Source organism: Bombus pascuorum, chromosome 5 (assembly GCF_905332965.1).
Source record: "Bombus pascuorum chromosome 5, iyBomPasc1.1, whole genome shotgun sequence".
NCBI classification, from domain to species: Eukaryota; Metazoa; Arthropoda; class Insecta; order Hymenoptera; family Apidae; genus Bombus; species Bombus pascuorum.
This window is the reverse complement of record NC_083492.1, coordinates 15,372,427-15,876,205: the sequence shown is the minus strand read 5'-3', so window position 1 is coordinate 15,876,205 and position 503,779 is coordinate 15,372,427. Positions and strand designations below refer to the sequence as shown.

Here is a 503,779-nt window from a genome sequence, read left to right as displayed (position 1 = left end):
CTTCGACAAAAATTTGTTTTCTCTTCCCACATCTCGTTTTGGCATTTCCCTATGTTCATCGTGGAAAACACGCGTATCAAAAGAGAACGACCGTCGATCTTCAACGTCGTAGTTTGTAATATAAAATGATGCACCAAAGTCTGCAAAATTGAACGTAAATTTGCAAATATTTCTTATAAAAGACTGTACGACACGATAAGATCGAAGGTAGATGTAAAACATTAATATAATATTATTTGGTATTATATTCAATCTTCTCTAAGAAGATTCGTCATTAAACTCCGATCACAATTGAAACTTCAATACATTCGCGTTTAGATTAGCTATGAGTTCGATCGATGACAACATAACGAATCTTAAGACTACTTTCTTGTAAAAATAAGAAATGTGACTTATCATATTCTTCTTCCGTAGTCTTCAATTTCAAACGTTCTTTTGTTCAGTATTGTGTATACATACAATGGCTAGAAAAGGTATTGGCACATCCCCTTATTTTCCACTGTAGCAACCATTTATTCGTATTTCATTTTCATAGTATTAAATATTCAGACTAAATACTTAATATTATATTCATAATTAATAATAAAAGTACTAAATAAACAAAGTTATATAAAAGTATGGAATGATACGAGATCTAATATACTCGGAACCAATTAATTAGTATATAAATGCTATAACAAATACAGTGGGATGCCAATGCTTTCTGTAGCTATTGCAAACATTTTTCACACAAAAAAATTAATTTTCCCAGAGATATAATTCCACTACCTTGAATTACAGATTGCACTCCGTCTCCTAACTTTTATTAGTTCCCATTCGATTAGTTTGATATTCTATTGGTGACAATCGATCTTTTCGTAGACGAAGGCTATATTTACATTTACATGTTTGTTGACAGGGACGCGTCCCTTACTCTCGCAGCACACAAATCTCGTTGGCTCTCCGCAGGAGTCACAAGGATTCCGCTCTTCTAACAGCAGGTGGCTATTAGACGGACACGGACACCGGTGGCCTCCAGTTTTACGGTCTCCGTAGTCCTTCCACCCGCGATTCGATTTTCTCCAATCGACACCGACAACCATGCAAGATCGAGATAATCCCGGTGATCGTGATTCACTTCGTTCCGAGAAAGGTAAAGTGAGTTGTTTATTGCGCCGCGCCACTGGTAACACTTTTACGTTCGCTCCATGTCCCGCCGGCCGTTTATACACTTCCAGTAGCCAGTATATTTTTTCGAATTGATAGTCGTTCGTTTATTAGAGAGCTATTTTACTACGTCAAACCCACCTTTTTTTTTTTTGTTCCTCCATTTTTAATAGGGTACGTAGTGCTGTCGTGTGTTTTTGACGTTTATATATGCGAAATCGTATATCTTGATTGATAAAACAAATGACTATGCGTTTTTAGAGAATTCAAAAATTTCCCTGATTTATGTGCTCGGAGATTATTTATCTCTTAACCCTACCAGAGTCCTTACATTTACACTTATTATCAATTTTTAATTGCTATTTGTTACGTTAACATTAACCTCGTAATACACATAAAAAATGGAATATTAAATGCAACTCCACTGCTGTCCAAATATTTGTACATGTGAATCACGTACCTTGATTTATAATAAATAACTATATATTTCTAGATCAGGTAAATTCAACGATATTCTTAATTTATATCTTTCATATATTTTTTCACTCTCATGCTTCATCTTTCTTGCATTTACATTTATCTAATTGTTAATCGATAACTGTTTTACTAATATAAATCTACTTAGTGAACATGGAAGACACTTAAAAATGTCTAAACATTAGAAATAGTTCTGATGGCAAAAGCCAAACCAGTGTCTGACCAACAAGTGTCTAATACTACTTACGTTCTTAAACAAGGCGCACGGTCTTTAATCAAAACCCTCTCAGCCAATGCACGTAGACGAAGGAAAAAAAAGGGATATTATGCGCAGCATTTTATGCAACGTTGTAGGATTAATGACTCTCATTATACCTTTAACAAGAACGGGTACAAAAGAAATTAATACTCACTTTCGATATCAGCGCAACGATTCGGTTCAGTTGGTACGCCGGTTAAATCGTGCTATTAAAAATAATTAATCGCCATCAAGTTCGCGCAATATTCTCGCAAAACTGATTTCTCAGATTAAGCATAATTATCAATTATAAAACGCAGAAGCAAATCGACGAAACGTTACAACAACTTTCCGACGCGCTCGTAAAAGGATGTGAGTATGAAGGCATGAAATGTTCGTTTTTCTTTAATTGAGACAAACGTGCTTTTAATTCTTAGCCGAATTAGTTTACTAACCCTTCCGAGGCGAATTTTTCTTTTAATCCTGTTACGTTCTTCCATAGTAAAAGTTATCTTGGGATGCATTGTCTTATTACCTTTAAAAGGATTAACGCAAGTATTATTGCTAACGAAATACGACGTTCGTGATATTAATTTCAAAAAAATACTGTTTAGAATTTTATAAGATCTTAACAAGTCTACTCTATTTTTCATCTTGAAAACTGATATGGCTGCAAAGAAGTTTAAAAACCCTGATCAACGTAATATCGTACTTTATATATAATTAAACGCTTTTACTTGAAATATATTCCGTCTGAAAATTAAAGCAGTGGTTAACCCCTTTACACGCGTATCGATAGAGATACGCGTCTTCGGTTTACACACCGACCATGTTAATTACGTGTTAGTCGTACGCTGTAGTGCTGGACTAATATGCCCGCAAATTCGTGACGCGGCTCGTCAATACAGGTAACAGTGCAGTGTATTTCCATCCATGTGCCGCCATGCAGTGTAATTTTCCGCGTACCACTGATTAATACCGCCTCGATATAGTAAACCGGACAAAGATACTATATATATTCCATCTATAATAATGTTCTAATAAATTTTTCGATAAACACCCTTCTCGAACGTCGAAGCTTTTGATGATAGATAACGTAAATATTTGATATCGTTAAAAAAGCCTTCCACCTCTGATAACCCTTGAACCAGCTTTCTCGAAAATACCACCCGTATCCCATAACATCGAACACAACGTTAATTTCATTAAAACGTTCGATTGGAATTACCAAGTTGTCAGTCGTTTCGTCTCCGCTAATTGCCGATCAATTTTCCAATTTCCGCGGCGTTGTTGCGGCTTGCAGAAGGAAAAAAGAAGCTCGTCGAACGAATCCAACCGTACCAAACGTATTTACGGGGAGGAATAGCCACGTAGAATGTTTCGAGGCTGTGTTATTTCCTTCTCGTATCCAAGCGACAAGAACGATCCGGTGAAAAAAAAGAAAAGGGAAAAAAGAAGAGAAAAACAAGGTCCACTTTTTTTCCTCCTCGACAACATCATCTCGAACAGGAAAAGAACTTTCGAACTCGAAAGATGGCGGAACTACGGCGTGGAGGGATTGAAGGTGATTATTAGAAGAACGAAGGACTGGGTAATCGACGATACCATCCGCGCGAGAAAACGGACCGCCTAGACGGGGATGAAACTTGGATTTTCTTCGCCGATCAACCTTCCTTTCGTTTTATTCTGGTCGAGAAACGCGGCTCGCCGGTGTGCGAGCTTTAATTGATATTAGGAAGTTGAGAAAAGAAGGAAGTAGGGCGGAACAAGTCGTTAAAAATGTAGTGGACGGTAAACTTCGAGGCGGTTCTCTCGCGTTTGCTCTCGATGAAAATCGGCCCGCGTTTTTAATTGCTTCCCTACCCTCGAGCAAGCTCACGGAAGATTCTTCTTCAAAGAATAACCGCGTCTTCCCCTAGCGAGCGTTGGGATCGTTGCGCGACCGTGTGTTTTCTTGCAATGGGAACTAAGGAAACGGATTTTAATTTTCCTTCGTTTCCTGCTTTCTTCGCGCGGCCCGGTTGAATTTCAGACGGAAAAAGACTCGACGCGAGCGTATTATTAGCGAACCTGCCGAGAGCACCGTCGCTGAGAGCAAGAAACGGAAATGGCGCGACGTAAACGAGTCGTTCCGCTCTTCCGCGGATAAAGTAACAGTGGAGGTGAGATCAAAGTCAAGTCCTTTCTCTTTTCCTCTTTTCTCTTTTGTTTCACCTGCAACGAGAAATAATCTGGTAAAAGAGCTTTTTTCCTCGATACTTTGATACGAGACGCGAGTCTGATCGCATTAAACAAAAACTCGAACATAGCATGCAGCCTCCTATCACGCGAGAAACGGGCTTTTCTTTTTGTGTATTCCCAGACTACGACTGGTAGATTAACTTATACTTTCTTTGTTACGACTGCGAAACCAAACGCGAGACGAAATAACGACGTTTAAAGTACAAAACGACCAGATTCTGCTAACGTTTATACCACGATAAGCTCTGTAGCGAATAAAACGCAAACACGTACGAAACGTAATTAGATTTTTGCGTCCATCGCCAGGCACGTTCGGTATACCTCATTTCAATGAAAAAAACATTCTCGTTTGTCTCGTCCGTTTCTCGAACGTCAGTGCACAGGTACTCTCCCAAGAGACGAGTCCTGGATGATACGATGCGGGAACGTGAGCAAAGAACCGTCGTGAGACCTTGCACCCGAAATTCCCACCCCCTTTACGCGGCCAGAATCCAAAGACCGCGGGGGATCTAACGAAAACACCGAAGCGAGGCGAATCTCCCTCGTTTCTGGGTGACTCGTGGATGAAAGAGGGATGACGGGTGAGATGGCGAGGCAAAACGAGAGCGAAGCGCGCGGGAACAGAGGAATTGAAACACATTACAGGTCCATAGTAGGTGGAGGTAGGGGCGTGCTAGGTTGCCAGTCAAAGAGGGAAAAAGAATTAGGAAGCAAGGAAGGAAGGAAGTAACGGACGAACGAGACCACGCGAGAAAGATATAGTCTCTCTGTGATCCGACTCTCCCCTGAAGGTTGCTCGTGGAAGAGGAGGTTGTACGCCCTTGAACGAAGACGGGCAACAGGAGCGTACGACGTGCATCCCTTTGGACAGAGACGAATGCCTCGGGAACGAGGAGAATGCTAGAGTCCCGTGCGCTGGGGCTCGGAGAAACGAGAAACGCAAAAACGTGAAGGAAAGAGACAGAGGGAAGAGAGAAGAACAGTATGTAGTAGAGAAGAGAAGAGAAGAAAGGCGCGCGCGGTGTATGAAGCTCGATTTTCTGGGTGACGCTTGCGCGACTCGTGTTAAAGCGCGCTCGCGCCATCAGCCAACCACCACCAGTAACGACAACGAACCACCTCTCCCTGGGCGACGTGGTTCTGGGCAGAGCGACGGCAGGCGGGTAAACGCGAGCACCCGGCAGAGAAGCGGCACCACCATCAGTGCGATCACGAGCATCGCGAAGCCTGGTTTGGTCGCGGAAAATGCGCGGCAGGGGTGGAAAAGGGCCGACGTGAACGTACCACACAGCCTGTGCCTGGCTGGCTGCCCGCCGGTTTTCGGCAAGGGAGGACACAGCAGCAGCAGCAGCATCAGCAGCCTGTTCGTCACGAGCCCCAGAATACTCCTGGAGGGGGCTGACTCGGAAGGGGAGGAAGGGGGGAGGCTCCAGAGTCGGCATCCTCGGTTCTAGGGTGGAAACCACTGCCACCGACAACGAGGGTTGGTGGGGAATTCAGAGAGGGCTAAAACGAGAGGTGGCTTGGTGGGAGGGAGAACAGTCGATCCCTGGGGCACTACCAGGGGGATTGGGGGTTGATATCGAGGGGCAGGGCTAGGTGGGCGAAGACGGAGAGGGCGCAGTGATCCCGCGACCATCAAACCAACAACATCGTCCCGACACAAAACGGCGCATCCTGCTGCGCCCCCTTCTTCTTCTGTCGCTTCTGCCGCTTCTGCTTCTTCTTCTTCGTCGACACGTCCTGTTCCATCGTAGTCGGCTACGGCGGCGTCCACCGAAGTTGGCTCACGCATCCTGGCTTTCTTGCCGCTTTCATCCACGCAAGATGTCGAACACGATCCTCCACGATGGATTCCATGGAGGTATCCGAGAGATTCATCTCCTGGACCTGCTGTCGATGGACGATGGAGTATGGTTCTCCAATACGGTGACCGTGGCTGGGAGAAGATCCAGGAGACGTTCGATCATCTACCATTGGATCCACGGAACACGGAATTCATTTGCAGGTAAAGTATACGAGGATTTCTCCCATGACGATCTCAAGGTCAATCTTTGGTCCGATATGTTTCATTCCGATTTTCCCTGATTGTGTCTTGCCGGTTAAGGTGCCTTTGATCGTAAAGCTTTTGACCTTCTTTTGGCGGCTCTTTCGCGACATTTTGATGATCCTTGATGATCTTTATCGGTACGTAATTTCCTTTTTTATGTCCCGGGCTGAGGTAGTTCAAGGTTACGTATAAATCAGGAAGTGACGTTTACAAGGCTTCAGGGTCATCGATAATACGGTCCGTTTTTTTTTTTTTTTTCGTAATTGTTGTTTTGACGTAATTTATATTCCATAAAATTATTAATTAATTACATAATTATTTGACGACGATTATTATTGCGTCCATTTTTCAATTCGTTAATATAAAACGTAGAATTTTTCCCATCGTATTAATATCATATTGTATTGATCGAATAAAACTCTTGATTAGAAAATGTACAGACTTGAAAAATTATAGTCCGTGAGGACTGTACCGCGATGACCTTTGGTTACGTCAAGTTACATCATTCGGCACAGTCGATCTAATGACATATGGTCAACTACGAATGTCGATAGGAGAAAAGCATCTGTGTTACGGAGAATCACCATATGTTATGATGCCGGTAACGTTTTCTTTGGCCTCAACGCATCATTTTTAAAAAAAGCATGCGTCCAAGATAAACATCTCAAATGATGATACAAATTCATCGTACAGTACGATACACTCGTTACAGTTCTACAGTATATCTACGATATTATTATTCAAATACTTCAAACATTACAACCGAGTTACTTAATCGCTATCGTCGATGTTATCTCTCTTCTTCCAACAAGATTACACAAATGTTTCTCTACACGCAGATGATAACTGATGAGACGTTCCTCTTTGTCGTTCTTCGATGTCGTAAGGACAACGTAACATCCTGACTTCTATAACACCCGGTAGACGAGGTGTTCCCCTATTCCGCGTAAGTACATTATGGTGTGTACTGTTGTTTTATCAGTAGTGCAGGATCGCCATGGCTACGAAGTATGAATAAGCCGTTGCCGGCACGTCGCCGCTAGCTGTCTAATTACCATTTTCGTAATTTTCTGTCACGAAACTGACTTTCAGTCGCCATCCTTAAAATCAGCCCACGATCGGCCCGGAGGTCTCCGAAACTGTGACGAGAAAAATCTCTCGCCACCTATCGACCACCACGATTCCGACTACTTCCGCAATTCGATAATCCTCTGGGAGGGATCTATCGATCGTTCTGATACCAACACTTATCTATACTACACTTTCAAAATTTATTATCTATTCATTAAAAAATGTATCATCTATCCAATGATCTTAAATATCAAGTAAGTAAAATTCGCAACAAAACATATGCAATATTCTTGAAATACACATATTTTCAAATTCATTACCTGTTCTGCTAAATATTAAATAAAATTTAGAGTAAAAATTATACAATTTCCTTTGGTTAGAGTTGTTATTATTAGACAAAATTATTAGATTATTACAGATGTATCTAAAGTTTTATATCTTTTATGATCCTTAATTATCGTTAATGGTCCTCGAACGACCGTTCTAATTGCGTGAGAGACCGTCTCGAGGATTGGACGATCCCGGCGAGACAACTTATCGAACTGTCAATATGTGATCAGCTGACGAACTCGGCTGAGGGTTTCAGGACGGATTCCTATTTATAACCAACCGATCGGTCGTCCGCCGTTCGACGTTCGACGCCTCGATTACGCTAGAAAGATTCGATTACCAACGCTTCAGGGTATTTAAACTTTCAACGATCTTCCCATCCGATTGCACAAAATCAATCCTCCACATTCTACCAATCTTTTAAAACCATTATCCACTATGTGATTCTCTTTACGTGACAAATTTTCAAATATCCAATATAGACGATAAAATTCTATCTTGCCAATAACGTACACTTATCAATTCCTTAATTCTATATGTAAGTCAATGACAGTCGGTTCTTTAATTCTATAGATAAAGCATTATGAAAAAGAATTGAATAGAAGACACAATGAAAAGCTGTTGCTGACCTACGACCACTTAACTGCCTCGCAGGGCCGAGACACCTCTCCTCACCCCCTTGTCGCAAATGCTACCTCATCTTCCAACTCTCCCACTATCGTTGCCTCTCTGTTTCGCTCATGAAAACTGTTCATTTGTTCTAGATACCAGGTAGAACCATGCGGTTCGTCGGCCCGGTACCAGGGTTCTCATGAATGGAGGAGGGTTCACCAGGATCGATGAAGAGGGCGTGCCTTCAGGGGAGGATTGGTATCCGTGACGTTTTCAACCCCACCTGAGAAGGCCGCAAACGGAGTGCACGTGCTCGATTACGTCATAAGGATAGCCGGGACTGGAGCGAGAGTAAGTCATTCAGAGATCCTGTATCGCTGTTCGTTCCACGGTCATAAGACTCCACTTCCAGTTCTCACCGTAACTGTAAATTAATGTCAACTTTACGGTAAGACCCATTAGTTTCGTTTCTTTCTCATCCTTGATCTTCTTGAATTTTTAGTAGTTCAATTTTTAATAATAATACTTCCTGTTAATCTATTCACCGTTCTTTTCGTAATATATTTGCTTTGAAACTTTCTTAATTCCTTTTTTATATATTTCTCAGCTTCGTAACATGCAAGACCGTATAAGATTCTCATAGTTAAAGTCCTATAGTTCCTTTAAATTATTTCTTTTGCGTTGTATAATTGCACCATAAAAGAACCTCGCCTTGCAACTCAAAATATTCGTAACGTGCACAAATCCAAGTATCCAAGTAGCAGATCAAAATTCCCAAGTTTCGACATTCTCGAGACGAGCGTCAAAGTCTCCATAGACGGGAATTCGCGTCCTTGGGATTTTATCGCTCGTATAATTAGTGTCGTACTCGCCACGCCCGATTACCCACCCCTATTCTACACTCTCGAAAACAGCTCTTCTCTCGTGGTATAGTTACCAAAACCAGGTAACGATCGTTTTCTTTCTTGCGTCCCGCGTTTCTATCTCCGTAAAGTACCATTAGATCTTCGCGAAATCTAATCCAGATCAATCGTCCCAAATTCGCTTCCCCTATTCTTCTTTATCATTCAGCCCCTTTCACGAGGCACGACGCTTTTTCCCGAGAAATTAATGACACTTTCGACATCCCATTGCAAATGTCAACGTTGGCTAGCATTTAAATAACTTCGTATTAAATTCCTCGTCTCCAAGGGTGTCTCCTGCGAGGGTTAATAGGCTGAGATCGGGAAAAAGGGTGGGGGTTGTCGAGGTTAGGCGAGAGGGGTGGGTGTAGCGCGAGGAGGGTTTAAATCGATGGATGAAACCCCCCTCTTGGTAACCCTGACCCACAGTTCTGGCAGACGAGGTCCCAGCCCTTCGAGGGAATGCCCCATTGTGCCACGGAAACCCCCGTTTCTTCCTCGCTTGACGGATGTGAATTGGCCTTTAGGGTGATTGTAGCTTTCAAGCACGCGCTGGACCCCGTTGCGCGCTCACACAACATACACGCACACACATACGAACACTGTTACGGCCCCCCATATCGAGACACGCGCCCTTTAAAACGAGCAACACCCTTCTCAGCAAGGTTTTCGGACGAGTTTCGGTCTACGGACCCCTTCGCCCTTTACTAGGACACTCGGCCAAAGAGATACGCTCGGCCAGTCACCTCTTACATCACGAAAATTATGGGTTTTCGGATCGAACAGCACGATCCGCTATTGTGTCTCAAAAAGGGTATACCCGTCTTTCAAAAAAATTCGCTCGAGCTACTGTGTAGTCGTATCTCGTTGTTTTATGGGATATACGAGTTCGTTAGAGATACTTTGTTAAACGAGGAACTTTTTTTTTTATTGGAAAAGTTTCGGTAAAAGGTGTAAAAGTTTGCTCATTCTCTCGTTTGGAGGTTGTAGACGATCGTACTTGTTTGTCGAAGTTGTGTTAGTGTCTCAATGGAATATTTTATGAATGAAAACGAGTATTCTTTAAAAACCCAAAAATTTTTGATTCTTCACATTCCTCGATAAATATGTTAAAATTAAATAACGCAATATTCGTATTCGAAATGGTAAAATCAAACGATCGTATACAAAATTTCCACCTTATTCTTTCTGTAGCTACTAATCTTTCCACGTCAAAATTTATCGTACAACGTAAATACCTGACAAAGGAAAAGCGATCTATAAACCGTGAAATTTTCAGTTTCCCACAGAGAATTCGTAAAACCACGTCGAAACGGGGCGTAACGTAAGTCGTAAGATACGGTTATGTTCTTTTACGTTGGTAACTCCGTGGCGAACATCCATCAAGATCCGCGTCAATATTAGTCAGAGCATCCCATATGTCCCTTTCCACGCGAGGAAAAAGTATGGAATGGGGTGGCTTTCTTGATTATGCGAATATCTACAGACAATGGAACCCCAACGTCAGCTGCTCCCCGGCCCTGGATATCACGGGGTCGTACACCCTCAGCGAAATAAGCAATAAGTTATGGTGGGACTGACGAACCCCCCGTAAACCCCCTACTCCGCGTACCAACACCCTCTAACCACCCCTGATCGTGGGTCCATAGGACGAGTGGTATCGTTCCATAGTATAGTTTCGACGCTCATCAAGCTCAGTTCGCATTGCGACGTGCATCGCGCCGTGTGCTCGCCTACGCTTTTTTCCAACCCCCGCGCGTGCTCTCGATATTATCGAACGTATACATACGTGCATCGAATACGAAACGCATCCGTTGAACGCGATACGTTTGAACATTGTTCGAGTTGCAACGGTGATTGAGAATTCGTTGATCGAACATGGTGTTACGACGTTACATCGTTTTATTTCTTTCTTTTATCCCTTTTATTTTCTTTTTCATCTTTCTTATATCACGTTTAGTTTTATATTTTTACATCGGGATGTTGACTTCACTGTGGCAGTAACTCGTCGTCGATGAGTTGACGGAGTAAAGACGAATAGAAGAGGAAGATACTGAAGAGACTAGTGAATATTTCAGTCTGTTGGTGGATTTTACGCGGAAGAAGATGGAAAGAAGAAGTGAGATGATGGAAAATACGAAGATGCGTGAGTCTGTGCTCCTTGCGTTCACTGCGGGCTTCCATGTGCCAACTTTTCAAAATTCATAAGGCACGCGGTGAATGCCAAGAGCGGACCAAATTCAACGTTCTCTATCGCAATACATCTCCACCGTAGTTGGCAGTTCACGGATTTCGACGATTTAACTGTGCTCGTTACTTTTGCTACGACAGGTCAGTAATGAGTTGAAATTTCCATGTCTGCGACTTTGATTTTCATTACGTTCGATGATTCATTTATTTTTAATTTTCCCTCTTTTTCTATTTTTTTTTTTTTTTTTTTTTTTTTTTTAGTTTTATACCTTAATAATAGTAGACCGTAAAAGTGGATCGTAGTAATAGTTTTGAATGATTTCAAGTAGGCGAGACTTCAGTAGTTCAAGAAAATCCTTTTGTTTTCCTTTTTTTTTTTTTATTTCTCCTGCTAGAATTTGTAGCACTTCGCCAATGTGCCTTGTATAGATCTTCAGTTTGATAACAGAATGAAACTTTAAGTTTATTGTAAAATGAGATCATGTACAGTAACAGCTCCTCTTCGACTGTGTACATATGCATTCTTTTTAACAATAAAAAGAAATATTGTTTACCCCCGTCTATTATACCTGCGTCTCTCAATCATTTCTCCATCACGATTCTCTCTACTTCTTTCTCTTCTTTTTTTCTACTCCCATCGAGTGCCTAACCATATCAGGTAAGGAACCTTGAACTTTCTCTTTCTTTCTCTCTCTCTCTCTGCCTCGGTCTCGGTAATTTCACCCTGTGAAGAACCTTATTCAACACGTCAATTAGTTTTTCACAATCTACGAACCGGCGAAGATCCCCTAATCCTCATTACGTGACCACGTACGATCACAGTAGTATAAATTACAATACTTCACCAACTTCTCCCATTCTACCATAATCTACATCCCCATTATACTCAATTCATTCCCAATTTACCACAACTCATTTTCCCACCACGTTTCCTTGGATATATTTTCAACCCTCAAAAGATACCAAAAACGATCCACGCAATTCTACAGAACAACGAAGGGAGCCCTTCCTACGGTTTGTTCCCAATCCCTCGACTTTCTCAAGGACAAACTCGTGATCAAACCCAGCGATGATCGTAGAGCGGCATCAACGAGCAGCAGAGACATAGAGAAGCAGGGTTAGCAATCGTTTTAAGTGTCCCAGCGTGGCACGAGCGGCGATAGGGGTGGGAGAGAGGGCTTAAAGTCAGCACCCCCGTAATGGAAATTGGGGAATTCCCGAACGTACGACGAAAACGGCTGCTTGTATCGACCGAGTCCTCATCCGCGGAACGGGCAAATACGAGCTGCCGGTGGCAAGAGGGGGTGACTGCTAGCATAGGGGGGTGGCAAGGGGTGAACGGAGGTTTAAGGGTGGACGTACGTTGCCTGGCAACCCATCCCTTCTCGCCAGCATCCCCCTGGACCGCCGCGGCTCCAGCAACGATGCCACGTTACCAATACCAACCGCCGATGCTCTGTGCTTCCACCTTCTACCAACGCGGCTACCGAGAGCTCGATTTTCCTCTACCCCGGTTATACGTATACCCTGTTAAAGGAAACGCGTTCTCACTCTACAGACCCGTCCAACACTCCAGCAGTTTCTTCCATTATTCAGGCCCGATGCTCAACCACTGTCCCTTTTCGTCGGTTTCATCCCTCCACCTACCAGACATAGCATCCTCTCTCTTTTTCTTTATTTCCAGCTTTCCACGGGGCACCGCGGAGAATCTCCGCCGCGGGTAATGGACGTCTGTGCACGCGAATTAGAAACGACGATCGCGAAACCAAGCGTACGCAAGCTTTCGTTATCGGAAAAGCGGTTCGATTGCAACGGGGGTTGGGGAGGATACGCCGTTATACTCGGGATTCGAGATGAGTTTGTAATAACGTAGATTATTCGATCGGTGGAGAGAGTATTTTGTATACTCGATTATTATAGAGAAGCTTTTTTAAAAAGAAAAATAGCAATTTAGATTATTCGATTGTTATTATAGATTATCGGAATTAGTTTGTTCTTAAATTTGTAAATATAGTGTAGAAATAGTGTAGAGATGATCGAGTTTTAGGTTTGAGAAATCTAGATTATTATTATTATTATCATAGAAAATTCTTTTTTTGCAAATGGAAATAATAAAGACACGAACGTAGGGAAACGTGCCATAATTTCGAACCGTAAAATACTTTGAATTTGGAGAACATATTTTATTCGAATAAACTTTTTTCTTGCAAATGTGTGCAATGAGGATAGCAATACAGGAGGACGTAACTGAGCCTTAAAGGATCATAAAATTCGGTTGTCGTATAAAGCTTGATCGTAGCAAAGTATTTTTTTCTGTAAGTATATAGATTAACAGCAGAATTTTAAACCTAAATTTAGATATCGCGAGGTTTCGCGTTTTCAAGAATATAATTTTATAAATATCGTGCGATATTCAAGAGTAACCTCCATCGTCCGATATCGACGGATCTATCTTTGCTCCTCGCCGAGAGTAGCGATTATTAATGACGCGAGTCTCGGCATCGTTGCAAGAACCAATAACATCTTAGATACGTAGATTTACGTAGATTACGTAGATATTAGAACGACCAAACTACTTTACCTTATATTTTATTAGAACGAATGTTTTCGATTGATCAAGAACTGTAATTAAGGTTTGAGAGTGTATATATAACGTATTTGTGAAAGCAAGGTATGTGACCGATTTACTAATAATACATTCGTATGAAGAAACATGTTTAATTGCATGATGTAATATGGTTGGAATAAACGAGCATACGTAACCAATGCATTGCACATTCTTTCCAGTGATCCACAAAACGCATCAAAATGATAAACCCGCTCCTATAATTACCAAGTTGTCTAACCTGTCGCTTCTGATTATCTACAATTGTCGTGACTTTCACCAGCATAGAATTTTACAATCGTTCCCTTCCGCGTTCCTCTCCTCGTCGAGCAGACAGCCGATCGAACTGAATGGTCGCTGGAACCATCACGCAATAAAATGTAACCCGAACGAACGCTTGTTAACTCTCGTTCCTCTCCTCCCTTTTACTTTTTTCCCATTATCTCCATCCTACATGTTACGGAGATAAAAAAAAAAAAAGAAACTAAGAAACCTCATCAGCATAAAGGATACAGATTTCTCGATATTTCGATTGAGATAAAGAACAGTCGTAAAATTCGATCAATCATTCATATCTCGTATAATGTGATATAAAGACTCATAAAACATCACACCATTCTTGAGTTTCGTAAGAGATGATAAATACCGTCAGAGAGAAGATTTCTATCGGAAGCTTGCCGAAAGTCCTTGACGAGCCTCCCTCATCGGTGTCCTGATCATCAATCAAATCTCTTCTCAAGGTAAAAGCACGGTCGTTATCTCGTAAGAAGCCACAAGCTCCGTGGTGGATAGTGAAGCGCGAAAGCAACCTCCTGGTAAACCATGCATCAACGAAAAGCGTTTTCATAGCACGGTGAAGGCCGGTCGAAGGTAAAAGTAAAAGGTATGCCATTTTCGCCACGCCACCCCTGACCAGCTCCCGAAATTCTCTCGCTCCATCTCCTCCGGCGTAGGCGCGACAAAGAGATTCAGATGAAGGTCACTTTGCCAATAAAAAGAAGCTGGAAGCGAGGGATGAAAGGGGGTGGACGTGAAACGAAACAAGACGCGGCCACTACAGAAACGGCGATGCTTTCACCCTTTGCAATTCGATCAACGAATAAATTTCATTCAGGTGATATGTTCCTCGATAAGAGAGGGCCAAGCTCTGATACGCGTTGATTGCAAATTAGTTGATTTTATGCGACCATGGAGCACGATTAACGGCCATCCCTTTCGAGTGGACTCGCTGCTGAATCAATTTACAAGGGATGCTACTTTTTTCGAGTACTTTGAAGTAGAAAACTGGAGTTAGATTGGTAAAGAGAGAAAGCGGAATTGATTATTCTACGAAGAGGAGGTAAATGGTTCCACGGCTATATAGACCGATGGGCGAGGGTGATGGGAGAAAATAATTTGCCCACAAAGATAGTTAGACACCGAGAAAAGTTACACCGGGTGTAAAAATGTTCGATCGAGGCAACGTAGCGGAAGAGATACGGACGCCTCTTCCACTATCCTTTTTAAGTAATCTTATACGAACAATTTCAAGAGAGCGAAACGTACAAAGGAAGTATTACTATATTTCGAAACTCCGGCTTCGAGTTAACGTCGGTTCTTTTATGAAACACGCTTTAAATATTTCAATGTAGGTTCATCAGCATCGGTTGAGAAAGACATCGATATCAAGGGACGGTATCGAAGCATCGCGATAGCTGTGCAAGCTTTAATTACATCCTTTCCAGGCCCTCGTTCGACGTTGCATCCAGATAAATGAATATTTATCAACCTCTTCCCTCATCTTCGTTGGGCACATTCGAAATCTAATCCCTCGTCTAAAATGTGGGGAATGGTTAACGCAACTATGTAGGAGTGTTTACCAACTCCTCGAGGGTCCTTCAACTTTCTTCGACCGAGTCCTTTCACGTTGCCGCAAATTACGCAAATTATCGGCGGTATCCGCGTTTCCCCGGTGCTCGTTCCGCCTCCATGGCCGACTATTTCGACGTCGTTTCCGGCTGACGCGAGGGACGCGTGTACCGTAAAATCAGCACGCGAAATCATAAGCCGAATATGCTCGTCTATAATTCACCGGATTACTCCAGCGTGAAGTTGATTCTACCAGTCAGCGCTTTACCGCTACGAGAAAAAAGAAGAATGAATAAATGAAACAAGCGTTTCGTTCAGTGAAAAAGGTGGGGGGAGCTAGTTGGAATTTTTTAACGGAGATATAAACCAGGCCTCGGGAAAAAGTTTCCAAATACTTCCCCTATCGTTCCGCGATTCACCGGCTGTAACACGGTCCATTCCGTGGATTTTCATCGAATAATCATTCGATCCTAATGTCGTCACCTCGACCGTCGACCAATGCTACCGACATCGTTTCTCTTTCTCTCCCTCTCCCTCTCTCTCTCTCTCTGTGGTCCAGGGAGAAGCTGAGAGCACTCGAAACACGCAAACAGAAGGAACCTATATAACGAAGGCGAAACGAAGAAGAAACTGGTGGAGGAAAAGAAAGAAGGAAAGAGAGAAAAAGGAAAAAAAAGTTGAGCCCGAGCAGGAAGGAAAAGGAGACCGGAGGGATACAGGGAGGACAAAAAAGGAACCGGGGGAAGGAGAGAGGAAAAGAAACGAAGACAGGAACGCGATGAAGGGATCCGCGCGAAGAGAGGGTTAGGCAAACGGCGAGGGGAAGTATAGGAGAGAGAAGCGAAAGGGGGAGGAGAGAATCACGTGGGAAAGGGGAAAAGCCGAGATACGGGGAGAGATCAATACGAGGTCGCTAGGCAACGAGCCTCCGGCGATCTCAGTCCGGGTAGACAGGGTGCCGCCACCAACCCCTGAAGCCACCCACTAGCCACCCCCCGAACCGACCTGCCTCCCGTTGCTCTCTGAATATACCCCGTGTGCTCGCCTCTCTCTTCCCACCCTTCTGGTTACTCCTCATCCTACTGTTTTTCATCCTCTCTCTTTCCCTTTCTCACTATCTGTCTCTTTATGTTTCTCTCTATATGTTTCTCCGCCCTGTAGCCGGCTCTACTGCTTTTCCTCGTCGTCACCAACCCTGCTATCTCCTGCGGACGTACACTGCCTTCGAAATCTCTCCTGCACCTGGCTCTGCGAGGCTCTTGATACCGCTTGCAATATTTACGATAGCCGTTTGCATAGGAATCTCGATTTTGCGGCGGATACGCTCTCGCCGGTTTGTCGAACTGTATATCGAAAATCAGCCTTGTTATATCTTTACCTTGTCTCACCTGTGTCCAGACCGATTTCTTTCTTCGCTTGATTTTTTCTCTTCCCTTTTTTGCACTCCTTTCCTGTGCTTTTTTTATGTTACGTTACCGTAGGTCCCCTCGTCTGGTCTGCGTCAAGCGATTGACTTTTTAAAACTCGTTTGAAGATTTTTACAAAGACGTTGGACGGTCGATTGATCGACAGGCAAGAGGCGAAGAGGAGAGCCTGTGACCCGGATGTATCGCCACCTGTTGTAGTGCCGCGCTTACGTGCGAAACGTTCCCAAAACGACACTCCACTGGGAAAAACAGCTCGGACTTTGATTGCGAATTTTAAGAACGTCCGCTAGTTTCCGTCATGAACAACGTGCCGGAGGATGAAATTTCGAAAGGTGGACCGATTGTTTCTGACGGTGATCGATAAAGCGATAAAATGAACAACGTTGAATAAAGTTTCTGCCTTCGATCCGACTATTTTTATCGCGATAAGGAGGACGATAAGCGAGAAAACGGCCCGATCGACGGGCTCTCTTCGACAATCGAATTAACGTACGATGCTTCTGATCGCTTCGTCGGGATTGAACACCAAATTCAATTATATCATCGATAAGGACAAGTATGCCGATGGTCGACGAGATATACGGCTGCATGATACATAAATGGAAGATAGTATAATCGTTGTTCCAATGGGACGATAGGTTTAATCGGACAATTGGCAGATCATGGCTACGCCACGCAGAATCCAATGCTCCGGTGGATGGTCCGTCGGGAGCCATATGGCGATTACGAAGTTCGTCGAGTGGCCAGTTGTCGACAGAACACCTTTTCTCTCCGTGGTCTTGTACACTGGACAGGTATATGTGTATCTTTCCTCCACATCTTCCTTTTTCATCGGTATCAGCCAAATCTGCCGGAACGAACGCGACAGATTGTAGGACGAATTCAATTATACGCTTGCTTGGCGAAGAAAATACAGGAAACAAGAGAATGAGATTTTGAAGAAAAACAAACAGATAGAAAAATCTAAAAGTACAAGAATCGTTTCTTTTATTTGCTTTCGGAGACTTTTTCAGTGTATGAGATAGATAGTAACCAGCATATCGATAAGATATCAAAGAAGAAGTAAAACTGTTTTTGATTTGCTTTTAGAGATATCTGAGTATAAATAAGTCAAAGGTAAGAAAACGTACTTACATAGGGAACAACGTCGTACAAAATTTTCGGTAATGATTCGTCAAGTTTCATCGTGCTCGTGTTGAAACGAGCTCCATCGAGAAATAGACCGTAAATATAAACACCATCGGTTGGTGGTTCAGGGAAAACAGTCTCCTTCAAAGGGACGAAGTCGTAGACGAGCAAATCTATCGGTATCGAATATTTCCTCGCGTAGTTCTGTTGTGCGCCAGTAAGAAACGCCTGTGTGAAGTAGAAACCAGAGATCCAGAAGGTTGTCGGTGGTCCTTCATCGTACCATAACTGCAGCGAAAAACAAATAATATAGAATGTCTCGAAAAGAAAGTATTATTTCCATCGAATCACTATTGATATCCTAAAACGAAAACTTCTTGCTAAAATATCTTCAATCTACAGTTTCATAAAGAAATAGAGAAGTATTTGAGCACTTACTATAAAAAGAACTTTTGAGATTGGATATATATTAATGTATGTCTATATTTTCGGATTTGTTTCAAACCCTAACAGCATAATGGTGACAGTGATGTCTCATTACATCGCTAATAAAATTACATGAAGTTTAATATAACACATGTAATATATTCAAAGAAATTTAGTATAGCGAGTGACCAAATATTTTCTCAAGTCATTCTATAGTACTTTGTTAGAATCTTAGACTATCTATCAAATGGAACAATTTATAAGGCAAAATAGCACAGACAAATAGTGCCTTGGAAAGAATATTCAAAGATTCATAAAATTTCGAACATCGCGTGAAAATGTTTCCTAAAAATATGTACGTAATTACATTTCCCATTACGAGATCGCTGTGATAGATAGTCAAAGATCTTTCGCACGGTATATACGTGCAGATACCTGAAGAAAAGCGAGCCTCTTCAAGAAATCCTGTATATAACTGCCTAGCGGCTTCAACGATGGATAAGAGTTCCTCATCCACATCTTCGATATCTTTCCAGTAATTATCGATACGTAGACCTCCTCGAGGTCCGGGTTCATGATCACCAGACCTTAGATTAAGTTCACGAAGCCGTGAAAAATCGATAGACACCGGCTGGCCGTCACAAGCTTAGCCGTTTACCTTTGATCGCCTTCTGAACATTTATGAGGCTATTCCTGATCGTTTGCAGAAGCTTGTTGAATCTTCCCATTTCCTGGACTAGCACCGTGTTCATGCTTTGATTATATAACGTTGGATATTTCTCGAGTGCATCCACCAGATCGAAGTCGTCGGGCAACTTTGACAGAATATCAGACGCTACACCGTAGACGATCTCGTCGGGTGATTTTCCTACGTCTGTTTCCGTTTCTCCCGTGTCCTAATTGGAGGACGGAGCAACACAGGGTCTCGTTAGTCGTCCGCACGATTCGTCACGCAGAATACATTTAAGGAACCCTATTATATTTTGTGAAACACGAGGCGAGCCGAGGCGACCGCGTACACGCCTTAATTGTCTCGAAATTAATGAACGAAGATAATGATAACGACCGACCCGTGATACCAACAACCGAGATTTTCCGCAACGAAAGTGGCGAATATTTTTGATACAGATCGTGTTCACCATAAACCAAACTACGAATCTTCAGACTTACGATAGATACTAGAAAATGATGCTTTAATAATCAATACATTTAATAAGATTTAATAACTTTTCGCTATGAAAATTCATAGAATAATCGAAGTACGCATAACAAAGTGGTATTACCTTTCTCTTCGACTTTTTCAGCTAAGCAAGCATGAGATATATGAATAATAGAATAACAGTATATATTTATTATTTACAGTTTGAATGAATTTGGTTTCAGTATCACTTACTTTAATATCCTGAATAGACTGCAGGATGAAACACGATATAATATTAAGACATCAAATTTCCATATGAAAATCAAGTTTCATAATAGTAAACCTCACCTGCGTTGCCAATAAGGAAGACAACATCAATGTAGTCTCCTGCTGATCCTTAATGATATCCGCATTGTCGTTCATTCCAAAGACACTAGGAGCAGTGGTCATTGGAAAAGATCTAATATATTCAAGAAATTCGTCATGATCACTGACTTCAGGTACATAGTATATACCACTAGGATCGAATAGGTGTTCCTTCTGTGCAATGACTTCCATACAATAAAACTTCACAAGAATCGTATTTAAAGTTCTCCTATCCCATTCGTCTGTCACGCGACCGCCATAATTACATTCGCCTACGAGACAAATTAATTTTGAGTGAGAATTGAATTTTCTAAAACAGTACACGATATTCAACAATACAATTCCTTGATGAAAATTGACTAGGAAATATTTCAAATAGTATTTTACGTTGGTGCAATGTTGGCCCTAAATGGGTTCTTTTAAAAAGAAAAAAAGAAAAAGAGTTTAACCACTCAACTAACAAGTTTAACAAAGTCTAACAATTAATGCGATACCTGTTAAGTATTTCAAAGCCGTAAACTGAACGTCATCGTACTGATCCAAGAAGATTCGCAATTGCAGCGCACTGATCCGTAGGTCGGTCTCGTTGAACTCATATTGATTATTCCAACCGATCGGCCCAAATTTCCTGCGTTCTTGAACAATCGCGTGGAAAAAGCACAAGGAAAAAAGTAGCTTCTTGAAAGCCTCATTTTGCTTGCAAGTCTCGAAGAATTCCTCATCGCATATTGGGTCCTTACGAACGAAGCAAGTATCAAGTATTGACATATGATTTTAAAAATGGTATACGCTTCCGAAGATTTTATAAAATTCGGAACAATTATTTTTCGAAAACAGTATTAGAAACACTGTGAGTCGTATTTCTTTTACATTACCTGTAAAAAAGATCTGATTATATTTGCTCTCAGTCCTTTCGGTGGCTCGTTGGTCATTTTCACACCATTCTGAAGGACGCTAACTGGAAAATGCTCCACTGGATAACTTGTCAGCCATAATCGGAAATCTGGATGCACAGTTCCAGGTGTGAAGCTTTCACAAATCTAGAAAAAGATTTTTCTCTCTCGCCTTTCAAATTTCTTGCTCCATCATACCATTCTGCCGCTTAATGGTCAGCCAACAATTCGGTAATACCTTTTCCAAGTGTGGCATAAAACTCTTGGCAAGGTGACAGTTCTGTAGAACCACCCAGGTACCATTTTTCACTCCCTCGTCGATTAGCTGGGCGGCGATAACTCCTTGCCCTTGACCCAAAGAGAGGGAGAACAATCGGTTTGTACCGAAACCTTGATCGTCGGCAAATTTCAGTAGAACCGCCATAGGATCGGCGCCAGGCGTTAACACGAATATGAGGGGACTGCAGGAATATGAATCCGCGAACGACGATACCAGGTCGAAGGGCGGTGGCTCGATGTACTGTTGTCCCAGTTGTTCTACCACGAATTAATCGAAAATCGTTCGCCTTAATACGAAGCTTCGATATAGCGTAATACCAAACCATTTCTTTATTTCTGTCTTCATCTTTATTTTAATATATCTACATTTATATTACTATTTTATTTTGTCCTCATCTTTATTTTAATATATCTACATTTATATTACTATTTTTCTATATATAGCGAGTCACGAAAATATTTGAATTATTTATTATATATTTAGGGATATGTTGTACGCTATATAAAACTTTTTGAATTTTGGTTCGCGTCGTAATGAAATACGATTGTTATGAATAGTCGTGAATTATAATTTTCGAAATATTCAAAATATCGCGTGCATGAATTCTTCTTGACAAATATGTAAGCAACGATGCGACGTATTTTTACATGAAGATTTTTCACCTTCTACAAATTGCTGGACGGCTGGCACAACTTTGTCAGGACGCATACATCGCAGCACGATCATTCTCTCGAAAGGGTTGAGCTTGTCGTAAGGCGCGGGGAACGTTAAAGTGTGAGGCTCCATATGATCAAAGATGGCTTTCCAATCATTCAGCGTTGTCTCGAATGCGTTTTGAAATCCCTAAACGAAAGAAAAACGAATTAGTTACGAAAATGTATAACTATACTCAATGGTAATAGTATAACGTACAGTCTTTGAATTCGAACTACGAAGTACGAATCGGTCATGATGAAATGTTCGATATAACTCGGACAATAAGAATTTATTTTTTAGAACTGTGACCAATCGGGAATACTAAGATGTCGAACATAGGTGTCTTACTGTACCACGTTTTATCGTACCATAAACCCTGGAATATTATTCAAACGGCACAACTCGTCCCAGGATTTCGAGGGTAGCCATTTCGTGGGATTTGCGAAAGGATTCTCAAGGCCAACGCCGCCGGTCAACAGAAACATCCATTGGGGCATCGAGAGTCGTCCCTGCTTATTCAGCAGGTTCACCGAAAGCAGCAGCGAGAATAAAAGCTTGTCCTTCTCGAACAACGACCGACATATGTTCACGTAAAGTGAGTAGGTGAAGTGCTTCGTGAGGTCCTTCAGTCGTTGCTGAATGTCTTCGACCCGTTCCGTGTTGTCGATCGTGCTATTGAACAGATTCACGAACCAGGCCAGAGAGTATTGATACATCGGATCAATGTTCGCCAGAACAGCTAGAGAAAATTTTATTCAATTAAGATTGATTCAATTTTCTTTTGAATCTGCCAAGACACTCCAGTGTCCAGACTTAAATTCATCATACAAACGAAGTCAAGGAGATGCTACGACTCAAAATATTACATCGCTATATGTAAAATACTTTTTCAAATAAAACTTTAAGTAGACCTAGTTTCTTCAAATATCATACGAGTCGATTCGCTTTAATACGATTGATAATCAACAACGTGATAAAATTTGTACTTCACAAGTATTCAATCTCGAGTTTTTCAAAAATGGAGCTTCCAACGCAATTTTATTATTCTCGATTTCCGTCTTATTTTGAACCATAGAATCTGCCTTATTGCACTTATACAGTAAAACGCGTAGTGTGTGTTACCAATCGTGAAGAAAAGAACGGTGCTGTAAGCAGCTATGGGCGTGTACTCCAATCTTGCAGCGTCGATAGACTTTTCCGTAATCTCAGCTGCCGTTTGTTTCGTGACTATCTCATCAGAAAGAGTCTTGGATGAACTAAGTACACTAATCGCTGTTTCATCCTCGAGAATATTTCCTTCTGCTGTCGACAGAACTTCCAGAATTTCGTCTTCGATCTCCTTCAGTTTCCTACGAAATAAAGTCGTTGGCGAAGATTGAAGAAATGTAATAAAACGTTAATGTACTTCTTGTTGGCGGCTCCTTGGACGATTAGCTGATTCTTCTCAGACTCCAAGTCTGGCCTTTCTTTGGCTACCACAATACCGAGGAGCTGATCTTCCAGGCCTATCGGCGTGATCATGAAATTCAGTAGCGTTACCTTAACTGCTACCTCTGGTAAATAGTGAGGATTGCGTAATTTGGTTGTAATGTAAAACCTGTAAAAAAGAAAGATAAGTAAAATTTATTCCACTCAACAGTATACGAATTAATATATCAGACAGTGTCGCAATTGTTTTCGAGTAAATAAATGTTATTTATTTAGAATAAAATCTACCGGAAATTGGCAGAGTACTCGATGACAGAATCCCCAACCTTGATACATTCCGCGCCACCAGACTTAAATGTTTGTTTCATCAAGAGCGGTTCCAAGGCAGCATCAAGCTCTTCGCCCACATTCTCTAACAAAACTGGCTGCCCAAACTGTATAGCATTTTCTAACACTCTCATATAATCAGTCTGCGACAATCTAATAACATGAATATTATTGTCCTTCTCCATATTCTTCACCCATTTGTTAGCCTGGCCCTGAGGATCGATCATCAGGGGCCATCGTCGAGAATTCGTAACAATTATCGCGTTATCTACCGAGAACAAATCACTCGGCAAACCAAAAATATTCCAGGACCGTATCAACACAGGATCACCTAGAATCTGAGTAAGCTGATAGTCCTTCGTACAAATTACTTCCAAATCGGTGCAAATCTGCACCCAGTTGTCGATTTGTTGCTGTCTATACTGAGTGGTGAACACTCCTAAATAGGCCACGATCCCAGAGCCGATGAGAATGTCTCCCGTCAGCTTGTAATAACGTTCGCCCAGTTCCTTCGCAGTATCGGACCATCTGGTGTACTCTCCCCCTAAGCCGCCAATCAGCTCCCTGGCTCTCCTTAATCTTGCCTCGCACTCGTTCACTTCGTCCGTCATCGCCTGGTACTCCGCTCTTCGTTTAGCCAACAGCTCCTCCAGCTTCGCCAACCTGTCACGCACTTCTTGGAGCTGACTTCTCTTCAAGTTCAATTGCCTCATGGCCTCATTGTAGTCGGCCTCCGCCAAGGCCAGCGCTTGCTTCTTCGGAGCCACGATCTTCGCCACTTTGTCGTACTCTGACAGAGCGAAGACCCATCTACAGAGACCTTCACAGGCGGTAGAAACCTGTCTGATCCGTTCTGGATCGAAGTTTGGATTTGTTAAGATAGTGGTGCGGATCTTCGTCATGATCCTTTCTGGAATGTTGTCCTTATCGAACATTAATAAGGATTCGAGGAATTTCATGTCGCTCAATATGCGAAGAGATGGCTTCCAATAATCATCTATAACTCCATCTGGAGTCTTAACCTTCTCCGGTTTCACGTCCTAATAGGATAGAATTTGTATGGATCATGTTTTTATTCTTTTGATAAGCAGGGTTTGAATAAGTACATCTTTGTGGAGATTGAGTTTAGTTTGAAGTTGAAGATCGAACCTTTAAAATGCAAACTGCTTCCATCACCAATCGAACACCGGCTGGCGGTCGTTTCATGGATCGCACGATTTGAATATCCTGAGGAGTCAGAGTGTTCAAGGCATCGTTCGCCGCGTTTAATATCGGCATCACTTCTTGCAGATCGGCGTCGCATTCTGCGCGTATGGCGTTCGCTTCGTTCGCGACGACCTAGAAATTCGAACATTCTGCTTTTAAAAAATACTACAATGGAATTTACGTCCACGTACCGAGTTCCATGCATCCGACATACCGAACGAAAGTCATTTTTATTACGAGCTCCACGATTTTCGTATTTCAAAATCTCATTAATATTAACAGAGTGCAAGCATACGTTGTGGAAGTAATTTCAGCAGAAGTTATTAGAAACCGTGGAAAACATGAAATCCTTTTTACTGAGAGAAAACTACTTAAATAACATCGCCGTAATTAACGTTTGTGTCTTAATATTTCAAATTTAAAAGATATGTAGATTTCTGGAACTGTATGCGAATAAATGACAAACATACTTCAAATTATTCGCAATTATCAGTAAAAACGTATATTTACTTTGTTCTCTAGTATTTTCATACCTCGAGGTCTCACTAATATCAGCATAACGTAAAGATGCATAACGGAAGGAATTCGAGGAGTAATTAGAAACCGTGAACAAAGGTGGAGTGGCCTTTACAGGGCGGAAGCTTCCTAAATAAAATCGAGTGACTGTGATCTTTAAGCCGGCAACACCTTACCATGGCAGCCTCTTCGTCCCTCTTGACAACTTGCTCCATGGCAGCTACCTCCTCGCTTTCCCTTTGAACGTCGAGAAACATGGCCTCCACGTCCTTAGCGGCGACAAGGAGCTTCGGTTGCAGCGCGACTAAAATCTCTTGCATCTTCTCCACTTGCCTGTGAGTACTGTCCAACTTTTCCAAGCCAGCTTCGTACCTTTTTTTCCCATCGAGCGCTTCCTTCCTCTTTTTTGCGAGCAGGTCCTTGAAAGTGTTGATGAGCTCCAGGTATGAGGTAGGCGTAACGTAATTGTACCTCTTTGACTTCCTCAGGAACTCCTTTGTCAACTCCTGCGTGGACATATGAAAGAATTGGCACATCTCGATGCAGGCATCACGTTCCTTCTCCGTTAGATCGATTTCGCCCAAGAATTTAGTCGCCACAGCGAGCAATGCGTCCTCAGGCCAAGGTTGCAGCCAATCTATCGTGCAACAATTCACCAATGCCGGAAATTTTCGAATTCTGATACGAAAATTGTCACCAATAGGCGACATGGTGACCACGATATGCAAGTGTTCGCGAACAGTTTGAACGAAGAAATTGAACAAAGCCACGGGGCTGCCGTCTGTCTGCAAGGATCTGTCTCTCTGACGATCGATCACTCGCATCTTCTCGCAAATATCAGATACCTCATCAGGTGCAAATATGTTAGGAACCTCTCCGGAATTTAAAAGATTGCTAATGTCTTCCAGGAAGGTCTCTTCTTTAATTTGTGTATCCAAAAACAGGAAAGCTGTATGCAGATCGCTGGCTGCGCTCTTTTTTAGGATGTCTTTTACGTCTTCGTGCCATTCGTATAGACCATACTGTTGAGACATTTCCACTTGAAACAATTCGTAATCTGAGATGTGAGCTGCTAATTTCGTTAACGATTGGCGCCCCGAACCGCCCACTCCGATTAATAACGCGTGACTTCGAGGCTGCATCATTATGCGACAGATCTTTGATAGATGTTCTACGGCGAATCTAGAAGGCAAAATAAAATAGAAAAATTGCAGAGATATCTGGGAAAGGGATCTATAAGAGAAAATGATGAACTAAGGGAATTATGATTTAACGCTATTTAGTTTTAAAAAATATAACACAGAACGAGATAGGTGATAATCGAATAGTGCAAGTAATATTTCTATGATAAATATTACTAGACCTATAAACCCTTTTTTCAGAAAGCTCCTCAATTTTCATCGTTTTTTACTTAAAATATACGCAACCGAGTAAAACCTGAAAAGAACGAGATTCATCGGTGTCCTCGAAATGGAATTATATTCAGCGAGATATTCTTCAGCTACGATTGCCAAGTGGTCTAAATCCTCCACTTCGGAATATAGCTTTTTATCCGCCAATGTATCGTAGAAGTCACAATAAATCAGATTTCGAAGCTCTACTTCTGTCACCTAATTACGATTAAAGAAGATTATGGAGACAGTGATATTTAAAAACCTTGCGTATTAGAAGAAAACGTACTGTGCCAGATCTAGCAGTAAGTAAATCTTGAAACAGGTGGTCCAGATTGTCATCCATATATTCTAACATGGTCCTTCGTATCTGCTCGACGAGCCACTTAATATCATGGTCATCTACCAACCGATCACCATAAACGCGCAACACTTCGTGTACCCAGAGACGCTTTAAACTCGCCTTAAAACATTATGTCGGTCAGGAAATATTATGTAGTTCTCATACATATTTATGAATCGTAACCGTCAAAATTGGATATATTTATTTGGAGCATTATGTTATCATTACGTTGATAACAAAACACAAAGAAATTTATCTCTAATTCCATTGAAGACTATAAGCTGCTGAAAAAGTTGAGTTTGATTTACGTTACAAAAATAGGGACCTTTAGGATCATCTTAACGTTAATGCAAACGTGTAACCATGTTAATATCATTAGAATATCGAACTTCCAACGTCAGTAGAAGACACATAAGACTACGAATAGTCATACAGGTCATATTAGAATTTAAAAGCTTAAGATCGTTCTTCGTAACCCTACAACATATCATAGAATAAAACAGAAATTTATCCGCAAATAAATACTTACAGGTTTAGTGACACTTTCAGGCGTACACAGTAGCACTCCTTGAATCACTCTGGAAAAATCTCGTAAGTTGAACAAATAATGACATTTGGCCGGCGTCGGTAGAAGATGCACTCTAGTTTCTTTATAAACATCCAAGGTTCCGCTGACGATGTACTCGACACTAGGAAAGTAATAGTCCGGAAATTCCTTGCTCGTAAAGTGCCATGTCACGATAGTGGAGAAGATGGTGTTGAGAACGTCATCGGAGAATTCGGAAATTCCTAGGGTAAAGAAGTGTCTCTTGAACCGTAGCGTGACGTCCAATCCGCTGGATGGAGGACCCATCGCGCAAACCAGCTGAACGTCCACCAGTTGTATAGGCGTCACTTCCTTCAAATCGTACCACGTCCAATGGTCCAGCCATTGCCTCAACAACTCTATAGGTGGCTGTGCTCCGTACTCTTCCTTCTGTGGCATGGAGATATCGTCCACGAATACAACCCAGTACTTTCCTGGAGGAGCTCCATATAGTCCCTTCTTTCGTCTGTCCAATTTGTTCATGATGATCTCTTGGGTCTGATTGGCAGTAGTTTGCGCGGAGAATATTACGAAAAGAGGTTTAAAAATTTCTGGGTCGTTCTTCTTCAATAAAAACTCCATGATGTACACGGATTTCCCGGTACCCGTCGGACCGACCAAAAGGATAGGTTTTTGGTGACAAATTAACAGTTTAAACAGATGAAAGTAACGAACAGTTTCTATCGTGGGTACGATTATCTGATTCATTGGTATGTCTTTTGGTATTACTGGGACGTCTTTTAGATCATCCATCCAAGGTCTCCATTTGCCTCTACCTTCTTTGATGTATTTATAATCGAACACCAAACCTGTCATTGGTAAATTTACTACGTATGGTTTCGATGGATCGGTGGTTTCTTCGGAAACATTGAAACGTTCTCTGACATCGGCGGGGAATTCTCTCTCTGTTAATGCTCTAAAAAGATCGCTGAAGCATTCACGGGAGTCCACCATCAACGTGCCGCCTAACGCCCAGATACAAGAAAAGAAGAAGCAACCCTGAAACACCCTTGATACTCGTCAGTTTCTCTTTCTTCGATAGAAAAGGCTTGACAATGTAAATATTTATGTACCTCCACTTGTGCCCTTAAATCTAGATCTGTTAGAGTTTGGAGATACTTCTCGTCATGATACTCGTCGAGGAAACAATCGAATAAGTATGTCACAGACCTAACCATATTAGCATCTTGCATTGTTATTAATTCCTGAAGGTAAAATTAAAAACACGTGAAAATAAGAATAATACCAGGGCTTCCTTACACGATAATTTGTTAAATGATAATATTAGCAAATTGGCAAGTTTATTTTAATTGATTTATAAGTGACATCTTTCGAACCTTGACTCCCCAACGAAGCAGATGCAAGAGTGGAGGACAAAACCTCATGTACATCTCGTGCAAATGGTTTTTAAGATGCTCCGTAAAAGACAATGGTAAAGTGTTCAACCACGAGAGCAAAATTGGTTTCCAACCTAAACTAATTGGTTCCATGTAAATCATACCGCATCTTGATACTGTGGCAGGTGACGCGACCTATATCGATCGTAATAATTAGACTATGAGCTTTCGTTCCAATCTAAATTTTTATGAACGAAGCTAGAGAAGTAGAGTCTCAATAGAAATTTGTTTCGCTCTATAAATATCATATACTGCCGCTTATAAATATTATGGCTTACAAAAGAAATAGACAAAACACTTTAAGTAAAGAGGACAGGATACATTTCATTAGGCTACCTCCAAGTCCATAGGCTCGAAAATTAAGTTCGTGGTGGGCGCTAGCTGGATAATTTCCCCGGAGGTCAGGCAGAGCTTTTTATTGTCATCCAGGACAGTATTCATGTTCTCAATCCACAGGGCGTCGACCGGCCCATCGAAGACCAACCATTTCCTATTCAGGTTGGTGGAAGTCGCGAAAGCTCTGTAACTGACAGCAAGCACGCCGTCGCTCCATTCGTGCGAGGCCGGGTCGAACTGACCGTATAATTGACCCATGGTGATCGCCTTTGGATTGATAACGGTTATCTCCACCCGGTGTTCGTCCATCAGCTTCCGTTCCTCTAACAAACCAAGACAATCGGCCAATATTCTATAAGCCGAGGTTTTCCCTCCAAATGGTAGGCCAACGATCATGAAACCGTGTCTGACGATCATCATCTCATAGATCTGCTGTATCTTCTCCAAAAAGAAATCAGTACATTGAATATTAGCAGCGGCACACGCATCCATCGTACACGCGTTTAAGTGAGTATAATCTGGCGGTGGAAGAACGACTCCGGGAAACAAATCTGAAGCGATGCCTTCGAAGAGAGGCAGATCGTGAACCAAAAATTTTGGCAGGTTAACATCTAATATGCTTCTTAGCATGAGGATGTCTTCAGACTCGTTAGGATACCTGATCAAGAATCATAATAATTATAATCCGAATTAGAAAAGTTATAGTGTAAGAATTAATATCTTATCTTAAATGATTTTGAGGCACGAATAACTATTATAAATGATCGAAATTTTCTGATTACGGGAAATCAAATATGGCGGAATTTTTCTTAATGAAATTTTTCGCAAAAGTTTTAAAAGTAATCGTCACATTCGATTCTCGTACCTGAGCTTTAAATTGCCAGCTGCAACGAGGACAGATTTCACTGCCCTCATACCATAATCGTAATGATGCTGACTGCTCAACTGCTCGGAGCAAAGTCTGTAAGCTGTGACGATTTTTACAGCTAGTGGTCTACCGTTATAAAAGCCATAGGAGTATAGCGTGTTCTCGGCGATCAGCGCGTAATCCGGCACCATCATGGCCACGGGACGGAACAATGCCTTTAGATTGTCCGGCAACTCTGATCTCCCTGCGTAACCCGGATTCATCGTGATAAAAATGGCGCACGTTGGATCTAAAAAGATCTCCGTGCCTTCGAATACGATCTTCTCAGCGCCGCTGTTTATCGCTCGTTGAATCGTTAAAATTTGTTGCGCTACTACTGATAACACTTCGAGATCGATTCGATTGAATTCGTCAAAACAAGACCAGGCGCCGCAAGAAGCTAATCCTTTGAAGAATTTTCCTAATGCGAGGTAATCGAGGCCTTCGGAACAATTAAAGACGACGCACTGTTTTGCTACTGCTTTAGCCAGATCTTTCGTTGTCTCTGTTTTACCAGTTCCGGCGGGTCCCTCTGGTGCACCGCCTAGATGAAGGCTCAAAGCGCCGAATAGAGTTCGATAACATCTATCTGTTAAGGGAGTGATTACTAATCTTGAAGAATTGCCAAGGTACTCGTAACCATAACGTTGCTGTGAATTTATCATGTAAGCCCACATGTTCTCTTCCTGAAATAAATATTTTTAATAATAATCTTGCTATTAAAAGATTTTTCTTTATTTTGTATGAAGTCAGCCTGACCAGCCAATAGTAACGCAAGTGACACAACCATTTGAAATCGGTGTTCTTGATCACTTTCTCCTGGTAAAGCGACGCAAGCACGTCTTTCCCATGGACATCCAGCGTAACTAAAGCTTCTAGAATTGTAAATCTATGTATTATATTATGTACTAAGAAAATTATACTAAGAAGTATAACTTATGAATAATCACCAAGAGTGATACGATTTTGTTTCGAGAGTTTGCCTCTGATTAACGATATAATGTCGTTCAGTTCTGCCTGACATTGATCCAAGTATCTCTTCATCCCTTGAACACCGTACGGCATCGATTCCTCTATACGTAAAGTCCAGTATGTTTTACCAACGCAAAGAATCGTTTGTCCTGGCCATTCCAGCACCCAGACCTTCCTCGATTTGGTAGGATACGCCTGGATCGCTAGCAGCACCTCATTACGTATACTTTTTCGCATAACCGTTTCTAATTCGATCAACCATTTCTCTACTTGTCCTCTGGCAGCAGCTGTGGATATCGTCTCTATCAGTCGAACCTCTTCGTCCTCTGTCGATATCATAGCGACCACCTCGAGGTCCTCGCTAAAATGTAATCTATGTATTCCCTCGAAACATTTCTTTAGATGTGGCTGAACCCTGAAACAAATGGTTATAAATATTTCAAAATATTTTATTTCAACAATAACACAATCGTATATAGTTGATTAATTTTTCCGAATCGAGTTAATAGCAGTTTTTATTACCGAGTCGGATCCTTAGTTTCAGAGAGAATTTCCAGCAACTCGTCGTTAGACAGGAAAAAGAATCTCGGGAAGAAGAGTCGTTTTCTTTCGAGGTAATCATTCAGACCCTTTTGAATGTCTTCTAGTAATCCGTAGCTCTTCTTTAGCCGCTCTAACATTTTATCGATTTCGACGACCACGAAAACGCGAGGATCCACGTGGACGGTCTTCATAATGTCACGCCAAGTTTTATCCACCGCGGAAAATTTTCTTCCTTCCTCTGGCATCTGTTGCTGTATATCCGGCGATGTGAAGATCGGCTCCAGGTACATCCAGATCGCCTGCACGCGTAGCCATTGGTCCAGAATATCTTGCAGCAAATGAAGTTTGTACTCCCATCTCCTGTTTTGTAGCGTTAGGTCGTTAAATTCCGATCATACTCGCAATATCTAGTATCGCTTGGAAAAGTAATAGATCGTAAAAATATTTTACACTCCAATTATCCGTAACAAGATGTTAAAAACTGTTGACGATCTATGTTTCATAGGCTGTAAGAGCCAAAAACTTTTTACAACAGGTATTAGTCAACTGAGAAATAGGTAGACACACAAAAAGTGAATGAAAATGTTAAAAACACTTGTTAAATTATTTTTCTTTTTGCAAAACCAACAGAACCCCCTTGGATCTATCTAATATTTTGTATATCATGAATACTACTATACTATAATAGTTCTAGCGTCAATTTTCATTAATTTTCTTACAGTATCCTTGCTTCAAAGGGTTTTATGTTCGGCGAATTCTTGATAGTAACTGTCCTAATGATGTGATCGTCTAAAAGAAGTTGTATATCGTCGACACCAGCGATGACGTAGGTACCAGTATCCTTGAAAGGGTTCACCGTAAAGTATAAATCGGCCCAATCCTTCTCCATCTTATCCATGGCTCTTTCCAAGGTTGCTTCCTTCGACGCGTTGTCCGAGATGCTCTCGAATTGGCTGACGTATATGCCTAAATTCATGTCCAGAATCTTCGCCAATGTTAAATCGGGATCAACTTTTATCGGAATGTTTATGATCTCCGAAATTTGCTCCCAATGACGATCCTTTAATCCGGGATTACCAAGCGTAAAAACGATCGGCATGTATTCCCTGAAGTCCTCGATTTTTTCCCGGACACTGGCTGCTAGCTGCTTCAAAGCTGGCTCTTGAAAACTTCTCTCCAGCTTATAAATCGTTCTGTTCGTGCAAACAGTTTTCATTAACCATTACTTGTCGGAAAAATATACGTTCTATCTTTATTGCTAAATAATTCTTAAGGAATATAGGAGAATAACTTGAATTCTAATTATAATAAGTTATTCGAACTTTCAGAAACATGAACATCGAAACAGAAGCTAAGGAAAGTCAATTTGTTTCGATCACTAAATATTCTAACAAGTAGATAATATTATAACGATTGCATAGTAAATATATCGACCTGAATGCGTATCCTACGTCGTTATCGATGTCCTCCGGATTATAAGAACCGATCATCGAGTTTAACCACTTATCCTGCTTGGTCAAAAAGTCACAAATTGCGTCAAAGAGTAGTTTGAAGGGTTTCAGTTGATCAGCGATCTGTTTACGACGTGGATATTGCGTTATGTCCCAGCCAAACGATGCTTCTTCTTCGTTAAACTTATCGATCTTCTCCATGGCGGCGATCAGTCGGTTCTCTAAAGTCTGTGCCCTTCTCTGATATTTGTACACTTCTCCTATATCTCCCCAATGTTGAATCTCGTCCACCTGTTTCGCGTAAGACTCCAATTCCTCCTCGAACCTAAGATACCTAACTATTGAAACAAGAAACAATTTCAATAATTGTCAATTTCCTCGAACACGTTTTTTCTCTTCTTATTAGTCAAGTTACTTGACTAATTTGAAGAAGATATTAGCACCTTTTAATGCGTGCTGGAACTCCAGCGTCTTAATCGCAACGATGCTTTCGTTCTCTTCCAAAATTTGTGGTACCTTGTGGTACCATTGAAACGCTTCGTTATTTGTGACTATCTCGATGTCAGTTAGAAGACGATAGTCGGTCAGTAACAAAATATGTTCGATTATTTTGTAGAGGTTCTGCTCCAAGGTCTTAAAAGTTACTTCTCTGTTTACCTTAATGAAGTTTTTAAGCTCCACAAGTTCGACTGTGTTGGCGGGCGTGCTCAAGGCACGTTCAGATATGCTTTGATATCGTTCTGTAACACTAAACCGGGTTTGCCATTATTTTATCGTGGAAGTGCGAATAGATTCATCGTTGTTGGTTAAAGTAATTTGACACTCACTTCCTGGCCATATCTTGATACCTCTCGACGAGCGTATCGATGAGAAGACATTTTATTCGACAAGTGTTATCGACGATTGTTTCGATGAATATTTTTCGCGATACCTTGAACAATCCAGTAAAAACTGTCCTTTCAATTTCGACAGGAAAGTTCATCATGAGATTATGGTAATGTTTTATTGGTTCGTTGTAATCCTCTAATTTTTTGCTCTCGTCTCTTATAAATCGTTCCACTCTATAATACTCGTCATCATTGTATAAATATTCGTATCTGTAATAAGGATACGAATATATGATAATAAATATTATTAACAGTAATACAAATTAATGGACAGTGACCATTGTGTACACCGGTATAGAAAACAGAAATAAATGGTACAGGCAGCAAAGCAAACAACACATGATTAATTGTAGCGATTTATCAGGATAATCAGATATTATATAAACAGAAATTATAAGTTAATATATAATAAAGATGAAAATTAGAATTTGCAATGAGTATCAGTGATTTATAATTACATTTGTAATTCCATTAATATCTGTTCTGGAATAAGCTTTTCTCGATCGATTAAGTCAATGATTTCCTGCTTCAGTTTTTGCACTCTGGATTCCTCTATATGTGGCTAGAAAGCATTTTTAAATTTATATGTACGTATTCACCTACGTTAGATATATCATAAAAATATAATAAAGGGAAATTTATACTTTTAAAAAACCTTGTTCGCCAGACCAATCTAAATAAAGCTGAGTTTCTAATTTTTCGAAATTTCTAACTGCTTCACATAGCTCATCCAGGATACTGCAAAGGATTTCTTTAAATTTTTCGAAGGATGGATCGAAAGCCAACTGCTTAGAGGTGATAATTATGTCCACATTAAACATGCAATTAATTGGCTGCAAATAACGAATAATTATTACGTGATTCGTTTTATTACAAGTAGAGCACGGATGCAGTATTCAATTTTGTATTTTAATTCCATTTCTTTAGCTATGTTTATAAGATATAAATTTGCATAAACATCTATAATCTAACGATAAGAATTAAATAATCCACCTTGCCACGAATGATTAAGTCCATGAAATCTTTCAAACTGTATTTACACATTGACAAAAGCTGCGATTCCATTATCTTGGCAGCGCATTCGTAGAATCTTTTGAATCGTATTCGTTGCAGCATACTCGGAACTAATGATTTTCTATTATTCTACGGATAAACGAATGAACGCTAATTTTGTTAAAATAGAATAGAATAGAATCTACAATAAGAATTCGTGAAATTTACCTCGAGGAAGATATCCTGTATTCCATCGTACCAAAAATTCTTCAACATATTTCTCGCTTTAATCATTTGTTTATTAATCATCTTGTTAAATCCCATCAAGTCCCAACTTTCTTTACATTGTGCAATTTGCTTTACATCAATCAATCGAAAGTCGCTGGAAAATAATCAATTAGTGTTTCAAAACGAAAGTATAGTAAATGGCCGATTTTTTACCGAAAGTCGCTGGAAAATAATTAATTAGTGTTTCAAAACGAAAGTATAGTAAATGGCCGATTTTTTACCGAAATTCGCCAACCCAATGGTCTAAGGACATCTTCATACATGGATTTATTAGAAATAAATTGTTCTGTAAATTGTCGCGATATTCTCGAATCTTAATTGTCGATCCAGGTACAAAATATCTCATGTAGAGCGATTTTTTATCATTTTCTTTCTGCTAAAGAAATGCATATTTTTAGAAAATGGGAAATTACAATACATATATAAAATATAGTATAACAAAGAGAATTAAAATTTTAATTGAACCTTCAACAAATAATTTTGTACAGGAACTTGAAGCGCGTACTGCAGTATTGCTTTCTTAATATTTCTTGTATAAGTATCTTTGATCTCGATTAGCAAGCTTTCTGTGTAATAAGCAAATCGATCTCTCAAATGGTACGGGACTAAAAGTAATATCTTCTCTATAACGACATCCTGAATTTGTACTGTGTGAACAGTATCAACCCCATTGCAAATGTAATTGTAATATCGGTTTACGTCTTCGTCATTATTTAAATCTATATCTACATTCGGTAATTCAGGTTTGGTAATTAAACTAACCATGTATCTATAAGTAAACGTTATTTTAAGCTCTAGTTCGATTTCCTTGCTATAAAATTTTTTTTTTACAATTCTAAAAAATTGAGTAAAAGTTCAAATGTTTTGCTGACCTGCGGAAATTTTCTACTTTTAATCGTTTCCCTGTATACGTGACACCGAATTTACGTTGCTTTCGCTTCTCTTCTCTTCTTGTACATTTGATACATTTCATTAATTCTGGTGGCAACGAAAATAATGGCTCAATTTTCGTTTCAACTACTTTTAATATCTTTGGAACATCTTTGGCGCGTATTTTTTGAACCGTCGGATGCGTAATACCCTCACATGATGTCATTTCCTTACAGTCACATTCCATGTTGAAACTACTTGTTATTAGAGATCGAAATATCGAAGAAATCCTATACTTAAAATACAATTCCAGATATATCTGTATAGTGAATATATATTTTGAAATTTTAATAAAACGAAATTAGAAGTTCCATAATGAAATGTAATTCAGAGAATTGATGTTTATTGCTACCTTGCGATCGAATTTTGCACCAGCACAGACGGCGCCACTTTCAGATTCAGTTTTAATAGCTGGACTACATTTTTAAACTACATCTTTAAACTGTGTCCACGGTAATTATATTGCAACATAATATTTTCTCGAAATTAGAAGTTGAAAGAATAATATCACTGTATAATACTTTGCGATATAATGCGTTAAAAATCTCTTTCTGTATATTTAATGTCATTAAGTTACGAATAGAACAACTCATGACTGCAATTGACTGTAGTTTCTAGGCAACGAAATTGATCGATTTATATAGGATTTATAAAAAATTTCGAATGAAAATATTATTTTAAGGTCATTTGATTATTATCGTCATTATATTTAAGAAGAATATGATTCAAAATAAAGTTGAGATATTTTTAGGTTAGGTCTCATTAATGTAATATTTTTCAATCTTCTTTTATGTGAAATAACGTAAGTGGCATGTTTCAGATGATTTCACGTCAATTCTTTCGCTCAATACATACAAATTATGTACTTTGCAACGCATCAAAGAAAACATTGTTAAGCAAATTGCGCAAGAAAACTGGATATACATTTGTAAATTGTAAAAAAGCCTTAGAGCTATGTGACAATGACATAGTAAAAGTAAGTCAAGCATTAAGCTATGTAAGAACATCATTAATTTTTAAAATATTGTAGGCTGAACAATGGTTAAGGGAACAGGCGCAGGCTCAAGGCTGGTCTCAAGCAATGAAATTAAAATCCAGGACGACTTCTCAAGGATTAATAGCATTGATCACTAATAATAATCATGGAGCTCTTGTAGAAATTAATTGTGAAACAGATTTCGTTGCAAGAAATAAAAAGTTCTATGACCTAACAGAGATCATACTTGCTACTGTATTAAAACATGGAATGACAATTGAACAGAATTCATTAATCAAGAAAACTATGTTATATACAGAATCAATAAGTAAATTATATGCCGATGATGGTAAAAATTTAAACGATCATTCTGCTTTAACTATTGGACTTGTAGGAGAAAACATTAATATAAAGCGTGCATTATGTATGAGTGTACAACCAGGTCTATATCTATATGGTTGCACACATCCTACTTCTGCAAACCCAGCATCTTCATCATTTGGACGATATGGTGCATTCGTGGTTTTAAAATCTGATAAACGGAAAGAAGCTTTGGGAAGACAACTTTGTCAGCATGTTATTGGTACTTATATTTATCTTTCAGTTAATCTACTATATTATTTCTTTATATATAAGTATAGGTTTGTAGTAATACTTGTTTCAATATTAGGCATGAACCCAATCAAAATTGGTGATGCAAGATTAGATCAGCCCTGTGATAATGTAGATGACGAATCTGTTATGTTGTATCAAGAATTTTTATTTGATCCTACTTTATCTATACAACAGTTATTGCAAAGTGAGCAGGCTGAAGTCTTGGACTTCATACGCTTTGAAATGGGTGAGACACTCGAAAACAAACAAGAATTGGATTCTGTAGAAACTTGCGGTTAAAACGATTGGAATTCGTTTAATAGATCTATGTATTTATCATACATTTTGTATATATTTCGAAACTTTCAAAAGATAATATAAACATTATGCTTATCTACTATTATGATACGAGTAAAATACTTAAACTGTTGCATTTTTTTTTTTATTAGATATAAATTATAAATAGACTCAAAATATAGTATGAAAACTAAAGTATTTTATTTACAAAGTTATTCTTCAATGATACATACACTTATCAAAAAGTATAATCGATTTAAAACAGCGGCATCAACGATAAAACAGCATTATAAATGCAAAGCGCTTTACATCTAAAATTGTAGATGATATTCAGATTATTGCTCTTCTTCATTTTCTTTATTTTTATTTTCTTTATTTACTATGTTAGATGATTTTAATTTGTTCCTTCTTCGCATGAGCTTTACAGATTTCCAAAGCCACATTCGCGAGTCTTTTTTCCAGTAAAGAGCAATATCTTCTGGTGAATGCATAACACCCTAAAATGCACAATTTTATAAATAATATATTTTATGATGTTATATATCAAAATTTATAAATCATACTTGAAAATTCAAAATGTCAGAATGTTGAACAGATTTCTTATAGGGCAACATATCTTTAGCATTTAAACCGAACAATTCTTGGTCAATATCATCGGGTGGTTCAGTTTGCACATCGCTTGTTCGACGAAGCGGTATCGTATCATTTCTGGATTCAATTTCCGCCTCTAGTTCCAAACGTTCAAGAGCCGATGTAAAGCTCCTTGACTCTTTACAATTGCCAAAATTCGCCTATTGGGAAATTTTATATTTCCATAAAAAAGTAATAATTTATACTATGTCGAAAATAAAGAAATTTTTCAACATTGAACAAATTGTGTAAACCTGTACTCCTTGAGAACAGACATTACATCCTAATGCCACTGACAAGCATATATCGCTCATAGTCTTGGATAAAAGATTTCTCTCGTCCCATGCAAAATTTTCAACTACTCATAAAAGAAAAGACGCGATTTAATATTGATGAAACCGAAGGGTTCACAACCTGCGACAAAACAGTCACAAACCGCTTGAGTGGTCAGATTCGTCATTTCTCCAATCCATCGGCTTCTTACCGCGTCATATAAAATTGCTATATTATAATTATCATATAAAAAGACTTCAAAAATTTTTCGTATCCGTTAAAATCGACTGACAGGTGCCGATTCCATCTCTGGACGCGCATGGAAAAACAACACCCTTCAGTAACATAATAAATGAGCAGCTTTCAAATTCACACGACTTCAATATGTATATTACGTATTACAATTATATTATATTATGATAGTATTGAATACACTTAATGTATCCAAGTAATTTTTAGGAAGACCATTGAGTTGCAATAATTTTTCTGAAACAGGATCACATTATAAGTGTAACTGTACGTATATTACATTTTTTAAATTTATAATTAATCTATGCTTTTTCAAATTTACCTGTATTATAGTCTGTACTACTATATTATTTCATTCATTGTTAAAAGAAATATTCGTCTTTTTTAAAACTTAATTCTCTGTAATAAATAAAAGAGTATAACAATTACCCTCTTCATCTTCCATGAAACGATACAAGATAATCACGATCGTTACGTTGTCTCCGTTATTCGAACGAAGACAACCAAGAGGAAAAAGAAGAGCACGATAGAGGACCTTCAACATGTCAGAATGACGCTAGAAAGGTACAGAACAGGTGCGCTGAAGCGAGATGTGTATGGCGTAGAGGCGATGCCCGCATGGTTGAAACGTATATCCAACAAGTACCCGTTGGTCACGGCTGGCCGGTCGGGGTTCCGGGCTGACTTCCGGACGAGTCTGCACCGCTACGGTTTCTTTTTAGCCAGGAACGCATGGTATCAGTTGTGTTCACGTACAGTTAGACGGTGTTACCTCGCAGCAAACGCCTCTTCTTCTGCTCCTTCGTGCATATCGCCGCGAATTCGTTCGTATACATTCCTTTAAATGACGTGACGGAAAAACGGAGAAGGAAGAACGATGGATTTCTCTAGACGGGTGAGTCTGCAGAGGATCATAACTATGTTAAACCAAAGACGCAAAACTAACCGGGATAATGAAAAGAACAAAGTTAAACATTCATAAATAGATACATACATTTTTAATTTTATCGTGTATTATTATATTTTTTAGTCTTGCGTTTTTTCAATTCTTTCATGTGAAATAATGTTTTATAATTCCATAAATTAGCAGCAGGATATTATTACATACCGTATTACTGCTAAACAAAAAGAAAGGGAACGAAGGAAAGAACTTTTTCTGCGCGATAAATTTAGCAAAACAGCGTCATTTGAACAGCAACAAATCGTGTTGTATCTTATTATCTGTTTTTTGATTTTGCATTTTTGCCAATTCTTTTACACGAAGTAATATTTTATAATTTTAGAAAGTAGTAGCAAAAATATCATTACATACCGTATTACTGCTAAAGGGAAAGAGTTTTTCCCGCACTATAAATCTGGTAAAACAGCGTCAACTTGTACAACAAGAATTTTTACTTCCTCGCGAAACGATCGTACGCGCGAGATTCGGCTATGTACAGGTTGGTGGGCGTGCAGCAAGTGCAGTCACCACTTCCTGCCGCAAATGATCGTCGCGGACGACGCTCGAATAACACGTGTACAGTGTACACACGTACCGTTCGTAACGTACGTGTGTGCGGGCGTGGACATGAATGAACGTGAAGATGCATCTGCATTATCTGCAAAGACAATAGCGTGGCTGTATACGTGCGAACGTTGCACTTTGCATCACCTACACCTATGTACAAGTTAGAGCATTAACGGCAATCGGCGCACACCCGGAGGTAGCAGCGTGTTACCTCATCGCTATTGAAATACATATATTGTAGCAAAACCAGGACAACGCACGATAGATATCTGTGGAAAGCATAGAAATAATTAACAAATCAGTCATAAAAAGTTATTCGTGTCGAAACGAATGTCTATGGATTTAGTTTAGTCCAGTGACAGTAACTTTGTAATTTAAAAGATTATCGAAATAACGCGATCCTTTTTTCAGAAAGTTCCATAATTATCTATTCTTCGTTACCAATTAAGTATCAAATATGAATATTCCCCATTCAAACTGTGCCACCGCGTCTAATTGGAAGTTATTTCTGCGGATACAGAAACAATATACATCCGCTTCTCTGTAACACTTATTCTTGCTTACATTCTGCTCCAGTAGAAACACCATCCGCCGTGAAAAGTACACGGCAATTAATTTTTGATAAAAATAATCATTATTTCGCCAGCTATATTTCTTTAGGCCGTTCAATTATGGCCACAAACATAAACATAGAGAGAAACAGGCTTACATATAATAGTTGCGTGCACAAACATACATACGCACGATTACGGATCACCTGCGATTAAGTCCTTCCGAGGACCTGACTTCGGTGAGTTCTCATACCCCAGTTTTCTGCCAGCAACCGTTCAGTGCGAGCACTGATCGCGTTTCTCCGTTGCGAAATACAGGCGCGCACACTCGTGTCGTGATTCCGAGTTCGAGATCAGAAACGATCAAGCAGGTGCTCGATTAATTTCAAATAGACAAGTAATTCATAAAGGATCGGACGGTCAGTGATCGATAAGGGCGCGAAAAATAAAATCGTGTTTGAAAACCAAGAAACAGTGGCAAATGTCAGAACTATTGGGAAAGATCGAAGAGCCGGTGTGTAATTAAAGATACAGTAGAAATAACGATTTCGATTGAGTGAAGGAAAGCGTGAGGAGAATATACGGACCGGTGTTATTATTACACTAACTTGGACTATGAAAAGTATAAAAGAAAACAGAATACAATGTCTCGCGAAAGTATTTGAACATTCATGAGAACTTTTAATGAATGTATTATATGTATTATAAATATTTTGCAACTTCTATATACATCTTCAGATTCGTTTAAAATTTTATCAATATAATCACGATAGTTGTGTCTCGTTACAGTGCTAATGATGTTTCGTATAACGCACATAAAATATTTACAAAAAATTCCTACAAGTATTCAAATACTTTCGTGAGCTATTGTATGTCCCAGACTACCAGGAGAAACGAAGGTCAATATAATTTTACCGCGAAAATGACTGAAATTGTAATTTCGCGGATTCATTTTCCATATCGCTTGTTTCTTATTTTTGCTCGATAACACGTATATGACCAATGACCACATCAATTCGATATCATGATCGATTATAGAATCCTTGAAATTAAAGTTCGCGATAACGTTATTACCGGACTATTTTGCACGTATAAAGCAAGATTCATTTGCAAAATTTATTCAAATGACAAAAGATTGCTTAGTCTTATGATAAAAGTTATTTATACAAAATTTACCTACTTAAAAAAGAGTACAGTTTTCTAAAAGCCAAATTTCAATTATGTGTCTCAGGACGACAGAACCTGCCGTTCCGATGATTCTAACGGTGAAATCTTTAAGAATGTTCCGAGGAACAGCAGTACGTTTCGCATTTGGAAAATCGAGGTACCGTAATAAAATAAAAATGCAACATAATTTATACTCCCCGTTATATTACGATATATGCATGTAGTTTAGATGTATCATATAGTTTTAGTTAGCTACGCTGCTTTTCGAGAGTTTAAGAAGTACAAAGAGTGAAAGTGTGAAGTACTAAATTTTCCTTTAATGTTCGTGCAACAGGGTTTACGAGTTACAGCCGTTACAGGAAGTAATATGGGACATTTCCTCTCGGAGTTGGCATACATTATCTACGCGGTGTCACCGAAAGACGGTCCACTACCTTACCCTGGAATGCCGGTAATTTTTTCTCTTTTAAAGAATAAAGTTGTAACTTAATTAACTATGGAATTAAAGAAATATTATGTACTTTTGAATGTTAAAATAAGTGTTCACTTACACCACTATGATTTTTGGTCAACCATATGTAGACTTCGAATGCATTTATAGAAAATTAAAAGATATCCTTTTTTAGTTATGTTTATAAAAATTTGAATTTATATAAACACTCACAATTTAATTATATGCGTAAACTATATTCTTTATATCGTTTAAACAGGTTAAGGAGATAAAATCGACTGCGATAGTTCGTGTAATTCATTTTTGGATTGGATCTGCGTGCGATTCAACAATCTCTGGGGCAGCAGCCCTTCGAGCGGCCGAATTAGATTCGCAAATATCTGCCACGATTCTATCAAGGGAGGCCCAAGGACGAGAAAGTCCTAGATTTTTAGCCTATTTCCGCCAACATCTCGTTATTGAAAATTTCCACTTTGAAACACCATCATGCAAATTGCACAGAGTAACTGGCGTAGCGATCCCTGTCTTGACGGAACTTGAAAAAGTTGATTGGGATCATTTCAGTTCACGGGACGTTATTCTTGTGGAGGTTCTATCGCAGTGCGTAGGAAATTGAATCGAATAATCATTAATCATTCTGTTATAATATATTAATAATAATATAATGGTACATAGGGCTATCGTATTCCTTTGGTTGGGATCGTCAGCAGATCCATTGCACAAACGACACGCTGCCAGTATCTTGGAAGTGAGAAAAGAAAATAACAATGGTCGTATCATCATCATCGATGATGGTTACGAACAGACACTACCGGAGGGAGATAGACAACTGTTCGCCAGTATTTTAAATCCTTCCACAAGAGTGGTGAAGCCGGATCGCCTTTACCGAGTCAATATGCCAAGCCCAGTCAAATTGTATAGATGTAACGAACAATCCGGTAAATATAAGGTCGCTGAACTGAAATCTGGACCGATTCTCCGAGCTGATCTCACATCCGAAGCCGTTTACTTAATCGACCGTGGTGAGGCTGGTGTTTGGGCTTGGGTCGGACGTAATGTGAACGCCCGAGAAAAATTGGAAGCGATTCGTAACGCACGAGGATTTGTAAAAAAGAAAAATTATAGTAATGGTGTATTAGTGGAAAGAGCGCTAGAAGCTTGTGAACCAACGGAGATGAAGGCTCTTATTAGAGGGTGGGAACCGGCGAAGACAAGACCGCTTACTCTACCACCGAATTTTGATCCCGACTATATGAATGAAAGACCTAAAATGGCTACTGGGTGCCAACTAGTTGACGATGGATCCGGTCAAAGAACTCTTTGGAGAGTAACCCATAAAGAAGGAATGATTCAAGTGGATGACAAAGGAATATACTACGCAGAAGCTTGTTACATAATGTGCTACAAATATGGACAAGGACGTAGGAGTAGAACAATCGTACGTTGAAAATGTAATTTCGATTGTTAAATTAACAATAACTATTACTAATTATTATTAAATTTGAAATGACGTGACATCACAGATTTATTGTTGGGAAGGAGTCCATTCTATAAACGCGGATCGAGAAGCCGCTTTAGAAGCAGCTTGTCATTTGTCAGAAGATACCTCTGGCCAGTTAGTAAAAGCATCTCAAGGCAGAGAACCGCCTCATTTGTTGCAGATTTACGATGGAAAATTGAAAATACTAGCTGGAAGGCATCGCGATTCTCGTAAGCAGTAGAATAAATTATTTATTATGTTTATTTATTTAAATTCTTAATGAGACGTTTATTTCGTAGCTCCGGAAAAGTATCTTGTTAGAGTTTTCGGATCTACTCCATACACGTCGAAAGCAGTTGAACGGCCTTTGAGATCATCCAGCAGCCTCGATTCTAGTGGAGTTTTTATTCTATTTTCTAATTCACCTGTAGTATGGTGTGGTGGAAGAAGTACTGGTGACGCTAGACAAGCATCTAGACGACTTGCGCCCAGAAATGCTCCTTTGATAACTGAAAATAACGAAGATGACGATTTTTGGAGAGAACTCGGAGGTTGACAAAATATAATAAGAATTATAATATGAACTTAACATTGGATTATAACAGTGAACTTTAAATTTAATCTTTAAGGTAAAGGTACTTATGGCACAGAAGTTATTGACGACGGAGAAGAACTTGAAAAACATCTATACCAATGCTTGACGGACAATGAAATGTTTGTTGGCGAAGAAGTTCTTGGATTTGGTCAAAGCAGTCTTCTTCCAGAAGCTATTTGGTTATTAGATGCAGGAAATGTGATATGGATCTGGATTGGAAAATCTTCTATTCCTAAATCGTTAAAGGAGTGTGTACATGATGCAATGATATTTTTATTCACTCACCCAGCTGGTCGAGATCGAAACACAACGATTTCTATAATTAAACAGGGTATCGCAAATTATTTATTTTCGAAAAACAAAGATACCAAAAGACCTTGAAGTAAAATAATTTTATCATCTTTTTAGGAATGGAACCTTCAACGTTCATTGGATTATTCGATAACTGGAATTACAATTTACTGAGAGAATACAAATCATTTGAAACATTTTGCACACTTCTGCAAGATAAAGAATTTCCACCGAAAATACAAACGTTATCGAAATCATTGAGTGACTTCGATAATTATGTAAAATATCCTCTTTCTGTCTTAAAAGGTGATCCGGAAAATTTACCATCCGGTGTTGACGTTGTCCGCAAAGAAATGCATCTTACTTTCGATAATTTTATTGCGATTTTTAAAATGGAACCAGACGAATTTGTAAAACTTCCTGCTTGGAAAAGACAAAGACTAAAACAATCGGCGGGACTTTTTTAAAACATTGTGCTTTAATAATACTATTTTGTACCATAGTGATTACAGTACTAAAATAAAATAAAATCATGTTATATATTTATATTTTAATGTTTGGAATTAAATTTATTAATTGAAAAGAATATTGAATTTTATAAATTTAAGCGTTATAAGAGACAGATTAGGGCTTTATTTATTACAAATTCACATATATATCCAAATGTAAAGTAAAACTGTTTGATACATTTTATGATGAAGTATCCATTGGCTCTGTATTAAGCCTATGCACAGTTTCCCCTTCAATGATTATAGGATGAACCGTTTTGTTAAGCACAGCGGTAGTACCACGTTTATATCGGTACGATATATTGCGCTGTCCTTTAACATTAGCAACATCATAAGGGCGTAAATAATCAACAGAACCTTTACGTATGACACATAAATCTACGTTAGAACCAGAAGCTAGATCATTAAATATACCAGCGCGAATGGCATCTGCAACCAATTCTTTAGCCTGCTCTTCCTACAAACATTTAAAAATGAAATATGTGATTGTACAAAATATAATAAAATATATAAAAATATTTAAATTCTTACTGTCATATCAGGTTTCCATCTACTTTCAAATACAGCCATTGCAGCTAATGATCCTGTACCCATACTAGTATAAATATGACGATCTGAAGATCCATGGGGATGAATACAATATAAGTGTGGTCCATCCAAATCAACACCTCCTAATATTAAAGCTGCTCCAATATTTCCTTGATAACGGAACAATAATTGTTTAATCATAGCATTTGCAGTACAAACTGGCACTATGCGGTTAGTATTTAAACGATGTAACTCCAACTGACTGGATATCATTTGAGTTGTCATTTCAGTATCAGCAGCAGTTCCAGCACCGCAACAACTTAAAAATAATTATTAAATTATTCTATTAATTATTCTTAAATTAAAATATTAGTTAATATTACATTGTTTTGAATAATTACTAATGAAATTAATTTTTTTTTAAATACTCACTATATATTTTCAGTAAGATAATGAATCTTACTACAATTTTTATCAGCAACTATGGTATTTTCTGTTGATCTTGTATCACCACCAAGAACCACTCCATCTTTATAAACAACACCAGCAATTGTTGTTCCTGTTTTAACAGCTTTAGGTGCTTGGAATCCTTTCTTTACCAAAAAATTGTTTCTGAAAAGAATATACACTCCAATAAATTCTACAGTTCTTTACGTATTTTATAAATTCATAAGAAAAGTTTATTAGCAAAAATCGGTAGTATTACAAAATGACACAGCAATATTAACTTGTAATAGGTTATGCAGCATGATACATTACTTTTCACTTTTATGATTGTTTGTACTGATATACATATAAAGATGTTTTTAATTTTGAAATAATTATCATTACCTTTGACAAAGATCAAAAGAAAATCCAGGAGCAGGAATTTCAGGCACAAGTACCGAAGACATGATTCAAAAGTTCTGACTTCTAACTTTGTGAAAAGAGTCGCAGTAATGAACGAAAAGCATTTCACAAATGTCACCATTTACCAGTAGATGGCAGCTTTGTGTGGAATAACCACGAAAATAGTTAATTTTTAACTTATTTTTATCTTAATTAATGTATGAACCAACTTAACTTACCTTTTTCTTATATGCAAATAGACCAAAATAATAATAAATACAATTAAAAATATGTTATATTTATTAAAAGTCAAATATAACAAAACGCTCAAGAAATAAAATTTGAAACAAAAATATGTATTGCTTGGTTTCAAAAATTTAAAAAGACCGCTACGGTACACACTAAAAATCACATAAATTTCTCCTTTTACATCAACTTGTATACAATATATGAAACATTAAATTCGTTCATTGTGATATAAAAAAATAATATAAAACATAAAATAATTTATACAGCTTATTCTAAAGTGATTCTCTCAAATTATTAAAACAGTACTATATACTTTTTAATATTTACAAAATGATATGAAATTTAATAAATTATGAAAATTTCTTTAAATAACATCTATAAACAAGTTATATCGTTAATAATTTCTGCCATCATATTCCTGTCTTGTAAAGCTGCATCTAACTCTTCTTGATCCCATTCCAAATTTATTTTTGTCAAACGAGCTGCTTTTTTTCTTGTTAACTTTAAAATACCTCTAGTTTCTATCAATGAACATAGACTATAAAATTCAGAACCATCAACAGCATGAATATTTCGTTTCTTGCAAACTTTTTTGTATACTTCATGCAACTAAAACAGAATTATATTTATATACATTGAAATTTTTTATCAGATAGTTGATTTTTTTATTGTATACTTACTTTCCCTACTGTCACATCTTTATTTCGTCCTTTGTTTAGGATAAGTAACAAAGAACACAATAGTAATTTTTGTTGTAATGGAAATGTACTTTCCTCCTTTTCAATATTTTGAGATCCACCATAAATACCGTTTAATACAGTGATGACTTCTTTTAAATCCACTGGCTGGTCCACTGCAGATTGTTGCTTTTTAGGTATATTTATTTCTGTAAAAAAGAATGAATTTATTTTGTTTAGAAAATAACAATGTTTTTTCTTACTTTTATTTTGCTATCATTCCATATAACACATACCATTATTATTGGTAGGTTGTAAAACTTGTGCTAATTTATGAGATTCAGCAAGTTCTATTACTCTTCTACTGATATCCAATGCTCTTCTAATATCACCAGAAATAGCAGCAACTTTTCCAGATAACATTTGTATTGCGGTTTTAGTAAACAAGTCAGACACATTTGCTTCACTTAATCTTTCAGATATTATATTACATATTTCTTGTTTTGTATATGGTGAAAAATGCATCAACTTTGGTTTCAATTCACATCTAGCTTGTAATCTAGGCAATATCCTATCTGTTAAATCTAAAGCATTAGCAATTCCAACTAAAATCAGTTTCGAATTGTGTATTGATGGCCATTCAAAGACAGAATATAAAACAGATTGCTTTTTACTTTCTAATTGATCTATTTCATCTAAAATTAATAGCAACATTTTATGATTAGAGCTTAAATATTTTTCAATAACTCCTTTACTATATTTTCCAGATTTTCGTTCAGCTAAAATGGGTGGTAATTCTAACTTCTGTATAATTTTTGCATAAATTGTAGCAGCAGATTTCATAGTTGTGCAATTAACATAAATTACTTTAAATTTTGATTTGAACTCAGTCTTTAATATAAGCTTTGAAAGACATGCAGTTTTTCCAGTTCCAGGTGGTCCTGATACATATAAGGATCCTGATGTTTCATTTTTTAAATGCTCTTCCATAAATTCTTGTAACTTTTGTAATTCATTTTCTCTACCAGGTAAGGTATCAGGTACTGAGCTGTGCAAAGCTTTACGAGCATTGCGATATCTTTCTGTTCCAAATAATCTTTTAGGAGCCAGTCTTTCCTCCTTAGTTGGAGAAAGTTCCAAATTTAATTTATCAAAAAGCGTAGAAGGTGTGGTTGGAGATGTTAATGGAAATGATTTATCTATCCTTTTCTGTTTTGGAGGTGTAGAACCATGATCTTCTAAAAAAGATATATAAAACCATTTATATCATTCTCTATAAAAAATATATATTCATTAAAAATATGTAAATTCATTTATTATACATACCATCAGATTCAGTTGAATTCTGCATACGTTGAGGAATTTTTATACTTATAGCATTATCACTGACTTTGGTATTTTCTACGTCTGAGTCTGAGTCTGATTCACTACTACTTAAAGTAATAATCTTCTTCACAGACGGTGTATATTTATGAGAAGAATCTCTCGCAGTTGCATTACTAAAATCTTCTTTCATTACATTATTTTTAGTTCCATAAAATGAACATTTCTTTGTTACTTTGAATGGAATTTTCATTTGAACACCTGTCATTTTTTTATTAAGTAAATTACACAATTAATAAATTAACATACACAATTTTCGCACACAAAAATTTTATTTTCTTCGTGTCTAATATAAACTGTTTGATAACTGTTTCCTATTGCTTTTTAACCTACAATTTTTTGGAAAAGCCAAAAAGTCACTCAACAATTTTCCCAAAGTTTGAATAAAATTACACATTCATTGATGTTATTTCAATTTACAAATTAAATGTTCTAATTAATTACATATACTTCCTTAATAAAATACGTTCCAAGTATCTATGTATCGCGCTATAAGTGCCGTACTCCGAGATTTTCCGCGGGAAAAAGCTTTAAACGCGGGAAACCGAAGGCATGTAAAAAGGAAATGGAAGAATTCACTTCCCGCGTAAAAACAAACATCCGAAAAATATAAGATATTAATTTAGGACAGTACACAATAGAAAATATACAGATACCAATCAACACTAATAAATATAATATTACTTATATTATACAAATTGATATAAATGAGTCATTTTAATATAATGTGTATAAAATACGGGCACATAAAATTAATTAGCCCTCTAGGGGTAAACATAAGAACTAGAGAGACCAAAATTTCCAGGATCAGAACATCAGAAGAAGCGAGCTATTCTCTTCCATATTGGCATTAAAACGTGCAGAAAGTAAGATCCGACTAACGCAATCGAGATATTCTAGACTAATCTAAGAATCTCTCATTCAGAAAATGAGAGCGAAGGTAATGTGATATTGATGTTTCTTGTTAATTTCAATATTTTTGATAATAAGTTTACTATTATATATTTTTTGAATCCTAAAATATATATTTCTTCAATTGTTGTTGCACTGCATGGTTATTTGATATGTTTCCTAACATTCGAATCACAAAAGCAATAGGTTAAGTTATCAAAAAACATAAAAATACAAGAAAAGTAAATAGGAAATTTTCAATTTTCAGTGGCGAAAAAAGAGGATGCGTAGGCTAAAACGTAAAAGGAGGAAAATGCGTGCGAGGTCTAAATAAATTTCATATCTATAACCTCTGTAAGTATCTAGCTACATATACCATAAGCGTATTATAATATGTATTTAACATTTTTTTTTTTATTACAAAAAGATATTAAAACAGTAATATATATTGATAAATATGTATATAAAAGATTTATTTAAAAAGAAATTTAAGAAGCAATTTTCCAAACATTTGGTCATGTTTGTAATATACAAGTTCTATTTATAAATTTTATTGTATTTTATATGTAAAAATCTTAACACAAGTCTTTAAAAACAGACACTTATTAGCTTTATAAAATTTTTGTTTCAGCTGTAAGAGTAACATTATCAACCAGATCAACTTGAAAAAATTGTATCGACTTTAACTTTCACAATTAACTTTTCTTATGCAGAGAGTTAATTTTATTACCATGCACGTGACTTGTACAATTTAATAAATTGATCGTTTAAATTACTTGGAACCTTGATTTCTTTACCTTATCCTCCATAATATAAAATTAGAAAATGTACAATTATAATATGAGTTAATATAAAATTAAAAGATAAGTTATAAAATTATAATATGAGTTCATATAAAATTAAAAAATAAGTTATAAAATTATAATATGAGTTAATATAAAATTAGAAAATATGTTATACAATTATAATACGAGTTAACAGTGATAGCGATCAAATGGAATAACTGACGTTTACGTTATTCGAATAAACTTAACCTTGCTTTATATGTGCAGAGCAACATGCGAACTGCATTAACAAGTCTTTTACGAACAAAAATACAATTTTATAAATATTTAAAACCTCGTACAAATAATGTAGTAACATATTCTCAATTAAGACAAATTACGATGTTTTCAAATAATAATCAAAGACAATTTAATAACGATGAAAATATTGAAAACGAAACACATAACCTAGTCGGTTCGCTTAGTACCACTCATAAAGTTTTTAAAGATGAAAATGCAGAAATTATTTTTGATGTCAGTGAAAAACAAGAAATGATTAATTTAGAAGATTTAAGAATTGAGGAAGAACCTCACGATCCTTATGAAGGAATAAATTTAAAACGTGAGTAGTAATAAAACTTATTTATATACTATTATACAAACTTTTTGCTATTTAAGGACAATTATTAATAATGTTTTTTAATACAAGATATCAATACAATCATTTTTCAGGTGGCGTAAATGGCGTGTTTGAAATAGAAGATCTTATATCATTATTACAAAAAAGTAATGCCAAAAATATCTTTGTTACTTCTGTACCCTCTGAATTACAATATGTTGATTACGTAGTTATAGTAACAGGTAAATCAAAGAAGCATATGCAGTCAGTTGCTAATTTTGTCCGGAAAGTGTATAAATTAAAAAAGGACAAAACAGATTTCTTGCCAAAAATTGAAGGAGAAGATTCAAAAGATTGGCTTGCTTTAGATTTAGGTAATTTTCTTATTGTGTTGGGACAGATTTACTATATCTTTATAATAATCGAATTACTATATTCCTCTTGTTCTTAGGAAATATCGTATTGCATATTTTTTCAAGTTCTGCTAGATCATTATATGATTTAGAAACATTGTGGTCAGTTGGGCCTGATTATGATGATAAAAGTAGAAGTTCTACTGACGAAGACATTATGGAACAATATAATACGTTTTTGTCTGATTTAGAACCAATTGAGAATAATGATGATGATAAAAAGAATGAAATGTATAGACAATAAATATAAAAGTTATCTAAATGATATATGTTATTTTTTATGGACTAAGATATGATCCTTATTAAATAAATTCTATACAAAAAGTAAAATAAAATAATAATAATACTAAAACATAATTCTCATGCAATAGTTTTTGAAAAGTATGTGTATAAGCTACCGATCACCTTCCCTTCCCTCCCCCCTCTTTCATTCGGCTCTTCGTGCTCTATTTATGCTTTCTGAAGCAATTCTCCATTTGCAATAAGCGTCCATATCTGAAGGCGCTTTATCGCAGATCAACAAAATGAAATCTTATCGAATTATCAGCTCTATTTCATACGCTGACTAATAATTACAATATAGACGCATTTGCGCGAATAAATTTTGTGTTGGTACATGTAATATTAAACCTCGTGTATCAACAGAACGCAATTAGAATAATAGTCTGTCCTACCTAACGAGTATCATCGGCATTTATATACTATTTATAACATATAACATAAAAAACAATTTTTATAATAACAGAAAACATTATATCTGGTTCTTTAGTAAAAAATTTATGTAACTAAATCCATGGAAGAGAATATTCTTTCTCCCATATGAAAGTGCAATTAATTTTCAACAGTACTTATATAGGTAATGTATATACATTTTCAATTATTGTAAATCGTTTAATTAATAAAATGTATCATTATTTGCACATTGTTAATTATCATGAATTTCAACTCATATATTATATATATTCTTATGTGATAAATTAAAAATAGTTTAAGGTATCTTTAATTTTGTGGCTTATTTTATCATATAATTCTTTATTTCAGATAATCATATGATTATTTTAAAGGAAGAAAAATATGAAAAGATAGAAAAATTTATCTAATCACAAAAAATGACAAACAATTTAGATTCAGTTTGTGAAAAAAGGTCCACCCGTTTCTTGCAAATTCCTTTAAAGTCAACTGAACAGATTTATTTAATTTTCTTAATTCCAACATTAATCAGCTGTTTTGTATATATAATTCATTTTTCTGCTGATTTAGTAGTTGCTATACAGCATTTCAAAGAAAATAACTTAGTATGGGGTTGTTGTACTATTTGTTTTATGTATGCACCAGCAATTGCATACTTTATGTTAACTGTTTCAAGACCAGATTGGTGGATGTCAAATGATGATAAATTAACAAAGGGAATGTTTTGTTGGTTCTGTCTCCAACTTTGTCAACTGATAGGCTTTGTTTTTTTTTCTCTTTATAGGTATTAATATTTTCTACTCAAAATAACTAATAGTCCCATTCATTTATATTAATATAATATCTAATTATTTTTTAGGTATGCAGGTCTTATAGTACTATCTATTGAAGCTATTATTTTAAGTGGAAAAGAGAGAACTGAGACTTTAAACATAGCAGCTGCTCCTGCAGCTATAGAATTATATTTCTTTTTACAAGCATGGTTTCAAGCAGTTCCTCAAGCTCTCTTTCAAACACATTTACTCTTTCGTGAACCATCATTTCATCAGACTCATCAATCTGGTATTTTATTCTACGATTTGCAGTATAATTTAAATAAAATTATAAATACCAAATTAAGATTATTTTTGTAGCAGTTGTAAAGGTGCTTTCTATTACTATATCCATTGTAATACTTGCCATTCAGACTACCTCATTTCAAAGATTTGAAAGTCAACGTATTAATGGTAGAAAACTACCATGGGCAATGTGGTTAAAGAAATATTGCATTCAGGTATCTTAATATTAAAAATTACGTGATTACCTACAACATTGGAAAATAATTTCTCCTTCTAAAGTATTTATTTAATTTATATAATTATAGGAACTTTGTGATTTTGAAGAAGGCACACCTTTAAGATTATCTGATAAAAAAGAAAATAACCCTATAGATAATTCCTTAGAACAACCAGAATCTGTAAAAGTTCAACACGAAGATAAGGAACAATGTGATTCTCACATTTCTTTAGATCGTCAAGTGTCTGTGACACCTCCTTTACCACCTAAAAATGTATATATTACACCACCTCCAACTCCTTTACGTGGAATTACTACAGTTACACCTTTACCTATACCAGATGTACCAGCTCCACCAAGACCAGATTCAATATGTATAGTTCCAAAAAATGCAGAATCTGAGCAATTATTCACTAAGGTAGTATCTATTGCAGAAAGAAAGAACAATAGCATACAAGATTTAAAAGTTCCACAACGAAGATATTCAGCAAAAGGTTTAGAAGAAGATGATCCTGTAGGAAAATTTTTGAGTTTTTTATGGTGGTTCTTTTTCATTCTAGCGCGTATACTTACTATTGCCATATTCTACGAATTTTACCCACTCTACTTATCCATTGTGCTTGGTATACATTATAGTATTATGTTAATATATCTTTTTTATTATACGCAATATTATGACATTATTACATTTTTTCTTAATTTATGGCTAGGATTAGTGTACATAGTTAGTTTAATTGAATATAGAATTAAATTTAAGTATGCAGATAAGTGGGTATTGCCATATTATATTTTTGTATTGATGCAAAATACGTTTTTAACATTATCTTGGTATTTTTATGCAGATTGGGATGGGTTTTGGTATTCTTATATATTTTTCGTCATTCTTGGAAGTATGACACTATGCGTTTTATCAACTATAATTTATTGTGCTTTGCTTAAACCAAAGAAACGTAGGATATATACCAGCTGACAAATGCAGAAAATTGTCTCATGGTAAAATATTCATTGAAACGTGATTTCACAAATGCTTTAATTTTTATATATTACTTGAACATGAGGTTGTTTTATATTTATACAAATCATTTACAAAATAGATATACTAGAAAACTATTATTAACGAATAGGACAATGGAGTAGCTGATGCAATTAAAATTTGTAGTTACAATGTTTAAATCTAAACTGAGAAACTGAGGACTGATATTGATAGTTACATAATGTGAAAGATGTATTTATCATACATTATTATAAATTAGGTAGCTATGTTTATGAAATATTCATAGGAAAATCCGTCTAAAAACATTTACATATAGTTACTAGATACAGCAGCATTTCTCCTTATCTACGAATTTTATATCTGTATAGTAATATTTACATTGCACATTTATATATAGAGATACTTATGTGTTAAAATATGTATATCTCTTACTCTGTGTTTCTCTCATCTTTAAAGACGTATATTAAATTTAAATACTTATCATTTCATTACTATCTCTTTATTTTCGCGATTTTAACTAAAAAATATTTGTGTAAAATATTTTTTACACATTATTTCATATTGACTGCCAAATCTTAGCAGAAAACCACTTTGAGATTATTAATATTAAAGTGGTACATATTAAGATAACATTAATAAAGAAATACTAATAAGTTTAATTTGATAAAAAATATATGCTCCCTTATACATCCATTCATTTATAATTATATTATCTACTTGCACACATTCCTTAGTCTATAACATGTTTTTCCTATACATGTATATTAGAGTCTTTATGAAGATTTCCTAATTGTGCTTCAAATAAAATATCATTTAATAATTTTTCAGCTATAATTCTTTGGTCTAATTTCATACTTCTAAGTTTTGCTGCAATATTTCGTCCAATTGCATCAAACTCATCTTCCATTACAAATGAATTATTATGTGATATTTTTAAAAGATCAGAACATTCAGCTTCATCTATCTTACGTCTACGAATTACTGGACTTTCAGACCACTCATTAGACTGATCATAAGCTTCCTCACTTCCTGGTTGCCATACATCCTAAATAAATATAACTTTTTAAATTTCTGCAAAATTTTAATTTTAATTTTTTGTCATACAAGATTAAGCTCATGAATAATATGCTTACTGTTTTGTAACATTTCCTATATCCTCCTCTTGTTCTTATTATTTCTTGACATTTAGCTGCTGATAAATCAATATATATCATTGCAGGTTTTCTTTGATTAGCTTTAGATTTAATTTTATCAACCATAAAAGGATGTAATCTCTGTAGAACACTTAGATTAGTGAATACAAAACAATTATATTAAAGTGCAAGAATTCTGAAAATAAATAAATCTTACTTTAATATGACTTAAAAAATTTCCAGTAGATCTCAAATTTCCATTTAAATGTCTTTGACATTGTACACATTGAACTGTTATATTACTGTCTTCTACTCTAATTACTGTAAAATATTCTCCATCAAGTATAGCTGGAATTCTAATTGGAGTAAGAGTCATGCTTTGTTGAATATTGGATTGTATATGTGAAATTTGATTAGGTTGATCTTGTTGATGTTGTACTTCTGAATCATGTTGTTGCTGATGTAAATTTGAATTTTCATGATTTTCTTGATTCTCTATTTCAATTGTTTGAGAAGATGTCTGGTCATTGACTGTTTCAGATATTTCTTGCTGTTGATTTGCAGGATCGATCATACATGTGTCAAAACTTTCAATCTTTGTTTCATACCTTTGCGTAGGAAATGTATCCATGATCTTACAATGCATGCAAAATTTATTCTAATACAAGAGTATGTTAAATAAAAAGCTCAACAATTTATATAAGCTGTACATGAATAACTCTTTAAATATCTGAAAAAGAAATAAAGGAACATGATTTTTACTAACAGTGAAGCAAAATACTATTATTTATCTTGCTTTCTTATTGAATTTCAGATAAGCTGTTAGATAAGAATGTTATATACATAACAAATCTAGATCAGATAATAGATGAGAGAATGTAATACATACAATCTCTAATGAAATTTCAATGTCTACCTACCACCAACCTTAAAAAATGTAGCTATATTGATATAATATGTAAATTCCTTGTTATGTACTACAAAATATCGTCGTAACAACGAAATATTCGTCGCATTTCTTGAAGTATTATAAATATATAGCTGTTTGAGTTAAATAAAGTGTGCTATCTTTAAAGCTATAGCAAAGCATGCATATGTGAAAGCAGGTGCATACTTGGCAGCACTGTGGTAAACAAAGTTATGAATAAAATTTCATTAAAATTTATATAAATTTATATATGTGGATAATAAATACATGTTCTTTACTTGACTACTATTCTTTTACATAATATAATTCAAAACAAAAGAAGGAACATTACATATTTATAAGGTGCATACATTTATAAGAAAACAAAATCTAATATGTAAGATATAAGTAATACAGATTGTTTAATATTATTTAATTGAAAAAGATACTTTGTATAATTCAATGCTTAATTTAAAATAAAGAAATCTTTCAAGTTATTACTTAAGAATAAAAATATAATTTCTTTTTTAAAATAAATGAAGCTTATCTGTTTATATGTACATATTATTCTGTGTATGTTTATTTGTTAATAAATTCTGTATTTTAAATTACTAAATATACATTGTTACTTTAGTTACTATGTTGCGTATTTATTTGGGGAATTTAAGCTTGGATTGTTGACCGAGGAACACTAACGCCATAGGGGTATAAAGATAGAATGCGTGAGCGAATTGAAGAATGGCTAAAAAAGCTATTTAGAAATAGAAAGAAAACACTGCATAAAGGCTAACCTTTATAACTTGTAGGGTATTTTTGTGAAATACGAATAACGTTGTCGGCATTGGTAACTCTGATTCTGATTTTACTGAACATAAATGCAGGATAGACGTGAAAGAATTGTTAGTACTATAAATGCTGTGCGTATATAGGTTATTTTTAACAAATGGTTTGTTTTTACTTAAACATATTTGATACTAATGATTTATTTACATGTATACATAATATAATATTTATTAATAAACGGAAGTATCTATTGAGAAAACAGTAGAAAAGATTTAATAACTGGACGAGATTTCATTTACTTGGATATGTCTGCACCTGAAGTAATGAGTAAAGCCAAAGAAAAGCAAGATGAGATATTATCAGAAAAAGACAATGAAAAAACAATACCTACAATAAAATCACAGACGTTCTCTAGGGAAAAAAAAAGGAAGATAGAAGTAAATGATGAAAGTCATACACAAATTAAATACTCTCAAACTAAGGAACATTCAGATGCAAATTCATCTAAGCGAATAAGATATGATGCTGAACAAAATGTATGTATAATTATTATATTACACATTTTTGAAACATTTTATTTATTTGTTAATTCATTTTCTTTTATCTGTATATCATAGGTTAATGATACGTCAGCAGATTTAACTACTAGTAACAGTGAGAAAACAAAAGAATCATCAAGCAAGGAAGAACACATTGAAAACTCATTATTAGTAGTACAACATTATAATTCAGTACTAAATAAAGATAGAAATAAAAGCAGAATTTTGTATATGAGAAATTTTAACAATTGGATTAAAAGCATGCTTATATGTAAGATACTAATTTATATATAAAATAATGCTTTTGTGTGCAACAATTTTTAATTAAAAATCATTTACAGTGGAATTTATTAATAAAACTCCAACTAATGCTCGTTTAAAAGTGCTAGATATGTGCTGTGGTAAAGGAGGAGATTTATTTAAATGGGAAAAAATAAATGCAGCACATTTGATCTGTACCGATTTGGCTGATGTAACTATGCAACAATGTCAAGATCGATATAAACAGATGTCAAAAAGATATTCTCCAGAAAGAAGATATTTTCCTATGTTCTCAGCGGAATTCATAACAGCTGATTGTACAAAGGTATTTGTTTTTACTTTTTCATGAGTTTGTAGAGGAATACTGAACAAATAATTGACAAAATGTAATTGGTCTGAAATTTGTATCATTACTATTTATGTTAACAATGGAGAAATCAGTGATAAAAAATGATTTCAGGTTCGATTGAGAACAAAATTTAAAGATCCTAGTATATCACTTGACTTGGTTAGTTGTCAATTTGCATTCCATTATTGTTTTGAGTCACTACAACAAGCAGAATGTATGTTTAGAAATGCAAGTGAATGTTTAAAACCAGGAGGTTATTTTATTGGAACTATCCCAAATGCATATGATCTAGTGTAAGTTCATCTTTTAATATGTTGAAAACTTTTAGCTAAAGTTATACAAAAATTAAATGCTTGTTTTAATCAGTTCCAGGTGGCAGAAGTGCGATGGTAATAGTTTTGGAAATGACATTTATAATGTAGAATTTTTTTGTGACAAAACAAAACCACCTCTTTTTGGTGCTAAATATCATTTTCAATTAGAAGGTGTTGTTAATTGTCCAGAATTTCTTGTCTACTTACCTGTATTTCGTAAACTAGCTTCAAAGTTTGATTTAAATTTAGTACTATTTGAAAGGTAAAAAGAATTTAGTAACAGTATTTATGGTATATCTACCATATTTATAAATAATGAAAATTTTGCTTACTTACAGATTTGACAGCTTTTATGAACGTATGAAAGATGAGGATAAAGGTAAAATGTTACTTAGTAAAATACAAAGTTTAGAAACTTATCCACCTCGACGCGACGTACAGCTTACTGGTAACCCTGATAAAGATTATCAACATGCTAAAGAATATTGCTCGCAAAGGACTTCGACTCGCCGTGAGATTGGGACTTTATCTCGAACAGAATGGGAAGTTACTTGTTAGTAGAAAATTAATATAATTTCATAATTAATTACGTTTGTTAATTTTATTGTAATAACATTAATTTTGTTTTAGCATTATATGCGGTATTTTCTTTTGAGAAAATGAAACCTGGCTGGAAGCAACATTAGAATATGTAAAATTATAAAAATTAGGAACCATAAGATGTTAAGTTTCTAATATAAAATTAAGCACTGACTGTATATTGTACGAGCTAGTCTGTTGCTATAGAAATACACACATATGTTAATACAGTATATATATATGCAGTTAACTGATATTCTAAATAACTTGCTCCAATGTGTTCAACAATATATCACTCCAAGCTAAATATATACAATATACTTTTATGTATTTGATTATGGATTTGATTGTTTTTTATATAAACATAAAATTAAAAAATTTAATATGAATAGTATTATGATTTAAGAAGGTGGTGTAAACACTGTTACCCATTGAGCTGTATTTTATAAAAACAAACTCGTTAAATTTCGACATAAAATAAGCCTTGTTAACCTCTATATAATATTATGCCATTAATTACAAGCACAAAAGATATAACCTAGCAAACACGAAGATGGCACCCCGCTGGGGGTAGCCACCCACATACTATATTTTTATTTTTATTTTTTTCTTTCCTAATCACTAAGATATAATACTTTATCAAATGTCCCTCTGGACAAATTGTAAAAACCAAAACAAAATAATAAAAAAAAAAAAATTAATTACAAGTACATGCTATTTTCCTTAGATAAGCCATAGATATAAAAAGGGAATTAACAGAACTATAAATGGTTAATATTATAGAAATCATATTACATAATAGCCTAGATCTTTGTATATTCCTTTGAATTACTGATGAAGTTTTATGAAATTAACAATAAATAATTTTTTAATGTGATATATTCCCGATGTTATGAATTTCGATATATATTCGATTATATGTCACGAACATCTCCAGTTAAAATTGAAGTTTGTAGCAACGGTTGAATAAAAATTAAATATTTCTTTTCAAAATTAAAGCGATTTTCATCGATAGGAAAACTCAATTGATACATTAACAACTACTCTCATGTGATTTATTTATAAAATTGTTAGCGTTATGTTCATAACCAAACATTATTGGAAGAGAACGACTGAATAGGCAGGTACGAACTGCGGTGGAGGGGATTGTATTGGGGATCGAAGAGGCGGAGCAAAGAAGCTCATGCGCAGTTAGGTATTTTTGATACTTAGACTGGGTCTCCTATGTAAGCGTAGGCTCGACTGCAGTCTCACGCGAAGTGTATAGTCGAATAGTGGTGTGTGTGCCCCCAGTCTTCTTTACTTCTCTCGCTTCTGTTAGCCCTTGCGTCGCGAAAGTCTATCAGTTGCGTTTGCACGAAAAATGGAGCTCGAGCAACCGACAACGCTGTCGAATTCCGACTCAGTAAGTGACTATTTAATATCTATTTGCTTCACTGCGTTTACCTACGTGTACAGTTTTTTAGTATTTTGTCTTATATTACGGCTTTTCTCTTGTGCGTACGGCATTGTCGTGAACGCAAAATTTTTCTAAGTCCCAAAATGGCGTCTGCGACTAAGTCCTACCTGGCTCGCTTCACACTGCCAGACGTTAAGTCCGACGGAAGAGTAGATAGTTATATATCATGCTACGATCTTATTAAGATGATATTTATATGTGAATTTTATTGTTTCAGGAAAAAAAGATCAAAGAGAATAGCAATGTGACTGGAAATCATAGTGGTAAGTAGTTTATTCGTACAGTTTTAACGCATGTAATCTGACATAGCTGAAATCAGAACTTTATAGCAGCAAATGTTAAGTTCAACGCGACGACCAAAGAGTTAAGGCTGCCAACGACCCGACCGGTCTGACACGTGTTTCAACTCTGACGAAGCGTCCGAACTACTTACGACTTCCTGCAATTCAAACTTAGTTTTATTTTTTGAATTGGCACTTGTTCACGTTCTGTATTACGAGAATTTAGAATTTCAATTTTTTAAAGTAAAAATTATGGAATATTTCTTAATTTGCCTCTTTTAACTAAATGAATACAATACATTCTAAATTATTTTTGCATTTCACATTTAGTTAAATATTTCGAAATATAGCCGCAATAAATTTAATTGAGGAATACAAATAATTTTTTTTATGTTTTAGTAATTATGCAATTTTATTTAAATAATTACTTGCAAAATGATTTATTTTTTCAATAAAAAGATTTTGAAATACAATTGATATTATATATATTTGTGTGTGTGTGTGTATATATATTATATGTATATTTCTAGATGCTCATATAAATGGCATGTCAAATGGATTTGACAAAAAAAGAGAACACAAATCCGAACATAGGGATAGGGACAAAGAACGATCTCATAAATCAGATCATAAAGACAAAGAGAGAAGCAAAGAGAAGGATAGAAATCATAAAAGTGATCACAGGGAAAAGGAAAAAGATAGACATAAACATAGTTCCAGTTCTATTAAAGAAAAAGATAAACATGATAGTAGCAGTAGTAACAAAGATAAAGATAAGGATAGAAAGAGTAGCTCATCATCTAGCAAGGATAAAGAACACAAAAGTAGTAGTTCTTCAAGCAAAGATAGAGAAAAGGATAAAAGCAAAGATAAAGAACATTATCACAGATCTAGCTCTAGTTCAAGTTCCAAGGATAAAGACAGGTATATCTAATATAATTTTGTACTTAATCACACAGAGTTTTATATTCATATATGTTGTAGACATCACAGTAGTTCCAAGGACAAAGAAAGCAAAGAGAAAGACAAGGAAAAAAATAAGGATAAGGATAAATACAAACACAGTATAAGTTCAAGTTCTCGTGACAAAGATAAGGATAAAAATGTCTCTAAGGATAAAGAAAAGGAGAGAAAACATTCATTAGAGAAGGACAAGGAAAGACATTCCATATCTCATGCAAATGACAAAGAAAAGCATCGCTCTTCTGAAAAAGACAAAGACAAACATAATTTGTCCAGTAAAGATAAACATCGTCATGATAAAGAAAAAGATCGACATCGTCATGAGAAAGAAAAATGTAAGTTATAACATAAGGTATACAACAAAGTTATGAACAAAGAATGAACTTGTTAATTGTTACTTTATTTAATTTATAGCAAAACATAGAGAAGATAAAGATAAGAAAGAGAAGGAGAAGGAAGAAATTAAAGTAAAAGAAGAAGTAATGGATGTAAAACCTAATCACATAGGAAATGAAGTATTTCAGTTTGATGTTGGCCAAACCTTGAAACATGAAGTGAAAGAAGTACATATATACTTTTTTAAATATATTTATTCTTATTCTTGAAACAAATGAATTCGAATAATTAAATAAATTTAAAATAATAAATTACAGGAACCTATATCACAAATTGAACCTGAAGATGATGACGACAGTGGTGGAGAACAACCATTATATATTAAAGAAGATGAGGATGATGAAGAAGCTATGAATGAAGAAGAAGGTAGTATGGATTCAACTGATGGAAATGACACAAGACTTTCAGATCTCCATAATACAACAATTAAAACTGAGGAAGAATCGGACGAAGATATGCCATTGGTAAGTCAAATCTATATTAAATTTTTATTATTTAAAAATTAGATATATATATTATAATATAAAAATTAGAGTGCAAGGTCCATGGCTCCTACAAGTGTTAAAAGAAGTTTAGATTCAGAGGAAGAAGATGATGTTCCACTTTCAGCGCGTAAAAAGTCAAAGAAGAATGACACAAAAGCAAAGAAGAAAAAGCGAAAACATGAAGATGATGAAGATGAAGACGAAATTGAACAAGTACTGTGTTTCTTTACATATATTCTTTATATGCATTAATGATGTTATAATCTTACTTAACAATTTCGCTACGGCGGTTTGGTTCGCTGTAGCGCCGTCACTGAACTAGACCTCGCGCCGAAAGTGTGCACATTGTGGGTGGACAGTTTATTTTGGAAGAAAAGGAATTTTTCTTTAAAACAATATATTCATAATTTTTACATAAAAGATATAAACTTATTTAATAGGTATAAAGAGTCTGATTAACAATTGAAAATAGTGAAAGAATAATATACAGTGATTAATAATTTAATTCAATATATGTTTTGAAACATGGAAACATACACAACCCAACATCACATTCTTGGTATTAATAACGAGATTCTCGTTTCTTAGAGTTTTTCGCATACATAACACATCTTTGTGATCTATTTTTCTTGTAGCTTCATAAAGTGAAGGAAAATGTCTTCCATTGAGTCTTGATGGATGATTATTTCCGGGTGTAATAGGATGACAGGTTGTTTTTTTCTAATATTTCTGTAAAATTTGATCCGTTAATTTCAGTTGAAATTTTGCAATTGATATTGTTTTGTTGGTTTTCAATTTGTATAGACAATATAAATTTCATAAGCATGTATCAATCATATGGAATATATATTTTTTGTACCATTTTGCTGTACACGTCGCTGTGGGTCACATTGTGCATGTCTGATATATTCGGCGTCCGTCTCCGCGGGTTAATATAAATGTCAGATATATCCGACGTTAGGAGCGAAAGGATTAACTATAAAAAAATATTTACAGAAACCAAAGAAGAAAGGTGCAAGAGCATCAAAGGGAGAAAATTCTAGCCCAAGGAAAAAGAAGCAAGAAGAAGAACAAGAAGTTTGGAAATGGTAAAGTTTCTTATGATTTGAAGAAATACATCGTGTAACTAAATAAGGTTATATCGTTCTAACCTTATTTTGTGCGTATGCGTGTGTACATTTTTCAGATGAAGTATAATATAGTAAAACTTATATACATATTTTTTAAAGCAAAATATGTTTAAGACTATTGAAAATACTAGAATATCTTTGATAAATTTACATTTTATTTATAGATGGAAATGTTTTACAAAATTGAAAGTGTATAAATATTCATCTATTTTAAGGTTAAGTTTTTGAAGCATGTTAGATATATTGTAATATCTTCAGATTAATGGAATATACAATGAATACAAAATATATCTGAATGAAAAAATTGTTATAGGTGGGAAGAAGAAAAGAAAAATGATGGGACAAAATGGACATTCTTGGAACATAAAGGACCAGTATTTGCACCTCCATATGAGCCACTTCCCCCTGATGTAAAATTTTATTACTGTGGAAAAGAAATGAAATTAAGTCAAGATGCAGAAGAAGTTGCGACTTTCTATGCACGCATGTTAGATCACGATTATACTACAAAGTCTGCATTTAATAATAACTTCTTTCATGATTGGAGAGAAGTGATGACTGAATCAGAGAGGGCTAAAATAAATGACTTGAGTAAGTGCAATTTTAAAGAAATGCATTCGTATTTTGTTCAAAAAAGCGAAGAGCGAAAAGCAATGACAAAAGAAGAAAAGCAGAAAATAAAAGAAATGAATGAACAAATTCAAAAAGAATATGGTTTTTGCATTATTGATGGACATAAAGAAAAAATAGGTAATTTCAAGATTGAACCGCCTGGTTTATTCAGAGGTCGTGGTGAACACCCTAAAATGGGCAAATTGAAAAGAAGAGTTATGCCAGAAGATATTCTTATTAATTGTTCCAAAGATTCTAATATACCAAAGCCACCACCAGGCCATAAATGGAAGGAAATTCGGCATGATCCTAATGTTACCTGGCTTGCATCTTGGACAGAGAATATTCAGGGACAAGTGAAATACGTTATGCTTAATCCATCAAGCAAACTTAAAGGAGAAAAAGATTGGCAGAAATATGAGACTGCTAGAAAATTAGCGCAATTAATAGATAAAATTCGTGCTGAATATAGGGAAGATTGGAAAAGTAAGGAGATGCGTATAAGACAAAGAGCTGTAGCATTATATTTTATAGATAAATTAGCTCTCAGAGCTGGTAACGAGAAAGATGAAGATCAAGCAGATACTGTAGGTTGTTGTTCTTTACGAGTAGAACACATTACATTACATGAGCAAAAGGATGGAAAGGAGTATGTAGTTGTATTTGACTTCTTAGGTATGCTTAATTTTTTACTTATAAATTAGATAAAGATGAAATTTTTTAGTATAATATTTGTATATATGTTTTTATTGTATTTATAGGTAAAGATTCTATAAGGTATTACAATGAAGTGCCAGTAGAAAAAAGAGTATTTAAAAATTTACAACTTTTTATGGAAAATAAATCACCAAGTGATGATTTATTTGATCGTCTTAATACAACTGTTATGAATAAACATTTAAATGAATTGATGGAAGGTCTCACTGCTAAAGTCTTCAGGACATATAATGCTTCATGGACATTACAGCAACAATTAGATAAATTGACAAATCCTGATGATACAGAAGCAGAAAAGATTTTATCATATAATAGAGCAAATCGAGCTGTTGCAATATTGTGTAATCATCAACGTTCAGTGCCTAAAACACATGCAAAATCTATGGAAAATCTTAAGGCAAAAATAGAAGCTAAAAAGCAAGCTATAAGTGAAGCAGAACATGCTGTAAAGGAAGCTAAACGTGATGCAAAACATGGATCTGTTAAAGAAAAAGTGTATGTATTGGTTAATTATTAAAAAGTAAATAGTATTAAGTACTTTATTGTGTATTTATTATTATAGCGTATATGAAAAGAAGAAGAAGGCTCTTGATAGATTAAAAGAGCAGCTGACGAAATTGGAAGTTCAGGCAACAGACAAAGAGGAAAATAAAGAAATTGCTCTAGGCACCTCCAAATTGAATTATTTGGATCCTAGAATTACAGTTGCATGGTAACTTTGATTCTTCTTTTATTTTATATTAAATATTACAATCATAAGTATGCACAGCATTTACATTTTTATTTTCATATTATTTAGGTGTAAGAAACATAACGTCCCTATTGAGAAGATTTATAATAAGACTCAGAGGGATAAGTTCAGATGGGCCATAGACATGGCAGGACCAGATTATGTATTTTAACCCCATAGAAGATTGATTATTACGAAAAATAACTCCCACTGATTGTATTTAGTGAAATTTTCGTTAAAATTATTGAGGGAAAAAGTAATGGTATAATTTTCTATATTTACAAAAAATAAATGTGAAAATGCGAAGACATATTTTGTATAGAACACTACGTTAAATTTCGGTAAAGACTTTATATTCAGTATGTAATAAACACATACTTGTAATTTAGAATTGATCGCTTAGCAATCGTGGCGTAAAAATTTTAGCGGTCGCATTTGCATATAGACGTTTAATTGATCTTATAAATATTAGAAACTAAAATTGAATAGTTTGACGAAAATTTAAATTCGTGTTAGGTAGAAATTTATAATATTTGTGAATTAAGAAAGCAAAATTTGTGCAAGTGATCTAAATTTAGAGAATATAGCTCAAAGTTACTTCATTAAAACAAAAATTTTACAGTCTCTAAATTTAGAAGTGCACAAAAACATTGGTTGCTGCATTGTACATAGAACTATGAAAACTTTGCCAGCCAAGTAAGAAAGAGGTACGTGTATTAGATCTAAAAAAATGTGACTGCCGAATGTGCAGCTAATTTTTATATTCCTTTAATTTGTCTTTTCTCATAAGTGTATAATGTCATTAATGGAAAATTAATTAAAGTTAGAGTCGCGCGCTCTACATGAATTTTTTAGTATAAAATTTATCAAATCGAAATTGTGATTAGCCAATTTGATTGAAATATAGCGTCTCGAAAGATAATTATAACATATTAATGTATTTAAAAAATAGATTATTGCTTTTAGCGATTTATGCTTTATAAAAGAAATGTTTAGTCTATAATAAATGTGAACACAGTGTATCTTTAACATTTTTTTAATATTCGTACACATAAAAACCTTGTGATCACCATGATATAGAATATTGTAAAAAAAAAAAATACTTCAATATGTTACAAATTAGTTATCATATTTATAGCCATAGTTGAATTTTGTTTACTGTTTAATAGCAAGATACTCAAATTTATTGCAATATTTTTCAAAATCCTTTCCTAATATATACCTGTAAATCATTTGTACAAGATATTCTAAATTTGAAGAATGTCTTTGTTTATGTGACTCATGGGACTCAAATTATATATTAATATTTGAGAGTATGTGTGCGTGAAACACCTTATTTTAATCTGTTATAAGTAAATCATGTTTAGAATAGATTATTCGCTTATTTATCTTGGAATATGGATCAGAGACGAGTAATTTTTTCAGTAGCTTAGGATATATTTACGTTAGTTAGATTGTAGACTTTATAATAAATATATTATTTCCATCATAAAAATATTCATTCATCTTACTAAATTGAATATTAATTACTCGTCACTGACAAATATTCCCATATCATTATGTTGTATGCATATGAACACATACAATTTTTTACACTCATATATAAATATATATATTTAAGGAAGCTGCAATTATAAAATTATACAAATATGTAATTAGAATGGTGGTTCTTTATAACATTTGTATTAAAACATTACGTTAATCATAACCACAATCATAAGTTAGTTCATTTTATTTAAAACTATAGAATGTATACTAATATGTTTTAAGAAATGTTGCAAAGTTATTAAAGGCCACTATTCTCATAAAACTGCCAATTATTGTATGAAGAGTCGCATAATTTAATCGTCTGTTATGCTACAAACTAGTTTTTGATATATAAGTAAGTTTGGTCATGTTCTCATTAATAATTAAAAATGAATGTTTCATTCATTTCAAACATTTTACTGTCTAAAGTAGCAAATTCTTATAATATTTATCTTTTTATATTATTGTCTTTTTCAAATATTGATGATTATAAACATTTCTGAAAATGAAACTAGTACAGTATATCAGACTACATTAACTTATACGATGATCAAGTAGACTGAATTTAAGATATATATATGCGTATATGTCGCATTACTCTTAATTTACTTTATTAAAGTCATTTGCGATATAGAAATTAGTAACTAATTAACATGACATAATGAAATACAATCAGTACATAGGCCTCTAATATCAAATGTTTTATGCACATAACATCAGATATAACATTTTTAACTTTTACAAGTGAGAAGTAAAAATACAATTGATATCTAGTACAATGAAGTGTACACAAATTGAACGTGTATGTATATTTCGGACATTATCATTTCTATACGATACTGGAATAATAAAACTTATAGTGCAAAAAGATAAATTGATTTATTTACATAATAACTAAATGTTCACATACTTACTATTAATAGAATCCAATGATTCAAAATACATCGCATCTAGTTATAGGTGTGCTTTATTTTAAAGTAAAAAAAAGTATAACCCGACGATACTTTATTTTTATTGGTTTATTATTAAAGAGCAAGGTACAATAATATACTATTATATTACTGCAGTTAGTGTTTATAGTAATAAATTATTAATAATTTAAATCAAATAATTGTGTAAATTTGTAATAAATATTAAAAGATGTAAAAACATACAAACATAACGTTCCGTGTGCGTGCAACATAATTTAGTCCCAGATCAAATAAATATTAAATATTCTCCTAATATTTCAAGCCAGAAAATAAAATACAGAAATTACATATTTTACACATTCAAATAATTCATATGTTAAAAGATACGTAATACATAATTTCAGAAATAATCAAAGAAACTTAACAATATATTTGTAATTTATATTCTGGCTAATGAAACATTTACAATACATAATCTCTAACTGAAAGGAGAGAAGTAATACCATAACAAAAAAAATATAACTTATTGAAATACAATTTTATATCTAATAAAAAATAATCTTGAATTAATTATAATACAAAATTTGTTATGCAGCATTGAATATTAATCCTATTATTAATTATACGGAAATCGATATAGAAGCAAAAAACTTGTTTTTATCTCTCCATATAATTGATAATATATATTACACAGTATCATGGTTTTAGTATATAAAATATAAAATCTTGATTTAAGATTAAATGAAATCATTTTTTTTTCTTTTTTTTGGCTATTATGTCACAGCAGAGTAATTACCAAAATAGTAGTTCCTACTTTAAAAAGGTAGACTAGACTATGTTAAATCACTATTTTGTTACAGTTGTTATATGTAACAAAATACATATTATGCATCAAAAATTGAAGCATTTTTTGAATGCTTACATAAATTGCATTCTAAATGTTAAATTTAATTTTATTTACAGTTCCAATCAACAATCATTTGTTAGTAATATTATACTCTTTTCTTCAATTAACAATTTTCCTTCTTTAATTTAAATTCGAAACTATTAATGGAAATACTATTTTTTAACTTGCCAATATTCAATAATTATGAATTGCATAAGCTATGTTTTATGAGTACTGTAATTTGATCTATATATCATACTAAAAATATAAAAATTGTTTATTGTCTTTCATAAGTGTTTATATGAAGTATTTCAATTCTAGTAGTAATAGTGGTAGTAGTAATAGTAATAATAATAGGAGTAGTAGCAGCAGCAGTAGTAGTAATGATAATAAAGATATTGAAATTTCTTCCATCTACTACAAAATATAAAACAATACATGAATGTACCATTGTAAAATAAACTAAAAATATTGCTGCAAGACACGTTCGATTAATTAGAAATAGACAACACTTTTTTAAAATGAATTTCACAAATTTGCTGCATATAAGTGTAATATAAAAAAGCATAAATGCTTATTAAAATATTACAATATTAAATTATTTTGAAAACAATTTAAATTTAAACACGCATAACATTTTTAAATATTAGCGGATATCTCGATATTCATACTAGTCATTCTGTATTGCTACAATTAAGTTCGGCAATACATATTATGTTACTCATATAATACCTATTCCTTCATGTCAGAACATTATACCAGTTTACTTTTAAAAATTTATCACAATACATCGAGATAAAAATCGATGTAAATTAATACATACAATTTCATGGTGATTAAACAATTTTGCAATCTCTCTCATTCTGGATCAGTTTCTCCTTCTCCGATCGTCAATACTGTAACAAGACCAGCAGCTGCCACCTTAGCTTTATATGTCTCCGGTTCGAACCAGCGAATCGGTTCCTGTTAAATAAAAATAAAATTTAGTTGCATAATTGCTAATAACAAACTATATTGTAAATAACCATTGTAGTTTCTACATTACCTGGATATGATGTTATAAGTAGCATGCTTTGAAATTGTAAAGCAAGTGTTAAATGGTTTATGTAAATGCATGCCATTTTGGAGTAGTTACACAAACGTTTTCTAATATAATTTTGAAGTTAAACAAGAATTTATCACACATTTGTTATAATGTACGTACTACATGATTTTAAAAAATACAAAGTAAAAATGTTTATTATCTTAAAAATCCCATAAGTGTTATACAATAACATTCAGTATATAAGTCTTTTTATATAATGTAAAATTTAATACTTTTTTCACATAATATCTAAAATAATAAAAATTGCAATAACGTTTTCTTAAATTCATTTAATATTAATCACTTAAATTTAATATGAATAGCATACTATGCAATTATTAAACAAATCATAATATTTAAATAATGACGTACATGAGAAACTTGAGAAAATATAAAATTTACATACAATGTATAACAAACACATAACATGACATATTTTCGTTTTTGATTTACATTAGTAATCAAATCCCTAATTCATTAAAAAAATAAATATTTTAGTAATAAAATAGAAGAATATGATTGAAAAAAACTTTTCGTAATTATGTAACGATAGTACATATTATGAGTCTAATTTATTTAATGAAATAAACATATACTACTGCAATAATATTCAGTAATAAACATCAATATATTATTATAACACAAGGGCAAATTATATTGTTTTCAATATAAAAAAACCATTATAAGTAACATATAACAAGTTTTACATATAATCACATCTACATAATACTGTCAAAACAATTTTTTTGGTTAAAGCTATTAAATATCACAAAAATCATACTTATTCCAAACTTTTGGTTTAAATATAAATAAATAAATAAATATAAATATATATATATATTAAATATATTTAAATATATATATATATATATTTATATTTATATATACAATATATATATATATATTATATATATATATATATATATTGTATATGAATTAAAATATCAGCCTTGTAATTTAATATTTCCAACGAAAAAAAATATAAGCTAAGGAAAAAAGAGCTTAGGAATCAATTCTAACTGATCAAAGTTAGAAATTATTAGACTTTAGGAATTATGATATTTTTGAGAAAATTGCCTTCCACTAATGGAAAATATCTGTTCTTCTATGCTATTACTGATTCTAATAATGTAGTGAGATTTAATATCTAAGGACGAATATTCCAAAAGTGAAATAAGTAAAAATATAACAGTTATTTTAGCACATTTCAATACGGAGAATAAACTTAACTCCAAAATAGTCAAATTAATTTCAAGGCGTTAATCTTGTATCATCTTGCAAGAAAAATTAGTAAATAACACTGTCGTACATCAGGTGATTAGCATTGGTATCACATTGATGTACCTTGCGAACAATGTTTGGACATTCCTTTTGAATACGGGCCCAATCTGCAGGCGGTCGTTTAGCATAAGGGCCTGTTGAACACAGCAACAAAAACTCGTATGTGAGTTCTCTAATTTCTGGAACTAAACAAAGTATTACCAAAGTATTATCTTTTGTAGTTGAAAGCTTTCAATAATTACTCAAAATAATTACCTCCCTGAGTTGATGAACTTGGTTCAGGTATAATAAAGGGTTTATAAGTTTCTTCACTTTCTGACGTTGCAGTACTATCCATATTTAATTCTCGGCCTACTTCGTTTGTATTATTTGGAGTTAACAATGTTTTCTGTGTACTGGAAGACGAGATCGAAAATGGAGACTCTTCGTCGAAATTGAAATATTCTATACCACTTGTAAAATTTTCAGAATCTCCCAAGAAATATTCGTCTAAAACTAGTTTTGCAGTCTAGCATACAAAGTAATTGTGTTAGAAATGCATCAAATAAGATACTTAATTTATATCTTTAAAAAAGAAAGATTATTACCCTAACAAGATCAAGATTGCATCCTGTGATCTTTAAGGACTGGTTACCAACTGTAACTGTATATTTATATTCGCCTATACTGGCGTCGTTGGTGGAGAAGCTGTGGAGGAGCGAACTTCGTAAACGAGAGTTTTGTTGCTGATGTTGCAATCGATTACTTTCGTCTGACGCACTACTATTTAGTGAGGAGCTAGAACCACCCATGGCTCCTTTTTCTCCTCCACCTTGCTCCAATCTCACCGGCGATGCATTTCGTTGAATCGTATCTTTTATCAAATCCTTCGCGTAACTGACGCAATAATGGGTAAAAAGTAACTTAGACATTCCAAGTTTAATATAGAGTAGTAAATAATTAAAATTAAAATTGAGCTCACTGTATCTTGTCCTCGGAAGTACCCGTGATTTGGACAAGTCGTTCTTTGGCTCCAGGGTTTACTACAAAAAAAAAAACAGTATGTCAAACATATTTTGTAATATTAGTAAAATGTCAAATGTTTGTTATCAATTAAAATTTATTATGTAAGTCTCATTTGCATTGTGGTTAATGTGCAATTTGTCAATGCAAAATTATATATCAATAGATATCTATTAAATATAAATAATGTCCAAACACTCAAAAACAAATTATTTATGCATTAAAACATTAAAAAGTTTAACATTAATTATGTAAACATTTCCTGTAAAAAGAGATAAGATAAATTTTTAGATATGTTTAAAACTGTAAGCATTTATAAGCAGTAAACAAAATAGTATGAAATGCATAAAACACTGAATAACATTGTAATAATAACATCAAATGTTATTCAACATTTTATATTTACTTAAATGTGATTTAATAAGCTGCAAACAATATGCATACTAATGATAATAAAATGTGATAACAATCAAGACAGTCATACAGTAAAAAAAGATTTTGAGTAATCACACAATCGAATTTTCACAATATCATTAAGTGATTAACATAATAACATATAAAGAAAAAATATTTCATGCAAATAAAGGTAAATGTAAGTTACGACATAAATTATATTCGTGAATGTAAAAATATCACTTGCTATCATAAATTTATTTTACAATGTTGTAAGAACAAAACCCATTTATTTATTCGTTTTATTGAAAAGTTTTTCAATATATTTTACTAATGTTTTATATGTGAATATATAGTAAATATTTAACAAAATATTTAATCATAAGAACAAAAAACTACAATTTCTATTACTTTATAAAGTGGATTGATGTAATGGAAATATTAGGCATGTAAAGATATTAAAAAATATATAATTAGTTATTTTTGTAATGCGTGAACATGATGCTATTAAGCCATCTGCAAATTATTTGTTTACCTCGCTGGAAGGAGATGATTGTCTGGCTGAGCTCTTCGATCATGTGAACCCGCCGCCCTTTTATTCCCATCACTGTATTTTTGTGCAAATGATTTAGAAGTAGAAACATAATACTTACTACTTACAATAGATGTGAAAAACAGTATACAAAATATAAGATATATCAATAAACAGATCCAAAAATATAGTGCAACGGTAACTTAAAATTAAAATAAACCATTCAGAAATTAAAACAAGTAAGCCGTATTCTACATTATATTATGATGTTTTACATGTATGTATATTTCATCTACAATATACATATGATTAATATAATTTTAAAAAATTTTAAACTTCTCTTACCTTTACCAGAATCACTGTTACGTATAACAACTTCATCTTTACAGTAGTTTTTTCCAGGGATACGCGTAGGTTTAACAAATTTGCCGCTATTTTTTATAACTTCACCAGGTCCTAAAATAGGTGCCACAGTAGGGGAAGTCATTGTTGCCATAGGAGATGACAATACATTTGTAGGTGTGTCAGGAATTGCTTCTGCCTATTAATGTCATTTAGACTTCCTTACAGACCATTCCATTTATAATAAGACATAATATAATAAAATATAAGGATGATATACATTATCTAAATGCGATAATTTCTGTGTATAATATACATCCATAGAATCTGTGTGACGCCATTGCTTGGCTCTTAATTCTATAAGTTCCAGCAGGTGAACCCTAGTCGTCAAATCTAACTTTTCGTCTTGACTTCCATTTCTGATCGCTACAAAAGCTCTGTCCAGCTGGTCTATAAATTAAAAGAAAAAAAATTGAAATTATTAGTATATTGACCTCACTCTATTTTTTATATTAAAAATATTATTTTAAGCTATACCTTTATAAATAGCTTCTAATTGAGGAGCACAAAGTTTTAAATGATTACACATTGTAATCACACTTATTTGCAGCGTTCGATCATGGAAGCCATTAGTTAGTTGCATAGCAACATTGTCGATTAAGGACACTATGTCCTCCACTGTAAAATATAATGTTTTAATTTGATAAATTATTATAACCAAAATCAATAATTAAAACATTATAAAGGAAGTGAATAAGAGGATAAAATTTAATATGCATGTTTTAGGTATGTAATACAATAAATGATATATTATATAAGTATATTAATTAGCAATATATTACCAGTCGTAATCCGCCCATCGACGGTCGCGTGGCGTTGAGCAAGTTTAAGCGGCCGAGGCTTTTCAATTTTCTTGATGGTTCGAGCTCGATTCAGTTGTGTTGCGGCCATTCTCTATAATCTTAAACAAACAAACACAAAGAATAAAAAAGGACATTAAACAGAGCTACTAAGTAGATAAGGATTAAACACAATTTAATGAAATTAACCAATATAGCCTTTATTTCTTTCACATAATTAGAAAGCGTAAGTTTCAAACACTACCTTTAAGAAAGCAAAAATAAGTATAGAATTTTCTAGCCGATTTCTTTTTACACACTGTTGAAAGTCTTCCTAACGCGACGCTACTTTATAATGTAATAAAAGCAATTATTTGTATGATCAATATTTATACAGATGTTGCATTTTTTTGGCAACTTAGTATCATTTTGAGATTAAAGAAGAGAAGGATATTTTATTATCTTAAGTTTAATCGTTTTGTAGAGCGTATTCTTCAAAAGTTTCGATATGTAGTTCTGCGCCGCGGGTGATTTAAAAATAACTACGGAACAGAGTGTGGTTTATGTAGAAAATACTAAGCAATAGCAAAGGAAAAAAAAATTGAATATTTAATGTACTAACGTGAATTTTAACAATATGTGCTACAGTTGTTGGAGTTGGTGCGAAAGTAGAGTCTTTATAATAGTAGGTTGTTTTACCGTAATCTACGTAGCGATAAAAATAATTTATGCGGTCTCCATGCGAGCGCCTTTGGTACTTTCGACATCTTGTAAGGCACGTTAGAAGAAGAGGGAAATGTGCAAAGAACAAAGAGAGATAGTAAGCAAAAGAAAGGAGAAAACAAGAGTGGGGGAGGAAAAGTGGAAGGGAAGAGCAAGAAATAAAGGGGGGGGGAAGGAGAAAAAATATAATGAATTATTTAAATTTTGCAAAGTACAAGACAAATAACATAAAGAAAATTCTTTATGTATACATCGAAATACTGAATTCTATTAAGGTAGGACATTAACATGGACTAACATTGCAAAATCCAAAATTATGAAAGCTAAGGCACATCACGTCGAAAAAACACTTAACATTTAATATTAACCAAATTGTTATATTTAAAGAGTAGTATCTACAATTTAATTTTTATAATTAAAAAGTCACTTACCACCACGTCGACCGTGCCACAGATCAACGACAGGCAGATCGTCTGAAAGAAATCGGTAAGATATGTCGACTGTCGTTGACATACGTTACGAAGGTATACTCAAGTGTCTTAAATTTACAACAGTGATACTAACATGTTATTTAAAATTCACTAGCAGAAGGAACTTAGCTCGATGAAAGCACGGTTATATAAACAGGTCTCGACACTCACTAGAGAAAAGCGCTCAAAATTTGAGTCGTAAAAAATCAACATGGAAGACAACAGAGTTCTTGTTATTACAAAACAAACAAAGATGCATAGAGTGCCTCTGTTTCTGTCTGGGACATGCATAGCATGTCATGCACGCACAGGATGGAAACCATTTTGCCTTCCATATTGATTTTTCTCGACTCAATCTTCGAGCAATTTCTGCCATGCTTTCGGCCACTTTTAGTATGAGTATCGAGACCTGTTTATATGATCTCAGATGGAGGTTTCTGCGTTTTTTAAACTTTTATGTACAACTTCATATAATAGAAAAAGATAGGCAGGATACAAGGGACAAAGGTGTCCTTAAAACGATTTTTATCATGCATCATTGTGATGCACTATTCGATAAATCACCAAAAGAAAACATAGTAAATCAATTTTCAGCGCTCTATCTTGACCAGAAGCGTAGTTACAGAGTGAATTTGAATTATCTCTTTTTATCCTATTTTCCCAATTTAATGACATGCAAAAATTCTGGGTTATTATAGACACATTAGTGTCGAATGTGCAAAAAAATACTGAAAAATGTAGATTTCGCATAGCAGTTTAGAGCGATCACTGTTTTATTATTATAGTAGTGACATGTTAGCATGACTATTATTCTCAATCTTAAGACTCACCCCAAGACCGAATATCCGTAACAGTAAAACAATACGTGGTTGAAGGATCGACGGAGTAAAATTTGCTCCAAAATTATTTGCATGTACATTTTATGATAAAATATTCCTAAAATACTTTTAAAACACTTTTAAATGAACGCCGTTTGTTGTCGTGTAGCAAATAGGAAGAAAATCGATGTAATAACAGAAAAATGTGGATCGCTGTAACGCGCACGAATCTGCGATTAAAAAATTCACAGCGGTACCACAAAAGAATATACAAGATACCTTAATTGCTCCGCTATCCACAACGTTGAATGAGAAACTGATACTCATATGGTACAAGATAAGGGACATATACACTTTCAATTGATTAAATCAATTTAATTCCTTTTATTTGTATATTACTTTTTCGAACGCAAAAATATTACAAATCATACAATATACTCACTGCGTAGAAAGAATGTAAAATTTGAAAGTATTAATCACATTTCTATCTGAAAATCTTCAAGGAAATTGGTTTTTGATTTTTTTTAACTACGACAAACCTTTCCAAAAAATCTAGGAAGGGTTGAGAATAATAGTCATACTGACATGTCGCTACTATAAAGATAAGAAAGTGATCGCTTTAAAACTTCTATACGAAATCTACATTTTTCAGTATTTTTAATTTTTTTCACTTAAGATTCGCATCGAAAAAATCTAAAAGAAGTTTTTAACATACATGATCGTGTTTATAATAATGTAGAATTTTTGTATGTTATTAAATAGGGAAAATAAGATAAAAACGGATAATTCAAATTCATTCTGTAACTATTACCATTTTAGTCGAGGTAAAGGGTTGAAAATTGTTTTACGATGTTTTCTTTTGGTAAGCTTACCTTTTGGTACGGTACAGTAAAATCGGTTCACGCACACTTTCGTGTCCCTTATCTTGCTACATCCTTTATGTAAATAAATTATTGACATTGAAAACATTTTATTCAGTCAGTAAGAAGCATTCTACATGATGATGATGATGATGATGATGATGATAATGATAATATAATAATAATCAGAATAATCATAATTATAATATTAATTTATAATAATAATTCATTCATAATAACCATTTGTAATATACAGGTAAATCTCTCTCTCTCCCTTTCTCTCTCTCTCGTACGCGTTCACTTTCGCTCTCTCACATACACTGAATTGTCTTAGTACATAAATTATAGAAAATTCATCAATAAATGAAACATTACATTCTTCAGACTATGAATTAGTCAATAAATCATTTTATACTCGTTTTTGCTGCAAAGATATTTTGTTTCTCCTTTTTTTAGTTTGTTATTCGGCAGCGTTGTTGGATTTGAAGGACTACTTTAAACTCCCTGCCCGCAGTAACGTTTACATACTTTGTGCTTCCTTTGTACATTGCTAAAAAATTCATACCTGCTATGCAGGTCAAAGATAACAAACTCTAAATACTTCTCTTCATAAGGCATAATATGTTCCATTATATTTCACAACAAAATTACCGTATCAGTAAATGTGTAAATGAACAATAACACAACAATGTAAACGCAACTGACGCAGTTCTATTATTGTAAATCCATATTTCTATTGATTTGAGGTAGTGTATTCAATGTAACCCTATTACTTTGCTGCTATATGTTGTGTGTGGATATGTGTCTCATATGAATATTTTTCACACCCATACACTTTTACTATAAGTCCAAAATATGTAAAACATATTAGGAAAATTTATCTTTAATAAACAGATGTAATCATAAATCTTTTAACTGAAATTTCTTCTCTACTTATTGCAAACAGCATGATATTTTTCAATGAGCATTTATAAACAGTTCAGAATGTAGAAATGAAGAATATACACTATGTATATATGTATATATATAAATATACACACACACACACGCACACACACGAGTATAGTATGTAGTATTTTGGACTTACAGTTATTTCAGTTGTAAGTGTGCTTCAAAAATTATCATCTATGTATAAAGTATGAGAAAACTAAATGTCGGGCAAATTTTGAAACCGATTGTAATTTTTCATTAATTATTTTGTGCATGCCATATATTAAACAGGCATGAGATTTTGTAAGTATACCTTGACATCATTAATCAAAATCTTCCCGCTATTCAGTATTCCAACTTCATTACCAAATACGACAAGGCTGCTGACATTAGGCTTGCTAGCACTTGTAAATAATGCCCAGCAATTGTGCTATTCTGTTAGTTTCTTTAACTATTATTTGATGAATAATTTATCACATTTTAATCGTCTTCACAGATTGAAAAAGAGAGGGCATATGTAACATTATGCATTACCAAGTTGGCTCAATCTATGAACACTTTTGTAAAAAATATAACATCTATGGATGGTTGAGCCCTTGGTTAGCATATAGCGAATTAGTACTTTTGAAGGTAATGCGGATCACTTCTGCAGGAACGACTACTGGATACAAATATCCATGTTATGATCTGCATTAAATGTATTTACCATCATTCTCCCTTTATCTTAAAAGGAAACATTTGGGTTTAAAAAGATACCCAAAGTTATATCTAATATTTAAAAAATGGAACCTATTTAAGCACAAGATATGGATGCTCTTTACAATTTGATTGTACAAACTCTTTATTCTATTGCAGAAGTGATTTTCGCTCTAGTCTTCGTATATTAGTTTTTCTTTCAATATCACACATACCCCCTCTCTAAGAAACTAAATACAGTAAACTTAAGTAGAAATCGAGAAATTGACAATATTAATTTTGAATTTTGACACATTCGTGTTATCCTTATATTACTTTTAATATAAGTTTAACAACTTAACCAAATCAATCTAAAGTTAAAACAATAAATACAATGCATAAACACATTGTAAAAAATTAAACTTAACATAAAATATGACTCACATCAAGATATAATAGCCTCAACAGTTTACCAGGGGAAAACACAAACGAAACATACATATAATAGTAAAACTATTAACTACTACACTACTCTAAAATAGCGAGAAAATCCTAAGACACGCGATATCGCACGATGAACAATATTTAGAAGTTGCAGAATATTTGCAATTTCTAAAGTCATTTTCCTTATTAAATTTGAATTTTCTAATTTTTGCATTGAATGTCTTGTGATTTTTACGCTTCTGTAACAATTAATTCAATATCATCCCTCCTGCTATGTTACTGGTTTCCTCATCTATAGCTGGAGAATATCTCAAAATAAAGCAGAAAATTTTTCTGCTTTCAACTTGTACGTTTAACTTGCAATTTTAGATCTTGGAGCCGAAATCCATTATTTGATTAATTGTGTCACGATTACACGTAATTTTCTTTTATAAGTTAAGCTCGTATGTACCTTGACATTATTCTTCATGTACTTAATATCGTCAGAATATCGTTTCTTGTGACTTATGGAACATTTCAACTCCACAGATAAAAATTGATTTTAGACAACAATTAAAGATTAAAATCATTATTAACTATAATTATCAATTACACGACCATTAGTATGTCTTATGTAGTAATAAATTACCATCGTGCTATTTTATTTCACCGTTGACGATTGTTGTTTTTATTACTAGTTGTTTATGAGTTATTTAGCTTAACTTATTAACGAGTATTAATGGCATCTGCGTTTGTCAAGAAGAATTGAAGTAAATTTGCATTTTACCTTAATTATTAATGCTGTACGAAATTCAGCTTTTTCAAATTTTTATAAACTCGATTTAATGATGCCGTTTTTTCTTGAAACCTATAAGAAAATACAAATTGTATTGTAAATAAAATACTTCAGTACGACATAAGCATATTTACTAAATTTAAATTTAAATTTTAATTTTAAATTTAAATAACTAAATTTAAATATTTACTCTTTTTAGCTTTGCTTTTTTTCTGAGCTTTTCTCTTTTTAGCAGATACAGAAGATGATTCCCCGAAAGTTGTAATTTCTTCTCCAAGTGTACCAAGAGTTGTTATTTGGCGACGTCTGTGTTTTTCTTGTTTAGTAACAGGTAAGCGCGTCATATAATTTTCTTCATATTCTATCTTCCGTTTATTTTCTCGACCTAGACTAGCTTGTTTTTCCCCTAAACCGTGTTTATCTTCAATAGGCGCATCTAAATATTCTTCTTTTAACTCTCTTAAAACAGCACCTGATACTGCACGCCTACGAGCTCTTTCTCCTGACTTGCGAATTTTTTCAGCAAGTGTCTCGTCTCCATCTGCAAATGAAAAATACGAAATATTTAATGTATTATAATTTTCTACTTTAAAATATTATATTACAGCTGTTACACTGTGCATAATATACATTTATAAATACTGACCATAATGTACCGCAGCAAGTTTTGGTGGTACATAAATATTAGATTTTCTTGCCTGTGTTGGTTTAAAACCATCTACTTTACCATCTTGATCACTATCAGATTCTTCATCATTACTATCAAATGCATCTGGATTCGCTTTAAAATTAGTTGGATCATCACTGTTAATAGTACCAGTTACTGCAGTCTTAACAAGTTTATCTATTTGATATTTTAGTTTGTGATCTATTGGTCGGATTTTTTCTAGGACAGTTCTTATTTCAATTAAGCGATCGATTGATGGATCTCCTTCTATACGTTCTCCTGAACATTTTCTCAAAACTACGTAAGTCAAATTAATCAGATAAGAAAGTAACATATGATATTTCATTTCTAGGAAACTAAGACCCTTGTCCGTAGAAATTTCCCCATTTTTGACACGGACTAACATATTGTCTACAAGTTGATTAACTTGTAAAACATTAGCATTCATCTCCCCAAGCAAGCGAAAAGCCTGTGGGAGATCTCTTTGTTCCATTTCATCAATTGCCTGCAAACATAATATTTCATTATTAAAATAACATATACAATTTAGATATACACATTATATACATAAAAAAAACTTATGTACCCTCATTATTGTCATATTTTGTTTAAAAAAGAAAAATGTTTATAAATAAACAATTCACAATGGAATATTCATTCATAAAATGTTAAATTTTTATTTCACATGAATTCAAATATCCTTTAAGGACATCACTTAAAATTTCTATATAGTCTTTCACCGTATTTGACACAAGTTCAATATACAAAAATCGTTATGTATTCTATTTATTTCAATATTAATCACATTTTATTTAAGAAATGAAATACGCGCTAAATTCTGTTCGTAAAACTGAAGCGTAACCAATGTTTTTATATAAGTTTCACCCGAGAATTTATAGAAAGGCTTAATTTTAAGAAAAATGTCGGACCCGTGAATGCACGGGAAAAAAGCGCAATAATCTGCTGCCATCTTTCCTATTTACTAATGGATGACAACGGAAAAAAAAACAATCAAAAATTTCCAATAGACCTGATAGAAAAATGCATTGATTTAGACAAACTGCATGGAAATTTATCAATGTAATATACTTAAAAGTTTCTACTCACCTGTACCATTGTTCTGAAATAAAAATTAACCGAACAGATGCATATCTAAATAACGTAACTTGTAATTAAACGAGTCCCCACGTGGGACGATATTTTCCTTTTCGGGGGTATATTTTTTCGCTCGGAAAAGCTTGATCAAAACACCTTCTATTATGTAGTAAAAATGTTTCCATTTTCTATCAAAATTAAACTTTTATCAACTTATAAATAATCATTTTTATATATTAAGAATTTATGATATAGAAACGAAATAGATTAAATTGTTTATTAAGTAATATTTTACATTTATAAAAGATTCACTTCCTTTTCATTTGCAAGGATAAAAAATTGCGGGAATTTTAAGAATAAACACACTAATTAACACTTTCTGTATAATAATTAACATGCTAGATATCATACTGAACATTAGGTATATTATTTCTCACAACTAAATTAGTCATAAATCAGAAAAGCTTAAGATAAAATGATTTAAATAAAAGAATATCTAAAATAAACATTATCGTTTTCAATACGAGCAGTAAGAGCTAGATAGAGAAAAATAAAATTATCGTACAGGAAAATCATTTTGTTTTTATTCTTTTCTTGTATTTTTTTAAAATTTTATCAAATATAAGTAGCCGCTTATGAAAATTATTTAGTTCCTCTCGTTTTAACAATTCTATTGGTAAATATTACTGTTACTATTTACTATATGTATTGATAAATGCCGTAGTATAAAAAATAACATATGTATATGACCGTGCGTGTATGTGTAAAGTGGAAATAAACCTGCTAGGGAATTTTATAAAGAATCATTCTTGTATTACTTTACCAACAAATGTTTCGAAACAAACTTCATGTTGAAGTAAATTTCATTTTTGACGTGAACGCAGTAGAAACTCTACGAGTAGCGATTAAGAATAACGTAAGGGGTACGGCGTGGCGCGCCTTTAACGAAAACAATATTAAAGAATGGTAAGTATTTTTCGTTTATTATTTTCGTGTGTTTAAAAGTTATTAAGATTGAATACCGCAAAATAAAAGTATTTATTGAATTGATGTGGCGGTTCTTTTTCAGTATAGTATTTTCTGTCTTTATAGTATTCGTAAAGTACAATGCCATTAGTCCTGTCAGAAACTTAATTACGCTTTATCACAATTACTCAAAAAATGTTTTAAAGATTAGTGTCATTAAGTTTCATAATTGATTGAAATTGGTAAGACGTATCTCTGGTAGAAGATGTGAGCATATCCACATTTATATTTATAAATAAATCATGTTTCAATTTATCCTATTGGACATATAGTCGTTTTTAAAAATATCAATTATTTAATTAAGATATAGTAAAACATGTACCACATATATTATGTTTCTGTTAACAGGGAAGATTAAAACAAGGCAGTGCAATATTTGTAATAATATCATTATTAATTGAAACAAATGGCTTCTATGTGCCTGGTGTTGCCCCTGTGGAATTTAAAAGGGGGCAGAAAATTGATGTTAAAGCAGTGAAAATGACCAGCACTCATACACAATTACCATATGAATATTATTCTGTTCCATTTTGTATACCAAAAAATGGAACTTTTATTTACAAATCAGAGAACTTAGGAGAAGTATTACGTGGTGATAGGTAAGATTTTCTATTTATCACTATATTCTGAAAAAGTAATTTGATTTATTCTTATATAGAATTGTAAATACACCATATGAGGTATTAATGGCACACAATATAAGCTGTAGATTATTATGTCATGGACCATCTAATCTTATGACATGGAATGAAGAAGAGTCGCAACGTGTTATAGAACGCATTCAACATGATTATACTGTGCATTTGTAAGCATATATTTGCATTATAGTCTATATCAATATATAGTTACAGTAATTTTTATATGTTCTTAGGTTAATTGATAATTTACCAGCAGCAACAAAAAAGGTTCATAAAGATACAAATAACATAATTGTATATCATGGATATCGTTTGGGTGGTATCATGAATGACCAATATTACATTAATAATTATCTTAAACTAAAATTAAGTTACCATAAATATGAAGAGTTAGTATAAAAAGCATCACTTGATATGTAAATGTTTCAAACTATAATTATTTTTTTACTTTTCATAGAAATGAATTTAGAGTAGTTGGATTTGAAGTAGAAGCTCGCTCAGTTGATGTAAGCCAACTGAAGTTTGATGATATTACTTGTATAGTACCCACACATCCTCAGGCAAATCCTCAATTTGTTAATCCTAAAGGAACCAAGCTTCTATTCTTATATTCTGTGGAGTGGAGACAATCTGATGTGAGTTGGGCAAGTAGATGGGATATATATTTGGGAATGAGCGATGTTGAAATTCATTGGTTTTCAATCATCAATTCACTGATTGTAGTCATTTTCCTTTCTGGTAAATATACATCATACCCTATACTTTTAAGTCTCTTGATCGCTTTGAAGTTTATATACAAAGTTTTGATTAAAATTATATAGGGATCTTAACTATGATCATGGTTCGAACACTAAGGAGAGATATTGCACGTTATAATGCTGGTGAAAGTGACAGTTTAGCAGGTTTAGATGAAGCAATTGAAGAAACTGGATGGAAACTTGTTCATGGAGATGTATTTCGACCACCACCAAATCCTCGATTATTTGCCGCTGTGATAGGGAGTGGAATTCAAATATTTTTTATGGCTTTAATTACAATATGTAAGATTCTATATCGTTGTATGAAAGTATACCATACATTACTAATTATTTTTATACTACTTCTCTTATATACCTTTAGTTTTTGCTATGTTGGGAATGCTTTCTCCTGCCAGTAGAGGTGCACTTGGAACCTGTGCAATATTTCTTTATGTGTCTTCTGGTGTAATTGCTGGATATTTTTCTGCGCGCCTTTATAAAACAATGCGTGGTCGAAAATGGAGGAGGACAGCATTACTAGTAAGGACAGAATGGATTAATATAAGATATAAAGATAATATAAAATTTACTATATTATTATATAATTTATTATAGACGGCAACACTATATCCTGGAATAGTGTTTACTACTTGTTTCTTTTTAAATTTCTTTATATGGGGAAAGCATAGTTCTGGTGCAGTACCATTTACAACAATGTTATCATTATTATGTATATGGTTTGGTATATCACTTCCTCTTGTATACTTTGGATATTTCTTTGGATATCGAAAACAACCTTTCACACATCCCGTTAGAACAAATCAAATTCCCAGACAAGTTCCTGATCAGTTATGGTACATGAACCCAATACTGTGGTAAGTTTAAAGAATTATGTATTAATATATTAAGAAATATGTATATACATATATATGTATATCAATTTCATTATATTGCAAACAAAATGTTTATTATAATTATTACAGTACGCTAATGGCTGGAATTCTTCCGTTTGGCGCTGTTTTTATAGAATTATTTTTCATCCTAACAGCGTTATGGGAAAATCAATTTTATTATCTTTTTGGATTCCTCTTCCTCGTTTTCTGTATACTTGTCATTTCTTGTTCTCAAATATCCATAGTTATGGTCTATTTCCAGTTATGTGGAGAAGTGAGTAATAAGCAATTATTTTTAATTGTGTTTATAGCATATATACTTATGTTATTTTATTCGTTATTAGGATTACCGATGGTGGTGGAGGAGCTTTATTGTTAGTGGAGGATCAGCTGTATATGTCCTAGCCTACTCAATTTTTTATTTTATGACAAAATTAGAAATAACAGAACTAATTCCAACACTTTTATATTTTGGTTACACTGCATTAATGGTATTAACATTTTGGTTATTAACAGGTACAATAGGTTTCTTTGCTGCTTATGCATTTATTCGTAAAATATATGCTGCTGTAAAAATAGACTAGTCAAATTAATCATTGATAAAATCAATGATTGAAGAAGGTAACATGTTTCCAATGTTACAAAAAATATTTAATTACTTTAAATTAAATGTATGAAACCAAAATAGTACAATAGTTTCATTTTCGTTAGACTAATCTAATTTGATTAAAAAGATGAGTAGTACATTTACCAAATAATATTCTTAAATATTATAAAATTATTTTGTTTATAACGAAAAATATGTAAAACTTACAAATGAACAGAAAAAAGTTCTGATTAAAGGACGTGATGTATAACTTAGTTCATTGCATTATTAATACATGATTTTCTCTTTTTATTGTTTATTACATATCTTAAATAAATATTTCGTTATTATTAAAGTACTTATAATTTATAAAACAGAGTACTGCTCACATTCAGCGAAGAATACACACATTCATATAAAGAAAATGCATAGACTATATTAATATTACTTCCTTTTAACATAAAATTAAAAAATATATAAAAATATTAATAAATGTAATATTAATTATAGTCAATGCTAAATACAAAAATAATATTAGTTCACAATTATTATATTTTTTATTGCAATAAAATAACAAGTTTGCAAGTTATATCTGTAGAAATTTGTTACTAGACATGTATGCATCGAATGCATATAATGTAACATTAAGGATGTAAAATTATGTCACTTACATTTGGATAAGCTGAGGTGTACATTTATCCGTAATGTCATGTCATATAAAATGTTTATTAATTATACATAACAATTCACTTTTGGAGTAATTATAAAGATCTATATTTTTAATTATTCAAGTATTAAGTATGTTTAGTGAATCAGTAATGCTACAGTGTTTTATATATGAGATCTTTGATATTGGCTGATTAAATATATAAGACAGATATGTTTTGTACACGTTACAATGATTATATTTGCGATTTTTAATATTCGTATAGTGTGTTATATGTATTTGTACACATTTTCCTTTCCAATAGAGTAGTTTGATAAAATAATGAAAAGAAGATTGGAGTATATAAAGCGAAATAGTATTCAATAATTTAATGGAGTTGAGATGTGCTATTGATCTGAATAATATAATAATGAGAATAAATAATATAAATATTTTATACTTTGAATAGTATAAATAATATGTAACTAATATTTTTATTTTATATATATGAAGATACACATAAAAATATGAATAATTTGAGCCTTATATTTTTATGTTTTAGTTTGTTTATAATTATTATTTATAATCTACTTATTGCACCTTTTTAAATTAATACTAATAAATAGAAACACGTCTTTAATGAAACTTTAAAAGATAATATCGATTTTGTTTCAATCTACATTTTATGATAAAATATATAAATATACACACTACACTGATGATATAAATTTTGATCTCTGTAGATTCCACAGGCATGTAACATTTTGATACAGAATAATTATTGGGGGTAAATACACCCTGAAATATGAATATTACTTTAAGTATGTATATGGTAATAAAATTATGAAGTTATATTAAACAGTTTTTTCAAATGTGTAGAACTTACTAGTAAAAGTGAAGGATTATCCTTATTACGCCAACTGAAAGATGGTATTGTAAATTCTAATATATCTTTTCTATGTATTCTTCTACAACCATGATGAGTGTGACCGTTAATGATCAGTCTTGGATTCAATATATCTAAAAGCTGTAAGTTGATTTTCTATAATCTATCTATAAATTCTATAAAACTAAAAATCTATAAATTCAATTTTATTGTGATAATCCTTGCAAAATATTTCATGTACTTGCTCAGATGCTTCCTTTGATAAACATTCCCATCGTTCCCTAAATTTGATATCTTTTATTTCATCTGGTGCTTGATCAGGTTCATTGCAAATTTCATCAGACTCACGATACATTGGATAGTGCTATAATTATAATTCAAATATTACGTTATCGTTTTTATTTTAAGAAACATTTACTGACCTGTAAAATAATTGGTCTGCTATATCTTGAAATTGCATTATCTTTGTTACAACTACTTCCCATATCTTTAGCACATTTTAAATGTGCTGAAAAATATTTTTATTTATACATAAGTTTTAATTTTCATAATTATTCACTGCTCTAACAAAAAGTAATCTTACTGGCAATTTTATTTAATGCAATTTCTGTAGGACGACATAAAAAGCACCCATCTCCTTCCAGTGCCATACTATTAACTAGGACAAAGTGATTCCCTCTAATACTAACTCTTTTCACACTTGGTGACTTCAAACCATTTACGAATCGTTGATTTAAGTATGGTGTAATAGCTAAAGAAATATTTTTTTGCCAAAAATATCATATTCGCTTTATAGTTATAAAAACTATTCATAGTTATAAAAAAAAATATTTTACAATACCGTAATGAAATCCAATATCATGATTTCCAGCAACAACATAAAGATGAGTGTGTTTAGGTACTGAAAACAATGAATGAAATCTTTGTATATATTGGTCAAATTCTGCTGAACTACTCCACTGTCCTTCATCAAATAAATCACCTGTCGTAATTAGAATATATTTATTATTTCAATGTATCTTCAATATATTATATCATTAATATAATTTTATTGCATACCTAATATAAAAATTATGTCTGGTTTATGAAGAGTAACCATAGTTTGGAATGCTCTATACATTTGCCATTCTCTACATAAAGAAAATATTGATTTCAATAGGGAGAAATTACTTTCAAAAATGTATAAAGAATTTACTACTTGTTTATTATCATATAATAAAGTCAAACCTTTTTAATTTATCAAACCAATGTCCATTTTTTGAGCCCAATAAATGAGTATCTGCTATAAACATTGCATGTACCGGAGTTTCTTCTGATGTGGATTCAGTAATTGTTGAATCAATTTTATGTGGTTCCAAAACTGGCCATGCACACTGTTGTGTTAAATACAACATGTGAAATTTTTAATTTTTATAATCATTTTGTTATTTGTACAACTTACCTGAATAAGCACAAGGTAATATAGTAAATATTCACAAAAAATAAACACACATGCTAAAGCTATGAGAGCTTCAGTTAAATATTTCTTATATGAAAATGTTCTGGTATCTAGCATTTTGTAGAATTGGAAATACTTTAAGGATATGATTTACAAATCGCTGTAAATGCAGTTGTGAATAGATAAATATTATACATCAAATAGTTTTTTCATTTCAAGTGAACATTGAACATTCTTTTCACTGTTTACATCATATATTTAGCATAACAAATATATTCTGTTTCAAATGTTGAAATGTTTTTAAGAAGTAATGTCTTTTTATGCCACACGATATGCGAATTCACAAATCCCCTTACCATTTTTACCTGACTTACAAAATTATCAATTTAACAGATAGATAAAATTACAATACTAATCCTGTTTGGAATTAAAACTACGTATGACTATCATAGCAATACTTTCTTTTTTACAGGTAATCAACTAATTCAAATCAAATCAACTAAAGTAGAAAAACATTTGTATATCGCAGTTCATAACTGTGATGGTATTTATTTGTAATAATACTTCGAGGATGTAATTGTCTGCGGTGCTACAAACAAGATCTTGATTGTAGTGGTGCAATAAAATAGCCAACTGTTGAATAGCATGATATAATAAAACTATGTACTTGCTAATTAATAAATATTGAAATACAGGCAAGTATAGGAATTAAGTTCATAGGAACAATATTCATTGATATTAAATGATAAAAATAATAAATGTATACATATACAGATACGTTGTTTTGATAATCAATTTTCTTAGTATCAAGTAACATGTTCAAGTTTTAATGATATATGAAATATTTACACAAGAACATTCAAAATTCAAATTTTAATATTTAATGTTAAATATTAATAGCAACTGTTATTTTTCTGTAATAAGTACATTACGAAATCATACACTTATGATACTATATTATGTGGTACATATGACACGTAAAAAAATAGATATCATACATTTAGTATTCTGAAAATATCAATTGTAATATTAAATTATATTTTTCATATTTAAAAACAATTTTAATCATTTTTTTGTCTTATTAATTATTTTTATATATATCAGGATACAGTAAGTTGAGGTCAAAGTCCTTGAAGAGTATAGTAAATACAGTAAGTTAGATTAACATCCACATTTACACGCATGCGTAGTTACCGGCGTTTCTACTTTTGCACAGTGATTCCATGTGTAGACTTAAAACTATCTTTTGGGGCGTGTGCATGTAATTTTGTAAAAACATGTCACAATATAGATTATTAGGTGCTATTGCGAGTTTTTCGCATATTAACAAAAATGTTGTAGTACGAACAGGTAATTATAAATAAGAAAACAAGAATTATATTTTTATATAATCGTATTTATGAACCTTTGCTCTCAAGTAAACTTATCGTAATCTACATGTCACATAAGGTTCAAAATATTTGAACTATTCAAATTCATAATAAATGCAAAGGAAACATTTATTTATGATTAAGTTAAAGGTTGAAAATAGATAAAACTTCAAAATGAATATTTATAAAATGGCAAATATTGACTTAAAAGTGACTGCTATAAATGAAAGCTTTAGAATTTATATTTGATAATTTTATTTTTAGCATTATACAAATCAATAAGAGCAATGAGTACCCAAGTAAATACAAAACATTTGAGATACAAAGTTGTAGATAATGTAGCAGTTCTTACTTTAGATTCTCCAGGAGTTAAGGTATATAATAAATACACATATCTAACATATAATTATATTATCTGTCATTAATATATTGCTATATTGTTTGATTAATAATTTGAAAATAATAGTAGAGAAGATTAATAAAAATAATAAGCATTTTATATAATATAGGTAAACACCTTAAATCGAGAAATAATGGACGAAATTGTGGATGTTCTAAAAACTGTACAACATAATTCTGCTGTAAATTCAATAGTTCTTATAAGTGGAAAACCAGGATGTTTTATTGCTGGTGCTGATATTACTATGATACAACGTTTTAAGACTTCAGAAGATGGCTATAAAATATCTTCTGATGGTCAAAAAGTTTTAGAGACAATAGAGAAAAGCCAAAAGCCAGTTGTAGCTGCAATCCAAGGCAGTTGTTTAGGAGGAGGTCTTGAGGTATATGATTTAATATGTTTATATACTACTATATTACAATATCTATGGTTTTAATCATACACACTTTTATATAATTTACATAGGTAGCCATGGCATGTCATTATCGACTTGCTGTAAATGATAAAAAAACTAGTTTAGGTTTACCAGAAGTAATGTTAGGTCTTTTGCCTGGTGCAGGTGGTACACAAAGGTTACCTCAATTAACTTCACTTCCTAATGCTTTAGATATGACTCTTACTGGCAAAAATCTTAAAGCAATTAAAGCTAAGCAAGTTGGACTTGTAGATATTTTAGTAAACCGTCTTGGTCCTGGTATTGGAACACCAGAAGAAAAGTAAGAGTTGTTAATTTCATATGCATTTGTATGAAATAAACAAAATTTGTATCTCCATTATATAAGAAAAAATTGAAATATTTGCAGTACTATGAGATATTTAGAAGAAACTGCTATTAGAGCTGCAAAAGATCTTGCAAATGGAACATTAAAAATTGATCGAAGCCCTAAAACATTGATGGATAAAGTTATGAATTTTGCTTTATCCTATGAGATTGTAAAAAACCAAGTATTTACCAGAGCAAAAAATGAAGTAATGAAAAAAACTGGAGGATTGTATCCTGCACCTCTTAAAATCTTAGATGTAATACGTACTGGTATGGATAAGGGACCAAAAGCTGGTTATGAAGCAGAGGCTAAAGCCTTTGGTGAACTAGCAGTTACACCTGAATGTAGGGGTCTTACAAGTTTATTCTTTGGACAAACAGCATGTAAAAAAAATCGTTTTGGGGTACCCAAAAGTGCTGTTAAGTATGGATATTTTGATATGCATTACATTGATATTTATATAAAAATAACTAATTCTTTTATAGAACACTAATCTCATATATGTATTGCAGAAAAATTGCCGTTGTTGGTGCTGGTCTTATGGGAGCAGGTATTGTTCAAGTAAGCATAGATAAAGGTTTTGATGTAGTTATGAAAGATACAAATGAAGCGGGTTTATACCGTGGTCTTAATCAAATACAAAAAGGATTGGATACTGCAGTGAAACGAAAGAAGTATTCCAAGTTAGTATTTAGCTTTTCATTAAAAATGTAACACACTCGTACGTGTTTAAAGAGCCGTTGATTTGCGAATTCTGTTCTAATTTTAAAAATTACTTTTTAGCGTTCAGAAAGATAAATATCTTTCTCAACTTGACTCCACATTAGCCTATAATTCATTTAAAAATGCAGATATTGTAATTGAAGCTGTATTTGAAGATATTGCGATTAAACATAAAGTTATAAAAGAAATTGAGACAAATACTCCAGATTATTGTGTACTCGCAACAAATACATCAGCAATTCCTATCACTGAAATAGCTGCTGGTAGTAGCCGTCCAGATAAGGTATGTATTATATATTATTTCTCTAATCTGATGTAATGGAAAATGTATTTATAGGTGATTGGAATGCATTACTTTTCTCCAGTAGATAAAATGCAATTGTTAGAAATAATAACACATAAAGGTACGTCCGCTGAAACTATTAAAACTGCAGTTGATGTAGGTTTAAAACAAGGAAAAACAGTTATTACTGTTGGGGATGGTCCTGGATTTTATACAACAAGAATTTTGTCTGCTATGTTATCCGAAGCTATTAGATTAATGCAGGTAATACTTTTATTTTTTTTTCATAGTTTATATTGTATAGTATAAGAAAACTGAAAAATGTAATGCTCAATGTAAAAACAGGAAGGTGTGGATCCTATAGATCTAGATAGTATGTGTAAAAAGTTTGGCTTTCCTGTTGGAGCAGCTACTTTATCAGATGAAGTCGGCATCGATGTTGGCGCTCATATAAGTGCGCACCTTGTAAAGGCACTAGGTGAACGTTTTAGAGGTGGAGATGTAAATATACTCAGTGACATGGTTCAAGCTGGTTTTCTAGGTACTCAGTTTTTCATTTGTTTTATATATTTTATTCTTTTTATAGATGTATTTAGTGAAATATATGTCATTTTTAGGGAGAAAGTCCGGCAAGGGAATATATATATATGAATCTAATGTTAAGAACAGAAATATGAACCTTGCGGCATTAGACATTTTGAAGAAATACAAACTTGAACCAAAAGGAAGTACATCATTCGAAGATCGTCAGTTAAGAATGGTGTCACGATTTGTTAATGAAGCAGTACTTTGTTTAGAAGAAAATATTTTGGCTAATCCGGTAATACAAAATTTCGAACACATTAGTAAATCATTAAATTATATTATGTTTATTAAACATAAATATTCTTACAGTTGGAGGGTGATATAGGTGCTGTTTTTGGATTAGGGTTCCCTCCATTCACTGGTGGGCCTTTCCGTTGGATAGATTTTTACAGTGCTGATAAATTAGTACAAAAAATGGAAGAATTTCAAAGCCACTATGGTGACGCATTTAAGCCATGCCAAATGCTACGTGATATGGCATCTGATCGAAGCAAAAAGTTTTATAAATAGGAAATTTAATAGATTTGTAAGAAAAGTGTTTATATAATGCTAAAGCTTTAAAACTTGAAATACTTGAAATTTAAAAAATTTTATATTTGCCTAAAAACTACTATAATATTTAGGAGTATTATATTTTTTGATAAATATATGTGGTGAGATGGTTTTAGTGATTAATTTTAAACTTCCTTAAACTATCAATCCAAACTAGTTGTATTTAGTATAAGATTTTTATACTTTATAGCAGGAATATTTTCATAATATATAACAATATTGTTTATTTTTGCAGTATGTAATACGAACAAAGTGTACAAATGCGCTCTATTTTGAAACATAAAATATACTCTTTTTACTGTTTATAAAATTGTGCAATATAATTTATTAAAGGAAATTTTAATAACAAGTTTCGAATATAAAAGTTTTCTACTCATTTTCCTTTACGAAGGTAGCGCCAGTAAAGGTTGTGAGTGTGCATTATATGTTAAACAGTTTAATAATGAATGACTGATAAATGTGTACTTACGAATAAATTTATCGCCTAATTACCATTTTTTATTTCCTTCCAATTATGAAAGATGTAGAAGCGGAATTCTTGTTCTTGATGCAATGTTTAGAAGATATTGCACTTTCAGATACATTTTTATTTATGAGTAAAAAAATTGAATCTCCATTCATGATATAAACATTTAAGATAAATTTAACCTCAGCAAACTAAACAAATTTCTAATGTACTAGAAATAAAATAAAAATCTATATATAAATATTTTATATGATTATAATTTCACGAAGGTACAACAAATATAGAAATGCATTTAGTTTTGAGACCCTATACAAAAAAAAAAATAAATCTAATGAAAGTAATTATCTTTTGCTATTTACATATATCATACATTTTCCTGATTGAAAAAAGGAACTTCAAGAACGGAAGAATACAATTTATTATGTAACAACATTGTCCCTTTTGTAATAAAATTATTAAAATAATAAGTCTATAAATTTTGATATGCAAATAATTCTTTATTATTATTAGATTACTATTTCAGTAAAGTTAACAAAATAAGAAATACAAAAATAGAAACACGTGTTATGCTTTTAATAACAAAAAGAAATTTTAATAAAAACGAGCAAGGGTAATCCAGAGGACATTTTACGTCATCTACCGGTCCCACACCTGTTTGTGACATTTACAATATTAAAAGAACTCAAGTCCTTGGCTGATGCAAGAAACCACAACGTTTCGTGAGAAGCCATTAATGAGGATCATGTCTTTAAATTGACCTGTATAACTTAGTTCGCGCTAGTTTACCAAGAATATAAACAAAAGCTTAAAAAACTTGTTACGATTCTTTTCTTAAATATTTCTTTAGTCCCTTACATTTTTAAGGATTATTTTAATGATAACATTTTAGTGATAAAAGAAAGCGCTAATAAAATATAAATATATACCATTACTAACAATACGCAAAGAAAGAAAATTAACCCACACATACATATGTATCTGCATAAATTTTTGGTCAAGTAATACTGAATTGAAGCTATTACATATATTGCAATAATTTCGTTCAGAGCCTATTCAGTAGTATTGGAAAAATTTAGTTTTATAATACAGAAATCATTAAGCGCAGAAATATTCGAAAGTGTATTCATATTTGCTACAAAACACGTATTTTAGGCAATACAGTTTTTCCACAAATACATACAATTGATAAAAAATCTTATCTCAATCGATGACCTTGCGAATTATGTTTGACGCTAACGTGATTTTTTTACGCGTATAAAGAATGTGATAATGCTTACAATGGAACTTTTCTACTTTCTCTGCGTGGATTACTTTTTTTTATTAACAATATACATAAAAAATAATATGAGTATAATAAAAATAGTATATATAATACACATAATAAAGTGTGTATATTCTCATACATATACATATATATAAATACATATACAAGGCACATTCGTATATTATATTATTGAAAAACAGAAATATTTGTGAGTTTAATTTGTACATTAAAAACTGTATAAAATTTATGTACTCTTAGAAAATCAATTTTTTCATGTGATCTTGGTATTTGAAAAAGTATCGGCTAATTTAAATTTGAATGCAACCTTAGTGAATTTTAACCAACGAGGATAATATCCTACACACGCATCTGAACAAAACCTAGCTTTCTGTATGATGCGTGATGGAAACTTTTCACTTTGATATGATTTGCTGAATGCGTTGCTGTATGTATATTCTAATATTCTAACATTCTATGTAATTTATATTTCATACTTAAGAGGTATTCTTAATCAAAATATAATTGAAATGTATTTATATTTTTCAGATTAAAAGTTGAATGGACGAATTCACATAATACCTATAAATAATGGTCGAATATTTAAACAACTAATGATATCACATTCTATTACTTCATTTATTTAGAATTCAATGTGAACACAGTTGTTAACGATTAAGTTTTATGATATGTTCGAAATTTAAAAATAACTAAGGGCTCGAAATAGTGTATAATAATTAATGATTATTAGTCATGTCCTATTACGGCATGTAGTGTAAACACAACAGATACTGCACTAGCAATTTTTTCTCTTTCATTAGTCATCTTGATCTATGATCTTTTATTTATGTATATTGGTCTCACTTTTTTATGAAGTTGAGAAATTAAAGATTTACTATCAAGTTTTTGCTTATTAATGTTGTATTGTATTATGTTAATCTATAAAAAATATAACAAGGATAATTTTTGTCAAAATTAGTAATTATATTTAATTAAGTAATTTATAAAACGCTTCACTTACTAAAGTTGATCAAGCGAGAATCTCTAATTATAAGAATTACATAAAATTGATTAAGATACTTTTGTAAATCGATAACGTATATAGTTAGATGTCTGAGGATACAGGAAGGACAGTGTAAGGTGTACTAAGTTTCATGTATATTAACGATACTTTTATATGAAAGTATATAAGTTGTTTAATTAATTTCTGCTTCTGTAGAAAAAATTTTAAAACTTATTTTTATACATAATATTAAAGTCTTACTTCGTCTAGTATATCACTTAACTGGACGAGTTATATGTATATACATATATACACATAGATAGATATGACCTTAATTAATATACATATATGTATAACTAGTTGAAGATAATGAAAATAGCATAATCCTTAACATTTTTGCATAGCCGTTATGTATATAATTGATAAAAACTGTCTTTACATTTTTAAATAAATATTCTTTCTCGGTCAACGCGCTTATGCATCACAGATCACAGTCACACTTAGGTACTTGGTTCACGGACGGCAAAAAAAGCCTCATTTTATGACTTATCACCACTCCTTGTGCCTTCAAGTTCTTTCCTTTTAAGTACGCTTTTATTAATTCAATTTACACGATCACGCTGTGGCACACATCGGAAAAGATATATAGGAGCGTACTCGTATTCTTGCAATTTTCACATTTCGAAGTCGATATGTTCCCCGCCAATTTTATTGTTTGATTGTGGACTTACGAAAATCTTCCTGGGATAAATTTTTTCACAGAGAATATCTATTGTTATCGTAAAATATTGCCTTTGATTATCCATCAAAAGACAATCTTAATATTCTCATGATGCTGGAATGGTCCTTAATTCTGCGATAATTAAAGCTCGATTCACTGCTTTAAATACAGGTTTAAATATTAAGTGATACCAGGTCACTGTTCTCGTATTTTTCAAACTGTTAATTGCGGTGCAATTATTTGTTGAGTCGATTGTGTTATACGTGGTGCTATAACCGGAAGTAGGCTTACTCTTAAAGGTGTGGATGTCATTTGCGTGACAGAAGGTTGAGCGCCGGAGACATTCGCGGATGAAGACCTATCTCTGGTATGCCGTTTAACGTGTTTCGCCAGATGGTCGCTTCTCATAAATCTTCTCTGACAAACAGTACAAACAAATTTCTTTTCTCCAGTATGCGTTCGCTTATGCCGTGAAAGTTCGTCGCTTCTTGAAAATCGTCTGCTACAGTCTTCGTAGGGACATGAGAATGGTCGTTCTCCTGTATGGGTTCGTGTATGGGCTTTCAAATGAGATGACTTAAAATAATTTTTGCCACAACCTGGATGTTCACATTCGTAAACACGACGTCGCGCAGTTGACTCTGGTGTAGTTACACTTGATGCTGTTGTAGTTGTAGGCGCAGTTACTAATAAAAGAGGAGCTCGTGGAAGAACCAAAGGTGACCCTAAAAGTCCGGTTACCATAATCGGCGCAGGTTTTGGTGCTAGAGGATGTAATTTTGTTTGTACAGTCTCGCGGTCCGTATTTTTATTATTTACAATAATCTCTTCTTTCCGCAAACTCATTTTGAATTTGAGACTCTTCAGTATGTTCTCCGGCTCCGTTGTACTTTGCCGCGTAGTCGATTCGGACTGTGAACTGGAGATATGCTGTGGATCATGTGGAACTGATTGTGAGCATATCGTGGTAATCTTTGGTATCAAGTTGGCAGGACTGTAGGTACCATCTCGATTGGCACGCATTATCACCGAAACACGGGCTGGTTCTGGACTTGGTGGTGGCGTACCGTCTAAGAGCAACTATTTAAAAAAATACAAATTTGTAACAATTCATTCTTTTCTTTAGATATTTAGATTAACAAAAATTTGTTAGATAGATCGAAAAAAAATATTGTATTTATATTTTCTACGTTATTTTGTAGAAAAAATTAAACGGAAGTGAAAATATAACAAACTCAGGCTTTTTATCATTCATTTAAGAGACATCTATATATTTTGGAAAATACGGATTCAAATGTTACTTTGCAACGACTACCATCAGAAGGTATAAACCATTTGCTCGAAGGATAAGCATCAAAAATGGTGCACGAGTGAACGCACGCAATGTGCACGTAATAAATGGGGTCATCTTGCAAAACAACTCTATAAAGCATGCGCGCATGCGTCTATGTACATTGGAGTGGTCTGTCGATCGGGTAGAAAAAATCAAAAAAAGGTAGTTTTGCAATGAAGATGCATACTGAGAAGGCTATTAGTATCGATAACATAATACTCACTTTTGCCAATTCACATTGTTCCACGCATCGCCTTTTTCGGAAAGGTTCATCTTCTTCCGAATCAGAAGGTTGTGGAGTTGGAGGTAAACCAGGCCGTGCATTTCCGTCATCGTTTCTCTTCACGTTTATATCAGCAGCCTTCGTTTTCTGTAGAAGTTTATCTCCCAAAAGTGCCGCAACGCTGAACGAAGACTGAATCGTTGGTTCAATCTGGAAAGAGAAGATAATTTTTTAATTAAGCAATAAATAATGAATTCAATTATAAGAACTACATCAGAGCAATATAAAGTAGAAGAACTATAAACAGAAAATCTACAAAATCTTTAAAAAATGTACGAAGCAAAGAAAAATACGAGAGAAAAGAAAAAATTAGTAAAAATGATATGAAATAAGAATAGAAATGAAGACATATTGTGATGTAAAATGAATTACGTGAAACAGGGCTAGGTTGCCGTTTCCAGCTGCGTTCATATTTCGCGGGCAGCTAGTCTGTCTACAGTGGCGGTACTTTTAATTCAACGTTCACTTACGTGTTTGAATTGGGGTGAGGCCGGTGGTGAAAGAGGTGTTTGATTAGCATCCATTTTTTAGAGAAAATGTGGCGTGAGTATGTTCTACGTTAAAGAGGCTCGCCCGTTGATGAGAAAACGCGGTCTCACGTATACCGTATTTCGAGCGAAAAAAGGTTAAGGGACGTAACCGTTGAACGTCTGGTAATGCAATGAAGCTTTCTCAGGTCGGTTGGCTCGACACGCCGTGCTAGTTGTGTGTGTGATCATGCGGCGCGCTTCACTCGGACCAATGGTGTGGAGGGGCTCGCCGTAGTTGACCAATCAGCGGAGTACTATCAGCCGACGACCGCGTGATCACCAGCGTGCTGTTCACGTGCTCGTGGTCTGACTGAGGCCGTGATCATGACGTCAGTCTGCGTGGCGCGCTCGGTCGATACGTCATGGTATCGCTGCGCTCACCAAGCGTCATGCAACTTCAACCCTCCTACACCTCCTTTCGAAGTTATCTAACTCGCTCTTTCTATCTCTCCGCCTTTTCTCTTCCTGCGACTCTTCGTGGATGTAGTCTGGCCGCGACCGAACGTTCACAAGCCACGGCGAGCCTCCGAATTGCCTTTTCGCCACACTTACTTCCCCCCCCCCCTTGCCCCGTTGTAACGTGAGAGTTTCTAAGCTCGCTACATAAATATTTCCTTCTTATAAACAACCGCGTATGACGCTTCGATGATTTCATTTTTAATAGCTTTTCCGTATCGGGTTACCATTTTTGACCTTCTCGAAGATGTTTTGTTGTTAACAGATAAACAAGGAAAAATATATTACGATTCTAGGAATGTCATTTTCACCGTTCAACATCCTTGTCATGTCACTCTCCCTCAACGTATCTAAAGTCTGCAACAATGCATCTGCAGCCGCTCTGACATTTATTGGTTTATTGCATCTGGATTTCTCTCAACTCATTCTTCGAGTATTTTTTGTGTTTTAAAGGAACAATATACGTATGTATATACATGCGTGGTATATGGAGAGGGTTGAACAGAACAGGTAACTGAAAAATCTAGGAAAGCGAAGTCGTCGGGAGGTCGGATTTTAACGAGGAAGCATTCTGATGCAGTCTGCCGTTAAATATATCGGTCGCCTACTTTGCGACTGGTTAATTCGAATTCAGCTCGAGCGGGTGCTGGTCTTTGACTCTTCTTTCCCTTCTCCTCTTCCATCATTCTCTTTATCCCGTTGTATTTTTCTGCAGCGTCTTCTCTGCCGAACAAATTGGTCGGCTGGTTGATTGATCGGATGTCTGCATCGGCAGAAATTCGCAGCCGTATTTATTTAAAGCCAGATCGTTTAAAGACAGCTCATATAGGGAAAATGGAATAATTTTATCGTTCGTTGAATGCTATATTTAGCGAATATTCTTTTGTTCTTCTTTTTCATGATGTTTCGAGTACAAACGTAGTAGAATTCGCCTTGAAGACCATATATAGCACTATGCTGTATAATCGGTGCCATTCATAGACACAAGTATTTGTATTTTTAGTTTTTTACATGGAATGGTTGCGTCGAAAAAAACTTCTGTCCTTTGATAAATCTGTTACTATGAACGCGTAGTGATTTTCCACGACGTCTCTCTTGGAAATGCGGAAATCTCCGTAAACCGAGACGATGTTCATATTGTGGCCCACATATCGCGGTTGCGCACTAAAACAAAATGGGGTCGTAAGAAGATAACAAATAGTTAACTTACAAACAACAACTTGACAACTGATGTTTATTGCGCGTAATTAATCTATTATATTGTATTTGGCTCCTTTCTACTTTTGAAATCCACGTGTTACGAGAATCATTATATTCTGTCTTTAAATATATACCTTCTTCTTGCTCATTTAGATTTGTTATGACTTTCAAATTTTGTCTCATAGAAAATCGTAATATGGGCTAATTAGATTATGAACATACAAAATAACTATCTATCATCATCTTTAATATAATTCATATAACATGATCTACTGAGACGCTAAGGAGATTTAAACATAGATTATTAATTTATTTCAATTATAATGTGACCATATTTCACTTTGGCAAAGTAATGGTGTCGAATCCTGATCATCTATTATGTTTACGAAATGAAATTGACGAAATGAAATAAAAAGAATTCGAAAGATTTCGAAATTACGAATCTCCTTTTAAAACTTAACGCGTGAGTATTTTTTTCTTTTTTTAACAAATGAACAAGCTCGGATTACGAGTCCCTTGACGCAATTCTTTAAGAGGCTTTTTATTTAACGTTGTCTTAGTGGAATTTGTGACATTCAAATTATTCTGTATTCGAAGTCGAAGCCGTTGAAAGAAACAATCTATGTACGTCATAATCGGCTTTGAAAATAGAGTTCCCGCAGCAGCTTATTATTTAATCGTATTGGGTGTAGGGCACACATAATTGCGTATTTTTATTAATGCATATTCAATGCATATTGCAATGATTCATTAAGAAGAGAATGACCTGCTGCATCGACTAGACGTCGAAACGTGCAATATCGTTGAACGAATTCTTAGATTTTTGTCGGTTCGAAACAGGTGAAGGCGTAGAATCGTGAATCAGTTCCATGTGACCACGTTCTATGTGACTTTCTACGTATATCCATTGGTTCCTTATCGCTATTTTTTGAACAAGCTTCTTATCACGCAGCGAGCAATCGCATGGAATATTACTATGTAAATTCTTTTCCCTTAGTGTTCTTGTGTCTTTAGTAAATTTGATTTTATCGTTTGATATCTTCACTGTTCTCTGTGCATTATCGTTCTCGACTGCGCTCTGTATTGGTAAAACGATTAGAACACTCGATAGTCCCGCTCCATGCTTATTTACGTCGCCGTGAATAATCGACAACGGTTCCCATGAACGATCGGAAAATACGCGGTAGGATTAGAAGAATAACAAAGTGTAAATCACTTCAATTGTTTCTTTCATAACGAAAGTCCTTATCAAAAAATTTAGCTAGTATTTCATCATTCCCTTATCGAGTGTACGTATAGTGAACCGAACTATAAGTGTTATTCGTCGCTCTTAATAATTTTACAATCTTTAATTAACTTATATCGATTGTCGTGAGCAGCCACGCGTCCCGTAGATTTGACGAACGGCTACCAATGTTTACGATAGACAACAACGGAATCATTCGACGAACTCGTGATCGATGATCGTGTGTGCGTTTTCTGTTCATGCTTTATCGCTAGCTTCGTGTTAACTCTGCAAAAGTATCGCTGACATTGTTTTTAAAATAAATATCTAAGTCAGTAAGAGAACGTGACAGAGAAGCATCCGGTATGATTAACCGAAAGTTCGTAAAAATCGGGCCCCCAAGCAAAAAGTGTATCTTGTATCGAACGAATTTCGTTCAAAACATTCGACCTGTATCTCCTCTATCTTACTTTCCCCGTAGAGGGCCTCAAGGCCGACCGCACGACCTTCCCCGATCTTATTATTATATAGCGTGTCGTATTGTTTCGCAATTTTAATTAATAACATGACTAAAGTGATTGAACGTTGCACGTTACGCGCATTTTAAACGTGCACCGAACAAAGGAGGAAAGCACGTACAAAAATAACCACGGTGTTTAGTATGTGTCAAGAAAGACGCCAAAAAGAAATAATGCAAAGCTTAAATAGGAAACTGGTTAAAGATGCAAGGTTCGTGTTTTAAATATTAAATTTCAGAAATTTTTTAATTCGAAATCTTAATTTTAAATATCAAATAGAAATTAAATTTTTATATCGCTACTGTAATATCACAGATTATTGTGACACGAATTATATCAAGGATTATAGTAGCGGCACAATAATACTGGTATACAATTTATTTGACATATATGAAATCTATTTATGAATATATAAAATTAAAATTTTTATCAAACAATAAAATTGCACTATCAGACTTAATTGTTTTGTAATACGTAGTAAGGAAAAGTTGGTAAACTCGAGAATGTTTTCATAGAATCTCGATGTTTATCTATATACGAGTTATCAAGGTTCGAGATTCTTTGCTTGAAAATATGGAGGTAACGCTTTTCTTCGGTTTGCGTAAACACGAAGGCTCGCCTGCGGATACGCGCATCCGTCGATTGAGTTCACTTAAGGGCGTGCTATTTCATCAGTGTTTTTGTTGCAGCAGTACTGTATGCTAAATTATTCAATAATTATTACTCGATACGATTACAAAACTATATTATGCTTATATAATTGGAATTACGCATTGATTGGAAATATGCATTTACCTTTGCGACTGTCTTACTGCGATGGTTCCTTCCTGTAACTATTTTTGTTTTTTAAATTTCCTGCGTTCGCCATTAGCCTTGCGGCGTCTTTTCCTTTGTCCGACCTTCAGACAGCACTTCGACAGAATTACAACTACATATCTCATCGTTTATACGTTACATTTGTAGTTTGTTGTTGTACAAATGCAATTGTTGACAATTTCGTCGTCCTATTTTTGGCGATGCCTCCGACTTAACCTTCTAATTCTTTCTTCTCTGTTCTTCGAAATCTTCCGTATTCGTTACAGTTGAAGTATAGAATTCCGTATTGTGTTTAGATTGCGAATACTAATGCAATTTCATACTTTTATAAATATAAGTAAGAAAATATTATAGATACGTTTGAGCAACAAATGTTTACACCTCTAAATTTTCCATAAATGCATAAAAATCTGCGATTTATGTAAGTATAGCGTACAGTGTCTATTACTGCGTTCGGTTTGCTTTTTGCTTTATGTTATCCACGGGTTTGAAAGCATGGGGCGTGTCTGTTAAACGGGTCATAGCCCTTCATGGAAAGTAACGCGTACTCACAGCGACTCGTGGCCAAAAGTATGTTCGATAGAGGACAGTGTTCGTATTGTTGGCGGAGATGTGTTCGATATATCGCAAAGTTCGATTGCGAATGCATTTGGTACATCGTCTGAGTTCAGTCTCGTTGCACGACCGAAAATAGCACGTATCTTTCTTTCTCAGTAATAGAAGTGGGAATAATTGGTCTTTGACTTGTTTACATTCGAAGAAACGGTGCCACGTAAAAATTGGATCGGATTGAGGATACATACTTCTCATCCACGGCCGAAGAAGCAAATAAATATGGAGGATAAAAATGCCTTGAGTGGAAGTTTCAACCTTGGGAAATAATCATCGACGATGATATCTTACCTGTAAAATAAAACTGTAAATATTTTACCTGTGAAATAAAAATTGAATTAATATATTTATATAGGATTAGAATAGGATTATATAAGAAAGCATGACAAATTAAAGAAATTAATTAAAACAAAATAATTTTCAACAACATGTATTTGTAGCTTGATATGAAAAGATGATGTTATAATTTTAAATCATAACTATGAAATTCAAATTTTATTTATGCATTCTATATTTAATTCTAACTAACATTAAGATTCATGTAAACGTATAAGCAGATAGTGCAAAATATATTTTTGTCGGTACACATGATGCCTCTGATATCTACCGTTGCCAATTTAAAAAATTTCAGTTTGATTACCAGATGAGAATAACTACATTATGCGTTAAAACTACACTATTCGGCCGTAGATGTCACTAGAGAACTTCTACCAAGTTACCAACCAATAGTTATAACTATTTCTCATCAAAAATTATTTGCTATTCATAAAGCAGGCTTTTTAAAATAAAAACCAAGATAGTTATCATCAATATTAATGTCAATAATCGACCATCACGTTTAAGATTGTATTTTGTTTATATTTATATAATATTTTGCATCAATCATTGAATTCCTTCTATAATTGAAAAAATGACATAGCTTATCTTAATTTTTATCTTCTTTTATCAGTATTTTTCGGAGATCTTTCGGATTCCTTTAATTTGAATTTCAGATAATCGATATCATGTACATCGACGCACTACCGCCATCTGATACACTCGACAAACATTCTCTGCCGGTAAACACATCTTTAAAATTTCCCGCTTTCAAAAGCTGATCTCAAGTAAAGGGCGGAGCTTCCCCCCTCGCCGATTCCCCTACTTAGTAGCACGTAGTCACGCTGCATTTGCAGGAGTGGGGGTTGTTTGGTATCGCGTTTGTTTAGTTGCTCGCTGACAGCGGCCGCGGTACGAGTACGTCGTGGTGCGTGTATACGTTTTTCATCGGCGTTTGTGCGTGAAAAACGCGAGAACCGACTGCGAACGCGGGGTAAGAAGGAATCACAAGAGCGGGTTAAAAGAACAATCCGGAATCGATGAGGAAGTATCATTTATCAGAGACGTATATTGTCCGGTGATCGGAAAAATCGTATTTTTGTGCCTGTCGAAGTGTTCGTTGTTCGTTGCTTTTTTATCTCTTTGTCTTCCTGGCTTTGTCGTCTTACAAATCAACCTGTTTTGTCTACCCCTAAATTTTCGTTTCGTGTGCTGTGTCACTTGTTATATGTCAACAACGTTACGACGATCTGGGACGACCGACCTTCGTCTTCTCGCGCGTACCTGCAACGATGTCAAGCATGTCGACGCTGATTTGGTGATGGCAGAACGCAGAGGATGTCACGCCGCAAGCAGAGCAATCCAAAACCACTGAAACGTGAGTCGTAACCGATATGTGATTCCTTCATTTCTCCCGTGACTCTGCCGCTTTCTTTCGTCTACGTTCCGCGTGTTCGTATTTCTCACGTAACGCATGTTAAATCGTGTTTGCAACCCGGAAAAACGGGTTTCTCGACGGCGTGCTTTTAAGCCGGCCACCACGTTGCTTGACAGGTGATTGGGCGTCTTTGCTTGTCAGACCACGTTTCCAGTCGGCGCTTACGTGCCATGCAAACTGTCTCGGCTGATTCGCGTCGGTTAGAATTCTTTCTCGGAGACAACAGTTCTTTCCGCCATTTTTTATCGGTTATATCTTTCCGAACGAGCTCGATACTGCATAACGTGTCTAGCCAATCAGCGTTTGTATCGTGATATCTTACTGGCGGGAACATACGTAGATAGCTTCGAAGTTATTCGATCGAGATTTAACGTTACAGGGATATTGAATTATCTTTCTTTTGCAGAGAATCAATCATGTGCACGATCTTTTCTGTAATTTTTTTGTATCTGTTTCGTTCGATCGATTGGAATGTTAGGTTAGCTGGTATTGGGAGAGAACAGTTGTCATTCGACAGGTCGGTTGTTGTCAGCTGACCTTTCAAGCTCTCGCGGATCACGTGGTTGACCACACATGCAGCGCTCGAACCGCGTGCGTACACCAATGTCATAGAAATCATTGCATTTCACATTTGTACGTTAATCAGGGAAAATGATATAATACCGTTACAAATCATTGGAATTAATATTTTATTATATAACGCTATGATACGTTGAAGTGTCAACGTGTATTGGAATGTATTAAAGTTAGGAAATATGTTTCGATAAATTTGTTATATATACATATATACGTAGTAGATACATATCTGTCACAAGCCATTATATATTAATTTTGTCGCCATTTTATTACAAGTAGATATTCAAATATTATCTTTGATGTATACTATTATATATGAGTTTATCGTTGGTAAATTTGTTTTCGGTCGTATTAACGTATTCTACTTATTGCGTCTTTACTTAGAAATGGTTTTGTGTCGTTTTTCTGGAATTCTACGGCACGATTACTGTTTACGTTCTTACAGCAACATATTGAAACCTAGACATTACTATCGTCTATGGTGAAACAAACCGTATATTCTTCATAAGAAACAAAATTCTTATAAACTATAATTCTTAATTTTGGAAGACGACATTTTTCTTTATATATTCAACACTAATAGTTTTTTTATCACAGACACGTGTATACCAATAGAAGAAAAAGCACACTTCGTATAGTCTACACAGCAAAAGTACGATATAATTGTTTGATGTTAAAATTGATCGCTGACGTGTGTAGCGAAATTCATTGTATGCATATGCAGACACATTTCCATTCAAGTGAAATGGTAAAAACAAGTAAGTGTATGAGATGGTTTTTTCATTTCAGTAACAGACAGCATTAACTTTCTTACGCGTACATTTATATTCAAACTATTCGCTAATATTTGTTTATCAAAGGTTTTTCATTCAAATACATTGCAGTTTTAAAGATCTTCCATTAGATCAATAAAACAAAAATTCCATAATTAAGGATTAAACACGTAACGATCCAATTAATATCTTAAATAATACACGAAATATTTTCTCAATGACGATCATAGCAAATTGCTTTTCTATAAAAAAGAAAAAGAATTTGTATCCAATATACTTTGAAAAAATTAAGAGTCTCTTCGTTATTTTTTCATAAAGCTAATTTTCTATTTCTTCGCTCGCCATCCCCAATGTGCTTCCCAATATCTCTTTTTGGCGAATTCTTACGCAATCAGGCGGATTCGCGACACTCGTGTACCTACAGCCACCAATTAAAGCTTCCACGACTCCGCAGGACCTTTGTCGATGGTATCGAGTTGGCAAAACGGGGATCGGTTCGGCTGCACGAATTCGTATCTCGGCGTATACGTATATGTTTCTGGATCTCGGCGTAAAACCGATCGAGGCCAGACGAGATCGCGGGTGCCGATTCCGACGGGATCCTTCGTCCCTCGCCGCCCTTGTGTCGCGGCTGGATCACGTGGCCCCCGCGATCACGAAAGTCGCCGGCCACTTTCACGTGGCCGCGACTCGTCGAACCGGGTGTTTCTCCTCTCCGCTCCTCTTTCCATCCTGTTCATCGCCACGCCGCACACAGTGTGTTAAAACGGTTGTCTCGCCGGGAAGACTCATAATTCTTATTACTTTCTATTGTTTAATATTTTTGCTCTTTCCAAGTTTCTAAATACTTAAGGATCAGCTGTAAAAGTATCATTTGGCGATCCATGTTTTTCCCTTTGTTAAAGGCAATATTTTATATAAATTGGTGCGTTTAAACGGTTGTCTCGCCGGGAAGACTCATAATTCTTATTACTTTCTATTGTTTAATATTTTTGCTCTTTCCAAGTTTCTAAATACTTAAGGATCAGCTGTAAAAGTATCATTTGGCGATCCATGTTTTTCCCTTTGTTAAAGGCAATATTTTATATAAATTGGTGCGTTTAAACGGTTGTCTCGCCGGGAAGACTCATAATTCTTATTACTTTCTATTGTTTAATATTTTTGCTCTTTCCAAGTTTCTAAATACTTAAGGATCAGCTGTAAAAGTATCATTTGGCGATCCATGTTTTTCCCTTTGTTAAAGGCAATATTTTATGTAAATTGGCGCGTTTAAACGGTTGTCACAGCGGGGAAGTTCATAATTCTTATTACTTTCTATTGTTTAATATTTTTGCTCTTTCCAAGTTTCTAAATACTTAAGGATCAGCTGTAAAAGTATCATTTGGCGATCCATGTTTTTCCCTTTGTTAAAGGCAATATTTTATGTAAATTGGCGCGTTTAAACGGTTGTCACAGCGGGGAACTTCATAATTCTTGTCATTTCCTATGATCTTATTCTTTTGCCTTTTTCAAAGTTTCTAAGTTCTCGAGGACTTTTAATCGAAGGTCACACAGGAGAACTATTCTCTTCTACGGCAAGAGAACAGGATGTGATTCAATCGCAGGTTTATCGTTGCTACATAATAATCCTGGATATTGATAAGAGTCACTGTAACTCAAGCAGTTCATTACCAAAGGGTTCTTAGTCTGCAGAGTATTCTCAATGATTGTTTCGTAGTTAGACAACCGTTTTAACACGTGATTACACGACGAGACCGCGTTTGTTGTCCTTAACACTGTCTGTTGACTGTCGCGCAATGCTTTCGATGAGATCTCCTTCAGGCCACGAGTGTTATATTAGATTATTCCGACCAAATGGTTTCTTATGCCACCACAATTAGGAAAGGAATCAAATGGTACCGAAAACTTGGCATTCAACTCCTTCTGGGAATTTCTGTTGCAAACGCTTTGACGGTTTACAAAATTGCAACAAGGAAGGGTGTAAATATTAGAAGATTTCGAGAATTATTAGCTGCAAAATTATGAGGGTTGTCTGAAAATACAAAAAATCCTTGTCTTCGACGGAGCCAGCATGATATCGTCGCTCGGAAAAATAATTCCGGAAGAAGCATTAGACGCGCATTGCTATGTTATGTGGATAAAAGAATGGACTGATCGAAGATACGAGAGAATTTAAAGAAAGCAACAACTTATTGTCCAAACTATCCCGACCAACCTCAGCTTTGTATAAAATGCTTTAAACATTTACATTCTAAATAATTTTCTTAATAAATCATTTTTGTATTACTTTTGTAACAATTCAATAGTTTTATTACTTCCTGTGGAAAATCTTTTCAAATACCTACGACGATCCTTCGCAAATTGTCAAATAAGCGTCACCCGAATACGGATGACGTGGCCCTACGAGAAACTTTGCTGTTATCCGAACATAGGTGACGCAGCATTCAACGTCGTCTCTCGTCTCCGATCGTTCGCATCCTCCTCTTTTTCTTTCTCTTCCCCTTTTGTAATTTTCGTGGAAGTTTTTAAAAGATGTTCGACCGCTTTTTTGTCACCTGGACCTTAATGTCCCTGTAATTATTGCGTGGCACGTTGAGCCACGCGCGTGACTGCTAATTGGGAACAACGGTAATTGAGTTAATAACGAGCGATCGTGAAACGAGCAGGCCTTTCTTGGTTCACTCGCTGCTTCTGCGCGAGTTCTTCAGGGTAGCTTCAGCTTCGAATGGTACAGTGGTTTGGTTGAGCAGTTAGGATGAAAAATTGCTATGAATCGAACGAAAAAGGTGACTACCTATTGTTCGGATTATATCGATGAGCCACATTTATGTTTGAAGTGTTTTAACACAGTCCACCGATGCAATATTTCTTCTCATTTTTTTATTGATGTTCTAATAAAAATGTTTAATCGTTCAATGAGACACTTTTTATTTCAAAGTATCTTCTATTTACCGGTTATATTCAAAATGCCCTAACAGTCAATTTTCATTCAATTTTTACAATTGTAAGAAGTTGAAGCGCTCCGGTCACCAATGACCACTGTGGCCTCACAGGAGAAACCGTGGCCGGTGATATGTAGTCAAAGTGTTAAATAATGGATACGCGAGGAAAGATGGATACGTGATGGGAGATCGGTAATTCGAAGAATAGGAGCGGGACAATAGATGTTAGAAATTTTTGTATGGCAGAGTTTCTACGCTTTTTGTATTTTTAATTTAACCGGAGACTGTTTCGACCGATGTTTCGTACTTCTAAAGCAACCTCATACTTTTATAACGTTTATAAGAGTATTTAGAAAAGTTTACGAGCTTGAGATTAGTATCTTATTACCGTCTTAATTAGCGGCACGAGATCCAACACAGACAATCTAGATGCATAGTCAGTCGGCTGCTATTTCTACGAAAAAGAGCGAAGGCTGTTTCCAATAAATAATTTGTTATACTAGCGTTTGAATAGTTTCGTATTTACAGAACGATTCTTTACGAAATTGTTCAAATTTCCTGGCTTTTCGTCGGCCGCGTTCGTACGTGCCTGAAATTCGCGACGGTGCAACGCGATCGCTTTAAAGATTAACCTATCTGCCGCTTATCGTCGCGGAGGACTTTAAAATACGCGCGTCGGCCGGTTGCGCAACTAAAGTTCGCCGATTTCGGAAAGGACGCGCGCGATTAAACGCTTATACGGCGAGATACGTCCTTCGCGGAAGAGGCACGGTCCTCGTGCTCGATAACCAACGCGATAGATTAAAAATAATTGACGTCACCAGCCGATTTTTCTTATCTCTTCGTATCCAGCAAGCGCGTACGAACGTTTTTCTTTTCGGTTTCTTCGTTCGCATAATTCCCTCTTTACCTTGAATACACGTGAAAAATTTGTCGTTGTAAGAGTCAGTTTTATCGTCGGGATATCTCGCAAGCGGCATAGAGAAAATTGTTTTACCTTTTTGGATATCGGTGCGTCATCGCCGACTCGTTATTACTGGTTCCTGGTTGCAGCAACTCTTTCCGTCTGCGAACTAAGAATTCGCCTCGATCGCCGAGGGATCGGCGAATCGTTGGTTTCTTGCTTCTCTTGCATTTGCTGTATGGAATATACGATTAAACTAAGATTTAACGGAATTTTAATTGAGAACAACGGTTATTGAATTTTCTATTAGTAACGCGAAACGATTACATGGTAAATTGTAGTAGGAATTAGGAATTCGTCGATGGGAAGTTAATTGGAGAAATATTTGTCGCGAGCTATTGCTTGCACTAGGAGCTACTCGATAATGTACATTGGGTAAGCTTCAAATAAAACGAGTAGATGCATCATACGATAATGTAGTATCGTGGACGAAAGGCCTGAGAGATAAACAAGCGAAACATGTGCGTGGTGCGGCTAAGACAAAAGACAAGGGCTTGCTAAGGGACAAAAATAAATTAACAGTCATTGTGTGTTGAGAAGTCAGAGAGCGCGAATTGCGTTGTCGAGACACGCTCAAGAAGACCACCCGCTCAGAAACTGTAATAGGATAGGCTAGACATCCTGCGTACCACAGGCATCGAAACAATAACCAAATAGTAACGGAATAGGCGCCTCTGAGATACACCAGACGACAACCCCTCCAGAGGAACTAAAATCTCAGTATAAAAACCTCAGTCTCTTGTAACACTTTGGATTGCATAATAAATTCTATTATCATACACAAAGTTCAATTTCTTTACCTTATTCGTGAAACCTTATTCGAACTGCGACGCGAGGAGATCACCGGCGATCTATCGGTTTCGTGATTTCTTGTGTCTCCTACGTGACACTAGCGTTGTCGAGAGAGCGTTGGATCCGTGGTGACGAGAGTTGCAAATTAACTATCTAGTTGCCTTAATTATAATACGTTATTGTGATTAGTTCACGTTAAACAACCATCGTTTCCTGTGTCAGCAACACCAGTTTAATCCATTTATTATAAATAAACTAACTGTAGTATAAGATCCTATAACAATACATCTTTTATATTCCCACTTATCCGTAGGTTTCTGAACATATTGTCTACCTGACTACGATAATCACCATACCAATTACGAGATGAACACATTTTTCAAATACGCGATTTTATACTTTTTCTACGAAAAACGAAACAGTCGTTGATAGTGCAAGGGACAGTCGTACGAGAAATATATCGAATTCTGAATTGAATCGTGCAAAGGTAATAAATGTTAGCGTGAAAATTATTTCTCACTCTCAGCCTTCGCTTCCGTTGAATGTGCTTTACACCGCGAGGCGTGAACAGGTCGAAACGCTATCACCTGCCTTCCTTAATATCTCGATTATTTTTCGTTGAAAAAGCAACGTCGCGAGATATCGAATCCTCTTCGTGGCAAGGTACAGGAGAAGGCTGGATCTCCGCTTGTATCGCGGCGGTAATCGACGATGCCAGGGATAAAAGGCACCCCGTGGAGAGGCAGCAATCACCCCCCGTCGAGCGTAGCCGTCAAATTAATAACCAATGATTTTATACGATGTTTTATTGAATCGTGTTGCCCGTAAGTAATATCTGCGTGCAGCATCGGCTCGTTTCGTCTGGACACGGGGGTTAAAACCATTCTGGGGAGGATCGTTTCGTACGGTTCGATTGTCGCGTTCTCCAAGTTCCTGCTGTAATCGTCGTCGAAGCGTTAAATATCGAATCTTTCACTTATTAATCCTTTTCAGCAGATCGTGCTGTTGTCTCTTCTCGATGGTGATATTCACCTTTTAACGTTTCCTTCGCCTCGTTTTCTTTTCCGAGTACACGGCGTTTCCGTTGGTATATCTTCGTGTTATTGGGATTTGTTGAATCCGCCTATCAGTTTGCCTTGCTACTGTGTTTCGTATTTTTGCAGGTTTCGTCCCAGCTTTGTCAAAGATTGTTATTCGTTGAAACAAAATATGCTATGTTTGATGTAAAGTAGTAGTTTCTATACAAAATTCAACTGTATCTATTTTGTACAATTTTCACTGGCAAATAAAAAAACTGTTAAAACAAACAGAGTTATGCGCAGTGATAATGAGAAAAGGGAGGCTACGTACGAGAAGCGTTAAGAACGAAATTAAAAGAAAGTTTGTAAGATCCGAGGCGATTCAAGATCCTAAAGTATCGCTAAATGTTAAATGGTGGGAGTATTTGAAAATATCTGAAGAGAAGATAGAAATAAGCAGAAGATACGAGCTTAACGATCGGATACCACCTGCCACCGTGTTCCGTACGATTTATATAAAGACAGCTTGTGCGGAGGAGAAAGAAAAAAGGAGAGAGAGAGAGAGCGGTCGAACGCGGAACGGTTAATTACGTTTCTCGGAATCGGTTATAGCCAGGGCAGGAAAGGAATTCAATTGGCCGGGTGAAGATTCCCGAAATCTCGTGCTCGAATCTATCGGTTACAAAGGGGCACGCTTCCCTCCCTGACCGGATCCTGAAGGAAGGCACAAAAGCGAAGTCGCAAATTCCGTCGTGGCCGGTTACCCGCGAACAGTCGTTGCGGCTATCAGTGTCGATCGGCCGCTGGTGTGTGCAATGAGCGGGTGACGTGAAAGGGAAGAGGAAGAAGAACTAGAGGAAGCAAACGGCGAAGACGAAAGACGGAGAAGCAAGAAGAACGTTGTACGTGTTACACGTACGTATACGTTTGTCTGTACGTACGTGTGGATACGTGGATGGCAGGAAAGCAGGGGAAAGAAGAAGAAGAATAAGACGAGAGAAGGCGAACGAAGAAGCAAGAAGGAAGAAGAAAGAGACAAGAAGAAGCAAAGAGAAGAGGAAGGTCCATCAGCGTCCCTTATCTTCCTCGCCTGGGTCCCTTATTCCGCGCAAACGCATGAATCCACAACCGCCGCAAATGTCTCTCCCCTTGTGTTCTCTATCCCTCTTGTTTTCCCCTGTTCGCCAACTTGTTCCACCTCGTCGAGTCTCTCCTCGCCATCGGTCCACCTTCTTTTTCCTTCTCCTTCCCCTCGTGTCTTCTTCTTTGCGAAGAAACGCACGAGAGACAACTATCGCGGCGTTGATCTCGTCTAGTTAGCCCTTCTCTTCTCTCGATCCTCCTCCGTTCAACCCACCTTCTCTGTTCATCGCCCTTTTCCTTTTCTCTATCTCGTTCTCCCTCCCCCTCGTTTTATCTTCCTTTTACTATAGTTACGTCTGTTCTTCTTTCACTCGCGTTTCTTCTTCCTTTTCTTCTCCCCTTCTTCCTCCTCGTCTTCTTGCTCCCTTGGTATATACGTTCGTCGTCGATCGGCGCGCGGCGCGGGTTCGGTTGCTCGCAAGGAGAGAAGAAGAAGAGGAAGAAGGCCGTGTGTGTACTCGTTTCGTGCGCCCTGCATCGTCCTTCCTGCCTTAACCGCGGCGCGAGAGGAACCGATACAGGCGTTCTCTCGACTCAGCTCATAAATACAGCGGAGGAAGAGGCGGCTGCTGGAGGCTGTGCGGCACCAGAGAGACACCAGGGGAGGAAGGACGAAGGGCGAGCCTACAAATTGCTACACCGCATTGTGGTGTCACTCCAGCCTGTTACGACACGGCCCTGGCATCGTTGGAATGGTGTCTGCGAGTTCTCCTCTTCTCTCCCTTATCCCGTCCGCGTGTGTTAGGCCTCCTTGCCGAGCCTTCCTTCTGCTGGCCCTCTCCGCTACGGTGTCAACCAGCCTTCGTACCAGCTTTACACGCGTGTAAACGCGGCTTTACGCCGATAACCGCGATGTACCTTCCGATGCTGGACACACACAACTGGCCTCTTTTTCCTTTTGCCTTGATTTCTCCTTTATCTCTTCCTCTCCTTCGTTTTTCCTGTCCCACCTTTCTCCTCTTTTCGCTCTTTCCTCTTCTCCTCCTGCCCTCTTCTTTTCATCGTTGTATTCAAGCTTCGTGACCGGGCGCGTTTGTTCCGAGAATTTTTTGATAGTCTACCCTCGATAAGGTTTAATAGATTCGTGGTGGGAACATGCTTGATGCGGCCGACATGTGTTTCGTGTTAAGTGAAGAGCTCGCGTCGAGCCTCTCTCTGTCTTTCTTCTCTCCTCTACTGTTTTCGGGGGTTAGCCGTTAAATTAGGAATGTAACGCGGAACGTGCAACCATTTAACAATCCCCGGAGAGAATTTACGATTCTTAATTTCTTCTTCTTTATACGCTCGTATCTCATGAATTCAGGTTGCAACATTACGGCCAATATAATTGAATTTGGCTGGCGTAACTCGCACTCAACACGGGATACGAAAACAGCGGGCAGAATCACGAGCAGGAACATCTGTTTGAAAAGCGTTTAAACTACTCGGAGCAGGAGGTCGTGTATCGTGTTCGAAACGAAATCGAGTCGATAAGCCGTGACGTGATCGCAAATGCGGATATGATTTCGCGAAAGTGCTCGGTATTGGGAATGGGTGAAACACAACCAGCTCCAAAAATGGCACAACGTGTGTTCGTATTCAACGGTTACACGTACACAGAGAGAAAGAGAGAGAGAGAGAGAGAGATCTAGAGAGCGAGAAAGAGAGAGAGAGAGAGCCGCAAAAAGGCCTTTGCGAATCGCGAGAGGCACGATCGAGATATCGTATCGGTCTGGCATTCCGAGTGAATATTAGCGTAATGAGCTGATAGCCAGTGATAGGAGATTTCAACCTGGCGATCGTCACGTTCGTACGATCCGCCGATCAAAAGCATCGCGACGACTAATCGACAGTGTGCCGTCGACGTACGCGCGTGGATATGAATAATCTCGGTCGCGGCTTCAAACAATACAACGAAACCCCCACCGTGTGGTATCTCTGTCGTTTTGCGTTCGCGAGCGAACCATATCGCTCGAGTTCTTTTGTCGCGATCGTGGTAGCCTCGTTGAAAAATCTGATCATCTACCACGGTCCCGTTCTAATTACGCGAATCGTTGCTCTGCGATCTACGGGATCTTTCGGGCCCGGCATTGTTCGGCCTTTAATCGCGTACTGGCTCACTGGTTCGTGTACGTTCGTTTTATCGCGAAGATCGGGCGATCGTTTAAGTATCGATGATTTCGCTAATAGCGATTTTTTATTTGTAGTTTATTTGGCTGCATGATCGCAAGGTCTCTTTACTCTTTAAGATGCTACTCGCAACAAACGATGGCTCGTTATCAGATTTTATTGCAAGATTCATCATCTTCATACTGTGGCGTTTTTTCGATGTTCGCGTGTAATGTAACGGGTGAGAGTGGAGGATAGAAAAGATTCGCTCGATGTAGAAGTTACGCGGATAAAGAATATCTGGAATCGAGTAACAGTAAATTCGAAAGGAGACTTTCGAAGATTAAATCACCCACTTATAAAATATATGAATGATATAATTCCAGTAATTCGTATCATTTTCAGAAAGACATAATTCTATTTCAGATATATCGCGTGTCTATTATACGCGTATATCGTACGATATAATTCTATCGATCTATGTCGTTATCAGAAAGCCACAAATCTATTTCTCAATATCCTCGCGTCTCTCTCACAAATTCTTCGTTTCTTATTGTCCCAGTGGACAAGGGAGAGCGAGAGATAGATGGAGCTCCGTTTTATTCCACGTCGCGTGTATATAGCAAAGTTCGCGTAGCATTCCACAGTAGACGCGGTTCCCTGTCCTATTACCGTTGTCTCTGGCCTCCTGGCGGCGGTTTTAGGGCCCCGATACCAGGCAGATTAGCCTCGCTACGAAGCGTCTGCGTTTTCTCAAGTCTTGAGATAAAGCGGACAGTCAGGAGCAAGGGTAGCCGGTGCCCGGCTCGTCTCTCGCCTCTGATCACGATACACGCTCGTCCACTCGCTTCTGTGTCTGTGTCCACATTGACGTACGAGACCTAATACGGGTAACACTTGTCTCGTTGAAACTTGTATTTGCGTAGTAATTGTCCGCTGCAAAAACTGTCTCCTCGTCGCCGCCATTTCAGAGCCGAGTATAAACCCGGAGGATCGTCTTTAACCAAAGACTCTAACCATCTGCCACAGTCAGTTTGTCAATTTTTTCTCTCTCGAATGACAAATTAGTCGAAAGACGGGCAATGGTCCATTTTCTTGTCTCAAGGTGAAAGCTTAAAGATGGTAATTAGTCTGCCAAAGATAATAACTCGTCCGACAATTAACGATTTTTAGGTCATCGGTACTCTTGACCATCCTCTGCATCGATCGTACGTACGTACGTCGAGTGGTATTCTTAATTAAAATTATTGTTCGCTATTTAAACGAACAAAAGAGGCTCCGAGTAGAAGCATTAAAGTATTCTGTTTTTGGTGGCATGCGAGAGAGGCATGTATGAAACGTTCGCTTTGGCCAGTTTTGCCAGTCTTCCAAATATATCGCTCATTAGCGTTAACTGATCGGAACAACGAGAGTTTCTTCTTCTCCCAGTTTCTCTCTTCCTCTCCCTCTCACTCTTACGTTTAACAGACGGAAGGAGATAGATAGTAAGAGCGAGATATAGAAGCGGGGGAGGAGAGACCGCGGAGAAGATCGCATCTGATCTCGGTCAGAACGATTTGGCCGTTGTTGTTTCGTTGTTCGCTACGGCCGAATCAGATAATTGTCTCGGTTTCGCAACTGGAGTATTCCGCGAACGATTTCCACGCGATAGCTTCTCTTCGACAACGTCCGCCTTTTTTCCATTCTTTTCATTTTTTTTTTTTTAACTCCACTTAAACTGATCCACGTAGACGAATGAGAAGTACGTATCTAGAGAAATATCGCGGTAGGTATAACTAGGTGGATCGTGTCAAAGGGTTTCTCGTTTCGAGTCGAGCTTCAAAGTGAAATCGGTCGGAATCAAATGTACAGTATGCACGAAAACTCGTATGCACCGATGGCTGATTACCTGCAGATGAGAATCTAGCGATAAGAGAGGCGTATCCGATTCGTTAACGCGTCGTTCGCGTTAACGAAAGAGGGTTAGACGTGGGTGCGTTGTATTGCGCGTGTATCGGTGCGTGTGTGTGTCATTTCTCAACAATTTTTGCCTCCTCTCTTTGGTTCCCGACGCCGTAGGTATCTCGAGTGCTCCTTTTCTCCTCAATCATCGGGCTTATCCGTGCCTCTTCAGATAAGAGTGGCGCCTCGGTCATTTCGTGGCAGTACCGGCCTCGAAATTCTCTCGATCGAGATAACGTAAAATTAAGGACGACCTTTCGATGGCAATTAAACCACGAACGAACGACGTCCGACCGAATAAACGCGTCCGTACCATCTTTTTCTTTCCGTTCTCTCGATACAATACACGCGAACAATTTACTTTTCTCCCTTTTCCACGCTGGTTTCGTTCGCCCACGTTTGTGAAAATGAAAAAGACTTCAAGATTCGTTCAACTATCGCTGAAATTTTGACGGAACATCGATAAGTTGCAAGGCTGATTCTTCTTAGGTATAATCGAGTAACGTGTTCTCGTTTTATGCTGAAAGTCTTTGCAAAGTCTTTTCGAGCGAGTTATTAGGAATGGTTGTCATTAAGAAGGCTGTATCGCGAACAGTATTGTAACGTCAATGTGCAAGTAAGTCAGGTATCAGGTTTTTACAATCGTTCGCAACGACGGTGGTTTGCCGCGCGGAACGAGCAGATAAAATGGTAGAGAAAATAATGGAATTTCTAGCAAGAAGATGACGTCGTGTTTTATTCTAATCATATATATATTTAAAACGCTAATTTATCGAGTTATGCTAGGAATCTCAAGCGATTGTAGAACGAAAAACTAAGTTACCAAATAATTACAGCTATCAGATCGCACGTTTCACACACGCCTGCTTGTACATACAGAAATAGTCCATGATGAAATCACGTCGTTCCACTGACACGACAAGTTCTATGTAAAGTTTAAGAGACTCGTGAGCATCGTAACACGGTCAGGCCTCTTATTTGTTTCCAGAAGCGATACCAGAAAGTTGGCGGGAACAAGACCCGAGCTCGTGTCTCGTCTCGAGTGCACGCCGCCCGTAATAATATCTTGTTTAGCCGGACAAACAACGGCACGCGCGCCGCCGTGTCTGAAGAGACCTAATTGCCCGCCTCGTATTTGCTCGGCAAACACCTTAAGCACAGTACAAACTCCTTTCCCTGTCCCCTTCTCGTTTTGCCACGTTCCAACCTAGGTCCTCGACATAAGTTGAGTCTCTGGTTCGTTGTCAGTCACCGTTGTACCACAGAGATTGTCGCTCCTCCATCTTACAGCTAAGCTAGCCTGGCGATAATTGTCGTCACGCGATTCTGTTCTTCGTTTGTCCTCATAATTCAACCCCCTTCTGATCTCGCGTCGAATCTCTCCGTCTTCCTGTGTTCCCGGCGTGTCGTGTGGTCGAGATTCGCTTGTTAAGGTCGATGTGTTGTTCCGATAGAGTCGTTGGCGAAATTGTTCCGTAGATTGTTCTTGGTGAAACGGGAATCTGGAGTCTTGGATGTACGAGGAGATTTTATCTCCGCTTTTGATGGAACGGGAGTTCAATTATTTGATCGTAGAGAATGTTTTCTGGTATAAAATCTAAAACCAGCTCTTTTTCGATGATTTCTCCACGTGCGTGTTTCTTCTTCTTTTTTATTGTAAGCAACAATTTTATTTTCACTTTTGATAGAATGAAAGTTCGATTATTTGATCGCAGAGGGTATTTTCTATTACGAAATGTAAATCCAGCTTTGGAATCTTAAGAATAACTTTTGAAGTAAGGACGATTGAAGGAATTAACAGGTGTCAAACGCTTCTGAATAATAGTATACGTCTTATTTAAATAAAAATGCATCTTCTATAAAGCATATAAAGACTTCCGTGGGTGACTGTACATGCGTACGCACACGAATTCTCTCTGTGAGATGCATAGATAAGAAGGTGGAATGAGGTGATGCCGCTCCTCAATCTTTCTTAAATGTCCTCCTTCTTCGTTCGTCTTTCTCGCGCCAGGCTCCTCCTTCTTGTCCTCTTTCTCGTTTCTCTTACCTCCTCTCCTGGTTCCCTTCCTCGTTACTCCGGCCGCCGTAGCCACCCACGTGTTCGCACTTTAAACAGCGCTGTTCGACGAGCTTCGAATGACGTGTCGCGTCGAGAAACGAGGAACAGACCGATTGCGTGGGTTCAACGTAATCAGTCTTTGCTGAGAAATTGATATTAGGTTCTCTCGAAGGAGGAAAAGACAAATTACCGCGCCTGTCGAGCGAGCTCGCTACCAACGAGCCAGGAGAATAGGATGATTCCTGGTTCTGACGACTCTGAATGACTTTCGCGCGTATTTAACGCGTATTTGACGTGAAAGGATTTGAGGATTTATCAGCTTGCTGTTTCGATAGACGAGTTGAGATTTGATAGACGAGTTGTCAGGACTATTCTCCTATTATATTCGACGAAGGAAGAAAGCAATTTGTTCGGTCTTTAGACATTTTAATTTCACGCAATATCTTCGCAGTTTGTTGGACGTAGTAAATACAAACGAGGAACACGTTGTTATAAAGCGTTATCGTTTAAAATGTTAATATCTCTAGCTGCAAGTGATCCATGTCAATTTCCACAAACTGGTTCCTTAACTGATAGTGATTTTCTACATAGTTGAGAAGTCGCCCGTACCGATGAAAGAATTAATAAGTAGATCATATAATTACAGCACAAGTAACAGAGTTTGGACTGTGCGATTTTTGTTGCATCGAAAGTATACCTAACATGACGCGTTTTTCTGTTCGCGTAAGAGATGACTACTCTTCCCGCTACCTCTCATAAGATTTACCAAGCGCAGGTCACATAATCGAACCTTCAGCTTCGACTCAATATTAATAGCGTCTAAGCTGAGAAGTTTAACTCGTACGATCTCTTAAAAAAAGGAGCAAAAGTTTGAGAATACAATGCGAGAAACGTGTTGACCCAAATAAATAAAGTGTCGTCAGCAAGCTCGCAGCTGAAGGTGTCAGCCAACACCTCGTTGATCCTAGCAGGAAAAAGAAACGGCTTATTTACATAGAGAGGCGTTCGATGCACTCCTTCTTCGTTCCATCGATCGGTTTCGCAAGTGGCGCGTTTTTCTTTTCGTTCGCCTCCCTGAAGAGAAGGAAAGCATGGAACGCTCCCAGCCCTCTAATTGATCTAACCCGATAACAGAGTTAATGGTACGAGTCAGTGTCGATCGGCAAGACCGATCGCCGTGTTATTTTGACAACGGCGTTGCACGCGGTCGCGGCGTTAATTAGGTGGAACGTTGGCGCTTGTATAGAGGTGTCAGCTGCGCGTCCCACGTCGCGTTCGTCGATCGCGCGACCGTGTTACCTGGGCTTTCTTAGCTGGCCGCCTCACCTCTCTCGCAGACCCCGTGCTCCGCGATCCGTTGCTGCGAGCATATCCGCGCCTCTCGTCGCTTCTCCAACCGGCATCGACATGCAGGCTCGATCTTATCGGCTGATATCGGCAAGCGTGTCGAGAGCGTAGCCTAACGTTAACAGAAAGAGCGCGAGAATCAACGCCAAGCAGCCGCTGCGATGTTGCGGCTGCGCTCTCTCTTGGTATTCTCGTATCGCTGCTCCGATGGAACGAAACATCGTGTATTTCGAGGTTTTTGGTTCTTAAATAAAGTGTAAATAAAATATAAGATAAAGTATATGTATACGTATGATATACGTATATATATTATCTGTATATAGTACTGTGCATAAATATTGAATTATTACTGGATTATCGAAGGAACGATCAATCAGAATTTCGTATTTTCATACGCTATTATAGAAACATAATAAATTAACGATAATGCGCTAAATCCTACTGGAAAATTAAAGATGAATCGAATTCTCCTCGTTTTACACGAGATAATAATTTTTAAGGGTTTCAATAATCTCGCTGCGATTTTTCAACTTTAATACGACTTATACTTTTCACCTCTACGTATTATTTAATCGTTTTCACGAACGAAACATTTAAGGAACCACCATATATTAGGTTGTCCGAAAACTTTCTTTCGTTTTATGAGGAAGTAATAGACGCACAACATTTTTTGTTTTATATTATTTTGATACGATCGAGTTACGTACGATCCATTTTGTTCTGTTGAGATAAACACCGCGACATTTCACAGGCTTGATTTCACAATTGTATGAAGGTGCACTATTGTAAAAAACACGTTTGTTATTGTAAAAAAGAAAGACACTTTTCGGAAAATCTAATACATATATACGTATATACAAATATGCATGCAATGTACCTACTCTCGTAAGATTCTATATAATTCAATTGTTCCGATAAAAGACGCGTTACACTATGCCTCACGTCTTTAAGGAGTTGATTCGAACGAACACGCGAACGCGTTTGAAAAGCTTTCTGCCTCTGTAGGGCAGCGAGTATGTTCGGTTTGCGCTAACGCGAATACCAGGTAGTCGAAGGGTTTTGAAGCGAGAGAGCTCTAGCGATATACGAAGCGAACGGGACGCTCGTTATCGGCCGCGAATCTCTCACGAGAAAGGACTACTGTCTTCTCGTCGGCCATAAGAAGATGCACGTCCCCCGAGCTGCGAGCATCGCGCACCTTTACACGTTGCTCTCTTCGTTCGTGGCGTACGGTATGCTTGTAACCCGCTGCTAACCGCTTTGATTCGGGGCTGCGATCTTGGTCACAGGAATCGATAACGATCTACCCTGTGCCCCGTGGTCTAGGGGAAAATCTTTTGCTGTGGCAATCGGTCGCGTATCGATGGACTGGCTGTTGCCCCTCTCTCGTTGACGTTACGCTACGTTTATTGGTGTTGACGCGTAAACGCGTATCGAGACTGAATATCGTGGGATTGGTGATGATACTTTAGCTTATCGGCCGTGCTGGGTTCCCTGGTTCAAGGATCAACGCGATCAAGTAGTTAGGGACTCGAGGAAGTTTAGGCTTCGATATATGTCATCGTTAGATAATTGTGTAGTCATAGTTAGAATTCCCTAAGAGCAAACAAGCAGATAAAACGATCACTGAGATCTTTGTATGATCTTGGTTATTTATAAATGAGGAAGATAAGCATTGTAATTTTTATAAGTTACCTGTGCTATTAATTTTCTTATATGATAGTAGCGAGTTTGGTAATGATATAAATTATCTTCCCAGCTCTATAGCATCGTTATTGGAAGCTTTAAAAATTTCTTTAGTAATCGAATCTATTTTACACATTCGTTTTGAAAAGTCATATAAAAGTTCCGTCTTCCGTTTGTAACAATATTTTCGTAAACATTACTTCGTAAATAACGTTTTCTCATAATATATAGAAACAAGGGCGAATATTCGGAATTGGAGGCAGCTTATCGTAGCAAGTTGGTTCGATTGAAAGTCAGAAGTGTTTTCCGCGCGAAAGGATCAGCTTTACGGTCGAAACTGTTTCGCCGCATGCGGAAGCACCAGATTATCGCGGATAGTCAGAAACAGACGGACTGTGGGCGCGGGCAGAGGGCAACCGAGTCGGGGACAGCGTTATCATTCGTAGTTTTATCAGTCTCCGCATCGTCTGGGGTTGCTCTCTCTTTCTTTCTTTCTCTTCGACGGGACAACCCCCTCAGTGGCGATGCTACAACCCCCTCGGGCCAGACACAGTCCACATGTTCAACGGACGGATATCCGTAGGTCTGTCGTCGTTTGTCGACCAGGAGTGGATTAATCGAATGTGGCTCGGCTATATCGTCTAACATTTGATCGTATCGCGAATATTTTTAAACTCATAGCATATAATATTTCGTCTAACTTTATGATATTTCTCCACGCGTGTATAGTCAAGATTCCGAGTGTTCTACAAATTAAAAAAGTGAAAGTAAAAGTACAACTAATTTTATAAATTTGCTATCTAGCTCTCAATTCGTATAGTACCTTTTAATTAACGATACTTCAAATCCAACAAAATATGCAAAGATCCTCCATTTATTTATCGTCTTAAATTCGATTTCTCTTTTCCAAAAATCTCGAACCGTGCAAATTCAAACGAACGAATCAGGCTCAAAGAAGAAAAGATATCTCAGAATATAGACTACCTTCTTTCCCTTCCGATCCGACCCTGTCGGGCCGCGTTTATTCTTTCTCTTGGTACAGCCGTGTATGCATTCACTTTATGCGCCTCCTCGTATGTGCGGGAGTTCTTCGACGGTTGCAGGAAAGAGACGGGACAGCAGGTCGAATGGGTGGGGAAGATGAGGAGGAGGTGGAGGCAGAATCCTATCTGGTTAAAAATCGTCTGCGTGCCGCTCACTTGGTTCCATTCGCGAGGACGACGTCCGGCTTAATGCATTCCGCGAGATGGAAACGCGCCTCCGTGTGCCTTCGCCGTCGTCGTCTTGGTCGTCGTCGGGTACGACGAGAAGCGATCGATCTCTCGAATGGTTGTAGCTGGCTCTTGGTCGTCGTCGTCGATTCTCACAGTTCGGCCCGATTCTTATCGGACGGCGTCGCTACACGGAAAAGGGACCAGGAGGAGAAGCACAGCGGTACAGGTGTGGTCGTTAAATCCGTTAAATCGCCATAAGTGACCGGAGCCTGAAAAGAAACGGTCGCTCGCGTCAGGATCCAACAGCGTCACGGATAAGGGAAGGAATGCCTCGAGATATCCGGCCTGGCCCCGAGTTTTATTCTCTTTCTATGTTTGGAAATTAACCGGCGTTGTTCGTTTGCTGCCTTCTGGCTTCCAACGAATTACGTTTCATCCGCCTCAAATTGCTCGCGTCTTCGATGTTTCAAAAACGTAAAACAGTCTGTCTATTTGCTTTCTTCTGGTTTGAAATGGATTATATTTTACTCGATACGACGTCGGAAGACTTGATTTTGAAAACGTAAATCGATCGAAAAAATATCGAAATGTTCCATTTAACGCAACGTTGTATTCTGATTTAAATAGGAATGAATTAAATTCGATTCGCTCTGAATTGTTCTCGTCTTTCTTTTGTAGCTACTTAAGATAGATACGTTGATCTCGCTTTGCTTATGTAGCCGATGATACACGTTTCTCGTCCTTTTGTACGTTCTTAGCTTCAAAGACAAATGCACTACATATTTATTTTAAATCCCATCCACGTTCGAGAAATCGATACTTTGTCCCTCCTGGTTGCACCTGTTACCCATATCTGATTGGAAGAAGAAAATCTGCGCTCGTATAGCTATGATATATTTATTCCTATGTTGCTGGGTTGGATAGGTGGAGACGGTAATTTCCATGGCGTCACGGTCGCCTCATCGAGCTATCGTTGCCAAATGTGTTCTATAGCTGGTGATCTCGCGGTGATCGTCCAGGACAAGGTAGGTCCTTTAGAAGGAGGACTCGCCCCATGAAAAGAGGAGGAACAAGAAGGAGGAGGAGTAAACGAGCGTTGCTACAGCTACGACTTCGATGTACACGGATAGATGCAACAGAGAGAGCGGCCGGTCGGTTTGGTCGAGAGCAGCGCGGTCTTCTCTCGGTGCACCGATGCAATATGCACGCGATCCGGGTTTTGATAATAAAGGGAGCCTTATGCAGGCACGGCAAGTGTGTGTTTATACGAACAAGGGCGAGGGGCGATAGGCAAAGAACGAAGAGGAGCGAGAAGAAAGTAAAACGTTGTTCACCGTGTGTGTGTGACTGAGACAGAAAGATAGAAAGAAAGAGAGGAAGACCGTTATCGGTAAGCACAAACTCGAAGTAGTAGAAGGAGAAGAAGAAGAAGCAGAGGAGGAGTAGAAGAAAAAGAAGAAGAAGAAGGAGGAGAAGAAGGAGAAGAAGAAGAAGAGTGGCCGCAAGAAGAATGCTCACAATGCTGTAATTTCAGTGTTTGATCTTCCCATCTCTCTATGGGGGTATTATATGGGTTCTCGGTGTGCACACAGCTTACACGTACGCTATCCAACGTTGATGCGTGTGTTCAGACTCGGTGCGTAAGCCTGTCTGAGTGTTCGAGGGGGAGGCCGGTTTTATTTTACCCGCATTATTATTCCGTTGGAGATCGCGCGCTGATCCGTGGCCGTTCCACGGCTCGCCAAGGCAAACCCCGTAGAGAGCCGCGCTTATTTATGGATGGATTCCCTTTTAACTTTCGGCAGGATCGTTCTGTCTCCCTTTATCGTTCTGCCTCTCTGCGTCCGGATCCTTTGTTGTATCCTTCGTTTGTCCACGCGCCTATCCCAACCCTTCCGCGCGCCCACTTCAATGCCGCACCGCCGCCGACTCGTTTGATACGGTTTGAGGCTTCTTTGTCGGACGGGGGCGCGATCGGAGCATCGCGTCACATCATCTCGCAATAATGCACGAGCTTCTCGTGCTTTCATTCCGGATTGTTCGCCTTTCTTCGCTGTCTAAATCTTGTGTTTGTGCCTGATGATCGATATTGATTATTAATTTAGATATCTTTATTTTTCCTCAAATTCGAAGCCTCGCGAGTTCTTCTTTTTGCCATCGCCGCACGAACCTTTGTTTTCGATGCTCCTTTCCCTTATCCTTTGAATATTTTCTTGTCAGTGATTCTGTTGAAATTTTAGCGCCCGATTCTGTTCTGATTTTCGAATTGAACCGTAGATACCGATCGTTAATGATTTTATTTTTTACAGCTTTTGGAATCGCGTGGTCGTTGACTTTTTCATTTCTAGTCAAGGATTTAGAAAGAGGCCTTAATGCCGCTCTTTACCGTATTAGATTATATCGTGATAGGTCGGTGTAAAGTAACGCAATCAGAGAAGCTTATACATGTTTTTCATAAATTATTCCATCAAGTCGAATTTTTCGCTCCGAATTCCTTAGCGTGGTATCAAACCGCGAAACAGCATTGGCGAGCGCCGGAAATGAACGCTTCGGGAAGTGAATTTGGAATTCGTAGAAGTTCTCTTCTATCGAGCTGCTATCTCGGCCGTGGAGCGTAATCAGTCCATCATCCGGTCTCCCTTGCTTTCCTTCTTTCTCTCTCTCTCTCTCCCCTCTCTCTCTCTATCCCGCGACTCCTTTTACTGGTTATTCGCCCGATGGGAACTTTCCTCTCGTCGCTCATTACCGCTATCTCCGTCCGGCTGACCATCAACTGATATCCTATCGACGGCCAACAGCTCGTAGGCCATTTTGAACAAAATCGCCGCGTCGTTCGTCCATGCACTTAAAAATTTTCTCTCCTTCTCCGACTTTCTTCTATTTTCGTCGAAGGTGAACGGAAAATAACAGGTTACCAGCCGATTCGAAAAAGGGTTTTTCGTACAGTACCAAACCGCACAATTCCGTTGTTCTGTGAACGAAGTAGTATACGTGTTTCTTAACCTTGAAGCCTTTCTTAAGATCGGTTTCTTGGTTTAAAGGCTGTAAAGCGCCATTCGATCAGATCCAGCGGGGCCCCTGATGGTCGATTCGAGAGATCTCGCGAGACGGAGAAATTTTTCGTGGATTAACGGTGGTTTTCGTTCGGCCTCGTAGCAACGCAATTTGATAAGGAATGTGTTTTCCAACGATCGAACGCCCGGACAGTGCAGATTGCATTGTTGTCTTGTCCCAGAGATCACCGCGAGGGTATCGGTCTACTCCGTGATATCGTTGCAGAAAGCGAGGAAGACGAAGGAGCGCATCAGTGAAAGCTTTCCAGCGTGTAAGAGAGAAAGCAGAGCAGCCAAGCGACTATCGACAAGAGCAAGAGAAAGATAGGGGGTGAGCCGAGTTGCGGGGCACGGGTATAGTCGCGGATGAAGCGAATTAAAAGTGGAGAGATGCGATGTCTGTCAATATTCCGCGATGTGCAACTTATCTACAACGCGATGCAGCTTCGCGCGCAAGCTCGCGTGAAAACATCCATTAACGCTGATTCGCTCTGAAAAACACCTTATCGTTATCCCTGTCGATGGCGTCGGTAGACCAGTCTCTGCACCGTCTCTGCCATCGTGTTCCGATAAGACCTTCGTGCCTTGCTGCCGCGATCCGATCACGCGATAATGCCTCGATCTTCGATCGATATCGCTTCTTAAGTGTGTTTATTGGATTACCATTGGCGAATGTCGAGGGCGGCACCGCCGCGAAATCTAATCTGCTTGAAAGAAGCGTTGAAAAGTTTATTGACATGGACTTATTGTGGCCGATGCAAGAAAACCACACGCGTGTATAGACGGCGAAAGATTATCGGCATGCTTCGTACCTCAGAGTTCCACGGACCGATGAACTTTGTGGCTCAAAATCTATTCTTAGTGCGAGAAATCGCGGAACACTTCGCAATCTGAATTGATATTCCAAGCCAATCGGTGGTAAATTCAACTTGTTGCTTTTGTTCAAGATACTTCAATAAATACGACGAACGATTAGATCGCAACCTTCCATAAATCAAAGTTCCAACCATCAGTCTAATATCGTCGGCAACTAGATATAGCGGTGATTCGTTAATTGGTTAGTTAACGAGAAATGTATATACATTTGTTTACTATACATACGCAATATCAGAGGCTGATTTCGTCGAATCGGTTCTACGAGTTAATAAGAGTAATAACAGCCAGGTACTAGTGGAAAATCTGCGGAAAGAGAAAACTTGTATTAAGCAAATGTCGCCATTGCAGAACCATCGTATGCATGGAAATCACGGGACTGTGGAAAATTCGGTAGGGAAAACTACTATCAGAGACGCAAGCTTAGCCTACCTGGATGGTCGTTCGAGACTGTTGTGTGCCAGTCAGTGCGTGAAGTTTCTCTTTCGGTCGTGGTATCGTCGTCCGCCATCGTCTTTTGTGTGTCACGCGAGTGCCATTTCCTGCCGCATACTTTTTCCCTATCGGTTGCGTGGAACGCAGCGACGACACGACTCGTCGTCGTCGACGACGGATGTCAACAGCCCCGATGGAGAGGAGGCCGTGGTCGATCGAATCGACAGGAGGCCAACACAGGCCCGTTGGTTAGGTCGCATCCGCGTTGCCCACCTGTTGACATCGTTGGCCGAGAAGGTGAATCGAGCGAGGGTGGCCGTAGGGAACCAGGGAGGCAAAGAGGGATAGTTACGGTTGTAGTAGCGGAGAGTCGACTCGCGAGAGAGGGATAGAAAGACAGAGTTTGCAGCGGTGGTGTGCGAGGGTGCTCGTTCATTATCTGCCACGCTGGAAGGCTCTGAAAGCCACCGGCTGAAAGGCCAAAAAGAGCCACATCCCGCCATTACAAAAAGCAGATTCCTGCTCGCGCGCCGATATTGGCGCTGATGCTCGTTTCTTTCCTCATCTTTCGCCATCTTCGCCACTAGCTGATGACAGTTTTTCGTTCTGTGAATTTTCGTTTTAATTTAAAGGCAGGAAATTAGTAGTGGAGGATTAAAATAAAATATATTCGGTGAAACGATGGTTGTTACGTTTGTTGATAATACGAAATAAAGAAATACTTAGAGGAAGATAGGATTGAAGATCGGCAAGAAATTGAGTAAATAACTTTTATCGCACGTGCTCGCCTTTTTTTCGTATATCTTTCGTATGCATTTACCCGATGCACTTGGTGTAATTGTTCTCGGTAGAAAAATAAAAACAAACGAGAGAAAAACTTCGCTTTTAAGCGGAATAATGGCGGCAATTATGCGTCCGAAGGCCACCTTCCGGGATAAAAGACGGCGTAAGTGCGAGCTACCGAAAAAGATATCGGCTTATCTATACAGATTGCTTGTCGAGAAACGTGTGCATGCCGATAAGTCGTGATCTCTGTGCGTCAGGCTGCTTGCAAATGCTCGCACATCACCGCGAAAGTGATAATAGCCGATAGGAACGATATTCTTTCGAGTATCGTGCAATTTTCGTGATGCGACGTTTACCGTAATAACTATAAAAAGAAGGAACGAAAAAAACAAGCAAATAAAGAGTCCCAGAAAAATAAATAAGTTATTTTCTTTCTTGATACATGTCCAAACTGCGGTTTATCTTCGATGCGACGTGTCTCCATGCGATAAGACAGCGAACGCCCATCGGGAACACGAAAAAGCGAACGATTAAAAGTTTGTTTCCCCTCTTGGACGAGTAAATTTGTTGACGATCTCTTGTTATCGCCATTTTGTCGAGATTCATCGCGCATTGGCGAGAGTGGTTGAACGTAGAAGGACGTGAAATAAACGGTCACGAGACATCAGGCACGGGGAAGCGGAGGAAACGAGATGACGAAACGTCGTTCCAAACTGCCGATCTCTCGACTACAGCCTCTCGACGTCTGTTCAAAGGATGAAACGTTATCGAGCTGTCTGATAACACGTCGCTCATCGAAGCTTCCGAGGGAATCTTTCGTTTTCTCTCCCCCCTGTCCTTTGCTTCGTCTCTCTTTCTCTCTCTGTATTCTCCTATGATTTTTCTTTTCTTACACCCTTGTAGATCTCTCCTGGTACATTTTTTCTCTCCCCCCTGTCCTTTGCTTCGTCTCTCTTTCTCTCTCTGTATTCTCCTATGATTTTTCTTTTCTTACACCCTTGTAGATCTCTCCTGGTACATTTTTTCTCTATTTTTACGTATGGCGGCTAGCACGTGATGTAGTAATGTAATGTAATATGATCACGTCAACGTCGCGGAAATAGATTTCCCGAAGGTTGCGGCGTTATGTCATACAGCGTTTCTTTCTTATGTAAATTGCTCGGTTGATGGCGATCGTCCCTCGGTTCTGTGATTTCGGTTATGGAACTACCTGTCTTTCGTCGCGCTACGAGCAATCACCATGCGCCGTTGGATCGCTCGCAGGGAATTTGCTAAAATTGTAGACGGCTAGATGGAATATTCTTTGACGGTTCTCCCTTCTTTGAATTTTATATAATCTCCGTCGATCGTACGAGTCAAATTGGTACAAAAAATATATCCGCCTATGTAACAATCATAAACGAATAACTCTTGAAATAATCGTCTTCGTTCTTCCTCTGAAAACCTCAATAATTACTAAATTACACGCCTCTCAAAGAACGTAACTTACTGTGCAACCAAATTAAATCACAATGCCCTGAGGGGTTAAACAGCCCTTGAAAGGGCATAATAAAATCACCTGTGAACCAACGCATCGTCCATGAATGAACTCCGGAAACCCGTGGCAGGCGCAATTACGATGGCCGATCGGTATCTTCATAAATACCCACGAGCCGACGAAAATAACAGTATATTTTGCGGGGCGTGCGCGCGGCGTACTCGCGCAAGCCGCGGTGAGATTAATCGTCACTCCGGGCAGCGCGCGTCGGTAGTAAATCGTCGATTGATTCAATTACGCGCCGCCGCGTGGCTACTCCGCGTGCACACGATACATATCCCGGAGGGTTCGCACTCGTTCTCTCTCTCTCTCTTTCTCTCTCTTTGTCTGTCTCTGTCTCTCCTTCTTTCTCTCTTCCTCGGTCTGCATCTCTTAAGGCCGATCAACGGCGCCGGCATTCGACGCGTTTTATTATTTCGCCGCGGCTGACTAGATGTAATGGACACCTAGCCATTATAGGCGAGAGAACGCCTCGATTGGCTGGCAGATACCTGTACGCGTCGTTACCAACGCGGACCACTACGTACAGGGACGTCACGATCGCGTGGGTGTTGGTGGCTGGCGTTCGCACGTGTTTCTGGGTGGCTAACTGCACATCTACCCGACGACGACACGTTGTCACGTGTGGTAGAAGTGGCGCGCATACCAGAGGAGCAGAAGAACGCGCTGCCTCTCGCGTCCGTATCATGGGAACGGAGGCGTATATGGTTTATGGCGGGCATAAAACGCACCTCCTTCGAGTGATCAACGGATATACCGGTCCTGGCCTTCCTACGGTCTCGCTTGCTTGCGTTATCGGGAAATCGGCTGCGAGGGAATACGTGGATTACGATCGCAGAGGCGTAAGGTTGGATGATTTTGGTCGTGACTCAGATAAAAGATTTTTAGTCGTGGAACGAGCAGGAAGGTTTGATTGAAGTCGAATTAGTCGAGTTTCCGGAAATCAGTTCGATCGGATTTAAGATGCTCGGAAACACTTTGGGCATGAACTCGTTATTTGAAAAACTCGAACTGTTTTTTCCGGTTTCTAGCCAACTTGAGATTCTTTTGACGAATGTTACTAGCTAACTCGTGACTTCGTTTTCTATTCTGAGTTTTCTATTTGCAGAATCAAGGAGATGGGTTTGGGTTTTAGTTTGAGTCGATGGTGTTACTTGGATTCGATTGGATTGAATTTAAGGTATTTCACTTGACTGTCATAAACGAGACTATTAGGACAGATTAAAATCATAGAATATATTAAGAAGTTAGGAGAATAAGTGGCAGCTTCACATTTCTAGCGACAAACTTTTATCTAATTGAATTGCATAGTTTATTCGCTTATTATCATATTCACTGATACATTTATTTTTATCCACCTTTTCATCGTATCCTTAGTCCTCCTACGTTGAGTCGATTGTCCCAACAGTCTCGCCTGTATAGCCTTAATTGTCTTCTTTCCACTAGATTAGAGAAATTATCGGACCGTGTTCTAGCCTGCGAAAGACGGACGTCAACCACCCTGGGTGAGAACTCGCAGTTAACATAGGGGTGCGATAGGAGAAACGTTACCGTTGTGGTCAGCGATACGATAGCGTCTACGGTTAACGATATATATTCTCGGTGCTCTCGCACCTGCTTACCGGCAACCGATTACAGTGCCACACTTTTTCTTCTTGACGTAACGAAAGGGGTTGTGTCGCCGTGCGGGCGTTTATTGAATTTGAATTACGAATGTCGCCCTCGACAACGTATCTCTCTGATGACGCGTTTAGATTTCAATTTCGTTCGTTTAACTCGCGTGTCTTTCCTCTCTTTATTCCCTATCGTATACACCATGCAAATTTCGAAGATAGACGATAATTCACAGGTGAACTTGCTGCGTCATGTGTAAGAGAACCTGAAGCTTTCCAAGCATTTAGGAACGACCTTTCGGTTCCCCAATGTCGAAAGAGAAACCATTAGGCAAATGTTAAACGTGGCAAAGTTTAATGGTTTAAATACTTAGTCTATGTATTGTACGAATAAAGTTAGAAACAGGATAACGCTTCGTTCGAATTTATGCCTCTTCTGTTTTTAGTATTAATTATTAATATTTATTATTCTAGATTTTTGATAATTTTAGCGAACACTCAGACAGAGAGTTTAGGGTATTCTCGGTTCTCCATCGTAAGCTAGGAGGATCGAATGTTTCGCGATCACGACGTACAGAGTAGACATTGTAGATTTTGTAAAGTCCAAAAGTACGAACGTCCAATGTAGAAATACATTGACAAGATTGAAAAGAACTTCTATTGTAAATTCGCTTTATGTCATTACGTCTTCGTAATAGAATCTCGCCGCAAGCTTGGAAGCTCCTTCCGATGTCGAGAAGTGACTCTGGCGCCACGTCAGAATAGGCAGAGAGAGTCCAGAGACTTTCCTGATGCTGTCGTCAAAAACGAGCGAACGCACGAACAAGAGACGGAACTGCGTCTAGTCGTGTGTCGCTTATCAGACACCGTGGTATCACATACGGGTCGCTAATGTCTCCTTATCAAAGGTACCTACCTATTCCCTGGGCCCTCCCCCTGCCCCCTGTCCCACACGTACGCTGGCACCATTGGATTTCCAGCTACCAGCACCACTTACCTATACCCACCTCTAACGTCACTGCTGCTTGCTATCACCGTCGTGGGACAAAGACTTTCTAGTTTCTCGTTTCTGTTTCCGCGCTTCCTGATACCGCCGCCCGATAACGTGGTTGCGTTAAAACCGGGCTGCACCTGCAAACGGGCCCGCCTTCCTTTTTCCTCTCCTCTCTCGGCGAATGTGTGCCTGTAATTACCATCGCGTCTTCGTCTCCTTTTACCCTTCTTTTCTTCCTTTCGAATTTACTTCTCCGTTTTCTTTCTTTTTCTGCTGTGCGACCAACCCAGCTATTTGAGCCTGCGTGTATCGAAGATTAAGTTCATCGCGAAGATACTTGCACGTTGTACCGGACTCTCGCCTTATCGAGAGTTGTTGCCGATTTATCAGTCGCTTATCTTGTATTCGGCAAATCGGAATTGGAAGTTTCTTGAACATCGTTCGATAAGGAATTCGATCGAGGTGTTGCGCTTCTCGATGTCGCTATTGGGCAAATTTCGCATCAACGCGATACGAATCCGGAGTCCGCATTCGTCTTGCGCCCCTAATTGGTCCTGATCTTGTTGACCACAAAATCAGGTTGTAGAAAGATGCTTCCGAGTCGGTCGCTGCTTCGATTAGAATTCTTTGGCTTATTTTTAGATCATAGGGAAGTCGAAGCTCCTCAAACAGCTTATCGACAATCACCGTTAAAACACCACTATTCAGACTGTAGAGGAAGATAACTCATCCCTAAACACCTTGCAGTGTACCTAACGTCATTAGCACCCCGATTCGTTTGATCCAGCCAATGATTTCTGCCGCTCGAAATTCCTACAAAATAGCGAATATCGCAAATGTGGTGCGTGTTCGCGCAAACGAAAAGAAGAAAGAGAATCAAAGAACGCAAAGTTGCTTGGTGTTCATTCACGTTCGTCGTACTCCACGCTAGTGGTAATGGTAACGGCCACTTAACGACTTAACAAGCGAGGACGAGCATGCGCGCGAAGGGGGCGCTAACCTAAAAAGGCAAAAAGTGAAAATAGCGCGAAAAGGGATACTGCAGGGAGAATCCTTTAGGTATGCGCGCGTACGACTCCGAGGCGCGCGTGTAAGGAGAATCTTGGGATAACAAATCTCTTCGTCGCCTCTCCCCTGGTTGCCTCGTCTTTTTGCCATCGTCTCTCCTCTCTGCTTTAGTTCTTCTCTTCGAACAGGGCCTCCGGCTTGCATACGCACGCCGCCAATTATAAACTCCCTTTCCCCGCGTTCTGCAATCCGCCCCCACCTTCCACCCTCGACACGTTTCCTCTGTGCGAGAGCGGAGAAGCGGAGAAAGAGGGCTGCCGCTGCCGCCACCGCTGACGCTTCTCCGAGGGTGAGGGGAGTCACCCGACGCTATCTGATGCCGCGGTAGAGGTGTTAATTCACGCTGCTCTCCCTTCCCGCCGACACCCCTTCTCCACCGCCTTCTCATCGTTCACCTCCACCCCCTCCACTCTGCAATACTCGTCTCCCTCTCCCCACCCATCCTTATTCGTCACGTCTCTCTCCATTCCCTTCTACGCGCCCCTACCTTACTTATCCGACTCGTGCATCCCCTCCATTCTCCCGCGCGCCTCCCCCACCGCCGCGTCCCGTACAAGCATCCCACTTCTTGGCTCGCGTGTACACGCACACGCACGTGAGCTGCCACGATGGCAAGCTTCGCCTTTCGCGAGTGTGCCAAGGTGTGCGTATACGTGCACTGTGCACGCGCACGGAGAGAGCAGCACTTAAGATGGGCGTGAAAGGGAGTAATTGAGTTCTCGGTCTCACGTTTCGGCTATCGAGCAGGGTTGCCAGAGTTGTGGGATCTCTTGATTTTTTCTTCCTTCTCTCTTTTGTTTTTTTTTTTTTTTTGTGAACGACTACCGGGTGCTTGATTTTTTGGACACTGGAATACCGCGAAGCTGGTATTGTTATATCGATCTTTGAGGTTATCTATTCATTGTACGGCTGACTTTTTCTTTATGGCTGTTACTGGCGTTATCACTGATTGTTGATTCTTTGGGTAGTGGAACGTAAAAGGTTATTGTGGTTGCCTATCATTCTCTTGAATTATTTACTCTTTGAGGTTATTATTGGTTCCATCGCTGGTGGTTGCTTTTTTCCGGCACTAGAACGTTAAAATTGGAATTCGTATCTTAATCTTTGAAGTTATCTGTTCCGTCGAATTCTTTACTTTCTGAAATTATCTTTAAATTCTCTCGATTAATGGAAACTAGGCTGATGTCCGTGCAAGTGTGAAACATTTCGCGTGACGGCATTTTTATGTTGAATTTTAAATACAGCTGAATTTACGATTTATAAATGAAATAGGGTACATTGTACGTTTATCGTGCGATCGGTTCACGGAGTTTTATGATACAAATTGGTCAGTGGGATGTAGACGTTGCAAGGGAAAGAAGGAAATAATATCGAACGATAGTGAGAGATAATTAGCCGTGATTGCGATTACAAGCATGGTCTTATGTAAATTGTTGAAATAATGAATCGCGTAGTCAAGTAAAAGAGTAAGGCTCGTTTGGTAACGAAGGTTGCACGAATTTATTCAATTACAAACACAACTCCGTGGAATTCCGTGGATGTGTTCTTATAAGGCGTGATAATTAAACGCGTATGAAATACTCCCGACGCTTATATCTGGCGCAATAAATTATTTTGGCTCGTCGTATTTGGCGTAGGAGCGCGCCGTGGAAATTTATTACACGAAGCTGGGTTTCCAGGCATTCACTCGTGATTCCTACAATTATCGCGAGAACAGGCGTTACTCGTACATGGAGAGAAATCGAGCGCAATTGCAGCGTGGACGTTAAGAACCCGTCTCTAATTGTTGGAAGAATTTCATCATTACATAATATGAATATCATGATTCTGCATAAAATATAATTCTACGCCAGATTATATTTTGTTATATGTTATATATATACCTCTGATGTATTTGATAAATCGCCTCTGCCACGTTGTTTAGGTGACTTGTCCGTATTCTCTGTATAATCATAGGTAATTATAAAAATGATGATTATTCATGATCTCGATAAATGAAAATTTATTCCATTTCTTTTGAAAAGGGAAAGATCGATTCTCAAACAAGGTTTTCAGAAAAATTCCAGAAGCGAAACAGTGTAAGTGAATTAAAAGAGAGGTTTCAGCAGATCACTCTATAGAAAAAAATGTTTCAATGAAAAATGAAAATTGGTCGCCTACGCTAGGATTAAATTACAAACACACCGATTAAGAAATGTACAAGCAACCAACAGTATTTGTAACCAATGAGCGCCGTGACAAAGAAGAAGGTGGATGTGTACGTGTGTTGCTATATAGCTATGAGAAATTATCTGATATGGTCGTTAAGTTGGTACACTGGACAGACATACGAGATCGTTGCTGATTGCCCACCCCCGTTCCACGTGCAGGTATACCGGGTGACTTCGTTAGGAGAAGTCTGATCATATCAATGCATCCGGAGTGAAGCGCCGGGTCTAATCTTCGAAAGAGCAGGAAGGGTCTCTTTCCGTTCCGAGGACGGAATGATTTCATCCCTGGCGATCTAATATTTGTCACGAAGCATAGTCTGACGACTTGATTACTCACCGTAAGCCATTCGACCTAGGCGATTTTCATTTAATCCTCATCTTTAGCAACCTGATCATCGTTGTCACAAGTGTCGAAATGTCATTTTATTCGATAAACATATAGCAAACAACCGAACGAACAGAATCTTTGCAATCGATTAAAATCAATGAGACAATAAAACATAAATCTAACGTAGAAAGCAACAGACGTAAAATATCTATGCGTAAAGTGATATATGTATAATACTTACATAAGATATCTGTGAGGATCAGAATAGACTCAGAATCCACGAATCATTGGTTAAGGAAACCGTCCTTTGCGATTATAAAAATTCTTTAGATCCAGTTTCCTTATACATTCCCTTTCGAGGAAAATTTTATAACGCTCGATGAAAGTAATCGAAGTAGGATGTTAATTGACAGGAAACGGTTAATTATAAGAAGAGGCGGGGCATCATCCGCGCAGGTGGCGGAAAACGTAACCTGTTGATCGGACAGATTACCAAGACCGATTCCTGTGCCACGATTCGAGCTTTACGTTGGTGGTACTCAACAGGTTAATCGCAGGGAAATGTTATGCCGTCTAGAAAATTGTTCTGGGACATTTTTACGGGGAAACTTTCGCCCACGATGGGAACTGGAAAGCTATTGCTCTTACATTTTCATCTTATCTCTACTTCGATCCTATTCTTTCCAATCTCTACTTGAAAGTTAAAGAACAAGGTACACTAACGTTCAAGAGTATTCTGACGCTTATTCGAATACAATGGGCTTTATTTTAATCACAGGTTTACGGAAAAAACGATTTGGAGAAAAGAAAATTTTATTAATCTGTCATTAATTCGATAAAATTCGATAGAATCTGTACTACGCTTACTGCGAATCGGTGCAAATCAAAGTGTTGGGATACTTATGGGAGGTAATGTACTTATACATACGTTCTCCAATCTATTTGTCTGTCTTTGACAAACGATGAAGAACGTTGAATACGCTAGTGAGAACGTGAACTCAGGTGAAACACGATCGTAACGCAAGAATCGACATAGCCTGGCAGAAAACGCGAGGCACGAGGACATCAGAGTGCCACACCCGCGCCCGTCGACCTCAATATTATAATATTATCACCTCGAAGCGAGCTATAATAAGTCGTTTGCATCGTTGTCACGTGCCGAGGGATCTCACTGTCTGCTATATACCCGTAGCTGATCGACAGTTAGGATAAGACGAAACGTGTCAGTTGGAAAAGCCGAAGGGCCAATGACCAGTTTCACAGGTTATCTCATTGTTACACGCAGCCAGTTCGAGGTTTCTTTCTTCACTTCGAATCGTTATTTACGCTCCTTGGCCATTGATTCCCCTAGATATTATTTAGATATTTAATATTCGTTTACTTTCTAAGAAAAACTGAGAAACGTGAACGAATCCTATGCACGACAGCACAGTTTGTCAATTATTGAAGCCTTACATGCTTATATTTTCATAAATCTCCCAAATCTCTCTCTATGAGAGAAAGAGAGAGAGAGAGAGAGAAGTCTCTATCAATAGCGTTTTCAATTCCGAGATATTCGTTTCAATGTTCGTGTTTACCAGGAGAAAACAAAGATCGACCGGAAAACTGCAAATGGAATTAGAGTCCGTAATTCCTCAAGGCTCGCGAATAGCTGCGAGAGCTGTTAGCGTCGAGGTGGCCGGATTAAGGAAGTAGTTACGCGAGCTTGAGAATTCTAAAAAGACAAACCACTGGGCCATTTCCCCCCTCGGTTATCGTATTCTTTCTACCGCTATCGAGAAGCCGGAGGAAAATTTACCTTACTTCGCCTTCCACATCTTTTCGTTTAAAAACAAGAAAAAAAATCAAGAGAGACCAAGATATGGTGCAGAAGCTGGAAACCATTTATTCCAGTGGAACGGGACACGTGTGCATACTTATATCCACATTATAAACACCCGGATAGATACTTGGAGGCGCGTGCGAACGAGCATACAGGCGAAAACGTTTCACACACATTGACACCACAAACGAAACGTGAAAAGAGAGAAAGGGAGACGATGCGGAAAGGAGTGGTGAGAAGGGAAGAGAGATGAAGGGGCAGGATACCAGGTTCGTTGTCATGCAGGATGCAAAAGGGGGATGAACGGTGTCCGCCCCCTCAGTCAACCATCCCCTTCCCTTGCCTGTGTTCCCTTCCAGATGGCAAGCCGGCGCACTTCATTTCCGCGTCTTACAGCTAGCCGGTATGCCGAAGGAAATGAAAACAATGAGATACAGCGGTCATCCGTTACCTATGCTCGTCGAGCACCGTCTCTTAACTCGCATTTATATTACTTAAGCGGCTCTAAAAGCATCCAGCCGTCTCACCCTCCTGTCCTTATCCGTTACCACCGGTTTTGCCCCGGCGTGGATGGTGTGTCGGTGGCGTTCTATGGCGCCAGACCTCTGCCGACGTGTTTCCACCTCGAACGAGAACCTTCGTACCTAGGAGGGGAGAACTTATATCCGCAATGGAATTGCGCTGCTTATGAATGTTCTTATTAATTTCGTTTAACTTGGTTTTTCAGCTAGATGTGGTTGAAATCCAGTTTATACGTGAATCTTTTAACGCCATGTTGCTTGAGTATCTTTTGAATCGTCACCCTTTTTCTTTTTCTGTAATAGCTAAATAATTTATGATCTTCTTATCCTTTGCATATTCATTCATTTGTCAAAGATCAATTGCATCATCATCGGGAGAACGCGAAGGCTGAACATGTATATATTTAACTGAAAACTTTTGAATCCCGTTGCAGTTGTATTAAAATAGGTGCTAAACATTTTTAATTAGAAATAACTTCAACGATCTCCAGGAAAAGAGGTTCGTCTTTTCTTTCTTTCTTAAATAACTTCTCTGTTCATGTTTTCCTTTCTTAATACCTTGATGATAGTTAAGAGAAGCGTCGGCTGTTTGAGGTGATTGATGGCGCGACTGTGTTTCAACGGCAGTCGTTAAATGATCATCGTGGCGTATCCAGTTGTCCCATAAACGTCATTATGCTTCTTGATTAATTCGCTGATAGTTTGTTCTTGTTGCTGACGTCGCACCGTGAACAGGGAGATAGGGGACTGATCGTATCCGGCCGCAAGTACGAAAGCCAGGTCGAAAGTGGGTCGCGAGGGACTCGCGAAATTAATTTCTCGAGATTAAAAGCGCGATCGGTACGATTTTACGAAACGGAGTCGAAGAAGAAAGTTACCAACACCTTTCACCACCTATGTCCTGAAATTTAATTTCCGCTATGTTCCTACCTATCATCTCTCTTATGTATTTTACACATCATATATCAAATTCTATCAATTAATTACAGTTATCTTGTGATTTTATAAACCCTTATTTATTACCTTCTTTATATGTTTTATATTTCATATATCCAATTCTACCAGTCGCTTACGTTTATCTCGTAATTCTATAAACATTCTTTCAGACATTCCTTACTGAAACATACGGCCAGATGTAGCTAACTTCTGTTTCAATATTCCGTTCAATTCCTTCGTCTTTCAAAGTAAAGCCAAAGATGCAACAGTTGCGCCAAATATAATTGAAGCGAACCAATGTCTGCTGCGAAACTCTTCCATTCCGTAACATTTATCTTGCGCTCCGAAATACCTTTCAATCCCCTTTATTCCTCATCAATTCCTCGACTCATTCCCCATTATTTTCATTATTCTGAGAAATCTGACGATTCAAAATTCATTCGATTCACCAGTGACAAACGTCGTTCTCCGAGATATTCTTCGATCTCATTCAAAGTTCATCCATCTCCTGGAACGTTCATTCCCGTTTATACAAGTCCGGTCGTCTTCCAAGCTCGTCGATGCTCCGCATTAAATTCAGCTCCTCTCTCTCGGTCTCCGTGTGCTCTTCGACTGGCGCACGTCCCGCCTACGGAAATTATGAAATCAGAGACACAGGGCACGTACTCGGAGCCGCTTTCATGCAGGATGACTTCTCGCTTCGCCCTGTGCTCTCGGTGTCCTCGAGGAAGGAGATTGGTAAAAGTCGCCTCGCGGATGATGTATCGTGTCGATGATAATACCGCCCTCGCTTCTCCTCCGCCATTCTCATGCTAGATAAATGATCAGCGAAAGCTCCTCAACGTTCGTGAATTTCGTGCGTGGCGAATCGACGTAATGGCACGATTGATGAGTATTCGTTGACCGGCGAAGGACAACTCGCCTCGGTAATGGAAACGCGTCACACTTTGGGCATCTGTTTCACATGTTCCGATGTTTAACTTCGGAATTAGTTAGTATCTGAGAGCTGACTGACTTAGTGGTTTTGTAGTGATAATGTACACGTCATCGGTGTGTTCCGATGACTCATCGTTAACCGTGATGTACTGTCACGCGTTTAGATTATTTCAAGTTTTTAAGCGATTTTTTATGTTGCCAATGGGATGGTTAGATCGTTATCGCGGTGTGATTTGGATAAATTGTAAATCACAGGTGATAGATCCATAAATTACAGCTAAGAGACGAGATCAGGTGATACGAATGTTTAAAGCACCAAGATCTGTACTTTGATCTACATGTGTTTCTATATCTACACGTATTTTCTCGAGCACTTTGTATGAAGAAATGTTATTCTACACTTTTTGCTTGTTTCGCGTATGAAATAAGTTGCTGTTGATCGATCGTCGATGCAATTGTCGCATTTCCAACAATGTATTTTGTAACGACGCATTTTGTCGGTCTCTTTGATCTCATTTGTAATTTGACTAATTGGCATTTAAAGGAAAAGGAGTATGTTTTATATATTGAAACTGGAGAAAACGAATAAAATAAAATATCGAGCTAGTTTGGCACATGATAATAACAGTTACATGTACGTGACGTTACTCGTGACCGTATTTCAGTCATCGTCGTGATTCCACTGGCAATCGGCACGATAATTTTACTCCGTAATTACAGCATCTAATTGCGAACGTTAACTGGTTCGATGCCAAAAGCGGATCGTGGTAGGGTAAGGTGAAAGGGAGACAGGCCCGAAAAGGGGGCAGAGGAACGTTATCACGAGAGGGTGCTTTCCTATATTCGCTGCGATACGACGGAGAGTTGGGTGATCAGATAAAAGCCTCAAAAGTAGTACCGTCCCAGTTTGAAAAAACTTGCGCTATCCGCGCGTGATTATACGGTAACGAAGTCAGGGACGCAGCTTACATTCTCTCCAGCCTCTATCGAATTTCTCTTTGTCCATTATCGACTTCCCACTCGGCTCTGATCGTTAATCCTTAAAGGAATCTCTATGGTGGATAGTATCAAGTTAAATTGCATTTAATCGCTTGAGAAATTTTCTTATTTCAAAACGAAGCGACAAGATGTTTGTCTGGATATCAACCAAAGTATATTGTATTTTCTAGTTGATTTTGTTATTAATTCGAAGTTGATACTGGATATATAAAATCAGTTGTTTCATTTCGGTAAATCTTCGACGATCGAGGTTTCTACGGCGACAAAATTCTAAGTCGATTTTCTCTTAAATTCTTTTGCGAAATTTTAGAGCAAAAGTTGCCTAAGGTAACGCAGTTTTAAACTGGCATTTTTTAAATTCATAAATTCTATAAAACACGAAATAATTTCAAACTTTTGGCAACTAGCGTGCATATACAACCAGCATGGTTCGATGTTCAGCGTATTTTGGATTTTTTAAAATTGCTATTACCTATGGTAACACGTAATCGTATGGTAATAAGATATAAAATGAATTTCAAAAGAGAAGGTTCACGGTACATCGGCGAAAATTTCCGGCTTGAATTCGCAATGACCGACCCTGGACGCGGTTACACGGCCTAGGGGGTAGGTATGTGGGATAGAGTTTGATAGGGGTGGATCCGGAGGTGCACGGTGCGCACCTTATCACGCCACTCTGCTGCTGTAGTTTTTGTCCAGCCCCTGCATATTCCAACTTTCTTCCTCCCCCGCATCGTTTGGACGCGCTGTTTACGTGTACGCGTGCACATGCACGACATCGCATACGAAAGTGCAACCCTTCTATCGCACCAAACACCACGTACCTACGTAAACGAGATAAAATTTGTTCTCGCGTCAGTTTTATCCAATTACATATCGGAAAGATCGCCTGATTTAACGATACCCGATAAAATATTTTGCATATCTTTTTGTGCCTTCCCTTTTTTATTTACAATCTTTTTAATGCATCGTCGTATATGCAGAATTTTCTAGATTTAATACGTCGATTCTCGCAATTAACATAATCGCCAATTACATAAAAATAGATACGCGTGTTTTATATAAAATTATTCCTGAAAAAAGTGATTTTGATTAAAAATGTACGCAACACCGATGGAAAAAGGTACTTTTATTTAACCAGCGTTTAAGAACGATAATATCAAAAAGACGCATTTCTATATGGGCAGCGTGAAATATATTAACAATATGTAAATTAAGATCGAATTCATTAGTAAACGAATACATATAGCAGTTGTAATCGACTACGCTCGAATCTAATTAATTCGTCTCACATAATTTATTCGTTCCATTCTCTTCTGAATATACAAAGAGTTCTGTCGACAGCTGAAAACGATCGCCTCCAAACGATTCCCACTAAAACCCGCGAAGTAATTCTTCATGGTGAACCTCACGATACGCGTCCCCGCGCGAGAAGCTTGAAATTTTAATTCACCTGGGACTCGATTAACATAATTTCCCCGTTAATGTCTGGCTGGCTTTTCCTTGTCGCGGCTTGCCTCAATGTAGCCGCATCGTTGCGTCCTGCGATAAGAGAGCCTCGCTCGCGCTCTACCGTAACATTTAACAAAACGGCAAAAAATGACCGGTGGAACAACAGCGAGCCAGGAAGCTAACCAGGCGAGAGCCAGGAGGAACAAGGGGGGAGAGAATGAAAGAGGGTGTAGAAGGGGGAGGGGCAGCCGTTTGATTCGTAAATGAATATCAAGGTAGTCCGCAAAGGCGCGAGAAAAAGAGAAAGCAACGGAGGGTGAGAGACAACGCGTTTGGATCCAGCCAGATAGAGAGTTGGAAGAGAGAAAAGGAGACGCGGCTTCCGATGCCGTTGCGTTTTTCAATTGGCTTCACGGAAGCTTCGTCGCTTTTATCCGCGCTGTAGGCGCAAAACTAGAAAGCTTCGCTTCCCTGTTCGCTCTATTGTTCCATGGAAACAGTCGCTACTTCCTCGACGTGTTCCCGTCATCCACGTCTTCCCTTATACAGACGCTTGAGGTGATTGAGAGTGAATAGGCCTCATAGGTAATCAACAACGTGACCGTTTGCTACAATGAATTACTGATAGCAACAAGCAGCTTTGATTATGTCGTCGGTATCACGGAGTTCGTGATCATTTTACTTACACGGCTGTTCATAACTATTAGGAAACTCGCTGGTTTCAAAGTGTGAATTAATCTAATTGTAAGGTAATTGTTAATCGATCAGAATTTCGTGAAATTCTTATTTTTCGCCAATCGATCAGAATTCGTGGAAATCTCAAAATACGTGTATCGTATTTTTAAAATTCTGTTACAAAAAGTGGTCCTATTGTACAACAAACGAATTAGATCTGTATTTCTTCCGTTAGTATGAGGGATTAGCATGGTCAGCGTGGACGTAGACGTAGAGAAGCAAGACGGTAGCTCCAGGTGGTAAGCGTTGTGCAATTCGATGAGATGCTTAATAGAGCAAGCAAAACGCAACCGAGCTGAAAGGGACGACCAAGTATGACTCGAATTGCTTGATCGATTGGCGGATCCATTAGAGAGTGGCGTTCGGTTCGCTCAGGTGCCCGCAATGTGGCATCGAAATGGAAATGGACACGGATCGGTGAACACGTGCAGGGAGGAAAAGGCGAAAGGGTAATCGAGGAGTGTCAGTCGCGGACTGACCTTGCTAGTTTGCCAGAGAAATTGTCGGAGGCGGAATATCGTCGGTAGATAGGCGTCTGTTTGTTGATCTACTCGTGTTATTTATTCGTTTATAGGAAAGTTTTTCGATGGTTAACAAACGATCAGCCAAAATTTCTTTTTCTACAAATTGTCCGATATGGAAAAGATTATTGTAGACATTTGAGACGAAGCAAAGGATTTCTTAAGCAAACGTACAATTTCGCTATCGGCTCAGAGCTTGATAAATCGTGAAACTTATCGTACGTTCATTTACACCCGTAAGCATCGTTTGTTTCGAGCCAGAAATCATTCGGTCGATACGAAATCGTTGGGCGATATCAGGGAAGCAGGGCCACGGGAAAAAAGCGCACTTTCCTCTACTATCTGGAGAACTATTTCTCCGGTGTCTGGAAAAGCATTGCCGCTACGATAACGAGTGCGAGGGCGGTTCGGAGAAAGGGCGAATTTATCGGATTGACGATGGCCGAGGCGGGCCGCGTGCACACAGACATTTGTATGCAACCGTGTACGTACACGGGCCCGCGTCTGGTCACACGTTCCGATATGAAGAAGAATTGTTCGGGAGGTAGACATTGAAGGCTTTTTTCCGGCCGGACTGATAACGCGATAACGTTGGATAGGGGAGCGTCGCCTTTCTCCAATTAAACGAGCAACGTTAACGTTCCCGCGACGCTTTTTCTCGCTTCCCCTATTAACCGTGCGCGCTCGCGAATATACGCCCCCGATAAAATTCCTTCATCCCCTCCTGCTTTCCTTCGGGATGGTAACGCATCGCCTTCTCGATCGAGCATTTTTATTTTGAATTCGTTGCAGTACTTGTTATCTATTCTAGCGATCGTCTTATTATTCAGATAATATGCATTTTTGGACCATTTAAAACTGATTTTTATACGTTCGTGTAACGTTAAGGCTTGTCAGGTTACTTGGGACGAGACACGGTTGATTTTAGTTTAATTTTACGAAGGGAAAGCTACACGACGTACGAGATAGAAGTCGTAGTTTTTTTTTAATTTTAATTACCGCTAAGCATCGTATAGGTATAAATTGATACGTCTTATGCATCCTGACTCTTCGTGATTCTCGCTTCCAAAATCCAGAACTTGCAGATAATCGATCGATATTAATGTACACCAACCAATCTCTTTGAGTTTTATTACGTAGGCTGTTGAAATGAAACCAAGTGCGATTTATATCCGTACACAACACGCACAAGTACGTTAAATGATTAAGTAAGAAATATGTATCGTAATAGGACTTTCGATAGCCGTGTAAAAATAACAGGCGACAGATCGGAGAAACAGGCTGAGGTTGTGGATGTCGTTGAAGGGGATTCCCGGAGGAAAGGGTGGCGGCGAGTCGGACGGCCGTTTCGCAGGGTTGCAGGGTTGTGTACGATGCACCTAGCTGCAGCTATTCTAGTGGAGAGCGATAAGGCCAGCGAAAACGGGTGGCTGTAGCCCGTAAATATCGAGACGGGGCAAGCAACCCCTGCTACCCTCTACCCTCTCTTCGCCACCACGTAGTTTATCGCCGGTATCGGAAGTCGCGGAATCAGAGTCGCGCCAATTGTTTTACGGTGCGCCGCCGTGTCCTTCGTTTAGCCCGTAGCACGAGCTTGGATGCTGTTTAGACCACGAGTCAAGATGCTGGTACATATCACAAATCTTTTCTAGTTTCTGTTTTTCGTGGCCAATACGTGGCCTCAACGTGTTACGCCGCCAATTCTCTTATATTTATTCCTTTATATCACCAGAGAACAAGATAAGGTAAAGTAGTGGGGTTGTTTCAGTCAAGCCAAGTAATCTTCCTTGCATTTAAGTTTCATCGAATTAGATAGCAAATAATTCGTTAACGATCTGCATTTGAAAACAGACTATTCGATTCGTTATTAATGACACACGATAAACAGCGAAATATAATATATCTTGTATTTATGATACTTACATCGACAGCTTGATGGCTATAGTTTTCTACGAGCATATAAATATGAAAGCATTATTCTGGTTTCTGACAATGTTTGGTAAAGAACGTTGATCACATTGATACGTTAAGAGTTAAATGAGCATGTCTGCAAACACGAAGAAATCTTCGCATCGAATTAAAGTAGCCTAAACTTGAATAAGCTGGAAGACGGAGTGTAAATAAAAAGGATCAGTCGTGTTTACGAGCCCCCATTTCACACGCTGTAGCGCTAGTCCAAACATTTGTACCGTCATTTGTAGTTAATGGTTGTTACTTTAGTCAGTCGAGTGACGTTATTAATCATTATGATCGTCGGCGTCATCGAGCAGAGGGCGGACAGTTCTTATAAGGTGTTTCAGGCTAAGGAGTGGCGTCTCGTACATCTGGTTGGCGTGTATGCGCGACCGACAAGATACAGATCACGATAATTGAATCGACCGATCGGGGTACCCCGCAGCGCGAGATACGTCCCTGCTAAAGGTACACGGCTCCTTTCGTCTTCGTTTTTATCCTGGTGAGCTGTGAGAACGCACAATGCACGTCGTTCGCTAGGCGAAACCGCGAACGCCAATAAACTGCAATCGCGATAAAATGATATTGCAAGAACGAGACATTGTTACGTATCCTTTTAATCAGCTTTATTCGGCAGTGAAAGCAAGTTGGATTCAATTTTCTGGTATTATCAAGCGTGGATATTTAATACGAGTTTTTATAGAAATCATTATTAGGCTGGTGCGTATGAAACGTCGTTTATTCGAAGATTAAATTTGATGGATCAATACCGCGTCACGTATATGGAATGTTGACAAGAATTATAAAAAAAAAAAAGTATTCAAATCTCTCCATCGGCCGTCTCTGGTGTATTTTATTAAACGATCCACGATTTTCAACGAAAGATGTGGAAACAAGTTCGTTTCTTATGTGTCGTTTATGTTTCCAAAAAAAGATCTGTCATTTATTTAAGCTATAAATTATTGGATGGTTCTGAGATTCAAAATTGCAAAATTAGAAGAAAACGTCTAAGTTTACATTTCTAAACTACGAGTTAAGATGTTAGTTTGGCTTAAGAAAGAAAGTCCTTCCGAGGCATCGTAATTATGACGCTCCGCGTTAACATGCAATTAGGTAAAACGAGTGGAGGCTAGGCAACGGAACGTTGTTACAGTTGTCACGAAGATTTGCGCGAAGACTACAGGGAACAAGAATCGCGCACGGTGGAAATGTTTATCTTGTCACAAATCGATTGAGCGGTTCCCGGCGCGGCTTAATTAAATTTACCTGTTATCTCCGATCGAGACTATACCTGGTGCTGTTGCGCGGAACGTTTGCGAGTAGTGCGTATACGCTCCACGAATGGGGTGGCGAACACCCGCGACGTTCCTGACTCCGACCCGTCAGGACTCATTAATTGAGAAATTAATCCTCGGTAATTGTGCTTTTTGCGCCCCGTTTGCCAACCCGTTTCAAGATAACGCCTGCTGTGCGAATTGTTTATCGATGACGTATTTTCACAGCCCACTCAGAGATATGAAACAAACAGCATTCGTGCATTCAACGATTAATCGCTCTAATTTCAATATTTTTTTCATTGTCTTCTATTTGGAAAAATAATTCTATACTAGTTCTTTTATTTCAGTTATTGTCGTATTGTTCGAATGAAATACATTTATACAACGTTTACTTGTCTTGACCGTATTCGTCATAGATATTAATGAGCACTAATCAACAGCTAGTTAACAAAGACATCTGAAACATTGTCTATCTTCTGCACAGAGGGTATTAGTCATAAAGATACTTTGAATGATACAAAAATTCAATTGCTTTCCATGAAAACGTCAGAAGAGAAAAGGAAAGGCCTGTAAGGGATAATCGATGCGACTCTTTCGATATACACGTACTTATATCGTTCGAGTCGCGTGAGTAAGGCCAGCGCAATGCGGTCGGACAGGAAAAAGGATTCCGCCGGTTCGCTTGATACTTGCTCGTTTTTCGAGCTTATCTTTCGTCCTGCAGGATTATTGAAAGGTTTCTGTTGCGCGTTACTCCCTCGTTCGTGAGAACGCAATTTATTTTAAACAAGCTGCCACGTCCAATTTATTCGTTGTCTCGTCATTATCGACGTAAAAGTTCCGTTTACAAAAGCGGTCTTTAGCTCTCGTCTTTGAAAAAAAAAATAAATAAATAAAAAAAAAAAAAAAAAGAGAGAAACGAAACAGCGACCAGACGATTATTTATCGATATTATTAGTGACAGAATGCGTGGACTCTGTCCACGGACAGATAGACGTAGAAGGAATCATGTATCGATATCGAAGCACGATAACCAACGCGACGAACGAGGGAGTACAGACATGGCTCGTCCATTACCACTTAAAGAAAGTCTTGGATCGATGGGAGAGAGCGAAGGTGGGTTCACGAACCAACACTGAACACGTATGCTTCGTCAGTTGACTCATCGTCGCGAAGCTGTCGGATGTTTCATGAAAAACCGGTATCTATCGTTAGATTAAGATTCTTATACAATTTCCTTTGCTCGAACCTTTCGTTTCCTGGAAATTGAGAAGTAGTCGGTGCTTTAACCAAGGATTAAGTTAACTTGATCTTTTGACGGTTTTTATTAGATTTTATCATAGGATCTAAAGTCAGTATGGTTGAAAGTACATAAATTAATAGGTTTTGAATTTTTTAATTTTGCATCTTTTATAGACAAACACGATGTAGGTAAATCTCACTTCAGTTTCTAATCTAATCTGAAAATATCCAAGGATATTTATCAACGATTATATTATATTATAGTAATCATTCAATAATAACCTAGAAATATTATCGATAAAAATAAAAATTCTTTTGCCTCTTGCTTTATCCATGTAGGATTACTTTGCCTATGGAGAGCTCCGTTAAAACTCTCAAATATGTAGATTATTTTGTCAGTAAATTCTCGAATAGGTTGTTTTAAGTGATAAATTCTTAAATATCCTATTCCTTCGGTAAATTCTGCAGCATCTCATAGGTTGGTTGAACGTTTGGAATACGTAAGATCGGTTTTCCGATTTGCAGTATCTAAATTAGAAGTGACAATTAGAATCGAATTGGCCTCATCGAGATTCATGACGTCGATCTACGAGGCAGTAGCGGCAGTTAGAAACGGCGAGCAATTTAATGCAATTCGCGTGCGCGAGAAAGGACAAGGAACTGAAAGCTCTCGATCTTAAGAAGTGTCTTCACGTGGCGGGCAAGTCCGTCAGAGGGGACGACGATCGTTTGATGAGAACCGCCTTGAGAAAAGTCCGCTGGACGGAGGATCAAGTGCCAATCAAGGGAGGCGCCTAAGCGTCAGGAATTTCGCGATCGTGAATGTTCTACCTTGCGGCTGGCATAACAAGCGTGTGCTAATTGCCTTCACCTTCTTCCCTCTCGCCTTCCTTTCGTTTCTTTTGGATTCTTCGCCGGCTCCTACCATTACTCGATGTCCGTGCTGTGATTCCTCGCTCTACCAACTTAACGGTTTATCGTCGGGAATAGAAAGATGCGTTTGATATTTCTGCGATAACTCAGATACTGGTAAAAGAAAATTTAGTACTTTTTCGAAGTTTTATGTTTTTCTGGTCTTTACATAGCGTAACGCGAAAATAATCTTTTTTTTCATACGTTTTAATTCGTATAATTGGACGTAAAGTATACCATTTCGAAACTTTAGAATCTTTTCAAGTTTTAGATTTTAGAGTTCTATCTATAGTATTTTGCTTACATTTTTACGTAATTTTCAATGATCTTCAATTTGTACTTACGCAACGAATATTTTCTTCCATCATCGCTTCAATTTTAATTTCTATTATATTTAATAGCATAGTAATCAGAGAGCAAATGGACCCGGCTTTGAATACGCTAAACTAAAAGTTCAAATTTTAATTAAGATTTCTCGATAACATATTGTAGTTTTCCAAAGAAACCGCAGCAATCAGTATATTGCATCGTCGACCCGCTTCTTTTTTTATATCGAGGTTAAATTGTTTCTCATACAATTACGTAACATATAACTTTATCCTACCAGCCTAGGGTTAATGATATTCCCAATAAGTAGATTCTCCACGGATTTCATTGGTCCTTGCTTGCAAGGATAATTGTTGCGCGAATTGCTTAGTGGATACGTTGAAGGAATCTGCGATTAGAATTGCGACGGTAGGTACGCGTTTCTGATCGCGTTTGCGGCGAAACCTCTACGTGTAGTGCATTTAGAGCATCGTAGTTGTCTTAAGTATGCTGTCGCGGTACAAATAAGGCATTCGAAAAAGTCTAGCCAGGTAAAAGAATTGTTTGATGTGCCTGATTGTTTCCAGCGGTTCAATAACATTCAAACGACACGGCAGACGAGCGTTCGATAACTTAATTGTTTATCGGTAAAATAACGAAAGGGAAAGATAATAATCTTAAGATACAGCCGATTACTCTTAGTAGAAATGCAGAAGTAAGAAATGTAACAAGAAGAATAAATAAGGACGTGAGTCACATAGGCGTTGGTTTCAAGCTTAAAAAGAAATCACACCTCTTTGAATATCATTTTAATTCATTATCGACCAAGCGATGCAATAACTGCAATAATAAATAATAATGCATAAAATATTGAAAACGTAAGTAAAGTATTAAATAGTTCATTAACGTAACATCAACTTTCGATCGATTAACATAGAATTTATTTTCAATCTCGTTCACTTCCAACACGTTCAAATTTAGAAATTCCTAACTTCGATCCTCTTGCAAAAACACTTCTCTTCACCCTTTTAAACGCATACTGAAAATCGCAATTCATTTCACAAATATCGAGCAACTCGTGGCAAATTCCTCGTGGTTGCATCAGTCGGAGCAACATCAAGGGGGTTGTTGAAAAAAAGACTACCGCTTTTTTTTCCTCCCGTGAGGGAGAACTGATCGGTTTTGCAGCGCGAAGGCGGGGGTGGTGGCCGAACAAGTCGACGTAGGAATACAGGGGTTGGTGGCGTCGAGGGGGTAGGGATTGCGCAAAGGGAGCAAAAAGGGGTGGCTGGTCTTGTCGAACCGGGGGATCTCAGTCGGTATCCCCGTGCATCTGGGAGACGGCTATGCATTTATGCATGTTTTGCGGGTATCGCATGCTTCTTGCCAATAACGCGCCATTCTACGTGGCACACGACTCGCGCACACCGTGCCTCCATTTTCTGGCCTCTCCGTGCTAGTGTCGTTTCGAGAGTATCATGATCGTTTCCTCGACGATGAATCTGAACGATCTAAGAGATCGTAAGGAATTTCAAGCTAAAGACCGTCGATCTACGTACAACGACGAAGGTGTGGTTGGATTTTTCTTATGCGAGCTTGTCATTTTTCGTTGCGCGTGTGTACAGTCATTCGTGTGAAACTCGTTTCGTCATTGATGATGGACAAACGATGTTCGCGTAATTTGCCATTTAAGCGTCAATAGAAGAAAGCGCTGGATACTGTTTTATAACGAAATTCTACTTTAGTCATTTCCTATGAAGTAACAGATAAATGTAGAGACGATCATAGTTTCTCGAATAATGCAAAGATGATTTTTATTTTATATTATTGCAATTATCTTCGTTTCGGGTTAAATTTTATTACGATTAACATTGGCGTTTGCTACTAATTAAAATTAATCTTCCGTACGAGTATCTCTTTCCTATGATGTAACAAGTCAGTTTAAAGGAAATTGTTAGCTGATTTTTTCTGGGAAAAAACCGAAGATTGTTCGAAGAGAAAGTTATTTTATTTTATTAAGCTTATTTTATCGAGCCAAAAAGGGTAGCCAATTATTTTAGCTTCGGCTGGTTAAGATTAATCGTCGTGTACGAATATCTTATCTTCGGCAATTCCGTTTAATGGCCGGAGTTGACTCTCTCGAGAGATTTTTTGTATCGCGGGCAATTGTCATTTCGTGTATTTCCAGATCTAAATATACATACACGTGTTCGTACGTAGGGAAACACTTATTATACCCAGAGTCAGTAATACGTTGCGGCCAGTAAAGTCGTAAGTGGTCCCCGTTAATGGCCAGCGCTGTACAAGATAAGAAATTATTGATCGTAAATAATTTTGTAATGTACGCGACGATAATGTTGCAATCGCTGCCTTTATCGACTCGGCATTCCATAGATGCGCGATCGGACGTAAAACTTTTTCGCGGAATTTTTTTCGCGTTTCGGCTTTTGTCCGATCCTGACGTACCTTTTATCTCGTTCGCTTAAACTTCCATTTAATCGCATCGCATATTTCATAAATAAATGCCTACTCTTTCTCGAAGCTTATATCTGTTATTCTCCATTATTGTCTCGTATAACTAGACTGAGCATGTTTCCTATAATATGCAAGAATATTCATACTCGTTATAACATTTGAAATAAATCTTTATTTAGATTCCACTCCTCTATCTCCTTACGATTACTCTCATAAGCATGAATTTATTTACAACATACGGAAACGCGATGAAATTCTTAGCATGTACCTAGATATTTTACCACCAATCCTTCTTAATACAACATAAAAGTATAGGAATTCTTTTTTATTTTAATAAATATTTAATCAGCCGCGATAAAGGAAACGATGCTTCCTTAACGTTATAGCCGAAGTTATCTGAACTTCAACAAAGGACACACACATAAATATATTTATGTCTATTATACGAGGCGAAGAAAAGACGAATGTCAAAACGAGAATTGGTAGATCGTTTACGCCTTCGAATTATCTTCAAATTGCTTGATAGTTCCCCAGAGGGATCGTAGTCCTCTTTCGAAAGAGGTCGCGAGTTTTAAATTGGAGTGAATTAAGATATACGCGAGGCTACATATATATACAATATATATATATATTCTCCTTCGGTCGCTTCTCATAGGTATTAATCGCTATCAGATTTATCGAGGAACCCATAATTCAGCCCGTCCACGTTGACACGTGAACGTAAGCTGGCCGCAACACGCCGCGTAACACACATACCAACGTTCGCGAATACACAGACGAAACGCATACAGAATATGTTCATACAAGCCACCGGCTGTCTATATCGTAATTTTATGCACTTCGGGCCGATGAATATGGATTCGCAAGCAGCGCGCCACTGGGTCGTCGATTTATGCGGCCACTCGCTAAAGTACTATTTACCGAATAGGCGTGGAATCGAAGAAAAATGTACACGAGAGCCCGCGTATCGGTAGTCACGCGACTCAAGCTTAGAAATACGCACCGTTCCTTCATCGACGATGACGGTATTGTTCGTTGAAGCGTCGAATCTTCCATCTATACGACTCGGATATCGTAAGATACGCGTAACGATGAATATTTGAATTTTTATTTCGAAGCGATTCGAAGATTTTTAACGTTTTAAAATTTCGAATAACACTTATAGAGACTTTGAGGATTCAAGATCAGTCAAGATTGGAAATTTCGAAAAATTTTAATCACCGAATCACGTTCGAAGAGTTTAGAATTTTCCATCACATATACGAGAGAATACAAAGTATTTTAGAGCACATTACCGATTACGCTTCTCCTTCATCCATATATGCCGCTTCAATTTCAGAATATCTTACAATCCTCTATCAGAGCTTTATCAATTTTATGGACCGTATTACAGCACGTTTTACAGCAATAAAGTCTTGTTCACCGCAATTACCCGGCATCTCTGTCGTTTCGAACGATAACCGGACGTTCAGTCGTTTCAGTTAAAATTCATTTGGATGCTAATTAATACAATACGTCGATATCGGTACACGTGTTAGTTTCATTATGAGTACCGGCTCAAAACTCGATCGTTGAAAATTTAATTAGATTCCTGGACAAGGAGAGGGAGAAATATTATTAGATCGGTCGGGGCAGATTAGAGACGAGCCAGGGAACACGTAGTATTTCACGGAAGAAAAGAAAAGAACGGCGACGCGGTGAAAAGGGGGTGGAAGAGCGAAGGGGTGGTCGAGAATCGGAAAAAAGCGAATAATCGCGACGAAGGTTTTCGTGCGAGCCTACCCACATTCCTACCATCGGCTACGAATGTTGCGGTCTCGTACGAAAAAAAGGGTAGCAGATACGGACGGGACAATCTGATTAGCGCAATCTAATTAACGCTGCTTTTAATGGCGTTCATTAGCACATGCGTCCCCTTTCCTCCTGTGTCGTCCACCTACGGTCCTTCCTAAGCCTCGACCCCATCTATACCCCTCGAATACCACTACCACCATCACCAACGCCACCCCTTTTGTCCGCCACGTTGACACTGTGGCCTTTTCTATACCTACGCTCGCGATTTTCACGTTTGTTCTTTCACACGTGTTATGTTTGTACTCGTGACTGTTGTTTCCCATCTTTTTCTATCGTATTACGAATTAAAGAAAATTATTATTATTGATATCTTAGTAGCTTCGTAGGAACCGACGTATCCTTATATGATTGTATTCTTTCGTTTAAATCGTGGAAATAGAATTTAAAATGAAATCATATGGCTTCGAATTTCGTTCGCTTAGAAGCGCCATTCGTTAGACGCGTGTTAAGGTGAAGAAACTTATTATTGATATTTGTAGAACATTTTGATGAAACTGTTCGGTAATAAACTGACAAGTTGAGTAAATGAGAAATACTTGAGCGTATACCGGAGCATAGGGATTTGAAAAATGCCATTGTCGTTACGCGCTTTGCACTTAATCGGACTTCTCAGATCTGTATCTTGTAGATACAATTCTCTTGGGTGGCATTTCATGCCGCAACGATTAATACGTTTGTCAAAATGAAGCTTAATAAACTTGACAGCGTCTAGGGTACGCCCGTGCTGCGTTTGTACAGTGAAAAGCGGAGATAATTGCCTTTGAAATTAAACGCGAGTTTGTGTTGTTAACATGAGCGTTACAGGAGTTTAAAGCAAGCAATTAGTTGCTTAGTTCCACCGTGCTGGAGCTGGTAAACGATTATTAAATGTAAATGATCAAACGCAAATAAACATAGTAACAGAATTAACGTATGTATCGTACTTTATTCGGTTTCCGTGATAACGCAATATGTGTTGGCATTAAAAATTGTTTCCGTAATCAGCCTAATATGCTTTTTTAGCCCTTTGAAACGCAGATAGTGCCGATATTTTACAAGTATTAAATACGATGTGTGTTACTGTTGGTAGATCTTGAAATTAAAAAAATAAAAAGGTATGTACAAGGAAAAGAGAGAATAAAAGTAGGTGAAGGTGACAATTCTACGGATTAGAATTGTAGCTTTTTATCGTATCGACGATATATTTCGGAGTGAAACGATGTTAATACCAAGCCGTGTATGGAAGTGCGTGACACTGTATGGATATTAAGCCGATTTTGTCGACGATAATCTAACGGTGGCTGTACGCCGGCCATAACAATGCGGGCTTTTTACGCAAAAATCTTAATTCGATACGTCGTGTCGGTCCTAAGCAATTATGACCTACGTTACAGCCCTAATTAATATTCTTACACCTAACCGTCTCTTTGAAACGGCTTCCTCGCTTTTTACTTTAACCGAATTTGAGTAAAGTAAAGAAGTACAGCGAGAAAAATTGTAACGAGGAAACTTATTTGCTTTCACGATATATTTCCCATGGCGATATGAATTCAAAATATTCGAAAATAATCGTTTTTCGATAATGAGTATACGTAGTCGTCGTCTACTAATTAAACGCATTCCAATGTACCTGTAAACGCAGCTACGATGGAAATATCTGACGGAGAAACTGATGAAGGAAACCTTCTATTTGATTCTTCCTATAGTTATCCACATAAAACACGCATTAAACAATCAAAAAATGTAATACCCATAGAAATAGAGAAGTTGAATAAATATAAATGCCAGGAGGGAGAACGTCCACTGGAAATAAAAAGTACATTTCTCTTAATTTATCTGCTTACTTAAATTTTCTACGTATATATTTCAATGTTATGAATATACATCAGCAATATTTCTACTTAAATTTTCTTACGTATGTACTTTAGCGTAATAAACATTCAGCGTATCTAACAAAGATAATTCTACATTTCGTCAATACAATTATATATTTCTCAATAACTTTCTAGTTAGTATTCGCGATAACTGTGACTTGTAATGTCAAAGTTGTCCTCTTTCTCTGTCTCTCTGTAAAAAATGTGAAAAGAGAAAACATGAAAGCGATAATTATCGTCAACTTACACTTAGCACAATTTACAATACGATTACACGTAGGCAAGGATAGACAAGTGGCGCGATAAAGCCACGATTCTCAAAACGATGGCCTGAGCGGTAGCCGTTGGAAGGAAAAAGGGCGCGAGGCAACGAATTGTGAAACGACGGTAAGTCACTTAGCCAGGCAAATCTCTTGTATACGCCGGCAAACGTCGTACGCTCGCACGGGCTATGCACAATCGTTTGATATCCATACAATGCGAAGCCCGCCAAATACAAACTCGAATGGCGAAGTCAGCCGGCCTCGTCGTCGATCCTCGCTTCCTCGACTAACCAGAACTTCGTTCCTCGTCGCGTGTACACACACGTACGATTCGTATCGTAAATACACGGCGGCGTGCATACATGCACACACGCACGTGCGCGAATACGGCCACGAACGGCAGCGGAGATAAGGCATGGCACACGTTGCTAGATATGTAACAGATACGAAGCGACGGCGTTTGCCGGGCTACGGGTATACCGACTGTACGACCTACAACTAAAGTAGGTACTACCTACTAGGCCTACTACAACGTACCTACAGGGAGTGGTACAAGTACCAGACGCGATCGAGACATCCATGGGAGCAGCCGGTAGAGGTATAATCGTCCCGCGCGACAGAGAATCAACCGCTACCGTCCTGCCGGTTCTCGTTGCGTTACAGGAAACCTAGCTATGCCTGGTGAACACGGTGTCGTTCCGACCTGACAGCACGGAGGAAGGTTTCCTGGTTTTGGTTGCTGTTATTTGCGAATGGGACGAGTGTTGTATAACGCTGGTTGGAAGAATCTCAAACTCGTTTGGATGATTGTGGAAATAGAGAAGGATATTTTAAATCATAAGTAACGAGATTCCCATGACGACATTGCCACTGTTAAATCGTTTGAGTACAGTTAATTCGATCAATCTAGTAAGAAACTTTATATACTTCAACTTGCCACTTGAAATCTCTTTACAACGTTGCTCCATTCGCTACTATTTCTCCCTTGAATATTCATTCTATTATTAATACGGCGTACCGCGATTCCTCTACATTTGATCGATCCAACCAAATTCCAGGTCCTTTCAGTAAAAATTTTAAAATCTCAGTTCCATCAGTCGGTCTATGTATCATTTTTCTCCATATTCTGTGATTCCCGATTTTCAATAACCCGAGATCGGTAGAGATACGCCACGTCATTGATCTAATACGCGTCGCGTCTTCCCTCCATCGGTTAGGCGATAGATTTTCGCGACGAGCCGGAATTAAACGGGCTATGATCCATAGATCACGGGAGATCGAGCGGCTACGAAGGTGCCTCTCTCTCTCTCTCTCTTCGTGAACGATCCTACGTTGGATCCTGCTGCTGCTGCAGTCTGGGGTAATGACGTGCGAACAGATATCCGATCCCTTGCTCTCGCTATCGTGTCCTCGGCCCTCCACCAACCTCCGTCTACACCTCCGCCTCCGCCTCCGCCTCCTTCCGATTCCTGCTTTAACAGGCTTTGCACGCATGATTTCACGCGCACGCACGCACACGCTAGCGATCCACGCGGTCGACACACGCTGCAAAAACCCGGGGATGCCTAGCTGTCACGCGTTCACTGGATAGTGACGATGTTAATAATAACCTATGGCGCGTTCCTCCACGAGGAAAACGGAACGAGTCGAACCATATACGAAGCGTATTCGCGGACGACGAAGAAAGTGAAATGAGCACGTACGATGGCTGTGAAAAGTATGTGCAGTACCCTTATTTTCCAATGAAGTGCGTTTTCTTCTGTCACATTCTATACATTTCATTTTGGCAGTAGCAAATTTTTATACTGTCTCTTCGAATTGTTACAAGAATATGAAAAATTCTAGAGTATAAATTCAGATCTGTGAATTTTTAGCGAAAGAAGCGGAAATTTGCCTAAATTGGAACATCGAATACAAGGGAATTGGTTTTTATTTGGTTATTAAAACTGACACACTGTGATTTGGTGGTAGATAAAGAGATCGTAATCTTCTCACTAATTATTTGTTATTTGAGGTCAGGTGACTAAGAACGTAAATACAGATATTAGAATTTTTGGTAAAAGGAGTTAGAATTTGTATAAATCGAATCATCGAATGTGGAAGCATTATTCTTTGTCATGAATAGATAAGCCGTGAGTCAGTAATAGATAGAGAAAGAATGATAGTTTTGTGGTACCGATTCATTCGAATTCAAAGCTTTATCACTCACATGATGCATATCGTTAAGCAGTCGCCGTTATTAAAGTAACTTATTCATACCGTTATAGTCATAGCTTCCACTACTTATCACTTTCAGGACCGTATACTGTGACATGCATATAGCCTGAATTCTCGCGTATTTTTGGAGCGATTGAGAAGCTTCAAAAGATCGTTGGGAAAGTTCGTTCCGATTTACGTTTCGATTCGACACACATTTATTGAATTATATAGATGGCATTTTGTTGCACAACCTGAAACTGAATAACACTGGAATTTCATCATTTTCTTACGGTATTTTTATTTTTCTTCCTTCGATTTAAAATAATTTGTTCTCGAACGTAGCCTTCATAAGTACACTTTCCAGAAGACAATCTGCTTCATCTTATTTATCTAACGTAACATACCTGGAATTTACCTAACGTAACATCAGGATGACACTCGTGGGTGATTCTAGGTAAAAATATCTCGATATTTCGCAAGGATGAGGAGGCAGATCGGAGAAAAAAAGCAGATAGAGACGGAGAGAAGGAACAGAGAGGGGGAGAGAGGGGGAATTGGCGATGATCGTGGCGATGTCTGCTCCGGCAGCGAGACTCCGGGCCGGCAACAATAATCGTCCCTCGTATCGGCCGTGCACGCCCGTTATCGCGGTTATCACCGCGTCCGGTCTCTATCGGCTATCTATGCAAATCGCAGCTAATTATATTTAATTAGATTCGACCACGGCGCTCCCACCGATTGCAGCGTCCCACTCCTCGTGTATGGGCTTGGATCGTGCTTGTGTGCGTTTCGCACAGAGATCCTCCTGTGTGTTCTTCAACTCGCGCGACCGCAAACACGCGTTCAGCTATGTATGCGACACGGGATGATGATCGGAGTGCTGCGCAAATAAACTTGATGCTCGGGCGTGGACTCTTCGTCTCGTGATTCTGTCTGTGACGAGTTCGTGGGAGGATTGGATCTGGGAAAATTTCGTGACGTATTCTAGCAGAGTCAACTCGGAATTAGTAATAATGTATACTAATGACTGAGTTCTCTTGGTGATGAGGAAAATTGTATGGGATCGTTATTCTTAATAATATTTTGTAATATATCTTACTTTTTCCTTTTTTCATTTTCTGAGCTTTTTTTTAGAATTTACTATTTCTTTTCGAAGAATTCTTTTGTCAAATATATTTGTAAAATTGTATCATTTGTCTTTTTGAGAAATTGGATGCAGATGGTGCGTTCGAACATTGAAATTAAGAAACTTATAAGAAAAAAGAAAGGAGTTGATTTGATTTCCGAGATGCTGGAATATCAATGGTTATCGTAAAAAGAGCAGCGAATGACTGTGTAGTTATTTTTGCGCATCTCATGTTTGTCATGTTGTTGACATGTCATGAATTTGTACGTTTAAAAATTAGCTTAAATTTGTTTAACATGGCTCGGGCTTCTAACTTAAGAAAAGAAAAGAATATTAAACGATTAATAACCAATAGTATGTGTTACGAGACATCGAGATACCCTTCTCTACAAAATGATTAATTTCCACCTGGATGACGGGGCTGAACGAGTCTTTGCCGATCTAACCGCCTCTGATCGACTTGATTTATCATTTGCACCGAATAAAATAATCCCGATCGAGATCTATACCACGATAAATTAAAATGACGAAGTAGAATCTTTCTTTTATCGACGTACAATAATCGTTTATTTTTCTGTTTCTCCGAGGTCAATGTAACGAAACGAGAAGATAAAATTACCGCGTAAACCACAATGTTGCTCGGTAAGATAAAACTTTAAGGAGAGGGATGGGCACCTAAAAGATATCGCTTCTCATTATTGAATCTCTTTTGCTACCCTTTTGGGTTAGTATCCCCTCTAACTGAATCGCTATCGCGATATTACATCGCACACAGAATTCCAACTTGCAAGTTGGATCGTCGAGGCCGGTTACACTTGACTGTGTTGAGGCGCGTCCGCATTTTGAGCCTCGTATTTATTAATGTAAAATGCAGCCAGTCGTATTCCTATGTACGTCTTGATTAACAGCAATGACTGTCTGATTTTTCGATAACGTAGGACTTTTTAAAACACAAGAAACGTTATGAAAATGTGAGTTCTCTCGTAGAAAACGAATCGAAGGCACGCATGCGATAGCATTAGAGTTCTGCAACTCTTCTCGATATTTTTATCATTTCTGTTTTACCATTGATGGCATGAATATTCGATATCGGGAATCATTCTGTGGAAACATCGAAAGCATACTTTTAATAGCAAAAATGAAAAATTTAATAACGACAGAGTAAATGAAAGACGACGATAAGTAACGACAAATATTATACAAACAACTGATCGGCAGAAACTTCGTTTACGATAATTGACTTTCCTCTCAAAAGCTTAAAACTACGAAACTTTCAACCTGATAAAATATGGATTTTACCTTAACGATAGATAGAAACGGTTGACCTAAAGATTATTTAACCACTTACCATAAAGTCCAACAAACCGCGTACCAAACGCGGCCAGAATTGCCTCCCTCGTCGTTATCATACCATTGCCGTGATACCAGTGAAGTACTCGCGTGTACCACAAGTTAGATTACATCGGTGATCATCTCGTCTCGAATTCTGTCCGCTCTTTCCTCTTTCTCTTTATTTCTCTTCCACCCTGGATCCCTCACGTTTGCTCGGAATTAACGAGTGTTCCTCGTGATTTTACGGTATGTGTGTGTGTGTGTATATATATATATATCTACCTGTTAGGTAGCTGGCCTTACCTCGGTCAACTTGGAATCGACCTGCCCCCTTCGTGGTGACCTTCGAGAAAGTTTGATCGAACCCTGACCCTTCCACTCTTTCTCTTTGTCTCTCGATCCCCCAACGTATCTATCGCTGACCGATCTGACGAATCTGTAACGCTCTCGTTCACGATCTCTCGTGACCAACTATTAGGTGCCACTGCCTCTATCTGTGGCCACGTGTGTAATTAACAGACGCGATTTTAATTAGGGATTTTTTATGTGTACGATTATGTAAATCGACTGACTGTCGTTAATTGACGGTGCCACGGGTATCGATCGAAACCCTGGGCAGAATTCCACCCGCGAAAAAAAGTTAGGTAGCCAGTCGTTTGGAATTTGTTAATTCCTTGATGCGGCGCGACGGTTTATCGGCCGTTAGTGAATAAATTTTACGTCCATCTGATAACGTTGACCGTTCCCTTCCTCCCTTCCACCCACCCTTTGCAAACCAACAGATAGAACGAGCGTGATTATAAATTTAATAGTGCATTCGCTGGGCTCGTCTGTAAATTTTTCCCCGATTATTTCCGGCCGGGTCGGTGAAATATGAAAAGGGTGCTTTTTTTTCGAAATTAACGTCGACGGCGGGTCATTTTTTATCGAGCCCAGTTAGAGATTCGAGGGAAACACGTAGCGTCATCGTTCGTTTGTCGCTTGTGTTGTGTTTGTCGTATTTTGATCTATCGGATGTCGTAGGTCGAAGGTTTCTGATTTTTATGCGTTTATCAATTTATGCAATGGCATAGGAAACGATCATCGGTGAACTTGAAAATGAATTGAAAGATAGATAACGATGATGTTAGATGTACATGTTGGATGTAGTTGTTAGTCATCGATTAATCGTCAGAAAAATGAGACAGAAGACTAACCAAAGTTTGCTGCGTTTTATGAATTCCAACTTTGTTTTCAGCTCTTCAAACTAACCGTCTCCAATTACAAATTACACACTGTTTTTCAGCATCTTACATCAGACACAGTGTTAACGATCAGCTGGGTATCTGCTAGAAAAATCACGAGACAGGAATCTAAACGTTAAGAATAGTCTGTCTTGCAGACTCCAACAAAATTATCGTCCGGTTATCTATCGCGGAAATGTTGGATAATTAATTCCACCTGGCGTACCGGCCGGCACTGGAAAAACATCGAGTACGCACCAATGTACGTCGCATTTTATAGCGTTTCTTTTCCATGTGAAATGCGGGCTCGTGAAAACGTCGATACACACCGTTCGCGTGAGAATGCGTGCACACCATCGAGGCATCCGCGTGTCCGTCGTGTAAGAGTTGCATTAGTTATCTCGGTTCTGGTGGAGGTGGTTCGAGGACGATAGGGGAGGAATGCAACCGTTGGTTTATCGACGAAGCGTGGGTTTCGGAGTGCCGTCTTCTTGGCCGAGAATGCAGGTGCTTTATCTCCGCGGCCACGTAGGGCAAAAAGGTCGATCCGAAAGGATTACTCCAAATAAACTTCTGTCGAGATGCGTTTCAACCGTATTTAACGGTGATATCGAGCCTAAACCGGACGGATTTTATATTTCACGGGCCACTCCGCGCTTAAAACAATTATCTGCCCTGTAAATCTTAGATTTCTTAATCTCGCGTCGTCCCAGAGATTCGTCGAAAAGGGATCTGGGAGGTGGATCTCTCGAATAAGTTGGAAATATTTCGCGTGTTGAAAATAACGCGTTGCAGGTACCTCTTTGGTCGACTGACTCTGAGAAATCTTGAAACCGAGGCGCATTGTTCTGCGGTATAATCCTCGATCATCTAGTTTCTAGAATTCTTGAAATTGCCCTGTTTTTTAAATACCTTCTTATCTATCGCATACATTAGTTCGATTCGTCTATTTTCCTGAAACACGCGAATCTTTGCAATTTTTAAATAAAAGCGTAGCACGTGGCTGGAATCGCGAAACATGTTATCGCTCTAGCAGAATGAAATATCATTTATCCTTTCTAAATCACAGTCTATCAGCATATCGTGCGGCCACGAGAAACGGAGAAAGTAAGAACGATCGAATCGAAGATTCTTCGAATGACATCTGTTCGAAATGACGAATACGTTCGAGACTCGGTTGCATTGTCATTTTCACTTTTAACTGGAAGAAGAGGCGCAGTAAAGGGGGTTTGTGGAACGTATTGCAAAACCGGTGTGCAAAAACGGTCGTTCACCCGGGGGAACGGGGAAGAAAAAAAGGAGAAAAGAGGGAAGCAGGTGAAGAGGCGAGAGAGGGTTTAACGAGGCAGGCGCTCAGCCAATGGCACTAATGACGCTAATTAATTGCACCAAAGACGGCGACCAACCATTATGTACTTCTCACGGAAACACGCGAAACTTCGAGGAAGTTTTGTTAAGTTGCTCTCTCTCTCTCTCTCTCTCTCTCTTTCGTTGTATGGTCGTTACGCTAACTCACAAAGATCGTCCGTCTCGAATGCGGTTATTAGTGTCGTTGCATTTATTCGTCTTGTATCGTCAGCTGTCACTGTGTCTACTTTATTCGCCGTGAAAGTACCTAACATAAAGGTAGCCCATTAAAGGTGAGTTCCTGGTAATTTTACTCGACGTCTGAGAGTTTAATTGCGATGAAAATTTATTACTGTGTATAATACTTTAAAGCGTTATTAATTCGATGTTCAAGCATTGCGAATCAATGACGATATCGAAGAAGATGGATGTAAACACGCGTTTACGATGCCTGTTGACTAATAGAGACGACGTTCGTATCGAGGAGATGGAAGAGATCCATTTTCACGTGAAACGAATATATTTTTAATCTGTTCTATCAGCCACAGAAACGAAGTCCGAAGAATCTTTAAAAGACACCAGTTCGAATCGCGATAGAAATGACTATCGAAAAACAGGCGATAAGAGGTCAGAGGTCGAGATTCGATAAGGTTGCCCGCATTGTTCCCTGCCCTCCCCTCGTTCCTCCTGTCTTCCATAAAGAGCAATCAATCTGATGACTTAACTCTCATTTATCGCTGACCGGAGTAAAAATAACGCAGATGATCGGGGAACATGTCTCCGGTTGATTTTATTATCCGGACCTGGATATCTCGCGTGTTAGAATTAATCGTGTGCTCCGTTACGAGTACAATCGTTCTAGACTGAATCAGAGAATTCTGGAATACGATAAAATCTTCGAAATAATATTACAAAGTTCAACCTCTTGAGTTTCTTTCTTGCTAAATTTATTACTTTAGCTATGGATCACATATGTAGTATACTTTATGATTCAAAGATCTGATATTGTTTTTATATTATTTGTAACACTATAATGGAGTTGTAATGTTTAGTCATTTCATGTTTAATCACAATGGCTCACAATTAATAAGCCATTTTCAAAAGTTGTTTGAAACTCGAGTGTATTTTTATATGTATGCATTTATGTATAACGCGCTGAAACAAATCGTTCGTTAAAAATTGTACGATAATCTTAAGGGTTAAACAACGAAGGACATTCTATCTCTTTGCTTTCAACGATAAAACGAAAGAATCAACGATATCTTTTCGATAGGACTCGGAACATTACTTCTCCACGTGTACGCGCGCAGGATATAAAAGCGTGGCAGTTCTGTTCTCGCGTAAATTTCTCTCTCTTCCTTTTTTTTTCGCTCGATGTTATCTGGCTGGTGAATATGTACGCTGGCCATCCTGGCTCCCTTATAGAAAATCACCGGTCCATCTCTCGTAACCGGGTTTGTCGCTGGACAAAAGCCGTGGCAAGAATGGGCCACCTATGCTCGCCCATTCTTGTTATCATCTCACGGAGGTATTGCTCTGATATCGAATGAATGGCCAGCTTTATGGCTCGATCTCGCATCCGATACATCGACCACGTATAACGTGTCTCGCACATAGGTATACTGATTATGCGACCAGATTGCCAACATTTCCTTTTTTTTCTTCTAAGTAAGGAAAGTTAGGAATATTTGAGTCAAGCCAAGTAATTTACCTTTTGTTATTTATTATTTGTTATTTATTATAAAACAACCTTTAAACGATCTATGTTCAAAAATAGACTGACTCGTTACGAGTGGCATGGTAAATAATGAAATATATATACCGCCTACTGATAACTCAACAGTCATTGTTTTTTACGAGAATATAAATTCTATTCATCAAAAGGGAAGAAGTTTGTTCGGTGTTAATATTCTTTGTTGCAATTATCACAGTTCGATGGCGTGTGTATATTGCTTGATTTGGAAGTTATTTTGTTATTTATTCTATTGACTTTTGCATAATAGCCGCTATATTAAATTTAAAATAATTCTATCGTAGGGTTATCCGAATAATTTTTCACTTTTGAGATTTTCTTTCGCTCGATTTAAAGCACACCGTATTTTCTCATTCTTTCGTTATTAGGTACACCAGAAGCTAATACTGTCTGATAATATACAGCAGACTTGATTATTCTGTGCAAAATCCAAGACTGAATTTTAAGACGTTGATGCTCCAGTGCTACCTTACTACGCCACTTTCTATGTACATTCAATCCTTCCACGCCTTCCAACGTTTATAAATTCGATAAGACCATAGATATCCCGAGACGGAGAAAATTTAATTTCGTCCTCGGTAAAAATTTGTCTGTCACGATGGATAAAATGGAATTGATACGATACGTTTTCTCGCCCGCGAGTATCGTAGTATCGTTCGATGTATACGATAAAAGACTAACGAAAAAAAAAAAAAAAAAAAAAAATCCAAAGCGGAGATAACGCTTTCCTCCGTTTCTTTCTGATATTTGCATTTATTTACCAGATGGAACGTTCCTCTCGATACAACGGTGCTCTCGATGCGAGATATTTCGATAAGAGGGAAACGCGCGAGGGTGGAGGTGGAACGAGGAGAAACGTAGACTCGTAACTTGCAATCAACTCGTATTATTAACGTTCCGGTTGTGGTACACTTTTGCTACGGTGTATCAAGGGTGTGAAAAATCGAAGCGAAGTAAGTTGCCCCATTAAAATTCGCCTGGCGTGTCCCTGAATATCTTCGTCGATATGGTGTATTCGATGCTTGAGGTCGACTTCCTTTCAACGTCCCCACTTCTACCGTAATCTCTTCTACCATGGCCACCAAGTGAAACGAGATTGTCGCGTAAAGCTGAAGTTTATCGTAGAACTACCTGCCATTTCTCTCACTGAAAGATCTTCGTTCCATTATTCGCTCGTAAATTAAGAACTTTTTCAAAGCTTCGCGCTAATTTACTGCAGAACGATGGATCTTGGCGAGTTCCTTCCATCTCTTGCGTTTAATATCTATCATTTGGCGCATTCTTCCGTAAGATGGAAACAACACATCCATCCCCTTTGAACGTCGCATTGCCATGATCGATGAGATCGAAGCTCCTCCAAATCTAAACCCACCAATCTTAAATAAACCCAGAATAGTTCACACTGGGAAGAACGAATACAGAGAACAATAGAGTGCAACCGGATTCGATGACAATCCCCAGTCGCGGAGAAAAAGCCGTAGATAGGAGGCGCGAGGCCGTTATCGTGGCGTATGCAGCGGTCGAGCGACGCGAGATGAATATTCAGCCGGTGGCGTTGGATCAGCATCCTTCGTTTCAGAGAAGCTATCCCTCTCCTCTTCGTCTTCGGTCTCTCGCCTCTATTTCCACGATGTACAATGTAAAATACACCTAGTGGACGGTGACGGCAGCGTTCTTTCCCCTTGGCGAAGGTCTGTCGGGGAGGGTGGTATAGGAGGATAGAGCGAAGGAGAGAGAAAGAGATGGGGTGGTTGGCTATCGGAAACCCTCGGCCCGACCAATGCCACGCCGCCTTTATCGTTTTACAACAGAAAGGCGCACATCAGTCAACCGGTATCTCCTCACGGTTGATTTCCCGTGGCCGCGGCGGAACCAACCTACCTCTCTTCGTCTCTCAACCCCTCTTTCTCTCTCATTTACTCTTCGGTTACTCTCTTCTTCTTCATCCTTTGGTATCCTACTATGTCTAGGTCTCTATCCCTTTTCCTCTACAACACCCTTTCCCCTTTTTCACCCTTCGTCCTCTCTTCTTTCGCCTCACGGCGTTACTCTTTCGCGTTCACTATTTCTTTCTCTCTCTCTCTGCCGTTCTTCCGCTTTCACCCCCTCCTGACGCCACCCCTCTGTAGCCAGGCGTCGTAGAGGCGACTCCAGGCAAGAGGTGTAGCTGGAGGTGGAGCTGATAGCGGGACGTAGCGGCCCGGCTGCGGTAGTTATGAAAACATATGAAATATATTCAATCTGGGCCGACGCGATAACACCGCCGCCGACCACGGACCAACCGACCGTCCTCCTCTTTCCACCCCTCGTTGGACCCTTGCACAGCCACCTATGTACCGGCAGAACAGGTGTTGGTGCTTGGTATGTACAAGAGTATGTGCCTGTATCAGAGAAACGCATATAGGTCGGGGTTGCGATGGTGCGACCGGTCTCCGGAGACTACACGCTCTCCTCGCCCTCTTCCAGAATCCGCTGGAAATTTCAATAGGTACAACACGGAGATTGCCACGACGCCGGTGGAACGGCGTCGAGGATGGCTGCTTTCTCCGACGTCCGATGGATTAGAATGGCCCTGGATGCCGATCTACGCTACGCTCAACGTCGATTTCTATGGATGATCATCGGAGGAGAAGAAAGTTTATGTCGTAATGGGCATTAAATATCGTTTCTTTCGTTTTATCGCATAACCGGCGATCGATCGATGATTTCTATGATTAAGGCTGACGATCCAAAGGTTACGAAATTTCATATCGTAACGAGAGTTGAACGTCTTCTCCGTTTTATCAAAGAAGAGCTATTAGAAACGCCGTGGATATGGATCCGTTCTAACGAACGATTTCTATGATTAATGTTAGCGATTAATGAGATACAGCGCCTTGTATTACGCCGCGTATCGAACGTTATTTTACTATATTCGAATTCTGCTGATTTATCCATATATTAATGTACCTATTTAGATTCTGTTAATGTAGTCAAAATCTACGAACATGTTACTACGATGATGTTCCAACGCTTACGACGAGGATGGATGCTTTCTCTCCTGAGCCTCGTAGATTACAAGAAACGATGATTCCTGCGAGCAAGATTAACGATCGGCGAGAAATGATGTTTAATGTTTTGATCAGAGTCGAATGTTCTTCCCTCTTTCTATCGACGGATGACTCAAATTTTGCAAAAATTTAGGCAATTGCGTAGAAATTTCGTTTAGGTGAAAATTATGGAAGATAGACTCGTACGTTGGGATCGACGATTGTCGTTTTACGACTTGACCGGTGTTTTATCGGCTTGGTCGCGATTACTGAAAATAGAACGTTCCCTCACTCAGATACCGGTGTTGCGCACGCCGCGCCGGTCATTATAATTATCTCACAAATTTCTAATCGCTCGCGATTATTTATCTCGATAGGTTTTACAAGCGCTCGGCCCCGCCGGCTGCCCTCGAACTCCCCCGTTAACGTGCTCCGTTTCCAGTAGGGACGACCGATAAAGAAACCGTCGTCTTAATCGCTATGCAAAACAGGGAGGCTCGTACGTGAAAATATGCTCGCATAATTTACTTCATCGAACCTACTATCGAGAAGCGTGATCCACGCGGACCTACACTATACGCGGTACGACAATAATGTTCTCCAACTGATATTAGGATTCCGCGTTCTAATGGTATTCAAGTAAATTTGTTCATATCGAGTGGAAGTTGTACAGATATATGATCGTAAGATATATGGCGGGTGTTTATAGGAGAGATTCTGTCAGCAGCAAAGTTTCATTTGAAACTTATTTGTTATGTTACAAATAATCTTATTTCCTAGGAATATACTATCACTGTATCAGTTGACAATCTTTTTTCTATCACTCGCATTTCATGTTTCTCAGTGTCAAGTCGAAATTCTACATATTCTATACCATACGTTTTGGTTCATATCGTTAAAATGAGAAACGTGAAGTATGAGCGTGATTAACAACGTTAGTACGCAATGTTGCTTCTTCATAGGTATCGATGTGACGAAAAGTTATTTCGAACGATAGAATAAAATAATTTATTATCCGATGTGTTTATGTTCCCGTCTCACCGTAGTCCGAAAGCTTTATCGTCACACCGTCTACATTTCTACATTTCACCTCCTCTCTCTTCGGTTACGTTTGTCGTGCAGTCGTTTGATCGGTCGTGAAGTGGCGCGAAAATACGAGTCGGTCAGGCGAAGTGGAGCGAGCTGGGAATGGACGCGACGATAAGGAAAGTCAGCCAGGTTGTTATCGCTTATCCTTATTTCCAGCGCGAGAACTATCTGTAATACGCGCGATACGTATCTCAGACGTTATCCAGTTCGATGAAACGTTACGCTGTTCCAGGACTTCGTAATTAGAATAGAGTTGCGACAGGAAGGAACGTTGAAGGGGGAGGAGTTGCAGAGGCTTTGCGCGGAACGAGATCCTGGTCGATGAAACGAGAAGAAAAAATTTCTCTCAATGTTCTGAAGGGGGGAAGAATTTTTGCATAAAAATTCGTTGATCGACGATCGATGTTTTTAGCTACTACGCAGATCTTTGGTAATAACATATTTATCGATGTGATTATTCGACTTTATTTTTATGTATTTTCATGAAAGGTTAGAAAGATAAACGGAACGATAAATATATCGAGATTAAAATAAAAACTAACGATATACGACTCGTAGGGAAGAATAGTAAACACATTTTAGTAACAGCGAACGTGTTAACTGAGAAAGATGATATAACTTGTCACTGAGATTGCTAATCTTTTGGATATAATAATTTTGTCCACCATATTTATATTTTATAAGGACAAAGATTAACTTATCTAAAATTCACGTAACTTCATTAACTTTGAAATACATGATTAGATGTAGGAGTCCCTCATTAAAGGATAACCTGGTTAACAAGATAAGATGTTAAACGATTCTGCTATTCCATAATATCTTTTATGGGCTATTTATACACACATTACAATTAAATTATAAATTTAAAGTAGGTACATATGTATATGTACCGCTTATCTTCTTTTGTGAAATAAATGTATCATCTCTTGATATCTAAGAAGCAACTGACGGTGTGGATAATTAAACATAAATGTTCAGATTGAACCGTTAAGCATGATACATTTGATTCGCTAGTAATACGTAATCTTTGTTGGAATTTGATACAATTGATCTTCGTATGTATCTGTTTTCGCTACTGGAAAGGTTAATAATACGGTAAAATATACTGTAAGGAATAGTTTCTATCGATAAGACAGATGCCACAAAACAATTGTAGCTTATTTCTTTCCAGTGTATTAAATTGTTTACGCTGCGTTTAACATGTACAGTGAACAGTATATTAGATGATAATTTTGATAATTCTTTCGACGTGAAAGAAATTATTTATTTTTAAACACATATTTCTGTGTATGTTATGTAATGTACGCTAGAACGAACACGTATTATAACAAATGAGACTTTAGAATCAATTATATTCGTTGCATCGTGCGACACAGTACCTAAGCTAAATTTAAAAGTGGAATTGTTGAAATTAGATATGTGTTAAGAGATATGGATATGTAAGATACGTTGTTAAATGGAAGCGGAAATTCCGTGGGCGCCATTTCGCGATTAGATTCAATGAATCACTGATTTCTCACAATCATACGCAAATTTCCTTCAAATGGCGCTATAAACTCTTTATCAATCAAACTCCAAACATTCGTGTCACATTTTTCTATAATACAATTTGCAATTAACAACACGAAATTATTGATAAAACGAGGCGAAACGATTCTCAAATTTCCATAATACCACTATAAATCCTTTGTTACTAAACTACAAACCTCCAAAAAATTCTCACACTTTTCTCGAATTTCCAATTAAAGACACGGTCTATCGATGTGGTACGAAGCACCACAGGTTTAACAAGTTCCTTCAAAATCGCGTTATTTTCGTTTTCGTAAATTTTCATACGATTTCCAATTAAAGACGCGAGTTACCGATATGATTGGGCCGAAGGGAGGCCAAAGGTCTATGACGCGATGGAAATGCGGTCCTTGGCGGGAAGTTCGTGAAGTGGCGCGAAAATACGAGTCGGCCGGGCGAAGTGGAGCGAGCGGGAATGGATGCGACGGAATATACGTACGGGGCGAAGCAAACCGACGCGGCGATAAGAGCGGTGGCGAGCCGTTATCACGATCGCCGCGCGGCCACGTCGCGCGATAACGATAACAAACTCTAGCCGTCTCTTTCCCTCTCCTATTCTCGTGCTCCCTCTCGACGCCCGCTCACACGAATAAGCGTGCACGTACCGTACGTGTATATTATGTGACCGTCGCGAGGGCGAGAGGTGACTCGTCGTTACCGCGTGGCAGCCTTCGCCAACCAGCGACTCCACGTATGCGAAATTCTCCGCTAGGATGAACGAGAATCCAAGCGAAATTTTATCGACGACTGGTTGTGCTTGCTGGTTTGTTGGTTTGATAGAAAAATCACGAGAAAATCTATGTTTTCACTTTTGAAATTCTATTTAAATCACTCACGTTATGATTCTGAAGATTCCACATGGCATCGTATCTTATTAAGTTCGAATCATTTGAAGCTTCCTGATTCCAGGTATATATTTCTTCAACGAATCTTTAACTTTCTTATTTTCTACGATTTGAGAAAACTATGATTTTTCTAGATCCACGTTTATTTGCCATCTGTTAATCTATAAGTAATAAATAAGCAAGTCTTTTTAATTAAATGGATGTGTACAGCGACGGTCGTAGACCTTGCACTCATCGGCTCATTTCGTTTCCTTATTCCTCATTTCTTTATGGAACAGCTGATGGAATTAGAATCTGTTACGATCGTGCATGGATCCTTCAAACGATCATTTTGCTAGATTATTTGGATGGTGTACCAGTCGGTAGGAGTGTTTGTTTCCCTGGTCGACAAGGAAACCGTGCAAGAAAAATAATTTATGTCGAAATGTTTTAAGAAATAGGACATCCTCGATAAACATCTCCTAACACCACCAGTCAACTAAAATATACCACCAAAGTCTCACCTCGGCGCTACAAATTATCATAAAAAAAGAGCAGCGCAAAAATCGTAAAAAAAAGCTGAAAAAATCTTTAAAGGTTGAAACCTGGCTAATCTTCGACAAATAAAAGAAGAGGCAAAATGGGAAAATTATAGGGACTAGGGTTGACACAGGGAACCACGTTATGTGTGTGCTTGTTGGTTTCGTGGCGGCATTCGCGGTGGTGATTTGGCGGGATCGCAGATCGCGATAGCTCGGCTAAGTAAGATCGAGGTGTCGGCGAAGGAGGGTGGACTGCCACGAGCATAAACTCGACTCTCACCCCTCGTCGCCCTGTCCTACGTCGAACGACGGTTTAGGGGATGCGAGGCACGCGACTGCCGCCTCATTGCACCGCGTTAGCTTTTCACCCTCCACCGCCCAGTTTTTCGGCCCGGAACCAACCACCCCTTCGTTGTTCGTTCGTTGGCTGCTCGCCACTGAACAGACGCCGAATCCCTTTTATGCTTTCCTGCTTACCTTTTGGCGCGTAATCCGCCGCCTGTAAATCCTCCTTATGGTTCGTGTTGTGCCTTGCGAACAAGATTCGTCGCAGTTTATGTTCCGTGTTCGGTTTATCTTTTTCTTTTCTTCTTTTTTCATTTTTGGCGCAAACGTCGATATTTTACATAAAATGCACATTTTTATGCGTTTATGGAAAATTTAAGGATGTATAAACGTACAGAACGCTCATACGGTCCAAGTATATATAAAATATCCGAGCTATATGATATTCGTTGTGACACTTTTAAAGCTGAAACAAATTTTCTGAAAGTTCCACTTTCTTTAATTACGTTCGTAAGAATATGAAATTGTATAAATACCTGCAGTGTATTTAAGTAGTTTAGTATACGTGCTTTAGTATGGCAGATTGTTAAAAGAGTGATTGGGTTAGGTTAGTGGCTTTTCCTTTTCGGGACAAAGATCGAAGTGATATCGAAGGGATATCTTGTTGTGAAAAGTGCAAACTTAAATTTTTATGGATTATTGTTTTGCTGGTTGATTCATTGACCGATTCGAAATCGCGTTGGACATCGAGGAAGTGAAATGTATAATACTTTACTTTATTTATGGCTTTTCTCTATCTAGTTTGTTTTCTCTATATAGTGTTTGATTTTTTTAATTCAAACTGATCGATCTGCGAATAATTGGAAATAATTTCTAGTGATTTATACGATCATTTTGCATGTTATTTAGTTCTGGAATCTCTGCAAGATAAATCGCCTGTGGCATCGATTACGATCGTTGCATGCGCGAGAAATTTTCCACGGGGTGCGATTGTTCTTCCCCTTAGGACTTGCGCGCTATTCTTATTCCGATAATTGTTTATTCATTCGATTAAACCTGTTACATTTTATTTGGTAGTCGCTATTTTTAGACGTTCCCAAACGTTTTGTACGGGATTCATAGCGATTTTTCCCGGGGTTCTCGACTCAATGAGATGGTGCATGTACTATTGTTACGAGGAAATTGTAACGTAATTAAATATTCTCTCTACGATCAAGATTAGACCGCTGAAGAATAGATGGATCCTAAAGGAAATGCTAAGATATACCGATGCCTATGATAAATTGTTAATGGATTCTATAGTATATCTCACCTCGTGTATCAAACGTGTTAAACCTCTGCTAAGATAAATAAATAAATATAAAACATCTGGGAATAAGCTGGCTTCTTCTGCTCGTGAACAATGAAAACGACATTAAAATACCTCTTTTATAATACGGGGTAATCGTATTATTATGCGCATTTTCATGAAGTACTAATTCTATTCTATTGCACGTCTTAAAAATAACGATTGAAACGAACGAACACAAAATTACCGGTGATCGTACAGAGATTAACATTTCCAAGGGAAATTTTGTCGTTGGACGATGAGATATCAATGCAGATCCACAGATGAACAGCGATGGTTGGCAGAGATCGAAGCGAGATAAACGATACCGATCTTTGATCGATTAACACCTGGGCGAGATAACGAGAAAACACGGTCGATTATCTGAGGGAACAAGTGGACGATAAGCGCTACCGTCTCCCCCTTTGCATGCCCGTGAATTACATTATGATAATCACGGCCCCATTAACATATTAATATAATTCACGCTATAGCGGCGCGTGTAAAAGTGCGATGCGATAATATTCATTTCATTCGACCCATTTCTGTGCTGCACGCATTAATCACGCATGATGAGGTAACGAAATTGCCTTTTCCTACATCGGCGACAGTCGACGAGAATTTTCCTCCGGGGAAACGCGTGTCTTCGTTCTCAGAATTGTTTGCAGATATCCACTTGCGTTGAGGTCTATGATCAAGTCGTTTCACGGCTTCATTTTAATCGAATCGGTCAAGGTTGTAACGTTGACAGCGATCGACAGGTGCGTTGTAGATATTTTAAGTCACCTTCGTATTAATAATATAATGAGAAACTCATCAACCGTGGATAAATTTGGAAACATTTAAATTTAACGAGAAAATTTATTAACCGGTTTTTAATTATGAGTCATATTTCACCGAATCATAAAACAGACACGTATATGTAAAAGTTCCAAAATAGAAACGATATACGGGAAGGTCAATCTCTTCAATAAATTAGAACAAGAAATAATTTCTATCTAATTTAAAGCATCTTATTATCACTATCTTGTCTCTGTTTCTTGGTTCAATAAAAATTAAACAAAAACAGTTCTTCCTCGATTCAGAGGGAAATTTCACGTGAAAATCGTGGCTTTATCCCTCCATTCCTCTTTCTCGCTCCATCCTCGATCAGGTCGTGCCGCTTCTGCGTGCAGTGTAGGCAGTTGGTAGTATACGTAGTAGGTTGTGTATGGAGATAGGATCTCGACAGCGCTGGCCGTCGAAGCAAATCGATTAATTGGGAACTGGCTCGCCCGATCGCTACGCTCTGACGTCTAAAAACCAGCTCGACCGTGTTTACCGCAATACCGTGGAATATATGCCGCGACGAAAACGAGAAAAAGAAAAAGGCCAAGAGGAAGAGAGTGGACGTTACAGCGTCTGGCTCGCGTGCAAATACATTCGAGAACCTAATCGTAGTCCACGGTTTTGCACACGTGCGAATTAATCGTCGATCCTCGACCACGCACCACGGTCGATTCATTTCGATTTCAAGACACGCCGCGTGAATCGAAGAAGAATGCCGATAAGGGGTTGATGTTGCTCGAGAATTCTTCCGTCGTCCGCGATGACGGCCGAGTTTCCGATGTAACGATTTCAGCTTGATAATTTCTAGTTTGACACCGTTCAGACGTATTAACATCATATTATTGTACGTATATTTATAATAATAGGTATAGTTTCACTGTATGTTAACGATCTGCGTAAATTTCTAGCTCATTCTGCCAAGGATCTTAGAATATTTGTAGAAATTTTTAATTTTCTATTATATTTCGATAATTTGCAGGTTTTTGTTCTTTTTATGGTATGTTGTTTCATTTCTTATTATGCTTTATTTTTCACTGTTCTTTCGTCGTTATTCCTCATTATATTTTATTGTTGCTGGAAAACTCTGTGTATGTAATGTTCTTAAACCATCTTTCGCATTGCTGGAATTCTTGTATCATTGTCATTTTTCTTGCTGAAATTTTTGTCTTATCGGTACAATTAAATGGTATTCTTCTGCTACTTCTTTACAACTTTTCTATTTATTGTCGTTTGTTTCACTTTTAACGATTTTACGTTACTCTTTCTGTCTCCACCGCGTCATCTTTCTTGACCTAGTCCTGTTGCTTTTTGTCGGTAGAATTTCTCTGAAGAATTTAAGGAATTGTTGAACGCTTTAATAACCGTAGAAAAGTCGAATTGAATTCAAAGATTGTACATTTGTGCAGTTCTACATGTGAATTAGTAAAAATTTGAAGAATACTATGAGTGTCCATGCGTGTCGGTATACTTTAACCAACTCCTCGTCCTTTACCTTCATGGGATGTCTCAACTTCACATATACAACATTTCAACTTCCCCCATACTCTACGCAACAGCTGTTGCACATGGCAAATTATTATTACAAACAACAAGCTACCTTAATACGATCTTTCTGAACGTTTAACAAAACTGTTCGAAAAATGCCAGGATCTCGTTCGCGACACGATTAAGCAGCAATAGCCGCGAACGAATGGAATAATTTGTCGGTCACGAATTCGTCGGATCTTATCTGGCATCTGCATGCCGCGTATTTTCTCATTGGCCGATACCTGTTTATCTCTGAACAAAAATAAGTATTCGATCCTCTGGGCGTGTTCACACTTACGAAATTGCATTCCGACACGACACATTGTCAAACTCTCGTCCCACGTTGAAAATAGCTGCAGAGGAAAGGAAAGGGTGAAAGTGAGAGAGATAGCGGTGTCGAAGCGAAACGAAAAGTTACTTGGACGTGTGCAACGAGCACGCATGAATGCACGCTAAAGCGCTGCTATGCCGGCAGAGATCGCTTGGACCTCGGCACCGATCGAAGAGAAAAAGAAAAAGAAAAAAGGAAAATATAAAAGGAAAAAGAAAAGGAGAAGTTCATGGTGATGCTTAGGGAAAGAGAGAAGAAGAGAGCTCATTGAAACGGAGCACGGCCAGATTCCGGGCAACGGGCCCCAATAAAAAAGAATCTTTTGGCCCGATGAGAAATTCGATTCTGATCGCGGGGCCTTTTTGCAATTCCTATCGAGTTTCGCGGCGCGGTCCCGCTTAAATCTCGATTTAATCTCCCCCCTGCAGGATTTTTGTTGCCCCTCGAAATCCTTATATAACACGCGTGTATCGATGCTTGTAAATATATCAAAACGCGCTTCAGCCGCAACAAGAGTATCCGTGTTCGAAACCGTAGAAATTTCTCTTCACGATTTTGCTTCTCCAAAGAAATCTTCATTTTACCGTTTCAGCGCTTTCGTACGAATTTTGGCTACCGCCTCGATCTCGACTCGCAGGATGAATTTTAAGAGATTCTATTAGTAATGCAAATGGCGAGAAGTAGTTTTACTTCGAATAGCAAAGGTCAAGATTGCTTCGCGAAGATCCATGGGCAAGAATCACCTATACACAGGACGAATCACGTAACTACGGCTGTATCAGCGCGTATCTCCTATTTGGTTGAAGATGTACACGTTACGACATGGTTTATCTTTTTCTAACTTCTCTTTCCTTGGAGCCCGTTTCCATGTGCTTACGAAGTGAATTCGCATCGATCGAATGAAATTGCACGTTTCTATCTGAAACAGATCGATGCCACTCCGAGTGCTCGAGGTAGAAAGAGAGAGAAAAAAGATGCAAATTAAAAAAAGCAAGATCGCAAGGAGATAGAGCCTGTCGCACCACCACAGTCTTTTCTCTTCAACTGTATTGCGTAATTCACTCTGTAACGATGATGCATCAGCGGAACGCAATTGAATTTTTTTGTAAACCTACTTATCCGAGAAATTGTGTAATCGGAGATCATATGATTAATACGTATCTTTCCACTTCATTTTATCACAGCAAAAAGAAAGTAAAAGGAAACACTGTGAACAGATATTTTAATAACAGAAGTGATACAGTTGACAAGAATGAAATAAATGAATCGTCAGACTAAATAAGGGACAATCGTGAGTAACAGTGAACGCTACATTGAAGACATTAATTAATAGACACTTCGATTGAAACGCTTGATTTTTTCTTATCAAGGTGCAACACCTATACAGCTTTCGAGTTCGATATCTAATAATATAAATTTTTTATTGAATCGCAGATACGTATTGGAAGATACAACGAGCTGTAGTAAAATACGGGAATGTAACGATGTGACGAAATATTTATGGGGCTTGCTACGATGGTGTATCGGTGAAACATCGTAGATCGCGGAAACGTCGTTAGTGTATCGCGGGCAAACGATTCCTTCCTGGGTGACACGATGTAGGAAGGCGTCGTGGAAAAAATCGCTCGTTTCCATGCGTCGTTCGCGACGACGCTGCCGATAAGCTTTACGAGACAGCGCCTCCTTCTCTCTTCTAGCCGCCTCCGTTTCAGCTACGTTCGCCTCTATCGCTTTTCCCCTGGCACGATCGCCTCGAACAACGAGCCTCGGCCAGACTTGCCGATTACTCGATGCTTAACTTTCTAGAAGCGATAAATCGCAATGAGAACTTTGCATAACTTGGCGTTCCGTAGATTCTTTGCTCTTTGTCACTTTGTTTCTCTGATATTTATCTTTTTTATTCTTAAAGAGAAAAATGATTTACGATTAACGTTACAAGAACACGGACCATACAAGTATAAAGTAAATGATAAAAAAAAATGTTTGCGTTAAAAATAAAAAGTATCAGGTGCCAAAGGATTGGATAATAGAAAACCGTAACATATAATAATTTCTTTCGAACATCTTCCTTTATTAACTTCTACGGTACCAGCTGTCTAAGCTTTCCCAGCGAACACCTGTTTCCTTCCTACCGTCATAATGATCGCATGATTCCTTACGCTACCTCCCACATTGCAGCCCAATCAATTACCCGCGAACCGAACAGCTACAACAGTTCTCTCCCATCCTTTACAGTTCCCTCTACTTTTAATTGCATTCTACACCTGGTCTGCTATTATTCCTTACAAGTCGTGCGCTACTGTAATCGGAATTGTCAGTGCTGATACACGAGCCGTGAGAATTTCATCTCGATCGCTTGTCTATGTCGACGTGTCTATTTCCTCGTATTTTACTTTGTTCGCAAAATTCCATTGAATTTTTCTACATTTATAGAAATGTTAAAGATACCAGAATGCGTAAGATATGCATAGATGATATACAAAAATATATTTAGCGATCGAAACAAATTCCATTTGGGCTCCGTCTTTTTGATTATGTTTACAGAAATATAAATTTGCATGAAACGCCTTCTTGTAATAGCGAAGAAGACGATTGGAAGAATCGTTGCTCGAATAGTACGCTATTATTTAATCGCGTAGTCTTTAATAGCGATTCTACGTACAAAGATTTCGATATTTATACATTTCTCATATCAACCATCGATATTCATCGATGCTGTATCTCATTCGCCAATAACACAAATTCATACGTCCTAAGGTTACAACTTTGCGACTGCATTTTTCTTCAAAAGGAAACCACGAACCGATCTCCATCGCTATATAAACATCGCTAACTAGATAGGTGGTAAATTGCTTACATCAACTCTGGTCGTTTCGACTTTAGTTAGTGGACAGACGGCATGCACGAAGTGGAAGACACGTTTCTGTTGGTGGTTAGAAGAGCTTGGATACAGATAAACGAGCGAGACGTGGAAGAGTGCCCGGGTCAGATGAGATTGTGCCGCGTGTGTATCGTTTCAGTCGAAGCTTATCGTGCTTCCCTGATAACACTTGAACGCCCCCAGATCACTCGATAACCATGTTATCGACATCGGCCTCGTCCATCGGTCATCACTGTTTGCTAGCCTGATGGAAAAAGACCAGGTCCTGTGTCCCGTACTCGAATAAAATCACGGTATCGTGGCCGGTTTCGTCATGTTTTCTCTGTGTTTTGCTCTCTGCCTCATTTGCATCATTCTCGATTCTATCTGTTGGTCGAAATCGTTTACACGAGAGCCACACGATCGCGATACCGACGAGGTCTCTTATCGGTAGCTTCAGTGTCATTGTGGTATAAATAGTTCCATTCCGATATTTCCGATAATAAATCGAGAAAGTCGCAGCGTGGATGTTTACGAGGCTGCTACACGTGGACAATATGCGCGCGTGCATTCGCGCGTGCACTCCACGGGATTTATCTTTCTAAAGTAGCCGCTCTCTGCAACTGCTGACGATTACCAGAGCTTTCTGTTCTGCGAGATAAACGCCCGTTGCAATTAACAGCCGCCGTAAATTACCGAAACTGTTTCGCGAGAGGATCGGGGAAAGATCGTTGCTGAATGGAGGGTTGGCCTGACGACCGTCACATTATTTTTCTTCGTTATACGTTCGTATTTTCTGTCATTGAGAGAATTTAGTTTTCAATGAGAACTGTTCTGAGAAAATGGAAATTGTGCTATCAACGTGTGCAAGGTTGTTGTAAACGATTCTCCAGAGAGCATTGGGTTAATTATAGAATAGTTGGAAGAACATTGGAAGATTCGTGGATAATCGGCGATATTAGGATTAATCGATACTGATTCTCTCTGTCGCTTGAAAGCACTAGAATTGTTTCCGTTACATTCGAGTGATCTCACGCGAAGAAAACCTTTCTTATTGCACCGTAATTGCAGGCAATGATATCGGACGTCATGGTACGATGAGTGAGATTCCATGTTTCATAGATGTCGTAAAGCGTAACCATGTAAGTGAATATAATGAATGTAAGCAGAAAACGAAAATAGATTAAAGGAAGATTTATTTATCGAATCGTTTTGTTCTCCGTGTCTGTAACGTTGCACAGAATGTTTCTGTCTAATTCTTTTCTCATTGCCCTTCCTTCTTTCGATTAAGTAAATGCTGGTATATTTAAAAAAGTATAATCGGTGGTGTATTTCGTGAAGTTGTTACTAAATTCGTATATACTCCGAAAGTTCTTATTACGTGAAATCGCACGTTAGGTCTGTCTGACAATGGCAATCCGTTTCCACTTGCGTAGATACGTATTCCCCTGATTCGTCTTCTTCCAAGCACAAGACTCTTCTATCTCGAAGCTTTCGCCTTTTTCATTCTTTATTAATTTTCCGCGAAAATTTTGATTCTGTCTGTTTGTATATATTATAATTTAACTATTTAAAGGGATTCTTTCGAAACAAGGAGTTTCACTATTTCCATGTTTCACCTTTTTTTAACGAAAAAAGTATAATATTCCACCAATAATTTTTTCTATACGACAACACGAGGTGTATACTGTATAATGTATGCTTCTTCGTCAAAATCTGTTTTTACAATTCAGGGAAATATGTTCAGGCTTGCGAACGTTTCCGCTAAACAATATAATTTTACCTGCAAGGAGGAGTTTCAATATCTTCACGTTTCATCTTTCATTAACGAAAAAAGTATAATATTCCACCAATAATTTTTTCTTTACGACAACATGAGGAATATACTGTATAATACACACTTCTTCGTCAAGATCTGTTTTTACAATTCAGGGAAATATGCCCAGGCTTGCGAACGTTTCCGCTAAACAATATAATTTTACCTGCAAGAAGGAGTTTCAATATTTTCACGTTTCATCTTTCATTAACGAAAAAAGTATAATATTCCACCAATAATTTTTTCTATACGATAACATGAGGAATATACTGTATAATACACACTTCTTCGTCAAAATCTGTTTTTACAATTCAGGGAAATATGCCCAGGCTTGCGATCGTTTCCGCTAAACAATATAATTTTACCTGCAAGAAGGAGTTTCAATATTTTCATGTTCCACCTTTTTTTAACGAAAGAAGTATAATATTCCACCAATAATTTTTTCTATACGACAACACGTGGTGTATACTGTATAATACACACTTCTTCGTCAAAATCTGTTTTTACAATTCAGGGAAATATGCCCAGGCTTGCGAACGTTTCCGCTAAACAATATAATTTTACCTGCAAAAAGGAGTTTTAATATTTTCACGTTTCTTTTATTAACGAAAGAAGTATAATATTCCACCCATAATTTTTTCTATACCATAACACGAGGCGTATTAAATTTATTCACATGCAACACCGCTTTCACATCACATACGCTTCTTCAAAACTTTTTTTTACAATTCAGGGAAACATGTCCAGGCTTGCGATCGTTTCCGCTAGATAGTGGTAATAAAAGAAAAATTCACACTCCTCTCATAAATATTACAGATTTGTAGTTAAACTCAATGCATCTTACCATAAAACTCGAATCCAACCGCGTAATCGTTTCAAAACGTGCGCACACATTCCTTCCACTGGATGCTCGATCTCAGCGAGCGAACAAAACTTACCAAGCAGGATTCAACCGCATCTGAAAGAAACAACAATGTCATGCAGTGTCCTTCCGTTTTTCCGCGGGAGGAAGCAGCGCGGGCAAGAGACTAAGAAGAAAAAGACTGTGCTACGGCCCTGACATTCCCCGCGGCTGCGGAGAGGGCCTCCTATCGGAAAGCCATGGGAAAGAAAGAATCCGCAGGAAAGTCATCCGACGCGATGGGACCGTCCGATATCGCGGGCCTCGCATAAAACTCGGCTATCTTCGCAATCTGATGCCGCACGAACCAGTTTTCGGTACGGGGCGAAGGATCCGCGAGGATCTTCCAACCCGTAGGAACCATCCTCTTCGCCCGCTCCCTCGTTCTCGCTGTGTCCGCCTTTTATCCGCTTCGAATCCTCGCCGCGTCTCGCCCGCCTCCCTCCCCAACCCCTTCAGACAAGAGAAATACTGCCGTGGATCGATACCGGCGATCGATCGAGAGTGGAGAAAGCGAATCGTGCACGTTCCCCTCGGCTCGAAAGTCGAACGTGCTTAATTGAAAGAAAAAAAAAAGAAACGGAAAGGAAGAAAAGAAAGATACAGAGATGAAAGAATAAAAAATAAAGAAACGTGGTTAAGGATCGTGGTGAACGATACGGCTAATCGCGGCGGAGGTGTCGATTAGCTTTCGATCTTCCGGCTGGGCGCTTCCGCGAGAACTCACAGATATCGATCGTGACCGCTCTCGCGATCGCGCCGAGTTTTCTTCCCGCCGTTTCAAGCCAGCTCGACCCGTTTTTCTTGCTTTTTAACGATCCCGATAGCCGACCAAGCCGCGGGAAAAGTTGCTCGATCGCTGGTTCCGTGTAGATCCGCGTTGATCGGAAAGTTTCTCGCGGCTCGCACAGGTTTTCACGGTGTAGAGTTATCTCGAAGATATTTGAACGGCGAGTTGAATAAATCAGTTTCGAAATATTCGACCGATTCGTTATCGATTTTATGAAAAATTAGGGACGGAAAGATCGAGTTCTAAATGGGAAAAGAAATTATAAAATCGTAAAGAAAGAAGGAGAGATACGTTTATGACGGAACTTATAATCGAAGCGACTGTATAATAGCGTTTCCGTTTTTTCCTTGCCGGTTATTGCAAGTAAGCAAACGTTAGTTGCTATCGATTAGATCATCGTGATCGTTAAGTTTGTGTCGTTAAGCAATGGAATGGTGCGTTGGAAAATAGAGCGGCAGACGCACATTCCACGATCAAAGGTAACACGAAACTGTTGGCGCGTTCGTCGACCCGTTCGTTTTCATCGGCCGTGTAATCGATCAATCGGTTGTCGGCCGATAATCTAAATCGAAGTGTCGAACTTCATTAACGTTTCGTACGCTCGTATCTCCTGGCACCGCGGCTCGTTATTCAATTAAATTACGACTACGATTATATATTGTGAACATCGATAGAACGGTATCTTCCAACAGCATCGTTTCGACTCAGCCAGAACCAACAGAAAACCAAAATCAAACACCGGAATGAATAAATAAACAGCGAAAATTGAAATAAAAAATAAAGGAACAGAAAGATGGACAAAGAGCGTGGAAGAGAGAAATTGCATATTATTTTACATATACTGTGACGTTTAGGTTTATGAAATTTCATGAAACTAAATGTTACGGCCGCTACTCTACCTCAGATAATATCTATACGTATTTTCGAGTGGTATTTCATCACAGACTCGTAAAGGAGAAACGATTGGATATTTAGTACGGATGCAAATATTTGGCACGTTAAGGTCGTTTGATCGATCCGGCATCGATTAATCGGCTTAATCGATCAATCAGCCGACCGGACGCGGCTAATCTACGAGCAAAAGGACGCTACCAGCTACCTGTGAACCTACGTCGTCGTTTGATCGCCTCTGTTGCTTGGCTGTCTGCTTGTATAGCGCGTTGGACAAGGATAGGCTGTGGAGGAAAGGTAACAGGAAGGATGGACAAAGAGAGAGCGATGGGCGGAAAGGTTCGAGAGGGTTGGAGTAGGGTAATCAAATTGCGGACGAGCGTAAACAAGCGGGCGAAATTAACCTTCCAATTTCTGCGGCTTGTTGCTAAATAATCGATTGCCGCGTACCAAACTCCGTGCCGCTTTGCTGCGGCGTTGGCGTGCGGCAACAGGTGTTGAACAGCCGCTGTTACACGACGCGGCCACCATTGGTCCTTTCGCGTCGGGACGCCTACGAGATTTCAACCCCCAACAAGGTATATTCGTGGTATAGTTGTTGCATTTGTAGTTTGGCGTTGGGAACTTTTAGAAAAGATGGTAAAATTTTCAAAATGATGGAAGAGGTCAGAATTGGTGAAGAATAGAGAGAAGTTTAAAGTGAATATGATAGGAAAATTTGAAGGACGATACGAATATTCCAGGTACGAATAAACGCTCTTTTTCGAGAAGGAATAGAAAAATTTTAAGGGGGACAGTTAATTTTTTAAAAAGAATATTTTGGGAAGAATTAATATTAAAAACAGTGCACATGGATATTTAGGGTATATGAATATAGCAAAGAGGATAGGATAGGAAAAAGTTAAAAAAGAGAAAATAGAATGTAATGAGTGTAATAATAACTTTTGAAGTTGATTTAATTGGTAGAAGTTTATGTAATGTAGTAGTAACGTAACTTCCGTTTCCACAAAGAAGAAGAGATGAATAATCTGTAAACATTTCAATTCAGAAAATATAATTATATATATATGTATAAAATAACTCTGCTCCACTCATTTATTTTTTTCGTGTCGTTTTAATTTTAATTACGTATGTATAACATATCTAGATACATACTACAGGTTAGCCGTTCTAGTGTTAACAGGCAGCATGAAGTATAAATGCCTTAGTAACTTTATTGGGTTAAGTAATAAGTTCGTTTACCTTTCACCAGCGAATACATTTCGAAGAATCGTGTAAAAATTATTTAACGAAAGTAAAGATACAGGTGTTTGAATTTTTCGATCAGAGATACATATTCATAAAGCAATGGGATAAGGTAGTAACTTTCCTAATCAGATTTTATCTAAAAATAATAATATTTGATATACTTTCTTAAGAAAACTCGAACGATGCTATTACTCATACTAGCGCAATGATTTCTAACTTTTCCATTTCAGCCTCAAACGTCGCAATAAACACGTAGGTCTTGTCTTAACACCGTCGTTCGTTTATCCAATTCACAGCAGGCCGCCTATAAATTGGACAGACTTCCCAAAACGAGGATCACTTTCGGATCCATCAGCGCCGCGCGTCGATTCAATTCGTGCGGCTTTATCTCGCGAGCGAAGCGGATGCAAATACGAGAAGGGGATGAGAAGAAAAAAAAGAACATCAGTCTATCCGACGAACGGTGTAATCGGTGACGCTGTTCGTGGGCCGGCGTCACGACGCATCGTGTGACGGCGGCCGATCGACGCCGGATAAGCCGCAGCAACTATTTCGAGTTATAGCTCGGCGAGAGAGTTACGGGCCGCTCGCGGGATTTATTAATCGCGGCAACGACTGACTCTAACCCAACCTCTGTCTCTTTCCCAATCTTTCTCTGTCATTTTTTTTCTTTCCGTTTTTTTTTTTCTCTTTTTTTATAGTTCCGGTTACTTCCAATCATTTTGCTTAAAATCGAATTTAACGACTGGGCAAAAAATTCAGCTTCGGTTCTGACGATTGACGGGGAAAAAATATTGTTGGCCATTGGGTTGGCAAATTTATTAGCGTGCGTGGATCTGATATTCTGAAGAATATCGTGTAGAGAATTTATAGTACGGGACTACCTTGATACTCGCGCGTGAAACGCGCGATGAATCTTTTGCTTGGATCTTGGATGCGTTCGCGGACTGAGACGAATCAAATTTGAGCCTCTTCCGTTCTTTGTTTCCGCTTATGTTAATTCTGCTATGTTCTGTGCTTCTAAGAAATTTCTTAATGAAAGAAAGAAGCATGATTCAATTTGTCGAAAATATGGAACGATCGATACTATCGATCACCGAGTACCGTAAGGACCAGCAGATAGAAAATTGCCATGCACGAAATTAACGAATTCGATCGTGAAACCGAAACGATGCTACTTCGTGCCTGCATTTAAGACGAGTAAATCAACGAGCAGCGATGCAGATTAATAATTTCGAGATTCGTATCGTTCCGCGACTTCCTCTCTATGTGTGCGGCTGTGTATCAATCGCCATGAAAGTGTCTGCCTCGGCAGGTTTATCTAATCCGGTTAATAAAGACGGATTAAAAGAACCGCAACTTTCCCTCGGCCGCGGCCAGATAATTCAACGTCGCGTTTCGTCGATCGTGAAATATTCGCGGCCGATAAAACGCAAGACGAGTCGGTTGCAGTTCTTATCGATTATCTTCCGGCCGGGTAATTAGTGTCTCATTAATTTGAGAAATCGGCGAACCTGTTATCGATGTACGTATGCTATACTTATGTAGCGTTGGTTTCGTGGAAATATTTCGTCATATTTATCCGTTGTTTTATCATTGAACTTTATCGAGCTCTCAGCGATTTTTCAACCGATTCTTCGACCGCATTTTCGACGTGCTATCTAACGTAGCGTTACATCGAGGCGTGCACGCTTCGTATATACGTGTATAATGTATATGCACATTGCGTACATTACTTATCGTCTCGACCTACGTGCGTTTACGTGCATCGGGTGCTCGCTCACAAGGTACTTGCTGTTCGAAGAAAGAGAAAGAGAGATTTTCTTCGACGAGATGTTTTCTCTTTTGTCGCGAGCCAAGTCAGCATGCAGATTACGATTTGTCGTTAGCCTCGCGATAAACTTTATGTGGCCGCTGATATCGGTCGATTCGATACGCATAAACCATCCGTGCCACAACGTCGATCACTGATACATATCGTGGTCAATCGCAACAACGTTTCTACCAGATTTTTCAAGTGTCCGAGGATTGTTTTTTTCTGGCTTTTCAGAATTCTTACATAATGGGACAAAGATTTTTAGAAAGAAAAATGTAACACTTTATTAAAGAGAATTATTGGCTCTCAACAAGATCCTGTAAATATCGTTATTCATATCGTAAAAGAAAAAGATATTTGTTAGTAATTGTAGAACTGAAATCGTTGTCCTGAAAAGTTCTGCGCTCGATTTCATTTTGTTAATGTTATTCAGTGGATGGAATTAAAGAAATGCGTGGGCAAACTGCAAGGTATTGAAGGTATATATATTGTGAATAGTAAATTACAAAATATGTAGTACTATGTAAACCGATCCAGATCCTCTCGCTAGCAACGTTACCCTGAGACTAAAACAACTGCCGAAACCAACGTCGCACGTGTACCGCTTATGGTCTTTCCTCGACGCATTCTTTTGTCTACGCGCTTTCGATGACCTTAGACGCTTGAGAAACCGAAGACCAGATGTAGAGTTTTCTCAGAAGTGACGATCACTTCAACACATTTCATTCGATGATATATAAAACCAGGATATATTAATAATGAAATGTCATAGAACCTAATACGATAATATCGTATCGCAAACAGTCCCGACGTAGCTTAAATTATCAAAAGCAACGTTCGAGGTTTAGACCATAACCAGGGGAAACATCATGGCCCGTTGGAAGATATATATTTGTTTTCTCACAAAACCGTACGGAAAACTCTCTAGCAGCTATCTTATCGCTGCACTACGCGAAAGATACCGCCGCGTTTTGCATTGTTATTCAGCATTACGTAATAATAACATACTTAGAGATATCGGCGGTTTCCGCGTATCTCCGTCGGTTGTGCGCTTCACAATATGTCCGATCTCATAGATAGGAGCAGCGGTGGCCGGGTTGAAATGCAAGCGCAGTTCGCTCGTCTCTAAGTGGCGGGTCCGTTGTCGCTCCCATTGTACGCCGGCTCGATTGTTTCTATTCACGTTCCCGTTAACAGTGCGTATCCTGACTCGCTGTACGACGCGCGGCGTTTTCCTAATTGCACCGCGGTCGCATGCTGTAATCGTCGCGATTTTCCATTCGACGACCTTCGACAGACCGATCGCGAGTGCGATACTTTTTCAGAGAAAGTGCGAATTATTCACTGGACTAACTTTGTCCAACAACGATTCGCCAATTCCATTTTGGAGTATCAAGGATATTTCATCGATTCCTATATACATCACACAATGTTCTGCGAGTGGGATTCGTGAAAAGCGTCGCTTGTACGTTTGGAAAATTTGTCAGATCTAACTGAAACTCGAATTATAAAGAACAAGATCTAACTGAAGTTTGTTTCTCGAACCAATTCATGAAAGCACGACTCGACCAGCCAACCAAGAACTGATTTAGCTAAAACGTAACTCAAGTTGAAACTCAACTTCAGTTGTGTATATGTGTGTGTAGGCATAGACATTACATGATGTTACATATTTACGAACCTCGCCATATTCCGGCTCCTACTCCAACATTCCTGGGATCCTTTCCCAACTCTGCGTCAACGTCCGACGAGCCGAGCAACGAGTGATTATACAACAAGAAGCGGAGCTGCGATTAAACGAGATCACACCGAGGGGGACCGATCTCGAGAGCGGTCACGATCGTCCGCGGAAAATTAAATAAAACTCCGTAGGAGCTGGCGAGAAACCGAACGTCCTCGTGACCAATAGATCTGATTAACGTGTCGGGGCCAGAGAAATGGATATGAAATCATATTCCATTGCTGTCTCCCGTGCCCGATGAGATAGTCAGGGGCTCGGAGCCCGCGAGTTAAAGAGAGACAGACTATACAGAGAGAAAGAGATAACAGGAGAGCCGTATTACCATCGATAGAGGATATATCGAGGACGGCGTGGCCACGTCAATCGATAGCGACCGTTCGATATCTCGAACCGGGCGAGCACCCGAGGGCGAGACCCCACCTCCTCCGCCGCGTACTTCCATCCGCGCATAATCATCGGCAATAAATCTCGGGTTGCATAAGTGTAACAAGAGATACGGGATCGCAACGCACACAGCCTGAAGCGTTACTGTTCCAGGGCCCTCTCTGCGCGTTGTGTTGGCTGGCCTGGGCTACCCGATCGTAGGCCCCGTCCCAAGCCTTCGATCCACGACGATGATGCGGGAAACGTACGAGAGAGAGACAGAGAGACAGAGAGAGAGAGAAAGAGGATGGCCGAGAGACCGGTGAGATCGAGACGCGTCCGTTCCCGATAACCGGTCCGATTGTTTGCTGGTCGGATTTTTGGAATATGATTGTTATTATTATCTGTTGGCGCACGCTCCGTCTCTTCCTTCGATAGCGGATCGAATCGATCCACCAACGATTTTTGTTGTTCCCAGGGCAAGCTGCCTTTGCTCCGTCTTTTCCTTCGTCGGCTTTCTCTCCTTGTTGGGATCTTCCTTTTCTCGCTAGAATAAGCTTCTTTCCCTCTGCCGATGTTCTGTCTGAGATGTTGAAAGATTGAATTGGAAGGAATTTAGGTGGTAGATTGGGTTCCTTACATATTGATGGAGTGGTAGAATACTGGAGCGTACAGTAGGCTTTAGTGTGATGCGCAGAATGAAAATTGTCGTATCTTATTGATAAAATGATGGAGAGACTTGCAGGAAATTTGGTCTTTTATTGATTGATTTACTTCATAGTTCATCTGTTCGTTTATAGTTATCATATATATCCAACAATCGTGTTCCATAGTGTTGTGAGATGTTTCTTCTTTAGCACAATAATGGGAATATTTGTGGGAAATTAGAGACATCGATATGTAAAAGACGTTTATTCCGTAAAGTTGGAAACTTTTCCCATTTTCGATTCTTTATCACAATGCTTCCTTCTACTATGTGAAACTGCCAGAGTAATTTTTAATTTTTAAAAAGACCTGAAAAATACTCCTCTCTCTGTCATGATTTTTGTAACCAGTATCTTGTCGTTTTCTAACCATTTCGTATGCACGAATACGCGTGGCGTTCCGGCTGCGTTGTGTTTTTAATTGTACCGGTTAATTTTATGCCGGTTAATACCGGCCGTTTGGCGAGATATCGAACAACCGCTATCTTTCGCATCTCGATTGACGTGGCAGCCGCGTCCCCGATATATCTTCTATCGATGGTATCGCGCAGCTCCGGCCGCTGCGCTCTATCGTTCGACGACCGGAAACAAAATACGACCGTAAATACTTTTCGTGGCGCGATCAAAGCAATCGTTCCTCCGGATAATTAATCGATCGTGTCAGTCGTTTCAATATCCCATTCAATCGGCCTGGTAATTACGTTGTAGCTTCGATAATGGTCGCTCATCTTTCGCTACGTACAACTTCTTCTTCTCTAATTGCTATTCCATTAAATCGTAACTTAATCGGAAAAAGAAGAAGATAAACAAGTATGAAAGGAAACGTGTAATATTTCTTACACGCGTGGACGAATCTTCGGTTTTGAAAATAAATGAAATCTCGTGCCAGTGATGTATGAACGCAAACTGACGCGCCATTTCTGTATCTTCCGCGATATCGGGCCATATCGAGGATATCGTAATAACTAGATGGCGTCACGTTGTTCTTATATCGATCAACTGCATAAACAACAAGGAAAATAGAGAAGGAAAACTATGAAATAATCGCTTGTACGTCGATTGTTTTTATCTTAGCTTGTTTTTAATTTCTTATAGGACATTTCTATTAACGAAGATGTTTATCTAGTCGAAGATCGAATTCGCGGAAAAATCTAGAGGAAAACATTGCGACACGTACACACGTTGTGCAACACAATCGTTCGATTTTCTTCCGATCGGAGTTGAAAATCTCGTAGTAACGCGCGATCTCGAATCAAACGATCGTTATCGTACCGTGACTGGTAATTATCGAATTCTATACTGGTGTTTTCTATCGATTCCTCACAAACTCTTCGACAGGTTGATTTTCCATAAATAAGAACAGAGAACGTTTAATCGATTCCTTTCTCTGTCTATCCTTTGATGCGTTTTCTTCCCAATGCTTTTCATTTGTCATTAATTACTCTTTGGTGTCAGCTGGCGCGTGACATCGAACTTGTTCGATTTTTTTCATTTATACGACCCAGACACCGCTGTTTGTCGAGTACCTGCAACAGTCTCCCTCTTATACCTTCTGTTCGTTAAAAAGTGCAATGTTAGAATAATAGGAAAGGAAAATATTAAAAATTGAAATAGAATGTAATTGGAAAATGTTGAGTTCTATAATGAAATATCGTAATCTTGTATTTTTGTCATTTTCTAAAATAAGCAAATAAGAATTACTTTGAAAGAAGATCTCTTATCTAAGTAAATTTTCAATAAAGTTATTTGTTTTTATGGATTATCACATTATTTGATATGCTGTACTGTATTTATATCTTACATATAAAAACAATAATAAACAAATTATACGCATGTTATTTTATTTTCAATTCGTAATTGAAATTTTACATATATATGATTTTCATATTAACCGGTCATTCGTTTATCCAGTTGGCAATCTGATTCCCACAGGTATCGGTTAATCCTTTCAGAATCGAATGCTTTTTTAAACCGTGAAAAAAAAACAACGTCGGTTCTAACAATTATTAATGATCAAAATACACGTTCTCCGATATTTCCATAAGAAAGATGTAATTAAATAAAGTTGTAAATATACAAGCAAGATAGGGAAGCAAATAGAATCTTTTAATCAAGCTATAGGTTAAATAGAATCATTCAACCTAATTAATAACATTTATACATAAGATCAATCGATAAAAAGGTTAACGGGGTGTTTTCTATTTCCATCTTTATTTTTCCAAATCTTTCTATATTCAGGACAAGATTGTAGTATTACATAACGTCTGTGTTTCTATGTAATGCTGAATTCAACACTGATATTCCAACATTCGCTGACTAGTCAATTACGTCTGATAAAATTACATGCGCGCGTACAGTCAACATCATTTCGACATGTTAGAATTCCCCAGTCTGACGAATATGTTCTGACATGGCTACGTCTTAGATCGCGGGATCGCTCGTAACGATTGCACGATTTTTCATGCGATATCGCGGCTATCGTTAACGAGTATCTCTCTTAATGCCTCCGTCCCTCCATCCTCGCAGTGTTTCATTACCCTCCAACAACCACCGCGTCCTACCTCCTCTTACCATTTTTTATTCTTCTCTTTCCATTCGTATCTGTCTCTCCTTAACGTTTACCACCTCTGTTCTCAAACCGATTCCATCTCTCTTTTCACCATCCCTCTTTAGCCCACCTTTTGTCATCCCTCTTCGTCGCTCGAATTCTCGATCCCTCGACGCCCGGCAGCGTTTCGAGTCGGGACGCTTTTATCAGCTCGGCCGATCGCGAAACGGCACCTCGCGATAATTGTGAAATATTAATAATGACGAGGAAACGGGGCCCTGGCTATGGCGCAACGCGGCCATTTACGCGGCCAAATCGCATCTAGACATCGGTGCGCGCCGTCGTTTCTTCGATCGAGAGCGAACGTGTAGGAGATCGGGGAAAGACGTCGATCGTCGTCGTATAATAAACGGCGACGATATAACGAGGTTGTAAAACGAAGCGTTAACTCGTTAATCGGGTAAGACGAGTTAACTCGTCGCTCGTGTTGCCAATCTCTTAGACATAATAATTTTTTATTTATTTTAATATTTCATATTATAGACGTTTCTGCTTACGGGATGATTCGGTTAAAAGATTAAGCCGGGTCAGTCATTGATCCAGCGCCAACTGCTTTCGAAATTTTATCGCATCCTGAGCTCATTTTTTATATAATAAAATATTCCATGCATAATTATACCCGCTCAATATCTCGTACGATAATATCTGTGAAACAAGAATAAATTAGTTTTTTATCGTTTTTCTTTTTTTTTTTTTTTCGCTGAATATAATCGATCCTTCTATTTCAATAAGATTGCAAAGATAGTACACTTCGTCCCTTCTTACTAATCACAGCGTACAAAGATTGACATCTTTTACGTGATGTTATAGTCATGAAACATAGTGTACATGTACCTATACGTATATATATATATATATGCATGTCTATACAGTATATGAGACGTCGTATCGTGTTCGTTTATGCCGCAGAGACCCATTGTCACTAATAATATTGTTATGTAAATTTACAAACGCTTATGCACGCAAATCGCGCGTAACATGGCAGCGTAACGTGGCGTCGCGATCGATTTTTGGCAGCGGATCGATTTAATCGAAATGAATCGTAAATCAATCCGGAACGACCTGGCGTTGAGATAAATGTCGGAAAATTAGAGGGTTCGTCACTCGGTACCGCGGCTCTGTTGCGTGCCATAATTGAATACACGGGCAAGAAAATAAAAAAAAAAAAAAAAAAAAGAAACTGCGCGTGTTGAATACGATGATCGACGGCGCACGCGTGTTGCGACTCTTCCAGGAGCAGCGGCCCCTGGTTTCGAGAGATCGACTATAAAGATGACGCTTCTTCTGCGTGCCTACAAGCATGCTTTATGTGATTATTTAAATACAATGTAGAGGAGCCTGGATTAATTGGACGTGGTAGAACATTATAAGTAATTGATTAACAACTCGGTTCCTTTTTTTACCTTACGTATATATTCAATGAATATTTTGAATATTCAAAGCTTGAAAGGCTTCATAATGTTTCTTAAGAGGATGTTAGAGCGAACTGGTTTTAAATTGATGGGCCTATAGTTTAAGGTAAAGTTATTTAAGTTACCACAATGTTCGAATTACATGAAGAAATTCGCCTTGTATTTCGTCAAATTCGATTACGGACAATTAGATTATGAATTTCTGCAAGTTATTTCATTCTATCAGATCTTATACAATACCTCCTCGTTGACTCGAATAACCCTAGCATAAGATTAATGACAGCACTTTCTCGTTTCTGATATTTCTCTGAAGTGCATTTTCTCATTCTCTCGCTGTTATATTAAATATTAATGGTGTTTCGAATAAGCCTACTTTACTTTAGTTGTTTAGATTCATGATGAAAAACATGGTGTTGATAATTATACACGGAGAAGCAATCCAGGTTGCACGGTCGTTGATTTGAGCAACGTTGATTGGTAAAGAAATAGCAGGTTAATAAATTGATATGGAGGGGAAGGCGATTTAGCTGGTAATTGGCTGCGAGTGGTTGGCTCGATGACTCGGTTATCGATGGAACCTCGTTTTTTCCCCCGAGGGCCGGTTGTCGAGTTACTATTCAATTAATGTATCGTTTCGTCTCGGATGATCGTGCAACGTGCACAAGCCGCGAGTTAGGTTCGCGACACGGAATTTCCTGTACGACTTTTTTTTTAATCCAGAATAAACGGACTTTCTCGAGTAGTTTCTCCACGTTTAGAAATTTTTGACCGGACACGAGATGCGTGAGCTTATAATTCCACATCGACTATCGACGTCGCATAGGTGTGACGCTTCAACGTTAATTTAACTTTAGTTTTGGTCAGTCATTGTCCACGGGAATGGTATTAATATTACACAAAATTCATCTCCAATTCTTCTGATCTCGCTAAAAGATCCACTCAAGATGCACCGTGAAGAGACGAAGGGCAAAGAGATGCGAAATAAAAGCACTGGGAAATCGGATTCACGCGGTGACTTTCGCGTGACTTGCCAGCTGCTGGAGAAGCTTCGTTGCGTACACGCGCGCCTTCTCTCCTTCTTTCTCTTGTCTCTGCTGAATAATGTAGCCAAGCTTTATCAGCATAACCTCGAACGAGAGGCAGTCGGAGCGCACTCGCGCTCTCGCAGATACTTGGCTGATTCGCGAAAGATCGCCGAAAGATTAGCCATATCCTCGTCCCCGTTCGACTTATCGGATCGCCGTTCGGTTCGCCGCAGATTCTCTCTTTCCCTCGTCTGTGTTCGATTCGTTCATCGGGCTAAAGATAGTCGGCTATTTATCTAGCGGACGCTAGAATCTTCTATCGATACACTACGATTTAGGAAGTAGAACGGGGGTAGTTCTTCTTGTAAAGATGCAAGTCTCTTTCGTATCTTTGTTATTTTTCGTCGTTGTGTCAGCGCAATTGTGTATCCAGTTGTCTGGATAATTTATAAATTTAACGCGGATTTTAGTTCATCTTGCTTTAGTTGCTCGACTTGAGAACTGCATCTCTCTCGGCGGTAGTTTCTCCAATAAACATCCATTCCTTGATATCTTTAATAACTTTTGTTATCTGGTTAGTACGTTTTGTCGCGATCATCCGCTGAAACGTCTTAATAATTTATTTCGTTTGTTCGCGAACATGGGATCTTCCATTTATATCGTAACTTAGAAAGTGAATTAAGCTTCCTTTAAATGTAATTTAAAGTTTCTTTTAAGAAGATCGAATTCTTCCGTATCTTTGATAATATCTTTTACTCGATTAGTGTATTTAAATGTTTGCGTACACGTAAACATATTTTATAGATTTAACGTGTATGCTGAAAATGTTTTTCATAGGAACACTCTGTCTTATGGAATGGATCAATGAAAATTTCTAACTTTTCTAACAGAGATTGAATTCCTTGGTGTATTTATAATAAGAATACCTTTTATCGTTTGGTTAGTGTAATTTGTAATAATCGCACGTCAGGATGTTGGATAATTTATTTTGTAAATTTGACGTATATGTCAATTATGTAATTAGTACTCCATGTTAGGTTGTGAATTCTTTGATACTTTTCTTACAGTTTGTTGTTTGTTTAATGCAAATTCCTGTAATTATACGTGAAGATGTTTGGATAATATTTTTTGCAGGCCTGACACGATTTAGGGGTAGAAGGGTTGTTTGAGGGACGATATAAGGGAGCGAGAGGGTTGCGAGGGAATCGTTCGTATGGATTAAGCGCGTAATCTGTTTATATTTCATGATTGTATATGGAACATAGTTGCGTGTTGCTTTGAAGCCACCGATGTTGCATATCGTTTGCAAAGTAATGAACGAGTCGTTGTTTTCTCCGGGCCGAGGGGATCGCGGCTCGACTGTCCGCGCTGTTTGAAGAATGGCGGTAATCTTTTCCGTAACAACTGCTTAGGATTTAACGATCTTACGTGTCAGCAGAATGAGAGGAAAACTAAATAAATAAAAATAAATCAGAGGAAAGAAGAAAATAAAAGAATATCGATAATAACCATCTTTAATCTCTGCTGCGTAAACATGTGTTTTTCGCGTCTGAGTTAATCTGAAAGTAACACTATCTACTACATTTCGTACGTTTTGCTTTACACTATGTACTGCACAATATATGTAAACAAACTATTTGTTAAAAATATCACATCTCACTATCGCGAACGTTTAAAATCTAAAAAAATTTCACGATAATTTTAATTTAGATTATTTGCTATACGCTCGGTACGAGAATGTAATACGGTATAAGAAACTAGAAATAAGAATACAAGAATCTTTTTATAATAAACTCTGAACCTAAAGTACCTTAAATGTAAAATTATAATATAATACACGAGCTTTCCCCGATTTTTTTAAAGACTGTTATTATTTTAAAGAATAACGAAAGATCGTCATGTAGGAGTATCGTAACGTGAACACGGCAGAGTTGAATATTCTACGAATTTTAAAAGACACAATCTACTTCCGTATAAAGAAACGCAAACAATTTTTCATTAAACAAGGAAATCTTCTGCAAATGATAAAAAGAGAATGTCTGTAGATCGGACGATTTGAGAATCGTGCCGAAAGCGTGGAGGGGCAGGCCTGTAAATTTTTCAACGCGTCACAAAATGCGGTAGAATTAGCATTGCCATAATAAGCGATATCGCAGGATCGACCAGTGCGCTATCATAAATTCCTCCAACGGTCGCAGATAGCTGAGCCTGATAAAAAAAGGCGCGCACACTGACGGCCGTGCGTCTTTCCCTCTCTCCCTTTTCTCCTCTTCTCTCCTTTCCTCTGTCTCTCGATTCGAATAATTTCCTCGGGGTGGGAAGGGTGTGTGCTCGATTCTTCCGCTTTTTTTTCTCCCGACGAGCCGCTAAGCCGACAGGAAACGAACCGGCAGATAGTCCACGAACGACGACGCCATTGCACTCGCAGATAAAACAGTGATAGGGAGATCGATGAAGGCGATAGTTGAAGTTATTACCGGATAGAGGAAGCGGCCGGGACAAAGACGGAAACAGACGAAAAAGAGAAACAGAAACGTTAGTCTCAGACCCTTACGATTGAAGGAAAGAGGAGAGAGAGACTAAAAGAATGGAAAGAGACGCGAAGACGCGAAACTCGAAAGAGAGATTACAATAGAGGCGTTGCGTGGAAGAATAAAAAGAGGAAAACGTATTAAAGAACAAAGGAAGAAGAGAGAGGAGAGTGAGTTCGAGAAAAAGAGACCGATGGAGACGACGAACGCGGATGTGGAAATAGGAGAAGGTAGAGGGGAAGAGAAGTATTCGGTACTCGCACGAAGCTCGGATAAGCAGTAACAGTTATCAAGAAATGGAAATGGCTGATAAAGGCCGGTGGCGAGCCGGCGGTGAAACGTTTTTAATATTACATTAAGGCAGGATTACTACGGCCGCGACAGAATTTGCCTCGTGTGACGCATCGTGTCCAGACACGCGAAATTTCACGGTCTCGCTTCAGCCCGATCCGGAACGATTTAATTAACGATCGACTCTGGCAATAGTACGGAGAAGGGCCAGAGAGAACACGAGAGAATGATTCACCGTGCGATCATCGATCTACAGAAAAGGAAACTATTGATACGTTGTTAATCGATGCGAAACGATTGACGAGGAACGATCGAGGATCATCCGTGATCGCGCCATTTAAATAATTTCGCCATTTCGCTTAAGGTATTTCTTAATAAATCAACGATTTAATTTCTTAATTTATATTCCGTGTTTCTTTTTTAAATAAGAAAATGATTTTAAATGATGATAGATAGATTAGATCGAAAGCAACCTAGAGAGAGAGCAACCTTAATACCTGCAGCGAATTGTAAAACGCATATCGCCTTAATTTACGCCCGAAATTATTGCACAACTTGTGCCGATGCATCGTTACATCGGTGCGTCCGAAACTTGCGCAACGTCAGTAGGCGATTTTCCGCTCGCTACGCGCGTGGGTATCGATTACACGCACGAAACGCTGAGCCCGCTGGCGGAGGAAGGCACGATCATCGAGCAGAACTCGGGTTTATCATCGAATTTTTCGATATTTGCCGCGTTTCTCTGCAAGAAAGCTTCACGCCGCTATTTGCATAATGATGTCCGCGCGAGATCATTTCTATACCGCCATATGCAAATTCAGACGCCATTCAACGGCTAAACTACCGTCGATTAAGTGGCAGATCGATTTAGATCGCCTCGAAAAAAGTTCGATGTTCCCTCATCGACGATTCGATGGATATTGCGAAACTTGTATCGTCGAATCCTGTTGGAGTAGCCTCGGAATCGACTCGGTTAGAGCATTTTGGATCTTCCACGGAGTTCATCGAATCGAGAAATAGGCGATTCTCGGAACGAGTGGGAGATCGAACCCGCTATGACTTCATAAAGGTAGCTGGAAATGGATTTTATGAAGTTCTTGAGATTCTTGTAGATTTTATTGGAATTCTCGATAATGGAAAGTTCATCGAATTAGACATTCTACATGATTTTTAGATTATAAGCTATAAAACCATAGGAATTTAGAGAGTCGTACAGCGAATCCTGGTCATCGAATTACGATCGGTCGTAATTTCGAATATTTTTTACCTTTTTAATAAAATTGTACGATGAGAGAAAATTCTAATAGCAAAGTTTATCGATTACAAACGCCAATTCCAAATACTTTCGTTCGTGAGTATTAAGACAACGATTTTTGGACGGAACGTTTAGAGTTCCGCTATGGCATTTTATTGGAAAAATTGACGGAACTTTTACAAGATTTATATTTACGTGGTTGGTTTTACGAATGTACAAACTCTTTATCGTGGACGCGATAAAGCGCATCATATGCGTATCGCGGTATTTTTTTTTTTTTTTTTTTCGATTGCTCAGCAATAATTCGCGAGCATCATATTATTCCACCGTTTGCAGTTCGACTTTTGATATCGGATCTGCCGGCGGTGTCATCGGTTTCCACTCGAATTTATTTCTACGAAATTCAGTAACGGATAGAATGGACCGAAGTTAAATTTTTTACTTCCGACAAGATATGTAGCATCCACCTGGCGTTGGATTTCGTTCGAACAAATGGATCAAATAGTCTACTCCTGGACGATCGTGATAAAAAATTATCACCAAACAGCATTCTATCGTGCTTCCACTAAAAGACTTTAATAGTAGAAGAAAGGAACGCGATCAACGTTTTAGGTAGCACGAAGAATCTTTATTCAATCACGACGTAGACAAAGAAACTTGTTTACGATGGAGCTGGTCTGTCGACAGATCGACTGAGTCATCGTGGCTCACCGAGGGACTGAACACGAGCTTCGAGTCCAACTGTTTTGACACTCGTTCGTCTCGGAGCTTGGCTGCTCTTCGTCGGTCTTTCTTCTTCTCCGACCTCCGAATTCCATGCCGGGTTATATCAGAATATCTATGGACTTGTCCGGACCACTTTTCGCTTAATCGTCTTCTACTCTTTCTCTGGTATATACCACCGCTACCTACCGAACATCTGTCCGTGGCTTGACGTTGCCTTTTCACCTGGACATTGTTACACTGTTTGTTACGATTACGGGACTTGCTGAAAACATAAATTGACATAACAGAAGAACATTACAAACGTTCTTTTATCTCATCTAGATTCTAGATAAGTTTCCGTTTGCATAGATTATTTTGAAAGAAACGAAGAACCTAATAGCCGTATGTATATTTGTAGAGGACAGTTACTGTAGAGGTTACTGTAGAGGATGGTTGATTTATTCGAATAACGAGATAAGTCGTTGTCGTAAACCGTCAAGTATATTTTAAAATGATAAATAAATAAGTACAGACTGTAAGCGCTCGTACCAACAGATTCGCTAAAGACAGTGTAGATCGCTGAATAGATCGATGTTAACTCGTTGATAACTGATAGATACTGTCCTCTACGTCGGTGACCCCGATGTGATTGAACATGACTAACGAACCTCTATAGATTTTTGGATTCTAAGATTGACAGTCTTATAAACTTGGAATAACGAAGCCAACTGGTCGTTGGAGAAACGTGATGGATTGTGTAAAAATTAATTTGATTAAGTATACGTCAATCTCTTATTCCGCGTTTTAGCCTTGATGTACTTCACGATAGAATAGAAGGATCGATGGTTATCACAGATTGACACGACGACGTTAGAGCGATATGAACAGTCAAAGGGATCGTTCTGGAGTTTAAAAGGATAATCTAGAAGAGAATCTTCCTACACCAAAAGCGATACGACTGCCGGAGGATGTTCTGCGATTGCGGTGACGCACGCGAACGTACAAAGGTCGTCTCGTAAATAGTTTAATCTCCGGACGATCAAGCAGGCGGCTGATTAAAACTGTCTCGCCTCTGTTTAATCATTATCTCCCGTTCGAAAGTACAAAGATGCGTTTTGTCTTCGCCTTGAATTTTTGTGCCCCTTAAAAAATCTGTATACCGTACTCTAACGAGGCTGGAACAGTTCATCCAGTGTTCCATTTCGTATCGATATTCAATCGCGATCGCACTTTTCATTGAAAAATGTAGTTTGTAATAAAGAGGCTTAAGAAAGGAAAATTTACAGTTTACAAGCTTCTGAACTATACTACGCTCCGCTTCTTGGCATCTCTATAGAAACGAATATATCTATCTAATTAATAATAGAATAAATATAAGAAATAATAATAACAACAAATATATAAAAAGAAACCTCCGTGAAATAATTTGTATAAAAATGAGTCCATATCGATTCAATTAAACAAACAATCAAAGGAAAAATAAAGCAACCGCGAAACAGTAGCAAGCGGAGGAAGCATGAAGGTGTCGTCAATGAGGCGGGATCGAGGTTACCAAGATGACCCAACAAATGTCCATACGAGCAGCAGGCACGGCAGAGATGCAACGACGTTGTACACACTGTAAGGTAGGCGCACGGTAGTCATTCCTGTGGCACGTCGTGACGGGTCTCGCGGAGTCTCAGACTGCTATCTTCTGACATTGAGGCGCCGGTATCTGTGCCACCAAGTCTCAGCGTATAACCTGCTGCGACCGAGATATGCCTCTCTCGACCGGCACAACTTTGCCCCGTTTTGACGTGCGCCAGATAACTAACGTCCTCGTCCTCCCCCTCTCTCTCTCTTTCTCTTTCTCTCCTTCTAACCGTTCCTCTTCTTCCTTCTGTTCTTCTTCGCCCTCTGACATGGTCGAAAGCGCAGCGGCCTCCGTGTATCTGGCAAACGGAATCGCTGTTTCAAACTCCGGTCACAGGGATATTCGTGATATGACGAGTATGACTTTCTTCCTTTCTTCTTCTGCAGCGACGTGCGTCTCGCTTGTTTCGTTCGGACATTGCTTCGACCATTTGGAAATTTCATAAATTTCGTAGTTGGACATAGGACAAGATAAATTTTGTTGTTCTTTAGATTCGATCATTTTAAGAGTTGCGACATAATTATGTTGCTATTTGTATCTTGGGTGGACGTTGCGACGACCGCAGTTTGACTGCACGTTAATCGTGTTAACGTTATGACAGCCAAACTAAACGACAGCTCCAAAACAGACACCGTCCAGACATCCGCTCCGATTCTTCATTATCGTTGATCGTGTTCGATGGTTACGAAAATTCCAACCTCGCACCTCTGCTGAGGACGATACATAAGCTGAATGTTTAATTAGATTTCTACATTAATTCAGGAAGAAAATCCAGTCCCATGTTTGACACGGCGGTTGGTAAGAACGAAGAAAGATTACCAAAGATCTATTTCCCCATAAGCAATAGATCATCCTCCTATTCGCCATTGAGAACAAACGTTTCAAGGAGCCTACATGCCTGCTATTTGCTACCTTACCGATTACAATCCAGATGAAGCCAATCATCTCTCGATGTACAATCCTCAGGATACAATTTGCCACAGAACTGGACGTCCATCGTCGCCCAACGAATCCCTCTCCTTTCCGATCTACCAGTGGCCTTTCCATCGGCGTTGTTGAGGATTTTTTGAAGTTCGCGTGGGGCAGTCTCGGCGGGCAAAGAAGCCACAGTGAGCAGGTATAAAGCGATGCGCTAGCAGTCGTTTGACGACGGCTATGAATAATTCATGGACGGCGTTTCCTCATACAGCTCGAATGCTCTTCTGAGAACGTGGCAGGACACAGGAAAGCGTCGATAACGATCTCTCCCTCACTCTCTCCCCCTCCTCTCACTCTTTCTCACTCTCACTCTCCCTCTCTCTCTCTCTCTCCTTCTATCTCTCTCCCCTTTCTACAGTCTCTCTTATAACGATCTCCATCTTCGTCGGTCACGATACGTTCATCTCGCTCTAATCTACGTGACTCACTATCGAGCACGGCGGATGGCTCGTCACGATGCGTCAGTGCGTCAGATAAAGTCACCGTATCCTCGTCATTCTCATTGTGTCAGAGCTCGCGCGGTGACACGTTCGGTGTATGTCCTACATCGGTGCTCAATTCTTTCCCTCCCGTCTCCGTGCAACCTTCCTGCTCGCTGGCCAGATCCCCAAAATCGACCGCTCGATTTGCTTGCTCACACGTTACACCTCCCGTCCGCGTCTATCGTTCGCCGATCTACGCGCGCCCAGCTTTTCGCTCGATGTTCTGTTTTCTCTTTGGTTTCTGCTCGTTGAAAGGATTATAGAGCTTCATTCCCACTGGGATATATATGGGCCGTCGATCGAGTATCCCGTTTGAGGACAATGTTCACTTTTTTTTATTATTAACACTAGAACTACCGATAGCTAACACGAAGCTGTTTGTACAAAACCAGTCAAAATAACTGGTCTTCAGAAAATACGTAATAATAGAATATTTTTATATTTTTCGATTTATTTTCTTACAGAAGGAATTCCATGTTATGTAGTACATTTTTGGTATTATTAATCCAGCTGGGTCCATGATCCCTAAACGAGAGTTGACACATTTATAAAATTGTAGAACCAGTCGTTTTGATTGCTGTGGTATTTTACTATTTATTATTATTTTATTATTTTTATCCGGAATTTTCCTGATAACCGATATTGTCATATTGAATGATAAGTAAAAATTTTCAAAACGTGTGGGAAGTTGTACGAAACGAGGAAACTGGTTAATTGGGGTTTGATAGACATATTGCAGGACCCTTTTACACTTCGACAAGTACCAGTCATTTTGACTGGTATTGGTATAAGTAGCCTTGATACAAAATTATTTTCATTTTAAATACATAAAAAACAAAATAAAATTCATTATATTATTCTTTTAGTTATCGTTGCGAAAGTCATAACATCATTGTGGAAGAAAATATAACATGAAGTAGGAACTTTAAAATAAAATTGTAAAACCAGTCACTTTGGCTGGTGTGGTAGTTCTGGTGTTAAGGATTTTGTTTTACGTTGTCTGTTGAGGTTTTGGACTGCGGTATGATTTGGGAGGTAGAAGTTAGAGGCTGTGTCAGGGATTGGTTAAGCCTTCGGACTGCCCTTGACTTTTATTCGCATTGATCGATTATATTATGTATTATACGAGCATGAATTATATCGCAGTGCATATACCTTTTGTTCAGATTTGGGTTGGGTTTGCATTAATTTACATTCTCAGATTGGAGTACATTGTAAAACTTGTCTTCTGGTCAGTGTAAAACTTGTCACCAATTGATTATTTACGTTCAAAGAAAATAACTGATACTTCTCTTGTTTTACCTATCTCATTAAGATTTTAGATTTGGCTTATGCTTGAGTTATTTTTGAGTCGCGTTTAAGGTAGGTTTAAGTTAGATTTTGATTTGAAGTACGTTTTTCAAGTTTTTCAATATCACCGATTAGATCGTAGATACAGGCTACATTATTTTATACGTCAAATATCAGATACCTATTATTAGGCATACCCACGATCCTAACATCCAATGAGGAATATAAACTGCAAAGTAGCAAAGATTCCTGCATCGTTTCAAATTTCGTTGCGAGTATCCACACTGTAGAATGACGATGGGATGATGTTACACTGCGTTATGATCATGTACTTCGGTAAGGTAATCTTTGATCGAGGTTTATTGATAGTGAGCATAACTCTTCGAGTGGGAATCGATCTTTTAAGCGATAAATAGCAGATTTTTCAACTGACCATATTCTTGAATTCTTATTGTCAGATTTGTATTGTAAGTTCGTAGAAATTTATTTCACCTTATATTTTCTGATATTCTCGATTTCTATGAATTTACTAAAAAGTTCTTTGTTAGGTATCGGCATCTTTTGGCTGGCGATCGGCAGAACGCGAGCGCGTTATCCGTAAAATCGTATATACATACGCGATAGGCAAAGTACGTGCCGCGATTATCTCGCCGTTTCGATCATGTACACGGTGTCTCGTGTGCGTGTGCGTCGGTTCACGAGGGACGCGCGTGTGTTCACCCGCCCGCTCCTCTTTTTTCCTCTTCCTGCTCTCGCGTGTATTACGCTCGCGCGTTTCTACGCAAACCGTACGTGCATACTCTGTGACTCGTAAAAAACTATCCCTCACCGGTCCTGACCGAACAAAATCAATGAAAATCTTTCAAAAGTTTCACATATGTCGAAATGCATAACTCGTAGAAAAAGACAGAAATAGATTACATATGCATTTGAGAAATTGCACATTTCCCTTTCATTATACTAATCAGCCATCAATTACCAACGAATAGTCATTTACGTTCGCTTAATATACGCGAAGAACCCTATTCTTTGCAACGTATCTTAATAATTTATTTCATTACTAACTCGGTAATTGTAATAATTTCCCATGTCTAGTCCAATTGCTTGACAAAAATGATAAACTAACAGAATTAATTTCTACGACTCGCCGTATAGAAGAACGTCGATGAACGCTTTTGTCATCGTGGTTACGGCATGCACGAACGTGGAACACGCCGTGCATTCGTTCCTTTTTCGTTCGTTCTTCGGCGTTCTCGTGGCCAGCCGCGTTTTTTCACGAACGTTATCCACCATCACGATCGTCGCTAGACCTTAATCTATTTCATTTCGTCTCGTTAACAACACGCTCTCACCGCGGCCTGCCTGTTCCGTTCTTTTCTCTCGTTTTTGCCAGTTGTAACGCTGTGTTAGAACCAGGCGGGGGGTAAGTCCGTGATATCGAGGCTAGATAACGGGACTCGTTCTCGTACATCTTTTTCAATTGCTACATTCATTGATACAGTTCGATGACGAAGTACTTTAAGTACTATCCGCTAGAACTTCTTGTAATATTCTTCTTCCCGATACCATCTGTTTTTTCCAATTGTTTCTATCCTTATCTCTCGAAGAATTCCATTCGGTTGCTTGGGAAGTTCGTAGAGGAGTTCGGTGATAATAATTTGGCGATCTTTGCGAAGTATATGGTTGCAGCAAATAGCTCGTGACTTTTATATGCACTTTGAAATTCGTTTCAAATTTTAATAACGTAACCGTGACATCTCGTAACACTGATAACACTGATTTCAAGATCTTTGGAATAATACACATAACTCGTTTCTAGAAGTGTTTAAATACTTTCTTCGGTCACTGTGTAATATTAGGTTGTCTGTGGGTGGGAAGTGTCTTTCTTTTACAGACACGTCTTTCACAACAACGCATCTTTATACAAACATGAAACCTAATCTGTCGAACATGGTGATCTTTAGTTTGATAGAACGAAATGGATCATACGTAATTCGATAAAATAATATGAAACGGAAAATGTTGTGTCATCCATTATTTCCTTATAAAACGAAAGGAACTTTTCGGACGGCATAATAGAATATTAATATCAATCGTCGATGACGTTATGAAATTTACGAACAACTTAATAATTTTTGCCAAAAATACGTGCAGGGATTCGCGTACCAGGCACCGACTTTTATCTCGCGGCCCGGTGACTCACCGTTTATCTTTACGTTCGCCTAGACGGTATTGTCCGCCGTTATCTTTCACTATTTACCAAAGAAGAAGCAGTCGATCAACAGATAGCGTCGAGTCATTGTCTAAACTCGTTCCTTTCCGATCTCGAGATCTCTTCCTCGTCTCCTCCCAGTCTCTGTCGCAACACGAGTCATTTTCTCCTCTCTTCTAGAAACGAAAATGAACGAGGAAAAACCACGAGGGGAACGAACGATACACGTTCGTCCATTGTGTTCGTCTCGATATCCGTCGATACTTCATCCGAACCAACATATATAGACGAGAAAATACCGGGACAGGGGATGGTTCGGTTGAAAGTTCTCAATAAGCGCCTAAACGCGTTAAACGAATAGAACGCGAATGCTTCTCGTATCTCTGGCTTGTTTCCCCGCTTCTCTCATTTACGTCACTGCGCTGCCAGCCAGAGAAGCTAAGCCCGAGCGCACAATAATTCTATCTATCTATTTATCTTCTTCAGCCTTCAAAAGAAGAGGGAACAATGACGCAGCTCGCGAGACGTTCGGCAATTTGTTGCGGAGAGCGAGAGAAAGAGAGAGTGAGTGAGAGAGTGAGAGCAGGACAGAAGGGTAAACAGAGAAAGGAGTGAATGATAAAAGGGACAGAAAGAGGGAGAGAAAACTGAAAGAGAAGTAGCTAGCGAGTTAGCGCGAGTGAACTAACCTTATAGAGGAAGAGAAAGAGACAGAGACAGAGAGACAGAGAGAGAGAAAGAGAGATGGGTGAGTTGTACGCAGTCGAGGTAGCCTCTATCCACAGCTGAGATCTAATCTCCCTCGGGAATCTGGCATCCTATACCGGTATCGTTCAGGGAATCTCTTCTCCACCTCCAACCTCCCACTTCTTCCTCCCTTTACCTCGCCCACCCCTCCTATCTGAGCGCTGACTATGTCCTAGTTTATACACACTTCGATATCCTTGTGATAACGCTTCCAACCACCCCCTCCGCCATCCTCTGCCCCCTTCTCTGACAGTCCAGCGTCGCGCGCGTTGCCGGTGCTAACGCTGCCTTCACAGAGGCGCTCGCAATTTCTCGAATGGCCCTCTCTCTCTCTTTCTCTCTTTTTTCTTCCTCCCTTCCTCTGTTCTTCTCTTCCACCCCCTTTTCTACCGCTATCTATCGAGCCCTGGCCTCCCCCGATACCGTTGACAGATAAAAATGTTTGGAACGTGGTTATCGATTGTCTCGACTGGAGATCCTAGGATACCGATACCCGGGATATAATCGAAGATGTCCCGATACACGGCGAATTCTCTGTTCGATCGGAGATTGGACCCTGCGCCATCGCTGGCGTATCGCGACGAACCGTTCCGCTGGCAAAAAACCGAAGAGATGAGAGAAAATCAGGGTGCAGCGATCGATGGTTCCGGTTGATGCAGTTTCATGGTGATCTTTTTAATCGAAGAATTTTTTAGGGTTTTGAGGTTACGGTGGTTGACTCGTTGTTACGTTGGGTGGTATACGGTTGAGTCGCGTCAATTGGGTAGCCATTGGACAACGTACCAAATGGTAGTTTTATTTCCTGGACTCTACAGCAACGTACATCTCTCGATAACTGGCGCAAATAAAACTGTTTCGTGGCCGGTTAACAAATCACTTTTGCCGTTGTCTGTTCTTTTTTTTTTTTTTTTTGAGTTTAAATTTTTTCGGTTCGAGCTTGTTAATTGAAACGTGTCGATTTATTATGCGAGAAAAGGTGAGGATTTGAAGGGATATTATGTCTTTTATTATGTCTCCACGTGAAACGGACGAAGTCGGTGAACCGTTGCCGTGTCTTTTCTTGTTCAAGCTGATTTACTTATCGACTCTATCTTTAACTGGTCTGTCCAGTCGGCCGCAATTAATCGCTGCGTTTCTCTATTACGTTCCATCCGAGACACGCAGTTTCCATTCGAACTTCCATACACGAAAGCACGCTCTCTAACGTGATAAAGCGAGCCAGGAATCTGTGTGCAAGCGAAGATTACTCGACACGAGCTTGTCTTCTCACATCTTCTCTCCTTTGACCTCCTTCGCCCTTTTTATTTTTCGAAATTCTTTCACGGAGGAGATTTTACGTAACCGATCGTTTCCCGTGGCGATCGATCGCTGTTAAGGCTCGGCTTTTTTTCACGCCCGGTAACAATTTACAACGCGCGAATGAAGTGTAATTTAGAGAGTGGCCGGCGGGCAGAAGGAAAATGGAGGGCAAATAAAGGCGGCGGTACCACGTTGAACAAACAAGCCTGCTTGAAATAACCGCGTTCGCCGCATCGGCTTGAATATTCACACACAGCGCCGCTGCGCGCGTGCAGATAAGAAAACATTCGTGATCTTTCGACACAGATAACGGTCATAGGAACTATCGATGATCTTCGCTCGATACGTCGATCCAAACATATTTTCCAGCGGGACGCGCGCACTTGCTAGCGCGTTCCACGCTGCTGATTAAAGCGTGTTTATCTTTATTGTAATCGGGCCAGGTCATAAAGCGTTCAGCTAACTGGATACTCCGGATACATTTCCTCGTCGAGCCGTTCGATTCGATCAATCAAGAAAATATTAGACCATTAAACTCTTTCATCCGTGTCGCACCGAAATCTATACGATCGAAACTGTATCGCTCGCGTTTCAATTAGAGGCGTTCACCGGGAAAGTGGACAGTGGTAAAATCTATAATTTGGACAAGGTTGTGAATAATATTGAATTCTGACGAAGAAACGTGTATGTTTCTATGTACATATATTGGAATATATTATTACGATTATACGTATTCGTAGAACATTGGAGAATCATAACTCGTACGTATAGATAAATGAGTCAACTCTATCCACAATAAGAACAATCAATCACCTTCTGGAAAATTAAACACCAGTCGTACACGTATTCCGGTACTAAGATTTTGATCGACATCAATTTTTGATATTAATCTTTTTTTAATTTAACGTTCCGCTACTAGAATTTTTCGTAAGTTAAAATTACTCCGAATGACTCATATCGTTGCCTGTAATAGAAATTCTCCGTGAATTATTCCTTCAGTAAAAGTGTATCGCACAGGATATTACAAACTAACGATTAAATATTTTGAATTGAACGAATAAAGAGGAAAATGCGAGAAAGAAAATACGAAGCTTGACAATGGTGGATAGGAAATTTCAAGTAAACGGAGTCGTATATATCGCTTTGTCATCGATCATCTTACTTTTTTTTTATCAAGAAACTTCGAACCCCTGTAATCGCGTATAATCGCAAAAATTAATCATTAACACCTCGATACAATTGAAAGCATCGAGAGGGGCAGAGTGAAACAAAGTTGGTTCCGAAAACAGGAGGCCTCGAAACGGAAATAGAATGGTGCAAAGGGGTAAAAGGGCGAAAGGGTGAATTGATGGGAAGGGGTAAAAAGATCGTGGAACATTTGGCGAAAACGAGACTGGAAAGAGAAAGAAAGAGAGGCAGGAGAGAGGAATATATACGAGTGGTGTCGAGGCTGGAAAGCCTTGAGAGTTGCGGCGCCACTGGATGGAGATAAGGGAGCGTTATCGGCTGCGCGGTGGCTCTTATCAGCGATCGCGCTCTCCGTTCGCCTCCCCCTCTCCCCGGCCTCTCTCTGTCTCTCTATCTATCTCGCTCACATCCCCGCTACCCTCGCGTAGCCTCGGTTCGCGGCTCGGCGATGTTATCATCTAACTAGCTCCAGCTACTGATTCTATCTCACGTACCCACCCAGCAGGGCCGCCAACCAAGACCAGGAACGTCGCATGAAAATCTCGCGCCCGATCCTACGTCTCTATCGGAGTTTCGTTTCGTTCGAACAATCGTTTCTTCAGGGAAAATCGATTTATCTTGATTTTGATTATCTGGAATTAAATCTCGGTTTATCTGAGGCTAGTTTTGCGCGATGATTTTACGGAGCAGCGAAATTTTCTGATTTCTATATATTTATAGTAGAATCTATGAAATTCTAGATGCAGATTTATGTAACTATTATTTATACGTGAATCTTACAGTAGAAGTAGATTCAGTGGAAATCGTAGATATCAAAAAGATCAAACGAGAAACCAAAGTGATTAAAATCTGGAAATAAAAAACTTGTCTTCTGCGAAGATTAGCATTAATGATCTGTTGTGACGTAAAAATTGAGAACTTTTTAATTAGTAGAATACGATCAGTCTGTCTTCTGAACGACGGAAATTGGCTACAATTAGAACGTCGTATAAATCAATCCGCGTACTCGATTATGCCTTTAACCAAATTAACAATTCAGATTTTTCTCTTCCTTCGTAGGCAACGTTTATTAAATTGTTCGCAAGGATTTGCATTGAAAATCGTAACGAGTTCTCACAGCGGGAGGACGCGTCAGGTTAACGATCACCGGAACGCCACGCTGCGTTGGCTCGATTATAAAATCGAGCTGCGTCGGTGCGCCTGTCTTTTCCAGATACGAATCTCGATCGTCAAATGAACAGAACGCTACAAAACACAACTCGTGCACGTTCTATCGGCCCATAAATTGGTAAACGATTAAAAGTCCGTCACTTGGTGAATTCTAGGCCCTCCTTCTCTCGTTGTCTTCGAGTCCGATCTTTTCTTCCGTTGGCCTGGCCGACTCGGTTGATAGAGGAACACCGATTCGACCGCGAATTCCCATAACTCGTTCCCGAACCAGATCGATATCAGCCCGGAACAAAAAGGAAACGAGTCGATCGGGTCGAGATACAGGAGAAACACAACCGCGGCGCAAGATTTTACGGTGCATCTAGTTAAGAGTCAGGTACGACTATAAAGCTGGCGGAGGAACACCTGGTGCACGCGGCGACGTCTTCATCCTCTAATAGTCGTCGTGGATGCAAACTGTAAGAGAGAAAGAGGGAGATGGAGTGAGAGAATGAAGAGAGAGGGAGAGGGAGAGAGAGAGAGAGAGTAAGAGAAAAAAAGAAAGGTGTAGCGTAGAAGATCGAGAGAGTCGGTTTGAATGTTACGAGGGTCTCTGATAGCGCTACGAAGCTTTTACAGCTGCGTGGCATGCGGCGTGGTTGATGTTATAATGTCATTTCTTTTATTAGCACACCGCGCGATAACGAACGGATACCGCGAAACGCGTTTCTGCAATTCAGTTCCTTCCAACAGGATGTGTAACACGTCTAATATCAATCTCCCGTGTTCCTCACGTATGTAGGTAGAAGAATGCAAGACAAGTATAATTAGCTTTTAGACGAAGAAGTGGAACTTCATTTGTAAGAGAGAGGCTCAGGTATGAATTTTGATGGATTGTCTACGTCGCTATATTCTATATCGCTAACTGTGTTACTCGAAAGTATCAATTTCAAAAGATAATTACTTGCTAAATCGTTCCTGCTGAAATTTCATTTATTACACGTAACGCTGTTATTAAAATTTGTTGGCTATGAAAACTAGTGCGCCAGGAATCTGTCTGACTACTATAATCTACTTCAAAACGATGTTGTCTTTTACGTCATTCCTTTCGAATTCTTCGTCATTTCTATTACACCGCGAACGAATTAATATCCTTCGATATCTATATTGATATTCCTCGATAGTTTGAAATTTCTGAAATTCTATATTTCATTGAACTTACAATTGAAAAGTTACATAGTTACTGGCATATACACGAAATGTGCAAACAAGTTCAGCGTAAACCGTCAGTATCATCTTCGTTTTGTGTTCTTCGACCGGAAGCTGTTGGATGGCAGCTTTTTCACAGTTTCCTCGTGTTCGATGGCGAGCATTAATCCCCAGGGCCCCGTATCACGTCGTAGATCTCTCTACCGAGAATTCTGGGAATGTTCTGATAGTAAAATGAAGCCTTTATGGTTAACACGGAGAGCTAATCTCTCCGAGCGGCGAGAGTTACACGCGGTCGCTTCTTGGAACCGAAGGAAGTTGTAACGATTTCAAGCGAATGTTAAGTTGCCCCCGCCGTTGAGATCAAACGATCATTTTTGTTTCGTCGTTTTCGTTTGTTCGTCATTTCTCCTCTTCTTCCCCCGTTTTATTCCTTCACTGTTTAATTAAAGATCACCATGTGCCTTGACTCGAGTTCCACGACGCGCTTTAATCGCGTTTATTTTTATAAATGGCGGATTTCGTGCGGGAACGGACAAAATCGATACTGATAATTGATGGTTAGCGCCAATAATTATTATTCTGTTTGCTCTTTCTTCCACGATCACCTGTCGTTCGCGTTTTTACGTTTGAATTACTTGATATATCCGTCGATGATCTTCTTTAAAACGTTTTATAAGATAAACGCCATCGTTCGTTGGTTATATTATAAGTAATTTCATTGAAAATTGATGTTTCAAGGATAATTTTACTGCAGACCTATCTTTACTTCGTTTTAACGCTTCCTCGTGATCTTTCATCGTCTTTTTACCATGCATCCTTTCACGAGAAAGGGGAACCTGAATCGCTCTTCCGTAGATCGTTATCGTTTCCTGAAACATTTTTTTCCAGATATCTCGTGGTTTCTTTTTTGTTGTTTTTTGCTTATCTTTTTTACATTTTTTTCTTTTTTTCTTTTTTGTTTTGGTTTTTATTCGTACAGAATAAGAATGTTAGAAATAGGGTCAAATGGTTGACAAAAATATTATCGGAATGATAAACGCGCCATTGGTGGTAAATGTAATCCGTGACACACGTATGTGAAACGTAACGGTGAAAAAGAGGAAAGAAAAACATTGGCCTGGGCGCCATGCAAATTAACATATCTGACCGATAATCCTTGACGGTTCAGTGGCTGCCACCGACATGCATCTTCTACGAAGCCGTTCGAAGAATCTACATCTACTCCTGTCTTTCCCAATTATAACTGATTCCGCACATCTAAATACGATTTCTCATTTATTAACATAAAACTATTATCTTCGATTCTAATCCTACGCTAGTGAATAGAAGGACGTTTAAAAGTCTTTCCTACAATAAATCATTCATTTTCTTCTTTTCTTCGCTTATCGATTTAATAAATAATAAAAGCATTTCAGATATTGTTCCATATTCATAATAGAAAAGAAAGTGTGTTTTAATAGAAAAATTGTCTGCTCATCTTACAAGCTGTAACGTTAATATTCGTCTCCACATATATGTAAAGTTCTTGTCTCATAAAATCATGAAAAATTCTTTCCATTATTGCGAATAAAACGCAAAGTCAACAGGAATTTCGTTTTTTAAATCGAACGTGAAAATGAACCCCATGGAAAGAGAATGAAAAACGGACAGGTTTTGTTCAGGCAAACGCGTAACAGAGAAACTACATGGTGGATAGAGCCGGATGAAGGAAGGTATTGCAGGATCTAGATATCTCCTGTTGCCGTACAGTGGCAATCGATATCCAGACATCTATATCGAGCTTGCATCGATTCGTCAGAAGAAGAGACAGCCTGTTACGTTTGTTTCCATCGCTCGTTGCATACGGCTGTCAATACGTATCCTGGGCCGTGGCGCTGGAAAGCCACCGGCCGTTCTCTAAGAACGTTCGATCCACCAACATTTCCATACGCTTTTACGTCGGCCGGTGTTACAATTCCTCGCCTCGTGTTCGCACTGCTCGACCATTGGCTTCACGCCGCGTTGAATTGCAGATAATTTCGTATTTGAAATGTTAACTCGCGGCGATCATCCATGCAAATCGCACCTGATGTTTACGATCGACGTTCGATAGTCCACGTGGAAAGTCCAAGTTCGTTGGAAACTTCGAAACCCATACAAGACGGTTGTTTTCGTTGATACAGCATTTTTATGTGATTTTGAGAGTACGATCTTTCCTTTCCTCTTTCTTCCTTGCGTTTTTCTTATCTCGATCTTCTTCTTTCTATTTTCTTCATTTTATCATCTACCTTGTTATCAATACATTTTCATACCATGTTAATTAATATGTAACTTCTCCAAAGCTAGTACATACTGTCCTTTAATTGAGCCGTCAAGAAACCACATTGAAAAGTACAGAAATAGGGCGAAGCTACAGAAGAAAATGTCTCTTTTCTTTTTAGAATTTATCATTGCTTGTGTCACCTTCTTGCGATTAACCAACTCATAAGAAAAAGATTTTTGTTTCTCGAGTGTTGATTATTAATCGTGTAGTTGTGTAATGAAACAAAGAAGTTAAAAAGTAGAGTTGATCAGAGTTTTACATCTTATCGATAATAATAATAATTTCTTCTTCCATTTGCGCGAACCATGTTTTCTTATTTTGCGACTTTTCCGTGTTCCCTCTGCTGTTCTGTTCTCTTTTTTTCTATTGCCATCGTCAACCGCCGTGTACGACTACACGCAGTCCCCAGTGTCCATTGTCGGCGTAGAAGCTGCAGAGCGGCCGGCACCACGTATTATTATTGCGATAGCAGGAACAATGCAAGTGCTGAGAGGGCGAAAGGGTTGAAGGGTGGCTGCATCGGTATCTCTTGCCGACGATATCATCTGCCATTGCCTCCTTGGGAGAGGATGGTTTTATTTTCTCCGATTTCAGCGTGATTTCCGCGTGATTTGAAGAAGACTTAGCTGATTTCACGAGCAACGATACCTTGGAATGAAATTGACATTGCTATTTCCAAAAATATCTTTTACCGATTTGATTCAGTGAAGACTGTGTAATTTTTGTCACGAGCATCGAATGTTTATTTCATAGCGATAAAGTTGAACGAAACAGCTTTTTGTCCATACGTGATAAAAAAGTTCACTTAATTTTTTATATCGCGACAGTATTTTGTAGTAGCGCCCACATTAAAATATCGTCGCGAATTAAACATTTTGAATTTTGTAGCCCGTTTACGACGAGTATCATCCGAGGATTAATTTCACAGTGAAGGATTAATGATTTACAAAGGAATCCTCGCAAAGAATATCTACATTAGATCAACGAAAAGGTTCACCTCCACGACGACTATTCGTGTATCTCAACGTTCCCTTTCCTTTTCACTTTCCAAAATTTATCCCGACCTCGAACGCGTTTTTACTGTAACCACGCAAGACGGCGAGCGAAAATAAGAAGAAGAGAAGAGACCACGTTCCTTGGACCAAATCCAAAAAGCGAATTCCCCGATATCTGGCAGTCTCTTTGACCGATTCAACTGGCTACACACCATCGTTCTGACAAGCCGCCACACAGAGTGTAGGATAGACAAAAATCCGTGGGCTCCCTCTCTCTCTCTTTCTTTCTTTCTCTTCCTCTCGTCCCTTTTCTCTCTTTCGCTCTCCAGAGGTGCGCTATCTCCATGGAGATAGGCGAGGGAAAAACACTCATTTTTATACCGTCAAAATGTGTTATCTTGCCCGTGCGGCTCGTCTCCGCGTCCCTCCCACTCCTCCCCTCTCTTTGCCTTTTTACCTCTTTTTTTTACCCTCCTCCTTTCGGGCTCTGTGTCTCTCCGACACATACACACGTACACCCTGGGGGCGGAATTAACTCGCTAGCAGATATCCACCCTCGAAGCCACTCGCCTCGCCACCATCCCACTGCTCCGCCGCTTCCACCCTCTCGACATTTATATTGTCTGCCGGTCGTCTAGGGGTTGAAAAAAAGTGGCCCGTCCTCTCTTGTCGCCTGGCTGGTAACCGGCTAAGCAAAGGATTCCTTTTTCCAGTTCGACACCTTCGATTAATCTCCGTAGAACGCTAGTTTCGGACAGAAGGGTGAGGGTCGTTCTGTTCTCTTGTTCCCAACTGCTAAACGCCGGCACCAATTCGGCATGTTTGACTTCGTTACGCTGCAAACTTTTCTATGGCTGTTGAATGAGTCTGACTGTTTGGAATTTGGGTTATTGAAACACGCAGGCTGACTCTTTTAGGGATAGTAAAGAAGAAAGAAAGGAAGATTTGTTTAGAAATGAGAATTTCTTTATTGTGTTCGTCTATTCCTTTAGATTATTTGTATGTTATTTTATTATCGAAGCGTTCTCTGAAGTATAATAAATATTTATTTATTGCTGAAATTAGGGGACGAACAACTGGTTTTTTTATTGTTGAAGAATCGTCGGTTATTATACAGAGTGTAACTAAGGACAGCGGAGCGTCAAATTCGAATTGCCTGAAAACAATTTTTACTTCCTTCATTAACATAATTTGCGGATAATTGGAACGTAATCTATTTTTCGATAATTCTTTGCCAGTATTCAATTAGCGAATTAGCCACGGTAACGTATGTCATACAATTTACGTAACGTGTTTAACTTATTCACTTACAATTTACTACTTTGACAGATGTACTTCAAATCACACTGAGACGTACATATGTTACGTTCATTGGATTATCTGTTTAACGTTGGTGTTGTGTATATATTTTTACTTAAACTAAGAACGTTTTTTGTGGAAAGCCAGAAACATTGTTGTAGATCCTAATGGATCGTGGTATTTTACTTTGTCATTCCTTTCATTCTTGAGTCGTTAGACGCATCGAAATCTAAAGATTGTTAATATTTTTATAATGGAATTTTTCTTTTCAACCGCGGGACAAATCTTTCATGGATCAATTATTAATAACAAATTCAAAATAACAAACTATCTGTTACTTTACCGTTATTTTCACCAACGTTTAAAGGATCGATCATCCCCCAAATAAATCCTATGCTTTTATCGGAAAAATTCCACGTTTTCTCAAAAATAAAAAGGACGAGTTTTCCGCAATTCGACTATCTCGCTCGTGCATTCTCAGGCTTTGACGCACGCAGCTTTATTTCGTGCTTCAATTTCCGTTCGACGTGCGTCACGGTCGACCGGCCACGAAAGCTCTTACACGTTCTGTGTGGCAGAAAGAAGAGGGAAAAGAAAATTCGGTGCGGCCAGCGAAAAGCTTGGTCGATTCTCGACGAGCTGCAACCGAAGCCAGCCAGACGTTCATTTAATTATTATCACCCCTAATGAATCTCATTCTCCCTCACCATCCCCCTTTTCGTAATGAATTTCTGCGCCAAGTTCGAATCTCGTCCCTCCTAGTCATGCAGGTTCCTCGTCTTCTGGAAACGTTATTCCGCGATACGCGACTTGCCTCGTCTTTGTATACTTTCGAATCTGTGTGATCCGCGAAATGAAGCGACAGGGAAGTTGGTTCCACGCCTCGGATATCTTCGATCTACGGTTCGTTGACGAAGTTCCAGCGGTCTTTGTGTTTCTGGTTTTTCGTTTGATAACAGCGTTGGATAAGCGAGAGTTAAATGGCTGTTTCGACGGAAATGTTATGGGAAAATTGATGATTGCGATGATTGGGAGGGAGGTTAGCTTGAATGGTGAGGTCGAACAGACTCGTGAGATTATGTGTGTTACGCTGCTACAGGGTCGCGATGAAGGTTCTCTTGAACTTTGTTCGTGATCAGCAGCAACGTTTCTGTCTTTCAAACTTTCCTTTTACAAACCTAATCTTGTCTTATATTGTATTACGATCTTCAAATGCTCACTAAAACCACTGTCTTATGATTTTTGAAGTTTTGCAATTATTAAAATCATCCCGATACCTTCGATGAAATTGAATTTTGAAAAATTCTTCGTCTCAATGCCGGAATATATAATTACCGATTAATATCTTAGAAATCAAATGGCAGCTGCAAAAATTCTATAAGAAGAAGAGATAAATCTTACCTGTACTGTATCGTAAAATCAAAAAGATATCACTCGCTTCCCCCAGCAGAATTACCAGCAGAATCTCGAGTCTCCTCCATCATCCCCCAAACTACAACTTCTTTGGAAATAATGGTTCCGCGACTTTTTGCATGGAAGCTACGACACGGGCAAAAATGAGGGAACCCCGAGGAGTTAAGGGAACGTTAAGAAGCGTGACGCGATGGGTGACGGCTGAAGCGGTGGATAAAAGGAGGGGCGAGGTCGAAAGGGACGAAGAAAGACTCGATTAAACGGCAGGACATGGCCCAAGGCGCTGCTGAACTTTTTAAATACTTTCGAACTTCCTAAGGATGACAAATTGGACGAACCTCAGCGGAGGTTATGGAGGTATCGCGAGTCTTCTTTCTCCGGCGACCGATTAATTTCGTGTCTCCTCTCTTGACTGCTTTAACCACCCTTCCTATGCTCACTGGTCTCCTTCATTTTGTCATGGGACGAAGAAGGCAATTTGGGTCGCGGGAAACGATAAGACGTTTAATTTCTTCTTCTGTCAAATTTTTGAGCTGTGGTTAAGTAATGCGAAAAGACCTATACTTATTTAAAGTTAAGGATACTAGGCACTGAAGACTTTTTCTTTTAGTCTCGTGTTGTTGATACATTCACTGTTGTTGTTTTATTGAACATTTCGAATTGGACAGTTTCTTTCGACAATGATATATTTAAAAAGAAATTAATTAATCGAGAATTAGTCGACGCTAAAACTACCCTTGCGATTAAAGTAACCGATTCGTATCCGATCCAATTTATCGTAGAAACTTTATGAATTTATAACAGCATATTTTTTTGTAAAATATATATTTTTCCATTCCGATTCCGCGATTTATATCTTTTCCTTGAATGATTTAAGAACAATTTATCATAAGCTGATAAAATGATCTACTTTTTTTTGTCTCTTCTAATAGAATAGCATGTCGTATGCCAGCTTTGCCACGTTTCGATAGCCGTTTACAGTTGATCGCGATAGCATCAACGCACGCATTATAAATCACGCTGTAGGCACTGTTACCGAGCTACTGAGTTTAACGCTGAAACACGCTCTCAGTTGTATATTCCAGATTCTGAATGTTATTAAATATTCCAAGTATAACAGAAAACGGTTATACGTTAAATTCAGTGGGAAATAAGTGGTAAGAAATATTGCGCATAGAAATGGTATTTTTCATCCCCTCGTCGAACTGGCGCAACAAATTACCAAGTCCATAAAGTCGGAGGAACCAATAACAGGCAAAGAGTGTCGCGACCCGTCGTTGCTCCAACACGCTATGCAAAACGGGAGATCCATTATTCGCGACTAATCGCTCATGAATCAATAGGCAGCGATCGAGCTCGGTGAAACGAAACAATCACGCAGGTTCGTCGGTGGCAGCCGGGTTCTGTGTTCGAGGGATTAACTCTCACAGATCTGACCTTTCGTTTGCTGCAAACAAGCGTATCTTCCACGAAAACAAAAACCAGCCTCCCACACTCTACACTATGCTATAGCACTCTATACATATACCATATACATATATACATATAGAAACATCGATACCTCGCAGAAAACAACGACGATTTCCATTTAGCAATCGAGCGTGGCCGTCTCGTTTTTAGAGGGTGGAATTTAGTCGTTCACGGGCCACCGCCGCGCGAAATCGTTGCCCCGTCGACCATTCGAGAAATCGTGATCCGCGAAATCGACCGATCCATCTGGCGATCGCCAGTTCCTCGTTTAGCTTTCTCCATTCACCGCCTGATCGTCTCTCTTTGTCGTCGTCTTCGTATTCGAAGCCACGAAGGGAACCTGGATGAATACGAACCGTTCCATGTTATCGATTGGTTCCCGGTTAACTGCAAATTATAATTTAAACCAAGTTGTTACAGGCGAAAAACTTTCGCTGTTGGAGCGGGCTTCTTTCTACTCGACTCCTACGCGAGATTTATCTCGCGATCTTGCGCTAATCTCGCTGAGTTGCTCGATACTATACGGGGTGTCATGCTTAGAATATCATTAATATCTTAACAGAGTAAAGAGAAAGGCTCGGGTAAGCTATTAAACATGGTACATACTATAAATTTCACGTCTTAAGTGTCGATGTACGAAGACCACGGATGAAGAGCATAAGTCATATTTCTTGTCTCCGACATTTGATTACACTGTCGAAAAATTAATTCAATTCTTCAAGTCGAAATATATGAATTCCAATATGCGCCATAATCGAAGAGTAAATTGGAGATGTGTAAAATGAGAATAAACCGTGAGCACGATTATGCGATCGCGTGTCGTTCTGGGGGTGAGTTTAGGTTTCCAGTACAGTGAGAAGAACGGTGTGGTTGAGAAGTTCAAATAGAAATAGCAATGTTGTTACGTTAAAGAGAAATACCTTTTTATGTCCACATTGGTCATTTTGACTTTGTAAACTTTCAAGTAAACGAAATAACGCGTAAGCAAAATAAATGATAAATATTCTCTTTATCAAGACTCTATAAAATATCTACGTACTTATGAAACTTTTAATCTAAAGATATAAATCCTCCACCGAAACAATTCACGATCTCGAACAGTTGCTTCGATATTCTCATAGATCGATTAAAATGAAACACCCAGTACCAGATCGTTGGTCTTTCTTTCAATCCCGACACTTCCCCGTTTCCGTCTTTCACGACTGCCAGATGAGATCTCTGTTTCTCGCGCTCTTGTCTGCCGCCCCTCCATCGCTTTGGCTGCATATCGAGATGAATCGATGGCTCGACGAAGCGAACGATCGCTGAGAGGAGAGCTGCGATCGACGAGCATTTCGTTCACCGAGCCACGGAGAAATCCATGGCCGATAGAAGGCTGGCACCGCCTAGATCCGCGATCTAGGATGTTTCCAGGCGTGTGCCCGTTCCTGCTGCGCGCTTTTCTGCAGATTCGTATCGAAACAGCGACGATATTAATGCGAGGCAATGATTTACCGGGATGATGCCCCGGGGGAAAATTTAATAATCGAAAGTCGAGGATATAGCAGCCGTTCGTTCTATGGAAGATCGCGGCTGTAATTGTTTTGGGAATACATTATCGATCTCTCGTAGTTACAACGGCGCGTGTCTTGCAAAAAGGCGAGTTTCTAATCGACCATCGTTCCTTCGTCTGGCACTATTGGAATTGGTGGAAGAATAGATTGTTATGTCGCGTTTTATTATGCGGAGATGCCGCTTGGATTAAACCGAATCGCGATTAGAAACTTTGCTTTTATCGCGTTCCATCTAAATCCTGGCTAACTGTACAGTCGCTAATGGAAAATTTTAATTAATCTCGGTACAGTTTCCATGCGTAGTTACGTGTGCGTTTAAGAAATCGTTTAAAATATCTAGCGAATATAAAACTTTCTAATAGATTTTCATTCTCTTCTGTAATGCTGAAATATCTGTATCTATCGTTAGTTACATTATACTGTATTGAATCTGTTAGGCGCTCTTCTAGATCCCTATCTTCATTAACCACTGCTTATTCTATCTATAAATACAAGACACACATGTGTAATAAATAAAATAACCTTTTGATGATATAAATTTCTTCTTTAGTCTTACGTCCTATGCTATCCATAGGCACACGACACAATTTTTCTGATTTTTGTGATTTTTGTAGCAGTAAACCGGACAAAGTTTCCCATCTATCCTGATCCAGCTAACCATACCATCGTGTAATCTATACAACGTACAACGACTCCCAACGAGACTCGATCTCGTGCACAGCAAAGAAACTCGAAGCTCACGATCGGTTGTTCCCTCGGAGTGTCCCGTTCGAGCCGTCATTTCCATTGCCGGCAAAAAACGGGACAAGGAAACGCGCGGCGGTGTTCTCCAGCGGGCACAACGCGCCGCAACAGAGCGGACGCGTGGAAAAAACTCCGGGATCTGAATACAATCGTGGGACATTAAGGCCGGGCCGAGTGCAACATCCGCGAGCGCGCGATCCCGTACAGGCTGTTGGCCGCGTGCGTGGGTGTGCGTCTCGCGTATCACGATACAGATAGGCACACAGGGTGAGACCATTTAAGGGCATCGAGCGTGCCACCAAAAACGGATAGGTGGCGTGTGCACCATGGGGAAAGCCTTCCCGGTGAAATCGTAAATCTGCTTCTCGTGGTGGCTACCGTAATGGATACTCTTCCTAGTCCTCTCAGGCAAGCTATTTCTCCTTTCGTTGTTCTCTGGCCTTTCTATTTTCATCGATCATCTTAATCTTTTAAGGAGATATTACGTTTTATTTATAATTTATATACCACTGCCGGATTGAAAACCAAAATGCGTTTATACGTGGGTTGTTCAGAAACCACGCTGGCTAACTCCATAAATTAAAATGCACAGGATACTGACGATTACGAACGTTACAATTTGAAATTTGCGATTATTATAACGAGTCCTTGGTTTCTTAAAATATTCAACGAAAATTACGTACATATCTGAATCATGGAATGGAAAAATACATGGAAGCTGAAGTTTATCAATTTGGGATCCTAGAAGGCTACATGTTCTAATTTATGTTTTAATTTTCACCAGCGATGAGAAAGCTATTGTAGAGATTTCGAAAATAGTGAGAATTTTGATATAATCGATCAGTTTAGCCGGCAAACTTTCCATATTCTTCTAAATGTAGCATTTAATTGTAAAAATTAGTTTGCAAGAACTCAGACAAATCTATATTTCCTATTATTCCGCGTTGAATCCATCATTCCCCTTAACCTTCCGTTCCTCATCATCCCTCCGCAGGATTTCTGATCCTCCGAATATCCACGCTGAGTGGCGTGGATTCATCTTCCCGGTCTGAAAACAATTCTCGTCTGTTCGAGTCGATCGATCATTTGCGATGTTTTTCACCTCCGCGGTTCTCTTCTTCAGCCGCATTTCATCGAAACGGCTCCGGCTAAGGGAAACAGAGAGACGACCTACGGATCGCGCGAGAAAAGGGATCATTGGTGGAAGCGGCAGCACACGACTGGCGAGAAAAGTTAATCTCCCTGGCCAGAGGTAGAATCCGAACGTTAAGGGATGAAAAGCTCGACGAGAAAGAGAGAACGACGAAGAGAAACATGCCGGAGAGTGGATGTATCGGCAATAATCGTGGTCAGGCCTGTGACTCGAGTGGCACGCCAGAGGGAAACGTGCAAGGGAGTTTCTGAATAGGCAGTGCCAGGGGATGTAGATACGCCATGCCCGACGACGCCCGAGCGTGCGATTCGACGAACGGGATGCTCCTTTGTCTTTCGTTCTGCTCGAAACCAATCCTCTCTTCTCGCTCGTCTCTTTTTAGCCCGGCTTCGTAACGCGCGGAGCGGTGTGCGGCGCGAGCGCGAACACGCGACGAAAGGGGCGGCTCGACGACCGTGCCTGATTCAGACAATTATTGTCGATTCGCGGCTGGAAATCCATCCAGCCGACGCCAGCAGCTTTTTCTGTCGCGAGACGACGACTCGGATCTCACCGACTATGTACAAGCCCACCCCCTTGGCCACCATTCTTTTCTTTCGTCCGCTAACACACGTCTGTCTCTTTATCCCCTCGACCGTGCTCGTTGCCGTTTTTAGAATTATCGGCCTGGCTACTTTGTGTCGAGCATCCCTCTCGAACCTGCCGTAACTAACGACTCTTGCTTTCGGCGGGGAATAAAAGGATGAAGGGGTATAATTGGAATTGGATCCGAGGGGGTGGATACTCGACAGATTTATCTGCCGGTGTATGGAAGACTAAGCGAAAATTAGTCGCTTCAGAAAAAACTAGCTACGATTGAAGGGGTTGAGAAGAGGGTGGAACGGAGACGCTCGATTGTGCTGTTTCTTTTGCTGATAGGGGTTTTTCATTGTTTCGAGTTGGCGAGATGTTAGTTAAAGAATTGTGTGTAGAAGTGTCGTTGATATGCAAGAAGCTGCGAGTTGCTTATCGAGCCAAGAGTTTCTCAGGTAGATACTAAAGGTGCGTAAGAAACGTAGAAAAATCTTCCAGTAATATTTATGAATCTATCGCAACAATAATTTTCCTACTATCGTTCATTTTCTTTTAACTATTTAATCACTCGATCTGTTCGAAAGTCAGAAAAATAGTATGCGCTTTCGTATAATTTACGAACAATGCTTTTACGAACATTACATGCTATCAAGGAAGTAACCTTTGTTCGTAAGTTAACACTGGGGTAATTCTGTAAAGAGTATGCAGACCGCGGGAGAAAAGCGATCTGGATCGTATAACCGTTCGCTGGAAAGGAAGTTCGCCCTTTTCGACGTCAATGAAGGCGGTCGTTCTACAACAGCCCGTAACTTTAGAGTCCGGTCGGGGATTGCGAACGGGGTGGCGGGTGGTCGGCTCGCTCGACTTGACGCGGCTCTAATTTCCGATAGGACGCGTGACTCGAATCCACGATGCGGGACACGTGCGCGCTACGAACTTTGAGCACACCTCCTCTTTCTTCTTATTCGAACCTCCTTATCCAGCTCCGGACACGGGTGACGCCATGATTTATCAAAGATACCCCATACATCCGTTGGGTGGTCCACGGGAATCGGATAATTAGAACCGTTTACAGCAATTTCGTTGCTGAGATTACAGTACCATTATCGAGATGCTTCAAGACGATCGTTGTTGAGGACTCGTTTTTGATAAATGGACAATTTAGATGTCGTGGTTTAATGTACAGGTGAAGGTACAATGTTGTCGATGGAAATTAAAAAATTGTGTTTATTTCATTGTAAATATAGTGGTTAAGGTACATGATTAAGGGCCGAGCAAGATAACATATTTTGCATCAATTGCACTTAATCGGTTTTAGCATTTTTCATGCGGAACGAATCCTATTATATTGTTATTGAAAAAGTCCACGATCTTTCTCATCATTTACTCCAACAATACTAACCGAATCTTTTTCTTTCCTGTTTTAGGTAAGTCAATACCACGTCGCGTTTACTCTCATAGTGGGTAGCGTTTGCTCGCGAGGAAATAAGTGAGTACCTTATTTCTATAACGTAATAATTGGCCAATCGAAATGGAAGACTATATTAAGCGTTATAGGAATAACGAATATAATGCATAAAGGCACTACTAATAATAATTTTATAAAACGAGATTACAATAGATCCCAAGACAAATGATTGTTAACGATAAAGAATATATATGTGATCGGAGTTAGGCTTAAGGTACAAAAGCCACAAAGTAATTCCTATCTTGTGCGAGTACATGCTAGTTCTAAATCTTTTTTGTTCATCGTTGTATATTTTTCTAATACCTATAACAAATAACCTTCTGCTCCATATTTGATAAAAAAAGGAAATCTATGCTATTTTTATGAAAAGAATCATTTTTCAAATGTTTGACACGTACAACCTGTGCCATTCGAACTCGTCAATTAACAAAAATTGGATTTCACGTTCAATGGTTCAACGATCGCGACCGATAAGTCACGATTCAGGTCGCTGTCGAAAAAAAACAATGGGGGTGGCAGCCACGGTGGAAATGAGAAGTGGCCCGAGGCTGGAAAAAGCCCCGGACAGGACAGCGGCTCGTTCTTCACCGGGTTTCAAGGGAATCCGCCTTAAGAAATCGCTCGGTCTCTTATCACCATAGAGCAGGAATCCTTCTGGTGCAGGCGCGCTCGATCATCGGCAGAGAGAACACCGGCCAGACAGTCGGAGCGATTTGTAACGCCATAGAGGAGCGTGTGCGATGGCCGATGGGAAGGGTAACTTTGCCGGCGACGATGTTCGATTTATCAGCGGTTTTCTCGCGATGAAAATAATAGCGAAATATAACTGGCGGAAAATAGAAAAATGAACGCGCGCGGAATTGATTCGCTGGCACGATCTATGGTTTTCTTTCGCTATGCGAACCTGCGTCTCTTGTTTGCACCGCGAGATCGTAGTTGGTTTGGTGTTAAGAGTTCCTAACATTGAACTAACTTGAAAGTTCGCGCCGCTTCAAGGATTCGTTCGATTTTGGAAGAATATAATTTCGCTAGAAATTTCTATTTACAGTAATTAACTGAATCTATAATATTCGATATACTTCAGACGACTCATTATGAGTATTTAAGATCATTTCGATAATGTCAATATGGAAGAGAAAAAAGAGAAGTAAATTCGAACTGATTTTAATATCGTTTATAAAGTATGAAGATGTTGGTTGGGATGGATTTCGTAAAAGAAGAAGGTTTATCGAATTTTTACGTACCAATTCCAAACAAAACTACTTTCAACGCGTTGAAAAAGATTGCAGCATGAAATTGAAATGAGAAATCATGCGTATCAAGAACAATCGATTCAAACAGATTATTAGAAAAACACGATTGTACCTAAAATGACTTAAGAGAAATAAAAATATTAACTGCATAAAACGTCATAAACAAAGAAGAGATACGAATCAAAAGGTACGCTCCAAATTTTCAAGGGATTAGCGCCCCAGCGACGATCAGCATCGTCCATTCGCATGATTCAGCAATACTCGGTTTCTTAAACTGCTATCTCGAAGACTCCATCGTTCGTACGCACCTCATAAACTTCTCTACTTCGCACGGTGAGTTCTCCAAGTAACCCCTTCGTCCTTCTTCCGGCTTTAACCGTACGAGACCATGGAGAGACAGAGTGTCACGTGCGAAGCGCGAGAGAAAGGTGGTGCAGTGAGAAACGTCCAGGTTGAAGAGAAGCAAGACGAAAGAAAGGGAGACAGAGGGAAACTCGAGAGTGGAAGCAGAGCGAAAGAGGAGTGAGAGCACGACGGGAGTAGAAGCGTAGTACCACCCAGGAACCACCGACGCCGCCGCCCACTCGTGTGGAAAAATGATAGCAGCGTACTGACTGAGTGCCCGTGCTTCTGCCTCCCCCTCCAGTCCCCTTTGAAACCCCTACGGGGGTGGCTGAGGGTGGACTGCGGGGGCTGGCTCCCGCCACGTGGGTGGAGAAACGCGGGGGTTGGTGGCGTGAGAGAGGGAGACGAGATGCCTGCTCCCGATTCCCTTATCGCCGCGGCACAGTTGTGTGTGCCTTTATGAAGATCTGTCAAACTCTCTCTCTCCGTCGCTCAACCGCGCCACCACCCCCTTGCTTCTCGCCTCTTCTCCTTCTATCTCTCTCCTTTCTCTTGCCAGGCTTCGCTCCTCGTTCCCTCAGCTACTCTCTCCCGCGGGTGTTGCGGACCTAGGTGTAATGACGTATCGCGTATCTAGCGCACGTCGAAGCCAAACGCCGTTTCTCTGGCCTCCCCTCTGCCTGCCGCGCTCCTTTCACTTATCTTCCGTGAACTTTTTCTCTGGTTTATTTGGCTGGCCGGGCCGAGCCGCGGTCTCTCGCTGTCTCGGCTAACGGGTCTCGGACAGGTTACTGAGATTTTTTTCTGTTTTGTAAGCTTTCTTTGGACCAGGGTGGATCTGCTGGATTGAACGAGGGTGGAAGATCGGCAGACAGAGCGAGTAATTTCCAATTACACGTACGTTCATGCACGCTATTTCCATACTGGGTATATTTTGTTCTTAAGCAAAGGAGTTATCTCGAAAAAGTTTCTTTGCATTTTGATAGAGTGAATTAGTTGACGCGTGTATCTGGTGTCTAGGATAGGAGATCGAGATAAGGACCGAGTAATTGGGAACGTTGGATTTCCACCTTTGCGAGGGAAGAAGTTGAGTTATCACAGAGAAGCTTCTTTGCATTTTGGTGTATCGAGTTGGACCATGCAGATGCATACGCGGATCGAGACCAAACTCTCGTTTGGCTGTCTCGACTGCAGTTGTTAGGTTCAAACGATCTTCTTCGAAAATCACACGATCTTTGCTCAGAATCGTCGGTGAACACTAAAACCCCGAGGGTTTCGGTTATTCAATCCCTAACGTCCTAAGTATTCAGTGATATCCTGAGAGGACCAAATGGTGTTGTTATACCCATCGAACAAAGGACTCTTTTCGTCAGTCGTTCCACTCCTGTGAGGCTTTTTATTATTCGGTCGAGAAATTCTCTGTTTAACCCTTTCACGATGATAAGCTGTCATCAGTAACGCACTCTTGTTTTTTCCTGATTTTTGAAGTGATTTTGTGGATACACGCAAAAACAATAGGATTACTTTAATATAACTTATGTAACGCAACGTATGTATCAGTAGTAGTGAAAATGTGAATCCTCAATTGGTGCAGTGCGGTTTAGTTGATTGATAAATAAGCGATAAATAAATTAATTAGAGAAGTGCTATGAATTAATCTGCCGAGTGTTGCAGTATAAGGTTATCAAGTATGAAGTGCAACACGTTGATAAGAAAAATGAAAAACGCGCGGAGGAAAATATAATTATCTGTAATTTGACTTTCACCATGCGAACTACACTCTCGTGTAATAAATCGTTACGTCGAAACAGCATTGCGTAAGCATCGTGTCACACGGGAATTACCTGTACTATATTTCGATTGTGGACTCTTCGGCAACATTTCGTAAAAATTTCACTTTACAAACATAAGTAAAAAAAAAATAATGTTAATGATATTAAATACTAGTAATCAGATTATTTATTAAAATTTCTCCCTCTAAATCTTAGATATAACTTATTTCATATAATCTACACTATATGCATTTTATACATCCGGGCGTCTTTAAATTTCTCATAAACTCATAAAAATTCACAGTCAAACTATTTTCACAGTTTACCTATATCTTTCTCGAATCGCACTACTAAAAAGGATAAGAGTGTCACGATATATAAAAGGATAAAAGTGAGCTCTTGACGTATCAATATATCATTGCAAATAGATTAATGTTGGAATACAACGATATTTCACGTATAGGCACAAATACTCCTACACAAACACCCACACAGGCATTTGAACTGGACACTTGCACAGGTCATATTCATTACTGTATAGAGAGTGGGGTTCAAAGTATTTAAGGGATCATGGGTCACTACCTAAGTCTAGTCTGAGAGTAACTGGCCAACAGTCAACAATTCTTGCATACTTTGTTAATTATATCACTCGCTTATATACATTTGGTTCTGTAGTTCTGTTTAATAAATATCACTGAATATTATTTTAACATAAACATTGTGTCTTCCACAGATTATTAATCTTAAATTTAAGAGTAAATTCTAACAATTAAACGTTGCAAACAAGAGAAATATTTTCTCGTATAGATCGCAAATTTGTATAGGACTGCGTTCTTCAGCGAATCCAAGACGCCGCACCACGTTCGAAGTATCGTTTGGATATATCAGGCGGCAGATTAGGCGACGACTTGAGCAGAAGCTGTTGGGAGAAGTTGGCATTATCGCGTTCGGATTCATTGATTCCAGAAGGAACGTCGGGAAGGAGGACCAAGACAGTGAACTTGCTGCCATTACAGCGGCTGTTATCTGAGCATTTGAATGAAATTGCGATGTCCTACGACGTGTGATATCGGCACTCTACTTTCAGCTAGTTACCGTTACCTTCTTCGCCGGTAATTCGCGGCTCCAGATACCGAAGATTCGAGCATGATAACATTTGTTGTTCTCGGATCGAAGCATAGCTAAAGCAGGATCTTGAATTTAATGCTAAAACGAATTTCAGAAAGCTTGTCACGTTGCGATAGAATTATCATCTTGTGAATTTTAAACTAGGACGATGGCTTAGGAAGATTGACTTAAATCTCTAGTCAATTTCGACGACAAATAGGGTGAGACCAGATTTTGAAAAAAGAAAATTTAACACGTAAACTACTCCAACGAATAACGAGAACTTGACGTAACAGAGTTACGAAGAATTAAGAACTAGCAACTTGGACAGTCTAATTCATTCCGTACATTTCGCCGGTATCCCAGAGCTCTAGCAGCTAGAGAAACGATACAACTAAAGAAGCTTCCAAAGAAATCGGTTTAAAGTGGGAAGTTTGAAATAGAAGTTATTAATTACTCAACTATATACATACCGTTTAATCAGATGACAGCTTGTTAAAGTATATAATATACGCGACACTGAGCACGAAATAGTTAACTAAACTACGCGATTATTATCCAAAAGCTCAGATTCCAGCAAACTGAATGAAGCAACCTACGCTCCCCAAGGAAGCAAATTGGTCTCCCAAGAAGGAGTGCATAAAAGCTGCGGAACAATTCATTAAACCCGACCAAGCAGCCAAGGAACAAGCAGTTAGCCCGCCCCATTCCAGTCAGTTGTATAATATAATTAACCGCGACGAGGCACAGGAGCGAGCTGCGGTAAAATCCTTTGGAATTCGTTGGACGACACGCCGAAAGAGGAAGAGAGAGAGAGAGAGAGATCCCTTCCGACGCTTTCCTAAACCCTCCGCCATTCCCCTCGAACGTTCGTGCCCAAACCCCGGATCGAGAAGTCCCCTCTCCGTAATCCCCTTCAGGGTCGGGGATTTCACGATCGCTAATGAGATTCCGAGTGTCAAAACTCCGGGCCTGGGCCGTGTCTGGAACACACAGGCCCCCGAGACTCGCACACGTATACGACGTGGCCACCAAATAACGGATCGTAGCGATTAGATGGTACCGATAAAGGTGTCCTGAGGTGGGCTCCAAGGGAACAGGTATACGACGAGTCGCGTTCTTCTCTGCCTTCTTTCTCCTTGTCACTCTTTTTCGTCTTCGTCTTCGTCTTCTTCTTCTAACTGACTTATACGTTCTCCGAGAGAACGTAAAAGACAGAAGACAGAAAGAGAGAGCGTGAGGCGGGGGCGGGTTGGGGGCTAGAGGTACGACGGCGGTGACGGTGGAAGGGAGGAAGTGGCGGAGGACGAGAGCAGAAAAGATAAAGAGAGGACTAAAGAGCGGAGATTAGCGCTAATGCACCATCGAGGGAATGGGATGGTATGGGGGCGAGGTCCATCGTATCTCTCATATTTCAGACCCCCGTGACGTCGTCCGAGATACCGAATCATTCCCACCTAGAGTCGACCGTGTATTTTTAGACGGTCTCTTTTTCTTTTCACTCCGCTCCCGTCTTCCGACTCCGCGAACCATCCACAGCGAGCCTTCCTGTTCTCCGCGTGAACCGAATGCTCCAAGAAATCAACGGACGGCAACGTGTATTGTGGCTTCTTTTAGATACGGATATTGAAATGTATCGTGCAATTGGCAGGGATATCGCGTCTGTTGAAGATCGTTACTGCGAGATGACAAAGGTTGGGCGATGTTCTCAGCGTGATCCCTGAATTCGATGGGATCGTTAGTGGGCGGTGAATATGTAGTTTCTTTCGGTGGATGGGTTTTCAGTAATGAATATCGAAGTTTATCGTACGTTTGAGAGGGATGTCGAGGCTTTCTCGAAGTTGTATAGAGTTGGACCAAGTTTGAGGAAGTTTGTACTTACGTAAGATGACGTGGGTTGAAATTGCCTACGAATTCTGTAGGATACAGAAATAAAAATTCTTATTTAAATATAATAAAATCGTAACGATTACTGATACAATTAATGGTGTGCTTAAATTATCGTACGTTTTAGAGGGATGTCGAGGCTTTCTCCAAGTTGTGTAGAGTTGGACGAAGTTTGAGGAAGTTTGTACTTACGTAAGATGACGTGGGTTGAGATTGCCTACGAATTCTGTAGGATACAAAAATAAAAATTCTTATTTAAATATAATAAAATCGTAACGATTACTGATACAATTAATGGTGTGCTTAAATTATTATACGTTTTAGAGGGATGTCGAGGCTTTCTCCAAGTTGTGTAGAGTTGGACGAAGTTTGAGGAAGTTTGTACTTACGTAAGATGACGTGGGTTGAGATTGCCTACGAATTCTGTAGGATACGGAAATAAAAATTCTTATTTAAATATAATAAAATCGTAACGATTACTGATACAATTAATGGTGTGCTTAAATTATTATACGTTTTAGAGGGATGTCGAGGCTTTCTCCAAGTTGTATAGAGTTGGACCAAGTTTGAGGAAGTTTGTACTTACGTAAGATGACGTGGGTTGAGATTGCCTACGAATTCTGTAGGATACAGAAATAAAAATTCTTATTTAAATATAATAAAATTGCAACGATTACTGATACAATTAATGGTGTGCTTAAATTATTATACGTTTTAGAGGGATGTCGAGGCTTTCTCCAAGTTGTATAGAGTTGGACGAAGTTTGAGGAAGTTTGTACTTACGTAAGATGACGTGGGTTGAAATTGCCTACGAATTCTGTAGGATACGGAAATAAAAATTCTTATTTAAATATAATGAAATCGTAACGATTACTGATACAATTAATGGTGTGCTTAAATTATCGTACGTTTTAGAGGGATGTCGAGGCTTTCTCCAAGTTGTATAGAGTTGGACGAAGTTTGAGGAAGTTTGTACTTACGTAAGATGACGTGGGTTGAGATTGCCTACGAATTCTGTAGGATACAAAAATAAAAATTCTTATTTAAATATAATAAAATTGCAACGATTACTGATACAATTAACGGTGTGCTTAAATTATCGTCGATTGCTCTAGATGTAGGAAAGAAAACCGTGAGTTCGGAGTTTTGATCGAAAATGGAATTTCGTTTCGCAAGGAAGCGTGCACTTTTCGCCTAATTGTAAGCGCGGTTAGGCGTTCGATCGCAAACGACTTCGCTATTCCGATAAATAGCAGCGCGCGCGGCTATTGAAAAGAGCAGGAACGTAAATCGGAGGTTAACGTTTGTCTCGACGTTAACCTTTTCCACGTGAGGCGTCGACACCTGAGATAAGGAACGTCTGTTAAGGGTACATGGATCTGAGTCTAATAAGCTTCTCTCGGTTTCTGCGAGATAAATATCGGTGAGCGCGAGCACACGGTATTCCGTGCAACTGGCGCGAAGTGATTTACAAGGATCCTGGCCCACACATCGCCGGATCGTTGGGAAAATTATCCTGAGCAAAAATTACCAGACGAACGCTCCTTGTCGAGAAACTTTCGATAGGTTAACTCTCTTGATATTCAGAATAATTTCATGAAAAGGATAAACGGCCTTATAAATCGGACAATTTTATTATATAAGCCTAATCCTTCTACGTCCTTTGAATCATTCTCCAACGAATCGTAGTTTTCTATCGTTAAAAAATGTTACAAATACGAAGAAAGTACAAGGAAATCGTTACGTGTTATAATCGTAGAATTTTATCATCTTGAAGCTTTTCTCAAATATATCAAAAATATCAAAAACCGTTTTGTTTGTTAAGACAAGATCCAGATCGAGACATAAAAGTTCCAAGATTTCGGAGTAAAAATCTTTTTAAGAGGTTTAAGATTTCAGGATGAAATTTTTGTTCAGTAAGTTAATTAAAATATTTATTTTTCCATGGTTGAAATAAGGTTGGAATTTCAATCACAGAAACTGTGGTGTCTCGGTAAAATGCTTTATGAGAAAGGGATCTAAAAAGCGGTTTCAAAGATAAACTTTTAATTGATCTCTTTAAAACCGCCGCTTTAATTCTGTATCGAAACGCGGAGGACGCGCTATTTACGATTCTGTTGGAAACGTTGGAAATATCATCGCCAGCAAGATGTCGCGTTTACCATAGAGCTTGTAAATCGTCTCTTGTAACGCGTTCGCAAATTAACGACGCTTTCAGCGAATCGTTATCCGCTCCGACTGTCCGCACTATGTTTTATAGCATTATAAACTTCGGCCATGCATTATCGCGAAACGTTCGATATCTTTGTACTTTGTATTTCTCAATCAGTTTGCGCCACGACTAAATCGACGAATTTCGGTAAACAATTCTTTTCGTTGTTATTTAATCTGCCTTTTGTTTCTTTCACTATCAAATTCACTGTCTCCATCATTTTCAATCGAACCATATTCATAAATTTAATCTTGTTTGTTCGTTAAAAAATTTAGATATCGTTATACGATATCGTGGTACGCAATGGTGAGAAAGACAGTTTGAAAGACACCATAATTTTTTAAAATGCGATTGTATTTCACAAGAGTAACGAGTTGCTTGGTATCTATTTTAATATAAATATGTATTTCTTAAACTCATTACATTCATCGACGCAAAATTCTCTCACCATCGAAGTTTAATTTGCCGTTATCGATTCCTCATAACAATAAACCACCCCACAACTACCCTTATTTTTTATTTTAACGAAAATAATCATTTCCAATCTCCTTCTACCTATTGAAATAAAATTGTATTGTTAGCTAAAATCTCATTTCCTATTAACCGCTCGTTACAGCGGCTACCGTGCCATATCCATCCCTAATCATCAAACGCGAATTAGCCCACCATCCAACCACACGACCAACGATCAGGATATCCAAATCAATGGACAGAGCCACCCTCGTCGTTACATCCACACTCCATACTCTAATGTGAGCTGATGCAAAAAGAAATCATGTCGTCGATTCATTCGCACGAGCTTACACTTTGCATCCATTTGACCAACAAGCAGAATGAAGCCCGAAGTACAACAAGAAGAGAAAAATGGTGTAGCATTGAAAGGGATGCAAGGGGGAGGGGAAAACGAAGCAGAGTCTCGGTACGAGCGTCAGCAGCCAATTCACGGTGCCAGATAACATCGAATATTTTTCGAGTGAATGTTAGCAAACGTCCAAAAAAAAAAAAAAAAAAAAAAGAAGAAAACGGGATGGAACGAGTGAATCTCGTAGAGAGAAAGAGAGGCAAGCAGACAGAGAGAGAAGTAAAAATAGTGCAAAGGGAGAAATAGGGGCGGGTAAAAAGAGATGGCGAGAGAACGATCAGCGTGGGTGGAGGACGCTAAAAGGCTTGGACCGAACTTTTCGACAATAACCGGCGGCGGGCAGGCCGTTATTGAATTTTTATTGGCGACGACGAGTCAATTTGCGATTAAACCCACCCTTGTTATTCTTCCTCGCGCCACCGGCTCGACACGAGTTCGACAGTTCGTTTAAAGGAGAGGCACCTCGTTTCCCTTCCTTTCTTTCTTTCCACCCCTTTTTTTTTCATCCGTAGTTGAGGAGAGACAAATCGACTAAAACATGAAACTTCTTAAGGGATGATAGACAGGGGTAAGTGGATGGATGAACGGGTTTCTCTTCTGAATGACATTTGAAATTATTATGTCTGTCAGGTTGGGGATTCTAAGATGATTTCTTAAGGTTCTTTAGTAGCAAGTTTTAATCGTTATTGGATTTCTTGCCTCAAATCGCTGAACCTTGGATATCAAGGGAAATTCAGTCTGGTAATATATTTTTGTTTGCTTGGAAATTGAGAACTGTCTTTGACGTAATAAAAGAAAATTCTTACTCTATACTTTTCGAAAGTTATTAGGCGTCATTCTCTCGATTTGTCTTGAGAATGATCTTATACACGAGATATCTTATGTTATAACATAAGTGTGAGGAAGCTTTCGAGTTGAATAGTGAAGATGTCCTGCCACGTGTTCAAGAAGACGTCGTATATCCTTTCGACAGTGTTCAAGGAAATAGAAACGGCTTGGCACTTGATCGAGAACCGGAAGCAGCACGTGTGGACTTAATGGATTCTTCGCGTATGCCACTTAACCGGTTGTAAGAGAAACGATCCTCACCTGTCGTTATGTAGGGTGGTTACGTGTCTTAGGGATGGGAACGAAATTCTAGTGCTAGTACTTTCGTCGCGGAACTATTGAAGCAAGTATTCCCTCAAAGAAATCTTCTTTTCTTATTAAAATTTCGTTTGCGGATTAAGATCCTTACGAGAGAAAAAAAAAGGTTTTTTAAATGTAAATTTCTTACTTTTTTTCTTATTTTACTTCGCTTCGTCTTCTTAACAATAATTAATATTTCCTACTTTTGCTTCATCTAAAATTTTGGGGACAATAATCATTACAAGTAACTTTTAAATGATTTTGTGGTAGTAGAGTGACACGTTAATTTAGGCACGTCGGAATTTTTGTGTATTTTTTTTTAAATTCTATCAAATTTCCTTTACTTGTGTTCTAAATCAAATGCAGATCTTGATTAAATTTTTTATCACTGTTAGCTGATTTTTCAAAAGATAGCCAAGCTTCCAAAATGACTTTGGACAATATGAACAGTGATGAAAAATCGCAAAATAAAATTTTAACAAAATGCACGAATACAACGATTGATAAAATAGAATAACATTTATTCGATAGGCAAATAGAATAAAGTTAAAAACAGGATAAATACAGATATAACATACACGTTAAATGACGTTGTAGAGATAATTAACGAATTAAAGGGATTAACAAAATAATAATTAAAAAGAAATGAAAATAGCCGTGCTAATGAAGCATGTACGATAAAGTTGGAACGATCTGTTTGCATGACCATTCAAAATCATCCATCCATCGAATTCGAGAGGCTTTGGAAAGGGTCGCTTCTCACCTGTCGTCACAAAGGGTGGACACGTGTTCATCGGGTGAAAAACCACGTACAAACACACGTGAGGGATGAACTGTGCCTTGTCGGCCTCCTGACACGATCGAGCATCGATGCTAGATCACTCTTGACGGGATTTCCGGTTGTTTTTCCAACGTTGTAAATTGTCTGGCGCAGGAAAATGTCGATTACAAAACAAGTGGAAAAAATGAAAGAGCAATATTCTTTCAAATTCTTAAAATTCCAAAATAGTGTCAAATCGTTCACTTCTTCGTTTTCGCATTAATGAATCATTTTCTTATTTCGCATTTACCTTTCACAGGCAAAGTGGATGGACAGTGACCGATGGACTATATCAGAATTACAAAATTCACAAAACTTGAAAATACAATAAATAATAGGAAATAATGGAATTTCAAATACGAAGGCAACGAATCGAAGAATGTTCTAAATATTCCAAGCATGTTCCTTCCGTTTCACACGGATTCGTCGCGTTTTGCAACTTCCGTTTCGGTCGCAAATCGACTTCTCGAGCTGTTTGTCCGTAAAAGGCATCGGTGCTTTTCGAGGGGTTCCGCTCCATGTTAATGGCTTAATGGCGAGTCGATGTCCGCTGGAAAAGGCCAACATTTCATGCTGCGTGACCAATAACCGTAGGACAATTACACGCCTCTTTTCAAGCTCCTTCTGTACCCCTTTTCGTGCTAAAGCCACCGATATCGCGAAACGCCGCTGATAACAGCGCCGGTTTTATCTTATCACGTGGAAACCCTCGTTTCACCGTCGCGACGACTTCTTCGTCTCTTCTTCTTCTTTTCCTTCGGATGTTGCGTCGACTTCTTCGTCTTCTTTCTAGAGGCCATATTGCTGCCGTTCGTCGGGGTCCTTCCACCTCTGACAGACAGTGGGTCCATTTATTCGCAAATGCCAAGGCCGAGGGAAAGATCGACGATCGGAGGTCTGGCCGGAGGTCGCGGAGGTCCGAAGAATATCTGGATCACCAGACGAGCGTCGACACGGAAAAATGATTCAGAGAAATTGTTTTCGTTTGACGATTCTTACTTAGTCGACATAAGTCGTCGAAAGTTTTCGAGTTTCTACATTTTTGCAAGTTATTATTCATCCTCTGTTGCTAAGTTAGGGTCATTGACTATTAGACTACGAATTTTTATGCATTTATTCAAATGTGCAGACGATCTACAAAATATCTATATTATGCTACTAGACAGAATATTAAGCGAGAGAACAAAATTTTGTTTCTTCCAAGTGTACGTACTTAGGTTGTAATCTCACTTTGTTAAAATTTTACTCCTCGGAAACAAATGGACGTAATACAAAAAATTATTCGCGAAAAAGCATTTATACGTCGGGAATTATCAGATGGCCCTATCGTGGTCGAAATTAATGGTAGAAACAGGCGACCACGAGCGGAAGCAGAAGTCCTGAAAGGATGGATTGCTAGATCCTGATCGCTGACCAGTTGAGCGGGACTCCAAAGAGTCCTGGAGATAGCGGCGTGATTGCCGGGGGTTGATCGACGATTTGTCAAAGTCTTTCCACGAAACGGTAGGAAGACGACGACCGTGACAATACCGTCTGGTCCTATATTTAATGTTGCATCGCAAAAAAGCATCGATGGACCTTAGACTCCGACGTTGTCCCGAATAACAAAAAGTCTCACTGTTTGTTTCTTCTTTACTTTTAAATAACGTCTCATATATGCGTTGATATGTAAGAAAACTTACTTTTATTCTTTGAAAATTTCATCCGTTTAGTCTGTTGCCCAAAATTAATTCTTTTTATTGTTCTTCTTATAAACTTAGACTTTGTGAATATATATACCTCGAGCGTATAACGAAATGAAAAATGTCAGGCAATTTTCATATCCATATTTTATTAGTTTTTCATTATTTCATATTTTCATTCTAATCTTTAAACGTGGCTTTAAATGACCTATATCTGTGTAACGCGTTGTGCTTGAACAACACTTACCTACGAGGTTTAGCTGTTAACATTCAGACACCTTGTATATATAAGAAACATTTCTCGCTCGAGAAAAACAATTGAAAACGAAAAAAGTTACCACCATCTTCGGTCTTCTCTAGGATTCTCAAAGTCTGCATTAAGTATTAGCGAAAAGTGCCTAGAAACTGCGTGCATTCAGGTGTACCAGGAGCATGGTTTCCGCATTAAAAACGCGGCAGCCTCCGCGATAGTGGTTCTGACGTGTATATCCTCGGCCGCAGATGTCGCAAAACGCCCGGAGAGCAGCCGACACCGAAGTTCTCCGATAGCCTGATGGTCATTTCTCATTTGCGTAATCTCACGCTGCCCTCCTCCGTTTCTCCCATCCTCGTTCCCTCTCCTCGTTCAGCTCGTCCCCGTTTCGCATGGAAAGAGAGGAGGAGGAAGGGTGGTGGCTCTTCCGCGAGAGCTCTCTCGAGGGGGTGGCTCGTGCGAACCATTTGTTCCGCGGGGCGGTTTTGACGAGGCGAACTCCCTGCCCTAATCGCTGCGGCCGTAAACGCGACGCCTCCACCGGGAGCTAATCATAATTGCGCGCCACGATAAAAAGTGTCCGGCTCTTTTTCACCGTCCGAGGCGCGCACCGCAGGGCACGGCCGGACGATGACGAAGCGGCTCGTTGCAACCCGCCCCGGATATATCTCGCCCCAGTGCAAGTGGACTGATGCGTTCGCGTAATTGACCCCGAAACGCTGTTACCACGCGATGTTGCGATACCGATAGAGAAGCATCCTTCTATCGTTCGTTCGACAATTGGCAATCTTGTTACGAATTAGTTCTGGATTAAGAGATATCTCGTGGCTGAGCTATGAAAGGATGAAAGTTAAAGGTTTTCTGTGAATTTTCAATGGGTCTAGAGATTTGGTGAATTACGACGTTTGAGTTATGCTTTCGTGTTTCAATATAGGTTGTACCAAACGTGATATGTAATAAATATATTCAATCGCATCGATTGGTGCTCCGAAAATGTAGAAGGAATGGTATTATTGTGCTGTACAGAACGAACATAAGATTAAGCGATTAGGCAGTTTTATGCAAATTTCTAATGTTGCAATTACACGGTACCGAGTTCACATTCCAGCACTTTTGTACGATACCTTTTTAACCGTCGTGTTTTACATTTTATCGGATTTCAGCTTCTACCGATCAAAATAAAAAATCGAAGGGAAGAAATCCAACAGCGAATTTTCGTATGCGCCCTTAATGACCCAGTTTCTCTACGGAGAGTCAACCTAGCTGCCCCAATAGCTCACCCCGTCCCAAATTATTCACGCTTACCCGAATCGGTGGCCGTGACTGTGACACGAGCGACGGTCATCTCCGCTATCCCTGTCCATCTCTACGGACAGACGAAAGTAGAAGCTGAAGATAAAAGGATACGAGAGATGGAGGAGAGAGAGCGAGAGAAACTCCTTGGATCCGAGGAAGACACCAACAAGAAGCAACGAGAGATGAAACGAGAAAGTCGAAGAGAGAGGAAGCTATCTCTCGCGTCGTCTAGACTCGAGAAGCCGTTCCTGGATTTTCTCCCCCGGGACCCTTGGTATATTCCATCCTAGGGGAGAGGGGAGGAACAAGAGAGAATCTTTCGAGACAGTGAGACCACTGTTGAATCTGTTTCTCCCCTCCTCGTCGCCCTCGAGGATCTTAACGAATAAGATAACACGGCGCCAGGGAGTTCTCCTCTCCTCTCTCTTTCTCTCTCTCCCTCTCTCTGTGCGCATCTCTCCACTTGGACAGACCAACGGTCACCGACACCACGTCGATGATCCATCCTTGCCTGTTCAGACATCTCACAGCCCCGATTACGCGGAATCTCTTGTCCCCTCTTTGCTTTTTCACGCTTTCGCGCTCAACGATCCTGTTTAGTCCTGGTAATTCGACGTAGCCTCTTCGGTGGCTTCACTGAATCGAGAACATTATCGGCGCCGGGCCGATCTTTAAGACGTGTTAAGTGCCATTGATGAACTGGTACGGCCTGGTCAGATTTATACAGGGTGCATATTACAATACCCATTTGTTTGCAGTATGTGTCAGGTTGAGTGTGTGGAGAGTATTATATGATGATTCGTTGGTTCGGTTCAAGGGATGTGCACGTATACAAAAATGTATTTAAAAAAATATCGAGAGTAAAGTACATGTTATCATGTAGAGGACGGTTGGTCGTGTGGTTTAAATAACGAGATTGCTGGATAATGAAACCGTCGAATGTATTTAAAAATAATTAATAAATACAGAGAATGTTCGCTAAGACGCTCGGTACTAACTGATTCACTAAAGACCGTATATTGAACGCTAATAGAATCGCTCGAGACTGAGACTGAAAAACTGGTCCTCTTACGGTCGCGTTCGTTTATTTATACTGGTCGGGGGAGTGCCGGAAAATTTTAATTCGTCTTTGTTCGACGGTTGCACGTAGCGGCAATATTGTTTTGCCCGAAGTTTATTTATTATTACATTACGTATGTCCTAATGATGTTGATACTCCTAGGCAAAACGACAATATGATTCGAATTGTTCCCCAGCTTATGTGCCGCTACAATTATATGTGTAGAAAGCGATACATTATTTTATTGAAGCGTCGCTTTTATATGAGGAAAGATATGAGTCTATGTACCTTAAATATCCGCAGTTTACTGATAAGTATATTCCAGAATTCTTTTAGATTTTCCGAGGAAATTAGAAGAATCTAGATTAGAAGAAACGTCAGTTTTGGATATAAACTGCCCACCTGTTTATGTCTTGTGAGAACATACGTTTGTCTATGAAAGACTGCTTTTACATAGTAAAAATAGCGTGCATTTAAGGAAGCCGTTAATTTACAAATTATCCAGTTAATATATCGTCAATGTTACTCATCGTTGCATCAATTCGTCCGTTTAAAATTTCAATCTGTTCATAAATGTTCTTATAACTCGTAGCTTAGTCGAGTAGACTCGCACGTATATTATTAGCAAAACATTAAAAAAAGCCAATTAACTGGTAGTCAAAAGTGACCAGAATGGTCGGCGTTGCCATAAATCATTCACAGCGGGACTAATTAAAAAGAAAGCCGCGAGAAAGACTGGAGTAGAAGTTCGACTGGTTCCCGCCACCAACGCGGAGTCGAACTCAAGCAAGGCCTGGGCCGACGATAATTTATTGGCAGGTAATTAGCGATCGTGCGAACGATAATTGTCCGCAATTTCGCAATCCCCGTGAACTGGTGCCTGCAATAATATCGCGGTAGCCCCTGTGGTTGCGTAACTCGTCGATCCAGCGAAAATCCAAACTGATAAATGCCCTCCGCGATGCGGAAAAGGCTGATAGAGAAGGAAAAAGAGAACGGGAAAGACACGATCGTTAGCGCCGCTGAAAAGGAAAAATCGTTGCATAATTAAACGCACCTGTCAATCAAAACGTTTGTCGAATTTATTTTCGATCAGTTTTGAATAACGCTATGTCCGATAATAGTCTTTATCAATAAAATCGAGATGTTATGATTTATTCCGACACACGTAATAACTCTCCTTTCGTATCCAGATAGCAAATGAGAATCCTACCAATTTAAAATTCACTAACACGAGCAAGAATAATCCATCGTTCGTTATATTTGATTTATTATTCCAATGATCCGATTACAAATCAAATCACTGTCTTTCGTATCTTCTATTCCCTATATTAAACAAATTCCAATCTCAACGAGAAAGTAAATACATTTCAAAAGTAAATAAATAAAAGACAGAAAATAAATTCCTATTTTTTGAAACGTATAATATTCGATAAGAAAATGACGATCTATTCTTATGGTATCTTGCCGTTTGCTCGTCGTCACCAGTAATCTATCTATTTATTAAAAACCTATTATAAATCGATTTAAAAATATCCCAATGTAATTATTCACGTGGAAAATTTGAACACAATCAATTGCCTACACCAGAAACGAAAATACAAGTTCTATGGATTAACCGTTACGAAAGGAAATACACCACTATCCGACACATCCGATGATCAATCTAAAAACACGAGTCACCCTCCAGAATCAAACCATCGAACGATCCAACTAGCCCCACCCACGTTTTCCGACAATCGAAACCAATCTACATCAGGATAGAAAAAAAAAAAATGACAGAGAAACACGTTTTACGATGTCGAGGAAGGTTCGTAAAACGACGCTCGAAACGGCGCGTATCCCGACGTAATAAAATCTAATCGCGAGTGCCGAAACGAGCCGTCGGCAACGTTCAGGAGAACGGTGTGCACGATCTACGGAGACAAAGAGTACGGTTATTAGATACAACCGTACCCTACGTGTCTTACGATCCTCCTTATCGTTATCGCCATTAGTCACGGAGCCCATTGCGCACCGTGTTACCAGTATCGGCCTGGTGTTATCGTTATCCGTTATCAGGCCGCGCTATCGGCGAAGTTCAAGCCTCGTGACGCCAACGACAAGAGGTAATTCTGGTGCCCTGAAGTCTGCCAATGACACGATATATAAAACTCGTACGCTTATTTCTTTGCTTATTTACTCGCCAGATCCAGTCTAAAGTATTTACCGGTGTATTGATACGAACGATCATTACAATGGAATCGTTGTTCGTCAACGTGAAAGTATGATTTCGATTGTGGAGGATGATCGTATGGTCTTTGGAACGTTGGAAAGGATATTGGAGAAATATCGATGGGGATATTGACTGCTATTCTTACGACTATTCAAGGTTTTTTATAGTTTTATTTTGTGATTGTGTACAAGCAGATAATTTATACTAATTTTATAAATGATTCATTTTTATCTATCGTTGTTGTTTATTCGCTGAAAATTTATAGTAAACGTAACGATGAACGTGTGAACGTTGTTTTCGTGCATATTCAAAGTAGAAATTAATCGCATAGTCTTCGCGATATTGAAGCATGTTTTCTCCGGTTTAGAGATTTTGCCCTCGTTTAGGCTAGAATAGAGATAATTCGATTGTGAGGAATGATCGTGTGGTCTCTGGAATGTTGAAAAGGATATGGGAGAAATATCGATGGGATATTGGCTGCTATTCTTACGACTATTCAAGGTTTTTTATAGTTTTATTTTGTGATTGTGTACAAGCAGATAATTCATACTAATTTTATAAATGATTCATTTTTATCTATCGTTGTTGTTTATTCGCTGAAAATTTATAGTAAACGTAACGATGAATATGTGAACGTTGTTTTCGTGCATATTCAAAGTAGAAATTAATCGCATAGTCTTCGCGATTTTGAAGCATGTTTTCTCCGGTTTAGAGATTTTGCCCTCGTTTAGGCTAGAATAGAGATAATTCGATTGTGAGGAATGATCGTGTGGTCTCTGGAATGTTGAAAAGGATATGGGAGAAATATCGATGGGATATTGGCTGCTATTCTTACGACTATTCAAGGTTTTTTATAGTTTTATTTTGTGATTGTGTACAAGCAGATAATTCATACTAATTTTATAAATGATTCATTTTTATCTATCGTTGTTGTTTATTCGCTGAAAATTTATAGTAAACGTAACGATGAACGTGTGAACGTTGTTTTCGTGCATATTCAAAGTAGAAATTAATCGCATAATCTTCGTGATTTTGAAGCATGTTTTTTCCGGTTTAGAGATTTTGCCCTCGTTTAGGCTAGAATAGAGAGATAATAATGGTTTTCGACGGAAAGGAAGGGTTAGGATAGAAAAGCGAAGAGATGCAGCTCGAAGGAGTTTTCGAAGGAATTACTACCTGTGATTAGATACAGCAACGTATACTGCATTAATTTGGTAAATAGGTACTTACTAGTCAATGTATGCGCATACTAATTCGATAGGTAAATGAATGTATCCACAAGCAGTGAAATTTAAATGTTGACTAAATAGCACAAGTTTAGTCTTCGTTTAATAAAGATATGCACAAACATTCAAATTAACAATTTTGCTAGCGGATGTGCACACCAGCCACATAATTCATCAGGTGTAAACAAAGATGCATCATTTAAGCGAACACAGACTACTACATATCTAACTAAAGCATTATGGAAAAAATATCCCTTTTCTTTTTAACTGAATTTATTCTATAAACTCGTTCGTTACAAAGAGGTAACATAAATAATAGTCAGTTGCAAAGTTAATTAGAAAAATAATATTCGTTGTACCATCATTTCCCTCTATCGCTTTACTAAAATCAAACCTTGAGATCGCCTAATTTTCTCACAAGACTCCCAGTAACCGCCTCTTAACAATCGGGGAAAAACCTAGCGCACGCAGCCCCGTAACCGTATCAAAAGAAAAAGAAAGAAAAAATAAAAAACATGGCATAAAACGAGCCATAAAATTCGCAAACTGCCGAGCGTTTCGTAGAAGCTGGCCGATAGAGGCAGACAGGGACGTAATCCGGCAGAGTCCTGGAAACAATCGTCGATTCACACCCCTTCCCAGAAGGCGGCGGTGTGTTCCGGTCGAAATCAGCCTTTTGCCGTAGACGCGAGAGGGAAAAGCGGTATGTTTGCCCGGCATTATCGTGAGGCGGCAGAACACGAGAGAGCCGGGGAAAGAGAGTGAAAGAGAGAAAGAGGAAGGCAACCGGTGCTGGGGACAGAAGCAACCAAGAGGGAGCGAGAGAAAGAGAGAGAAGAGAGTGATAACAGGTAGCCATTGCCATGGGTCTCGGTGCCGCTTGGAAACCAGTGATAGCGCTTCCCCGCAACGGCGAGCATCTCGCTCCTCTGCGGTTTCGTCTTACCCTCAGCTTTTAAACAGTCTGTCGGAAGAAGCTTTCCGCGTCGCCGACGAGAGTCTGCCGTGCGCGTTAAACCGCGAGCGGCCTTGTCCGCGAAATCAACGTTCAATAGCCTCACCTAAGTCCACGCTAGAAGCTGTGGATTTAGGAGAACTGTCGACTGTCCCGTTCGTTGAAACGTTGAGCTTTCGCAGGAATAATTTCATAATACGCTGAAGAGAGTTTGAGAAAGGACGTAATGGTTAAAGATTAACGCAGCTTCTCTTGGGGTAGTTTTGGTATTCTTGGAGAGAATTGTGAAGTGGTTCCGTGACGTCGTTTAGGGATCGAACAATTTTGGAATTTGGGAGCTGCTGTGTTGAGGGATTGCTTGTTGGGTTGGTGTACCCTTTGAGAGAAGCGTAAGAGGTACAGGTACAGGAGGACTATTGCACGCTGGACGATATAGTTTCCTGACGTGATAAAGATAAGTTGAAGGTGGAATTTGCAGCTCCCATTCGTGAAACGTGAGTTATCAAAGAAAATAGCAGACGGGTTTACGATATTAAACTTATAAGAAAATACAAAAAGTATAGGAAAGTGAATGATCAAGACGCACAGATATTTAGTGGCAGCTGATGTAAAAGGAATTGTACAACAGGACGCTAAACTTATTGCTCCAAAAATGTAACCCATGAGAAAAGATATTTTACAGCAAATACAGGAAAAAGACCGATCATATGCAACATAATACTCCGATTACCAAAATACCCACGCACTTAAATTAACCACCCCTCATCAATTCTATAACACCACAACCTACTCAGTTCCGTCACACTTAATGCTACAACTGCATTTAAAAGAGCTCCGCGTCTTTCAATCGCAATCAGTGCCAAATTTTCATTCATCAAGGCACGCATAGATGCACACATAAGACAAATACATTTAACACATACAAGCTAACATAAATAATACTTCGATTGCCAAAATATCTACATTTTAAATTAACCATTTCCTTCGAATACCGCAATACCACAACCTACTTTATCACCAATGCCCATCAGTCTCGATCCTACGACCGCGTCAAAGTGCGTTCCGCATCTTGCAACCTCTCCAAACTCTCGCACGAAACGGTTTGCGTGAAACGAGCCACATTCGAGCGTCAAAGCGACGAACCTGCTGGCCGGTTGTCCGCATTCAATTACCCTTATCGTGGTCCAAGTGTCAGACGTTATCAGCCGTGGGGCTAGTGACCAGCCGTGACGAAAATTTCACCGGTCGATCGTGCCTCCTAATTGTCGTGGGTCGCGCGCGCAATTAGCCGCCGGTTTTCCGGGCGAATCGGCGTCGGCGTCGACGGCGGTGTCGACGGCAGTGGCCACGCGTTCTGCGTGTGCGCGATCGATAAGATGCCGATCGTGCCGGCTTATCGGGCAACGGGAGGCCGATAAGAGTCGGTCCCCGTAGCTGTCGGAGCGAGCGCGGCCAGGCCGCGATACGCGGATTATCCGCGTGGCTCGTTTATTCCCGTGCTCGCTGCTACAACGACGACAATCGGCCTACCGACCTTCTCTTGTCTCTCTCTCCCTCTCTCTCTCTTTATCCCTCACGTTCTATCTGTCTGGAAATACAGTCGTTGTTGCTCGGATTGTCGTTACATCGAAGTTCAACGCCAGGATGTATAGGGAGCAGGATTAATTGTTTGTGAAGGGATTGATTCGGTCTTTGGGTAATCGGTCGAGGAGTTTGGTGAATAACGTTGGATATCGTCAAGTCCTGTGTAAAGTGTATTTTTATTTTGAAAGGAGATTTGAAGTGTTTGATGCGCATGTTGCATAGTAAGCTGGATGGATAAGTAATTTCAGTTATCATCTTTGATCGATAATGATATATCAGAGACGTGGATTAAATACATTTGTTGGATTAAAAGATTGAGAACAAGCAAAGATTGTTTACTTGTCTTGTTTACTTTGTCTGCTCGACTTATTATTTGCATATTTCTAAACGATGATTTTTATAAAATCAAAGTAAGACGATCGATCTTACCTCCAAATATAACTCGAACTTCAGTCTAGAAGATAAAACACCGTGTGTTAAGAACGCCGAGTGCAGATAATAAAGTAAATCGAACAGCTGTATAGGGATGATTAAAATCCACAGATCGATGCAATGATCGATGACGATATCGGTAACGCTCGATAGAAGATGCTCGATTCGATTTACGTGAAAAGTTTCACGATTTACCGACAAAACTGTTATCTACGCCAGGACTCGGTCGATCCCTAATCAAACATCGAATACTGGAAAATCGCGTGTGTATGAATAAACATTCGAAACACACATAGAAAGAGGCAACGATCGTACACGATCGATGTTTGCGATGTAGTCGATGGATAGCGATAGAACGAGTCGCAATCGGACATGGCGATCGCGATCGCGATAATCGTCTGACGAGCATCGTGCCAATAACGTGACGCGATATCTCACGGGATCTATCGATCGGATCTGATCGACGTTCGATCGGGACCGTCTTGAAAAACCGCAGAGTGCTTGTCGACGATTGCGTCAAGTTGAGTCAACAGGAATCATCGTACTCGAACAAGCTGGAAAAATTGAATGGGATGCGCTGCGTGACCGACAGTCGACAAACACAGAATGTTCCGCGTGGTGGACGGTGAATTCGTGCAACAACGTGCTATCGGACTGTGTTGCTCCGACGCGCTACGTCCATGAGAATAAAAGGTGGATCTGAGGATGAAAAGTGAGCTTGTGGTCGAGTAAAATTTCGATCGAGATGAGTATACTGCTATGGAGACAACGCAGAGGCAGTCAGCTCAGGGCGGAAACCACGCTTTCACTGACAAGTAAGTAATTTAAAAAAATACATAAAAGATCGAAAGTTTTGAGGCGGCGGTAATACTCGACGAAGTATGGAACGTAAACCAAGTTAATATTAAGGTACTTTTTTTAATTTTTATGCGATCCTCGAATTTTCATGTCTCGTAATCGAAACGAGAATTCATGTATGTTAGTAGCATAAATTTAAGAAATTGTTTACAATTCGGTTAAAGAAATATAGTTGGATATTTCTAGGACACTCTATATGCGAAATGCACATCCATAAAACGCAGAGTTCCGACTCGTGTGTTGTTCTATCTGACTATCACTCTATCTTCCTAACAACGTTATCTCGTGTACACTTCGAAATTTCCCACTCAATTATGTTCGTATTCATCGTTGTCAAACTTCCAATATCATAAAGTATGTAATGGAATAACCAGAAGTAAAAACGAAGGTATACGAGGATATTTAAATTCGGAAAGCTACAACCAAAGATGCTACTGTACAGCCAAAACACTCGTCTACTTCCAAGAATATTATAACGAGAAGATTAAACAACTTCGAAAGGTACCTCTCTCTTGTTGAAAAACCAAAAAGAATGGAAAGCAAAACAGAAAAATGTGGATCCAGTTCTTAGTACCGTTTCGACGATCGATCGTCTTGCGATTTCCCATTCGATTCAACGGGGGTGATCGAAAGCACAGGCAGAATGGGAGAGAAAAAGAAGGAGTTTCGTCGAACGTTGCCGGTCGCGGCCTCGGAGCGTTAATGGGAGGAGTTCATTAAGATCGCGCGATTAGTGGCTTATCGCGGCTAAGCGAGGCTCGTTACTTTACCGTGACGTCACTTCCTCCCTGTGTCGCCGGCATCGTTGTCCGTTGCCTCTCTTTCCGTCCGTGCTTCCAGCTTTCTGCCCGCCTCTTTTGTTCCCCGAATTCGAGCTTACACACCGTTTCCTTCTGGTTACTCCACGACTAGAGCATCGTTTCCCCTTTGATGCTTCTTTTTGCTTGTTTTTCGCAAGAAATCCAAAGTACATAGCGTTCAACACGCGAATAAACAATAAAATTTGATACTTTTTGATACATTATATTTGCGGATATCAATAGGATTATATAATATTGTAATGTAATAATATAAATATAATAATGTAATATGAAAAATATAATATAATTTTGTAGGTGTAATTATATAATTAAAATGATACAATTATTTGCAGAATATGCGAGTAGCGATTAACCTCTTGGAAACCAAGCGATTTATATTGATGGAGTCGATCGGTTTAACTTTTATATGGTCCATTTATTGCTTGAAGCTTTAATACGATTAAAAGTGATTCTGGGGGTTTTAGGTAATCGTTCGTTGTTACAAAACCTTCAAATTAAGCGAAGATGAATTGGCAACGATTACGGTTTCGGTGATTAAATTGGAAACTGGTTCTCGAAGGTTTCTCCTTTAAGCTCGAAGAAAAAACACTTTTCAATTTCAAGATAATGTAACATTTATTAAAGATCGCTGCTTATAACATTATGTTAATTAATTAGCAAGGCAAGGCAGAAAGTTTGCCCGGTAGATTTGAATATTCAAAAGCTTAGTCTTAGGTTAAGTTTCTGTAAAAGTTTCAAAAGTCCCTTTCGCAAATCTACTTACACAAAAATATTAATTCCAGATAATACTATCTTGTTATACGTAGAATTCTTCGCCCGTAAACTTCTATTAAAATATTATGTTTCTTCGTACAGCACTTCAAATCAAACAAATTCCAATTGATTCTGAAGAACAAAAATTGGGAAGGATTGTTTTCGAGTGTTGAAAGTAGATACAGATTGCGTGATCCAGATGGTAATCTCTCGTCATTTGTACGATCATTGGCTTTGTTAATCGTCGTACGATCATGAAATAACGATCTTATAACGGAATTACGATAAGCCTGATAAATTGTCTAGACAATGATTAGCGGTAAGTGCGGGATGGATCCGATCGATCTGGTCATTGATCGATATCGCGACCACACATTCGGTTATCTCCGCTTGGACTTTGTCCCGTCTTCTGTTTGTTGATTTCCCTTTATCTTATAAACTTCAGTTCCTATAGTCACGAATGTTCTTATGATACAATTACTGTGATCGATATCGCAGATGATTACCGATGACGTTTAATCTTCGGTTTCTTGAACGATAAACCGATGTTGGTTCTTCGACAATAAATGAGGTAGGTCAATCTAGTTGATCGTGCCTAAGTTTTTACGCAGGTAATCGGTGCCTTTTTTAAATATCTACGTAGAATCTCTGATAGAAAGTAACTGTAGTTCTTAATAAAATTTTGTTTGCTAAGGTAATTTTTAAATTGGTGGGATTTTAAAGGATCGTAAAACAATCTTCCGACGTTCAGTAATTCTTAACTCCGTGCGATTTTAGAAAATCATAGAGTAATTTGTAAGTTGGAAGAATTGAAAAAGAATCGACTTTATAAATTATAAACTTTTAAGGCGGAGGTAAGGGAAACAAAATTTACCGAGCGATAGCACAATTTTTACAACTACTTCGGCGTAATATTACAGCGAACTTATGCTTCGTACGAAGCTATTGTTTTAAAGATACGTGTAGTTAGAACGATTACTCGTTTTCTATCGCTCGATCGAAACGAATCAAATTCTACTCAACTTAATCGAATTACTAATCTTGTTGATGGATTAATTATCGCGTGGAAAGGATAAAACATACATAATATTCCAATATCTATATGATTAACGGATATTAATCATTTGTTCATTAGGATTTACAAACATTATATGTTTAATCTTCGAAGTTAGATTTAACTTATTATTTTAGTTTCTGGGATTAATCGAAAGATTCTCATCCTATCACTCCACCTTAAATTCTCGTTAAACTCCAATCTTGAAAATATCAATCAATTTTAACGGAGAACTCGCTCTCACCTCATCGAATCATCAAGTTTAAATTCACCAAACATTGTTGGACCCAGCGAAGCCACTTTTTAGCCTGTTCACCGGGCAAATTTCCGCTCGGTCGAAGGTGGGTTTCGTGGCGGATCGTCTGGTGCGCGAAACGGAGCGGTGGTCGATTTTCAGCGAGAGCAGACGCGAGTCGAGGCGATCGGTGCCGCGATTTCGAGGACAAGGGAAGGCCGAGGAGGAAAAAAGAAGGCCGATGGACCGTGTTGAACGGAGATGAACGAGGCGAAGGAGGTGGCGCGGAGGGTTCCACGAAAGGCAAGAACGAAATAAACGATAAGAGGGACGCCGGGTTAACCAACAAGCAAATTAACACGTGGGAGGGTCCGATCGGCAAATGAGATAATTGTGCAACGAGGGGCCCCTCGGGGCTCTTTCTGTCTCTCTTTCTCCCTTTCTCTCTCTCTCTCCCTCTCTCTTTCCTCTGCTTCTTCTTCGCTCTGTCTGTCCCAGTTGAGTCCGGCTGTATCGTTTCAACGTCGATTCATCCAACTGTCTCTCTCTCTCTTCGTTCATCTGTTTCGCATGAGCTTCACGAGCCACGAGGCGATCGGGAGAGGCGTGTTACCGATGGATGGGACCCATCGATGGATCGATCTATCGATCCCCACGGTATGCTTCGACGTACCCCTCGCCCCAACCCTCTCTTCGGCTCTTTATCCGCTTCTCTCGTCCTTCGTACCTCGTCGCCATCGAGATTATAGGTGAGCACCGACAGCCACAGGCTTCTTCCAATACTTTGTAAGTTTATTTGCGATCCGGCTGTTTGTATCTTTATTTATGAAATCCTGGCGGAGGGGTCAGCCTTCCTTCTTCAGTCGATCGCGCGCGTTCTTCCCTCTTCAACTGTACCACGAAATTAATTATGCCGACGGAAAGAAGAAGAAGGATAGAGGATAGGGTGCAACGAAGCTCGTACCGGAAGGATAATGAGCGATCAATCGCGACCGGTCGATAGCTGTGTACGTAAACTCTGCAGCTTGAACAGCGGTGATCGAGTTGATCTCGTTGTTGCTTGGTCCTTTTCGTGCGTTATCGAACACGCCTGCGGTTTCCAATGCTGTTTTTCTTCTTATTTGTTATTCCCGATTTCTTTTTAACACCTTACAATATTTTATTCCATTGGTCGATGAATTTATTTCGAATTTCTAGTACGTATATTGACATTCCATCCCTAAAAGTCTCTCCATACCTGCAGCTATTCAGTCCCAGCGAAAGAGATTCCTTTGAGCGAAATCGCACTCGGCAACCTTCTTGATGACAGCCTTTCCGGTGTAACGGCAATTAAAACTAGGACCAAGAAACGAGCCCACGGCGAAAAGGGTAGCGGTGGTCGGAAGAAGAGGTGGAAAGACGTAGAGGAGCGGTGTCCTGATAAACCGGGCTGATAGCGCGCCTCCAAACATTTGCCCGCGATAAGATCCCGTATCTCCTGAGAAAGCCCGGTTTTTATGCTCGTGCACGTTCTCCGTGTCCGTTCCTCCGCAAAAGCAGCCACCACCGCATTGAAACGATAGCGGACGCGAGTGCGAGAGAGACACTGGCACGGTGAATCGCCAAGGTGCGACGAGGACAGGCAGAGCGTCTGGCATGGGCCCATGGTGTTGTTGTAGTACCGGCTTCAGATAGAGATAGCTATTTTTAATGGAAGTTCCTTCGAGTGCTCGAGCGTCGATAGCCGACCGCCTATCTACCGGCTGATATTTTTAATATCGGAAACGGCCAGATGGGGTGGCGGTGGAGGAGAGGCTAGCTAGATAAGTCTCTCTCTCTCTCTTTCTCTCTTCTACTCTCGGCCGGCAAAGTCGCCGATAGCGTGGATCCATTGCTCGTGTGTGACTGTCTATCTCTTTTCTATCCATTTTTCTCTTCTTTCGCTATCTTCCTCTCGACGACCGCATTCCAAAGCTTTTCTCCTCCTACTTTCGTCCTGGTGGGTATACATAGAATAACACCCGTTTTTTCTCTCGCGATCGTGATCTAGCGCAAGGAAACCTGGATCGTAGCTCGATCAAAGTGATGTAGATCACTGGGTAGACGCTTCGCGGGGATTTTGGGAACACAAGATTTGGAAAAATGGAACGATGCGATGTTTGGAGGTTTGAAGATATTTATTGATAGAAAAATCGCTCTACTTCGCGAAGACACTTACAGACCTAAAATGTGACATTAGCGATTATATAGTTAGAAGACTGACAATTTTCTAATTTTGTCACTGGCGATAGGTAGCGTAATTACGTAAGAGGAAATGGAGGAAATGGTTTACTTTATAGTTATACAACGAAGAAATACAGCTTAAGTTTGATCCTTAGGATCGTACAGTTAAAGAACTAAATAGAAGCTATAACATTTTGTAACCGACTAATATATAATTATGGTATATAAAAATGATATATCTAAATGATATATGATTATATATCATTGGAATAGCATTATGTATAATATATAATTATCGTACCGGAAATAAGAAGAATAGTATAATGGTTGTTGAACTAGATCTAAGAGAAAGCATTCCGATCGTAGCTGTTGAAAAATGGTATTGAATCGTTGTCGTTGGTGGTACCAGAATCTCGTGAACGACTATCAAGGATCTAGAGCCAACAACAATTAGCCGGGGGTCAGAGTTCGGAGCTTGGTGCTGGCCTGCCACGATGGGCGGGTTTGCATCGCATCGAGGGCGATCCGAGTAAACAAATCATAAAGCCCGACGTGGAAGGCCTCCTTGCGAACGATCTTCTCTCGGTGAACCTGTCTGTTAATCTGATCTCGGACATTCTGCGTGCGTGATCCAGCTTTCACAAGAAACGTTGTACGAGAACTCTTCGACGAAAAAGTTTGGAGCAGTCTAAAAAGTAACGCGTAATCTACATACACGAGTTTCTCTCTTTTTCTCAATGTAACCAGGGCTAGACTTCCTTAAGTTCTGCCTTGGTAGTTTTATTCTAGAAACAATGTCTTTCAATCTTCTATTTGTTTTTATTTCAATAGAATAAACCCTTATTTTCATTCGAATCTCATTGCAAATATTTCTACTTTGTATACGTCCATTCCTTTTGGATCGCAAAAAATATCACCGCAACTTTAGCGAATTTTTTAATGAAAAAAGAATACGAATACGCTGGAGTCGAAAAGGTCGTAAATAATTTAGCAGAATGAAATATTCGTTAATGTCAAAATACAAATCAAGATTTTAAAAAAGTCGTTCTCCACTCTTTCTTTCGATCTTGACATCTTCCAATAAAATTTTCCATCGATCCGTTTCCTCAGTGTCCACCATACACGTTCCCTCGAAACTTCTTCGAACGCGCGTACCGTCTATCCTCACCAAACAGTTCCGTCTCGTACCGATCTTCCTTCTCCTTCTTCCTCCACGTTTCTCGGTCCAGCTCTTATCCTTCCGCGGGATGAGAACCCGAGATGCCCTCCTACAGATACAAATGGGTACCTATGCCAACGGCGCAACCTGTTATTATACATTCCCCTATACAAACAACGTGTTAATCGGGCCCGCGCCCTGGCTCTGCGCCGCGTACGAGCTGGATCCCCCCATGCATCGCGAGCACAGGCTATCGGGCTACGCGCCGTGGAAACCGATTTATCGATCGTTCCGCGTGCATTTCTTCTTCTTCTTCTCTTTCTTCTTCTTCTTCTTCTTCCTTGCAAGAGGCTCGGTGTATGTAGCGACGGTAAATTGGAATACACACCGGCCCCGGTTCCCTTCACCCACAGATTTTGACCGTTCGAACGATTCCAACTGTTCTTTGCGTTATTCCTGGTGATTTCTTTTTTCCAGCCTCTTGTAGCAGGAACGAAGTAACATCGAGATGATGGGCCGCTGGAATGTGAGCAGAGTTTTGGAGAATTTGTTACGTTCGTGTATTAAAGAGTGTTACGAACCGATTCGTCCTGTCGGTCTTTGAACCTTCTTACTTTTTGTAGCGAGTTTCCTTTTAATAACGAGCGCAGTAATATTGTTTCGCTGATTCGAAACTTGTTTAAGAAACATGGAACATCGTATCTTGCAATGTTCTCATCGAAACGTTCTCCATTTAGAAATTTGTATTTCTCGGATGCTGTCGCTTTCTTTAATCTTCACGTAAAAGATTGAAGGAAGTAGTCAGATAAAAATTCTCAGCATTGAAAAGCTAACTAAAAGTAGGTGACTTGATCTCTGTTCTATCCATGTAATTGTATCTTATAAGTCAAGAAGTCAAAACTGACAATTCGATTACTTAACCCTAAAACGATCCCAGCAGTCAAACTTAAATCAATTGACTCGTTTCAAAAACGAAAAGAAAGAGGAAAAGGGAAAGGGAAAACAATCGCGAAAAATCAACGGATCCATCGGTAAGGAAACCGTAGAAGAATGTGACGGGTCTTCCTGTCGAAGAGAAAGAACGGGAGAGGAAGGATCGCAGCCAGGGATGCAGCGGCCGGTATCTACATTGTATCGTGGACGGGGCTTCGTGGTCAGGTCTCGATGCACCTGGTGCTCATCGTCTCGATCTCGATGCTGCCCGGGGCTTTCTCGCTCCTCCCCTGTCTTCTCTGCTTTCTCTCGGTGATCTTCGGCATCGACGCTGTGCATACCGCCACCCTCGTGAAACAACCACGAAACGCCCTGAAAATCCACTGTGAACCATTCGAGGATCGATCCGCGGTCGATCCACGACCGATAAGCGGACTGCATGCCGCACCGCCACGGAGTCCTGGTGCATTATGAAAACCCTTCGTAAGCTTGTACACCCGCTGGCGCGAGCCTTTCGATGTTACGACACGTCGTTAGCTGAAACATCCTCCCTTCTATGTGGACGTACCTGTCATCGTGAACTTCCCTGTTTCATAGTCTCTATGCCGTGTCCGGAGAAATTGAATTACTCATCGCAAAGTCGGTCGTGTTATCTGGTTTATTTCGATCGATGTGGTAATTTTGTAAGGATTGTTCATTTATTACTGAAAGGAAGTAGGTTATCTTTGAAGAAGTGGGATTCCTATGGAATTGAATAATGGATTGTGAATCGAATTATAAGAAAAGAGCTATAATAGAAAATGGTATTATATTAAATTATTAGCCAAGATATAATCTTAATTGGAAAGTTTTATAATTATAGAATTATAACATGAAGACGTTTTATAAGATTTATAATATTAGTTTTAATACTAATCGTATTAACTATGTAATCAAAAATCATGACATAAACGAACCACCACGATCGATCATCGCGCCAAACCTCTCTAACCATCCATCTCAGCCATCCTGGGAAAAATTCACCTAAATAAAACCGACCACTAGTTATCAAGCCTTCGATGCGTTCACCTCCTGCCCTCGCCTCTTCCATTCAGGAAACAACAACGGTGCTCGAGTTCCCACAGACGAAAGAAATTCATGGCAATCAGAAAAGCCTCGTCTGCCAAACGACGATATAACACACTGTCGGCGGTTTTCCGTGGCCTTGCCTTGTCTGCAGGGTTCCTCCAACCCCTCGAATTCCTCGGAATTCCGCGGCTGTGGTGACTGGCGGTGGCGACCGCGTGCGCTTCGCGATAAGCTTCTCCTCCGACCGGCACCAAACCACCCCTCCTCAGCGAGCACGAACCTAGAACCATGGCTGGTGTTAGCCCGTCATCCTGGAGAGGAGAAAGTTTCGGGGGTGCAGCTCGAACGACCGGAGTCGATCGATCTCCTCCGCTCATCGCGGATTCGTTATCTTTATCCGAGGCGCGCTAGGCCTCGCGATATATCTGATTGGACGAGAGTTCTCCTTTCTGTCTATGGTGTCTACACAGATAGAATGGTTGGGGGTAACTGCCGTAATTTTAAAACGATCCCCGAACCGCAGGATTTCGTTTGCTGGCCGTTTATTTATGGTCGCGGCAACGAGGGTGCCTAGAGATGGCTGTCTTATCGGCGGTGCCCGATAATTGCTCGGTTTTTGCGGGCGAACACGCGGGCAAACGTTGGAGCAGGTCGATGGCATTTCGTGCTTCGTGGTACAAAGAGAGAGAAAGGACTAGGTAGTATGTTTTACGGGTGTTTCGCGAGCACGTGGAACAGGGCACGAGTTTTATCCTCGTTCGATGATTGCCCGGTTTTTGCCGGATTGGCCAGCGTCAGGCGATGATTTTCCAGCCTGTTCGAAATTAGTTTTGGAAACGAGTTCTCGGGGTAAGTTGAGGATTCCAATGTATTTTAGTCTCATCAAGATTTGTCTTCCGTTGTGTAGGGATCAAGTAGATGTAACTAGATTTGATTTTGGTTTTGTAATCGATTGGAAACGAGTGTTAAGGGAAACAGAGTGAAGTGGATCTTTCAAAAGATGGAGTTGTTCGATTTGATTCCTCAGTGGGTCGTATTCAGAGGATAAGCAAAACTAATCACGAGAATTAGTTGTATCGATGTGCAGCTTGCATTTTTGACATTTTCACGCCTTCTTCCATGTTTACATATTTACAATTTACATGTGGCATAAATGTATAGACATCTGCTATTTTTTAATTATATAGTTGCAATTTGTATCCACCGATCTCGATGCAATCCATCGTGAACGTTGCTCCAATAATTTCGTGTATCGATTCCCCATTACACGGGAATGGGAATCGTTGCTGTATCAATTTGAAAAAACAAAATCGAAGAGAATGGAAGCGATGCACACGGGGACTCCGCCGAGTTTATCTCGGAACTCGGCTCATCGGCTCCTCTGCTTCATGCATCGATGTCCTTTATCGGCTGTTCGGCATGTCCCGGGAACATTACCGCCCCGGTTGATTGATATACAAAGTTGACAAAGTGCGCGACGTCGGTTGTCTACGTGTCGTGTTCGTTGTCGTCGTCCTCGAGGTAATGGCGCGGCAACCCTATCTCGCTATTGTACACTCCCTGTTACGTATACCTCTGTGTTCCGTATCATTCTTCGAAAAGGAATCCGATTTCTGTGATTATTGACCGGATTTGTTTCTTCAAACGTATAGATGAAAGCCAAATTCCCGCTTGACGATTGGACATATTCTTCCTTTTATTGAGGTTGATAGTCAACGAGGAAAATGATACGTAAATTGAGACACTGTGTATTATGAAATTATTAGAGAAGAGTAGTTATACCGATTGGTTTTATCTTTTGTATTTAAAAATTATTGAAAATGTGTAGAAATTTTTGACAAAATTAGCACTGAGACACATTAACATAGAAGCACGATCATATATTTATGATCTTTTATTTGCAATATATTCAAGCACAGATTGAAAAGGTACATAGTTCTACTATCAATGTATGTTTTAGTAAAACGGTGGATTTTTCAGTTTTTATTAAGTAAATTGCACAACTACAAGTCAGTCGTACTTCGTGAAATTCTCTCTTATTCTTACAAAAATACGATTACATTTAAAATGGGCCAAAGGGTACAGCAGATTTAAAACGGACGTTTTAAAGACGTCGTGCGTTGTCTGCGACATATATCCGTAACAAGCGTGTATCGTAGAAGCAAAATTGCATCTACCTAAAGGAAAACCCTCGATGGCTGCGAAAGCCTCGATGCTTTCCTACTGAACGATCCTTAAAATTTACGCCGCTTTATCGTCGATCGCACGTCGCTGTACATCTCCAGCTGCACACACTTTCGTAGCAGCGTTTAACTATACAGAATCGGTACACCTACATGTGTCTTGCCGCGACCCGGTTCTTTCTCGGCCCCGTGCTAAACGAGAGAAATAAGAGAGGGAGAGACGCAGCACTTCCTTATCTCCCGTAACGACTGCTCGTTATTAATCGGCGCGCGCTGTTCGAGATACCGAACCCAACCTCCACCCCCGTGCACCCTTAGTGTCTCGCACCGTGGCCCCTTCGGATCGCGCACCTTCGTCAGCCTGCTGAGTATGCGTTCGTGCTTATGTGTGTTACCGATACGTGCTGTTGCAACGCGTATAATAACACAAGGAAACGTAGAGTACGTATTATGGAATATTTCTCTGGGGGGTTGATCCCAGTCAAAATCGGTTGGATAATGCATGATTGATGTTTTATTAGAACTATTTAGTAGTAAAGAATTAAACAATTTTTTTACGTAAAGGATACCAATGCAAGACCATAGTACAAGGTTAAACGAGTTATTAATATAATAAATAACAATTTTACAAAGAAATAGATTCTCCTAAGTAATAGCTTGATCCATAAGTTCTCGCGGTTTTCATCTTATATTGTATTTTTTCTCATAATAAATGCCTATCATCTTGCACGTCTTATACGTTGGGAAAATAATGGTGAAGAATAATTCATAGATGAATTTTTACTAAATATCTGGAAAATGAAGCAAAACTTTTCGCATTCGATAAAATTGTACAATCTTATGGACCGTTTCCGACAATAAGAATAAAAGAGAGGAATTTTGTTAGGTGGAGGAATCTGAAGGAATCTAACTTGTAGTTACCGACTTCTATGGTAAGATATATTGTATTAGTTTGTAGGTTATGTATTAGTTTTGTAGGTTATGTATTAGGTTTGTAGGTTAGGTATTGTATCGTATTAGGTGTTTTTCTTTTACAGACCCATCTTTTACATCGATGCATTTTGATACAAACATGAAGCCTAATCTGTCGATCTGTTTATTTTGATAGAACAAAATGGATCATACGTAATTTGATAAAATGTTGTGCACCCATTATTTCCTTATAAAACGAAAGAAACTTTCCGGACGACCTAATACATATTTCACATTTTCGACTTCCTCCTGTATGCACGGTACACGTGTGTGTACCGTTTCGTGAAATATTCGGAAATTTTTCGGAAACAATCAGAAATAATAAAGGCATCATGAAACGCGTTAACAAAAGTAAGAAATTTCTACCCTCTATCCAGGGTTGCACACCCCTCTTCTCGTACAGCCATTTCCGTATCGACTCGTGATACCGGAGAATTCGGCAATGCATGTGCGTCTCGCCTCTCGTACACAGGATGATTTATTATTTTTATCTCACCGCGGTTCCTCGCCTGGGTAACCAGCAAGCAGACGACGAAGAAAGATGTCCTCATCGAGGGAGAATCATTTCGCCCGATGAAATTCGAAGCTGCCCACAAGATCTATCATCATTTTGCCAAACACAAATTTCATTCGTAATTTTATATACGTATTCTTCAGACGTTTACCAAGTTAGGAATACACAAAGAATATCTGTTGAACATTTGTTGCAACTATATGGATGCAGATATCTTGTCGGGGTATCAGTCATTTTCACGATATTAGAGAATTACGATTTACATTCACACGAATATGCGATCACTGCTTTTCTTCTAAAGGACATATTTATATCCATTTATTATCCATTTATTATATGCATCTCTAAAAAGCTCTAGCTCCTGATAGTATTTTAATTTGTACGATCTATAGTAACATTTTAAAATATACGTTAACAAATATAGAAGATAGGGGGTTAAACAAAAATTAACTGTGCTCAATATGCATTTCGCTGGTATGGCAAATTACCGATTCTACAAATCTTACATAGGAAACGACCGTTTTCTCGATCTCCACGTTTCATCGCCAAATTCCCGAAAACGGAAAAGCCAAGAAACGGAGAAAAAAAGAAGGAGTTGGGCAGGAAATACGGCGCGATTCGCGGAAGCTGTAATCGCGTGGAATCGTTTGGTAGCGAGCGTTTAAACGCGATCGCCTCGCATTAGCGTCGGGTGACGGGGCTAGGGAAAAGTACGGTGGCGTGCAAAAGTGGCCGATAAGTCGTCTACGGTCGTCGATTCGGCAGGGGGTGGCTCGTACGGTTATCTTTCAGACGTGCCTTGCAATCGGCCGCTCTAACTAACTGCTCGATGAAAAGCTCGTCGCGAATCCGGGACGTATTTCTCTATCGTCCGTGAAAGGAAACGAGGGGGAAAAGAAACGCCTCGATAACGCGCGAAATATAACCCTTTATGGTAGGTACGCTCATTAAAATCGTGGCGAAGGACGTGAATTACAAAAGGGGGGTAACGATTTTCGTTCGTGAGGAAATCGAAGTCAGGCTGGTGGTAAGATCCGTGAAATTATGGGACACCGACTGGTATCAATAATCGATTAATATCGCCGGTTAAATACGATCCCCGCGGCATTACTGGCCGATAAGTCGTCGATAACTACGGCAGAAGCAGTCGTGGAACCGTTAACTAACGACTCGATGAAAAGCTCGTTCCACCGAACTTGGATCTTCTCGCGCGGGATAGGCCTTTCGATAGATATTGGCAATCATGGTTAAATTTGTCCCTTGATCGCTAAGAAATTACCAAGAAACGTACGAACTCTGACTGATTCCTTTCTCTGTTCTTATATATTATTCTTCATTTTATGGCGAGTAAACGGCGGAGATCCTGTGATTTAATGTTTTCGACGATAACAATTTTAGAAATGAATCCGAGCTTGGACATTTATCGTATGAAAATAGCGCTTGAACCGCTAAAATATTAGATGAGACATCAAGATGCAGTAATCCATTAAACGAAGATAAAAACACGAAGTAATCTTAAAGATTTTATAATCGAACGCTTTCCATTGAAAAACAAAAATCTTAAAAAAGGATCTCAACTTAGAATCCTGTATTCGTAGCTGGAGGACGAAGCTCAAACGCTAAACTACTAAATGAAACCATCAAGAACCGTCGCGCCATTGGAATGTAACTAAAAAAAATCAAAGCGGCCGGCTCATTATGGGTAATCAATAATCGATACATTATCGGCGCATTCTCGTAGGAGGTGGCAGAGGGAAGGTAGCAGCCATGAGGGGGGCTAGCAACTCATCTCCGTGCCAACCATCCAGGCAGCCAGAGAACCTGCTGTTCGACGGGGATGTTCGAGGGTTCCGATTTACACAAGTATATTGAATTTATTGAGATGAGCCTAGGGATAGCGGCCAGGAGGATATTAGCTGCCTACCAACCGCCCCGACGTTTCATACGATCCGTCCTCCCCATCCCCTCTCTCGTTCGTGTCGCGTTTCAACCCCCGCGACACACCTTCCACCCTCTTCCCAATGCTCAGACCAGAGAGCCCACCTCCGTTCGCCTCTCGTGCATTTATTAAGATCGCCAGCCTGATTTATGCCTGGCCGATAGGAGGCGACTGACGACGAAGGGGTGGGTTTTCAACGCGATTCAAAGCAAATCTAATATCGACTCGGGGGTGTCGATTATCAGCCGAGGCGAGGTCGCGGTCCAAGCGTCTTGGCGATTCAATTTAGCTACGTTTACCCCTGCTTGCTCCGGTTCCCCAATGGGTTTCAATGTGTTTAGAATTGCAAAGGGGTTAGAACGAAGGGAAGAGGATGTTTACGAGCCGGATTTTGGTGGCTTCTTGATCCTCCTTGAGATTTACGATGATGGGATATTTAGTGGACGTTTATACTCAGATCTGTGGACTTTTGTAATTTTGTTTCATTCGTCGATGTCGATGTTTCATTCGTCAATCTAAAAGGACTTTCAATGTTTCAAGTTTTCTATCATTCTTGAAGAATATAATCTTTAAATGTAATAAATCGTATTTCTAATGTGCGTTTCTTTTTCTGTTATAGGTAAGTCCAGTTTACCGTCTCGTAATGGTAACGATACAACTTCGCTTCTCCACGAAATTTCACTCGCTCTAACTGTAAGTCAGAGATTAATATCCTGATTAATATTCAGATTTTTATCCAAATCAACGCGTCATAAACGAGGTAAAGAGAACAAATGTTAAAAAATAAACTTTGTGAAAAGAGATTGCGATAAATCAAATAACGCAAGCGATCGCGTTGTATCGGTGTGCGATTCAATCGGATTTTATCTCGTCGATTTTTCAACGACTGACCGACGCGAGACGTCGACGTCGCAACGATCCTCGAGGGTAATCGGTGGCGGCAGCCCGAGGAGTACTGCGGATTCTGCGGCTCTGCGAGCGCGATTCGAGCTGTCCTTATCTTCGGCGACCAGCCGTGGTTCTACAACTTAACCCTTCCAAGGCAACACGGCGCGGAGATTACCTTTGCGAGCTCGTCCCGCTTTCTCGCTTCCTTTCCTGTCTGCCCTCGCTATCCCGAGTCCTGTCTCATTCCGAATCTTTTGACGCGGATGTCGTTCCACCCTTCGTCACTCGCGAATCAGGCAATTTATGAATTTAAGGAATTTTATTACACGTTTTACTCAGATACTCGTCTCGTTCTGATTACTGTAACGATGATTGAGATATCGGGATTAGCAGGTTAAGATTATTTTACAGTGTTACAATAAGTGACCGAGTTAAGTGAATAATGAATTTTGCATCTATTGCAGTATTGCGATGGTACATAGATGACACTAATGGAAACATCAATTAAAATAATCCTATCTTTTAGGCTGCGTGATTTAGAGTTTTTCTCGTTGTTTATTAATTTGATTCCTCGGTATTGAACGAAGGTATAAGCGACAGATATCGAAACGAATCGTACCATCGATTCGAAGCTGATCGAAGAAATATATTTCTCGTGCATTCTGTCGCAGATCGAAAGAGGGACGTATGATTGAAAAGAAGTTTCGATGACAAGAAGCTGCCAACGGCTGATAAGCTGGCGGATAAGAGGGCAGTGACGAGTATAAATATGAAAATGGGGTGGAAAGATCTTTCCATAAGCTTCCTCTATTCTACCTTAGCCGAAAGAAATACATTTCCGAACAGACACAGTTCGAAAGTAGAACACGGTGAATTATCGAAGACCCTCTCGATACCAACTAAAACCCGAGAAGCTCCCCATTCGCGATAGCGGCAGAAACAAGGAGAGCTGAAAGATTCGGACCCGTTGGGGGTGGTATTTAGATATTCTAATGGCCGCCTGATATCAAGACGCCACGGCGCGCGAGATAAAGACGACGCTCCCGTCGAGGACGCGGCGCTGCGCGTCGCTGATAACGCGGAGCTTCGCTCGTTGTTTACGTATACGACGTTACATGCACGTTAAGGTATATCTACGGGCGAGACAGTGTGCGTGCACACGTGCATATAACCGCGGCCGCGATTATTGGTGCAGCGAATATTAATGAAATGATTATGGCGAACGACGCCTGGGACGAGCACCGAAAAACTCGTCGCGTCGTTTCCTCGAGAAATTTACCGTTCGCGCAGCAAGGTTTAATGGGGAATTGAAGACTATGTCTTGACAGGTTGATGGTTATTATGTATGAGGTACTTCAATGTGTGATACCGGTTGTAGAGCAGGTTTTAATTTCACATAATTGTTAGTCCATTATTTTCTTCTAAAATTCTTGCGACAAGTTTCTATAATTTTTTATTGTGTATTTTAAATCGTTATATTATACAAATACGAGATTCTAATTGGTCAGTTATTTTCTTAAAAGACTGGTTCAATTATTCGAACCAACGGATAGCCTAATCTTATACATAATTCAAATATTAAAGACATAGGAAAAGAAAGTTACCATTATTAAAAGTATCTGTACAATAGATAGGGTTTACCAAAAATTACAAAGCACTTGACTAAATTCTCAAACGCTAAAAATCATTCAAATGGCATGTTCGAAACCGGATGAGCAGTAGAAAAATACCACCAGACTCACCAATTCCACCAGCAATTTTCCAAGCTTCACCTTACGGTCTGAGACATCCGCCATTACGATGCTCTAAAATTCAATAACTCGGTCGGTCGTGTCTGCGGCAATCTGAGATAGGAATCTGGCAAGTGATGCTCGACTGCAGAGGGCGATAAGCAAGCTATCCCGCGATGATAGCGATCGTAAAGTGACGCTGGGTTTTATCCGGCGTGTAACGTTCGACTTTTCCAGCGGTTTCATTGCTTATCTCTTTCGATTCACCGCGAAGAAATCCACGGTATCGAGCCGTGGCGAGGGAAAAGAACTCGCGAAACAGAGCTTCTCCGATTACCAATGGACGATCGTCCACCCGCGATCCAGTTACCGCAGTTGTCTGTACTTATATATACATAGCAGCGAGAGAGTTGGCCGAGTCACGAGAGGAGAAACTGGCAAACCGGACGCGCAGGATCTGTTTGGTCGACAAAGGAGCCTGTGGATTAAGCCTCCGTGCACACCCACGTGCGGCATGGAACGAGCAGCGTGCACACACGGTCTCAAAGCACACGGAATAAAGTCGTGGCTGGAACGTGTTGAACGTTATCCCTGGCTCGGTGTCCGGCCGTAGATATGTTAATCAGCCACGCTGGTGCAAAGCGATCCTCGAAGGCTTGGACGATAGTTGCGTGCCCGGCATCCCGAACTTCGTCGACTATAATTATAAATCAGCCACCCTTATGCTAATGTCTCTGTCCTCCCAGACTCTGCTTTCGGCTGGCTTGGCTGGTGAAGTGAGCGCCCGCGAGTCGAGCCGCGAATCCAAGAGGGAGATTGTGCATGCTGCGTATAAACCGATCTCCAATTAGGCCACGATACGCAACTTTGGGAGTTACGAGTCACGGGCGTGAGATATCGCCAGCAAACACCACGGAAAGTTTTCAAGTGTATTTTATATTCCACATAAAATAATCGTATTCGTGTAACATCTTCTCTTGCCTACGTTTTAAACTAACTTACCAAACGTACAAGATCTTTCGACGATATCGAAGTCTAATAGAGAAATTTTTAATCAATGGATTAATATTCTCTTTCGTCCTATTACCATCAGCTTGTGTTATATTTCGTTGTCATAAGGAAACGCTGTTTGCCTGCATCTTAATCAACTTATCTAACGTACAAGAGGAAGATCTCTCAAATATTAATTCTCTCGATCGCGGAGAAAGATTGCTGAGTGACCAGCATCGGATGAACTGCTAAAAATGAAATATTAACCCATATCCTGACCCTATGCGTCTTACAATCGTCATCTTCCCGACGATGATTCCCAGAGAGAGTAAAATTGGTCACAGCAAAGTCTCTAGGACGGAGGAGCAAGGGTAGAGAGGTTGGCTAAGGGGCGCGTGCGAGAGGGTGGCAGGGTGGTAAGCGTAGGGGTGGCGCGACAGCCGAAGCTATGCGGATCTGGCTTATCTCGAACTCGCAGACGCGTCGCAATCGATATATCTCGCGGAGGCTCCTCTCGATAGGTGACTACCCCGGCGACATCCGCGCGTAGAACGCCAACGCGGGGCTTTCTCGCTCTTTGCTCGCGCTAGTGCGAGCGAGAACATCTTTTACTCGGCAATGTGTACGTCTATGCATCGATATATGTACGTACGAATGTATATGTGTGCGTGGAGAAGCAGACACAGAGCCCTCTGGCTCGTCCCCTGGCCTCGAACCGCTGCAGAAAAGATCAATTTTAGATTCGCAGCGATTTATAACTTCCTCTAATATGGCACCGATACCATCTCTCTTCCTAGCCTCCCTCTGTCTGTCTCTCTTCGTTCCAACCCCCCTTTCCCCCGTCGACTATCTCCTTCTGTCTTTGTTGCTCTATCTCATTGTCGCCTAGCAGCTCGTGGATCTTCGAGGACCGCTTTCCGCGCCAACGAGCCGGCATTCGAATCCTCCTCGTGGATTATTTGTTTCCATATTCGGAAGAGAAGTGAGGGAGGGAAGGCCGCGTTAGGCCGAGCATAGGATTCACTAGCTGAAAATGGCTTTCATTCGCCGGATTTGCCCTCGTTCGGGGATTCCTTCGGCTGGAATCCTTGGACCAGCTGACTGCGGAAATAGATCCCGGAATCGAATATAGGGAGGCGGAGGGAGGAGGGAAGCGGATTGGAGCGTCACTCGAAGGATTTCCGTCTTACCCCTTTGGGTCCATTTGCAGATACCCTTCGCGATCATCGCGTTGCTATTGGATGTTCTTCGTGGAATTTTTATCAATGGAGTGGCCCGATGTAAGTGGATTACACGTGACAGGGATGAAGGGGTTGGAGCGTGGATAGAAAAGTTGGAAATTGATTTAGTTTACGAAGAAAATAGTCAGAGTTATTAAATTTGTTTTCGTGATACGTTCGTAATAGCGAAATTTGTAAGGACATTTTAATAAAATTCTTTAAGAAAATTCTGTAACTAGCAACTAGAAACTACAGTAAGTTGCCAAGTAACAGTAAGATAGTTCTTCGTTTTATTGATACGGTGACTGGATGTATTGGATTACAACGACGAAAGAAATTAAACTGTTGAAAAGAAAGTTGATAACCTATTTCTAAAATTCTACAAAATGGTCCACAACTATCCAAAGTTATATATCGGTCTAAACCAGGAACAAAAACACGCAAAGAAAATGGACAAATAACGGAACGAACGATAAAAGTGGAAGAAGAAAGAGGAACAATCGTTATCGGTATCGGTTCATCATCGTAATCTCGTAACAAAGGGTCTCATTCGATGAGAAGGCAGGAGAGAGAATCAGGCTATGTTCGGTTTAAATTAATTTGGGACTGGAAACGGAGAGGACCTGTCCGGTTGCGCGGTGGACCCGAGCTACAACTTAATTGGACGCAGAAACTGGTCCCTTCGAGGGGGCGAAACAGCTCCGGCAAGGCAGGAAGGAAGGATCCGGGCATGCGCCTCGGAAGAAGAGAATTTTAATTGGCGGCAATTTGTCGAGTCCTCTAGAGGGTGGATTCCCCCGGGATCGAGTCGGCTACTTAGCTTCAGCCGAATGACCACTTTGTACGCCGTCAGGCCAGTCGTTTTGAAGGGTTCCAGCGACGGTTCCTCGCTTCCATCCACGTCCCACGTTTTCTTGCCAATCTTTCTTCTTTCTTTGTTTCTGCCCTTTTCTATTTGCCCTCCCGTGAGACGCATACCAAATCTTTTTGCCTTCTTTCGTTTGACGTTATGAGATTTTTTTAGAATATTTTATGAGATTTTATTTTAGAATATACGAAAGATTTGATAAATATCATCGCGATAATCGGCTTTTCTTACATTGCCAACACAACTGCAAAATGTTTCGTATAATACGTTTATAAAATACAATGTATTCAAATACAATGTTTTAATTGTCACGAACAATATGCAATATCTCGACATTTTGCATCCGATGAATTTTAGAAGAGAATACATTAAACTGGCTCAAGTAGATCCTACCAGATCGTAAGATCAAGGGATTAAGGATCCAGCAAAACACTCCGCGATTTTGGGATGTCCATCGACAAAGGAAGGAGGCAGGATCAAGCCGATAGGGATCAGCGACGCCGCGCCGGTCGGCTCATTATATTCCACGGATGACTCCGTGGCTCGGTCACGACGTCGCGACGACTTCCACCAGGACGACGATCCATCACGTTTTCACGCGAATTCCGTGCACGACCGCGCCGCAGCGTGCAATTAATGCCCGGCTACCACCAGTCGAACGTGTCGATGACAACCTACTGCACTATCTCTTTTCTTCTCTCGTTCACTCCTCAAAATATACCGAATTTAACATTATCCACATGCATGCAATTACCGTAAGAGAGTTCCATGTTCGTAACCATTTCCATGGTTTCTTTCGATCTTCCAAGAAATACGCGGTTCCCGTCTTAATTATTAATTTATTCGCCGAGCCAAGGGATAATTTATTCGGACGCGACTCGATCCCGGTTTAATCGTTTTCGTGCGAGCTTGCCCCGTGTTCCTCTTTTAAATATTTTGTCCCCGTACGCGACGAACCACACGGTAGTTTATTGACCGAGCAAATTTACAGAGGCAAATTTCGGTGTTGGGCGGCGACGGAGGCGCGTTTTACCGCGGCCATGGGCCCCGTTTAATGGAGATGCATGCGCGTATGCAAATCTGTAATTGAATATCGAAGAACGGGGCGGGTCGCGTAAGTTAAACGCCACTTTTCGCTAACCGCGCCGGATGCAACCGCTTTAAATTTCGCGTCATTTTGCCGAACGTGTCCATTACATGGACCCTCAATTGCTCCTTTTGCTTCTATAATACTTCTTCTTCTTCTTCTTTTTCTTCTTGTCCTGCTCTTGGTCACTTAATCTTTTCGTTCTTTTAGTTTTTGAAGTCTTTAGTTTCAATCTCATAACTGATCAAAATTGAGGAGACTGGTTCAAAAATACCCTTGCTTCCCGTGGATTGTGAAGAAAGGTTGCGTAAATTATATCTATCAAGTGGACGATACGTATTTACGATGTAACACGGATAAAAAATTCAATCATTAGCTATACGTATTAGAATGCAAGGATATTTTCTTAGAGTTTTCATAAGAATGGATTAAATGGCGGAAATGGTTAGGTTATATTGTTAACTGGTAGAAACAGGATGAAAAAGGGATATCAAAGGAATCGTGGGAGTATGGAAGGATACAAATGAGGCTTTCTTAGTTCCCTCAGCACGGAATTGGCTCGTTTAAGTCCGCTTTTGAAATACGCACCGGAGCCTGATTGCGGCTGCAATCACCGGTTCACCGCTGCCCCTCTTAACCCCTCTTTAGAATCATGATCTGCCGCTGTCGGTATACAAAATTACGACGCTGCACGCCTATGAGTCGTTAAAATTATTTCACATTCAATCTTATCAATTAAAAGGGGAAACAATACAAACAGCGTACCATTCTCTTGAACAGTATATTCGAATTTTCCAGAAGTATCGCGTTAAGTACTAAAGTTAGCTGGCCACTAATATAACCACCAATTCTCAAATAAATTTCACCAAGTGAATCTCTAATGTTGCTCGAAATTAACTTCAAAGAATGAGCATTTATATATGTTAAGGTTATTTGATGTAGAAACGCGAGGGTAATTTGTAAGGTATTGTAAGTATATATATATTGTGAATATTAAAATACAAAGTGTGGAATACAATATAAGCTGGTCCAGATCCGCACGCTAGTGTCACGAATCAATTTTCCTTTTTGCCACGTGGTACGCCAGATGTGACGATCCTTGCGAGATTCCCCGTTGTCCGGACGCCAAGACCTATCTATTGTTCTATTAACTCGCAGCAGGCCTAAGAAGACGACATAAACCGAATCTGTTCAGTTTCTGTTTTCTTCACGTAAACATTTTCGGTTTACGGATGGTCCTTATGTTTGTTGCACGCTCTTACCTAATACGGAGAAAGCGGGTGTCTGGCAAGATAAGACTTTTCCCATGAACAAGGATGCCCACGAGCCATATCTAGCTCTCCTTGTCTTTATTACCTAATTCATTTACCAATGGGCATCGCGGATCGTTGCCCTCACTTTTCCACCAAAAAGTGTGGACAACGAATCCGCGTTCTGAGTTCCAAAGGGAACACCCACACCGAGTTTTCCTCAGTAAGAGCAGTAGAGCATTCAGATAGTCTTGAACAGTCACGCCTAGAGCTCGGAAGTGTATTGTAAACATAAGAGAAAAATAAAAGTTTCTTTTCTCATTAAATTCATTATTATTTTACGTGACACTAGCAATGTTACTCTGAGACTAAAAAAACTCTGAAGCCAACGTCGCACATATACCGCTTATGGTCTCTCATCGACGCATTCTTTTGTCTATGCGCTATCGATGGCCTCAGCGTTTGAGAAAACCGAAGACCAGTTGTAGAGTTTTCTTAGAAGTGGCAATCGCTTCAACAATATAGATATAACGTTACATACGTAGGTGGCTCGCGAAAGCATACCATGTTATCGTATTAGAAATAAAAGGATATAAAACGTAATACAACACAAGACTTAATTTTCCCGTGTTGTGATCCGCGGATTCCTAGAGCCAAGCGTCAATTCCAGGAAACCTCCGAATTTCGCGGAAGACCAGCACCTCGGGCTAACTCATAAATAATCGTTTACCGCGAATCACTCGAAGACTTTCCCAAACACGACAACTATAATTAACGCGAAAATATTCCGGAGACATAGCGGAGTGTCTCTTACACCGTCCAATTATTATCCATTATTCGCGCCTCTGAGGCAAGATCTCTTGGTTCGGTACCCTCTGCTTTCGCGTCGTTACGATTAAGGGAACGATTGCGTGATCGCCGTTCCGCCGTGACAATCCGCCGTTAATAAATTCGTGGGGCCTTTTAACGGTGAGTTAAAAGAAAGAGAGAGAGAGGGAGAGAGAAAGAGGACAGACGCGGCGAAAAAGAGGCGACGCGTTCCTCGCGTGCACGCTCGCGGCTCCACATGCGACCAGCTACCACCGATCGGTATTCATTACGTTAATATCACGTCATCTATGGCATATCCTGTAATCAAGCGGCTCGCGCCGGCCCTTGGTCTCTTGGCTGTGGCCACCCCCTGGAGCGAAGAGCTGGAGAGCTCGCGGCCCCGGTGTGTTATTAGAAGAGCATCCGGGCGACGGCCAGCCAAGGCAGACCGAGTAATACGGGTAGTAAGGCTCATTGAGATTTATGGTGGACCGTCTTCTAACCGCACCTGCTCGTTAAGCCTCGCGTTGCTAAACGTCCATGCCTCGTCGTTACACCTTCCTCTTCGCTTGGCTGGCTGCTTCGTTGCTTGCCCGTCTCACTGTTACTACATCGTATTCCTCCTCGATCATAGCGACAGTGAAAGTAGATTCTCTTATTAAGCTTCGTAGGTGGCTTGGCAAGCAGCTAGCCGAGCGTGGAACTCGCGATAACGTGAGAAATTTAGTAGATCGATGATTGGAAGTGGCGAGACAGTGTTCGATTTGATTTAAATTGTTTCCAGCTGTTCGGGTAAAATATTCTTTGTAGAAGGATTATTTAATAGACGTTGTTCTAGTGGTTTTAGCTTGCCGATGGACGTCATTTAAGAAAATTTCGATGAATTTCATTGCGATGATTCGATTTACAGATGCGATAATTTTGACCCAAAATTCCAGTATCTTTGCATTTACATCGGAGAAAGTGCACATTATATTGCGGTATTGTAATTTTAAGTGAAGCTTGTGTAAGAGAAAGTCAACTCGATAAGGAAAAGAAACCAGGACCATCAGAAAAACCCAGTTAACGGTATTCGGGTTCGAAAGAAAACATCGTTTAGGAAATCGAATGACCAAATTGATAAAGGTAGAAGATAGCCTTTTTATGCACGTAAAGGGAGAAAAGGGACAGAAGTATCGAAGAGTTCCTAACGCTTCACATGTGTATTTTATCTCAAATAGAAGATAAAACAAAAGAACATTACTCTACAATTTTATACAAATAACATTGCAGGCAATTGACATATTTAGTATTAGAACCTATGTAAAAATGTTGCAAAATTCAAACGGACGTTTCTTATGTAGAAAAAATTAAGTAACAATCTACACGGTATACTGCAAAATTCCATGCTTACTTCGAGCATTTCTTACGACGTGTTCAATCGATAAACCATCTATAAACTATAATGCAATAAAAAAAGCAACAGAACTTATGCTTATCGTGTACGATAGAGAATCTCAGGATTCTCCACTAGCTAGTTTCTCTATTTCGATACCGGTCAGGGAGACCTCCGGGAGGATGCAAGGCGCGTGCTCGCGTCGAGTAATAACTCGTCGATAACTAATGGGCCGGGAATGCGAAAAAATACACGCGCACAAGGAGCACGGCGATGGTAGAAGGGAAAACGCAAACTTCTCCTCAGCCAAACATGGTAAGTTGTTCCATCCTGATCTCCGTCGCCGAGGCGAAACTGTCCTGAACTCTTGTCCGGTCTTCCTTTCTCCGCGGGAAGCGCGACAGATGCGGGAACTCTGATATACGCGCGCGTACATCCAGAGGGGTGCACATTTCAGGTGTATCTCTCTGTAACGTGGATGCAGCATATATCAGCTGGGCCACGATGCTCATAAATAGTTGATTTTGCACCTACCTCGATCACGCTGATCGCCATCGACCACTTTTTAGCGCGTGGAATTATTTATAGAGACGGGGAAATGGACCTGGATGAATTCTTTCGATGAATCGTCGTTCAAATTACGTTTGTTCGTGAATCCTAGAAGTGAGCGAGTGTTATATCCTTTAATATCGTACGATTAATTAATGACTCTCCACCATTACCACGCTTGCCAAGCAACTTTTCTTTCATAAAGGACATATTTTTGATAACTTCCATCCTTCGTAAAATATACCGCAGTTTTCATTTAAACGAAACACCCTGCGTATAATTTTGGTAAAATTAATATCGACTCTTATTGAGATTTATATAGAATATATACCGTGAGGATCGATAGATGGAACCTTAAAAAATTTTACCTTCGATTTACAAACATGACAAACCAAGTCTCGTTTACTACTACAGACTCTATTCACTTCTGAGGAAACATCGAAGTCATCGGAAACAAAAGTGACGAAGGGGTTTCACGGGCCGTGCGGAACATGAGTTAGGTTCGTCCAGGTGGTGCATGGATAATTGGCAAGAGGTTGGTTGTCCGCCATGCAGGCTGTTGCGCCAAGGAAGAGGAAGGAGAAGAAGAAGGCGAGAAGCGCGGCTCGAAGAGGAAGAAGAAGAGAGAACGGGATCGACAAGGATCTTGCGATCCTGGCGACGGTTCGAAGGCCTCCTCTTGGCCAGGCCTGATCTATGAATGGGACCAGGCATCGGAGGAGGTCGTCGGTGCCGATTGGTCGAGGCTGGTACCACTCTGGTACCACATCGACCAATCGTTCGTTGGTCTCTCTCCTCTCTCTGAGTCGCCTTCGTATCAAGATACAGCCGGGCCACCTCCTCTTCCGTCTCCTTTTTCTTCTTTTGCCCCTTTCCCCCCTTTTCTTTCCTCGCCTGTTCTTCCTCCGTTTTTATCTTTCAACTCGATGTTCCTCGTTGCTTCGTTGCTTCGTACTGTTCCCCTCGTGTACCCTCTTCCGCGCTCTGATGATCGCCGATGAAACGATTAGGGGTGGAAGCGTGGCGAGAGTATGTTTCGCCGTGAATTGAATTGGTGAACTCCATTTCGAGTGTGAGAATGTTGATCCGCTACGTTTGAAATTGACTCGCAAGATCTTTGAAGAGCGGTCAATTTTACGTGGAAATTTGTCAAAGTGAATGTTGATTTGTTGTTGAATTTATTTGATCAAGCTTGGTACTTTCAATGGAGAAACATTGGCTGTTTTAATTAAACAATTTTTTAATTTGTAACTCTGGACGATGTGGAATATTTTTCGTATCATATTCACGTTTGTTAAACATCCATTCACTTTGTGAATTTTTCTGTAGATACACATTCGCTATTATAGTGAAGTGGACCAAAACGTTTATCCCAAATTATATTTCGTTCCTTCTACTTTCGATCGATATATTGAATAATCCATTGCATTTTTCATATAATCAATAAATTTACACGTCGATGATATATTCCTACGTTTTGCAGCCTGAAATTAAATCTAAATTCATCTTTTACATGTATATCTGACACTGGTAACAAATCTGTTAAACAATCTACACTTCGATATAATGCTTCGCTAGATCAGGTAATCGGTCAATGAAAAATTTCCGCAATGAAAAAGTTTGATCTCCATCAAATACGTGTACCAGAATCAATCATAACGCATAATTGGATATCGTAGAGCCATCCACCACTCTCACCGTTAAATTTCGCGCTTGTTTCGTGGCTCTTCCTGCTATAATGAATTTATCGTACTCTTTCTCACCCCCCACCTCTGAATTTTCTTTCTCCCTCTCGACTTCTCTCTTTGTACACTGTGCTTGTCTTCACGAAGTGGATGATGCGAATCGTTCGACTTCGCGTGAGCATTGTTTGGAAATACGCGGCTGATCAGCGCCGATATACGGAGCCGTCTCACCCTCTCCCTCCCGGCGAGGCTGCTTGATTTTTGCTCGTTCGTCCTCCCTTTTTCGTTTGCGTGCCTCGATCTCCGGCCGGATCGTATCCGTAACGCGTGCACACGCCTCGTCTTGTACGCAATTTGTTCTCTTCGACGGTGGAACGCGGCGTTCCACCGCGCTGTGGATTTCTCTTCTCTCTCCGCGTTTTTTCCCCCCTTGAAAACATTCTTTTTTCACCCCCTCCTCTTCTCTTTTTGTCGTCTCTTCTCTTTGGTCGCGGAGAGAATCGCGATGCCATCGCTTGGCGTAACACAAATACTCCACGCCGTGCAATTTCTTCCTCCGGTGCTTCATCCATGCGTTTCGGAGGTGCAGGGCTGAAGTACACGGATTTTGTGGATCTTGAATTCTTAAGTTTAGTTGATAAATTAGGTGGATATTTTGTATCCAGTACGTAACTTAAGCTATAGCTATAAAGCTTATTAGGTTTCTTTATTGCGAAAGAATATTCCGAATACTTTATAGTCTCGTGTAACATAATGTCCGGTTGAAAGTTTCGGGACGGTGGTTTTATTGGTGAGCAAACGCTATGTTTCAGAAGATGTTAAGGATGTTTGTTTTTCGATACATAGATGAGTATCTTTAATCACAGAGATCATTCTCACATATTGCTTACTTTAAGTGTGCGTGTGCCATTGTTTTATGGACTTTTCTCGTGACCCAGAATTATCTGATGTACATGCTGCACAAAAATCTTGAAAGTAGCATTTAACACGAAACTTTATACGTTAACGAAACACCAAAATATCAAAAGTTTATTACCCGAATCCTGGGAAGAGTGGCAGATGCTTCGAGTTCCGCGGTGTCGCGGATTCTCCTCCCCCACGTCACATTAAACAAAGACGAATATCTCTTGTACGTATCTCCTAAATGTAGCCTGGTCTCGAAAGAACAGAGAGGCCCTTTTCTTCATTCTTCCTTCGTTTGTGTTGGTGAAGACGAGCCACGACGATAACGAGGCTGCGAGAGTAAATTTGCTGCCATTAGCCGCGCGAAAATAAAGGACGAGGGAGATATTAAATTAGCGGCTCGTCGGTTCGCGTGTCTTCTCGGGGCAGTGCCTCTCGAAAATGAGTCCCGAGTGTCTGTTTACTCCTCGTTCGAGACCGTGCAATTTGCTCGCATGGCTATCGTTTGACCACGTCGCTAGATCAGACATTTGTCGATTCGATTCGTCCTTCGGAGCCGATGGAAGCCTGGTGGGAATATTCGAACCTTCGCTCGCTTGTTGGATTTCGTAGAACTGTTTAATAATTTGTTCAGAATTCTTTTTTCTCTTTATTTCTTTTAAGACGCACATGCGTGACCCTCTCAGAAGTCAAACTAATCAACTCTGCTTTTTATTAATTTGATAAATTAATTGCGTAAATATACGGTTAATATTTAGTTGTTAAAACACAAATGACTGAGCTTCATAAGTTTATTCGCCGTAGTATGACATAGATGATTTAAAATGAAATAATTCGTCCATCCTCGGTTGAAATTCTTCTCCAAGTATTCACGGAATTGCATGGTTACAGGATTAAAAATTGTTGAGGTTATTAGATGTGTGAACAAAGGAACGCGTGGATAAATTGTGAGGTAGAAAATATATTTTAATACAGAAGTGTAAATACAAATAGGAATATAATTTGAGCTGGTCCAGATCCGCACGCTAGCAGTGGTACCCTATGACTAAAAGTCCTGAAGCCATCGTCGCCTGTCTACTGTTTATGGCCTGCCTTCGTCCCAATCTTTTGTCTATACACTGTCAATGGCTTCAGTGCTTGAGAAAACTAAAAAGACCAGATATAGAGTTTTCTCAGAAGTGGTGACCACTTCAACGAAAATAATATTTTATGTGTTGCAAAAGATTCTTAAGAAATTATAAACGATTGGTACATCGTACTCAGTCCTTCCATAAAAATATACCCAAGCTCTTTTAACCTTAGCATTCGCTAAACTTAAAAAATGTCAATTACGAGTTCGAACTACCCTGAGGGCAATACCATAGAAATAACCCAGCAGAGAAACTCGTAGATCAATCGCGTCCATGCGTCACTTTGGGCCGATCGTTCGTCGTAGAAACTAAACGTAGTAACGTTTAACGATCCCTCTCTTAGTTTCGCTCTCTCGGTAGAAAGAGCAACAAAGAAGTCCTAGGCCAAAGCCGGACAAGACCAATCGGGACACGATTGAAGAAAAAGAAAAAGAGAAGAAGAAAAGAAAAAAACGAAATAAAAGAAAGGAAGAAAGGTAAAGGAACAAGGCGCTTGACTGGCTACGAGGTCCTAGATGACCTCGAGCAGAGGATCGAGCTCGATCTCCGAAAGATCTCTTTCTTTCTCTCTCTGTTTCTCTCCTCCCCGTGGTTCAGCGACTAACGAGACGTTTTCCCTGCGCTGGATTTATCGTCGAGTTCGCCGAGACATCGGTCGAAGAGCACGGCGGAACCGGCGATTCGCACGTCGCGGACCCGTTTCTCGCGCTAATCGTTGCCTGGTCGACACCGATCCCGCGATCGGCATCCACGCATTCCCTTCAAAGGGTATCCCCTTTGACGTGGCCACGTCACTGGCCGCGAAGACGAGAACGAGACGGAAAATCTCTTGACATTTTGTTTCTAACCGACTCCGGTTATCTGCGTTTTTTATCCGCTCACGATTGGGTTAGGCTTCGGGCTACGGTTTCACGTGTACACCGGGACTTATCGGTTTCTTGGCTCTCTGCGTGTCGCATGGTACATATTCACTGTGCAACGATGACATTGTGTGGAAATCTGCTACGTTGAAGTATTTAGTTAGGATTGAAATAAGGATAATGGAACTTTCTGAAGGGATTTGAATGAAATTTATGGATACACCGAGGGCGATTTTAGCGTTTAAAGCTAAGGACGATGAAAATAGAGTTAATGCCGCGTAGATATGGTTTGGCTAAGTAATTTAGATTACAGTATTAGGAATAATTAGCAATTTGAATAATTCGTAAAAAGAAATAAGGGTATGATAAAAAAAAAAAAATAGAAAGAGAAAAATGAAGATAAATAAACGATAAGACGGAAGACGTGGAAGAAAGATAAAGAAAGAATTGAACAGCAAAAAACACAAACTTTGTACTACATGTTAAAAGCAATACAAAATCCCCTTATATGCGTGTATGTGCGTTTGTACGCGTTGATAAAACTGAAGTGAAAAGAGGGATTCGAAAATGTGAAAAAAATAGAGAAAAAATAAATAAAAAAGAATTAGAAAAATGGGATAAAAACAAGTATTTTGCGCGGAAAGCAGCAGTTGGGGGTGGAAGTAGAGGTCTGAGGTAGTCGTCGAAGGTAGCGGGCGAGCAGTAAAGTGGCCGAGTCAAAGGGATCGTAATCGGGCGGCGCGAAAAAGCGGCTGCAAGTAAAAAGAATAATAATCTCCCGGTGGAAAGGCGGCCGGCTGGGTTTCCTAGAGGCGAGGAATGGCAGTTGGGGAGCGTGGCGTGATAACCCTTTCGTTATCAGGGGTTGAATAGGGGGTGGTGGGAGCTTAGCAGCGGACCAGGCGATCCCAGACCCTGATAACGGGCCGATGTCTGATAACTCACACTTTACATTATAATACACAGCACGGGCTGCCAGGTCTCTGTTGTTGTTGCTGTTGTTGCTGCTGCTGTGCTGCTGCTGTTGGTGCTCTGCTGCTGCTCCTGCTGATGGCTTTCTCAGTGGGGATAAATGAAGAGGCTTGTACTGGGTGATTAAAAAGTATCAGAAAACGATTCTGTCTCTTTTGCGAAATATTTCATTATTTTTGATTTTTAAACTCACATCCCTAAATCTCGATCTTCGATATAAAATTTATCGATTGACATACACAGATCGTTTTTCTTATCTCCATCATATTTCACAATCTCATAATATAAAACAGAGAACAATCAGTATACGAAAAATTCCCTCGAATTGCAATCTTCAATACGAAAAAGCATGCTACTTGCTGTGATATTTAATGGATGAAATTTAACGAATCTCAGTTTCCGTCCACTTCTTTAATTATAGTAACGAAAATATAAATTTGCGCAAAAATTCGCGGTCTAATTATAACAATGTGTACAAGAGTCTTTGGAAAATTTACTTCAGGACGTATCGTAGCATTAGTCTCGATAAGCGTCAAATATTCTGATCTCCTGAAAACATAGAAGAAGGTAGGAACGAGGAATTTTGAGATACGGACGTTCGATTCTATGAAGGGGGAAATCCCGCGAAACGGAGATGGGTGGATTCTCGTTGCACACGGATTCGTGACTCGTTTCAACGGACACGGGAACACTAACCAGGTTACCGCGAGTTTCCAGCGGGAGGGTTTTGCGGAGAGAGACTCGAACGCTGGACCCGTTTGATAACGGCTGCCAGCCACCACGTATCTTGGACCCTGCAGGCTTTATTATAAACCTCCTCCTTCACCAGCTTCGCCACCCCCTTCTTCCTTCTTCTTCGGCCAAAGCTCCCTTGACTTCATCTCTCTTTCTCTCTCTCTCTCTCTTTCTCTTGCTTGAACCGCTTCCTCCTCGAATTACGAGTATAATCCTGTAAATATAGAAAACAAGATAAGGTAGGCAAATGCTTTCAACGAGCGCTTAAATCAGCCACGCCGACGGAAACGATGATGATGTCAGTGAATTTTAGCCCTCTTCCACGACACCCAGCGAATTCTCATCGCGCTGGATAAATTCTCCAGGAAAATTTAATTTTTCGTCTTTGTTGTAGTCAATACTATTAAGCGAACGATGTTTCTTGGATTTCTGAGATCGCAAATTTTCCTTAAAGAAACTTATCTATGGTAATGCTGCGCCAACTCACTAAGATTTTATTTTTGTTAAATGTCTCTCACTGTTCATCATCCAATCATTAACACTGACTTCTTCAAGTGAATTTAACATCAGGTAGGAATACTAAAGTCACGTTTGAAAGATCCGCGGTATTTTTGATAATTATTCCAATCTGATTTCATAGTATTCCTGTTGAATCGCTTGTAAAGACAAACGTACGAAGGTACAAGAAATAAAACGCAATCTAAGATATATACTTTGTTCGAACCCTCTGTGGTAGCGAACATGTTATGTTAATCTGTACAGCTATCACCGAAACTAGAATTGACCACTTAACTCTGCACTACCGTGCAAAGAGACCAAAAAAGGTAGGAACAGCATAGATTCACGAAAAGACTTAACAAGATACAGTACCAGTGGAAAAAAGGAAGTAAGAGAAAACACAAGAAGACTGAAAACCCTCCCAATCGCGGAAGACAAGAAGAAGGACAAGGCTCGATAAAAGAGGAAGGTAATACGAAGAAGAAGAAGAGGAAGAGGAGAAAGAAGGAGGTGTTGCAACTCCGTATGCCTCTCGCGAGAAGGGCTACACGGTGGTGGGACCTCTTTATCGTGATCCCCGTCCTGCAGCTCAGCTCCTCATTAGCTCGGCCGCTCATCAATCACTCGTCCACGACCACCGTCTCGTAAAGTCTCGGCCCCCATATCGGCGCAACCTGGGTACCCTGGTTCGAGAGCTATCTCTCACCGCGACCAAACGAGCAGAGAGAGGGGATGTCTGTTTCGTACGTACATACTACATACGTACATAAGTACTTTCGTACGTCGGCTAACCGTACACCAAAGTGTATCGTTGAAACTTCATCCATCTCCCGTTTCGTTCCTCTTTCTCTCTGTATTCCTTCGATCTTGTCCCATTTCTTAATCTTTCGCTTTTTTCTTCATAACGAATAATTATATCTTTTTTTATTATATCGTTCGTCGTTTTTTTTCTTTTTCATTTTGTTGCTTCTCTGTGTTTCTTGAATTCTTTCCACCAATCTTTCGTTCTCTCCTTCGATTTGCGACGACTCTTTGGTGCACGCTTATGGCGTGCCTTTTCTCGATACGTTTCATTGTCTTCTTATTCCGTTGCACGTTCAATCCTTCGATTTCATCCTCGTCTACGTGGAGGCTGGCCGGATTGGCTCGGCTTCGAAAAGAGATACGGTGTCCCAATATTTGGACCATGGATCGCGGGACCTGTCCCTTCTCCAGGCAGAAGATTCGATCGACGGACCACTCCAGCGTCTTGCATCCTTTCCCCAACGTCAGATCGATCGAGATATCGAGGCGAGTGGAGGACCGGCCGCCGCTCTCTCACTCGGTAGCTCACGGTTTCGCCTCCGCGGGGCTACGAAATTCGTCTTCGTTCTCGTTCGATCGGCTCTCTGATACGATTACGGCCAATTGCGATTTGTTTCTCGTGTTTCGCGCAGGGACCTGAGTTTCTCTTGTAACCGCTACTCTCGGTCGTTGGTTTCTTTCGTGGCTGTTTGTCTTGCAGAAATGTAAATTGTTCTTAACCCCTTCGTACATGTAGATAAGACGCCTTGTAGATTTTTATGATTTTTATCTGGAACTATGTGCGCGATGTTCCACATCTTCGGAATACAATTATCACTGAGATATATAAAACCTATGAGATAGAGTATAGCCCTTGTGCTCTGTTATTAAAATATTCTGCCGGAAAGAAACGAGATACGTAATACGAAATTCAAAATCGCAAGGATACGTGACAAGCGTAACGCTATTTCGCTACAAAAGAGACTAAAGACGAAAGAAAAGAAAAGAAGGTGGTCGGGAAGGCAAAACGGAGGGCAAGTTTCAGCAAGTTTCTCCCCAAGTGCCGATACTCCTTAATCACGCTCTCGCGTTTCCTCTCTCCGCGTTGGGTTCAACGACGGCCAACCAACCAGCATCTTCCCCGAAATACGTCCAAGACCTGGGGGAGAGCCGATTCTTCGTAGATACCAAAGTATCTACTTGCCAGAGACGCGGTTAATCTTCGGTCTGGAGTCCTGGCCCTCATATAGCTCGATATTGTTTAACTTGCCTCGTTATCGCTAGATGCACTCTATAGCCATCTCTCCAGGGGTGGAAGATAGCGTGCACCTTCGAACATCGTCCCTCTCCCTCCCCCACAACCCTGTGGCGTTTTCCCCTCGCCTCTCGTCGCCACTTCGTCTCTCCTTCTCTCACCGAGTTGCCAAAGGGGTTGGGACGCCTGGAAGGGAGCTGCATCCAGCTGATAACACCTCCTGAACTGATAACGAGCCGGCCAGGCTCTCGTCCTACGTACACTCCTAGCCCCTCAAGGCTCCCTCCTTGACTCCGTGTGTTTCTACGACGTCGCGAATTCCCTGCGAGCCTCTCACGGCTTCTTCTTCGTCCGACACCACGACCAGCCGTTGGAACTTGCTGCCCTGAAAATTCCTCCTCTGTGCCCTTCCGTCGCCAGGCAAACGTTCAATGACACGAGATTTTCAAACGACGTTTGAGGAGAAAGAGAGTGGTAGTGGCAAAGTGAATTAACACGATGAGAATCGCTACAGGTATTTTCTTATAATTGTTCAAATTTGGATAATCTTTTTCTTTTTTAATTCGAGTACAGTATGCATAGGAATGGAAGTAAGAAAAGTGATGATAATCATACTGCGTTCTTCGGGTTACTAGCGACGAATCGTATTCTTTCGTTACTAAGAAGATCCTTGAGTTCCAGAGAAACACAGAAGAATTGTCATTGATATGCGTAATTTTTTCAATTTCAGTTTTATACCGAGCATTTACATCGAACATTAAATGTCTTCGCGTTTATTACTGAACAAAAAGTTCGAATACTGCCACTTCAATGAGATATCGTCTAATTCTAAAGATCCACTAAAGTACAAGGCTGCTCAGGTTGAAATAATCCGCGAGAAAGTCGACGAGTCACGCGGAATTCTTATCTGTCGATTAGGAAACTTTTTCAGCCGCGCGGTTGCGTCTGATCGTCGACTTTATCTTCCGCGAGGAATGGACCGGCAGTTGCTTCTTCGGTCAAACACGCAACCGTGAGAAGGAAAAGGGCAATGGAAAAGCGTAGAGGGGAAAGGAGAGAATCGCAGAGACGCGGGCAATCGCGTCTGCGAGCTGCTCTCCGACGTCGACAACGATAAGGTGACGCGACGCGCCGATATCTGAGCCTTGGCACAATACGTCCCTGCGCGTCTCCACGTGCATCCACTTCGCGTCTGAGATTTCGAGCAAACGGAACACGAGATGCTTCTCCTCCTCTCTGCTTCCTCTCGAAGAAAATTATTTTCGTCGCTTGTTTCGAAAACATGGTTTAGTTTCAAAGTGATTAGACTGCTGCAGAAAGACGTGAAGCGTAAGTTATTCTACAGCGTATTCGGTACACGCGACTAACAATAATAATAGTCGAGACAGATTGAAAAATTCGAAATTTTCCGTAGCATACCGCGACGAACACAGCTACGAAAATTCTACTTATCCTTGTCACTGATTCATCTTCGTCAGGTCGCATATAACTCTAACTTATCGCCATCGTTCTTCCCCGACGATGGAAAAAAGAAAAAAGAAACGGAAGACAAGAAATCGGTGAAAAAGAGCGTGATAGAAGTCAGAATCTGCTCACGGTTCACGACACGTTCGCGATAAAACTTATCGATTCGATAGGAAACGAGGAGACGGCGATACGAAACTTCGTGACCGTCCTGGCCCAACAAAGAAAATCGCTCGGCTTCGTGGAATTTTCACGGTGCATCTCGAAATATCTGCGACTCGACGAAGAGGTAGCAATTGCCGGTGATTACGATATCTGTGGAAAAAGGGGAAATAAAAACTTTATTCCTCCATGGAATACATTATCGCAGGCAACTGATGGTACAACTCTTCGACGATGATTCATCGACGACCGACTGTTTCTCGCTTCCATGCCAGATATATACGCGATATACGTCTTCTGAGAGATCTTGGCGCGAAAACGATTAGAATCCTTTCTCGGTATTCCCTGGCACGGACGCAACCGCGAGATATCGCGCGATTTATCGCTCCATTTTTGCGCCGTGACCTTGGATCATTTGTACGGTTCCGTGTTGCACTCACAGACACGATTTATCTCGAATCGGGTCGTTTCGCGAACATCGATAGTCGCGGACTACTACATCGTCGCCTGGAGACCGCGTAGACGCTCGTTAAGAAGCACAGTCTCAGTCTACGATTGATTTTTCCACTTGGTATTTTTGGGTCAACTTCGAGGAAGTTTCTTGGATGTTCGAGAGTTTTATCGATGGTAGAATGACAAGTAGAATTTTGTGCTCCACTTGGGAATGTTAGTGCGGTTATCGGGATGAATGGGTCTGAAACTTTTTCAATCTGTGGTTTGTTTTCTTTTCGAGAAGATGGAAGACATCGAAAGTATCACTTGCTCGCAAACTTGTAACATAAAATACAGATCCACTTTTCAAAAAAGAGAATCTTCATTTCCATTGTATATTGAATTGTCGGATCGATGCTTCTTACAATGTCTACGTTAAAGAAGACGTTTCAGAAGAATGAGATCGTTACTATGTTACACATACAACATATATTTATTTTACTATATGTATATTTTATTATTTACATATATATATTTCGAAAGACGTAACAACACGAATATTTGCTTTGTAATTACCCTGGAATCATAATTACGCGAACTTTCGTCCACGACCCACACGCACGCCAAGGACGTGTGTCATGCCATAAACCAGGAACAAGAAGGAACAATTAACGATGCGGAGGAGTGAAGCGAGGACTTGGTTCGGTTCGATTCTCCATTAGACTGACGGATGGGCCTCGATTAGGCTTCCCTGGATAACCAAGGGGGCAGTGTCTCGTGGCGAAGAAAAGGCGTTGTGCCGAAAAAGGAAAAGCAAGGAAGCGCGGCGAAAACGAGACAACGAGATGGCAAGCAAAAGGAACGAATAAAGAGCAGAAAAGAAAAAGATTAAGATGCAAGAAGAGAAAAGAAACGAAGGAGACAGAGGACGAGGAAGGAGACAAGAGGAGTCGAAGAAGATTACTCTTTCTCCTGGAAGAAGGAAAAAGAAGGGGAGGAGGGGAGGGGAGGGGTTAAGACATAAAGCATAAGCAATAACGAGGCGCAGACTATCATCGACCTATCGGAAATAATTATTCTCTTTCTATCGAAGCGACTCAGAGAGAAGAGAGAGAAAGAGATGGAAGAAGAGAGAGAAGGGGGTGGATACGAGCGAAAGGGAGCAGAAAGAGGGGAGTATAAGTAAGTATAAGTGACTTTGCCACACGGTCCTAAGATAATGCCAAGGGCCACCTTCCAGGAATTAGTATTTATTGTGACGCGATACAGATAGCGGTCACGGTACGCCCCTGGCGTACCTGGAGCCCCCAGTCCCACGAATTATGGTTTTCAATATGATGACGGTTTCGTATCTGCCGACCGACCTCGCTCTCATCTCTCTTTCTCCTTCTCTCTTCGTCTTCGTCTTCGTGTTCTCCTCCTCTTGCTCTTTTCGGAACGTCCGCCTTTCTCTTCGGCAGCCTTCGAGATATACTTCGTCCGCGGGCTCGTAAACCGTCTAAAAGGCTTCGACGATTTTTGCCTCGCCGCTGCTCGCACGCACGAAAGATCGCTGGTCGCGCAGAACCTTCTCTTCTATCGCTTCCAACCCCTTGTCTTTTTCTACTTTCTTCGATTTCTTTCAGGTTTCTTCTTCTTTTAATTTAAAGCGTTCTTAATAGAGTTATCGTGGTATCTTTCGACGCGAAATGATAATTGTCGGTCGAGGAGGGTGGAAGGTGGCTAGAAATGAAAATAACGCTTACTTATAAATAATAATTGGAATATTATTATAATAATTAATAAGTAGAATAAATTTCAAATAATTGTACCATCGTTCGTAGCTGCGATCCTAATCATTCGCCCCTACAAATTATTCTACAATTTTGAAAAGTATTCGTTTCTACGTCTTTGCAAATAAAATTGTCTCCGGCGAATCTCTAATCCTCCAAAGGAAAGACACTAATTTTTACGTGGCCGTAGTACGAGATAAATAATTCTAAAAATCGCCGGTATCTCTTGCGAGAGGTGAACGAGAATGGCAGAGGGAAAAAGACGGATTGGAACGGGTGAAGGGCTCGCTGGGGGTGGAGAGGTGCTATCATCGGTACGTAAGCACGAAATATCGCGACATCGTAGTGGCTGTACGCTGTAAAAATATTTTAAGCGGCTCCCGAAGGCACGGTGCAGCCATGGGTCGGGGGTGGTTTAGTGGCGGCGCCTGAAAAAGCACGATTACGTTTACGACTTCCCTCTCCGTCTGTCGACTCGCTCACCCTCCGTCTGCCTTTTCCCACGAACCACCACCGTGAAAGGGGGATGGATCCGTCGCGTGCTCGACAAATTTTCAATCGGATCTCCACCGTTTCCTCGCCCAATTTTTCTCGTACCTTCTTTTTCGAAAAATATCTTAATTATCGGTTTGAGTAAAAATTATGGACTAAATGGTATTATATTTGCTGCACTTAACAAGAATCGTGGATCAAACGAACGGTTTCAATTTATAGATGGTTTTAATGAAGATGATTGCTATGCGAAACCTAGCCACTTGTGAATTACTCAAATCGTGTATTCATAAATAAAATTGTCTATAAAATTGCGTGTATGTCTATTGCAATGGAGTCCGACGGATATTTTCCAAATCTTATCTCAGTATTTCTATTTTCTGGTTGATTCTATATTTCCGTTTCTACCTTCTTGCTTCTTTGAACTACACGGAAATCAAATACGACAAATCCATTTTGTGAAACTCTTACCTTTAACACAACAGTATAGGATTATTATTTAATTTCTCAAAACCCAAAGAACTAATCGCGATAGAGTCGATCAGTTTGGCTTCGATGTGACTTACGTTACATTTCGCAGCTTCACGCGCTTCATTATTTCAATATCTTCGGGTCCACCCTCGTCCTATTTTTCATTTATCTAACGCTCTTCATCCCTCCAGCATTAATAAAACATCAGCTACGTTTCTCGATTCCTATCGGGAAAAGGAATAAATATCTCAATACGCACTCTGCGATTCATCTTCCACATCACTGGGAAGACAGCAAACCACGTCCGCCGTAATCTCGTAGGCGTATGGAGCTTATCGTCGTCGTGATGCGAAAAATCGGGTCAAGCGTTGGGTTTCGTCGCGTGAAAGGGTGGAAGCAGCGCCTTATTAAGAAAGATGGCGCGGCATCAGAGAAAAAGCAACACGGCTAACCGTGAGGAGGTGGGATGGAAAGAGAGGGTTGAAGGGGTGGACGCGGTATTATCTTCGCGCAACCCATTCCTGCGACCTTATCTACCGTAAAAACTTCGGCTTTAACCACCGGGGATCATAATCGAGCTTATCTCTCTGCCACCCTATCCCACACGCTCACCCTGCGTTCCGTCTCGTTCTAACTCATCGTCGTTGCACCGAAGGCTATCTGCCGCTTTTACTCTCGTCTATCGCCCCCTGACGCGCTATCGTGGATTTTATCGCGAAACTTTGGATCGACTCGCAGAGACGGAGATCGTGAGGAAGAAGAGAGCCGCGGAAAGAGAAGCGGAGGCTCTTATTGTGCGCTACGAACACCTCGAGGGTTGGATGATTGACGAAAGGAAGGAGATCGTGGATGCTTCAGATATTATAGAATTAGACCGGTTTGGAGATTGATACACGAGGTCCTCCATTCGTCATGCGATTATAGTCAGCGAGACTGTACGATACAAAATAAGACGAACGTTAGGAATAATAAAATTACATTGCATTTACTTTGGAATAATAAAATTACATTTACCTAGTATCTAAACAATCAAGGGGTAAACAATCGAGTTAAATTTGTTAAAATCGCCATTGATCGCTTGGTAATTTTATTTGTTAGATTGTCGCATTGCAAAGACCCATCTGATATAATTATTCTTTTCATTACACGCATCTGTTTGTTTATAAGTATTTTACGACTGAAAGTACTTAAATGTCGAAGTTCTTAAAATTTTGTACTAAGTCGTGGTGATGAAATAGTTGCTTACTAATGAAATTCAGCCTCGTTGTTAAAGATGAAACAATCCAACGGTACTCTGGATTTTATTTCATACGAGTATCAATCGTGGCAGCGAAATTCGAGGCACGAGGCGCGATGTACGTCGGTAACTCACGGGAATACCGATAAACGACACAAAATTAACTTCCACTCTCGCCGTTCCCTCGCGTCGACTTCCTCAGACACTCGATAAAAATCCATTTCCACGTATCTCCGTCTCCCTCCCGTCGATTTACGACTCTTTCACCCCCGTTCCTCTTTTCTCGAACGCAGGCAACATCGAACGACGGCCCAATATCATCGAAATTGAGCGATTCCAAGCGTTCCTCCCGTACGAAGCAAACTGGCAACTTCGGTTGGAAGTCGAGGGGTTCCTCTGCGTTTCTCGTTCGTGCGCTGCTACTTTACTACCCCGATGGCAAACGAACGTACGTGCTGTTTCGCCAACGAGTGTATCCGTGTGCATAATGCTACTTGCCACGCGGGTGTAATTTTTATGAACGCTCGTTTGCATGCAACATGTCATTCCTCGTAAAATATAGTAAATCGACGCTTGAACAAGTGAATTTATGTGTTGTGTTTTGACACCGGCAGATACGATAGAGGAACGTGAGAAAGACGATATTGAGAAAAACGAGAGCAACTATTTTAGGAGAATCCTTTCTTATCATATATTTACCCCCGTCTAAGACCATTCGATGGAAATCGATGAGAGAAAGTAAATTAATCTACGAATTTCGTAATATCAAATTATTTTAACAGCCGTCTCGATCTATGTTTCTATATGATTATATTTTTACGGTCATCTAAGATTCTGCTCCTCGCTGTTCCTTTTCCATTTCTTTAAAACTACATTTATGGTCTGTATACAACGTTCTTAGAACATTTTAGCGGCTACTAAATGCGCAGTCTGGTTATACTGAGATATAACGGCACGCTTAACTCTGGGCACGTATAGGTACGTGAGAGTTCGCTACGCGGGGGATTGTTCGTGGACACGATCGTAAATATGACCCCCTTCGAGTTTTCGATACCTCAACGGCGACTTTACGACGATCTGGTCTGCGAAAATTGCTCATCGATTCCACCAACTCCGGCTTAACACGCATCGTTCACGCTTGCTGTCTTCAACGCTGTCTGTGGATTATTCACAAACTTATGACAATGGACAAATTTATTTAATAATCTACATCGGAGAAAACAGCTTCGAGAACTTTATCGTTTCCATAAGGCGTAAAGTTCGAACTCGTTAAATTTTGAAAATGAAATAACATATTTTGATAATCACGTGGACTGTATTTTTCGAAGACCAAAAGTTAAGAAATGACGATAATAATAATCATCAATCTTCTCTGATAGAATATTTCAATAAATCCCACTTTTATTCAACCTCGTCTCCCAGAACGCTTTTCTCAAAATTTGTCATAAAATCGCGTAATTTCCATAGGGCACACTATCAAAATTTACAACGTTTTATCAATAAATATCGCAACCGCTTTAGAAAGCAACTAAACCAATCTCCGTATCTGGTATTTGGAAAGCATCCAGCAAGAGTACACCGCCAGGTTGCTGGTTTCTACTCCAGCTAGATGAACGCGTCATGAGTCAAAACTTTCGTGGTCCGACGAGGAAAATCAAAGAAATAGAACTAGACAGGAGGAGGATCGAGGGGGGCAAGGTGGCGAGATATACCGAGCCCGCCCTTTGATAATTATTCATTCGGTCGACTTCCAGAGCGGTTCGATATCGATCTTAAAACGTCGTCCAGAAGGTAGGCGAGAAGTGTCCTGGTCAGATACGAAATCTCGTTGTGTCGGTTCACCGTCGTCGTCGTCGTCGTCGTCGTCGTCGTCGTCGTCGTCGTTGTTGTCGTCTTCGTCTTCGTGGTCATTCGCAGGCAACCTCTGTCGCGAGCAGAAAACAGAGAGCAAGTTGCAAAGGGAAGAGAAAGAGAGGAAGCTCGTCGGCCTTAATGTATGCACGTCGAGGTCCTGCCGAGCGATAATTGCCCGATGTGGCATTGCCTTCGTGGCAACGAGCATTGGTCACGTCTCAATGTTTTAAGCCGCGTTCACAGTGTCCTCCGATTGATTCACCGCTTCACGATCGAAACGATCGCTCCGCGAAATTTCTTCATCAACGAGGATCGAGTTGGAATTATTCTCGTGCTTTTGACAGACAGAATTCTCTTTTAGATGATATCATTCCTCTTTTTTCTTTTTTATTATGAAAATGCAATTTGGTAGATTCTGGAAATTCACACTGAATTAATGTCATCTCAAAGTTCCCATTTTAAAAAAAGTCAGGCACTTTGCCTCGTCGAAGGACTTGAAATTTTATCGTATTAACCAAATATCGTAGATACTCTGAAGATTTTGAATAATTCCTGCTTCTCGTACATCTAATTATCTACGTTCAACGTAAGAGATTCCCGCTAGCCAGAGATATAACATGAATTTCATTCGCAAACTTTGAAATATCTATCCTCTGCATCCTCGATTATCCGCATTCAACGTGAAGGAATCTTCTACTATGAAAGATATAAATTATGTTTCAAATTTCTATTCCAAACCCTACATTCAGCTCTATTTTTACCACCCAACGACAAGACGACGCAACAACCCGCATAGAATCATCTCTCTGACAGCTGCAACCTGTCCATGGATTCGTGTTGATCCAGGAAGTCTGGATTCTGAAAGAGAGTCTACTCTCCATACTGTCGGTCGTTTCTCATGGTTGATCCAGGCTGTGGTCCTCTTTGGAAATTTGTAAAGAGTCGAATCGACTCGATCGTGGCCGAACAGAGGGCCGAAAGGTAACGAGACTAAAGATTGACCGGATCAGATACGAGCGGGTAGGACCGGCCAGTCCAGATTCTCGCGATAGGAGAATTTAATAACCTGCTACGTGGCGGAGGGGGAGGATGGCAGGCCGATAGGGTGGCTGGAAGGTGGTACAAGGAGGGGGTGCAATAATATCGAGAGATATCGATCTTTAATTAGGCACGCAGCGCGGGAACGAGAGATTAGATCTGTAGCTAGACGAGAAGCGAGTTCTGGCCATCTTCCCTCCTCTCCTCTTGTTTCTCTCTCTTCCTCGCGCTATTCCTCTGCTTTCCTATCCCTCTTATACGACCATTCTTTCTTCCCCGTCCCCTTTCCATCATCTTTTTTTCTTCTCTCGTCTCTCTAACTTGCTCGAGTTCTGCTATATACTGGTCCTTCGAAGATCTTTCGGCTGCTTCGTAGTATCGTCTGCCACAATGAGACTCGATCCAGATCCATTTTCGTTGATTGTATCGAAAGAACGAAGAAAGGCAGTTCGATGGTATCGCTACCGGGCTCGCCGGAATATTTTGTGAATATAATTGCCGTGGATTTGTTTTATTTGGAAGCAATCTGTGGAAGCCTCCGGTTGGCGGCCATTGTCGTGCGCATTCAATGGTACTTTTATCTTCTTTGTCGATGAGAACGAAGAGAGGAAATTGGTCACCGGTTGTCGCGCCATCGCTCTTCTTAAAATATTTATACCATATGATTTGTAGCTCGTCGATTTACTAATCGACGATATCGATAAATTGACGAGTGACAAGCGTAGATCGTAAATAACCGTTTTCTATTTTCTAAAACGATGCAAAAGTCTATCGAGCTTGTAGCGGCGTTTGAAAAGTGATTTGATTTTGCTCGATTTTGAGTTGGTCGTTGTCGATCTATTAAAATTATCGGAAAGTGTCTCCTTATTGTAACAGCCTCTTTGGTTTAGAAACGTCGTTACAGGAGCTGAAGAAGAAGAGAAAAAGAGGAGAAAGAAAGACAAGGGAGATGGCGTGATTCGTGAATAAGTTGGTATCGTGGGCAGGACGTTTTGTTGCCTCCAGAAAACGGGAATCCGGAATTTTAATCGAAGGAGGAGGCGGCAGATAATTTTCAACGCGTGTACGCAGCACGAGCCCGTTGCGACCATGCGCATTGAATATGCAGAGAGCCAGGGATATGCTTTATACGTGTCGACGATTAAGCCTTGAAAGATGGGGCAGTCATTAAGAGATACCAGCCGTTGACACCAGCGGAGACACTCGAACAGATAAACCTTTTCCTTTTTTCCCTCGGTACTCGCACCTCAACAGCGTGCTCCCTGCAGTTCGATGCATTCTTTTTGCTCGTCTATGTTACATCTGGTTTCCTTTAAATGCATTTTCTGGATTGTGCGGTGGTTTATGGTAATTCGTAAACTTCAATGTTCTCCCCCTCAATCCATTCATTGTAAGAATAAATGTGTTTAACCCACGACTGGTATCGTTGCAGTACTTATTTTTCAAATATTTTATTTTATCAAACATTGTATATATATCTGAGGCGTTGAAATTCAAAATACATGTATATCTTGATATTAAGTAACGTAAATTATCCTGGTCACCTATATGACTCAAGGATAACAATTAAGGGCTAGGCGTCTGGACTTTTCCAACAAACTTTCAGCCAAATTTGTTCTAGTTCGCTTTTAATTAAATCGAATATATCAATTTCGGGTTTCTATGGGAAAATCTTGAACGATACCCGTGTTATTCAGGATATTCGTAGTTTGATTTAAAGGACAAAGAGAGCGAGACGCGGTACGTTGCTCCTCGCAGCACGGCTGGGCGGGCTCGATTTCTGGTTTTCACCGGCACCAGAAAAAATCACCAGCAAAAGCAGTGAAAACCAAGCTCGGTGACAGATGGCGAGTACTGATAACGTCCCTCGAAGGTCCTGCTAGCAAGCGAAACGACCTGCACGGATCCTGTTCCTGTCGCGAGATAAAAGAAGAAACAGCTGCGTCCCGGCGCTGATCGGAGATCGTTCTCCCGTACGAGAATGCTTTCGACGTAGGACAATCGTATGGGAATTTATGGCGATCATTTGTTTATCTATTTATTCTACGGGCAAAATAGACAATGAGCGGGACACGGGTCCGCGTTGTAACCGAGACGAGGAACGCGTTAATCGGTCGATGGAAAACACAAACTGACGATGAGCAGTTAAGGAATTAAAAATATATTCCTTCTTTTCGCATCTTCCTCTTTACTTTCTAAAAAATTATTTCTTTCTTTGCTTTTTATTTAAAAATACAAGAATACATATAACGCAGACAATATACAATATATAAGATATAAGAAAGGTAAGTTTTCTTAAATTCCTTAGTTTAACACTAGAACTATCGCACAAGTCAAATTGACTGGTTTTACAATTTAATTTTAAAATTCCTACTTCATGTTATATTTTTTTCCATAATGACTTTCGCAACGATAATTAGAAGAGTAATATAATGAATTTTATTTTCTTTTTTATGTATTCAAACTCAAAATAATTTTGTATCAAGGCTACTCGTACCAATACCAGTCAAAATGTTTGGTACTCGTCAAAGTGTAAAAGGGTCCTGCAATCTGTCTATCGAACCCCAATTAACCAGTTTCCTCGTTTCGTACAACTTCCCACACGTTTTGAAAATTTTTACTGCGTATCATTCAATATGACGATATCAGATATCAGGAAAATTCCGGATCGATCGCTAGATGCTAACACTAGAAATACCACACCAATCAAAACGACTGGTTCTACAACTTTATAAATATGTCAAACCTCGTTTAGGGATCATGATCCCAGATGGATTAATAATATCAAAAATGTGCTACATAACATGGAATTCCTTCTGTAAGAAAGTAATAAATCAATATAAAAATATTCTACTATTACGTATTTTTTAAAGACCAGTCATTTTCACTGGTTTTGGTAGAATAGCTTCGTGTTAAAGTTCAAGTGTTAAGGATACCTAGATTTTTGCTCTCTAAGTTGTCTTCAGGAATATCGTACGTGAATTTGTGCCTGATAATAACAATTTTGTAGCTCGGGAAGCTGAACGCAGGCGAGCTAAGATAACCTGAGATCGATAAAATCAACGTGCATAAAATCAAAATGCATCATAGCTGCGAACAACAAACGTGCCAGCACGTAATAAACTTTCAACAGGTATAACTAGCAACGAGAGAGCAACCATTACGAGTCTCATACATACGCTATATCCATCGTTAAATATCGCCATTAGAACATAATATAGCGGCATAATTGCACTAATAACGAACACCATTAGCTTTATTCACTCGGCTCAATGAACTAATAATATTCCCAGCTAGTAATCGGCGCGTATTTTCGTTGCGATCGACCATCCAGCTCTGATCGAGTAATTAAGTGGTAAATGGCTGAAAGTCGAAATGTTACGCTATCTCGTCACGATATCGACGCCCGGGATTTATCGTTGCCCTTTAGCATAATTACTATCATTATTGTCCTACGTATGTGCACACGCGAGAGCTCGTCACGTGAAATACTCTCGCATGGACAGGTGAGCACGCGAGGTGTTACGTTTCTCCGATCCCTCGTGTTACGTTCAAAAACATCGATACGCGATCTTCATGGACGATCCTCGATCGATCTACGGTGTAATTAAATTTTCGGATCGATCTGCGAGATACGCCTGGTCGATCGAGCAATCCTTGTTTAACGTCGTTCAACCAAAGATTTATTATATCCTGCAGCCATTCGAAGAAGTTGTAGTTTTCGCGTTAGTTTTCTTTCGTAAAAGTAGAAAATGATGTTCGATAGGTAGATTAGTTTGTTCGATTTTTGTAGTAGCGTTTAACAACATGCATCGACTCGATTAGATGTCCGATTAAACGGATAAATAGTTTTTCTTGAAAGGAATGATGCAATTTGTGTGACACGTTCGCAATCTGACCTGGGTCATTACATGATGCGTCACAGTGTTATTTATGATTTCTAATTGACCGACAACACGTGATACGAGATGAACGAGTATAATTGCCTGGAGATATTGGAAGAGGAAATCAGTGATACCAAGACAAGGAGTAATTAACATAGCTTGTTATTAGAACTTCGTTAACTTATAATATAGTGCTCTGTAAGCTAGCCGAAGATACGAAAGTAATTTTCTTAGCGACGAAATTAAATGTTAAATTTGAAAACTTGCGTGTCTGTATCGTATGTAAAGATCTTATATCGTCTTTTACGATCTGATCGAAGATCCAAATACGCAAAACGGGAATCTTCGATTTGCCTAAGATTTCCATTTCCTCTTTTCGTATAGTTGATTAATTATCCGTCGAAATTCTCAAGACACGGTGATCGCAGGCAATTCGAATCGCCTGGTCGCCGTGTCACTACACGTATGACGGCCACGTATAGCCATGCGTGTTGATACGCAGATAGAAGACGAGGTGGACGTAGTAAGAGCTTTGCATGAATAATGTTCTCCGCGACGTGATCTGAACTTCTTGGAAGGGATGGACTGAACGGTGGACGGTCTCGTATAAGATCCTCTCTCTCGTTCCCCTCCAGCCGGCACCCCCTCGTCGAGACGACGAAGAAAACGACGGAGGCGAGGAGCAAGCCGGAATAAAGGCAGATCGAAGATATCGGATCGATCGGGTAGATTTGCGTTTTAATGAGGTGTGCTTGCACCGATGCTTGGTGAATCTTGAAGAGCTAAGTGTAACGGGACGAATTGAATTGATCGATTGCATCGGTGTTTAATTGAATCGGAACATGGACAGTTTCGTTTCTAGAGACGTCGTCCGGTAAATTGTGCATAATGTTGTAGTACAAGGGACGGCGCGATCCTTGTCCACCAGCCACGATTGCTCGAGTACCATCCAATCGAATGTTTTTCAGCGACCTTCGTTTCTAAAGGAATCGATGCTTTAACCAGCGAAACGGTTGCTTCTTCATTACATGGCACTCGAAAGAAATTAAGATCAAATCGTCCTTTAACCTAGGGATGAAAGCCAGAATTCTTTAGTGTCTTCTTACAATTTTATAAAGTCACTCGTCTAGCAACTTTTTCATTTTTAAGTTACGTTGAAATATCTTCACCGTTTAAAAGGTTTTCGTCGTTTCGTACCATTTTAAGGTGAAATTATATTGTACATACAAGCAGCAACGACGCAAGTAAGTATTAAAAGTCTCTCAGGTATGTTTCGAGGTGGCAGATAGAACGTTTTAAGGAGAACGATAATATTATTGATACATCGATGAATTATTATACAAAACGAATTCCGCTTGTCTCTCATCTTCCTGCCTACGCACGACTATAAAACGAACCAATCGATATCCAACTCTCTCGATCAAACTCCATCAACGTCGACTCTAATTCTCTTACGCTACGTCTAAACTGTCCTCGGGGTGTCTTATAAAGCTTACCACAGAAACGTCGTCCGAAACGGAGCGCGACTGTCAACCATAGCGTTCGGGCGACAACCGAAGCGTTCAGCTAGAGGAAGAGGAACAGGATCAAGCGAACACAGAAGCGAGATCGAATAGCCACAAGGAAGAGGCTCGACGCGCGGCGTAGGAGCCGATGAGAAGGTTGCGACTTGAGCTCTCACTTAGCAGCCGCAGTGTCACGATCGGGACGGCTACATTAGCATATCTCCACGATGCAGCGTGGTAGAGTAGAGAGAGGAAAAGACGGTGACTACCGATGGAAAGAGGAAGAAAGAATAACAGTGAAGAGGGGATGGTGGAGGGAGGAGAAAAGGCAGAAAGAGAAAAGCAAAGTGTTCATGGATGCATCGGTACGAGTGGCATGCACCTCTGGCATGGGTCGTGGCCCCGTGAAAAGAGGGCGCACACTACCATAATACAGCTTGGAAAGAAGGAACAAGAAGAAGAAACAAGACGAAGAAGAAGAAGAAGAAGCAAAGAGGACTCACTCAGGCCTCACTAGCCCTGCCTGTTACCTGTACGTCGCGTGTTTGCCTACCCGCGTCACGATCAGGATCCTATTTGCATAGCGCCGATGAAGCTGCTACCGTTGCGCTCGTTTTCCTGCCACCGCACCGGTGTACTGCCATCGTATCCTTCTTCCTTCGGGTGCCAGCTACGCGTCCAGCCAACAGCAGATGACGAGTAGCCAATTGGAAGGAAGTAGACTCAACGTGTTCGCTGTTGGCTCACAGTAATCAGCAAAAGGTCATAGTCGATGGAAACTGAGGGCTGATTGTACGAATTGTGAGACAGAATGGAGTTCTAGGCTTTTTGTAAATTGTTTCAGTGAGATTTTAATGGTAGAAATTCGTTGTATAGCGAAGTTGGAAAGACGTTGTAAGGCTTAGGAGAATAAAAGGGGAAGAAGGATTTATGGGCTGAAAGTATAGTAGAACTTAATTTATTTGATGATAACGAGGAATAAACAGTTTACGCAATAGGTGTTTTCCAACTCTGCCCATTATCCACAGTCTTTTTCTTTTTTTTTTTTTTCTTTTTTACTTTAATAATGGCTTCAGTCGACAGCAGTTCAGTTAATTAGGCATTAACTAAAATTTTATGCTAATAAATGGAGTTGTACCGTATGGCGTTCCAACATGCATACGATGCGATAAATTATAATGTAATACCTGGCTGAAAATGGGCCACGTGCCGCGACTACGACACGCTATACGATATGTAATTTTTACACGACGAGCACGTGTCTCTGCTCTTTATTCGCAATATATTTTTTAACGACCAAGGAACGAGCTTAAACAGAATCTTTGAAAACCATAAAAAATATTTGCCATATATCAAAGAGATTTGGTCGATAATTTGACTTTTAAAACATAAATCTCTGCTATTACTTCTCTACCATCGGCTTTAAGATCTATAACCAATCATCAAATTACAATCCTTTTCAAAAACAAAAAAAGAAAAAACGAGAACAATTTCCAAACGAATCTTTCTGGAACAAACGAAAGAAATCAAGCTCGAAGAAAAGACTTGTGAAGAAAGACCATCTAAACATTGACTAACAGGTAACAGGTGCGGTTGTTTCTAAATTCAATTAAAACCACTCAACAAAGGGAACAATGGCGTAAGTGGCAAAGAGCAGGAGAGCTTCCGAACTCCGTTTCTCACGCGGCTGTTCGTTTCTCGCATATAGCGGGGCCGAAGGTGTACACGGGCGCGGTATCGGTTCTGAGAATGGCTTATCAGCCCGCGGATATGTTAATGGCGGCCGTGTTTGCCCCCCTCGTGCCCCCATCTGCCCTCCACCATCGGCCACCACCACCACCGTCTTCTTTTCGAGATATATTACACCCTCAACGAACCCGGAGGTGGTTGGTGGCGATTGTAGTAGGTGGTTGTAGGCGAGCAAGGTGCAGCCCTCTCGATCGGCCGTTGAACGTTTGCATGCACGTGCAATTAAGAATGGTCGAAGCCGGTAACGAGAATGAAAGGCAGATAGAGGCGACTGGACGACCGTTTGCGGGTTTAATAGTTCACTTCGTGGGACATCGTTCGTGCTTGATAGAGTCATTTCGAGAGAGAATGTCCTCGACGAAGATTCAATCGTGTGTTCTGTAACCGATCGGTGATTCCAATTGTCCCGATACTAAAATGATTTAGTTTATTGAACACAAATTTATTTGCTTTTTGAAAAGTTAAGAGAATTGTTAATGGTGGTTGTTTGCACGTTGACATGAGTCAAAAGTTACGAGAAAAATTCAAGAAAAATTACCATCTATACATACGATACCAGGAATACGTGCAGGAATAATAATATGTATTGAGTAAATTGAAATCAATTGGAATAATAAGCTACTTCTTTCGTTGTATCGATTATATCGTAAAAATGTCATATCTTCAGTATCAAAGATACTATTGTAGAAACAAAGTACTACGTTCTCTGACGATTTCGAAAGATTCGTAAGAAAAGCTTCTTTCCCCCTAATCTTCAAAACTGAAACTCAAAAATCGCCCTCATCGAAAGTAATTCTATGACAGGAAAATTCAAGCAACTAATACAATACTTGCACAATTTCGATCAATTTCACCGCAACGAAGCTCGCGCGTAAACGCGAGACGAGCGTGTTCCGCGGACCCAGGTAGCTTGTACGCGCGTGCAATTAAGAATGCTCTCTCCCTCGCCTCCTCGTGCAACGAGCAACGACGACAAGCTGAACTGGAAGAAATAGGGCCTCGAAGGCAGAAGATAGCATTAGGAAAAGGAGAAGATGCCACGAGAAGGAAGAAGGATGAAGGAGGAACGCGATGGTGCTGGCGAGAGTCGGTCCGATCCATCGATGACCGCTTATTTACAGAGAGGCAGAAGGAACACGACCGAGCTGTAGATGCGAGCCGTGGATAGGCTAGAAGTGCGCTGCAACCCTTTGCCCAATCTACCTCGGCATCTCGCCTCCTCTTACCTCGTTTCTTCTCGTCTCTCTTCTCTCGCTCGTGTACAACGAGAAAGTCCCGACGAGCCTCGCCCAAGCAGGCAATTAAAGCATCCGGGTAATTCGACGGACGATACGCGTGTCGTCTCGATTTCGAGGACAACCCACCTGGACGGTGTAGTCCGTTTTGTCCCGCCTTCCTGGCATATATCCGCGTGAAGGATCACCGGGGAAGAGAGAAACCACGGACAGAGATATACGGTGATCGGAGGTGTCGATGCTTTGTCCAGACTCGTTTTACTGCTTGGCAACAGGATTTTACCCAAGTACAGCCATTTCTGCGGATTCGATGTGTATAGGGTTGAATTTTCGGATGTCGAAGATCGTGGCTTTTGCAGCTTAATGTCCGCCAAACGTTCGTTCATATTATCTCTTTCTTCGATTGTTTCGTGTTAAGGTACTTGATCCTGAGGATCATATTTAAAGACCATTATCTCTTTCTTCGATTGTTTCGTGTTAAGGTACTTGATCCTGAGGACCGAAGCTGAAGCTGCTGTTGTCAGAAACAGGTGGAAAAAAAAATGAATGGAAAATTCAGGTATTTTGGGACTAAATATGTTTCAGGTAGAAAAACTTTTACGTCCGTTAATTTCGCTTTAAGATAGACTGTCGTTGAAAAAGGATGCAAGAAGGCGGAGCGAGAGAGCTTGAAAGATAAAGTAGTTAAACGACGAGGAACTTACGTAACCGTTCCATTTCCCACAACATTAACACATTAATAAAACAAACTATGAATTCCTCGGTCTCACAAGCCGCCCAGTGGAAATATTCTCACGGTACAACTTCCTCGATCCGCAAGTCAAATCCAAGATATACATCGAAATCGAAATTTTTATTTAGTCGGATTCCACGCTTCAGCGTCACAAGACTGGCGAACCTGAAACTTTCCAAATTATATTGTACAAAAAGCGTTTTCAGATCCTATGAAAGCGTACGCGTCGTTTCACAGGATGCCGTGGCTAGGCAATAAGCCGAACAACCCCATGGTGTCGAACTTATCCGAGATTTCGACGCGTGAGTAGCCCCTATCGTCGAGGAAGCTCCTCGTCGAATGGTGGGGACCTGCAGAGGCGTGCGAAGGGTGCAGCGAGTGGGGTAGCTGGCAGAAGGATAGATAGTCGAATAAAGAAAGATAGGTGAAAGGAATAGCAGGGAGAAGGGAACAGAGGGTACGCAAAGGCTGGCGTGGCGAACGACCATTAGAGAGTCGAACGGCCATAGAGACGCGTCGTTTAACGTGCGTGCCGGGCATTTTTTTTCTTCTCGCTTTTTTCCATCACCCACCACTTCCGGCTCCGCCGAGACGACGTTCCTTCCACGTGGATCCGTCTTCACGGGCCATGGTCGTTTCTGAGGAATTTATAAACTGTCGTTGGAATTGCCTGAAAAAACGTAGGATTCTAATATTGAAATACGCGAGGATATTTATGGAAGATACGTTATACTTGGTTCTATCGTTCTGTTATTTTATTTTATTTTTCCTTTTTATTAAGATCGACAAATTTGTTAGTGAGTTTTGGTTTGGCTGAAGTAAAGGAAGACATTGAATTGTTAGTTGGAATGGTATTTCTGTTTGAGAAGATTGATAGAAATTAAAGTAATGTTTCTTTATGGTTGCAGGGGAGGATGAGGAATGGAGCGACTCGGAGAAGACACCATCGGTGAGCAGCGGAGTGGAAGGCTGTGGATCGGCGGTTTCCAGCCCGATCGCACCGGTCGTCGAGGAGGAATCGAGTTTACCGCCACCACCGAGACTGAATCCCCCTTCCTCGTCCGTTGCGATCGCGAATTCGGCCGCTGAGGATATCAGATTGAGGCTCAGCGTGCTCCCCGAAGACGCTCGGAAACGACTGGCTAGTCTTACCGAAGATATCGAGGTAAATATTAGGTTGTCCGAAAAGTGTCTTTCTTTTACAGACCTGTCTTTTACAACGATGCATATTTATATAAGCATGAAACCTAATCTATCGAACGTTATGATCTTTATTTTGATAGAACAAAATGGATCATACGTAATTCGATAAAATAATATAAAACGGAAATGTTGTGCATCCATTGTTTTCTTATAAAACGAAGAAACTTTTCGGACGACCTAATATTTAACATTTGATCAATCTCGCGTAAGAATTAACAAACGATCTTATTCTTGATCGGTTCACAAATACCTATGATGGTAAAGCTTGTGAGTTATTTTGGGATAAATAACATCTTACTTCGTAAAGCTTAGATCTCATACGTTTTCCGAGAAATATCTAAAACGAATAGAAAGCTACAATTTTACTTGCTTAGTAAATATTACCTTGTTCGTCTTGTAAAATTAATCACTCGGTAACTTTGCTTACAAAATTTGTAAATATTTGTCACACAGGTTGCAAGAAGCTTAAGAGATCGACATGTCACCCCAAGATCCAATCAGACGCGAGAATCGAGTCCGAAAGACACGGACGAAGAGTCCAATCTGGTCATGGTCAAAGAAGAGGACTGTCAACCGAGATCGTCGTCCTCTTCGTCGTCCTCGACAAGAAGACGGGAATCCATGTGCAGGCGAGACTCGGAGGACTCGTCGAGACGATCGAATACGGACGATCCACCGACCGAGAAAAAGTTGAAACTCGACGATGAAGCTGCACCAAGACTGAGACTCAATCCTAGTCTGGCGACGGATCCAGCTCTTCGGCCCGCCGCCGTAGTCGCGCTCACCGTCAAACCGGAAAATACCTCGCCACCGAATCCTGTGCCACCTCTTCCGGCTGGACTTCAAAATGGTAATATTAATTAATAAAACAATCTACTGTAACACTAGTTTACGTATTATTTCTATTACATCAAACCTGCTCATATTTCTCAACTGAACTGTTCAAAATAATGAAAGAATCGCTTCAGAATTAATTCCATGATACTACGAGTGTCTTCCTATTTGGTCTTGAGATTAAACGTATGTTTTTCTGTTCTCTTCGTAAATTTTAAACTATTGCCTATCGTAATGTTAAAATACCAAAGATATTAAAATATTGCTTCTCGATAGCTATACCTCTAGTTCTTTACGAAACACCGTTAATGTATCAGCTATTTTTGAAATACACAGAACTACAGACAGAATATGCAACTCACTCGAAGAAACTAACATTGCAGCAATCGCCTCAGGTCGTTTGTTCGTACTTCCAACCGATGGCAAGGAGACGATCACTGTGGAGCCAGCCAGGCCAGCACCTCTCTTCTGTCCTCCATGCGGCATCCGTTTTAGCTCAGCGAGCACCCTCGAAGCGCATCGCACTTTCTATTGCGCTCATCGTCCCCGACTCGAGGAAGACACCGCGAACGAAGAGGACGAGGAAAAGTCCAACAAATTCGAAGTGAGAAAAGCATATGCCTGCCCTCACTGCTCGTACAGCGCGGACAAGAAGGTCTCGTTGAACAGACACATGAGAATGCATGCTGCATCTCCTGCACCACCCACGATACCAACCGCTCCGACTACAGCTACTACTCCAGGAAGTGGCGCGGCAAATGCCTCGAATGGCTCCTTGAACGAAGAGGCGGAGAGATATTGCAGAAACTGCGATATTCGATTCAGCTCCCTGAAGACTTATAGAGCGCACAAGACGCATTATTGTAGTACTAGGCACGTGGTCAAAGATACGCCACCAACAGCTACGGTAGCTTCCTCGTCGGTAAAAGCTTCGCCACCGACGAGCGCGAGTCCCGGTGAATCGCCGCCTCCGCAACCTTGTCTGGCGCTACCTACAAATCCTATTTTGATTGTACCGTACTCTTTGTTCCGAGGTGCTAGTGTCCTGGCAGCACCCACTTTGCCTGCGCCTGATACTGCGTGCTTTCTTCTTCCAAATGGTACGTGTTTTAATAACAGTTTATTTAGATCTTCCAAGTTACGTGTATGCTTGCGATTAAAATTTAAGAAGCTGTTGTATTCGTTAAAATAATTAGAGAAGTTTGAATCGTATCATGGTAAAAGAACTCCATTTATTGGGAATCTTAATGAAGTTAAACTCGCATCTTATGAATACATATACGAGTTAAAATTATGAATCTCATAGCCACGAAAATCCAAAAAGGAATTCCAAGAATTAAACTGACAAGTCCCACTCTTTTGTAGGTCATCTTCAACCGATGACAAGAGGTCTGGCTACCACAGCGCAGAACACCGTGGTCGAACCTTCACCGGTTCTCCGAGCAGCGAACAAACCAACGACACCAGCGTCCGTCGTGGCATCGTCGACGTCGCCATCAGGTTCAGCGCCACTCGATTTAAGCGTTAGAAAGTCACCAGCTCATCAAGATGAAAAAGAGAACAGGGTATCGCCGGCGCCCTCTTCTCTACCTCCACCACCTGGTAGTCCTAGGTCAAGAGGAAGCGGAAGTCCTAGAGCAAGGTCCATTGGTTCTGCTCCTACGGCTACTGGAACCGTTGCACCTCCTCCACCGACGGAACTCGCTCTCAGACTGGCTGAACTTCCACCACCCCCTGTTCCTGGGGTTCTTGTGAAGCAAGGTGTCTCAAGGTAAGATACTCTGACGTTTTCATAACACAGTGTGACAATTCGTTTCATGTAGTTTCAATATTTTAATCTTAAATTGATCGGTCAAAAAACTGATAAGTAAGTCGGTTTATTGTATATAACTGATACGTAAAAGGATCCAGGTGATCCGGAAATGATAGAAAACTGTTCGATTTTCAGATGCAAAGAATGTAATATCGTGTTCTGTCGGCATGAGAACTTCGTCGCACATAAAAAGCATTATTGTCAGGCAAGAGAGACAACGGTCAGCAATAGTCCTCCACCACCTGGAACACCCTCGCCTCCTTTAGTGCAATTAATCTGTGCCGCGTGTGGTATCAAGTTCGCATCTATGGATAATCTGGTAGCTCATCAAGCGTTTTACTGTCCCAAAAGGCCAGAACCTCAGGAACATCATTCGCGATGCTCCAAGTGCAAAGTTAGTATCGGTTCCTCTATATATATTCATTTTATCAAAACCTTCTCTAGATTTTTCTTCAATAAAAAATTAGTAGTATATTTTTTATTAGATTTCAATTTAAAGAATATCCATTAATTCTATATTTTTAATAATATTATATACTTCTCCAAAAACTAAAAATTTAATATCCTTTTTTCAGACTATAATTGAACCTGGAGGTACCCATACCTGTAGCAGCGGACCGACTGGAGGTTGGAGATGTCCCGTTTGTGGTGCGGTTAGTCCAACAGCCGGTGCAGCTCAGCGTCACATGGATGCTCATCAGGGTGTCAAGGCTTTCAGGTGTACGATCTGTCGTTACAAAGGAAACACGTTACGGGGAATGAGAACGCACATCAAAATGCACTTTGAGAAACGTGGAACCGATCTACAGGTAAAAAATTTATAATTGTGAAGCTCATAATAAAAACTACTTACTCTTGTCAAATTTTGTCACTTTTCAGATAATCGACGTTATGAAAATATAATCTATACTTTGATTTATCGATGTCCTTATGACTCGAACGATCTCTCCATATTGTACAAAAACAATCTTCATCTGGTAAATCCTTTGATAAGCTTATATTGTTTATTCGTGATTTATAGGAAGAAAATTACATAACGTGCGTACTCGACGACGAAACGGTTCTGCCGACTCCAGAACCGGCTCCAGCTACGACTCCTGAAGAAATTCCTGGCGAGGTGCAAGTAAATGGGAAAACCGAAGTTCGGAAGAGTCCTCAGCCACCTCCACCGCCACCGCCGCCACCACCGACGGTAACCAACAAGGTGAAGCAAGAACGCGAGGACACTCCACCTCCAGAAGAAAGTTTGGATCCCAACAAAAGCGGTCCGCGTTACTGCAGGTCGTGCGACATCAGCTTCAATTACTTGAGCACGTTCATTGCTCACAAGAAGTTCTATTGCTCGAGTCATGCCGGCGAAGCGAGCAACAATAATAACAATAATAATAATAATAATTCGAGCAGTCACGCGACGACGCCTCCCAGCAACAGGACCGAGGCGTCGGTACTTTAAAAAGACTCTCGACAACCGATGGGACTGTTAATTGTTGCCAGTTTATATATATAATATAATTGCCGACTATCCGATTTAGTTGTGTGATTTCTGTTAATCCAGGGAATTGTTTGTACTTATAAATTCAGTTATCTGACGTGTACATATACGCGGTGCGTGAACGATCGTGAAGGAGAAGCTACGTTAAACGTAAGCTAGAATGTTAGTAGAAGTAAGAGGAAAGTTAGGCGATCGTGACGGCGTTTGCTGGTTCGCTTTGGATCAATTAGGCAAACATAAGATTGGATATTAAATGGGATATACCAAAGTGAAACTGTAAAATGGATGTGTGTATCCACGTATAAAAGGGATCGTGGTTGCAATTAGGTTCACGGTGCAGCTGATTTCGTACGTCACGATCGACCGATACGAAAGGTGTGCAATCTCATGACTCTTCAATAATCTCGTAGTTGTAACTGATAATCGAAACATACCTAAGGAATTACGGAAAAGTAAACGATGAGTGTAAAATGTTGTACAGTAGCCAAGTAGAGTATTACGGTACGATATAGTAATAATCCTAAATGATACCAATTTCCAGCTTGTGAAAACGCTAAGTTGCAATATGACATTTAATATATTATATATAAATATATATATATATATATATATGAAAGATGATTTCATTGTCCATAAATCGCGCTCATATTCTCGGCGAGTAAATACGTTGATAACTGTATCCAGACTGCCATAAGAAAGAAAGATCGGAGTCGTTTCCTATCATTTTGCCAACAGTCCCGAACGTATAACAAGCGAGAGAGTAAAAATAAATTAATGGCCCCTAGTATTTCTCTTCGAATTTCGGATACGGTGTAATTGGATCCTTACCAACGCATTTGCTTCATTACATTGCAATCAAAAAAAGAAATAAAGCATCGCCTGTACTTGTATACAAGTAACGGATTCGTTGCGAGCGCGTAAATGTAAAAATTAGAATTAAGGCCAGTGTTACACGTATACGCAACGTACTATTCATATCACATAACGAGTTCGTTAAAGGCATGAGTTTCTTCGCGTGTGAAAGTTCGATGATGAGAGAAAGAATGAGAGAAAGAGAGAGCGAAAAGTAAAAATAAATACGCGAATGTTGTAATCCGAACGTTGTCCAACATTGAACGTTGGAGCAACGTATCTGAAAAATCTCAGTTATACAAAAATTGTTTTCATATTTCGGCGAATAGTATAGTCAGATAAAACGCGAATGTTCGCAAATACTTTTATAAAAGTAATTGTTATGTTATTTACAGGCCTCCTGCTAATTACTGTCTAAAGAAAAGCAAGATTCACAATATTCCATTACGAAATAAATACGAAAGATTTAATAACACATAACGGAGAACCTACTTTATTGCTGAACATTTGTAAATCACTATCTGGTACTTCCACACAACAATTTGTTATACATTATAAATTTGGTATATTATTATATGCCATATCGTCGAAAACGGTTCTTTTTCTAAACACCTATACACATACCTTCCTTTGTCACTTCGACGTCTAGGTTTACTTTTTATTGTTTTTATTTTGATAGATAAATTTTACACATAAAATATATCTATATAAATATGTAATAAATATATAGACATAAATAAAATACTAAGATCCTTATAACCCTTACTTCTATGTAGTGGGAAAAACACATAAGACTTATATTTGAAAAATAATTTTAATTAAGAAACAAAAAGACATATCGATTTCATTAACTGAATTTATTTTAAATAATATGAAATGTATTATGTTAACATCACTGATCACCAATTATTATTTTCTTTTGGTATAAAAAGATATATATGTAATTAAATAACTATTCGGAATCTACTTCATTATTATTACACTCATCCGAGTCTTCAGACACACATATACTAAAACCTTCAGAATCATCATCATCACCGTCTTCCTCTAATTCTTTCTTCACCCTTGCTTTATATCTTGCATACTTGTAACCATAATTTTCTACAACAGCCTCGTCAAGAGCATAAACAAAATCATCCTCTTCAGATAAATCAGATCCATCCTCTAATCTCATGTTCATAACAGCCTCTCTGATGTCATCTTCATTAATTGATCCTTCAGAATAACTAGAGTCAGGATACTCATTTCTCCAATTTGATTCTGAATTAGAATCCTCTGATTCGCATTCAGCTTCAGGATAACCATGATCTCTATAACTATCATAAACAAGCTCTTGTTCAAATGGATGTACAGATACTTCATCATCTAGGAAGATATCGTTCTCAGATTGCACATAATATAGATCATATACATAATTATCATCCTGTAAAACATTATTTATATCATGTAAGTAATTATGCATTGAAATAACAAAAAAATATTTTAAAAATATTGTTTACTTTTCCTATAGAATCCCTTTTTGCTATGGATTTCGAGTCTTCCACATCTATTACTACTGTCTTAACCTTTTTTTCGGAATTTTCATCATTATCTAATGATCGGAAACAATTAACTACTTTGTAACGATTTTTTGCTGAAGCCTGTTTTGTTGCTTCTCTTATTTTACTTAGAATCTGTTTCAAATCTATATGATGTTGTTTGAAATTAGCTTGTAATTCATCTTTCCCATAACCTTGAATTAAATGTTCCACATTCTCATCCTGTCATAATAAAATAAATATTGACTTAATCTTAGTATAACGTTCATTTAACTAGAAATATTTCACTTTTGAACACAAACCTGTTCTTTTACAGTTCTAGCAAATTTAGCAAGTGAGGTTATAGAAACTGATGGTTCATCTTCGGTATCTTCATCTTCCGTAATTTTTTGTCGTTTACACGAAATTACCAAAGCATCTGATGGTTCATCATAATAACTACGTTTCACGCGTAATATCGCTGCCATTTTTATATGTCCTTTTCACAAAAAACTACTCTAAGAAAATATTCACACACGTACCTTCATTATGCGTCCTATTCTAATCCATTTGACCAATCTTTATATTCACTCTATAAGCCCGCTACAAGCAACTTGTCCTATTTTGAGGTTAGAATCGTTTTCAGTAGTCGACATATCGATTATCATTCGCTGGCCTGGTCAGCAACAACGCTGGCAGGGCGTAGAAATTCTCGGTATGTTTTCAACTTGGAAATTGTTCATTTTCTTCATATTAAACGATTCATGAAAGTCTGATCGTCGATTTCGCTTAAAATGAAGCGTTAATATTATTGCAAAACATGGCGCAATCTATTTTCGACGCTTTAACAGGTAAAACTTTTCTATCATAGAAATAGGTGGGGTTAACCAACAAGTATATTATTTATCTTTCTCTTTAAAAGAAAATTTAAATAGTGTTCTAGAAATTTATGATAATTATTTTGTCTGCTTTATAGGTGTATCATTGGACAGTCCTTCTGTGCAATCGTTATTAGAGTCTCAGACTCTAATAACTGAAGTTGAAGAATCAGGTGGGTTTTTGATGAAGTAACCCTGATAACCTATTAATTGAAATTGTTATATCATAGAAGCTTTTATGAGATAAATTTATAATGGATATTTTTATGCTTTGTATTTAGCAATCGATCAAGATGAGGAAGATATATTTCAATGTGGAAAATGCAAAAGCCAATTTACATCATTGCACATGTTTGTGCTGCACAAAAGGACACATCAAAAAACACAAGAGCAAACAGTAGATTTGAGTCAGTTTTTGGTGAATGATGAAACCCAGACTGTTCACACAGAAGACAATAGCGAAGATGTATCACAATTTCATCCACAAGAAACATTTGTTCAAAATGATCAACTTAGTGAACCAATTATACTTGAAGAATCTGATATGCTATTTAGGTAAATATATACATATATACGTATATATGATTAAATGTGTTTAATGTATATGAAAAGGTATTTTTTTCTCAATGAATGATATATCATTTATTTACTATAGTATGGATCAAGAAGGTGCTAATTACTTTACAACAGATTCCACATTTAGTGTTCCAATTATATTAAGTTCAGAAGGTTTGGATACTTTTGCAAACTCTACTATTCCAGGGGATAACGATCCCATAAAAGATGATTCAAACGAAGTACCTCAAGTTCTCCAAAGTGATATTTCTCAAGAACAAAACATTAACAATACACATAAAGTCGATGTACCAATAACTGAAAATTCAATAACAGAATCTGAAATTACTGCTACTCAAACACAAAACTTAAAAGTATGTACTTTAATGAGATGATAAATTGTGATTATCAATAATGTCTTTATTTAAAGTTGCTTATTTATTAATAAAAATTTTCTATTACAGTATAAGTGTGGTTATTGCAGCAAACAATTTTCAAAAAAATTTTATTGGCAACAACATGAACGTTCTCATACAGGGGAAAAACCATATCAGTGTGTTGTATGCGGACGTGCATTCGCACAGAAATCAAATGTTAAAAAACATATGTCGTCACATAAAGTATGGCCGGGAACAGCTATACACTCCTTACCCCCAGAGGTATTTTAAACATTTTTGCACAGGCTTATAATTTTTTTTTCGTTTTTTAATAGTTCATGATCATTGCTAGGCACCACCAGATGGAAGCATAGATCGTACCTATCATTGTCAGTTTTGCAAAGAAATATTTGATTCGTACAAAGCTCTAAAGGGCCATCTTATAGTCTCTCACTTAGCACTGAAAGTGTACAAATGTGTGCAAAGTAGTTGTAGTATGATGTTTGCTGAACTCGAAGATTTCTTAGAACATACTCGCAGTCATAAGAGATCGGAATATCGTTGTCATGTGTGCGGTGAAGTGTTTAATACTCTGTCTGATCTTGGGCTTCACCAATACGCTCACTCCGTCCAAAAACAAAAAACAACAGAGAAATATTACTGTTGCTCTGTTTGTAAATCCTCCTTCTCTAATTTGGAGGCTTTGCAACATCATACAGAAACCACAACGCATGACTATGCTTGTCTACATTGTGGAAAGAGTTTCTTGATCGAACGATTTTTGCGGCGTCATTTAAAAACACACGCCTCATCTGCGCGATTTGCATGCGAGGATTGCGGAAAGGCCTTTAAAACTGAGCAATACTTAGCCAATCATAAGTTAATACATAGCGAGGAAACACCGTTTCTATGTCCAGTGAGTGATTTTATAGTCGATTAAAAAATTTGTAAATTGTTTTAAATTTCATATATACATATTCGTTTATTATAGCATTGCCCAGCTAGATTTAAGAGAAAAGATCGTTTGGGTCGTCATATGCTGATTCATGATCTAACAAAGAGATTAAAGTGTCCCTTCAGAACTTACTTAGGTTGTATGAGTGAATTTTCACGACCTGATAAATTAAAGCGTCACTTACTGACGCACAGCAATATCAAAAGATTTAGTTGTAGTCATTGTAATCGTAATTTCCATCGGGCACAAGCTCTTAAACATCACGAAATGAATAAACATAGTTTAAAATGTGAAATTTGTTCACACGTAAGTGTTATATTCGATTAGATAAGTCGAAAATTCATAATACATGTAGAATACTTATGTTTAAAAATTCTTTTATAGGCATTCAAAACTAAAGAACAATTGCTAACTCATAATTGCGATCAGTCGAACGAGATTAAGAAGCACATGAGTTCACAGTTACCTAAGAAAGCTTCTGGTTCATTTAAACCAAGGAAACCTACTCCAAAGAGACAAACATCATCAAAGACTGCAATTGGGCTTGCTGATAAGGAAAAAGTAGAGAAATTTAAGGCTGACGAAATACAAAGAAAAGTAATTACATAGCTATACAATTTGAAAAACTAACATTTATTGTTATTTACTACTTATTATTATACAATTACTTATACTATTACATATTTATTCCTATTTCAGATCACCTCTGAAATGTTAAAGTCTAATGATTACAAAGACGACATCTGTACCAAAAAGATAGAGAACATTTCTGTATCAAAAGAGATCGGTTCAACAATTGAAGCTCTTATCAAATCTGATGCAACGGACAATGAAATCAAACGCAACACTGATACATATTTGGTACAACAGACAGCCGAATAGAGTTTTTAAATATATTTTTTAATTGTATTTAAATATTATAATATAGTTTAGACTGTAGATAAGTTGACATACTACGTGCAATGGGATCATTGGCAAACTGCAAATTGCATTTTATAATAGTATATATAATATTTTGTAGTTTACATATCTGTGATAATTGTATTATAAAATATATTAATATAAATAACTTATATCTATCTATCTCAAATATTTTTAATGTCGCCTTCCTTAGGCCATTTGGAATTTATGGATGTATTAAAGAAAAAGATGTTTGTGTCAGTGAGTGTATTTCATTTTACCCAATTCCCCTTTAGCGTACTAATAGAATTCCATTCTTCGCTCTTACAAATTAGCAAAAGGATATTATACGCTGGAGCGCAGTTTAAGATAATGTTTAAAAGGAAGTGGTTGATAAAATTGTAATTACCACTTCCTTTCTTTCATTAACGTTTCGGGTTTGGTTCAGTAGAAAAAATACAGCGCTTTTAGGCACTACTAAAAGTATTATACCTTAAAACTAATGTATATTTAAATAAGTAGTAGATCATATTTTAACAGATGATTTCTCGAGGTTCTTACCAAATTGCTAATATGGAAGCAGCCAAAGCAGCAAGACAGGATCAGTCTTATAGAAGCTGTGTTTTATCACTGATAATATTCTTTTTTCTCTGTATGATTCTTATCCTAGCCAGTTTACCGTGGAAATTATACCGCTCCTACAATTCTGAAGAAAAAGGTGAATATGCAGGTACAATACAGGTAAGCTTATTTTTGATATTATGAAAATTGTGGAAGAAAACAATTAGATAAAAATAATTATATCGACACAGCACCATTATCACGAACATCATACAGAACATGAAACTGAAAGAACAACCAGCACTACGGAAAGAACTAAATTATTAATTACTACAACTTCTATAGATGAAATGAATTCAATAGAAGTAGAAACAGAAACAACATTAAACTTTGAAGTATTCACCGAAAATTCTCGTGTAATAAATGATACAAATTTAGATATTGTTGATTCATCTAAATCTAATATCGAGACTGCTACGGAAGATTTATCACAGACGGAAACTTACAAGGAAGCTGCAGCTGAAGAATTCGATAATTCTTCGACGGCTAATATTAATATTACAGAAAATAGTACATCAATTTTGACGAAAGAACATCAAGAAATAGATACTACAGAAACTTTTACTACTACTGACTCGGGCAATATTAATCAAGAAACTCCCCTTGAGGTCGAAGAGTCGATAGAAGATGTTATTAAATCGACAATGAAAGAAGAAAATGTCACGATTAAATCTACCACTAAAGATCAACAAAATGAACGATATTCTTCAATATTAAACAATGAGACTACAAGTACGACTTTTAGTTCACCAATTGATAAGCCAGTGTGTCACGAGGGTGAATGCAAAAATTTGGCCAGCAAGATATTATTTTATATGAATCATACGATTGACCCATGTGAAGATTTTTATGAATACGCTTGCGGTAATTTCGAGAACAATCCTCAAATCGTAGAATGGAATTTGGAAGATGCAGCTTATCAACGTATTTTAGGTGAGTATAGTTCTGCTTTTTACTATATAAAAAAGAATTATTTTGCCAATAAACTATTCTTTAAATATTTTTCAATTCTTAATTAATAAATATTATGTAATATCAAGTACTAAATATTTAACTTTGTTTCTGAATTATATTTTTTCTAATCCTTTTTCTAAATAATTCTGTATAAAGTATTCTATGAAGCATTATTTAGAAAAGTATATAAAATAAATAAAAATATAAGAAGTGGCAATTCTTACATGCAACACATTGTTTTAATTTGAATCAGGACAAATGCTGGAAGAAAATGAGAAAAATATATCTTCTATTTTCACCACCTATTACAACAGTTGCATGCAATACGAGAGTGTCAATCGGACAGAAAGAATCAAGCTGGGTACGGAGAAAATACACATCTAATTATCTAGTTTCTAACTTTAAATACAAGTTTAATGTATAAGAAATAATATAACATTTTTCTTATAGCGAGAGAGGCGTTAGATAAGGTAGGCAAGTTTTATACTGAAGAAACATGGCCTGAAAACCATATAAGCCTTACCGAACTACTCGCTACACTATTATTAAAAAACAGGTAAGAAATTGAAGACAACGACTGTACAAAAATATAGCATATTACGTTCACTTAATATATTTATCGTTTGCTTTTCTAATTCTCTAGCGCTTTACTGTTCGACATAGTTCCGGATCTTAACGAATATTCTTCGACATTCACCCTTAAAATAAGCCCAACGACATACGATGATCTTTTTGAAATAGACGAAAATAACGAACTCTGTTACGCAAATAAATTAAAAAGAGAGAATGAGACGGTGAATCTAGAAGAATTGTATACGGAATATGAAACGTGCAAAGTACATATATATATATATATATATGTATATCAATCAAGATAAGAAAAAAAAAAATGCTCTGTTAATGAAAACTTATAACAAACGTGTCTTTCTTATTTTGTTTTATTAGGTTGATACGAAAAGGTTAATAAAATCAGTTTCTGAATCCTTGACGATGCTTGGGATATTCAACGAGCTGAATAATACGTACAATATTTCTCAATACATGAATTTCACAATCATTAACATCGATCTGTATATATTGCAACAATTTTTCGCAGTAAGTTTATCGAGTTCTTTTCACGATCGAACGTGTTCCCTCGATTGTTTCTTATGTTTTAGAATTTTCCGTCTAAGAACAAGATCCGCGAGGCGGTACTTATGAAAAATTACACTCTTGTCACTGTCAAACAATTGGATAGCGAGTTTAAAATCGTAAGGGAAAGAGTTTATACCCGTTTAAGTTAAACTGATTCGTTCGATTTAATGGATATATTATGTAACATACTTGTAGATAAATTGGTCGCATCTAATTTACTTATTAACGAACGAAAAGGTTAAACCGGAAGTAAAAGTGCAGGTTTATTTTTACGATGCCCTATCTAAAGGATTGAAAAATCTGGAAAGGTTGGAAGAAGAAGACCCGATGACATTGCATAATGCATTATTAGGATTATATGTACGCAATCTGTATCACAAGGTATAGTTATATTCCCTGATTAATGTCCCCTTTTATGTCTCTTTTTTTTATTGTATTTTTCTTCCTTTATTTCTTCTTTGTCTTTGTTTGTTTCTAGTTAATTATATCAAAACATCCAGATGTTGAAAAACACTGCCTTCGCGTTGCTACCAACGTTTTAATCCCGGAAGCTTCGAATTTATACATCTCTTCGTTCACAAATGATCAACTTACGTATATGAATGAAACTGTAAGTTCATATACTCTGATTATTCGAAAAAATTGTTTACTAGGTGACTAATCAGTATCATATAACTTAATAGATACATAGTTTATTTGAGACACTTAAGGAGACCCTAAAATTAAAACTCACGGATGTAACATGGATTACAGAAGCGGAACGTAACGCATCGATTGCAAAAATAAATAATCTTAATGTTGTCGTACCTGATATTTCATACTATACCGATAGCAAATCAACTTATAGAAAAATTCTAGCAAACCAGGTGCGAAAAACTATTTCGGTTTCTAATGAGATAATAAGCACATGTGCATAATTGTTGATTGAAGAATACTATAATAACTAAAAGTTATTGAATGACATGTTAACGACAGTCTAATTTTAGATAAATCTGACAAATAACTATTTCGAAAATTCAGTGATTTTGATGCAAAGGTACCGAAAATTAATATATGCAGAACTATTTACAAACCCGGGGCATTCTGCACAAATGTAAGTTTATAATTGAAATTATATATATAAAATAGTTTAAAGTTGTTGAACTATATACAATAATATATATATAGATGGACACATTACGCAACACCGTACCAATCTAAAGGGCTCGCGATTTACGGATTAAACCTCGTTGTAATACCTTATGGTGTAATTGATTGGTCCATGAAATACAATGAATCTTCATTTAATTACATAAAACTGGCGACACTTGGTAACATAATAGCACACCAAATTGCTCATCATTTTGATGCAAATGGTATATTAGCAATATACAATTTTATAATATACTAGTGATCTGTTATCGTTATAGAATCTGAACGTTATCTGAACGTTATAGATCTGTAACTTATTAGTATACTTTCGAGAAAATTCGGAAAAATCTTATCGTCTACATATACTTTTTTAATATATATCACTAGGTATCTATTATTGGAATGGAAATCGCAATGCCAGTTCTCTATTAAACGATGGTGATTCTACAAACATGAATTTCAAAGATTACATTGACTATCAGCGAAATGTTCTCTATAAAAATTCTATGGCTATGACATTACCATTTACAGGACAGAACGTACTTTATAAGGTGAATTCATATATTTGTTTTCTTTCTATAAAATCGTTACGATGCAAAAATATTATTTTAAAGTAATACGTCTAATTAGTATTACGTCTTTTTAAACGCAATGACTCTCTTTTTGTTTAAACACGTTTTAGATTTCCCAATTGACTCTAAATGAACGTCTGTCCGAGGCGATGGGACTCAGATTAGCCTACGATACTTTGACTCAATTGATGTCTAAAGAATCGTGGCTTTATCTTCCATGGCTTGAACTGGATTTCAATAAGTTATTTTACCTCATCTATGCTCAGGTACTCTTGTTATAGTAAGATTTATGGCATTGACATTTTTAATAAAATAACAATCGTTATGACTATTACCATTACCTTTTTATCATGATTTTTATAGATGTACTGTACAAAGACTCCACTTACGTCATCGTATATATCATTGTACGAGAACGAACAGTTACCAAATCGAATTCATATTTTTGTTTCTGCATCCAACAATAGGCTTCTCGGTGAAACTTGGAACTGTCCAGAAGGTTCACGGATAATGCCAAGTTATGTATGCAGTGCATTTCCGTATATTCAATGTAACGAAGAAGCTACGATAACGTAACGTGACGCAATAATTATATAAACTACGATTCGTAAATGATACGACGATCAATTTTTTTATAAGGAAGCGTTATTAATTGGTAACGACGCTCTTCATTTATTCTCAGGAACATATTTTTCATAACATTCACACGCAAACAGGCGCAGTATGCAAAAATCAGACGAACTCAGGTATTCAACAGCCTATTACATTCGAAACTGCGGCTTTGTATGATCTTATAATGCGACTAGAAAATTTGACAGTGTAAATAATTCACCCTTAAGTTGAATGTTCCTTGTTGTGGATTTGTTTACAACTGCTTCTTTTCCAGCAAACCCATAGATTTTGTAGAATGAACCATGTCCCCTAGAACACACATAAATTGTTACAAACATTCATTAGTCCAATATTCTATCTACCAATGATGGACTGAGCTGTGACAAAAAATGTATATTTATATAATACATATAAAATGTATATTAATTTAAAAATATTTTCATGCATTCATAATTATCCTTAAATTATTTTTACACTTATTATTATGGTATATATTCTTATGTAAACAGGTATAAAAATTCATATTTTTCAATATCAAGGACAAAAAACAAAAACATCCATAACAAAACTTATTTGATTTTTATAACATTCAGTCAAATAACAGTTTGCAAATGATTTATATGACACTCTTGCTTTATATTTAACAGCCAGTTAATTATATGTCAATAGCCCAGTACACTATCGGCTTAAACATTATTTAGAGGAATGTAGTAGACATCACACATACCACTGCTAGGGGTTACATCCAGATGACTGTTGTCTAATTGAGTGATACACTGTTTTGAAGTAGCTTTCTTTTCTGTCTGAAAAGACAAGATTCATGCAAAAGGCATAGAAAAAAATACACAAATAACTATACAGTTAGTTACAAATTTTCAAATTTAATTTTTGAACTAAATACCTCAAAGTACCGGTGCCACAGAACACAGCCATAGACACAAAGAACTGAGACTAGGGACTGGCAAAGTAACCACAAAAGAATGTTTAGTGCTTGAGTACGTTCAAATAATGCAGCACCATGCCTTATGCATAACAAAGCTTCTGTAACCATAATTGCACCATAGACCCAACACTGAGTCCCTACCCTACTACATGTTGGATCTGTTACATACATGTAGTATTGCCTATAATTATGTTAAAATATTATGATTCTTATGTAATAAATTGTTATAGCTATTATAATAAAAATTTATATGTTTAATATAGATCTAGCTTATTCTATTATAATTCTTCCCTACCTAACAGAAGGTGCAACTATAACTCCAACTAATACCAATCTTGCCACAACAAATGGATGAGAGGGCGGAAATTCGTATACATGTTTCAAGAAAAATGTATTTAGTTCTGAAACCTGCCAGAATATTACCAACTGACATAGAGCAACAAATCTCATATATGTACAAGTTGGATCCAACCATCTAATAGCAGTCCAACTACCAGGTGTAAATTGTAGCATTGCCCTTTTCAATTTTCCAGTAGTGCTCTCAATGTCAAGGATGCTTACCCATTTATATTCTCTCATTTCTAATAGAGAGCAAATTTTTAATCCAACCCAAATACCCAAACCATTACAGACAACAACATCAAGTATAAAAGCATCCCACCAGCATTCCACGAAATTTGGTAGTAAATGAGCAAATGTTATTTCTGTTACTTCCCACATAACACTAATGGCCCAAAGAATACCAAGATGACGAATAAGGATTGCTTTAAAGGCCCATCCTAAAAAATGGGCTACTGCAAAAATATCTAAATGATTCCATATCTTTTCAACTGTGATTTCTGAACAATTAACACCGTATTCTTTGTCCATGTCAATGTGAAACGATGCCAAGCGAGGATCTATCCAAACAAAGATTTTTCTGACTGTTTCATAATCTTGAAACAGCATAAATAATAGGCCCATTAGATATAGTACACTACAGCCAAATACGAGTCTCCACACGACAGGATGAGGTCTCGTAAATGGTCCATTTGGAAATGTAAGTATTGATATAATCAGAAAAAAAAATATAATACAAAGTATTCCAGCCCAAATGTTATCCTCGACACTGGTAGTATTCCTGTATTAAATTAATACCGATATTTACAAGAATTAACATATGTATAATAAGATAATTTGAATATTTAATTACCTAGTGAATGCGGAATATATTACAGCACCGATTGAGATGAGAAGCAATGTAATGCTGTGCGGTTTATAAAAAAATTCGATCGAAATATCATCAACCGGTCTTTCATTGATATTGGGGAAACTGTCCGTACCGTGTCGTAATTTGTGCCCTTCTATGTTATCTGCACTACTTCGGCAATTTACGACCTTATTTTCATCATTTTTGACGAGTCTCTCTAAGAGACCGTCATTCATGGATTCTTCATTAGTTGTCATCCCGATCAAGTAATTATTTGTTTTAAAATCGTATCCTGATCATTTCATACGTTGTTTCGCCATGTTCTCACCTTTTTTGGTTTCAGTGTGCACTACCGCTATTGAGAAATTTACAAATCACAGCAGGCACGAATTATGAATCAAGAAAGTATTACGGTGATCAGTTTACTTCCATTTGTGTGAATACAGTTAAAGAAAAAGAAAGAGATTTGACGAATTATCTTGTTTGTTAGTCAGCTGATTGGTCATCGGACACGAATGTATTTCTTTGCGAACGGGCCATTATATAGTTAACATTATACGGGTTCAGAAACTCTCACGCTGGACTAGACCCCTTTTATGAGGACGGGAAGTTTCTTGTATCGTCCACCAAAATTAAGTCGCTGCAGTCGAGTTATGAGTGAATTCATATGGACTTTTAAATTTCTTCCTTCAAAGCAAAACTTCTTTTTTCAATAAGCTCACTATAAAAATACACCGGAGTTTCAGGTAGGTAAACCAAAAAATGTTCGAAATACAAAGGTCAATTATAATTGTGTTTATAATTATATATTTTTTAAATATAAATGATATAATATAAAAATATAAAAAATATAAAATTTTATATTCTCTTTATAATTGTTATATTTAAAAAATATAAAATTTTATATTTTCTTTATAATTGTTTATATAAAACTACTTATAACTCGATTGCAACGCCACTAATTATAGTATTGCAGCGGCGGATTATATTATATTTATATATTATAATTATATATTTTTTAAATTTCATTTATATTTTTTAAATATAAATAATATAATATAAAAACATAAAAAATATAAAATTTTATATTTTTTTTATAATTGTTTATATAAAACTACTTATAACTCGATTGCAACGCCACTAATTATAGTATTGCAGCGGCGGATTATATTATATTTATATATTATAATTATATATTTTTTAAATTTCATTTATATTTTTTAAATATAAATAATATAATATAAAAACATAAAAAATATAAAATTTTATATTTTCTTTATAATTGTTTATATAAAACTACTTATAACTCGATTGCAACGCCACTAATTATAGTATTGCAGCGGCGGATTATATTATATTATATTTATATATTATAATTATATATTTTTTAAATTTCATTTATATTTTTTAAATATAAATAATATAATATAAAAACATAAAAAATATAAAATTTTATATTTTCTTTATAATTGTTTATATAAAACTACTTATAACTCGATTGCAACGCCACTAATTATAGTATTGCAGCGGCGGATTATATTATATTTATATATTATAATTATATATTTTTTAAATTTCATTTATATTTTTTAAATATAAATAATATAATATAAAAACATAAAAAATATAAAATTTTATATTTTCTTTATAATTGTTTATATAAAACTACTTATAACTCGATTGCAACGCCACTAATTATAGTATTGCAGCGGCGGATTAAGGAACTGTGCTATACAAAAGGGTCTACCCCCACCACGGAAGTTTCCGGCATTTTACGATCACAACATTCAACAGCTGTGCTGATGTCATCATTACTTCTTGCACCACAGTAGCGTCCTTCCGGCTGTTACTGCACTTCGTTATTAATATTGTTATATATTTTTTCGAGAAATTCTTATATTTCTAATAGAAGATGGCAGATTATTTGGATATTGAAGCAGAAGAAAGTGAGGTGAATAATAAAGTGATACAATACAGACATTTGTAAACATATAATCTAATGTTCCATGATTTCGTAGGAGGAGGAGCAACTTAGTGTTAAAGAAAAGAAGAAACTTAAAAAATTAAAAGCGTTGGAGGACAGTGAGGATGAAGATGATGATGAAGGTATATGAAAATGTTTGATACAAAAAAGTAGTTAGTTACTGCTTCCTTCAAAGTTTCTGAAGGTTCTAGGAAATACATTATTACTTTCGAATACATTAAATATTAGAGTCAAAATTTATACATCATTAATAATATGTAAATTTATATTTACTAATACTTAAAAACATCTTCCTTTAAATTATATGTATGTTTAATATTTAGGAGATGAAGGAGAAGTTCCAGGACTTATTGATGATAATTCTATCGATGATGATAATGATGGTGAAGATAGTGATGGATCTGATGATTCTAGAAAACGTAAAAAAGAGAGCGATGATGAAGATTTTGATGATGGTTTAGAAGATGAAGATTATGACCTACTTGAAGAAAATTTGGGAGTTAAAGTTGAAAGGGTATATATAGTTGAAAAAAAGTTATATAAAATATTTCAAATTTATATATCATACAATTTTTTAAATATAATATCATTTTTTAGAAACGTCGTTTTAAGCGTTTACGTAGAATGCAAGATGAAGAGTCAGAAGGGGAAGAAGAAAAAGAGATAGATGCTGGAAGAGATGCTATTGCCAACGAATTGTTTCAAGGTTCTGGAGATGTAAGTTTTTAAGTAAAATGTATATTTGACTTGTTTAGTAATTTATTAATTTAAAAAATTAACTACTCTCATTTTGCTATATAGGAGGATGAAGAAAGAAGTGATGTTAGTCCTAGAGGTGAAGCCGAAGGGTGTGATGAGGAAGAAAGTGATGACGAAGATGATTTTATTGTGGATGGTGATGGAATACCTATAACTGAAAAGAGGAAAAGGAAAAGACCTATATATTCAGATGCGTAAGTACTGTTTCTATTCTTAAAATAAATTATAAAATTTCATTATGATATAGTTATTTATTTTTTTATTATATTTTTATTATAGTGCATTGCAAGAAGCCCAAGATATTTTTGGCATTGATTTTGATTATAATGATATTGAAAAATATGGAGAGGATGAGTTTGAAGAGGAAGAGGAGGAAGAGGAGGATGAATATGACGAGATAGAAGACCGCCCAAGGCCATCAAAAAAACATCTTAAAAGAAAGAGCACAAGGAAAACTATTTTTGAAGTATATGAACCTAGTGAACTTATACGCGGACACTTCACTGATGTGGATAATGAGGTAATAATTCGAATTAACTTTAATTTATCATCAGTGATTATAAATAAGGCTTAAATTTAATATTATATCTATATAATATTATACACATACTATTATAACTTTTGCCCATTTTAGATTCGTACTACAGACATTCCTGAACGTATGCAACTTCGTGCTGTTCCCATTATGCCTACAATGGAAGGTTCGGATGAATTAGATCTTGAAGCCGAATGGATATATAAACAGGCATTCTGTCAACCAACAATTTCAATACAAGATTCTCATCTAAATGAAGAAGCCAAAGAAAGAGCTAAAAAGGGTCCGCAAACAATCGGCAAAATTAAGAAAGCCTTAGATTTTATGCGTAATCAGAACTTCGAAGTTCCGTATATTGCATTTTATAGAAAAGAATACGTGTTGCCAGAGTTAAACATCAACGATTTGTGGAAAATTTATAAGTTTGACGTAAAATGGTGCCAACTTAAACAAAGAAAAGAAAACTTATTGAAACTCTTTGAAAAGATGAGGAATTTTCAATTAGATGAGATTATGAAAAATCCTGATGCTCCATTACCCGACAACATACGAGTTATTAAAGACGATGATATTGAACGACTTAAAAGTGCTCAGACATTTGAAGAATTAAATGATATTTATCGACATTTTATGCTATATTATAATCAGGATGTGTCATCCATGCAAGAAATTGCACATAAGAAGGAAAAACAAGCACAAAGGAAAGCTAAATTGGAGAAGAGAAAGCAACGACGTACAGAAGCTGAAGAAAATGGAGAAGATTTACCTGAAGAAATTCCTGATGCAGAGGATGAAGAGAAAATAGACGATTCATTAAAGCAGCCGGTTAGGAAAGGTCCTTACTATATTTGCAGAAAAGCTGGCTTAGACGGATTTACTAAAAAATTTGGTCTCTCACCCGAACATTTTGCTGAAAATCTTCGAGATAATTATCAACGTCATGAAGTAGATCAAGATCCAATAGAACCTGCAATAGTAGCAAATGATTTTTGTTCTGCAATATTTACGACAAGTGAAGAAGTACTTAAAGCTGCACAATTAATGGTTGCGATTCAGTTAGCGCACGAACCATTAGTTCGTAAATGCGTTAGAGAAATGTATATGGAGAGAGCAAAAGTGTCCGTAAAACCAACTAAAAAAGGAATAAAGGAGATAGATGAAGGACATGCCATTTATGGATTAAAATATATCAAAAATAAGCCTGTACGGGATCTTGTTGGTGATCAATTCTTAAAACTAATTGTAGCAGAAGAAGATAAATTAATTACACTTTCCTTTAGTGACATGATAGAAGGAAATACTAGCAATAATTATATCGATGAAATAAAGCAACTTTATTATAGAGATGAATTTAGTAAAAGTGTCCAAGATTGGAATGCATTAAGAACTGGTAGTGTTGAAGTAGCTTTAAATCGGATTATTATACCTCAATTGAAAAAAGAATTGAGATCCAATCTTTTATTAGAAGCAAAAGAATGCGTTATGAAAGCGTGTTGCCGCAAAATGTACAATTGGATAAAAGTTGCTCCATATACTTGCGAATTTCCTGATGAAGATGATGAAGATTGGAATACTAGCAAAGGAATTCGTGTGATGGCTGTAGCATATGTGCCTGATCTGTCTCAAGCTGCCTTTACGTGCATAATTTCTCCAGAAGGAGAATGTACTGATTACCTAAGATTACCGCATTTATTGAAACGTAAAAATAGTTTTAGGGAATGTGAAAAGATATTAAAAGAGGCAACCTTACTAGGAATTAAAAATTTTATTGCCACAAAGAAACCACATGTTGTGGTAGTAAGTGGTGAATCTAGAGAAGCATTAATGATAGTATCTGATATAAAAGAATGTATAGCTAATCTTGCAAAAGAAGAACAATTTCCTACAATCCAAGTGGAAATATGTGATAATGAACTTAATAAAGTTTATGCAAAGAGTAATAGAGGTATATCTGAGTTCAGAGATTATCCAGAATTATTAAGAGAAGCTATATCTTTAGCAAGAAAAATACAAGATCCTCTATTAGAATTCTCTCAGTTGTGTACCATAGATGAGGAAATTCTGTGCCTTAAATATCATCCTTTGCAAGATCAACTTCCTAAAGACGATCTTATAGAAAATTTATATTTGGAATTTATAAATCGCATAAATGAAGTAGGAGTAGATTTAAATAGAGCAATTCAGCAGCCTTATACAGCAAACCTAGTACAATTTGTGTGTGGCTTAGGACCTAGAAAAGGACAGGCTCTGGTTAAGATTTTGAAACAAACTAATCAAAGACTAGAGAATAGAACACAGCTTATAACAGCATGTCATATGGGACCTAAAGTGTTTGTCAATTGTGTTGGTTTTATTAAGATTGATACAAATAGTTTAGGAGATAGCACAGAGGCATATGTAGAAGTACTAGATGGCTCGCGTGTACATCCAGAGACATATGAATGGGCAAGAAAAATGGCAGTAGATGCTTTAGAGTATGATGATGAAGATGCAAATCCTGCTGGTGCCCTAGAAGAAATTCTTGAATCACCAGAAAGATTAAAAGATTTAGATTTAGATGCATTTGCAGAGGAACTTGAAAGACAGGGTTTTGGAAACAAGTGCATTACTCTTTACGATATAAGAGCTGAACTGAACTGTAGATACAAAGACCTTCGTATACCTTACCAATCTCTAAATACTGAAAAATTATTTGATGTTTTGACTAAAGAAACTCCGGAAACTTTCTATGTCGGTAAATTAGTTTTGGCAACAGTCATTGGTATAAGTCATAGAAGACCTCAAGGAGATCAATTAGATCAAGCGAATCCTGTTCGAAATGATGAAACTGGATTATGGCAATGTCCATTCTGCTTGAAAAACGATTTTCCAGAATTGTCCGAGGTATGGAATCATTTTGATGCTGGTGCATGTCCAGGGAAAGCAACTGGAATTCGTTTAAGGTTGGAAAATGGAATATCTGGATATATTCACGTAAAAAATCTGTCTGATAAACATGTCACTAATCCAGAGGAAAGAGTACGTATCGGACAACTAATTCATTGTCGCATAATTAAGATCGAAGTAGAACGATTTAGTGTTGAATGTACTAGCAAGACGAGTGATCTTATTGATAAAAATCACGAATGGAGGTAAAGTATCAACAAATAATTATAATAACTTTATTTATAATCATTTCAACAAGTTCCTCAATTAATATTTTACGTGTATTCTTTTTAGACCTCAGCGAGACGTTTATTATGAAGTAGAGGCAGAAGAAAAAGATACGAAAACAGAGGAGGATGCTAAGAAATCGCAACAACGCCAAACTTATGTAAAACGTGTTATAATTCATCCTAGTTTCCATAATATAAGTTTTGCAGAAGCTGAAAAGTTAATGCTAACTTTGAAGCAAGGGGAAGCAATAATACGACCTAGCAGTAAGGGATCTGATCATTTGACTGTAACATGGAAAGTCACAGAGAATATTTATCAACATATTGATGTAAGGGAAGAAGGCAAAGAAAATGCATTCTCTTTGGGTCGCAGTTTATGGATTGGCAATGAAGAATTCGAAGATTTGGATGAAATTATCGCTAGACATATTAATCCGATGGCTGCTTATGCTTTGGAACTTTTAGATTTTAAATATTATAAAACAAGTGTAGAAGGCATTAAAGATAAAGCAGAAGAAATTTTGAAGGAACAGAAGAAGCAAAATCCTGGAGGGATACCATATATTGTGTCTGCAGCTAAAGTACGTTCGAAAATATTTAATATTTGCTTATATTCCTACTTCAAAATTTTTATTTTTCAATTAAATTAATATTTTTTGTTATACATTTCAGAATTATCCTGGAAAATTTTTACTTTCGTATTTACCACGAACTCGTTGCCGTCATGAATATGTTACTGTAATACCTGATGGATTTCGATTTAGAAGTCAAATGTTTAATAGAATAAATGACTTGTTCCGCTGGTTCAAAGAACACTTTAGAGATCCTATACCAGGACAAGTTACACCTGGTACTCCACATGGAACTATGACTTCCAGAACACCATACAATGGTACTCCAGGAGTGAATGGTGAGTCTCATATTACTAAGAATTTGGATCCTATAATAATTTTTATTCCACTAAAATTAAGTTCTTTTTTGTCTGTTTTTTTTTCAGGATTGAATCCAGAAACAATACAGAGGGTAGCACAGAATATGCCACACCACATGTTACATTCACTCTCGAAAGTAGCAAATCAAACTCCACATCATTATCCACCATACACTCCAGGAGCTGCTAGTGTTAATAACTATGGAATGTATGGAAGTACACCTTATACACCTTCCGGCCAAACTCCGTTTATGACCCCCTACCATACACCACACCACACGCCTCATCATCCACAAACACCCAGTCATTCTCAAGGACCATTCTTACAACCAATTCCTCCAGCAATGAATTCAAATTCACATAGAACTGCAAAATCACATAGATCTGTCTCTAGTACTTCTGATGCAACGAATTGGACAAAAGCGGCGGAAGCATGGGCTCGATCAAAGCAATCTTCGAAAGAATTGTAAGTTGATTTATTTTTAGTCGCCTATATCAAAATAATAATGAAATATTTATTCTCTAATAATGAAATATTCATTTTCTAATTTTAGTAATACTACTCCAAGATATGATGAATCTAGAAAAACGCCAAGAAATAAAGAAGCTCAAAATGGGAGAGCAACTCCGCGCAATAGAACCCCATCTGCTCGTACTCCGTCTTATAAATCTCCTAGAGAAACTCCATTTACAAATTCTAGTCCCCGGAGTATGTCTCTAAGTGGAGATGGTACTCCCCTATATGATGAAAGTTGGTAATCGTTTTACATATATGTAGTATTTTACGTATATGTAGCTAGAACAATTGGTTATTTGAAGCAATACTCTACTGAATAGAGTATACTCTATTAACAAAAGAAAAAGAGTATGTTGAATCATAATTATGTATTTATTTTCTGCCAATTGGCACAAAGCATTTTCTATATCAAATATTTATTACTAGTATAAACTATACATTTTTTATAGAATCTTTTTCGAGATTTTTGTTACGAATATACAATTTTGATCGAGAAGTATGTGATACATATATAAGTAAAAAAGGAGGAAATTAAGAGAATTGATTTAATGCCAATTTTATATCAATTTAGCAAAACATATCTTATCACGCAAATGTTGTTTTCTCTCTTTATATGTACATAATGTTTAAAATGTTCTACCTCAATGATATTACATCTTCAAACTATCAATTCTATACAATATACCTATCTGTATTTGCTCAAATATATCATATTACCATTTAGTTCCATAAATTATTCAAACACAGATACTGCCTTAATTCAAAAATATATGTATAAGTTTTATTTGTATAATAATTGACTTAATACCGATGTATTAGGCATATGAAATTTTGATATATATTTTATTATAAAAGATTAGGAACATTAAACATGTGTTAAGTAAAGTGTTCTTTCTTTCCAACCCTTCATAAACTAATGATCATAGTTCCAAATGTCATTATTTTGATTTTGATTGATTTTTAATAATTGTTTATTATATATAACATAATATATATTTAAGACATACGTTGAATATATATTAAAAAACCTGATAATATAAAAATAATCATACTTAGTACACAAAAAAGGAATGTTCCTTTGTTTCAAAGATTATTTTATAATTATAAAACAGAATATATATGAAACATACATGCATTTTATTAAATATTTTGCATAATGGTTTGCATAATTGATTGACATGATTTTAATAATGTAAACTGGCTACTTACTATAAAGAAAAATAAAACAAAATTTTCACATTTTTCAGTAATAAATAGAAATAAAAGTAATAATGATTAGTTAAAATCTTAACGAATGTATGGCGCCTTCTCGTAAAATCATCGAAACCAGTTATAACGACTCGACCATATTTGGAACGGATTTTTACGTTCTGATGGTCGCACAACGGTCGTCGGTCATAACTTCCCACACATTGGTACGCACGTTGCTGGAGATGCAGACATATGATTCATCCAAAATGAATCTTTTTTGAACTGCGTGACTGTGTTTCAGTCAAAAATATAAATGCATGTATTTTCACAATGCTTCTACTGTACTATTATAGATTGTTTATTATAAATTATATTTTAATCATAGAAATTGCATAAAATGACTCGCAATAATTATAAGCAATTCAATAAAATGCATAAAAAATCATTAGATCTTTTAAATTTATAAGTATATAATTAAATATTATCGAATGATGTATTTATAATAAATAATGACAAACATATCTTAATAAGACATAATGTGATATAACGTAAATATGAATAGAATACATTAAGGAAACTGTGATTACCTTGCTTAAGTACGTTGTATTTACAATGGTTATCTTTTAAACAATGAAAACGGTACTGCGAATGCGTAGTAAAAGACCCGCGTGACACGTCCTGGTACAATTCAGCCAACGCTTCAAATTCAAACGAACCAATCTCGATGAACCGATCACTTAGTTTGACCAATGAGAACTCACGAATGTTCGAGCACTTTGACAAAATGTACGTATATGTCGTATGTGTAGCCAAACGTTCACCAGTGTGAATCGCTGAAATACACAGAGATACTTGCATGTCGCAATAAAAGCAGCCAGCAAGCCAGCAAGTCCACCGACCGTTCAGATCTCCTAGCAGTCCTAGCATTGTCAAGTGCGTGCGTGATTGTTCCTGTCGCAGGATCTACTTTTACTCTTCAATAATTACTTATTTATTCTTTTAAAGGGAAAACAGGTAAGTTAATTTGTTTATTTCCAATTTACGACGGTAAGTTCACGAGGTGATAAAGGGACGCCACCGAGTACGAACAAAGAGACATCGCTTATTCTCGTTTATGCTTAATCAATATTCAATACCAAACAAAGAGAGTGTTATTGTTTTTGTACAAAAACCCTAATCGACATCTTCCGCATTCGATTTACAGCGTGACTGCAGTACGTTTTTTTAAACGCGATCATGCGTAGAAGTAATCGTAACTTCGACTTTCTGTGATTGCATTTAAATAAATTTATTATAATATTTTTCGTAAAATATGGAAGAGAATACTGAAAATGATTTTTCGTGAAATCACTGAACGTCAAGTCAAAGCAAATTTGACATATATTCGTGAGGCTGGTTCATTGCACTCTATATACTGTACATTGTACAGACAGCTTCGAATAATTCCAAATACCGTTTACTTCGTTTATGTAAGAATAACACGCAATAATGCCTTGTCTTTTCCTAGAAAGTTATTACCCTTTCATCGTATACAGGTGTATTATAAGACACTTCTTCCAGGAATAAAATCTTTTCGATCCTTGAGGAATTTGGCCACAATATAAATAGCATATAGTTTCCTTATATACCTCCTTTGTTTGAAATGAACTTTCTAGATGGGATTATTACATTGAAAATTGCAAAATATGTACGAAAGTTAATGTAGTTTACATGAAATAAGAAATAAATATTCGGAAAAAATACTATTTAGCTTTTTTCAAACTCAGTTTATAAAATGAAAGATATTCTTTTACAGTGATATACAGCTACGGCAGCAATGGCTACGGCTACTGAATCGCCTGTTAACAACGAATGTAAGTGATGAAATCCTTGAACAAAGATATTAATCGATTATTTCCTATAACAATTTCTACAGTTAGCGATATTTGTGATTTATATGATACTATCTTGAATATTAACAAAGAATTGCGATAAGATATACAATATATACGTGACATGTACATTATACATTTTACATATAATACATAAAATGTTTACGTTTTTTTTTTGTTATTTATTCAAATTGATAGCTTATTTTAAGAAAGTAATGAATATATTTTATAAAATATACATTCCATGCACGTTAAGTATATTCATGTATACATTGTTCGATCTTATACAATCAGTATGTACTACACGTCAACGATGTTATTTACGATACGATAGTTCGGTACACCTATATACATATTATATTTGTAACGACGACTTTCTTCCAGTCATTGTTCTGTCGAGTTTCGTAAATCGCTACGAGTAATGAGTCAAAATTCCGTGTCGAATAAAAAGGTAGTCGTGAATTGTATGTAACACGATTTTTGCACTTTTGGATGACAAAGTCAGTACGACAAAGGATCGTTAATTAGGAAGGCAATTTAGATGGCAGTAGGAACACACCCTAAGGCAGCGAAAAGTAGATAGTTGCTGAGAAGAGGTCAGAGCCCTCCATTGGCGTCCTCGGAGAAGTGCAGCCTGCACTTCACCGTGGCAACTGCAGCTTGTCTCAACTGCAGTGCTTGAACGCTTTTCAGTGGTTCTCAACTACCAGTAATTTTAATATATAAAAATGTGTTTCTTCAATAAATCGCTCTTGCGATATTTTTATATTTGTGCAAATAGAGTATTTATTCTATCTAAACATGATAAATTGTTGTATTTTCACATTTTGTTCTTTTTATAGTTATATTATATACTTCAACTCTTAAGACTGCTTGATACATTAATTCAAACGTAATTTAAAGTTTCCTTGTAACTGTAGAGTCAATATTTATGAGCGTGACTTTTTACGATTGTCATATTGGAGCTGAAAATATTGTTCCTCTTGAAGGCTTTGATAGTCAATACTGATTAAATAAAATATACAAAAATGATACAATGATGAGTTAAACACAATTTAAAAAATTATTAAAAGATTATATGAAATTTAAAAAATAATCATTGCATTGCAACTTATCTTCAGTTTGGTTCCAAATTTTTTACAGAATGGAATATAATGTAAGATACATATAACGGAACATACGTGCACCATGGGTTAAGTATAGATTTTTTTATGTATCAATTGAATGCGACAATTCTATGGCTATCTGTAATTTCACAATGCGAATAATTATATGGAAAGTGATTGTATTGATCTTTCATTATCGGACTGTACATGGTGTAACGGGACCCGCATAAGTGTTGTGTATCGATAAATAATGCTGTTTCACAATTGAACGCTGCGTCAGCTGCTAGCATGCGATTTGAAGCCTCGTTCCTCGCTCTTTTCAGACCCGGCTTCTCTCGTCGTGCCGAAGGATGAGATTCAAGTTTCTCTTGCACGCGTGAAAGAGAGTAGTTCGGTTAACTCTCGGTAGAATTTAAACAGCGTACACATGGTAACATCGAAGTGCGTAGGTTAATCTGATTGTCTGATGCAAGATATATCGGATGAAATGTCCATAAGTGATTTCCCTCGGTGAAACTCACCGTTGAATTTCTTCCTGCCTTAAAGGGTATGCGACGATAAACCATATTTTGAAACGATGTACCTTTCTTGACTGGTCAACTACAACTTTTACTTCTATTTCTTGTCTTTCTTTTCATTAACGCTTCTTTAAATCATCCAATTAAATGTAACGAGCGAGTGAAACTCATTAAACATCGTATGAGATCGAGACATGGATCTTATTTTCCTATTCGGGTGAATAGATTTTTTAACGAATTGCTATCGGGCAGTTGTTACTTATTATTTATTTGCTTGAGAATAAAATGATTTTCTTTGGTGTACAAGGAAAATGTAATAGTATTAGTATCATCTGCTGTCAGCTGTACAGCGAGATTTAAATGAAGATATCGGAAAGGTTGAAATTTAAAAAGAATCCTTGGCAAACGGCGAGATTCGGTTTCGAGGTACTTCCATTAGAATACGTCACTCCGATTTCTGCGCAATTTACCACGGTTCGTGACCAGTAGAAAAAGGGGCGACTGCATTATTAACATCGCCTGTTCCCTCGTTCCGAGTTCTGAAAATATTCCACGATATCGATCCACGTGTAGGAGATTCATTCATTTTACGGCATATCCTTCGATTGTAATGCGTCACGGAGTTCCGACATTGCAATTGTTCGATCGTTTCTGTCAAATGGAAAAGTTTACGGAACAACGATTATCGTTTGCGTCCTACATTTTCTGGCTTCTATTTGATTTAGTATTGTTTTCTACATTTGTTTCGACCGATTTTACCAATCCGCGGGATTATTAAAATACTGCAAAAAATAACCACAGAGGATAGAAAAAGATGAATACGATGTACGGTCAGTCGGATCCGAAGATACGAAGGGTGTGTCCATAGACAAAACAGAAGATACAGTTTCGTAAAAAGAGCAATCTATTTCGAATGTCAATGTAGAGCTATCGAGAAGGGCAAAAAATATTGATGGATCGTTTAGAAATGAGGGTGGGTGAACGACTGAATTATTCCTCGCGTAACGAAACCACGTTCTACGTCGATCGAAGAAATATAACAATAAAATCGAAGTTAAAGTTTTCTCAAATGTCAAGAAATTAAGAGGCTTTTGTGTGTTCCGAGGGTTCAAGTAAATTCAAGTAGAAGTGCTTAACACAGATACCGGAACAATCGAAACAAGGTTTCTCAGCACTCTACAAATACTCTTCAAGGCGCATACTGCAAAGTCGTCAGTTCGAAGATCGCATCCTCGGTGTCGCAACCAAGCAAGGGCAGGATCTAGCGAGCGGTAGGGCTTGATTTATAGTTGCGAAATAGGGCGCCGGTTATATAAAATATTCGCAAACTTTCAAATCGATATGCTGCGGAAAAATGATTAACTAAAAAATTTTTAAATACTGTAATCTCATCTCTGTACAATATTACAATATTATTCGACTAAATTTTCTTACAATTCTATTAAATATACAAAAGAAAATGTTCGAAAGAAACCTATCGATTATATGTGTAAGAACTACCATATCTTCGATGGTAGATATTTCAGCTATAATTAAACAAAATTCAATTTCAATATTTTCGATAATGATCTAATTCTAACTTTAATTCTTACTAATTCTAATTTTAATTCTTACTAATTCTAACATAGCAAAAATTAAAGGACGCGGGACTATGCTTCGGCAAACTGCGGAATGTGGCGAAGATCGTGATAAGAAGATATCGTCCATTGATCAGCAGGCTGGTGGTACGAGTTTGAGTCAAAGTATAAGAAGTTTGACGGTGGTTGGAGTTAGACAGATGGTATTTTACGCCTCCACGTAGCTTCCACACGTGCCTAGCGACCGGCAGCCGGGTCCACGATATAGGCATGTTAAGGTTGCTCGAGGTGGAGGTTGGAGGTTGGAGGTTAGCAGAGGTGGAAGGGTGGCTTGTCGTCGGGTAGGCTACTCGCTGCAGTGGGGAGTGGTCTGCCGCGACTAGGGGCGCAAGAGGCGCCAGTCGGTGGATATTGAGCGACGCCCGGCGTCGTGGCGCACTGTGCGGATCAGTCGCCCTCCAGCCACCGCCCCAGATACGAGTTCAGCCACTTCCGGCCTTTCTTCTTGCTCGTTGGACGTGTCCTCTCGCCGACTCTTCTGCGCTCCCTTTTTTCATTCTCGTAGCCGTTTTCGCCAAGCTCTTTAATTTCGCTAAATACGGACCACGATTCGCGAGCAGTAACGAGTAAACAAACGCTAGAAATATGCTGATCGGTCTTGTGCGCGATTCAGTGCTGCAGTGCTTCTGTCATAGCTGCAAAGCACCTTTGGGCATCGTAGGTGAGTTCTCTATTTGATAAAAATTTTCGTCTTTGTTAGAAAGGAAGATGTGCAACCGATCTTCGTATTTTCTTCTTTTATTTTTTATCTTTTTGTTTCTATGGTAATTCATTTGCGGGCTATGCAGAGAACTAGTAGGGAAGGAGGAGTCGATATCGCGGTGAATGACTCCTACGATCGAAGTGATCCGCTAAATTCGTGACCAGACATTTCTTTTAATCTAATTTTATATGGTATCGTTGCATGCAGTTTTACGTGGAATTTTTTCACCTCTATTCATTGTCGCTACTTACTACCTTTGATATCGCGATCGTTAAATCAATTCTGTAACAACTCCTTGTTTATTTTATTCGTCTTACCTGTTATGTTTTTTTCAATTCAAAAAATATAAATTATCAACAACTCTTTTTGCTCTTGACAAGGTTTGAATATGTTATGTTTAAATAACTTTGAGGCACAGAGAAACGTGACAATTTCCTCCTCGAACCTCCCTGAAACCTTCTCCTTTTAAATACATTTTTTGAACTTGATGGTCGGTGTATTTTTACCGCAGTCTACGGTGGTCGATATCACGTTGGTATCGTATTATCTTAGGTACCTGCAGTTCGATCAATTTCTCTACCCTCTACCAATTGGTACTCGTAGTGTACTCGTGTATCATGGATATTACTATCACACCAAAAGTTTATTACACCGGTAGTAACATCATTATTCTCCATTTATTTTTTATATAACTCAATACTACATAATTTGGTGTATTAATATTATTTTTGTTTTATTATTTTCAAAGCTTGGCATATACTTTAATACAATAAGCACGGTAATTTGATCGAATCGATATTTCCCATCTTAAATCTTGACTTATGTTGAGCTTGTGCAGATACCTATACAGATTTAAGAAATAGTCGGTACAAATGTGCTCCATGAGGAAAGCTTCCACAAAATTCGCTACGATCGGGGTGCGGCCCAAGATGGCCACCCTTGGCTTTGTTGACCTTTGTTAACCGATAGGAGACGGTTGCATCGATTTCCCGTTAATTAAAACACGATTCCTATTTCCCTGGTCCCTACGGTAATACGACACTCATTGATTCTCAATTTTCGAAGCGGGAGGCAGAAGGGGCAATGCGCCCTTCAAGAAGCCCAGCGGAAAAGGAAAACCGCGAACCAAGCAACCGAAGAAAGTAAAGTTCATCAGTGAGTATACGTCGTTTTTTAATCAACGAGTTCTTGCCGTCGATCCATTAACTTTCGAATTGCACCAGTGCCTACGTAATCGAACGCTTAATCGCGTTTCAATTAAGTTTAATTAACAGCGCTTGACTTTTACTCAAGAACCGCATAAAGTCGATGATGTGGAAAGAAGAATCATAGACCAAAGTAGAAAGCTTTATCGTTTAACGATATATCGTTGTTATTTTATATGTTATTGCTTGCTAGACGGTATTTTATCGATTGAAAATTGGATAACCTTTTGATCGATTTTTCGTGCAAATTGCGCTCGCTGCAAAGTGCAACGAACTCGACTCGAACAGTCGCCAATATGTCGCCGGTGAATTATAAATCGAAGGCGGCGAATGTCGGAGAACGCTCCGCTGCGGTGTACGGTAGGGTGGCCGCTGAAAGGTGCGTGTGCCGACGCTAGACGTCGCGGCGCCTAGAGACAATCGTCTCGTGGGCTGATCGATCCTTCCTTCTTGTGGTCTGAGTCATACTTCCGTAACTCGTGTACTTCGAAGCGAACCCGAGATGAATGGGATCGAGAAATCTTCCGCCAAAGTGGATTGTGTCTCGCCGGCCTGGGGGACTGGATGTTTTTAATTGCATCTTGCTCGATGGGGGACGCGTAAAATAATTAATGAATCATGAAGGTTTACTACCCCGTCGTTATGCGTATGTAGATTTTTGCTACATTACGAGTAGCGATAATTAATTTGTTTTGTACTTACGCAATTAGTTGATTTAATAAAAATTAATTCTTCAATTATGTTAACATTTGAATAATTGTTTTTAATTTGTAAAATTGTACTCAAGTTAGTATGTTTAATATATTGAAGCAAATATTATTAATAATTCTGAATAATTTCAAGGATTTGAAATTAACAATATATTTACCGATACATTTTGTTTATTAACGCATTTATAGCAACTGAGATTCGATGCCAAGAGAAGTCCAAAGGTGGATTGTGCTATGAGGTAATCTTAGCAGAGCCAACAGTACAGAAGAGAGCACCGTCACCCCCACAGACAAGTCCGACTCAACAAGTCGCTATTGAAGACAAGCTTCGAGCAGCAGAGGAAAGAAGACTTTCTTTGGAAGCTCATAAACTTGCTGCGCTTGCTGCTAAGCTTAGCAAAATTGAAGAGGCAGCTCGTAAAAAAGATGAACTTAGCGCTGCTTTCATTGCTGCGACGCGTGAATCTTTAGATGCTAAGATGAATAATACAGAAGAGAAGCGAGAGGCGCACATTGCGGAACTGAAAAACAAGTTGAAAGAGCACGTTAGTTGAGATATTCCTTTATTTGTATATATTCATCAAATAAATAAATGTTATCATGTTTTTTCTATTTTTGATTATAGTTAGAAAGTGTAGAGAAAACTCGCTTGAGTCTTGAACAGCAGACTCAGGAGGTTCGTTGTGCCGTCGAAGAAAAGCTGAAAACTGCCGCCGCTCAACGGGATGAGAATATTAAGAGGATGCTGGATCGTCTAAAAGAACATGTCAGTCTTCGATATTTTTCATTAGTAAAATAAAATATCCTTTTATGTAATATTTAATCTCCTTTTTTGATTATTAGGAGGAGCAAGTTGCCCGCGTACGCCAAGGACTAACCGAGCGTGTGCAACAACTTGAATCTCAGATTCAAGGCAAGTTAGATCAAGCTCACGAACGCCGTCAGAATATCGAACGCGAGCAGAAAGAGAAGCTGCGCATTCATGTAAGTCGTATGCATTATTCATTAACTTAGACTTTGGTATTAGTTTTATGGGTTTTCTATTAGATTGTTTTGGCAACTACCAGGAAGGATTTCTCGCTTCTGTAGAAGTAACACCTGTTTTGGTCAAGTTTTGAAAACACGAGTACACGGGAATGTAGTTTTCCAAACTTGGTTGTTTTCTTAGTGGAAATCCTTTCTTACACACTGTCGACAATGTTACCCAATAAGGGAATTTGAAATGGTCGTTTAGAACACTGTGAAGATAGCAAAAGTGCGTCAGATGGCGGATGAGTGCGCCACGAGAGAACTTCTGGTGAAAAAGTTCGAATTTGACAAGAGGGTTTCTACTGCGGAGCAGAACCGACAGCGAGAGATTCAACGTCGTGTGCAGGCTATTCGCCAGCATGTAATTTCGCCCTCTTTTTGTTGATTCAATATTCTTATTGTCTCTCACCTCCTACCACCATGAGATATTGGCTTATATTATACCCGTTTCGTTGATTGAGTTTCAGTAGAAATTTTATGAACTTCAGTAGCATACGGTTATCATTAGAACGTTTAATGAATTTTAATCGTGCTTTGTCATATTATTTTGCAGAAAATATTCCTCATAGGAATTCAGTTATATTATGTATAATTATATATCTAATTTTTTATCATTTTCTTTTCAGCATGATCCTGCATTTATAAGCTACTATACCTGATGGATGTTAGCTTAATATCACCTTTAGCATGAAACATTTAAACATTATTATTTTAGAATAGTTGAATCTCGTAAATTTACGTTTAAAATATCATTCCTATTTTTCTTGTTCTAAAGGAGAGGCGCGCCGAGATGGTAAGACAGAATAAGGCAGCTCTGTCCGAGCAATCTGTCCTGCCCGCTGAAAAGGAAACTGCCAGTTCTGGGTAAACATAACGTCATTCTTGATCGCTATCCTCGTTAAAATACCTTTTCATCGTTATAAAATTGGAAAAGAGGAGAGCGGGATTTGACTACCGCTTGCAGAGTCACTCGCTGAATAGATCGTCGGAGTTACGTGTTTGAATTTTGAAATAAACTAAAACTAAGGAGTTGCACTCGCTGTGCTTTACGAGACTCCATTACGCTTCGTGCCATTTTCGTTCGCTGGAAGAAAATTAAGGAACTTAATGCAAGCGATTTAATCGTAGTTGGAGAGATTTGCAATTTTAACGGCTTTATTTTATTACAGTTAGATAAAGCATTCAAAATGATTCAAAGAAACGTTTATATTATGGAGAATTAACTGGTTATTTTTCTCCCACTTACTACTCGTGCAAAGAATATCACTGTCTTTATCTAACTACACTCATTTCTTTTTTTTTAAATGTACACGAATACATAGACATAAGCCCTAACCCTAATCTAATCCTAACCTCGGTTGAAAGATAGGATATGTAAAATATTTTCAGTTATAATGTGCCTACCACTTACACGATTGTGGATTTTCTAGAAGGTGGCATTAAAAATATCTTATATGTTTATGATCAATTGTATATGTTGGAGTTTGATATTTTACAACTTTTATAATGCTTGTTTCAGTACATTTTCTTCTTTTGGTACCTACAATGTTGTTATTTCATTAATTACCCCGTTAAAAACTGTTATGTTTAAATTTGAAATCAAAAAAGGTCATAGTGATTATCCGAGTCAAACGTTAACAAATTTTTTCTCCTGACTCTTTTAAAGACTTTTTTTATCCTTCATTATTTTCTTACATAGTTTTTGGTTTTCGCTTTTGTTCGTTAAAAAGTTTGCTTTTATTCGTAGATTAATCATAGAATATTACCGCTACAATTAGATCGTAAGTGGTAATTGCGACCATATGTGTGTACAGTACAGTACATATATGATAAGTATATGTGTATGGTTCGTGCCGACATGTAAGCACACTTATAATATATATAATAGTGCTTTATACTAGGCTTGAAAACTTTAAAACCATTTTGTACTCAATCATTGTAATATTACTGCGCTAACAGAACAACAACATTCATGAAATATGTAGTCTAATTGAATATGGTAATATGATGCTTCTGTGATGACTTAATTATTTGTCAAAATGTGTAGTCTTTAAGTGAGAGTGTGAGAGAGAGAAAGGAGGAGCGAAAGATATTTGATTCCTCTATGCTCGTATGGATACCGTGGCTTAGGGGCCTTAATTTCGTTCGCATTATATATCATCGCTGGAAGTATTTGAAAATATAACAAAATCCGTATCAGGGCAAAGTTTTCACAGAAATTTTCCTTCGCGTAATGAAATAGTCAACTGATGGTTCCTCGATCTTCTTAGATACTCGTATATATATAATGGGGATACCACAAACGGAAGGAAACTTTTAGCTTTGGTCACGGTATCGTCACAAAATAAAAGGAGTAAAAAGAAAATATGTCGCAGTGATATTGCAACCGATATCCTACGGTCTTAGATATTGATACTACACAAAAAATTTTTACAAAGGGCTATTGCAGAAATGTTAACGCGAGAAAAAATAAATTAATTAAAAAATAGAGATTGAAAGGAAAAAAAGAAGCATTAGAACTTTTACGTCGACGAATATATAACTGTAACCTACATCGCTGAGTGTTGCGGTTAATTCGTCACGTGTTGCAATGTCAAGAAAAAGACGAAAAGTTTTGATTTTTCTTGTGGTTATGACACGTGTCGAATAACGTCTATTTTTGCATAATTGTTGTGATCTTTTGCAAAATGTATTTCGTATAATTATTATATAGATGCCCGACGTATGTATGTTATGATTGTCTTTTTCGATCTGCGTTATGATATATAAATATTATAGATTTCTACGCGATGGTATATATATATATATATGGTATATATATATATTATACGGTTACGATATGTACGTATGGTTTCTTGTGAGCTTTGGTAATTGTCTTATAGTGGTGCGAAGAAGCAAATCAATTCTTGCAAAACCATTATCGCAAAATAAATTTTTATTGGATCAAAAAATATATCGCGAGAAACCAATTTCTTAACGATATATTGATTGCCTTCGATATTCTTTGTTCAATTTTTAGTTCGGATAAATGTGTTCGTGAAAGAGAACCTGATTGTGTGAAGTAAACGGACATACCTACACGCACTTACGTTTGTTTGTTTTTATTACAAGTTCCCTTTGAGTGCTCCTCTTTGATATATAGCATAAATTAGAATGTTTTCATTTCACAAAATGTTAGTTATTTTAACTTAAAAGTTTAAATCTTCTTATAAGGCATAAATTTTGGCGCCATGACTTTATAGTTCATGATTTAGATATAACCGACTATCGATAAAACAGATTATTTCAAAATCTTACCAGTGCTGCTTAATTTGTAATGAATCACAAGGCCCCGTTTATTGTGAAAAAAATATATGACATTCTTATAATAATAATGTTGTTTTTTATATTAATATTAAGCCTTAGCTAGTTTAATATAAGATGTTGCATGTAACAAATTGCTTACAATTTTGTCATAGTTTTATAATTTTAGAATTAACTGTTCCAAATATAAGGAAACCATAGGTACGTCACCAAGATCTACATGACGTCATAGGCTGTCGAATGGCCGAAAGCCAAAGGCTAAACGAAACGTCGAGGCAGGCTTTATAGCTGAGTAGGTAGAGGGCAAATGGCTGCCGTGTGGGTGAATAATAATGCGTAGCCAGTGTAAGACAAGTGATAAAAATCGTGATAAAGTGCGTGTACGATGTTACTGAAGGGCCGATTATCGGAGAAGAAGAACCGGGGGCATCATGGGAAAAACACCAAAGCCACAGCCGGTAAGTGGATAGATTGGTATACCAGGAAATTTGCGAAATGGTTCGCCTGCCAGTCGACGAGATAGCCCTGCTGCGTTCTCGGTCCCTCTAATCGTTTTCCATGGTATCAACACAACATGGCCGAACATGTGAAGATTAATTACGTGATTTTAACTTACATCTAGTGAATAAATATAAGAGAAATTTCCAACAAAAGTGTCTTCAATGTAAACGATACTTCTATTTGCGTGTCAAAAATTCATAGCAGCATAAATGTTTGAAGCATAAAATGTCAAGATAAATATGTATTTAAAAAATATGTATCTTTTGGAGTAAACAAAATATCTTTCGTATTATGTTATGAAATTTAATCATAGAATATGTGATTGGAGTGTGTCAGTTTCAAGGTTATGCATAAAAGCGTGTACACTTTAAGAATCGTGTATTTGTAGTTTACTCCACTAAGATGGCGGCTAATTTGTTGAAGTAATAATCATCAAGTTAAATAGTAATCGTGATTAAGATAGAATGTTGTGGTTTTATACATTATTTCCAAGGATAATACATGCTACAAAACAGCTAGTGAGGTTATGCTGTTTTCAACATGGATGCCTCACACGCTTGCATGTATAAATGCATTTCGTTTTGGTGTGTGTTAGTAAACATGATTCACTGTTGCTTCTGTTACTTAAGTTATTTCCCTAATACTCGGCCTTGGTATGAATTAAATAATGGGATGGGATAGTAATATCATTTGGTTTCAAATTCAAGTGAATTTGAGAATGAGGAGCGAATGTTGACTATACATCGAATGTGTATACGATTATTATCAATGGATCTGAACTTCGTCTCTTGCATTGACATGCATTGTTATTAACGATGAAGTATCGTCGTTATCGTTTAATAACAATAATTGTTTTCTTCACTCGAATGAAACACCATATCTTCGTAGAATATTATCACGTTAGAGTTTGTCAGACATTGGCCTTTTTACACATTAACTACGTAGCTATTAATTTTACAAGTAATTAAATTTTTCCTGTAGAAAACGAATTGTATATGTTACGTTCTTATTTCTAGGTAAACAAGCTTCCAAGAATGTTAGTCACTTATACAACAGTATTCGTTAATTAATATTTAATTGCGTGGATTTACTAGAAAGAGTGCACCATATAACTATTATTATATATGATATGTATATATATGTAGATCCACAACATTAATCTTTAGATATTATCCACGCCAGTACATATATATGTATGAATGTATAACCTGTCTCGTACAATATGCATTGCTAATATGTACGTATTAATGACATAGTCTCGTTTTGCTTTAATCTCATACAATATTATTATGCGTTCGACCAAAAGTTGCTTTCACTTTCCTTGAAAATATATCATATTTTTGTGTTCGTCACTACATATACCGGTAATAGTATTCTAAAAATAGTATGTATGTAGTTTGTGTACTACGACTCAACACTTTTAACTACATGGATAATTTTACGAGATATTTATAGATTTAATTGAGCGGAATCCTCGATCATAAAATTATTTCAATACTATTCCGAACGAGATCCCAGTTCGTTTCGCGCATGTCACACGGAAAGTGCGTGTTAGTGAAACCGTGAAAATGCATTCTTAGCATGCTGTGATAAGAATAGAGCAAGGAAGATAGAGTAAGATAACAAATAGAGGAGAGGTACGTACACGTTTGTACGTAATCGGCGCACTTATATGAACAAGTGTGTGCATGCATACCGTCACTATGCCATATGGAAACATACATCCAATAGCCTCACACAAGGATAATTGTGTAAGTGCACGTGTTACCATGACGATAAAGACGCGGATCGATGTTTTTAACCCGGCGGAACGCATCAAGTTGATTTCGCGTCCGATACCTTGCGATATTTCTGTCTTCGTATTGCGCTTTTCCGTTCCATACCGTATCGTATACCTACAACTTGATCGATCGAGTTTAAGGCATGCGGTTTTTACAACGTGTGAATTGGAAAGTTTGCGAGATCCTTCCAAGTTTGTCGATACCACAAACATTAAATTGTCGTTCATTTTGGAACGACCACTTAATTTCTATTTTATATTGAAATTGATTTTTCTTATTAATTACGTTAACTCTTTATGTGCTGAAAATTTTATGATTCAAATCCCATATAAATTTATTCCTATTCTCGATACAAATAACCAGCATAATACCAGAAGAAATAATGAATTTGTTATTTCTCTTTTTTATGACTTATATAATTTCTTCTTTTTAACAGTTATTGTACAATACCAAGGAAATGCAAAAAACGAAAGAACGTCTTTAAATTTAGCCAGAATAAAAGACCGTTCATATAGAGCTCGGCCCGTGATAAGACTTCTAATTGTTATTCGCATTCGTTAACGACACTCGATGGGCCACATGACCTGACGCTTTTTAAAATACATATGTCTTTCTTTTCAGTAATTACAATCGTCTGTTTATTCTTCTGAATGTAGGTTATTATCTAGTTCGGTTTACTTCGAAAATTTCAGATCTTCGTGAACAAGATAACAATTTCAATGATTGTCTGAAATATCTAGAAGTGTATTCAACCAGATATCATGTCCTTGAAAGACTCAATTTCTTGATAATACCAGTTAATGATGATGGTTTATTCGTTGAAATCTCTTGGTCATTGACCAACTTCATGGTCTAGTTGTAGCATTTATTCATCTTCTTTTTCTTTTTATTCCGATATGATAGCGATACGGCGATATCAGCTTTATGTAGTTATATAAACTTCGTCCATCGTAAAATTTGTACCTCGCAATAGTCAAATATACGCCACTGTAGTTGTCCACGTATCATCGACAGGTATTTTTCGAATCGGATAACGGTATCCATGTGGCCAAATGAAGTGAAACTGGTTTTCTCTGTCTATGAGTTTTACGGTGTATTTACCGATAAAAAACTCATTTTCACGGACTTGATTTCAAGAGATTCTCGATACTGTTCTAGTGTATCTATTTTAACCTTTGAATCGTATTTGTATATAAAAAATTTTTTAATTTACTTGGATTCCCAATTTCTTGCATATAGTCATTTTTTTTACTTACAGATTCTCTAATTTTTAGTGTATTACTTCATTTCCATCTTTCATTCTGTTAAAACGAAAGTAAGACTGGAAAATGAACAGTATCCGAGCATTGCAACGAGATTAAGCATTATTGCTTAATATCGTGAACATCATAATATTACAAGATAAAGAATAGAATAATTATTCGCGAACTCAGTAAGCACGTATCCTTGGCGATTTAATTTCAAAGATACAGAGTACCAATTGCGGTATTACGTTGCAGTAATACTATTAATATGTTAATTTATAACACGATAAACAGTATAAAATATGCGGTAATAATGAATGAATGTCGATTACAACAAATACTATACTACGCTGGTTGAAACGGACGAAAAAAGTCGATTCTGCTTATATCGTTGAATATAAGCAATGCTAAATATTGATTGCTTCATCGTTGAGTGTTTACCTCGATTAACACTACATATGCGCTGCTATATATTGTTGTTAATACACCGTGCAACAAGATTAATCAAAGAACATTGAACGTAAGGAAAATAAATCAATTGGGTCCTTATCAAAATTGTCCAAAGTTCTACGAACGCATTGGCTTCAGTGTACTCGTTTAATTGATGGCAACGAACGAGCCGCGGCTAGCACAGTGAATCTAAACGAGCGTTTTAATATTGATGCAGACCCATTTGAATAATAATAATCGTTTTATCGACGTGTACTGATGCAACGGCTTACTTGTGTTGCATACTTTTCTTGCCGTAACGATCATCCTATTACTTTCTATTCTATGAAAGATTTCTATTAGAACATTCCAAAAGTCTTTGTGTCTTCTTTTAGAAATAAAATTCACACAGAAATACAAAGCAAAGACTTTCGAAATGACTTTGAAACGCTCTAATACAGTTAAAGATCAGTAAATTATCATCCTCTTTTTCCTTAGTTTCTTCTTTCCCTTTTTATCCATCTTTTTTTCTTTCTACTTATATCCTTTTTTGTCGAATTACTTTATCAGTCTGGTATCTCAATATTTTTGTTCGAGGAGTTGGAGAGGCTTAATTCGGATATTTAGATGCGAATGCACACGCCGGCAAATTATCATATGCCTAAAAGTTGTCAAGGACCTGGCCAGGATCGTTTTGCGTTTTTAGCCGAGCCTCGGCAAAATTTCTCGGAGGAATAACGGTCAATGAATCCAGCGTCGGGTGTTAAGCGACTCAAGGTCTTTGTAATCTAGTCTCAATCACCGTCAATCTACACTGATCTTAACAATTTATGGCGGTGCCACCTTCTCGCCCGATGCAGCCTTTCCCATTCTCAATTCTCGGTCAAACCGCTTCCTTCGTACTTTCTTACTAGATATGCTACTTTAAATATACCAACTTTTTATGTCCTCTATACATATTGATAGGTTTACAGTATTATCAATTTTCTTTGGTAGAAACATTCTATTTTAGTTCTACATGTCGGTATGCTCTTAAAACATTCGTATCTAATAATAACGATAATAAAATATTTATGTAGGTGACATCATACAGTTGAAAAAATATTCACTTTTGTAACCCTCTGTAAAATAAGTGAGATTTATTTATTTACTGAATATTATACAGAGTACTATACTTTGGACATTTTAAATATTTTTACATATCACGCGTATTCTATGCATTTTTGTATCTTCAAATTTCCCATAGGCACATAAAAATTCATTAGGTAACAATAAAAGAGTTAGGTTCCAATTGGAGCTTCCAATTGGAAATTCACTCGAGAGACCAGTACGATCGGACTCCTCTATTTTTTTTCTCTTGGTTGTCCACTGCATTTCATTTGGCCTACAATTTCTGCCTGACCACAGAGGGACGACTGGCGCCGTGGCGCCCGACGCCACCTCTTTAGATACTATCGCCCTCGTCATGGTTTATCCCAGGGGTTACATTTAGCAGGAAAATCGTGCTATCGAATTAATTGACGCATAGACTGCGGCATATCTGTATGCGCATTCGTCATGAGAAACGCGTTCGGATTTCGATAAAATCCTTTTTTCTTTGTCCACTTACGTTTAACATATTCGCTGGTTAATGTAAAAAATACTATCATTTGTTTAATAATATTCAAACATATCGAGTCCATTTAAAATGCGATTTTCCCCTCGTTAAATCGCAAGTATAAACCAGTTACGTAACCAGTGTTGATATCATCGTTGTATTATCAACGTTTGAATTATACTGATGCATCGCGCGACTTTCAATCCGAACTTTTCGTCTCTTCTTATTTCTCATCTATTTTTGCAACTTAATCTAAATAGTCTGTTGCTTCTCAATATGCTATCTATTTGCCAGTCAATTTTCGAACATCATTGGATTCTGGTATACGCATTTATCAAGAGAATGTTATATAACGCTAACTATCGATTCGAGTCCTTTCGAGAACAATTGGCATTCTAGCTTCAAACAGAAGAAACTTACTTTTTCCTCGAATAATCGCAAGGCGATTCTCACGCGGTTTTATAGTATTCGCATCAATTAGTTGCTTTATCATGCTTTGTGCGTGGTGTGATAACACGTGAACGTTATCTACGTTAGTTCGCAAGATATGCTAAACATGTAAACGTTCATTTTTCAAAATTCAAGATCAACGCGTTAAAAAATAGAGAGGGGAATGATATAGCGAGTGATATAATTATATTGATATTTGTTATTATTTTCGATAGGGATCTATGACGGATATATTATGCGTGTTAAATAAAGCATTTTCAAACTTCATTATCGTTGTAACGATAGATTGTCTCGATTATATCGGTAAAATCTGAAATAAATGGAACAATGTAGATAGCAGTTACATGATATTAGTACACATATATGCCAATTTGACAGAGATTATTCAAATATTTCTATATTATTTTCCAATGAAACCACCTTCGGTACTAATTAGAACTTTAAAATGAATATTTATAAAATATATCTATGATTTCTATAATATTATTTTGATTAACGTTTCATAACTTCTATACATTCTACTAGACCTCTTTCAAACTGGACTAACATATTCGTGATATTATTATATTGGTAACGTAGTTTCAAAAAATTTCACATAACTCGCAACACATTCATAATGTACGCAATATATTCATAAAAGTAGTCTACAAGTACTCGAATACTTTCCTGACTTACTGTACATGCAGAAGCGTATAAAATATAAAAATTCGATAAATTCCTCGAGACAGTCCGTAATTTTGCGACTCATTGACGAAAATGTTTCGATTCCAGTGTACGATCGCTAAAACCGATAAAGTTATCATTCAACGTGACCTAAAAAACAGACATTCCATATGTCGCAGTCCAACGAGATCGATCGACTTCGTGGGCATGTTTGCGAACGGAGCGTGATCGCTTATGTAACGTTTCGAATTTTTCTCGGTTTTCAGCGCATTGAACCGATTATCAGGAAACCGGTGCGATTCTTTCCCTCGCCTTTTCGCACGAGCCTGGCTACCGTTGTCGCGATGGAAAGCACGTTCGTTCATAAAATATTGCACGAATGAAGAATGTGTTAGTAATCGCGGTCGAACGAGGAGACCGGTTTTCGCGATACGTCGTCTCGCCGCCACGCTACGCTCATAGAATATATCGAATAAATCGCGAATGTGCATGAAATCATCGCGAGAATGCCACCAGGGGGGTAGATTTGCGTCACAAGCGAGCTCCGTTGGATCGTGAGATGATTTGGTTTTTGTGTTTATTTACATATACCCAAGACCAATCAATTTCCTTCTTCTTCCTGTTTTTGCAATTAGACATGCGTAATGCTGCTCGAGATGCATATATTTTTCCTCGGCTCAATCGACCGTCGATCGATGTTATCGTGAGTTTTTATAAAAAGTCGATGTTACGCCGACGTTATTCATGCGAGATTTACGAATAATAACGAATCGACGCGACGATTAAATTATACTCGTTCCCATCAAATGAGAGGTTCCTGGCAAAGTACGCGATGCAAGGGGAATTTCAAGGTAGAATTTCTTGTATGCATTGGACGCTTTTAGCTAGACGTATAGTATAGTTGTATGATAACTATATATATGATATATATATATGATAACTATATATGATAACTATATATATATATATACACATATGTGTGCAAAATATGTATATTACATATATACTGATTACGTAAACATACGGATGAATAGTTGATATAATAGGACTTCTCCATCTACCTATGTGATATTTCTCGCTAATCACGAATCTTTATTTAGATTATTCTATCATTCATTTGTATTCTATGGTTATGCTCTATTACTCTCTGTGTCTATGTACACTCGTAAAAATATGAATTTACATAAACATTTGCAGTCTACTCATATCACGAGCTATCCTCTGTCAGTAAATTTTAAAACGTGTCTCTCTAAAAATACAAGTGGGTATAAAAAGATTTTACATGTATCTACCTATATATCTGTCAGATCAACTACGATTTCCACAGGGTTAAATTCCATTGATAACGCATCGATCCGTGGGCTAAAGGGGATCCGCAATCTATTTGAACTTTTATTGTGAGATTAATAACGCGATTCGCGATAAACTAAACACATAGCACGTATATAGCAATCCTCGAATTCAAACGGATTTTGCTCAGCTTTTTCACATCTGGCCGGATCTCAAAATCTTCCGCGAAAACACTAAGCGCGTTTCACGGACTCGCCAAAATTTCGCACGTCGTGAAGCAGGAATGCATTTGCTGTTTGATTCGTATATATGTCATATGCATATTCAGCTTCATATTTATGTAGCTAAAACAGTTTCTACGATATCCATCGAGCACAAAGCGGAAGTTAAGCTCATTTGCGGTTTCCAGTTTGTTTTTTCTACTTCAACCAGGAAAGTCTGATAATAATAGACTTCTTTCGTGCAATACAAGACGTTAGTGGCCCCTTTAATCCGAGAGCAATCGGTAGTTACTGGGGAAAACCAGTTTCGCGTTGTTCATGAACGATCAACTCACCCTTCGTGTTCCTCTTTCGTATTCGTACAGCGCGTTTCAATCGACCTTGTCGCTACCTTCTTGAAATTCATGCTTCGAGCAAAGAGAAAATATGAAATATCATAATGTCCTCGGGCACTGGTGTTGTTCGAACGGCGACTTTGCTCGGACTACCTCGAAAGATCGCTTTCCGCTTTCGTTCCATTCGAGTGTTAACCAAAATTATTTTAATTAAATTGTCGAATCTTTTGCGGGTATCAATAATTCTAGATAATTTTCATTGTTTCTAATTTCCATTGCAAATATTAGATATCATACTGACACTGGAATTTCTAATTTATGGAAAGGAATCGAATGTAATTAACACGCACTAGAATTTAGAGAATTTAATTCTGTGTGCCATAATGCTAGTTATCAGTTTTTAAGTATCGAAGACCTAATAACGAGTATATCAAAATAATGCAAAGGCGAAAATAATCAAAATAATTAGATTCTGTGTTGCATAGTCAAGTCTTTTAAATATATATTTTATTTGATTATGTTATATTATATTATATATGCACATACACAAACGTATATGACACTTTGTAACACCATATTTGAAGCAATTAGGGGTTACGCTTCTGAACGAAGGAGAATGAACAGCGCGAATGAAATACGACATTGCTTAATGGCTACGTTCTTATGATATCAAACTGAATAATACTGTTAAATATTACTCCAAAACTTAGACTTCGTTGCACTAACCCTTCTATCAAGACTTAACCAGTATACACTCTTCTCTCGCGTTATCAAGAAAATTTAACGTAAAAGCTTGCCTCGCGGTTATGCAATCAGACATTCGAGAGATATTAATACGCTAGATAATTTGCGTATTTCTTCTTTCTTTTTCTTTCTTTTTTTTGTCATTCGTTTAATTCCTGCGTAACGGGATTCAGAGAGGGAATGCTATTTTATTAAAAAAATAACAGTCTACCAACCTACACTATTATGGTTGAGAGCTCTTCGCATAACCATCGTTCGGCTGACTGATAAAAAATTTACGCCGTGTCATGTAACTTGTTACACAAGATTAGCCAGAAGCAAAACGTTTCGCCGCGACGCATTTTCGTCGTAAGGCAACAACGGATCGTCAAGACAGAGATGAAGATGGGTCGTGGTCAAAGTATGTGCTTGACTCGGATTAATAAGGCCAATTGCAGTCGTTAAAAAGACTCGAGTTTTTCTGGCGCTTCGGCAGCAGGCAACGATTAGAGCGTATCTTTCTCGATTCTCCTTAGACATTAATTAATAGAGCGACGATTTCGCTTGATAAATGCGAAGTGAATTATTGAAGTGCTCGTTCGACTTAATTTGCGATAAACGAAGCCGATTCGTACTTCTATCGAGCGACTACATCGTATTTTAATTTCGATGCTTTTATCGTCATTGTCATCGCGTTTAGAACCCTTTCTCTTGTAATAAGTCGATATCTGTCTCTCTCGTACGTTGAACAATTTTTTATATTTCTTTGTACACGATTTTTTTGGTGCTAAAAATTTTATGAGCGACACGGAGAAACTTAGAAAGCAACCAAAAACGAGGAGATCCGAGAAGCAATAAAATTATCACAAATGGAATGCAAAAATTTTATAAAATCAATTTCAACATGCGCAAAAGCAGTTATTCGTACATATAGAAACGTCATAGAATATTTAATAATACAGGTAAATGAAAATTACAATTATCTAATATATATTATTTAGTATTTATCGAAAATCCTAGTAAAGCTAACTTTTAACGCGAGACGATGATTTAAGTATGCTATAAAGCACTCGCACTGAGACATTGGTTCCCTGAAATTAATGGGCTGGCTGAATTCCTGTAAGGTTAAGTAGCCGAGTAGATTTTCAGGATTTTCGACTGCCTTGGCATTCGATGTTAACGCGTTTGGTTTGGAAAGCTCGCCGTTTGGAATCGTCGAAAGTCGATTTTTGTTGTTTCTTATAGTTCCGTGATTTAACGTGCACGTTAATTTCGACACGTGTCTGTCGTTTTGATCTTAGAGATATTTTGCGCTGTCATCGTAGTAACAGTTATACATATGTATGAAGATAATTGGATATGGGAACAGTGAGAGAAAAGGATAAAAGATAGGATGAGCAGAGTGATTCACAGGTATTGCTATTTAACAACATTAATAAATGTTAACTCGTCCAAGGATCTTTTTCTTGATTGTAAATTAGGAGAATATGAAGGAGCAGTTGATACAATTTTTGCATCACTGTGTCTGCCACGCATTTGTATTTCGACGTTCGATCTTTTGAAGTCTACAGAACAGAAGAAAATCCATTAGCTGCTATTTTTAACAGAAGACGTGTGATTTACACAAACATCATGGTATGTAATATATATGTCCAAGTATATTTGTATAATATCTGAAATATACAGGGTGAACCATGCCATTGGACCGGGTCGTAGCTCGGATTTCGTTGAAAATAAAAAGAATTTGCAGAGAGAAAAATCGAATGGCATGCTAAGATTTATGTTCATAGCTACTCTTCTTTTTATGCAACGACTTAGCATGCACGAGGAAAGTGCAATTGCGCCGTTCTTTTTAAATGGAACTCTATAACTTGTTATTAACCATTCGATGCATCTTTCAATTCTCTAGGAAAAAGTATTAAGCTACTTGGATCGAAAAATGCCTAGTTTAAAAGACATTTGATTTTCGTTCCGTTAAAAAAATTTATTATATAGAATACAAGAAAAATATAAACACTTTACGTTTGTCCTTGTTTATCACACGCTAAGTTCTACAAAACTGCAATTAAAATACCTTTTAAAGTAAATATTTTTCGACCCAAGTACCTTAACACTTCTTTGTAGAATATTAAAAAATGCATCGAATGGTTAATAGAAAATTATCGAGTTGCATTTAGAAAAAGGAGTGGAATTATACTTTTCCGGTATATCGAAGCATACTAAAAAAAGCGAGTAAAACCCGCGAACATGGATCTTATCGTGCTATTCAATTTTTCTCTGTACGTTTTTCCTCTGTTCTCGACGAAATCGGAGCTACAGCCGGGTCCAGTAACGTGGTTCATTCTATATAGATATATACACGGCCTTCAAATCAGATACAATAAAGACTGCAGAAATTAGCATGGCCTACTAGTAATAAGAGGAGTTAGATTCGTCAAAAAACAGACATCAACTCGATAGGCGCGTGACTAGATTCATTAAGAATACGTGAAACATAACAACATTCGTGCTGATAATTCGACAGACGTCGCAACATCGTAACGATTCTGAATAGGAAAACGACGATAACGGGAATAAACTGTGTGGTAGTTAATAGAAATTCGTTCCTAATCGATCGTCAAGGTCGTTAACATATCCTACTCTTAAGAATAATTGTCTACCAACTGCGATAAGTCGTCTGACGAGACGGTGCTTACCATTGACTGTGATAGACCTGGGTCACCGACTCTCCTATATACGATTGACGTCGAAAGAAGCATTAAACGACAAGAGTATAGCAATCTCAAGGTCGTTTTCGATATCGTTTCGAAACGCTACCTGTGCAGGTAGAAAAATTTATTTCGAGTCGAGCTTCGATGCAAAAGAAACTTTTTTCGAAAATTTAAGGTACATCGCGTTATCAGCTCTATCGTTAATTATAATAGAGTCCGCCTTATGTAAACTAGTAGACAGACAATATTATTGGGACAATGAAATTTCCGAATAACATAACAATCATTTTTCTGATACGAAATTCCATTTATTCAAATACAGATTAAGATTAATCGATAGATTCCTTAAATATTTACGTATCCAATATCTTTTTGATTGCTAAGTTACATAATTTTGTCAACATAGGTAAGTGCATGGAGTTACATTCTTGTCATACTTCGAACCATCCAAGCTGTTTTTCAAATGCCACGAGTGCCTCTACGTAACAAGGCGCTTCTCCATCAGCATTTTCGTTTGCTGTTTGCACTTGTATAAAATTGTCATTATTATCATCTTTATCGCAATGAAACCATTTCGTTACATCGGTACATTTAAGGTTTTCCTACCGTCGCCAGCATCTGCTGAGAATCTACGTGCTTTAGATAATTTTTGATATCGTGTTCTTGTTCTCTAATATTTGCGATTATGGCTTTCTCGACATTGCGTGTTTTTACTAATTTTGTCGCGCTTATGTCACTTCCGGGATTTTTTAATTAAGTCGTATTTTGTTTCGATAGTTGGAAAGAAATTCTTGTAATCAGGATTTACTCAATCGAACGAAAGAAAAAGAATATATCTGATAAAGAAACAGTATACATTTGGAAAAAGATATCCGTTACTGGCATATATTACATTCGCATAATAACAGACGTTTATAACGGGTGTTGGGATAAGGGAGGCTCTACTACATTGCTAATTCTGAAACTAAAGATTCTTGGAGGCAAACATGGATCTGTTTCTGATCCATATCGAACATTTGGATTCTAAAATTGTTGAAGAAGTATACTTTGTAGACTTTCGATAATCGAATAAAAAATTCTCAAATTTGCTTGGCAAATATTTGCACGAAGAAGGTAGAGGTGCCTTCCCTTTCGATCAAAAGGGTCTAATTTCTTCGATCAAGTATTCAAATACTACGAGATATTATTCAAACGTTCAAACATAGATTCTGAATATAGAGAAGCTTTGTTCTCGAACATTGATCCATCGAGAAACACGTGGCTTTTTTTAGTCTTGGCCTGTTAAAAGAAGCAATGAGTGTATCGTGCACCGGTCGTGTATTAATTAACATTTTACATAACATAAAGTCTGTTAACGTGTCGTAACAAATCGACGCGATGAGCTTCTGGCCTGGGAATGATTACGAAACACGTTTAAATGTATTGCTGGCTGTTAATTTACGGTCAGGGGATGTTTCGACATTGATCAGCTTTCGATGGTGTTTTCATTATCGATGTGACAAAACCTCGACTTCGAGATTCTTTCTACACATTTTTATCAAAAATTGATAGATTCATTATTATTATTATTAAATAAGTAATATTATTATACTAATTATTAAATACGTATGTACGATTCATAAATATACACTAATAAATTACAATTACAAAATTAATTAATTACATTTTAATAAATAAATACATCGCATTCATGCTGTTGGTGTGGTACCAACATTTTTTATACAAAATCTAATTAACTATCGTACGACTGTCTCAATTCTCGAAGTTGCCGTACTATCAAACAACCCCTTGGCTGATTACTTGCCATGGATGGTGGCCAAAATGTCTTTTGGCAGACTGTCATAAATCGTTCCTAGCGAACTATGAACGCTTATTGGTAGTTCCATTTCGGTCCCATCTACTTTACGTAGATTCCTGAATGTATTTGCGAATTCAGACGACAGGTTGCCGGGAATTAATGGATGTTATCGCATTGCTTAATTAATTTTGCTTCGATGAGTTTGAACGTACGAAAAAGTAATCTCATTTCGCTTCACTTGCTCCGAACACTAGGGCTAATCTGCTCTGCATCGTGCTTATCCAAAAATCGCTTTTTTTTGTTATCTTTACACGGTCCTTGAATCACGTGTCGTGTGTTTCGTTTGATTGGCAGGTGGGCACTCCGTCTTATAACTTCATATAGCGAATCGTTGTCGTGTGATAGTTCAGGTACGTATAGACGTAGCACTGGTGAGATGTTACCTTTAGATGACGATAGATCAGGTATGTACCCGTATATCGTGCGTATAGAATAACAGCAGTGGAAGAATCGATGTTTTCCAAGTTAAATGGAACTAAAGCGAATTACGGTTCAAAAGTGTCTTGACGAATCGGTGATTTTATATATGTAACGAAAATCGAATTAACTTGTTAATTGGACCGTTTTATAATCAGCGTGTTAAAAATCAATAAAGATCAGATGAGTTGATAAAAAAAATTAAGAGAGACAAATCAGAAGGTTACGAGATCTTGGGATTAAAACAAGGACAAGTATATACATTACACATATTGTAACAAGTTTATTTTACATACTTCACTTTATTTTAAGCTTATTTTATTTTGCATAGTTTCTATATCCTTGCATGTTGCGTACAGTTTTGCACCTTCATGTTTTCCATAAACATTTACAGTCTACCTATTATTGTACAGTTATTAAATTAGTATCCATGATAATTAGTCTGTCTGGCTTTATTCTGGCCATGGAATATCGTATTATGTTACAGAGTTAATATACTAAAATGGAAAAATGACAAATGGATGTGGATTAAACATAGAAAAATTGTTGCTTTCTTTAAATATGAAATAAAATCATGCAGCTACTTACATACACATATATTTCGATCTGTTATTTTTCCACTTGTCTCAGCTCGATTATTATTGCTTCGTCGCATCATCGAAGAATCATCAAAATGTACTTTGAGTCCACAATTAATTAAACGAGTTCTCGTTTCTCATCGAATGTATTTCCTGCATAGATATCAGCTTGGTAAAACGAAGAAGAATCATCGAAATGTTCTTTGAGTTTGCAGTTAGTGGGATCGGAAGTGTGGTTGGATGACAGCGTTCTCTGCGAAAGAAGGTCGGCAGATAATAACTAATACTAACGACGCCGACACTGCTGCTTTTCTAGTCTCACACGTGACTTCTGTTCGCGACCGTTAATCTCTATTTGCACCGTCTCGTTTCGCCGATAACTTATGCAAATGTAAAGATGTTGGGTGCGGAACACTCAACGATGAATCGAATATTTCGAAATGAAAACAGTGAAAAACGATCGATAAGTCGTTTTCCGGTTGAATCGCATCGGCGCGCGTCGAAAATCTTGCAACAGAATGATGTTTCTTGGAACGATTGCAACAACGATCGTCGAATCCATTATCGCGGGCAATTAAGTTGCGTTCAAGGCGGAAATAACTTAACGTGGCATGATTACACGTTTAATTGCGAATTTTTCTCCGGCGCTACCAGAAAACAATCCGATGCTTACGAAATAATACGCGCCAGAAATCAGCGAAGAGAGTTATCTACGTGTCTCGTTCTTCTTTATTTTTCTGCTTTTAATTTAATTAGATGCTTGTAATTTACTTGAATATTATAACTCGAATCGTAGCATAAATTTCGCTTTCTTATTTAAAGAGAATAATTGTAATTTATTCTACATTAAGTTGTCCGATAAGTTTCTTCCGTTTTATGAGGAAATAATAGATGCACAACGTTTTTTGTTTTATATCATTTTTTCGAATTACGTACGATCCATTTTGTTCTGTTGAGATAAACACCGCGATATTTCAAACACTTGGTTTCACATTTGTATCAAGGTGCACTGTTGTAAAAACACGTTTGCGAAAGAAAAACACTTTCAGGACAACCTAATACTTGTCGTTTGAAAAAGAACCTAATTTTATTTTATGATTTCTATGGTGCCATCCATTATCCAACATACGTTTACCAGCTAATATTCGTATATTCCATTTATAGCATAATAAATCCCAGGTAAAGGAAAAAGAATATATTTGTGGAAAATGTAACAAAAAATTCTTCTTGTATGTTGGGATTAGTTAGATGTTCGCGATATAAGTTCCCAGCGTTTTTCTCATAAGCGATAAGCATAAAAAATACACGAAGGTGCAAAAATACAAATGGCTCAAAGTGAACTGCATATTCACTATGATATCTTTTTTGCAAGTGCAAAAATGCGTGTGCCTTTTGTAGCTGCGCTATTTTTCTTTTTTTTTTTTTTTAATGACTTTTGTCATTCTACAAAAAGAGAAGTATTAGGGTAACTTGGTGAAAAATTGGTTAGTTTAAAAGATATTGTAACTTAAATTTTATAGAATTTATCATATGTAACACAAAGGAAATATAAATACAATAGTACTGTGTTACGTCTTTTCTCATTTTCCATATGATATTTTTGCAAAATTGTAGTTAAAAGTCTTTTAAACTAATCGTTCTTCGATCATGTTACACTAATACGTTCTTCGTAGAATAGCGAAAAAATTCGATGTATGAAAAAAAAAGGGGATTTCCATTAAAAAAAAACATAACGCAGCTGCAAAATGCACATGCATTTTTGCACTTGCGAAAAAGATATTATACTGAATATGTAATTCATTTTCAACCATTCATGTTTTACCTTTTTCATTTTTTCTCGTATCTATCGTTAACGAGAAAAACGCTGGCAACTAATGGCGTGTAAATCATGTACATAGCTCGTATCGTTCGTATAACTTATACGATATTGTAGAAATAAATAAAATATGATTCTGGTAATTAGTCAGAGTACTTTGACTTGCTAAAAGGCAACACGCATTCTTCGATTAAATGACAGGAAAAAAGTGGATAGGATTCTCTGTTAGCGCGGTGTTCGAGTATCACAGGTGAAAGGTGAGATCCCTGCAGAGTTTCGCGAAAACATGAAGATTAATTGATTGCAGAACTTGTTGCTTTGTCACTTTATTAATTATTTTCTAGAAAAACGATAGATCATGATGAACTTGTGAATTTATCAACGTCACAATGTAATAAACGCACGTCTCTTGATTTGTTCAAACTCAGTTCACGAAGGAAATATACTTCGGAAATCTAAGATTCAAAGTATTTGCAAACGATTGCTGATCCTCAAAACTTTCATAGTTAATCAGTTGCAGTCCTGTAATTTTTATTTCTAAAAGTTCACTATGTTAATTATTTTGTAACTTAAATTTCTGAGTTTTTGTTACTTTTCAATCTTAATATCGATCTGTGTGCAGGAGGTTTCGCATGAAAATTAATTTAAAAAGATAGCATAGGAAAGTTAGAGAGAAAGGACTTCGCCAAGTAGAAGATCGCGAAAAAGGGGAAAGTAAAGTCCGCGTCGAAGTCGAGCGATTGATCGACCTTTGGGTCATTTCGATTCAACACGAAGTAATTTTAGCACTTGCCAAGAATCCAATATGCAGTCTGAAAGACTGAGAAAGAGAATATCACTATCTGTTCCGTGGACTATTGTTTTCGTTATCAGTGAAGCTCGCGAGCTTCGATGAACGCGCGACAGTGTAAGAACCGCGGAGCGATAGCAGGCCGTTCCACCTAACGATAAATCCTCTGGAGTCCAGTTCGAGAAAAGCGCGACTATTTAATGCTCGTACGGATCAAGAAGCCTGAGCGAATGACCCGTAATAATTTTGCCTCGATTATTTATTGTTTCCGCGGCTGCTGCGTCGACGAAACAGAGAGGCCGACGTACGCTCGCCTTCGAACAATATGGAAGTCATTGCTTCTTTATTTTCTTTAATTCGTATTAAACAAATTTTTTTAGTCATAAAACAGAATTACCAAGCTTACGGATATCGAAAAATTATTTTGAAAGGATTTTATAATTAAATGCTCGTTATTGCGTAACATGGAACACTTGCGATCTTTGCACACTGTATTTGTTGGCTTTTCTATCCGTTTAATTTATTTTAAACGATGTTATATTATAATGTATGAAAGTTTTTCAGGAATCGTCGAGGAACACGTTTTACCAAATAGGAAAGGTGACAAGGCGGTTTTAATTTACTTGCTAAGGTTGATCGATTAAGAGACTTTTTTGTCAAGTAAACAGATGACATATTGAGTGTTTATGTTATTTACTGACAACTTGATCAATAATGTATTTTCTAAGAAATAATTGGTATAGTTAGATATTCATTAAAATGCAAATTAGAACGAAGTAGTTCAAATAATTGAAGTTATTGCGTATTTTATCACAAAGTTGTTTGAAATTGGAGTACTTTCCTGAAGTTGTTTGAAGCTGTACTACTTTCTTGGATATATTTTATAGCTATTATACAAGAGCCCAATAAATGTCATCACCGCGACACACGTACTGTAATTCAGGTAATCGCTATTGCTATTTGCGAAAAGATAGCAGTGGCGGGATTATCTGCCGTGGCGTTGTACAACCGCGACGAGAACTCTTTTCAGACTGATATTCGGTGAACAATGAGTGGCATATCAGTTTTCTGTGCCTGGGGGCTTGTGACAGATTTTCGACAGTGATTCGTCGAGAATCCGAGCCGCTTTTGATAACTGCCACATCCAACTGTGCTAAATTTAAAGAAATGAAACGAACGAAAAATGTACTACCTCCTTTTTAATATAACAGAAATTCTCAACCACATAACGTAGGTACTGAAATTAATTAACCAATAAAATTCGCGTTACATCAGCTTAATCACTGCCATATACAATTGCGTTAAATTTAAGAAAAAGGAAGGGAAATATACTAGCCTTCTGCGATCTAACAAAATAAATTCAATTACGTAACATACTCAAATTAATTAATCGATTAATTTTCATCGTACCATACAGAGTCAGAGAACAGAAAGGAAAGAAAGGAATTTATTATAACGAGAAATCTCTTTCATTGCGTGTTTAATTCAGTTGCAAACCAAGATATCAATACCAAAATAATTCGCTTTCGAATCAACTGCTTTCGGTCGAAGCGTTCATGATCTGCCCTGATCGCTCTTTTTCGGTTAGCTCGATTGAATCGGCGAGCAAAATTTGAAAGAATACGTACGGTTTATCGTTTGAAAACGATTTATTGGCAGCATTGTATCGATAACGATTATTGACAGGCTAAACAGACTCGTTTGGCGGATTTATGGGCTGTCCTATCACCTCGTGCAGTTCACAAGGCATGTAGATACACTACGAACGATTATAATGACGCAGATGCGTCGATGACAAATTCTGGGTATGATCTTAATGCAAAAGTTGTTTATTCTAATAATTAATGATACCGCTTTTGATAACGTTCGTGGTATACTGTCTCGGTAAAAGGTAGAGTACTTAGGTAGAGGAGAGGTAAGAGTACTATTGCTCTGTTGTTGATCTCGTGTAACGACGATGATGGTGTCATACGTACACAGTCATCGAGTCCCGTTTTTGGTGAACGCGTTGAAGCATAGTTAATACTATGACGACTGGTGACGTTAAAAAATTCGAATCCTCTCTGCTCCGAAGATTTTTTAGCTTGTAATATCGCTTATTACATATTTCTATCCACTTACTTTTTATATATCCAAGATCATCGAGTTTCTTTAGGAATATAGAAAAAATGATATTTTGTTAATTCTCGATGGAAACAGCCGGCCATTAGTGAAAGTTGCATTGGAAACTATATCGGGTTGTCATTAGTGTTAAGCCGTAACAGAGAGAAGAGCGATGATAAATAAGCGCGACGGGTCATCGTCCACTGGGAGACGAGATTTATGTTCAACGAGCCGAACGAGACTGCCGATCGTTCCTCTTCGAGCACACTCACGCGCGAAATCTCGCGCGTCCCTGTGATCGTGCTGGCGTCATCGCAACCCCTTTTGGATCTATGGCTTCGTTACGGATCGGGAACGTGCTTTTCCTACCCCGCGTGCATCCACCACCCCTTCCGTTTTAGATTCGTCGCTTCCGCGATGGTTTCTTTCGGGTTTCGTTTCTGCGTTTGACCATTCCTCTGAGGATTCTTGATTAATAGGATGGTGTTGGTTAATTTGGGCTCCCTGGTTTCGTAGAATGGAAGTTGTGGAGAATCGAGCTTATAATTGGTTTCTTTTATTTAGATTGAATATAGGATTGGTGAATTGGATTGGAAAATTAATAGTTGTCGAGGATACGTTGATCTTTAAGAAAATACGATAGAAATTTGAAAGCAAAAATTTAAAAGCTTTTATCGAATTGAATCTTTGGATCGACGATTATTATTACGATTGTTATCGCACATGTATTCAGCTCTACTTTAATAAAGTGGAGCTTATAACGTTATAATCGGCTTCTCTCCTTTATCGGATTGAATTTTCAACTATCATTGTTGCAGGTTGAAGTTGATACTCGATGTCGAGGTTATATCGATTAGTTTTCTGTTTCCTTCGCATGATTGAAGGGTCCTGAAGGTTTCTTTCTTTTCTCCAATATTTGCCCGACCTTCGAACAGCAGGGTGGGGTCGATCTTATCCTGGCCAAAAAGCTTACACTCTAAGTGTACATTCTATCTGACCAGAAACGTTTTATCGTATTTGCTCCGAAAAGTATAAAGTTCGTTGTAAAACGTTGCTAACTAACTATTACGCTCTATCTTTAATTACTATCAATTTAGATAAAACAGCTTGAAATAGAAACGTGAATCATATTATTTTCCTAAATGAACTGAGTCACTAGGATCTTATTGAACAAATACCTTAAGCGACTAATGTATTAAAAAAATGATTACTTCACAAATATCGTCAGTTAAAATCTTCTAACACATTCGTATACAAATAATCCTACGTGAAATAAGCTATTTACCGGCTTTTGTTAATGATTTACGGCTAATCTCTATTCCAAAAGGAGAACGCGTAATCCGCATGTGTCGCAAGAAATCATTAAAAGTGCAAAGTCTTTTATATTCAAATCTGTCGCTTTCGTTACAAGACAGTGTGTGTATATGCCAATTTCATTCGACATCATTACGTTCACGTGTGCTTTACGCTTGCGTCACGCTTTTACACGAGTGCACGCGACTTTTACACAGCATTTGCATGCGAGGCCGTGGGCGCGTGTGCACACGTTTCATTGTCACGAGATCGAGTCGGTTTCGGATGGAAATCCGGAAATCTTATGTTATGTTAGTCTGACATCTTTTATTTTTCATACAATTTTGCCATTTCGTATACTGATTACCAATTTTATATTGCGCTTGAATTTCTTTCCTCTTCGAATTTCTACTTTTATCGTAATTGTATATTGTAGTAGATGCATTAATGAACAATTCAGATCGTTTTTGTAATTTCTTAAATTTAACACAGTAGATAAATAAAATAAAAGTTGCACACGAAGGATTTAGTTTATTTACAGAGTATAAGAGAATGTAAAATTGAAAAAAATGCAAAAATTCTGTTTTTATCTCTCTAAATGATCGTTATAATAGATCTTGCCTTTTGTAGAGAACTTGAAAAGATTCTTGTAAATTCTTTTTACAACCTACGGAAACGACAAATGGCTTATTTTTTACGTAGCTCTTGAATACACGTTTTTTGCCTCAAAGGAATGGTAGCGGTAATAGGAACAACTGCGGTTTCGCCAAGTTAAAGTTATGCCGCAAATAACATCCTATCTGAAAACAATTATTTACGATTATCGACAAAGTCTCAAACATGTCGACAGAAACAGACAAACACGCTTCTGCGTCCAATGTACGTTGGACTTCATTGTATCTACATAGTCAGTCTCTGTTTCAATAGTTGCACTGTTGCGCATTGTATTAATATTTTTTCATTTGCATACGAGAATATCTGATCGTGATTCTACTTTGCGTCTTGTTATACGATCGTCAAGTACAACGATTAACAAATAGAGATTTTCTTTCGAAGATTCAAATGGCGATACCTATTAGGTTGTCCGAAAAGTGTCTTTCTTTTACAGACACGTCTTTTATAATAACGCATCTTTATACAAACATGAAACTGATAGAACAAAATGGATCATACGTAATTCGATAAAATAATATAAAACGGAAAATGTTGTGCATCCATTTTTTCCTTATAAAATGAAAGAAACTTTTCGACGATCTAATATTTTATTTTCAAATTTACGAAGAAACAACTAATGAAAATCTAATAAATTACATTTCACGCCCTTTAGAAAAATAATTTTAAAATTTAATAAATAGCGAAACAATCTCACATCGAACCTGCCTTTTTGTTTGATTTTGGAATTAAATATGTGATTTACTCAAATACCTTTCTATCAACAAAATCAATAAATTCAGTAAAAATGGATTTATCATTCCCATGGTGGTCTTCATTTATGGCATATCGTAACAAAAGAGTACCAAAATTAATCTAAAAAATTAATCCATAATATTGTGGCGTGTAGTAATCTCGTCCCACAATTGTTTCACTATTGTCTTTACAACAATTTTATTGTATAGTATCGTTCAAACCAGTTATTATGCAATCGTTTGACCGTTTGACGCGGTTTTTTTCACGGATTTGTCACAACAACTTATTAGTAATCACCGATTAAGCATTTTGTACGAAGCATCACTCGAATAATATTACTCGGAAATATTTTATCTTGTGGCTCGTTATTAATAGAGTTTGTCTATTCCAAGTGTCCATGCACCACTCATGCTATAAATACGATATTTATATCGCGAATCGCGGGTGCGAAACGCTGAACAGACAAACAGAAGAGACTTCAATTAATATAAACGTTTGATATTCGAGTAATAACAACACGGGTGTTATGCAATTTGGGTAAAAATATAGGGCTACTCTGAAAATCGTATCGTTGCGAGTAAACACAGCATACGCGTTTCATCTCATGCATATTACGCACCGGTATAATCGTTCTAATCGCTCGTAACGATCGGATTATGAGATTAATCGTCGCATTCAGGATAATGGCTGCGGGAACTGCCACGTAATATTCGTTGAGTTTTGTTCGAAGAACAAAGCTCTAAAGATTTTTCAAGTAACAACCTAACCAAGGAATGACAATGCAGTAGTATAGTAGAGTTACATTTATCTGAGCTCCATTCATAGTAACGAGCACGCAAATATACTAAATTTGATTTAATTATTACTCAAAAACGAATCTGAAATCTGTTTTGCTATAACGTTTGAAAATACAAGGATATTCTTAGATCCTATATTATAAAAAGAAAATGCAAATTTTCATAATAAACATAATTGAATTTACGAGTATTTCCCTGTTCTCAGTTTCATCACTATGCATGATATTTGTTAGTGATTTGTATTCGACTACAATGTACGATTATGGAGAAAAATGTTATGTACTTGAATGACCAATTTAGTGCAAATTGACTTAAACTTTTGCAGACTTCGTATGTTTACTACGTTTTGTGTTGTGATATGTAATACTAGTTTTTCCTAGCAGACTACTGTAATTTATTGCTGTTTTGCTCTGTGTGAAGTCGTAGAACGTTCATAAATATTTAATGGTACGAAGAACATTGTTTTACACTTTTTTGCAGCTACTGCCTGTTTTATTACCTTTATCTATTGTTAGACAACGTAGTTGAATGCCATTGTAAACTTGTTCACTGCAGACTTTGACCTTAATCTATACCATTTAAAATTCTCCTTCGCTATAAAGCTTGATAAATGAAGATAAAAAATTGATATACAAGGCTCTCATTTTTAAATATAATATGTACAACATCGTCGCTTTTTCCTCTCTTTCAATTTACACAGTTGATCAGTATACCTTTTAAGAAAGGACAAGTAAAGAGAGAAGAATATTTTTATTAATTGATATTTTTCAACAGCAGCTGAGATAATTAATTACATAGCGTGAAGGTTAAATGACTGATTAAATTCACTTATTTACACGTGACAACCTACTGCTTGATTGAGAAATTATAAAAAATAGGAACGATCAATGAATCTGTTGTCCCTCAATAAATTTATATAAGTTGCGGGATATAATTAGAAAATTACTCATTTGATCAAAAATATTAACTTTATCATCGTCCTTCGTATCGTTTACATCTGTACAGGTAACCAGCTGTTAGTTCTTACGTGTTTTGTCTTTGTCGTGAGTATTACAGCGGGTGTCGAGTTCCTTGACGTCACGATCGATGCCAGAAATTGTGCCGCGTTTATGCCTGCACACTAATTGATCGCGTCAGCCTGCCGATTATCTAATCATGTTCAGCCGTGCTTCCTCGAGCAAGACGGCGATCTTCGCGCTGTCATTTGCCGAGCCTCTGAACAATCGCACATACACACTACTCTTCGATGACTCGTTCGAGTGAACGCGAATCCATTCCGCTCTAAACAACACCTGTTGAAGGCTACCGATTCTTCACAATTCTTTTTTTATTGAAGCAACTGGAATCACCATCTAGAGAATATTTTATAGTGCATCGTATATCATACATTGTCAAACAAGTTACAATTGCAAATTAGTTGACATTATTTCCTTATTCTATGTTATAGTTTTTTGTTTCTTTTAAACGCATAACGTTATAGTAGATTTACAAAGTAGAACACTAAACGCTGATGCAGAAGAGAAGTTAAGTTCCCGTGATGATTTAATTAATTTGGATCTATATTCTGGGTTATCTTTTTTATGAAGGATTATTTGTTCTGAATTTTTCGGGACCCTGGAATCTTTGCAATTTAATTTCTAGGAATAATAATGACGTTACGAATAATAATAATAACGAAGTAGAAAGACATTGAAAAATGACTGGGATTCAATTTATTCGAACAAGGACACCGGCAGTCGCTATTGTACAACAAGCGGCGTTATTCGTTAAGTGTTATCAATTCGCGATGCAATTTAAACGGCAACCAGTATTTCTTGTTTCAATCTCGTTTCCTTGCTCGTTGAAACGGCCATGTTTATAGCCAGATCCGTCGCGACGGATTTTGCAATGGATCGCGGTCTGTAAATGAGGATTGTTGTTGCGAAATGGAAAAAAGATATTGGTATGATGTCGTTACGTAAAATTAGAATGTCCTCACGAGCTGGTCTCGTCGTAGATTATGCCGATGACGATCTGGAAATGGAGCATGCCGCCACGTGTTCCTTCACATTTTAATTTGCATACATCCTGCCGTTGCTTTTCATTCATATTGTTTCTCGTATCTGTATATGTTGTACCAGACGTATCGCTTTGCGTATATGTGTCGTATTCTCATATCGGTTTATCGTCCGATTTTTCTTCTAATTCGATACTCCTGACAACAACGATCGAGCCTCCATCGAGCAAAGATCAAGAAACATACGGAACAAACGTAATTATAACGAGGCAAAAATCGTGAAAGTAAGCAAACACCGTCGAGTAAAAATCTGCGAATATAGTACACGTAATTCTAAATCTCATCGTACGATTCGCTCACGCTGTTTCATGTTTTACGGTTTAGAATCACTGTATAGAGCTAGCTAATGGTATATTGGCTTACTTGGTAGAAAGGGTGTATCTTCCAACATTTGAGTCAGAATCCAATTAATGAACACGCGGTCGGTGATCTCTGACAATGAAAATCCTATTAATCGGCCGTTGGTCGATATTATTGCTAATACCCGTTGTGCGAAGAATTATTTCTCCATTCTATTCAAGAATTATTATATAGAGCAATAAACGGAACATTAGTGATTAGGAAAAGTAGCCTATATCGAAGCTAGTAATATGGTATGTACGTGATTATTAAATATTATCATGAATTGTATAATAATTACAATATTAGACATACAAATTAATTCAGTGACTTATTAAATAAAATTATGAAGTTTATTTATGACTCGCGTAAATTAATTTTTTTTTATTCAACAAATTCATGCAAAATTACGCGAATACAGATAATGTTCTTTTCAAAATTATCATAAGACAAGAAAATATTTGAATTTTTAATGAAACAGAAATTGTTTCCGATAATAAATCGACTAATAATAAAGAACCAAGTTTACATAAATACATAATTGAATTTGTAATATACATATAGTACACACTTATATGCAAATAAAAATCAGCTTTCTATTCATATTATGTAATATAGAAATGTGTAAAGAAGAGGCAAAAAACGATAGTGTTGTGAATATAAAAATATATCTAGTAATATTATTAGAGTGTACTTGAAACTAATACTCTTTCATTCGATACAATTTCTCATTTTTATCCTTATCGATAAATATAACGATATATGCGGCGTCGATAACATTTTTTCATTCGTGGAACGATGATCTTGTTGACCGATGTTAATAATTTGAGTCTTTAGCCTTCGCATGGACACTCGAGCTTCGCGTCGAATCTATTTATCACACGTGTCCAGCTTTTTATCTTTTCCGAATTAATTTTCTCTCGTTGTTGTTCAAACAGAAGACAGATCTATCGGAAGATCTATAACAATCGAGTGATCATGACGCGACACCGATAGATGATACGATACAAGCTAAAGCCTTTCCATTTTTGTACAATTTTTTCACGATCAAACAGAAGATTCATTCTGAAATATCATTGACGCAAATTTTCATAAATGAATGCAAATTCATTTTGTCATCGTGGCTATCGTGTATCAGCAATCGCGTATCGACAATCGTATATCAATATTACGATATTAATAATCGCGTTTTTTCAAAGAAGAAAATACAACCACAAGGATGCTCTCTCAATAGCATAATCAAGCGGATGAAAAAAAGACGATAAAATTTTATCGCAACTGTCAACGTATTAATCTTGTAATCGGTGTACCGTTTTAGAAACAAATAATTTCAAATTCCAAAATTAGAGCGATTATAACCGTATAATTAGAGCATATTTCAAAATTAGACGAATCCAAAATTACACATTTCCTTATACAATATTAGAAATTATGTAAATCGGTTAGTTCCTCCGACGATCTTTGAAAATTTTATATGATTATTTCGGAGAAAGTTTACATATCATATCGTGACTCGTAACTCGTGACAGCGAAACGACCATCACGGGCTTGTGACACATTTCTCTGTGCGCACGTGAGGTAACTCAGACGGTTCAACTATTTCGACAATATACACGCTGTTGCTCATTACACACTCTAACGAGTCTTTAATCGACGAGACGCGTTCGCGATCCACCGATCGTCAACGCGTTCGACGTATATACGTCGACTGTATGTATCCGCCTTTAGATTAGCCTGGATACGATGATAAGGAACCGGCTACGGCGGGTTCGGAAGCACTCGTGACGATTGGTGGGTGTTGAAAGAAAAAAATTGTACATAAGTACAGACGGGGAGATACGCGGCTGGTTAACGCGAGCGGAGTGTGCTGACTCGATTAAAGCGAGACCTTAATGTCGAGGGTCACGAGTCACGAGTCCTGACCATTGCTTTCACATATACATCGTTTCAGATTTGTTTACTACACCGTTCTGTTAACAATCGCGTTGCTACGAAAAATCGAGTTCTGCTTCTGGTCCTATCGTTTCTTCGATTCAAATCGTGATACTTTCATTTTTTTTTTTTTTTTGAATTTTTTCTTTATGTATCTTTATACGTATTGATGATTTATTTAATTTACAGATTATACATTGTCTTTTCTACAATCTTACATTTAACAGATACGATAATCAGTTGACTTGTTATTTGTAAAATATTCATATACGGTTCCATTTGTTTTCCTATCAAGCTTGTCGTTATTATGCAAAGCAATTTATTAGTTTCGATAACTTGAAATTTTTGACTTGCAATGTTTCACTAAAATATCGCTTTGGTTACGTAAGAAGGCCCTGTTGATCAATTGTCTTCTTTCTAATGGAAATGTGACATTGGATAAGGAGGAATTTACTACATATCTATATATTTCGAAATTAATATATATATCGTGTAATTTCAAAATTCGAGCAGGAATTAGTGTGATTTCTGACGCAATATCGACGAAATATTACAAATTTCGTATAATAGATATAGGTTACAAATTAACCTTCCATGGATCAGATTTTTTCAGATTCTTTAATTACATATGAGTTTTCTGCGAGACTGTTTGTTTGGAAACATTTGATCGTTAACAGTGATAACTCGTTGCAATTTAAAGTCTCTATTTCAATCGACGTAAACATCGAATGCTTTTTATAGATTCAGCTCATTAAAACGTTAAATTCATCCGTGTATGGAGATTGAGTGTCAACGTAAAAAGGTACTTTATTGGTCGATGTATCGTCGTTTAATCGTTCGTATTCAGTTTGTCGCAAATTACTTTGCCGTTATGCCACTCAATTATTAAACGTTCATTTCTATTTGTTATTACTTCATTAACCTCGATCTTTTCTGATACTTTTCTCTCTTTTATTCTTATGAAATCTATTTATCGTTTATTAATAGGAATAGTAATAGAATTTAATAATGTATTTTACTAATGACAATAATGATCAAATATAGTAAATTGCAAATGAAATGGCTGATCTCTTAACGAACACTTCGACGTTTATAGTTTTCTTGGCAATACTGTTAATCAAATTACGATCCGCAGAATTCGATACATTTTGACCATTGTAAAACAAACGTATCTGAGACACAAACAGCATGTATGTATAATAGTTATCGATGGTTAATTTATGTAAAAGCGTTAAGTACACCGCAAACAGCTCCGACAAGTGGAGACCGAACAAGTGTTAACCTTCGATGCTAATTAATCGAATTGGTAGACACATAGTCTTTAAATTTGCCTCGCGCTATCGGATTATCGGTATTGCGATCGATAGACAAATCTTCACTATTGTCTAAATCGACAAATAAATCTGTTAAGTCTCGAGCTAGTTGCGTTTCGACGTATCCGTACACTGGCAACCATAAGTATTATCTTCTGAAATGTCCACTATTTTATTTATTATACACTAAATAATTTCCACAGGATTTATTTTCTGGTTACTTTATTCGAAATCAATTATTCCATTCGCAATTTACGTGTCTCATAAAATAAGATACTAAATGATATAAGATCAAGCTTATAATAAAACCTTCGAAGCAAATCTTCAAACGTACAATTTAGCTTTTCTTATAAATTTTGTAATACACGCGGTTAATAAATTTCAACTCAATTTTTTAATTATGACTCTTATTTATGACTATCTTAACTGCATTAACTTGCTTTATGAATAATAATATATTCATATTCCTGCTTTCGTCGTTAAGTATCGTTGAATACATTCGATCAAAGTTAACGCCGATCATTCCCCGCACTGTCCGGATCTTTTTTTTTTTTCGCTGGCCAGTTTACGTAACTCAGTTCCACCATTTTTTCCTGTTATATATTTTTTTCTTAACCGTTCTTAATCGTGTTTGCACTTAACTAAATATATAACGGAGCCCATTCATCCAGTTCATCGTCCTGATTTTACGTACTTTCAGGAGCCTCCTCCAATGTTTCAGGTGTCGCAGGTATCATTAGGTGTACCTAATCTAAGATTATTAGTAACTGGATCGTTAAACGGTTGATATTACTGAAAATAAATATAACTATAACCACGAGATTTTCTTCAGTCTCGCTAACGTCAACCTGGTAATGAGAGCTACAGTATCATTAACGTTCTAAGTATGAGGCGATCTGCGAGACCTTTACCTTTGATTAAAGTCCACTTTCCCTGACTTCCATGAGATGCAAAACGACATTCTCCTGTTATTTGTGCATCTCGGGAAAGTGTTTTTCTTTCGTTGTTCTTGTCGTTAACAGACTTTTATCAAATACATATATTTGCTTATCCATAAGAAAATTTTGGCTAATTATTTACCAAGTGAACGCTCTCGACGATTTCAATGACCTTAAGAGATGTTATCAAGGTTAGTATTCTGAACAACTTTTCCTTGTACATATATACGCCGCTCGGCTTCAATTTCCTAAATATCAGCAAAAATATATCCTACCCTATATCATATTCTGCTTCTGACAGGAAGTGTTCACATTACGCACACACACAGTCCTGGTATTGTTTACGCGTTATCGTATCTATATTACAACAAATTATTAAATTTGTTGAATTGTTTGTGACGTAGGGGTTGCATTTTTTGTCTAGCCCAACCAAAATTAATTCACGCAAAGGCGAAACAGAGGGTTTTATCTTAGATCCTAGATCATTTTCTACTCAACTGATATTGGTTATTAGTATGGTATTTATAATGGTATTATGTTATAAACTAATAATAATACTAATTGCGTCTATGCCAGAAACAAACAAATAGTTGCGACTAGTGGTTATAATTATTGAGTGTCTTGGTAACAGTAGCATGAAATAAATTTAGCTAATGAATAATTTAGAATTTATTTAAAATTTTATATTATATTAGTGTTATTCGAAATTGGAAAATATTTCAGCCATTATTTTAAGAAACGTAACTATTCGACTATCCAAATCATACTGCCGTCGAAATAGAAACTTGGCTAAATAGCCAATATAACGTCCTTTGCGAGTTCCATACCGTGTAGTGTTTGCTCTGGTTTCCCGCCAGACACGTTCTACAGTTTGTGTATGTGCATTACTGTCTACAGCTGTATGGTTTATACTGTAGAATACCTCAGATCAATAACACACATGTTGTAAATAGCAAATTACCATATATAGTATCGAATATGTTTTTGAGAATATCTCGGAGACCAAAACCGAGTGGCGATTATATTATATTATATTATTATATTATATTATATATTAGTATAGAAGAAAGTTAGTCAGAATGTTGAGATTATCCGCTTTGTAAATAATTACCAAATTTTATTTCAACGATAAAAATAGTGATGAAAAAAGAAAAGAAACATCTTTCCCTTGTATTCGATTCTATCACTTGTCTCTGTTCGTATTTCATCGATTGATCACGGAGTCGAACATCGCTGAGAATTGTTTCATTTAATTCGGAATAAAAGTTGTCAAGGGGGAAGAATCCATAGAGAAGTTGGAAAAGTAAAAGGAGAAGGGAAGAATAGAGTTAGGTTGCAATCAAATGAGCTGATTTTATGGGGACGGCGTCGCATTTTATAGCCTCGTCAACATTTTAAGCATCCAGAAGATCTAGTTCTTTCAGATATTCGATCTTTCACGTATCCTTCAAAAGTCGTAACTTTAAATTCGAGAAAATAATAGTACAAAAAGAAGAAAAAGATTATTAGATGATAGAAAATTTCATTCCAGAAAATAACGACGAATAACAACCAATCGAACAACTGTTTGATCGTGTAGAAATTTAACTGGAAAACTTTCCTTCAGGAAGCTTTCATTTTGTAACAGATCCATCCATCAAAATCCAAGTATTAAAGTAAAAAACGTTCATGAAAAATCAATCCATCGAGTGCACGCGAGGTCGTCAGCACGTGTCCTTGACTTCTTCATGATGTTCATCGCCATATTAACTCGTTATACAACGGTAAACTACAAAAATTGCTGTAAAATGTTCAAGCACTATAACCAATTAGAACCGCGAGGGAACAAAGTGGTTCGTTCCTCAGCGATTTCTTCGTACGAAGGGTTAATATGGTACCGTTCGTAATTATTCGAACGATAATGAATTCTAACTTAACTCCAGCCGTACAGTTACTCGTTATGCAAACAATATCCCCGAAAGATAAGTCGCCGTATATATTTCGTCGTTTCGGGGCGAAACCAATTCGAAACTGACTCGAAGCTTGCCAATTAGAGCGCGGGCATTTTGGAGGCTACCTGTTGCTTTGTTCCAACGTGAAACGCGTTAAAATATTCAGATTTAATTTTCTCTTGCCCACCGACCCATTCATTACCGCTTGTGCTTCGTCGTAAAACTAGAAACAAATTTTTTCTCTTGCCATATAGAAATTTTTAAACCTTTTAAACACGTAGATACGTGTTATCCGCATTTATAGAAAGTTTCTGGATGTAAAGATGCACGGTATACGACCGAAATTGAATATTTAGTGGTTGCAACAAATCGTTTCGTACATTTTTCCTTTTGCACATTTTCTTTTAATAGATACAAGTTTTTCAGCTGTGTTCAAAGTTATGAATCTATAAAATACAGTCCACGGTCTATTTATTCTTCAATAGCAGATAAAAAATAGAAAGTTGATTGTGTTATTATTGGACGATAATATTAAAATAAAATTCGCAAGAGCTGAAATTTCACCCTTGATAGCCCCAAGGTTTAAATTAGACACGTAAACCGAACGTCCCCGCAATAAGCGTGCAATTTTTACATTTTCCAACGGTCGATCAGGCGGAGCAATTATAGGTCCACCTTAACGTGTGTTGGATCATCGTCAACATCGTTTTCCCCCGAAAATAAACGAACTGGGGATGAAATTATAGGGATAAAAACTGCTCGCCGGGAAGAACTGTGTGCGATGTGTCGGGCTTCAGCCAGTAGCTTCGAGATGCGATAGATAGACAGTGGGGTAATTAGCGGCTGCTGATTGGTCACCTTCCTTCTCGATATATCCGAAGCTGGTCGGGGATGCAGGAACGTATAAACGTGTTGCGTGAGCGTTCATGGTGGGGGCTTATTTACTCGCTATTCAAACCATGCCGGGTTGGCCGATCGGCGACGAGACAAGAAACGCCAGTTCGCGTCTGACACTCGTTGCGATCAGGCGATGTACCTTGAACGGTATATCGATTCGTTTGTGTTTGCTTGATCGTTCATATTACCGCGGGAACAACATCGAACTGGTGCTGTGTTTGTTGAGAAAGTGCTGCTATTTCAGAGAAAGATAGACATTTTCTTCGTAATCCATTTCATTTTTCTCGATTCTCCATTGTAAACAGAAAGAAAGAAAGAAGAAGAGAGAAACCTCTTTTCACGAATTTCCATTCGATTCGATCATCGTACCAGAGACTACATACACACGTTGAGACTGGTAATTCTATTGGAAACGATCCAAGACCAAGTTTTTACTAAACGATTCGCTAGATCGATCGATCGATCGATTCGCGAACGAAGGTAACTTAGAACACGTGCACCTCGAGAGTGATATGGAACAAGTTGCTCGTAAGACGAGGCTCAATCGTGTGGAGGGACAGTGCAAAGTGAAAGCGCGAAGATCGATCGTTTCAATCTTCGGAGATCGTCGATCGACGCGTGAAATATACGCTTGAGAACTACGAAGAAGATCGCTTCGGGCCTCCTGGTCCTCAGAGACCTCATGGCACCCGATCTTGAGAAAAGGCGGCAAGAACTTAGGAGGACCAACAGTTGTACCTTGGAACAGGGACACGAGCACCTTCAAATGCTCCTGCAACTTCGATGCACCGGAAATGCATTGATCGAGCCTTATCGACACGGTAAACTTGATCCATCTCCATATGTGCATGCTTCATTATTACTGTTTAATATTCAACGATTGGATCATGCCTAGATAGGCTTGGTAATTGATATCTCCAGTCGGAACCAGTTGTTTCTGTGTGTGGTATTTTCAATTCTTTCTTTTCTTTTCTTTTTTTTATTGTCTTTCATCTCTCACTTACGACTTGCGTCGAGACTTTGAGTGATTTATACCGCACGTTTAATGCGATATTTATATAGGTATATAAATTTTATTTACAGAACTCTTCGTTTTTTTTTTTTTTTTTTTTTATTAGTCGAAATCGTTATTAAATTCTAAGACTGTAAAAGCAGTAAAAAATAATCAACTCGTAATTTTGCATAGATATTTTATAAATTTAGGTACTTATATTTTTTAAGATGTTAATCACTGTTTTGTAAAATATACGAATAAAGATGTGTTCTTTTTATTTTCATTTCTCTCATCCAAGTTTTATACGTCATTGGTGCTTTTAATTTCAGCAACAAAGCAACGAATTTTTTTCCTTCTTCTTTCTTCCGTTGCTATCATAAAATTCACGAAACTCGAACGAGCTTACTTTTCTTCCTATTAAATGCCGCGGTTTTCTTTGGGTTTAAGAGACAACGTTTCGTATGTTACATCATCCACATAAGAGGGGATAAGTTCCACGTGGATATCTTTATCAACATTTTTTTACAAGTCTGAATTACTAATGTTTTAGCCACGTTTCTTCTTCCCAACTCGGTTTGTAGATATACGGAAATGATTAATTGGAGGAATTAGAGAAATTGCGAAGATTTCTGCAACTTAATCGAGCTAACGCCACCGTTAGCGCTAGAAGGCGATAAGAGTTTCGCATGTTCATCCTACCGGTTTCTCTCTTTATTAAATAGATATCCTTAGGCGAGTCTTCTACTCGTTTATGCCGTCGTCGATGAGAACGCCACGATACCTCCTTTCCTTTCTTCTTTTTCTCTCCTCTTCTTACCTCTTTTTCAAACGTACGATTATTCTGCTCCAAATTCCACAAATTTATTTGCCTCTTTTTTAAACGAGTTTCACGCTTTATTTCAGTTAACGTATAACTTAAATACGTCTACATTGTACGAACAACAAGCCGTTTTCTCGTGTTTTACGAGTCGGCCTCTACTCCGAAACGGTACATTATTTTCGTTCAGTGGAATACATAGTTTTCGTTTGACCTTTGATAAAGAGAAATACAATTTGTGAAAAATTAGTCGCGCTGCAGGTCTTCATACATTTTACAAAAAGCTTAATTTTCACTTAAGTAAAAAACCATGTACACACAACGTCGTGTATTAGCACGTTTATTCTTTAACATATCAGGTATTGATAAAACGATTTTCTTGATCGTTTTGTTGTAGTAACTACGCAGTAGCTTTGCTTACTTCATTTTCTTCACGGTGTACGAAGATTTTCGTAAGTGATACGGTATCCTTTCATTCCTTAAAATTCTATACATAAGTATCTCATACATAAAGGGACACGCCTTCTTTATTTTATGCGTTTCCACCTCTAATTCATACAGATACTATGCAAATCTATCCATCTCTTAAATTCTCATAAATAACAATTATTCCATACGACACATACTTCGTCACTCCTCTGCTTTCTAAATCCTCCAGTCTCCCGCTATGTTCTGTATTTCCATTCGGAACTCGGGATGAGGTCGATTGCATTTCCACGCTATTTTTCTCTGCTTATCTGCCGTCTCGATATTATTGTTAGAAGCATTTCTGCGTGTTGTTTCGTCTGTCTAACACCCGGGAAATCGACATCGTCTCTATTGTATCGGGTCTGAGATAACCTCTGCGAGGAATCCTTCGAACCGAACCGCGTACCACCCCGTTCTTCCATCTCCTTTCCTTTCCTCTTTTCCTGCGTCTCGAACGCTCACAATAAATCACTGCCCTCGCGCGCTCCTTCCTCTCCTTCGCCCTTGATACGCGCTTCTCTTGCCTCTTATCCCTATCGTCGTCGTTGGTAAACGTTCTCTATCTGTGTTATGCTTTCTTATGATTCACTCGTTCGGTCCCAGAACACAGGAGGAGAAGGAAGACTACGGCTGCTGAGAGACGGTCGCGAATCGCGATACTCCGGTTATCGCGGTCCGTCTGAAAAGCGCTTTTGCGCGGTCGTTGCCAGGCGAAACGGAAGAAGGGAGAGCCAATCCGCTTCGGGTCCGCGGCAATCCGCCTCGAAACCATCGCCGACCAATCGCGCTTTGCGTCTCCCGCGCTTTTCTTCGTCGTTCGTTCCTCTCCGATTTTCTGTCGTTGGAGCGTTCGCGGCCGATCGTGGCGAACGATCAGCTCCTCAGTCGTCCTCCTCCTCTTCTTCTTACCGATCTTCAGGCTCGTGGTAAGAATTTTCAGAATCGTTCCACACAGTGTCACGAGTTGTTGCGATCTCTATTGTTCCATGTTACGTCTCGTCGATCCGTTCGAGAACGGGGTGTTTCCTGCGTTCGGCGATACGCTCTTCGGTGAGTCGTGAGAACCGTTTTCGTCGTTCGATTGACAAAGTTTGGACGTTCGACAACACGCGACAAGATCCTATCGATCGCAGAATTAACAGAATTGTATTGATCGGGCAATTGAAAAGATCGTGCCATTTGAAATTCTTACAATACACCATTGAAAATATTATGTCGATTACGGTAGGATTGAAAAGGAGCGTAGTAAATTGGGAAGATCGTTTCTATCGGAGCATCGATACATCGAAGAATTGAGAAACATTGTAAGTTGACGTCGATCATAGGATTGAACAAATTAATAAGTCGAAAAAGTCGTGGAATTGAAAAAATTAATAAGTTGAAAAAGTCGTAAAATGAATAAAATTATATGGATCATACTATATGAAAAAGTCGTGTGCATGGAAGAATTAAAGAAGTCGTGTAGATTTGAAAAGAATCGAAAGAAACGCGCCACTTGGCGGGAGAGTTTCGCCGATGAGCGATGAAGTTACGAGAAGTAAAATTTAGCATAGGAATGAGTAATGTGCGTGGTTGTAAAGTAATCCTTCTGGATTGCGTAAGATGAAGCTTGCGCGGATTATTTATTTCTCTGAGGATCTCGTGTCTGTAGATACAAGTATCGGGAGTAAAACTGTCCGCATGTTCACGCTGCTATTACGATAATAAAGGTTACACGATTGCGCAATTCTATCTAATCGTTGATTATTATTTAATACCAGTAGGAGAAAAAGAATCTAAATAGTCGGAGAAAGTTTCTGCAATTTTCTTCGACGTATCTGCTTTCGCTCAATGATTCGAATTTCCAATTAAACGAATTAAAAGTTCGATTAAACGAACGTATTATTGTTATATACCTATCGTTACTTTTCTTTGCCAGCGATATGGAAGAAAAAATAGTTCAACGCCATTGAACAACGCTAAACAGCTTCTCCTTTGTTTCTCGTTGTTCGATCTTGGTAAAACGTATCACAGATTCTTTTGTCATTCTCGGCCATGAAATTGCTTGTGGTCGGTCTACATATATAGGAAAGAAAAAAAATAGAGGTAAATTGTTGCGCGATCTTTAGACAAGTGCGAAACGTATGGATGTGAAATACTCGCGAGCGCGCTCGCTATCTGTCGTTTTTGAATTTGCCACAAATTAAAACGCGAAATATTTTACCAGCAACCTGACGATTTTTTTTCTCTCGTTGACGATCGTTTAACGGAGAACAGATGATCCAGCTAGCCAAATAGGCGTAATTTTTTGGTACATCTATATTTCTCATATACTTTGTAAATATCTGTGTCCTCGCATGAGATTATCCAATTTCGAGTTACCTGAACGCAGCCGATGAAGCTGACTCGACGTTAAAATTATCACAAATTAGCGTAGAACGCAGAGTCGAATGTCGAAGCTCGCTATATCCGATCGTGGCCAAGCCTTGATGAGACATTTCATGGATCGTTAGGTAGGTCGGACATTGCAACGTCGACAAATATTTTGTCAGCTCGGTATCTTGTGATTAGAAAAATTCCATAGTAAATGGAAAATGGTAAACATCGCCATGTGTATTCGATTCGATTTTAATATTTAATCGGTTATAAATTAAAAGTTTCTTCGTATTTCCAGCATTTTTCTTTTTTTTTTCTTTTTTGTTACAATCATGAACGAGTTTAAACGGACAAATACTCAATAGATTGAACGATATTAATCAAGCATGCAATTATACAATCGTGAAATGCTTCCAAGAAACGCTGGAAAACAGCCTCATTTTCCAGAATCTTTTGTTACGACGAAGCTCTGATTGTAATCCGTCTTTAATTTTCAGAGATTCAAAGGTATTGAATAATTATTAATTCTTTTAAGTGATCATTAGTACTGTCATACGAGAGAAGCCATTAAATAGCACTGTGTCTCATAACAATGTATGTATAAAATCAATTGAAAATTTCCTATTCTTTGTCATATTATTACGCTGAAAAAAGTTAATTTCTAGGAATTGAAGATGATTTATTATTCACGTTATAATGTTAGTTATCTTAATTCGTAGTTATAATAGAAAAGTTTTTGCACATAATTTTCATTATACGACCAAAGTTTACCTTGCTCCGAACTAAAGTGAAGTGCTATTATAACTTATGTTATATCTAGAGGTATACGAGAACCCAAATACTTTGGGTCGGGATCTAATTGTTGGTTGTGAATTTTTCTCGGGATCGGATCGGGTTCCTCAATGTATCTCGTAATTGAAGATAGTATCCCAGAGACTTTAACACTACTCCAGAATTTGAAATATACGTAATAAATATATAACGAAATACGTGATAGATATAATATAATTTTATAATTCTCAAGAATTCCGATAATCTTGAATTACGAGATACTTTCAGGACTCGACCCGTCCCGAGTATCGGATTCTCAACATGTGCGGGTTCTCTTATATTTCTAGTTCTGATGTAAAAAATGCAGGAGATCTCGATGATACTGAAACAATTATTTTCTAAATTACTTGTTCAAATTCTTTACCATTTTATTACACTCTCGAGGGATTAATCCGAGATACGATTTCGAAGCGTTTCTCAGCAACTTGAGTGCTTCCGGGAACATAGGAGAACACGATGAATCGTAGTAGATGGGCCTCGCTCGCATAGATTGCATTCTTCGCGAAATTATCCAACATGCACAGAATTCAACTATGTATTTTTCATTCCTAGAAGAATCTCGTTGACGATTACAAACGTGTACAAATTCTTCAACGTATTCAATTGGCCACACTCGACTCGCAACAGTGAGAAATTAGTTTGATAACCTTCTTGTTAAATCATAATTCGTGAGGTTATTTCGGGTCACGTTTCGTATCGTTGGATAGTTAGCAATAGACAGATTTTCCCTAGGGAAACGTGACACAATTTTCTCCATCTTCACTGGGTTTTAAATATACTTCTTTATATATTTTTTCTTTTAATCATCCAAAATACAATATCCGCGTGCCGCATGATTTTCAGATAGATTTTTTCCTGCAATCGTTGGTGAGATGCTCGAAATTCAATATCCGCTCTTTACATGGTTTTTTCCTTGAACTTTTTTCTTTTAATTATCAATGATAATTAAAAACTCGATATTATTAATTTAGAGATTCGCTCGTCACTCAAATATTCAAACCGCAATATTTATTCATTTCGTTACATCGAATCGGTGATATTACTCTACTTTCTATTCTGGCCATTTCTCACGTAAAAACTCGTCAAGGTTATACGGATTCCCTAATCTTTTTTCAACGCGATCACGCCTGGATCTCGACTAGATTCTCGAACGAACGAAACCCGTAAGAATACCTTCCGAGACCCGATTGGCCTGAAGTCGTCCCACGTGTTGGGTATTCGGGCTCTTTCATAATGTGGCACATCCATTTAGATGAAATCTCGCGCCACAGGCGTCCCGCCGACATAATCCACGTGTTTCGAACATGTGCTCGGCCGCGCGAGTGCGAAGTCTACGCGCAAAGCGACGCTCATTAATAATGCGCATGTACACATTCTTGGGCAATATATACGAACCGCTCGTACGCTCGTTTAACAGTATACTTGATACAACTGGCGACGCGACCAGAATCCGATTAAGCCATAGAGAGAGAAAGAGAGAGAGAGAGAGAGAACTGGCCTGATGAGCGACGATTGCTCATAATTTGAAAGGATGAAACTAAATTTCATCGACGAATGTACTACGTTTGTTAAATTACGATTATAACGAATTACCATAGTCGGATTATAATTTTAATCAAACTTCGTGCTCGTTTGAAAAACGTAAAAGATTTGGCCAAATCTTTCATCTCTGAATCTTCGGGCAATCGACGATTTTATCAAAGTAATTGCGCGCTTGTCTCAATCCTATTACTATCTATATGCGTAGCTTAATTTCATGATGTCCAAAAATACTAGAAAACTGTGCTTATTGTACTATCAACACGATTATCAAAGTGTCGTATCACAGTCGGAAGAACAAGAAAAACGTACACGAGATATAATCTGATGAAGTAACCGGAATACGAAAGAGCACAATCTTCTCGCAAAAGTATATACTTGCGCTTTATCAGGCCACTGTTTTTCACTTGTCCGAGATGGAGAACGTGTGGCCCGTCAACCAACTAATCATCTCGCGGTATTATCGATAAGCGAGAGAGGCCGGCTTGATTATTTCTTTTCATTGTTACGTAAATAACATCGACTCGACGTACATACTCGAGGTACAATCACTCACGAAATTATTCGGACGCTTATCACAGAAAATGTGTATGAATATATTATGTGTGTATTATAGAAAGTATTTGAAACGTCGCTAACGCTATAATTGCACTAACATGTTTGTTATGATTATGATGACAGACTTTGAAAATAGTCTGGAAATATATTAGAATGCAGTAAAAAAATTATACTACATGTGCAATATGAACGATGGTTACCTAGAACATGTAATTATTTACTAGCGTTAAGCATGACCTTATTAAATATTTAAGCTTATTATCATAACGAATAATCGACTGTCTAAATAATTTTGTGGTCCTTATGAAGTGTCTGTTTGCAATAAATATCTTGCAACTTGTATATACATTTTCAAATTTATCTCAAACTTTATCAACATGACCAAAATCGCGTCATATCGCTTATCATACAAAATATTTTGTATAACACACACAGTATCCAAAGAAAGCTTCTGCAGGTGTTCATGTACTTTCGTGAACTACTGTACGTGACCTGTCGACTCTAAAACTGTATGTGCAATGATGTACATGCAGAGTGGGTGGTCGAGAGAGAGAGAGAGAGAGAGAGAGAGAGAGAGAAAGAAAGAGAGATCTGATTAAAAGGTACGTTGACTCATTCGATTGTACACGGAGGATACCTACTGATAAAATGTGCGAAACTCGTATCTCTCTCTCTTCCCTTTTTAAACGCGGTCTATATGGAGTCGCAGACAACAAACTTTGATAACAAACGAGCCATGATAAAGAGTTAATATTTATTTACTAAAATGTTAATTCTTCTGTTGTGATTGTTCTTGCCTATAGATTGAACTCGAGGTTACAGGGATCAAGTGTTTTTTTCTTTTTCAGTGTCAATGAAACAGAACGACGATTAAAGGAATCGCGACGATGAAGAACGACGACGAGGACGATGAAGAGTTTGGTTTTCAATATATGTATGTTGCTCGAACTGTACAAAAGTCAGAGGTTATTATTTTCGAAAACTCTCGTCGTCCCTCGTTATCGTCTGTGCGCCGTCAATTTCTTACGGACGTCGCGTAATCGACGCCAGATATAATAAAATTGAAAATAGAATAGAATTCATTCGCGTCTAAAATTATCCCATGGTAATTGTACAAATGAATTACACAGCCTGAGGTTTAAATAATGAATTTATCAAAGCAAGTTTCCTCGAATTGTAAAACTCCAATGAGAAACTTTGCTTCTCTCTTCGCGATCCTCGTAGCTATTTTTTTATTGACACAGGTGCATCCGTCGATGACGTTTTCCGATCTGTCGAATTTCAGCAGTTTTCGATACTGATCGTTCTCAGGGACAAGAGAAACCACGATATTACAAACTCATTGGTTCGATGCGAATACGAGAATTCGTTATCGATCTTGAAGCGGCGTCCGTCCACAGCCTTATCTCTTCTCCCTTTCTACTCTTTTCCTTCTTTCCTCTTCAGCTATATCCGTGCGATGTGGCGTTTATTTAGCACGCTGTGTCGTGACCTCGCGGATTTTACGGAGCTTATCGCCGCTTCTTAAGTAGGCTATCGGTATCGTCGTTAACCGTGTAGTGGATTGTCAACGTGTCACGCGAGTTCTGTCGCAAGAATCCATGGAACTCGGTTCCCCTGGACGGTACAGGAAAACTTTGGAAAGTTTCCCGTCAGTTCCCTAACTGTACATTCGATTTTCGGACGGATAATAAAACGTTCGAGGCATTTGGTTAATCGTTTACACGCAGGTTTCTGAAATTCCAGCGAAAGTGCTGGAATTTATGAGATAAAATATAGAAATCGTGGAAACCGTTAAGGTATTATCGAGTGTCGTCATCTAGAAAAGGAAATAACACGATCGAAATTATACAGTGACGAACTGTATAACATAGAGATAGGCAAAGGCCTTATTAAATAAAAATTATAAAATAAAAGCTTGAGGCATGGATGTTTATATTTTTTTTATAAATACGATTTTGGAACTTCTATAAAATGAAATCGAGAGTACGCGACAGATTGAATGGAGAAATATTTTTCTAAAATGGAGATAAGAGGGAGAATATGCACAGAAGCAAATATACAAAATTAAGAGGGATGTTTTTTGTGATGCAATTTAATTTACGAATAAACACTTCCTTAGTTTTGGTACGTATCATTGGTGTGTTAGTGTCATCGGAATGTTAGTCGATATACTAGCAACGAAGAATATGCTTTATCTAGTGAATGTTTGAGAAAAATCGACGGATAGTACACCACCTTATCTCTCTATCTTCACTTACACCTAGAGCAATGATCTAGCAGTAACTTTGTTTAAGTTGCGATTAAACTAGCAAAGTGTAATTAAACTAACAGTACTACGAACTTGTACGATTCGTATGATTTTACTAGTTGCCGCATGAATCTTCAATTCTTACAACGTTCTTACTAATCTTAGCTGTTCTTTATGCGGTTTCCTTAGGTAAAAATATTTCTCGAATTTGAGGAAAAAATGAAGGAACAATGCTGTTGACGCGAATAAAATATTTCATTCTAATTCCATATTGAAGTTTTCCTTAAGATATCGAATGACATTTTGCATGACGAATCAGCCAACTTATCGACAGATATCAACATTTTCTAAACTAAATTTCTTAAAAGCATGACCGTACAAAACTTGGTTATAATATTATCATCAAAGATAAAGCACAGCCTAATCTGACCTCAAAACCGCTGATTATCAAAACCACTAATTATTTCTTTGACATATAGCGATTATAATTTTATATTGTTCTTGATGATATCCACTTAGAATACAATTAGTATAGTCTTGCTACAGAGGTGTTGGTAGAGAACGATCGAAGAAATAGAGAAAAGTAAGGGAAACCGGTAGAAGAAGAACGGTATTTCTGCGTCAACTATGTTACAACAGTTTCACATCTATTTAGAATTATCATAGTCTGCCTATAGAAATTTTAACAAATACATATATCAATTAAAAAAGAGAAGGAAAAGAGAAAAAGAAGGAAACCGGTAGATTTTGCCGCCAATTATTTGATATCGACTATTTGATATTCGCTTTAAATTATCGTAGTCTTGCTATAGAAACTTTGACAAACAGTGGTCGAAAGAAAAAAAAGGGAAACCAGTAGAAGAAGGCGGTGCTTTTGCATACGAGTTACTTCCGCGCGCACGATGGTGAACGCCACGGATCGTACACGATAAGGATCGCGAGAGTGAGAAAGAGAGAGAATCGATCGGCGCAGGTAACAATATCCTTGAGACTCGAGAGGCGTCATAGTTAGCGCGCGGTCCGACGCGCTGTTTGCCGTGTAATAGTAACGATGTTTATCGATCCTGTTATCGGGAGTACACTCGCAAATGCACGGATGTTCCACGAGTTCGAGGACAATCGGCGGAGACGTAAGTACACGGCGTAAGAGAGACAGAGGGAGGCCTAATAAGGAAAAGAAACAGTCGAAAGGCGGTAGGAAAGCGAGACAGAAGAGAAAGAAGAAAAAATATCGTAAGAACAGGAAAAATTGGTAGTCTACTTTAGAGAATAGTCCGAACACTAGGATAACGATGGTCGTTCGGTAGCTAAACGAGTTTGCGCATCTTCTACTACGAATTCTACGAAATTTATTTGACATAGGTTGTATAATTGCTGTTCGTCGTCGTTTCTTTTTCCTTTCTTCTTCTTCCAACGCGATCCTTATTTTCTTCGTTAGCTTCGTAATTAGTAATGGTCATTGGATTATTGGATTTTCTTTCGTGGTTTTGGTATGTCACCCATGTTCATCTCTTCGGGGTTGTTTTTTACAACCGTAACAAGCCCCTATCGTGAGCAAAAAGAAAACGATCAACAACTTTGCTGATATCAGCCTCTGGTATCGTTGAAGGGTTGCGATAAGATATTTCGCGATCGTTAAGCGGTTTTAAGCTTCCTCTTGAGATCTAAAGTCCTTGTTTGTTGACTCGAATTACGTAGGATTTTCAAGCAGGGTTAGAGTTCGTGTTTTTCGGCGCACAGGAACGCGTTGCGCGGTAAACGGGAAATATATCCACCTGTATGTATGATTTACGCAACTCTGGCAAGCTTTTAATGTATTGCAAGGCCGGCGGAATGGCTGCTCTTTCAATTATCCTAAGTGGCACGTTCAGTTTTCGAAACGGAAGCGAGGAACGTAACAAACGAAGTGGAGTCACCGCGTCAACCTTATGCAGAATTCGACAAATTTAGAACCACGTTTGTAGTACCTCGTTACCGGATGATACATATCTGATAGCTTTAATTCTTTGATTGCATCACTCTTAAGTAACCATTAAATATAACCAGACTACGTGTAAACAAATCTACGTGTTTCGTATATCAGCTAATCGAATTTCACTCGAAATAAGTAGAAAATTGGTTGAAAAATAAACGTCGCCGATAGGAACAAACGCGTACCCTTATCCCGTCAGACGTTCGCGTCTACGTCGCGGGCGTAATTACTCGCAGCCGTAATTAAATTCCGCGTACAGGTCGCGATTTACCCGGCGAGGTAAAAGCGAAATAACGAGGTGTGTAGCGAGTGTCGCCACGAAACGACGACGCACGACGCCGAGCATCGAGGTTGAAAACGACGAAGATCGTCGCGAACGTAGGTCGTTGACATCGTCCCGTGATTTTCCTCGACGATCACATAGATGCACCTTACACGTGTGTGCACGTGCCCATTACGTCGGCCTGTCTACCCCCTGTTGGCGGCAAGGCAGAGAGGGGTGATCCCCTCACCACCAGTTGCATGTGCGATTGCAACTTCACCCCCACGCAATTATCCCATCCAGTAGTCGAGCTTCTATAGATAGACCGATATTACTCTCTCTCTCTCCCCATTTCTCCTTTTCTCTCTCTCTCTCTCTCTTTTCACATCATGTTTTTCGTTCTCTTTCTGCCAGTTTCTTGATATTCCTCGTTTCTTTTCTCATTTCTTCGCTCAACGCTTCTCTCTTCAATCCGTTCGGACGCATTTTTCCCTGTTTATCTGCGAGCTCGAGGTTGACTCTTTTGCACACGTATCGCGGCTGTACTTACGTTTTATTTGCGAGGATAATTGTTGCGCTCGCGCGTTTACTTGGAATTGCTCCTTGGAATTTGCTTATCGTGAAGGTTCTGTGTTATTGTATTTGTTAATACGTGCCAAAATGTTACATTTCTGTGGTTCGTAGATTGCATTTGTTGGAAACTTAAAGGGTGCAAAGATGCGCAGGATGAACATAATACGGAAAAATATTCCAGACATGGTACTAAGCTTTAGCGGTTGAAAGAAATCTCCGAGCACCCCTCGTCCTGTAGTTCTCTTCGTAAAAGTATCAATTGGTATGAACATTCGCAGTTTGATGATGTGTCAGTCAGGTCGTGATGAATTATATTCCACAATGATCAAAAAATTACAAAAATTGTTATTGCAAAGGGAAGGATCGAATATGCGAAGCATCGCGCAATGCACATCTAATTCAAAGTTTCGCAGCAATGACGAGGTCCAATATTTAAGGTACAATTGAGAATGGGTGGAAGGAATTTCGAGATGGCGGTTTACAAGGGCGAAAACGTCGAATGGCGGATTTATAGTCGAATTATTGCGAGATCTGAAACTCGCGAAGACCAGAGAAACGCGCAGAATTTTATCGTGGGACGTTATCAGCGAAAATAGATTCAGTGGGGCCTGTGACGAAATACAGAATATGTAGTTATATTATGATAAGTTAACTACGCCACATTATTGTATGTAGAGCAGTTTTATCATTCTCTAATAATAGTAAAAGTAGAATCTTTAATAAGAATTACAGTTTAAGCAATCTGTTCTAAAATAATTTTTAAGTCTGCAACTTCATCTCTAAATATAACCAATTTACCGTAAATTCCTAGCAAATCTTCCTATATTTCCTCCTATAAATTTTTAAATAAAATTCTAAAATAACATAATCTTCGATTCTTAATTCCTTAACTTCTGTTTAAAACCTGCCAACTCTACTCTTTATCTTTTATATAAAAACTATTGCATTTCTTCTTCTATGATTCCAAATAAATCGTTGGATAGTTCCAACAAGTGGCTACCTACAACATATTCACGTCGTTCAGAATCTCTATGAATACAGAGAAATTAAAAGAAGAAATTAAAGAAGGATAAGAGAAAAAAGGAAATATAAAAGCAGCAGAGAAATAAATAAAAAAGTCAAGGAAGAGAGAGACGTACAAAAAATATCAAAATCAATCCGTGATACGCGGAGTATTGTTCGTTCCATTTGTCGATCGCCGGCTGGTTAATCGTCGTGAGATAAACCCGTCTTTTTACTCTGACTACGAAGAGACGAGTGCGCCAACACACAATCATCGATCTCCGTCGGACTTTGTACGGCTCGATGTCTGTACCGCTTGTATCGGCCATAGTGGAAAAATGAAAATCACGACCGGCCGCGGCTGCATCGAGGCTAAAAGCTGCTCGTCGAACCGTCGCTTCTCGCCTGTTCGTCAGACAGAACGCGGTTATTTAAATATAACCACGGATTTTCTTTTCCCGCCGTCGAACGGAGTCGCGTTCGCGTTAAAAATCGCGCGATAACGCCTCTCAGAGGAACGACGCGACTTCGTTGCGATTTTTCAGTGATGACTAATAGAAGCGTCAGGAGCCTCCGTATCGTCAGAAATTCAAATCTCATAAGCGCGAATCTCATAAATATAAATCTTATCTCTCGATAAAAGTCAAATCGTACAGTGTCTCCACTGCAACGATTGCGACACTACGTTGCTCGTCTTCGACGAAAACTAATACTCGACTCGAGAATCTTTCTATGCTCTAGACACAGCTCATTGTCGATTCTCATAGTTACTCGCTCGTCTTTTTTCAAAAATATACTTCGGATCAAAAATTACGTAACACTCTTCGTCGCCGACAAGGAAGATCGACATGGTCGAAGAATCGTAATGTCGTGCCTGGTCGGTGACGCATGTATCGTTGCACTCCTGTCTGACAGTCTTGAACTCCGACTTGGAACGTGTCATTGTCCGAATTGAATTATTTGCTTCCCTCCGATTCGCTGTCGCGCGGCGAGGTGTCGGTTTATTGTTGAACGACTCGATTTCATTTCTGTCGCGGACGAGTTCGTCGAGTTTAACTGATGGGAAGGCGAGTTTTTGATCGTCGATTGACCCGAGCTGTTTTATTAAGCTCCTTCTCGTCATTTGTACGTTACGTAGGGTGAGGTAACGGGAAATTACTCGATGTTCCAAGGTTTCGGCTTGTTAAAAATTGTTGAGTCACGATCGTTTTATAGTGAAGTTCTTTAGAGGTAGGTACCTGTGTTTCGTTGATTTAATTCTCATACAATTATAATTGAAACGTTTCGAAGAACAAAGTCAAACTTTCCTATGTGCTTTATGCTTCTATCGCGAACTTTCGTTTCGAACTTTCACACGTACTGTCGTACTTCACGTACTTCACTACTGTCGGTATTTTTCTCGATGATATCTATAATGCAAGAAACCTTGAAAAATATTCATCCTGAATTCTTCTTAGAGGATTAAATTATGAGCTATTCAATTATGAGATCGCTGTATCCAAATTTTGACTATTTATTAACTAAATTCTGTGATTTCAGGTAACAATGCAGCTGGTCGATCATCAGCGGTGACAGGATCGGTTCATAGAAGCACCGTCACGTCGAGTAGCCGCGCGCATTCTGCTTCAAGAAGGATCAGCCACCAGCAACGTCAACAGCAGCAATCACAATCGCAGCAACAGCAACAACCTAAGATATCCTTAGGATCTTTACGAAATTCGGATGAGCACGGATCGAGAGCCGGCTCGGCACAGGACAGTTGCGATAGCTCCAACGATTCTGGCCTCGGCTTCGAGGACCGTCAACAACACCTTACGAACGCAAACGTTAGTCAACTGCACGTGTACACTATCGTTCGATTAATTTGAGGCCAACCATTTCGCTATACAGTAAACTCTCGTTTATACGAAAATCATTGTTAAAGTAATTCGGATAGTTTGAATACTTTTCGATGATAGAAGTTCACTGGCTATCCCCTTCAGCTCTTCTTAACTCGTAAATAGACTCATAGGAATTGTGTAATGAATATCTGGCTTATAAAATTTGAAATATATCGAACAGATATTAAAGATGCTTTTTGTTATGAATTCCTCGAACGATTGCATTCTGTTCACTATAAGAGTACATGTTCGTATAATTAAAATTACTTTCGATATTTTGAAAAGTAGAGGCTTAATTATAAATTCACATGTCTGAAACTGAGTATTAATATTCGCTTGTTCGTATAAACGAAGTTCTATTGCGTTATGTAATTTATTAAAAAGTATTCATCATCGATATTGTAAGAAGATACTCTGATAAACGTTTAATGCCGATATCGAACTCTGATCTTATAAATTAGTGAAATTTTTATCGATGAAAGAACAGAAATAAGATCGATAGTATTGTCGATTCGAATAAGATTTAATCATTGATTGATACGGGAGGGGATTTAAGACGAATTAACATCCTTTCACTTGTCATTTTGTATATAAGATTTCTCATATGTTGTTGAGCTTCGAAGTGCGAAACGAGAGTGGAATTATCGTAAATAGCGTAGCGATTGTATCATTCACGGTTTTCTGTTAAATTGATCTCGAAATCAATATTGTAAACGTGTATTTTCAAAATCAAAGAATACGTGGACAATATCGAAAAATGGAAGATTCGTGTTACGATTATTTCTTTGATTTTCAATCTGGTTAAAAATCGTAACAAAATTTTACAAAGGGATGGTCTCGAGCTTACGATCGATAACACAGAGTTTATATAATAGTTACTTAATATTAAAAAGTTGTTCAATCGAAATAATTCGGAACCATCGATAGAGGATCATCGTTCGAGTGCTGGGAATTATTTTAAATTGTTCAAACTCATCGATACTGTACGAATCGGATAATTACGTATATATCTACGTCAAAGTGGATCTTATTAGTCATTTAAAACAGTTCAAACGTTAGAAACATGTTCACTTATCGCATGTTAACTTCGATGTTACTAGCATTTTGTTTATACGTATATCGCGGCGGGTTATCGTGAACGTGACAAAAGCGACTGGCAGAAGCAACAAGCACGGAATTATCGACTATTATCGTCATGAAAATAGCGTTACATTTGCACTGTTATCGAATAATATATTGTTGCATTATCCGATGAATTTTTCTAACTGTTACTGGCTTCGTAAGAAAATTGAGAGAAGAAGAAAGAAATATATCTTCGTGTTTCATCCGGTGTCGTAACACGCAAAGGAAGTGGCGGAAGTGAAAGATCTCGAACCGGCGAGTCTGTTGTCTCGAAATTATTTTTATCCCGTACGTATGCAACACACAGCGAACCAGTCAACGTCCTGTTAAAAGAAATATTGTGAAACTATCAGAAACGTGCAGCGGTATCTGCGAAGATACTCGAAAGAAATCGCGAGTTTCTTTTTTTTCTTTCTTTGTTCTTCGCTTTTTCTTTTCACTCCTCCTGACTTTTATCGTGTTGCACAAACATGCGTATCCCGTGGCCAGTACCGAGCTTTGATTGATATCGATACATGCAGTGATAAACTTATTCTCGGTCTGCGTGTTGCGTAACTACGCGATATATGGATAATGCCGCGAAGCTCGGCCACGTTCGTGTACATACGTATGTACGTTATACGCGGACGAGGCTTACGCAGATCATACGTTCTAATAATGCGTTGCTTACAACGCGACCGCGATACAGTCCGTGATAATTGAGTAAATATTACAGGCTGGTTAAGCGCTTGATATTGCCCAAAGTATCGCGGTTGATTTCAGATACCATAGTGAAACGCTTACGGTAGCCACTTTCGATCGTTAAAGACTTGCGAAGCAAAATCTCATCAGATAAAAGAAGCAGAGTAAGAAAGATACTTTCACCATTAACACGTCGTTCTATAACAAAAGGCCTTTTATTATTTTCTTATCTATTATTTCATTATCTGTCATCTAGGCGTTATCTACTATAGCGTACATTCTCACATAGTCCCAAAATCATACTTTCCAAATCAACGAGATATCTTTCTCGTTCCAAAGCTAACAATAGAAAATTTGAATTTGAACAGAAGATTTGACCCTCGTTCTTTGTAACATCCTATTCCTACCAACTCCGAGAACATTTCCCAAGAGAGCATGAATGCTTGATATGTTTAGTCAAAGCCCGCGAAGCTTCTCCTTCGAAAGTTACGCCACTCTCTATCGTGTACGTAAGCGAAATCTAATGCGATCACTCGTAGCCGCCATGGGATCCTCGTTGATTCGACGGCGACACTGACCGGTCTCTAACGGTAGTTGAACCCGGTCGATCAGCGGTTTGATTCGTTAAATTGACCAAGGCAGCCACATTGCACGCACGCATACTCACGCCTCTCTATATCAATCCATTCTGTTGGTCTTAACAGGCTTGGAACGGCGCCGGCGAGGAGGATTCAAAGAGGAGAAAGATGGACATTAAGCTGGAGTCCGAGGACGCGAACTTCTCCTTCCCGGAGGTTACACACACGACCAATCCTGACAGCAAGACGGCCAATAGAGGCTCGTCCAATGGAATAGGTGGATTAGCTACGATCTCAGGAAATAGGACAGGAAACGGAGCCACAGGGAGAGTGGTCGAAGTCTCGAGATCTCGTCCAGGCTTGGGTGTCCTTGCTAAGAGGACTCAGCAGGGCCCTGTCACCCTTACCTCTCAACTGTGTACGTGCAGGACACACGTTTGTTCTCATTTATCTTCTTTCTTTCCTTTTCTTTTTTTTTTTTTTTTTTTTTAATACGGGATGACCATAAGAAAAGAACATGATAAGGAATCTAAAAATCCAATGATCGATATTATATCAAATTATGAAAATTGTCCTTTCACAATTAGTTTGCGAACGTTTACGCAAATATATGGAAAATGAAAAAAATCGATACAGTTGGGCTTGTCATGTTTTTCTCGCATGTTCTTCGCATATTTCAGCATCGACTACAGTGGTTTCTCGCGCTCATTCTTTTTCTTTTTCATCTTTATCCTTTCTCTTCTGTCATTGGAGGTTCGACGAGTGTCGTGTTCGGATCTGTCGCTAACCCTTTTCATTTTATCGAACATGCGAAACGATGCCGTTGAGTTTATCGATCTTGTTAAGAGAGCAAACTGCTCTCTCGACAGACGGCTTTGAAAATTTATTGCCGTTGATATTGCGGTTTTTTGGTGGAGATACCAGTCGCGAGGTCTGCGCGAGGTCACGAGGCAGAGATAACGATGTTACTCCTGTCGCCGCGTCGTCTTATAGAGATGTTCTTGAATTTCTCGAGAGGATAATTTACAATGGGAATTTTGAGAGGACAGCGCCGTTGTCAAAGCGATCAGTACGCGCCGCGTACTGTTTATATTGTCGGGCGCGTGTTAATTGTTCATTTTTAGTAGAGGCACGAGTTCGTTAGATAAATATGTTAAATAAACTTTACGCGTGGAGACTCTTGTTTGTATCTGGATGATGGTGAACAGAAAGGAGGACGAAAGAAAGAAGGGAAAGGAGAGCGAAAAAGATCACAGACGACAAACTTTTGTGACTTGTCTTAGAGAATAATACAAACCGATAACCTTCGGCTACCATGATTTTTTTTTTTTTTCGATCATATTGTCGCTGGTTTTCGGCCAGTCATTAGTTCAATACGTCCACATCTGGCGAAATATTTTACCTCCCGTCAGACTTTTTACCGTAACGATAAGTTATCTTCGTTGTTTAGGAACCGTTCAATATCCAGTTAAAATAAATCGTCGATATTGTTTCACCGATATCAAAACGCATTATCAAATATAGGTCAAACAAAATTATGTAACTTTCACACGTTGTTTCCTCTCCTCGTATTAAAATGAGAACTTAAAACTCTTTTCCCTCGTCGACTCCTCGTCTCTTCGTTCGGAAAGGATAGAATTATAAGAACGATATCTGCGAATGAAGCCTGTTACACAATTTTATTTCTCAAGTTAGAACCAGAAAAATCAGCATATTTTTACGACTAGCGATTCTATTTATCGATACATATTTTTCTCGGTATCATTTCTATATCCTGATAATTAAATCAGAGGAGGATAACGAAGTTTTTTAACGTACGAAGCTTAAGCTTCGAAGACAACAATTTTCGAATCTTCGGTCCGACTGAACATATTTTAATATGGTATTTTTGTACAACTTACAGGTACTGCTTCTACAGATGGAAAGGTGCAATTGCAAATTATCTGTCAACCCGAACAGCAACACAGAGCTCGTTATCAGACGGAAGGTTCGAGAGGAGCAGTGAAGGATCGAACCGGAAATGGATTCCCAATTGTTCGTCTCGTTGGTTACGATAAACCAACTACCCTTCAAGTTTTTATCGGCACGGATCTTGGTCGTGTCGCTCCCCATATGTTTTACCAAGCTTGTCGTGTAAGCGGTAAAAATTCAACGCCGTGCATCGAACGGAAAATCGACGGTACCATCGTGATCGAAGTGGACATGGATCCAGCAAAAGACATGATGGTCACGTGCGACTGCGTCGGTATTTTGAAAGAACGGAACGTCGACGTGGAGCACAGATTCCCTCAGGAAGCCGGAGTGCTTCAAGGACGTAGCAAGAAGAAATCAACTCGTTGTCGCATGGTTTTTCGTACTAGAATCACTCATCCCGATGGTAGTTCGGAAACTTTGCAAGTTTGTTCTCAACCTATAGTCTGCAGTACGTATCGCAATAAGAATTTTCAAATTATATTTAAATTTAACTTGGCCGCGGTTCTTTTAATTCGATCGATTTCTTTATCCTTAGCAAATGTTTTAAAATTGAAAAAGGTGGGAAAAGTCATTTTTGATAAATATAAAGTGTTCCTTAAAACATAAGAAATCATTTTGCTAAAAGAAAAGCGTGATAATTATATTCCATTGATATAATTGATCGTTTTAGCTCAACCACCGGGAATACCGGAGATCTGTAAGAAATCACTCACATCGTGTCCATGTACCGGAGGATTAGAATTATTTATACTTGGAAAGAATTTTCTGAAAGATACTCGCGTAGTATTTCAACTAGACAACGATGATCTATCGAGTAGTTTGGAACCGCATTGGGAGTGCGCGGTTCTACCTGACAAGGAGTTTTTGCAACAAACGCACCTGGTTTGTGTGGTACCTGCATACAGGCGGCAAGATCTGGCACCCTCGGAAACGGTTAGCGTAAAATTGTATGCGGTATCGTCTGGAAAGACGAGCGAGCCTCATACTTTCCTTTATACCGCTGCATCTACACCACCCGAACCATCTGTGGGCAAAGTGGAGTCTATAACTTCGCCTCTATCCACTACTAACGGTGATACTGCTCTAGCAACATCTCCTGCAGCAGTGTCTCTAACTACAGGTGTAACATCGAACAGTAAGTGAATCTTTCATCTTTGTATGTAATAAAACTCTCTTGTCGTCTCTTAAAAGAATTATATGATTATGACAATTAAACAAACAAAAAAGGGAAGTAATCAAATGAAGTATCGTTATAAATGATTTGTAGATGTTAGACGTATATATACAAAGTGATGATGTTTCAGCTCTGATTACACAAGCAGCCGCAGGAACAGCGAATTTCTTAACGACTATACAGCCACAACAGCCAACATCTCAAACACCGGAAGCTCTTAAGAGCGATCCGAGTCCACCACCGGTGACGGCATCCTCTCAGGTAACACCCGTTATGATGTGGGCTGCACAAAGTTCAAATTGTCAAAATTCACCGCCTGACGTGATGATGCCGCCACCAGCTTTGGTAGCGAATCCGCTTTTAAATCGCAGATCATCTTCGAATCTTCAATTAATTCTGCCAGATAATTTGAAGACCGAGGTACTAGACGAGAATAGCGAAAACAGTATGATTAGCGAAAACAGTATGCAGAGCATACCGACGCCGACTGCGAACAGTTCGAATGGTACCAGCCCGTTGCAACAGCTCGTCAGCGAGAACTCGAGGGAAGCACCTCAGGCTAATATGATTAGGTCGGTTCCTGTGGCGGCGAACGGTTCACCTGTGCAAGAGGCGGTCAATCTCCTCGGCGTGGTAGATCTAATGCGAAATCCACATCCATTGTCGTTGGTGTCGACACACCAGAACACCTTCGGAGGTATGCACGAAACGTCTCAAGTCAAAGTTCTAAGTCCTCATCATATCAACAAAGAAACTAATCCGATGTTGCCGGCAGAAGGCAGTCCTAATGGAAGTCTTCAGGGCGGCGGTGTTGTTGATCTTCGCATGAAGCATCATCAGTCGGAGTTCGGTACACTACCAAATTTTACTGCTACATCAAACGGACAGCTACCTGCACAGAGTGCCCATAGCGTAGAAAAATATCTCAACCATATCGAATCGAACGTCAAAGAGGCTGAGGGTCAAGAGAATGGATTCGTAGGTACCATACAACAACGAGCTTCCATTATTACTACAGGACGCCAGCCTCAGCAAGGACAAGCTTCCAATATTTTAGCTTCTTCCCCTCAAGGCGTCAAGTTAGATACTCTCGTTAACTCTGGCGCTGAATCTCATCAATTGGTGTCCCCTCTGCGTACCGTGAATCCCAATAGTAATACCATAATGAGTCATGTTTCCGCAGTTACTGATCACGAAACGATCTCGAGCCCCCAACAAAATAGAAGTAGTCCACCAAATAACGTCAAGACGATTCTCGAAGCTTTTCTGCCGGGTCAAACCGTGACACCTTTGCCAGGGAATGCTGCAACGTCCGTTCCATCGCCCGCATCAGTGGTCTCGGAGCAGACTAATAGCGATAGTTTGCTCACTACTATCAACGCTGCTCTGTTACCGTCGATGCAGGAGCCGTCTGTGGCTGCGACCGGTACGTCGAATTCTAACGTTAGTGTACCATCTCATAATCCGTTACAAGTTACGAACGAGAGTATGTCGACAGCGGCGGAGCACATTCCGCAGATTCCGGGTCTTATACAACAAGATGTTGTAGCGATTCAACAAGCGCATCAAGTGGAACAGGTTGTCGCACAAGCGCAACAACAAGTCGAACAGGTTGTCGCCCAGGCACAGCAGCAAGCGGTCCAAGCTGTGCAACAGGCGCAGCAGCAAGTTGTTCAACATGTGGTGCAGCATGCGCAAGTTGTCCAGCAAGCTGTACAACAGGTGCAAGCGGTACAACAAGTTCAGGTACCGGCTGTTCAGCAAGCTGTCCAGCAAGCAACACAGGAAGTAGTTCAACAAGCGGTGCAGCAAGCTACGCAGGAAGTTGTACAACAAGTTCAAGCTGTTCAGCAAGCGGTTCAGCAAGCGCAAGCGGCTCAAGCGATGCAACAGGCGGTGCAACAAGATATCGGTTCCATGTTGAACCAGCCGGCAGGTTTCGTTGCTGAAGCTAGTTCTGCTCTAGCGAGTGGAGCGGCCCAGGAACCATCTCAACAAAGGCTAACTAATTATGCCGAGCAAGCGATTAATAATGTAATTACTAACGCTACTCAAGATATTATTAACAATCGACCCATTACTACAACAACCGCGCACGCCATTATCGCAACGAAAAACATATTAAACAGTGTGGCCACTCAAAGTGCGCAATTAATGAACAGTGCTATGGAGGGTATTTTGCCTAAATCACCTTCCGGCCAGAATAATATCGTTGAACAAGTGGCGAATAAAACACCCAATAGTCAAAACGTAAACCCACCTATAGCAAATGCGGCCAATAGTGCAAACAGTACAACTGTTAGAAAGCAGGAAGATGGTATGTTGCCTCAAGAGCTTACCTCGATGTCAGAGCATGATCTGTTAAGCTACATAAATCCGAGCTGCTTCGATCCTCAAAACGGTTTTCTTATGTAGTACTGCCGTATTCTTGTCATTAAAATATAATTGTGTATTCGATGTATCTTAGGATACAGAGAGAAGGCGTGAGGGAAAGGAAGTGTGTGAGCGAGCGAGCGAGCGAGAGAGAGAGAGAGAGAGAGAACGAATGAACGAATGAGAGTAATTAATTCCAATCAGTTGAGTATGAGAGATATAGTCTTGGCTCGGTACGAGTTATATATTTGTGCCACATTGTCGTTTCAGACTTTGTATGTGATAGATATGAAATCCGTTTTTATACGATGAAAATGGACGAAGTTAGCACCACCTTTGTAACAATTGAAAACTTTTAATGTTTTAAGTAAGACGGGCGCACAAGAGCGCGACAATTAGAGTTTTCTTTATCTTCCTTTTTCTACGAGTTGTCGAATGTGATAATTCATTTTATTTATCTCCATCAAATATCTCTTGCGCATCCAGGTGCCTTTTCTCTATTGTAAAGTATCTGCGATTGGTCTTTCTCATTGCGGAAAAGGAACATTGTAAGTACGATACGTGTGTATATGTGTTGTAATAATCAACAATGTACTGACCCCACTCAACTTTAAGTGGAGCCATCGGAATTGAATGTAGCAAAAGTTATGTTTTTTCACAGTACCTTGAATTAGAATCCTACAAGAGTTCATTAATACATTAAAGCATCTTTTCTTCTTTGACTTGATTTCATTCTAACAAATGAATCATCTTGTTGTTTGATGTCATTTCTATTATATTATATGTTTTTAAGTATAATATATTTCGTATGTTGTTTAATAAATACAATTTTTTGTTAACGATTAATATCAATTAATAGAATATTATGTGATTGCGTTGATGATGTTATCGATAATTACTAGACAAATACAAAACAACAGAGAGATTATATTATATGTCCATATAAAGAATAATTAATACCATAGAAATATATATCATTGAGATTTATATATATATATAGAGTGCATATAAACATATATATATATATATATATATATTTTTTACGTTTACCCAAAGAGAGAAACAGATGATCAGATGAAGTGAGCTTATTAAATATATAAACGAAATCTATATATATATGTATATTGTAACATCATGTTACGTCGGGGTTTTCCCCTTTGTTCAAAATAAGGGGTGCTATATACCGCGTGTATGAATACTCGCCAATATTATCTAATAGAAAACAGATTTTATAATGAAGATATTGAAACGTTTATTGTCGTGATATGTCTTTGTAGCAAAGTATATATTTTATATCGAGCATCTATTCACGTGTCACGTGTTTTAATGAGCCCGTAAAATAAATAAGAAGACTATGAATGCATTAATCAACTAAGCAGATTATTATACTATGTGGCATATACTTCGTGAAAATCTTTGTAACAATTATTGTACACTGTACGCACATTTTTAGCATTGTCAGCCTAAATATTGAAAAACAAAATTCGTAAATAATGTATTATCGTTTTGTTCCTGTAAGTCGAATAAATGTTTCACAGCATCGCCTTCTCGATGATTTTCTCAACTGACATGGGTATAGACATAGTATTAGATTATAAATAAATCATGAAATAATAGAACATTGTATTTTTTCCTTTTGTATAATATTTACAAACATTTTATAAACACTATAAATAATTTAACAATTTACAATTTTAAATTAAATAATTTGCTAAAATCATTTTAGTTACGTACTTTGCCACTTTCCTTTCTCGCCTTTCACTTTACCTTCTTTTACTAATTTATTAAGATGACGCTCTATGCTGTAGATTACTACTTCCAAGAAATGTTTTGAAACATTCTAGAAATATTAACTTTTATATTATGTATTACATGTTTAGATATATATATATATAAAATCAAATAATGATTATTACCATCTTTAAAAGTTTTGCAATATCTACTTCAGATAATGCATTATCTTTTGCATTTTGCTCCAGGATACTTAAAATGTCATTCTCTCGTTTTAACCTATGCTTAATATAATAATTAATTACAGTTTCTGGATCTTCTATTACAGGTCCATGACCTGGATACATCACTTTTGCCTGCATTCCCAACATTTTTCTCAGAGAAGCCAAGTAGGTTTCTAAATCTTCAAAAATGGCAGTACCTTCACCAAGAACACAATCTCCACAAAACAGTATTTTTTCGTCTTCGAACATAAAGCAAGCATGATCGGATGTATGTCCTGGAGTATACTCAACACGAAGTTTAGCTCCTTCTACTTCCACTACCTGCTTATCTTTTAACTTTTCCCATTGAACTTGCATTTCAAGTTCAGTGGATTTTTTGTCATTAGAAGCTCTTGGTAATTTCCATACTGTACTGGTACATCCTGTGGTATCAATTGCTTTTAATGTATCTAAAACATAATTTACTCCCCCTAAATGGTCAGCGTGATAATGTGTAATTAATAAATGTTGAATAGTTGCTTTCTCTTTTTCTAAGACTTCACGCAATATTTTTGTATACTCATTGGAAGATTTTTCATCACTTGTATCTATTAATATGCGTCTGTAAAAGATAAATATTAATTTGTATTAGATATCATATACCACCAACCTCTTTAACCAATAAATTTGACATTTATTACCTAGTACCTGTACCAACAAGATATGTGTTTGTACCTTGTAATGTCATAATTCCTTTGTTACATCCCAAAATTCGTATGACTCTCGAAGATAATCTTGATACTAACGGTAAATCAGTTAAAACTTTCATATTTTGTCAGTAAAACCGGAGAGGAAATGAAATTAACTCGAATATTGTCAAAAATAAATTAAACCGTGTTTAAGCTTTACGTACATTGGTTCGTTTTCTGTACTTTTTAAACGATGACTGTTGCCAGATAGAGATGAATTTATATATTATTATCACCTATGTCATGACTTGCTAAAGTACTTACATGTTTACTTTGAAAATATATTGTCACGTCATTTTCATACGACTTCATTTTATACAACTAGAAGGGAAAAATTTTTTCTTTAGTGCAGTAGATAGCGCAAAGTATGTACAATTATTAGTCATGAACTTATCGCTTATTTTATTGCTTTATAAGTGTCATAGATTCTGTAGTACTTAGAGTACACAGTTACATACAACATTTTGCAAAAATATTAGATGAAGAGCATTGATTAAAACGCAGTGTAAATTTTAATTTCACTCGGAAAACATAACTTTTAATTAATTTACCACAATGCTCAGTATATTATCTTTTTTTTCATTACATCATATAAAAAGTAGAGGAAAATATTTTATTTTAAATCAATATAAGTATGTTCAATTGAAAATTTAGTTAAAAGATAAAATAATAAAAATTAAGATATTTACATTGAATTATATATATACTTCATATCTACTTTTTAGAAATATTTCAATACCTTTACCTTGGAATAAATTCTATATCCAATCAAATATTTATATATTCATATTGCAGTTTAACTATTTTCTGATAACTGTTACCTTCAGAAATATTGCGACAGAATAAGAATTGGGTTCATTAGCATTTGACGATTATCTGTAATGTGCTAGAAATTTCTGTGAAATATATATATTTCTATATGTATATATATTATTCTGTGATATATATATTTAATAGGAGTCGAAATATATAAGCTGTTACTCATTGTTCCTATGGAATTTTCATGGAAAGAAATGTTATTCTTAGGAACTTCTCTAAAAGGTGTTCTCATGGAGCGGATATTTTAAAACGTGTATTAAAAGAGAATCCGTAAGATAAATAATTGTACCAGACCATTAGATACTAGCTTTATTTAAAAATATAATATCATATTATTCATATATTTATTGAATAAAAGGTATGAAAATCATAACATAAGTGATTAATAGTTTCATAACATATATTGAGCAGAATAGAAAACTTGTCTAGGATAATACCTAAATAACATTTTTCTATAATTTTAATAAATTGAAATACATAGCAATTCTATAATATGATATAGAGATAATATAATAAATATCAAATATCTATTTAGTAACATCTTCATTTCAACAAACTCAACCAAACATTAAACTGTGAATTACCTATGTAAATATTAAAAATAAAACTAAATAATATATTCATAACATCAATTTACGTGTATTAATTATTTAATATTGTTGTAGTACTATTCATTGAATTATATTCAGTATTTGTTACACTTTATAGACATGATTGCTACCCAATATTAATCCTGTTTTCTTTTCTAACTAAAATTTGTTTTCCTTCACTTAATAAGAAAGAAACATTATATTCACTGTATTTAATTATTGATTGCATATGATTAATATTATCAGAGCAAAAATGAAAAAATAATGACTTTACGAGAAGATTTTATGTCATATAATATCTTAATTTTGTGAGCAGCATTGATTGGACGGTGAAATGCTACGCTTCAGCCAATTAGGAATAACGTCATTCTAGTGTCGAAAATCGTGGCGTCAGGACGTACCATCTTGTTTGACGTGTGTAATTTCAAATGCGTCGTATTTCTACTTTATTCACAGGTTACTATTAACTTCATTTAACTAATGTATAGTATGGAATAATGTCTTATTGTATCGAAATTAAGTAGTTTTGAACTAGCCTTAGTAGTTTTTCTTTTTTTTGTTGGTCAAGTAACTGTTAAAGATTCTGGTAGTTTATATCGCGATCATATAAATAGGTCTCGATATTCGTTAGGGAAATCGTCCGAAAATTGAGTTGTGAAAAATCAATATGGAAAACAATAAAGTTGTCGTTCTTACCAGATAGAGAGGAACGAGTAGAGTGTCTCTGCCTTTATTTGAAATATTCATAGCATGTCACATGCATAGAATATGAAGTTTTGTGTCTTCTATGTTGATTTTTCGTGACTCAAAATTCCGGACGGTTTTTTCTATACTGTCGTGTCGAAACCTGTCTATATGATCGTGGTTTATATTACTAACTTTCGAGATAGAATTCGAGTTTGATTATTGCTTTCTTTAATACAATTACCTTTAGTTTTATACAATTATTTTAAATCTTTGGTTTTCTTTTTATGCAAATCATTTGTTGATTATACAAATCACTTCCAAGGAATAGGAATTTATGGACGTCATGGTAATTAGTGGTCAATTCGAAGATTTTGTATGCAGATTTGGTATGTATTTGATTTTTAGATAATAGTAATTGTAAGATGAAATTAAAAAAGTTAAAGAAACCACTTCTTAATTTGGTCATATTAAACCTTTTTTTTGTTTTAATCCATATTAAAGAATAAAATCTTGATTAATTTATCTTTAATAAATTCTTAGTAAACTGTTGAATTTAACGCAGACGCACCAAATTTTATTATATTTAAACATAAAACTGGAATAAAACTTTACATTTCATTACATTTTAATCGTGAATTTTTTGTAGTAAATCGTCATTGAATTTTAGTCAACAAATTGTTTTATCTTTTCGCGCTGAAGTTACAATAGCAGATACGTTCAGACGTATCTCAGTTCAAGGCTAGATGACACTACGAAGTGTTTACGAAATGCCATGTTAAAATACTGTTCCTCGGACATATTTACTTACGGATTTTTTATATTTTACAAGCATTTTTGAATATTTATGAAGTGTGATGTGTATTTGAATCTCTATGCTCTGGTAAAAATAATCTTCTTCTCGTACTTTGTGCAAAATAAAGAGAAAGTTTTAATATCAGTTTCACACTTCACATATGGATATTATAATATCTTAGTAGAAGACATATCAAAAATCGACGGGAGGGGAAAGGGAGTGAATTGAAAGGCGAAATTGATTTTCATTCTCCGTATATATTATTAAATGTGAACAAACGTGAACAACATTTACAACGTATAATCGGTCGAGTAATAATAGGATCGGTTAGAGCGTTAAGTACACAAGTTCAACTCGATTTGATTATCATATCTCTCGTCGCCCACTTTTCTTCCAAGACGTTAAATACGGTTTTCCTGTTAATAATAAAAGGATCATTAAACATTCTCGGGAATCGTTATTGCGCTAAATACGACACGTTTTATCATTATATCTGCGATATACTATACGTCCAAGTCACGTTAATGCTATGTGCTTTTGATTTTTTTGTTCCTTAGAGATACAATTCCACCATCGCGGCGAATTATTATCGCAAAACACTTATTATTTCGTTGTTTCTTATTTCTTCTCTTACAAAAAATGTCATTCGCCGCGATGGAAAAATCACGTTCCACGAGTTACAATTACAATTTGCGATCTCGTTTGAAGAAACAATTCAAAAAATTGTGAGAATCGTGAGGAAACGACTCGATAACGAATATGGCAGGATAAGCTAGGATTATTTGAATCAGCAAGAAGATATTATACAAGAACTAATAAAACGAATAATAAAATTATTTACAAAAATAAAGTATTATATATGCGCTACTGAATTACTATGACGATTATAATTAAGTAATATTTACGTTAATTAAACAAGCTTCTCACCTTTTGATGAGTAGAACTTATTCCTTCTCGAAAACTATGATCGCGCGTAAATGTATATCATATACTAATTTCGTTGTTCATTAGGCTACTAACAACGAATCAAGCAGTCTATCTTAAAATGTCGATCGCGGAAAAATTGTTCATAACTGAATTTAATAAGTTATAAGATGAACTGTTTAATTTCATCGAAATATTCTATCGATTCAAATAATCCTAACTTACCATACGTTTCAAAAAGTTCTAACGCATAGTCGACTAACAGTACATTCGACCACACAATCGTGGATCTTTTCAAATAAAATATTAAACCCTACGAAAGTTCAATTAATTACAATCACTTAATTACATAATTACAGAATCATAATTTACACCTAGAACGCAAATATGTTCGGGTCCCTTGTTTCTTATGCTTGTCTCGTTCTCGCGAGAAAAAGGTTCATTTAAAAACGTCGAGTAACGACAAGATAAATCGAACTTCTATTTATAATATTCTTCTTTGATCGCGTTTAGGCCGCCACTTCCGTCGATGAACACTTGTCGAACATCGCGTCCAACACTTGCGTGAATTTTAAATGCCTCTCTTCCGGTGCTACGGTGGCCCCTCGGCTTCCCCACAGGAATTTTATATGAAATTCCGTTCGAAACGCGTCGGATAGTAATTCGTCGCTTCTCGAGCCCTCGAGAACGATCTCCGCGTTTCTACGGAATAATGGGAGATTCTCTGCCATTTTTCGAGCTGATTCCAAGTGAGACCAAACGATGGATAGGCCACAGTCTGGGGCTGAATTCTCCCAAGGCGATAGAATTGCCGCTGCTAGACCTGATGGAGCTACGGTCCCTAAAAAAGGATAAGATTCAAATTTTATTATGCATCCGATGTTAAATTTTAATTTAGATGACTAATACTAGCAAAAATATATTCTTCCTATAATAAAATTCAAACTAATAAAAATTAATCTTTATAAACGAAATTTTTGAGGATTCAGTGTCAAGTTAAATTTGAATCGAAGATCTACCACTAAAGCAAGAGAAACTTTATTCAACGCACCAAGAATATCTTCAGGACCTCGTTCACCGAGTAAAGCGATGGGCAACAGATGTGGGAGCGTAGTATTCGGTGCCTGTGGGTTCGTGCACTCGTTCATAGCACGAAGCGTAGGCCTGAGCTTCGCTTCAAAACTAAAAGCTTCGTCGGTATGTTTCTGTCTCAACAAATGCCACGTGTTCGCCAACCTCTGTATCTGAGGCAGACACAGACCCAGCATCACGCCACAGAATCCATACAAATTCCCCAGAGCTGTCTTCGTATCTATGGCGACTTTGATCCACTTGCTGATCGTAGCTGCCCTTTCGATGGCGGTGGCTCCAGCCAGCACGGTCACTGCCACTACAAGCTTCAGACACTCGGATCTTTCTATCAAATCCATCCTGGCTTGTCGACCATGCGGTAGAGTGGCTAATTCGATACCACTCAACCCATTTCTATTCCCAGAGCCAGGTTGAAGAGCCAATTCAAGGTCGATCTTCGTTAGATGAGACGCCAAGACTCTTGGTGCCGAGTCGTGCAACATTCCAGACACTCCTCTTAAAGCTGTAGGATCTAGAGGTCTATGCTCGCCAGCTGGCAATAACAGAGTCGTAAATCCTTCGATATCCAAAGCTGTCGTGATTTCTAAAGATGGTGCAGCCACAACTAGCTGCTCTTCTGCGGATAATTCATACTCGTTGCCATTATTCCCATTGGTACCATCATTACTGGTGTTATAATGACTTCTAATCACGACTCCTTTTATAGGAGCAGAGGAAGACGGATTACTAGCGCCGCCTGAGTTGTTCGTTTCGAACTCACTGTCTCCAGATCCGTTTCCGCTGTCGCTTCCTGACGCTTGGTAGCCTTGATGATGGTGATGGTGATGATGATGATGGTGATGAGCGTGATGCTGGTGATTAGGGGCGTATGGCAGCCTTGGTGGCTTTGGCGGAGCTGTACCGTGTGAATTTTGATGATTCAAACTCGATGGTTGAAGAGTTGGCTGTTGCTGTTGTTGGAGAGCCGGGTCGGAAATCACCCTGGTGATCTTCTGACGACCCAGAGATAAGGAACACGATGGTGGTTGGTTCTGAATAGGTGGAACTCGCGGTAGAGTGCTTGATTGGATCGGTCCATGGGGTGCTGCTTGTTGATTCGACGTTTGACGATTATCGTGTTGATCAGATGGATGATGTTGAGCGGTTAGAGAATGACTTCGTTGTTGTTTTCGAGGTAGGCGAGGCGGAGATCCGGTCGATAGGGACGAGGAGGAAGGGCTAGAACAGTGTTGGCTGTTCGTTGGTCCTGCTACGCAGGTTAGAGGAACGCATCTTGGTTTTGGAGTGATTATGCGAGCGCCACTCGCTTGACTTATTGGACGGCCGCTGCCCACGTAGAAAGTTATCAGATCGGCTACCGTGTCAAACGCTTCGTCCTCGAACTGGTATTGGGCCCTTTCGTAGACTGTCTCTGGCTGAATTACTACCTGTTAGTATAGAGGCGTTTAGTTTATTGATAGTGATTATTTAGTTTCTTGATACGATTAGTCTATTGATAGTGATGAGAAAAGTACAGTAAGAATTCTATTATCAAAACATGAAGTTCTCTTATTATATTCACAGATAAAGGACGGAAAAATGAATAAAGCTAATGTGTAAATATATAAATCTGTAAGTCTATAAACATCTATGGGCTTCCCTTTTCGAAATAAAATTTAGAAATCTTTGGTTTTAAATACAGTAGAAACTTGGTTATCGGAATACTGATTAAAGAAACGGCCGATTATGTCGGAACGCTAATTAATAGGACATTACAGAACGCTTGCTTGAAGAAGTTTGGAAAACAAAAATTGAAATTTAAAGGATTTGTTTTACATTTTTATCCAAAAGTTTTCGTTTCTACTGTTTAGAAGGAAAGATTACATAAAGAATGCGATACTCTTAAGAAAAACTCACCCTGTTGATGACGAAATGAAGGGGTTGGCCTTTCCATCGGACCGTAAGGACGTAGTTTCCGGGCTGAGAGGCACAATCCCGGACCAGGAAGTCACCGTCGTTCGGAACTTCCGCTTCAGCGCCCTTTCGACCACCTCGAAGAGTACTACCATGATACCAAGCGTGCGATCTTAAATCTCTGGGATCTAGAAGTCGAAGTTCTCGCTCCAGAAGTTTTCGGGTCGACTCCTCGGGTGGATCCTAAATCAGATAAGCGAGAATGTGAATTTTAAATGAGAGGTTCCCGAACATAGTTTGGGACACTACAGCGTTTGAAACATTAGAAATTCAAGAAGACCCGTGGAATTAGCATTTTTCAATATTAATGACCTGAAGATTTTATTTTTTATATAGTTTGACGTTTGTATAAATAATCTTAAGCATTTGCTTCTTACTCTTTTTATCATTTTTAAACGAGTAATTTCTTTATCTTATACTAGTATTTTAATTTGATACAGCATGGGCATACGAGCATTTTTACCATTGTGTCAAACGACTTTTCGCATAAGATAAGCTACATATAGCCACAATCAACGAAGAAATGTCTGGACGGTACGAGCCCGCAAGATTGGCTTAACAAGAATAGCCTTGAGTACTCGCTCCATAAAGGGATCAACGAAGTTAGCGTTCATGCGTACAACTTATCAACGGTTTGGAGTAGAGTGTCACGCGTGAAAGTTGAATCATCTAGTCAGAAGCGTCAACGAATCAATCATCAAATTTCTTCGATGAATCTATCGCTTTTCATTATCATACCTCGAACAAGATCGAGCTTCTTCAATTTGATCATTTCTAAAAATATTCTAAACAAACCTCTGTTCAACCTATGTGATTATTTTGTTCAATACTACAAATTTACTACTTTTATGTAAACACGACTGGCGTATAAAAATATAAATTAGGCATAAAACTCATCATCGGTATCGAAGAATTATTAAAAATGATTTATTCAAACTTTAAAATTTTCACAAATCTATATCTCACTGGGGAGTGGTGTCACTGAACGAACCGTCTCGCGTATCAACAACTTTTCCGTCTATTAACGCCCATTATCACAGATTCCACGCTTTTCCCACCGAATTCTTCGAATCTGAAACGTTTCTTATAAGAAATGACACACTTACCATTGGTAGATTGGAATAGTCGTTACTGTTGTCAACCCTTTTCGCAGTGGATTCGCACGCGTCGCAGTCCTCCCTTCTGTTCGCCACCTCCTCCTCCGCCTCCTCGACCTTTACCTCCGACGACCTGCGTCGAAAAAGCAACTTTACACCGTGGATCGTTCACATTTCGCCTCGGTGCATCTCGCCAACCCTTTTTCCTTTCAACTTGTTTCTTTTAACCTTCCCTCTCGTCGAAGGTGAAAGAACACACGGTGCGTTCCACGAATGTGATCGCGCGCAAAGAATTTTCTTTTGAAGCCGCGAGAAATCCTAAAGACAGATAGGGTTTGGCCACACGGCTCTCGGGCCGAGCGCGCGCACCCCACTGAACTATGTGCGTGGAAAGCCACGACGGGAGCAGGGCCGTATTTTTGGAGGATCAGAGGGGCGCCCCGTGAGATATTAATAGAACGACGTGGAGACGAATTCGACTCGGCCGTCGTTCTAGCCAAGGGAAATATTTCTCTTCCTTCTCTATAGATGCTGCGATCTCGTTTGACTGGAAACCCATTAAAATTCATCCTTTTCTTGTTTTCTTCTGCGATCTTTGAAACATTGTGGATTAACGTACTATTATTCTGCTTTTATTATTCGTTAATTAAATTCGTTGTTTTATTCGAATTAAAATTCATTATTTTCCTGTATACATAGAATTTCGTTAATTGCACCTTACATACGTTATATTTCTGCTACGAAAATGAGTAAAGAGTAAAGTATAATTAACTTAACAATCACTTAAAATAAACTCAGATCCACTTAGGTACATCTATTCAAATTTACTGTAAATTAATCTTGACTTCTTCAGATTAGAAAATTGTCATCAGTTCTACATAATGAACAGTTATCTCTTAGAAACAACTAAGGCAAAAATAGTATTCGATTATGGTATACGAAGATCGAAGGATTTATTATTTATGAAGATGATCGATTGACGAAGATGATTCGAAGAAGCCAAGTTTAGCTTTAAACGATTCAACGGTGCGTTTTATTGCATTTTTAATATGCTAAGTACGTTACTGCGTACCAATGGTGTCTCATCGCGTTCTCACCCACGCCTGCGTTTTCTCCGTTCTCGAGTGCCTTTCAACATTCGAGTTGACACCGGTCGTTCGATCGATGAACTCGAGCGCGAGATATTCGCCCGATTTTCGAGGGTTTCCTTGATTTCAATTGAGAAATTTAATGTTATCGAGATACCACGTTAGGCCTAGTTGATACACGCGAAAGTTATTGATCTGTTCAGGAAGAGGGTGTTGCATATGGGGGCCTGGCGCGCCTGCGTGAAATAGGGGCGCTCGATAAGTGTAATAAAACGCATCTGTGCATTTGTTTCGTTCGTACTGAGCTTGGAAAGGCAGTGCATCGTTCGATGATCGATGTAAGGACGCGAGAGTACTGTCTCAGGTCTACGACAGTATCAGGTCCGTTTGATAATAGTCAGTGTGACTATTAATTAATGAAATTGAGAATAAGAATTGTCAGTAAATTAAAATGATTACGCCAGTAATATTAATGGGGTTATAGATCTGTCTGATTTAAGAGTAGGAGAATATTTCTTGGTAAACAGTAACAAACGATAATTCCACTTGTAGCGACAGATGCATATTTTTCTACGTCACCCTGCTTAGGAATAAAAAACAAATTTAACCGAGCGCCCCAATATGTTCTAAATATACGAGATTATTTGGTTACACGCGGTGCAACATGTGAACACCGCCTTTTGAATGGATACAAATATTATATCTGTTAGATCTATTTCTATTGAATATTCTACATAGATATCAAGTTTTTTTAACATCTTTTTTTCTCGAATTAAATTATCGCAATTTATTTTATACGCGTTTGATATCATTTGACGCGTGATTGTATTGTGCGATTGAAAAAATTGCGTATAGCGTACTGTTTGATAGTATCCTTTTTTCTTCTTATTCTTTTCGCGATAAGGACTGAAGCATCTGTATAAACTTATAAACGTAGCATGCGCGAAACATAGCACACATGTGTTTATTTTAAAATCTTGTCTTCTTTATCATAAATATATAACATCAAGGTCAATCGGTCAATCGATCACTCAAGGATGATTTTTGTCAGTTTTTTTTTCTTATCTTCCTAAATTCTTTATAGAATTTTACTATTATCAGGCATTAAATTTTAAGATAACAGTTTATCGAGATAAATCGAGAATGTTATATCTAATTTTTTATCAAAAATTATAGTCAAAATACGAAGACTAAGAATCATATATACAAATTTATCTCGAGTAACTTATAGAATTTTATTTCTTTTCTACTGTTTCGTACGCGTCAGTTGTTACATTTTGAGTCTAACAGTCTACCGTTTCGAAGTGCAACTGATTGCGTGACGAAAACAATTTTCAACTGGAATTATACGTAGACGAGAGGGATAGGTTTCGCAGAAGTATGCAGCGTTTCTTATCGTCCCTAGCTGTAATGTCAACGCGACAGAATTTTACCCGTGTTATCAGCGATTCGCGCGAAAGTGCACGCATGCGCATCGTTTTGTATAACATTGCCCCTAGTTTTACCCATAATCCTCCTCATCATGTTCCTAGAAACTTGCAGAAGTTCTATGAAGGTACTCATTCATTGAAACCACCAGTAATTTTCGTAAGTTAATCGACTAGATGAACTTCTTAGTTTGAGTGAATTATTTTCTGCGGATCTGTAGGAATTATTCGGATAAAAATCTTTGTGTCTTATGGAAGAATGATTATGTCAAAATGTATAAGCTCTAACGTCTCAACGTTTTATCGTGGTAATAAACAAAGCGGCATAAAGAATTTAAAAAAGAAAGAAATAAGAAAAGCAAAGTAGGGAAGAAAAAAGATTCAAAAAGAAGTAGGAGCAAAGAGAAGTAACGCAAAGTTACCGCAGAAGAGGTTTTCAGTAATGAAAAAAAGTCAGTGTAAAGAGCACAGGATGATACCTATGAACTTTACGTACGTTTATTTGAACTAAATTTAACGTGATGAAAAAATGATTTATGACGAGATTTTGCAATTTACTCAAGTTTCGGTCAATTCGTTCATCGGCATGCTCTATCATAACTTCGTCGCTTGACCGATTTTACGACTTCCCTGCAACATGGAGGCGCTACCGTACCTTAATTATACCGATCATTAGCATCATCATACTCAATCCCTGCTCAACATAGCGTAAAATGAATCAATTTCCAACGTCACTTTACACTCCGTTAACCACGCTCGATTTAACGCTGCGTTTAACTTATTGAAATTCATATCGGTCAAGCTATGAAGTCATTAACGATTGAAATGCCAGTTCTTATAGTTTTCAACGATGCAATATTCAGATAAATCTCGACATGAACGGGACAAGAATTGGTCGATGTGCTGTCGCACAGATGTCCGAAAGGATTACGAAACAGCTACAAGTATCGCTGGAACGTTTATAGTTTCCCCCATTGTGCTGTCTTTCCGCTATGGGATTCCCGTGTCCAACCGGCCGAGGGAGGACATCACTTTGAGAGGCAAAGATCGAGGAAAACCGGTTCAGGACCTGCCGGCTCTATTATGCTCCCGTACCGGTATCCTCGGTGTACCTCCAACAGGCTAATTCATAACTTATAACGCGAGAATTTCGACTCGAATCCCTTTGAAAAGTCCTTCGAGGGTCTTTCTAGGGTTCTTCGAACCCATGTTATTTTAACCTATGTATGTATGTGAAACTTGAAACTTAGGAGATTAGTTGCGTTGAAAGTACACATTTTCAATGTTGGTTATCCTTAACATGTTGAATGCCATGGGGGTCACCGGTGACCGGCGCAACAAGATTATTAGAAATACATAATTTGAACAAATGTTAATAGTTATACATTTGTTATTATTACCATCGTTACTTCAATAATGTGACGAAATTAATGCAATATAAAACATATAAAAATAGTTTTATTTGTACATAAAATATAGATCTATTATGTGTGCCCCCCACCAATGGCTGTTGAACACAGGAAAAACCCCCTTTTTCCATGTTTTACTTTAATGAATAATAAGCCTAAGGAATGTTTCGACTTGAAAGATGTTTGATGGCATTTAAGGGCCTTGACAGTAAAGCAAAAAATGCTAAATCTTGTGACGGTTCCTTAGGATTATTGCGGGTCCGAACAAGTATGACCCGGAACGTAACAACATGGAACAATTATTTAGCAATCCGAAGAAACAATATGAGATAATTGATAATCGTAAAAGGTAAGTAAATCGAGCGAAATTGCATTACAGAGCCATGGGGGTCACCGGTGACCTCAATGAAATAAATTCATTAATAATTATTATACACCGTAACGTATCTCTTGTAGGTAATAATAAAAAATTCCTCGTGGCGCCATGGCCAAACATTGTAAAACTGGCATGGCATTCAACGTGTTAAGCACACATAAATCAGTACAAGGTTATGAATTAGAAGGAATCTAAAGATCTATGAGACGTAGATTGATGAACTTGAAGATATTACTCTTCGAAATTATGAATTATTAAAGATTCAGAATTGGGTAAGTAATATAAATGTATCCATAAAATTTAACTAAATTGAACAATTTACGAAATAACCTGGAATTTTAATTTAGATTAAGCCATACGTGAGCGTGTATGTACATAACATTGATTTCAAGTAGTCGTTTTATCGAATGGAGTGTTTAGTTTATGGTTAGTTAACACACCACTCGAGTTACCTTCTGTTCTCCTCGGTCGGATCTTCCGGCGACGGTGGTGTCACAATGAATGATGGCTCCTTATGAATAATTGCTTCCGGCTGTAGGTGGATCGTGTGTCGCTTCTGATGGAGTTCCTTACAAGACGTTGAAGATGATATGCCGTTTCTCTTTCGACGACGGCCACTGGCGCCTAGGTTTTGTAAGGTGCCCATAGATGGAAACCGGAAGCTCCATGCTATGCCTGAAGGTTATCGAAAAGTGCGTTATTACATGCAATTGCGTTTTCAGAAATAAACAAACTCTTAACTTTCATCGAGAATCATCCGAAAAAATTGGAATCTTCTTTAAAATCGTTTCAAAGTGATTCTGGATGAAATGTTATTAATGTATACACATTTTAATTAAATTATCATATATCACATATCAATACCAAGAAGAAAGAAGATTATAGAACTATACATCTTTATAGAAGAACTCTATAGCTTCGATATGAAGAACAAGCTATTTCGCCGAAACTTCTCTTGCATTTCAGTAAACCTATTACTATTAAAAAACCAATTCTGTCAAATTATCGAGCCAAGGCATTTGCTATATTTTCCCTTACAAAGCTTAGTGACTCGAAAAAAAGAACAATCAACCTCGACAAAAGAAACATCACTTTCAACACGCGCTAACATCTATTACACATTCCTTAGTGATTCATATTCCATAACGTTCTCATTTGCTCGCTGTACCTAGTCTCATTATAATCTATCATTCCATCAAGAATACAAATTAGCTCGTTCCTTATACAGAGCAAATCGAATCGCTTTGTTTTTCATCGAGAACCCTTAAAGATCTCTATGCAAAGAAATTTCTAACTCATCGATCATACGAACGACAAATTGCCCATGCATTTGTCGATACCTAGGTAATCTTAAGAAAAACTTATTAATCCGAAGTTCAAATCCTTCGTCTCTAATACTCACGCATGCCGGTACTTTTCCGTGCGCGATCCTTGTCGCTTACGATCATCGCTGTTCGTGCCACTTACTCGTGGACGAATATTATCAGCTCAGGTTTATGTCACTCACTTTTGTTTGTTATTTATTTGTAATCAATAACATTGGCCGTGTGGTCAGTGTGCAAATCACTTGGGCGAATGAAAGCGTTTAAAACCACTCGCTCGCGATTTGCTATCGCGAACAGAGATGCCAACGCCCCTCCATCGCGATTACGTCAAATGGTTTCATCGGGTTTCGTATACAAACGATCGGTGCAGTTAATGTCTTTATCGGGGCTTCTCTTTCGCCTCTCAACAAGGCACGCTATGACCGTAGTCGTCCTATCATGGAATGTTATCTAGGCATTTCTTTATTAGGTAACTACTATTTTCTTAAATCTTCGTGGAATTGAATTTTTTATTGTAATTGATACAGAAAGAAAGATATAGGAAAGTATGTATGAATATGAGCACTTTAACGAGTCCTGTTGCGAAAGATGCTTTTGGGATGTTTTAATGAGTTTCCTGACTCTGATCTCAGTTTTATTTGTCGAGATAGGAGCTTCTTGCACCTGCTCTCATGATTAGTATTACCATTCCTTCTATCTTTATACGATTGAAATCAAAGTCTCATCTCTCCCTTGCATAGACTACATCCTCCACTGCATATGCACTTTTCACTATACTACCCCTCCTCTAATCTCAATCCCACTTCAAACGATCAAACCATTCACTTTACAATTTACACTATGATCAATCCACCTGTCGTTCATTAACCCCAAAAGTCAAAAAATGTCTCGTTCCGTTTCAATCATAAATGAAACGTATGTTAGGATCAGTATCACTTTCGAAAAATGTTACTCAGCACAACTGGGCTCGTCCTTCTCTGGAATTCTGACCGGATCACTGCATCGTGTTCACGGAGAACACGATCGCAGGTGCAGCCACGAAACAACCGCGCTCGTTATCGAAGTCGTGGAATCTTCCTCGATTGTTCATCATCGATTTAATGATTCCGATTTGCAAATTGTTTTATACACGGTACACGCGAGATATTACGTTTTTATTCACTCGTACCCACATCTGACAAGCGGATCATACGTGGATCCTTAGAACAGTTGGTCAGAAACTGAAGTGTTCGGCTCACTTTCGCTTCGATTCGTTTATCTTCGCTCGCCTTCACACGCGCGGATATAAACCTGTTCTCGAGCCTTTCCAGTCGCGGATACGAGACCATGTTCCCCCGTTAAACTTCGCGATTTTTCGCAGGGTATTTCTAGACAAGCAAAGATGCTTCTCCCCGTCTTCGTTTTTTCGTTTTCCGTTACATTGGACGATTTAAAAGAAAAAGCGAAAGAGTGCTGAGTAGCGAATTGTACGGCAGTTGCGTGACTCGGAATGCATTCTTCGCCACGAAAGTGTACCTGTTTCAGAGCATTTCCAAACAACCGTTCCGCTCTATTTTCAGGAACACGGTTCGAGCACCAGCTGCACGTAACAAAGTTTCCTTCGCTCGTGGGAAGGACCAGTAGATTGAGATACATATAGAAGATTTTGCGAGCAGTTTCTTCTTTCGTTATTAAACTGGTGCATATTTGTTGAAGTAGAATAAAATTTTGATGAGTAATATTGGTTCATCAAATTCAAAGGTCACAGAAACAATATTTTCATACGCGTCAACTTGACATATTTGAAAAATATTTTTACTGCCTACCATCGACTACGAATGTTATCTTTAATTTTGATGAGATGGAAATTTTGTGTTAAAGCTTTTAACGGTATATACATTCGAAACTATTGCGAAGAGTTTTGAAATGAGGATGAAGAAATACATTTCCTAAGCATTTTTAAATATTTTATCTGTCTGTCATTTTTTGCTGATTTGCAACACAGATGTTTTCGTCGTAAATGTTCATTCATTTATGTATGCATGAGCTGTTGAAACGACTATCCGACGTTTAGTATAAAAATTCCAATGTTTGCATACGAAATAGTAGGATTTCGAATAATAAAACAAATTGACGAATCGTTAAATTTCATAGTAACAGACATGCATCATTCGATCGTGATAAGAGGAGACGTGACTAAAAATTCTTCGGGCTCGAAATGTCAGCGATAGATCAACGCCGACGGAGACAATGGTCCATTCATTGCAAGAATATGCACGTTTATCGTTTCCTTTCAATCGGTAGATCTGCATAATCGACCTTAATGTACTCTTATCCATAATTCGTCAAAAAATCAATCACAAAAGAAGAGGAGAATCTTTCAACGCGCCATTTTTTTTACTTTTATTGATAAACTATTCGTGTCTTTTTCAGCTATGAAAGAGATCAAACTTCATCTTTTTTTCTCCTTAATCCTTTTCTTTTAACTATATTTCCTGACTTAAGTATCGTAGAGAAAATTGCAAAAGTCTTCGTACCCTTTATAAGATTATCTTTATTAAATAAAATTGCACGTCTTTCGCAGCAAAGTTTGCGTGTTTTATGCGAATTAACAGCTTCGCTTTAAAGGTACAAATTCTCATAAAATATTGGCATCAGCTATATATCTCTCTGAGAAATAGCAAGACTGCACAAACATAATCTTTTTCTTCTTTCGAATATTCTCATAAAGTAGTGCGTTTTGCTATAAAACAATTATTATTGCTTCATGTGTTAATAAATCAACACGAAGATACGACACGTAATATTACACGAGCATACGACTTAGCATGAAAATAGCCTTTTCATAGGATTTTACAGAACGAAGACTTTCGTGGAAGACCATAAAAGATATTCTAAACATTACATTTACGCTTTCACTATTCTCTCGACTGGCACAAACTCTCTACCCTATTCTACACATTTTCTCTGGCCACCAGTGAAGTTTTAAGTCTTCCTGAAAATTTCACGCTGTGCTTGAGGAAGAAAAATGGAGGGTAACCGTGATGGGAGTTCTCGAGCCGCCAGAAGAGCCTAGGACATTCGAGAAAAAAGAAGAGCCTGGACAGTCGAGGAAAAAGGAGAAGATCGAGGCTGACTGTGTTCGAAAAACACAGCCGCTGGAATGCAGGTGTGTTTTGCGCCGCCCGCTTATTCGCTCGCTCGTTTGCTCGCCGACATCATACCTGGCGACACTGATAAGCCAACCGCTTATCGAGATAACTATGCAACGTTTGGAGAACCATTATCGACCGAAAAAGCCGCGATTAGGTAGCCTTACTGAGCACGAACGAAATGAACAAACTACGAGAATATTTTCGCCGATTTTATGCTTGATGCTTGATTTAAATAGATTTATTTTTTGCTTGGATTTTTGGCGATGTGTCGAACATTGGATGAGAGACAATTTTTTCTTTTGGAAATTTCAGATTTGATTTAATTTGAATAAACTCATTACCTTTTGTCCTACATTTGAGTGATATTTACAATAATTAATCGGATAATTATAATTCAATTGATTGAATAAATTTCGATAAACTTGTCACTTTTTATTCTTATTGGATTTACACCTGTGAAAATATCGAAAGAGAATATTATAGAAGTGAATAATATTAAGCGTTTCACGGAAGTTTAATATACATATATCATATTTAACTTGATCAGCAAATTGATACTGATTCACCTGTTGCTGCAGCTTCATAAATGTTTCATTGGCGACGAGAGTTCGAAATTTGCAAAATCTTCGTACCGTCAAACGTACCGTATACAATATGAACAAGAATATTTCTCTTTTCATTCGTGATACATTTTTACAGCCAGTTACTTGCGAAATCGTTGAAAGTTTCTCGTTCTATAACTTTCATGAATATTTCGATTTTTCGTCTGTGCATTTAAACGGAAGTCTTTGAATTTAAATACAGACAAATTTTGGAGGACTTTGTTCAAAGAAATTCCGTTATACGCTAGTTATATCAGCTCGGTTGAAAGAACACGCGCGCTTTTCTTTGTCATCGAAAACCGAGTGTTTGACACGGCTGATTCTTTGCGCGTACTGTAAAAAACAAGTTTTATTCACGTGCGTAAAACGTGCGTGGAGATTCCCCCGTTTCCTTCGTGGCTGCGTAATTATATGCGCGTTTACCTCGCGACGGGAATTACAATCGGACTCAGTTTGTACACAGCTGACAGGGACGAATATGTCGCCGTGAGTTTCGATCGTTGCGTAGAGAAATCGCGAGATTTCAAAATTTTAAATTACATTCCAATCCACAACTTCGATGCAACATACTCCAAAAAATGTAGGAGAAAATTTCCGAAAGTATATAATTTAAAATTTAGTGCGTTGGTCGAGTCGATCTGATCGGTCGAGTTCTCGAAAAATGTCGAGCAAGTCCACTATTTAACGTTTGATTGCCCCCGTGTGCTCCGTTTACACGTTTCGCGCGCTTAAATGTCCTTAAAGACACGCGTTTATCTCGACGTTTGGTCGGTGCAAGCTGCGTTTATCAGCCGCAGCCCGCGCAAGAAGGAACTACCGTGCGACCTACATCCCACGTTTAGCATACTTCGTACCAGTTTCGATTTTCAAATAAAACTCCAACGTGATTCTCTACACGTGTATTTACTTACAACGCGACAGCCCGCGAAGCGATCGTTGCGTAGGCGGAGCTCCGCGATAAACCGCTGATATGCCAGGTGACTTATCGCGATGTTTCGTTTCGTTTGTTTGGCCAACGATTTTTCGTCCCAGCTGTTGCATAACTGAATTAATATTCCAAGCAAAAGCGTCCTGGATTCCCTTGTATGATAATTTGTTAATCACAATTATATTAATGAACTGACATTTGCAAGAAAATTGATCAATACCGTTAAATTATGACTTGCAAAATTTTACTAATAATGTTGGTTTAATCACGCAACACGGTGCTCATTTCTTCTAGACAGGATTAAAGGATATTTTTTAATACACATAGTCTTTCATGTAAGTTTCTGTATACGCAAAAAGGAGATTTTTATGTCGATAAAATGACATCAAAATTTGCTGTCAAAGTTAGCATGTTTATGTTAAAAAGATTGAGACTCGTATTGAGGACAAAAACAGTTCTGACAAAGTATTAGCATAACCTGTAGTTCAAAATACTAAGATGTACAAATATTTTTGTCTCCCTATTCTGTCTACATATTCGTATAAGAATTATACCTACTTTCTATAATGTAGAAAAGTTAGATATATATTATTTTTACACATTTTTGCACTACAAATAGCGTTTTTACAGGGTGTACGAAGACTCTTGTGAGAAATTGAAAAGGAATTAGTCTGTATACATATTCTGAGAATAATATTCTGCGGAAGAAGTTAGCTAATTACTTATAGTATTCTATAGATTAGAGGATCTTTTAATCATTACGTTAATTAGACTATTATCCAAACCATAGGTCCTTGATTTTTTAATAAAATTAATAAGTTCGACTAAATTATAAGTTAAAAGGAGAATTAAAAACTCAGTGGTACAAACGTTGTTAAATATGTACAAACGTAACTTCACGTGGTCGTTTTACGCTTGACCACGAGATCTCTCACCGATATCAACCTCGACCGTCCATCATTGAGCACGTGCTCCTTGAATCACGGCGACTCATCACTCTCCTTTCACCGATCGAACAAACCACTCCCGCATACGCATAAAACACTATCATCAATCTCTTTCAAATCCTTCAAAAAAGAAAAAAAAAAAAAAAGAGAAAAAAGCACACACTTCAATAACAACTAATACAGTTTCTTAATAACTCAAAAATTTGTTCATCCACGTTCAAACCACGTTGAAAATCTTCCACTATAACTTGCAAATGGTACCTTTACCTGCATGAACTTTGTATTGTATAAACAAGGTCCACATTTTGATTTCAAAAACTCATCGACGCAGAGAAACGAGGGAAATCGTTTCAGAAATGAAACAAACAGGACAGTAAATTGTCTAAACACGAATGACTTTACACATCGTATAGCACAACTAACGTGCACGTGATTTGAAGAAAGAAATTTCAATGCCGAAGAAGAAAGCACTGCTTCGAATACAAAAATTGCTGCAAAAATGAAATCAAAGGAACAGAAGGAAAAAGATTACAAAATGTAGAATGTGACACTGACTCTGGCTTCTGCGGGACTTTAGTTTGCTGGCGGTTTTCCCCATTTTCCGGGTGGACGCATGCCATCGGATCTCACGTTGCACCGATTCCTGGTATCGTCGTGTAGAGGCTTCGGCCACGGTTAGGATGCGACCGTTGTTGCGACCGTAGCATAATGCGATACCGAGCTGACTGACTGACCGGCCACGAAACGGAACACGAGGGGACGAAACCTCGATGGTCACAGAAGTTGGCTCCGATCGTCGTCGGTCGACACACAGCCAACGAGCGCCGCCGCCAGGAGAATGTCAGCTCGTGGAGAGAGGGAGCGCAGGCCTAGTCTGGAAGAGGATGGAGTTCCTCGTTCGTTTGAACGAGCAAACGTTTGACAAAACGAGACAGAGTAACAAGAGAACGTAGAGGAAGAGAGGGGAGCAGAGTCGTTTAATGAGATAGGATGAGCACACGAGTTTTATTCTGACTGATTAATAAACGCGACTAGACTATCGTAGACAGATTGGGTAATCGATGGAAGGGCCTGGATGGAAGGCGAAGCAGTTTATCTTCTCAGGGAGATCTGTATATTTACGATCAGTTCTTTTAAGAGAATTTTTTCCTAATTTAACTGTAAGCATAGCTTAACTATAAGTATTATGTTATATACGGCACGTTGCATATATTTTGTCAAGCTTCCAAATCTTGAAATCTTTGTAATATTTTTATGTTAGATTAGACCCAGTTAGTTGTGATTATATGCCATATGTCTATATGGGTTTTAGGATGATTTTGTACAGGAACAATTTGTTCGTGTTCAGTTTGAATTATCTTCCCAGTAGCCAGTATAGCTATTTTACTTTGGTTTGTTTGATGGAGACTTGAAAAGCAAAGATAAGGATTTTTGATGAGCGGAAACGGGGAACAGGCGTTTAGAGAGACTTTGGAGGGGTTGAGTTATGCGGGTTGAATGGTAATTAGATTGGAAATAGAATGGAGAAGGAAATTAGAGTAGGAATGATCAAGGAAGTGTTAGATGATCGGCAAGTGTAGGAGTTTCCTTTTCTGTTGGCCTATTTTCTGAACAATGTAGTTCACTATAATTAGATAAGGCTTATATTAACCTGTTAACTGGATAGTTTCTTTAAATAAAAACTTCTATAATTATGAAATTAAATATCAATAATAGAGACAAAGGAATTTTAGTTAGATTCCAGTCCTTGAAGGTATATGTATATATGTATAAATATATAATATAATCTGTTTTGCAATAAAAATGAAATCATACGTAAAAATGGAAAATAAAACCTTGAACCACATATTTTTTCCGTGGAATAAGAAGTTGTAACTCTAGAGAACTTAATAAACTGAATACTACGAATCGTTTTAACGCGAAATAATTAACTATGACTGGAGAGACAAACGAGATTGAATTGAATGATCAACGAAAATAGCAAAAAGCTGTACAACGATTCTGTTGAAATATAGGCAACTGTTTTATACAGAAACTAAACCTTTGTAAATAAAACTGTAGTTACAAAATCCGAAATATCCGAGTGCATATATCCATTTACGTGTTCAAAAAAATATATGGCAGTTTATCACACGTGAAAGAATAGTCTGCGAGGAAAACAGAGAGGAATGCAATGTTGGAAAAGAGAGAGTGACGGAGAGAGAGAGAAAGAGAGAGAGTAGGAGAGAAACAAGCCTGCAATTGTATACATATGGCACGCCAATGGCACGGTTGGCAATAGAGACGGAGACAAAATTGAGAAGGAAGCAGGACAAAGAGGAACACACAGATTATGCAGCGACACTGCCGTCTGTTTAATAAGCGATATCGATAAAAGTGTAAACAGAGAAAGGAATTCGTTACCGTGAGCGATATACTGTTCTGTACATTTAAAAAATATGTACCACGATGAAATGTACGTTTGTTCTTTTATCGCATTTACGCGAAAAAAATTCACTCTCGTTTCAATTAGTTGTAGCTATAAACTGAAAACGTAATTGACACGATTTTCTCATTTTACGGAATAATTTCGTTTTGAATAGAACGTTTCTTTTAGGAATAAATTGCAATTAAATTTAAAATCACAGGAAATTGTTTTGAAAAATACAACGTAACTCGATATAAAGAATTATTATTTCCGTTTATAGTTGATGTTAGATCGATTCGTAAGAAAAAGTAAAAAGAAATGGTCGTATAAAAGAAGAGAACAAGGTTTTGAAAGAGTAGTTTATGGAAAAAATAGTAGGAAAAACACGCGCAACCGACAAGTGTTCCGCACACGCGGTTAAACAACCGTGTCGTCATCGAGATCCCGGACTCGTTCCAGCCGACGGACGTTACTTGGTTATTTACGATCGGGAAAAAACCGGAATGCATCGTGTCCAGTTCAAGTTACAGCAAGGACACGCGCGAAAATTATGAATTAGCTGCGTGAAATCGTTACGACTAAGACTGTTAGACTCTGCTCTCCCTTCAGGACTTTGGTTCCATCGTTATCGTCGTACATATTTTCCTGCCATTACATATTACATCATTAATTTGTACAATAAATCTAATGGAAGGAACTTTTTATTATTTGTGACGAATTTTCAGGAAAGGAACTTCGTTAACGATTTTTATGAGACTTGTTTATACGTTTGAACAATACGAAAAATAAGAGAGACGAGCGATTGAATCCGGATGACCTTTAAAAAAATGAGAAAGCTGACATTCGTGATTTACCATGTGTTGTCGAGTAAAACGAATTCATCAGAAATAGATTAGACCGTGAAAATGTAAAGCGTAGAAAATAAATTCAGAGTTTTCTACAATTTATTTCATTTGTACGAGTTTTAATGTTGGTCGATATTAATATTATTCCAATGAAAAAACATTTATACAAAGAGAAACATAAGAAGCTGTTAGCTCGTAAAAAATACTATACATCATGCAAGTATAGAGTATGAGATGCAGACGTAGGTTTTTATACAGTTCACTCTTTTCATAGATTTTCCGAGGAGGTCGAGGTTTCTATCAGAGAATCGATTCGAGCGCGTAGTATAAAGAGTTCTCCGAGAATTATTGCTGGGAGCTTACGTCAGACACAACGGTACAAATTGCTGGAAAGAAGCAAGGTTGCTGCTATAATTGCGCGATCATTCAGCGTTCCCACTGACCGAGCGTTTCCATGCGTGTCGTAAAACAAGAATATACTTAATAAACCTATTTTTGGTCGTCAGAAATTTGATACAGCTGCTCGAAACGTATGAACTTCGAGACCTTTCAAACTGTATTTCAATTAACAAGTAAGCGACTGGGATCGACGACTGTAATTTATCCTTGAAAATTAATGACCAATGATTGTATTTCTTGGACAGAATGTAATTTTTTGACTGCTTTTTAATGAACAAATTGCACCGTGTTGTGTTTTAAATCATTGTCTTTACGTAAGATACTGTGACATTAATCACTACATATCTTAAATGATATTTAATTGGTAATTATGTTTGAATTATGAGAGCAGATCTATTTAAAAGATATTCTTTTATAAAAAGTCACTTCTACAGCGCCTGTATATAGGCAGCCAATGCCAAACATGTTCTCCATTGCGACAAGTTGTATCTCTACATGTTTGAGCAAAAGATCTTTGAGGAAACGTGAAACGCGTGAAATACTTTTTTTATATAATTAATGCCAAAATTCCCTTGTTTGTTCGTCCAGTCGCGGGGAGACGCGTCTCCGTTAGGCGCGTCAACGGGAGTCGTAAATTCCCGTTACGATCTACGGATCGACACCGCGAGCAGGGCGATCCCCTGATTTCAGTTACGACAATAGGGGTGGTTATATTGAAATAACTGTAGTCTTCAGTTATATATTTTTATTTATTTCGCCACTTTTCACAACACTTGGAACGTATATAGAAATATGTTGTAATGGATACCGGTTAACGCGATGAATCCCGATATCGTGTGAAACTATTAGACTAGCTTGCCGAAAGATGAGCAGAGACTTGACTGTCTGCTTGGTAGAAGAGCAGAGACTTGACTGTCTGATGAACAGTAGAACAGTGATTGACCCATCTCGTCTTGTTTAGGAGGAAAGCTCGGTGTGGGTGTACCCTTGCTGAACTAAGGACGCGGATTCGTTGTTCACACCTTTAGGTAGAATAGTGAGGGTAACGATCCGCGATGCCCATTGGTTTTTGGCCAATATTAATACACATAATGCGAGGAGAAAGTCTCCTGCATATTTGGCTCATGGGTGTCCTTGTTCTTGGGAAAAACCCGCCATTTAACGGGACACATCTGCTTTCCCCGTAATTAACAAGAGAGTGCAATAAACCTAATGACTGTTCAAATGACCATCCATAAACCGAATAATATTTGTATGAATCGAAAGTAAGTTGAAAAGATTCGGTTTATGGTGGTTCCTTAGGTTACTGCAGGTCAGTTTGATGAGAGATAGGCGTCGGCGGTCAGACCGAAAGGTACGTCGCACTGACCGTCTAGCGCGCCGTAACAACCCTAATAAACAATGATAGATAAAAGCCTAGCGATCAATGGTTGTGGAGCTCTCTGAAAAAAATAGGTCATCAGACAAAATGATGAGACAAAATGGTGAGACGGAATGGAGAACTTTACTACTTTAGGCCACTTTTTATTGGTGCGAACTTACCAGAATACATCGAGTTTTACAGTCAATATTCTCTATGGAACGACGATTCACCAGGCAATCGTTCACTTTACTCTCTATGTAACGTACATACACAGAATAAACGACATGTATACACGCGCGAGCACACACATATACGGTTAGCGTGTGCGCTTGTAGGCTACGAGATGGTACAGTTTCATGCTTGTTCAAATTCGGCCCTCACAAAGGAACAAAATTATAGTTTCTTCTTCTTCGTGTTGAAACAAAACTCGACACTTGACAAATGCATAGATTATTTTGAGATATAAAAATTCTGTTCTTCGAACCTGCGACTTATACACTAATTGTAGAATATGTATTTGGATTATACGATAGTAGATTTTGATGCGAGGGAATTGACATTTTACAACAGCTTTGTGTTTAAAAAAACTCTTTACCTGTCTCATCATAATTAGACTGCGGATTTTCACGTAGATTCAAATTTTTATGTACGTAACTAAAGAAATAGTATCTAGATAGAGATAGAGATTAGTTTCATTCTCTAGATTTTATATATTAGGACGAGTACTTTACTTTGGATATCTTTTATACTTTTGAATATTATCTTTACATTTTGTATGTTATATCGTTTCATATATTTTACACATTTAAATTCTCCACAAATGCATACAAATCTACAGTCTAATTATAATATTTTAAATGTTACAGTTTACTAGTTTTTTTTTTTTTTTTTGAGAAGTCTTAAAATACGGCTGGATTCCTGTAGAATTTCATCGTCAGATAGTTCCACTTGTTTCGATTAATATCTTTAAAATTTCCAACAGTAATATACATTCCATTTTTGTCTTAAATATATGATAATCATGTCTCGCGGCCGTTTTACAATAGTATTTTGTTAAATGTTGTAATCGTTATCATAATTATACTGTCTCATATCATGAATATATTATATAGTAGAGATTATAATAATCGTTACAAGTTTTGTCATTCAATGCAATGACATTTTAATGAAAAATTCGCGGCCCAGAAAAATACTATACATACGTATCTCACTTTTCTCTCTTTTTCTTTTTTTTTTTTTATATGTTTTTCGATTTCTATCTCGTCTCTTTCCACGCACACACATACACAAGCTCCGCAAGGAATCGATTAATTGTAAATGAAATGTGTGCAGAGTATGTCAGGTGTTCAGGTGAAAATGATCCAGTGACTATAGTGAAATTATGTAATTTGTGCGACTGGTCGTTCACGTCGAGATACCCTGCTCCTTTTCGTTACGTAACTTTAATATTAAAGGTTAAATTGAAAATTATGGATTCGGTTGTTTGTCAGAAAATGATTAATTTCGTTCAACGTACATAAAAATATTTCTATTATTTTTTGAACCCTTTAACACGATATAAATTCTTAATCTTCTTCAAACAAGAATTAGATATCTTTCCTTCTTCTTATACCTTTTGAGAAAAAAAAGTTATATTATTTAATCACTTTTATTGTTATAAAAGGCAGCAATAATTCTACTATACTTGTCAAATAAAATTTAAATTTTCTCCAAATGGAGCAAAGGTTTTTTCGATACGTAAATTACCACTTTAGCGCACGTAGGTAAAAGGATCGCGCGTTATTCGTACAAAAAGATGCTTCTCACCGATAGAAAAGCAGATTTAACAATGGTGGGAGGGATCGACTGTTCACGCACGTGAAATATTGTTCGTGTTTTCTTCGGCGCGAAGTACAAAAGAACTCTCGTATCTTGAACAACAGTATCTTGAAAAGATAAGTGTATAGGCAGGTACTGTATTATGTTTCAGATTGACCCGATCGACGTACACCATTAGACGATCGTGTCGTTTGAGATTTTTACCTCAGTTTTATTTATCTTCTCGCTGCTGAATCGCTCGATGAGTTGCAACGAGTACAACATTTACAATAGAGTCCTCGAAAAAACGATATATAGCTGCGATGCTCGCGTTCATCTCGAAGACCCGAGGCTTGCCTTTACAGCAGTAAAATCGAATTTTCGCGTTGCAGCAAAGAATCGATATCGTTGTATCCCTAGGTAAACTACGTTAGCGCAATAGGTCGGAATTAATCGAATTAAAACAATGGAAAGTAAAAAATGAAAAGTCGAACCAGGTTTAAGTAAATGAACAAAATCTACCGAGTCGTAAGAATGTCTTCATACTATATTTTTCCGATACTTTGACTATCGTTTACCCAAGAAAGTCGTAAGCGATATAATCTGCGATAGAGAGGTTTAACGCGTTGAGTGCCGCGATGATTTAAAAAATTTCCATTTATCGCAAATATATAGACTCCTTTTTTCAAAAAGATCTTTGATACAATTACCAGATTGTATAAAGAAGTGTATACTAATTAAGTTCTAATAAAATACAAATATTATTATATTATATTATTTTTGGGCAATATTATTTTTCAAATAATATCTTACATATTGTAATTATTTGAAGAGGATTTCAAGCCTGCACGAAAAGTTTCCTATCGGTCATCGATGACCAACGTGGCACTTAACGTGTTAAAAATATAAAAGAATCAGAATTGTTCGTACGGCGAACAAAGATGCAAACGAGACACCATTGAATACACGTATTCGACGCTCGATCTATAATACTTTCATGTGTTTCCAGTTTCGATTTCCTCGGACGCGTATTGCGGGAAATCAGTGTAAATTACAATCGTTAATTACACATCTAGCTACGCGCGTTTTGCCGCAAGGAAGAATCGACAGGGGCCATTGAATCGACAGCTTTCGATTTCTTTCTCGAGGAATGAGATCGCGGCCGTTGCTCCTTTGGGAATGCTTTCTAATTTTCTAGTGTAAAAGCTAGTTTAACGCCGTTCGTTCCGCGGAGATTGAGAAAGAAAGCGGTACCGGAAATGTGGCAGGTACTATTTGATTCAATATTTGTTTTTAACAGAGTAAGTGGTTTTTCGTGTTTTGTGAAAAATCAATGTTAATCCAATAAACATTTTTCTAGTTGTTCGAAGATTTGCTTAAAAGTTATTGATCGATGGTAGTTGTAATAATAATAGTAAATTATATAGATAGTGTTTTCCTAAATTAGTTTTAATGTTTTATTATTTGTATGTTCTTTAATGTTCCATTGGAGTAGACTCATCGAGTCGAGAAGACGATAGAAAAACTTTGAATGATGTTTATTCGTTAAAAATGCTCTTTTGTGTATATGGATGGCAACATATAAAATGGTTAAATAATAGGCCTGTTTATCGTTGTCGAAAAATGTAAATTGTGTGTATAATAGTAAAAGTAGTTGGTAAAAAGACGTATTTAGCCTATGAAAGACAGAGAAACTTTCGTTTAATCTGAATTTTATAGAATTTCTTATTAAGAGAGTGCGGATATTTATGAAACTCATTTTTGTGAGTATTTTAGATGTTTTACATATTTTACATATTTTTACATACAATTTGCGTTTTATGCTTTTTTGCATCTTTAAATTTTTTCATAAACGCATAAAAATCCGCAATCTATGTACTTATTAACGATGTACGTAACTTTTTTCGAACTGTAATTGATTCGTCTCATTCCTCGAGCTAGAGAAAATACGCAGCAAATCGATGTAACAAAGCATAAAAGTGATCATTTACAATAGTATTGAGTTTTCGAGACAATACGCCGATTATTTATATACCGCGTTTATAACATGGCTAACATTTACGCTAATGTTTATTTTTCCTGTAATTTCCCCAGATGAAATCCTTCTATCGATAAAATTTCACACTCTCTTGTAATAGAAGAATTCGAATTGAAATTCACGATCGCAAATTGGTCCAGTTTTAATCAAGCTAATCAAGTTCAATCCATAGGACCCGGGGAGATTAAGTGTACATCATCTATGAGCAACACGATTCAGATATCGATATTAACATTTTTGAGAATCGAGTAGGTATCATTTCGATCGGACATGGACAATGAATTTTTAAACAATCTCAACAGCGAGGTCGTTTAAACGTTAACTCTACGCCTATTGTACAAATTGGTCGAGCGTTTACCAATCGTCTACCACCGAGTGAAAATGCAACGAGTAATATGTATACAATTGACAAGTTGAAATCTTTCTCTTTGACTTCGATACTTCCTCTAGTAACTTCTTTGTTAAAGCACACTGCAGTTTGCTTGACATTATCGAAAATACTTTTCAATGAAAAGGGTAATTCTCGTGAGATACCATCTCGAAAAAGTTCATCAACATCTGTGATGCTCAAAAACGAAAATTTGTTTTTCTCTGAATGAACTTCTTCGTGAATTAAATTTGGGACATATACACGTGACTTGCGATCTTTTTATCTCAACGTCTTTCCTTCAAATTCGAATTTTTTATTTTTAACAATATCATTCGATGATCATTGTTTCTTAAAAACCTTCGAAATTGTAGGGCATTGCATAGTGTTCGATATTTCCCACACAGAGATTTTAGTTGTAATACCGATCAATTTTCCTGAACCAAGGGCTTCCAAATGAAAATTCACGAAGATCCACTTACATATATTCTTTCCATTATAAAGTTTTAAATATTGGTTGGCTGTTTATGTTATTAGCAATTTCATCCCAAATCGTCATAGGATGACGGTCAATAACTAACTGATCCGTGGTTTGTCGGTCCATTAGGAAACAGTCAACCTGATTTGTGCGCAATCACGTGAACTTTTGCTCCTTATGGAAGCACACGGTGAAGACCGTGTCGTCGCCATGGAGGTTCGTTTCCGCTGTCTTAGAACAGCACGCAACCGGAACCTTGCATCACTTCGGAAATGAACATCGGCGTGCCGGCGCCTAGTCCACCGTCAGTCTTCTGGTTCTCATTCTTGTCGTACTCGCAGTCGAAATAACAGCTCTGCGAAGGCAATTTGTAAGTTTTCATGTTCAATTGTACGTTACTGAAATATATATATTGCTACTCATAAGTATATGAACACTTCGTTCAATTCGTATGAACAACTTGAAATGAACTTAATTTGAAAGAATGTTTTTGAAAGCAAATGAAAATATTTTAATAATTCTACTGTGCATGTACTCTCGATTTTACTACGCACATATCGTCTTGAAAAAGTTACAAAGTATTCATAGAATATTTGAAAATGTGGGTTATTCGATATTCGTGCTGTACAAGGGCAAGTTACCTGACAGTCCAAGCATCTGCAGTGGTCGCTCATCTTGCAAGTGATGCCCCACTGTTTCGCCACTGCTCTGTATAACTCTTTACTCGACTTGTGAAGGATCTTGGGTGCTTTTGTTCTATTATCTTCGCCAGACGCGTCGTTCCCGAGGTTCTTTCCACCCTCGTACTTCTGAACCTCGGCTGCGTGCTCCAACCGCGTCTAAAATTACATCAGAGTATAATAGAAAATTTCAATAAAAACCTGTATCATACCACGAAGCTTAAGCTCTCGCCTAACACCTAAAATAATAAATGAGAAGTCTCTCATCTTCCGAAAATTACTTAAAAAAAAAAAAAAAAAGAAAAAAGAAGTTAAATTAAAAAACTTCCAACATTCAACGACGAAATATTCAATGGAATATTCTCAAAAGAAACTTTGATCTTACTGTACGCGTAGAAAAATTGGGAATCAAGTATTTCCATCTTAAAGGTTTTGGTGCTCGAATGGAACGGAGCGAGTTAGCTCTTTTATTCGGTTAGGTCAACTCAGATCTTCACCTGTTCGATAACGTGCTCGTAAGAAGGAGGAGGGGAGCTCGGTATGGCTTGTTCGTTCCTCACCATCAGGCTGTTGGAATCGAATATCGCCGAGTTTAAATTGGATTCAGTTTCGGTGGTCAATTGCAGTTGACTCATTGGAAGTTGAACGTTTCGTCCATTCGCGTTATCCTCCTCGTCCTCTTGCGCGTTTTCTTCGTCCTCGTGTTCCGTGTCGCTGCCTTTGTCCGCTTCTTTCTCGTAATGTTTGTCTTTCTCCACTTTGCATTCCAATTCTTTGTCCTTGTCTTTCTCACGGTCCTTTTCGTCGCTGCTGCGCGACTTGGACATTTTTGAGAAGGGAAACTTGAACGGTGCCAGTTTGACTATTTCTTTTTCCTCTAGTCACCTACAATGAAAAATCTGCTTGTTAGCGGCGAACAATCGGCTACTGGGAATTAATCGAAATACCCGAGGAACTATATTAATTTATTAAGAAATGAATAGCAAAATATCGTGGAATTATGTAGATGCCTTATGTAGATGTTGTTGAGAAAAATCTATCACAATAGATATTTTTTAAAAGTACACATGTTTTTATTTGCAGGAAAATAATTTATTATTGCGCTATAAATCTTTAATTTCTTCAAACTTCGTAAAATCATAGAATCAATGCTGTAGGAGAAATAAACTAAAATGTTATATTCGTAATTTCAAGGAATTCGATAACGTAGATTGATTGAAACAAAATTGCAAACGAAATATTGCGTTGTCGGGCTTAATGGATTCAAGCTTTTACGTGTAAGATAGAAAAGTTGTCGGTGAACTTTTTCCCTCTCAATAGCAACGCAGATTTCAATGCCGAAACGCGTGCGAACTTCTGATCGATATTCCTACATTCACAATTGTGTCGTACGCAATGCAAGAACTATTGACTGTAATATAGCATAGGTGCAGTGTAATTTTTCTCTTCTGCTTTCAAATCGCACTTAAAAAAGCTTCTTGGCAACTATAGCTCCTCACTCTGTTTCCATCATCGCCACTTACCCACACTTCCTTATCTCCACAGCTCGCAGAATCCTCGAGTGATTCTCGTTCATGCTACGCGACACGGATTCATCGAGCACGAGCCAGTAGGCACAGTAGCAGAGAGAAAACCAACTTGAAAAATAGCGATAGAGAATGAGGAAAAAAAGGAGAGCAACGGAAAAAGCAAAACCGAGAAAGAGAGAGAGAGACAGATAGACAGACAGACAGAGAACCCAGAAGAAAGTAAGAAAAACATAGGAAAAACAAGCGTGCTGGAGAGAGCGGGGGATGAAGGGGCGAGGGGTTGGGGTGTGTCTCGGTGCGAGTGCACCAGCTGCATCTGTCGTTGACCCAGTGGCCGAGTTTCCCGTTTATCGGTCGACCTGGCGCAGTTGCGACTGACTTTAAAGCCGTCGACTCCTTCGGATATTTAAGGCCGTCGCCCACCTAACTATACAGCGTATAAACATCATCAGACGTGTTCACGATATTATATGGAGTTTAGTATATAGACGAATCCACTTATCCATAACAATACAGCATCGAAACATCTCTATGTCATGTCGGTAACATCACGAACGAATGTTTTGTCGATCAGACAACGATCATATGTATATTGATCGTGAGCTGCTTGCAATGGTGCAATAAAGTAGTTACTACATTTACTGATAAAATATCCTCTAGCTATTTTCTATGTGATGCACGACGAAAGATAAGGGAACTGGTTCGTTGATATTCATTATTATATTGTTTTATTTATTTTACTTATATTTTATTATATTTTACTTTTATTTTACTATATTCCATATAGAATGGCGAGTATTATAAATATGGAAAGTACGTATATCATATGCAATTGAATTTAATTTCTATCACGTCGAAATGGAATTTTATGGAACACTAATAAAATGCCAAACATTTGTCTAATAATGTAGCTCGCATCTATTTCAAAATTTACGATACACGTATGCTAATACCATGCCAATGTTACTGTGATATCGTATCGCAATTTAATATTGCTGGCCCGATAACATGCTATTAAAAAGGGACCAGCACAGTTAAGCTTCCGCGGACGAAGCAACGATCTGTGCCACGCGCGGTTCTTGCCGAATTCGACGATTTCCAGCGGGAATTAACGTAACGGGGATAATTCTCTGACTGGTGATCGATATCGGAACGATCCAGCCGCTACGTGACCTATCTCGCGATTCGTCCGGCGTCTTGATTGTTTCCGGTACGAACAAACTCTGGCTTTATTGGTTTGATACCTTCTGGACATATGGAATGTAAAATCGAGGTTGTGTAGATTGCGGAGTATCAGACTTGGTCGAGTGTGTGGGTTTTGGAAACATTGGGGTGATCAATTAGTCAGGCCCTTACAAAATTGTACGGAACTTTGAGTAGGTGGTAGAGTATTACATCGCTTAAATACATAACCGATGGTATTAAAGTTTGTGAGAGTGACATAGTAGAGTTTGAACGTTTTGAATCTGTAATATTTAAGAATTCAGATGGTAGAGTTTTCCATTTTTATAATTTAAATAATACTCTTCGTGTCCCAAATACTTTAACGAAGTTGCGATATTCTTCTTGTTAAATACTAGTATAATTTTATCGGACAATTTAAATTACAATCATAAGAATATGAATTCTGTAATAACTACGTAATAGTATTATATAGAACGTAATTAAGAACGTACTTAGCTCTTAAAGCTTCTGAGTTGGGAGATCAATATTATATGCGAAAGGTGCGCGGAAAGATCCAATTTCCTGCTTTCCTTTAAACGTACGAAGGATCATTCCGCATAAAGCGCGAACCCTGTTCCTTAACGTACACTATCGCCTTGCCAAATGGGAAATTCTTTCGGTCTATCCTATCGTAGGTGTTCGGTTAGGTGACAGTAGAAACGTTTATACCGGAAGCCGTCAGTCAAACGGCTGCTGCGAGCGTGGCAGCTTTAATTCGACGTGTCGTTCGAAATGCTCGGCTGGAACGTTAAAAATGTATCACCTTGGAAGCGAGTCCGTGACAATGCGGTGCCTGTCATGCTTTTAACTCGAATCGTCGAAAAAGAGAGCTGAAACGTGGGACGCGCTTAGTTCGCGCGATCGACGGACATGTGCAATTAGATAGAATTACTTGGCGTAGGTGGAACGTTTTGGCTCGGTGCACGAATTGCGTGGGAAGACGAGATTGTTCGTGTACTGATCTACACGGCAGCCTTTGCTAGAAGCAACGAGTATCTATTTCTCCTTCTCGTAAGAATTTCTTTCCTTGCGGTTACGGTCTTATGTAGATACCATTAACCAGACATTCATCTGCTTTTACTTGAAATGTGTATTTGACAGTATTCTGGAATATTCAGGTTCGTTAGCGTAGTGTTTACTAAATTCGGTAATTATTCGATGTGATAAGTAGATGTGGAAACAATAGGTAGAACGATACTGTATGTAGCGAAATTTGGATCGTAAAATTAGGTTGATTTGTGGATAAATTAAGTAGTGGTATTTCCTATTGGTTATAATCGGAGAAATAGAGTGACATTGATTCACAGTCGGGTAAATACTGTGGAACAACAAGTAGATTCGACTTCTCGTGTTCAGACGAGCGGAAGGTTGTCGGCTGTGGGCAAATGGGTAAGAAGGAAGTCACGCGTCGTCGAGTAAATAGAACGTGATCGTTCGTGTGCAGACATGCAGAGTTGTACATTCTACCAAGAGTGATATTGGTACATTAATGTCTGTAGCTTCAAGTAGAATAGTGCCTGACTAATCTCACAACATAGCAAGAGGATCATCTACGTAAACTGAGTAGATTAGCACAGCCTGAGATTCAGGCGTTGGGAAAAGTACTAACAATTTGTATTCCGAGATATCAATAATCCCAAAACGTCGAAGAATTTTCGCAAATAAGACCACGTAAGTGTTGTTAGTATTTCTATTAAAAAATTTACGAGTTTTAATCCTTATTAAAATTTCTTGCAACTGTGAGCTCGTTCAGAAATTCAAGAAACAAACTATCGTAACAGCAGCGAGCAATCGTACACGTTAATCCCGCGACAGAATAGTCGGAAAGTTTACAATCTGAGGAAGTTTCATCGCTCTTGAATTAGAGCAAGGACGGCCGCACGAACATCTGAATGTCTTCAGAGAAGCAGGCAGAAGCGAAAAAAGAGAAATAGAAAGAAAATGAGGGAGAAAAAGAGGAAGATAAAAGAGAGGAACTGGCGGCAATTGCACCACGGATATTGTGTCACTCACACTTCGTGTACGATACGACCGCCACGATTGTATTTTGCTTCCTGTTCCTGAACCAAAATTTCAGCTTCCTTGTACTACTGATATCGTTGCCTTTGGCATCAGGATCTACTAAACAAAAGTAGAAGAGGCAAAAAAAAGTTATAATTACGGAGCTGAATTACTAGAAATTCTTGTGTTTCTATATTTTCTTCCCAAACATGCATAATGTATATACAGACTCACATTCCTAAATATCGATCTTCTCCTTCCTCTGAGATCATTATAGAGTAAATCCCCCCGTATAAAACTATCAATTAAAAATTATCTTCATAGATTCGTTAACATACGTCGATCTAATTAATTCTATCGTTTCGATGGAACTCGTGCAGCGTCGAACGAACTTTGATAATAAGACACTCGAGGCAATTTGCCTAATACGGGCAATGTTCGCGGTCTGGTGCAAATCCGGACCGCTCGTTTGCTCGTTTCCTCGCGTTGGGAGCTCGCTTTGGAGAAAAGTGCCGAGGGAGCAGCGAGGATTCGCTACGATTTGAAATCACTGCTCGCTTGCCGGAATGCCGGCACTCGCATCGGATACAGGTCGTCGAAATAAGACGACCACTCGACGGGTTCGCGCGAGGCAAACGAACGAAGTAGCTGGTAAAGTAGGTTGCACCGGGGAGGGGTGAAAATCCAGTGGATTCAATGGCCGTACACCCCTCGATAGAAGTGGACGGTCTCATGTCAGTGGCCCCAGCTAGTGCACCGTCATCCTGGGCTCGCACCTTTCGTCCTAGTTTCTCCGTTCTTACCCCCGTTTCTGCCATCCTTTCGTTCCGCTTCATCCCTTCCCCTACGCTCCCTGTCTAACTCTTCTTTCGTCTTTCTCTTTCTCCGCGACTACCCTGATAGATCTTCGCGTCTCACTCTCATACTTCTTTTCTTCCATCGTCTATGCATCCAGATATCCTCGTTTCACCTCGTCTCCCTTCGATCTGGCCCGTGTCCGACCACGCACGACTGTCTCTACTTGCAGCTATCTGAAGTTTAGAGTTGCAGAACGACGAACGAAGCTGAAGCGAGCAATTTTTCGTTCTAGCGTTGAACATATCTTTTCACAGGGATAGGTAGATGGATGCTCGTTGATAGGTGCAAAATGAAAAATGGAAATTTGGATGTGTTCTCGCCTTGAGAGAGGTTGTGGACGCTCTAATGTTCTTCGACGTGGAAATAAATCGCGTTTAATGCTTTCTCTGAAAGTTTTATGATATAGATTTTTTACGAGTTTCCTCGGAAACGTTCGAGCGAAGAAAAGCGTCTTCACAGGCTGTTTCATTTTCCAGCTAATTAGCTCGAGAAACCTTAATTAGTAGACTAAACGCCAATAGTTTTTATAGTTCTCGAGCGAACACCTTCCGATACCCATGTATCTCTCCTATGAATAATACCTGTGTCATTCTTTTTAAGGAAACAATTCACTTTGTATCACGAGAATACCACGAGCTATGTATTTTCTTTCTCGTTTTATCTTCTTCTTTTCCTCATCCATCTTTGACACTTGTCGTTTTTCTTTCGTTTCTGAGTATTCTCCCCTTCGAGAAGTTTCATAGTCAGACCAAGAAGGCGCATTGTCTCGGAGACAACAAACACCCTCGGCTTCGTGTCCTTTCGTGCAAGAACTTCGACCGCTATTGTGGTGCCTTTTCGTGGAAGTTTGGAGAACAAGGTGGTCGCGTCTGCGATGATGCTAAACCCCCAGGGTGACGTGGTAATCTCGGTGTCTTCGCGGCAAAAGTTTACCCTGTCCAAACATCAACCAGAGATCTCCGTTGAGCACGATGGAGGGAGACAATTTCACCGACGATTCCGTTGGAGGTTCCAACGATCCACTGCCTTTTATCATTTCATTTCATTCGCGAACTCTTGCCCCTGTGATTATTGTTAAATCTCCCCGTTTTCTTTCACTCTTAATGTCTTACGGCGACAAGACCCGTGAAATAATTGGAAACGTTTTACCTGAAGTTTATCGTCCATTTTCTATTTCCATATCTAAGGAGACCAATTGTTTATTCCTTTCACGCGGAATTTTATAAATGCGAAGCTTTGAATAGAAGTACGGCATAAAGCCTAATTCCAACGGGTCGTTGCGAAATGCAAAATAATTCGAGCAAACGAAAATCAACGAATTATCCGGGAAAAAGCGATTAACAAGCACGTTAAAATCACATCAAAACCGCAGGTGGGTTGGCGGTTTTCATTTTCCGTTCAATTATTCATATCTACCATTATTTGTTTGCAAGAATGATATCGTACCGTTGTTATTAACTCGTCATAATGTACGTGCAGAACATATGCAATTGTTACGTCGGTTTTGAATTTCGATTTCTTTTAATATATGATTTTAATATATAATTCTATCGACATAATAATTTATCCTTCTTTTCAACATACACATATGTTCAGCAGATTGATCATAACAAAATTAACGATCAATTCTTATTGTTTCAGTTCGTGTGACATTTTTGCGAAATTATACGTTGCTATCGTGTGCACGATGATATTTTTCCCTATTCACAGGATATTTTACTCAGCTGTATTAAATATTATAACAGAGATAGCTGAAATTTTTAAGCAATCCATTTCAAGCTTTTTTTCGCGAAATAGGGCCGCGTTGCATCCGATGCGCCAACTCGCATTCAGACGGTGAACAATGAGACTCGTCGAGTTTACATCGTATTCGTTCGAGGGAGTAGAATTTTTAAAGCGATTTCCATCCCGTTTCGTCCCACCCCGGAACATTTTCTGGAACATTGACGGAGCATTGTTTTTCCCCATTTTAAATATACACACCGGTCGTTTGTTTCGTATCAATATTGGTTGCATGCATTTTTCTACTTTTTATTTGGTTTTCAAATTTCGTACCCGATTTAGAAATCCTTTGTTCGATGAAGTTCGTTAAATAGTATGACCGGTTTCCTACGAAGCTACGCGTACCGTGATATGCATATGATAGGTACTGAATATACATGTACACCAATGGAAACCTTAACATCACGATTCTCGTGAGATGGGATGTGATACTCATTTCGTCTATCTCGGCAACGATATTTTTCCTACGAAGGCAGCGGACTAAACATTAAAACGAATGGTGACATTCATACGGTACGCAGCTCGTGATACACGTATGTATCGCGATACATGTATCTCCGTGTGAAACCGATCTGTGGGAGTGAATAAATGATATCCCTGACAGAGGATGTACACAGGTACAAGAGAGTATTCGAACACTTACTATTTTTATTTATTTTCCAATTACTGCTCCTTTCCTATTTAACGTCTTCTTTTAACGTATCATTACGAGCTCGGAAGAATGTAATCGTTCCAAGTAAAGGTGTTTTACCTTCTACCAAGGATGGCCAATGCGCAAACGCTGCAGGCTGGGCACAAAAAACGACTCGTAATAGATGAGAAATTGCTGAGAAATGGCTCACGATTTTCGCGCGAGAAACACGAAGCCGAAGATATAGGAAGTCGTAATAAATACGAGCGACGGTGAACGAGCGATAAAGGCGATCGAGTGTTTCGAAGAAACCGTAAAGCAGACTTTTATGTACGGCAATAGGTATCAAATCTTCACCTAGGGAATATCTGTCTGTCTGAAGAAAACGAGCGCTGTCATTTTTATCGGTTTTCAGGATGTTATCAACTAACGACAAGAGTGTGAAAGAAATTCTCTTCTCGTTAGAAATAATTTTCTTTCATTAAATTTGTGCCTGTTACATTCAACGTTTCTAATGTTCTTTTTGTATCGCCCACAATACGTTAATTGAACGCTCCTTTGACTCGTTTTATGGTATTCTTTTATCCTAAAATAAATTGCGCTATCATTGGAAAAGCAATCTCTAAGCAGCGGAACAGAGTGTTCCGGGAACAAATTACTCGAGAAGCGATTTAGGTCATGCGGTCTTGTTTCACGTGTGAGGCGTAGCCTAACGTTGCCAGGGAAAATTTGTGCTTGCTTGCCATCGGTATTACGTCCCAACCAAGATACGTTTATCGTTGATATTCGATATTTCGATGAGGGTGAAAATGGGACGGAGAAGCCCAGACAGCCGAATTTCACAGCCAGTGAAGACTCTGGGACGTAAGATCGGTCCTTTTCGAAGGAACAGCTTTCGAAAGCCTTCGACATCAATCTCACTCTCTCCTTTTATTCGGCTCGAATTCGCGTCGATGAGTAATCCTAAACCACCAAACAAACTTCTAACTGGCATCGAATGTTAGCCACTCCCTTTTTTGCTGGCGTGTTCAGCTTACTCAGTTATATTACTAATATTGGTATTTTTCCTAGGAGCTCTCTAATAATCTTAATAAATTTGTGAGATCTTGATCTGTAATCGATACTTCTTAAGTTTTTAAAGATTACTAGAATCCTTCTCCTTTTCTTATCTTTTCATTTCTTGATTAAATAAAAGAGTTTAATAATACGTAAATTTATTATTAAATCTCATTAGTTATTTAGATAGCCAATTTTCCAAGGGCGTTATAAAATCAGTTAAATAATCAGTTGAATCGTCGAAATGATATGCGTCAAAAGATTATAGTTGTAACTTCGAGTAGGCGTTTATTGAACCGTGTGCAATTTTATGCACCTGTTGATATATGCAAGAGGCGGTGAATTAAAGCGATCCGTTCCTTGTCAAAGAGCGTTTCGCTTTTCGAACGAGCATCGAACGATCTCATGAAATGTCAAACACGAGCACGTGAAACGAATATCTTGGAGTCAGCCGCCGTGTCAGGTGCAACGTTGACTCGACTACTTGCGCGAATCGACAGCGTTTGTCGTCGTTGAATTTTCATTCGAATTCTTATTTCGAAACGACCGGTACGCGTTTTACGCTCATATCGTAAATAAATTGCTTGACGAGTGTTCGTGATGCACGTTCGTAATGTACGTTCGTGATGTACGTTCTTGGTGTACGTCCATATACGTAGTAAGTAAGGATCATCGACAGAGGCAAGGTTGTTGTCGATCGATGGCATCGACGATGCCACGTCGCGTCAGTGAAAATTTCTGGCTGATAAAATTCAACGCGGTACGAGCAGGTACAATTACTATTTAATTCGCGAAAATAACCTTTGTCCCATGGCGGAGCAACGAAACGGATCATTAGGAGAAATTTGGTTAACGCTGCTAATTGAACGAACAGTACCATCTAATTAACAACAAGATTAATACTATGTCAATGCATCATCGATACAGGTTCGATTTTATATAATGGGGTTAAAAATATTTGCAATACAAATCGCGTGTGTAATTGCGCGGGGACTGGATGGTCTGTTGAATGACGTTTGTTAAATGTAATAAAGAATCGTCTGCGTTGACAATAGCAGGGGACAATCCTTGCTTAGCTTTTGTATAAAATGCAAAATAAAGTATAAAAAATGGTATCGTTCGTATAATTACAGCATCTGTGTGTTATTTTATGGAGACTGTGAAAAATATATCGTTGGAAAGAAAGACAGGGATTTAGAACGAGAGGTTCTTACAAGTTTCGATGGAGGAGACGTCGAAAATACGAAGACGTCGTGAATGACGCAGAAATTATCAGCGAACAATTCTTCTGTCTTCTTGAGTCAGCGAGAAAAGAAAAGTGAACAGCGTAGAAATGGTATTTACCGGAATCCGGAGGGGGTGGACGGCCGAACAGGGCGTTGTTCGACTGAAACGAGGGTCTCGGTGATAGACAGAAACACTCACACGTGTCGTGCAGACAGAAGGTCTGGTATTAACGGTGATGAATCGTTAAATTGTTATCGAACGCACATTTTCCTTTGCTCATCGACTGTGGGTGAAAAAACGAGGGAAATTGTTAATTGCCAATAAACTTGATCTCTCTGCTGGTTTGGTGGCATAGGTTACGGAAGAGTTGGTTTAAAGAGTGGGGTTAAAAGATCAACGTTTGCAGTGATACGAGAGAAAATTTATAGGGGCGGCTTTTGGTTTCAATACGCGGGAAAAGTTAGTTTAAGTTATAAATATGGAATGGATTAAAAGTCCGGATAAAACGATATGAACGCGTATAAATAGTATGCGAACATGTGGTGTTTGCTTTGCTTCTCTTTCCTTCTTGCTATTCATTCATGAAACGCAGCCGTCAACTCGAAGTATGCATTCGAAAACAAATAACAGAAAGAGAGGAAGAAGAGAGAAAAGGAAAAAAAAAGAAAGGATGAACTATCTTTCGTTCAAATTATTTTTCAATAATTTCTATTTTACTATACTTTGTCATTTTAAATATAAATTACAACTTCCTGGAGAGATTTCATCCAACACAAACATCACCAAAGTGCAATAATAAAAGGATTCGATGAAATCAATTTCTTCTTTTATAGAATTCCCTATTATATTAAATATGAAGAAATGTCAAAAGACGAGCGCTCGATCGATCGACAATTCTAGACGATCGAGTATATCGTTAACCATTGGCTCTATTGATCGCCAATGTCAACGCACACCACTGCACGGGGTGGCGAGATACACGCGAGAGGGGTGCGTTTCCTTTGCCGGACAAAGCACGCAGTTCGAGTCGCGACTGTTTGCGTTGTTTTGGAAAAATTAACCGAAAGACCGATAAAAAAATAATTACGAATAATGCGTCTTTACTTACAAGCTTGGAGTGTCCTCAGGCGCAACAATAAAATTCACTGGTTTCTTGAAACTGGTCAACTTCGTGGAGACTTGCACGGGGTGTCGGTGTTAGACGGCCATGTTGTTGGAAATTCACCGCCCTCTAGCCGACGCTCAACGAAGTCACGATCCCTTCCCTCGTGGAGGAAACTCACCCCCTCAATTCCACCCTTTTTTGTGCCTTTTGCGTTCCGTTCTCGCGCGCTTAAGAGTACGACCAAGTTCACTAGCAACTTGCCTTTTTGTTTAGGATAAAAAGTGCTAAGATGGCACGTGGATCTTCTGTCTTGCTAATTTAAATGATTTGTGCTGGTAATTTAAAGTAGACGGGAAATATATTAGAGGACTGTGTTCAAGGTTTCATTTTCACGCGCAGCTAGCATATTAAATTTAATTATACTGTGCTCTATAATTCTATAGCTAGCTTGTCTCTCTATTTTCTTTTTAATTCTTCCGTAAAAAATTGTATTTGTAACATTCTTGATTCAATTTACTGCCGATCGTTGATGATCGTTCTTATCGGTTGGAGATTGAAATTTTTTGTTGTTTCTTTCCTTTAATACGATCTCGAATTTCATATATTATGCAACTATCGTTAGGGCTGACAATATATTGATTTAGGTTACTTGCAAACGATTAAAGTTATTTTTAAAGTGTCTTTAGGCGATAGTGTTATATCGTGTCTCGGTGTTAAAGAAGCTTAGATAATACTTCGTAACGTGCATTATACAAGCGAATTAGATCACTAAAGACTTTTTCGAGTTGGCTGACTTAAGCTAAAACTTAAACGTGAATTTGCATCGCGTGTTTGACTCGCGACCGCGGCTCGCGCTGAAATTTTCAGAATATTCAGAAACGTTTGAATTATGTATTTTGAAAGGGAGCGCGTCTACTTTCTTGTCTCTTTTCTGTTCTTCTACCTTCATTTTTTTCCCATTCAGAATATTTCTTTGGCTGCGAGTGAAAATCTTAAGACGAGGCGCCGCGAATCGATGAATGCCCGCTTTTTAATTAGAAAGACCGCACGTTTTAATTAAAAAAATCTCCCCGTTGCTTATTCAGACAGTGAATTAATAGCCGGACACGAGCCTGTTCCGTGCCACGACGTCTTTCAGTATTCATGAATGACCTCGAGCGCGATACAACTTTCGCCAACCTTTTACTTCGATGCGAGCAATCTTAAATTCGATCGATGGTAACTTTATTGGAAAATTTCACTGCCTTCCACGAGATTGTATAAAATAATCTTATGAAAAGTCGAAGTACCGAATGCTTTTCTAATTTCGTTGTTACGTAGTTTATTCGAATCAATTTGAAATTTTATTATAAATCACGTAACGGAATAAACCAACCTGGAAGAATAAAATAAAATTCGATTAGCTACTTCCTTCTGCGTATCTTTTGAATGGTAAATTAACACAGCATTCTTAGAATAAAATACGTATACCCCTGCTCATAAATATTAGAACAGCTGGCGACCTTATACGAAATTGTGAAAATTCTGAAAGGCCTATTCAATTTTACCTGAAAGGAGGAATGAACGAACCGATTTTCCGGCTCACGTGTCTAACAAATAATCAGTCAACGTCACATAATAAAGACAAACTCCACAGTCCCTAAGCTCGGAATTGCAACACACTAGAAGTTCTCACGCGAAAACAAAGATCGTGACTCGATTTCGCTTATAATTGCGTCGTCGGTCGAATCGCGTCGTCTACGACCATAGACAGCGAAAGCTTGTCAACTCTTTTTCAACCTATACACGCACACGCATGAACACGTGAAAGACTGTGTGCCTGCTGGAAGATACTTGGACGTGTGTGCTCGAACGACGAGTACTTCCACCCTGTGCAAGATTTTTTCTGCCGTCGTGGCGAATTTCATTTCGCGGCGTACACACGGAAAGAGAAAAGGAAAGAGATGATATACGGTGAAGTGGTCGGAAGGTGCCGAGTGCTCTTCAGGCCTGTTATAATTAATACGATCTCATCGATTTCGGACTCGCAAGCTTTATCGTGTCGCGCTGCAGCCACTTTCTTTCGTCGTTTCGCGAGGTCCGCGAATTTACCTCGATGCAATCCCCTCTTCGTTGCCTAGCCTGCCGCGAAAAGGTCAATGGGCCGATGTTCGAGAGGCTGGGAATATAGGGCAACGCGGAAAGGGGTGAGGCGCGGACATGGAACAATCCCGTGTGTACCCAATTCATACATTAATTCCGAGGGTAATCGAGCAGGTGGCTCGCGAAACGCGGCGAGTGGAGTTTCGAGAGCGATCGAAACTGTGTTCGGTTCTTCCTTTTGTTTTTTGTTTCTTCTCTCTGTCTACTTGTTTCGTGTTAATGCGAGTTCGTTGGAGTTGGAGGATGTTGATAGATGGAGATAATGATAGATCGATGTTCGAGGATATTGGTTAATGGATCAGATAATGGTTAATGGATTGCGGATTTTTATGGACTTATGGGAAATTTGACGGCGTAAAAGTAGAAGAATGCACGCACGATGCGGAATGTACAGGGTCGAGTTTCGACAGCTACGTTCGGTTCTTCCCTGCTACTTTTTGTTTCCTTTTTCCGACTACTTGTCTCGTGTTAACGCGCGAGCTTGTTAAAGCTTGAGTGAGTTGATAAATGGAGATACAGTAAAACTCCATTTATCCGTACTTTATTTAGAGGAACGAAATTCTCGTTAGTGCACGATTAAATGAGCCTTTGGCTATTGATTTCACTTATCTGAACGTAAACTCCGATTATATGGACGGAAAGTTTCTCGAGTCATATATTCCAGGAAGTCATCGATTATCGGGTTTTGATTAATGTTGCACGATAAACTGTACTTGGTTAATACAAACAAACTCATTACATATTTATTGAAAAATACAATTGAAATCACGCATCGCACCTTATACCTTACATGACAAAAACAAAGTATATTTCAGCAAGTAATAAAAAATCGTAAAGAATGCATAAACTCTGTTTTGTTTGTTCGACAAACGGAAGGGTGATCGGTGCGAGGCAATTTTGAAAAATTCTAGGATGTTTCGTGATTAACGGTTGCTTGTTTTCGACAGGTCGGGAATTTTCCTGAATTTATCGGGGGGCGTGAAGAAGTTTGGATCGGACTTTTGACAGGGCATCGTATATTAGCGGTGGATTTTTAACGGAGGCCGGTAATATCGGCAGAAAACGGAAATTTATAACGTAACGAGAGCTGGATTGTCGGTGGAGAATTGCATTTCGCTGAATTATCACGATTGTGCTAAATTATCGACGTTAGTTCGCGCGTCTCTCCCTCTCCCTGTCTCTCTCAGTAGCAGCTTATTCATTTCTAAACACGTTGTCTACCGCGTGCATGAGTTCTAGGGCCGATGAATCATTCGAATAATCGTTGTCTACGTGAAAATATTTTTTCCGCCGTGCAATGCTGTCATAATGGACAGGTGCTGCATCGGCCACGCGATTGTTTAATCTTCGCGTTTGTCGATTGCCTTTTGTGTTCGTCGACGACATGATTGGCAATAACATTAGCTCTCGCTAAAAAATCGAATCTGTAACGCGCTGTAACGTACGCTCTCTTTGACGACAGGTTACAATTTTTTCTCTCTCCCTAAAGAAAGTAAAAAATGGATACTCGATACTCGTTACAATTTGTCAGTCATACAACTTCGAAAATCACCACTCGCTCATCGATTTCGTCAGAGATTTATGGTTTCTATATAAATTCCTCTCAGCCATGAATTTTCCTGCTCGTAAATTCGCCCTATCAAGTCTAATAAAATCACCGACTTGCGTCTACCCTTCAACGAACTATGCGACGCTAAACGCAGCGAACAACGCCTGTACCCTTTCCTTTAATAACGAGCTACGGCCATTTGTCAGAGCTCTTAACCGTGTCAGCCATTGCTAACTTCAAAAATTCCCATTCGCGGGTCAAGAACGCACGCGACGAGAGCAAGTTTTAGAGGAGTAGGTTCGTATGGCGAAGCTCCCTAATCGAAGGAAGATTCACGGGGTCGCGAGCTACCTGTTCGAGGGGCGAGCATTCATCGTGAACAAAGGCACTCGAGCACCCTTCGCGTTCTTCTCTCGCTTCTTCCGGGCCTCTAGCCCCGTGTAGAGGGTTGAAAGTATCATCTTGAAAGCCGATCGCGCTACTCGGAAGTCGACCAGAGCTCGTTCAGACTCCGCTTCTCTCATTAAAAATTCACACGGGCGGAGTGTTCGCGGGGCTTTAATCAATCGGCCGCTTAAGCGTTGCGATCCCTTTCTTCTTAGTCTCAGAGAAGCCGGAATCTGTCATTCTTAAGCTTCTCTGCAACTTTTATCGCAGTGGAATCGGTTTTTGGGATTTTCGACCGGGATGAAACTGCGATGATACTTCCATCGGATACTGCGCTTATTTGGAACCGATGGTGATTTTAGCACACTTCTCTTGCGGTATTCTAACTGTTGCACCGTGTCTGAAGTTTGACGTTAAGGATTCTAATTTAAAGTTTGTATTAGGTTGTAACAGTTTAAAAGTTTAATTCAGTCATATCGTTAATTAATCTTACGACATCAGAATAATCGTTTTATTTGACTTTCATCATGCAACTGATATCATGTGCTCTAACATTTTAATACAACCAAGTGAACGAAAAATATATGTAGAGAGTGATATAACGAATTAAAGGCGCAAGCTACGTGCTTTTTGATTAGACGAAAACTATCATGCCTCGTGATTGATATCACGATGTTTGGCAGTTAAAATCTGGCTTTTTTATTAGAGGCTAACGAAACTTTTCCGAGTGTCTGATTTTCTACCAATCAGGATATTCCTCTTTAATTTACCTAATGAAATTAGGCAATTGGAGGGCCTCGTTCAACCTTGATTATTTATTACATTTTCGTACTGTCTCTTTCGTATGTTATTTTAGTAGCTCGGAGTGACGAACGTGTAATGTGTACATAAAGTACTCGTCAAACATTATGCATGACAACTTTTAGGTTCTATCTTTGAAATTTGACGTTAGTGGAACGACGGGGCTTATCTATGTTTAACTCAATTAGTATCAAAATATTGGCTGGTTTATTAAGATGAAACTTCAGAATGACTTAAATGGTCCGAGATTCGTTGTTATCAGTTTATTCGCGTAAATTGCGAAAACCGTAAAGTTTCAGCTAATTTTTCCGATACGTGTAAAGAATAGGTACCTTCTGTCTTATTACACGTAGTATCTATCTATAGGACGTATGTACAGAAAATATCATCACTCAATTGTAATACAAATGTTCTCTATTAGGACTGAAAGGGGTTTCTAATGCCGCGATTCCAATGCAACTGAGTTCTAACGCTGGAAGCTCCGTATAAATGTCATACCGTAGTTGCATAAAATTACTTTTAGCTTATCCTATGAAACGGAAATAACGAAATTCCATTTCGTAATTTTTATCGTTAATTTGAAATGACAAATATAAGCTGGAAAAATTAGAAGTCGCGCGTTATTTATAAAAGCTGCGTTAAAAAACTAGGCTGCGATGTACTAGCATATGGATTCATAACTGGCACAGGTGTTTCCGTAATTACGATCGTGTTCACAGAATACATCGTGACATGTCGGCGAACTTCATAAGCCGACGTTGCAAGCTTCGTTGCGATAGAATCGCAGAGTGTGCCATAGTTGGTAAATCGATGTACACACGCAGCTCGCGTCTCTGTTTATTCTTCGCTCATCCATCTCTTTTCTCTTCTCTAATCCACCGATCGTGCCGTTTTTTTCCCAATTTTCGTTTTGTTTCTCTTACATTTCGCTATCCACTGCGCTACCTTCCTTTCTACGTTCTCTGTACTCTGTCATTTTGCATTCCCTGCAACTATTTGAAAAAACATCCCCCTTCAGTGTCCATTCTTTTACATTATTTTCCTCCTTTTCAACTTTTATCGCAACATTTTTCCTTATTTCGCTTCAAATTTACCCTTTCTAGTCCTCCGACCTGTCTTCGCCGTTCTATCTATCTTCCTCCACCGAATCGTATCCGCAAAACAATATCCCGTCCTTCCAGTTCCTCGTTTCACTTTCTTCCTCTTCTCCCTCAAATCCTCCTCCACATTCTTCCATTTCATTCATTTCTTCGCCTACACGCATACACACGTACATCAATCCTGCGCAACACCTTGTACCACCTTATGTACTATCTTTCTCCAGCGGGACTTCTTTGCTTTATCGCACAATCCACTATTCCTAACCCCTCTACCCGTCGATCGCGGTTTCATTCTCGCCCTTCCATCCTCTCCCGTCTATCCAACGTTTCCCACATTCCCTTCTCCCTTCTTCTAACCCTTCCTCGCTGTACATCCTCAACCCCTGTACGCCGCCACCCCCACCAAATGAACGAGAGCGCCGGCCCGAAAGCCTCGGTTGAGTCAAGCTCCGGCACGGTTCAGGCGAGTTCAGTCGCGCCATTCGGCCGTGGTGTTCACGTGCCATCGCAAGCTAGCAATACGTCTGTCGTTTCGTCGTCCATAAGAGCGGAAAAACATACCAAAAGAGGGAAGGGAAACGGAGAACGAGAAAGAGAGGGAGTGAGGCAAGTGGATCGCACGCGTTCGATGTTCCCGCTCGGAGAGGCCTGCCACGATCGCAAGGTAGATCCTTAGATCGTAAGCTCGTTAGATGGTTTGTTTTGACGGCCGGTCCCGCGTGCTCGTACTAGTGCGATGTGTCTGATCCGTTTTTATAAAGACTTTTTTATTTTATGATCACGTACGGTTCTTGTTTGACATGCGACCTGTTCTTGGTGTTTTTGTAATAGAAATTCGGTTATCGAGCAATTGGATTGATTTTAATTAGTCTGCTTTTTTAATTTGTGTTACCAGTGAGTCGGCGAGGGACCGGTTTGCTAGGGACCAATTTAATTAGATTCATACGGGCTCGATGAAAGAGCGTAGATTGCGATCTGTCGTAGTTTTGGAGGGAAATTGATTTCCGACCCGCGCGAATGAATCGCGTTTCGAATCACCGACGACCGTTCTTTCCTCTCTCCCTACCTCCTTTCGTGGAATCAATTAAAAATCATTTATACGAGGCGGTCGGCACGGTTGCTAATTGACCCGTGAATTTTGTTGATTCCACGTCGATTTGAATCGACGTTTTGCCAGCTAATGTCGCGATCCATGACGAATTTTTCTATTGGGAACAAATCGATCGAAAAGCCGTTTGCCGATATCTGGAACGATATTAGATTTGCAAAATTCCCATTGAAGGTTGTCAGTCCGATAATTCGCCGGAAATGAAAGGAGAGCTTCTACTTGATTTTCCGTATTTTCAAATATTTCATTTATTTTATTTGAAACGTTTGAGGTATTTTAATTAACTTTTAGAGTATAATTAGTATAGATCGCTCGAATCTTGTTAATATTTCATCCACGCTTCAGGCAATTTTTTTTTCAAATCCCCCACGTCCGACGAGCGTTCTTTTTTGTATCTTTCATAAGCGCAAATTGTGTTTTTCCACACGAGTGCTTTGTATCTCGCGGAAATAGATTTAAATATTCATAATTTAGAATGTTGAATTTCCTCTTGGCCTCGTTTCGCAAGCTGAGTGCCAGAGGGTACGTGTTACCACGATTCCCGCCATTTTGTATAAGTCTAATTAATCCTTGAGAGGATACGGGCAAACTTGAATTAATATCGTGCGACTCGATGCACGACCACAAGACGAAAGAGAGGGAGAGAGAGAGAGAGGGAGGGAGGAAGAGAGAGAGAGAGAGCAAATTTCGCGAATGACAAGCTGCCGTCCAAGTGGAAGAAACTTTCCCCGCCAGACCAGACGACATAACTTCCCGCTTTTGAGGCTTCCTTAATTTGCGCTCCGCGTCATTTGAAACCAGTCAGCCGCCGTTTCTACTGAAAACCATAACTATACGACAATGTTTTCAAGTGCTTCGACTCATTCTTCGACTACGCTTTGCCTTTAGATTATTTAATTATTGGTTTTCCGCGAACCAGATGATAAGGAGATCGAGGAATTCGTATACGAATAGTTTCGGGCAGATCGGGAAACTTTACGATATTACAAGATGCAAAAATTCTTGGGAAAGTTCAGGAGTCTTGGACTTTTAACTTTTGAGACTCCCGAATCTCTTTCGGCAAGCCTTCGTGTATTTTATCTTCTACCGATTGGTCGAATGAAGGGAAAATAGAGAAAAGGGGATAAAAATAGCGATAGAAGATTGAATTGTGTGTGAAATTTATAGAAGAAACAAGTGAAGTGCGCGGAGAAGCATACGGCGGTGAAAATACGCTAATAATAATTAGTTTACTAAACTTTTAGAAATTTTAAATATATGATTTATGATAGATTGTTTCACAGCTTACATACTGGAATTACATTCGTAAAGAAGATTCCAAAGAATGATAAAAATTCGCCAAAGATGGTTGATTGATTTATTGAACTAACTCATTACTTTGTACCTACTTCGCGATTTATTATCTTATGATTTATACTTATAACTAGTTCGCTATATTTTTACTTTCAAACTTAAACCGTTTTATACTTTTATGACAAGCGTTTCATATTTTTTTCATATCAAAACTGAAACATTTAAGATTCCACGCTTACACGAAAATTCTAAACTAATTTGCTCCGCTAAAACCCAAAATTATCCGCGTCTACGCACTGATAAAGAGTCACCGCAGCGAATTCAATTCGCGTCTAACACAACACGAGACATCCGAAGCACCTTGTCGAGGGTCGCAAACGCGGGGCGTGGTTCAGCCACGCGGATACGAGTCGGATTAATTCGTCGGGACTGATTAATGAAAAAAAGAAGAAATAAAAAGAAAAAATTGTAGCCGGGAACGTGTGTCGAACGCGGGCCGCGGATTTTGAAACGGATAGAAAAAAGCGAAGTGGCAATCGAACGGACGGGGCCACGGAACTGCGGCTAAAAAGCGATATCGTAATTAATCACGTCGCTTGGAGCCGGCTCGAGACATGCTGGATAGCTTGGAAAAACAGGGTGGAACAGGATGCGCGTGTTGCCTCTGGGGGATGATCAGTGGAAGAGAGCAATTTCTAGCGTGCGTTCACCCTCTCAGCTGTTTCATTTCGTTTCTTCGTGCACTCGCGCGTCGTCTGTTCCGCGTTTTCGTTGCACAAGTTAGTTAGGCTCGATTCTAGTCCGCCCCGATCCCGCTCCCCCGGGCTTCATCGGGAACAATTTCAATTTCGTCCGGAAGCCCGTGACGATCACCAACTGCATCGCGCAGTGTTCGAAAGCGGCTGTCTGTTCGGGGAAAAACTGTAATTTTGGTCGTGTTCTATTATCGAATTCTCTTTTTTAATTCTCGAAATTTCCAAAGATCCGTAATTAGGATATTATTATACGTCTTACAGATTTTGTAGAGGAAGGTGCATGCTTGAATTTTGCATTGAGAGGATTAGACAAATTTGACGACAGTTTCGGGTACGTGCACTCAGGAATGGTCAATTTTGAACGCGTTTAATTTACCGTTTTAAAACTGTATGGTTCGACGCGGATGATTTTAAGATTTATGATATTAAAGTAACCTTCTTTGTAGTTTAATCTCGAAGTGGGTATTGTTGATACTCTGCGCATTAATATCATTTGTTATTTAACTGTTCCAGTGACTTTATTATACCACATCTGCGGAGTATCTATGAACTATACGCAATGTCTCGTAAGAAAGGGATTCTACGTGAAAAAGTAAATATAATAACTGGAATAGTTAAGCGCCAGACGCTGTTAATATTTGAACAGTATCCCATAACTTTTTCGTGGTAGCTGTTTCAGTCGACGAGAACGCTGAACCGCACTCGGCGCTTCTTTTAAACGATAGAAAGCCTTGTTCTACGCCGCGCTGGTGATGGATTTATTTCCCTTCGTTCTGTTTTGGAAACCGATTTCTGGTTATTAGTTTCTACCTTTATTGCGCGGTTTACGTGGACAGATTGACGAGCGAACATCGACGGGTCCCCGGGGCGGGTGAAGTTTACAGAAACTCGTTTGTTTCTTCTTTTGTTCCGTCAGTTAAAAACTAGCGACAGATATTGTCGGGGATATGTTGCGAATAGCAGAAATTGTTTGCCAGTGAAATTTTTTATACTTTTAATCGCTATTTCGCGAGCGGTGTCGAGATTCGTCTCGAAAGGGATTTACATTTGATTGAAATCGGACGCATTATGCGTTCATAATACGCCGAAAAAATGGCAGATTTCAACGAATGGTCGAAAGGGAAAAGAAATGAAATCGAACGGGGTTAATCGCTGTACAGCGATAAAATCAAAAGCTTCAAGAGACGAGCGAAAAGAAGAAAAAATTGTGATTTCTTCTATATCATACGCGCGCATATATTATTTACATTACTACGTAGTTTTAATGGCTTTTATCATAAAGTGCTTCACGGATGACACCCAGTTATAATCTGAAAGGGATATATGCCTTGTCTGTGATTCGTCAAAAAATTATTCACTTTCGATACATCGAGACAAAAATATAAAATTGTAATTTCATCTACATATTGACATTTATATTACCATTTATTAAGTATGTGAATTTTACAAAGGTGCCTACATTAATGATGAATTAGTGACTAGAATCACCATTAATCTAAATTACCTACTACTCTAAGGAAATGGCAATAATGTACTTTGCTATAGGAACCTTTTGATATCTTTTTTAAGGTCACGATAAATGGTAGTTTTAAAATTATGGAGAGGGTGTAGAAATTCAATGGTAAGAAAATTTGGTACAGAAATAAAAAATCAACAGAAGGCGGTGTCGATTAGTTTAGCTTGCAAAAAGCTAAATTCATTTTTACACCTAATAAATTCCAGATGGAATAAAGTACACCGATGCATTGGAGTTCTTTGAATTGTACAGCACTATCCCGGGAATACGTAAATTGGTCAATATCGATTGACGATCTCTGGGTTGCCCTGGATCTTCGATTTTCCGCAACCAGTGACCTGGAAATTCGCGCATTGGAATTTCCATGGATCGTGAAATATATGAAATATTTTCACGGCATAGTGTGTTTTCCTCGGCTTAATTCTACTCTCTTGGGGATTCTTCCGTGCCGGTTATATTTTTCCGCGAGGTAAACTTTCGAATGCATTAAGCGCGGCTTGTCCAATGAAATACGATGGGAACTGGATAGGCTGATGCTGGAGGGACGCGTAATGAAAAGGAATATCTGCTTTCGTGCGCGCGATTTACTCTATTTTGGGTCTAACGTAGTCTAACTCGGATTTCACCTACTTTAAATTGAAAATAAAAAGAATGAAACGAGATTTAATATAACGATATTTACCGGCATAATTTAAAGTAGATGCTAAGCTTTGTAGCACATACAGCTTTGTGAAAGTATAAAAATTTTCATATTTAATTTCGATTAAGTAGTGTTTGTATAAATACAAACTTAGTTATCTTGAACGTGGTAGGTAAATTGGACTTCGTTTAAAATAATTTTATGAAAATATAACAATTAAGATGTTTAATTAAGATGTTTAATTAAGTGGCATTCGCGTAGATATGAACTTAATCAGTCTGGAGCTCTGGTTTATAATCTGTGGAATCGCGACCTCTATGAGGGTCGTTAAGTATTTTTTTAAGGGTTGTTGCCTTTATTTTTTTTTTATTCTGTAATACATATTTTTCAAGTATTTTCTTCATCTTATCGAAGATTTTTCTTTATATGGAGGAAAAGGAGATCGCAAAGTTATTTGCCTATTATAAAACAGGGTGGCTGTTCAAGAGAAATTTCTTAAATTTCAAGCAATCGTAGTTTGAAAAGTGGAAAATTAATACTTGTAGGAAATAGAATCGATTTGGAAAATTGCAAATATTCCCAATACATTTTATTTTCAACATAAAAAAATCAATTTCGTTCCGTTTGAAATATCTTTAAAGCGTAAACAAACGAGCGACGAAGAAGGAAGTAGCTTAAACGACGATATTCGCGGAATGCAACGGGAAAATTTTAACTATATCGTGAAGAATCTTGAACGAAATTCACTTATCGTTCTATGCTTCACGTTCGTGCGCATCAAACGTAAGATGTTTCGTTTCTTCTGGAAAATTGACATTGGCATGGAATTCTGAATCGCGATTGAATAGCGTTGGTCGAGTTATTACGAGCTGTGATCAGATTCGATTGAAATCTCGCTCTCCGTTTCTTTTTTATTCTTGAATTGAGAGTTCTGAAACCAAATGAATAATTGAAAATTCTTCCTATATTCGTTTTAAGTTTTTTAATCTCGACGTATATAAGCAGATATTTTTTTAAGATTCATCGAGGTATGAATGGTTAAAAAGCAGGTATTTCATACGTATGTTACGATTTAACAGAGTAGGATATGAATATTTGTAATAATTTAGCCCAACGTAGAAGCAATTCGCGACGAAGAAAACTGCCAAGAAGAAGGACAACAATTTCCAGACATCTTTAACAACACTCGAGACGAACATAAGATGTCTCTCACAACACTGTAGTTTATCCAAAGAAAAGTTCTTACTTTTTCTTCTTCTTCTTTGATTCCTATCGGACAGACGCCTTACGAAGTTCTTTGTAGATATAGTCATCTTACAAATATAATTGAACTCTGTCGATCTTTACATTTTTGCAAGAATTTTACATTTTTTTCTTAAAGGTAAATGAAGAAAATAAAATGCTCATATTGTTGCGATTGTTATGTCGATTTGTCTTTGTCGGTGTTTCTTTGGAAAATCAAATATAGTTTCGATTTGCTTACTCGATTCGCCTTTGATATCGGATTTGCTTTGATCTCAATTTTCACATGATTCAAGCTAAAGGAAGGCTTGAGACTGTGAAACTATTAGCGATATCGGGGATATTAAAATTGACGTGTAAACGATGTCTAAATAGAAATTAATACACTCTTGTTCTGTGACAACGTATGATGCACGGGCTCGACACGATTCTGTCAGTGGAAATGAAGCTTAATAGTCACGTTGCATTCACATCTCCGTGTTTACGTCACGTCGATGCCACGTGTTTGCCGTTGTGTAAAGCAAAGGGACAGCTTACAAGGAACGTTTGGACAACGATCGATCCGTCGAATTTTGGTTTCATTTCTCTGGATTTACGCTCTCTTTATCCTTAGCAACATTTATTCAAGAACTTCAATTTATTTGAAAAAACTGATATTTTTCTTCTAAGTTCTGAAGAATAAAGTCATTGAAATTTGATTTAACCGTAATTTTCTGATTAAAGATATGCATAGATAAATATATTTGCTAAAAATAAGCAATTGTTCGGATAGTAACAATTGAACTGTAATGTATGTGCACGTTGTGTTAGTATTATGTTATCACATATAAATAAAGCAGGAAAACGCATTCAATTCGCCATTCAATGATTCCTCGCGTCGACGTGACGTTTTCAGAGATTCAATCATTATCGTATTCATATCGCAGCACTCGCAAACTATAAACATAAAAGCTTTGTTATTTTCCCTTGCATTATGTATTTTTTCCTACACATTTTACTTTCGTTTCTTCGGCTACAAGTTTCATATTTCGATGATCGTTGATTCTGATATTAAAACGAAATATCCGAAGGCTAATAAAATTTCCAAGATTTTGACTTATAAAATGATGATGCACATAAATAGGGCGTGATAAATCGAAATGTTAGAACAAAACGATGATTGGGAAGAGACGAAATCATTGGAAATTGAGGAAAACCGGATTGGTTGAGCTGCGGGAGACTGTTCGATTCTTGAAAATTTCATCGCACGTCGTAGTCACGTAAGTCGTTCGGAATTTAATTATCAGAGAGCCGAGCGGGCAGTAAAGTTACATTCGAAAGTTTTCACCGACGTCGTCTACCTTCTGGCTGGCCTAGTTCGATACACGTGTCAAAGTAAATGCGGCCCTTTCGACTGCCTGTCTAATTAGGCGGCCTTTTTAGCCAGGCGTTTGATTAAGTAGCAAATTGCCGGGCGTGCGTGAAAGGAAATTAGGAACAGCGCGCAGAACAAAAGAGGAGGGAGGGGAACAGTGGAATTAGATAAAAAGCAACGCGGAATGGAATAAACTGTGCTTTTGGAAATTTTGGAACGCTTTTGTACCTCGAATGTGGAATGATCTTCGGCTAGTTTGTGATTAAATAACTCTATATCCAGCGAATATTACAATAGAGAATATCTTTGATATCACGAAAAATCCTATGGAATCTAGTTTGCATTTCATATGGATCAAAGCTCGTTGGATAATTAATTTTTATAAAACAGGATTATTCACCTTGGAATTTCCACGATCTTTGCCTTTTGCCTGATAATTTTAAATGTCACCGTACGTAATGGAATTTTCTATAAAAACTTGAAAGCATATATTCCTTGTATCTGATAAAAAAAACTTGCCGACAAAGAAATAATCATTTTCTCAATCGCTTATTTTCAATACCTTCAATATGGTTATACGTTGTTCCCAGATACAAAGCTTATCATTGACAGAACTTTCAGGATGATCTGATACAATAAAATATCTATTGTGAAAGTTATTCTCGAACATAATCCCATTGGGAAATTGTCAAAAGTCCGATAAATTACCCAAACAACACGTATCAGATTAAAGTGGAACAAGAAAACACGTTCGACTTGGAACGAATAATATGCATAAGTATTTTCGAAGCAAACAGAGAGACGCGTACGTAAGATAAAAGGGCATGGACGGACGTATAAAAAAGACAGAATGAAGCCTCATAAAGCAGAGGGTGGTCCTTTTAAGCGAATTGGATTCGATCTGCTGGAGCGGCTCGAACTCTGTATCGTTTGCCCGACGTAGGGGGTGGCTCGTAGGTGTCGGGGTGGAATTTTAATTAATGCATCTACGCGAACGATATCTTAGGGACGCCTTCGCCCTTGCTTCCGCGTCTCTATCATTCTATTCGAGGTATTAAGGGAACTCTGGCTCGTTTAATTATTTATTCAAACCTTTGACGTTTCTGTCTCTCTTTTTTTGCAACGTTCCTTTACTTTTCTACTGAATCTTTCGCCGCGCTTGAATAAAGCCGATACTTCTGTTTATGTCGTTCGTTTTGTTCGCTTGTTGTTAAATTTTCCCCTTTTGTCAAGTTGAAATTTAAGATTTGAATAACGTTCGCTTTTGTCCATTTTGAGGAGGGTTGTATATGGTAATGTTCAAGAATGTTTGGACGCGTCGATGAATGGTGGAAATGGATGGAGAAGTGTCGATTGTAATTGATAGATTGAAACGAATGAAAGGTATCGTATACTGTATGTCGGATATAGCACGACATTAATAAAGGACAATGAATTTTCGTATTGATTGAGAGTGAAAAATTTTTATACGCAACGATTGTACGTATCTTTCGTTCGCTATTTATTATATTTCACCTCTGCTTTGATGACAATCTATCTAAAAGTTTATATTTTACAACTATTCCCAACACATTCAAATATAAATTTATTCGACTCTGATCGTTTTCTCCCACTTTGGAGATGATACAATAAAAATCCCTACGTGAATGATAAATCTTTGTGCTGAAAGTTTTCAAACGAGACAAAGGAAGCTTTCATCCTTGAAACGAATGTTCCACCGTTTAATCGACAGGCACGTTCACAACCGAAAATTCGACAATCAGTTTATCTTCCACATCTCCAAAAATCATTGCACCTTGAATTGATACCGCTCAATTCAGCATTCTGTCCCGTCGATACGTTAATTACTGCGGCCGTCCCAGTTATTAAAAGAGAAAGAAGCACGAAAATAAAGAAGACAGGAAGCTCTTATTTATTTATCTTTTCGGGGAGCACAAAGTAGGTCGTGGAAGTGGCTCGGTGGTAGCTACTAATTACCCCACGCTTCGTGTATTCACGGAGACCGAGAGAGGAAGTTGGAATGCGAGGGAAATAAGGGAGAGAGAGCGTCGTGCTTCTGAATAAATCCCAGGAATATAGCGCGAAAGACGCAGCATGAAAATCCGCAGGACAGGTGGCTGATTAAACCAAACGAACCGTTCGATCGTTTCTGTCTACCAGAAACCGTCTCTCTATGTTTATCTGTTTTAAAGCCGGATTCCACGTTCCATTTAACTTTTCAGGTTTCGTATTTTCTGAACGATGGGACACGGTGAATTTCTTGCTTGATCGGCAATTATTCTTGATAAGTAATGGCTAGAACGAATCGACGATCGTTTTCGGTTGATTGTGTTCGATTCTGGATCGTCAATGATGAAAATGTTTGGAGATTTAGAAGAATTTGTTGCTCCGAGGAAATTCATCCTTCGTGAATCGTTTTATACTACGTATTATAGAATTGAATTATACCTAGCGCATATTTTACATATAGTGGTAGTAAACCTGTCTCATTTAAGCGTAGTTATGTCTCAGCTTAGAACGAATTAAGAAGACGAAACGCGAGAGAAAGGCCGAGAAATACGGAGAAAGGTAACACGAGGTGATTAATAAAGTGAAACGATACGCTATCCTCGTTCATAAAGTTTTAATAGCCGCAATTTATAAACCGTCTACTCGCGCCAACAACTCTGATAATAATTTCATACAGTTGGGACTATCTTATAATTAAAAACTTGGTGGGAACGTTCGGAAATATCGGTTCTCTCTACGCGGCCATCTACCTAACCATTCTTCGGCCATAAAAGAAACGCTCGCAACTCGTAGCTCTCTCTCTCTCTCTCTCTCTCTCTAGGTCCTTTTGTCCAAAACTGTGCACCGGTTCGCTACCAAGGCCGTGGCTATCTCTCGTCGTCGAGTTATTTGCGCGAGGTTGAATTCACTTGGTGCCGCGAAATGCACTTTGAAATATCGGCCAAAAATGTGAAGGGAAAAGAGAACGACCGTGAGAAACGGAAGCGTGTGCTCAAAATTCGAGGATTGAGTTCGCTGCTACGAAAGCGCGAGTAGCATTTGTATTGCTTCGCCGATTTTCAGCTGTACACGATTGAAATTTCTTTTCGTACGATCGATATTGAGGCTCAAACGATAATTCATGGAATGCTCGGTTTAAGCACTTAACTCCGCTTTGAAGAAATTAATTCTTTGAGTCTATTTTCTATCTTCTGTTTATCTATAAATTTCCATGACCCTCGAATTTTTATATCTCAATTATATCAAGAATACGTAATTGAGAGTGAATATACCAAGTCTTTATGAAAATAAGTGGTTAGTCTCGGGTTTGGTTCCTTTCAAGATTAAAATTTATAAGTTCTTGCAAATTCAAGAATAATTTAACAGCTTGGATGTAAATGTAACTTTGAGAGCTCAAAATTGAACTGAAAGCTTTGTTTTCGTAGACAGACTGAAAAAGTATTTGATCCTGAAAGCTTAAATTCAAACCGAAAGCTCGGTGTTCGTAAGAAGCTTAGATAAATATGTAACCTTGAAAGATCAAATTGAAAGCACTGTTTCCGCGACAAGTTTAAAATATTTAACATTGGAGATTCAGGATCGAATCAAAGGTCTTTTCTCCGGACAGGTTAACAAGATTTGTTTCCGGAGAAGCCGAAGATTAAACCGAAGGTACCCTTTTCGTTTCGTGTAGTAAAACTACATGACAAGTTGAAAGCTCAATCTAAACACGAAACTTCCTTTTCTACGAAAAAATAAATTCGACGTTTCGAAAATTGAAGACTCAAAACTCAAGTCGGAAGATCTGTTTTTTTTTTAGATTAAGAAGTGACTAACTTTGAAAGCCGGGGGAAATATAAAAAATTTCGTCGAAATAGTTTCAAGAAGCTGAAAGAAATGTTTCTTAAAAGCTTTATGGTCTGAGGTGGCTGACTGAAGGCTAAAACGTTGCAACGTCTAGCGTCCCAAGCTATGAAGATCTCATTTTACGAAAGTTGTATATCGAGGAAATATTGGAAACTTGAGACTCGCATTTACTAGCATAAGGTATCGTCGCTTAACGGACGTTCCATCAAATTCACCAAACAAAGAGACGGTGCTCGGATGAAATGTTGCAGAAAGCGTTGCAGTTCCTATCGCTCTTCATCCCTTCCATCCATTCGCAAATTTCTTTTTCCCCGAGAACAGAGAACAACCAGAAAATAGAGGAACTGTGCGCGTATCCAGTTCGGTTACGAAGATAACGGCACATGGGAAATCACGACTATTGTCCGCGCACAATAAAGACAATACGCGGACGCGACGTCTGGGTGGGTTGCTAACATCCAGGGGACTCGAAGTGTGTCAGATATCCGTTGAAGAACGCGGTTACGTGTGCATAAAACGAGTGCGCGTTTGCCACGGTTAAGGTTGTAAAACGCTGTGATTTTACGTCCCATTAAATATGGAAACGGCGCAGAAAAACTTCCGAAAGGAAACTGTTTCTTCTGCCAATTTTCGGTCGGAGATCGTTAGGAGGTAAAGATCTTGATGTTACCACTCATCGTTATATTTCTGCAAGATTCTATGAAATAGAGATTTTTCTCTTTACTTGGAGATTGACGTCGCGCTAGCAGCAAAGTTATTAATATACTGTGGATGTTTGGGTAAATTAATTTTTTTTTTGCTAAAGCAATTTATAGAAATCGGAGATTTAGAAGATTTCTCTTATTTCAAGACCAAGTAATATAAATTCATTGAAACTAATTGAAGTTGAGAATTGGACCACAAACCACAAAAGATTCGGCTTGTATGAACGTAATCTTGAATTCAAATTACTCGACTAATTTCAGCCTCGGTACGTGTGATAATTTTCTGCCTTTTATTCCTGAACCGCGCTTTCTAAACGTGTATCTGCAAGCAGGAACGTGCATTAGCGAGGATATGCTTGCAAGACACGTTCAAAAGGAGTAACATCAGGAACGTGTTAGCAGCGAACACAACACATTCATTTCGCACGTATCAGGCTCGGCGAAACTACGTTACACCGTGGTGTTTCAAGGCATTTTCAGAATCGTTGTTTTCTGTTTTCTAACTTCATTGAAAATTAACAGATTGTTGGAGTTTATGCAATAACTAACGCCTATGCCTGGCACTTTTTAACTTTTATGAAATATCGTTTTCGATCCATTCTTCCATGGAGACAACGAGACATCCTTTGGCATCATCGATATTATTTTCACTTTCCATATCAAAATCCATTTTATTCGACTAATATTCACGTTACTCGAATTAGAATTATATTCTACAAAAACTATCATCTTCTGGATGATTGGTATCGTCGCGCGGGCTATCGGATAAGATATTTGCGTAAAATTTACCGGGAACTTGTTCTTACACGAGTGACAAAATGGAGATGAAGACGCGAGAGGAAGAAGGAACGATGACAAAAGAGGAGAAGCAGCTGATTATCACGACGACTGGCAGGAAGGAGATTAATGCGAAGAACGAGCTGGAGAAGTCTCTTCAAGTGGGTTCGAACGAGTTGCCCTGGCTAATCACGTCCTCGCGGATTTTGTTCTTTCGCTTGGCCAAAAACTCGCTGGGCCAAAGTTCTCGAGCTCGTTAGAAGTACAGTTTCTCGAGAAAACTCTGAACAGTCACGAGCTTGGAAATAAGTTATCGCGAGAGAAGTAGAGAAAACGTTCTCGAGCCAAGAAATCAGAGGAACGAAATGATAATAGAGTGCTCCTGAGGACCTCCAGTCCCCATAATCGCCATTAATACTGCTCCTAATCGACCACCCTTGGCCGATTTGCAATTCTCGAAGCACGCTTGTTATCTCGTCTCGATTAAATCACAAACGGCCAACATTCCCCTTTTCCTTGGCTCGCTTGTTTTTCTGTTTCTACGGCACTTTTAATTGCTACGAGACCGCGAAAATGCTGAGAATGGTACTTCCGATGAGAAAAATAACGAGGTTCCGTTGATTGCTTTTTTTCGCAGACGGTGAACTCAGGTCTTAGATGTCGGGATTAATGTTTGGTGTGCAGTGATTGAATCAGGAGTTCCTTTATTGCAAACTTTGTCATTTCTTTGTTACACGACAGTTTGTAAGTTTGTTTGGCGTAGAACTCGCGCGTGGTTATCGTACAGATGTTTGCGCTGTGTTGTAGCGCGTAAAAGTCTTGTGCTATCGGCAATAGCAAACCTCGTTAATGATAAATAACGATATTTCGTTAATGGTGTCTCGTTCGTAATTTTTCCTACTTCATAAATGTTTTAAAGTTAAATGTTATACAAACCACATACAAACGATTTAAATTGAGAAGAAAGAGAATCGTAAAAAGGTAAATGAATTCTTTTCAAACTATACTTTTAATCATCATTTTGTCATTAGTTGATACTATGTATTGTTAATGTAAATCGAACAAAGCGTCGATTCGTGAGCTGCAGTGTATTGTACGTGTTAGTGTAGGGTAACAGTTTCATGAGACAAATTCCACACAGATGATAACCGATATTCCAATACTGAACTTTTCAAGCATCGACAAATAAAAGAGCGACGATAAAATTTCAAAGCTTCGCGACAGATGTCTATAAAACGACAATAAAGATCAACGATAATCATCGACACCGGACAACTTTTACAATTTCTCTTTATCGCGAACAGTCAATGTGTTTACGGAACGTTCGAAAAAAGGCCAAACAAGCACGGAACATATGCTTCCGTGCTCGTGTTTAAACGAAATTAGAGAGGATAGTGGAAAAGAAGAACGATAATGGATTTAACTACAACCAGGAAACAGCTCTTAGCTGGAACTAAACAAATTTTCCTTACTTGTGAACAAATTTTCGATACCCGCGCACCGCGTCTACTAGCAATTATAATCGCTTTCTTTTTTTAATGAAATATTTTTTAACAAAATTTATTAAGTAAACGTTATTTCGGTGAGGCAGTTTCGTTGAAAGCGTTTCAATTATGATTTGAGGCCGTGTTTCGCTCCAACGAAGTTATTTACTCTCGCGTTCTGCACTTTACTTCTAATTGCTCCTATATCTTGTCACCCTTTTTTAATTATTTTACATCTCACTGGACATGACAAAAAGAAAGATATAATTAATTATTCGGCTTTTATTCGGCAATTCATTGTCGTCGATATTTACGTTTCGACAGATTCGAATCTTCGATCTGGTCGATCCATAAACTCGCGGTAGAAATACGCGAACTGCTGCTCGGTAAGTTCCTGAAAGCCTTTTTAATTATCCTCCTCCCCGGCCCGTGTTATATTTTAATAAAATCGCGTTGCTTTTTCCTACATTTTACTTGCAGCTCTCGGCCACTTTCCATTGCCGCTTTATTCAGTGAAAGAAACGTAAAACTGTTATTGACGTTATAACATCCGGCTGTTCGTTTCGATACATCCGCTCATTTGTATTATCACCATTTGCCGTCGTTTCTTTCACGAACCCATTGTCGTGATTCTCGTTATTAGGAGAAGCGTTCGAGCAAATAAATAAAAACGTAACAACCATTGATATTAATCATTTGATATCTTTCGTTAAGCGATATATGTTACTCGTAATTAATTAAAATTATTGCAATATAGCGAAAACGAAAAACAATATCGTTATTATTACAATTAATAATTTTATCATTACCAGAGACATTTGCGCGTTTTTAATAAGAAAAAACCTGATACCAGTGATTTTCATTGATTTGGTAATTCCAGAGTTGAATGGGAAGAAAATTAATCTACGAAATTATTTCAATGAATTCCCTTCTCTTCGAAACATGTCGTTAAGTACCAATACCAGAAGTCGATCTGGGAAGCAAAATTAATTTCGAACCTCGAAGATGTGCTTGCGCCAGGAAAATCGTTTATCCCCAAGTATATCCGGCGAGTACATTCGTGTGCGATTTATAATTAATTCGTGGCGTAGACGAGTGTATGAGGCCACTTTTCGTCGTCTGTGCGTGACAGAATGTGACTACTTGCGACGAAGACTCGGCGAATTCGGCAGAACTAGTTTTTGACGGGTGCAATCGCACCCACGCTGGCCGGGTCACGCGAATTATTCAAAAACGGGCCAGCGGGGAAGCCAGGTCAGCGGCCAGCTCGCTTCCTAATTCGTCGACCGTCGCTCCGGAGCCTGCATCCGGCGAACTTGTAGCGAAATCGTTTTAACAAGGTCATGTGGATGCTCCATGGATAGAGTAACTATGGAATTGTCGTACGACGTAAAATTACTTGTCCAGTAGTGTTGGACTAGGCTAAGGAAAATCGATAGTAAAATTTAACCCCTAAATATATGATTTCTTCAAATATATTAAGAGATTTTGAAATTAGTAACTTATGGGTCAGGAGGATGATAGAAAAGTGATTCTAAAATTTTGTTATTTGGAAGGAGAAACTCTGATATAACGTAAAGAATATAATATAACGTAAACGTAAAAGAATACGTTTTATATCTTAATCTCGTCAGAAACGAATTTATGAAAGTTGGAAAAAGATTATTACCTTAAATTTTTCTGAAACACGTAATTACGCATACATATGTAGCCATTGTCTATCAATTATACTTCGAAGGAAAATTCTTTCACAATAATGTTCATTGTATCTTTTTGTGAAATTATGCTTAAATTAAAAAAGAATTAAAGATGCTTGTACGTATAGAGTATACAGTATTCCTTTGGTACTAACCTAATCGAATCCTATTCGACATGGGAGAACAGTAAAGGATTAAGATCGTAATGTATAATAGGTACTTGAGGGAAACAGCATGAACATCTAAGAAATTAAATCTAACAACTTCTTTTTTATCTGTGAATTATTTATCTGCAAATATTTATTTTCAGTTTATAATACTTTTTATATAAGTACAAATTTCTAAGTTATCCAAGTCAATATTTTTTGTTCTACAGGACGCACTTCTTTTTTCCAAGTTAAGCAAAGTTTACTTTTGCTCTTTTCACTTTTATCGTTTTATTATAACCAACGTCCTACGGGTTAGCCAACTTGATCCACACGGTTACATACAGTTTATAAAGTCCTCTGAGTAAACGCGATAAGAAAAATGATGTATGTTGGCGAGAAGTGGTGAAAATTTTATGGGAAACGGGCCGGCGTGAGCGACGGGGCGTTGACAAACGCTGACCGGAGCAGGGGTTCAGCTGTTGTTCTACACGATTAAAATCGTCTACATTGGCTACTGGAAAATTTCATCTCAACGTGCACTTGATTGTGTTTAAACGGCTAATTAACCGCGGTTGAACGTCGCTCGAGGTGAGAAAAAGAACGAGATTCTTCTGAAGAATCCTCGTGCAAATACTGGCGTTGTTATTTTTTATATGACAGTGTTATATATAGACGGGATTATAGCTTATAGTGAAAACGAGACGTCATATAAGAAAAGGATCGAATACGTAGTATAAAAAGTCGCGATAAAATGTCAACACGCACGATGTGACAGGTAATAGCGACGAACAAAGGATTTACGATCATGCCAGTTTATTTTATACATATTTTCTTTTTTTTTTTTTTTAATCATTCTTAATATTTGACAAATAATTAATTTCGTTATGTCCATGAGAATGACGTTCTAGTTAATCACAATTCAGTCTCGATATTTTCGTTCTAACCTTTTTTTTCACCGTTTCAATCCACGTAGTATCGCGGTTTTTATTGTCCTGAACAAACATAACGAGGTGACAAAGGTTAGAATGCGAAATGAGCGTACCCTATGTTCCGAAATTTTATGCAAATAGGCTCTTTCCGAACGTCCCATGCTGAGATTTAATATTTTATCAAACTCGATGGCGTAGCGGAAATCCCCATGAATGCAGCTAAAAGATTGGCTTGTCCGCACCAACGGAACACGCAACTGGCAATCAGAGAAATCAATTTATAGAAAACACGCACTGTGTACGTGTACAGTTTGCAAAATTTCAATCTTCCCCTTCCGTCCAACATCGCAATATGTCGTACCTCTTATCAGCTCTTTTAAGCTCGCTATTTTCCCATTTTCCTCCCTTGTTCTAAAAAAACCAGCCAACTACGCGCGTTATCGACATCTCAAACCAAATAAGACCCGAAATATTCTTCTGATAAATTTCTCTTGCAGCAGGTCATAAAAATATTCCCTAGCACTTTTACACACTTTTCACGAATATATTATTGCATTGTATGAAAAGATGTTGTTGATCTTGAAATTGAGAAATTATTCCTCTCGCTATTATTTATGCTCCACAAAATAACGTAACTGTTACATATTTAAGTATTCCGTTTCTCGTAATTTAATCTGAACAGAATTTCAAACTAGTTTCAGATTTTACCGATCGTGCTCATGACATGAAATTTCAAAATGTTTAGTATAAAATACACATATACGTAACATTTTTAACGACAAGTTGTGGAATACTTTCATGCGTTACTATACACATAAGTACTTATACCTTTTTTTTCAAAATTTCTCTCTTCTTCGACCTGAATCGTAGCCAGAATGTTGGTTGCGCTTTCTATCAGCGGACTGGCGATATTTCTAATTAATTTGTGAGCGATCGGACCGAGGACTGTTCGTTTTATTTGTCGTCGAGGCGGCACACTGGAAGGGTGGCTCAGTGACCTGGCTGTGACCTGGTTTTCGAACCCCCGGATCGACCTTTCGCCACCCACCTGCACCCAGTTCGCTGCCAGCGAACCGAATTTCTGGTTTCCGCCTCTCGTCATTTCCTTCGCTAAGTATATCGCCTCGTCGGCCTCTTTGCTAGCTACTGATGCGACATCGCCTGTTATTGTTGCTTCAGACGTTCGATTCCTTCTGTACTTTTTCTGTTTGTTCCTTCTATTGCGAAACTCTGAAGCGATTCGTATTCATTTATATATCGTATATCTACGGATTTACCTTGATTTAGTACTGACATAAGGGTTACATAGCGAAGATCTTTCTTTCTTTTTTTCCAGATTAAAGTGGAGAAGATGGAGTGGAGTAGATGAGATCATTAGGAGTTTGTAGGTGTAAGGAGAGACGACTCGTAAAAGGTTTCCTTGCTTTTCGATAGAAGGTGGAGAGGCGGGATTGCGAGACGATAAGTTGTCGTTAACGAGTGTTCGAGAGTATAAGTAGTGCTTTTCTGATGAAGGTCGTTAGAGGGAAGTAGGTGTGGTTTTTAATTGGAGATGCTTCGGCAAAGATTCCTCGATATTCGGCTCGTAATTAAGACGAGTGTATAAGAGTCTTACATGTTCGTCCTCGGTAACGTATCTTGATTCTTGCGACGATCAAATTGCGGATACCAGACGTCTGTAATATCAGGTCGTTCCATAAGTTGCTCTGCATTTTCGATTTTTAATATCAGATGATAGCTGATGTAACTTACAGTTAGCAATTGGAAGAATTATAGATTAATGGAGACTCGATAAATATTAATGAATCGACAAGCGTACATATGTACACATTATTATAATGTTAATACTACATTATTATATTACATAAAGATACGACTTAGTACATTTAGATATTTTACCAAGGACTAGGAAGAAAAATATTTTGTCTAAGTCGGTGTCGGTATAATTCGCGCATCTTCAAAGAAGTTTCTATGAAATCCCGGTGGAATTGAGAGCTGAAAAGACCGGGGAGAGCGCTGTACGTGATTTGCGTATTATGTATAAGTATTATGCGCAAAGTAGAGGCGCGTTATACTCTAAAAGAGGAAAAAAAGATGTCCGTGAAAGGACCGGAGAATATCACCGAACTTTTCTCATTCTCCTTCCAGCATAAAAAGTATTTAACGAGCGCGAGGATGGCGGTTTGTGAAAGGATCGGCATGAAAGTATAAGTCCTGCCAGTAAAATAATTTATTAATAACTACACATGAGATATTTTACACGAGATTTTCCTTTCCTTTGTTACCCTCTAAAACACATTAAAAACTAATTGGGATGATTTTTGCGGCTATTAACTCCAGGAAATCTACGGTATTACTTGCGAAGGCACAAAGAACAAAAATCAAAAAGAGAAAGTTCCTTTAATCTTCAGAAGGCTTAATTAGCGAAGAAATCGATCCGCAAAGCGGAAGATCCGGATACGAATTCCAATTTCACGATAATCCAATCGGTCAATTCTTTCTCTCTTCTCTTCTGCAAAGAAGCGATCGACATTGAACACCGCTCGTATCCTCGCGTTTACACGACAAAATTTACTCTCCAAGAAGTAGACGTCCGATAATCGTTCTAGCAAAGGAGGAATTCCTTATTTACTTTTCGTCCCTTTTCTCATTTTTCTTCCATAAAGGTACGTGCTATTTGACTGAGAGAAGCATGGAAAATAAAAGCCACTGTTTAATGGGCCAACGATAATTTGTAGGAAAAAGCTAGGCAGAATGGTGCGATTAAGCGACGAAAATGGTATTTGCGCGACGTTTTGTGCTATCATGTGGACGTGCATTGGACGAAAACGAAATTCGACACAGTCCTCCGAAACAAAAGCGAGCGGAACATTCGATTCGATGGTGAATGAAGCCAGCCACGGCTATGTCACATTGTAAACGACTGAAAAGCGGGATGGAGGGCTCGTTTCGACGGAAAGTTGCTGCTCGACGAGGAAGTTGGATAACGTAGTACGCTGAAAAGCATTTGAAAAACGCAGCGAACCGTTCGGCTCCTTGGCCAAGGAGCTCGTTCAAATTTTACGTTGTATCGACGTCGAGAGATTGAGCGGGATATAGGTCATTCGGAAAGAACGAGGGTTATTGGCTTTACGCTATTATTATGTATTGTTATTGGCGTCGATATCGGTACCGCTCTGCGTTCTCGTTCCTAACCGTGCACGCTATTTCCACGGTAGTTGCGGTTTTCTTGTTATAGTCTTCTGTGGTTTTTGAATTCCTCGAATTTTTTTTTTTTTAGATATCGTCGATAAACGAATTCTCTGAGAATCGTTAAAGCTACGCTATCTATCGGAGACGAAAGTTTGGAAGGTACATCAAGCAATGGAGGAATTTGTGGGAACGAAATGCTTCGGATATGCTAGCTCATGCGTGTTGGAGAAAGAAATAAGAAGACAAAGAATGTAGAGTATTCCATGATTCATTCTAAATAAATTCTTCCAGTATTTAAAGCTCTTAGGGTAGTATGGTATTGGACATTAAGATCGTGTTTCGAACAATATTTAGAATTATAGGTGATAATGGCTACGTAAGTAGAATATATCCGCGTGTCATCAGTCAGTCGAAGTAATGCCGTAGAGAATAAGCCAGGCAAAGTAACTGCGTGTCCATTAGATAGCGTAGGAATCCCCAGTGTACGCCAGTGGATACGCCAGAAATTCATATTTGTAAACGAGCAAAACGGGATCGTACGTGACCAAGCAGATAGAATAGAATTACACGTCAGTCGACTGAATCGAATGGGATGATATATTTCTGAAGTAGTAGAACGGTAGCATAATATATGAAACGCTAAATAGAGTGTATATGTAAGCGTTGAATATCGGAACAAATCTGTGACAATCTGACAAACAGAATCTGCTCGTATATAATCAGAGTGCGATAAGACTATTCACGAGTGAACCGTACACTTCAATCTCGCAATTTCTTAGACAGAGAAACGGAGTCAAGAGTATTTTTACGAGTGTTTTCCGTTATCGAAATTACCCGTTCGACTCTGAAGCTATCGATTTAATATAATAGCTAGTTTCTTTGGCGATTTGAAAGCTCGAACGCGAAAGTTGGTTAGGTCTGGAGCCAAAGATATTATTGTGTGATTTGCGAGCTGGCGTCTGCCAGATTCGAGAGCTGCTTCGCGATGATTTAATTAAAATAGTTTCAGACGATCGATCGTACCTCGAAACAGACACTGATATTTTTGTTCGTATTGCTGCACAATGGCCACTCCAAGTGGAATTTGCCAACGTTTCTGTAACGATGAACGTCGTTTAAATAGCAAATTCGCGTACGAAACTATGGAGTTGATCGGTCGAGTGTCGTCCACGAGTTTGAATTCTCCAGACTATCGGCGAATTACGTCGGTAGAAATGGAATTAAGCGTCGCCATTACCAATAATAATACTGTGCTTTCTTTCTCGAAAACGCAAGCTTGAAATAAATTACGTAACGACGACAAACATTTCATAGCCACGTGTACTCCTGTTTTTTTTTTTGGTCATTCGTTAACGTTTTTTCGCCGACCTGTAACAGCTTGCGATAAAACCTTCAACCCGGCGACTTCTTTCTCACGGTGACCGACAAAAGATAGAGAAGATAAAACCTCGAGCGTTATCTCGAGCCTGGCCATTTGTCGATGGAACGAGCAAAAAGCATTCGACTTTCCGGCCCCTCCCCACTTTTTTCTAATCTTCGATCGCGCGAAAGCTTCATCTACAACCAGCTTGATAGAAACCCCAACAATTTTCCACATCGTGACTATTACTACGGACATCGCGAGAGTTTATGCTAGACGAAGCGAACGTTTCGTATTAATCTTACCGAATATTGCAGTCCGATAGTACACATTGGTACGTATTGCTGTATAATTGTACACGGTCACACCTGATATCCCCGATATAAACTCTCCATTCCATGGATCGAAGCGCGATAACGACAGCCAGCGTAGTGGCCAGGAGGCAAAGCCGTTTGTCGATATTTTCCGGTTTATTCGAAGCTAAAAGGAAAACAATCTCGAAATCGAGACACGTCAAATCGCGAGCGTGCTTCCGACTTTGCGCCTTCATTTTTCTCCTTTCGTTACGCTTTCGTTAAGGCCACGGCGAATTTAGGCCAGCTATTCCCTCTTTCCCCTGTGATTTTACTCCCCGTGGTTTATCCGCACCGACCGAAAAGTATGTTTCGTTGTCGGCTCGACTAGCCGACGCGACATATCGACAGCCTGCTATCGAATCCCGCGATTGAAACGTGGAAAGTACGGCCACCAGATTTTTTTTTTTACGCCGAGAGAAAATGGCTGTGAAACAATGGCGACAGGATCGGCCGCTTTATCAGTGACAGCTGTTGGGCACAGCGCTCGAAAATGATAGGAAGTTTTAGGTTTAACTTGGTGCGGTTGAAAATTAATGAATTTCATTTTCATTCTACCACTTTAATTATGATTGTTTGCATAATATACATACAATGTTTAAATATACATTAGAGATTGGTTTGCTTTAGTTTTCAATAATAATGATATGGTTTGTTGTTATGCGTATAATTAATAACAATTTTCTCAAAATAAAAACGATGCAGAAGCTAATTCGCCGAACTCGAAAATATCCATCGTTGAGCCGATTTCGCGCACGATTTCGCGGAAGATCCTTTTCCGGCAGATATAATTTTCTGATTGATAATACGCATCACAGCGGAAAAGTAATCTCTGGCTCAAGATTAAATTTTCCGTGACGTCTTGCACGCGGTTCTGAGACGGCCACGAGCGTGGGTGTAATCTTCGGGAGAAACGATAAATGGCTGGCAGTTTTCTTCTGACAACGGCAGAGAAAATACAAGAATCTGATTCTCTTGGAGCTTCGTCCGGTAAAAGGGAAGGGATATACGTGCCATTCCAGGTCGATTCGCGCGTCTCTCTGTCCCTCCTCTCTGTATTAAGAAGTTAATAAGAAGGATGTCATTGTCACTGAAGTTTCTTCTGACTTTTTCGACTTTATTGCGTTACGTATACAACCGTTCATAAATACAAAGACACTTACCAAGAGTGATTGCAACATTATCAAGATCTTTAAGAATTATTATATTAATCCTGCCCAATCGTTACTTTAGATTTATCGTTGAAGTGAGTCCCATTTCAAGAAAAGCTCCACATCTTTCCTGATGTTTCGTTTTCTTAGTCCTCGAAGCCATTGAGTATTGTTTAGCACTAAATCAATTTGAAGGACCTTGCAGTCTCATAGTTTTCTAGGAACATACCTTGCACAGATGATGCAGCGGGGTACAGACAGGCCAGTTTTCCGTAAATGTGTAAAGACCCATAGACCCATGGTTTCGAAGCTCTTTCGTAAAGTAACGTTATCAGCGTGTGGATCTGGACTAGCATACACATTGTACTTATACTTAAATTTGCTTAAATATATTTTCTATTATACATTCATCCACGCATTTCCTCTCTCTATTACGAGATGAAACCTTAACATTTATTAACCTGGATTAATTATTACGCTTCGTACATTCACACTATCTAATATTTGCGAAAGAAAATGTACATCTCTTCACGTGTCGGGTAAAAAGCGGAGAGATAAGGAAAGAGCATTGGAGACGATGTTTCACTGCCTTTGTTGTTGAAAGAATAGATGTACGTTGGTTAATTGTGTAATAAATTTTGTTAACCTTCAGGGAAATTCAACTTTATTTCTTATTCTTTTGTGTCGCCTCGACTCGTATAACCAATCGATAGATTCTTTCGCGTTCTTTCGACGTAATTGATCCACGTCCTGTTTCGACGACGTTTTCAAACGATTCCTCCTTGAAAGCTGGAGAATGAATATTAAATATCCTTTAGGTATTGATCTTGTAATCGAATAGGCTAAAGAAAGCTGGAATCCACAAATCTTGTATACTTTGAGCTTCCACGCTCGATGTAATTGACTGGTGCTTGCATAACCAATTGTCCTTGAAGATCTTCCTCCACGATGGAATCCGCCGATTCTTTGATTTTACAATTAAAAGGCATATTTTCATCGATAAGGCTTGATCGACGCAACTGCTATTGAACCGGTCCCTTTGTATTGCCCGAGACAATCGTTTTCAAAGGCTTGTCGATACTCGATGCGTTTAAAAATGTGATATTCTGATCATAGAAAACAGGGAATGTCTACCTAAAGTCACAATAATTCTCAACTATACTGTGAAAGTAGGAGAAATACATATAAAATTGTATACTTAAGGTTTTAGATAAAAAGACATAATTTTTTTATTTATGAAACATATTACGTAAAAATTAAATTTATTGAATATTTTCATAACGAAAATAAAATAGAATGGAATTTGATAAATAATCGTGATTAAAAAATTGGACTTCTTTTTTATTGCTTACCAAAATAAATATGGCACGATTTTGTGCAGATTTTATACAGATAAATAAAAATGTTTCGCATGGAAAATTTTTAGGGGCTGTTCCAAAGCTCCGAGTTTTAAGTGATCTTCACCAGAAAGGAATTTCATGACGACAAAATAAGAAAGACACTCCATTTCTCCCCAAATCAACTCGATTTCCAAACTCAATCAAAACACTCCACTTCATCCTTCCAAAGTTTCCCTGTCATACGTACTCTCTGAAAAAAGAGGTTTCGGATACAGAAATTTGCCAACTCATGCAAATTCATGGAACGTTTGCCAATATACACGTTTCACTACACTTTTACTTCATTTATTTCCACCGACAACTTGTTCCTTCGTACAACCCAATGTTAATGCATTTATCCTTTTTACGAATATCTACATGATCGTTCTTCTTGTCCAATAAATTATCAAAGCCTTCTTGTACTACGTAAGCGAAATTCTACTTTTAATATTCTTTTCTTTTGTAATATATCTACTAAGCCAACATAATTGTGTAATTTTCCAGACAATAGAAACTATGCACTTTTTATATTTCCTTAGTATTAAAGAACTCTGATACGTTTCTTCCACACAATATATTTAAACATTTAATATTCTTTTTTTATAATATATCTATTGAGCCAATATAACTGTGTAATTTTCCAGACAATAGAAACTATGCACTTTTTATATTTCTTTAATATTAAAGAACTCTGATACGTTTTTTTCACACAATATATTTAAACATTTACGTTCAAACTCTTCAGATATTCTTCCTTGTTAGACTGTGAATTTTTATAAAATTTTTACTTATTACAAATTTATATTTTTGCGAGCACGACTAAAGAAATATAACTTAAACGAAGATTCGTTTTACTTATCAAAGATTATAATGATACTTTACTTTGGATACGTTATATATTTTTGTACATTGTACGCGTTTTATCCATTCTTACATCTGTCTTACAAATTTGACACAAAAGCATAAAAATACGCAATCTATTCATTAACTTTATTCACATTATCTTCATTCTAAACCTTGACACGCTCGATCTCCTCATTTACCCTAACTTTACGCATCCTTAGTCCATCCACGTACCTGTAATATTCAAACCCCAATCATATACAATAAATAATCGCCAAAAATTCTCATTCCTACGCTATATAAAATCCGTTTTCGTATTCGTCGATACATTGGACACCCACTGGGCTCAATTCACGATACTGTTTCGCGTTTCCCGTGCGTCAAAAAATTGTAAATCGATTTCCCTGCGAGATGAGGGCGCGAGCTTCATTTCCTCGACTTCTCCTCTGAGGAAGTTCGACTAGGCGGATATCGGTGTCCGGTATTAAAGCGTAGGCGATCGTAATCCTTAATGATCGCGTGATATCGAAGCTGCTAATCCAGCGGGAGTTAATTCTGTCGTTCTTCGTGAAACGAAACCATCGCGTGGGTGTCTGCTAACGTTCTGTTGATTTTGTTGCTGCTGTACGTGCCCATAAGTGTGTGTACATACTTTCATGGATATATCTTTTCGTTCTTTCCGCCTTTTTTTTCCCCAGGCTTATTCCCTTGTGCCAGCGAACGCCCCGAGCGGCTCCAAATGAAAGGTAAAGAAACGAGTTTCCGTTTGCTCGTTACGAAATGCCCGAAATTAAGGAATGAAGAGAGCGGTTGTATTTTTAACGCGAGTGAATAGGGTGCATTTCCAGCGAGGAGCATAACTGAATCTAGAATTCCAGATTTTGTGTAAATTATATTTTGTTCCCATTAATATTCAGGTATACGAAAATACGCGTAATCTCAAAAGTTCTGTTATGGTTTTCGCTGTAAACGTCACAAACTTGCGTGGAGTGGCTCAGTTGCAGCTTTGAGCCTCGAAATCTCTCTGAAATTGGATCTCGTCGCTTTCAAACGTTTTCCAAGATTCATGGCAATGGTTTTTAACGAATTGATAATGCTTGTATTTTTACGAGTGGATGGGTAGGACACGTTTAAGTGTCGCGAGCTTATGCGACACAATTTGAACGATGATATGGCAAGTGGAAGCCTCGAGCCCCGAAACGTTTGTGAAATTGGATCTTGTCGCTTTGGAAGAATGTTTCTGAAGATTCGTGGCAATAGCGTTTAACGAATTAATTATTTTTATCCAGAAGGTAGGGTGTGGCGGTTTCAGTGAATTTTCTCTCGTGCTTTTTACATTAAGCTATTACTCGTTGACGTGTTCGAGCGGTTGCTAATTACATCGTGCTTCTCGCGCATTTCACGCCCGTCTGGATCGCGTTGAAAGCGTTTACGAGGAAAATTTTTACAACGCGGGGCGGCCGTTTAAAACTAATGACCCTAGAGGTGTGAAACGTTTTTCGTCGCGGGAAAGGCTGAGATCCCGCGGCGTAATATAAACCAGGAAAATACTTTTCGTGGAAGTGGGAGAACACGATAATTGCACGTGTGTTTCAAATTTCGCGACGCGTGTTTCGTGAAAACACGGAACGTATCCAAAGATTTCATCATCGGGTCCAGTGAAAATTATGAGTTACGTGTGAAACATTCAGTACGACTAATGGATAACCTCTGGAGAAGCTCCCGAACGTCTCTCGTAGATCTAGAATGTAATTTACAAAGAAATTTGACAAATCTGTAGAGGAAGGAACGAAAGATTGTTGAGAGACAATATCCTTCATTTTCCAGAAATCAGAGGAAAATATCAAAGCGATAAATTTCTACTTACAGCCATAATTTTGATATCTTTCGACATACAAGGAAACGTGAAAATAATCGAATACTTGTACAATCTTCTTATGAATATATCATTATGTATTATTTATGTTACGAAAGAAATATTTTGAAATTTCATTATTACTGTCATGATACTCGATTCTCGGGATTATATTGATAAACTTTACAACAAATATGAAAACGTACGTATCTTGAACAGTTGAACTAATATTACTGGTCGGTAAATTACACAAAGGATCCTTGATAATGAATGGTGTGTTATATGACTGTTACATTGGAAAAAATAGACGTGATATCAAAGAGCAACACTACATATTTAAAAGTTAAAATACGATATGATCGATCTTTCATCCTTTTCCTAACACGATTGTAAATGATAATACATATGTATTTGTCATTTATTGCTACATGTAAATGTATATCGTTAAAATGTATCGGAAAAACATCGGAGTCACAACGTGGATGATTTTACTACCGCGAAGAAAGCTTCCGGTAGGCACGAATATTCCAGGAGCGCGATAAATCACTCGTCCGACCATTATCGCTGTTTTCCACTGAAAGTTCGCCCTATGGAGCGATGCACGCCACGGAACGCGAGCGTATCGAGCGTATTCCCCGGAACAACGGCGAACCGCAATTTCGTTTCGCCGCAATTCCACTGTAACGAGGCAACGCGTGCCAGTTAAATAATTCTCAATCGACGTGGTGACTCGACAAGTTAACCGATTTGTCAATTGGTCGCTAAACCAGCTATTTCGGCTATTTTCGTCCAAAGTTCTCCTTTTTCTCTTTTCTTTTTCCATCTTCTTTTTCCTTTTCCTCTCGTCTGCTCGTTTCTTGCCTCGTTTCTCCATTTTTTTTTCTCTGTCTAGAGCTTCGAGCGTTCGTTACGCTGCAGACGGAGTGCATGAAACCTCGACGCATTGTACAATCGTACAATAAGTCTGGTATTGAATTCGACGACACAGCAACGGCGTAACCGTGAATGAAATTCAAGACTGTTTGCTTTATTCAGTTGGACCGGCCGAGCGGAAAATGCGCCAAGCGCAGCACGCCCGGTATCTGTCGATACGTTTGGCAATTTCTATCGCGGCGATGATTCTCGCTTAATTTTCTTTGCCTTAATCTAGATCTCGTTCATGATTTAAGATACTAATCTATGGTCTTGAATTCTTCGTCAAAGAAATGAAAATGTCCATTAGATATATTGCTAAATTTTTTCTTCTCAATTTTGTCGGACTTTTGTGACACGTAGAGAGATAAATTCTCAGAGTGATGAGTTTTCCGAGAACGAGTTTACAAGGTTTTTTTATAGCTAATACCAGAGTCTCGAATGACCGAATGAAAAGGGACGTCGTCCATTTCTGATATTTTTACGAAAGCTTCTCTTGCAGGATCGCTCATTTGCATTAATCATGAACACTTTTTTATTCGACGATGGATTGTGATTTGTCATTCAGTCTCAGTTATCGTTTGAAATTTCCTGCGATTGTCACTGAATAACGAGCACATTCTCCTGTTCTCTGTTCTCTCTTTCCTCCTATGCCTCCCTGACACCCCCCACCCCTAGTAAAATTTCATTTTTCGCATCGAGTTTCATTGTACACTACTCTCTTGTAATTCGTTCTTTCAGGTGAAAGAACGTGACCTCGATCCGTCGTTGTGGAGCGTCTGCATCTTTTCGTGGTTGCTCTTCTCCCTTTTTCCTCTCTTCTTCGTCGGGATATTCTTAATCCAAGCCAATCCCCTTCGATTAGTCGCTTTTCCTCTCTGAATTCCACTCTACGGTCGACTGTTTCGTGTCCTCGAAATGTCTAAGGCTACGATTACAGTGAATACGCGTTCCGACGAATTATCGTGCCGACAAAATTAATTAGAATTGAAATGTCACGAGTAATTAGCCACGTATACCTATTTCAAGCTGTTTCTTATATTCGTATATCGAACAATACCAGGTAGCTTAAGTAATCAATTTTAAAGCTGAAGAAGTATTTGCAACGAAATTATAAATTCTTTATCTAAGAGGATTCATGAGCGAATTTTTCTCTGAAAACGACGTTGGCACGATTTTTGCTTAGTTGAAAGCAATTGGATTTTAATAATTGAAGGACACACAAATCTTCTCCTTAATGGCTCGATAAATTGGCAATTTATTTCGCATCAAGATCCCTTCTTTATCCTGTACGAAAACGACATTGTTGGACGTTTGAGCAACGAACTGAATTGATGGCAGCTCGACCTAAGTAGAATAGGACCATGTGTAGCCAGACATCTCTGTAACCGACTAAGTAAAATAAAACCGCACGTGGTCAGATTAAGAGACTAACAATAAAAGGAACGTACAGATAAGCGGAAGGGGAATCTGTTCCTCAGAATTTAGGAAGGAGCAACAGTAGAATAGGTCGCTAGGAAGGCAAACAAACAGTCCCAAATGATAGGTGATTAGGTCGACCGAATGGGACAATAGCTTATCTAACAAGTGATACGTAACCATGTGGAATCAGACAAGAAGCTTCTAGTAGTATCTGAGCTTCTCTCATTTTCTACGCCTTAGTTAATATCTTCCGTAAAATGTCGTCTACGTTAGAAATTATAGAAGAAGAGAAAAAGCTTTCTTGATAAGAAATAACGAGATCACTCAGATGCGTCAACATACATCGAATTTCGAGATTTTGAAATAAGCGAATGAAATTGAATTCGAGCGACACCGACGACAATATTCATACTTTTCGATTATTTTCATCGATAGGGACGCGTAGAGGTTTTCTAACATCAGTCATCCTGTTTACCTGATTTTTAACAAACAAGCCTGATTGATCGTTTCCTGTGGAAGATAATCTCGTTGACCAATGCTGGAAATGTGCCAACATCGATAATAAATAAAAGTAGCTGGAGAGCAAAATTTCTCCTTTTGCGGTCAGGAGGATGAAGTCTGTTTTCCTACTCGATTGAACCAACAGGCTTCTACAACTGAAAGACTATTCTGCAATATATTGCAATACATTCTTCGTTACAAGACAGAGTACGAATCTCAGACATATTGTTTGGATTGGTAGCTTTACATTCTTTTAGACGATCATAAAAACAGAGCATACGAAGTTTCGTTAAAATCATCACATACATTCATTTATATGTATAATATAATTTATATTATAATTAATATATAATTTATACGTACGGACGTGTAAAGATCGGATTTTATGTAGCGTCGCATGACGAAGGAAATGAACAGGATCAAGGAATGGAAACTAAATTTCCACCACTCGCGTATAAATTCTGACCCTCGCAGCTATAATCATTGCTGAGCCGGTGAATCATCGTATATGGTAAAGCGAAATGGCGTCGACCCGATTGCTTTCGACGACCCTCATAAACATGTCGCCACTGGCACGCGGATATATTATGACAGTGAATCGCAGGAAAACAATTTCCGGGTTCTTAAATATTCTAGCGCGAACAATTCGTTCTTCGTGTGGAGTTGCCAGCTTTGAATTCATCACGCTGCGTTTTCTCTTGAAAACGTGCATGTCCTCGCGTCACGTCTCGCCGCGGAGCATAAAGAATTCACGGGTCGCGAAAAACGACGCGCTGAACGGAACAAGAACAAAAGTGCGAGCTCGACGGCCGGCGAAAGAGAGAGAGAGAGAGAGAGAAGATAAAGCGAGCGTGAGACCAAAGACGCGAAAAGAGGAGCTCGCCAGCTAGCGCTGGATTAACTTTCCTCAACCATGAGGTAACTTTGACGTGTATTTAACTTTGATAGGATTCGCCGACGCTTCTGTTCCGCATTAAATAAGCGCAGAAATTACAAATTCCTCCGGGTGCGTTATTAAACCCTATCCGTCGCGTGGCGCGATGTAAATTACAAAAAACCATTGTTCCAACCGCTGACAGGTTTGCTTCCCTGTCCTTAATCTCTCCAGTGTTTTGCACAGTACTTGAGTTTCATACTAAAATTTGAATTTGCTTAGACATCCGGAATTTAATCGTAATCAGTTTACAGCTCTGCGTGTTATTTAAATTCTATTTTAATTTAACGTAAATTTACTGATCCTTTAATTCTCCTTAAACTTCGTGTTCTATTCCCAATCAATATTCGAGTATCTGAAACTCTTTACGCGTGGCGCGTCGCTTCCACAAGTAAATCTCGTCAATATATTAAAGTGGTGGTCACCATCAGTTTGCTATATCATTGGCTGCTTTTTCCTCGGATACAGGTTTCATCCGGTGCACTCTCCTTTCCTTTGTCGATTGCACTCTAGTTCCCACGAACTCTCACGCGAGGACTCCTCCCGATCTTTATCCTTTTCGCGTCGTAGATGGCCGATGAAAGCTTGTGCGGTCGAAATCCCCTCTGTACCGTGAGATTTCTCGGAGCGATTGCGCGAGATCAAGCGAGACAGTCTACCCACCAAGCTTTAATACTACGATTGATCTGATAGATCGAGTGTTAAGTGCACTTACTACTCGATAAAATCAGCCCACTAAAGTATTTCAACACTTGTACCAACTTATTTTAAATATGCTATATGTTTTACGTGACATATGACGTAATACAATTATCATGATCGTATTGGTAAATTTGAAAGAAAATTTTAAGTCAAAAATGTATAGAAAGGTTATAAGATGTTTATTGCAAACATACGTTTTATTTGTGCATCGTGATTAGCTTGAAAGATGTTTCGAAGATGGGTGAACTGTGTCTTCTTCGTTGCTTGCATTGCTTGCAAATACGATGTTATTTATATGCTGTTCGCTTGGACACGAAAGAGTGGAACTTGAAAAGTTGGAACGTTCCAGGGAGAAAAGGTTGTCCGTAAGTATCGCGCATGTAAGAGGGCTCTCGCGATAAGGGTGGCTGCGAGGTTTGCGAAGTTAGAGACTGAGAAGCATACGACTGAGTTGAACAGTAACGTCGGACGAATAAATTCTCGAGTATGAACGAGTAAGGGGAGATTCGCGAGTGATGGATGTAAAGACGTGTATAGCACAGAAAAGCCCCGATCACACTCTCGTAACTTTCATATATATTTATATTTTCGCCAAAGTTTTCTCATTTTTTCCAATTTTTTCAACGTAGTTAAAAAGTTCATACATAGACGAGCTGATGAAAGTATTGGAACTAGTAGAAAGTTCCTACGAATGTACGTATTATACGAAACAATTTGAAATTTCACTAGCATTGTAATGAAAACAGATTATCATGATTATATTGGTAAAATTTGAAACAAATCTGAAAATGTACGTACGTAGAAGCAATAAAATATCAAATTTAAGTATATATTTCGCAAAAAATGTTTAGACGTATGCAAAAATGATAATAATGCCAGAACGTATAGCACGTTACATTTTTAAAGACACATACTTTTTATCTTTCTTTTTATAACATCGTGTGAATGACGTTGTAAAGGGGTTAACGATGCTGAAAATAGACCGTGTTACATTTTCCATAACAAATTACTGTTCCCTCTTTTTCCTCTCGTTTCTATATCTCCGCTTCGCTAGATATCTCGTCCATAGATGCGAAAGAGTAAAGAGCAAACGTTACAGCAACAACCTGAGGGACGTCGAAGAAAAAAGTATCGAAGAAGAGATACCCTTGCCTGCTGTACGAAATTAGTTCATCTCAAACATTTCATGCGTTTGAAATTCCGGCTGCGAGATAAGCTAGCCCCGGTAGTGGTAAAAAGTTTCGCGGGAAACGACCGTGGATTGGCATTTTCGAGTAACATGCAGTCAGCTAGCTGGCCGAGACGCGACCAGCTGGAATTCCGCGCGTACTCGGTGAACGACTCGCCGGTAAGTTTTAATGACGTCCCAACCTCGGTCTCCCATACCCTCTGGGGAGCTTTTTCGGTCGTATGTTGGCGCTTTGCGGCCTGTTTCGGTCAACTCCATTGGGATAATGCACAAAGAAATTCGGATTCGCGGCTGGCTCCAGCAATTAACGTACTCACGCCCCTTTATATGACGTTTTTGTACTGTTACGTAAGAGCGTAAGGATTTGTGCGAATTAACGAATAATCGATAATCGAGCTAGTGTTTATTCGCGAATTGGATGCATGCTGCCACGTGGAATTTTAACGTACGTGACAGGAATATGCGTCGTGTGAAATCTGTAACTCTTCTAGCGGTAAATATTTTTCGGAAATGTGTAGTGATTCTTGTTAATAATAATAATATAATCTGCCAGTGTTTCAGGGATTATTAGTCTTATATATTATATTCTTCAGGGATTATATATATATTTTATACATTTATAACAACGTTAGTGCATGGATTGTTCTTTTATATACTATTATAACATTTATTTTAGCTAATAGAGACACAGATTAAACTTACAGAGAAAACTGTGATGTTTCTAAGTCCTTCTATCGAGATACATAAAAACTAAGATGCTCCAGTCACGAAGCTGCGCATTATTTATTAAATATAACAATTTATTACTATATTATTACATTATATTATATATTATACTACATCATATCACTTCTGTTAAAGGTAGATTGTATATGTTTCGTAAAACTCCAGCCAAATGAAATTAATTTTCCTTTATCACTTTTTAATCCAATAATTGTGGAAGTTTCCGAGCAAGAAATGCTAAGAGATTAAATAATTATCGTAACGTATGTATAAATAGCAGTGAATATACCAACGTGCATAAACATGTCTGTAATCCAATATTCCTACATCATGGTCATGTTCGCCGCACGTCTGACGTTTGTGTAGGAATGTGTATAGTGTTTGTCAATTGACTCGTAAGCTGGCTTGTCTGATGCTCATACTCGTGAATGAACTCGAGAGATCTAGTGGTTGTTAGGTATGCAGAGGCTTGTTGATACTCTATTGTGTCTGGATTCCAAAGTGTTGTTTCATCGCATAAACTATTCGAAGAGTTACGTTAACATGTTACGTTCCCATTTGATTTTTAAATAACGTCGAAAAGATTTCAGTGAAAATGGACAAACGGTTAAGCGAAAAGAACAAAGCTATTCGCACGAAGTTACGTAATTACGCTAAGGATGGTCTGTTATATTTTTATGTTTATTACTGACGCATGACACAATGAAATTTTTACCATCTGGTAGCTTCTGTTGAATGTGAACTACGAGTACGGCAGTCTAGATTTCAAATTTTCGATTAGTTTGGGTATTGAAGGTTCGTCGAAGAGGACGAATTGCTTACCTAGTGGTTCTTATTAGATTCAAAGTGGTCCCATTTCGTGATATTGCAAAGCAAACTCCAGTTCGATCAATCGCTTCGGTATTGTTACCAACCGGGTCGTGTTGGTTTCCGCGGTTACCTACAGGGTGTCTCGTTAAACTTTTTCAATAGTTTATTTGCGGCGAATTGTTTTGATTAAATGTTGTATTTGTAGGCCAATTTCTTTTTCTCCGCAGTAACAAAATTAATGTTTACTTTGAATTCTTCCTGTTATTTTCATAGAGGATTATATTAATCGTTCAATAATTATGATTGTGTATCTTATCGAAGAAATTTAGAGAAAAAAAAGTAGAACTTTGCTCTTTCATTGTTTTTTTTCCTCCATGAGTTCTATCTACTTTTAAAGTTCCGAACCCTTCTTTTACCACCCTGTAGGCCCAGAGATAAGATGTTTGATGAAATTACAGTGGCGGACAGAGGAAAGTTTAAAAGGTCAGCGGTACTAAAAAGTCAGGTAATTTTATAAAACGAAATTATAATTTGTGAAAGCAGGGAATAGACATAATATACATATACTTTGGAATATATAACTAGCAACATAGCAAAAATGTTTATTACAAAAGATATTATCTCTGATATATAGAAATATCAATTTCAGGCTTTCATTTATCCGTAACAAATGTTTAATTTATTATTAACGTTCAACAGCGATATCTGTGATTTCGGTTCGTGATAAAAAATACACGTGGTAAAAAATAAATAAAGTGTCCATTACAAGTATCTCCTTGAATTTCAAGGAAGAGAAAAAGCAAACAAACGTTTGAATAACGATTGCAACATAGAAAAACGTTTAATTATAGTAATACTTGGTTCCTACCATAAATTTCATTTGCATGGAAAATACGGCCGCGGTAGATTTCCATTCAAACTGATGGAAACCGACACTTGCGTAATTTCACCATGAAATAATAAAATACTTTCCGTGGTAGAAAACGCACGTGCGTGTTTCGATGCATTTATTCGATCTGCCGATGCTTACAAAACCACCTCTTTCTCCAACCCCCTCTCCTCTATAATAATACGTTTATACAATAAATAATTCCTTCGCACGAATTGCGTTCACGATCGAATTTCTCAAGCGGAAAAAAATAAAGCCGAAATAAAATGAAAAAGTTATAACGTAAAAACAATAGTCCCAAAAATCACGTTCACCACCGATTGAGAGTACAGAGCAAACATTCGCTCTCTTGATATATTTCTATTACATCAATAAATTTCCCAATCAATAATAAATACAGAGTAGATTAAAAAATTTGTAGGTATGGGCGAGGCTGAATAATACCACGTGAATAAATACGAGGTTCGGGCCAATTGTAATTATACAGAAGATCTTGTTCGGAACAGGATCCGCCCTTTTAATAGAATTTTCATCGCAGTGCCATATCTCGGGTATCTTGACGATTTGATCGTTTTCTCAGCGAATCGCTATGATCTTTTCCGGATAGAAGGAGCAACGCGAGAAACCCTGTGCTCCTCTACGTGGAGACGATCGGAAACGGGGGAATCGCGGCCAAAGGAAGAGAATAAGGGTGAAAGGTGACCCAGTTCGAGAAGGGTGGCCGGGTTGAGTTTGGTGTCACTGCTTCCTGGCCCGGCATGACCCGGATTCACCTGCTCTGCACCCTCTCCTACCTTGCGTTTCTCTCCCTTTTCTCGTCCTTTAACAACCCCTTTCTCCTCTCGTCCTTCCTCTTTCTCCTTCTATTGCTTTTCCCTTGCTTCCTTCCTTCCTTGATCATCGAGTTATGTATCCACGTACGAGATGGATCTGATAACCTAATAACCACGGTAATACAACGTATCGCAGCGAGGGGATATCGTTGCTGCGTGTTTCGCGTTTTAGAGATTCTCACGACGTTACTTGAGGTTAAAGGAAAGAAAATAGACGAATGTAAGGTTTGTCGGAGAAGGGTCTGACAAGCATTAAGTTTCATGCGATTTATGGGTTACTTCAAAGGTCTGTTCGATTTCTTGGGATTCTAGGCTTTCTAGAATTTTTATTCTTTCATTCGTTCTGTCGTAGATTTTCTGTATTTTTAAAAATTGGATTGCTTCCGAGATATATTAAAGGGTTAACCTACTTTCGCTCTAACATGTCTGTATCCTTCTCGCTCGAATAATTTTGTAAAAACCGAAACAAAATGGTAATCTAAATTTATCATAAATAGTAACGTGCGGGTCATGTGACTCACTATGCACCATGGCACGGTCAATATTTGATATTACTTTCCCATCAAACCAATAAAACGTTCCAACGCGATCTCGAGGATAGAGGAAAATTTCGACATGAATCTCCAAAATTCCAAAGATTTCACGCTAGTTTCGTCAAGAGTTGAAGGTAAAGGGATCGGGAATCGAAATTGCCTGGAGAGTATCGCAACTGGGAGAATTCTCCGGTCGACGATCTGGAGTTCTCGTGGTAATTGCTCGGTCAACACCGCTACGTTTCCTGGGCAAACAGTCGACAAATATACAGCCGTAGGCGACACGAAGGTACCTCGTGCTTTTGCAATTGAATTTCTTACGGCTGTTTGCTGTTATTACGATCGGCGGGGACAAGCTCGCGGCCACACAGTTTCCCATTAACTGGAAGAACAAATGTTGGGTAGGTACATGCTGTTCTACCTTGACCTGAGCTTGACCGGCGAAAGAATACGTACATCGGGTCTCGTTTCGTCAGGTGTCACGTTCACGAATGGTTGGTAATTGCGAGCGAGCTTTTTCATCGAAAATTATTGCAGCACGGGAATAATCGAGTTACCGCAATTTTTCTTTAGTTCATTTATTTTGTTTTTGCAGAATTTTCTTTAAAGGCATTGCGAGCTACGTGGTCTGTTTCAGAAGTAATGAGATTCTGTCCATAAAAGCTTTCCTGGATTACATTTTTAAGAATCAAAGCGAATGTCTTCAAGTTCCCAATGGCGTGAAATTGATGATTGATGATTTTTAATTTTGCGTACTAAAAGCAAGTCATTAGGTAAATACATTTTCTCATTGTCTAGCTGTTACTTTCAAATATGAGAAATCCTTTTCAGAGGTGGATTCTATCACAGCATGGAAGTTTAAGAAGTACTATTCAATGATAACAGTCGTTTAAGATTCAAAGGTGAATCGGTGAACAATAAATTACTCGTACTTCAAGTTACTCGTTATATCACCGCGCAATAATTCTAGAACAGCCTCTGGAATTTTCCTGAAGGATTAATTATACTGAGACACAATGTCGATTCTCATAGATAAATTTTCTTCGTTATGAATACAGTAATAAAACAACGCGAGATCTCATCGATTTGTGTGAAACAATGGAAGCTCTTTAAAGTGGTTCGTGATTTTACTACGTTGAAGAACCAATCGTGATTTATTCGCAATCGATAATCGGTATTAACGACTGATATTATGGTTGAGTTATCACAATCGTTAGGCGATAGTTAAGGAAAGAGACCAAAGTTTTGTTAGCTCGTACGATTTAATCGCATTAACCACGTATAGCGAGCAAACGGAGTTTGGAACTCCTATGAATAAATGACCAAAGTCGGGCTCGAAAATATGAGAACATAAGAGGAAGCTCAATCGATGTAGGACGCAATGTAGTGTTGCGGGCTTTCAGCGGTCTGCTTCTGCGGGAAATTTATAAGCACAGGTAAATCGATGTCGTGCGAAGTGAAACTAGTCGCGATTAATTTCTTGTCTAAGAAAAATTGAAACAAGTTACCATTTCGACATGAAGAAGCTGTGTCTTTGTCTTTCACAGGGGAATAATTTTAAAGTTTAATATCCTGTCAAAAAAAAAGGAAAGAAAAATGTCTTTCTTGTTATTCTTATTACACAGTACTTTTCTTATTTTCCATAAGGTAAAGAAACAAAAACAAATAACAATCGATAAAGTGACATCGTCAGTGATGAACATAGGATTACAATAGCTTCGTCGAGCTTCCGAGTAAATCAGAAAGTCAACAAGAAGGAACTTTTCTAATTATTCTAAAGGACTAGAGAATTAGTATGAAGAAATGGAGAAATCATCTATGAATTGTTTTGTTCTGATAGTTTAATGTAGCGGCATCAATTGGGTATGCACGTATCAGTAAAAAAACTGACTGAAAATGAAACATCAAACGGTGAAGCTTAATTGCTAGATACCGGAGAAGAGATTAATTAATTGATAGCGACCTGATGGAATCTGTAATCGAGCGAAGTTTCCGCGAAGTCTGGCGTTGTGATTTCAGCGAACATCTGTTCGTTAGGAAATGTGAATTATAACTAAAGTGACTGGAATCTTTACGAAGATGAAATCTAATACGCGCGTTTTTTCACGAAATTCGTGTAATTCATTTTGAAGTTCTTTTCTTTCTCGCGTTAAAGTAATTCGATTCGAACTATACCGAGTGGTTTACAAAAGCGGGAATTCGACAAATATTACAGGAATAACAGGAATCCGTTTCGGCTTCGTAGAAATCAAAGATTATCGTTCGAGATAATTATTTTTTTTTCATTACAACGAATAGGATATGTTAAAAAACAAATGAATAAACGAACACAAACGAATATTCTCTGCTTCTTTCGCGTCTTTAATATCTTTCTCTTAACGAAGTATCGCGTGATCAGGATTGCAGAAGAGGAACAAATGGTCTTTTACTAATCTTATTTCTCTCGATTAATTCGAATTGTCAGCGTGTCAGCAACATTATCGACGACTTAATCAATAGTCGGCATCTACAGCTCCAACATTACGGCGCATCTCAGCTCGCTATAATTAATCCAGTCATGCGCCGCTGGATTTGCCAAAGAAAATCCTCAGAGCACGTCTTGGATTTTCGAGAAATAAATCTTGATCTTCCGTTAAAGTCGGTATTCTTCCTCTTCCCCGATTCCAATTGGTTGGTCCGTGTAACATGATTCGCTTCTTTAATCCTTCGCTGCACATTGCTCGCGAGCACAGTAAATGTTCTGCGTTGTTGACGTCGCGAACTAAATTAATTTCAAGGGATATATTTTTATTAATCTTATCTAATATCAGCCGTGGCTGGAAATGTAAACGGATTTCGGATGAGAAATATTTCTGAAATTGAAATTGAACGAAATTTTCAAAGGAGCTGCGAATTAAAGCGATGAAAAAAGAAATTGTCGCTGATTATAGAAGGGAGAGGTCTCGGCTTTCCTTTAGAATCTACTTAATTCGAGTTTTATCGCAAGGACGGCAACGTAATCGAGATGCATATCGCTCTGCTCGTAAAGTGTAATACCACGGCGAGCTGTAATAACTTTTTATTTTGCCGGCACGAACACCGATATTGCTTCCTATCCGTGAAACACAAGATTGAAGGCACCTCGATTACGTTTAACCGCTTCTTCCACGATTTTATTTGAATATCGTTACATATTTATTAATCATCGGCTATAAATGACATTTATGCAATATAAAATTAAAATAACTTTAGCCATATTTATGTCGAAATGTGTCAGACTATAAATTTACATGCTACATCCCACGCTACGTATATTCCATTTTTCGTAATAAAATGCATACAGCGGAGAAAGGTGGGTTGCCTGCGTCCAGGCAGTTTCAGCGCGCAATTAAATTATTTATAACTTGGAAAATAAGACCAAACCAACATGTGTGTACATGAACTCTTTCTTTATCCTTATATCTAAAATTTAGCATGTTATATAGGTACATACATATATTTGAAAATGTAAACATTAAAAAATTTGAATATTTGAATGCTTGAAATTCTGAATACTTGAACATTAAAATATTTGAAAATTTAAATAGTGGTATCCCCTGTTTGTCTATGCTGAACTAGTTGACCCAATTTTTCGAACGCCGATCGCGGTTTACCAATTACACGTGATCCAGCCAGTGGCGACGGCGGCGTATCGCGATGCAGAAAGGCCGCGCATTATTCCTCAGGTCGGAAGCCAGATCCATAATGAAAAGCAGGTAACAAAGCGTGGGAAACGCGAATACATCGACACGACCGATGCCCCACTTTTATACGCAGATTTCCATATACTAATAACAAGACTGCCGAAGCATGCATAACGTAGCCACGTTCGTGGTTGGATGATTTTTCGAAGGAGAGGTTTAGGGAAACGAGGAACATCAGCTGCACGCTCTAAGACCCCTTCTGCTTGCCGAAGGGAACTATATTGCGGAACGGTAGTTGCATTTAAGTTAGCAATAAAAAATATTTTCTCTACCCGTCCATATCGTTCTTTTCTTTCTTTTTTTCTTTTTCGAGAGAAATTAAAATTAAGATCCTTATTCACCATATTACCTTCCATAGGTATTTGAATATTTAAAAATTATTACACATTGTATAAAATATATTTCTCAACTGAAACTTCTTAATCTAAATTTAATCTCCGATCTTATTTACTTATGTACCGCACGTGCTATAGGAAATTAATTGTTTTTATATAAACATAAAGCGTCCCCAATTTGGTTAATACATAGCGTTTGATTAATAGGAGGTATTTGTCTTGATCGATGGGAAAAATGAAGGGGTTTAATTTCGAGGTATAAAAAGGGAAGAGTAGGTGACCCAGAAGGGAAAGAAAGACTGACCTAGAAAATTTAAGCGATTTAAGATTTTCCCTATATATATACATATATATATACATAAATATATATATATATATATATAGATTTTCCCTATATATATAGGGAAAATTTTAAATCGCTTAAATTTTCATTAAACTCATATATATATGTGTATAAGCGTACAGCTGAATACGTGGTTCCTGAAAATTCCAATAGTACTAGTTAGCTTTCTGAGTTCTACGTTGACCCGTAACTATTTGTCTGACCATGCACGGTTACTTCCTAGCAGCACGATTGTCTATTTGACTTGCCTAATCATCCTTTACTGAATTCTACCGAGTCCCGTACTGAACAATTCTACTGTAGTGATTCCGCGGCGGCTATCTAACTTTCCTAACTAATTTATCTATCTGCCGTAGCTGCTACAAATGGGAATGCCCTTAGAGAGAAAGGAACTTGAGGAAGAAGTTTTATTTAATTTCAGAGGAAGACACACCGAGAAATGGAGTACTGTTATTATTACGAATTTTTCCTCAAAATATCGTACGAAAGAACAGCGACACAATAGTGAAACGGTTATTCTTCAAGAGACAGAGAAAAGCAATTTCATTTAGTCGCACTTGTAATTAAGTAATGAGAAAAGTGTTTGATTGTGTTAGGAATGAAGCGATTATTACATTTGAATTAGCTTTACATTATACCATCTACAAAGGGATATTACTGTATTTTATTAATATAATAAATTATTTTTGTAACATTGAAACTAAAATATTATGAAATTTCAAAAAAGATAAGCTACGTTTCTATAAATTACGCAATTTGCGTTTTTCTAATTGTACGACGTATTGTTCTTTCAAACCTGAAATATTTCAATGTAAACTTTGTCCGCTTTTACGATAATTGCAATTTATTTGCAAAATCACATAATTCGTAAACGCTTTCCAAATCCAAATCGCACCTCTCGTAAACAATTCTTCGTTTAAATCTACATTTACTTTCACGTTTAAAAAGCCCTATCGTCATAGTTAATACTCTAGTGAACTTCTCCACTTTCCTTTCGTATATTCGATATCGCGGTAGGTATAATCCCGTTGGCAATTAACTTATGCAAAATCTCAGCCGGCCGAATAACGACTCTGTCGATTTTCGGATCGAGCAATCATGGTATTTCGCGTTTAATAAAGCTCCGCTGTGCTTCATGAATTACACAGAGCGAGCGAGCGAGATGGGGAGGGGCGAGGATGAAAAAAGAACAGCTTCAAGCTTAGAACCAGCGCGTTGATTCATCGAGATGATAACGAACGCGCCTCGAGCGCTTCCTAATTAAATTCGACTGTTAATTAGCCGCGTAATTACCCGGAGTTTCGATGCTTGGAGCGCGTCGATCCACCGGAAGCGTTTTCATGTTTCTTCGATGTCGAAAGGATCGACGGAAATACAATTTATCCCATTAATAAATTGCTCCTCGTGATCTTGTCAGCGGCGTTGTTTACCACTCCTTCGAACGATTATTTCGTGGAAACATCGACAACAGAATTCTATCATTAACCTCGATATGACTAGTTAATCCTTCGCACGTAACAATTTCCGGAGCTACTCGAATCGCGGCACGATAATCTGTTGTTCATAACTTTTGCTCCTCTTTGGTTTACTAGGGAATGTTCCTTAGTAAAGTTACTACCACACATGGTAATTAAATGACTGTTGAAAACTTTAGTTAAAGCGGATACTGTAATTAACAGGAAATATTGCTGTTTGTTCTAAAATAGTAAGCTCTCGAGCCAGTTTTAACGAACAACTATTAATTGCAGCGAGAGATTGGAATTTAGTATTCATTTTGTGTATAATATTCAATAAGTTGCTACGAAACATACTAAAATCTATTAAATGCATCAAAATTAATTACCTGATCCTAATTAGCTTCTTCGCGTATAATAACATGATACAATTAGAAGCTACTTGAGAGAAGAAACTTAAGTTACATAGCTGGATTTTACAAGCTACGTTTTATGAAACAAAACGCTGCAAAGATGATACATGCTTTAGATTAACCGTAGAAAATTGTAGATCGTTAATGTCAGACGAAAAAATTTGGATATATAGCAGCTCGTTTTCAGCAACACGAAAGAAGCGGATTTAACTTCGAGTACGAACGAGCATCCACGTCTCATGCCGTTTGAATTCTTAATCTGCGCAAAAACAAAGGATCCGGCTAAAGAAGAAACCTGCAACTATTAAACGCTAAAACCTGCTCTAAGAAATTTCTTCTCTAAAAAATTTCTTCAGTCTGAAAATTTCTGATGGATTGAAGCGACTCTCGAACAAAGCGCAGCAATTTAACTTAATCTCTTCAGCACTTACAACGATGTCTTCTATATGTATATACATATATTTTTGCTCGAAAAACAGAAATATATACGTAGACTCGAGAGAACTCGCTGTAGGATTGCGAGACGACGGAAGGAATCCGTGCGATCGGAAGCTGGTTAAGATTTAAATTTAATTTTCGCGTAACGATTTCTTCTCGCCCTCTGGATGCATCTCGTGACAGTATGAGTGTTCATGAAACGGTGTAGGTAACTTCAATCACTGATATTATATCGTCGTTCCTTTATACGAACTAAGAAATTAATTTCATCGATTCCCTATGAAAGTTGCCTCCGTTTGATCGTATGAACGTTTTAGAATTCTTCTGGACTATACGTTCGCAATCCGTAGTCGATATATTTGAATCCACATACGCACGAAGACCACAGTTCCTATCTTTTATAGAGAAGCAGTTTTAAAATTCGATGTGTTTTTAAGCAGTTCCATATCAAAGCTGTCTCCTTCTAGCTTTTAATTTGGTGATCGATTCGAGTTTTAGGTTTGAATGTTGCACACTCGAGTTTATTTCAGTTGTTCGTGCTTTATAACCAGGAACATTTGGCCTAAATACAGTTAGCTAATGGCTATTGTTTCAGATAATTCTTGTAACATAGCGTGTAATGTTGATTATAATTCTAATTTCTCAGTATTTAGGAGCCACGAAACATAAAGCGATTGATTGACAACACAAAGTAATTACAGTTCATTTCCGAACTCGCGTGCATAATGCTGAATTTTGACACGCTTGTGATATAACTTTGTTAATTAGATACTTTTAAAAATTATCAACTAGTTTAACAAAATACAAAAATAATTCATCTAATGAATTAAATGAAATATAAGCTATTAATTATAGAAAGATTAAAAAGGACAGTAATTAAATATAGGGAAAATTTTAAAATTATCGTAAATAGAACCAAATTGGAAGTTTAATTTATTATTGCGTTTGTGTCTCAGTGGAAATTACAAATATTTTCCAAGAGACAAAAAGAAGGGGATACGTAGGCAAGAACAAAACATGTCGAATATTTCAAAAGATGTATAACACGTTCAAAGCCAAAAGTGTTCGTTGGATGAGTTTGAAATCCAGTTTTGTGCGGAAATGGGCTAAGAAACGAGGGCTGGAGACGCCAAGGGGCGAGTAGCCTGTGTAACTCTCTTCTAATCTCTCGGGACAAGGCTGAAAAAAGGTATGTGATACAAGGGGCAGGAGAAAGGTGTATCCTTTCGAATCGACGGCGATACGAAAATTGGATTGTGTCACTAGCGAAGAACGTGCTCGTTTCTCTCACCGACAAGAAAGCCTGCTAGAAACTCGTGTAAACCAGAGACGAGAGAGAAATGAAATTTACGCGAGAAAAAGAGAAAGGAGCGAACTTTCCTAACTTTTAAAGGATATCTAACGATGTTCCCGACGATTACGATTACACGTGCTGTAGGCATTAAATGATACGTGGTTTCCCACGTTAACTTTTATATTACGTTGAAGCATTTATTTAATATATCACAGAAGTAAGTTAGGGTCTTCGATTAAGACACTGTTAAATATAATTCTTTAAGTATATTGAGATATGTGTAATTTCGTGTGATACACTAGATTAGCCGCGTAGTAGTAACACACACATATGAGTATGAATATGTGGGAGTATGTGCGTGCACAGCGTCTTGTAAAACAGAAGAATGCAATCGTTCCATTGGTAGTGTGGTAAAGAAGATGGTGAGACAAAGAGAGTGCTGAGACGCGTTCAAATGTGTATCGGCGAATATCTTGTAAATCGCATATCAAGTAAATCTGGAACTATTTTAATATCAATTCTAAATGTAATCTAAGTATCCCTATACATTTATTTCGGTGATTAATATCCACAATTTTCAACAAAGCGCTGAATCATATGGTCGTAACTTTCTGTTGCAATTTTCACAAACAACGATGGAAATAGAATTTTGTTTTGTTTCGTGGAAAGAAGGAATAAATATAATGCAAAAAATATCACGCGTGTTACGTATGACACACACAAAAATGAACTCGTTAAAACTGTAGAAATGGCAGAAGGTAGTCGACGCGAAATTTCTGGCTGGCTCGTCCCGCCGTCGCTGTTGAACGCGAGAATATTTTCGATGAGAATCGTTGCACAGAGGCCTGGAAAGCGCGCGATAACGCTTCGACGCGGCGACGAATCCTCCGTTCAAAGACAAATTAACGAAAAAGGGAGGAGGCCCGGAGCGTTGTAAAAGGATCGAATCCATTGTTCCGGCGAGGGAGCACGGACAAAGGCGAGAAGAAAGAAAGAAAGCGGCTCCTTTCCGGATTCCAGTAAATCACGCTTTTAAATCTCTCTGGATCAAAGCATCGACTCTTCGGCGAACATCGATGTTTCTCCTTCACGGCCGAGAAAGGGAGAAGCAGAGTTTTCACGAGAATCGAATAATTAACCGAACAAGACAGACGTTCACAAACTTCTCCACAGGGACGATTATCGATTCATTATATCGTCTGCGACGCTGCCTTGTCGAGAACTTGGACGGCTTCGAAGACGATTACCGTCGAGAACGTCGAATAACATGGAATTTATGGCAAGAGGCTGCTTTCCTCGAGTAAAGGATAGTCTGACGTTATGCAATTCGAGGAAGTTTTAACCGAGGTTAAGATTCTATTTTGTGCTTGTATATGAACATTCCAATCGTCGCAAAACTTGAAATTTCGTTATATGATTTTATATTCGGTTTTCCGTCCCTTGATAATGTAGGATAAACTAAAATTGAAGATACACTTCGTTCGTAGTCTGCTTGTGAACTATACAGGATTTCCAAGAGAAAAAGTATTTGAGAAAAATATTTTTCTTTCGATAATTTCATCGAGTGTCTCCAGTGGGCCCCACAATACCATTAAAAACATTATTGATTGCCATTTGAGAAGTATTCTAAAGAAGTCATCCCAAAATCATTTACCATAAATTCCACCCCTGCTTCTCTTTGTACAGACTCCTCTCTTCTCCTTATTATACTATATAATTCAAAATAGTCGAGTCTTGGCTGGTTCAGGGAATAACCGCAGTTTTCCACAAAGGAATCGTCCTTCCACCTACGAGTTCGCCTAATCGGGTTCACGGACGATCGAACAATGTATACCCAGCATGAAGGGCCAAACGTTGCGCAATGACTTCTATCAGGGACCATTATGTGCTTGTTATTAATGGCAATGTGCTCGTGTGCTGGATAACGCGATCTCGCGAAACATGTAGTGTTATTCCTGCTGATTATTATCGAACGGCATTAACCAACCTGGATTATCAATGTCAGAGTATTCGTTGAATGATATCGTTTCCAGAGAAATGGCGTTTAGTTCGGCCAATTCGAGATCCGACTCACTGCCACTCGTGGTTTCGATTAATTCCGGTGGTAATCTCTTTAAAAGGGGATTTTGGACGCTTAGGCGGGTTGGTCGTGCTATTTTCCATGATTAACACTAGCAAATTTTTCCGATAAATGGATCGAAGCTCTGTGAGTGAGCGTACGCAGGTATCTGTTAAGCTTTTAAGGGAATTGTAGGGCGTTCGTAGCTGGACCTATGTTCAGAGATTTATGACGTTACTGGCCAACCGATTTAAGCTTCTACAGTTTCTAGGCTAATTCGATAATTTTCGACTTTTTAGTAAAATTGAGAGACGCGATAAAATTTTAATAGCAAAGTTTATTAATTACTAATGTGCTATACAGAGTGACGTTAACTACTTTGCCTTCGTTACAGCTCATGTTCTCTTCAGTATACTCTAGTGTTCTCATTGCTTTGATAAATATTTCCTATTTTTGTCCTCAAACCAGGTGACATAGCAATCAGAAATAAAGAACAGTCGTGAGACACTTTACACTCGTAAAGCTATTGTTAAGGTTATTGGATGTATGTGAATACAAAGGAACGCGTGGATAAATTGTAAGGTAGAAAAAATATATATGTATTTATATTTTGAATATTAAAGTGTAAGTACAAAGTTCGGAATATAATTGAGCTGATCCAGATCTGTACGCTAGCAGTGTTACCCTATGACTGAAAAACCCTGAAGCCAACGTTGCATGTGTACCGTTTATGGTATACATTGACGCAGTCTTTTGTCTATGCGCTGTCGACAGCTTCAGTGCTTGAGAAAACTAAAGACCAGATGTAGAGTTTTCTTAGAAGTGGCAACCACTTCAACAGCTATGAATTTCCATTAACACTTGTAGATTAGTTATAATTCTAGAGAATAATAATCGAGAATATTCATGACTTGTATTCTAAGAAGATTCTGTTCTTGCAGAATGCCTAATGAAAACGCGCCAGTGTGCGGGTGCGGAGTTGTGGTCGATCTGCCGAAATCACGAAGTGGCGCCCTGTCCTCGAGGAAGCTTACGATCAGAATATCGAAGTCGAAGGGTAGCAAGTCGGACGGGCGGGCTGCCAAGAAACAACAAGACGACGCTCGTGGGAAGAGCAGAAGTTCTGAAACAGGAAGCTGCAGCTCGGTGACAGAACAGGCTAGACCAGTTACGAAAAGTAGCAAACACGAGAAGCGGTTGAATCACTCGAGGAGAACCCGGAGCGCAGACAGAGCGGAGTCGCACTATACTTATATAGGTCGGTGTCATGGAGAATTTTAATTGTTCAATTTATGGAAACCAATATCGACTTCAGATCTTGCGTTTGAATAATTTATTGTGTTAGGTTGTCCGAAAAGTGTCTTTCTTTTACAGACACGTCTTTTACAACAACGCATTTTTATACAAACATGAAACCTAATTTGTCGAACGTTGTGATCTTTATTTTGATAGAACAAAATGAATCATGCGTAATTCCATAAAATAATATAAAATGGAAAATATTATGCATCCATTATTTCCTTATAAAACGAAAGAAACTTTTCGGACGACCTAATATTAATTGCCAAGTTTTCAAACTACTTACTTGAGTATAAATCGTAGAAAATCTAACGTTTACCGTAATATTTTGATAATTTATTCAACTTTCAGAGCATTGTACGTAAATTTTGATAGATAGCTCGTAAGAATTCCGAATATATATGTCGGGTTAACGTTAAGGCTTGGATTAGGGGCGTGTTACGACCGTTCGCGGGGAGACGCGGTCGCGAGGAAACGCGTCAGCGAGAGGCGTAAATTCTCGCTACGATTCGGCTAATCGACGCCGCGAAGTAGTCGTTCCCCTTGCTTCGATTAGGATAACAGGGGTGGTTCAATGAATTTAACACTGGGTTGATAGGCGAAGATATCGTGTATATTGAACAGTTAATCATACAGTAATCTGATCGTTACAAGTATGTGAAGATGCGTACAGTTAATGTGTTACCGATAAATTCGACCCGACTTTATGATATTTCGCAATGAATTCGTTGGACTGAGCGACCTGATTCGACAAAGGTTTCAATATATGCAGTTAGACTTTACAAAATGGATTGATGTAAAGGTTTTTTTTTTTTTTTTTTATTATTTTATTATGGTTATTTTACAATTTGTCCTTGCGGACATTTGGTAAAGTGTTATATCTTGTTGGTGAAGAAAAAAAAAATATAAATAAAAAAAAAATAATATAGCATGTGGGCGGCTACCCCCAGCGGGGTGCCAGCTTCGTTTTTTTCTAAGTTATATCTTTTATGAGGTCTATTGGGTTGATGTAAGGGTGTTACCGTTGTAGACGTGTTGACTGATTTGACGACGAAAACGAACTACTTTGAAAGTAACGATGCTATGACGGAGGAGCTAGAGGAGGGTGTGTCTAGTGCACGGGATCACCGGATTTGTGGATGACAGTTTTTAGCCAGAAAAATGAGGGTAATGGACATTGTTTCTATTGGCTACTAAGATTGTCGATGGACTAGGAAGGGTCTTAACCGCCCTCGATGGAAAGCTGGGAGTAGGAAGCATCGCACGTGTGCAAAATTAACTTTCACGTGTTTTCCAGACGCGAATCAGAAACCTTAGAAAACGCTTCCGTAAAAAGATTTTGGTTTGATCTGAAAGATCTTTGCTAGAGTTTTCTGAGATTTAAGGTCGGTTATTGAGAATCTTAAGGGTACGCAATAAGGATGTGCGGACATCTGGCTGCCATACGTCCACGATGTGAGGTCCGGTTCAGGTAGAGAGTCGGCCGACGTAACAGGGCGTGTAACGAATCTTCGCTCGGGTTGTTCATCGTTGTTGTACAATCGAGATAGCGTTTATTATCACAGATATAGATAGTACAAAATCGACAAGTGGCCGCGGTAACTAGACGCTAATGACAATGACCTTAGGTTCGATATGACGAATCCACGGTCCACGGGCTAACTCTTTGTTAAACTCAGAATATATTTTGAAGCACAAAGCAACGTTCGCTGTGACGCTCGATACATATACTGCACTTAAAGACGATGTGTAACTCTCCAAGGAGATCGCAAGAATAAATGAATGATGAAAACTTTCCTCTCCTTACGATCACGTTCATTTTGTTGAATATTGGCCGGGGATATTAACAAGATTGCAGCCGCCGTTGCTAGGCAGACCCGCGTAGCTGCGACATTGCTCCTGCTCGGGGTTTGATTGTTAACACAACGTGTGTCTCATAATATTGGCACTTCTCTGTTAGGTGGAACGTTCATCCCGTGATCGTGGCTACGCTCGGCGACCGGTTGTCGCCTCGGGCCTAAGCTCATTGTCTCAAGTTTCGAATGACTGTGTCTGGGTTATTTCGTAAATGCTACAGTATTGAGGCTTTTCCAAATAATTCCAACGGGGGGCTCTGTTGTCCTTCTGTCTCCAACATATATATAGTAATTACAAAATTTTAAGATTCGATATATGCATTTTTAAAAAAACAGATTCTGTACTTAATCGATTTTATTCGTTTCTAATTACGAATTTCTCAGATAAATTCATGAAGATTCATTTCTTAAAAAAAAAAAAAAAAAAAAAAAAAATAGAAAAAAAATGTTTTTCACATCACAAATTTCTTTCCAAGCTCATGTCGAACATTTTTCAGATTATTTGACGTTTCGTTGTAGATTCTGGCTCGAGCATACTCAGCGGCGGGATTCGGGAAAACGCTATAGCGGAGGCGCTGTATGCCACCATTCCAGACACGCCGAACGCGAGCGCCAACGAAACCGGAAATAGTCAATTAAATGCGCAAAGTAGATCGCAACCCGTTTACGCCATTCCTTCTATGGTATCGCCGCCGCCCACCTATGACGTGGCGATCTCGAAAACGTGGCAGGTAAGTGATTATCATTAACCTCCAGTTAGAAATAGATTTTCAAATGGAGAACACGGTCGACGTAATTAGTCTTTCTAACGAAGTTCCTTATAATTAACACTTGCTTCTCTTTTATATAAACGCGTTAATTAAACGAAACTCCCCCTTTTTCTGTTATTCCCAGTTATTCGCATATATCGTCATTGAAATTTGTATAATTAATTTGTGTCATAAAATAGTAGAAATGATAGAATTTCCATATTCCACCTGGATAGACTCTCAGTCAATACGACTCAATTTTCTCAAACTTTGTCGTATGGCTTGCAACTCTTTCCATGCGTTTCTTTTAATTTTCTTGTATATCTTATATAATGGGCGTATAAGTAAAAGCCTTCGTTGATAATCAAATGACAAACATAAAATAATATTTGATTTATTTATTCGCATACTCATTGTGGCAAAATTCGGGTTTGCGTACTATCACATATAACTTCCCAATGCTTTACGGGAGACATATCTAGGTATTTTCCTCGTATAAAAATCTCTTTGATCAAAAGTTAGACATTCGTTAACATTCCAGCGACAAATATTTCTATTTCCACAAACACGTGTTCGGAGATGCCGTAAAAGAACAGAACGGATACGGTTTGTTGTTAGTTACGTGTGTCACGAAATTGCCAAGCGAATGGATGTATCGACGGCATACGATGGAATTAGAAGCCATTCACCGTTCTCAAACGTGACGATGAGGATTTAACTATTGAGTAGTAATGACCTGTCCTAGTCAGACGCTAGATAGAATACTCTCTCTTGGACGACCGCAGTAACAGAGCACGCTCGTGGTCAGACTTGTTAGATAGCGGATCGTAATCGACCAGTGAATTCGTAGACCTCCTGTAAACGAATTGACGTTTCACTAATTACATGTTCAAGCTACTAATTAAGCACAAGGAAACTAGATAAAGGAAATTTCATTTTGCCATGGAACAAAACGAATTCTTTCCCGTTTAATCGACGATTAACCAAATTCAAGGAAACCAGGCCATCGTTTTTGATGGACTGAGTTCGGTGTACGAAATTAAAACGACCGCAGAACCGGTGCAATCCATAAAATCGATGCTCTGGCTATCTCGAAGCCGCCCTAATTCCTCGATGATTGCAGTAGAATATATAGATATATAGATATATTTTTCCAAATAATCTCGCGATTCGTTTGCCCTTCGTGACCATTCATCTACGTATAGGAAAAAAATTCGAAGGTGGAGCGAGATTGCGAGGGTGAATTTACCATTTGAACGTTTTAGATTCGCGATAGAATGAGACTGTTGAGAATGAGCTTGACGAATGAATTAAAAAAGCTCGAATTTTAATCTCGTGATAAGGTATACGTCGGTGTGCGTGTAATCCGGTGACAGTAAAATTAATGCTTGAATATTCAAAACGCTCGATCCACTCTGCTAACTCGAGTCTTGTTTGCTGAATATTCGATTATTCGAATAATCAACTCTCTGCAGCCCCCTTCTATTCAGATCCGAACGAGGCCAGACCTAACGTAGTTTCATGGATGAGGTAGTTGGTCGAAAAAGAGCAAAGAAATTCTTGTAACGATCGTGGATCGCTCACGGTTACGTTTTGCACAGTATCGGAAAGAGAGAAAAAAGAAAGAAGAAAATGGATGGGCAGGGGTTGAAACAGGAGAACAAGAGGCAAATTCTTCGAGTTGCTCCTTAACTGAAGAACCATTCAGGTTGTGGCCAGCCATTTCGACCGCGTAGTTTCTCGGCGCCGGGCGACACATAAATTTTCGTGCCACGTCGCGGTTACCCTTTGCGAAAAACACTGCCACCCCCGATGGCGACCCACTTGAAACTCTCAGTAACGATGCCAGAACACCTCGAGTTCTGCCGAGTTTGTACCGCTTCATTCTTGCTACCGTTTTATCGACCGTCGCGGCTCGCGTTCGATTTGATTCGTTCGATTACAGTTCGTTCCTCTTTTTCTGTTTCATAACTTGCGAATTAATCCGATATGGAAATTGGAAGGAAAATTCTTACGAGCAGTTTACAATAAAGAGTATACATCGAAGTATTCCGAGTACAGAAAGATTATTATAATAATTGTATGTGTTGCACGTGGAACCGGTCGACATCGTTTTCTAAAGATTTTATAATTTTAACGCTACAAACTTGTAATTAACTTGTAATTTGTCTTTGTTTAACTTTAATTATGACTGTTGCTATTTGTTTACCGAATTGAAGAAGTAGAAAAGAAAGCAGCATATGTACAAAATTACAAAGTATCGTGTCACAGGAAAATATTTCATGGAAATAACTTAAAGAGTTTATTCGAAGAAAGAAGTTGACGGTAGATTGGTTGAATAGATGCGAGCAGCATTTCTGCTTTTCAAGTAACTGCACTTTGTTCGATTCCCAATCATCGCAGGAAATCTTTCTTCGGTTTTCTTTCTTCAAATAAATTTCAAGAGTCAATGTATTCTTCAAAACGGCAAATTGACGTAGGAATTAACATTTACAAATAAGTTGTGACTTAATTCCCTACTTTCGGGTGTAGAAATCCAGATACAACTCGCTACGAGTTTCCTGGTAGCTCTTTGAAGTTCTTCTCCAAAGTTAACGAAGTAGAAACCAGAAGAGCATTTCTGTAAAGCGAGGAGTGAAACAAAATAATAATTCTCCGTCGAACTTGCTGCAACAGTCCTTTCACAGAAACGCATCGCCCGCTTATTCTTCAAATTACAAAATTTATGTGTTACCATTGTTGGTGGTTGTATTACATTTCAACTGTATTTTAATGCAATTCCATCATCTCGGCTTTAACTCTTTACGATAGATATTTAGTCGATTACACACGAACAATACAAGTAATTAAATGCCAAACTCTCTGGACTGCGTCATTAACGAATATAATTCTTCTTCGACAATCAGCCCAAAATTACAACAAAACAGACTCTGAAATCGAAATCACAATAAATTTGCAGTATGTTGAAACTGCTATGATTCTGTTCGCGAAGCCAGTTATTTATAAGTTAAAAATTTAATTCCAATTACTGGATATATATTTAACAACAATAGCAATGGTAGTTTGTTATAAAATTCGAAATTCTCGAATTAAATATTCCACGTACAGTAGTGCTCAAAACTCCATAAAATTCTAATAATTGAAAAACTTCTAAAGTCCGAGGGTAATGCTCGAAACCTAGAAAAACTCCATAAAGCTTGATAATTCTGATATTTTTATAATTCGTTCAACGTGAAGATAAATCTAGAATTCTTAAATTAACAAGCTTGGCCAGTATTCAAGTAAAATATTTGAAAAATAATAATTTAAACGATATATCATTACCTTATCTATCTACATATCATTTTTTTACGACTCAGTATTTCTACTATACAAACCCCAAACGATAGAAAATATTTTTATTTGCGTCATAATGTGCAGAATGTCCTGTTCGAAAAGACGAAAAACACGAAGAATGTCGGTAAAAGGAACATGTAAAAAAATCTTGGATGTTTCAGACCGGATTGCCACCCACCTACGAGGAATACCTGTGTCACAAATACGCCATGATATCGCGATCCCATACACCACCTCCTCCATGGTCAGATTCTACGACAGCGACGACGACACCTACGGCACCGAACGTTCAGACGCGTCGCGAATTGTTGGCCAGTCAGCCCGAACTCAGAGAATATTTGGCGCAGTTGTCACTTTCTCAGAACAACGAGAGATCCATTGGCCATCACCACCACCATCAGGGAACCGTTCTGCGAGATAGCAGCTACCTCTCGAACCAGCAAGTCTCGAGGGAGCAAGTGAGGACGCAACAACGTCCACGAGCTATGCCTCCCAGGTGAGTTTTCAAAGACGCGCAAAAAGGGCATACGTTTCATTGGTGAGGAAGGAAGTCACGAAATAATTCAGACGCTCGTACCGAACGGCAACGTGCCTTACAACTCCCTGGGGTATCGTAATGGGTGGATGTGGTACGAGTACGAATTGCTTTTCTGATTTAACACGAATCGAATTGTTCACGCGAGGAGATTTACGTTTAACACGTGATTTTTGTAAGTTTCGTTGATACCTTCGTGTCTAAGGAACAAATTGGAAGCAAATACTTTTACTGCGAGATATCTTTACAAAATGTGCCCATCTATAGTATCTTTTATATTTTATTAGGATTTTGACAGAAAATAGATCTTTGTATTCGAAATCAATTTGAAATTCCGATGATTCTGCTTCTGAACTATTCATTCCCTTTTTCCTCCAAGAGATCTCTTTTTAATTCGACACAATTCTCTGCGATATTCCATATTATTTTCTTCCATCAACTATTTCTCACGTTGCTATTGGACGGGTTAAGAAGTCTGAAAATTCCTTCCCTCGAAGACGATTACACGATTATACAATTTTTCGAGCGACACGAGATTCCTAAGAAGATTAATCTCACGCACGATTTCAGATCCCAAAGCGAAAGCCGTGTGCAGCAGCAAAGAATCGCGACGATGTACGAGGATGGCGCGTTCTGCATGGAAACGACCGCGTTGCAATCAGCATTCGAAAACGGGATAGCTCTGTGCAGCTTGATGTAAGCCACAGCGAAGATCCGCGTAGCGATCCGAGACGGAACATAGCCAGAGAATTGCACCGATTCGAAAAATCGAGGCGTCTCTATTCGCGACCGTTAGAAGAGAAGAATTTCATCGTGGATGCAACGAAGCCCGTCAAGGTTCCGGCGACAAATCCCTCGATCGACTTTGGTATAATCGATCACGCCCCTCGATCCCTTTTTCTTTTTTCCTCCTTTTAACTTGCTATTCCTTTCATCGAGTCCGGGTAGAATTAGAAACGTGAAAAGTTTCGAACTAGCACGACTACCGTGAAATGACCGATAATTAAGTGTAACTTTTTCGCTCGACTTTATCCAGAGGAGAAACGAAATCGATGGACGTCCACGAGCACGAAAGGGATTTCGAAAGTTGGGCGAGCGTTCGGAATTTTTTAAGGCTAGTTGGAAACTTCCCAGACGGCCGGAAGTCGCCGGAGATCCTCCAAGTTTTTCCAACCATGCTGGACTTAATCTGTTAGAGGAACGGCAGTGGGGAAACTTCCGAGAAACCGCGAGGATCTCGAGGAAACTGTCAACGTTATCCACGCAAAAAATCCCGAGAACGCTCGAAACTTTCGAGTTTGCTCTCCACGACATCGTCTAACGCTTCTCCGTCGAAATTCTGGACGTTCATAGAACTCCCGTTGGTGTCTTTAACGGGGAAGACTCTTCGCTAAGGATGGCTTCAACCGGCTCGACTAGGTGGTCGACCAGTGAGAAATTTTAGTAAGTCGCTTTGTGTAAATGCAAATTTAGTCGACTAACTTAATCGATGTCAACGAGTGCCAGGTAGAAAAACGTAGTTGAGATTTAAAAAAGTAGGTTTTACTCACCTACGTATCTAAATTTTTGTGTTTGTATACGAAAAATTTACCCATCACTCGATCCTTAATCGACTTTCGACTGAGCTAGCCTAAATTTTCACTTACACAAAGCGACTCCTTACTTGCCATTCGACTTACTCAGTCGACTCGTCTGTAGTCATCCTAAGTGATGAGATTCTGTGTTCTTCGCACAAATCTTTCTTCGAGCAAATAACCTAGTGTATGTAACAGGTTGGTTCATAAGTTGTGCTGTTCTATTTATTAGAAATTTGATATGAAGTACCGCCGCTGTTTTTCATCGTCTTTTGTCAGCCGAAAACTTCAAATTTTCTGTACCTAAGCTACCACACCTATTTGATAAAAATAGTATGTAGAAACTTTTGATAAAAATTTCTCCTCTGGAACTTAGAAAATCATCTTTTTAATTCGATTACTTGATGTGATCTTCCTGTTACTATTCCTAAATAATTGAATCGATACAATTTATACGACAGTAGCAACGCATGTGTTAAAGAATGGATACTAATTAGGAAAATCAAAAATAATTATCTAACAAAATATATAATTTGATAAGTAGAAAAGAATACTGCATTGACAATTGATAATAAACAGAGAGCTGAACTTATGAAACGACCAAATCGATATACATAGTATTACTTGATTCTATTCCAAGGGATGGTACGAATCGAAAATTCCAGAGCTCACAGTACGTACGAATGACAATTGCATTCACTATTCACGGATCACAAGTGCGACGGAACGTTTGTAGATAATTCAGCTACGAGCAAGCAATC

At 38.4% G+C, this 503,779-nt stretch overlaps 28 protein-coding genes and 5 long non-coding RNA genes across 61 annotated transcripts; 19 read left to right on the top strand and 14 right to left on the bottom strand.

The window, feature by feature from the left end:
* Window positions 1-5,712: 5,712 nt before the first annotated feature.
* On the top strand, window positions 5,713-13,632 carry LOC132906981 (uncharacterized). 2 transcript variants are annotated; one of them, XR_009658085.1, is made up of 4 exons: window positions 5,713-6,110; window positions 8,318-8,613; window positions 11,069-11,398; window positions 12,942-13,632. It is a non-coding gene; the product is annotated as an uncharacterized LOC132906981 (long non-coding RNA). The 2 variants fall into 2 exon arrangements; XR_009658084.1 differs by lacking the exon at window positions 12,942-13,632 and having other exon boundaries at window positions 11,069-12,396.
* Window positions 13,633-17,543: 3,911 nt separating this feature from the next.
* Window positions 17,544-33,808, bottom strand: LOC132906971 (dynein axonemal heavy chain 7). Its single transcript, XM_060959667.1, has 29 exons — window positions 33,454-33,808; window positions 32,739-33,212; window positions 31,999-32,379; window positions 31,455-31,891; window positions 31,264-31,379; window positions 30,463-31,190; window positions 29,598-30,255; window positions 29,202-29,396; window positions 28,938-29,069; window positions 27,808-28,863; window positions 27,221-27,398; window positions 26,982-27,147; window positions 25,721-26,726; window positions 24,972-25,160; window positions 23,784-24,862; window positions 23,473-23,664; window positions 23,190-23,416; window positions 22,436-22,806; window positions 22,034-22,214; window positions 21,330-21,628; window positions 21,074-21,238; window positions 20,693-20,933; window positions 20,181-20,470; window positions 20,085-20,102; window positions 19,975-19,995; window positions 19,350-19,587; window positions 19,127-19,278; window positions 18,272-18,553; window positions 17,544-17,984 (listed from the first exon to the last, which is right to left on the bottom strand). Exons 1-29 carry the CDS (start codon window positions 33,669-33,671, stop codon window positions 17,778-17,780), a joined length of 9,897 nt encoding a protein of 3,298 aa, XP_060815650.1. The 5' UTR covers window positions 33,672-33,808; the 3' UTR covers window positions 17,544-17,777.
* Window positions 33,809-36,989: 3,181 nt separating this feature from the next.
* Window positions 36,990-39,309, top strand: LOC132906957 (elongation factor Ts, mitochondrial). Its single transcript, XM_060959648.1, has 3 exons — window positions 36,990-37,544; window positions 37,599-38,127; window positions 38,215-39,309. Exons 1-3 carry the CDS (start codon window positions 37,380-37,382, stop codon window positions 38,436-38,438), a joined length of 918 nt encoding a protein of 305 aa, XP_060815631.1. The 5' UTR covers window positions 36,990-37,379; the 3' UTR covers window positions 38,439-39,309.
* A 1,035-nt stretch (window positions 39,310-40,344) lies between these two features.
* LOC132906931 (villin-like protein quail) lies at window positions 40,345-46,184 on the top strand. Of its 2 annotated transcripts, none has more exons than XM_060959596.1 (9): window positions 40,345-40,482; window positions 42,877-42,969; window positions 43,147-43,263; window positions 43,523-43,863; window positions 43,939-44,701; window positions 44,787-44,973; window positions 45,043-45,294; window positions 45,373-45,669; window positions 45,747-46,184. In XM_060959596.1, exons 1-9 carry the CDS (start codon window positions 40,465-40,467, stop codon window positions 46,094-46,096), a joined length of 2,418 nt encoding a protein of 805 aa, XP_060815579.1. In that variant the 5' UTR covers window positions 40,345-40,464; the 3' UTR covers window positions 46,097-46,184. The 2 variants fall into 2 exon arrangements, with proteins under 2 accessions (XP_060815579.1, XP_060815578.1); XM_060959595.1 differs by having other exon boundaries at window positions 40,398-42,159.
* A 55-nt stretch (window positions 46,185-46,239) lies between these two features.
* Window positions 46,240-47,653, bottom strand: LOC132906961 (proteasome subunit beta type-7). The gene is made up of 4 exons (XM_060959654.1): window positions 47,498-47,653; window positions 47,099-47,278; window positions 46,670-46,985; window positions 46,240-46,595 (listed from the first exon to the last, which is right to left on the bottom strand). The coding sequence occupies exons 1-4, from the start codon at window positions 47,557-47,559 to the stop codon at window positions 46,320-46,322; spliced, it is 834 nt and encodes a 277-aa protein (XP_060815637.1). The 5' UTR covers window positions 47,560-47,653; the 3' UTR covers window positions 46,240-46,319.
* LOC132906938 (cell division control protein 6 homolog) lies at window positions 47,498-50,411 on the bottom strand. Of its 2 annotated transcripts, none has more exons than XM_060959611.1 (4): window positions 49,747-50,411; window positions 48,717-49,655; window positions 48,424-48,629; window positions 47,498-48,352 (listed from the first exon to the last, which is right to left on the bottom strand). In XM_060959611.1, the coding sequence occupies exons 1-4, from the start codon at window positions 50,009-50,011 to the stop codon at window positions 48,119-48,121; spliced, it is 1,644 nt and encodes a 547-aa protein (XP_060815594.1). In that variant the 5' UTR covers window positions 50,012-50,411; the 3' UTR covers window positions 47,498-48,118. The 2 variants fall into 2 exon arrangements, with proteins under 2 accessions (XP_060815594.1, XP_060815593.1); XM_060959610.1 differs by having other exon boundaries at window positions 48,717-49,658; window positions 49,747-50,403.
* Window positions 50,412-50,670: 259 nt separating this feature from the next.
* On the top strand, window positions 50,671-51,469 carry LOC132906974 (uncharacterized). Of its 2 annotated transcripts, none has more exons than XR_009658070.1 (3): window positions 50,671-50,743; window positions 50,963-51,048; window positions 51,326-51,469. It is a non-coding gene; the product is annotated as an uncharacterized LOC132906974 (long non-coding RNA). The 2 variants fall into 2 exon arrangements; XR_009658071.1 differs by having other exon boundaries at window positions 50,963-51,052; window positions 51,333-51,469.
* A 231-nt stretch (window positions 51,470-51,700) lies between these two features.
* Window positions 51,701-52,755, top strand: LOC132906964 (mitochondrial assembly of ribosomal large subunit protein 1). The gene is made up of 3 exons (XM_060959656.1): window positions 51,701-52,080; window positions 52,191-52,451; window positions 52,529-52,755. Exons 1-3 carry the CDS (start codon window positions 51,753-51,755, stop codon window positions 52,732-52,734), a joined length of 795 nt encoding a protein of 264 aa, XP_060815639.1. The 5' UTR covers window positions 51,701-51,752; the 3' UTR covers window positions 52,735-52,755.
* A 180-nt stretch (window positions 52,756-52,935) lies between these two features.
* On the top strand, window positions 52,936-56,108 carry LOC132906940 (uncharacterized). Of its 2 annotated transcripts, XM_060959613.1 has the most exons (6): window positions 52,936-53,171; window positions 53,260-53,346; window positions 53,532-53,964; window positions 54,040-54,242; window positions 54,314-54,453; window positions 54,544-56,108. In XM_060959613.1, exons 3-6 carry the CDS (start codon window positions 53,600-53,602, stop codon window positions 55,423-55,425), a joined length of 1,590 nt encoding a protein of 529 aa, XP_060815596.1. In that variant the 5' UTR covers window positions 52,936-53,171; window positions 53,260-53,346; window positions 53,532-53,599; the 3' UTR covers window positions 55,426-56,108. The 2 variants fall into 2 exon arrangements, with proteins under 2 accessions (XP_060815596.1, XP_060815595.1); XM_060959612.1 differs by having other exon boundaries at window positions 52,936-53,346.
* Window positions 55,469-58,123, bottom strand: LOC132906960 (uncharacterized). Of its 3 annotated transcripts, none has more exons than XM_060959653.1 (4): window positions 57,510-58,123; window positions 56,800-57,240; window positions 56,583-56,723; window positions 55,469-56,494 (listed from the first exon to the last, which is right to left on the bottom strand). In XM_060959653.1, the coding sequence occupies exons 2-4, from the start codon at window positions 57,226-57,228 to the stop codon at window positions 56,201-56,203; spliced, it is 864 nt and encodes a 287-aa protein (XP_060815636.1). In that variant the 5' UTR covers window positions 57,229-57,240; window positions 57,510-58,123; the 3' UTR covers window positions 55,469-56,200. The 3 variants fall into 3 exon arrangements, with proteins under 3 accessions (XP_060815636.1, XP_060815634.1, XP_060815635.1); XM_060959651.1 differs by having other exon boundaries at window positions 56,800-57,312; window positions 57,503-58,122; XM_060959652.1 differs by having other exon boundaries at window positions 56,800-57,312; window positions 57,510-58,122.
* A 254-nt stretch (window positions 58,124-58,377) lies between these two features.
* On the top strand, window positions 58,378-60,655 carry LOC132906947 (mRNA cap guanine-N7 methyltransferase). The gene is made up of 7 exons (XM_060959626.1): window positions 58,378-58,808; window positions 58,890-59,082; window positions 59,153-59,397; window positions 59,533-59,714; window positions 59,788-59,997; window positions 60,074-60,288; window positions 60,366-60,655. Exons 1-7 carry the CDS (start codon window positions 58,578-58,580, stop codon window positions 60,419-60,421), a joined length of 1,332 nt encoding a protein of 443 aa, XP_060815609.1. The 5' UTR covers window positions 58,378-58,577; the 3' UTR covers window positions 60,422-60,655.
* Window positions 60,656-61,570: 915 nt separating this feature from the next.
* On the top strand, window positions 61,571-68,109 carry LOC132906918 (DNA topoisomerase I, mitochondrial). Its single transcript, XM_060959553.1, has 12 exons — window positions 61,571-61,719; window positions 61,991-62,036; window positions 62,585-62,978; window positions 63,039-63,352; window positions 63,432-63,580; window positions 63,671-63,877; window positions 63,947-64,111; window positions 64,895-64,986; window positions 65,342-66,315; window positions 66,402-66,852; window positions 66,920-67,069; window positions 67,157-68,109. Exons 1-12 carry the CDS (start codon window positions 61,678-61,680, stop codon window positions 67,257-67,259), a joined length of 3,087 nt encoding a protein of 1,028 aa, XP_060815536.1. The 5' UTR covers window positions 61,571-61,677; the 3' UTR covers window positions 67,260-68,109.
* Window positions 68,110-69,618: 1,509 nt separating this feature from the next.
* LOC132906942 (eukaryotic translation initiation factor 4E-binding protein Mextli) lies at window positions 69,619-77,222 on the bottom strand. Of its 5 annotated transcripts, none has more exons than XR_009658066.1 (11): window positions 77,039-77,222; window positions 75,888-76,006; window positions 75,583-75,723; window positions 75,326-75,495; window positions 75,049-75,244; window positions 74,707-74,778; window positions 73,738-73,798; window positions 73,364-73,652; window positions 73,032-73,284; window positions 71,457-72,961; window positions 69,619-71,374 (listed from the first exon to the last, which is right to left on the bottom strand). XR_009658066.1 is itself a non-coding variant. In XM_060959616.1 (11 exons), the coding sequence occupies exons 2-11, from the start codon at window positions 75,994-75,996 to the stop codon at window positions 71,270-71,272; spliced, it is 1,518 nt and encodes a 505-aa protein (XP_060815599.1). In that variant the 5' UTR covers window positions 75,997-76,006; window positions 77,039-77,221; the 3' UTR covers window positions 69,619-71,269. The 5 variants fall into 5 exon arrangements, 4 of the variants coding, with proteins under 4 accessions (XP_060815599.1, XP_060815601.1, XP_060815600.1 ...); XM_060959616.1 differs by having other exon boundaries at window positions 72,840-72,961; window positions 77,039-77,221; XM_060959618.1 differs by lacking the exon at window positions 77,039-77,222 and adding an exon at window positions 76,584-76,670 and having other exon boundaries at window positions 72,840-72,961.
* A 1,623-nt stretch (window positions 77,223-78,845) lies between these two features.
* Window positions 78,846-83,487, bottom strand: LOC132907372 (neuroguidin-A). 2 transcript variants are annotated; one of them, XM_060960406.1, is made up of 4 exons: window positions 83,354-83,487; window positions 82,226-82,751; window positions 81,770-82,120; window positions 78,846-81,651 (listed from the first exon to the last, which is right to left on the bottom strand). In XM_060960406.1, exons 1-4 carry the CDS (start codon window positions 83,360-83,362, stop codon window positions 81,626-81,628), a joined length of 912 nt encoding a protein of 303 aa, XP_060816389.1. In that variant the 5' UTR covers window positions 83,363-83,487; the 3' UTR covers window positions 78,846-81,625. The 2 variants fall into 2 exon arrangements, with proteins under 2 accessions (XP_060816389.1, XP_060816388.1); XM_060960405.1 differs by lacking the exon at window positions 83,354-83,487 and adding an exon at window positions 82,833-83,217.
* Window positions 83,488-84,154: 667 nt separating this feature from the next.
* LOC132907370 (transmembrane 9 superfamily member 4) lies at window positions 84,155-87,496 on the top strand. Its single transcript, XM_060960402.1, has 10 exons — window positions 84,155-84,307; window positions 84,716-84,966; window positions 85,026-85,172; window positions 85,239-85,394; window positions 85,463-85,743; window positions 85,827-86,045; window positions 86,125-86,282; window positions 86,358-86,617; window positions 86,726-86,909; window positions 86,980-87,496. The coding sequence occupies exons 1-10, from the start codon at window positions 84,305-84,307 to the stop codon at window positions 87,217-87,219; spliced, it is 1,899 nt and encodes a 632-aa protein (XP_060816385.1). The 5' UTR covers window positions 84,155-84,304; the 3' UTR covers window positions 87,220-87,496.
* Window positions 87,497-87,755: 259 nt separating this feature from the next.
* On the bottom strand, window positions 87,756-90,939 carry LOC132907371 (metallophosphoesterase 1). Its single transcript, XM_060960404.1, has 9 exons — window positions 90,195-90,939; window positions 89,981-90,126; window positions 89,813-89,883; window positions 89,595-89,735; window positions 89,337-89,504; window positions 89,176-89,261; window positions 88,995-89,117; window positions 88,754-88,894; window positions 87,756-88,665 (listed from the first exon to the last, which is right to left on the bottom strand). Exons 1-9 carry the CDS (start codon window positions 90,306-90,308, stop codon window positions 88,504-88,506), a joined length of 1,152 nt encoding a protein of 383 aa, XP_060816387.1. The 5' UTR covers window positions 90,309-90,939; the 3' UTR covers window positions 87,756-88,503.
* A 391-nt stretch (window positions 90,940-91,330) lies between these two features.
* On the top strand, window positions 91,331-95,232 carry LOC132907369 (trifunctional enzyme subunit alpha, mitochondrial). Its single transcript, XM_060960401.1, has 11 exons — window positions 91,331-91,541; window positions 91,826-91,935; window positions 92,071-92,343; window positions 92,427-92,677; window positions 92,765-93,148; window positions 93,238-93,408; window positions 93,509-93,731; window positions 93,786-93,995; window positions 94,077-94,272; window positions 94,349-94,551; window positions 94,626-95,232. The coding sequence occupies exons 1-11, from the start codon at window positions 91,469-91,471 to the stop codon at window positions 94,824-94,826; spliced, it is 2,295 nt and encodes a 764-aa protein (XP_060816384.1). The 5' UTR covers window positions 91,331-91,468; the 3' UTR covers window positions 94,827-95,232.
* A 2,534-nt stretch (window positions 95,233-97,766) lies between these two features.
* On the bottom strand, window positions 97,767-100,637 carry LOC132907454 (Krueppel-like factor 6). The gene is made up of 3 exons (XM_060960578.1): window positions 100,406-100,637; window positions 99,876-100,085; window positions 97,767-99,399 (listed from the first exon to the last, which is right to left on the bottom strand). Exons 1-3 carry the CDS (start codon window positions 100,457-100,459, stop codon window positions 98,533-98,535), a joined length of 1,131 nt encoding a protein of 376 aa, XP_060816561.1. The 5' UTR covers window positions 100,460-100,637; the 3' UTR covers window positions 97,767-98,532.
* Window positions 100,638-106,476: 5,839 nt separating this feature from the next.
* LOC132906925 (zinc finger protein ush) lies at window positions 106,477-308,061 on the top strand. Of its 4 annotated transcripts, none has more exons than XM_060959577.1 (8): window positions 106,477-106,985; window positions 302,296-302,552; window positions 303,044-303,440; window positions 303,793-304,524; window positions 304,790-305,195; window positions 305,373-305,631; window positions 305,813-306,046; window positions 306,259-308,061. In XM_060959577.1, exons 1-8 carry the CDS (start codon window positions 106,946-106,948, stop codon window positions 306,688-306,690), a joined length of 2,757 nt encoding a protein of 918 aa, XP_060815560.1. In that variant the 5' UTR covers window positions 106,477-106,945; the 3' UTR covers window positions 306,691-308,061. The 4 variants fall into 4 exon arrangements, with proteins under 4 accessions (XP_060815560.1, XP_060815557.1, XP_060815559.1 ...); XM_060959574.1 differs by lacking the exon at window positions 106,477-106,985 and adding an exon at window positions 248,546-249,895; XM_060959576.1 differs by lacking the exon at window positions 106,477-106,985 and adding an exon at window positions 248,550-249,895 and having other exon boundaries at window positions 303,820-304,524.
* Window positions 308,062-308,419: 358 nt separating this feature from the next.
* On the bottom strand, window positions 308,420-309,586 carry LOC132906958 (probable RNA polymerase II nuclear localization protein SLC7A6OS). Its single transcript, XM_060959649.1, has 3 exons — window positions 309,422-309,586; window positions 309,081-309,341; window positions 308,420-309,004 (listed from the first exon to the last, which is right to left on the bottom strand). Exons 1-3 carry the CDS (start codon window positions 309,584-309,586, stop codon window positions 308,534-308,536), a joined length of 897 nt encoding a protein of 298 aa, XP_060815632.1. The 3' UTR covers window positions 308,420-308,533.
* Window positions 309,587-309,647: 61 nt separating this feature from the next.
* LOC132906935 (zinc finger protein 341-like) lies at window positions 309,648-313,024 on the top strand. 2 transcript variants are annotated; one of them, XM_060959601.1, is made up of 9 exons: window positions 309,648-309,813; window positions 310,075-310,149; window positions 310,258-310,531; window positions 310,632-310,905; window positions 310,996-311,190; window positions 311,261-311,824; window positions 311,900-312,169; window positions 312,248-312,460; window positions 312,563-313,024. In XM_060959601.1, the coding sequence occupies exons 1-9, from the start codon at window positions 309,648-309,650 to the stop codon at window positions 312,743-312,745; spliced, it is 2,214 nt and encodes a 737-aa protein (XP_060815584.1). In that variant the 3' UTR covers window positions 312,746-313,024. The 2 variants fall into 2 exon arrangements, with proteins under 2 accessions (XP_060815584.1, XP_060815586.1); XM_060959603.1 differs by having other exon boundaries at window positions 309,765-309,949.
* A 127-nt stretch (window positions 313,025-313,151) lies between these two features.
* On the top strand, window positions 313,152-318,223 carry LOC132906973 (neprilysin-1-like). The gene is made up of 15 exons (XM_060959669.1): window positions 313,152-313,504; window positions 313,576-314,317; window positions 314,592-314,699; window positions 314,789-314,894; window positions 314,982-315,174; window positions 315,284-315,433; window positions 315,496-315,588; window positions 315,668-315,853; window positions 315,951-316,082; window positions 316,156-316,338; window positions 316,459-316,565; window positions 316,640-316,827; window positions 316,991-317,154; window positions 317,286-317,441; window positions 317,539-318,223. Exons 1-15 carry the CDS (start codon window positions 313,304-313,306, stop codon window positions 317,749-317,751), a joined length of 2,922 nt encoding a protein of 973 aa, XP_060815652.1. The 5' UTR covers window positions 313,152-313,303; the 3' UTR covers window positions 317,752-318,223.
* On the bottom strand, window positions 315,367-320,486 carry LOC132906944 (phosphatidylserine synthase). Its single transcript, XM_060959624.1, has 5 exons — window positions 319,923-320,486; window positions 319,026-319,850; window positions 318,689-318,911; window positions 318,515-318,590; window positions 315,367-318,096 (listed from the first exon to the last, which is right to left on the bottom strand). The coding sequence occupies exons 1-5, from the start codon at window positions 320,174-320,176 to the stop codon at window positions 318,041-318,043; spliced, it is 1,434 nt and encodes a 477-aa protein (XP_060815607.1). The 5' UTR covers window positions 320,177-320,486; the 3' UTR covers window positions 315,367-318,040.
* Window positions 320,487-321,750: 1,264 nt separating this feature from the next.
* On the top strand, window positions 321,751-328,685 carry LOC132907446 (transcription elongation factor SPT6-like). Its single transcript, XM_060960567.1, has 11 exons — window positions 321,751-321,870; window positions 321,938-322,025; window positions 322,227-322,417; window positions 322,501-322,620; window positions 322,705-322,856; window positions 322,942-323,182; window positions 323,297-326,328; window positions 326,417-326,933; window positions 327,025-327,262; window positions 327,350-327,749; window positions 327,838-328,685. The coding sequence occupies exons 1-11, from the start codon at window positions 321,832-321,834 to the stop codon at window positions 328,040-328,042; spliced, it is 5,223 nt and encodes a 1,740-aa protein (XP_060816550.1). The 5' UTR covers window positions 321,751-321,831; the 3' UTR covers window positions 328,043-328,685.
* A 1,126-nt stretch (window positions 328,686-329,811) lies between these two features.
* LOC132906953 (uncharacterized) lies at window positions 329,812-340,858 on the top strand. Of its 3 annotated transcripts, none has more exons than XM_060959637.1 (7): window positions 329,812-330,005; window positions 330,787-330,844; window positions 336,931-337,286; window positions 337,367-337,507; window positions 337,585-337,725; window positions 337,976-338,131; window positions 338,546-340,858. In XM_060959637.1, exons 2-7 carry the CDS (start codon window positions 330,808-330,810, stop codon window positions 338,636-338,638), a joined length of 924 nt encoding a protein of 307 aa, XP_060815620.1. In that variant the 5' UTR covers window positions 329,812-330,005; window positions 330,787-330,807; the 3' UTR covers window positions 338,639-340,858. The 3 variants fall into 3 exon arrangements, with proteins under 3 accessions (XP_060815620.1, XP_060815622.1, XP_060815619.1); XM_060959636.1 differs by lacking the exons at window positions 329,812-330,005; window positions 330,787-330,844 and adding exons at window positions 334,464-334,784; window positions 335,892-335,981; XM_060959639.1 differs by lacking the exons at window positions 329,812-330,005; window positions 330,787-330,844; window positions 337,976-338,131 and adding exons at window positions 334,463-334,784; window positions 335,892-335,981.
* A 136-nt stretch (window positions 340,859-340,994) lies between these two features.
* On the top strand, window positions 340,995-398,429 carry LOC132906914 (nuclear factor of activated T-cells 5-like). 9 transcript variants are annotated; one of them, XM_060959545.1, is made up of 7 exons: window positions 373,569-374,304; window positions 388,645-388,931; window positions 391,493-391,784; window positions 393,270-393,788; window positions 394,011-394,475; window positions 394,645-395,496; window positions 395,698-398,429. In XM_060959545.1, exons 1-7 carry the CDS (start codon window positions 374,166-374,168, stop codon window positions 396,927-396,929), a joined length of 3,786 nt encoding a protein of 1,261 aa, XP_060815528.1. In that variant the 5' UTR covers window positions 373,569-374,165; the 3' UTR covers window positions 396,930-398,429. The 9 variants fall into 9 exon arrangements, with proteins under 9 accessions (XP_060815520.1, XP_060815529.1, XP_060815528.1 ...); XM_060959538.1 differs by having other exon boundaries at window positions 394,645-395,940; window positions 396,013-398,429; XM_060959544.1 differs by having other exon boundaries at window positions 373,570-374,304; window positions 394,645-395,211; window positions 395,293-398,429.
* LOC132906980 (uncharacterized) lies at window positions 355,576-356,285 on the bottom strand. Its single transcript, XR_009658083.1, has 2 exons — window positions 355,882-356,285; window positions 355,576-355,790 (listed from the first exon to the last, which is right to left on the bottom strand). It is a non-coding gene; the product is annotated as an uncharacterized LOC132906980 (long non-coding RNA).
* A 57-nt stretch (window positions 398,430-398,486) lies between the features above and the next one.
* On the bottom strand, window positions 398,487-399,874 carry LOC132906959 (endoribonuclease LACTB2). The gene is made up of 3 exons (XM_060959650.1): window positions 399,523-399,874; window positions 398,804-399,443; window positions 398,487-398,727 (listed from the first exon to the last, which is right to left on the bottom strand). The coding sequence occupies exons 1-3, from the start codon at window positions 399,648-399,650 to the stop codon at window positions 398,614-398,616; spliced, it is 882 nt and encodes a 293-aa protein (XP_060815633.1). The 5' UTR covers window positions 399,651-399,874; the 3' UTR covers window positions 398,487-398,613.
* Window positions 399,875-401,826: 1,952 nt separating this feature from the next.
* On the top strand, window positions 401,827-416,412 carry LOC132906982 (uncharacterized). Its single transcript, XR_009658086.1, has 2 exons — window positions 401,827-402,052; window positions 414,710-416,412. It is a non-coding gene; the product is annotated as an uncharacterized LOC132906982 (long non-coding RNA).
* LOC132906932 (breast cancer anti-estrogen resistance protein 3 homolog) lies at window positions 402,697-419,572 on the bottom strand. Of its 2 annotated transcripts, XM_060959597.1 has the most exons (6): window positions 419,317-419,572; window positions 412,278-412,500; window positions 407,535-407,658; window positions 406,372-406,611; window positions 404,435-405,902; window positions 402,697-404,224 (listed from the first exon to the last, which is right to left on the bottom strand). In XM_060959597.1, exons 1-6 carry the CDS (start codon window positions 419,357-419,359, stop codon window positions 403,893-403,895), a joined length of 2,430 nt encoding a protein of 809 aa, XP_060815580.1. In that variant the 5' UTR covers window positions 419,360-419,572; the 3' UTR covers window positions 402,697-403,892. The 2 variants fall into 2 exon arrangements, with proteins under 2 accessions (XP_060815580.1, XP_060815581.1); XM_060959598.1 differs by lacking the exons at window positions 412,278-412,500; window positions 419,317-419,572 and adding an exon at window positions 408,598-409,016.
* Window positions 409,723-412,578, top strand: LOC132906978 (uncharacterized). The gene is made up of 2 exons (XR_009658081.1): window positions 409,723-411,798; window positions 411,906-412,578. It is a non-coding gene; the product is annotated as an uncharacterized LOC132906978 (long non-coding RNA).
* A 4,343-nt stretch (window positions 419,573-423,915) lies between the features above and the next one.
* Window positions 423,916-440,685, bottom strand: LOC132906965 (uncharacterized). The gene is made up of 4 exons (XM_060959657.1): window positions 440,552-440,685; window positions 429,633-430,020; window positions 429,097-429,294; window positions 423,916-428,810 (listed from the first exon to the last, which is right to left on the bottom strand). Exons 2-4 carry the CDS (start codon window positions 429,960-429,962, stop codon window positions 428,688-428,690), a joined length of 651 nt encoding a protein of 216 aa, XP_060815640.1. The 5' UTR covers window positions 429,963-430,020; window positions 440,552-440,685; the 3' UTR covers window positions 423,916-428,687.
* A 6,285-nt stretch (window positions 440,686-446,970) lies between these two features.
* Window positions 446,971-503,408, top strand: LOC132906955 (uncharacterized). 2 transcript variants are annotated; one of them, XM_060959643.1, is made up of 5 exons: window positions 446,971-447,191; window positions 494,611-494,927; window positions 497,344-497,555; window positions 501,071-501,405; window positions 502,015-503,408. In XM_060959643.1, the coding sequence occupies exons 2-5, from the start codon at window positions 494,612-494,614 to the stop codon at window positions 502,142-502,144; spliced, it is 993 nt and encodes a 330-aa protein (XP_060815626.1). In that variant the 5' UTR covers window positions 446,971-447,191; window position 494,611; the 3' UTR covers window positions 502,145-503,408. The 2 variants fall into 2 exon arrangements, with proteins under 2 accessions (XP_060815626.1, XP_060815627.1); XM_060959644.1 differs by lacking the exon at window positions 446,971-447,191 and adding an exon at window positions 460,492-460,515.
* The last annotated feature ends 371 nt before the right edge of the window (window positions 503,409-503,779 follow it).

What these genes read in the sequence shown, in the direction of transcription:
- LOC132906931 (XM_060959595.1), top strand. Translation starts at nt 42,127, where the DNA reads ATGTCAGAACTATTGGGAAAGATCGAAGAGCCG. An exon ending in GACGTAGGAGTAGAACAATC is followed by an intron (nt 44,702 to 44,786) that starts GTACGTTGAAAA and finishes GTGACATCACAG; the next exon opens with ATTTATTGTTGGGAAGGAGT. An exon ending in TGGAAGGCATCGCGATTCTC is followed by an intron (nt 44,974 to 45,042) that starts GTAAGCAGTAGA and finishes TTTATTTCGTAG; the next exon opens with CTCCGGAAAAGTATCTTGTT.
- LOC132906971 (XM_060959667.1), bottom strand. Translation starts at nt 33,671, where the DNA reads ATGGAGAAGATCGATAAGTTTAACGAAGAAGAAGCATCGTTTGGCTGG. An exon ending in CTGAAAGTGTCACTAAACCT is followed by an intron (nt 27,399 to 27,807) that starts GTAAGTATTTAT and finishes TAATGTTTTAAG; the next exon opens with GCGAGTTTAAAGCGTCTCTG. An exon ending in CAAGGAGCCGCCAACAAGAA is followed by an intron (nt 23,417 to 23,472) that starts GTACATTAACGT and finishes TTTATTTCGTAG; the next exon opens with GAAACTGAAGGAGATCGAAG.
- LOC132906932 (XM_060959597.1), bottom strand. Translation starts at nt 419,359, where the DNA reads ATGGGGAAAACCGCCAGCAAACTAAAGTCCCGCAGAAGCCAGA. An exon ending in ACTATTCCAATCTACCAATG is followed by an intron (nt 406,612 to 407,534) that starts GTAAGTGTGTCA and finishes TATCTGATTTAG; the next exon opens with GATCCACCCGAGGAGTCGAC. An exon ending in TTCATTTCGTCATCAACAGG is followed by an intron (nt 405,903 to 406,371) that starts GTGAGTTTTTCT and finishes CTATACTAACAG; the next exon opens with GTAGTAATTCAGCCAGAGAC.
- LOC132906957 (XM_060959648.1), top strand. Translation starts at nt 37,380, where the DNA reads ATGTTTCAGATGATTTCACGTCAATTCTTTCGCTCAATACATACAAAT. An exon ending in GTGACAATGACATAGTAAAA is followed by an intron (nt 37,545 to 37,598) that starts GTAAGTCAAGCA and finishes AAAATATTGTAG; the next exon opens with GCTGAACAATGGTTAAGGGA. An exon ending in ACTTTGTCAGCATGTTATTG is followed by an intron (nt 38,128 to 38,214) that starts GTACTTATATTT and finishes TTTCAATATTAG; the next exon opens with GCATGAACCCAATCAAAATT.
- LOC132907446 (XM_060960567.1), top strand. Translation starts at nt 321,832, where the DNA reads ATGGCAGATTATTTGGATATTGAAGCAGAAGAAAGTGAG. An exon ending in TGGGAGTTAAAGTTGAAAGG is followed by an intron (nt 322,418 to 322,500) that starts GTATATATAGTT and finishes ATCATTTTTTAG; the next exon opens with AAACGTCGTTTTAAGCGTTT. An exon ending in ATATTGTGTCTGCAGCTAAA is followed by an intron (nt 326,934 to 327,024) that starts GTACGTTCGAAA and finishes TATACATTTCAG; the next exon opens with AATTATCCTGGAAAATTTTT.
- LOC132907372 (XM_060960405.1), bottom strand. An exon ending in ACTTGCTGCGGTACATTATG is followed by an intron (nt 82,121 to 82,225) that starts GTCAGTATTTAT and finishes TTTCATTTGCAG; the next exon opens with ATGGAGACGAGACACTTGCT. An exon ending in AAAAAGCAAAGCTAAAAAGA is followed by an intron (nt 81,652 to 81,769) that starts GTAAATATTTAA and finishes ATTTTCTTATAG; the next exon opens with GTTTCAAGAAAAAACGGCAT.
- LOC132906944 (XM_060959624.1), bottom strand. Translation starts at nt 320,176, where the DNA reads ATGACAACTAATGAAGAATCCATGAATGACGGTCTCTTAGAGAGACTC. An exon ending in TGTGGCACCGGTACTTTGAG is followed by an intron (nt 318,591 to 318,688) that starts GTATTTAGTTCA and finishes TTGTCTTTTCAG; the next exon opens with ACAGAAAAGAAAGCTACTTC. An exon ending in GGATGTAACCCCTAGCAGTG is followed by an intron (nt 318,097 to 318,514) that starts GTATGTGTGATG and finishes TGTGTGTTCTAG; the next exon opens with GGGACATGGTTCATTCTACA.
- LOC132906925 (XM_060959574.1), top strand. Translation starts at nt 249,826, where the DNA reads ATGAGTATACTGCTATGGAGACAACGCAGAGGCAGTCAGCTCAGGGCG. An exon ending in TCCGGCTGGACTTCAAAATG is followed by an intron (nt 303,441 to 303,792) that starts GTAATATTAATT and finishes ACTCACTCGAAG; the next exon opens with AAACTAACATTGCAGCAATC. An exon ending in GTGCTTTCTTCTTCCAAATG is followed by an intron (nt 304,525 to 304,789) that starts GTACGTGTTTTA and finishes ACTCTTTTGTAG; the next exon opens with GTCATCTTCAACCGATGACA.
- LOC132906955 (XM_060959643.1), top strand. Translation starts at nt 494,612, where the DNA reads ATGCCTAATGAAAACGCGCCAGTGTGCGGGTGCGGAGTTGTGGTCGAT. An exon ending in CGATCTCGAAAACGTGGCAG is followed by an intron (nt 497,556 to 501,070) that starts GTAAGTGATTAT and finishes TGGATGTTTCAG; the next exon opens with ACCGGATTGCCACCCACCTA. An exon ending in CCACGAGCTATGCCTCCCAG is followed by an intron (nt 501,406 to 502,014) that starts GTGAGTTTTCAA and finishes GCACGATTTCAG; the next exon opens with ATCCCAAAGCGAAAGCCGTG.
- LOC132906961 (XM_060959654.1), bottom strand. Translation starts at nt 47,559, where the DNA reads ATGTCTTCGGTACTTGTGCCTGAAATTCCTGCTCCTGGATTTTCTTTT. An exon ending in TCTTTTGATCTTTGTCAAAG is followed by an intron (nt 47,279 to 47,497) that starts GTAATGATAATT and finishes TATTCTTTTCAG; the next exon opens with AAACAATTTTTTGGTAAAGA. An exon ending in TATCTTACTGAAAATATATA is followed by an intron (nt 46,986 to 47,098) that starts GTGAGTATTTAA and finishes ATTATTTTTAAG; the next exon opens with TTGTTGCGGTGCTGGAACTG.
- LOC132907369 (XM_060960401.1), top strand. Translation starts at nt 91,469, where the DNA reads ATGTCACAATATAGATTATTAGGTGCTATTGCGAGTTTTTCGCATATT. An exon ending in TAGATTCTCCAGGAGTTAAG is followed by an intron (nt 91,936 to 92,070) that starts GTATATAATAAA and finishes TATATAATATAG; the next exon opens with GTAAACACCTTAAATCGAGA. An exon ending in AAGCTATTAGATTAATGCAG is followed by an intron (nt 93,996 to 94,076) that starts GTAATACTTTTA and finishes ATGTAAAAACAG; the next exon opens with GAAGGTGTGGATCCTATAGA.
- LOC132906959 (XM_060959650.1), bottom strand. Translation starts at nt 399,650, where the DNA reads ATGAAAGTTTTAACTGATTTACCGTTAGTATCAAGATTATCTTCGAGA. An exon ending in CTTGTTGGTACAGGTACTAG is followed by an intron (nt 399,444 to 399,522) that starts GTAATAAATGTC and finishes TATCTTTTACAG; the next exon opens with ACGCATATTAATAGATACAA. An exon ending in TTGCAAAACTTTTAAAGATG is followed by an intron (nt 398,728 to 398,803) that starts GTAATAATCATT and finishes TAATATTTCTAG; the next exon opens with AATGTTTCAAAACATTTCTT.
- LOC132906940 (XM_060959613.1), top strand. Translation starts at nt 53,600, where the DNA reads ATGACAAACAATTTAGATTCAGTTTGTGAAAAAAGGTCCACCCGTTTC. An exon ending in TCATCAGACTCATCAATCTG is followed by an intron (nt 54,243 to 54,313) that starts GTATTTTATTCT and finishes TTATTTTTGTAG; the next exon opens with CAGTTGTAAAGGTGCTTTCT. An exon ending in TAAAGAAATATTGCATTCAG is followed by an intron (nt 54,454 to 54,543) that starts GTATCTTAATAT and finishes ATATAATTATAG; the next exon opens with GAACTTTGTGATTTTGAAGA.
- LOC132906958 (XM_060959649.1), bottom strand. Translation starts at nt 309,586, where the DNA reads ATGGCAGCGATATTACGCGTGAAACGTAGTTATTATGATGAACCATCA. An exon ending in CTAGAACTGTAAAAGAACAG is followed by an intron (nt 309,342 to 309,421) that starts GTTTGTGTTCAA and finishes TTATTATGACAG; the next exon opens with GATGAGAATGTGGAACATTT. An exon ending in AAAGGGATTCTATAGGAAAA is followed by an intron (nt 309,005 to 309,080) that starts GTAAACAATATT and finishes AATGTTTTACAG; the next exon opens with GATGATAATTATGTATATGA.
- LOC132906965 (XM_060959657.1), bottom strand. Translation starts at nt 429,962, where the DNA reads ATGTCCAAGTCGCGCAGCAGCGACGAAAAGGACCGTGAGAAAGACAAG. An exon ending in ACGAGCACGTTATCGAACAG is followed by an intron (nt 429,295 to 429,632) that starts GTGAAGATCTGA and finishes ATGTAATTTTAG; the next exon opens with ACGCGGTTGGAGCACGCAGC. An exon ending in GCAGATGCTTGGACTGTCAG is followed by an intron (nt 428,811 to 429,096) that starts GTAACTTGCCCT and finishes TTGCCTTCGCAG; the next exon opens with AGCTGTTATTTCGACTGCGA.
- LOC132907370 (XM_060960402.1), top strand. An exon ending in TACATGAACCCAATACTGTG is followed by an intron (nt 86,618 to 86,725) that starts GTAAGTTTAAAG and finishes TAATTATTACAG; the next exon opens with TACGCTAATGGCTGGAATTC. An exon ending in ATTTCCAGTTATGTGGAGAA is followed by an intron (nt 86,910 to 86,979) that starts GTGAGTAATAAG and finishes ATTCGTTATTAG; the next exon opens with GATTACCGATGGTGGTGGAG.
- LOC132907371 (XM_060960404.1), bottom strand. Translation starts at nt 90,308, where the DNA reads ATGCTAGATACCAGAACATTTTCATATAAGAAATATTTAACTGAAGCT. An exon ending in AGACATAATTTTTATATTAG is followed by an intron (nt 89,736 to 89,812) that starts GTATGCAATAAA and finishes TAATTACGACAG; the next exon opens with GTGATTTATTTGATGAAGGA. An exon ending in TGCATTAAATAAAATTGCCA is followed by an intron (nt 89,262 to 89,336) that starts GTAAGATTACTT and finishes AATATTTTTCAG; the next exon opens with CACATTTAAAATGTGCTAAA.
- LOC132906935 (XM_060959601.1), top strand. Translation starts at nt 309,648, where the DNA reads ATGCGTCCTATTCTAATCCATTTGACCAATCTTTATATTCACTCTATA. An exon ending in CTCAAACACAAAACTTAAAA is followed by an intron (nt 310,906 to 310,995) that starts GTATGTACTTTA and finishes TTTCTATTACAG; the next exon opens with TATAAGTGTGGTTATTGCAG. An exon ending in AAACACCGTTTCTATGTCCA is followed by an intron (nt 311,825 to 311,899) that starts GTGAGTGATTTT and finishes CGTTTATTATAG; the next exon opens with CATTGCCCAGCTAGATTTAA.
- LOC132906938 (XM_060959610.1), bottom strand. Translation starts at nt 50,011, where the DNA reads ATGACAGGTGTTCAAATGAAAATTCCATTCAAAGTAACAAAGAAATGT. An exon ending in GAATTCAACTGAATCTGATG is followed by an intron (nt 49,659 to 49,746) that starts GTATGTATAATA and finishes TATCTTTTTTAG; the next exon opens with AAGATCATGGTTCTACACCT. An exon ending in AAGATGTGACAGTAGGGAAA is followed by an intron (nt 48,353 to 48,423) that starts GTAAGTATACAA and finishes ATTCTGTTTTAG; the next exon opens with TTGCATGAAGTATACAAAAA.
- LOC132906953 (XM_060959636.1), top strand. Translation starts at nt 334,709, where the DNA reads ATGCTGATCGGTCTTGTGCGCGATTCAGTGCTGCAGTGCTTCTGTCAT. An exon ending in AGCACCTTTGGGCATCGTAG is followed by an intron (nt 334,785 to 335,891) that starts GTGAGTTCTCTA and finishes CAATTTTCGAAG; the next exon opens with CGGGAGGCAGAAGGGGCAAT. An exon ending in AAAACAAGTTGAAAGAGCAC is followed by an intron (nt 337,287 to 337,366) that starts GTTAGTTGAGAT and finishes TTTTGATTATAG; the next exon opens with TTAGAAAGTGTAGAGAAAAC.
- LOC132906947 (XM_060959626.1), top strand. Translation starts at nt 58,578, where the DNA reads ATGTCTGCACCTGAAGTAATGAGTAAAGCCAAAGAAAAGCAAGATGAG. An exon ending in GATTAAAAGCATGCTTATAT is followed by an intron (nt 59,083 to 59,152) that starts GTAAGATACTAA and finishes AATCATTTACAG; the next exon opens with TGGAATTTATTAATAAAACT. An exon ending in TAACAGCTGATTGTACAAAG is followed by an intron (nt 59,398 to 59,532) that starts GTATTTGTTTTT and finishes AAATGATTTCAG; the next exon opens with GTTCGATTGAGAACAAAATT.
- LOC132906960 (XM_060959653.1), bottom strand. Translation starts at nt 57,228, where the DNA reads ATGCATTGTAAGATCATGGATACATTTCCTACGCAAAGGTATGAAACA. An exon ending in ATTTTTTAAGTCATATTAAA is followed by an intron (nt 56,724 to 56,799) that starts GTAAGATTTATT and finishes AGTGTTCTACAG; the next exon opens with AGATTACATCCTTTTATGGT. An exon ending in ATAGGAAATGTTACAAAACA is followed by an intron (nt 56,495 to 56,582) that starts GTAAGCATATTA and finishes ATATTTATTTAG; the next exon opens with GATGTATGGCAACCAGGAAG.
- LOC132906918 (XM_060959553.1), top strand. Translation starts at nt 61,678, where the DNA reads ATGGAGCTCGAGCAACCGACAACGCTGTCGAATTCCGACTCA. An exon ending in TGTGACTGGAAATCATAGTG is followed by an intron (nt 62,037 to 62,584) that starts GTAAGTAGTTTA and finishes GTATATTTCTAG; the next exon opens with ATGCTCATATAAATGGCATG. An exon ending in ATGAAGACGAAATTGAACAA is followed by an intron (nt 64,112 to 64,894) that starts GTACTGTGTTTC and finishes AAATATTTACAG; the next exon opens with AAACCAAAGAAGAAAGGTGC.
- LOC132907454 (XM_060960578.1), bottom strand. Translation starts at nt 100,459, where the DNA reads ATGGATGCTAATCAAACACCTCTTTCACCACCGGCCTCACCCCAATTC. An exon ending in CCTCACCCCAATTCAAACAC is followed by an intron (nt 100,086 to 100,405) that starts GTAAGTGAACGT and finishes TTCTCTTTCCAG; the next exon opens with ATTGAACCAACGATTCAGTC. An exon ending in AACAATGTGAATTGGCAAAA is followed by an intron (nt 99,400 to 99,875) that starts GTGAGTATTATG and finishes TTTTTTAAATAG; the next exon opens with TTGCTCTTAGACGGTACGCC.
- LOC132906914 (XM_060959535.1), top strand. Translation starts at nt 374,166, where the DNA reads ATGGCACCCGATCTTGAGAAAAGGCGGCAAGAACTTAGGAGGACCAAC. An exon ending in GATCGAGCCTTATCGACACG is followed by an intron (nt 374,305 to 388,644) that starts GTAAACTTGATC and finishes CTGTGATTTCAG; the next exon opens with GTAACAATGCAGCTGGTCGA. An exon ending in AACACCTTACGAACGCAAAC is followed by an intron (nt 388,932 to 391,492) that starts GTTAGTCAACTG and finishes TGGTCTTAACAG; the next exon opens with GCTTGGAACGGCGCCGGCGA.
- LOC132906973 (XM_060959669.1), top strand. Translation starts at nt 313,304, where the DNA reads ATGATTTCTCGAGGTTCTTACCAAATTGCTAATATGGAAGCAGCCAAA. An exon ending in CCGGGGCATTCTGCACAAAT is followed by an intron (nt 316,566 to 316,639) that starts GTAAGTTTATAA and finishes ATATATATATAG; the next exon opens with ATGGACACATTACGCAACAC. An exon ending in TCATCATTTTGATGCAAATG is followed by an intron (nt 316,828 to 316,990) that starts GTATATTAGCAA and finishes ATATATCACTAG; the next exon opens with GTATCTATTATTGGAATGGA.
- LOC132906964 (XM_060959656.1), top strand. Translation starts at nt 51,753, where the DNA reads ATGCGAACTGCATTAACAAGTCTTTTACGAACAAAAATACAATTTTAT. An exon ending in TGAAGGAATAAATTTAAAAC is followed by an intron (nt 52,081 to 52,190) that starts GTGAGTAGTAAT and finishes ATCATTTTTCAG; the next exon opens with GTGGCGTAAATGGCGTGTTT. An exon ending in TTGGCTTGCTTTAGATTTAG is followed by an intron (nt 52,452 to 52,528) that starts GTAATTTTCTTA and finishes TCTTGTTCTTAG; the next exon opens with GAAATATCGTATTGCATATT.
- LOC132906942 (XM_060959616.1), bottom strand. Translation starts at nt 75,996, where the DNA reads ATGGCCGCAACACAACTGAATCGAGCTCGAACCATCAAGAAAATTGAA. An exon ending in AAGTTCATCAACTCAGGGAG is followed by an intron (nt 72,962 to 73,031) that starts GTAATTATTTTG and finishes TACTTTGTTTAG; the next exon opens with TTCCAGAAATTAGAGAACTC. An exon ending in GTCCAAACATTGTTCGCAAG is followed by an intron (nt 71,375 to 72,839) that starts GTACATCAATGT and finishes TTTATTTAACAG; the next exon opens with GAACCGATTCGCTGGTTCGA.